Genomic DNA, 576,716 nt, shown 5'->3' with positions numbered 1-576,716 from the left:
TGAGCTGTGGGTTATAGGAAACCGCCTGAACAGCTGGTGGGAGAGGGCACTGGTGCCACCATCTTGGGGAGAATCAGGATTTAGTCAAATTGTATATATTCTGTGGCCCAGCAATTCCTCTCCTGGTTTGTCTCAAAGAAATCTCATACAGGTTCATAAGAGGTCATGCAAGAGAGAATGTATTGCAGTGTTATTTGTGAAGTTGGAGGCAATCTGGGTTCATTACTGGAGTAATGGAATAACTCATGGTGGATGCACACCATGATATGCTATACAGCACTTAGAAGCAGAAGATTAGTCATAGCATAATATGTATGGATCTTAAAAATACAGTGCTGTGCTTAAAAAGTATGAAATCAGCCCGGCCAATGTGTCTCAGCGTTGACCTATGAACTAGGAAGTCATGGTTCGATTCCAGCTCAGGACACTTGCTTGGGTTGTGGGCTCAATCCCCAGTGTGGGGTGTGCAGGGAGCAGCTGATCAATGATTCTCTCTCATCATTGATGTTTCTATCTCTCTCTCTCCCTTCCTCTCTGAAATCAGTAAAAATATATTTTTAAGAAGTATGAAACCAGACAATATATAACTATACTACCATTTATGTAATTTAAAACATATGTATATCAAACAACAAAATATACAGTATTTTGTAAGAACCCAAACAAAAAGATCCACATTAAACACATTAGGATGTTTACATATATAGGGGACAGAGAGAGGAACGAGAATTGGAATTGGGATTCAAGGGAACACATAAATAAATGGGGACTTGCATGCATCTGTGATAACAGTGTCTTATGAATTAAAAAAGGCAAGGAACAAAGTCTCTCTTGGAACATCCAGAAAGAATGCAGGCCTGCTGACACTGATTTTAGCCCTTAAAGACCCATTTCAGACTACTGACCTCTGGAACTGTAAGATAATACATGTGTGCTCTTTTAAGCCATTAAGTTTGTGGTAATCTGTTAAAAAAGCAATAGGAAAGCCATACAATAGCCATAATTTATATATTAAAAGAACTAGTGGAAAAGGTATACAACATACATAAACAAGGGATTTTAGCAACGAGATGGAAGCTATTCAAACTAGTCAAATGTAAATGTTAAATGAAAAACACAATCTCAAAATAATTACTTTGACATTCTTATCAGCAGAATGGACGTAAAAGAGAAAAGAATTGGTGAACTTTAAGATAGGTGAGAAATTATGCAAACCAAAATACACAGAGGAAAAAGGGTAAAAATGCAAAACATACACCCAAGATCTCTGGGACAATATCAAATGGTCTAACATACATGTCTCTGGATTTGCCAAAAGAAGACAAAAGAGAATTTGGAAGGGAGGGAGGGGGAGAGAGAGAGAGAGAGAGAGAATGAATTTGGGACAGAGGTAATATTTGAAGAAATAATAGCTGAGAATTTTCCAAAGTTAAAAAAAAAAGACCAACCACAGATTGACAGTTGAGAAAACCCAAAGAAAGATTAACACAAGGAAAAAACACTTGCCAGGCACATATGGTCGACCTGCTGAATTTTAAAGATTGGTATAAAGAAAAACATAAAGGAAATCAGAAAAAAGAAAAACAAAACAACAAAACAGAGGAACAAAGATAAAAGTGACAATGCACTTTTCATCAGGAAATATGCAAGCTAGAAACAAGGAAGTGGTATTTTAAAGTACTGAAATAAGCCCAGCTGGCATGGCTCAGTGTTTGAACATTGACCTATGAACCAAGAGGTCACCAGGAGATCACAGTTTGATTCCTGGTCAGGGCACATGCCCAGGTTGTGGGCGGCTTCGTCCTCAGTGTGGGGCATGCAGGAGGCAGCTGATCAATGATTCTCTCTCATTATTGATGTTTCTCTCTCTCTCCCTCTCCCTTCCTCTCTGAAACCAATAAAAATATATTAAAAATAAAGTACTGTAATAAAAAATATGTCAACCAAAAATTATTTACCCAGTGGTAATATTGATTTTTAAAAATCTATATTTAAATCTAACCAACTTACTATTTGTTTTGAATCTTATCCCATCTGTTCTTTGTTGTTATTTTTGCCCCTTTCCCTATTTTCTTGTAGATTGAGTACTTTTTACGATTCCATTTTATTGGGTTATTATATTATACTAGAGGCCCAGTGCATGAAATTTGTGTACTGGGGGTCCCTCAGCCTGGCCTGCGCCCTCTTGCAGTCTGGGACCCCTTGCTCCTTACTGCCCGCCTGCTCGCTGCTCTTTAGTGCTGCTGTGGAGGCGGGAGAGGCTCCTGCCACCACCGCTGCGTTCACCAGCCATGAGCTCAGCTTCTGGCTGAGCAGTGCTCCTGTGGGAGTGCACTGACCACCAGGGGCAGCTCCTGCATTGAGCGTCTGTGCACATCATAGCGACCAGTCGTTCTGGTCATTCTGCTGTAACAGTTACTTAGGCTTTTATTATATAGACTAGAGGCCCGGTGCACAAAAATTTGTGCACTTGGGGGGGAGGGGGGGTCCCTCAGTCTGGCCTGTGCCCTCTCACAGTCTGGGACCCCTCGGGAGAAAACGACCTGCTGGCTTAGGCCTGCTCCCGGGTGGCAGAGGGCAGGCCCAATCCCTAGGTGCAGCCCCTGGTCGGGCTCAGAGCAGGGCCGATTGGGGAGTTGGGGCGCCGCCCCCTGTCATACAGAGAGCAGGGCAATCGGGAGGTTGTGATTCCACCCTCAGTCACGCTCAGGGTAGGGCCGATTGGGGGGTTGGGGCACCGCCCCCTGTCACACTCAAAGCAGGGTCGATGGGGAGGTTGCGGCGCCACCCACTGTCATGCACAGAGCAGGGCCAATCAGGGGGTTGGGGCATTTCCCCCTGTCACTCACAGAGCAGGGCCCATCAGGGGGGTTGGGGTTCTGTACCCTGTCACGCACAGAGCAGGGCCAATCAGGGGGTTGGGGCGCAGCCCCCTGTCATGCACAGAGCAGGGCCCATCAGGGGGTTGGGGCACCGCCCTCTATCACCCACAGAGCAGGGCCTATCAGGGGGTTGGGGTACCGCCACTCACACTCAGGCCAGGGCCGATGGGGAGGTTATGGCTCTACCCCGTCACACACAGAGCAGGGCCCGTGGGGGGGTGGGGGGCGGTTTGGGGCGCCGCACCCTGTCACACACAGAGCAGGGCCGATCAGGGAGTTTGGGTGCTGCCCCCTGTCACGCTGATCCCGGTGCCAGGAGGCATATTACCCTTTTACTATATAGGGTAGAGGCCTCGTGCATGGGTGGGTGCCGGCTGGTTTGCCCTGAAGGGTGTCCTGGATCAGGGTGGGGGTCCCCACTGGGGTGCCTGGCCAGCCTGGGTGAGGGGATGATGGCTGTTTGCAGCTGGTCACACACCCTTCAGGGTGGGGGTCCCCACTGGGGTGCCTGGCCAGTCTGGGTGAGGAGCTGAGGGCTGTTTTCAGGCTGGGGGTGACTGAAGCTCCCAACCGCTCCTTTTTTTCTTTTTTCTTTTTTTTTTTATTCTGGGCAAGCTTTAGCTTTGAGGCTTGGCTCCAGCTCTTAGGCCTCTGCTGCTGAAAGTAGGTTTCTGGCCTTTGCTTACAATGTTGCGATCCTGCTGGCTGAAGCCCGGCAGGTTTCTGAGGTTTTGTTTAGATTCTATGTTTGTTACATAGTTGCTTGCAGCTCAGAGGCCTGCAGTGGCAGGCGGGGAACGTTGGAGTCCTCCGTCACTGAAGCAAGCAAGCCTCATGTTAGTTTCAAGCTGCCTGGCTGCCGGCCACCATCTTGGCTTGCAGTTAATTTGCATATTGCCCTGATTAGCCAATGGGAAGGGTAGTGGTCGTATGCCAATTACCATGTTTCTCTTTTATTAGATAGAATTAGAGGCCCGGTGCATGAAATTTGTGCATGGGAGGGGTCCCTCAGCCTGGCCTGCACCCTCTCCAATCCAGGACCCCTCGGGGGATTGGGCCTAAACCGGCAGTCGGACATCCCTTTCGCAATCCAGGACTGTTGGCTCCTAACCGCTTACCTGACTGCCTGCCTGATCAGCCCTAACCACTCTGCCTGCCTGTCTGTGCCCCTAACTACTCCCCTGCCTACATGATCACCCCTAACCACCTCTGTCTGCCAGCCTGGTCGCTCCTAACCGCCTGTGCCTCAGCCCCCACCACCATGGCTTTGTCTGAAGGGATGTCTGGCCTAATTAGCATATTACTGTTTCATTAGTATAGATCAGTGGTTCTCAACCTTCTGGCCCTTTAAATACAGTTCCTCATGTTGTGACAAAACCATAAAATTATTTTCGTTGCTACTTCATAACTGTAATGTTGCTACTGTTATGAATCGTAATGTAAATATCTGATATGCAGGATGGTCTTAGGCGACCCCTGTGAAAGGGTTGTTCGACCGCCAAAGGGGTTGTGACCCACAGGTCGCGACCCGCTGGTGTAGATGGTTACTGAGCAGTGCATTCTGGGGAACATGGGGAAGCGGCCCTATGACTCAGAGACCAGGGACTCGACAGGAAGCTGGGAGGTCTGGTCTCACTCAGCAGAGGATGGGCCTTGGATCATGGGTGAGGCCTGGACTGTGTTTAGATCTGAGGAGCCTCCCTCCTCCAGGCACCACTTGCTCAGTGGCCTCCCACACACACTCCCACCCAGGTTCAAACCCGCAACCTTTCAATGTACAGGACGAAGCTCCAACCAACGGAACCACCTGGCCAGGGCAGTTATTCTTGGCTTTTCTTTTCTTTTTTCTTTTACTTTTTTATTTTCTTTTATTTTTTACTCTTTTAATTAAATCTTTATTGCTGAATGGTTTACATAGGTCCCCTTTTCCCCCCATTAACCTTTTCCAGCCTACTACCCCCTCCCCCCAGGTCTCACCACCCCATTGTCTATGTCCAGGGGTGATGCATATATGCACATAAGGCCATTGGTTGATCTCTTCCCACCCACCCTCCCTCCCCCGCCTTCCCTCTGAGGTTCCACAGACTGTTCATGCGTCTGTGTCTCTGGGTCTATTTTTGTTCATCAGTGTATTTGGCTCATTAGGTGTTAAAAGTGTTCTGCTTGTGATCACTTGGGTTTTCTAAAGATGCAGTCATAACATGTACAAATCTTTTTTCTTTTTCCAAGTATACCTGTGGACACATTGGGAATATAGATACCAGAAATAGAAGTCTGTGAATAAGTTGAGAATAGGATGCTTTTTCTTTCGTGACGTTGTGTACATGATCCTGTGCTCCTGCTGTGTTAAGAACACCGAGTACTGTGGCTGCAGGGAGGCTCTCATTGGCAACTCATCCACATAGAGCCATAGCCTATAGCCTCCCTCTCCATCAGCCGCAGCTCCCAGGACAGATGCATGCACCCCTCAGCAGAGGTGGGGGCACTTGGCCACCTCCTGCAGGCTTGCCCCCTGTCATCACCTGGTGGGTTCCACCTTCCACATATCACCCTCTTGTTCCTACTCCCAAGACTTTCCATGCACTTCCTCTCACTCAGCCCCTTCCCTCCTCCCATCATGTCCGCAGCCCCAGGTGCTGTCCCTGTGAGGTGTGCGACACTCCCTACTGGATTGTTTCATCTTATTCTTCCACTAGGGGCCCGGTGCACGAAATTTGTGCACTGGGTGTGGGGGGGAGGGAGTGTCCCTCAGCCCAGCCTGCCCCCTCTCACATACTGGGAGCCCTCAGGCGTTGACCCCCATCACCCTCCAATCGCAGGATCGGCCCCTTGCCCAGGCCTGACGCCTCTGACAGAGGTGTCAGGCCTGGGCAGGGGACCCTCATTTCCTCCCATCACTGGTTCTGCCCCCAGCCCAGGCCTGATGCCTCTGGCCCAGGTGTCAGGCCTGGGCAGGGGACCCCCAGACCCCTCCGATTGCTGGCTCTGCCCCTTGCCCAGGCCTGACGCCTCCGCCAGAGGTGTCAGGCTTGGACAGGGGATCCCCATCTCCCTCCGATCACTGGCTCTGACCCCCATCAGGCCTGAGGCCTCTGGCCCAGGAATCATGCCTGGGCAGGGGACCCCCATCTCCCTCTGATCGCTTGCTCCACCCCCGGCCCAAGCCTGACGCCTCTGACCCAGGCTTCAGGCCTGGGCAAGGGGACCATCATATCCCCCCAATCCCCGGCTCCGCCCCCCCACCCAGGCCTGATGCCTCGGCCAGAGGAGTTGACCCTCATCACCCTCTGATCACCAATCACCGGATCGGCCCCTTGACCATGCCTGAGGCCTCTGGCCAAGGCATTAGGCCTGGGCAGGGGACCCCCAGCTCCCCGCGGTTGCAGGCTCCGCCCCTGCCCAGGCCTAACGCCTCTGGCCTAGGTGTCCGGCCCAGGCAGCGGGGACCCGCAGCTGCAGCGGCCCCGCGATCGTGGGCTCCGCTTTAGGCCCAGGCAAGGGACCCCTAGCTCCCGGGACTGCCAGCTTCGACCATGCCCAGCTCCCATCGCTGGCTCCACCCCTACTTCCCGCTATCATTGGCCAGGGCTGCAAAGGCACCTGATTCTCCAATCATGGCTGGGGGGCAGGGCAAAGGTGGCCCCAGGGCCGCCTTTGCCCTGCCCCCCAGCTCTTAGCTCCCCCCTGGGTTTCAGATCACTGTCAGTGGCAGGGGGCTTCTTCCTGCTTTCCCTTTCGCCTCCCTGCATTGTGCCTACATATGCAAATTAGCTGCCATCTTTGTTAGCAGTTATCTGCCATCTCAGTTGGCAGCTAATTTGCATATAGCCCTGATTAGCCAATGAAAAGGGTAGCGCCGTACTCCAATTACCATTTTTCTCTTTTATTAGTGTAGATGGCATCCAGTGTTTCTCCTGCCTCGTTTAACTTGGTTTGAATCTGAGTGGAAATGGCTCCATCTTCTATTCCTTTTGTGTCCTTTCCACCCCTAAGTTAATGTCGTGTCCTTAGTATATGGCTATGAGATGTCTCTGTGACTGAGCTGGGAAACCTTTCGCATTTCTTTTTCCTTTTCTTTCATCTCAGGATAACTGAGCTCTGCGGTTTGTGTGGGACCAAGTGCCCTGAGAATACGATGCTGAGCCCTCTGAACTCATTTTATTTTTTATTGTATTATTTGATTCCTGGGGTTGAATTAAACATGAAAACAGAAGAAAATATACCCTTAGATATAGAATCTGAGTTATTACCCAGAGATTTCCATGGGAGTTGACACTGAGGCATGAGACACATGTGTTTATTGGTCAGTTTCCTCAATTATGGAACGAAGGTTGAACCTGCCCCTCGAATCCTTTGGAGGTTGTATATGATGAATCCAGAGGGATTAACTGGCGGCTGGGAGAGTAAGATTGGAAGTCAACAGACACTTGTTTCCTTTACCCCGACACAGTTAGAAAAAGACAACTCCTTTTATCTTAACACCATGAAAGGCTATGCCTGTGGGAGGAGGTGCAGGGACCAGGGCTGGCCCCTTGCTCCTGCCCCGCCCGCCCTCCCTCCATCCCTGCATCCCTGCACTGGCTCAGCTGCCTGGCTCGGCCCCTCCCCCATCGAGGAACCACTCAACTCAGGCTCTGGCGCCGCTCATCCTGCAGGGAGGAGCATGCACAGTTTCTTGCAGACATGGAAGCTGTGGAGTAGGGAGGTGGCGGGTTTTCCCAAGGAGGGTGTTTGTGCTTTAAAGCTGATGCTCTCTGTCCACCTCCAAGCAGTGAAGGCTGAGGGTCGCTGCAGGCATTGAAGTCCTTGTTGAAGTCTCTGTTCCGGAGCCTCTCACAGCGGAGAGTCTGTGTCCTGGGAGGCTGCGCAGTGGAGGCACCATGTTCCCTTCAGAAGGAACTGAGGATCGATTGGAACCTGCTGGCTGGGGGAGCGACCAGGAGGTCTGCCTTGTGCCCACTCACCAGTCCCCAGTCCCACTCCGTTGCCACCTAGCCCAGTTCCCCTTGGTTTCCCGTTGATCATCCAGCAATTGGAGCCTGGGGCCAGGGCGGGGGGTGGGGAGGGAACTAGAGGTGCTTCCTGCACTTCCTGTGTTCGGTCGTCCGTTCGGTCATTTTGGACATTACGGACCCTAGCTTTTTATAGAGTAGACTAGAGGCCCGGTGCATGAAATTCATGTGTGTGGGGGGGTGTCCCTCAGCCCAGCCTGCACCCTCTCCAATCTGGGACCCTGTGGAATCGGGCCTAAATGGGCAGTCGGACATCCCTCTCACAATCCAGGACAGCTGGCTCCCAACCGCTTGTCTACCTGCCAGAATGCCCCTAACCACTTCTGCCTGCCAGCTTGATCACCCCCTAACCACTCCCCTGCCAGCCTGATCGATGCCTAACTGCTCCCCTGCCAGCCCAATCGCCCCTAACTGCCATCCCCTGCTGGCCTGGTCGCCCCCAACTGCCCTCCCCTGTAGGCCTGGTTGCCCCCAACTGCCCTCCCCTGCTGGCCCGGTCACCCCTAATTGCCCTCCCTTGCTAGCCTGGTTGCCCCCAACTGCCCTCCCCTGCAAGCCTGGTCACTTCTAACTGCCCTTCCCTGCAGGCCTGGTTCCCCCCCAACTGCCATTCCCTGCAGGCTTGGGTCTCCCCCAACTGCCCTCCCCTGCCAGCCATCTTGTGGTGGCCATCTTGTGTCCACATGGGGCAGTCATCTTGTGTGTTGGAGTGATGGTCAATTTGCATATTACCTCTTTATTATATAGTATATTAAATGTAAATAGTTTACACACGCTGACTAAAATGCAAAGGTTGTCAGACTGTATTTTAGAAGTAAGAACTATTTTCTATTAAAAAAAATAAAGCAAAAAAACAGCTTCAAATATAGATGGACATAGATGGATTAAAACTAAAAGGATAAGAAAAGATGTCACACTAACAATAATCAGAACACTCAACATCATTTAGATATCAGTTCTCTCCAAATTACTCTATACATTCAACATAATCTCAATAAAAATCTCAACAGATTTGTCCTGGCTTGGTGGCCCAGTTAAAGGAATGGGAAATATTTAAATTGGAATAGAGAGGACTCCACGGGCATATGACCACAACTTGCAAATATCTCAAGTCTGGAAGGAAACAGACATGATCCATGTGAACCCCAATAAGGAAGTAGGATAGAAGCTGAGAGGAACTCACCCTCAGAGTTACAGCTGTTGGACACTGGACCCTGACTGCAGGGTGACATCTGAGCACCCTCCACCAGCAGTGATGAGAAAGAAGAGCTGACCTTCCAAGCTCTGGAGATGCTGCAGGTTCCATTAGGTCAGGGCACATTCCTAATTGCAGATTGATCCCTGGTTGGGGTACCAACAGGAGGCAACTGATGGATGTTTCTCTCTCTCCCTTAAAAATAAAAACCCCAACAGATTTAGTTGTTTTTGATATTGAGATGAATGAGCTAACTAAAAAAATGTATATAGAATTGCAAATAACTGAGAATAATAAAACACATTTGAAAAGGAAGAACAAAGTTGGAGAACTTATACTATTTGTCGTCAAGATTCACTGTAGCACTGCAGTAATAAAAACAGTGGTAGTCTTCTGAGTATATATGTAAAGAAACCCAAAACACTATTTTGAAAGAATATGTTTACCCCTATGCTCATTGCAGCATTAGTTACAATAGCCAAGGTATGGAAACAAACCAAGTGCTCATCAATAGACAAGTGAATAAAAAACAGTTGTGGTACATATATACAATGGACTATTACTTGGCCATAGAAAATAATGAAATCTTACCATTTGTGACAACATGAATGGACCTAGAGGGTATTATGCTAAGTGAATAATGTTAATACAAGGATATTCATTTGGGAAAAAATGAAATTCCACCCACACTTCACATCACAGACAAAGACAAATATCATATGATATCACTTGCACGTGGTTTCTAAAGAACAAAACAAACAAACAAACAAAATTAAACCAGACTTATAGATACAGAGAACAAGCTGACAGAGGCCAGGGGGAAGGGATGTTGGTGGGGGGGTGGGGGGGCTGGGTGAAATAAGGTGAAGGGTAGGAAAGTAATAATTGGTAGTTACAAAATCAGCATGGGGATAGAAGGCAAAGCATAGGGAATATAGTTAACTTTATTGTGATAACTGTACATGGTTCCAGGTGGGCACTTGAATTATCAGAGGGAACACATTATAACCTATATGAAAGTCTATCCACTGTGCTGTACACCTGAAACTAACACAAAATAGTGTTGAATGAAAACTGTAATTAAAAAAATACCATAAACATCCATTAAAAAAAGACAGTGTGGCAATGGTGTAAAGGATAGACATAGAGATTAAAGAAAGAATGGCATCATGAAACATCCATGCATCCATGACCAGTTGATTTTTGACTAAGATACTAAGGTCATTCAATAGGGGAAAGAATAGTATTTTTAACAAATGATGTTAATACAAAAATATTCATTTGGAAAAAAATGAAATTCCACCCACACTTCACATCACATATAAAAATTAACTTGAAATGAAACATAGACCTAAACACAGGAGCTAAAACTCTAAAAATTCTAGGAGAAAACCTGGGCCAAAATCTTTGTGAACCATTATAAATAGAATAAGACATCTTTTAATTTTTTTTTGGGGGGGGGAGGGCACATAAAGCATGAACTGTAAAAGAGAAATTACCAATTGGATTTCTTCATGTTTAAAAATATTTGCTCTTCAAAAGACATTGTTAAGAAAATGAAAAGACAAGCGACAGACTGGGAGGAAAATATTTGCAAATATATCTGATGAAAGTCTTATAGTCTAAATACATAAAAGACTCTTACAATTTAGTAATAGGAAGACAAGTCAATTAAAGAAATGAATAAAAGATTTGAATAGACACTTCACCAATGATATATGAATGGCTAATAAGCACATAAAAAAGTGCTCAACATCATCAGTCATCATTAAAACAACAATGAGATATCATTCCATACCCACTAGAATGGTTAAAATGTAAAAGACTGACCACACCAAGTGTTAGTAAGGATGTGTGACAACAGCATTTCTCACGCATTGCTGCTGGGAATACTAACTAGTACAGCCACTTTAGGAAGCAGTTTGACAACTTCTTATGGAGTTAAACACACACATACCCTATGACACAGCAATTCCACTCCTAGGTATTTACCCAAGAGAAGAACATATGTCCATATCAAGGTACTTAATTTTTGTGTATATTACCATTTCTCAACTAAACATGTAACCATTATATATAATAAGACATCTTTTAAAAAATCCCTAGTTCCTTAAAATTGCAAACAATGTGTACATTTTATATCATTCATATTAAAATAAAAAAATTAACAAGTAATAGAATGGTGGCAAATTTAAATTAGGATTTCTCCGTCCCCAAACCTATAAAGTCTAGGTAATCCAAGTCTTGATTTAAAGGTATAACAGATGTCATATGTGAAAATTATATTTTTGTTTTAACACATTAAATAAAATGAATTTAAAAAACCATTCGTCCACATAAAGACCAGCTACGTATGGACATACGGTTTTTCCCGACAATATTGCAAGGAACACTGTTGAACATAACTCCTGGAGCCAGTGTGGCAGTTTCTCTAGGGCCATCGCTGTGGCTGTGAAGGCTGAGTCACTGAGTGTGTGCTTCTCCTTTACTAGACACCGCACATTTACTTTTATGCCACCTGATCACGCTAAGCCTGTGGTCAACTGACTATATCATATAAATGCCTATCAAGCAAGGTCTCCCTCAACATTTTCTATTTTTAAAAAGCCAAAATTATACTCCTTGAATGTCTCCTATAAGCAAGACACTGTGCTAGGCACTATGGACATACAGAAAAATAGTAGGTCCTTCACCTTTAAGGAACTTAAGATAAACTAAGGTAAATTGAGAGCCGGGCTGGGTCTGTAGCTGGAGCCTCCTCATTGATGCTCCTAATAACTTATGCAAACCCAGTGAGGAGGTGCAGGCCCTGCTACTTGGGAAGGGAGCAGAGAGCCTCTGTTCCTCCTGTTCGTCAGATAGCCACTCTTCCTGAGCAGTGCCAGCCACAACCCTTAGACACGGTGGTGAAAGTCGGAGTGAACAGATTTGACCACACTGGGCGCCTGGTCACCAGGGCTGCTTTAACTCTGGCAAAGTGGATATTGCCGCCATCAGTGACTCCTTTATTGACCTCAACTACATAGTCTACATGTTCCAGTAGGATTCCACTCATGGCAAGTTCAAAGGTACAGTCAAGGCTGAGAACGGGAAGCTTGTCATCAATGGAAAGTCCATCTCCATCTTCCAGGAGCGAGATCCTGCCAACATAAAAAGGGGTGATGCTGGTGCTGAGTATGTTGTGGAGTCCACCGGTGTCTTCACTACCATGAAGAAGGCTGGGGCTCATTTGAAGGGCGGAGCCAAGAGGGTCATCATCTCTGCCCCTTCTGCAGATGCCCCCATGTTTGCGATGGGTGTGCACCGTGACAAGTATGACAACTCCCTCAGGATTGTCAGCAATGCCTCCTGCACCACCAACTGCTTGGCCCCCCTGGCCAAGTCATCCATGACAACTTTGGCATCGTGGAGGGACTCATGACCACAGTCCATGCCATCCCTGCCACCCAGAAGACTGTGGATATCCCCTCTGGGAAGCTGTGACATGATGGCCAAGGGGCTGCCTGAACATCATTTCTGCTTCTACTGGTGCTGCCAAGGCTGTGGGCAAGGGCATCCTGAGTTAACTGGAAAGCTCACTGGCATGGCCTTCTGTGTCCCCACCCCCAGTGTGTTAGTTGCGGATCTGACCTGCTGCCTGGAAAAAACTGCCAAATATGATATCAAGAATGTAGTGAAACAGGCATCAGAGGGCCCCCTCAAGGGCGTCCTGGGCTATACTGAGGACCACGCTGTCTCCTGCAACTTTTACAGTGACACCCACTCCATCTTTCATGCTGGGGCTGGCATTGCCCTCGATGGCCACTTTGTCAAGCTCATTTCCTGGTATGACAATGACTTTGGCTATAGCAACAGGATGTTGGACCTTATGGTCCACAAGGCCTCCAAGGAGTAAGAGCCCCCTGGACCACCAGCCCCAGCGAGAGGAAAAGAGGCCCTCAGCTGCTGCAGAGTCCTTGCCCCAAGTCAATCCCCAATGCACTGAGAATCTCCTCACCACAGTTTCCATCCCAGACCCCCTGGAGAAGGGGAGGGGCTTAGGGAGTCCTACCTTGTTGTGCATCATCAGTAAAGGTCACTGTACCCAGCCAAAACAGAAACAAAACTCCCCTGGGAGGCCAAGAGGGCACCTGCCATCATCCCACCAGAGAGAAGAGGGAGCTGAGGCACAAAGGGGGAAGTGAATTGTATCACATTATGAGGCCAGAAATGGCAGAGCCCAAGCTAGAACTTAGGTCGCCTGACTCCAAATCAGTGTCTTTCTCCAAATATCACTGACTCCCCACAGCTAGAAAAATGGGGAGGCTTCTCAATCTGCCCTCATGTCAGACTGAAAGATAGACACATTATCAACAAAAGTTCACAATATTAAGTCTGGGCTCCTAACTTCCATGACTGGCAAAATGCCCCTGATAGCCAGGCCACAAGCTCTCTTAGGCTCGGGTACTCCAACACCCACCTGTGGTTGGAAGTATCTATTTTCTAGAAAACACAGCCACAACTACGTTTATAAAACTAGGGTACAGACAGCTGAAACTACTCACGGATCCTCAAACTGTGTCTCCCCTTTCCCACTATCAAACCTTCGCTCAGTCTCCTCTCGAGTGCTCTCACCTCCATTCCTGCCTATCAAATCTTACCCAGACCCGAGCAGCCAGCACAACAATGAAGAAGAACAAAGTCAGAGGATGGACACTGTCCAACTTCAGGACTTACCACATAGCTGCGATAATCAAGACAGTGTGGTATGGGTGAAAGAACAGACACATAGATAAATGGAACAGAGTGTGGAACCCAGAAGTATGCTCACACTTAAGTCTGTAACCCATTTCAAGTTGAATTTTGTGTACGGTGTAAGATTAGGGTCCCGATCTCATTGTTCTGCATGTGCTTATCCAGTTTTTCCAACACCATTTCTTGAAGAGACTGCCCTTACTCCATTGAGTGTTCTTGGTGTCCTTGTCAAAGATTAGTGGAATACATGCCCATGGGCTTATTGCTGGGCTTCCTGTTCTGTTTCCTTTGTCTATGTGCCTATTTTTATGCCAATACCATATTGTTTTGTTTACTAAACCTTTGTCATATAGTTTGAGTTCACTACCAACAAAGAAAATACATGAAAAATTCAGGAATATTTTGTCTTATTCCCTTTCCCTGACACTTTAAAGATGATCTTCGAGATCAATATGAGCTGAGTAATAGCCTATTCTCATGGCACAATCTAGCTTTTCAATGGTGGTGAAACACACCAATGAAGTCATTCTCTTGGGAGGAAAATGTTGGTTTTTGAGAGAAAAACAAAGGAGAAATGTGGCAACAACTTGTACTCATGGAAGATCCTTTTTTCAGAGGTTCATTAAAACAAACAAAAAAACCCAGATGCCTTTAAATGGTTATTGTGCTTCAAAATGTTGGCTTGTTACATCCAAGGACCCTCCCTGTGTTCCCGTAAAACAATTTCTCCCAAGAGAGGTAGCCGAGTCTTAATGAGGTGAGCAAGAAGACTGTTTGATTAGACCAGTACTTCCTAAAACACCCATCATATGCCTTATGTTCAGTTCGTGGGGGCACATGCACTTAGGGTGAGTCGCCATGTTGTTTTTTGTCCTCGAGATGCTCATACTCAAGCCGTAGAGAGAGCTAGTGCTTAGCTGGGTTATTAAACGCAACATTTTCATTAAACACCTCAGTCTGCCACTACACAGATCTTCACACTGTGTGACAGCATCAGCATGTATCCCCCAAGAATGCCCAGCTAGGACAGTATGTCCAGGGAGGACCTCTAGGTCATTTCACAGTCAAGCAATGGATTGTGCGGAATATTCCTCCCAGTGGGAAGAGGGAGGGCTGCGACGTGCCGTATTTGTGGACCCGTGGGCCACCTTGGGCTTTACGTGGAACCATTCATCTCCCTTCTCCAGCTGAAGACTCTGAGGGCTGCACGTTACTGGGGACACATGCAGCACCAGTACTGCATACCCAGCCCCAGCTGAGGGCTGCCTTCTGGTCTGGGTGAAGAAAAACCTGAGGTGCTATAGAGGCAAGCAGTTGACCTGTCTGCCCATCCCAAAGGCCCAGTCAGAGAGCTCACGGATGTTGGTTTGGCACTGCATCAGTGGCAGAGGAACTGCTTCCCCGGCTCACAGGTAATGCTCACTTCTGGGTCTTTTTGTGTTGCTTTGAGGCCCTGGCCTCGTTGAAACATTTCAGCCCAGGCACAGCTTTCTTTCTTTTTCTTTTTTTAAAAAATCTTTATTGTTCAGATTATTACAGTTGTTCCTCTTTTCCCCCATAGCTCCCCTCCACCCGGTTCCCACTCCACCCTCTGCCCTTACCGCCCCCCCCCTTTCCCTCACTGTCCTCATCCATAGGTGTACGATTTTTGTCCAGTCTCTTCCCGTTCCCCCCACACCCCTTTCCCCCTGGGAATTGTCAGTCCACTCCCTTTCTATGCCCCTGATTCTATTATATTCACCAGTTTATTCTGTTTATCAGATTATTTATTCATTTGATTTTTAGATTCACTTGTTGATAGATGTGTATTTGTTGTTCATAATTTGTATCTTTACCTTTTTCTTCTTCTTCCTCTTCTTAAAGGATACCTTTCAGCATTTCCTATAATACTAGTTTGGTGATGATGAACTCCTTTAGCTTTTTCTTATCTGTGAAGCTCTTTATCTGACCTTCAATTCTGAATGATAGCTTTGCTGGGTAAAATAATCTTGGTTGGAGGTTCTTGCTATTCACCACTTTGAATATTTCTTGCCACTCTCTTCTGGCCTGCAAAGTCTCTGTTGAGAAATCAGCTGACAGTCGTATGGGTACTCCCTTGTAGGTAACTAACTGTTTTTCTCTTGCTGCTTGTAAGATTCTCTCTTTGTCTTTTCAGGCACAGCTTTCTTTTTAACTCCATGTCTTTTGCTGAGAAAGACGCTCTCCATTGAGAAGAGGCAGCCAGATGCAGTCTGGGAGCAGAAACTTGGGGGTGAGAAGGCTCAGGGTTCTAGTCGCATCTCAGCAAGGTAGTGAACCTCCTTAAACCTCAGTGTTCTCACCTGCATGCAGAACAAACCTTTCTCTCTTCCAGCTGAAAACAGGTTGTGACTAGAAAACTAAAGATTATAGAATTGTCTTTTGGAAGCCACTCTAAAAATCAGGCCTCCACCCCCTAGCTGGTTTGGCTCAGTGGATAGAGCATTGGCCCTCGAACTAAAGGGTCCCAGGTTCAATTCTGGCCAAGGGCATATACCTCGGTTGCAGGTTCCCCGGCCTTAGTCGGGGTGTGTGCAGGAGGCAACCAATTTATGTGTCTCTCCCACATGGATGTTTCTCTATCTCTCCCTCTCCCTTCCACTCTCTCTAAAAATCATCCTCAGCTGAGGATTAATAAAAAATTTAAAAAATAAATCAGACCTTTATGAGAAAACATGAAGAAAAACACCAGGGAGAGAGAACCAGGCAAGCCAGACTGGGGGTTTTCCTGTGAGCCCTGGCCCAAGATGGCTCTTATGGGACACCTGGGCCTTCCTTACAGAATGTCCATATCTGCAGAGATTAATACGCCGAATAACAATGGTTGTGGGTGGCACTTTACAATTCACACACCCTCCTGTGCTCCCCAGACTGCACAGGCTTTAGTTGCTCCCGGAAGTGTCATCTCTTGTGGAAAGAATTTCTACCCAGCCTTGCCACCCAGCAGCTCCTCAGATCCCAAGGCACTTGACTCCCCTTAAGAGCACAGCGCTGGAAGGTCCTCCCCTCACCCACTCACACCTCACCGCCCTGCTGCCTCTGCTCAGGGGCCTGGTGGGCCCAGCTTCCTTGTCTGTCGGGAGCAGCGCCTTCAAGAGGGCCAGCCCGGGGCTGCCACTTCTGCTCAGAGCCAGTAGGCCCGCCGGCCATAATGCCTTTTAAGCAGAAGTTAGAGCTTCACGGATAAGAAAAAGCTAAAGGAGTTCATCACCACCAAACCAGCATTATATGAAATGCTGAAAGGTATTCTTTAAGAAGAGGAAGAAGAAAAAGGAACTCTTACCATTTGCCACAGCATGGATGGAACTGGAGAGCGGATAAATACCACATGATCTCACTCATTTGTGGAATATAATGAACAACATAAACTGATGAACAAGGACTGATCCAGAGACGGAGAGGCATTGATTGGACTGTTGGGCTTTGGAGGGAGGGGAGGGGAGGGTGGGGGTAAGGGGGAAAGATCAACCAAAGGACTTACATGCATGCATATAGGCCTAACCAATGGACACGGATAACGGGGGGCGGGGGGTAAGGGCATGAGCGGGGGGAGGGGGGGTAGAGGGTAACGTGGGGACAAGGACACATATGTAATATCTTAATCAATATATTTAAAAAAAAAAAAGAAGTTAGAGCTTTTCCTTCCGTGGCACCTTGCCTGACGTTGGAGAAGAGCGCCCTCTAGTGTGGGTTTTTGGTAGAGACGAAACAGCTTCCTCCAGCCTGGGTGAGGCTCTGGGATCTGAACTGCTGGGAGGGGAAGAGCCAGCAGCAGAGCGTAACTGGGTGTAGCAGAGAGGTGGGGAGGGCAGACTGGGGACCCTTGAGCTCCAGGAAGTCCCTCCATACACACTTAGCCTCTCAGGCCTGCTCATGGCGGAACACATTTGTCCCAGACCCTCCTCTCTTGTAACACCCAAACTTCAGCCTACCCCTGACACCTGGCCACAACAAGCTCACCTGCCTCTGTGACTGAAGAAGGGAAAGGTGGAAAAGGCATTGAGCAGTGTGTCTGAGTAGGAACACGGCCGCCCAGTTGTCCGTTGATAGCACCAATCCTTGGGTGGCCTCCTTCTGTGCCTTCATGGTCCTGCAATGACCATCAGATCAGTCCTGTTTTCTGCAGGCTGGGGGAGGGGGGAGTTTAGCAGTGTGTGAGTAGATAGATGTTGGGTGACATGCCCTACGAGGGTGTCAGGCAGTAGGACTGCCTGGTAACTATGCTTTTTATTTTATTTTTATTTTTTTAAGTATATTTTATTGATTTTTTACAGACAGGAAGGGAGAGAGATAGAGAGTCAGAAACATCGATGAGAGAGAAACATCGATCAGCTGCCTCCTGCACATCTCCTACTGGGGATATGCCCGCAACCCAGGTACATGCCCTTGACCGGAATCGAACCTGGGACCCCTCAGTCCGCAGGCCGATGCTCTATCCACCGAGCCAAACCGGTTTTGGCAACTATGCTTTTTAGAGCCACACAATCTTCATCTATACCACCCCATTTTTTGAGAGGGACAATCCACATTTTAAAAGATCTTCAGTAAAGTGTTACACAATTCAGATTAAAGCCCCCCTCCTTCTTTCCCTTCTAAACAGATTGCCTTGCTAAGCCCCTCCCATAAGGGATTTTATAGCTGCCACCAGCCACAGAACAGGATGTCCTGGCGCTTAGGGAAATGAAGTGGTAGAGGCTGTACCATCAGTACTGTACCCGTTAATTCCCAGACTTGCAAATACATTCAGAATCTCTTTTGTTGCGGTTGTTTCCTACGAATTATATCCTATCTTCAGCTCTATGTGACTTTATTAAATTTAATCAGACCCTAAGCTGCTGCACCTACATGGTCAAATTGAATGTTATCCTATATAATAAAAGGCTAATATGCAAATTATCCCCTCAAGAGTTTGACCAACCGGGAGTTCAACTGCCCACTATGATGTGCACTGACCACCAGTTGGGTGGCGCAGAATGAAGGAAGACCCCAGTCAGCAGCTGGCAGCCAGCAGCTGGGGGAAGGAAGGCCCTGATCAGCCCTGATCACCAGCCAGGCCTAGGACCCTACCCATGCATCAATTTCGTGCACCAGGCTTCTAGATTGTATATAATTTTCACCAAGCCTATTTCCAGTTACAGGCAGGGTGACCACCCATCCAGGTTCACCTGGAACCATCCTGGTTTACATCTGTCACGCTGGCATAATTATTAATGGTGGCCCTTTTACTCTGAAAAGCGTCCCATTTAGACAATCAATTACACTGTCACCCTAATCACAGATGATTTATGTAAGAAAACATTTAGGTGTAAGAATTTATAGGATGTGAGAGATAAAATTACAGGAATTTGAAATTTAAATGGTTATTATATTCTTGGCCTAAATAGCTCTAAGCTTCCTGGCCACTGGAACAGAAGGAAAACATGAAGGCTAAGAAGTTCATTCTACCTTGTAAAATGATGCATATGCTATCATCTGGAGGAACATATTTGTCAGAAACTAAATCGGAGGAGGAATTTTTCACATAAACTGTTGTATAAGGGACTGTGTGTGATGTCCTCCATGATAGTTTTAGCAGAATTTCCTATGTGGTCATTTGAAAAAAATTGGTTCTCAAAAATGATTGTGCTTTTCCAATTCTCTTTCAGTCTCTGTGAAAAAAAATGGGTAGGGAATAAAAATTAACTCACAAGGATTAACTCAGATATGTGTGCAAAGTAATCTATAAATATCAAAACATTGTCATTTTTACTCTTATTATCTTATTAACCCAAACTGTCCTTTTATTGATGGGGAAACCTAGGTGGAGAGAGAGAGAGAGAGAGAGGGCGCTAGTTTTTGGCAAAACTGGGGTTAAGACTCCTGTTTAACCCTAAATGCCAATAAAATCTCACATGGCTGTTCATCAAGACACTTTGAGAGTCTGTCAGGCCACTTGTGGGGGTTGGGGCTGAGGCGGGCAGGGAGATGATGCAGAAAGGAATTCAGGGACCTTGGACAGTAATGAGTGTGGCAGCCCAGATGCAGAGGCTAGAAATGGTGTTTTAAGTCATTATCCTAAAAAATATTATGAACATAACTTTCTTTTAGCAAAATAAAAGGAGTTCCAAGGTGTTTGCATGAGTCACTCCCAGGTGAAAACAATAAGGCATCTGTTTTTTGTAAGTTAAGAAGAAGGCTTTTCCTAGTCTGGTTACAGGGACACAGCCCCTTGGGTTAGTCCTAGCAGGGGGTTTTCCAGCCTTACCGCACAACCTTCTTCAGGACAGTGGGTCTCAAAGTGAGGTCCCAGACCAGCAGCAGCAGCAGCAGCAGCACCCCAAAACTTGTTAGACCTGCAAATTCCCAGGCCCCACTCCAGTCCCACTGAGTCAGGAACTGGGGTGATTCTGTTGCACACTGTGGCTTGAGAACCACGGCTCCAGGCTGACTTCAAGGAGAAGAGAGAAGCAAAGTCATGGCAGTTCTCCCCTGGCTGCTCTCCCCCACCCACCAGGCAGGTTGTCCTTCCGGACTCCTCATAACCATTCCTTTCTCAGGCGTGGCCGATGCGCCTGGGACTTGCTCAAAGCTGAAGAAGTGCTTAGTCTTTGTTTGAGGGTTTGCCTCACCCGTACCACCTTTGGGGGTAATAAAACGACCTTTACCAAGCACTTCATATGTGCCAGGTTCAAGAGCACTACAATCTGATGGCCCAGGTCAGTTTAGTTTTAAGGAAAAAACATGTATTTCTTCAGCCTCTGATATATTTGGCTGATTTCCAGCTGGAATAAACTAAAAAGGATCCCATTTAATTTTTGAAGGGTAATCAGGAAAGGGAACACCGTGACAGTCCAGAATGTAGAATTCTGTAGAAACCGCTGTTCCCTTCTACAAAGAGCTTTTCACATTTACAAATGGGTCTCAGCAGAAATAGTTTATCTGAGCCTGAAAGAATATTGATTCGCTTTCAAGGCATAATGAGTCTAACGGTTTTGCCTGCTATTTTTACCCTGTCATTTCAACAGACCAGTGTTGTGGGTTCAGACTTATCAAAGGGGAAAGAACTCTTAACCCTCTCTTTGGAGGGCTGTTCTTGACGGGTTGTAAACTAAAAAGGAAATGAGAAGGATTTTCTGGCTGTACGGACCTCGGATTGCCCTGCTCTGCATCTTTCTTCCCAATGGAGCTTTCTGGATACTCAAGGCACTGCTCCCCAAGCTTTATTCTGTATGCAACATGCTGCCAAAGGACCGGAATTCACTCAGCGAGGTGGAGGGGAGGCTGAAACCTGGGAGGGTGGATCTGAGTTTCTGTGATGCTGGGCAGAAGGGTACGCCCTGGAGAGCTGACTTCTACCCCATGACCTGACCAGTCAGCACAACCCATCTGAGCTCTGGGTACAAGCTGCCTTGGCCAATAGTGAGAGGGGAAAGACTCTTAAGAACAGGGGGCCCAGCCGGCATGACTCAGTGGTTGAGTGTGGACCTATGAACCAGGTCTCCACTCGATTCCTGGTCAGGGCACATGCCTGGGGTTTCGGGCTAGATCCCCAGTGTGGGGAGTGCAGGAGGCAGCCAATGGGTTATTTTCTCTTATCATCTCTCTCGCTCTCTCCCTTCCTCTCTGAAGTCAATTTTAAAAAATATATTTAAAAAAAGAATAGGGGGGAGAGTAGCAGATGGAGACAAGTGAAGAGAATCAAGAACAGAAGTGTTCTTTCCTCTAGAACACTGGCTCTCAGCCTTGACCTGCACATTACAATCCTGTGGGGAGCTTAAAATTTTCTGGCCACCAGGCCATACCCCGGACCAACTGAATCAGACCCTTTGGGTGTGGTACCCAGGCATCAGCACTTTTAAAATCTCCCTGGGTGGTTCCCATGTGCAGCCAGGGTTGAGAACCACCTTTTCAGCATTTACTTCCTCCAGCAACTGCTGCTTTCTTGCCTCCTATCCGGAGGACCATGTGTCAGGACCCTTCACATTTGTCTCAGCTTGTATTTTCTTCATTTGTCTGGCCTTTGAGGACTGTGTGTAGAATCAGGGGCATCTTATCTAAGTGAAAATTAGCTGGACTTCTTTTGTTCAGGACTCCTTATTTCTCTTTGGATCTTACATCTGTATCAAACACTGAGTTGGAGTCCCAGAAGAAATAATTGGTTTTATTATCCTATATAATAAAACCCTAATATGTAAATTGACCAAACAGCGGAATGACCTGTCACTATGACCTGCACTGGCCACCACGGGGCAGATGCTCAATGCAGGAGCTGCCCCCTGGTGGTCAGTATGCTCCCACAGGGGGAGCGACGCTCAGCCAGAAGCTGGGCTTATGGCTGACAAGTGCAGTGGCGATGACGGGAGCCTCTCCCGCCTCTGCTGCAGGCAGGCGGTAAGGAGCGAGGGATCCTGAACTGTGAGAGCCCTGGACTATGAGAGGGCGCAGGCTGGGCTGAGGGACCCCCCCCCTCCCAGTGCACTAATTTTGTGCACAGGACCTCTAGTATAATTTTAATATATAAAGAGTCAGGTCCGTCATGACCTAAATGTTCAGACGGACAACTGAACACCAGCCTAGGGTCCCAGCCAGCACGGCGGAAGTCAGTCCTGGGTCCCAGCGGTGCAGTGGGAGGGAGCTGTGGGGACAGAGCCAAGCCGCCATTGGACTGGCCTCTTGGTCCCTCCTCCCCTGGCCCGCAGGCCGAGGGCTGGACCCTACCCGAGGGGTCCAGGATTGGAGATGGTACAGACTGGGCTGAGAGACCCCCCCCCCCACCCCCTACCGAGTGCATGAATTTTTGTGCACTGGGCCTCTGGTAATAAAATATAAAGACAGATCTATCATTTGATTTTGCACTTCCTGGTCACTCCTGGTTGAGTCTGATGAACATTTGAGCCTCTCTACAGTAGGACAGTGCTTCCTGGCAGTAGTTAAAGAAAAGAGGAGTCTCGAGAATAGGACATACTCCCAGTGTTTCACTGGACAAACATGATGCCCCCTATCAAATGTGCATCACTATGACCCCTCTAAACAGCCATAGAGTCTGTTAACTTATGACCACAGGGATCTACCTTCCTCTCCCTGCTGGGCAGTATGAGGTCTTTTCTTACTTACAAGCCCCTTCCTTTCCTGACTACAAACCCATTCTTGGGAGGGGTCTTGGGTTGAAATTGTACATAAAAGAAAGCCTATGATTTTGGAGTCTTAAGGAACTTTGGTGTGATGTTCACCAACTTTTGCCACACTCCCCTCCCTCTTTCTTGCAATGCAGCTCTTCTAAACATTAAAAGCCTTTTAAAAATTCTGAAACAGTTTATCCTGCTCCCTCCCTCTAGCCCCATCCCCCTCACATACTTTAGTTCGTCATACTTTTGGCAGGATATGGAGCATCATGCACCTTGAGAAAAGCAGAAATATATTACAGGCCGAGAACCAAATAAGCACACGGTACACTCTCATCCTCCTTTACCCCTCTCTGCTGCTTGGGCCGCCTCAGCTAAGCACCCTCCCCAAGCTGTTTTCAATGAAAATGTGCTGTTTCATTTCAGTGAGGGACTCGACACTGGACCCTGGGTACCCAATGGGGATTGGTACCAGAACCCCCAGTGGGTACCATTATCCAAGGATGCTAAAGTTCCTTATGTACAATGACGTAGTATTTGCATATAGTCTCCATTGGCATGCAGACTACAGCGGGATATGCCTACACATCACTTCATTCACATGGGTTCAATGTGGTGCGCAGTGTGGGGCAAATTCATGTTTTGCTTTTGGGAACTTTCTAGGATTTGAAAAATATATCTTCCATTTGTAGTTAGTTGAACCCATGGATGTAAAACTGAGAACACGGAGGGTCAACTGTATTTTGAGCCTGTTAAATGTCTATTTATTTAACCTTGGTGTTACTATTCCAAAACTTTAATATCTTTCCATAAAAGTTGGGTTTTCCTATTCCTATTTCCTATTTCCTACAGTAGAGGGTCTTACTTCTCAGTCCCAGGGCAGGAAGAAAGCCTCTCCTTCTCTCACAACAGGTTACACAGTTTAGATCCCTGCCTCAGCCCAGTTCCCCAGAAAACAGAGCCTGAGGCAAAGCTCCTGTACTAGATCTTTACTGCCAGGAGGGGTTGAGTTCCAGGAAAATGTGAATGAGGGGGAAAAGGGAAGTGAGGAAGCAAAGCAAATAAATCCAAGTTAGCTCATTACCAAACAGGCCATTGCTTCTTAGGAAAACACAGCTGGTTGCTCAGGGATTGGGAGTTGATCCAGAGGACTGGGGTCTGAGACTGGCTAAGTCAGATCTAACTCCCTGCCTGGATGCCAGGAGATGAGGCAAACTCTAGGGTGGCTCCTGGAAGCCTGGAAAAGTGATACAGCCAGTGCTGAGAGCTGGGGTGGAAATGCCTGAGTTGCTCTGGCAGATGGAAATGAAGGAATACGTAGAATGTAAGGCCAGAAGATCCACCAGGGGAGTAAGTTCCACGGGGGGAGGAGGGGGGTATGGCGTTAGAGCAAGAGGGTGAGAGGATATGAAGTGTTTAACTTATTTGAGTAGTAATCTTTATTTTCTAAAATGTCTAGATTAGAATAAGCTGCCAGTATTACAGTGAGCAAGTCATCAAGAGTTTCCTGGGTGCAGAGTGCAGATTCTACAAGAAGATGGACCACCTTCAGAGTGTCCCAAGCCCTAAGGAATGAAGAGCAGGAACAGTAAGCTCTTTGCAGGAGTGTGAGGTGGCAGGGGGAGAGGACATGCCCTAGTGTCAATTCAGGGAACATTTGAGCAGCATCACCTACGTGTCATGCACTAACTATGCCAGGCACGGGGGGTACAGAAATCAATCCGTTCTGGTCCCTGAGGTCCAGGAGCTTCCAGGCCAATGATCAGGAACTAGCCCTGGAGGACTCTGTGCCTGGGTGGAGAGCATCTCTTTGGGCCTATCTCAGAATTGGGGATGTTGATATTTACTCACTGCTGGAGCAGGGCTGGCTTTGAGTTGTTTTCCTAGTAGCAGAAAAATCCTCTGATCCACTGCCCACATGGGTGAGACTAGGCAAGGTCAGGGTCCAAGCTCTCCCAGAGCCTGCAGGGCTTGCACCACCAACTGTGTGAGCCAGCAGTTAGAGGGGCTCCCACTGCCCAGGCTGGCAGTCTTCTAGGGAAGTCCCTGCAGAAAACACACAACAGTGTGTGATATATTTTCTCCTGGGTTTCTGTAGGGTCCCTCTAACTTTGGGAATGAAGGAGAAAACCCAGCAGCAACTGGCTGAGCACTATTCCAGTGGACTGGCAAGGAGACTCTAGGGTGCATGGCTGTGTTGGCCATGGCCTCGCACACTGCCTGCACCTGACAGCTTCCCGTTGCTGTTGTTGATTGAAGCTGGGTTGTTATTGGCTGCCTCTAAGAACTTTTACTCAGTGCCTTTTTGTTATTGTTTTAATTATGAAAGTACTACATGCTCTGATAACAAATTCTAACTGACAGAGGTGTAAAGTAAAAGCTGCCTCCAGCAACCCCTGCTCTTACTAACCAGAGGTTAATAGCTTCTTATACTTCCTCATGAAAGATTTCTTAGCAAACGTAAGCATAACACACAGTAAGTCATACTATACATAAGATCCTTAACTTGTTTTTTCACTATATCTATATCTATATCTCTATCTATCTATCTATCTATCTATCTATCTATTATCTATCTATCATCTATGTGTCTATCTATATCTATCTATCTATCTATCTATCTATCTATCTATCTATCGTGCAGAAGTCTGAGGATGTGAGAATTCTAAATTTGAAACTGGACTTTCAGGGTGAGATATATTTAAGGTAAAAGAAAAGAACATATTTTATTTAACAGTTTGCTTGATTTATGACCTTTAAATATTTAATTATTCAACATTTTCTGCTTTCAAATTTATCCATTATTTTCCTTCTTTTCTCTACTTTCTTCTCTTTCTCTCTTTTATTGGATGTTGTTTACATGCTATTTATGTTTTTCTAAAACCTATTATATTCACTATATAATATATATATCTGTCACACCAGCCTATCCTGTTTAATGGCAGCAATAAATATTTCATTCAATTAGTGTACCATAGTTTAGTTTCCCATTCACTGTTTGACATTTAGATTGTTTGCAGCTTTTTAAAAAATGTTTTTATTAATGTTTTTAGAGAGAGAGGGAGAGGGATAGAGAGATAGAAACATGTATGAGAAGTATCATTGACTAGAGGCCCGGTGCACGGGATTTGTGCACTGGTGGGGGGTGTGGCCTGCAGGGATTGGCCCGCTGTGGGAGTGCCGTTCATCCTAGTCAGCTGAGCGGCTGCTCCCGCTGCGGGAGCGCACTGACCACCAGGGAGCAGCTCCTGCGTTGAACGTCTGCCCTCTGGTAGTCAGTGTGTGTCATAGTGACTGGTCAACCAGTCATTCTGGTCATTCTGCCATTCGGTCGCTGGGCTTTTATTATATAGGATTGGATGCCTCCAGTATACCCCCTACTGGGAATTGAGCCTGCAACCAGGGCATGTGCCTTGATTTGTAGTGTTATAGTAAACATACCATCAGGCACTTCTGCAGTAAATCTAGATGATATATTACTAGAAGTTGAACTTCCAGGTTGAATTTTGAAAAATATTGCCAAATTGCTTCCCCTCAAAATTTATTTGAAACAACTAGTGTATGAACCTGCCTATTTCCCCATGTCTAGTACTTCCCTGGGACCAGGGCCAGAGGGGCCCCTGCCATGGGTCCCAAGCTGTAGGAAGCTCCATTCTGGCTCACCTCTGGGTATGTCCTTCCCACAGAGGATGGGCTCTATGAGGTCAAGGGGATATGTCCACCTAGAGCCTGCATACTTCCCCTTCTTGACCATGCCCTGGGGTTCTGGAATCCCAGAATTTCCTTTCCAGAGAACCCTAGAACTACTTCTAGGGTCTGCATAGGCCTCTTCCCAGATGTATCTTCCAGAATATGTATGGCTGGTACTCTCATCCCTATGCCCTAAGGTGGCCAAGAGGTGACTATGTATGGAAAGTAGATAGGGCTGGGGTGTACACACACACACAGGCATAAGGCTCCTCACAGTGGGGTATGGACCTGGGTGGGAAAAGAAGGGGTAGGCTATGGACTAGGGCCTGGGAGCCTTTAGCCAGTTGGTACCACAGTTGGGGAGGGGGAGGGGTGTCGGGCTCTTTTCTGGCTCTCCACCGTGTCTTCTGCTGTGTATGTCCTGATCACAGCTCTGCGGAACTTGAAAGGGCAGTTCCGAAAGTGGAGGAGTCAGGAGGGCATCGTGCTGGATAAAAATGATGGGACATCAGAACTGCAGGCAACCTTCAGTGTCACCCCAACCTGCCTGTCCTGTGCACGCAGAGTTGGAGGCTTGAGGAGGAGAGGTGTCAAGGTCACACAGCTGGACAGTGGCAGAACTAGGGGCCAGTTTTTTGACTCAGAAGTATTCAGATCTGCACAACTGCTAATTTCTAATTAGACTAGGAGTACTTCACAGCTTCGTCATTTTGACGCAGGCTGCAATTGAAGATCTGGCCCTTCAGAGAACCGTGAGCTGAGAATTTCTCCAGTTTCAAAGTCAGCAGCCAGACCGTGGGAAGGAGGAGAAGGGTTTAAGGCGGGGCTGAGATGGCTTTGTCAGACTCTGAACTAGTCCAGTCCTTCAGCTGGCCGTCTCTCCTGGGAGTCTCTGATGCATCCTTCCTCTGAGAGCTTATTAGTAATGCCCTGGAGGGCAGGGCAGCTGGGAAAGAAAAGGAGCAAAATCTCAAACCAAACAAATGAATTCCTCCTCAGCAGCTTGGGAAAGATCTGGTGAGAACAAGGCCTGGCAGATGGACTGAGATGCTTCTTCTTTGGAATTCAGGAGATATGCTTCCTAGCCCCTACCCCCACCCATTCTTCAGCCTCATCTTTTCAGACTCTCTTCGTTTCTACAAGCTCCTCCTTCTAGCTTGGGCACTGGCTTGGGCCACAGCTTGCCTCCTGTCCATAGCCTGCACCCCCATTCTGAGTCACGGCCTATTGAAGTGATCTGCCTCTGGGCATGTCCCAAGGTCCCCAACTGAAGCTGCCCTAGAGGGCAGTCCTGGCAGCTAGTACCTGGTGGCCTGGCTCTTGCCTGCCTCCTCCCGTTCCTCTGCAGCACCCACCAGAGAGGGCTGGCCAGGCAGGTATGTGAGGGGTGAAGGGAAGGGTATCTGGGGGAATCTCGGGTTTTTGGATTGGGAGTCTGGGAAGGAGAGGAAAGTGGGGGGGGAGGAGAGGAAACATCTCTGAGGATAACAGATAATGACAGAGCTGGTAGACAGTAGTGAAAGAAGAGAAATGACTCTAAAAGTGATTATGCTCCCATTTACTTAACTGAGATTTTTCTCTTTTTCCAATAATATATTGTGTTCTGGGAGATGCTTGGGAAGGAAGGCCCTGTTGTTCAAAATATCTCTTCGAGGGGCCTGCAACTATACCATTTGAGACTCCTTTCTTTGGGTCTTGAAGGCTTTTTGGTCTTTGAGGCTTTTATGATTCTGTAAAAAGCTAATATGCCTCCAGAGACTGATTTCCCAGGGACCTCTGAACAAAGGCCAATGAACATGGACCGAACTTCCTGGCCACTCTCCTCTCCTGCCACTTACCCTTCTCCCTCTACTTACCTTCTCCAGTCCCCCTGTTCCCCTGCCCATAGACTCCAGGCCACAGTGCAGCTCCCTGGAACCACAGCTATTTCCAGTCATGCTGGGCTTTTTCACATCCAAGGGATATAATATTTGCTGTTCCCTATGTCTGGTGTACCCTTCCTCATCTCAGCCTGTCCTAATTGTACTTAAACATCACCTATGTAGTATTCCTACCAAAAATGTTTAATTTGAATCCAATCATGAGGAAACAATCAGACAAATCCAGACTGATTGGATATATATATATCAGAGAGGAAGGGAGAGCTAGAGAGGGATAGAAACATCAATGATGAGAGAATCATTGATTGGCTGCCTCCTTCACACCCCCACTGGGGATCGAGCCTCCAACCCAAGCATGTGCCCTTGATGGGAATGGAACCCAGGACCCTTCAGTCCGCAGGCCAATGCTCTATCCACTGAGCCAACCAGCTAAGGCCAAATCCAGATCTTTAAACATTGTACAAAACAAGTAGCCTGAACTCATCAAATTGTCAATACCATGAGAGACAACTCCCCTCCCCAAGGGCAGGGTACTGCTCTAGATTAAAAGAATGTGAAGAGACATGATAACTAAATGCAAGTCATGATCCTTGATTAGAATCTTAATATAGAGGAAAAACTATAAAGGATGCTGTTGGGACAATTGAAGGAACTTGACTATAGATTAATTAGATCATATTATTGTTATCAATATTAAATTTCTTGAATGTGACAATCATATTATGGTTATGTAGGAGAATTGCCTTGTTCTTTTGAGTATCTGCTGAAATATTTGGGCGTGATGTGTCATGATGTCTGCAACATACTTTCAAATGACTCAGCAAAGTGTATGTACTATCTGTGTATGTGTATAAATACAGAGAAAAAACAAATGTGACAAACTGTTAGCAATTCAGGAATCTGGATTATGACTGTATGGGTGTCATTATACTCTTCCTTCATCTTTTCTGTAAGTTTAAACTTTTTCAAAGTAAAAATTTGGAGGAAAAATATTCTCTCTATTGTTGACTTTGAGATGCAAAGTAGTCACCTCCTCCTTGTAGCCTGCTCCTTGGCCCCAACCTGAAGGGATATCCCCTTCTTCCAACCTCCCAGAACCTCATGGTTTTGCCTGTTACATCATCTGGCCCCAGATGCCCTGGAGTTGAATAAGCTGCAGTGGTGTCTGTCCGCCTCCCAGGGCTGTGAGCACCTGGAGGGCAGTGGGCACAGAGATCTCTGGAGATGGAGACGTTGAGAAGCAAGGCTTGCCGTATCCCAGCTTGGCCTGCAACCAACCCTCCTGCCTCTGATCTGTGCTCTAGGCCCCTGAGTAAGGGCCCTTTCTGCTGCTATTGGGTCCTGCAGCAGGAGGATCAATTTCAGAGCAGAAGGATCTATTTCAGTGTTGTTTCGAAATCTAATCAGGGTTGCAGACCACACTGGGTGGGTATTTTTGTCAGGTTTCTCCTAAGGAACAGAACCAACAGGATGTGTATGGATAAAGAGGGGGAGAGGGAGAGGAGGGAAGAGAGAGGGGGGGAGGGGAGAGAGAAAGAGAGAGAGAGAGAAGAGAAAGAGAAAGAGAAAGAGAGAAAGAGAAAGAGAAAGAGAAAGAGAAAGAGAAAGAGAAAGAGAAAGAGAAAGAGAAAGAGAAAGAGAAAGAGAAAGAGAAAGAGAAAGAGAAAGAGAAAGAGAAAGAGAAAGAAGGGGTGGGGGTGGGGGAGATTTTAAGGAATTGGCTGACATGATTGTAGAGCTTTTACAAATGCAAAATCTGCAGGCCAGCGAGTAGAGACCCAGGGAAGAGTTGCAGTTTAAGGCCAAAAGTGGTCTGCTGGCAGAGTTCCCTCTCCTTCTGGGGAGGTCAGCCTTTTTCAATTAAAACCTTCAATTGGTTGGAAGAGGCCCACTCACATTATGGTGGTAATCTGCTTTCCTCAAAGTCCACCAATTTCAATGTTAATTGCTTTCAAAAACACCTTCACATGAACATTCAGAATAATGTTTAATTGAATATCTGGGCACTGTGGCCTAACCAAGCTGACTTACAAACTTAACCATCACAGTCTACTCCTTGTCAGCTTGGCACCCATACACATCAGCTTAATCATACTTAATCTCCAAATAAAGACAATAAAAAATAAGGGCATAATTCCAGCTAAAATGATACAACTATCCCGTATACAACAGAAAATGGACTAACCCTTTCCCCAAAAGAGACGGCAAAGTCCTTGTGGTGTTTACTCTTCTCCTTAATATCCCATAATTTAAATACTATGATGTAAAGTCAACAATACTATGATATACTAGTATACCATATAAAGTCAAAACATCTCATGTTACATAATAAGGTGATAAGAGAAGAAAGAAAACGAAGATATCACACACCCTCCTCCCCCCAAAATAAGGAAGGAATACTCATGACATTACAGTCGTTGTTTCTGTAACTGGTCACATGATTGTAGCTGGTATTTATAATTGCTTTTTCCAACTGCCCATTCCATTGTCCCTTTGCCATCAGCTAGTCATGGTTCTTAACCTGGTAGGGTGACCCAAACCTTCATTCATGAAAAGTCTAGGCCAGGGGTGGGCAACCCCTGGCACACGTGCCAAACACGGTACGCCAGTAACTTTTGCTGGCACATGAAACCCTCTCAGAAAAAGAAAAGATTATTCAGGGCATTAAAGACTTGTCCGTGAGCAGGAAAACAGTTAAGGATAGGATACTTAAGTTGGCGAGTAATACTGCTGAACAATTAACAAAAGATTTGTCTTCATGTCAATTTTTTTCTATTTGTATTGATGAAAGTACAGACATTACATTGTCATCCAGGCTGGCCATTTTTTCTCGACTTTGTAAAAGTGATGAAATATGTGAAGAGATGGTTGCCCTTCTAACTCTACCTGAGTGTACTACCGGGGCTGAAATATGTAAAGCAGTTATGAATGAATTCTCTTCTCGACAAATTGACATTTCAAAAGTATTGTCCGTCACCACTGATGGTGCTTCTTGCATGACTGGTGAGAAGGCAGGTTTTGTAAATCTGTTTGCGAAAGAAGTTGGTCATACACTGATAGGTTTTCATTGCATGAGGAGGCTTTATGTGCAAGAGCTGGCCTGAAGGAACTGCAGGAAGTGATGCAAACAGTTACCAAAGTTGTTAATTACATTTCTGCTCAGACTTTAAATAAAAGACAATTTCAAGTTTTACTGAATGAGGTAGAATCTGTGTATAAAGGACTGAAAATGTACAACAATGTTCGATGGCTTAGCCGAGGTTTGGTTCTGAAACGATTTGTTGAATGCTTAAATGAGATAACGCTCTTCTTGAATAACCAACATGTTTCTTACCAAGAATTGTCTGACGCCATGTGGGTTTCTAAACTGATGTTCTTTGCAGATTTTTGTGAACATTTGAATGACTTAAATGTTAAATTACAAGGAACTGGCAAGACACCTGATGTTATGTTTGGTTACATAAAGGCTTTTGAAAAGAAACTGGAAGTCTTTAAGAGGGATGTGGATGGTGAGAGATTTAGATATTTCCCAAACCTCAAGCGGCACATCAAAGACCTCCCAAAAGATGACAGAACAGACTGTCAAAGCCTTCAAAAGCTGTTTTTAAACATCATCGAGTCAACTATTGAGCAGTTCTTCTCAAGATTTGCGAAATTCAGAGAACTGGAAGAGACAGCAAAATTCATGAGGTTTCCAAACAGCATGAAACTGGAGGAACTAAACTTACAAATGTTTTTCATGGATAGACATGGCTGACTTTGAAATGCAGTTGATTGAATTTCAGAGTAGCTCAATTTGGAAGCAGAAATTTATTGACCTTAGAGTTGACTTGGAAAACATTGAAAAAAAGCGATTAAAGACAGTAGTACCAGAGAGAAATGTCGAAAACAAACTATTGAGGACTTGAAATGCCATTCCAGAATTTTTTTTCTGTTGAAAAAACTTTGCATCAGCGTTACTCTCCATGTTTTCATCCACATACGCTTGTGAATCTTTGTTCTCAGTGATGAATTTTGTTAAGTCTCGTAATAGGAGTAGCCTGAAGGATGAAAGTAGTAGCTCGTGCATATCTCTGAAGCTCACGAAATATAAACCTGATGTAAAATCTCTGTCAACAGTGATGCAGCAGCAAAAGTCCCACTGATAATATCAAACGGAGTCATAAAGTTTTCTCGGACTATCAGTGTACATGTATACATTAAAAAATAAATGTATTTTTCATCATCATATACTGTGTTTTTGTCGCTCAAATGAATTTTATTATTTCTTCAAGGTTCTTCACATACGTACACCTTAAGAGATATCAAGTAGGCGTAACATGTTCTCAAAAAATTAGGGTTGGCACGCAGAAGAATTTTGAGTCAGAGATTTTGCTGGTTTTGGCACGCACTCACAAAAAGGTTGCCTACCGCTGGTCTAGGCCATTAGCTGTCCTGTCGGAATTTGGTTGTTGTAAATTTCCACTAACTTTAACCACAGGGTATAGTAATATTAAAAGATGCCCTAAGGGAGCTGTATTCCAGATATACTTCCCCTTACCGCCACTGTGACGTTCAAGGGGCATGTTTTGGCCCCATCTTCTTGCAGCTGAGCCTGTCCAAAGTTGCTGGCCATTTTGAAATTTTTCCCAGGTCCTGATTCTGCATTATGTTTGACTGGATATCTGGGCCCTGTGGCCTAACCAAGGGACGAATCCTTTCCCCAGAAGGGGAGACAAAGTCCTTGTGGTGGTTACTTTTCTCCTTGATATCCCATAATTTAAATGCTGTGATGGGAAGTCAGGACACTCTCATTCTGTTCAGGTCAGTTCCTGTGCTCGTTTATGCCCACACATATCTGGCAGGGAGAGCTCAAGATGGAATTGGCTGGAGCTGCCCTTTGGCATCATTTTTTCTTATGTGTCCCCAAGTAGTGGCACCTGCCTTTGACCCTCTGCTTGTCAGAGGGCCAAATTCATAGACATTTTAAACTTAAAACAAATAGTTACAAAGCTGAACTTTGCCTCAGTGACAAACACACAAACATTCAGAACTCCGAATATTGTATTGTATCATTAGTTGGCTTTGGTTAGCATGAGTGTGAGAATCTCCCTTCCCAGCTAAAGACAAGCATTGAAATAATACACATAAAGCCTGGGGGAGGTCTCCTGGGGTGTCTTTTTACCGCCTGTTAACTGAGAATTAAGAAGATTCCAGGTGTATCTGGCTTGCAACTTGCCTGAGAGGATCCTGCGTGCTGAGCTGAGTGTGCTGAGGGAGCCTTGCTACAGCCCGCCAAGGTAAGAGAATGTTGAATGTGAGAACTCTTAGCAGTAGTCTTGGGAAGAGCCTGGTGTGAGAGGATGGGGTTGGGGAGGAGCAAATGGCCCTTTGGGAAGAGGTGCTGGCAACCCAAAACAAGAGGCAGCAGCTTTGCAATTCAATTTCCCTTTTGAAACAGCAGGCTCTGCTCCTGGTAGAATAATCAGAAAATATAAATAATATACATTCATTGGAAAAATATTGAAAATATATTAGATAAGCATATAGCTTTGTATCCTGGTTTTTAAAAGTTTATTATAACATATTCCATAATCTTTGAAATAAACAGAATTTGAAGTTGAGAATATGAAATCAGATTTAAGGGTTAAGAATCTTGTCCTGTATTTTTGTCTTTCAAAGTTTGTCTGACCAATTAGAACCTATAATTACTTTTTCTATTGAGGGCATCAGATCATGGCACATGTATTGTCCTCATTGAAAGAAGTTTCCGTGTAATTTCTAAGTAATTCCAACCTCTGTTGGATCACTCACAGAAACAAAGTCTAACTGGTTACCAAAATTCTGTATTCCAAATAGCCTTGTAAATGTGGACCGTCATGCTTGTCTTTCAAAGCAAGAACCATAGGACAATTGGTGGTGTGCTTGAAAACGTCCTAGTAGTGGGACAGACTCGGGTTGACCTGTCTCTGCCACGTCCCAGCTGTGTTGCTATGGGCTACTTATTCAAGCCCTCAAAGCCTCAATGTCCTCAGCTGCAAAATGGAGATAGTCTTGGGCTGCTTTCAGGACTGTTGCAGAGATTAAGTGAAATAATGCACACCAGGCACCTGGCCTAGTGTCAGGTGCACAGCAGCCAGTCACTAACTGCCAGGTTGTGTTACTGAAGACAGGAACCTGTACTGGGATAGCATGGCTTTCCAGAACAAAGCCCAATGCCTGGCATAGGATAAAGGCTCAATCCGTGTCCACTGAAGGAAGGACGGACGTCTTATGGGTTGCTGTAGTTTGGGGTGGTATGAACAGTGATGGGGACGCAGTTGTGTTTTTTGTTTTATTTTGTTTTGGTTTTTTTTGCCTCCCTATATTCTCCCCTCTTTAAAGATCCCAATTACCTCAAAAGAACTTTGCTTAAATTTCTAGTCTATGACCCCCAACTTTGTGGCTTAAACATTTTAAGTAAATCTGTAAGTCAAGAGACAGAAAGGCGGTAGGGATGCAGATGCTGATATAGCTCCTCTTTTCCCTAAGGTCCCAACACTGGTTTTCCTTACTCATTCACTTCAGGGAAAACATTGGGCCTCCAGTTCTCACATTGGTAGAATTCAGTATTACAGTCATGTGAAGATGAGCACACTCGATTCTGAGCACCACAGCTGTTTTAGAATAATGCATTGGGCCTTTTCTTTCCTTCACTGTCAATTATAGAAAAAGCCATTTGATACTTCTAAAATTCTGCAGGTTAAGGGTAAGATTTCTTGCCCCCTCCCTTCCATTTTTTTTTTATTTTTTATTTATTTATTTTTTTTTAAGAAAACTCAATTGCATCAAGAAAAGCAGAAAACCTGTGGGTTTGGTATAGAAGTAGATGGTGTTATTATTCTCTATTCCTCAGCAGACCTCAGCATTGCACAGTTGGGTGGGCTCCTGGAGGGCTTCGAGGTGGCTGGCTCTCGGCAGGATTCCCCTGTTCCATCTGGCATTCAATGCTTAACACTGAGTGGGGAGAAGACCAGGGACACTCAGAAATGGGCCAGATCTAGCATGGGAGACATGGGGCCTAGGAAGACAAGGCAAAGACTAGCTTGAGCTGGGACTCAAGAAGGGGGTGTGCTAGGAGGCAATTAGGAGCTGATACAGGGACAGGAGCAAACAATGTGGCTCTCTGGGCAAGGGGATCTTCAGAAGGCACTACATTCCAACCTGGTCTTTTGGGATGCTACCACTTTACAAAGCCTGTCCGGAACCCCTGTCAAAACCCCCTTTTTTAGAAGACTTACAGGAGACTTCTAACAATTCATTAGCTTATGTACATATCCATTTCCCTCTTTGAAGGCAGGGAGTGAGGGCTCTTTCTCTACCAAACCTAGCTTGGTAAAAATTCAACACCACCTTCTTAGTGTTGAAATGAGACGAAAATGTGCTAAGTACCTAAGACCCTGGCCTGAGGCCTCTTATCCAGGCAGAGAAATTGCTTTTATGGTGCAATGGGGAAGGGGGGAAGAAAGGGGCTAAGAAGGAGACAAAATCTTGGCATGGGCCATGTTGGGAGGAATCTGGGTCCCACAGTTTCTGCTTCCACATTCAATCCCAGAACTGTTTTCCCATTTTCAAAGTGAGCAGCCAGGACCTTGAAAGGGGTGGAGAGGTTTAAGGTGGGGCTGAGAATGGCTTTGTGAGACTCTCACCCAGTCCAGCCCTTCAGCTGGCCCTCTCTCCTCGGAGAGTATGATGCTGATACAGGAATGGGAGCAAACACTGTGACCCTTTGGGCAGGGGGATCGCCAAAGGGGATTTTGCCTGTCTCAGAGAGCTTATTAATGATACTCTGGAGGGCAGGGCAACTGAGAAAGAAAAGGAGCAAAAGCTCAAACTAAACAAATAAATTCCTTGTTAGTAGAGTTGATTTGGTGAGAATGAGGCCAGGAAGGTGGACTGAGATGCCTCTTTTGGGTTAACTAATGGCTTAATACGGGTTCCCCCAAACAGAGCCTGAACAAGGACTTGTATACAGGTAGGAGAATGAATCCCAAGGAACAGGAGTGATGGACTCTGAAGAGTCAAACAAGCAAAGAGGGAAAGAGAAAGGCAATCCAAGGGTGCATGATTGAGTTGATCGAGACGGGCACTACCATGGGCAGCTGGGGCTAGGTGTATGGAATGTATCTTGGAATCGCCCACTAGAATGGAAGGGTGGAGTATTTCTCCCCCAGCCTCTGCCTGCCTTGGTCAAAGTTGGTCCCATGAGGTGTTTGTTTTTTGCAGGGGTCCCAGGCTGCAGTGACAGAGAAGCCCTGAAGCAAGATGATAGGGGGTGCAGCTGAGCCAAGGTGCTTTTTGGGTTACACATGTATGCAGCTGGTTACTTCAGCAAAGCTGGAGTACAAAGATAGGTCAGCCACAGCAGGAGTCTGATATAACCACAGGCAGTTCAATTGTTCTCTTCTTGTCTTCCATGAATAGAACTGTATTTCCATTTACTTCTCAGTCCAAAGTCAGGACCTATGGTTTTCCTAAGTGCAATATTAATTCTCCTGTAATTAACTGCTCTTCCAGCAATGCATAATCCTAAAAGGAGAACCTGGTGACTCAGTGTAGCTCTTCGTTATTATTGATGGCCATGGCATAGAGTAACTCCTTTGAAACACTGCACTGAAGCAGGTATTCTGGCTTGAGTCTGTCTGGGAAATGGGCACAGAGAACCAAGTGCATTCTCCCTCCATGATCGCCCCAGTAGTTTTCCAGGCTGTATGGGTCAGGAGCTGGGGATGAAGAAGACACAGCCTTGAAGAAACTCATGGTTTGGAGCTACAGCCCGGATAATTTCCTTTTCTCCTCAGCCTGTTTCTTATTCTGGAGACTTGGCGGGGGTGGGACAGCCTGTCCTCTGACGCTGTCCTGTTGACACTCTGGGAAGCTGTGCTATTCAACTATTTTTAAACACCCTTCGGAGCAAATCTTTATAAAAAAAATTTCATCTGATCAAAAGACAAATTTAAAAACCAACCACCCCTGGTGAGCTCTAAAGACAGCAAGCACGCCCCGGACCTGGAAGGAGCCTCCTCCTCACCAGGGTGTCCTCACTTCCTGAAGCAGCACCTTCTCTGGCCTGGGCGGGTTCCTGGAGGGCGACGGCGGTGAGATCTGCGCCCGGCTTAGGGCCGAGCCGGACTGGCTGCAGGGGGCGCCTAGCAGGCAGCTGGGCGCTAAGGGCTGGGGGGACGCTCTACCGGAGCTGCCAGGCCAGGCGCCCCAGCACCTAGAGACGTGGCGCGGCAGCACTCCCCGCCCCGGCGACTCCCGCGGTCGGGACCCGCCTGCGCAGCCGGAACGCGGGCGCCCTAGGTGTCTAGGCGCATCCGGGTTGCAGAGGCCGCCGGAGTGCGAGCGGGTAGACGGCTTTCGAGAAGGAAACGGCGGCAGCGCCCCCAGTCGGTCTGCCAAGCCAGGAGCGCGGGTACCTGTGAAGCGCCGGATTAAGGCGAGTGCCTCAGCGGAACCCTCCACAGGCGGGGTCCCTCCCCATTGGGTGTGGGGTCAGAGGAAGGGCCCGCATCTGTTCCGCCGGAGTGGGGCGCGCCCGCGCCCTCAGCCCGGTTTGTCCTTGTGCGGCCCTTTAGCCGGGTCTCCGGTTTGCGGGTGGGGAAGGGGGCATGCAGCCCTGCAGGCCGGCCCTGTGGCCGCGGCGGAGCAAAGGTAGGAAGATGGACTGATCCCGCTCAGACCCGTCTCAGCCTCTGATGGTCCCTACCCGCCGGCCTCCGGGCCTTCTGTCTGCCCTGCGGGAGCCTCGCCCGGCGTTATTAGGAATGAGGTTCCCTGTGATGGGGCAGAGGCCATTTGCTCAGACTTGCGCCTGGCCAATCGGCAGGGTCACAGCCAGCTCCCCTCCCCTCACTATGAAAGCCCGGATTTTCACATGGGTCGCACTCGGTTTCCGGTCGCTGCGTCGACTGGAGGTCCGGGTCGGGTTAGCTAACTCAATAAAGGACCTCCTGCTTTTGCATCGGACTGACTCCCTGGCATGGTTTCTTGGGGATCTTGAATTCTGGGCATAACACCCTGCAGGAGGCCGCCCAGGTTGAACTAGCGGCCCCAAGGCTCCCAGATAAAAACCCTCGCGACTCATCGTCCCCTGCTGCCACATTTTACATTAGGGAACCCTGGGCCCAAGAAGGAAAGGAACCCGGCCAAGGTCACATTGTAGTCCTGCTTCCAGCCCGGGCTCTGGGCACCGCGCCCTTCTCCGCCGTCTCTCTGTTCTGCCCAGCACCCCTCCTCTTCCGCGCCTTCCAGGAGGCTCTACGGTCGCGGCGCGGTGAGCGCGCCCTCCCTTCCCGCGGCGCCCTTAGGAAGGATGCTAGACTGAGGTCTGGCCGCCGGTCCAGCTGCCTTGAGCACTAGCCAAGCCGGCCGTTGCTGGAGTACAGGACGGACCACAGGACCGGGACAGTAGGAGGGCAGAGGAAGGAGGGGGCGACGCGGTAGTAAGCTGGGGATGCTGGGGGGTAAGGGGGGATGGGGACGGAAGCCTAGGGGTGCGTGGCCGCAGTACAGTGGGGCTTTGTTTGGGCGGTGCCGCTTCAGCCAATGGGAACGCGGCTCCGGCCGAGCCTCCTGGTCCCCCCCTGGCTCCGGTCTCTTGCCGGCGGGAAGGGAAGGTGGCCCCGAGATTGGCTGCGCCGCATCGCGTGGGGTGGCGGCGCCTGCGCGCCTCCGGCGGCGCGCGCTTTGCTGCGCTCGGGCGAGAGGGGGCCTGGGGTGCGCGTCCCTGTCGGGGGAGGGGCTGACGCTGCGCGCGTCGTGGAGCTCTGCACGGTTTTTTCCAGCGGGTCTGCCAAAATCTGAACAAAGTCAGCTGATGCGGAGTCGCCGTCTAACCCTGCGAGGGCACAGGCAGGAGGGCCGCCTTTAATCCTCCGCTGCCGGGATCCTTTATGACGTAGCGAATGTACTTCCCGCCCAAGCGTTTGACCCCGCCCCTGCATAAGGCATACACCCCGGGCTGCTGCGGGGGAAGCGGACCTTTGAAATGTGTGTAGCTTTCATATTCTCTCTCAACACACTTCTATAGAGCTCCTGCTTCCTGTCAAGCACCAGAGTAGATATTCTGTAGGACCAGAAATCAATGGTACAACACGTGAGTCCTATCTGTGGGGGCACTCTTGGTCCACTGGGGCCTAGTGGTTAGATGGGGGCTGTGGATGGTTGTAAACAGAAATGTATTACGTATTACCCTCCCTAGGTAAGTGCTGTTACAGAGACACAGAAGGAAGGCGTGAAATGCTAATTTGGGGAGAGATTTTTATTTTTTTTATTTAGGAGATCAGGAAAGGCATTTTGAAGTAGGCGTCAATTTGAATCAGTTAGGACTTGGTCAGATGAAGAAGTCAGATTTGGTATGGGATGAGCAAGGCCTGGAAATTGGAAAGTGCTTGGTGAGGGTGTAGCAAAGGGTATAATGAGTAGGTGAGAAAAGTCTAGTTGAAGATAGAATTTGGAGGGGCCAGTGAGGATCAGAATTCCCAGCTTGTATACTCAGATTTGAAACGTGGTAAGCACTTATGAATTGAGTGGCCCCTTCATCTGTCAGTTGGACTAATGTCACTTGGACTCATCTGCACCAAAATCTTGAAAATATCTTTGATTCTTCCTTCTTTCACATCCTGCATTTAATTTGCCAGCAAGTCATAGTAGGCTCTACTTTTAGACTCTGACCACTTCATTATGTCCTCATTATAATATTAAACTCTCCTGCCGGGGGCGGAGATTTTCCACCAGTCTTTCATATGTAATGTATGTATAGGCATGTTTTCCAACTGCGCATGCGCAGGAATGTTCCCACCTGTACATGGAATTTTATTCATGATTTCCCTGAATAAAGATGAATCTGATCCCTTATCTGGGGACATGCCACTTTGGGAAGTGAACCCCTGGTGTGTCCTTGCTTGCTGGCTTGCAATAAAGTTTATTCCTTTTCATCAAATTATCCTCGAGTTGTCTTTTGGCTGACAACTATTGGGTAACTGGATCCGGTTCCCTCGGGTAACAAATCAAGAAGTACAGAGAGGGAGGCCCACGTTCCTGTTGTCATTATAAGATCTACATCGTGGCATTCTCAGAATATGGAGCAAATTTAAAAATTAATCATAATGATCCAAGAAGGAACCTGCTTTCAGTGTGTTTTAGCCAATATCGTTTCGGCTGCAAGTAACAGAAACTTTAAGCTGCTTAACCAGCATGTACAGAGCTGGAGGGCAGGAGTGTAGCAGGGCCTCATAGGCAGATCTGTCTTTCAACCGCTGGTTGGCGTCAATTCAACACCAAGTTTGGGGTGGGGTGAAGAAAGAAACTTTATTCAGTGCAAGCAGCTCGATTGTGATATCGCTCAATTATGAAGTAGTACAGCTATTAGGAGGCCCTGGAGTGAGGCAGCCCTGGGGCCAGCCCCTCTCTGGTGTGGCAGCTCTACTGTGTTCTGGCTAAACATGTCAGTGTTTCAGCCTCAGTTGAGGAGAGGCAGTCTTTTTGACTTCAGTGGAAAGGGAGAGTATGCTTCCAGAACCAAGGGGGAGCTGACTTATATAGACAGAAGTCCCCACTCCCGGTCCCTGATTGGTCTGACCTAATGCAAATGAGGACTCCAAATTCTCTGGTTGATTGGTCCAAGAGTCCCTGATTGGTCAGAATGGAGCAGCTCTGATTGGTTGGTGAAGATGCTAATAGGGCTAATACTGAGCAGCTCCAGTTGGACAGGGAAAGCCTCAGTCCTATTGGTTGAAATAGGATTCCAGAAACTCCTTTATAAAGGCTGGCTCAGAGGCAGGTAGTTCAGTTCAGGCTTCTTCCTAACCTGCAGTTTGGATGAGAGGCCCTTGTGTAGAAATGGCTGCTAGGCTCTGTTTTTGTTTTTTTGTGTGTGTTTTTTTAAATTGAGCCCAGCTAGCCTCCAGGAGCCCTTCTTAGTTGGTATTTTCTTTCTCAGGATCCACCTGCTGAAGGAAGCTCTATTCTCTCTCTCTCTCTCTCTCTCTCTCTCTCTCTCTCTCTCTCCATGGACCCCTGTGCCTGGCTCTTCTCTCTTTCTCTGCAGGTTGGCTTTTTCCATCTCTGTATCTCTGTGGCATAACTGCCCCCTTCTCCACTCCAGCAGCCAGATCACATATCCCTGCCCTTCAGAGGCTGATTTGCATTCTGTCACAGTTCCAGGGGACAGAGTGATGGGTTCATCTTGGGTCGGTGTCTTTCCCCGACCCAGTACCTCATACCTGGGAGGAGGTCTCACTGTCCAACTAAAGCTGCATGTGGGTGAAAGGCAGGTCTAAGAGCCCAGGGATCAGGTGAGCAGGAGAGACCACTGCAGAGAGTGTTTGTGAAGTGGTCTCTGGGGAGAACTGGCCAGTACCTGCTAGTAAGTCTAGAGTGTCTCTCAGACTAATCCAAGTGTCTGTGTTAGGTTTGCCTAGCTGGGCTCTCTGTTAAACACAGGTACATAAGAGTCACCAGAGTATTAATGGTAAAATGGTAGTGAGAACAATGTCCACTATGTCATTTGATGTTCCTAGATAGTGCTTTTAGACTTTTGTTCCACAATAGTTATTTTTCTAAGGATTAACAGGCATCTTTTTTGAACGAGGGCTTTAAAACTTGTCAGGTGGCCTTGATGGGGAATATAAGACATTTGGGGGGGGAAAGAGGGGTGGCTAGCAATCTGAATCTGTACCAGTAACCTGCCTTCTAAGACACACTCTTGCTAGCGGATAATTAACTCCATTGATACCTGTCCTGTCTGGCAGAACCTGTTTCCCAGAAATCTCCCATTTTACAAAGGGGCCATAAACAAAGAATGTAACAGCTTAGTTAGTGGGGATGTGTGTGGGGGGATCACTGGCACCCCCAAGACCAGGCATTTAGATATAATCTAACTTCCCCATTCCAACTCACTCAGGAGGGGCTGTGGAAGCCCACCACAAAAGCCTGGTAGTTAGGAAACAGATAGAAAACAAAGAAACCAAAGGGTATAAAAGGAAAGCTTCCTCCATATTCACTCACTCAGGATTTGGAGAACTGACCCCCTGAGTCACTGTACTAGTACATGTGAAAATAAATGGGCTTATCCTGGATCTCCGAGTACTCCCTGTGTATTTTTCAGTTGCCAGGTAAATTCTGTAACAGCCTCAAGGAAGCCCCCTTAACTGTGCAGTTAGCATGCATAGCTGAGTTGAGCTGGAACTTTTAGGCAAGATTATAATAAGCAATCAGAAGGAAAATAGCCAAAGGATAATATACATCTATCTAGTGAGGGACCTCAAACTCAAATGCCCACAGTGTCTAGGCAGTTAACAAAGGCAATCTGGGTAGGCTTAAGATAGTAAGTGAAGCCCTGACCAGTTTGGCTCAGTGGATAGAGCGTCGGCCTGCAGACTCAAGGGTCCCAGGTTCGATTCTGGTCAAGGGCATGTACCTTGGTTGCAGGCCCATCCCCAGTTGGGGGTGTGTAGGAGGCAGCTGATCGATGTTGTTCTCTCATCGATGTTTCTAACTCTCTATCCCTCTCCCTTCCTCTCTGTAAAAAATCAATAAAGTGTATATATTTTTTAAAAGATAGTAAGTGAAAACTATTTGTATTATGAGTTCAAGCATCATGTAGTTGCCTAATTACATTGCCTTTTAAGACACTAGACTGGCAAACAAAACAGCCAAGTAGAAGAGAGGCTGCCTTTGCCAGACATGGGAATCTCACACAGCTTGCTCGTCTGACGGTCCTTAGTGTGGGGTCCCTCCATAGGATAGTTCCCTGCCTAAACCCAGCTTGCCCCTCCAGTGGGACAGTGCCTTCCCTTCCCACTTGTTAGTGCCAAGGCGCATCTAGACTTCATGTCCAGAACCAAGTGACTTCTCTGTCCTGCCCAAGGCCTGCTGCCTGCCATGTTCCTGTTTCTTGATGATGTCCCACCTCTTCTGAGGATGTCATTACTGCGAATGTCTGTTCCTTGCAGGGACACCTTGACCCTGTCAGAGCTCAACAAGGGAGCCAGCATCAGGACAAGGATGCATGCTGGCTCCTCATGCTTTCCACAGGTTACCCATGGGCTATGCATTGCAAATGGAAAGGAGGTGCCCTTGAGAGCAGACCCAAATGTTCTTAGTGTTCGATACGTTTCACCCAGATTATAGATTGACATGTGAGCATTTTGATTTTGTAATAATATCTTATAAACTTGGTTGCTGGGAGTCAAGCCCCCTGTGCCAAGTCTCCCTGGGGTAGCTAATTGAGTTCAAGGCTAAGGAGACTGTCTTCCAACCCCAACAGCTGCTCTGCCGTTCTTTAGCAACTACCTCCCATAACCATTTCTGATTCTAAACCAAAAGGCAAGTGAGTGTTATTTCAAGTTTGAGAACTTAATATTTACAGAGAATAAAGCCCAGCACAAGGCATTAAGACAGTGGTTCTCAACCTTCCTAATGCTGCGCCCCTTTAATACAGTTCCTCATGTTGTGGTGACCCCCAACCATAAAATTATTTTTGTTGCTACTTCATAACTGTAATTTTGCTACTGTTATGAATCGTAATGTAAATATCTGATATGCAGGATGTGTTTTCATTGTTACAAATTGAACATAATTAAAGCATAGTGATTAATCACAAAAACAATATGTAATTATATATGTGTTTTCCGATGGTCTTAGGCGACCCCTTAAAAGGGTCGTTCGATCCCCAAAGGGGTTGTGGCCCACAGGTTGAGAACCGCTGCATTAAGATGACAGAGAACCCCAAAGAGTATGTGGGAATCCCATTGCCTCCAGTATTGTGTTTGGAGTGAAAATACCAACACGTTTAAGAAACGTAAGAAAAGAAGAAGAAGGAGATCTACAAGCCTGCCATTCTGCATATAAGACACAATATGTGAATAGTACATTTTCCAAGGTGGGGAGCTTTTGTGCACTTTAAAATATTTTGATTCTCACAGCACTTTTAGATATTGCTGACTCTAAGGAAAATAAAATTCAAAGCCACAAGTATTGAGCCTAAGGGATGGAAAGGGCTTTAATTATAGACAATTGGATTTGAGATCACCCGGTGGCGGTGACCTCAGACTCCAGTTCTGGTAAGAGGAGGTGTGTGCTAGGCCAGCTGGGTCACCCCGTTAAAGGATCGGAGTCTGGCTTGGGCATCATGGGCATGGGCCTTCCATGGATGGAGGAGAGTGGGGTCTGTGAGCACACAGCTTGTCCCCACTCAGCAGAGATTCACTGAGGGCCTCCTTGGTGTCAGGTTTCTTGTAAACATTTTGGGGTTGGGGGTTCAGTGGAGAACAAGATGGACAAGGTGCCTGGACTCATCAAGCTTATGACCTAAAAGGAGAAGAGAAAGTGAAATAAGGTACTTTTGGATTGAAGAGTGATCTTATAGAGAGAACCTCTGTGTGTTGCATGGGGGATTAGGGGGCATCCTCTGTGAAATCTGAAGGGTCAGAAGGACTCAGCCATCTGGACTGAGGAAGAACAAGGGCCAGGGCCCTGAGGCAGGAAAGAGCTTGGCATACGCCAGAAACTTCCAGAAGGTCAGTGTGGTCACAGTGCAGAGAGCACAGCGGAGGGCAGTACCAGACAAGGTTAGGAAGGGAAGCAGAGGGTGTTTCAACAGGCATGGGAAGGAGACTTTTAGGTGAGGAAGTCACATAATTTGACTGCAGTGCTGGCAATGGGGTGTGGTGAGTAGGAGCGGGAGGGGAGGCCGAGCCTAGAGATCCCTGTTTGTTTTTCTTCCCTGAGGATTAAACAGATTAAACCTCCACCTGTTTCCTGCAGTGAACTTGCAGTGGTTGGCTAGTTAGTGAACTTATTACAGACCTGTTGGCCCAGTTAAGTTTGGGTGACAGCAAAGGGCAGGGGAGGAGCTGCCTTCCAGGCAAAAGCTTGTACTGGTAAGAACAGTATATAACTCCAGGCAGGTGTGCAAAGGAGACGCTGGGACAGCTCACCCGGAAAAGAGCAACATCTCTCCACTGTGGTTGCTTCGCTTCACTCCCTCCCATCCTCCCCTTCCTTCCCTGAGGCCAGGAGGAATTATTATCACAATTGACCGGAACAGGAAGGCAAACAATCTACACCCTCATCCACACTTAATAATCCACAAATAGTCACGTGCTGAGGGGCCTTAAGGAGATACTAAATCTGGGCCCTGTTGCAATCAGGTTGATTTAACCTTGAAAGGGGGTGGTAGGGTGGTGGGAGAGACTGCGTGTGTGTGTGTGTGTGTGTGTGTGTGTGTGTGTGTGTGTGTGTTTTAATTTAGGTTGATTAAAGTGTGTCTCATTTAATAACTCCAGTCCCCATGCTATAATGAGTTACTGATGATTCAGCCTCAGAGCCAGTTCCTGTGTGGTTGGAAAAGCTACCTAGGAGGCATGTGGGCCACTTGAGATAGAAGGTTGGTGTCTTGGGTCACACAGATGGATGATGGAAATGGGGACCACGGACGGAGAATGAGGCTCATGGAGTGGGAACCTCTGAGAGGATGGGTCCTTGGGTCCCCCAATAGTGGCTGCACAGCCTGGTTTGAGGATGACAGTTCTGGTCCACCCTCCTCGTGACTGGTCCAGGCTTGGTGGTGCAGCCAGAAGCAGGACCCAGATTTCTAGACGTCCCCTCCTCCTCACTTACTATCACGTGAGGCTACAGCTTGAGAGGAAGGTGCAGGAGAGGTCTGCCTAGGTGCAGGGCTCAGTTTGGCTTTCACAACCTGGAAGAAAAGTGTCCACTCCTGCCTAAACCTCTGCAGACAACAAGGCAATGCTGAGGGTGTGTTTTGTGTTTCAGAACCCGCCAGGAAGAGGCCCGTCATTCTACCTCTTGTGGCCACAATGCTGACTGCCCGCCTCTCCAGGCCCCTGTCAAAGCTCCCCGGGAAAACCCTGAGTTTCTCTAACAGAGAAAATGGAACAAGGTAAGAGACTGAAGGGTAGAGGTGGCCTTGAGTGCCACACTCTCTGGGCAAAGCAGAGGGAGTTCTTCACACATGGATGATGCAGGTGGTCCTAAGGCCTGACTCTCAAAGTGACACTCAGCGCCCACCTTCGACCAGCAAAGGAAACTCAAAGGTGTCCTCAGAAGACAGAGACCTTCCCAGGGCACACAGGGCACAGAAGAATATCTTCCATCAGATTTTTTACTCTCTTATTTGGAAATAACTGATACAAAAGTTGCCCAAGTAGTACAAAGGGCTTCTCTATCCTCTTCACCTAACTTCCCTCAATGTTAACATCTTACAAAACCATAGTGCAATCATGAAAACCAGGAAATTACCACTGATACGTGTTAACAGACCTACACACTGGATTCAAGTTTTGTCAGATGGCCCAAGCATGGACCTTTCCTGGTCCAGGGTACAAACCAGGGCCTGCAGTGCCTTCGGTTGTCATGTCTCCTTCCTCTCTTCTCATCAGGGGCAGTTCCTGAGTCTTTGTCATTCTTGACCTTGACACTTTGGAAGAATGTCTCCCAGTTGGGGTTTGTGTGATGTCCTCGTGTTTGGATTCAGGTGTTCATGTTTGGAAGGTGCCACCCAGGTGAGGTGCGTCTTCTCAGTGCATCGCATCGGGAGTTGCACGGCAGGATGTGTCTTACTGATCACCTGGGTGACTCCTCTTTTCAAACCTTACACATGAAGCAGCTAACTAAACTGTCCTGAGACTTCACTGAACTGTTGTGTGTTTAGAGAAGCTACGTGCAGATGAAACAAGCAGCTCTTCGTTGAGAGCTCTGGGATTGCCCTTCCCAAGGGGATTCAGTGCACTTTGCTACTTCATTGTCCTCTGTAGCAGCCAGAGCCAGGAAACATAATACCTTTTGTCTTTATATTTAAGAGGAATGAAAGTAAGTGTTAGGTTAAATTCAAAGTTCCAGCAGCTGGAATATGGATGGGTATTTTTTATGCCAATAAATATGTTTGGAAGAACTGCATTTAGGCTTATAGCAACATTTGCTTAAAAGCATTTCCCCGGGAGACAGCAGCTTGGTTGGAGATGGGGCTTCAACTACCAGAAGACACCTTAAAAGTAGAGTTAAAATGGCCCTTCCAGCAGAGGTGACAGCTCACTGAAGAGGGAAGGCCCTGGCTCCCTGCAACTATTTTTTTCAGTGAGTCATTGATTTCTATGGCAAAAATCTGTCTCAAGCTTGCTTTTAAAGATATCTGGAGGTTTTTATAGAGGAGGAAATAATCCCAAAGGAAGTTAAATATTTTTATAAAGGTTTTGTCCTCAAATGAAAGGGAAGTGAAGTATTAGTCAAGCTTCTGGCTCATTTGAGGGGAAAGAAGGGCTGTCATGGGGAGATTCTGAATCTTCTGGAAGGATTGTAGAAATAACTGGTTAGGCAAGGGACTGGGGGCAGGGTGGTCTGGGGTAGAGCTGAGTCAGAGGGCATTAGCTGTCCTCAGGGCAAAGGTGTCAGCAGAGGTCCGGGAGGGAGACCCAGTTGTATGAGGAGGATGGAAGGGATCATTGCCTGGATCAGACCAGAGGTCTTTGGGTGGGGAAAATCTTGGGCCTCATCATTTTGCTTGAATCGCAATTGGCCTCATAATCCTGTCCCCACCTGTGGGTGGATCCTGTGATAAAACCTTAACAAGTGACTTTACAGCCTTATACCTCCAGCCATGGGGCGATCAGTACCTCTCACAGCAGGCCTCCTGTTCCTAAGTCTGCCCTCTCTATTCATACTGACCAAGTTAATATATTATCCCTAGGGGCACCATGCCACCCTAATACCTGCTCTCCCCCACACTGACTTCTTATTCCATCTACATGTTTTTTCCTTGCTCATCTCCCCACTCAGCACCCAGGTCTCCCACCTGTATGATGTCCATCTAACCTGAACTCCCTGTTGAGATGCCTGAACAGACCAGCACCCATCCCTTCCCATGTGTATCTTCCCATGTGCCTCAGAGCAGCAGTCACCCAGTACACACCATCTGTCTAGGTCAGTGATGGCGAACCTATGACATGCGTGTCAGAGGTGACACGCGAACTCATTTTTTGGTTGATTTTTCTTTGTTAAATGGCATTTAAATATATAAAATAAATATCAAAAATATAAATCTTTGTTTTACTATGGTTTCAAATATCAAAAAATTTCTATATGTGACACGGCACCAGAGTTAAGTTAGGGTTTTTCAAAATGCTGACACGCCGAGCTCAAAGGTTTGCCATCACTGGTCTAGGTGAAATCCTCCCCAGGAGTGTTTGCATGTTGTCCTTCCCCCTTCCCCTGACACCTGACAGCCTGCTCTTCTTTTAAAAATGTTTTTGTTGATTTTAGAGAGTGAGGAAGGGAGAATGATAGATAGAAACATTAATGAGAAACATCAGTCATCTTCCCCCTGCATGTCCCTGGGGATCGAGCCCACAACCTGGGCAGGTGCTTTGACACAGAAATCAAACCATTGACCTCTTGGTGCATGGGATGACACTCAACCAACTGAGCCACACTGGCCAGGGCCCAGTCTGCTCTTATTACTGGCTTTGCACAGCCCTTAGACTTTGGATACAACCAAGCAATATAAAGAAACAAGTTATTGATAAATGCAACAATCTCAATGAATCTCCATGTTGACGATGAGTGAAAAAAGCAATGCCAAGAACATATTTGCTAATACATCTAATAAGGGGCTAATATCCAAAATTTATAAAGAAGTTATAAAACTCAGCATCAAAAAAACCCCCAAGCAATCCAATTAAAAAATGGGCAAAGGTCTGCCTGGGTAGCTTGGTTGGTTAGAGAGTTGTCCCAATATACCAAGGTTGTGGATTTGATTCCCAGTCAGGGCACATACAAGAATCAACCAATGTATGCATAAATAAGTTGGAAAAACAAATAAATGTTTCTCTCTCTCTTCTTTCCTCTCTCTCTCTCAAATCAATAAATAAAAATAAAATAAAGAAGTGGACAAAGAACCTGAATAGACATTTCTCCAAAGAGGACATACAGAAGGCCAACAGACATATGAAAAGATGCTCAATGACACTAATCATCAGAGAAATGCAAATTAAAACCACAATGAGATATCACCTTATTGTGGTGATATGGTGGTCAGAAAGGCTATCATCAATAATTCAACAAATTATTGGTGAGGATATGGAGAAAAAGGGAACCCCCATGCACTGTTGGTGGGAATGCAGATTGGTGCAGCCACTGTGGAAAACAGTATGGAGTTACCTCAAAATAATTAAAAATGGAACTGCCTTATGACCCAGCAATTTCACTTCTGGGAATATATCTGAAGAAACCTGAAACACTAATTTAAAAGAATATATGCACCCCTATGTTCATTGCAGCGTTATCTACAATAGCCAAGATTTGGAAGCAGCCCAAGTGCCCATCAGTGGATGAAAAAGCTGTGGTACATTTACACAATGGAATGCTATTCAGCTATAGAAAAGAAGGAAATCTTACCTTTGAGACAGAATAGATGGATCTGGAGAGTATTAAGCTAAGTGAAATAAGCCAGTCAAATAAAGACAAATACCATGTGCTTTCACTTATGTGAAATCTGATGAAAAAAATAAAAAACAAAATAGAAACAGACTCATAGATATAGAGAACAGACTGACAGCTGTCAGAGGAGAGCGGGGAGGAGGAATGGGTGAAAAAGCTAAGGGATTAAGCAAACAAAAAGCTTCATAGACAACAGTGTGGTGATTACCAGAGGGAAAGGGGGAGGTAGGAGAGTAAAGAGATGATAAATGGTGATGGAAGGAAACTTGACTTGGGGTGGTGAACACATAATACAATATACAGGTGATATGTTATAGAATTGTACACCCGAAACCTATATAATTCTTTATTGATTTAGAGAGAGAGAGAGAGAGAGAGAGAGAGAAAAACACCAGTGTGGGAGGAAAACATCGATTGCCCGCCTTCTGCACACCCCGCACTGGCAATCTAGCCCGAAACCTGGGCGTGTGCCTGACAGGGAACCGAACTGCTAATCCTTCAGTGCACGGGATGATACCCAACCAACCGAATCACACTGGCCAGGGCTGACACCTATAGAACGTTATTAACCAATGTCACCCCAATAAATTAAATAAAAAATAAAAAGTAAATAGAAAAGCAACCCCAGAAGGTCAAATAGAGTAAAATTCCACTTATATCATTCTTGATATAACAAAATTATAGAGTTGGAGAGCAGAGTAGTGGTTAAAGAGGATGTGGGGTGGGAGGGAAGTGGATGTGGCTATAACAGGGTACCAGAAGAGATCCTTGTGTGATGGAAATGTTTTGTATTTTCACCGCATCACTGTAAATATCCTGGTTGTGATATTGTACTGTGGTTTTGCAAGTTTCATTAGGGGCAATTAGGTGAAAGGTACAGGGCATTTTTGTCTATTTTTTTTTAACTGCATGTGAATCTATAATTATTTCAAAATAAAAAGTTAAGTTCTGTAGATGAATGGATTAGAAAACTGTGGTACATCTACATGATGGAACACTATGCTGTTGTAAAAAAGAAGGAACTCTTACCATTTGCAATGGCATGGATGGAACTAGAGAGCATTATGCTAAGTGAAATAAGCCAGTCAATGAAGGAAAAATACCACATGATCTCACTCATTTCTGGATAATAAAGACCATTATAAACTTATGAACAAAAATAGATACAGAGGCAGAGCTGCCTCGAACAGACTGTCAAACTACAGCAGGAAGGCCGGGGAGGGTGGGAGGGCAGGAGGAGAGGGTAAGAGATCAACCGAAGGACTTGTATGCATGCATATAAGCATAACCAATGGACACAAGACACTGGGGGGTAGGGGAGGCCAGGCGATTGTCAAGGGTGGGGAAAAAAAAAAAGGAGACATATGTAATACTCTTTGTAATACTTTAAGCAATAAAAAAAAAAAAAAAAACTCAATAGGGGGAAAAGGAAACATCTGTAATACTTTAAACAATAAAGAATTTTTAAAAAGACTATCAGGAAGCAGCATAAAACCCAAGGGCTAAGGGATGGAATTTGCAGAAGGCTTTGTTAGCAAAGCCGTATCACCTGAAAGTTCTTCCTACACAGTGGCAGAAATGGTCACTGCAACTGATGGCCACTTCCTACCAGCCTAGCAACCCCGGAGGAGAGAGGACCTCTTTCTCAGTGGTACCAGCAGGCTGTCCCCAGGGGCTCCGGGTGGGGGCACAGTCAGTGCTGCTCACTGGTGGCTGAGGGTACTCGGAGTTGCTTCTGCCCCAGGAACAAGGTCTGGGTGTGTCCACAGCCTGTGCTCATGGCTTCCTCTTCGCTTGCAGGCACACACTGCTGTTTTACCCTGCCTCCTTCGTCCCTGTGGGTCGTCGCACTTACGCTGATGCAGTGAACCCGGTGAGTGGCAGCCCAGTTACCTGGGAACCAGCCAGGTGGTCACAGCCCTTCCCTCTGGGCCCCCTGGGCCCTGAGCTACCTTCCGAGTACCAGGCTTCAGAGCTTCTAGGACACTCAGAGCCACTTGCTCACATTCTTAACCTACTCTCTGCCCCCCGCCCTCCAAACCTCCCTTCAAATGAGCTTTAGAGGTTAAGAGTTTAGACTCTAGAATCCAACAGGCCTGATTTCAATTCCATTTCTATCACTTAGTATGTTGGGCATTTAAAAAATACCTGTTTCCTCATTCGTAGCATGATATAATAATCATGATTACTATATGCAATTGTTATGAGAATTAAGAGAGGAAAATATCAATTGACTGCCTTCTGTACCAATTCTAATAATAACTCCATGTAGTAATCATGCATGCACATGCTTGCACGTGGTAAGTAATGACGAAGATGATATGATGATTGTGATAATGGTGATTGCAGGTGAGAAAACCGAGGTCCAGAAAGGGGACCTCAAGCAACATTATTAGTTGGTCGCAGAGTCTGGGTTAGAACCTAGTCTCCTGATTCTGAGTCCAAGCTTTTCCCACTAGACTATGGTGCTTCTCCTGACAGAAAACAGCAGGCAGGGAGGCCTAGGCACGGTCCACTCCGGAAGCACTTTTTGTTACTGCCCAGAGGAGGACGGGTCACTCTGCACTTAGGATCCTGGTTCCTAACGTGGGGTCTAAACTTCTAAAACAGGTTGGCAGCAAAGCCGTCCTGGTCACAGGCTGCGACTCTGGATTTGGGTTCTCCTTAGCCAAGCATCTGCATTCAAAAGGCTTCCTTGTGTTTGCTGGCTGCTTGTTGAAGGTAAGAGATGGGTCATCATTGTCACCATTGTCCTTCACACAAAGTCATTGTTTTGTACGTTGTTATTTTTAATTGCAGTAAAATACACATAACATAAAATTTACCATCTTCACCATTTTAAGTGTACTGTTCAGTGATATTACATATATTCACATCGTCTAAGTACCTCATATAAGTAGAATCATACAGTATTTGTCTTTTTGTAACTGGCTTATTTCACTTAGTGTAAAGTCTTCAAGGTTTGTCCATGTTGTAACATCTTACAGAATTTCTTTTTTAAGGCTGAATACTATTGCATTGTATGTATATATTACGTTTTACTTATCCATTCATCTGCTGATGGACACTTGGGTTGCTCCCACATTTTAGCTACTGTGAATAATGCTACTGTGAACATGGGTGTGCAAATATCTCTTCAAGATACTGTTTTCAATTCTTTTGGGCCTATATCCAGATGTAGAATTACTCAAATCATGTGATAATTCTATTTTTAATTTTTTGAGGCATTGTCAAACTGTTTTCCACAGCAGCTGTACTGTTTTACCTCCCGTCAACAGTGCACAAGGGTTCTGATTTCTCCATATCTTTGCCAGTACTTGTTTTCTGTTTTTAGATAGTAGCTATCCTAACATGTGTGAGGTGATGTTTCACTGTAGTTTTGATTTGCATTTCCCTAATGATCGGTGATGTTGAGCATCTTTTCATGTGCTCATTTGTCATTCATACTATCCCCTTTGGAGAAATGTCTATTCAAGCCCTTTGCCCATTTTAGAATTGGGTTGTTTGTTGTTGTTGTTGTTGTTGTTGTTGAGTTTTAAGAGTTCTCTATATATTCCGGTTATTAATTCCTTATCAGTTACATGATTTGCAAACATTTTCTCCCATTCTGGGTATTGTCTTTTTACGCTGAGGGTAGTGTCTTTTGATGTACAAAATTTTAAAAATTTTATTAAGTCCAGTTTGCCTATTTTCTTTTGTTGCCTATGCTTTTGGTGTCATACCCATGAAGTCATTGCCAAATCCAATGTCATGAAGCTTTTGTGCTATGTTTTCTTCTAAGAGTTTTATGTCTTACATTTAGGTCCTTGATCCATTTTGAGTTAATTTCTGTATATGGTGTTAGGTAAAGGTCCAACTTTATTCTTTTGCATGTGGATATCCAGTTTCCCCAGCACCATTTCTGAAAAGACTGTCCTTTCCTGCATTGAATGGTCCTTGTAAAAAAAAAAAATCATGTGAGGGTTTATTTCTGGGCTCCTCCTCTGATACAAAACCTTATATTCCTCTCCTGACGCCCCCCGCCCCTGCCATTCTCACCTCACACTCCTCTTCCTTACTCAGGAGGCTGCAGCCACAGAGGCCTCCTGCTGTAGCCACCAGGTACACACCCTCCTTGGCTTTGGCTTGGCTGCCTCCTCTTCCCCAGATATCTTCAAGACTTGCTCCCTCACTTCCTTCCAATGTCACCTTCCTGGTGAGGTCTTCTTTCCCTCTTTAAAACTGAACACACCCTTTGCCACATTCACCCCCATCTTCTTTTCCTGCCTCTCTCTGGGATCATAAGGAAGGCTCGACGGGCCAAGGTGGCATCTCATCGCCATCTGGAAGGATAAACAGGAGTTCCCTGTGATGGATGGAGGTGACATAGCCAGACACTGCCAGTCATCTGACGTGGCTGAAGCCCAGTGCCCTCTTGGAACTCGTGGAAGAAGAGGAGATGAGCTGGGAAAGGAGGGCAGGACCGGAGCAGGAGGGGCCCTGAATGCCTCTGATGCGGCTTTTGTCAAGGATGCCAGATCCATCGGCTGCTTCTCAGACCAGGCCATTCTCAACCCGTCAGCAGACTTGACCATACGACTCTTGTTTGTAACACTTTGTTTCTTGACTTCGTAGACACCTTTCTCTCTATCTTCTCTGCTAGCTCCTCCTGCTGCTTCTCCTGTAACTAGTACAGCGCCCTAGGATTGCTTCTCTCGTCACAGTGTTTCTCAGACATGTGACAAGATGCTCACAGGTAACAAGTGCTGAGTGTCCTTACACCCGGCCTTGAGGTGCTAGAGCACTAACAACAAATGCTGGGAGACTGTGAAACCTTTCTGCCAGGATTAGCCCATCAGCTGTCTCACGCTGTAATACATTGAGGTGGAGGAGGTGGAGGGGTTGGACAGAGTTGATAGTGTGCTGTGGTATTTCCCATCTGGTCTCAAGTAAAATGAAGTTGGTTTCAAGAGAACTCCTTGGAGAGCTTACCATTTGTGCCCTGGCATCTGAGGCCACAGAATGGCGTGTTCATGTTTGCAAGGCCCAAGAAAGAGGCCAGAGTGGCTCGTCTGGAAGCAGTGCAGGAGAGCTGCCTAGGGGAAGGGCTGTCCTTCTGCCTGGGCAGGACACTGTTGCCTGAACCTGATGTGGATAATGGGAGAGCCGCTGGAATCATCTTAAGGGCACCTGCCCAGTGAAACTCGGAGAGGGTCATGCGACCTGACCAGAGGGGTGGCTCCCGGAAGCCCTGGCTGAGGGAGAAGATGCACAGTAGGAGGAAGGAAGGGCACAGGAGTCTCCAGGGGAGGGATCTTCTCGGAACCCACAAAAGTGCCCCAGAGAGGGAGGGCTAGCCAGGGCACCACCCTCACAAGACTAGAGTCTTGCTCCCTCACTTGTCAGCCTCTGCATCCAACCCTGGGAGGATCTGAGATTAAGGAGTAAGAGAGCAGCAGCGGCTAGAACACAGTGAGAAAGACAACCTCTGCCCCTGCTGCCTGGCGTCCCACACGGGCTTCCCACACTCCATCAGGCCTGCGGCAGGGCCGGCTCTAAACTGGATACAAGTTTGAGGGAAGGTTTGGGTTTAACCCAGGCTGGGCTGGAGTTACTTGATGAGCAGACCGAACTGGACTCTTTGTGCCAAAACAAAGAGTCTCTCTATTATCTGAGAATGAGTGGAAACACTAAGACTTGCCTGGAATTTCATCCAGGTGTGGAAAACATAGCTTACAGATGAAGTTTAAAGGGATAGTGACAGAAGGCACTGCCCCTTTACAAAGGGACCAACGCAGCAGGACCGAAAGCTCGTCTCTGAGCAGCAGACAGATGTGGAGCCAGGGATGCGGTGTGGCCCAGGCAGTGCGGCCTTGGCCTGAGGATGGGGACGGGCCACCTCGTCTGCAGCCTGCAGACCGAGGGCCGTTGGGAAAGGTTTCCTTTGAACAGCTGGGGCAAAACAATGGTCCCCTTCCCCATGGAGGTGGCTGTCAGGAGCAGGGTGTGCAGGCTGCTTAGAGATGAGTGCGGACTCCTGAGGAGGTCTGTCAGGTGAAGGTAGGAAGGTGGGGCTTCCCTCCTGGCGGCCTGAATGCTAAGCCTGAAGCTGTGGGCTATGAGATGACCCCGAGCTTCCTTTGAGAGAAAGCTCTTAGCTGCCAAGCTGCCAACCTAAGTTCACGTGGACCCCCTGACCGAGGTGAGGGGGTTCCCCGAGGACACGGGAGCATTGGCTCCATGCTGGCCAGAGGCACAGGGAGAGACCAGGGGTGTGGGGTCCAGGAGTTACTGAAAGATCCCAGGAAGAGGAAAGGACACTCAGGTATCTCTTGTGCATCTCAGCTGGAATCTATCCTTTTGGAAGTTGATGTCAGCTCCCCCTCAGAGACATGGAGTGCTTGGGCTCAGCTCGAGGGGCATTTGAGGGCCTCGATATGAAAACTGCATGAAAACAAGTCATGTTTTCCTGGTGCCTGTGTGCTGTGTGTGGAAAAGAGAGGTGTCTGTGGCACCAGCCCCTCCAGCCTCTGGACTCGAAGGTGGCGTCCCCAGGGAATTCTTTTCTGGAACCCTCTGTGGAAACGGCAGCAGAAACTGCAGGCTTGGCTGCCCCTCTGTACAGGTAGATGGAGCACCTGCCATGTCATTTGGGAAGATGGCACATCGGGGCGGGGGGGCAGGAGGAGGGGCGGCGTTCAGAGCCAAGCCTTGCGTGAATCGAGCCTCACACCTGGCTGCTCTGTGCAGACATGATTCTGGGTGTAGCTGCCATTCCTGGTGCCAGGTTGGGCAGAGACTCAAGCATGTTGCTTTTTCAGTAGAGACACTGGGTGGGGTGGTGGTAGGGTATCCCTGGAGAGGATGGCAGTTTAGGGTGGGAAGAGATCTTCGAGGAGGGGTTTTCTCTGCACCATGTTCCCCATCCTGTCCCAACCCCACCTCCACCATCATTGTCTGAATACCGCTAGGCCAGTGATGGCGAACCTTTTGAGCTCGGCATGTCAGCATTTTGAAAAACCCTAACTTAACTCTGGTGCCATGTCACATATAGAAACCTTTTGATATTTGCAACCATAGTAAAACAAAGACTTATATTTTTGATATTTATTTTATATATTTAAATGCCATTTAACAAAGAAAAATCAACCAAAAAAATGAGTTTGCGTGTCACCTCTGACACGCGTGTCATAGATTCGCCTTCACTGCACTAGGCAGCCCGTGTCATCCCCGGACTCTGAAAGTTACTCCTCATTTTGAACCAGATTTGCCTTCTTGGCCCTGGTTCTGTTTTCTGGGCTGCGTAGGACAAGTCGGCTCCCATTTGACACGGCCCTTCACCATTCTCTCCTGAGTCCCGCTGACAGTACATCCCTCTGACACTGAACTGCAGTCCTGGGGTTCGAGTCCTCCTTGTTCGAACCACTTAACGAGACTTAGACGACCCCATAGAGAACCCTCCACGGACATGCTGACCCTCCTTGTGCTTCTGCTCTGCCACTTGTTCAGTACCAGCTGTCTGTGCCTCGGGCAAGCCTGGGCTGAGAGTCGGCATTCCTCTTATCGCTTCATCCTCCGGCAGCTGTTCCTGTCCCCTGTGAGATGCGTCACTGCTCCCTGCACCACTGAGAAGATCGCTGCCAATTAAATGATGACTGACTGTTTAATTTTCACCTCGTTTGTAGCTCATGCCTATTGTGAAAATATGTGGCATAGACAGATGAATGTGGTAATGCCGCTTGCCTCTGATGTGAGGGCTAATAGAGTGAATGCGTGTCAAGTGCCCAGCACCATGGGAAGCATAGCAAATGCCCAAAAATGACATCTGCTTTTATTCAAACCCCCGAGCAGCTGCCCACTGCCCACACAGACCCCTGCCCACCTCTCAGCCTCTTGTCCACAACGTCCTCAGGCCTCTGCTGCCCCTGCCGTGGCTTCTGGCAGCACCCTCTCACCTCTTCCGGAAGTGCCCCATCCACAGGGGCCCCTCTGGCCGTGTCTTCTGCTGTCAGTGCCTTTGAAAGTCTCCCCTGCCTGCCCCACCTTCTGTGCAACCCCCCACCTCCCACGAGGCTTCCTGCAGCAAATACTCCCTGTACTGTGTGCTTACTCATCTGCTTCCTTCCCTAACGTGGCTTTCTGAGAACAGGGGCTGCGTTATTTGTTTTTGTGTCTCCAGTACTTAGCACAGAGGCCCACGACATGTTTGCTGAGTGAGCGATACTTTTCTCGTGTGTAATAACACCTGAATTTGCGTAGCGCTTTATCATTTCATGGGCTTTTAAAAAAAACAATTTCCTCGTTCCATTAACCTGAGCAGGTCCGGACAGGTGGCGATGTCCTTATGACTAACTGTAGCTGGAAAAACCGGGCACCTGTTGAGGGATGCACCTGAGTGCACAGAGCCTGGTTAGTGGCCAAACTGGCAGCAGAGCCTGGCCCTGGCCACTTACCAACTTGCAGGTCTCAGGGCCTTGGCTTAGAACAGAGGTGGCAAACGGGCAGCCTGCTGGTCACAGGTGGCGGGTGGATGTGCTTTGGCCCACATATTTTTTTTTTTTTTAGAAAACCCAAATAAGTTGCCAACACTTAAAAAGTTAGGAGCTTTTGCACAGAAATCCCAATTACAAGTATAAAAATCTAAGCATCTGGCAACCCTGGGCTCACATTCACATGTGGACAACAGCTGGGGGCGGGGGGGGGGGGGGTTGAGAGGTGAGACTTGTGCTCCGCTCCCGAGAGTCCCCTTCTTATCATGTGACACCACATGCCTGGCCCCGGCATTGAGTGTTTAAGTTCTGCTTAGAGAATTGCCCTGCCAGTGAGGATTTAGGGGCTCATGGTTGTGTCTATGGCACGTAGTTTGGTGCTTGGTACATTATCAGTGCTCAGGGATTAGGCCCAGGTGGGCCTGCCGTTGTTAGTAGCCCCAGGCTTAGGCAGGGACAGGGCCAGCCCCCGGCCTTGGCCCTGGTCCTCATCCTAGAGGCAGGGGGTGAAGCAGCTCCTCTCTCCTCCCAGGACAAAGGGGATGCTGGAGTCAAGGAACTGGACAGCTTGAAGAGTGATCGATTGAGAACTGTTCAGCTCAACGTCTGCAAAGGCGAGGAGGTGGAGAAAGCAGTAGAGGTCGTCCGCTCGAGCCTGGAGGACCCTGAGAAAGGTAGGGGGCCCCTTGGGGCAGTGGGTTACTACACGGGCGCCTTTCTAAACACCACCCTCCATTTGCTGGTATCCTGCCAAAAGACTGCTTTCTTTATGTTCAAGCTCTTCCTTCTGCACAGGAGGAGGAAGTGGGTTGAATTAAACACACAGTGCAATCAGGGAATGGGAAATAAAGCCAGATGTGGTTTCAGAATCTACAGGAGTGATTGAATGGATGTGCTCTGGTTCAGGTCAGTTCAGCCAATGCCCACCGAATGCCTACTCGGAGCCAGGTGGTGGGCCGAAGTATTGGGAGCACAAAGGTGGCCAAGACACAGTTCCTGTACTCGAGGACCTCACAGTTTATTGGGGAGGCGGGGGGGTGGGGGCTGACTCGGGTGATTTCTATGTCCTTTCTTGGGGTGAGGTGAGGAAGGGGTCAGTTAGGGCAGACTGTGGCAGAGCGCTGGGAAGGCATTCCAGGAGGAGGGGAGAGTGTGAATAGTGGTGGGAAGCACACAGGTATGCAGGGGAGGACAAGTCAGGAGTCAGGTCTGGTGGAAGTGGCAGCAGCAAATGAGGTTAGAAGGGAGCACGTCCAGGGCCTGGGTGCCAGGCAAGGGAGGTGGCCACTCTCTTGAGGGCAGTAGGAGCTACTGAAGGGGATTTCCTTGAGGGGAATGACCTGGTCATACTCATGAAAGCTTTCTCTGGGGGCTGTGGTGACAGCATGGGAATAAGAGTCCCGAACTAGGGCCGTGAGTATTGGGAAAGAGGAGGATCAGTTTCAAGTATTGAGAAGACACAGCTGGCTGGAGTTGGTGACATGCATGTGGAGATGAGGGAGAGACAAGAGGCCTCTATCCTGGACACCTGGTACACCTCATGGAGGAGCAAGTTGAGGGGTGTGGAGATGCTGAAGTGCCCAAGGGACACCCTGGGGGAGTATCTGGGCTGGAGCTCAGGTGTCTAGGGTTGGAGGTGACACTAGGAGTGGGAGCGATGCAAGGAGGGCCTGCTGGGGAACATGAGCAATTGGGCGCCAGAGGAGGGGAAGACACGACTGTCAGAGAGGTTGGGTACAGTGCCCCCGAAGCTAAAGGGACAGAAAGTTTGGGGGACAATAGCCAATAGGGGCACATGATGCCGAAAGTTTCTGTAACATAAGGACTCAAGTGTCCTCCCAGTTCAGCCCACGAGGGCCTTGATGGGAGGGGCTCTGTGGTACCACAGAGGGGAGGGCACGCCATTCACGTAGAACCCAGTGTGATGGTGCTGCCGGGGGAAGCCAGTTCAGTCTCCTCACTTCATCTGTAACATTCACCTTTGAGCTTCCCAACAGCCCAGGCAGAAAGGCTGTGCCTCAGCTCTCTGCTTCCCCACAGAATGGGCTGGGGACAGCTCTCCTGAGCAGTGACTTCAGTTGCTGGTAGGGGGGACGGAGGGTGGGGTGACCAGGGCCAGTGCCGGGCACTCTGCTGAGCATCATCCGTCAGGGGACATGCTGCCGCCCCAGCGGCACCTCAGAAGCCCCCGTGCTGTGAGGAGCTGTTGCTCTGGCTGCCAGCCTGTCACTGACTCGTCACCGTGTCAGCCCAGTGCCACCCCCACCCCACAGCAGGCCATTCCCAGGCCCCCCTGCTCTCTGAGGAGAGGCCTGTGAGTTCCGGAACACCTGTTTAGTAGTTAACAGGCAGACCAGGGCTTCTGTCCCATTAAGAAAAGACAGGAGGGATACATTAGGACCGTGGTTCTCAACCTTCTGGCCCTTTAAATACAGTTCCTCATGTTGTGAGCCAACCATAAAATTATTTTCGTTGCTACTTCATAACTGTAATGTTGCTACTGTTATGAATCGTAATGTAAATATCTGATATGCAGGATGGTCTTAGGCGACCCCTGTGAAAGGGTCGTTCGACCGCCAAAGGGGTGGCGACCCACAGGTTGAGAACGCTGCACTAGGATGATTACCAGTCCAAAGGTGCAGCCAGCTCCCCCACCCCACCCTCCCCCGTGGCAAATCCTCCCCTCCTGCCTTCCCTGGCAGCTGGGATGTTGAGGAGGGAAACAGCTGCAGTCAGCACCATAAAGCCACTCATTATGGCCTGTGGGTTTGCAGTGATTTAAATGCCCGTGTAAAGGAATCATCCCTGTAGACCTGAGCCTGGAATGAAGCTGCACCAGGTCTTGGGGCTGCTCAAGGCCCTGGTCCTTGTCCGCTTCCACTCCCTGGGCACTTAGCCTTACCTACAAGGCGGAGTGAATCCAGAGCCACAAGGGGGAGGTGCTCAAACCCCAGCACCACCCCTGAGACATGAACCTTTTCCTGATGGCCCATTTCAGTGAGGGCTGATAAACTCCTCAACGTGACCTCACTGAACCCAAACTGCTTTGGGGGGGAGGGGAGAATATTTGAAGGTTTTTAGGTCTGAAAAGAAAATAAATCTGTTAGATACATAGTTGTGCAGGTCTTCCCCTCCCCACTTCCTCTCCTCCCCTCCCGCTCCCCTTCTCCTACTCCCTCCTTCCCTTCGATCTCCTGCCTCCCTCCCTCCAGGTGCTGTCATCCTGGTAGGTAAAACAGCTCAAATTCGCCCCTTTCCCCGGCAATGCTGTCTCTGAACTCCAGGTGGCGCCCTCCCAGAGCTTTCAGACTAGCTTGTGGTTCCTAAAGAGGTGGTGCTTCTGACCCTCCCTCTGCCCAGGCAGGAAGCTCCCAGGAGGCGAGTGGAGGGCACATTTTGATGTGAGTTTGGTGCCCTTCACGCTGGCTCTATGGAACAGTTGCTGCCAAAGCCAGGGGAGCCAGCCTGCGGGGGGTGGGTAAGATGAAGGGGATTGTCTGATTAGAGCTTCGAGCCATCTGCCACCAGCCCCTCTGCTGCCCAGCAGGACTCTGAGGGACTGGGCATCTGGAGCCTGTGACTCCCCTCCCCAGGGAAAGGCCGAGGGGGTGGGCCAGTGGCAGGCTGTGGTCATGTCTGATCTCGAAACCACTTACCTCACCGTCAGTAAACATGTACTGTGTGAACACTTGGTGTGTAGTTGGTAGTGTACTGAGCACCAGGAAGGGTTCAGCCTGGCAGGAGGAGTGTGTGGTTGGTGGCCAGCCAAGTGGACGCTGGTGAGGAACAGTTATAGCACTGGAGACATTATGCCACGAGCAGGGAAAGCCCTAGTATCTGGGACACCCTGGGTCTGGGAGTGAGAAGACTGGATTTACTTGGAGCTTCACCTCTTACTAGAAGTAAGAGGGTTGCATATTCACCTGTGTGGGCCTCACCTTGCCCATCTGTGAAGTGGGAAAAGTGCTTTGGGAGCCATCCAGTGCTCATACCTAGATCTGGCTGCTGCAGGAGCATGGGTAGCATTTCAACAAAAAGCAGCTCTCAGACTGAGGGGTGGCGGGTGCGGGGCTCAGCAGAGCCAGGAAGCAGCCGAGGTGGGAGGGGCCCTGATGTCAGAGGAGTGGCAGGCTGTTCAGAGAAGGCAGAATGCTTGAAAGGAAGTGGAAGTGGGTGAGAGAAGCCTGGAAAATGCTTCACATACCCCACTAGGGAAGGGAACCTTCGGAGCAGGACGTGACTGAGAGAGGAGACTCTGGCTGAGGCGGTTGGATCGGGATGGAGGTGGAGGAGAGAGACGAAGACAGGCAGACCTGGGAGAAGCTTCCCAGTAATACAGGACCCAAACTACGCCGTGGAAACAGGATAGCAGACGCCGATTCTAGTGACATGAGAGGAAGCCAGTAACAGCACAGGGTTAAGCATGAGAGCTGTGTCCTCACACAGACTGGGTCCAGATTCCATCCTGTCCACTCGTTATCTGGGTGACATTGAGCAGATGCTTCACCTCTCTGAGCCTCAGTTGCCTCACCCAGATACGGGACAATTTAATATCTACCTTATAGGTCGGTTGTGAGGGTCAGGTGAATTAGTAGATGCAAAATGTTTAGTTCAGGGCCTGGCAGCTGTCCTTTTGATCTTTATCAGTAATGTTAACAGTAGTCATCAGATGGGGGAGAAATGAAGAAGCCAGAGGAGTCAACCGTTAAAGTGAAACTATTAACAAGGAGGAGGGGCAGGGCGGGGCAGCTGGGAACTTGATATGTCGGTGTGGTTAGGGCAAGTGCCTGTCAGGAGGAGGGGACTGGGGTTAGGAGAGAGCCTTGACCGCCGAGGGGTGCATGGGACCCTCCAAATGGAGGTGTGATGGGGCTGCTGTGATGGGGCTGCCGCAGGAGCACAGCTGTCACCGACCAGCAGGCATGTCATGAGGCCCCCAGAGAGCTCCTGGGTCCACACACTGTCCTGCTTATCACCCAGGCTCAGTGTGCTTTCACAGGCCAACTTTCAGTAAACCTTTTTGGGTATCAGTGTCAGATGTCATTGATGTTAGATGGAAGAAATATTACTTTAGGTTGTGTGATACTGCCCCATATGAATCGAACACAAAGCAGCTGGAAAATTCCATGAACATAAAGAAAATGAGGCTGCCTGAGCACTGAGTGTAGTTTTTAAAAACATGAATTTTTTTTATTGATTTCAGAGAAGAAGGGAGAGAGAGATAGAAACATCAATGATGAAAGAGAATCATTGATCAGCTGCCTCCTACATGACCCCCACTGGGGATCAAGCCTGCAACCTGGGCATGTGCCTTGACCGGGAATCAAATCGGGACCTCCTGGTTCATAGGTCAATGCTCAACCACAGACACGCTGGCCGGGCAGCAGTGTGAATAGTTTGAGGAAAAGTGGTCTAGGACAGGACACTGGGGACACGTGTATGTTAGTGGGGCAGGTAGAAGAAAGGTGGCAGGGAGGATGGAGGAGACGCTTGGATATTATTAACGCCGAGGGAGGAGTGAGTGTCAGGCACCATCGGTAGCACTCATATGGTGGAGAAGTTGAGAGTGAAGACAAGGGGCATCATTAGCATGTGGCATCCTTGATAACCAGAGCAGCCAGTAGTGGGGCTGGGACCCAGAATGGCAGGGAAATGGGAAACTGGGAGGGTAGCTTGTGTTCTCAGAAGACTGGCCTCGGAGGGGAAGGGAGCAGAGAATAGCACGAGGGAGTAGCGTGGTCAAGAGAAGGTACTTTAGGATATGGAGACATGGTATTTGTATTCACCTCTCCAACATTTATTAAGTACCTAATGTGTACGACGTTGAAGAGAAGGAGACAGGGACCATGGAAAAGTGGAAGTTGCAAAAACGAGAGAAGATTGATGGCTTACCATTAGGAAGGTGGAGAGTGAAGCATCAGCCTTGGCAAGGGCCGAGAGAGGCCTCCTGGGAAGAGGAGGGGAGGGGATGGCGGAATCTGCAGGGCTGGGGGAGGGGAGGGGAGGAGAGGGGACGGCAGCTGTGGGGGGTTGTCCTGGCTGAGTCATTGCAAGGTCCTTGGTAAGACCTGAGAGCCAGGCTTTAGCTTTCGGTGAGTGGGAGTGAGAACTTCATGAGGACTTTGTTAACCAGCAATTTCCTTTCCCTAATAAATGTCCTTAATTTCCCATAATTGAAGGAGAAGGCACCAGAGGTCAGTTGATGAAGGCGTTAATTTGGGTAGCACGGAAGGGAGCAGCCAGAGACCAATTACTCTGTCATTTACACAAATTCCATGATGAACTCAGAAAGCAGGCGGGCCAGAGTTCCCACAGGCAGGGGGCGGGACTGAGGCGCTTCCCTGAGACTGAACTCTGAGGGTTTCCACAACAAAGAGGCAGGGCCTGAGATCATGTGGTATTTTTCCTTCATTTATGGATAATAAAGACCATTATAAACTTATGAACAAAAATAGATACAGAGGCAGAGCAGCCTCAAACAGACTGTCAAACTACAGCGGGAAGGCCGGGAAGGGTTGGGGGGCAGGAGGGGAGGGTAAGAGATCAACCGAAGGACTCGTATGCATGCATATAAGCATAACCAATGGACATAAGACACTGGGGGGTAGGGGAGGCCAGGAGATTGTCAAGGGCGGGGGGGAAAAAAAGGAGACATATGTAATACTCTTTGTAATACTTTAAGCAATAAAACAATTTTAAAAAATAAATAAAAATTAAAAATAAATTTAAAAAGAGAGGCAGGGCCTGTTCTGTCCTGAGGCTCCAGCGCATTCAGTCCTTGCACCCCAAAAAACAGAACTCAGAGAGGGTGTTTAAAACGCGACTGCCTCCTCACTGCCACCTCCCAGTTAGGCGCTGCCTCTAATGTACCGGGCACACTGCAGCAAGTCCTTTCCCCAGGGGTCCGTATCCCTGTTTCTGAAATAAGATATCAGACGACGTGACCTCCAAGGAGCCTTCTAGCACCAGCGTTCTGTGTCTAGAAAAGCCAGCTGTCCCGTTGCTGGTTTTAGTGGAAATAGCCAGCGCACGTATCCTGGGTGAGTGTCCATTTGCTCCGACCCTGTACCTGTGGGACCACACAAGGCTGAGGGGTGTTCTCTACCTGCACAGGCCAGGTGTACACACCTGGGGTATTGAGGAACAGGTTACCGGGTCACTGTGGCTTGCCACATGATAACCAGCACCAGTGCATGGTTCAGAGAAGGGAGGTCAGAGGATGGCGTCATTGCTAGCTGGGTCTCAGGGTGAAGCAGGATGGAGGCCCAACCCGAGATCAAGGCTTGACCGAGCCTCTTACTGGCTGTGTGACATTGGACGCTGGGTCCCCTCTCCGGTCTTCCAGAGAGGCTTGGCTTGGAAGACTCTTGAGGTTCCCCTGGCTTCTGGCAAGAGGGGAAGTTCAGAGGCAGGGATGACTACACAGTGCCCCGTGCAGAGTGTGGGGTGAGACTGGCTGGAATAGAGTGGAAGTGTGTGAGGTGAGGTGGGACTCCAGGCTGGGGCACCAGCAGGGCTCGGTCATGATGGGCCCAGAGACTCAGTTAAGGCAGAAGAAATATAAGGATTGGTGGTAGATCTAAGGGAGGGCTACAGCCAGCACTGTCTCCTGTTTTCTTTGGTGACTCTAGAAGGTGTCCCGAGAGCCTTGGGCACAAAGCTGGCAAGTCCTGGGGAAAAGGATGAAAGTGAGGAGGGGAATGGGCTGCAGGCTGATGGGTGATCTAGCCCATGTGGTGACCTCCGTTCTGTTCCCTCCCAACCAGGTATGTGGGGCCTGGTCAACAACGCGGGCATCTCGACATTCGGGGAGGTGGAGTTCACCAGCATGGAGACTTACAAGCAGGTGGCGGAAGTGAACCTCTGGGGCACAGTGCGGGTGACAAAATCCTTTCTCCCCCTCATCCGAAGGGCCAAAGGTGAGCTGGAAAGGGACCTTCCTCATGACCCCTGGACCTGCCCCACCTTTTCATCTTTGCTCAGAATGGGAATAGGTCTCAGCAGATCCAACATCTCCCAGGGGCCCTGTGGGGGCTTGTGGGTGGTGTTGAGCGGAGGTGGTGTGGCCTGGCAGGCGGAAAGGGATGTGTGGTTTTTCGGAAAATAGAGCCTTCTCTGCAGCAAATCCCACTCTGGGAACCTAATCTGGAGGAACAGCCACCCTTGTGTACAGACCACATGCCCAAACCATGTTAGGAGCCAATGTAAGTAAACCACCTAGAAGCCACCGATTCACATGTCCTCCCTAGAAGAACAGACAATTATGGCAAAAAGGGGAAGATCCATGTGATCTACCCCGAGGGCCCGGCAACGACAGGATGAACCCAGAGAGCGCTGTGGGGTTTTAGGAGGAGACCGCAGCCCTTCAGTGACTTCCAGTTTAGAGGTTTATGAAAGGAGCCTCCCACAGTGCCCAGGATGGGGCTGTGCCTTTTCCTGGGCGCACACCCAGGGTGAGTGGGTCCCAGGTCTGCCCGGGCTGTCTGTCTGGATGGGCTCTGCCTCTTCCATGCCCCCAGGGCTGGGAGAAGCTGTGATCTGGCACACCTCGCTGGGCCTGTGGGAGAGCCTTCTGTGGTCATCACTCTCTCCTCAGGGCCCGAGACTCTGCCCACATGTCCCAGCCCTGAAGTCAGGTCCAGAACCCTGCCCCTACCCCTGCCTCTGCTGCCCCTGCCCCTGCCCCTCCATGCTTGCCAACAGAGCACTGACAGGTAATAGCATTTGGGGGGGAAATACAATGGGGGAACGTGGGAGGTGAGACACAGCTTAGCTGTGTTTTGTGCGTTTACTGTGCCCTCCTGGTATGCAGCTCTGATTCTCACTCATTCCTCCTCCTCCGTCCTGCCCAGCACAGCTGGCTGCTGGGAAAGTGTCAGGGATGTTGATACTGATGTGTGGGTGGGAGCTGGCCTTGACGATGAATGAGAAGGCCCTCAGACCTTGTGTGGTGCAGGCTGGGCCCCAGCCTGGCAGGCAGATAAAATAAGTATGAGAGGCCAGGAGGCCAGGTTCTAGCCAGGTCTCTGGAAACATGCCAGGCCCCAGGCCCTCTCCCACCATCATCCCCTCACCCCCCAGGCAATACCCCTGAGCAGTGCTTGCTGTCTTCCTCTGTAGGCCGTGTGGTCAACATCAGCAGCATGCTGGGCCGCATGGCCAACCCGGCCCGCTCCCCGTACTGCATCACCAAGTTCGGGGTGGAGGCTTTCTCCGACTGCCTGCGCTACGAGATGCACCCTCAGGGTGTGAAGGTCTGTGTGGTGGAACCCGGCAACTTCATTGCTGCCACCAGCCTCTACAGCGCTGAGGGCATCCAGGCCACCGCCAATAAGATGTGGGATGAGCTGCCCGAGGTGGTGCGCAAGGACTACGGCAAGAAGTACTTTGATGAGAAGGTTGCCGCCATGGAGACCTACTGCAACAGTGGCTCCACCGACACGACCCCCGTCATCGACGCTATCACCCACGCCCTGACCGCCGCCAACCCCTACACCCGCTACCATCCCATGGACTACTACTGGTGGCTGCGAATGCAGATCATGACCCACTTGCCTGGAGCGATCTCCGACAGGATCTACATACACTGAAGAGTTTCTAGCTGGCCTCTGTCGGGAGCCCTGGTGGGTGGGAGGGAAAAGAAGGAGGGAGGGAGGAAGGAAGGAGCTTATGTAGTCACCTCTTCATTACTCACTTGTGGATTGTCCACCATCCCAGGAGGGCCCACTGCCAGTTTTAGTATCAACCGAAATGGGTAGCCCAGCCTGACTCGGTGCACAGTGAGTGGCTTGGGCCTCTTCCATTGGGTGCGGAGTGGTGGGCAGGGCCCCTAAACTTCAGGGCAAACATGGTGCCTTATCTTTCTGGAGTTGATTTCATACAAAGATTTGGGGGAAATATCTTTGTATTAAAAATAGATTTATTATAAAACAGAATCCTAATCTTTTATATTTTAAGCCAAAACCCCATTCAAAAAATGTATCTCATTTGATCCTTAAGCCAGTCTCAGGAGTAAGGGGACAGATTCTTTTCTTTTTGTACACAAAGAATTTGCAGCCCAGAGAGGATACATGCATAATCCTTTTACTGCTTGTGGATGGTCCAGGTCACATGTTCCTGTCACTGCTGTAGAACTGCTTCACATTCTGTGTTCCAGGGCGCTCTGGGTCCAGCTCTGTGACCTCGCCTGAGCCTCATGTGCCCATGGTGCACCTTTCTTCATGTCCATGGTGCCGGTGTGTGTGGCCAAAGTTCAGAACTGACTGTGGAGGGGGTGGGAGGTTGTGGAGATTTACATTTGAGATTTCTCCAACCTCTTTTAAGACTTAGGACAGACTAAGTGAGAGGTACTCTTTGGCTAAGAGGGCGGTTTCTGGTTTGAGTTTGATTAGTTTTGCCTGGAGTAGAACCCCTGAGGCATCCTGGGCAGGAGCTATGGTGCAAAGGCCAGGCACTGTGGCACTCTCTCCCCCAGGGTGGGGCAAGTCTCTGTCTATCTCATGTGGTGTTCACACTCACACATCCTGCACACACACACACACACACACACACACCTATTCTGTAGGCCTCAGGGTGGCCTTCATTGATGGCTTGCCTTCCTACTGTGGCTTTATCTTTTTTTAAAGAATAATTTATTGATTTTTAGAGAGAGAGGAAGGGAGAGGGGGAGAGAGAAACATCGGTGTAAGAGCGCAACATCGATTGGCTGCCTCCTGCATGCTCCCTAACAGGGACTGAGCCCACAACCCGGGCATGTGCCCTTGACCAGGAATCGAACCCAAACCTGGTGCATGTGATGACTCCCAATCAACTGAGCCACACAGGCGAGGGCTGTGGCCTTATTTTTAATTAAGAAGTCAGGTCACTGATAGGCTGTGTATCATCATTTCTTAGAGTTGGGTTTGAAGGCTTCCATCCTTGAAATTTCCCAGGGCCTGGATGTTCGGACCTAAACCAGGCACTACCCTCCTCCAGGTGGCTGCAGGCCTCGGACAGGGTCCTGAGTGTCAAGCCTCGCCAGTCACAGCACTGCGCTTCCGTCCTCCCTGGAAGGACCATGCCGGCCACGAGAGGGCGCCCTGCACCCGCAGCCGGAACACCCTGTGCTCCTGGCTGGGAGTTTCCACTCAAGCCTGAGGTCTCTCAAAGGGTTTGTGATCCCCACTGGCACAAACACACGAGGCCCTTAGGAAACAGCTCCCGCGGCTCTGTAGCTATCTGGCTTCAATGTGGAGCTAATGCTAGGAGAAGGCAGAAGGACCTCGGCAGCTGGGACTGACCACGGGGCTCAGGCAGTGCCAAGGAAAAGCAGATCCCACAGTGAGCAAATTCACCCTGCCTGTGTCCCTTTGTCCCCTGTCTTCAGTCAGGGGTGCCCTGTCCCAGCTCCCTTCTGCAAGGTGAGGCCGAGAGGCCTGCAGGGATGACAGTGAGGGCAGGCAGATCTGAAATGCCATAGAGCCCAGAGAGGGACATGTGATGGCCATCATGTTTACATAACAGTAAGATCTTTTTGTCTCACAGAGCTTGCCTTTCAGAATTGCATTTTCACATCTTTTATTTTCATGCTTAATTTTTTAAAAATATATTTTTATTGACTTCAGGTAGGAAGGGAGAAGGAGAGATAGAAACATCAATGATGAGAGAGAATCATTGATCGGCTGCTTCCTGCATACTCCCTACTGGGGATTGAGCCTGCAACCCGTGCATGTGCCCTTCACTGGAATCGAACCCGGGACCCTTCAGTCCACAGGCCAATGTTCTATCCACTGAGCCAAACCAGCTAGGGCTCGTGCTTAATTTTATTAAAGGAAAAGGAATGCATGGATAGCTAGGATCTAGCAGGCGGGGGAGAAGGTCTCACGCTCAGAGCTGGGGTCAGCAGTAACGTGAACACTGGAGAAGCTGCATCCAAGTCTGCTGGGGTCTCCAGGAGAAAGCTAGAACTGCTGGGCTGGCCTGCAAGCTGCCTGAGTTTTAATTTTTGTCCCTGTGATTGAAAACCCCAGAGAACCTCCCCTCCAGATAACCTCAGTACTAATTAAAACCTCACATTTACCATTCACGTTCTGGCAGCTTAGTGCCTACTGAGGTGCAGAGTTTTGATCCTCACAAGAGCCGGCTGAAGTGGGCAGAACAGAGGTGGTGGTTCTCAACAGGGGAAGTGATTTATTTAGTGTCACCGTCCCCGGAGTGCTGCTGTCCACCATCACTGACCCTGCGGCCCCAACAGCCCTGGGAACTGGGTGGGTCAGGGTCAGCAGGCACCCAGGCCCTCACTGATTGTCTGCAGAGAGCTGCCCCTTCCTGTGCGGCTGAGGGGAGAGATGAAACCTTCCAAAGGCTGCCACCGGCTCTCACTGTCCAGTCCTACTGTCCAGGCGCTGCCTTGGAGAGGAGCACTGTCTCCAGCATCCACCCCTTGGAAGGATTCCCTGGGTCAGTGAGGCTTGATGTTTCTCCCACTGTCTCCGGCCAGTAGGACTAGCCTGGGCCCCTTGACGGACACTCCCATCTCCCAGTCAGCAGGTCCCTGGGCCAGGGACCAAGCATTCATGATCTCATTTGATCTTCCTCAGGGCCTGTGAGACTGGAGAGCATCCAGTACCCTCTGCCGGTCCTGCTGTGCACCCCTGTGGTGTGACCTTCAGCCAGTGGCTCTCAGTCCAGGGCCTCAATTGGGGCCTCAGTCAAGAGGAGGGAAAGCAAGTAGACAAAGCCTCTAACTGTGGGAGGGGCCTCAGGCGAGGCTCAGCTTGCACCCCAGACTTTGCCCAGTAGTACCTCTGTCCGTGGGTCCCATGGCCTGCTGTCAGCCTGCACTGACCACCTGACAATGCCTTGTTACAGAGCACATGTGCTTGACAGTCCACCCTGGGCCAAGAGGCACTGTGAGCAGGTGACAGGCTGCCTGGCCCTGCCGGCCACAAGCTGCTTGGGCTGTGCCCCTGCTGCCCACAGCAGGGGGCCTGCCAAAGATTCCCCCCTTGTGTGGCCTGCTCACTTCCTGTATTTCAAACAGGGCCCAGCTCTGCAAACCTGGTGCAGGTGCAGGTGTGAGCAAGCAGAGCTCCCACCCCCACCCTTCCCTCCTCTCCCCCCCTCCCCGCCCCAGCTCAGGAGACACCAGGCTCAGGCTGCCAGGTAACAACCAGGGACATCTGTATAGTTGAGCACATTACACAGCCAGTTCACCCCTTCCTCTCCCCCGACTCTCACGGCAGCCCTGGGAGGTAGGTAGGGTGGAGCGAGAATCTCATTTTATACCAAAGGAAACAGACAACTCTAAGTCTCTCACCAAGTGAGGGATAGAGCTGGGCGGCCAAGCCAGATCTAAGCTGCAGCCTGGAGCTACTGATGCATGAAAACCAGGGCAGATGGTACCAGGATCTAAAATAAGAAGGGGAGAACACCTCCGTTATGTAACAGTGGGAGAAGTCGGTGAGCACGTGTGCAGGAACAACCACAGAGTGCTGCCACATGAGCCGGCTCCTGCTCCCCTCCTCTCTCAGGGCTCTGGGTGCCACTCTTTAGGAGAGAATGTGCTGGAGGCTCCCACCAGCGGCCCCCCTACAGGAGCTCTGCCTTGACTGGGCTAACACTGACTCTGTCAGGGGCATTTCTGAGGGCTTTAGGGACCCTGAAACCCAAAGCTTGGACAGAGAGATTCTGGAACTGCCCCCAAAGGGCTTGAGGGTTAATGAGCCCAGGGCTCAAGAATCCTCAGGTGAGGAGATGGAACAAGGAGGGCTGTGGGGCTGAGTGCTCTGGTGGAGACCAAACCAACAAACCAACCCTGAGCATCATAAGGCCTTCCGGGTGTTTACAGGCACTGAAGAAGGTGGTTTCTGAGTGGTGGCTTCAGAGGTATAGAGTAAGCACCAGGGACTAGGGCTGGGAGAGGCTGCCAGGACTCCTCCTCCTCCCCCCCCCCCCCCCCCCCCCCCCCCCCGCCCCCTGCCCCGCCAGAACCTCGGGGAAGGAAGGAGGGAACTCAGCCTCCTGGGAGATGGCCAGGCTCTGAAGCCTCCAGGAACCAAGAACTCATTACTTCCTCAGATGCCATTTCCTTGGTGGGGGGAAATTCATCCAAAGACTGAGCTGAAATCTACCACCTCTACCAACCCTTTTGGCACTTGGCTATGACTGGGACCCACACAGAACAATTTAAATATTCTCAACTAGTCCACTGGGTATTTTGGAAATGGCCAAGTCAGGTCAAGAATCCAGGTCCCTCATGCGACAAGGTTTCCATACTCCTCACTGTCTGAACAGAAGGTTTCAGCTGTGGTCATCGCAGCCCTCATTCTTGATGATTCACGCCAGGCCGAGTGGCCCGCTGAGTCCCCTCGTGCAGCCAAGAACTTGGAGAGGTTTTAATGCACGCAGGGAGCTGCTGACGATCCTCACATGTACGTGCCCTTCGCAACTAACCGCATGTGCTTACAACTTACCTCTCATCTGATCCTCATAAACAGCTATGAGTTAGGCAGACCATGTTCCCGTTTCACAGATGAGGAAACTAAGTCTCAGGTAGGTCAAGCTCCTTGCTCAAGGTCAAAGAAAGTGGGAGAGCCAAGACAGAAACCCAGGCCTTCCCCAGGACCCCTTCCTTTCTCCCCAGCTGACCTCAGTCTCCCTATCAGGGACCTAGAGCTGGGCTGGACTCTGCTCAGTCAGAGGCTGGCCATGTAGCCTGTGAAGTGTGGGGAGCATGGAACTCAGCTTTCTCCTGGCCCACAGTTTTGCAGAGAGCAGCACGAAGGGAGGCTGAGCCTTTCCTGTACTGCACAGCAAGTGTGTCCGCTGTGTCTGGGATCTTCCAGTGGCCTGGGCGCTGATGGAGGCTTGAGGTGGAGCGTGCAGGGTCAGGAAGTAGTCTCAGGACTGCGGCTGAGAACCATCCTGGCCTCGGCATCGGTGGACATGTACTAAGAGCTGAGAGTGTAAATGGGGAATAACCTTAGGGGGTGCTGGTCCCCGAAACACCGTGTGCTGCTCTCTCAGTGAGACTTAATTACTCTATAAAATGTGAGGCTGCTTCCACTCATCAAATTATAGATGAGCTTAATTACAGCTCCCCGAGTAACCACACTGGGCTCCTGAAATAGCAGTGGGCTGGCCGCTCTTCTCAATTTCAGCGGCAGTCAACTCCCACCCCACACCCACCTCACACCCCTTTCAGGAGGAACTGCCCATCCTCTCCCCCTCTCCCCCTTCCCTCCCACCCCCTCACCCCCAATCAGTGCTACTTAAATTGTGCTGTCAGACAGCGAGAGCTGACTTGGGGGACAGCACTGGGCACTCTCTCTCCTCTCCTGGCCACTGCCTGGCTGGGACCACACTCAGCCAGTGAGCTTCTGCTGGGCCATGGCCGTGTGTTCTGTTATTAGGTTGTTTACTCTGCTGGGGTTTCTCTCTCTCTCTTCTTATGTTGTGTTCCGGCCAAAGGTTTTGATTCAATGTGTGAACAAAGGTATACAAAGTGGTGTGGGACCTGCCATAAGGAACAAAGAGCATGGTGCTGAATGGAAAACACACGCTTTATGGAGACTCAAGGGCACCTTCAAGGGAACAGGGTAAAGAACAGCAGGCCACTAGGAACTGATGAAAGTTCTATGACGCTATGAAGGGCACCGTAAAATTCCCTGCAGACTGGCAGGAATGACAGACTTGTTCAGTGGAAGAAACTGGAGGAGGCACAATGTGATTTCAGGGGGCTTTGACACGAATGGAGGAGCGACTGCTGATAATGCAAGTGCCCTTAGTGTTCCCACATCCTCAGTGGCAGACGAAGCCACTGTGGGTGGATGAGTAGAAGCAGCATGATCCCATCCCTGTTGTTTAGTGCTCAGGTACTTGGCTCCCAGCTGCCCAGCTGGCCTGGACAAGCCAGAGGCTTGGGGCAGACACTGCTGCAGGTCTCTGATATCCATCCTTTCCTTCTACAGGAATATATCCACCAATGTATGGCTGGGCACATGGCTGTCCACAATAAAGACTGCATATCCCAGCTTCCCTTGCAGCTAAAGGTGACCTATGTGACTATGTTCTGGCCAACGGCATATAAGTAGACATGGTAGTACAACAGCCTTCAGGAGCTTTCCTTAAGAGATAGTTATAAGCACCCGTTGGCTCCTTTATTCCTTCATTCTACTGCCTGGAACTTGAATGCTGCCATTGTGGACCATGAGGTCAAGGTCATGTATGGGCATTACAAGATAGTGTCTGGGTACCAGACACTGGGGAACTACTTTCTACTCTTGATCACCCATCTAGATTTTATGTGAGAAGAAATAAACTTCTGTCTTTTCTGTATTATCACTATTTTGGAATTATTTCTTTGCAGGCAACTAAATCCTAACTAATATAGGCCCCAGCTGGACAGAAGATGGGAAAGACATTGTATACACACAGGGGCAGGAAGCCACATTTGATACTAGTCATAAGCATTTATTGAGCACTTCCTACGTGCCAGTAAGTGCATTATCCCATTTGATCTTCCCAGTAATACTATGAGGCAAGATTTATAATCCCAATTTTATAGATGATTAAACCAAGGCTTAGGTTTAATACCTTGGCTAGTCAGCCACAAAGTGATAGGATTCAGAACCGACTCTCTCTGACTGCTGAGTGCAAGCACTGACTTTCTCAGGCAATGAGCAGGGTCCCTACGAAGCTGGCCGCAGCGTCCCTGACCTCACCTGGGCCACTGGGGGCTGTGGTTCAACTTAGATGGAACGGAGAGATTCAGAGGCTGCGACTGTACTGAAATTGGCCATATTCAGGCTGAGACCCTGGGCAACCCAAAGTGTAGTCCTTATCCTCCAAAAAATATTCTTAGCCTTGAAATATTTTTCAAATCTAGTTCCTCTACCTAATGAAGATATCCCCTCAAGAACATCCCCAGGGAGATCATCTGCTGGTGATTAAATGTCCCCCAAATTCAGATGTCCAAACTAACCCTCAAAAATGATGGTATTTTAAAAATATATTTTTTTGGCATTTTTATTGATTTTCAGAAAGAAGAGAGATGGAGAGAGGGACAGAAACATCAATGATGAGAGAGAATCATTGATTAGCCGCGTCCTGCATGCCCCCTACTGGGGATCAAGCCTGCAACTCAGGCATGTGCCCTGACTGGGAATCAAACCATGACCGCCTGGTTCATAGGTCGATGCCCAATCACTGAGTCATGCCAGCCAGGCCAAAAGTTATGGTATTTTTGATGGTGCTTAAGTCATGAGGGTATAGCCCTCGGGAATGGGATTAGTGCCTCATAAAAGAGGCTCCAGAGTGCTCCCCAGCCCCTTCCACCATGTGAAAGGTGCCAGTTATGAACCAAAGAGAGGGTCCTCACTGGACCATACTGGCACTTTGATCTTGGACTTCCCAGCCTCCAGAACTATGAGAAATACATTTCTGTTGCTTATAAGCCACTGTGTGTTGTATCTTGTTACAGGCCAAGATAAAGCACCAGCTCCTATTTAGTAGCTAAGAGGATTCAAGACTCCTCCTCTTCCACCTCCTCCTCCTCTCCCCTTTCCTTTCTCTCTTCCTCTCCTCAACCCCCCTCCTCTTCTGAGGATCATAGAGGTTGTGCCAGAGGTCCCTTAAATAGCATGGCCGCCCCCAAAGGGGCTTTTGTTTATCTTCAAAGATTTCCATGGAGGATCAACCTCAAAATGTCCAAGACACAAAGGATTCCACTAGGTCGTTGGGAAGCCTCGGTGTTACTCACCTTTCTGCTACCAAGTTCCCTTGTCACTTGGGCAAGTCCCTTCTCCTCTCTGGGCCTCACCTTAAAATAATAGTAATGATAACAATAGCAACCATCCCTCAGTTTTCTACTGGGACTCAGCACAACATGTTCTAAGTGCATTACATACTATTACTCTTCTCATTTTACAGATGGAGAACCTGAGACACAGAGGTTTTTAAGTGGCCCAAGGTCATGCACTGCAAAGTGAAAGCGAGAACAACAAACTTGAAAGAGGACCTCAAGCTTGTGCCCAGTATCAGTCTCTTGTTTAAATGACATCCTACGCAGAGTCTCAATGCAGTAAAGATCAAAGTGGGAGTCTTGAGTGGAATGGGGGTAGCCTAAGCCTCACCCCTGGGCCTCCCCTGCACTACCCTGGAGGCCTCTCCGTATCAGTGGTTCTCAACCTTCTGGCCCTTTAATACAGTTCCTCATGTTGTGACCCAACCATAACATTATTTTCGTTGCTACTTCATAACTGTAATGTTGCTACTGTTATGAATCGTAATGTAAATATCTGATATGCAGGATGGTCTTAGGCGATCCCTGTGAAAGGGTCGTTCGACCGCCAAAGGGGTCGCGACCCACAGGTTGAGAACCGCTGCCTTAGTTCCAGAACAGTGAAAGCCACACTCCCAGGTCTCCGAGGGCCCCTCCAGTTGGAGCATTCTGAGAGTCTCTCACGGCCAGGAGTGGCTGGGGCTTGGAAGGTGGGGAACAGAGAGGAAGGGTGCCCTGCCATATGCTGGGATTAAGGGATTGATCAGAACCTCTCTGCGAGCTCCAGGTTTTCTAGGTGAGCAAAACCCACCTGGGGAGCTGAGGCCCAGGGGCCTTTTGCCCCACCTCAGCTGCTTTCAGAAAGCAACTCTGCTTTAATCTGGTGGCAACACCTACTCCTCAGATCAGAGGAATGGAGGCAGCCACTCTGATGATAAACGCCCCGCGGCCTCCCTTGTCTGTTCCCGGCAGCGCCTGTCCTCCGCAGGGTCCTCCGCCTGGCTCACCCCTCGGCAGCTCTAGAGGTGCCGAAGGTGGGGGCTCACCAGGCACAAGAGGCGGCACATCCCGGTGGCCGGGAGAGCCCACCCGTTGTTCCCGGAGTCTCCTCAGGATGCTTCGCAATCCAGCCTGTTCCCCGCCCCCCAGCTGAGCAGCTGGAGTGCATTCCTCCCTCCTCCGCTGGGCTGGGCCGCTTGGACAGACATCAGAGGCTGATCCCCTCCCCCAGCGCTGTCGAGGCCTTGGCCAGTCTCTAAATCTCTCGGCGATAACGCCCTGTGCCCGGCCTTCAGTCCCTGCCCACCTTTCCCATCCTCACATAGTGCAGGGCGGAGGGTCGACTCTGCCCGCTCCCCACCCTGGGCTGTCAGCTTCCCCTGGCAGGAAGCCAACCCGAGAAGCCCACCAAAAGCCCCTCCCTGGCTCATGCCTCATGAAGTGCCCTGTGACTAATGGAGGAAGACATCTGGGGCCCTTGTGCGGTCGGTCAGGCCACCAGCAAAACCTGGCTGCCAGCTCTCTGAGGAGCCATTGAGGAGGCAGAGCCAAGGCAGCTGGAAGGAATTTCTTTTGTCCGGTTTGCTGGGCCTGCTTCTGCTTTATTTCAGCAGGGGGCTCAGCACTAGAAACCTCCTGCCGAACATTCTTGTTTTCAAAAGAGACCACAGCCCCCTGCTGCCTAGGGAGATTTGTTTATTGCAACGGTGTCAGTGCATTGCCCCATTTATGTCCCCACGCCCCCTCTCGGAGCCCTCTTCCTCCCGGGGTGTAAATAGCCTGGAAATGAAGGAACTTTCCGTTTCTCCTTGATGCCTCACAGAGCTGGAGACACCTGTGCCAAGGTTTAGAGACCTGCACGGAAGGTGGTTTTTAAAGTTTTGTTTGCTTTAACCACTGGTTTATTGAGTGGCCTCAGTCACATTTCCATCCTCTCTTTGAGCTTCACTCTCCCTATCTGCACAGTAAATCAGAGTGCAGCCTGGAGTCCCAGCGGTTCTTCAAGTAGCTGATAAGGGGTTTGCTTTAAGATCTTATGAAGAAAGGGTTCTGTTAAAAAAAAAAAAAAAAGTGAAGACCACTGGCCCAGGTGATTTCACACCTGTGTCAAGGAATTGTCTGTTTAGGTTTCTGACTCAAAACTTTTCTTTCGGCATAGTCACCACAGGTCCCTGAGTCTGACATGTCTTCTCCTCTTGGGGTGGCCAAGAGCAGCACCGGGGACCAAGGGGTGTCCTAATGCAAAGGACCTGCTGCCCCAGGACAGCCCCAAGTAGGGGCAGGAATGAAACAATTCTGCAGAGCTTTCCTGCCTCCTGGGGTTGGAGCTCTTTCTATGCCCACCCCCCTCCTGGTCCAGGCCTCCTCTGTCTTCTTCTCTTACAAGATCATGATCACAGCGATGTGGTCTCGTTGGGCACAGCAAACTGGTAATGGAGGGAGGGGAAGGATGATGTCCTGCCCTTTACAAATGAGAACACAGGCTCAAAGAGATGAAGGGGTTGAGCAAGAGGACAAAGCAAGTGTTTGGCAGAACGGGGCAAGAATCCTGGCATCCTGGTCACTTCAGGGGAACCAACCGGGACTCCTGTCAGCTGGGGGAATGGTTCTGAGAGGCATGATGCAGTGAGGAGGAAAGATACTCTGGCTAAGCTAAGCTACTCCTTTGAACTTGCGCCAACAGCCAACACATGCCGAGGGAGGAAAACGTGGGGTATCACTTTTTTCGGTGCGTGGGGTCCTCTGCACACTTCCTAGAGCTCCTGAGCCAGGACTCTTTAAGAGACGAACAGAGGGTCCTGGCAGGGTCAGGCCACAGGTACCAGGGCCCTGGTCCCGTAACTCCTCACACCCCCAACACACGTGCACTGGGCATTGAGAGGGCCTCCTGCATGGCACGTTCCCTGGCACAGGAGCGCTGTGCAAGCAGAAGGGCTCTCCCTTCCAGGCAGCCCGTAAGACTCTGAGACTCTCCCATTTGCATCACTGGCAGCTTCTTAGTTTCCTTTATATTTTCCAAGACAGGCCCAGCACGTCCTCAAGGGACTTGGAGTGGAAATCAGTATTCCGGTCACGTCGCTGGTGTCTGTAATCCCTCCCACTTGGGCGGCACTTGGGGCTTACAAAGCACATTCAAGCCAGAAGCCTGGGAGGTAGGCTGGGCAGATAGCAGCTTCATCCCTGTTCTATAAACCGGACAAACAGAGACCCAGGGAGGGGGATGCCTTGTCCAAAGCCACACATGGCATTGGAAGACCAGACCTGGAACCGGGGCTGCTACCGTGTCAGGCGGAAGCCCTGATTGCAGTATCAACCCTGGCTTTGCTATGAGGTTTCCTACTCAGCGAAGGCCAAGGGCAGCTTCTCTCGCAAAGATCAGACCAGGGCGTCTATCCTTATTTCTGGCATTTCCCCATGACAAGCTGCTGCTCTTACAATCAGAAAGGGAGGGCCCTGTGAGGGGACAAAAGTCACGTAACTGGCCAGTCCAGGGGAGTAGGAGTCAGGAGGCTGGGGTTGGTGTCCAGCTCAACAACGGATTCTCTGGTAGGCTACGGCCAGGAGGACATTTCTTTTTGAGTCACAGTTTCTTCCTATGTAAGATGGACTAAAGGACTAGAATGACTATTTTCAAACATCTATTAGGATCGCCTAGGAAAGTGCACAACAAACTTGGGGCTTCACCCAGGTCTGGTGGACTAGCCGTGGGGTTGCGGAAGTCTGTGGGAACCCATACCGTTAACTAGTTCCCTGGAGATTCTGAGGCCCCCTGGCGTCTGACAGCACGAGACTAGATGGCCGAGGGCCTACCCTGCACTGACATCCTATTTTTCAAGGCAGCAGGAAGTGTGGTAGGTGCACTCTGCTCACTGTTGACATCCTCCCATGTTTTATTCTTCATAGCGGCCCCAGCATCCTAGGGGTGGGAAGTTTCTTGAACAGATGAATGGAGTGCAGTCTCCAGGGAAAGTACAACACGTCCGAGGAAGCCCGGGAGGGGCAGGATTTGCATTTCCTCGAGGCCATGAGCCATCTGTGGGTTCCCTGGGCCTCCGTCTCTCAAGGTGCTTCCCAGGCCACCAGTCTGGGCTCTATTGGGTGACCCATCCCACGGGTGTATCCTGACAATAGGATGATTTCTCTGGTGTGGCCTCTACTCACAGATTTGTGGGAACTCTGACTCTACCCAAAGACTATGTCTGGCTCAAAACGGCCACCTTCCCTCCCTGAGGAGCCACTAACTTCCAGGTTTCCAAAGCAGTCCTGCCACTCCCGGGGTGTCTGGCTGCATGCTTGGTACCCCTATGCTTGGCTGCATAGAGAGGCCAGATGTCACTGCCCTCCTGGCCCCAGACTCTACCAGTTATGGTCCTTGGCTGAAAACAACAGAAATTAATTCTGGCAGAAAAGGAATTTATTCAAGGATGTTGGGAAGCATTGAGACTCGCCAGGAAAGCTAGAGAACCAGGCGTGGGAAACAGGTGGAAACAAAGCTCGCTGCCTCCTGGGAAGACTCTTGCCATGGGGATTCTCCAAAACTAAAGAGGGGATTTCGGTGCCATGCAGTCCACAAAATGACATTCTCCACTCACCTATAGATACAGCAACCTATAAGATTCTACACCCCAGACAAATATTGTTGGTGATTTTTGCCATGGTTGTTGCTAGTAACTGTATTTTCTGTTCTTCGAGCTGAGTTTCAAATCCTGTGTGCATCCATCTGAGAAGGGTCCCACCAGGAACCCCCCTCTCCTTTGCTCTACCCCATTTGTCACTCGTGATGCTATAATCATGTTTTTTATGTACAGCCAGTGGATCTGCTAGCTTATTGCCACTGATTGTAGACCAGCACTTGTGCTCCTTGCCTCCACTTATACACAAGCCCCCTATCCCATATCCCCAGGCTGCCCTACTTTCCCAGAAGAAGGGCATTTGATCTCCAAAACCATCCACTAGAACAGCACCCATTTCTCTGATCAATTTTCTCTCTCATCCAGCCAATCAGCAAGTATTTCTTGGGCATCTACTATGTGCCAGTGACTGTGCTGGGTACTGAGAGGTAAGATGACTCATCTTCATGTAGCTTAGAGTACGGCGGGGGACACAGGTATTAATCAAAGAATCATACAATTTTTTTTTGTGGTAAATACAATGTGATAAATACATTGAAAGGAGAGCTCACAAAAATCTTGAATGCTTTAGTGAGGGGACCTGCTCTCCTTACTAAAGAAAATGCTTTCTTGGAACGGTGACATTTGAGTTAAGATGTAAAGAATGAATGAGAGTTAGCCAGAAGAAGGGATAGGAAGGCAGGAAGGCAGGGAGGAAGGAAGGAAGGAAGGAAGGAAGGAAGGAAGGAAGGAAGGAAGGAAGGAAGGAAGGAAGGAAGGGAAGGGAAGGGAAGGGAAGGGAAGGGAAGGGAAGGGAAGGGAAGGGAAGGGAAGGGAAGGGAAGGGAAGAAGGAAGGGCATTCTAGATAGAGCAAATAGCACAGGAAAATGATTCTGAAGCAAAACAAAGGCTGTCTCTTCCCAGAAGTCAAAGAAAGCAGGGTGGCTGGAGCACCTACGATGAAAGGGAACATCATGTTGCCCAAGGTATGGGTTAGACCAGCAGAGCATTGGACCCACATTTTGAATTTTTAGTTTTTACTAAAGGACAAGAAGGAACTGTTTTTTGTGTTTTTTTTTTTTAAAAAGTAAAGAGTTGGGGCCTCCAGTGTGGAAAACAGATTAGAAACAGGAAAAGTGGATGAGGGGCATGTGAGATCAGGTGAAAGATAATAGTGCCTTGGGCTACCAGGTAATGACCATAGAGTGAAAAAGAGGACAGATTTAAGACATCATTAGAAAGTGAAATTGACAGGACTTGGTAACAAGTAGCATATGGCGCAGGGAGGGGGTGAGGGAGACCATGTCTAAGATGACTCTGAGATTTGTGACTTGTGCTACCAGGTTGGGGGCGTTAGGGGAACACTCCTCGCTCCCCGTGTTTCCAGGTGGAGGGACTCCTAGGAGAGTAACACTCCTGAGCTCTGTCTCCCTGGCTCCTCATATGATTGGTGCATTGAGGAGGAGAAACTGGGCTAGTGTGTTGCAGAGCCTTCTGGGTTTTCTAGTTACTTCTCCCCGCAGGTATGATCCAGTTTGTTCTCTCACCAAGCAGTGAGCTTACTGGGGCTGGCTCTGCCCCCATGGTAGAAGTCTGCAGCTTGGGAGGCACATTCAGTTCAGGGTGGCATAACCAGTTCAACCCGTCCCAAATCATGGAAGAGGGGCGTCATTTCCTTGATACTCTCCCCTTATCGCCCCTACCTCCCGCTCCCAGCCTGAATACTTAGAGGTCTATTTACTGAGGGGAGAGATCATGAATTCAACTTTGGCCACTTTGATTTTTCAACTTTGGCTAAAATGTCTCCCTCAATTAGTATACTTGCCCATGTGCCTCTTTGGTATCATCGTGGGGGCATTAACTACATCGAAATAAGTATTTCTAACATTTATTTTGCTTTGGTAGATCAGCCTGGACTTTAAACCCCAGCTAGTTCTCCTCAGAGAGATGTGAGCCTGCACCCCATCCTGGGGGAAAATAATCACAGTAGCAGCAACAACTGCCGTGACTGAGCACTTAACACATGTCCTGGGAGAAGCACTTTCATTATTCCCACTTTACACATGGGGAAACTGAGGCCCAGAGAGGTCAAGTGGCCAGAGGCCACCTGGCTAATGAGCGGTGAATCTCATTTCCAAAGCTTTTGCCCTTAAGCACTAGCGTGAGCTGGAGGATGTGCTGGATGGTTTTTAACCACCGTGTGAAGGTGAGGAGCACAGCTGAGGGATTCCGGAGACCTATGAACTGCTTTCCTCCTGCCATCCGTGGGGGTGAGCTGGTCCTGCGAGCCTTTGAACTCAGAGCTTCTCTCCTCGCCTCTCTTCAGGCATTTTCCAGATGTAGCTCCCTCCTCTAATGCAGAGAGGACCTGTCTGATAAATCCAGCCAGAATCATCTGGAAGAGTTTAGCAGGCAGGCAGGCAGGAAGGCCAGCTTGCAACTGAGTTAGCCGGGATTCTGCCTGAGGCCTTCTATCAACTATGCAGCAGAGCCACTGCTCAAAGCAGAAAACAGGCGAACCTGGAGCTGGTAATGAAATCACCTCGCTGTCTGCTGTCACTGGCTTGTCTTCATTTGCATCGGGAAGTACTGCTGTTATGAAATCCAGGCTCCTATAGTTCTACATCAGAAGGGGGAAGGGCACATGGACCCCTCCCCAACCCGGCAGGCTATCTCAACCCCCCTGCACCAGAAACCCTGGTCAGGGGCTTTCACAGCTGCATGGGGAGCCCGGCTCCTGGTCGGAGCACCTGGGTGCAGTCCTCTACCCCGCGCCTTTCTGTCTCCCCAGCCTCTATGTGAAACGAGGATGATAACGGTACTGGCCCCAAGGAGCTGCCGTGAGCATAAATGATTTAATATCTGTAAAGGCTTTGGCACATAGTTAGTGATAAAACGGGTAGCTGTCATCATCTCCGTCACCATCAATACTTGGTTTCCCACCTTGAGGGTGTGTGGTTTTTTGTTTTCTTTTTCTGTATCAAAACCAAGTACCATATGTAATATTATTTATTTAATACTTTAACTTTAAATAAACTCACTTTTGAAATACAGCCTCCTCCTAAGTAACAGTATCCTTGATCTCAGGTTTGATGTTTTATTTATATTTTTTAAAACGCAATACAACAGATGCATGCCTACTGACGTATGCTCCCCTGAAGCACTAATTCATCGCCTCACCAAGCAGTGGTCCTCTCCCCTTTGGGGACCGCCCTGCAGGCAAGTGCTGACACACCTCTCAGTTTCCTCGTCTGTAAAATAGGTGTGATGCGATGATGGCACGGCTTCCTAAGACTGCTGTCCTATTCTGTGGCCCCATGGTTGTGACCGTGCTTTGTAAAATGTAATTCACTAGCCAAGTTGAAATCATGTAGTCCCCCTCTCCCTGCCTAATTCCAGGTTAGTGGCTCACCCCTGGTTTGCAAAAGGAACTGCTTACCATTAGCTTCCCTGCCCCCCATCCCACCTCTCCTTGGAATTTGTTGGGCTGTCTCTCAGGTATATTTTTTCTAGCCCAGGCCCCTCCAGCTAGCCTGGGGCCTGCCCTGGGTGCAGGAAGCAGAACTTCCAGGAGTGTTATCTCCATTGGCCATCAGCTCTCTTCTTCTTGCCTGTCCACCTAACTCATAGGTCCCGAAACACCTTTCCTTTGAATTTCACCAGCAGAGGCAGCTGCTCAAATCCTGCTTTTTCCTTCTTTGTGATGATTTATAAGCCTCTTCCCTTCTCTCCAGATGGGCCACCAGGGTAAATCTCCACCAGCAGTGATGAGGCACCTTCAGCTCCAAGTAGAGAAGGCCGAAGTCTGGCGGGGGGTGGGAGTTGGGAGGCAAGTGGGGGGTGCCATGGGCAGCGATGAGGCTGATACCTGGGATGCTGTGCGGTTCTCTGACCCTCCTGCCCGCCAGTACCCACAAGTGTCCACTTAGAAAGGTCCAAGCGACTGACTAGCCTCCATCAGACACAGAAAAAGTGCAGGGAGTTGAACACCAACTTTAGAAACTGATTACAATAGGATTTTTTTTATTTTAGGGAAGAAAGGGAAAAATGCACACAAGACAAGTCCAAAGCTCCTCCCTAAAGAGGGAAAGGGAAGAGCAGTGTTCAGATTCTTATACAACTGTATCCTTAGCCTATCCTTGAACCATGGAGTCCAGAAAAAATGTACAAAACAGCTCTTCAAGTGTGAGCTGTATCTTCCCAACAGTCAAAGGCTGTCAGGTTGGGAGTCAAAGTGGCTCTTGTACTCCAGTCAGGATGCCTTGGCCTCCCCCGGCCCTAGGTTTTTAAGCTAGGCCAGAGGCCCCTAGCATTTGGCCCTCTCTCTGTTCAGCACCCCCACCCCAACCTGCCCCTTCAGTCTCCCACCCCACTGCTCTCACTCCCAGGTCCTGCCTTGTGCCCTCAGCCTTTTAGACATTTGGCCACCTATGTCCTCTTTGGCGTATCTTCTGTATATTGATGTGCTTATAGAATCTCTGCTCTCCCTCCCCTTGAGTTGGCCTAGCTTTGATTTGTCAGGAGTGGGATGGGGATCTGTTACAGCCTGAATGTTTGTGTCCCCCTCCTAAATTCATATGTTGAAATTTTAAAACTCCAAAGGCAGTGTATTAGTAGATGGGGCCTTTGGGAGATGCTTAAGTCGTGAGGGTGAAGCCCTCACAAATGGGATTAGTGCTCATATAAAAGATCGGACAGGACTCCCTAGCCCCTTCTGCCATGTGTGCATCAGCAGACCATGCTGGCACCCTAATCCTGGACTTCCAGCCTCCAGAACTGTGATCAATAAATGTCTGCTGTTTAAGAGTCACCCAGACTATGGTATTTTTTTTGACAATAAAAAATAAGTAGCCCTAACTGGTTTGGCTCAGTGGATAGAGCGTCAGCCTGAAGACTGAAGGGTCCCAGGTTCAATTCTGGTCAAGGGCATGTACCTTGGTTGCAGGCACATCCCCAGTAGGGAGTGTGCAGGAGGCAGCTGATTGATGTTTTTCTCTCTAAACAATGTTTCTAACTCTCTATCCCTCTCCTTTCCTCTCTGTAAAAAATCAATAGCATATATTTAAAAAAATAAATAAAATAAGTAAACATTTATTAACAAAATATGAATATTAAAAGCTAAGCATTTGAAATTAAAGCTAAGCATTAATTTTAAATGACTAAACCTTTAATAAATATTGAGTACATCTTAATCTACACTAATAAAAGAGAAACATGGTAATTGGCGTACGACCGCTACCCTTTTCATTGGCTAATCAGCGAGATATGCAAATTAACTGTCAGCCAAGATGGCGGCCGGCAGCCAGGCAGCTTGAAACTAACATGAGGCTTGCTTGCCTCAATGACGGAGGACTGCAACGTTCCCCGCCTGCGGCTGCAGGCCTCTGAGCAGGCAGTTTAAGAAACATTGTAACAAATACCACCTGACTTCAGCCAGCAGATTTGCAACATTGTAAGCAAAGGCCAGAAACCTACTTTCGGCCGCGGAGGCCTAAGAGCTGGAGCCAAGCCTCAAGGTAAAGCTTGCCCAGAATAAAAAAAAAAAAGGAAAAAAGGAGCGGTTGGGAACTTCAGTCACTCCCAGCCTGAAAACAGCCCTCAGCCCCTCACCCAGACTGGCCAGGCACCCCAGTGGGGACCCCCACCCTGATCCAGGACACCCTTCAGGGCAAACCAGCCGGCCCCACCCATGCACCAGGCCTCTACCCTATATAGTAAAAGGGTAATATGCCTCCCAGCACCGGGATCAGCATGACAGGGGGCAGCGCCCAAACCCCCTGCAGCTCTGTGTGTGACAGGGGGCGAGGCCCCAACCCCCTGAGCAGCCCTGCTCTGTGCCTGATAGGGGGGAGCTCCCCAACCGCCTCCCCCCCCCCCCCCCCCCGCCCACGGGCCCTGCTCTGTGCGTGATGGGTAGAGCCATAACCTCCCCATCGGCCCTGCCCTGAGTGTGAGAGTGATGGCACCCCAACCCCCTGATGGGCCCTGCTCTGTGTGTGACGGGGGCAGCACCCCAACCCTCTGATTGGCCCTGCTCTGTGCGTGACAGGGGTGGCGCGCAACCTCCCCATCGACCCTGCCTTGAGTGTGACAGGGGACGGTGCACCAACCCCCCAATTGGCCCTACCCTGAGCGTGACTGAGGGTGGCATCACAACCTCCCAATCTGCCCTGCTCTGTGCATGACAGGGGCGGCGCCCCAACTCCCCAATCGGCCCTGCTCTGAGCCCGACCAGGGGCTGCACCTAGGGATTGGGCCTGCCCTCTGCCACCTGGGAGCAGGCCTAAGCCAGCAGGTTGTTATCTCCCGAGGGGTCCCAGACTGCGAGAGGGCACAGGCTGGGCTGAGGGACCCCCCCCCCCCGAATGCACAAATTTTTGTGCACCGGGCCTCTAGTTTATTATATTAAATGTGTTAAAGATATTTCATTGTCACCAGACTATGGTATTTTACTATAGCAGCCCGAAAGGTCTAAGGTAGGTAGCTATAAAAACTTATTCTGCCCTGTACATTTATTTAGTTAATTGATCAGAATGCTAAGAGTTTTTATGGCATCTATTTCATTGTATTGGTAATTGTTATCTCTTAATAAATGGGGTTCATAAATGGTTGTCCCAGCTTATAGAGTTCTGGGGAAAAGGGGTTCCAGAACAGTGACATGGTGCACTCCCCACAAAAGTAAGTTGAAGATGTCTGTGAGCATCACTCCTCGTTATGACAGCCTCACCCGGGAGGATAGTTAGTAGGTGATACAGGGAGCCTCACAACAGAGACTATAGCAGCAATAAAATAATAGTTCTTATGTTCAAATTACAGCCTAAGTGCTGAGTCCTGTTTTGGACCGTGAGGATTCAGACATAAAAAAGACATGCTCTCTGTCTTCAAGAGTTCTGAATCTGGGTCATTTAGACTCAAACGAGTGTGAAATGATCCTCAAAATCCACTCTTCTCTCTCCACCAGCCCAAGTGATAGCCATCAGCTGGACACAGATCTGACTGAGGTTTAGGCACCTTTCCCTTCTATCCCGTCATGATGTTGCGTGCTCAGATTTTCTGTATATGGGGCATGTCTTTTAACATTTTCATCCATATCAGTTTTGTTTTTTGCTTCTCAGCTAAATTCCCAAAGAACTGAAGGAAGTTTGTTTATTCCTTTACATGGCTTTGTGCAAAGAGCTGCTTAGCCGAACACCTGGATCTAATTTTGATAATGATGATGTTGACAAAAGCTTGATAATTCAATAACTGTGTAATGTGCCCTATTTTTTAAAAGAAATCTTGGCCACAGCCTAACTTACAGACAGAATTCAGAAGAGTTTTCTTTTAAGAAAACGGTAAAAGGATTTGCAAAATCCACCAGGTGAGAGAACAGTGCTCCTCCTGACAGGTCTGTCTGCCTTTGGCAATGTTCAGGTCACCCCCAGAACAACACAATGTCCCTGTGGGCCTCATCCCATCTGCTTCTGTCTGTCATAGTTCAGGACCCATCAGTTCCTACATGCTACCCTTCCTGCCTCCCAGGCAGGCCTGGGTTTCCTCTGCGAGTCACTCTCCCAGCAGGCGGGACACATGCAGCACCTCAGAGTGTCCAGCACACTTTATTATTAGCCTCAGTGTTCATTCAGCAATTTCACAAAGAAACTGCAAGATATTGTTCTCTGCCTAGTCAAAGCTACCCTGCAAAACAACAGTGCAGTTGAAGATGAGAGTAGCTTCCAAAGCTAAAAGTAAAGCCAAACAAACACAATCCTGTGATATTCCTGCAAGACACTTACTGGGTATCCCTGGTGTCTCAGGATTGATGCTGGGACCAGAGTTTGGTTCCTGTGCCCAGGAGTCTTAAAGTTTCTTGGGGAAGTGAGGCACATTGAGACACCCAGCACAGGGCACTCCAAAGCAGGCATGGCTCCACGTACACCCAGTAAGTTGTCCAGGAGAAACAGAGAGCCTTGCTGACAAGTTGGCTTCTTGGAGGAGGTGAGGCTGGAATTTGAGTCCAAACATTACACATTGGGATGGGGGTTTTGAGTAAAGTCACTGCAGCAAGAGTACATAGGGGTTCTTGCAGGGATGGAGGGAAGGAAAATTGGGACAGCCTCAGAGTCACAGTGAAGGCCAATGTTTTTCAAGCATTTTAATTTTTTTTTAGCAATGGCATCCTTCTTAAAAGAAACCTTACTTAGAATATGTCAACCTGCTAAAAACGGAACTGCTCTGTCGTCTCAGCTTCCCTCTTACCCCTGAGTTCACTCCCCACTCCCAAGAATTAATGGAGCTTCCAGCCTGGACTAGTTCAACCTCCTTCTTGGACCAGTGGGGAAACTGAGGCACATACAACAGAAGGGACATGCTATCAGGAGCAGAGGCAGACAAAAATTGAGGTCTGTCTCCTCTTCCCAGTTTAGGACTTTTGTCAGTAAACTTTACTACAACTAGAATAGGGCCAGACTGGAGAGACCTTCAGCCAGGCCAAGCAGTCTAGGTTCCAGAGCCATGGAATGTGTAAGGCATTCTTTCTGGCCTCCCAGTCTGACAGCCCAGGTAGGACTGCAGTCCCTTGATGTTTCAACCCCTTGATTGAGAAGACCAGCATATCTGAATAGTCTGTAAAATAGCTCTGGCAATTCAGGCTCAAAGAAACCTGTGGCGATGGTAGCTTGGGCTAAAGAGAGACAGATGTCATTGGTGAAGTTTTGATAGGTGAATTATCAGTGAATAAGTTTGATGGAAGAATTAGTGTTTCCTTAAACTGACACAGAAAATGTGCCCATTAATTTATTTGCCTAATGATGTGGCTTTGATTAGGAATTCAAAAATAACTTTAAAAGCCCCATCTTGAGCTCACAAACAATGCAAAGAACTGATAAATATCTTTGGAAGCCAGACAAGACCTTCCGCCTCTGACTTCCCTCAGGTTTGTCTTGGCCAAGGCTCCTTCCTTAGGTTTCTACCATTACCTTGTGGCTGAGAAGTCTAGCTGGGACTTGGAGTGAGACGAAACACCTAAAATAGGCAGCACGAGTCTTTATTTTTTTTAGTTTTAAATTTATTTTTGCTTACCAACAAGCTGAGAAAGGCTTGTCTGAGAAAATCAGTCACTTCCTGAGATCTCTGAGTCAAACCATGCCTCTGTAGTCACCAGGGAGAGCTGCTGTCGCAAGCCCATGCTCCACCCGGTACATCTATATATATAAAAGGCTAAGTGCCCGGCCAACCAGCCCATACATATGATGCGCACTGACCACCAGGAGCTGCTGAGCTGCGGTGACTTGGCAGCAGCGGTTCTCGGGTGACACACCCTGGAACCAGAGAGAAGGGAGCCTGATTTCTTTCAATGTACATGAATCAATGCACTGGGCCACTGGTTATACCTATAGAGCACTTTACAGTTTGTAAAGAGCTTTCAAGCATATTCTCTCATTTGATCTTCCTAAAAGTGCTCTAAGGCAGGCCAGGCAGGCATTTTGGAGAGGCATGGAGACTTCCTCAGATGGTGTAGCTAGTTAGCATTTAGTCAACACATATTCATTCTTTTATTTGTATCTATTATGAATGATATTTGTTATTACAGCATGGAACCAGCCAGATCTGCTGACTTGCTTCCTAAGACTCTTTTAGCTGCACCAGGCTCCTTTTTCCTAAGGATATAAATAAAAATTGGATTTTCTGCTAAAAACAGGTCAAATGACTTAATACAGCCATAGACAATTCAGAGGCACCTAGTGAATCCTAAATGAGTCATACTTCATTTGAATGACGAACCAGAGGAACTCTCAAGCCTGCAGCAGAAATAGAATTATACAGTTGGAGGGAACTCATTTACTCAGATGAGTGGCTTTTAAACATTTTTCAAGCACAAAAGCCATTCTTAAAATAAAGTCTCCCCAGGCAGCTCAATATGAAAGCTTATCAAAGCAGCAGCTCTGTAGAACTTGAGGCCTCACTCAGCATCTTTGGAAAACCCTATTATTTATAGACTGCAGGCCCGGTGCAGGAAATTTGTGCACTTGGGGAGGAAGTCCCCTCATCCCGGCCTGTGCCCTCTTACAGTCTGGGAGCCTTTGGGGGATGTCTGATGGCAGTCGGACATCCTTCGTGCTGCCACGGAGGCGGGAGAGGCTCCTGCTACCGCTACTGTGCTTGCCAGCTATGAGCCTGGCTTCTGGCTGAGCAGTGCTCCCCCTGTGAGAGCTCCTGCATTGAGCGTCTGCCCCCTGGTGGTCAGTGCACATCATAGCGACCGGTCATTCTGCTTTTTGGTTGATTTGCATATTAGCCTTTTATTATATAGGACTAGTGGCCCAGTGCACGAAATTTGTGCACTGGGGGGGGGGTCCCCCATCTTGGCCTGTGCCCTGTCACAGTGCAGGAGCCCTGTGATAGATCCCCCCAAAGAGGTCCCCCCTGCCCATCCATCCGGGGCTCCTTGATGAATTGCCCCCAAAGAGATAGGCCGGAGCTGCGGACCCCCAGGCCTCCGCGCTGCACAGGGACCCACCGGACCCGCTTCCCCCACACCACTCGGGGGAGGTTGAGCCCCCCAGGCCTCCACACCATGTGGGGACACGCCGGACCCACCTCCCCCGCGCTGTGCAGAGCCATGGGACTCCCAGGCCTGGCCGCGCATGAAGCTGGGAGGAGGTGGGACTCCCAGGCAGGCTCCATGCCACACACACACAGTGTCAAGCCCAGTCCCGCCCACCTGTGCACGCCCCCCCGTGCACGCAGCCATCTTGTGACGGCATGAGGACATCACGGCGTGACGGTGTGAGGACCACCTAGGCTTTTATTAGTAAGATGAAGGTACAGGCCCAGAGGTCCAGAGAGAGAGGTCCCTCAGGGAATCAGTGCCTGAGCTGGGGCTGGAACCCAAGCCAGTGGTACTCCCACTGAAGAGTCCTTGTGAAGAATGAGCTGATTGTCTCAACTCACTTTGTGATCATGTCACCACTGTTCCCCATATTGCTAACACACCCTGACCTTTCTGGTCTCCTTTGCTCAAACTCTTCCCTCTTCTCAGAATGTATTTCTGCTTGTGAAACTTGCACTTTTTTCCTCTAGATCTAAGTCACAAGGATCTTCTCTCCCCCATGAAACTTTCCTTAAGGGTCATGGCTAAAAAGACTTGCTTCTGGAAACTTTGGTGACACTCTTAGGATGTTCTGCTTTGTCTTAGAGCCATTTGGCGCTTAATCCCATGCCTGTGATTGTATTCTTCCTGAGGACAAGGGCTCTTCCCAGAACCTAACACAGTTCTTCCAGCTCCAAAATACTATGGAACTGTGACCTCAAAAAGGGTTACTCTAGAGTCTTTTTTCTCTTAATGGAATTGATGTACAGAATCAGTCTTGTATCTGAATACCCAGGTCCTGGCTAGTTAGATTCTTTTAAAGCTAAACGAAGTTTCTCCCATCTTGTCCTCACCCTTATTCTCAAGTATTTATCACGCAGCTCCGCACAAACACTGTGTCTGGTGGACCTTGACCAAGGCCTGTGAAACCAACACAGTTGCTGCCTCCAGGGGTACTGGCCAAGGAGTCTGACTGGGCTGGCCCTCCATCCCAGTCTGCTCTTTCCTGGGCAAGCCATATTTTCCCTCAAAGCTTCCGCCTCTTCAGCCAATACCATGCCCACTCCGCTGTGAGAAGTCAAATACAGGATGGAGGTAGAGGCTTTTATAAACTGCAGGCTGCCTTCTTGACCAGCTTACTGAAATCAGTGGGAAAATTTTTTAAATTCAGTTTTAAGATTTAAAAGAAAATTGTGTGAAAACAAATAACTGGTTTATCTGAATGTTCTCTTTTCAGAGAGTTGCTTTGGCTTCGTACAGTTACAGGTTCCCTTCTACTTGCAGGTTCAGCTCCCAGGCCCTTGTAATTGCTGCTCTGGAAGTCAGCTCACTGTAGTCTACTGACTCTAGTTGAAAATATTCACGTATGCCCAAAATATTTTTTGAGCATCTACTATGCTTGCATGATGAAAGGGATTGTCATGGAGCCAGGGTGGCTGTAGATAGACCCAAATGGGTTGTTCGAATGGATGACGGCTGCTTGGAAGAGAATGGTAGCAATGGAGATGAAGAGAAATGAGCAGATTCAGTATATCTTGTGATGATGGAACCAAAGATTTGCTTCGGAGATGTGATAAAATGAGGAATTGAGGATGAATCTAGACTTTTGGTTTAAGCCCAAATCCATTTATTTTGGAGTAGATAATGAAGTCATTTATTTAAATGGGGAAGATTGAAGGGAGGTGCATAATGAGGTGAGAGGGAGGGAATCAAGGGTTCTGTTAGGTTTGAGATGTGGGTTAAACATCTTTGTGTGGATGCAGGCAAGCCCTTAGCTATGTGAGTTCAGCGGCAAGAGGACTCCCAAGTCCATGGTCCTTCTCACTATTCCAAGACAGCCAATGGATTGGAGAATTTATTTTCTCTTCCTGTTGGAGGCCTTCTCCTTCTCCCGGGGATATGCACTCTGGGTGGCCCTGAATAACTGCTAATGCTAAGAAACTTGCTAAGCAGCATGAAAGTTTTCAAACTCCTTCACAAAATATTTGTGTTTCAAAGTTTCCTGCAGCATCTTCAGAGCTGTATCTAGCTCCATCAGCAGAGTGGGTCTCTTGGGGATTCTAAGATAAGCTTATGGGAAGGGCGGGAGCTGTAGATGACCCTGGACAGTATTCCCAGGACTCCAGGCTCCAAGCTGCTTGGCTAATTAAGACAGCAGAAACCTTTTGTTTTGCATAGACCCACTTCCCACACAAAGAACATGGGGGGAATAAAAAGAGCCCGAAATGCCTGAACTCTGGGCAGGCCTAGTCTCACCTGAGGGTGCTGACTCAGAAATGGCAGCTGCTTGCCCTGGGAGCTGGCAGTTATTGGCACAATCAAAGATCAATGAAAACAGGCCATTCTGGTTTGCCTCCCCACACCAGTCCCTTCAGGCATTTGCTCTCACTTTCAGCTTCCTCCAAAGACTTCATTGTTGCCTAATTAATTTGGAGCCCAGTGGCCTGAGCTGGAGGCGGGCTACACAGGAGGGAGGAGCACAGCACCAGGAGGCTAAGATCCAGGGCTTGTTTTGGCTCTCCCAGCACTATTGCCAGCTCTGTCAGCAAGTCACTGAACAGCCTGGGCCTCAAGTTCCCCAACTACGAAACAGATAGTGATTTTCCACCTTCCTGTGCTGTGCCAGGGGGTAGGAGTCTGGGAGAGTGTCTTATATTTATTCCGGCAAGTCTACAGGATGCCTGGGTCACATCAAGCACAGGATTCAGTAGGTCTAGAAGGCAACTAGGATCTCCGATATGCCTCACCCGTGCCTCCTTACTCTTCAAGCAACTTGGATTAAGGAAATGGTCTGTCTTTACTAACTCAGTACAGATGTATGAGAGCTCCCTATGTGCAAAAGAGTATTGTCCAAATGTGCAAGATAATAGATCTAGTCCTCATGGATTTAAACCTAGTGTTAAAGGAAGGAGAGGCGAGCAGACTCAAAGGGAACTACAAGAGTGTGGGCTGGGGAGGAGGACTGAGGAGAAAGTAAGGTTCATGGGCCTCCCACCCCCCAGCACAGCCTCTTTCCCCCTGGGTGCTTGGTGCCCAGCCATAGCACCTGTCATGTCCTTAGGCAGCTTTTCTCTACAAAGTCCATACTGGAGTCAGTAATGAGCTTTGGATGCACAGGCTTTTCAGCAAGGTAAAGGGAGGCAACAAGAGAGAATTACCTCAGGCAACACCTTACCTGAGAGCAGCACATTTGAGATTTTCTGCTGTGACTTGTCATTAGCAACATCAGAAATGCACACGGAAGAGGAAGCAAAGAAAACTGGCCACTGACCCTGCATTTCCCAGACTCAGAAGACACTTGTCTGGGCCCACGGAGTCTCCTTCCTGCCTTCCCTCATTATTTCCTTACCAACTCACAGAGGAGAATTAGCCAGACACCTGCAAATAGGATGCTTACAGTCAGAGGTAAGAAAGTTAAGAAGGGAAAAGATTGAGGACCGAGAGATCAAGCCCAACTGGGAATCCAGAAAGGCTTCCTGGAGGAGCTAGCACTTTGTTCTGAAGAACACAGAGGATTTGGACATGTAGAGAGAGGAGAGCAAAAGGGCGCGTGTGAGCAGAGGAAAGAGGCTGAGGGGAAGGAAGGACAGAGGTGGAGAAGCCCCGAGCACATGAAGAAAGTGGCAGTCAAGGTGATTGCAGACCATCCTGAGGGTTTCAGGGCTCCAACCAGGGGCCTAAGAGAAAGTGAAGTTTGTGTCATCCCGAGGTACTCAGAGACACATTGTGGCCCATTTGTTTTCCTGTTTTTCTCCTTTCCCTCTCTGGAGCACATCTTTCTCTGTTGGAGGCTCATTTATAATTGAGGCAGCCTCCTTCAGAGGGGGCAGGTGTTTCTCTGGGATGAAACACCTTGGGAAGCAGCATGTACGAGTGGGAAGAAAGTGTGTCACAGCACAGCCAGGCAGAGAGACGCTTGGGCCAAGGCAATGGCAGAAGGAAGAGGAGACGAGAGCGTTATTCCCTTTTGTGACGTTGTGATGTATAATAAGGGATATACAGTATATTTGGTTGTAGTCCTAGTTTTGGGCACAGAGTTCTGAAAAACCCTTGGAATTTCCTAAATGGAAAGGGATTGAGATGTCTTTGTTAAGTTAATGAGGTAATTTTTGGCCCCCTTCCTTAGGCACCCTGTGATTACACGTTTGGAACTTTCAATCCCACCCCCAGGACCTCCAGGGAGGGGAGAAGGGCTGGAGATTTAGTTCAGTTTCCAATGGCCAATGACTTAATCAGTCATGACCAGGAAGCCTTCATACAAACCCAGGAGGACAGTGAAATCCTTTCTTTCCAGGCACTTCCATGTTGCTTCCCCAAGCTGCCCGAGGACAGAAGCTCCTGTGTTCAGGACCTCAACCTCTGCATCTCTTCATTGGACTGCTGGTTTGTATGTTCTAATATCCTTTGTAATAAATCAGTAATCTAGTGAGTAAATGGGTTCCCTAAGTTCTGTGAGCCATTCTAGCAAATTAATCAAACCCCTAGAGGGGGTCATAGGAACCTCTGATTTATAGTCAGTTGTCAGAAGTATAGATACCTGGGCCTCAAACTGGGGTCTGAAGTTGGGAGCAGGAGCAATCTTGTAGGATTGAGCCCTCAACCTGTGAAGTCTGATTCTCCCTCTGGGTGGACAGTGTCAGGATTGAGTTGAATTGTTGGACACCCCGCTGGTGTTCGAGAATTGCTTGTTGGTGTGGGGGAGCCTCCATACTTGCTAATATTGGGTCAGGGAACCCTTTTCACCTTTCCCTCCCGACACACACTCTCTTTGAAAATCTGGACTGACATCACCCACTTTCAACCACGCTGTCCATGATTCCATCGTTAGAATGCTTTTCTTTGAGTCTTAATAGCTCCTCCTTCTAGATGCCCCCTTTAACATGCTCACATACTTATGAAGGACTATCTACCCTGGATTCCTCAGAATGCAGGCCTGATGTAAGTGTTAAGTATGTCTGCTTTATCAGGGAGGCAATCCCAAGGAGCAGGAGTAAGGGAAAAGGGGAGCACAACTGAGGGAGAACCAAGAGAAGGGCGTATTTCCAAGCTGGCCACAGCCTGTATAAACTACAACTGCTCATTCTATGAGACCATCTTCTGAGGCCAATAACAACTACATGCAACATTCCTTCTCAGCCTGGAGGAGGAAGAGACCGAGGTATCTACTGGCGCCCATCTACTGGAGACATTGGCCCATGGAGTGTGAATTCCCTCACTCCTCCACTCCTCCGCGGTGCGCATGCATGAACACCAGGTGGTCCACGAGGCATTTTGTGTCAGGATCAACAGGGAAGCCCCATGACTGGAGGTGAACTGTGTGGCCTGGGTCAGGCCAGGTGAAGGTTATTGGGACCCACACAGAATTGGTCACTGCAGTGAAGACTGGGGCTGAAGCAAGTGGCCTTTGGAGAGGCCAGAGAGTTTCTAGAGATCCCTAAAAGGTATCTGGTTCAGGGACAGTCCTTCATCTCATTAGCAGGTCACACCTTGGTTACCAGTGAGCTCTCTAGCAGGTGCCTGCCTGCTGGCAAAGCGCTGAGAGAAGGAGACGGTCACTGATTGGACCTGGCTGTAGGTGGAGGTGCTGAGGGTGGGGTGAGCCTCAGACAAACTCACTCCCGCACCCCCTGACCCAGGTTGGGATGTGGCTGTGACGTGAATCACCCTGAAAGCCCATCTTGGGTTACCCACCTTCAGCTGGGAGGCAGACTCCCAGAGGGCCTCAGCAAACAAATATAACCCCAAACACAGACGAGGCATTCAAGAGGCTCTGGAGGACTCAGCATTATTAATGGCCAGTTCAAGCCAGGGAAAATCAATGCTGTTTAGAAAGCGCTTTGGGGAAGAAAGTAGTTTTGATTAAGAAAAAGGAAAAATAAATACTTCCTCTCCCTGAGGATGAGAGAGTGAGGCAGGGTTTCCTGGGATTGACAGTGTTTCTATAAACTTTTGATCGACACCTGCCAAGAGGGAGGGTCTGTGTGTGAATAGAAATTAATGACTAGATTGACTTCTTAATCGGATTTTCCCTTACCTAGTTAAAGCTTCCAAATTTCAAAAGAGATAATACATAGTTTTCTACAACACATTAGCACCTTCATTCTCAGAACACTCAGGAAATAAAAAAGGTTCTTAAAGCTCCACAGGACACATCTGGAATGCTGCGTACTTTGAGCTTGGCAGTGACAGTGAAAACAAGCCCAGATTCCACTGGAAAGGTACCGTGTTTAGCTAACACTTCTCTCCAGGAGCTCCAAGCTCTGCTGAATGTAAACACTTTCTCCTTTCCCCTCAGGGAAAGAGGTGGTCAGCTTCATTGGCCCAGTTTGGCAGCCAGAGAAGCAAAGCATGTGACAGAGAAATAGTTTGTCCAAGAGAACAGCGACCGTGTGAGGCATAACTGCTCTCCACGTTCCGTCTCCTCGGTTAAATTGCTGTTTCAGACTAGACATCACTGTAACGTCTCTGGATTAAACACCGACCTTTTAAAGAGGGAAGAAGAGGGGCCCCATGGACCTCAGGGGGCCGTTCCTCCAGGGTCTGGAAATCCGCTTCTGTCCACTTTGTCCCTCACGCAGCAGGACTAAAGCTGAGCGGTTATCTGTGGCCCACAGGCCAGCACGTCACTAATCCAGCCAGGACTCTCACAGGCCTTCCAGTAACTGTCCGGAATCAGGGCGCTGGCATCCACCCCATGGCCCAGTGTGGCCTCTGTCAGGACCTAGTGACACTTGAGTTCGATACCCCTTTGTTGTGGGCCTTCCGGGTGCTTTCCTGAGCAGGGCCCTGAGTGGCCGCATGAGGCTACCCTTGGCAGAGGTGAAAGGAAGGCCATTTGGTGCTGACTCCAGGGGCCGTGCTGCCTGCGTGCGGGGAAGGCAGCACCGTCCAGTGAACAGCTGTCCCTGCTTTGTTTCAAACCCGGCCCTGTCACCTATAGCTGTTGGTCCTGGGGAAGAAACCTTGCTGCACTTGGGCCTCCTCCTCTGTAAAATGAAGGCAATGATCGCTACCTCAGAGTGAGGGGGTTACGTTGTACCATGTACGTAAATGCCTGCACACAGGAGGCATTCAGTAATTCTGGTCATTGTTCTGACTGGTTTAATTCCAAGCGTCTCTCGGCGATCCTATTTCATTAGGCTGAGAGCTGTGCTTCCCCGATTCCCTTTGTTACTCCTGTTTAGGCTTGTATCTGTCAGGGAGGTCCTACAGGTGGAAAATTACAGGCATTGTGGAGCATGCCTTAAAGCAGAGACACCGTTCCCATAGGAAAATCGGGAGCTTCCGGACCGTGGGGCCCAGGCCCCCAGCTGCAGGGTGGGGTGAAGTGGCGTTTGAACACACTTGTTTTTCTTTGCAGATTTCGTTGGAAATTTGAAAGGGCAGCTTGTTGTTAATGAGACAGTGTTTTCCATCTCCATCTTCCCCATCAGATGGCATCTACCAGGCTTGGGGGTGGGAGGGGGATCTGCTCCCTGGCTTCCTAACTGGCCAGGGGAATTCCTTTAGGAAAGTAAAATTGTCAGGGGAAAGAACCCACATGGTTCCTGGCAAAGCTGCATGGTGCCCTCTCTCCTTTCCCCATTCCTTCCCGCTGCTCCTGCAGCTGCTGTTCAGATGCCAGCACAGCTGACCTTGACAAGCCCCTCCTCCTCTCCCACAACCCCTTCCATGGGGCTGCTGCAACAGAAAGGTACTGCATGGTGCCATTTGTGCCCTTGCATGGGCCACATACAGCCCCAAGAGTGGACAAAACACATATTACAGATGTGTGTCATTTGTGCAGGAGAAGGTGTGAATGTCTTTGTCTTCCACTGGCATTGTGGGGGTTACCTAGGGGCTTTTTGCTTTTTCAGAGATTACATGTGTGCCTTCCTCTTACAAGATGAATCATGACACCTCCCCCTCCCCCCATCCCTGCCCCCACACACAAATTCATACATTGAAGTCCTAACCCCCAGTACCTCAGAATGTGACTGTATTTGGAGATAAGACTTTTTAAGAGCTAATTAAGGGACAATGAGGTCGTTTGAATGGGCCCTAATCCAATATGACTGGTGTCTTTAGAAGAAGAGGAAATTGGGGCACCAAGAGAAGGACCATGTGAAGACACAGGGAAAAGATGGCCAACTACAGGACCAGGAAGAAGCCTCAATAGAAGCCAGTGCTATTGGCCCAGCATCTTGTCCTTCCATCCTCCACACCCTGATTGGGGGCGGGCAGCGGGGATTTCTGTTGTTTAAGTCACTCATTCTGTGGTACTTCTTTATGGCAGGCCTAGCAAACTAAAATACTTCCAATTTGTGTACTGTCAAGTTTTGTGGTCTGTGGCTGTTTTTAATTGGGAATCTCCCCTTTTCTTTCGTCTGAGGGATATATTCAAAGGGAGCTTGTTTTATTGATGAGGTTTATCAGAAACGATCTCATGAAGCTCTTGGCAGATTTAGAAAAGGACAAAATGGGAGCCCATGCTCACCAGTGTTGGTACATTTGCACGGCAGATCCTAAACTGCAGAGATAATCTGAGAAGATGGATGTATGTGTACCAACACAAAAGGTCGTGAGTTTATGAGATTTGCCCTGCCAAGCTGTGGCAGGAAAAATGAACAATTATGATAGCAAGTTCTTTACCTTAAAAATTGATTTATAAGCATCAGTAGAGAACTTGATGCTTATCTCACTGAAAAGGCTCTCTTTTTATTTAATAAGAAATAGGTTTCTGCCTGTTGTAATTCTAGCTAACCTAATACAGTGTGTTCCGGGCTTCCATTTTTCCTTCAGTTGTTAATAATTCGATAAACTTTTATTACATCTGCAGTTCTTTCTGGGGCCAGAAGATTCTAGAATTTTTTTTTTATAATAATAACAACTTTCTTTTGACTAGCACTTTCAAAGAAGTCTCATAGCAACCCCGTGAAGCAGTACACGTATCATTTCTAACAATAAAAATTTGTGTAGTATTTTATCTTTTACAAAGCACATTCACACACACCATCTTGCTTAATTGCCAGAGAAGATCAATGCAGAGAAGTTAAACGAATTAGTCAAGGACACACAGCAATTTTTAATGCTATGCTGGGATTAGAACTCATGACAAAGGTTTTTTTATGACACCATCTTTTTTTTCTTCACAAATAGGCTTAGAGTTTTGGCTTCTGATGGTCTAAAAATTCTGTAACAGATTTGTACCCTTCCTTCCAGGTCCAGTTCAGATATCACTTCTGTGCAGACTCTCCAGATATAACACAGACTTAATTGCTCCTTCATAGCCCCAAGCTTGGGCCCTTGCTAGCGCTCTGACCCCCTCTCATGTATATTTTGGTTGTCTATGTACCCATCTTATCATTCCAATAGACTGAGCCCTGGGAGGCTGAGAGGAGGACTTAGCCCAAGCACCCCAATGCTCAACCAACTGTGCTCTATGCAGGTGCAGGGTGTGAGCTGCATGGAATTCACATGCCCCAAATGTGAGCCTGAGAGATGCTCCCTGGCTACACAGGAATTCATACTTTCTGGAAGTGGATGAGGAATGTAGGCACCTCGTTGACAGAATTGGATACATTTTTCCTGATTGTGTGTGGGAGGTACCTAATTCAGACCACTTTGCACCTAAACTAATGTCAGCTTCCTGCTGCTCTCTGACTGCATCTATCTGGTTTCCTAGTTCTTTTGGTTTTTTCCTTGGGCAGGTTTCAGTGGTTCTAATCACCATCCTACTTCCTACATTCTCCTTTTGCCACCAACCCTGGTCCACAAACCTGGAGTGAACTCCCAGATCAAAACGGCCTTCAAAATGCAGACCCAGGCCCGGCCAGGTGGCTCAGTTGGTTGGCACATCATCCCGTACACCAAAAAGGGTACAGGTTTGATCTCCATTTGGGGGGTATACTGGAGGCAACCAATTGATGTTTCTCTCTCTTTCGATCTTTCCCTTCCTCTCTCTCTAAAACCAATAAACATATCCTCGGGTGAGGATTTAAAAAGAAAACAAAATTATAAAAAAATGCTGACCCAATGACCTTTAAATTCCAACCTAGGATCATTGATGAGCCAAGGGCAATAAATACTTGGCTTGTTTGTGAAGTTTATCACTCTATCAATATCTCAGAGATGTTACTACTGATAGGATGTGCTTTAGAAAAATTTTCACTCCATAATTTTTCAGGATGGTGAAAGATAACTCACAATCATCTATTTCAACTGCTAAACATTGTTCAACCATATGAGTATTTTCCATCACTTGTTTTCCTGTAGTGTCTGGGTTCTCTGAAGGTGTTAGATAAACAATAATAATGGAACATGCTCTAAAACCCAGAACACTGCCACTTCCAGGATCCTTGGTCGTCAACCAAGATCTGACCCCCTAAATCAGTGGTTCTCAACCTTCCTAATGCCACGACCTTTTAATACAGTTCCTCATGTTGTGGTGACCCCCAACTATAAAATTATTTTCCTTGCTACTTCATAACTGTAATTTTGCTACTGTTATGAATCGTAATGTAAATATCTGATATGCAGGATGTATTTTCATTGTTACAAATTGAACATAATTAAAGCATAGTGATCAATCACAAAAACAATATGTAATTATATATGTGTTTTCCGATGGTCTTGGGTGACCCCTGTGAAAGGGTCATTCGACCCCCAAAGGGGTCTCGACCCACAGGTTGAGAACCACTGCCCTAAATCCTTCTCTCATCCTCACCCTCACTCCAATCTCTCAATAGCTTCTTTGTTTGGGGGGAAGGTTTTCTTAAAACTACAGGTTGAGCTGCTAGTTCCTGACACATAGGCAGACAGCAGACAATTCTTCCTGGGCAATTCACTCAGAGCAAAGGGTAATCTTTTTAGAGGCTCAAGACCATCGATATGCGGCTGCTTTGCTAAAATGCTTCCCATCTCCCACAGTCAGAGAAGTCTGCTTGCCTTGAGCTAGCCTCCAGTTTCTTGTTAAGAGCTAATTTTAGAGCTAATTTAGGTTCCATTAGTATATGGTTCTGTTGCAAACCTGACATTAACACTGGCAGCTTGATGAGTAACAAAAGGAGGAAAAGCCTTTTACCCTAACTGCAGCAATGCAGACACATATGGTGTCATTTTTCAAGGAACAGAATTTTGTCTTTCATGCCATTTCAGGGCTGTTTCCCTCTGAAATTACCAACTCTGGTTTAATGCAGAACATGCCTGGATGTCACTGCAGAGATCTAGTTAAACTAGAGAGCTGGCAGGTCCCACCACTTTGCAAAGCGGGTGTTCATTTGCACAGTGTAATGTCTCCAAGTCCATGCTCATGACAGGGACTCAGCCACCAGCAAGTGTGGGGCTCTTCCCTCCAGGGTCACAGAGTCTCCTACTCTGTGAGTCAGTTGGTGCTACCCAGAGTCCCAGCCTGAGGATGCTAAGGAGAGAGGGTGCCAACATCTTTCTTCCTCTCTGCCTCTCCCCTAGAATGAGAGCTATTTAATGACTCTGTGTCTGAGGTTGGGACTCTGCTTTCACAAACGCTAAGAAGGGGAGGTTAAAGCATTTCCATTTCACCCCATGGCCAGCGGAGGCTTCCTCTGCTGCCCACGTGTTTGGTGTTTGGACCTACACGGCTTTAACTGAGTTCCATTGAGTCCAACTGTGACTGAGGACACGAGGCCTATTTGCTGTCTGAACAATGCCCGTGGCTGACTGGATGGTCCAGTTGGCTGAGCCTCCATTGCCTTGCCTTTAAAATTAGGGAATTCTGAGATTCTCTGATACCAAAGCTCAAGAGCTTGTAATAGTAACTAGCACTTATCTAACTGTTTACATTTTTCTGAGAACTTTCATGTGTGTTATGTCCCATGATCATCACAACATCCTGTGAGGCAGGCGTTCCTGTCTTATACTTGGGAAATTCTGACTCAGAGAGGTGAGGAAACTTGCTCAAGGTCACACAGCTGGTAAGAGGAAAAGCTGGGACTTGATCCCACTTGGCCTCATTCCTAGTTCAGGGCTCTCAGAAGTTAACAGACTAAATCAGAAACTAAGCTTTCAACACTGCATCTCATCACCAGGGGCCATTTTGGAGAACAGATAACCATGCCCAATAGGCCTACACTATCCAAACTTTTCCGAGGTGGGAATACTGCACAGTGACTCAGGAAATTATAGTCTTGCTTTGGGACATGCAGTATCATGAATGAGCACTCAGAAGGGCTGAAATGTAGTAGGAAAAGTACTAGAACTGGTTTTGGTCTTGGTTCTGTCTCAAGTTGCTGTGTGAACTTGAACATGGATCTTGGCCTCTCTGAGCCTCTGTTCCTAAATGAGGCAGGCTCTCCAAATTAACTTCCCTTTGGATAAGTCTATGGTTCTATGGCAATAGGTTTAACGTCAAAACCAAAAAACCTTTGGTCAAGGAACACTCTCCATGCAGAAGACATTCAAGCTCTGAAAAAATAAAATGTCCCAGAAAGTTAAAAAGTGAAGTTGATAGGGCAACCAAAGCAGGTTACTTCTGTAAGTGACTAGGCCAGTGGTTCTCAACCTTGCTTGCACATTAGAATCACCTGGGAATCTTTTTAAAATCCTGATTTCTGGGCCTCATCCTCCAGAAATTCTGTTTCTTTGTTGTGGGGTGGGGCCACAACATTAGTAACAAAGAAACAGAATTTCCAGAGGATGAGGCCCAGAAATCAGGATTTTAAAAAGATTCCCAGGTGATTCTAATGTGCAGCCAAGGTTGAGAACCACTGGCCTAGGGTTCACACTCAAATCCTATAGAAGCCAGGCATGTTAATAATGAAGGAGGCAGGCACAGTATAGGACAATAGGGAGTGGTGGAGACTGCAGTAAGTTGGCAAGCATTGCCAACTCTACTCCAGACAAGTGTTGCCAGACAAAAATGTAGATGTAGTGCAAACAATTTCCCAACTTTTCAAGAGAATTTGAGATCTGAATAGTCATGTGAAATAGCCTAATTTTTAAACATTGGAAACAAATATAAAGATTTAAAAACCCTTTGAGGCCAAACAAAATGTGTCTGCTAGCCATATGCTGTCCAAGAGCCCCAGTTTGCTAATTCCCTGCTAACATCTTCTGAACTAATTTGTGTCTATCTTTGCCTTGAACAATTCCAGAGGGCCTGTTTCCTGGCCTTACTGGGGAGCATGTTGCAGTAGTGACCTACCTGCCTGTACCATTTCAAGTCAACAATGCTTTGTGTCACACAAATCCCATTTTCCTGTCCTTTGAGGCTGGGCCCCTGACAGGCGCCAGCTTGCACACCCGGTCCCCACTTTGTTTGCCTGAAAATAACCTTCTCCAGAGAGACAAACAACAGTGGGAAGGGGAAAAGTGATTTGGCCTTGCTAGTAGAGTAAAACAGATGAGATTATTTTTTTTCCCCTGCTATCATGACTACTTTATTGGATCACATAACCATTTTTATTGTTAATTTAGTTACAAATTAATTGCTGTATGAATGAATGAAAACACAGATGAATGCCCTCACCATTACTTGAAACTTAAATGGCAATTACTCGGCTTTGTAATCCAATACAGCAAAGATTAGTGCAGCTGTGGTGCGTCCTCTGGTCTAATTCACTGCTAATGGGAAGAGCCGGTGTCCCTGGGGATTCCTTAACAACCTGAGCAAACCTGGGAGGAAGGTGTTGCCGACCCCAGAGCCTCTGTGTCTGCCAGTCTTCTCTTTCCAAGTGCGAATGAGTAAAGGTATTAGATTTGACAGTATTTCCATGTCCTGTTTTTTTTTTCTCTGAAGGATTCTTATCATACCTTGTGATTCTGTAGTTGTTTTTCTTTTCAGAGCCACGTGGAAAACGTCAGTCCTGGGAAGCACGTTAGTCCTGTCCAGGCAGAATCCTGGATGTGAGAGCCCCGCTGTGTCCACCCACAATTAGTACTGGCCTCATGAAGGTCCCGATCACGCTGGGCTGGAACTGTCCAGTTATATGCCCAACTCTCCCCTGAATGGACCATAAGCATCTTGAAGGCAGGAACAGCACCTTACCCATCTTAGTGCCCCACTTAGGGCATGGCCCTTGGTATTGGTGTGGGCAGTGATGCCCAGAAACAAACAAAAAATTTACCGAGCCCCTCACTTTGTCTGTAGCACCTCCGCAGTGGACTCAGTGTATTTTCTCTACACGGAACACCACACAAGTAATTTCCTTCTTTGTGTGACAGACTTTTGTAATTTCCTGCCTAATTTTGTCATCTTCCATGTAACAGGGAAAGTAAAAATACCCATCTAGAAAAATATCCATGGTTTCCATTTCCAAATCAATCCCATCTCCCCCTTACAAATGTAATATAGTTACTTTTTTATCAAATAAAAAGATATTGTATGAATAATGGAATTTTACAGTATATATATATATATTAACGACAGGAAGAAAGTCCCTTAGTGGATACCAGTCAATACCAGACTCTAGATTAAGTCTAACAAATATATTTTTCTCCCCCTTGAGATAGTTGCACTGGAATCTATTTTGAAGTTTTTATGATGAGATTTTAGATTTTCATCACAAAGAACTGAAGGCAAAGAGTTCCATTACTAGTTTTCTCTAAACACTATAGCCATTTGAGTATCTTTTAGAATTCAGAGAATTTGAGTCACTTGCAAGGAATTTTTTTAGTCTGCATACTTTACATTCCAATAGAAGAGCTCTTAACTTTTCGTCAAAAGTGGTTTAAAGCATCAATTGTAAGCCAATTATAATGCATCAATTGTAAGCCAATTTTTTGTACTTGTTCTTGATTTTCTTATAGAGATTAGTCACATGAGTTTGTGGAAGCCAACCTGAGAGTCTATGCCTCCCTGCTTACAAATTAAAAAATGGGAAATTAACCTTCTGAGAATCAAACCACTGGTTCCTAACTTTTTCCAATCTGAGTCCTTTTTATCATCAAAATATTCCCAGGCTCACTTCCACATGATAATATTTATACTTTTATATTTATTGATTGAGAAAATACCCATTGACAAAAAAATATTATAATTGTGATCACTCTTTCTGTTATGTACATTTTATTAATTGCTACATCATATTAATATTTTTGACAAATGCTGATAGTAGATCAGAGCAAACTATGTTAGTTATCCAACCTCCAGGCAACCTCCAGATTAGCTAGTTTCTCAAAAATAATTCCCTCTACTCTCAGATCAGGGAAATCCTTTATTAAACTGTAAAATGTAAACGCAAAGAATAACCACAGCCAAGTAATGCAATCATCTTAACACACTGCGCACCAGTAGTTTCATTGCTAGCTTTACCCAGTGGCCAGATAAGTTTCTATTGAACAAGTACAAAAAACATTTTACAACGTATCATGCTTTAAAAAGATATTAGCTTGTAAGAACATGTAATAAATCACTTCAAAATGCAATGGGTATTTAATTTTAAGGCGTGTCTTTAACATTTATGTAAAACACTGCGTAATATGAAAACGCGAGAATGCTTGTGATCCGCCCGCAATGTGTTAAGTGGCCTCTGGCCCCTGGTTGAAGTTAGACTTTACTGATGACATTAACACATCCAAAGAAGCAAGGTTTTGGTCACAAAAAGACCTGGTTGCCAGTGAAAGTCGGAAGAGGTCGTTGCACCAGGTGAGCACTGGCGGCCCCGGCCCAGTCCTGCCCGAGGAAGATGTGCACTGACCGAGGGGCTCAGTCCCAGGTTCTGCTGGAACAACCAACTCCTTCTGTCTCGCTCCAGACTCAACCGAGGCCTTGCTGCCAGCAGAGAGCAGCCAGACATTCCGATGGTTGTATTTCATTGCAGATGAATGTCCTGGCTTTAGATCATATAACCACCCTAAGAGCTTGGGTAAGGTGAGACTAGACCTCCAAATGGCTGATAGGCAGGCCTCTGGATCCTGGCCCCGAGGCCTGTAAATAGCTTTGGGCAGCCACCCTACTGGCCCTTGCTAGAAGTGTTTCTTCTTTTTGCATCACGGAGAGCCATGATTTCTCACCTTCAGCGCTATTGACATTTTGAGTCAGTTACTTTTTTGTTGATGAGGGCTGTTTTGTGCATTTGTAGTATGTTGAACAACACCCCTGGCCTCTCTCTACTACATGCCAGTAACATCCTGCCTTATTCCCACCCCCCAGTTATGACAACCAAAAATGTCTGCATATATTTCCAAATACTCCATAGGGGGGAAATATTTCCCTTTCCCCAGTTGAGAACCACTAGCATTAACCATTCCAGCCAAACATCTACAGGATGCAACCATATGCGGTTCTTCTCAAAGACCAACTCATTCCTGAGTGCACAATACATTCGATTTATATATAGTGTCACCTTTTTCCAAAGGATGTTAGAATTCTTGAAAAATCAATTTCAAGGAGCTTGTAGTTAATTTAGAAGCACAGTCAGGCTCCACTTCACTATATTGCAAAGGAAATGACACTTCTGGCAGCTGAGTAAACGGAAACTTTCCTTTGATGACCTGGTGATTCAAAGGTCATCTGTCTGAACACCAGTTATTCTTATTGAGAAAGTGTAACAGGATGGGTTGTTCTGGCCAGGGGAGTTCCAGGAAGTTTCTGATATTTTGTTGTTTTAAAAAATAAATCCTTGATTTGTTTTTGATTCCTCATTATTTATCTCTTCTTCCTAAAAATAGTATAAAAAGGTATTCCAGTTACCTGAGAAATTCAATTAGTTTTATGCTTATAAATTAAGAGTTTTGGCTAAAATGGTTACACCTTTTTGCAAAGAATTCTTCCATTGGAAATTCCTTTATCTGAGAAGAGCCTTCTTACCACAGTCAACGCCCTCAGCAGTGCAGAGTTCATTGAACCCATAACATTCATCAATGCTCCTACTTCTAGAGAAGTTTCCACCTGGTTCTGCTCAAGAGCGAGGTTTTCCCTCTTGACCTCATCCCTACTATTAGTTCCCGAAGCCACCATTTGCTGTTCCAGGCCTTACAAGCGCCCAGTGCTGCTGGTGGGCGGGGACCCATGCTGAGCCTCACACTGAGTGCCCTCCCACCTGCTCCCTTACTCTACCCACTCCCCTCACTTCAAGGACTCAGATGCCCTCACTCCTCTTATCTGGGCTCCAGCTGTTTGACTCTTGCTGTTCCCCAAGCCTGGTTTTGTGTAGTCTTTGGAGAGGAAAATCTGGTTTTGCAAGCACTCTCTGAGCCTGTGTGTCTAAGCCTGCTGCGGTTTTTGTATGTGGACTGGGATGCCCTTGGGCACCAGTGAGAGGGCAGAATGAAAGGGAAACACACAGGTTCACCCTTGGAGATGTACCCCTGTCTTCCATCTTACCGACTTACGTGAGACAGAAATGAAGACAGAAAGGAGTAATGATCACGATAGTCCCGCACAGGAAGCCCCTCTCATGCTGAGGCACTCAGCATCTCAGTATGGCTAGGGCCTTGGACTTCAATTTTTAGTATTTTCCTGCTGCAGCTAATTAAAGAGAGCCTCTTTAGGGGCCGTGGGATATAACGGTAGGAGGTTCTAAGTTTGAGATCCTGCAAATCACCCCAATGGAGGCCAGTGGTTGCCAGGCTCCCAAAACAGGCAGGTTAGTCCCCACTCAAGGAGGCCCCTCCGATGAGAACAGGGGAACCCATGGCAGTGGCAGCCGCTCTCCACCTGCCAAGGCTTCTGATGACAAGAGCAAAGGAACCTGGTCTCTCTGTGTGGAAGGAGGTAACACAAATGGTTGACCCAGCAGGGTGGGCTGGGTGCTGGCACAGACACCCAGCAGCTGCTGCTTGCCCTCTGGTGACTGTGCAGGAGACACAGCCTTTGTGCAGAAAAGCCCCACCCCGAGCACCTGACGCTGCAGTGAGGCTCCCATGGGATTCAGCCTCCACCCAGCTGTCAGCTGGGTGCCTTTGGAAGGCAGCCTTTCCCGCCGCAGCCCTTCCTTCAAGGGCACCACTTTCCCCCAGTGAGAAGTAAGACCAAACTGACTACGCCTTCTGGGTGCCCGATGCTGTATTATTTTATTAACACTTTGTTCATCTCATTTAATCACCTCAGCAAGCATGTGAAATGGGCATTTTTACCCCCATGTTACAGATGAGCTAACTTGCTCAAAGCCACCCGGCGAGGGAGATTTGGCAGGTCTCCACAGGAAGGGACTGATCTGGAGGTTCTGAGCGGATCACCTACTGGGACACAGTGCCGCTCTCCGGGACAAGCTTAGCAGTGACCCGGACAAGGACAGGAGAGCTTTTTAGCCGCCTCCTCAGGCAGGCATGTGGGGAAGGGCTCTGCCTGGGGAGGTCTGTGACGGTGGTTCTCAACCTGAGAGAGAACCAGCCACTTGGCATCTCCTGAGAAAAATCACCATTCTCTTCAGAAATGCAATTTTTTGAAGATTAAATAAAATCTCAAATCTGCTTTCTCATCTGTAATTTTATTACTACCTTGTCTATTCCCCAGTTGGCATTTGCAGCAATAAAATGGCTTGAGGGCCAGCCAGGGGCATAGAGGTGGGAGGAAGGAAGCCAGGGAATTCTGCGTCCTGCTCTGAATCTAGCCTGGGGTTCAAAGGAACCCCAAGGGGGAGGAGAGGTGGTGGCAGCTGGAAAGAAAAGACCATGCTCCCGGGCCCGGTAGGAAGAACGTGGTAGGGACTCCCGGGGAGAGCCATGGCAGGAGGCTTGTGCGTTCCTTTGCCGCAGGCCTGCAGGGCTGTGTGAAGCGGTGCTGAGCCCCGCGTCCGGTCGGAAGTGCGAGTCTGGAGCTCCTGGCCCGGGAAGCTGCAGCTGTTCTGGGAGCTGCACAATTAGAATTCTCCTAGCGCTCCGCGCCCGCAGGAATCCAGTCACGTGGGAGACGTGGCGCTGGAGCTGGGGTCAATGCGAGCTCAGTCTGAGGGAAGACGCGTTCCTTCCCTCTGAGACACATCCTGCTTTCGGGTGTGCACCGCTGGGCTTTGCTCACAGCAAACCTACCCACCTGCAGGAGGAGGACCCTGCAAATGGCCCAGGCTGCGGTTCCGGGACAGCGGGAATCACTTGCCCTTCGGATCAGGATTTTGCTAGCCCGGGGCTTGTATCAGAAGCTCTTTCCTGATACCCCCTCCTTTAATTCCGTTTCTTCTCTGCCACAAGGCTGACTTCTCTCCAGGACCTGCTTCCTGGGTGACGTTACGGCTCCAGCCTTAGAGAGATCACGTCTTTCCCATCCTGCTTCCCTTGCCCAGAATATGTAATCAATGGAAAGGACAAAAGCTTGTATTCGTTTCCTGAGTCAAAACCAAGGCTTGGGGATTGAAGAAGCGCCAGATTTCCCTCTCTTCCCCTGCCTCCAAGTCTTTATGGTGTAAATCTCCCAGATACTCCTCCTCCAGCCCACTCAGCCCCCCTCTGCCAAATGAGCCTCCCCTGATCCATCATCCACCTTGTTCCTGTTCCTCATAACTGCCTCCACGCCCGGGACCGGCAGCTATTTCCCGACTCTCCCCGTTGTTTTCCAGTTTCTTCTGTGGGATTGCTTTCTGTCTTTCCAAACCCTCATTCCTGTGGCAAAGCCTTCTGTCACCAAGCACTACTCCCCCATACAACGGGCACTAATGTTCGGTCAGAAATCCGCGCTCTCCTGTCAGCAATCACCGTTTTCCTGTCAGAAATCACTGTTGTGTCAGAAACCACCACTCTCCTTCCAAACCATCCCTGTCCCGAGAAAAAGCACCACGCTTCAGAAATTTCTGTTCTCTCACCAGAAATCACTGATATTCTGTCAGAAGTCAACATTTCCTGCCAGAAATCCCTGTATTTCGGTCCTACACCATCGTGCTCCTGTCAAAAAGCCCCTGCTCTCCTGACAGAGAGCCCTCCCTGTTCCTTGTCAGAAGTCATTACTTCCCCCTGGGAAACCGCTGCTGCAGGCCGACCCTCCTCCCCACAGGACACGCAGAGCTGTTTGTCACGCTCTGACACTGGTAGCTCTCCCGTGACTCCCCTGCCGCTGGCTGTTCGCACCTGCTTTGCTGCATCTTTTTAAGTGCACTGCTGGGTTCAAAAGCAGCCTGCAGCAGTGGCACGGCACTAGGAGCCCCTCCTGGGTGACTACAGACAAGTCGTTTGTGCTTATTAACATCATCCGCCTGCCAGCTTCACAAAGTTATTTAATTTCTACTGATGACAGTTTTAACTTGCAAAAGCTGCTACCTTGTCTTAGCCAACATCTCTCTTCCAATAATCTTCACTCACTGTAGCCCCCTCTCCGCGCCCCGCCCCGCCCCGCCCGCCCTGCCGAGCTTCAACCCAGCCCCTAAATCTTCTCTTACCCAGTGGAAATGCCCCCAGTTCTCTAGCATCCAGAGTAACCTGCTCAGTTAGTTCTTGGCACGATGTGGTTTCTAGACCTGTTGCCAGCCTGGCCACATACATCAACGCCCCCCGCCCCCCACCCCACCCCTCCACCCCCCAGCCGAAGACACGTTCTGGTTTGTCTGGATTTCCCTAAGGGTGTGGTCTGCCAGGGTCATCCCCTCCCTCTTTCTAAAGCAGAGTATTAATGTGGCCCAAGGTTGCATGGGCTTTTGTACCATTTGCCAAGTAGCATCTTCCCAGCCAGAAGCTCTATTTATTCAATGTTATATATTTTTTCCTTTTAGAGATTTGCAACTTTCTTTGAATAGTTTTTGTGTGTCCTTTTAGGTTAATTCCAAAATTCTTAATATTTTGGATCCCTCAGGGGATGAGTTCTCTTTTTTTATTGTATTTTTTTTCTAGTCTTCATCACTGGAATCTAGACATGATATTGATTTAATTTTAATTTTATAATCTGCAATATTGCCAAACAAATTTGTCATTTCTACTAATATTCCTAGAATACAATATGTCTTTCTTGGAGTGTCTTACAAGGGGAAAGCTTTGTTAATGACAAGCTGTAGCAGGTCTCCGCCATCTCTCCCTCGGAAACACTCAAAACAGGGGACGCACCCTCTTCAGCAGGTGTTTTGGTGGCTACACACAAAAGAGTACCTCAGAGTGCAAGGAAATGAGGACATTATTAGAGGGATAATCTTTAATTTATCCTGATTTATATTTTTAAAAGTAAATCGTTCAGTAATTTTGGTAATTCAACCATTAATAGCAACAGATTGCTAAACACATACTTCACAACTGAGCACTGATCCCACCAAAGTTGAGAACATCTGGCCTGATGATAAAATTAGGCTTTTCATTGAATTGTACACTTTTTAAATGGAGGATTTTAAGGTCTGTGAATTATCTCCCCTTTCCTCTACCCAAGAAAAACCCAAACCCAGAAAGACATTAAAAAGCATAGGCTTTGATCAAATTAAAAAGCTTCTGCACAGCAAAAGAAACCAACAGCAAAACAAAGGGGCAGCTGACCATATGGGAGATGATGTTTGCAAACAATCGCTTCGACAAAGGTTTAATATTAAAATATATAAAGAACTCATAAAACTCAACACTAAACAAAACCCAATAAAAAAATATGGGCAGAGGATTTGAACAGACACCTCTCCCAAGAAGACATACAGCCAATAGATAAATGAAAAAAATGTTCAACCTCACTAGCAAGTAGGGAAATGCAAATCAAAACTACAATGATCTATCACTTCACACCTGTTAGAGTGGCCATTATCAACAAGACAAGCAATAACAAGTGTTGGAGAGGTTGTGGAGAAAAGGGAACCTTCATTCACTGCTGGTGGGAAGGTAGATTGGTACAGCCACCATGGAAAACGGTCTGGAGATTCCTCAAAAAAATTAAGAACGGAGCTATTATATGGTCCAGCAATCCCGCTCCTGGGTATATACCCGAAAAGCATGCATTCACAAAGATATATGCACCCCTACGTTCATTGCAGCATTATTCATGGTGGCCAAGACATGGAGACAACCAACACTTCCTGTGACAGAGAACTAGATAGAGAAGAGGTGGTACATATACACAATGGAATACTCCTCAGCCATAAGGAAGCATGAAATATTGCCATTTGAAACAACATGGATGGGCCTCGAGAATATTATGCTAAGTGAAATACTAGTAAGTTATTCAGAAAAAGCTAAAACCATATCATTTCATGTGGGATATAATTTATATGTGGGATATAAACCTGAAACTTGTGAACAAAAACAGCAGTGTGGTGGTTGTCAGAGGGAAGGGTGCGAAGATGTGGGAGGTAAAGGGGGCCTAATATATGGTGATGGAAGATGATTTGACTTTGGGTAGTGGGCACACAATGCAATATGCAGCTCTTATAACATAGAAACCCACACCTGAAACCTATATGATCATATTAACTACTGTCACCCCAATAAATTTAATTTAAAAAAAAAGCGAAGGCTTTGAAGACAAATATTTTGAGTTGATGTCCCAGCTCTGCCTCTAGCAGTGGTTCTCAACCTTCCTAATGCCATGACCCTTTAATACAGTTCCTCATGTTGCGGTGACCCCCAACCATAAAATTACTTTTGTTGCTACTTCATAACTGTAATTTTGCTAATGTAAATATCTGATATGCAGGATGTATTTTCATTGTTCGCGACCCACAGGTTGAGAACCGCTATCTGTGGCCTTGGGCAATTATTTGATTTCTCTGAGTCTCTGAATGGGGTTATGAATTGTCCCTCTTCCATTCCACTGATTAAAGAAGCGCTCCTCCCCCACCCTATGGAGATATGGACTGGCCAAAGTATCCCATTTTCATAGACATAATGAATGTGGAGTCAGAACAGGACTCTCTCCTTCTGGAATTATTAATTCTAAGGCTCCTGGGAGCCAGGGCTACCGGGGATCATCTTTTTCATCATGTGGAAAGAACATACTAGAAACTGAAGCTGATATAGAGGAGGTGGTAGGGGAGAGATATTATGACATTGTTTGAGCATGTGGATGCTGCCTAGCCAGAAGCTAGATAACTCCTGATATTTTCATTTATGTATGCAAATAATAACACCCCACCCCTTTAAAGCTTGTTTTGGGTTTGGTTTCTATCATGAGCAACCCAAAGAGGGGAAACATAGGCACCTATTTTATATGGCTGTTGTAAGAATTACTTGTGGTAATACATGTAAAGCACCCAATGCTTGTACATAACAGGTAGTGAAAAATTGAAACTTATCATCATCATCATCAACATCATGGACAAAAGGGTTCTAAGGAAAGTAATCTCACAGATGATCTAATCATAAATTTCTAACTGGGCAGGTCACAGTGGATAGTCATGCCCTAGGCATATAACTTCTTTAGTACAAGATTTACCTTTGCTTTAAGCAAGCTCTGTCCATTGTTTATATGCACCTAAATTAATACACCTTCGAGATGCCTCTTTTCAGAAGCAAACCACTCTTAAAAGAGCACAAATCTTGTTAACCATCCTGTAATTCAGTCCTTGCTTTCTCCCACCTTCCTGGAATCTTCCTTACATTCCTCCCTTTATTCAAAAGTGCTTAAAAGAAGCTGCAAGCTGCCATTCTCAGAAGCATTTTTCTCAGTCTGTTGAGATCTTCCTTCCAGGTGTATCTTCTGTTTTGGCTCAAATAAACTCTAGTAAACTTTCATACACATTTTCTATGGGCTCGGACATTCTTATGTTGACATCATTGCACACAATTTTATGTTTGCTTCATATACTGCAGTAGCTAAGTCGGTACTAAGTATAAAGTAAGATCTCAATAAACATCCTTATAGACAAATTAATATCTTCCCCTTAATATAGACTTTAAACATGAATTCATCAGAATTTCTTTTTCTGTTTTCTAATCTTAGGAGATAGAGTCAAATCTACGAAACAAAAAAGAACTGGAGGTCAAGAAGCCAAGGTCCCAGTCCTGCCAATGCTCTTCACTTACTTAGCGCCCTCAGGAAGCCCCTTCCTCTCTCTCAGCCTTGGTTTTCCCATTTGTCAAATTAGGTTATGGGGCTAGGTGGTCCTAGTGCCTCATAAGTGCTACCCCTGAGATTCAAGAAAAGATATCAGGAAATTCTTTCAATGCTCCATGATTTCTTGGGGCTAAAATATTCAATCTCCTACCCTTTTTGTACTTATTCCTCTTGTAGCCTCCTACAGTGACACGTGGTCAGGATAGTCAAGGTACTTGCTGACGACTATTTGTATTTCATAGGAAGATATAAGGACATTCATTACTCTTTTCTTGCTATTGTAGAAATGTTGCTGCACATATTTTAGAATGTTTTTCAGCCACAAGGCCTGAAATATAACATCCAGAAAAATCAATATTTTATTGTTCATTCATCGAGTATTCATTAAGGGCCTTTTAAGCACACACTGTGCAAAGTACTAGGAAAACAAAGGGACTAAAGACTCTTTTTCTGAGGTCAAGGAGTTTTGTACAGACTGTTCCCTGAATGTCTTGTTCATCAAGATTTCACTGGAGATCAGATGTAAATAGAGATTTTTCTAACCTTATTAGGTACCCACCGTGTGTCAGGTACCGGATAAACAAGTTTGTGTACATTGTCTTGTCACTTGGGTATAACTTTCCTGTACTTCCACCTCCCAGAAACACTGATCTGGCTGAGGCACAGAGACATAAGCCTTTTACACACTGATTCTCCCTTCACAAGGAGGCCCTGACGCTCACAGCTCTATCCTCTCATCCTTGCTGTCTGATCATAAGCGAAACTTTACTCTGTGGTGGAGCCTGGAGCTGTGGTATGTGCAGGCATCCAATGCCCCCACTTTGTGGAAAACACGACACATTGATTTCTATTCAAGCATTTGAGGAGAAATCATTTATATTAACAATAAATATTTAGAGATCACACAGTAAAGTTTAAGGTTTGAACAAATTTAAGATTCATTCATTTTCCCCCAACAAATATTTATTGAATGAGTACTGTGGGCCAGGCGTTGTCCTAGGCCCTGGGAATTGAGCAGTAAATATGCAGTTTAAAAAAAAAAAATCCCTGCCCTCATGGGGATCACATTCTAGTGGAAGGAAACACACATGTGGTATCTCAGTTGTTGATAAGTGCTGTGGAGGAAAATAGAGCAGGGAAGCTGACTTCAAAGACATGCCCAGCTTGCAGAGGATTGTTCCGGCTTCACCATCCGATTCTCTGGGGGCTCCTCCTTGCCTCTGCCATAAGGGTTGCCTGTGCAGAGATGGGAACTGGGAGCTGGAATTGTTGGGGGATAAACAGGAGATGAGTTGGTCTAAGAGATGCATCTTGCGCATATTGACCCAAAGTAAGGGCATGCTGAAGGAAGGAAGGAGGTAAGCTTTCCCATCCTGTCGTGCCTCGTGGCCCAGAACACACACCCTGTGAAGCCCCAGTCAGGGCTTGAGCCCTCTTCAGCACGCTTCTGTCTCTATATTTCTAGCTCCTCACTCAACAACATACCCACCTGACTTTCTCAGATGCCCCGATGGCTGCTCTGGGGAACGTCCTTCAGCAGAGCACTCACTCTCGCTCACCAGGCTTCATCAGCCATTCCCCAGGCTCCACCCCCAACCACTTGGCCCTTCTGGCCAAAGGCAGCCCTGCTCTCTGTCACCATCCCACCGCCTATGGCCTCAGAGCTTTACAACGTGCCACACACTCTCTTAGCCACACACAGTGATAGTTTCTCGTGCTTCATTCTTGCAGGGCAGAGGGGAAGGAGGCAAACCAGAGAAAGGAGTTTATTTGGGAGCTGGTCCTGCCACAAAGGGCAGAGACTGCCAGACAGTGGTTCTCAACCTCGATGATACATCACAGTCACCTTCAGGTTTGTTACCACAGACTTCTCAGTAGGTCTGTGATGGGGCCCTAGAATCTGCTTGTCTAATTCTGGATCCAGGGGAAGCTGGTGCTGCTGACCCTGGGCCCACACTGAGGTCCACTGCTCTAGGCCAACTATGAGGCAGGCTGTCTGCCCTCAGTGCCCCTGCCTCCTCCTGGGCCCTTCCCTTCCTTCTAATTTGCAGGCCCTTTTCTCCCCCCACTTTCTTTCCTTCCTTGGCCATCTGTTTTTTGCTCTTGCTCTAAAAAATGCTTTTGGAGTGTCATCTAAAAAAATTATACTAAGTTGCAAATGGCTGGTCATGGATATCATCCCTTCCAGGAAAATATACATGTTGACTGTCCAATGAACTCTAAAGCTAAGGAAATACAACTATGATGGTGGACTCGAGGGGTCAGCTAGTGAATGGTGGTTGTGTTTTGGCGGCTCGGAGCCTCTGAAATGGTGGCCACTTATCTTACTTCCCACTGCGCGCCTGGGTGGGACTGCCTCCCCCCAGCCTGGATAAGAATTGGAATTCTTTGTCTCTCTTCTCTAGAAGCAGTGAGGTAAAGATGCCACAACTGAAGAGAAGAGCAACTAATGGTGATAATTAAATCCCCCAAGGAGACAGGATTCTCAGTGCCTTTTGTGTTCAGGGAGTGTCTCTCGCTTTGGTGGAAAGAAAGAAAATGTGTTGTGACAGGCTCTGATGCTCCTGCCGAGGGAGGCCCTGCTGTGCTTGCAACAGGGCCCAGGTCTTTCTCTGAAAAATAAACTGACCAGAATTTTAAAGATTAAGGCCATAGCCTCTCACCCCAGGTTTGAAAATAAAGTGGTGGACTTAGAGAGGCTGGGGAGGGATGCAAGGATATAAGGAAGAGGCTGGAGAAGAAGTTGCACGGAAGGAAGTCAGCCATGGCCAAACTGCTCATCTGTCCAGAATTTCAGCCCTGAGCACTTGCCCTCCAATCCCAAAAGGCATCCTTTGGCCTCCCTGTCTCTCACCCTTTTACTGAGAAGCAATCGTCTCCTGGAAATAGGGGAAATGCTGGCAGAAAAAGGAGCAGAGAGGAAGGAGCAGAGTCTATGGGTGGCCAGAGGGAGCTGTCCCTCCAAGCTGACGTGAGGACAGCGATGTGACATAGGTGAGCAAGCAGTGGCCAGGAAGCCAAAGGCCTACGTTCTTGTCCTTGTTTGACCTGGTGCAAGTCACTGTTCTCTTCAGCATTCACTGAGGAGTTAGCTGAGATAAGCGCGGAATGCCTCTGAAATTCTACCGTCTCTTCCACCAGACTCATCAGCTTCAGGTAACATAGCACATCAGAACCACTTGGATGACGTTCGTTTTTCTCTCTCATCTATTATTTTGGCCTCAGATGGAATTGCACACAAGGACGCATCTGCTGCAAAGCCTTTCTCTGATCTGTCTTCAGTGGTTATTTCTGAATCCATATTACTCACTGGGAAACTACCTATTTTGTCCCCTCTGCTGCCCCCCGCCCCACCCTGTTTTCCCCTTGCCATCCGTGTTGGTTTTACATGAGGAACTCTGTGACCATCTCAAATGACTTTTCTGCCCCTGAGAAACACCTCTCCACAGTGCCTTGAGAGCCCAGGTTGGAAGAAGCTTCCAGAGCATAAATTTGTCTCATGACATGTAACTTCGGTAACATGCCTATGTAAGAGTGTGTGTGAGTGCATGCACATGTGTGCATGTGGCACAAAGACTTATGTTGGATGCATTATAACATGGTGGTTAAGAGCTCAAATTTTAGAGGCATACACACCTAGATTTAAATCCTGCCTCTGCCACTTACTAGCTGTGTGACCTTGGGCAAACCGCCTAACCTTTCTACGCCTCAGTTTACTTATCTGCAAATTTATAGTAACATGCACCCCAAGAGTTTTCTGGGAGCCACTTCCTCTCTTCTCAGAGCGTAAAATTTGTTTCAGAGATCATCAGAAGGTTCTATCAGTGTCTTGTCATGCACCCCCTCTTGTGCATAGCAGCACTTCTTTCTATTGCTGCTGTCTCATTGTGGGTCACCCTGCTGTAATCCCAAAAGCACCTGGATTTCTGAGCTAAAGTGCCCCTGGCATCCAACCGGCAACTGAATGACAGTCCCCTCTTCTCTTAATCCATTGGCCCTTCAGCCTCCATAAGAGCACACACCAGGCACATGCAGATTTTTTTTCCCCTAAAGCAGCGGTTCTCAACCTGTGGGTCGCGACCCCTTTGGCGGTCGAACGACCCTTTCACAGGGGTCGCCTAAGACCATCCTGCCTATCAGATATTTACATTACGATTCATAACAGTAGCAACATCACAGTTATGAAGTAGCAATGAAAATAATTTTATGGTTGGGTCACAACATGAGGAACTCTATTTAAAGGGCCAGAAGGTTGAGAACCACTGCAAAGGATTAGGGCAACTTTAGACAGTAGGAACAGAACATGTAGCACTAGTTTATTTCTTCTTATTCTTGGATCTCACAAGGAAAGACTTTGTTCTTAGGGACCCTGCCACAGATGACAACGATGCAATGAGCTTTCCCTGGCAGCACTTCCTCGCTCTCTTAACCTGATTCACATGCTCTCAGATCTGTCCATGCAATTTCTAATTTTTGAGGGGGAAAAAATCATAAAGAACTCTCTCTCTCTCTCTGGACTCTTCTTGAGTTGTCAAGACCCCAGCGACAGAGAGGCCCAGGCGGGAGAGAAACAAGCATGGATATTTGTACCACCCTGTCTCACAGCCCCAGCAGTGGGGGCTCTAGGCCTGTGGTCCTAGACACTAGGAACCTCTGATGTGGATTTTCATATCTGACCTAGTTCTTCCTTCAGTGGTTGACCAGTTAATGAAAGCACGTTTCCCAAAAGCAAACAAATCTTCCCCTTCAGAAACAGAACAGTCTACACCCATAATGAATATCTCCTTCACTAGGAACACGTTTACCCTGCCCTTGGGCTCACCTTGAGGAGATTTCGGTGGCACTTGATTTCCATGGCTGCTCTGGGCTCATATGGGGAGAGACATTGGCCTCAATTAAATTCTTTCATCAGTAATTCCCTTCCAATCAAGAAGGGCTCAGTGGTTTGCCAGTTCCTCCCAAAACTTTAACAGGATAAAATACTGTTCACTGAATGTTATCTATTATTAATAGGCAATGTTTTATGGGGTTTCTAACTTTTTTAAAAAATCCTGCTTGTCCTTCTTCTTTACTTTGGCTACTTTCTGAGTCAAACTGTCTCTTCTTGGGGGACAGGGATGCTGCACAAGACTGAAGGAGCACCACACAGGGAGCCATGGGCCTGGCCTTGGCTCCAGCCATGCCTCCATATCCCTGGGCTATGTGCTTGTGACCCAGATCTACTGGCTTGACCTCTCAAAGTCTCCTTTTGTTTGTTTGTTTGTTTGATTGATTGACTGATTGATTTTAAAAAGCGGGGTATTAGAGAGTTGGGGCCTTTTGGCTCTTAATGTCTGTCAGTATTTCTTGGAAGTTCTAAGATGTTGAACCTTTTGCCTTCTTCCTCCCCATATCAGCTATGACTCCAAACCTTCAAATACCTAGACATAATCCTTGTGAACTCAACTCTCCATCATTCCCTTCTGCCTCCGTAGCCCTCAGCCCTTTCTGAGGACCCTATTTCTCACCTCTTTCCCCCTGATCTTCCATCTTCCATAGGGCAGTGCCCTCATAGCCTACCTCATGCATTAAATGGGGATCTTCTCTACACTATGGAAGGAATTAATAATTGAGGCTCTCAGACTTGGCTTTTGATATGGGAGCAGCAAGACAATCCAAAACTAAGGACAAAAAAGCACTGCTTTACCATCCCCTAAATATCTCCATTACATTTTATATTTATGTATCATCTGTAGTCTTTAGATTAGCTTTGTTACTTAGCAAGTCATGAAGTTAGGCAGATGGTATCTAGTTTTTAATTTCTACTACATGAAAGTCACTGTGCTGAGGGAGGGGGAGACAAATGACCAGACATGGTCTCTGGCCACACAGGACTATTATTCTATAAATGGAGATAAATGTAAATAAGCAACAGACCTGCAACAGGAAGTTGTCAGTGCATGAGAGGTGCAGTGCGATGGCTAAAGCAGGAGGGCTTCGCAGAGGGCTTGGTGTGCTCTGGATGAGATGCAAACAGAGAGGGGATGAAATCACAGATGATATGATTTCAAGATGGGAGTCAGGAATATGGAGGTCTTTGAGGAGAACCTGGTTCCATTTTGTACCCTCTGTTGCTAGAATTGCAGTTTTAATTGCTCACCACCCATTAAGCCTGGTTTCTGGATGCTTCCTGGAATTCAGTGCACCTCATGGGCTGCTACATGGATTTGCACTCTATGTGCCACTACATGGATTTGCACTCTATGTGCCTGACTGATTTCTAATGAGAAACTAAGTCCATAGCAAGACTGGACTCTTTTAGTTTGCCCAAAGGGGGGTGAGGGGGGGAATGGCTTTTGAAGATGGAGTTAGCCTACGGAATGCCTCTAGAGGTTATCACTCCTTTTCCCCAGCAAACTGATCACCTAGCCACCCTCATTATTGCCAGCAGCAGCAATAGCTACAGCTACAACTATAGCTATAGCTCCAAAGAAGTGGATTATGGAGAGCCAATAGGGTTCCACACCAAGAAGAACCCAAGAAGGTAGATAATGCATTCTTTAAGGCTGGAAGGCCCTGGGCACTTGTGGGTACATTAATGGGACAAATATTTATTGAGTGCCTACAATATACTAGGGTTATTCTATGCATTGAGAATAGAGTGGTGACAAAGATAGAAAAGGGCTCTGCCCTCCCTACATGCTAGTAGGGAATGTAAACAATAAATAAGTTTAAAAAAACTATAAACAAGAACTATAAGAATATCAGAGAGTGGCAAGTGCTACCCAAAAAATTAAATAAAGTGATGGGCTAAAGAGAAGTTGGGTGGCCTATTTAGAGAAACTGGTCAGGGAAGTTCAGCAATAAAATATAATACTTCTTATAGGCTTCTGAACTAAGCATAAGTGACCCTATAATTAATATTGGAGTAAATTGTGTTAATTGACTCCACATGCCCTGAAGCATTTATTTTTTTAAAATATACTTTTATTGATTTCAGAGAGGAAGGGAGAGGGAGAGAGATAGAAACATCAATGATGAGAGAATCATTGATCAGCTGCCTCCTGCACTCCCCCTACTGGGGATTGAGCCTGCCGCAACCCAGGCATGTGCCCTTGGCCGGAATCGAACCTAGGACCTTTCAGTCTGCAGGTTGACACTCTATCCACTGAGCCAAACTGGCTAGGATGTCCTGAAGCATTTATATGTATTATTTTTGACATCTACAGTTTATTTATTTATTTTTTTAAATCCTCACCTGAGGATATTTTTTCCATTGATTTTTTAGAGAGAGTGGAAGGAAAGCAGGGAGAGGGAGAGAAACATTGATGTGAGAGAGACACATCAGTTGGTTGCCTCCCATATAAGCGCTGACCAGGACTGGGATTGAACCTGCAACCTAAGTATGTTCCCTTGACCAGGAATCAAACCCGCAACCCTTCAGTGAGTGGGCCAATGCTCTAACCATTGAGCAACCAGTTAAGGTTATAGTTTAAGTATTTAACAATAATTTAATAACAGGCCATACTTTTCTTGTTTTCTTCTAAGCTTCAGATTGAATTAGGATAGTTCTAGTTGAAGTAGATGAAATAAAAGAGGTTGCTTCTTGGGCTCAAACTGCAAATAAATCTGATAATCTTGCCTAGAGAGCAATTTCCATGAAGAAAAATATAGAGGAAGCAATTAATTCATTAAAGGATGAATCAGAAGAGAGGAAATGAGGGCATTGTATATAGGGAATATGGACCATAAGTTGTGAGCAATCTTCCCATTTATGGCTGATGGGAACATTATACTTCCTTTGAAGTTGGTCACTTAACAAAGCTAATAGTCAGCCATGGGCTATTTCCACCAACAGGAACCTCTTATTTTCCCTGAAAGGAGGCACAATGCTAAGAAAGAGAGAGAGAGAGAGAGAGAGAGAGAGAGAGAGAGAGAGAGAGAGAGAGGAACTAAGAAAGAAAGAAAGAAAGAAAGAAAGAAAGAAAGAAAGAAAGAAAGAAAGAAAGAAAGAGAAAGAAAGAGAGAGAGAAAGGAAGGAAGAAAGGAAGTCTAATGGTAATACCCTAAAACAATATCAGTCATGGCAACCTCAGGTTTCTGAGATTTTACAGAAAGAATACCCATAAGAGCACAAGAACTCTGGGAAAAGGTCAGCGCATGCCAGTTTGGAGACGGGCCTGGCACTGAGTAGGCAGACGCAGCCACTGCCTCTTCCAGGGAGGACCGCTAATGAGCTCTGTTCCATGGTTTAAAGTGCTATCGATTGGTCTGTGACATTCAAGTATTTCTGAAGATTAGGGTTTGAAATATGCAGTTTCAGAGCATTTTACCCCAAATGACCAAATCTAATGGAGATTAGAATGATATATAGAGATGAAAGGAGACTTGAGCAGTTATTTCCTTAAATCTCATTATCCTTTTGATAAACCAATTAGCTTTCTGTTCAACATTGTTTAATTTTGTTTTTCTTTATGGTAAGTTCAAAAATGTTAAGTATTGTTTCTCAAAGTTTCCATTACCAGCGGGACTCTCAGCAAGCAAATAGCCACCACATGTTTAATAGCTTAAACTCACAATACCAGATGGGAAGGCTCTAAAGTGGTTCTTCCTCTTTTGTCCTCTCTGAGAGGGAAAATTCACTCTGACTTCAGAAGGGGGCATCTAGGTGAGGTGAGGCTTTGTAAAAGCCATCTTCCAATATGAAGAGATATTTTGGCATCACAGAGGACCAGAGTCGAGCAGAAGGAGGAGAGCTAGTTATGTGGGAGAGAGGAGAGTGCCTTTTGGCTGATGGGAGCCACCTTCTTCATGCCACTTAGATCAGTCAATAATATGAGCAGCCCCTGCTGAATAGAGAACGAGAGGCAAGAGCTGCCATATTGGAAATGTAGGTGGTTATATATGTGGGAGTACTGGATTCCAAGGCCTCTTCTGAGAGCCAACCCATGTCCCCTTAGAGAATCTACTCCCCTTGTCCCTGCTAAGACCTCTCATCATCTACTCCCTTACCTTCTGCTTAGCTGATTTGACCATGAGTAGACAGGTGACCCCAGCTGGATCAATCAGATGCTCTCTCTGGGCATGTGGAATTGGGTCTCGGAAACATAGTAGGTTTCTACTAGGCACATGAACTATGAGTTGGATATGAAGTTGGGATTGGGGCATCCATGTATGGCCATGGTTAAGTGAGCAGAGAAATCTATATATATAAAAGCCTAAGTGACCGGTATGACCAAATGACTGGAACAACCAGTTAACCAGTTGCTATGATGTGAACTTACCACCAGGGGGCAGACACTCAACACAGGAGTTGCCCACTGGTGGTCAGTGCGCTCCCACAGCCAACCTTCTGTGGCCAGTCAACCTCCTGTGGCCCCTACCCCAGCCCATCCTCCCCCCACCCCCCCACCCCCAGCTGGCTGGCTCTGACCACCCCCATTGGAACCTCCCACAGCCCCTACCCCCCAGCAGGTCAACCTCCCACATCCCTTCCCTCTGCGGTCCCTCACTACGCAGGAGGTCTGGCCAGCCAACTTCCTGCAGCCCCTCCCCCCGGCTGACCAACCTCTTGTGGTCCCTCCCCCTCTCCCCCCACCAGCTGCTCCCCCTGCCCCCCCCACCCCCCCACCATCAAGGGCCAGGCCCAGGGACCCCACCAGTGCATGGATTCATGCACTGGGTCTCTAGTATAATAATAAAAGCAAACATTTGCAAAGTGCCAGGCACTGATTAAAGAACTTTATGTATATTGATTCACTTAATCTACAAATCATATGAGGTAAGTACCATTCTTATCTGCATCCCCATTTTATAAATCAGGAAACTAGAGAACAGAAGCTTAAGAAACTTGCCCAAGGTCATGAACAACTAAGTGGTGGAGCTTGCGTTTGAATCTAGGCAGTTTGACTCTAGCAATTGCCTTTAACTATATGTTAAACTGCTTTCTGAAGGATAAGGCTGAGAGAAAGGAGAGCGAGCAAGAGGAAGAGGAGAGCGAGAGGGAGAGTGGGAGGGAGAGAGAGAAAGCATGTGCCTTATAGTGTCAGAAATAACAGACAATATAGTTCTAGAGAGAAAGGGATTTGGAGAGACAAGCCAGCCTGGCTCTCATCAGTTTTGCAGTTTCTGGCATCAGTCCCTATGAAGTCTGGCCTCATTTCCTGCCTTTGGTTTCCACCAGATACCTCTATTTCTAATAAATTTTCTTTTTTTTCTTAAGCCAGCTTGAATGGGTTCTGTTCATTGCAACCAAATGATCTGTGACTCAATAAACTGGGATAGGAGGGAACATTTCCCAGCAGGGGGTCTGAAGTTAGATAGAATTGTGTTATGTTAATCAGCTAGAGAAGTGTGTGAGAGATCTTTTAATTTTGCTCTTTCTTAAATTCACACAGGATACTAAGCAGGAATGATCTAAAGGCTTTAATAACCAAGATTAAATTTCATACAAAAGTATGGTTTAGAAACGGGAGTTTAATCTATGCCCAATAACTGGGGACTATGCCATCATGGCTTCACTTCTTCCTGGTGAAACTGGACTTAAATTACAAAGATAGCTTTTTAGAATGGGAGTAAACCAAGGACTGATCAGCCAGAAGGGTATAGATGATGCATTCTTTTTTCTTCTAGATGGTACATTCTTAATTAGCCTTAATTTTTATTAATTAGTCTTAATTTTTATTTCTTAGTTAATATGCTTTAAAATATTTTTAATTTATTGGGGTGACATTGCTTAATAGGATCATATAGATTTCAAGTGTACATTTCTATGATAGGAGATCTGTATATTGCACTGCATACCCACCACCCAAAGTCAAACCATCTTCTGTCACCATATATTAGGCTCCCTCCAACCCACCACCACTCCCAACCCCTTCCCTCTGGTAACCACCACACTGTTGTCTGTGTCCACGAGTTTTAATTTTATATCATACATATGAATGAAATCATCTGGTTCTTAGCTTTTTCTGAATGACATTTCATTCAGCTTAATATTTTCAAGGTCCATCCATGTGGTGACAAAGGGCAGTATTTCATCCTTTCTTATGGCTGAGTAATATACCATTGTGTATATGTACCACATCTTCTTTACCCAGTCCTCTATCAAAGGACACTCTGGTTGTCTCCATGTCTTAATCACCATGAATAATGCTGCAATGAACATAGGGGTGCATATATCTTTGTGAATACATGTTTTTGAGTTTTTCAGATGGATACCCAGGCAAGGGTCATATGGCAACTTATCCTTAATTTTTTGAGGAATCTCCATACTATTTTCCACGGTGGCTGTACCAGTCTACATTCCAATCAGCAGTGAATGAGGGCTCCCTTTTCTCCACAATCCCTCCAATACTTGTTGTTATTTGTCATGTTGATAATAGCCATTCTAACAGGTGTAAGGTGGTATCTCATTGTAATTTTGATTTGCATTTACCTAATAGCTCATGAAGTTGAACATCTTTTCATATGTCTGTTGGCTGTTTGTATGTCTTCTTGGGAGAGGTGTCTGTTCAGGTCTTCTGCCCATTTTTTAATTGGATTGTTTGTTTCGTGTTGAGTTTTATGAGTTCTTTATATATTAGATATTAGCCCCATTCAGTTGATTGCCTTTTTGTTCTGTTGTTGGTTTCTTTTGCTGTGCAGAAGCTTTTTAGTTTAATACAGTCCCATTCATTTATTTTAACCTTTGCTTCCCTTGCCTTTGGGGTCAAATTCATACAAGGTTCTCAAGGTCCATAAGTTTACTACCTATATTTTCTTCTATGTAATTTATTGTTTCAGATCTTATATGTATATCTTTGATCCATTTTGAATTAATTTTTGTACATGGGGACAAACTGTAATCTAATTTCATTTTTTTACATGTGGTTTTCCAATTTTCCCAGCAGCGGCACTGGCCGGGAACATCCCAGGGAGGCGGAGTTTCAGTGAAAAATATTCTCTGATCTGAATCCTGAATTTGTCTTGTTGGTCAAAAGATTAAGAGTTCTGTGAGAATGGCAGCAGAGTAAGTGGATGCTGCGCGGACATGCTCCCAGGAACAAACTGGAATTACAGAAAATACAGAAAAACTTCCTGAATAATCAACAGAAAACTCACAGGCGAGAACTGATACCTGAGGACCGAAAGTGGAGATCACATAGAGACCGGTAGGAGGGGTGGAGGCACGAAAGGGCTGGCCAGGTGCCCACAGACAGCAATTGAAGTCCCTGAGAGATATCTCGGGGGGGGGGGGGTTGCCACTGAGAACTCTGGGATCTAATCCCCAAGCTAGGCCCCCCAGCAGAGAGCACCAAAACTGAGGAGGGTACCCACATAACATCTGGCTGTGAAAAGCATCAGGGTGCTGTCTGCCAGGGAGTGACAGCTAAAAATTCAGGCACCCTCTTAAAGGGCTAATGCACAAAATTTCCTGTGGAGCCAGCCACCTTGTGCTCAGGCAGAGGGAGGGTGAAGTGGACTGGAGCTGTGAGAGCAGAACCAGGACTGGGGACTCAGGGGATCGAGCTCCGAAGGCAGACACCCCAAGTTTCCTGGGCTGAGTCCTTCCCTCACGCAGCGGAGGACATCTTTCCCACGTAGACATCTGCCTGCCTGGGGGGAAGACAGTTGACCAATTTTCCCAGCTCCATTGATTGAAGAGATTTTCCATATTGCATGTTTCTGGCTCCTTCGTCAGAAATTATCTGCCCATATACACGTGGTTTTATTTCTGGCCTCTCAATTCTGTTCCATTGATCTGTGTGTCTGTTTTTCTGCCAATGCCATTCTGTTTTGATTATCTTAGCTCCACAGTATAATTTGAAGTTAAGTAGTGTAATGCCTCCAGCTTTGTCCTTTTTTCTCAGGATAGCTTTAGCTATTTGAGGTCTTTTGTGGTTTCATACAAATCTGATGCTTTTTTTTTGTTTTGTCTCATTTCTTTAAAAAATGGCATTGGGCCCTGGCCGGTTTTTCTCAGTGGATAGAGCGTCGGCCTGCAGACCAAAGGGTCCCGGGTTTGATTCTGGTCAAGGGCACTTACTTTGGTTGCAGGCTCCTCCCGGTCCGGGCCCTGGTCAGGGCAGGTGCAGGCAGCAACCAATTGATGTGTTTCTCTCACATCGATGTTCCTCTCTGTCTTTCCCTCTCTCCTCCACTCTCTCTAAAAAATCAATGGAAAAATATCCTCAGGTGAGGATTAACAACAACAACAAAAAATGGTATTGGGATTTTAGTGGGGATTGCATTAAATCTGTATATTGCTTAATATAATAAGGCCATTTTAATTATGTTGATTTTTCCAATCCATGAACACGAAATACCTTTCCATTTCATTGTGTCTTTTTCAATCTCCTTTAATAATGCTTTGTAGTTTTCAGTATATAGGCCTTTCCCATTTTTTGTTAAGTTTATTCCTTAAAGGTATTTTATTCTTGCAATTGCAAAAGGAATTGCTTTTCTCATTTTTTTTTCTTGAAGTTCCTTTGTTAGTATAACGTGTTTTTAATATTGCATGAGTTCTCCATTGCCGCTTTACAAATGATCTCAAACTCAGGGGCTTAAAAACCATTATTGTATTCTCTCTCATGGTTTCCATGAGTCAGGAATTCAGACAGGACAGAGCAGACATGGCTTGCCTTTGCTTCTCAATGTCTGGGACCTCAGTTGGAAAGACATGAAGTCTGGGTGTGACCGGGCTCATATCTGATTTGGGAGGCTTCTTCGATCATATGTCTGGCTGTTGTCACTGGTTATTGGCTGGGCCCTCACTGCTCCTGTCACTCAGAACACTTACATGAGACTTCTCCATGTGGTCTCTCCACATGACCTAGTTTGGTCTTCCTCACAGCATGGTCACTGGGTCCCAAGAGTGAGCATCTCCAGAGAGAACCAAGTAGATGCTGTACTGCATTTTATGATCTAAACTCCAAATTCGCATAACATCCCTTCTGGTACCATCACAAACCTGCACAATTTAAGAGATGGAAACACAGATCCTACCTCTTGAGGGGAGATATGTCAGTCATGTAGTAAGAAGATTAAATTGAATGGGAGATATTACAGACATTATTGGAAAACCAGCAGAGAGAGAAAATACAGCGAAAAATGTTGACTTCTTAAAATGGACTTTTTGTGGAAGTCTATAAGGCTGCTACTTTTTTAAAAAGCAGAGCATTTAGTAAGTGGACTGCTTGAAAATTTCATCACTTGAAAGGAACAATTTGCAGCAAGGGGAACTGATACTCCAGACTTGAATCTGACAGCAAATAACTATTAGTCATGTGGAACTCTTGAGAGCTTGAGAGAGTGTCCATCCTCTTAAAGGACAAGTCTGATTTGTAACTTTGGACTTACAGACTTGAGGAAAGCAGACTTCAAAAAGTTCAAAATAGATGATCTCATAGTGAGAACCTCTGAAAGGGAGTATGGCTCAAACAATAAAATTCAGAACCTAAAATTGTGAATGATCCTGATGAAGAAGAAAAAGCGGAGATAGCTAAAGAAAACAGCATGTCTGCTAATTGAGCTCTGATTGTAAGAAGACACACACACAAAGATGGAAGGAGGGCCATAAAATCAAGGATGTTTATAAAAGAACGTCACTAATTTTTAAGAATGTCAGAAGGAAGTAGAAGCATATAAAAAGCTGAGATTTCAAGGATTGGGGGCGTTAAAGATAAATAGCCAAGAAGATTCTTCTGACTGTGTTCTGAAGAATGGACAAAGAACAGGCACAACCCATTTCCAAGCACATCAGATAGTCTGTTAGAACTAGTTAACACAATGCATTCTTAAAAAGAAAACCCTCGTAAAATATCATTTTGATAGAAAGAAAGCAGAATACCTTTACTCCTATTTTGCTTTCCTCTTCACCATTATAGACTTTGAAATTGAGGATGAGCATACATCCCAGGCTGCTTAGGACAGGCCCAATTTATACCTGTGGCCTACGTGTAATTATTAAGAGTGTTCCAGGTCATTCTCAGTTCATATCCCACTTTGAATAGTGGACAAGATAGGACAGAGATGGCTACATACTTTGCTGGACCCAGTGCGAAATTAAAATGTGGAGGCCCTTGCTCGAAAAGTAGGAAAAAGAAAAGTACTGTTAAAGTTACTATAATATAAAACTTTTTCCTTTCTTCTGCAGTTTCTCTTGACCTATAATGGTGGTTCTTATTTGTCATTTTATGGAGTTCTAAGTAAAGAAAAAAAATCATTATTAACATGAATTTTAGCTTTCATCTTTATATTGTGTCATGCCAGTTTTAAATGCAATACAAGAGCATTTAACTTGTATATGGAATCACCAAAATTACACAATTCACATTTTGTAGTTCGTATGTGTTTAAGTATTTTATTCTTAACTCTGCACCAAAGGGACTCAACTGTTTTGACTTAACCTTTGGACACATGCACCAATGCTTTTTTACCTTTAGCTTACTGATGAGAAAGAGGGGGGCAAAAGGAAAAGAAACTATGGATTGTCTTATCTTTCCCTTTTCTCCTATGTCATAATATTCAGTGCAAGTAATTAGCAAATACAGAGAAGTAACATGAGTTAGAAAGGGTATGATAACGTTCCTTGGTTGGTCTTTGTTAAAATATGATTACCTTCTTCTGTGTACAAAGCAGGTTCTGATTCTAAGGGAGATTGTGGCTTCTCAGATCAGTCCTCACCCCAGTCACTCAGTCATAGAGGTGACACACTTACCTTGGACTCACTTTGAATCTGGCTGAACTCCATGCAGGATCCACTGGAATTCTGTACTAATGGGCCTTGTGGACGATGTATGTGTGGGGACAAGCAATGGACACATATGTTGTGCATATCTCCTCTGTTCATGTGGGTATATCAGTGTCTCATCAGACTTCACTTGCAAAACACAAGTTCAAAGGTAAAATCAAGAACTTCAAGACAGCAATAAGAGGCATTACACCATGGTCAAATGCCCATGAAGTCCCTGAATAAGATCAGGATTGGGTATGGTTTCTTTAACTTGAATGTGCATCAGAATCACATGGAAGGCTTGTTAAAGCACAGATTATTGGGTACCACCCCTTCTGATTCAGTAAGTCTGAGGAAGAGCTCAAGAATTTGCATTTGAGCACCATTAGTCAACAGCAGTGCATCTCACACTTGATGATTTATACAAATCATCGTGGTATCTTATTAGAATGCAGAATCAGGTTAAGTAGTTTTTGGGTGGGGCTGGTGCTTCTGTTTTGCAGCCACACTTTGAGTAGCCAGGGTCTAGAGAAGATGACGAAAAATAGAGGAGGAAGAGGGATGAGACTTGAGATGGGCTTTAAAGCATAGGTCCCTAGAAGGCTCGAAAGTCTCCCCAGAAATGACAATTTTGGAGAGTATCCTGGGGATGCAGATCTCCCAAAGCAATTCTTTATATCTGTTGTCATTAAACCCTGACCATCTAGTCCAGCGGTTCTCAACCTGTGGGTCATGACCCCTTTGGCTGTCGAACGACCCTTTCACAGGAATCACCTAAGACCAGCCTGCATATCAGATATTTACATTACGATTCATAACAGTAGCAACATTACAGTTATGAAGTAGCAACGAAAATAATTTTATGGTTGGGTCACAACATAAGGAACTGTATTTAAAGGGCCAGAAGGTTGAGAACCACTGATAGTCAAACCAGTAGTCCCCGAAGGACCAAACACTCCAAGAGTTTACCTTTTCTTTGTGCAGCATCCTGTGTTGAGCTCTAAGGCATGGTGGGATAGCTTGGTGGGGTAGCAGAGGCTGGTTAGAAGACCTGGCTTCAGGGTCTGGCTAGGGTGGGTGACTCCGGGTGAACCAGGCTTGTCCCGCCTCTCTGTAGGATTCCCTTATACCACATGGCATCTTAGATGATCTCTCAAGTCCCTTCAAACAGAAAGATTCCACAGTTTGGGGAACCTGTGTGTTCCACCCCTGTCAACACTGCTGCTGTGAAGGTTTGCATTAACCTTACCCTAGGGTGCTGGATCCAGGCCAAATAGGAGGGAAAGTCGCTAGGTGGTTCCCAGAGTAAGAGGAGCCTCCTGGCGCTCCTGCTCCCACCTCTTAGTGTCTCTTTACAGGATGAGGGCCTGAGCTCCTAGGGACTGAAGCAGTTCTAGCCCTCAAATAAGCATTCCCAGGAAATGTATGTCTCCCACTAAGATCCAAAGCAGATTCAAGTGTGCCCAGGAAAGGGTAGAGGGAGGTACTGGAAAGAGATGACCAAATGGATGACTTGGTGGCCTGAACCTATGCAATATGCCTACTTTCTTCCCACTTTCCTCCCTATTCACTGAGGCCACAAACTCAGGTTCAGGGGCAGCCTCCAGTGCCCTGGTGGAGAACTGTTGCTTGGGTTTTTATGGGTGGGAGGGAAGAGAAGGTCATTGACAAATAAATAAACATGATTCTACCAACTGAAACTGTGCACAAAAGATCAGAGGCTTTTTCTTTGAAGGCTGGAAGGCAGCGCTTATCTCCTCTGCTGCCACAACAGAGAGAGGGCCCTGAGTTTTTTCGCCTTTGTTTGGTTCTGCTCAAAACTTGGTTAAAAAAAAAAAAAAAGACTCCAGGCTTTGCCCCCACCCCGGGGGAGGTAGGTAAACTCACTTCACTGAGGTTTTTAATTCCTGGGGTAATCCCTTCCTTCCGTGCCAGGTGGGGGGTATGGAGACTCCTTGTATCCAAATCTTTGATCTGGGTTGAAGCAAAAGAGAAAGACTTCTATAAAACCATCAGGGAGATGGGACCAGCCTTGAAAGAGGTTGTAAATGGGCAGTTCACCTTTGATCAGTCGCCCTAGATCCTTTTTATAGCCTAGGATTATGGGTTTAGAAGTGCCCTTCGTACGTCCCCACAGGAAACATGTGACTTAAGAACAATTAGATTATTCTAAAAGTTTAGAGAGATTTTACAGAAAGAACTTCCAGTTTCATTTAAAGAAAAAGAGGTGGGAAAAAAAAGAAAACATCAGCCCAAACCATGAAGCCGATCCCTGAGTTAGTAATAAACTGGAAAGCCTGTATGTTTCTTTCCATGTAATAGGATACTCTCTGGCCTGGCAATTCCACTAAAATCTATTAACTGACAAGGGTATGTGATGTATTTTTTATTCCCCATCCCCTCACCCCGCAGCAAAAGGAAACAAAGCATTTGCTGTCTCTCACTGTTGGATTTTTATTTCATGCTATTAAAATGTCAGAAAACAGAAACTTAGCAATCTGACTGTTTTCACTTGGACATAAACAGATATTAAGGCTGACTGCTGATTTCCAATTAATTTAATGTGTGTGGTCAAATACTTCACAGGAAGACTAATTCATCATGGCCGTGTCTGTCTGTGTGTGTTTCTATGAATGTCTCTATCCCCTCCCACCCCAATACCATTTGAAGGGAAAGAAAGTTTACAATCTGTCTTCAAATCTGGTCAGTGAAAGATTTCATCTTTTGATGGGAAATATAAACAGCTTCATGTCAATGTTTAGGGAAAGTCTGTGATTTGGGAAAGGAAGAGCCTTTTCAAGGGTGGCCTGTTCTAACCCCTTTAGCACGGCCCTCCTGCTCGCTCCATGATCCCCGCTCTCCCCGGCAGCATGACTCTGAGCCTCCCAACCACACTGGTAGCCGCACCCCAGGAGTGTCCCATTTCCTGTGGTAGCCCTGGCTTCCCCGGCCTGTGCATCAGCGGGGAGGCAGAAGTCAGATCCCTGTGAGGCTGGCAGGCTGCCCTGGCATTCACCATACCTCCCTGCTACCCAGACTGTGCTGAGGTCACTGAAACAATCTCTTCCTTTGTTATACCGCTCTAGGTGCCTACCTCCTTCTCAGCACTTTTGGTCCCCCATTTAGTAAAGTGGAGTCTACTACTCCATTGGCCAATAGTGAGTCCTGGGGCTCAGACAGGGTTTCTGCCTTTCCCGCAGCAGATCCAGTTTTCATTATAAAATTACCCAGCACATCATTGTCCCTGGGAGGGCACAGCAAGCATCTCGCGGACAGTTAGGACATCTTCCTTGCAGTGAGAGAGCCATGGAATTAAATGCTCTCATTGTTCCTGCACAAGGCCTCGACCTCTGCGTGGAAGGCCCCAGAGCTGGGAAGCAGACACCAACCAACTACAAACTCAGAGCAGACTCCTAAGGATTGATGGGTAATGTGAACTGCAAGGGATGGGGTCCTCTTCAAGAGAACTGATCAGGGGAGTCCTCATAAAGAAAAATATTTAAAATTTGAATTTTCAGTTGTTGAATAATTTTCTCTTTTCCCCTAGCCTCAGTTAAACACACATGTGTGCACACACTTCACAATTTCCTCTTTCCCTCATGATTATTAACACATACCAGAAATTTTTCTCCCTGCCTCTGCCCAGTAGTACATAGTTTCCAAGTGTGCAAATAACAAGAACATTTGTGAACTCCAGATGCTTACATCTGAAATACAGATGTATTTAAATATTCAGTGCTTGGGTCATCATGACCCCAAAATATCTAGGCCAGCTGTGGGCAAACTACGGCCCACGGGCCGGATCCGGCCCGTTTGAAATGAATAAAACTAAAAAAAAAAAAAAGACCGTACCCTTTTATGTAATGATGTTTACTTTGAATTTATATTAGTTCACACAAACACTCCATCCATGCTTTTGTTCCGGCCCTCCGGTCCAGTTTAAGAACCCATTGTGGCCCTCGAGTCAAAAAGTTTGCCCACCCCTGATCTAGGCAGAGTAGTCAAAACCTCAGGCAATTTGAGACAAGTCAGTCTAAGTATTCACATATTCGTGTGCTCATCTAAAAAACAAATCCTCAGTGTCTTGCATATACCGGGAACCATCCAGGGACACAGAGGACAAGACACACACAATTGTTAGGTGACACGTAGCTATGCCCTCGGTGGATCAATCAGACTACTCACATTCTTGCTGTTGCTCTGGCTCTTTAAAGAGCCTCTTTCGGTGTCCTCAGTTCTGTTGGAACTATCTCAGGTTGTCAGCTCATGTCTGGGATACAGGCAGTTTGGGGCATCATTTTCACTCATTCTCATCATGACAAGATCTATGTGCTCACGGTAATTTTAAATTCTTTCTGCTGGAAGTTACTGGTGACCTTAAGCCTATGGCTGGGAGAGCAGGTTCCAGAATGGTGGGCTCTCACAGGGCCATAAGTGACTTATAGTGGAAAGGCCAGAAGGTCCAGTCCTGTAAGAAAGAGAATGGTAGGGTATGCTAGAAAATGTGAGTGCTTTTCAGAGCCTATTATTTCTGTTGTGTCCAGACTCCCCTGGGATTAACAGAAGAGGAACTTGGAACCCTGCTAGGTCTGCCAAAGCAGAAGGTACTTTGCCAAAATCTGGGAATTGGATCACGACAGGACGGAGGGGTTGGGAATGAGAGGTGCACTGAGCCCCGTTCCAGGGGAAGCAGACTTCCAAGTGCAGAAACAGCGCTGAATGGAAACCAAGGGTGAGTCTGAGCAAGGGAGGTGGAAGCAGAGGCCTCCCGTTCAAGAGGCCCCTCAAACCTGGTGGCTCAATGGAGCAGCTTTCCAGCTTCTCACCCAGGAACAAGTGAAAGGCCCTGAGCTGCCATTGTTAGATCCTCTGGCCCCCTGGTTTGGAAAATTGGAATCTCCACCCAGGGATTTTTTCACAGCTTCCCACTGTTAGCGATTCTTCAGGTCTGTACACTTTTTAGCAGCTGTCCAGGGACCAGCCCCTAGAGCAGCAGTTCTCAACCTTTGGGTCGTGACCCCTTTGGCGGTCGAACCACCCTTTCACAGGGGTCGCTTAAGACCATCCTGCATATCAGATATTTACATTACGATTCATAACAGTAGCAACACGACAGTCATGAAGTAGCAACAAAAATAATTTTATGGTTGGGTCATAGCATGAGGAACTGTATTTAAAGGGCCAGAAGGTTGAGAACCATTGCCCTAGAGGAATTGGAAACCCAAATGGATCTCAGTGTCCCTCGGCCTTATCCATGGAAAACCTAACGTGTAAGTCCCACCTTCCTAGGTAAATCCAAGAGAAAACCTCCATCTGTGACAGGACTCACAAGACAGATTAGTAAATCTTTATGACGTATGCATTTCATTTTTATTGGGAGGAGGTCAAGAAATAGTTTCTGAGCACCTGCCTAATAAGCTCTTTCTCGTTCTCCTTTTCTCAGCCCCTGCTCCCTTCCCTCACCTCCCCATTTCTAGGTGAGGCTTCCTCGACTCCTCTAATTCTTCCCATCATACTCAGCTCCGCCCTGTCACTGCCCCTTGTTGCCCTGCGAACTTGGGAATTTGTTTGATGATGTGCTCTACTGCACTCTCAGCTCCCTGGCGGCGAAGACCCTGGCTGGTCTTCCTTTCATCTCCCAGAGCCTAGCGCTACGCTCAGCACAGAGTAGAGGTGCTCCATTATTTGTTGGAGAAGAGAATGAATGAGGGGCTGGATGAGGAACATAAAGGTACATCTGATATGGACATCAGGTGACTGGCCAGATACCGCAGGCCAGTTTGGCATCAGTGTGCCAGGCCTGGTGCTGGAAGAACTCCCTTCATTACTGCTGGCTCACCCTCCTCCCAGCCAGAAAGGCTTCTTTTTTTTTTTTTGCCCCAGAGCTTGCCCCTGTAGGATATGGGTCTTCCTGCATTTTTAGTGCCTTGACAAGCACAGAATGAATGCTCCTTCAGATGGCATCCTCATTTGTTTACATTCACATTGCCTTCTCCCCTCAGAATTAAATTGTCTTTTGTTCCTCTGGAGAAATAATAATTCCTACAACAGATTGTTTCCTGTTCAATAAAATGACTCCCGTCTGCTCACCACAACCCCTCATGGCGTTACCTTCTCTCAGAGTTTTCTACAGTCCTCTCTTGGGCTCCTTCTTTCTTTTCAGATACGCTTTCTTGTCCCTAAGCCTCAGCACAGCTCCCCCAGCTGACCTCAGACCCCCTTGCTGGGCATCTGGTGGGACTCAGCCTCAAGGTAGCACCCCCTGGCTTTGCAGATAGTGATACACGAACAAGGTCAACCCTGTATTCTCACGCACAGTCTGTGCCCTGCCACCTTGGGTCAGCCCTGTATTCTCACGCACAGTCTGTGCCCTGCCACCTTGGGTCAACCCTGTATTCTCACGCACAGTCTTTGCCCTGCCACCTTGGGTCAACCCTGTATTCTCACGCACAGTCTGTGCCCTGCCACCTTGGGTCAACCCTGTATTCTCACGCACAGTCTTTGCCCTGCCACCTTGGGTCAGCCCTGTATTCTCACGCACAGTCTTTGCCCTGCCACCTTGGGTCATCCCTGTATTCTCACGCACAGTCTTTGCCCTGCCACCTTGGATCAACCCTGTATTCTCACGCGCAGTCTTTGCCCTGCCACCTTGGGTCAGCCCTGTATTCTCACGCACAGTCTTTGCCCTGCCACCTTGGGTCAGCCCTGTATTCTCACGCACAGTCTTTGCCCTGCCACCTTGGGTCAGCCCTGTATTCTCACGCACAGTCTTTGCCCTGCCACCTTGGGTCAACCCTGTATTCTCACGCACAGTCTTTGCCCTGCCACCTTGTGTCAGCCCTGTATTCTCACGCACAGTCTTTGCCCTGCCACCTTGGGTCAACCCTGTATTCTCACGCACAGTCTTTGCCCTGCCACCTTGGGTCAACCCTGTATTCTCACGCACAGTCTTTGCCCTGCCACCTTGGGTCAGCCCTGTATTCTCACGCACAGTCTTTGCCCTGCCACCTTGGGTCAGCCCTGTATTCTCACGCACAGTCTTTGCCCTGCCACCTTGGGTCAACCCTGTATTCTCACGCACAGTCTTTGCCCTGCCACCTTGGGTCAACCCTGTATTCTCACGCGCAGTCTGTGCCCTGCCACCTTGGGTCAGCCCTGTATTCTCACGCACAGTCTTTGCCCTGCCACCTTGGGTCAGCCCTGTATTCTCACGCACAGTCTTTGCCCTGCCACCTTGGGTCAGCCCTGTATTCTCACGCACAGTCTTTGCCCTGCCACCTTGGGTCAACCCTGTATTCTCACGCACAGTCTTTGCCATGCCACCTTGGATCAACCCTGTATTCTCACGCGCAGTCTTTGCCCTGCCACCTTGGGTCAGCCCTGTATTCTCACGCACAGTCTTTGCCCTGCCACCTTGGGTCAGCCCTGTATTCTCACGCACAGTCTTTGCCCTGCCCCCTTGGGTCAACCCTGTATTCTCACGCACAGTCTTTGCCCTGCCACCTTGGGTCAGCCCTGTATTCTCACGCACAGTCTTTGCCCTGCCACCTTGGGTCAGCCCTGTATTCTCACGCACAGTCTTTGCCCTGCCAACTTGGGTCAGCCCTGAATTCTCACGAACAGTCTTTGCCCTGCCACCTTGGGTCAGCCCTGTATTCTCACGCACAGTCTTTGCCCTGCCACCTTGGGTCAGCCCTGTATTCTCACGCACAGTCTTTGCCCTGCCACCTTGGGTCAGCCCTGTATTCTCACGCACAGTCTTTGCCCTGCCACCTTGGGTCAGCCCTGTATTCTCACGCACAGTCTTTGCCCTGCCACCTTGGATCAACCCTGTATTCTCACGCACAGTCTTTGCCCTGCCACCTTGGATCAACCCTGTATTCTCACGCGCAGTCTTTGCCCTGCCACCTTGGGTCAGCCCTGTATTCTCACGTGCAGTCTTTGCCCTGCCACCTTGGATCAACCCTGTATTCTCACGCACAGTCTTTGCCCTGCCACCTTGGGTCAACCCTGTATTCTCACGTACAGTCTTTGCCCTGCCACCTTGGGTCACCCCTGTATTCTCACGCACAGTCTTTGCCCTGCCACCTTGGGTCAGCCCTGTATTCTCACGCACAGTCTGTGCCCTGCCACCTTGGGTCAGCCCTGTATTCTCACGAACAGTCTTTGCCCTGCCACCTTGGGTCAGCCCTGTATTCTCACGCACAGTCTTTGCCCTGCCACCTTGGGTCAGCCCTGTATTCTCACGCACAGTCTGTGCCCTGCCACCTTGGGTCAGCCCTGTATTCTCACGCACAGTCTTTGCCCTGCCACCTTGGGTCAGCCCTGTATTCTCACGCAGCCTTTGTCCTGCCACCTTGGGTCAGCCCTGTATTCTCACGCACAGTCTTTGCCCTGCCAGCTTGGGTCAACCCTGTATTCTCACGCACAGTCTGTGCCCTGCCACCTTGGGTCAGCCCTGTATTCTCACGCAGTCTGTGCCCTGCCACCTTGCCAGGCCCGCAGCTCCTGGATTATTTAGCCTGGGTAGTTTCTTCTTCTCCCGGCGACGTTGGGCCGGACAGTTGAAGATGCGATTAGAGAGTGGGGAGTTTTGCATCCTGTCCCAGGGATTCACTTACTTCTGAACATTAGCCTAAGCAGATCCTCCCACCCTTCCCAGACCCCCTTTTAGTGGCCTCCTGGTATCTAGGAGGGCACCAGTTGCTTGTGGTTGGCCAGCAGGGAGAAGCAGTACTGGAGTAGGATGGAGTGGTGGGAGGTGTGGAGCGAGGCAAAGACAGAAAAGGCAGAGGTGGGTGGGAACTAGGGCAGGATTTAAAGGAATGAGGCCTCCAGCCACACTGTGGGCCACCCCTGCAAGGCCAGAGGCACAGAGACACTGAGGGCACCTACCCAGGACGACTATTGGAGGAAGCGTGTTCTGGGAGGTACTGAGATTATAACACACACACATTTGTGCACACACGTGTGCACGCACACACACATACAATAACAAACAGTACCCTCTCAGTCTACCCCTGGCTAGAAGTCCAGACAACATTGAGGTACTGGGATTGGGTGTCCTGTAAAATTGTGCCCATTCAGTGACTGTCAGAACTAAGGACTAGACACTGGTTACACTAGGGAGGAAATCCAGTTATTAACTACAATTTAGGGCACTATAACATGAGAAAAGTGCCAGATGCTATCTGCCTCTCTCAATTCACTTTCCTCCACTCCGCTTCTGCACTGAGAAAGGACAGCAGCCACAGCTGCATGTCCTCTTGCTTCTGATTGGTTTTCTGCCAAGAAAGAGCCTCAGCAAAGAAGGAGGAGAGGGACGCCAGGTACTTATTCCGCCAGCTCCATCCCTGGGACATGGCCTCTGCACAGCTTTCTCCTTCCTGGTTCTGGGATCTCATCCTCTCCCGCCCTCCCCCACTCCCGCCCCCCTCTCCCCCCCTGCTCCCCCGGATCTCATCCCTATCCATGAGGCTCAAGGATAGAATAGCTCTGTGGCAGCTGGACCAGGGTTTCTGAACGCTCCTTGGTGGTTCTCCCACACTCCAACGGCATCTTTGTTATTAGTTTGCTTCTTTATGGATAGCCTCCTGAATTATTCTAATTTGACAGTGCTGTGTGTCTCCTGTTGGGACCCTGACTGATACAGCTAGAAAATTGGATTTCAGTAGGACTCCCATTTGGTTTTAAAAAATACTGTGAGGAGCTCAGCTAAGCTGGGAGAGAGCGCTGAGCGCTGAGCTGTCAGGTGTCAGAACAGCTGATTAAAGCAACAATGAGCCAAAATGAAAGTAACAGCGAAGCCTTTAATCACTTACTGTGATAGTATAAGCAAGAGGCTAAAACCAGAGAACACCGTTGTCCCTGTTGTCCCTGTTTCATTTTCCAGGTCCAATGGCACACTGCGAGAGGGTCAGGTGGACCGGCACCGATGCGAGGTCATCTCACTGTTGTGGGAGCCCTGACTAAGAGGCTCAGCAGCTCCGTGGACCCTGGGGTGGGGGAGGGAGGCGAGGACCAGGAGTGGAAAAGTGCTGGGTACTGATTCACTGGGGGGTAGTGTCTTCAAGGTTTTTCCTCCTCCCTGCATGAGGAGATCTCAGCAGAGGCACCTGAGGACTCTGCCCAAAGCCTTCAATACAGAGACCTAAGAATGAAGACACTGGAGCTAGGAATGTAAATGTGAAGGGCATGAGTGCCCAGAGGGCCAGAGACTGCGATTCACAGGCGGAGTGCCACATCTGGTGTGGACAGGGCAGCAGGCCCGGTAAGACCTGCCAGGTAAACACTTCGTAGGCTCCGAGTCAGGCCTGGGAAAATCACACATCAGCTTCTAACCAGGAGCCAGGCCTCTCCAATACAGTCACACACAGAATAGGGGAAATACACCAAAATGTTAATGGTGGTTTCTCTAGGTCAGAACTGTCAAATAGAAATGTAATGTGAGTCACATATGTAATTTTATAGCTTTTAGTAGCTACATTATAAAAGAAACAGGTGAAATTAATTTTAATATATGTTATTTAATTCAAGGTGTTCAAAATATTATAATTTCAAGCAAAATATTATAATTTCAAGTTTTTTTTCAAAGTTATGAGTGATATATCTTATACTCCTTTTGGGGTACTAAATCTTCAAAATCCAGTGTGTATTTTACACCTTCAGCACATCAAGTGCTCAATAACAACATATGGCTAGTGCTACCGTATGAGACAGCACACCACTGGGTGATGGGGTTGTGGATTCTTAAATGTTTTTCAAGTTTTCTGCTGCAAACATGAGTTTCAGATTTTATTTTATAAGTCTATAAACATTATTATATCTAGGTTTAATTTTCTATTTTACTTTAGTAAAATTTTCTCTAAAAATTCTAGTCTTGTCTGTGATGGCTTTAGGAAAAAAAGAGGCTATTTCCATTTTGAGTGAGTGAGCCTGGACAATATCCACTGGGCAAGGGCTGCGCTTGGTCAAGCCTGGGAACCTCTGAAAGAGGAGGTGTAGCTGCGGCAGACAGAGAGGCTGCATGGGTGGGCACCTGAGCTGGCTGGGGGCTTCTCACTGCCTGCTGCTGCTCCTTGTGTGGTCTGAGCACCACCCAGACCATGAACTGAGATATTGACCCCCACAAAAATAGGCAACTCTTTTTAACTAATTCTAGATGTAAGGAATACGTGGAACACTAAGTTTCAGTTCCAGAGATCTGAGGAAGACTCAACGATGCAGGCCAGCTCGTCTCTAGGCCAAAGTGTGAGTGTTTGCTGTTGTACTTGGGGACAGTAAAAAAAAAAAAAAAAAAAAAAAAAAAATTTGCAGCTAAGAAAGAGTGTATAGTCTTAGACTCATAGGAAGGACTCGTAGGCTGGTTAGTCAGTTGTTTGGTTTGGAAACAGCTGCCATGAGAAGGTAGTAGAGATTTTACTCCGTGGTTAGAGGCAGTGTGGGGGAAATAGAAGGACATCTGTAATACTTTTAACAATAAAGATAAATTAAATCATAAATAAGATGCAAAAAATAATAATAAAGACCCTGAAGTGGGCATCAGAACTTCCTCCCCCTGACCTCTGTCACCTTGAGCTAGGCACTTCCCTATCTGGGACATGGTGTTTCTCTAAGGAATGAAATTAGGATCACAAGATGATCTCTAAGACTCATTCTAATAAAAGTGTTTTTGTGATTTTTGCCTCTGGGGGAAGCATTTAAAAGTCAGGCAGCCCAAAGATACATTTGAAAATGGCTTCCAAGCCTGATTCCTGGAACAGCTGGGGCCAGAAGAGGAGAGAGCCTGCATTTATCATCCGGACCAACATCAGGTGGAAAAACACTGTCCCAGAGCCAAGGACCTGAAGAGGCAGGATTTGGGCAGACAGCCTCAGCAGACACAATACTGCTGAATTTTTTTTTCCACTGGAAAATCCTTTTTGTTTGAGGCAATGTTTTCCACAGCTCCAGGGGGCAGTGGTCATTTCCTAACAAGATTTTTCCTATTTTGTGCAGCTGTGGTCTGGCATTTGTGACACTGAGTGTTTTTCAGCTGAGCCTCACTAGAGTTCTCCAGGGCTGAGGGCTGGTGGGTAAACCCTGGCCCAGCACATTCTGTGCAGTGTCCTCTGGCCCACAAACCGCAGTTACTGCCTTTTCTTCAGTACCTTGGAGTCAGAAGGTAAAAAACAATAATTAATTAAATTAAATGAGGAAAAAAAGTTGTGATACACACATGGGGTGAGCAAACGTAGATTAATAGTAACAAATAATACAACGATAAATAAATAAATAATTATACAAGAATAAACTGTTTTGTGTACTCACAACTGTAGAACTACTTTTGCCCACCCGTGTGTGTGTGTGTGTGTGTGTGTGTGTGTGTGTAAAATACCTTGGGATTATGGTGTTACATGCATAAAATTACAAAATGACAGAGATGTAAGGACCTTGAGAGGATTATCTAGTGTAATCTTCTCATTCCATAGAAGGGGAAACTGAGGCCCAGGAAAAGAGAGGGACTTACTCCAGGCCACACAGACAGAAGACAGATTGCCTGACTCTTGATTCAAGTCCCCTGGACACTTAACCAAAACCTGTGCACTGCTCTTCCTCCATTTCAGATGTGGGGAGTGAGGTAACAGAGAGAGAGAGAGAGAGAGAGAGAGAGAGAGAGAGAGAGAGAGAGAGAGAGAGAATTTAACTTGCTGTGAATAGTCTAATACTTTGTTTTAACCCTATATGTACTTCTACTTTACCCAACACCTCCTTTTCTGTTCCCTGACCTTTGTTTTTCAATGTTATTATAGACAATAGATGAAAGACATGAACACACAGATTCATTTACCAAGAGACTTCTATTGCTGAGGATGCAGGATGAGTAAGACATGGTCCATTTTAGCCTGGGAGATTTACTTACTTAGCCAATCACAGTCTAAGAAGCTCAGTAACATCCATGAAAGGCTCTGCTTCAGGAACACAAGGGAGAGGTGGTTTGCCCTATCTGGGGCAGGCCAGGGATTGCACAAAGAGGTAGCTTGGCAGATAGAGATCTACCTCTATATAATAGGTACTGACTTTTTACTTATTTGGTAAAGGAGTTGAACTCAGCCTCCAGTGTAGGCAGGTGTTTCCATTTAATTCATGACCATCCAGCGAGGGCCATGAGAAACAGGTCCTCCCCAGGATTCAGTCTCAGAAAGTTCTGCTTCAGTCTGCAATTATGCAGCCCCTTTCTCACCTTATCTTTCTGGTGTTCAGTTTGCACTGCCAATTAGATGCTCTTGGCTTATTTCTTAGCCTAGCAGCCTCTGCCAAAGTCTTTCTCATCCCACTGAAGAGAGTAGGCTAAGCCATGGGCATGACTGAGCATCATTTAGGAACCACAATGGGTCTGGGGATTCCCTTTCCATTTAGAGGCTAGATGAGAGGAGAGTAAAAGTTAATCTCCTGGGTCTCCTTGAATAGAAGTCACTTTGAAAATGTCAAGCACCTGACTTAGTCCTTTTTTGCAGGTTGCCATTTCCTTGTAAAAGGAATACTATTCAAACCTTAAATGTCAGTTTCTTGCCTGTGCAAATGTGGGATCAGGTAACCCTCTGAGTATTACTTCAGCCTGTACTGTTACACTGGGGCCTAAGCTCCCCAACATTAGTGGGGGGCAGCCAGACCCCCTGTTCTAGAATTAGCCCCAAGAAGAGGCCCTAGCTACTGAAAGTTTTGGGGTTTGGTCCTCTGTGAATGTATTGCAGCTCCTTCCTGGGGGCAGTTCCTAACTCTTTATTGTGTATATTCAAAAGATGACAGCTCTTTAAAAACACAATTAGACCTGAGCTTTAATTCCCAAGCTTGGGTTTCTTCCTGGCAGCTCTTCCTGTATCTAATCCAACTTCTCTCAACCACCTTCTCTTCTATGAGCTAATCCCTTTCTTGGCTCCTGTCTGTTAATGGCCCTCCCCACCCCCCTGAGGCACCGTATGCTTAATGATATCCTATAAAGAGGACTATCTCCCTTAGCTGTCCTCTAACTTTTGGAATGTACTGTCCGCTCCATAGTTTCAAAAAACACAAATTAAGCTCTAATGCAGCAGGAGGGCCAGTGGACTTGCTTTTCCCAGAGAAGGGAAAACAAAGGTTCCAATCAATTTCAGTTCCTGAAAAATCCCGCTGAGAGGTGATCAGTCCCAGCACACCAACAGCTCAGATTCGCCGGTTCAATGATTGTCCTTTGTTCAGGTCTCCTTTGCTACCTGATTGTCTTCCCCACGCCACCTGCAGACACACTGAACCAGAAAGTTATCTCAGGGGCAAGAGATGGTGATGTGAGCCTCTAGTCATCTAAATCCCTACAGTGATGCTTTGAAATTCAAGGCCATATAAATCTGTGCCATTTGGCTTATTATGAGCCGATATTAACAGAGACATTTCCAGTGCAGATTATTTTAAATGTGAGAGTTCCTTTTTTGTCTCCTGTCCATTGAGATCATAGAGCAATTATTATTGAATATTAATTGTATTCACAAAACATCAAGTTCCCGCCCAATATTTCCAATTGCTCTAGAAGAAATATACATATAGTAATGAGTCAGTTTTAGGAAATGTGGCTTGTCCTCCAAACCTTATATAACTGCACTGTAATCTTGGCTTTGTTCCTATCCAGATACTGGTCTGCACACTGACAAACAAGCCAACCAATTCAAACTAAGATCTCATTTGACTGCTTTTCCCCTGCTAAATTAGCACATTTCTCAGGCATCATTCAGAACAATGGCTCTCCACCCTGGATGCAATTAGAATCATCTAGGGAGCTTTAAAGAAAAAAATCAATGCCCAGGCCCCACTCCAAATCAATTAAAATAGATTTTCTGGCGGTGGGCCTCAGGCATGGGAATTTTTATAAAGCTTCCCTGCTTATACCAATGTGCAGCCATGGAAGCAAATCATTGCTTTGAACACTACCAAAATGAATAGGTTTCGCATACTAACTTAATTTAATATTTGTATAAGACTTAACATAGTCACACTTTAAGTCAAATAAAACCAACAGGAAGCTGTATCTATATAGTGAAAAAGCAGAGATACTTGTCCCAATGCTACCCAGATTAATCAGATCTTTGGAGGTAGTAAAACAATAACATGGACAAACAAATTTGGCCAAATAAGTTTTAGTAACCAGTTTCCATGTTTCTAGTACAGCCAGGGCTGTATAAATGTGGGAGGCATGCCCTAACCGGTTTGGCTCAGTGAATAGAGCATCAGCCTGCGGATTCAAGGGTTCCAGGTTCGATTCCGGTCAAGGGCATGTACCTTGGTTACAGGCACATCCCCAGTAAGGGAGTGTGCAGGAGGCAGCTGATCGATGTTTCTCTCTCATCGCTGTTTCTAACTCTCTATCCTTCTCCCTCCTCTCTGTGAAAAATCAATAAAATATATTTTAAAAAAATAAATGTGGGAGGCAGTCATGATTCACTCTTCATTCTCTCCTTGGGGGAGCCTGAGTGAAAGCCAATGGCCTAACTGGTACAGGGTGTGGGGAAAAGTAAGATTAGACTCAGGACACAATCTCCTCACATAGACAGTGGAACCACAGGAGACTGTGGAGTCATCTTTTTGAGCATTCCATTGAACAACCTGAAGCATCCATCTCAAGGACGTTTTCCTACTACTCTACATCTTCCTCCCACCCCCAAACACATGCCCGGGCCGATCCTGCAGGTGACTCTGTTTACTGGGCACAACCAGGCCCCAGAAAAGGCATCCTGGCTGCGGCAGGTCTGCAGCTACCCTGCCGAGGCAAAGCCTGCTTTCCTGAATTTGTTTGCCAAATTCATGTGTCCTCAAATGGTCCTTCCCACGGAGAGGTCCGATCAGCAAGCCCTACAACATCTTCATTGCTTTAAAAGAATGAAAGAAATGTCTGCTTCTAATTACCACATTTCTCTCCTGTAGAAACAGACTTAACTCCCTTTTGAAAATTTGCAAATATTTCACATTTGTTTGGAGAGCAGATTTCTTTCCAGGTTTTTGGAAAGCTGAAGTCACAGACACATGGCTGCAGAGTAATACTGTTGCTGAGTGCAAACATCACTGTTCCCAGCACAGCCAAACCTGCCTTTCAGGCCATGCTCGGGACAGGGAGGGGTAAGTCTGATGCGGAACAGTCCCAGGGCTGCTGCAAGTGGTACTTCTCTGTCTGCAGAACCTCAAAGAGGAGAACTGAATAAGGTAATGGTGGTCTGTCTTGAACCTTTTACCCCTGACCCCCGACCCCAACCCCAACCTCAACCCTGTCCCAGGTACCAGTTGATTCTAGTTCAAACTTACTCAGCAGGGAACCACAGAAACACCCAGTGCCCCTTTTGGGAATAAAAATGAAATGGCATAGATCCTGGGATATCAGGACTCTGGTCTGATTCTGTGTCCATTCTGAGTTGGGTCCTAGTTAATGGGTTCCCATTAGTCGGTTAGATTCTTTTCTGTAAAGAGCACAGATAAAGCAAGATCTAGTCTGGGTAACTGGCCTGTGAGGCCTGGTGCTCTGGAATCCTGCTCATTATTGTGATCACCTTGGTTGCCAGGTCAGGTCTTCCTCTGTGCATAATCATGATGATCAAGAGTCACAGGGATTGCATGACTGTCCAATACAGACACTAGAATGTTAGTGCTAGTTATGGAGGGACTGTAGGGCTCAGTCAAGAGAAGTGACTTTCTCAAAGTCACACATTAGGTAATGCCAGAGGTAGGACGATAATCCAGAAATCCCAACTCCTAACCAGTGCTCTTTGTACCACTGATTGCTTTCAACTGTTAATGAGAATGGGAATCTATAATAATAAAAGGGTAATATGCTAATTAGACCAGACGTCATTCTGGATGTCCTTCTGGATGAAGCCAGAGCTGGAGGGAAGCCCCAGTCCTGGGTGCCGTCTGGCGGCCAGAGCGAAGCCTGGGTCCAGGGTGCCAGAGGGAAGCCAGTGCCAGCAGCCAGGGGAAGGAAGGCCTACTCTTGCATGAATTTCTTGGACTGGGCCTCTAGTACCAGTATGTGTATAAGTGGAATATATTGTTTTCCCAGAAAAGGGGGCTCCTCCGGCAGTAACCTTATGAATAGAATGTTATTTGGCGAGTACAGAGGGCCAGTCCAGGGTTTATGCTGGAGAGAAATGGGTAAAGCCAAGCATCAGGGATGCAAGAAACCAGGCTGAGAAATCCACGTGAGAGACACTTGTTCCCTAGAGTGGGTGCAGGGAAAACCAACACAGCTAGGAAGCCTTCTGTAGCTCTCCAGCCAGTCAATAAAGAAGCAGGGCTCCCAGAGGAACCTAAATTGCTGAATTAGAAATGGAATTATTCTGAGAAAGAAGAGAGAAACCAACAGAGGGAAAAGTTAATCCCTTCTTAACTACGCTTTGTTCCCGTGCACAAGCTGAAGCAAGTAGGAGGAATTTCCAGCCCAGAACCCCCAGTGAGAAAAGTCTGGTCAGTTGATTCATTTAACCTACAGCCAGTCCAAGAGAGGAAACCTGCAGGGGCTTAAAGGGACACTGCCGTTGTATGGGGAAAACACCCTACTGCTGGAATGAAGCTGTAGTCATGTTCGTTCCCAGCTCAGTCCAACGGTGCAGATGCATGGGAAAAGAGTCCCTTGATGCCAGGCATTGGGGGAAGAGCTCTAAGGGGCTGCTGGCAGGATATGGCTGCTCCCTCCTCCCCCACTCTCTGGAAAAATACAAGCAAGGAAATTTCAGCTTGGCTCTTCAATAGGTTCATTTTGTATATCAGTGTAACCTGAGCACCTAGCAACCCCCAGGGCTTGGTCTCTGGTGACTTGCCCCTTCAGTGACTCTGGAGACTGCCAAAAAGGGCTGGCCACTCAGAGACCAAGCCTGATTGTCCTCAAATTCCAGAAAAACGGAGGATGGCAAGAATGCGTCTGGTGGGCTGGAGGTCAGTCCCAGGGCATGCCCTCCACACCACCCAGGAACCAGTTATGTTTGACGGGATTCCCTAAAGGCATCCTGGTAACAAAGAAAATGAGCTAAAGAGAAGGATATTTCTAAGAAAATGATGAGGTTTATGTCAAATCAAGAATAAGGGGATGCCACTAACATGGAGCCCCCAGGTGCTGCTCAGGGACAGTGGGTTCACAGAGGCCCACTTTCTGGGCCGATATCTACCCCACAGGGGTGGAGGCTGACTGCGCGCCAGGCTGACATCCTCCACGGAGGTTCCTTCCTCCTCCTCCCAGGAAGGCATCAGGCCTGGTAGTTGCATCCCGGAGGCAGAGAATGGAAATGGAAAACCCAGTCTCTACTTTGTCCTCAGTTCTGGCCATTGTGCTGTGGAAGTTCTTCCCCTAATACTCTGTTCATTCCCAGATTTAAAAACACAGAGCTGCAGAGCAAGTGTTTATTAATAAAGGGAACCGTACCCTCTCAAAGACTTTGTCTAATTAGCAGGATGGACACAGTTGCAAAGGCTTACAAAGACAGGACTGTGGAGTGGAAGGCAAGTTCTACCTGTCCTCAGGGTTACCACAGCCCCCCTATCACCCAGGAAGCAGCAGGAGTACCAGTTCTGTTCCAAACAAGTCCTGGGTCAGAGATCACTGGTTAGTGGCCTCAGAGCTATAAAGTTCCACCCGAGGAACACCCAGGGCCCCTTGGTGACCTTGTTAGTCAGCACAGATGTATTCTGCAACCACCCTGTGCCCAGCTCTGGGCTGACACCAGGAGGCCACTGGGAGGAGGAAGACCGATGCAGCCCCACACTCATGGAATGGACATTATAGTTGGGAAAATAGACAGCAAGCCAAAAATTAGAGGTGTATGGAGGTTGTAGTCAGAAGGGTCAGGGAAGGGCTCCCCAAAGAAGTGACATGAATCTGAGATCTGGGGACGAAAGTTAGACAAAAAAAAGGGTATTGGCAGGGACTGTGAATTATTGTCTCTCAATATTCATCCCCTGTTTTTCCATAATCACAGAATTTTTCAGTGAAGTGAGTGCAGAACAGATAATTCCCAGTCTCTCCCAGAGTTGAATGTGAACACAGGACCACATTCTGGCCAATGGGAAATGAGAGGAAGTGGTATATAAACTTCTGGAATTTGAGAAAGGGGCTTGGCATCCTTTGCCCCTCGTTCTAGCTGTAAGGCAGCAGTGGTGGGAGCCTTCTTGGAGCAAAGGAAGATGACACCCTCTGCAATGAGATAGAAAGAGCTTGGATTTCTGATGACTTCTCAGACCAGAGCTGCCAAGCCTGCTTGGAGTTTTACATGAGAGAGAAATAAATGTCTATGTTGGTCTCTGTTCTAGCATCCAAAGCAATATCCTCACTAACAACAGTCTGAGGAGACAGCACAGTGTCTCTGCATATCTTAACTCCGTTTGATCGTCCCAAGGACCCGGTAAGTGGGGATTATTATCAGCATTTTAGGGTCACAGAAACGGGCTGAGAGAGAAAACTGTCATGTACAAGGTCACACAGTGGTGCAGCCAGGGAGGGACTCAGAACTCAAGCCATAATCCCTCCAAGTCCAGGGAACATGCACTATGCCTATACTACCCCCACCCACCCACCCCCGCCACCATGGGTTTTGGTATTTTCTCCTTTTGTGGGGTGGGTTTTCATCAAACCATCCACACTCTTCAGCCGTGGGCAAACTACGGCCCGCAGGCCGGATCCGGCCCGTTTGAAATGAATAAAACTAAATAAAAAAGACCGTACCCTTTTATGTAATGATGTTTACTTTGAATTTATATTAGTTCACACAAACACTCCATCCATGCTTTTGTTCCGGCCCTCCGGTCCAGTTTAAGAATCCATTGTGGCCCTCCAGTCAAAAAGCTTGCCCACCCCTGCATCCCATCCCCCTCCCTTGTCCAGCCATCCACTCAGGATCTTGATACACATGCCCATGCCAGCCCCAGCAGTAGGTTTAAGTGCCTACATGAGGTAGTGACTCAGGTCAGGGATTTAAGACTATAGTCCAGCCGTGGGCAAACTATGGCCCACGGGCCGGATCCGGCCCGTTCGGCTGTTCTATCCGGCCCGCGGAGCCGAAAGAGCGGAGGGTTCTCTTGCTCTCCCCTCCGCTCCTTCACCAGCAGCAGTGTTAACATGGCAACGTCGGGAAACACGGCCGTAGCTCCTTCTTCTGAGTCCAGTTTAAGAACCCATTGTGGCCCTCAAGTCAAAAAGTTTGCCCACCCCTGCATAGTCTCTTATTTTAGGGAAGCTCTTAAATTGTATTCTAAAAGGAAGTAATTGGAATAATCCTCTCTCCCCAGCTTAACCTGCCTTCCTTTGTGCAAAGGACCTAGGACAAGCATGTCAAACTCTTGGCCCACGGGTTGCATGCCTCATTTATTTGGCCCATATTAGCCTTTGAGTTTGACATGCTTGACCTAGGATTTCTCGACACCAGTGCTAGAGAGTCCAGGGGACCCTCTGGTTATTCATTAGGACAAGTAGCTTCTCTTCTTATTATGACAGTCTCAACTTCTTAGCAGGAGCTGCCCAGCTCCTTCAAGCTCTCCTCAGGACACTGTGTAAGAATAATTCTGTTATTTCATCTTTTGTCAGCCCTTTGACTGATTGCATGGGAAATTGTGAGCTAAGCCAGTTTACACAACTCCTCAGCCTCCGTTCTCCTACTGAGGCGCTCTCAGGCTATGAATCACCTCTGGGGTACAGCATCTGAATAATTCAGATTTTGAAATATTGATTTTTATTCCTCACAGTCAGGAGGCAGCTTAAACAAGCATTTGTCTAGATCAGGCCACCTCAGATTCCTGTAACTTGAAAGATTGAATGGGGCCTTCAGTCTGCAGGAGACTGAAGCAGCCAGGGAGGCAAAGATACAGGCTTGCATGGACACCCCTGGGAAGCCTACAGCTTAAATGTTGGACCTGGTTGGGGGGGCGGGGAGGGGAGGATACAGGTCATGCCCCGGGCATGACTCAAATAAGCAAAAACCACATAGCTCAAGCAGGCCTTATCTGGATGCCTTCCTCTTTTCTTTCGTGAAACTCATTTCATGGCCCTTTGCTGCTACCTACAAAGGGACACCTGGAAACCAGGCTCCTCTCTCAGCACTGCTGCTTTTCTCTAATTGCTTATCTCATGAATTTGCCATATTTGTTTTGGGACGGGAGGCTGCTCTTAAATGGTAGTACTTCTGAGGCACCCAGAGGATTAAAAAAAATGTTTTGGAAATCTTCACAGAAGGTGGTTGAGACTCTCAGATGGCCCTTTCTTCTTCCCACCTCTACCCCCTCTCCCTGGGTGATTCTCCCACTAGCATAGTTTCACCTTCATCCCTTGGAGCAAGCATGTGAAACTCACTGCCACGCGGCCCTGCTGGGAGTGAGCTTGAAATGCTTGCCTTGGAGGCTCCTGGATCTGTACAGCGACCAGTTCCCTCTCTTGAGCTTCTGACCCACACGTCCATCTTCCTCAGGGGTCAGCCGGGCTGTCCCACAGGCTCGTCACACTCTCCATGCCCAGAGGAACGCGTTGTCTTCACTCCCAAACCTGGTCTCTGTACTTTCTCTTCCTTGGCTGATGGTATTGCCACCCACCCAGGCACCCACATCTGAAGCCTGAGAGTCAGTGTAACCATCGATCACTGAGTCCTGGCAGAACACCCGCTACTGCCTTTTATGTCTATTCTTCGCGCCACCGCCTTCCAAGTATGCCCCAAGTATTCTCCTAACTGATCTTTCTTACAGCGTTCTTGTTCCTCCAATCCATTTTCTGCACTCTTGCGAGAGTAATTTTCTACAATGCAACCCTGATCATTATGGGATTTTAGAATTCTTTCAGTGGCTCCCTCATGCCCTCAAGGTAAAATCTAAATTCTTTAGCAGGGCCAAAGGAGGCCCTTCCTGATCTAGCCCTGACACTCTATCTCCCCTCCCACCCCCTCACTCCACAGACACAATACTCCCAAACACCTCTGGGCTTCTGCCCACATTGTCCCTCTGCCTAGAATGGCCTTCCTCCATCTCTTTGCCTGGACAGTTTCCTCAGCACTCAGTTCAGACATCTTCTCTTTCAGGAATCCTTTCTGACCCCCTGGTCCCTCACAGCAGCTTCTGCACACAGTCAGAGCGCTCACCACCAGGTAGTCTAGAAGCTCCTAAAAGGCAGGAACTGTATCTAGGTTTGTCTTGTCCTAGAATCTGTCAGTGTACCTAGCAGAGAGTAGGTGCTCATTAAATGTCTGTTGCAACAAGACTTCTGTCACTTACACTTCTCCAATTTTTCTGTAGTGGTAGAACTTAAGGTAACACTAATTTAGGCCAATAAAAGAAATTCCCTTAATTTTTTTTTCCTCTGGGAATATTAATATACTAATTCATTCAGCCATCCATTAATCAGTCACTTCATTTAACAAAGATGAAATATCTCTTCTATGCCAGACCCTGTGCTAAGAATCAGGGATATGAAGCTGAGTGACACATAGTTTATGTCCTCAAAGAGTTAACAGTCCAGTAGGGGAAAGATCCACCTGCAGACACATCAGACATAATGATGTGATCAACATTACAGTGCACAAGGGAGGTGGGAGCCATGAACGCTGGGTTAGACCTTCTCCTTTGAGGTTCTCCCACCCACATTCTGTCCTCACCCCTGGGTTATAATTGCCTATATTTCTGTTCTTCCACCCACTAGACTAACAGCTCCTTGAGGGCAGAAACTATTATTCATCTTGCATTAATTCATTCAGCAAATATTTATTAAATGCCTATAATATGCTAGGCCTTTGTAGGTGCCATGGAAATGGCACACTATAGTACAGGCTAAACTTTCTGCCCTCGTGGAATTTACCGTGTGCCTAACACAGTACTTAGTACATACATAGTAGTCTCTGGAGGAATGTTTGTTAAATGAATGGGGTGCGGGGGCAAGTAGGTACAGGGAATATGAGAATTGTCAGACTCTGGAGGGCAGCCATGGGAAGAGAAACACACTTATTCAAGGATATTTCAAAGGGCAGGATGAGGACTAATGCAGGCACATTGCCCAGGAGTTGGTTTGGGAAAATTTTTTATTAGTTAAGCTGTTCCATGGAAATAAATAATAACATAAAAGTTTGTAGAAGGGATTCCTATAGTGGGTTCAAGAAGGTAAGCCAAATGACCTTTAGGTCCTTTCCAAAACTGAAATTTCTTAATTTGAAAACACTGAAATTTGTCCAAAACATTCAGCCATCAACATATGTGGCAAATTGGCCAGTGACTAATGAACATTTGCTTCAGAAAGGGAAATAAGCAAACATGGCACCCATGGCAAGTTCACAGTGACTTCACCCTGAACATTTGGGTACATGGGGACTTTTCAATCTCATTTGGCACCTGAATCACAGCTCCTGGCCAACCCTGAACTTTGGGAGGAAATCAGGGAACAAGAGGCTAAGCTGGTGTTCACAATCCTCTTGGACTGAGTTATAAGTTCATTTGATGAAATAGTATTTAGCTGTTATAAAGAATAAAGTCAATTAATATAGATGGTATATTAAATTAAAAGAGAGCAAATTAGATAATACCATATAAGATATGATCACTTCTGTGAAGTTTTTAAAAATGATATATGTAAGTATATGTGCATAATTTTTCTGGATAGAATTATAAGAAACCATTAATAGTAGTTATTTACTTTGGGGGAGTAGTTATTTACCAAGGACAATGGGAATTCATTTTCATTTTCTATGTTTCTGTATTGCTTCTGTTTTCTAACACTTTTTAATCCCAACAAAATTTACCTGGATTGTGAAATTAGGCTAACTTTGTTACTTCTTCTTTATAGTTTTCTGGTTAAAAAATTAAACTCTACACTAATAAAAGACAAAGATGCTAATTGACAGTACCTTCGCTATGCCCAAGCCATGCCCACCAGCCAATCAGGCCACTATATGCAAATTAACCCAACCAAGAAGGCGGCCGGCAGCCACGGAGCTGGAACAAGCAGGAGGCTTGGTTACTCTGGCGATGGAGGAAGCCAAGCTTCTCTCCTGCTCTGGCCGGCTGTGGCCTCTGCAAAAGGCAACAAAGTTTCAATTATAGAAGCTAAATAAATCCCAGATACCTGCTTCCAGCCAGCTTCCACTGGGAGCTTGGGTGGCTGGGGGCTGTGGCCAGCCTGCAAACAGCCATCAGTCCCTCACCCAGGATGGCCACACACTGTGGAGTGAGGGTCCCTGCTGGGGGGCTTGGCCAGCCTGCAAACGGACATTAGCCCCTCAACCAGACTGGACATGGACCCCAGCAGGGGGTGTGGCCAGCCTGAAACCGGCCCTCAGCCCCTCACCCAGGTTGGCCAGGCACCCCAGCGGGGACCCCTACGCTGAAGGGGCTGTGGCCAGCCTGTAAACAGCCATCAGCCCCTCACCCAGGCTGGCCACACCCTCATGGGGCGAGGGCCCTTGCTGGGGGGCTTGGCCAACCTGCAAACAACCATCAGCCCCTCACCCAGGCTGGCCAGGCACCCCAGCGGGGACCCCTACCCTGAAGGGGCTGTAGGCAGCCTGCAAACAGCTATCAGCCCCTCACCCAGGCTGGCCACACCCTCATGGGGTAAGGGTCCCCTCTGGGGGGCTTGGCCAGCCTGCAAACAGCCATCAGCCCCTCACCCAGGCTGGCCAGGCACCCCAGCGGGACCCCCACCCTGATCCAGGACACCCTTCAGGGCAAACCAGCCAGCCCCCACCCATGCACCAGGCCTCTATCCTATATAATAAAAGGGTAATATGCAAATTGACCCTAACAGCAGAGCGACTGGGTATCACTGGTCACTATGATACACACTGACCACCAGGGGGCAGACACTCAATGCAGGAACTGCCCCCTGGTTGTCAGTGTGCTCCCACAGGAGGAGCTTTGCTCAGCCACAAGCCTGGCTGATGGCTGCCAGTACAGCGGCGGTGGTGGGAGCCTCTCCTGCCTCCTCAGCAGTGCTAAGGATGTCTGACTGCAGCTAGGCCTGCTCCCTGCCTGCAAGTGGACATCCCCTGAGGGTTCCCAGGCTGCCAGAGGGATGTCTGACTGCCAGCTTAGGCCCAATCCCCCAGGGAGAGGGCCTCAGACAGCAGGTGGTCATTCCCCGAGGGGTCCCAGACTGCGAGAGGGCACAGGCCAGGCTGAGGGACCCTTCCGAGTGCACAAATTTTTGTGTACCGAGCCTCTAGTCCAATAATATTTTTTTTATTTCCTAGACCTAGAGAAAAGGAGGCAGGGACCAACCTGGCCACCACCAAGACAGATTTTATTGGCTCTACTTCTAAACATGAGAAACTAGAGTCAGGGAAGCAGAGGGTTGGGGGAAGGGAGAACCTCTTGCTTGAGATCATTCTGTAAAAAGATGTCTGAGTTGTGAACAAAGGCCAGAGTACTGAGTGCCAGCATGACTCTTCAACTCCACAAACAAGGGAGAAGCAAATGGGTGTGAAGAGGGCATTCATACTTGCAGAAGGCCTACCATGCACAAGCATTTTACACATTCATCCACCAACTTCTGCCTTAGGAAGCCTTTAAACAGCAAGATAGATCTTACCTTGAGCTTTCCAGAATTAAAAGCCTTAAAGCAGGCACAGAATTTTCTGAACCCAGAAGGAAACATGATAAAAGTGATACCCACACAAATTCCCTTTCCATGTACCTTGGAATTCTCATTTTTCCTAGGGATCCTATTTATTACAGAGACATGTTAGTAGAACACTATATAGAAGCAACTTTTATATAGTGATAACTGAGAAAGGCCCAGTCTGAGCAAGTAAGGGTTAACCTGGGAGTCAGGGCCTGGTACCAGCCAGGAAGTTCAAGAGCAGTATGTAGGCGACTGTGACCTTCTTGTTCCACATTATAAGCCTAAGGCAGGACTTCTCTCAGTCTTCCTAGCTCAGCTCTCCTATGCCTCCTTGGATCTCAATCTCTGTGTTCCTCACTTTGGACTGGTAACCTGACCTTGCTTCTCAACTGCTCGCAGGAAAGAGTTAGGTACTTCAGGGCCAGCAGTCAGGGTTGGAATAGCCACCTTGGGGAATGGGAACCAAGACCAACTGATAAGCCTCATTGTCCTTCTGGCTTTCTCAGGATCTCCTCTATTTCTGAGACTGATGGGTCGTGCAGGATGGATTTCACAAGAGGAGCTCACACCTCACACCGTTCTCCATTAGCAAAAAGGGCTTGCCATACCAATGGGCCAAAGCATGCCCATTTCCCAGTGGGATGGCATCTCACCATTTGAGCCCTCTCCCAGGTGGGCAAGATCTAAGACATTGCTCCGAGTTGGTTGTGTTTTCTCTGTCTTTCATACCAGCCCTGATCAAAGAAGGGCATTGGCGGTTATGCCTATTGCATTTCAGTTAAGGTGATGGCTTTGATTGGAATCAAAGGTGGGAAAGTTCACAGGACAGAAAATGAAAAGGCACCCTGTGAGCAAAGTCATTCTGCTTGAGAGAGGCATGAATCTTTATCCAGGTGCCAACCTTTTCATCCCACTGAAGATCAGAGGTGGATGCCATTTCATTCACAGGTAAGAGCAGGAAGTGTGTGTAGTAGGGCCCTGTGATTCTCCTGTGACGAAGCCTGTGACCTTTGAGGAGAGATCTCAGAGATAAAGAAAGTGAAGAATATGGTCTCGATTTCCCAGGGTGTAAGTGATGATTGTCACTGACTGTTGATTGTTTTAGAAGTCATGTGTACGGAGTTGAGTTAATCTGACTCCTTAGTTCATGGATATTAGCATTTTTGGTCCCTGTGAGATTCCTCTTGGATTTATTTACTTCCTTATTCCTTTTCTCCCCATCGCACAATTCCATTCTCCTCTCTTACCCACAGTGATTTTTATGTGTTTAGTGTGTGTCCGTCTGTTTGCATGTTTTCATACAAACAGTATTTGTTTGTAGTATTTTCAATTTATGTAAATGTTCTATCCCATTAGATTTCTTAACTTTATCACTGTTTTTTTTCCCTCTGTTCTTTTCATCATTCTCAAGATCCTTTCATGTTGTTATGTGTACATCTGATCATTTGCTTCAATCTTGCTGTATAGTACACCCTAGTGTGCACTCACTATATTTTATTTCTCAATCTCAGTGATGAAATCTCAGGTAGCCCCAACTCCCACCAGAAATAACTGCAAGAAACATTCACATATATATCTCCTTATGGAGTTGTGTAAGGATTTCTTGGGATGCATCCCTAGCGGAGGAACTGCTATTGTGCTACACTAAATTTGACTCCTAATGCTGGAATATCCCAAGGCTATTTGCCAATGCACTTCTCTGATGTGCATCTTCTCACCAGCAATGCGTGAGTGGTCATGTCCCACGTCCCTGCCAATAGTCGGCATTACCCTCTTTCTATTTTGCTAAAGTAAAAGACATAGAGTGATATATCTCTTTGTTGTCCTAATTTGCATTTTTCATATTACTAATGCTTTTGAGTCTCCCTTCATATCTGCCAGGGTGGATACATGGCATATGGCTTAGACCCCTGCTCCAAGACAGAGGCCCTTGTTATCCCAGCTGCTAGAAGTGCTGGCTGCTGATGGTTCACAGGTGTGACCCTCCCTAGCTTTTGCCCTCAGCCCAAGGAAGCTGCTTCACCCAAAGTTATGAGGCCTCCTGGGAGGCAGCAGCCTCCAATGATTAGTCAATGCAGGGAAACAGAGCCTGGTCTTTTTGCTTAAATTCAGCACATCTCTAAAGAGACACCCCAGCTTCCACATTTCTCCATGGGATCTGCCTATGCTGCAACTGCATCACAGTTCAGATTCTTGCTCAATCCTGCTTCCCTCAGTCCCTCACAGTGTTGCTGCCAAAACTACCCTCAGATAATCCTCCTGCTCACCATTCTCCATCTCAGAATCTACTTCCCAGGAAAACTGACCTGCACCAACTTGTAAGCTTTTTGGAGTTTATCTTCTGTATAATGTCTGTTTATATCCTTTCCCTATTTTTCTTTTCTTATGCAGTCATCAATGTTTAAGATATTTGCATATTCTTCATATCAATCCCACATTGGTTTTATTTATTTATTTAAATTTATTTGCCAGTTACAGTTGACATACAATAGTACATTAGTTTCAGGTGATTAGACATTTATATAGCTTACCAAGTGATCACCCCGGAAAGTCTATTACCCACCTGACACCATACATAGTATTTACAACATTACTGACTATATTCCCTATGCTGTATTTTACATCCCTGTGACTATTTTTTATAACTGCCAATTTGTTCTTCTTAATTCCTTCACCTTTTTCACCCATCCTTCAAACCCTCCCACCATCAATTTGTTCTCTGTATCTATGAGTTTGTTTCTGTTTTGTTTGGTTGTTTATATTGTTGCTTAGATTCCACATCTAAGTGAAATCATACAGTATTTGTCTTTCTCTGTAGGACTTATTTAACTTAGTATAGTACCTTCTAGGTCCGTCCATGTTGTCAAAATTGCCAGATTCTATTCTTTTTTTATGGCTGAGTCATATTCCATTGTATATATGAAATCCTTCATTGGTTTTAGATGTTACAGATAGCTTCTCCTGTTTCACAAACAATCCATTAATTTTTCCCATGAGATCTTTTGTTGATTAGAAATCCTTATGTTTGATGTAACCAAACTCATAAATTTTTACCTCATGTTTATGCTTTTGAAATTTTGTTTTAAAGGAGCTTTTCTGAATCACAAAGACATTTTCCTGTACTTAATTCTACTATTTTTCTTTAACCTTTTACACTTAGGTCTTTAAACCACCCAGAGCCCTTTTTGTATGTGGTAATAAGTAGGGATCCATTTTAATTTTTCTCCATATAGTTGGCCAGTTTCCCAAATGCCATTTACTAAACAACCTATATTAAGTTCTGACATGCATGAGTCTGTCTGAGCTCTTTATTCTGTTCTGTTGGTCTATTTGTATGTTTTTTTAATTACCATTTTTATCATTATGGTTGTATAATATATCTTTTTCTTATTTATTGATTTTATGGAGAGAGGTAGAGAGAGAGAAAGACAAATAGAGAGAGAGCAGGAGAGAGAGAAAGAGAAATATCAATCTGTTGTTCCATTTTTACTTATGCATGGTCCCTGACTGGGGAATCCAACCCTCAACCTTGGTGTATCAGCATGATGCTCTAACCAACTGAGCTACCTAGCCAGCGAATGGCCATATAATATATCTTAATACCAGAAAGGGTAAGAGCCCCTCTTTACTCTCCTTTTAAAAAGATGTCTTGGTGGTTAAGTGTTGACCTACGAACCAGGAGGTCACGGTTCAATACCCGGTCAGGACACGGTTCGATACCCGGTCAGGGCAGGCTCAATCCCCAATGTGGGGTGTACAGGAGTCAGCTGATCAATGATTCTCTATCATCATTGATGTTTCTATGTCTCTCTCCCTTCCTCTCTGAAATCAATAAATATATTTTTTATAAAAAGATGTATTGGCTGTGGTTCTCTGTGTCTAACCCGAGTGTGTTTTCCTGTCTTGTACCTCCATAATTTTTAGGGTAAGTTTAGTCCAACTGTTTTGGACTTTATATGTTGGCTTTAAGAGAAGCCCTTGGTTACGCTGGTAGCAGTGAGTCTGCAAGCCAGCATGGCTGATGATGACTTGCGTCGTCAGCAGTGCACATGCAGAAGCACAAGGGAAGAAACTTTAGGGAGCAGTCAAGCCAAGAGATGATATCTGGCCTGCATTGGACACTAGAAAGCCCTGACAATTCTCTGCAAAGTGGAATCCAATCTGATCCAAGAGAAACAGTGAAAGGCACACAGATCTTAATGAGCCTGGGAACCTAATCAGAGGCAGTAATGAATGATATTAACAGTAAAGTCCTGCCAAGGAGAAAACCCTATCTGGATCCTTGGTTGCTTGTCCCGTGCTCCTGAGGAGTGCAAGGGCCTGTCAAAAGGTCATCTCATTGCCACCTTGTCTCTCTGCCGCTTCTTGTCTCTTCTGCTCTTCAAACGCACTGTTCACAGCTCAGCTTTCAGGCATGTAGCATTTCTGTTCTGTGATAATTAGGAGACTGTGAGCAGGCCATGGTTAGTCATCATGATGTGAAGGTGACGGGTGCTTCAGCTCTGGAGGTGCTTACAGGTTCAGACATGTCAGGGCTATGGTTAAAGACAGAAGCTGGTGAGAGGGAATTAAGTGACTCATCATCGAAACCTTGAAAACTGAGTTCAATGAGAGGGCCAAGGATTTCTAAACGCAGAGTCTGCTCTTTGATGGTGCTGAGGCTCCAGCTGGGCACGTGTTATGCTGTTAACTTCCATTTTCTCATCACCAAGGACTGTAAGGCCAAGAGAATAAATTCTACTTGGTTCACCCCGCGTTGGCCAGTTCTGCAAAAAACTCTTCTGTGTATTTGTGTCTCACCTTTCTCCCTCATGCCATTCTTATCCCCTGCTGCTGCGTGATGCTCAGGTCATTTCTTGTTTGCTGGCTCTTACTTCTAAGACATTTCCCATTGGTTTATGTGGATGGTGTTTCTTCCCACAAGTGGCTCCCCCAAATACTAGTGTTGGCCTCACATGTTTAGCTCAAGAGTAGTCAACAAGTCTGATTGCTTGGCCTTGTGGCTCTCTCTGAGTGAGTGTCACAGTGTCACTCTCTGTAACCATGCTGAATCCCACACTGTGGTAGGAGATGGCCTATATCATCGGCCCCCTTTGGAAAAGTGGCAGTGCCCTCATCTCACCTGTGTGGCTCTGCTGAATCCCTGAAGGCTGGAGTCCAAAGGCCTTATTTCTTTGCCTCTTCACACCTAGTGAACATGCCACATAGGACCACTGTAAGGGAGAAGGCCTTGCTCTCTCCTCTTATTCTCAAATTAGATCATCCATTCTCCACCTCTACCCTCTGTCCCCCATCAACTCCAGACTTCCAGGAGGAATGCAGGTTAAAAGCCAGGCCATGGACAGGATGCTGGGCTGACTGAGAGATCCAGATTGAACAAGATGACAATGACCTTGTTTTGGGCTGTCAAGGATCCCAGAATGTTCTACTTCTTAAAGCCTCTGCTTGTCCACATGTCTATTTAAGACTAGGGAATCCAGAGTCCAGTCTCAGGAGGTTGAGAGTTCACCAAACACTTAGGCAGAGATGCTTCTTACAAAAATAGCAGTTGCACCGTGCAAATTGGCTTCCTATATTTGGTTTCTCCCTGGGAGAACAAATATAACATTTTATATGTTGCAGGTTTCTGCACAGACCATGTGGCCAACAGACTTCTTAATGTGGGTCTACCAGTCCCTAAGGGAACCTCTGAAAGTCAGGCTATACTATACCACTCTGAAAAAAAGTTGCATGTGGGTGAGAAAAGGCGGGAGAAGGCAGAGTTGGGCCCAGATAGATGGATATCAGGGTTCTCTCTCTGGTTCACCATGCCTGCTCCCTGAGCTACCACTTTCTCTCAGCAGCTCCCAAGAAGCTCAATTCCATTCTTGTCAACTTGGCCAGACAAACACAATCAGGAGAGCTATTCTTCTGGGAACGGCACTTGGAAGCCACTCTGCTATGCCTTCTTGTGAGTCACGGGGATCTGAGGGTGAGGAGAAGCCAGGAGGAAAGGTACTTATGCACTTTTATGATTCAGGGACTCTGATTTTTGCTTGCAAAAGCAAACAAAAGAGACCTCAGGATAAGAAATAAAAAATAATGCACAAAAATATTGCAGATAGTAAACTATCCACAGAAAGATGCATAGGCTGGCTTAAAAAGGGAGAAAAAATGCAAAGCTAGAAACAGGTCTTGGGTCCCCTATACTTTTGGTAAATTAGTGTCCACCCTGACTTGGAATTTTCAACCCAGGCCAGCCCACCACCTGCCTACCACCTACTCAGGGACAAGTGGCTATAAAAACTGAACCTAATTCACCCTGGCTGTGGCTGAGTTGGTTGGAGAGACATCCTATACACCAAAAGGTTGTGTGTTCAATTCTTACTCAGGGCACATACCTAGGTTGCGGATTCAATCCCCAGTAGGGACACATACCGAAGGCATCCAATTGATGTGTCTCTCTCACTTCGATGTTTCTCTCCCCCCCCCCCCCCTGTAAAATCAATGAAAACATATCCTTGGGTAAGAATTTTAAAAAATAAAAATAAAATAAATGAACCTAATTAGTTTTGTCCGATTTGGAGCATTTGTCTTAGCTTCTGCAGAGTTCTGCCTCTTGACTTCATCTCATAGATCCTCTCCCTTGATTCATATTCTATATTCCCCATTTGACATGGCAAAAATGAATATAAATTACAACACTCAACAACAGCACAGCACAGTTCTGTGCTGAGGGAAATAGCACATTTAAATGGAGTTGGAGGCCCTACAAATTGGTTGCATCTTTCTAGAAAGTAATCTGGCAATAGCAAATGCTGAGTCATAACTGTGATCCATTCATTTCACCTAGGAAAGCACACCCTGAACAAATAAATAAACCATATTGATGTTATTAGGGCTAAAGAACAAAAATAACTATATTGATATTATTGATACTAATGAACTAAAAACAATACAAATACTCAAGCTGAGGCAAATTAGAAAGCAAATTATGATATACCCACTTAATGGGCATAGTATTACAATGAAAATAAACAACATGAGGACTCTGTTGACAAAAACTATCTGAATATGAAATAATATCAGAGAGAAAACACTCAGAAGTGTGTACTCACACCGATTTCACAACATGCAAACTTGACAGCATCAGAAGGAAATTGACAGAAACATAGATATTTAATATACAATGGGATTTTCCTCTGGAAAAGTAAGTTCATAGGAAAAGTGTTTCCTAAATAAAATAGAAAGGCGGGAGGACAAGGCATTCTCCTTCTGGTAGGAGTTCCTACGCTGGCATGGGTAAGGGGCCTGGCTCCTTTTCCTGTAAGTTTTGTTTCTGTCGTGTGGATGTTCTCAGCTCAAGGAGAGGACAGGAGAAGTCTTTCTCCTTAAAGGCACTGCCTTTCACCTTCTGTTTCTGCCACCGGACAGTTTGGTCTACAGAACATCCTTAGCTTCTCTTCACTTCTCCTAACTCGTTTTTCAGAAATCGACCAAAGTGAATCCCCTGTTGGAAAACACCTGGAGAACATCTGTCAGCAGCAATGCTTAGTTGAATTGTCACCAAACTAATGTTAGAGAGTCACAGCTCTAGCCCGGGGCAGCCTTGGGCAAGTGTGGGCCTCAGTTTCCTCATTTGTAAAACGGCAGTGTTGGACCAGGTAACTTCTAAAGTCTCTGAAGTTCTGACACTTCTCTGGTCCTGCCTTTATAGGACTAGGGTAAGGGTCCTGCATGGAATTTGCATCACTTTGAGGCTGAGAATCAGCTCTGCCATCCACAGCCAGCTGCCTAGGTAGATCACTCTCACTGGAGGTGCAAAGCTCGTCAAGGATTAGAAGAAAAAAACATATTCTGCTTGTTTTGAGCCTTTATCGTTAGACCGTTAATAACAGTTCATTATTTCTTGAAAAGGTTAAGAGCCAGAAAGTTCCAGCAGGAAGCAGAGCTCCTTAAGAAGACTGGGCGTGTCCTGCTTGACCTTGAGTTCCCAGAATGAGACATTCTGAACAGCTCTGAAACAGATAGAGGGTGGTGATGATCAGAGTCTGGCGTAAAAACCATTCCCCAGAGAACCAAACAAGCTGGACAGAAGCGAGTCACAAAAGCTTCAACCAACTGGAGAAAGAGCCCTGGGAGCAAGTCCGAATTCTTCCATGTATGCTGTGATCAAGAAGAAAAAGACTGGAGAGAAAAAAAATAGAAACTGAAATAGACATGGCTGTCTATGGTATGCAGAGGATCCTTATGGCCACTTCAGTCTCTAAGTCTAACGAGCACATCTCTTTGTACAGTGAAAAGTGACGACGAGGGGATGACTCAGAAGTGGGGAGAGGGGAGAACTTCTCTCTGCTTTTGGCTGAGAGAATGATGTCCTCTTGGCTGCTTCAGTGGCCAGGCTGCCATAAAGGAGTAAGCAAAGCTCTTCTCACTAAGAAGAGGGGCATTGGAGCACAGGGGTCCTGTCTACAACAAATATCTTACAGGAACAATGACCATAGCATGTGTTATATGGCTTAAAACAACTGTTTGTTTAGATCTTGGTTCTGCTGGCTGGCTGGGCAGTTCTGGTCTTGGCCAGCTTGGCTGAATTCTGTTGGGCTCTCATGCATCTGTGGTCAGCTGGTGAATCCGCTGGCAGTTGATGATTGAGGATGGCCTCATTCACATGTCTGGTGGCTAGCAGGCTGTTAGCAAGAGTTATGAGGCAACTGGGCCACATGCCTCTCATCAACCAGCCGGCCAACACGTGTTTATGTGGCAGCAGCTATCCCAGAGCAGCAAGATAGGAAGCTGCAAAGCCCCTGGAGGCCCAGGTTAAAACTTGTACATTGTCACTTCCAAATCACTCTATTGATCAAAGCAAGACACAAGGCTGGCTGGAGTGACCGACTGTCCCAGAATGCCCTGGACTGAAGGGTTTCCCAGCACAGGAACCTGGAAAGTTCTGGACAAACTGGGACAGTTGTTCACTCTAATGACCTGCCCAGATTCAAAGAAGATTTACAAGTGGCCAGTAAACACACAAAAACATGTGTGACATCATTAATCATTAGGCAAATGCAAATCAAAACCACAGAGAGATACCACTTCACACCATAAGGATGACTGTTATCCAAAAATGGAGAATAACAAGTGTTGGTGAGGATGTGGAAAAGTTGGAATCTTTGTGCTTTCTTTATAGGAATGGTGCAGCCACTGTGAAAAATGGTATGGTGATTCTTAAAACAATTAAACATAAAATTACCATATGATCCAGCAATTTCAGTTCTGGGTAGATGCCTAGAAAAATTGAAAGCCGAGACTCAAATAGGTATTTGTATATCCATGTGCATAGCAGCATTATTCACAATAGACAAAAGGTGAAAGCAACCCAAGTGCTTAATGGGTACCCAGAGTATGAATGGGTAAATAAAATGTGGTGTATACATACAATGGAATATTATTCATTCTTAAAAAGGATGGCTGATGGGGAGTTAGTGTTTAATTGGTACAGAGTTTCAGTTGGGGAAGATGAAAAAATTATGGTGATGATGGTTGCACAACAATATGAATGTAGTTAATGCCACAGAACTGTACATTTTTCAATGGTTAAAATTGTAACTTTTATGTTATCTATATCTTTTTTTTTTTTCGGTTTTGCTACATTTTAATAGTAGGTTTTTTGAGAGAGGATTTTTCAGGTCTTGTCAGCAACATCAAACAAAAGGTCCTGAGTCCAGCAGGGTACAGAGCGCTGCCCCTACCTCAGTTTACATGACGTGGAGGAAGTGTGGTTCTTGCCCCTTGAGGAGCTTACAGTCTGGGGGGCTGACAACTCACAGTCTAAGAGTTGAGTGAACAACGAAGTTATTTAAGGCAATTCCTCATCCCCTCCAGCTACTGTGGACAGAACCATTTTGAAATGAATCTAATCAAGATGAGAAACCAGACTAAACCTGGCTGAGAATTCTTTCAGGCTCCTAAAGTTTCCCACATCCATCTCAGTAAACAAAATTGACCCAACGGACAACTGAAAGATTAAATCTCTTGAAGTGGAAGGGCTGGGACAACTTCATTGTGGTTACTTATTTTAAAAAGCAAACACACTGAACAGTGTGACAGGTTATTACACTAGTTTAACAACAGGCCAAGTACTGCACCACATTCCCCTCGTGCCAGCACGGGTCATGGAAAGTAGTGACATGAACTATGTGGGCTCTACAGAAAGCCCACCCTGATTTAATGTGTATCAAACAGGCGCCTCGTGTATACTATGAAAGTTTTATTTATGCCCCATTAAGTCAAAAATAATGTAAATAGTCAAATTATAATAAGCTAATGACCTGCATATTCCCATATGGATGAATGGTGATATATCTAAACAGGAAATAAATGGCAATCCTATCTACCTATGTAAAAAATAAAAATAAAAAAAAAATAGAGTATCTCTAAATTTCGCATACTTGTCGCTGTAAGAGGTATGCCGGTTTCACAATCAGTTGTCAGAAAACCAGCAGTTATTCCTGCAGTATCTCGTTAGCATCTGACTCAAATTATGTTTAGATTACATGATTTAGAAGACATTATTAACCCACCTAAAAATCGGTAATTATTCTGAGATGGTTCCGCCCTAACCCTAGAATCACTATCAGAAAGAATAACCATGTGATGTAGAAGAAGAGCAAATAAACACGACTAAAAATATGCTCACTTTCAGAAACAATCTTGTCCTCTGGGAAAATCACAGCTACAACCTGGGAACACTCCCATACGGGTACTGATCTGGCCAAGGCACACTCTACGCAGGAGAAGGGTGAGATCAGGTGAACTCAGGCCACCTTCCAGGAGCGGCCTAGAAATTCACTTTCGGGACAGCATAACTGGTCCAAACTCTCCAAAGCAGTTCCACACTATCCTACCCACATCGGCCCAAAGTTTGACATTAATTCAGAAAACCAAAAGAGCGTAGTGGAGCAGAAGGGAGTAGACGTGTAAACTCTAGTACATTCTTATTGCTGTAGTAAGTTTGAAGATGAGCACATCCTACCCACAACAGTGTTGTTCCAGGAAGCAGGGCAGTAGTGGTCAATTAGAAAGGAGAATATTATCTGCACAATCAATAAAAAAGTAAAAACATGTTTCAAAACCTACAATAAGCCTGTATCCAAAGGAGTCTTACATGTCAGTGACGTGCTGAACGTGGGTTCTGTGCTGCAGCTTTGCAGGGGGCTCCCTCTGGCCCGCTGGCCTGGCACGGCGGGCTTCCTGCCTGCTGAAGGGAGAGGATTCTACAGAGCTACGATGGTTCTAGTGAGTGGTAAAATTCACAGAAGTTCCAGGTTACTCATGGCAGGGTCATTCCTTGTGCAAAGTTTGATGTAGATGAAGATAAAGTGGTTTCTTGGTCAATAACTGCAATTTCTTTCTTTTAAAATCAGTGGGTTTCTTGTATAGTTCTATTACAATGGGCCCAGGTTTAATCTCATCCATCTCCATGAAGGCGAAACACTTGGTACTGGTAAACCTTTTTTTAGGCTTGTAGTGTTTGAATTCAAAGAAGATAGCTGCACCTTTGGTTAATTTTTCAACATGCTTCTGGAGCTCAATGTCCACATTAAAGTGAACGTATGTATCTTCTTTTCGTGAAGCCACAGGAGTATCTTGCACAGGAGTTAAATCTATCCCGTTCAGATCCTTCACACTGACTGTGATATAGGGGTCAATGCACTGCCCGGCATCTTTCAGACCGATCTTCTCAATTCGGATCGTTAGTAACGTCATTCCTGGTTCTGACGGCAACCTCGGTAATAAAGTACCGGGAACTCTAGCAGGAAAGGAATCAGGAGACCCTGCTCCAGCACCACCCTCTTCTTCATCTTCTTCAAATTCCAAGTTCTCTTCTTCACCAGGTGCTAAAATTCTTCTTAAGGGGACAGGCTGAACGTCAAATGGGAATTCTTTGTTATAGGTAAGAATATTCTTTAGGATTGGTTCTAGCTTCTTCAGGTCCTCCAGTTTAAATTCTTCTTGGGACTGTGTGGACTGTAAAGCTGCACTTCGTAATTCCAAGCACGTTGCAATTTTGCCTATGGTTTTCTTTTGTTCTTCTGTGAATTCAGAATTATTGTGTTGAGCTTGGGCCTCTTTTTGTAGATGTCTTGCTAATATCTGATACTCGTCGATCGCCTCCACCAGCTGGCCCCACGAGTCGAAGTCGGCGCCTCTCCTGAAACTGGCGCCCCAGCGCTGCAGCAGGCTCCGGGTCACCTCCGACATGGCCGGTCCCCGCCCGTCCCCGCCTGCCCCTGCCCCGCCGAGGCCGGGCTCTAGGGCGCCATCCTTCCCGGGCTGGGCCCCGACATCAACAGGGCCGGGAGGAACCGCTCCGGCCGCCGCCGCCGCCCGCCCGCCCAGGAGCCGCCCAAGCCCATTTGCCGCCACAGCCAAACTTCGTTATGTATATCTTATAATAAAAAATGGAGTGGGGGAAATAGACTTCTCTTTTACAGAGAGGAGCTACAAACTATTGTGGCCAGCCCTGGCTGGGGAGCTCAGCTGGATCCTGTCATCCTGTGCACCAAAGGACTGCAGGTTCAGTTCAGGATACATATCTAGGTTGTGGGTTTGAAACCCAGTCGGGGCACCTACAGGAGACAACTGATCGATGTTTCTCTCTCACATCGATGCATCTCTCTCTCCCCTTCTCTCTTTCCTCTTCTCCCTCTCTAAAATAATTTTAAAAAACAAATAAAGATATTCTCAGGTGAGGATTACAAAAACCTATTGTGGCCATTCTTGCCATCTGCCACACAGGTTTACAGAAATTTAATTAAATAAGGCCAAACTGTTGCAGTAGAACATAGTTTGGGGGGAAGTTTGCTAGGAGACAGCAGGCAAGGTTCAAATATTGACTGTTTTGGTACTCTTTCCTCTGGGAGCCAGTTGCAGCTTATGTGTATTCATCTGGGCAGGAAAGAAAGGGAGTAAAAGAAGGTACATGTTGATGAGTAAATGAGGTGGTGAGGATGTGTGGTAAGACTTTGGAACTGGCCAGAAAAGTAAAATAAAACAAAAATAAGTCAGAGCCCTCAAGAAATCATTCACATGTATGGAGGGGTCTGAGCAGCCATTTCCTGTCCCCTTTATGCCCCTGGCTAAACACAGAGCAGGCAGTCACTAAGGGAACCCCCAGGGCCTGGCTCATGCACTGCCTCCCGCTCCTACTCCCTCTCTGTTTGGTGTTCAGGAGAGTCTATGTTTATGGGAAACTCTGATTGTCCCTAACTCTAGTCCAGTGTCCGGAGGAGCAGATGGCCGGGAGGAGTGAGGAAAGGCAGCCGTGCCTGTGGGTGGCCAGGCGCGGGTGGAGGCAGAGAGCAGGCAGACAGAGGGTGAAGGAAGCTATGAGGCAGATGACCATGAGAAACAACCCAAGAATGCTGTGGCTGGGAGGACTTGGAAAACACCTCGTCCACTCTTCATTTAGAAGAGGAAAATGAGTCCAGAATCCTCAGGGGACTTGTTCAGGGCCACCTGCCTGAGGAAGCAGGAAATGGCAGAGCTGGTACTTGGGACACGGTTTTCTCATTTCTAAGCTGGAGCTGTCTTCTGCATCCAATGGCTTCCAATTTCCCACTGAACCTTCCCCACACTAGTCACTGTAAGAGACGATGGGAAAGCCCCACCACAAAGTGCTCCTCGCCCCCGGATTTGATCCACCATGCCTTCCAGTACACTGGCCCAAGTCTTACAGTTCCTTCGGCCCTGAGAAGTTTAGTACAGAGGGTGTACCTGTCCTTTTATCAGCTACTTAATTCAGGTGTTCTATTGCATTTCCCAGTCATTTCATTCCCAGCCCCCCGCCCCCTTCGGGTGCAGGCGGAGAAGTAAATTTTGGATATTATAAGAAGTACAGTGCAGACCAGCTCTTTCTTCTCAGCTCAGTGACTAAGATTTAGCTTGCTCTGGGTTGTTGCTTAACAGTTCAAGGTCAGCAGGGCGTGGGTACAGCTTGTCTCAGGAGGCTGAAGTGCTAGGGTATTGAGTAGTACTGAATGCCATAACCCTCTCTCTTTCTCTCTCTTTTTTCGAAAAGAGGAAAACGTCTTGGAAGAACCCCAATTGAGAAACATCAAGTGTAGTGATTTATTAATCCAGTTGCCTTTTCCAGCTGGGAAGGCTTCAATAACTGAAAAAAGCTGGTACTTTCCCCCACAGTCTTTTGCACCATTCAGGACTCATTGTGGTGCTCTAGGAATCCCAAGGTTTGAATCTACATACATTGTTTAAGGGCCTGCTATGGATGAGTTACTGGGAGGTACAGTGCCTGCCCTCATGGAGCTCATTGGACTCAAAGACAAGCGGACAAGAGAGGGACACTAAATGCAAGCTTGGTGTCTGACATCCAAGTAGCAGAGGTTGGAACCAGAGAGCCAACAGAATCTGGAAATTGCAGCTTGGCCACCACCACCCTTTGACCCACACTTGCTCATCAGGACGGTGCCAGAAAAAGGATTGAGAGGTTGGGTCAGGCCAGGTGGGAAGAGATAAGCCAAGAAGCTGGGAGTTGAAGCAGTGGCCTGAAAGTCAGAGAGGCAAGGAGAGGGCAGAAGCAGAACAGGGATTCAAGAATTAAGTGTGGTGAGACATTATATTAGTTAGGATGCAGGTTTAACTACATATGGCAGAGACCCAGCGTAACCGGGTTTTAAAAAAATAGAAGTGAAAAAGAAAAAAAAAGAAATGTTTTTCTTAAGTAAACTCTGAGCTGGTAAAATGGTTCCGTGCAGTGAATCATCGGAGGCACAGGCTTCTTCTCTCTTCTTGCTCCATCATCTCGAGGTTGTTGTCCTCATTTTTATGGTTCAGCATGGCTCACCACCACATCCACATTCCAACCAATAGAAAGTGGGAAAGGAGCCGTGGAAGGAAGCCTCCTTCTCTTTAAAGGCGAAGAGTTTGCTCTCATCATTTCCACTCACATCCCGTTGGCCAGAACTTGGTCAAATAGCAATGCCCAGCTACAAAGGAGGATGGGGATTGTCGTGTGTATTCTGGGTGACCATGTGCTAAAAGTCTGCTAAAATTTCTACTGCCATGATAAAGGAAAAATAGATATTGGGGACACCAAGTAGATTCTGCCATGGGCATAGACTAGAACTCAGTGGTTCTCAACCTTCTGGCCCTTTAAATACAGTTCCTCATGTTGTGACCCAACCATAAAATTATTTTTGTTGCTACTTTATAACTGTAATGTTGCTACTGTTATGAATCATAATGTAAATATCTGATATGCAGGATGGTCTTAGGCGAGCCCTGTGAAAGGGTCGTTCGACCACCGAAGGGATCGCGACCCACAGGTTGAGAACCGCTGGACTAGATGGAAGCAAGACAAAATAGGGCCCATGTCAGGCAAGTTCAGATACCAAGCAAACAGTTCCTCTGTGAAGCCTGCCTGTACCGTGTTTCCCAAGACACTAAAAAGACAGAAGCACAGAGAAGAGCGAGATCACAATCATTGGAAGAACTAAGGAAGGCTTCATGTAAACGTGCATTTGAGCCAAGTCCCGAAGGAATGAGCAGGACTTTGACAATAGATGGGGAGAAAGGGCACACCAAAAAGACATGTCAGTCATGTGAAAAGAGCAGCAGGAATGGAATCCATATAAAAGGAGCCAATAAAGATGTTTAACTGGGGGAAGAAGGGAATGTGCTTCCCCTAACCTCTCATGGGCCAATGCAACAATGCTTTGATGTCAAGACAGGCAAAGGAAGGGAACACAAGTTAAGATGAAGCTTTGGGCCAGTGGGTGCTGGACTGAGTTTATCACTTCCCTAGAAGAATTAGACCTCACTGATTTTACATAAGCAGGTGTTCTGTGCCACTCTGCTCTAAGTAGCCCAAAAGCCTTGCCTCCTCTTCTCTTTCAGGTTGGGGTGAGAGGCTCTGCCCTCTAATGTCCCATGGAGACATCCTCCCTGTCTCCCTGAGCCCTGGGCACAGATGCTTGGCACTGAACCTTTAGCTGATGCTCTGGTTCCCAGTTGTGTGTCTATGGGAATGGGGAACAAGGCTAGCAGCCAGGCTGGCATTATTCTGCATATGTGATCGAGCTGGAAGAGTTGTGAAACCCCGGAGGTTCTGCTAGGCTGTTCTGCAGTAAATGCTTGTTATAAATATAAATCTATCTTGCTATTCAACAACAATGAGAAATACCCTAGGGTTGCCAGCTCTGGAAATACTCATATATCTCTGGGCACGCTGCTAAGGATGCTGGCCAACACATGGCAGCATGCATAGGGGCACACTCTCTTACTCAGTCTTTCACATCTCACTACTGATTCAGACCTCCTTCAAGTTTCCAACTGATGAAAGGTTAGAACTTCAGCTGGGTATAGAGAAATGTGAAGTCCTACCTTTGAGTCAAAAAATAAAATAAAACAATTGCCAACATAGGGGATGGGAACTTGGCTGCAGCTAGTGTAACAAAAAGACAGAGGTTTTTGTGGGCCCTACATTTACTATCAGCCAGTGGTATGGAGTTAGCATAAAAGCGCTAATGTGGTCCTTAACTACATTGGAGCCAGTGGAGCGTCCAAACAAAGGAGGTTGTTTCTGATCCTGTTTCAGATCAGAGTAACATATGAGGTACATTTAGAGAAAAGGCTCCAGAATAGTATGAGGACTCAAAACTATGGAGATAAGAGAACTGAAATCCTGCAGCCTAGAGGACACTCAGATGGACGCAACGACCATCTTCACATACCTGAAGGGTTGTCATGGGGATAAAGGAGCGACTTGTTCAGTGTGGGCTCCAGGTAGAAGTTATCACCTGGCAATTTTGTTTCAGGATAGAATTAGAATTGTCTGGAAATGAAATGTTCTCTCTTATGAGAGAGTGAATTCTCTATTGCTGCCGTTTGAAAAAGGCTGGTTTAATCTGTATGTGGGATGCGGTTGCAGAACTCCACACATTGGGGAAAGGCAGGACTAGGGGACCTCTTGGGTTTCTTCCAGCTTCAGGGTCTTATGATTCTGTGTGTTCTGTGTTTTAATTAAACTCTTTATTTGGAGATAATTGTAGATGCATATGCAGTTATGAGATATACCGTAATACAGATATAATTGAGGGAAACCGGGTGTACTTTAACTGGTTAAGACTTGCAAAACTATAGCACAACCAGGATATTGACCTCTCCAACAAAGTCTGTCCTTCCTGTACCTCAGTTGTCCCTGCCCTTGAGGAGCTACCAGTCTATAGGAGAATAAGACACATACAGAATCAAAAATTGTGCAAATTTGGGTATAAAATAACCAACTGAGTGGGACCAACCAAATGCCATGGATGACCAGAAGACAAAGAAATCACATCTACCTTGGGCTATCAGGAGAAGCTTCTCAGAGGAGGTGGCATGGAATTGGGCCTTAAAGAAAGAATAGGAACTCAACAGAGAGAAGTGGCATTCTTGGTTAAAGACCTGTGGCCATTCTGGCTCTTAAGAACCAGAAGATGTCTCCTTATGGATAGCTTGTGTTATTACAAATCTGGTACATAAAGTACTAAAGAAGTAAACATAGAAGCTCAAAGAACTTTTGGTAGCCTCTCAGCTGTGCTTCATTCGATTCCTACTTCATCCACAGGGCCCCATGTATTATAGGGGCCTAGCATCTGCTGAATGGGTGCCCAAGTGAAGAAATGAACGAATGGATCTCTGCCCGGTTGCCCCAGTTTTGCATTTCTTCTCCAACAGAAGAAGAGCATGCAATGGTTTAACTTGGGTGACTGCCTAGAATCCATGCAGTTTCCTAGTGTTATAGGAGAGTATGTGATGCTGATTAAGGCTGAGGTCACAGGTGCCCCACAAAACCCCCAGAGGCCAGTTAAATATTTCTCTTTTGTGGCTACAGGTTTACCACCACATCCATGGTATTCCACTGTTCAAAGGAATCTCATGATCCATAATTGGTCATCTTTTTCTTATATCCTATCTAATAAAAGAGAAACATGGTAATTAGCCATAACTTTGCTACCCTTCCCATTGGCTAATCAGGGCGATATGCAAATTAACTACCAACCAAGATGGCAGCCGGCAGCCAGGCAATTGACGCGAACAGGAGGCTGGCTTGCTCCAGTGACGGAGGAAGCCAGGTTCCCCGCCTGCCTCTGCCTGCCACTGCTGGGCTCTGAGCTGCTCTCTAAGAAACATTGTTGCAAATATAGAAGCTAAACAAAACCCCAGAAACCTGCTTTCAGCCAGCCGGGATCTCAGAGCTGGAGTTGCAACAAAGTTTCAAATACAGAAGATAAACAAAGCCCAGAAACCTGCTTTCAGCAGCCAAGGTCTCACAGCTAAAGCCAGCTCTCAGCTCCAGTGACAGCCATAGAAGGTAAATAAATCCTAGAATTAAAAAAAAAAAGATAAAAAGGAGAGGTTGGGAGCTTCAGTCGCCCGCCAGCCTGAAAACGGCCCTCAGCCCCTCACCCAGACTGGCCAGGCACCCCAGTGGGGACCCCCACCCTGAAGGGGGTGTGACTAGCTGCAAACAGCCATCATCCCATCATCCAGGCTGGCCAGGCACCCCAGTGGGGACCCCCACCCTGAAGGGGGTGTGACCAGCTGCAAACAGCCATCATCCCCTCACCCAGGCTGGCCAGGCACCCAAGGGGGACCCCCACCCTGATCCAGGACACCCTTCAGGGCAAACCAGCAGGCCCCCACCCATGCACCAGGCTTCTATCCTATATAGTAAAAGGGTAATATGCCTCCCAGCACCGGGATCAGCGGAGCCGCGAGGCCTCCCTGCCTGGGATCAGTGGAGCCACAAGGCCTCCTGAACCCAGGATCAGCGGAGCCGTGAGGCCTCCTGGCATCGGGATCAGCAGAGCAGCGAGGCCTCCTAGCACTGGGATCAGCGGAGCCACGAGGCCTCCTGGCCCCTGGAGCAGCGTGACGGGGGGCAGCGCCCAAACCTCCTGATCGCCCTGCGGCTCTGTGTGTGACAGGGGTCGGGGCCACAACCTCCCTATCCGCCCTGCTCTGTTCGTGAAAGGGGAAGGCGCCCCAACCCCCTGATCGGCCCTACCCTGAGCGTGACTGAGGGTGGCATCACAACCTCCTGATCCGCCCAGCTCTGTGCATGACAGGGGGCAGTGCCCCAACTCCCCAGTCTGCCCTGCTCTGAGCCCGACCAGGGGCTGCACCTAGGGATTGGGCCTGCCCTCTGCTACCCAGGAGTGGGCCTAAGCCAGTAGGTCATTATCTCCCGAGGGGTCCCAGACTGTGAGAGGGCACAAGTGGGGCTGAGGGACACCCCCCCACCACCAGTGCACAAAGTTTTGTGCACCGGGCCTCTAGTATTTTGATAATCAAGCCTGCAGAGCAAGCCTCTGTACCTACTTACCTTTGCCCCTGCTTAGCCTGCCTCACCCCTGGGTTTGTGGTTCGGGGAAATCATGTGTTTCTGAGAAGCAAAGAATGGCAGAGTTTGAAGAGTTGGGGAGGGAGGACCTTAAAATTTAAAAATCATCTGTCTTATCGCTTCTCGGCCTTTTAGCTAAGATCAAGTGTAGTATCTGTTCTTATCATTTTAAAAATCATCTGTCCTTATCCCCTTTGTTTAAATGGAGGTCAGGAAGGGGCATGTCCTGCACAGTGTCATTTCATGAGTCACTGGGGAGCAGGGACCAGAGCTTCAGCCTCTTGGCTCCTCTTCTGATGTTCACCCCAAGGCATCCAGCTGTTTCCTTCTCCAACAAAGCCAGCCCCTCTAGAGCCTCCTGCCTGTGGCCATGTGCCAAGAGTTTCTGATGCGTATGAGAACATGGTATAAGAATTAGGTGTACTTGGTTTTCTTTATGTACAGAAGCATAAAAAAGATCAAAGCATTTACAGTTTGATGATGATCCCAAATGCAAGCTCAAATTGCTGAGTTAAACAGCCAGCAATTTTTTTAGAGGGCTTTCCGGCATAATTACTCAGGATGGAATTAAACCATGTTTGCCTTTGGCTTATTCTCCTCCCCTCCCACTGCCTGGAAAGGGGAAGGTGGGGGAACTAACAAAGAAAATCATGAGAGACTATTGCTAATTACAGATTTTCACCTGCCTGGTGTTCTTTTGCTTTGCACATTAATTAAATCAAGACCAGGTGCCTTACAGACCGGTTAGCTGCTGGCTATCGGAAGTGATTAATAGATCCCCGCAAATGGGTAAAGGAAACAGTTTTCAAATTTTATGGGTCATTGATGCTGCTTTTCTCAGCAGAAATCAAGAATGAGAAACAACTTGAGCTGAAGTGGCCTAGTTCATTAGAGAGCCAAAACAGCTGCTCACATGCTAACCCTCGCCAGAGCCCCCATGAGCAGGTAGCTCCCTTCTGCCAGCAGATCTGGCCAAGCCAGCAGATCTGAAGGAAGTCAAACCTCAAGTTCTTTTTCTAAAGGAAACTGGTTCAGGATTTGGAGGCTTGTGACTTGGGACCAGAGGCTGCGACTGGGCCCTGAGCATCGACTGGAAGTTAGCGCTGTGATCAGGAGCTAAGTCTCCAGCCTTCCTGCTCTTCTGCCTTGACGCTGACACCTCTCCCCACTGCTGTCAACACTGAGATGATGACAAGAGAGGACAGGAACAGAACCAGACTTTAAAAGGTGCCCTGACACAGTTCAGAACACAGCTCTGCTCCTGAAGGCCAGGGCCCTTCTCCCTACCCCAGGGGTGGGCAAACTTTTTGACTCGAGGGCCACAATGGGTTCTTAAACTGGACCGGAGGGCTGGAACAAAAACATGGATGGAGTGTTTGTGTGAACTAATATAAATTCAAAGTAAACATCATTACATAAAAGGGTACAGTCTTTTGTTTTTTTAGTTTTATTCATTTCAAACGGGCCGGATCCGGCCCGCGGGCCGTAGTTTGCCCACGGCTGCCCTACCCCTTTAAGAAGGACTTTGGGTTAAAACACAGAATGACACCCCCATCCCAGCTGTATCGTGGCTCAGGGTGCACAATTCCTTGGGCAGGGCCAGATCGGGTTTCCTTCTAGAGGACCATGATCCATGCTGAGGCTGGGATGAAGCTGGGAGGGCAAAAAGGCCGGGCAGAGGGAAACAAAGGTCACTTATTATTGACAAAGAACACGTTTGTCCTAGCGTGTGAAGCTCTGCGCTTTTGCACAGTACTGTGCCATTCACTGGAGCCCTGAGCTCACACTAACAATGTAATCAGTTCCAAATGCTCCTCAGATATGTATCTGCCTTCTGTGGTGCTGAGGCCTGATTCACTGAGACTGATTTCTGGGTGAGACAATTGGAGAGCAACCTAGAGCTGTGCAGGGATCCCGGAGTTTTGCCCACACACTATTAAGAGAAAGGCACACACTCCTTGTCTTTGTGACTCTAACAAACATGAACACACATCAGTCTGTATAACTTGAATCCCTTTCTGAAGAATCCTGGACCTAGTCCACCCTCCCCCACAGTGAGTTAAACCAAAATGTCCTGGCTTTAGAGGGCTGGTAGAAATGACTAAACCGGATTTTGTAGCCAATAGTCATATCATGTCATTCTCATCCCGGAAACCAGCAAAGCACTTAAGGTAATAGTTTGGTCTATTTCATTCTTTTGTTTTCTGCCTACTCTTTTTCCAAGCCCATTCCCCAGTAGGTCTTGTGGCCCCATGGCACTTTTATCTGAAACCTTCTGGTGCCTTCCAGAGAAAAGGGACTCATGGCCTGGGTTACTCTTCAAATTGGGCCAGGCAATGAGCCTCTCTGGAGAGGAGGTGGAGCAGGGCTGGGTGAGGCAAGGATAGCACCTGGGACACACATGGAAGGAGGCACTCTCAGGCATGGCCTGTACTTCCACGACCTTGACAGTGAGCATCTCCCTCCATTTTGTACCCTAGGTGCCTCACTTGTCTCATTATAGTCTTGGCCTTGGTGTGGAGGATAATTCTAACCCTAAAGGAAGCAGTTAACTTCCCTGGTTCATAATCCCAGGATGCTTTCTAAAAAGATACCAATCCCACAGCTTCACCCCAATGAAATCAGAACCCTTGGGTGCAGAGCTTGGGCTCACTCATCCAGGTGAGTCTATTGTGCAGCCCTGGTTGAGAGTTGCTGGTCTGCGGGCTCACATTGGGCCACGGGTAATAGATGAATGTTTTGCTGGTGTTTGCTGCGATTTGCTCAGGGCTCAGTTGTCTCTGTTCTGACTTGGCCCATTGAGGATTTTCTCTGGGTTCCACAAGGCCTAAAGTCTGGCTGGATTTCCAGGCTGATTTACCCAGGAGGTCTGATCTTGGCTACAGTGCCAGGCAGAGCCCCATTTCCAGCTCCCCAGCGAGACTTTTAGCTAAGTTTCTTATCAGCCTCTAGAAGCCCTAGAGAAACCCATGCCAGCTGCATTTCCTTGGATGTAGCCACAGACACGACCAAGTTGGTGCAGGGAATGTGTGAGGTGGTCCTTGCAGACTCCGTAAGAGGACAGTACATTCTCTTAACCTTATAAAAAACATCTCCCCTCAGACTGGAACCTGGGGTGGGAGATGGAGACACATGCCTATCAGAGTACTGGACTGCCCTGTCTATCTCTCTTTTCCCAGACCTGTTGGAAATACAGGGATGGGCTTCTCCCCTTCCTCTTCCTGCCTTGTAGCAACCTCCCCCCGATACAATTCTGTGATGGGATCCTCCAGCCCTTTAGAAAACCCTCTCTCTTTAGTGCTTAACTTTCAAGCTTATTGTCATTTGGGGGGCTCACAAAAAGCTAATTTACTATGAAATCTCAGCGATGGCAGACATGTGCCCTTCCCCTGAAACACTGACACTCCCAGAGCAGAAAGATTTATAGGGGATAGAAATACTTCTGAAAATATTTCAAAACAACATTAGCTCCACTCTACACATTTTGTGCCAAGATTCAGCATTTTACACAGAGCCTTGGGATGCACAAGCTTCTTCCTGGATTTTCACTCATCATTCTCTCAGCATTTGAAGAGGCAGGTGGGGGGGGGGGGGGGCGGCGCATTTTTATTCCCATCTCATGTTTGTACAATAAGGCAGAGGAGAGAATTAAGTGAATATTGGGGCCCTCAGAGGGCAGGAGGTACAGTAGAGGGGGCCAGAAAGAGAGAAACAAGAGCAATGAAATGGGTCTTGAGTTTCTGCTGATGTATTTATTAGGCTCCTTAAACCTCTGAGCAGATCCGGGATATTTGAAAAAATTGAAGTCTTTGACTCAGCTATGAAAACGGAAAAATGTATAATCCATTTCTTCCTAAACCTGGGTGGGCAGCCTGGACTGACTTCATGGGTGTAGGTTTCCCTGACTCTCCTGCACTCCCACGCACCACCCCCACATTCTGTTTCTCTGTGAGTCCCTTCTGCAAACAGTCATGACTCAGGTTGGGGCAGGCTCACCTCATCCTGTCTCTTACTGCGGCCTCCCACTCTGTCCTGCTGGCCTGCCTTCCCGTCCATAGCCAGGCGAGGCTTCGTGCCAGCCCACAGGCCCCGCTTCTGTAGCTGCACAAATACCACTAAGTCCTCTAGGCTTCCAGGAGCTGGGCCTGTTCTCCACAGGAGATTAAGAGCTCGCATTGAGTCAGCAGCTCAGCTGGGCCCAGAGCCCAAGACTCTTGGCGAGGCTTCTATCAGCTGGGGCATTCCCCATACTCCCCTCTTCTCTCTCTCTTGTGGACCCCTCCTCCTCATTCCCAAGCCCATAGGTAGGTATCTGTCCCCAAACTGGGAAATCAGTGTGCTGCCCTGACGAATGCTCTTGGCCTTGATGGTTGGCCACATCTACAAGGAGAGAGAAGCCTGTGGCTTAGTGGTGACAATGGCATTCCAGAAGACTGGGGCTGGGGGGGGGGGGGGCGGGGTGTATACCACCTTTCCTTGGCTGTGACCCTCTGGATTCTAAGGGAGAGAGGAACAGTTGCCAAGACTCACCCACAGGCCTTCAGGGCCTACACTCTGTGAATCACAGCTACTGTACAGTGTGCCGAGTCACCGCCAGGAATCTGGGGAGACAGTAGAGGCTTATTTTTAAAAGACTTGCTCATGCACCCAGATTCTTACAAAATGCTTGATAATTTTTGCCAAAAATAGGTATTGATTCAGGGTCTCGAGTGCTGTAGCAGGCAGATTCTCTGATGAGGGGCCTGGACACCAGTGTGTAGTCCAAACCTCGCCACAGGGGGAGCCTGGGTTAAAGTGAGTAGGGCACCACCAACCTCCACAGGGAGGAAGTGTCATGGATCCCACCTTTGCTTCTTGAGGGGAGGAAGGAGAACTGCAGGAGAAGCCCTTAGTGCTAACTTTGGAGAACAGAGATTAAGTCTTTGTGCCAACTATTCTCTGAGTCACTTAATGCCATTCCCATTCATGGGGAGAGAGAAATCTGGTGCATAAGGTTTGAACTCCCAACTTTTTGGCAAGCCAAGAATGTTTAGGCTTCCATTAACAACAAGTCCCCAAAGCACAATCTCTTGTGCTAGGAGACACCCTCTTCAAACATTTAGTCATTTAATGACCCTCTGATGGACTATAGACCACAGGCCTCAGAGCTACCATGTTTCTTAGCAATCATCTTGTCCAAACCCTCACTTAATGACCAAACTGAGACTCAGAGCTAAATACCAGGTAACCAGCCTGGGGTGAGCCCTTGTAGAAAAGAAGATGGAAAGGACACAGTCTCTGCCCCAAGAAGTTCCAAATTAGCAGAGGAAACAATGATACAAAGTAAATGTCATTAGATCCATACACAGTTGAAATGAAGTATCATGAGAAAGCAAAGATGCAAGATCTTCCTTGCACAAGCAATCAGGAGAGATATCCCGGGAAGAGTAATAGAGCTGACCTTCCAAAGATGGGTTGGGTTTAGTTACTCAGGGAGAGAAAAAGGGGAAAGGGATATGAAGATGAGGAAACAGCTTGAGATAAATCATGCAGATGAGATGCCCAGGGAATGTCAGCCAGTTTGGCTGTTGTGAAGAATACTGGAGAGTGGGGAGGGGAGTAGTTTGAGGAGTCGGATGATAGAAGGTCTGGAATCTTCCAGAGTGAGGAATTTGAACTTTATCGTCTTTGTTATCATCTAAAAGCACCAGGTGGCAATGTGCCAGGCGTTTTACGGAGCAATATTAATCATGTAATGCAGAGTCTGCACTTTCAAGGAGCTTGGAAACCAAGACGGAATGAAATCATGGACAGATATTGAAGCACGTATTAAACATACACATAAATCAAAGCTATTTAACACATACGTGTTTAAGTGCAAGTAAAAGAGTAAGTGCATTTAACAGACTAGTGAGGGAAGAAGGCATCTGGGGATTTGTTCCTGGAAGGTCTCCCTCTCTCCTCAGCCTTCCTTGTGCTCTGTGGCTCTGGGAAAGGCCCAGAAGAGGCAAGACATCAGTCTTAATATTAGATACTGGCTTAGTGTGACTTTGTCTTCCATATGACTGTTTTCTGATATGTAACTAAGGGTGGTGGTGGCCAAGCTGCAATTTCCAGATTCTGTTGGCTCTCTGGTTCCAACCTCTGCTACTTGGATGTCAGACACCAAGCATTTAGTGTCCCTCTCTTGTCCACTTGTCTTTGAGTCCAATGAGCTCCATGAGGGCAGGCACTGTACCTCCCAGTAACTCATCCATAGCAGGCCCTTAAACAATGTATGTAGATTCAAACCTTAGGATTCCTAGAGCACCACAATGAGTCCTGAATGGTGCAAAAGACTGCGGGGGAAAGTACTAGCTTTTTTCAGTTACTGAAGCCTTCCCAGCTGGAAAAGGCAACTGGATTAATAAATCACTACACTTGATGTTTCTCAATTGGGGTTCTTCCAAGACGTTTTCCTCTTTTCGAAAAAAAGAGAGAGAAAGAGAGAGGGTTATGGCATTCAGCACTACTCAATACCCTAGCACTTCAGCCTCCTGAGACAAGCTGTACCCACCCCCTGCTAACCTTGAACTGTTAAGCAACAACCCAGAGCAAGCTAAATCTTAGTCACTGAACTGAGAAAAAAGAGCTGGTCTGCACTGTACTTCTTAGAATATCTAAAGGATATGGCCAAACAGCTTGTCTAGATAATGCTTTTCAGCTTTACATGCGGCCATCCACCCACTCCACACCCCCACAACCTCCTATCATGGAACATGCGAAACATTTCCAACCTGATGCCCTGGGCCAGGTGCCAGCATGGAGAGGACTTTCAGCCACCCAGCTCTGCACACTGGACCCATAGCTCACTGTATGCTTCATTAGGCTGGAGAGCTGAGAAAGGGCAGAAGAAAATATTTGCGCAAATATATCAAAGACCAAGAAGAACCCAAACACAAACTTTAAGCACCTACTGGGTCAGGCCCTGTCCCCAAACTATTAAACAGACTTCTGACTATCCTGCTGCACTGTGGCAAACTCAGCCGTGGCTCAGCACCAGGGCCTCCATGAACAGTTTGCACACACAGGTTGTGTATTGCTCTCCTGCACATCAGCCTCTAGACCAGCGGTTCTCAACCTATAGGTCGCGACCCTTTTGGGGGTCGAACGACCCTTTCACAGGGGCTGCCTAAGACCATCGGAAAACACATATATCATTACATATTGTTTTTGTGATTAATCACTATGCTTTAATTATGCTCAATTTGTAACAATGAAAATACATCCTGCATATCAGATATTTACATTACAATTCATAACAATAGCAAAATTACAGTTATGAAGTAGCAAGGAAAATAATTTTATGGTTGGGGGTCACCACAACATGAGGAACTGTATTAAAGGGTCGCGGCATTAGGAAGGTTGAGAACCACTGCTCTAGACCCTGTCTCTATTCCCTCAAGTCCCTGCTGTGGCAGTTAGTATCCTGGCTTAGTCCACTGAGTCCCCTTTGAGGGGACAAGAAGAACATGAAGCATACTTCTTTGGAGTCCCTTGGTCCTCCAATTATCCACATACTTTTCTCAAATGGATTATGAGCTCTCAGAGGGCAGAGTACACTTCTTATTTATCTCTGAGTCCTAATAGCAAAGTCCAACTCAGGGCCCTAGGCAGGGTGGAGGCTCAGGAAGTATTACTTGAGTGGATGAATGAATGAATGAGTAATGAAAGAGTAAGATTTGGTTGCTCGGGTAAAAGGGGTGCCGTTGAGCAGCAGGAAGAGATGAGAGGACCACTGATGAATATGTGCATTACCTCACTGCTCTGCCCTTTAGAGACCCTTAGGGACTCCACTTTTCCCCTGGCAACAGCTCAGATGACTTGTCATCAGAAATGAATGCCATTTTGACCTACTGGTTTCCCAAATCACTCTTCTGTGTCTGGCTTCTTTGCAGATTCCCTATTTCTGCCCCCACATGACCAGTCTGCCTTCCTTTCCAAGCCCTAGCTCTGCTTTTCCACTGGATCTTTAACAAAGCAAGACACCCATCAGACCATTCACAGGACAGTGATCATGAGGGCGCAAGACAGGGTGTTGGCAGTAGAGATGGAGAGGAGGAAACAGGAACAAAAGTTAGTTTAAGAGCGAATGAAGAGAACTTGACCTGGGGTGAGTGATCAGCAGAGACCTAAGGCAGTAAGAAAGTGCCTTGGGAAGTAAAGGACGATGGAAAGAGAGAGCAAGGCACGAGAGAAATAGAAGAGAAGTCCTCCCAGAGAAGGTGGACACAAGAAGACACGCTGATTGAAGCAGATAATGAATGAGTTTGGTTTTCTGCATTTTTGAAATGCAACAAGTTGGAATTGTATAACTGGTTATTGAGGATACAGGGCCCAATCATTGTCAAGACTACTGTGATAGAAACAGAAATCTGAAATGATGGTGAGCAGTGAGGGTGGGAAAGCTCTTCCTAAGATCAGGTTCAGCATCTCTTGGCTGCTTATATGAAGCAAAGGCCCAGCTGTACCTGCCCCAGAGTTGTGAGAGAGCAGAAAGAAAGAGAACCTAGTATGTTCTGGGAATTGTGCCAAGTGCTCTACACCAGCCTCATAAACATCCTTACTAGACATCTAAACCAGTGCTGTCCAATAGAATTTTCTGTGATGATGAAAATGTTCTCTTTCTTTGTTCTAATACTGTGGCTACTAACCTCATATGGCCATTGAGCACTTGAAATGTGGCTAGTACAACTAAGAAATAGAATATTTAATTTTATTTAAATTTAATTAATATAAATGTAAATAGTTTATATGGCCAGTAGCTACCATTTTGAACAGGTCAGATCTATTCCAATCCTCTCAATTCATATGTGAAGAAACCAACAAAGTGACCTTCTCAAAAAAATTATTTGCCCCAAAAGCTAAATTGCAAAAATTTTATTTTCATGTAACTCTTTTTGTGTATCTAAGGCCAGGTGTGCTTAATAGAAAACCTGACTTGATTAAAATTTTAAGCCTGAATAACAAGAAAGATCTTTTGAAGAATGGAGAGTTTTGTTAAACTTTTACATCAGTTTTCAATGTAAGGTCAGTTGGGTTATTGTTTAGTTACTCAGATGCTCATTAATAGTAATACTGATAAAATAGATAACCTTGATTGTGCACTTACCATATTCAGCGATTCTCAACCTGTGGGTCGCAACCCCTTTGGCGGTCAACGACCCTTTCACAGGGGTCGCCTAAGACCATCCTGCATATCAGATATTTACAATACGATTCATAATAGTAGCAACATTACAGTTATGAAGTAGCAACGAAAATAATTTTATGGTTGGGTCACAACATGAGGAACAGTATTTAAAGGGCCAGAAGGTTGAGAACCACTGTCTAGGTACTTATGTTAGTTATCTACTGGTATGTAACAAAATATCCCAAAACTTAGTAGCTTAACACAATAAATATTTATTATGTCACAGACTCTCTGAGGTTCAGGAAGCAAGAACTGACTTGTCTGGGTGGTCCTGGTCTCAGCAGGGTCTCTGAGGTTGCATTTAATGTGTCAGCCAGGGCTGCAGTACCTAATGGCTTGACTGGAGCTGGAGGACCCACTAATAAAATGGCTTACACCCACTGTGTTGGCAGCAGGCCTTAGTTTCTTGCCATGTGGGCCTCTCCACAGGTAACATGGCAGCTCTCTTCCCCAAGAACAAGTGATCCAGAAAGAGACTGAGCAAGCAGGAAGCCTCAACGTCCTTTTGTGACCCTGCCTTGGAAGTGACACACCATCACATCTGCCGTATACTATTGGTCACACAGACCAATCCGAATGCATACGAGAGGAGATTACATAAGGTGTATCAGGGGGCAGAGATTATTGACGGCCATCTTGGAGATGGGCTATCTCAGTACTTTACACATACCATCTCACCTCAACCAGACAAAACTAGCCGGTAGAGGCCATTATTATCCCCTTTTACAAATGAGCTGATTAAGGCTCAGAGAGGTTGAGTGACTTCCCAAGGTCTCCCCATCAATGGCTGCCAAACCTCCAAGGTTACACTGACAACCACACCACACCACACCACTCCAACAGGCATTCTTCTGGTCCATTCTCTTGACTCAGGCGTTTTTCAGGTGCTACCTCTTCATCAGAAAACTTAGCATTCATTATGACTTGTTAAAAAAATAGTTTTGAGCTAGGAATAGAAAGTACTTCCTTAACGTCATCAAAGGCAACTCACCACAACAGCAAATATCATACTTAACTGTAAAACATTAGACATAGTCTCATTAAAATCAGGAACAAAAGTCTCTGCAATTTACTACATTTCTTTCATACAGGGACATCTGATTAGTAAGTGCAATAAAATAGAAATAAGAAGTAGTACTATTGGAAAGGAGAGAAAATTATGATTAGGAAATGTCAGAGAATCAACTGGAAACAGCCGTATTAATAAGTAATAAGCAAAAGGCTGGATCTAAGATACACACGTCAGAGCAGTAGCTTTCCTGTAGCTCAGCAATAACTAGAGACAAGACACAAGGAATTCCCTCATCCCCTGGCCCTTTTGTGCCGCCCTGGAGCCAGGGACCAATGCTTGTTCTGTGACCAGGCATGTGTGCCTTTTTCTGGCCCATGTGCAGGGCAGGGCGGTGGAATGTATCCAGGGGAAGGACTGGGAGGGCTGACTGCTGCAAAGGAAGCTTGTAGGCTACAAGTTTTCTGCGTGGCTCCAGCACTGCCTAACTCCCTGAGGAATGACAGGCAAGACCTCTCCTGCCATGTTAGCTTTTCCTTTCTAGATGAAAATAAAGGACGGAACATAGGATGCTGGCGGGGAGGGGGCTGAACAGTGCCTCACCATAAAGCAGCTGAACAGAGTGGAAGGCACCCCGGTTTTTAAATCCGGAATTTCAGTGCTGGCTCTGGCACCCAAGAATGCTGCAATGGCTCATTTCAAGTATCAAGTTCTCTTTGCACCTCTCCAATCCCCACTTCTTTTACTAAAGGGAGGAATTGCTTACCTCCTAAGAATTGTGGGGAGAATGAAGTATGATAGTAAGTAAGAAAGTGCTTTGGGAAGTAAAGTACAATAGGTAGAGAGAACATGACTGCTGGCATTGATGAGGGCTCTGAGCCAGCCTGCTGACAACGCCACATGCTGTGCCAGCAGCCTGAGGTCCCAGGGTGCACTTGACCCCGCTGTAATGCTACACTGAGGTCCTGCACAGGCCTCATGCTTTGGTGTACTGACCATACTGAGTTGCTTCAAACTTCTGTTGACTCATGCAAGCAGCTGGGGACAGGCACAGGAATGCACGTATCTTTCAAGTTATCTGGGCCCAGTTTCCTAATCCATAGGTGGCTTTGTTTATATAGCCACTTCTACTTTGAGGTCCCAGGGTCAAAGGGACAGCATTTTTTTAAGTATCACCTTCCTTTCCAACAAGGAGATGATAGCACTTCTCTTGGAGCCTCAGGACAATGTCTCATGCCCAGCAGGGAGTGGGTGTGGCGCAACAGAGCCAGCCACCCACAGGAGGTCCCAGGGGCAGAGGCAGCTCCGGAAGAGCCTGGGGCAGTAAGAGTGGGCAACCACAGTGTGGGAAGGGGAGCAAGGGCAGAGGAAGAGACGCCTCAGCCTTCCTTGGAGCAGGAAGGGGAACAGGCAGCAACCAGGGAAACACAGGGCAGGTCAGGGAGTGAGGATGGGACAGGCACGAGGGTGAGGCTCTGGGAACAGGGCCCCCAAATGATCTCTCAGCATCTTATGTGTCTGATGGTGCCTTGATGAAATTAACTAGGATTTCCTAGGTGGAGCAGTTTTCACCTGACCTTGCCCCACTGTATTGAAAAATATGGAAATGCTGCAATGGTTCACTTCAAGTTTAAGTTCTCTTTGCTTAAGGGGAGCCATTCCCCCAGTAGACTGGAAAGCATACTGTTCTGTGTGGGCAAATGCATGCTGATGGGGAGGGTTTGCTTAGGAAATGGGCTGGCAGTTCCCCACATTCCCAAGATGGCAGCAGAGGCCTGCACCCACAGGTGGGCTGGACTGGCAGCTGCAGGGTACAGCCCCAGTTCCCCTACAGGCTCTGGGCTAAGAGATGCTTACGTGTGCCTGCGGTGACTCCTGGCCCTGGCTGCCTGGGGCCATAGGCTCTTGTCGTGGTCCTGTGGGGAAAGCCTGCTCTGAGCTCCCAGGCCTTGACTGCAGCTCCAGCCCATGGATTAAAGCCTGGCTGTCCCTGGAAGTCTGTCCAGCCCACTTTCTGAAGCATATCGTCTAAACATGACACTCAGCTGGCTGCTGAGAGCTAAGAAACCACTTCAGTATGAAGACTCCTGGGTGCAAACTGTGCATGTCCCCAGCTGAGCTCATCCTGCCTGCCCCTAAGACTGGCTTCTTTCTTCAGCCTCACCTCCCTCTATACCAGCAGTTCTCAACCTGTGGGTCGCCAACCTGTGGGTCGCGACCCCTTTGGGGGTCAAACGACCCTTTCACAGGGGTTGCCTAAGACCATCAGAAAACACATATATCATTACATATTGTTTTTGTGATTAATCACTATGCTTTAATTATGTTCAATTTGTAACAATGAAAATACATCCTGCATATCAGATATTTACATTATCATTCATAACAGTAGCAAAATTACAGTTATGAAGTAGCAAGGAAAATAATTTTATGGTTGGGGGTCACCACAACATGAGGAACTGTATTAAAGGGTCGCGGCATTAGGGAGGTTGAGAACCACTGCTCTACACCATGTTTCTCTCTGCCTCTGAATGTCTCTGGTCTCTCTGTCCAGACCTCTCCTTCATTATAGTTCTGTCTCTTTCCATCTCTCTGCAAGCCTCTTTCTCCATATTTCTGTCTCCCCCTCTCCTGCCTTTCCCTCTGTGTATGTCTGTTTCTCTTTATCTTATGTATGTTTCTCTGTCTCTCTTTTTCTGCCCCTCAGTCTTTCTGTTTCTCAGTGTCTCTCTAGATCTTCTCTCTCTCTCTCTCTCTCTCTCTCTCTCTCTCTCTCTCTCTCTCTCTCTCTTTCCCTCGCCTATCTCTTTGTCTCTTTCTGTGTTGCTCTTTCAGTCTTTGTCTTAAAAAAAAAGAAAGAAAGAAAAGAAAAGATTTTTTTGTTAATTTTTTTTTTTTTTTTTTAGAGAGAGAGGAAGGGGGCGGGGGAGAAACATCGATGTGAGAGCAAAACATAGATCGGCTGCCTCCTGCACACACAACCCAAGCAAAAATCAAGCCTGCAACCCAGCGTGTATGCCTCAACCGGGAATCTAAGCAGCAGCCCTTTGGTGCACTGGACGATGCCTAACCAACTGAGCCACACCAGATTTTTTGATTCTCGGTCTCTCTCAGCCTCTCATGGGCTTCACAGAACAGAGCGAGGTGAACTGCTGGGCTAGGTCCAAGTGCCAGGTTGGAACAAGAGTTTTGTTGGGAATTTTCCCTTCTGGCCACACGAAGCCAGTGTCAGAGAGAGAAAGCCTGAAGCAGCACGAGTTCTGGGCATGTAAAGCAAGGCTCCATCCACGCTCACTTCACAAACAAGAGCAAGGCCATCTCCTCTCACCCTAAGGAATAGCATAAAGGCAATGACATGCTGTATCAGAGAATCCATGAAGCCCTCTGAGGAGTCAGCATTCTTGTTGCTTGTATTCTTTGGTTCTTCCAAGTGGCAGGAAAGACCTTTAGAGGCCAGTGTCTGAACAAAAGCCAGCAGGAAAACCACAGGTTTCTGCTTTCTCTAAGTAAATGGGAGGGAGTGGAGCTGGAGCTGAGGGATGGATAAAGAGTTAATGAGAATATAATAGATAAAGCAATGCAAGGCCACAAAATCTGAAAGCCTTTGAAAGGGCAGCTAGATCCAGAGTTTCTGACTATATACACCTGTGGCCAAGTTAAACTCCCTCTCCTCAAAATAATCATCCAGCAACCAATATATGAATCAGAGTAATAATAAGGGCCATTTTTCTTGGATCAGGGATATTATCAGCCACTCTTTTTATATTATATTAGTCAATCCTACCAAAAATCCTAAGTAAGTAGTCATCTCCCCATTTTATAGATGGAGAAACTGAGGCTCAGAGAGGATAAGTAACTTAACCCAAATTATACAGCTAGTGAGTAGAAGAGCTAAGGGTAGAACATAGGACTGTCAGATTTTAAGCCACTGGCTTGCCTCATTGTCACACCAAAGACAAATTTTTAGTCAACTGTAGTTGGTTCTTTTTATATCTGAGTGTTCCTTCTGTGAGTAGATCAGAACATAGAAACATTTGGGCATAATTGAGTATCAGGTCAAGCTGACCTCCCTTTCCTGTCTTCTAGGCAGCAGGTGGGTCCTGAGCATGTCCGGGACCAGTGCTGTTTCAATTAGTCAAGGTACCAAAGGCCCCCATTGATGTCTACGGAGTTTGGGAAAATATTTCACTTGCTTTCCCTTCATCTTGCCAGTGGTCAAAAAAAACCAACACACACACACACACACACACACACACACACACTGAGAGCTTAAGAAAAATGTGTGCAAGAAAATTTACAATTCATAAAACTCTATAATTATTTTTATTTTCTTTTAACTGGGATAAAGCTGACATTCTCATTATTGTGGCAGAAGACTTTTCCCCACTAGATTAGGCCTCAAGGTCTAAGAAGTGAAGGAAGGGCTCTCTGGATACTTTCTTCCAAATGTAGCTCCTTCTCTGGTCAACAGGGTTTAGGACATTTATTCATTCTATCTGTAGACTTGTATTACTTCCTTCAGTGGAGAGAAGAGTCCCATTCACAGTCATTACTTCTACAGATTCAAGGGAAGCAAGAGTCACTTGAAGCATGCCAGGCAGGCACTGTACTGTGCTGTACATGCTCAGGGATATTTAAACCTCACAGGATGAGACTGTGGCTTCACATAAAAAAAGTTATGAGGTTTAAGGAAGTCAATACTCTGACTACACAACCCAGAGAAAATACACCCCAAATGGATTTTGGCCCAATTGCCAATTTGGCAGTCTTTATTGATGACAAAGTTAATTCCATTCCATTCTGCACATATTTCCCAAGTTCCTACTGTGTGCCCGTGCTGAGTTAGACATTGAGGGTATAGATACAAATTAGCTATGCCCTCTGACCTAAAATAGTGTACAGCTCTAGGAAGGGAGAACAACTAGTTACTCAAAAGAGAGGGTCATTAACAATTAGCACATGATTTTCGGGGGGCCTACTAAGTACCAGGCATTCAGAATGAGAGATTCCTAAAAAGACGTTTTGGAGGGAAGGAGACTTGACTTTGGGTGGTAAACATAATACAATACACAGATGATGTATTATAGAATTATATACCTGAAACCTATATAATATTATTAACCAATGTCATCCCAGTAAATGCAAAAAAAAAAAAAAATTAAGAAGGGCTTTTTGAAGGAAGTCTGATGGCAAATTTGACTTTCTTTTTTCATCAAATAAACCAGATTCAATTCAATTTCATGGACAAGTTCCTATCATTTAGAGATTATTAAAAATGATTTTAAATGCCTTTTCATTTTAACGTTTAATGTCTTTTCTGCTAGACTCTAAGCTTCATGCAGGCTGGGCTACAGATATGCAGATATGCTGGGCTACAGGCTGCGCACAGTGTTTCTCCAATAGTGAGTAGTCAAGACAATCATGAACCTGGGGAATCTTCGATGCTGTGGAGGTGGACCATGAAATGGAGAAAGGATGAGGAATGAAATGTATGCTCACAGATTATCCTACAAGACACAGTGACATAGGTTTTCTAAGAGAAATAGCAAACTTCCTCCCTGCCATCCCCTGTCCCCCTCCAAATACTCGCAGAGTCAATTAAGGACATAGGATGAATTGTGGGCTTCAAACTCCCACGGCTCACTGAACTTGCCATGGTTTTTAAGCTTTGAACCATCCAATAACAGATACCTTGGTTGGCTCTCTCAATACCCACTTCAATCTGCTTTCTCTTGTCATCTTCACCATAGAGTCTGGAAAACTAAAACTTTAATTTGCCAGCCTCCTCATATCATGTGGCCATCCTGAGCTGGATGAGATGGGGCCAGCGGAAGGTTGGTGGAAGTCCCTGGGAAGGACTTCTCTTCAAAAATATAAAGTCAAATATCACAAGGAGAAAGCTTTGCTGTTTTGTCCTTCAGGCTGCCCCTCCTTCCTGCCTGGAATGAGGACTGGAGGTGCAGCAGCCATGTTGCAATCGTGAGTTTGAAAGCCATCCACCAAGCAAGCCAAGCAGGGAGATAGCAAGAACCTGAGTCCTGAGAGGTCCGCACCAGATCTGGACTGCTCACACCTGGGTGTCTTATCACAGGAGGGAAAGATCCCCTCATAGCTCCAGCTGCTTGAATTGGACTTCTATTACTTGTATCCAAGCACCAGCTTAATACATACAAAACTAGCACTTTTGAGTACTTTCCAGGTGCCGAGGCTTTACATTTATCAGCCACCATATCGAAAGGCACCAATAGCTAACATTCATGGAGCAATTACTTTGCCAGACACTATCTGAGTTATTTACAAGTATCAAATCCTTACTCCCCGCTTCAATCCCATTTTACAGATGAAGAAACAGGTTTGGAGAGGCTATGGAGCTTGCACACATCTGGTAAAGGGCATTGCTGCTGGCTGTGCTCTTCCACACCCCGCTCCCCATGACATCTCCTTCCAATCTCTTTAAGGAAGTAATTCTCAAGGGTGTCCCCAGACCTGCAGCATCAGCATCTCCTGGGAACATGTTAGAAATGCAGTTCTCGTCTACGGCCATACCACCCTGAACGCGCCCGACCTCGTCTGATCTCGGAAGCTAAGCAGGGTCGGGCCTGGTTAGTACTTGGATGGGAGAAATGCAGTTCTCAATCCCCACCTCAGACCCACTGAATCAGAAACTCCAGGAGTGAGGCCAGCATTCTTTTAAAAAGCCCTAAGGAGGATGCTGATGTGTGTTAGGCCTGAGAACCACTGCTTTAAAATATAGAGCCTCCGTTGTGCTCTTCGGGACATTGCTTGTTGCAGCTCTTGTCAAACTTCTCCTTGGGTTCCAAATCTTCAACTCCTTGTGTATTACTGCAGTAGTCTTTATGCATGAAGAAAGGATTATTTGTTGTGATGCCCCCAAGTCCACCTTGGGCCTCAGGTCCATAGCCACCTAAACTCTGTGGTGTCTCAAGATCCTATCCGTACAAGGTCAGGAACAAGTTTTTATAACTGAGGCAGCCCGGCCCAGCCCTACCCCAGGCTGGAACAATTTATTTGCTATTCCACTCTCTCTAATCTCTTTCCATACATGCTAAAGCACCTTCCAGATTCTACCTTCAGAAGCCACACCTGGAGCTCCCATTTTCATTTCAGTTCCATCTTTAGCCCAGGTGGTCTCTATGGTCTCTGAATTAGGGCCTAGAGCAACACTGGCATTTCTAATTTCCAGGTTTTGTGAATTTTTTTTTTTCATGAACTCCGAGATAGAAGGAGACTTCAGGACCCTAATTTTACTGGAAAGCTGAGGCCAAGGGAGTAGAAGTAATAGGTGTGTTTTCATTAGAGAGTTGGTGGAAGAATGGGGTGGAGCCAAATCTGCAATACCAGATGCTGCCTCTTGGACATCCAAGAGCAATGTCATGCCACCAGCTCAACATATACATCTACTGGTTGTTTGTGGGAGAAGTAGGCCCCAGAAGCGTCATCTCCTGTTGGAGAGTGATCAAGATCAAACTCTGGACTAACCCACACTTACTGATGCTCTCACAGGGTGGAGAGAAATCTCAGGCCAGTGGAATGGAAAGGAGAGAAGACAGGGCTACTGGCCTGGTTAGGAAGAGACCAAGAGATTTTCTGCAGCAACAAAGATTTCCTTTGGGTATAAACCAGTTGAGGTTTGAGCTGTCATGGCGGAATGCTAAGGGGTTATTTATTATGTTGTTGGGCTTAGGGAGAGAAAACTGGGGGCCATAAGTAAAGGAACCTTTCAGGGCAAACGAGAATGATTGCTTTTTCCCCCCAAGGCCACTGGGAAGGCAAAGGTAGGCACTTCCAGAATGGCTACTGCCACGTTCCCTTAGCACAAGGTCCCATTTCTCAAGGTAACAAGGGCAAAGGGACACCACTCCCCCAAGGTGAGTCCCAGCAGAGAGCCTCTGTCTGCTCTGGAGGGTGGCTCAACAGAGGCCAAGGTAATTTATTTTAATGGTGCCATATCCAGCGTAATTTTAAAGTGAAATGAACATCAGAACCCTTGTTTCCGGGTAGGTTATCTAATGACGTCTCCTGGCATTCACAGGCAGCCAATTTCTTCCTAAGGAATTTCCACTAATCTCTTCTCCAGGAATAGACCTTGGCTCCCAAGGCAGCGTCAGCAAGTTCAAGGCATAGCTTGACACCAGCCCTAATATCGCCAAAGGAAAATACCCCAGCTGTAAGCAGTGGACTGAGATTTGCAGCACCTTCTCCGAGTCCCCAAACCAGGATGGTTGCAGTGGTCTGTGAGCTTTGGAGTCCTCCCTGCTTCAGGTACCTGGGGATGAGAGGTCTGAGGGAGAAGGAGGCAACAGTAAGGGAGAGCAGAAGCTCATGTACATGTGATAAGCCTTAGCCGCTCTCTGACCTATTTCTCCTTCCTTATCCACCCTGTCTGTGGCAGCTTTCCCACCTCATCTGCCCTTCATCTTTATGCCAAAGAGATTTAAGCTATTTGGGGTGAAATAGAATTGGTTTCCAGGCTCTGATTCTCCCTGGGAATGATCTTGAACCAAATAGAAAATATAATTTAAAAATATCCCATTCAGATTTACTTCAAAATAATATAGAAAGGGAATATGATGGGGTTATAGATGACACAGGACTGCCTCTGAATTTATAATTATTAAAGCTGGGTGATGGCATTTTTACAATAGCTAAAAGGTGGGCGCAACCCAATGTCCATCGACAGATGAATGGACAAAAAACTGTGGTATATACATGCAATGGAATATTATTTAGCCTTGGAAAGAAAATCCTGACATGCTACAACATGGATGAACCTTGAGAACATTATTCTGAGTGAAATAAGATAGTCACAAAAAGACAAATGCTGTATGATTCCATTTACAAGAGCCACCTAGAGTAGTCAAATTCACCGAGATAGAAAGTAGAATGGTGGTAGCCAGGGCCTGGGGAGAGGGGGAATTGTTGTTTGATGGGTAAACAGTTTCAGTTTTGCAAAATGAAAAGAGTTCTTGAGATTGGTTGTAGAACAATATGAATTCCTCAATACTACTCAACTGTACACGGTAAATTTCATGTTATGTATATTTTACCACAGAGCTATGATCCCATGAGTGTTCACTATACTATTCTGTCTACTTCTGAATGCATTTGGAATTTTCTATAATAAAAAGCTAAATATATGTTCTGCACACAAAACTATAAAATCATTTTATAATAAACTTAAAAATAAATGGGCAAAGTCTAGATTTAAAATACCATAAAACTTTACTAAATGATATAAGAAGAGGTCTTGAATAAATGGTTATCTTGTTCCTGGATGGGAAGGCATAATCCTGGAGTAATGTCCATCTTCTCTATATTTATTATAAATTTAGTTCAATCCTTTCCAAGACGACAACAAGGAGCTATTCTAAGGAACAACAGGCTGATTCCAATATTTATCAGGAAAAGGAAATGCATAGGAAGAGCCAAGGCAAATTTGGAAAAAAGAAACAAACAGGGAAGATCTGCCTTACTAGGGAGCAAATTTCACTTGAAAGTTATGGTAATTAAGACTTTGAGGTAGTGGCACAGAAATACACATACACACACACACAAAAACAGAAAACTGAATGGAGAGTGACAAAGTGGAGTCTGGGATGACAGCAATTTAATGTGTCTACTTTCCTTCCACATACAACACCAGCTTCTACCTCCCCACTAATTGTAAGCCAACCAGCTGCTGAGGCCCTGGTGGAAAGAGATCGGATAGTTTAAGTGGGGTTTTCTCCCCTTCAGAGAGTCCAGATGAGATTCTGAAGGAAACTCAACTCTGGCCGCATGTGCACATCCAAGTCTCTTGGCCCCTGGAAAGCTAAGAAGGAACTGAACAGGTGAGCAGAGGATGTTACACCTTTGGGGCTCTGAGACCCGGGAGCAGAGAGTTCCTCCTGCTGCCTCAACAGGAGACTGCCTAGCTGCCTGTCTGCTCTGACGACCTCTTTCAAAACCATGTCAGTTTCCTAGCGACTGCAATCAGGCAAAGAAAGGAAACAACACACCCAAGAGGCTGGTAGCCACAAGGGGAGGAACATACCAAACATCCAGAACAGGCTTCCAGAGAGTCACCAGAGAAGACATGACAACAACAACAAAAGCTCAATATAAATGCCCTGAAACTAAAACACGTGCTATTTTAACCAAAAAATGAAATGAATGATTTCAGGGAAAAGATAGAGATGAGACTCAGATTAGTGTCTTGGAAGCTAAGTATGAGAAATACCACAAACCACAGAGAAAAATACAAAGAAATTGAAATCACGAAAGACTATATGAGATTCTGAAGGCAGATCTGGGAGACCTAATATGGGACTAATTGAGTTCCAGAGGAGAAAAAGGCCAAAAAAAAGACAGTGGAATAATATCTACAGACTCCTGGGATCAAGAATTACAGCCCAGTTGTCCTATACTTAGCCAGGTTGTCATTCACTCACCGGAGTTGTTAAAAAATTATTATTTTGCATATATGCAAGGTTTCAAAATTTATAATCCTTACAGATATGCAAGGATTAAAAATGACAGCACTCTCTGAAGAAAGTATCAAATGAATTATCAACAGAGAAGAGAGGAATCAGAGGTGAGCAATAAATCATGTTTAACTAACACTACATACATATACACATGTATCTATACATGCTTACATATATAACATGTGTATATATATGTATATGCATATATAGTTCACTGTAAATAGATAATGACAGACTGTCTGGAAATATGTTTTGCTGAATAAGGATTCTTAAAATAGAAGTGAAATACTGCAAAGGAAATTCTAATAAGATCTAGAAATGAAAGTACTATGTAATTTCAGCAAAACCTACGAGTTGGGGCCAGGGCATGCAGAGTAAAATATACCCAAAGGCCCTTGAGGCAAGAGAAAGTAAAAGTATTCTAAATAGCTCATTGGCAGAGGGAAGCAGCTCCTGAATGGGAGAAATGGTAAGGGAACAGAGTAAGTGGGAGAAATAACATCTCATTTTTCTGTGATAGTAAAAAAGTAGTTATGATTATGAGCACCAGAAATAAGGGGGGGATAACTATTAATTGGATGGAAAAACTACAGGGGACTCCCACGTTGACACGGATGGGAAGGAACGGCCATTTGAGCAAAATTAAGGAAAAAGAAAAAAGTTCATGACAAACATAAGGCAGACCAGAAGAAATCAAATCAAATACAATAGTTGTTACACTATGTGTGATGAATTAAATTCTTTATTTAAAAGACAGAATCTATAGATCGGGCTAAAAACCCCAAAAATCTATCTTCATACTGTCTAAAGGAATATACCTTCAACAAAGTGATAAAGAAAAGTTAAAAGTCCAGGAAAAGATCCAGGTAGGAAATGTTACTACCTGGTAAAAGTGACATTTCACATCACCAGGGAATAGATGGATATTTTATAAAGAATATTGGGACAATTATATATATATATTTGGAAAAATTCGAATTTGGATCAAAAAAGAAAATATCTATAGCAAGCTAGGCACCCTCAAGAAAATCAAAAGGCTAAGTGAAATAGGCCGATCTGAGAGGGACAGATATCACATGATCTCACTTATTTGTGGAATCTAATGAACAAAATGAATTGACCAACGAAGTAGAACCCGGGGTATGGAGACATGGAACAGACTGACATATGTCTATATGGGGGTGGGGGATGGGGAGAGATAAACTAAGGAACTTAGGAGTTTGCATGCATAACCCATGGACGCGAACAGTAGGTTGGTGAAGACCTGGGGGTGGGGGTGGGGGGGTGGTAAAAGGTTGGGCAGGGTAGTGGAATGGGTGACATGTGTGATATGGTCAACAAGAAAAAAAATTTTTTTAAAAAAAACATTTAATAAAAAGAAAATCAAAAGGCAAGCAACAGATTCAGAGAAAATATTTACAACATGTTACTCATAATAGACAAAGAATTAATATCCAGAATTTGTAAGTATATCCGCCAAATCAGTAACAAAGAGGCAAATTACCCAAATGCAGCAACAGGCAGAGGATATGTATGTTTCACCAAAGAGGAAAGCCAAATGGTCAATAAACCCATAAAATGGGTTTCAATCTTTCTTAGAGAACATGAGGAAATGCACATTAATATAACACAATATCATTTTTCTGTCATCAGATTGATCAAAGTGTTCAAAATTGATAACATCAAGTAATGTCAAGGGTTTGGGGGAATGTGAATACAGTCTCTTTGAAAGTCAACTTGACGAGAAAACTAAGATGGCGGCATAGATAAACACCGGGAAATTGCTGCTTCCCACAACAATCGATAAATGCATCAAAAACACAAGGTGGACATCATCCAGAACTACAGGAGGGCTGGCTGAGTGTAAATTCTACAACTAGAAGGAAAGAAAAGCACACTGAGAGCCAGAGGAGCTGCGGAGGTGGAGTGCAGAGGTACGGGGGCTCGTGCGCGCGGAAAGGGTCTGGCACCTGAGGACGCGGCTGTCTTTTTGAATCCGGAGGGAGACACAAGCTCCCGACGGCTCTGAAATCTGGTTCCGGGAAGTCTCTGGGGACCCAGGACTCATACGGGGAGATACTGGACTGTCTGGCAGCGGGCGAGCTTGAGAGCGGCTTTCCCTCAGAGGTGCTTGCAGCCATTGCCGGGACACTGGGACTCGCGACTCCTTAGGGCAGGGCTGAGGCTCCGCCATAGCTGCTTTCTCCGCCCTTTGATTTCTTGAGACCCCGCCCCGCCCAGGCTGCGGCAGAGGCTTTTGCATATGAATGCCCCGGCCATTTGCAACCTGTAATTACCTAACCGCAGCCGGGCCAGATAGACCCAGAGCTTCCAAGAGAAGGCCCAAGGCCCCACAGCGGCTTGCATTGCTACACAGCTGAGCATCATCAGGGCACTTCCAAACTCCAAAAAAAAGGAAGGGGAATCTGCAGTTCTCTTCGTAGCTCCTGCTGTGTAACCTCAGGCAGAGGCTAAATTAGCACCTACTTAGATCCAAGAGCCACTGTACCCAGTGGTCATAGGGGAACCATCCAATTACAACTCCTCAGATCCATAAGGGACACACTCAGGGTGCAGTCTCAGTGAGCACCAAAGCCCCGCTGAAGCAAGTCTTGCCCCAGAAGGGTGTCTCCAGCACAGAAGTACTCCCACAGCAGACACAGCTGATTCTCACTGCCAATTGGCCTGGAGGTCAATTCCTCCCAGTGATCCTACAACAACCAAGGCATAACTACAACAAGACTTTGCACAAAGCCCACAAGGGGGTGCACCAAGAGTGTCCACCTCAGGTAACTGGGGAGGCTGAGCCACTGGGTCCTACAGGACACCTAGCACACAAAGCCACTCTATCAACACAGGGAAGCAGCCAAAATGTGGAGACAAAGAAACAGGTCACAAATGGCAGAAATGGAGGAAAGCAAACGACTGGATATAGAGTTCAAAACCACGTTTATAAGGTTTTTCAAGAATTTTATGGAAACCGCCGATAAATTTAATGAGTCCCTCAATAAGTATAGTGAGACCATGGAGGACATGAAAAAGGACCAACTAGAAATTAAGCATACACTGACTGAAATAAAGAATAATCTACGGAGATCCAACAGCAGACAAGAGGATCCCAAAAATCAAGTCAAAGATTTGAAATACAAAGAAACAAAAAATACCCAACTGAAAGAGAAAAAAGAAAAGAGATTCCAAAAATATGAAGATAGTGTAAGGAGCCTCTGGGACAACTTCAAGCGTACCAACATCAGAATTATAGGGGTACCAGAAGAAGAGAGAGGGCAAGATATTGAAAACCTATTTGAAGAAATAATGACAGAAAACTTCCCCTACCTGGTGAAAGAAATGGACTTACAAGTCCAGGAAGCGCAGAGAACCCCAAACAAAAGGAATCCAAAGAGGACCACACCAAGACACATCATAATTAAAATGCCAAGAGCAAAAGACAAAGAGAGAATCTTAAAAGCAGCAAGAGAAAGACAGTCAGTTACCTACAAGGGAGTACCCATACGACTGTCAGCTGATTTCTCAACAGAAACCATGCAGGCCAGAAGAGAGTGGCAAGAAATATTCAAAGTGATGAATAGCATGAACCTGCAACCAAGATTACTTTATCCAGCAAAGCTATCATTCAGAATAGAAGGTCAGAGAAAGAGCTTCACGGATAAGAAAAAGCTAAAGGAGTTCATCACCACCAAACCAGCATTATATGAAATGCTGAAAGGTATTCTTTAAGAAGAGGAAGAAGAAAAAGGAACTCTTACCATTTGCCACAGCATGGATGGCACTGGAGAGCGGATAAATACCACATGATCTCACTCATTTGTGGAATATAATGAACAACATAAGCTGATGAACAAGGACTGATCCAGAGACGGAGAGGCATTGATTGGACTGTCGGGCTTTGGAGGGAGGGTAGGGGAGGGTGGGGGTAAGGGGGAAAGATCAACCAAAGGACTTACATGCAGGCATATAGGCCTAACCAATGGACATGGACAACGGAGGGGGGGGGGGATGAGGGCATGAGCAGGGGGGCGGGGTAGAGGGTAACGTGGGGACAAGGACACATATGTAATATCTTAATCAATAAAAATATATTTTTTTAAAAAAAAAAGAAAGAAAGTCAATTTGACAATATCTAATACAATTTTTTGTAACTTGAATCTATTAGAATTTTTTAAAGTGCATTTCTTTTGACTCAAAAATTCTACTTTTTCATCTTTATTCTAGAAGGCACATGTGTGCAAGGAGGCACATTCATAGCAAAACATTGAGTAATGTAAATGCCCATCAATAAGGGAATGGCTATATAACTGTGGCCCACCCAAACTGAGGAATCTTACAGTGATTAGAAAGAATGAGGTACCATATAGCTAATGGATATAAAAATGAAGAGATATCTTTGACACATTGTTAAATGAAAGAAGCAGGCTGCAGAATAATTTATATATTACTTTTGTAAAAAGCAAAACTATGTTTTACTTTGATTGTACAGGTATGTAAATGGGAAAGGGACTGGGGTTGAGATAAGCAAAAGGAATTTTAGTTTTATCTGAATTACGTGCTTTACAATAAGAATGTAATCATACATTGTCTATGTTGAATTAAAATATATGTTTAACCCATAACAAGAAGAAAGACCTTCATGCTTTGAAGGTCAAATGTGTCCATTAATCCATTCATAAATTCCTACTGTAGACCAGTTGCTATTCAGGAGAAGAAAATGAATCATAAACAGCTGAGTCCTGGAGGCATTCTCTGTCCCACAGGGGAGATAAGACTTGTAAACCAGTAAGTGAAATGTGTCAGCAAAATATGATCTAAGCCACAGGAGGCATACAAACAAATGCTGAGGGAGTTCTGAGCGGAAGATTACTTCCTGGGGAGGGAAGAGGATAGGAGAAAGAGGCAAGGAAAGCTTCATGGAGAAAGCCGCTTGTGTGTGTGTGTGTGTGTGTGTGTGTGTGTGTGTGTGTACAAGTGCCCAAATACATGTATGTTGACAGATGTTGGGAAGGAGTGGCCAGAGGGCTAGTCAAGAAAGACCCTCAGTGGGGAACCTATGTATAAACTTCAGATGAGAGAAGAATTTGGGCAGAGGGGAGAGAGCTTGAGTTAAGTAACTTAAGGGTGGGAGGGTGGGTAGGGGAGAATAACCTAGAAAAGGAAACCAAGGCAAAAGTGGTCATTTATTGAGCTAACACTTCCTGTGAGCGTCAACAAATTTCACTGTCTATTGGGGAGTGTGGCTGTCTGGGGCAAACAATGCTAATACATGATAATCTATTTTAAAAATAATTGCAATATCACATGCATGCTTGATTCGGGGAGCCACTGAGGTTTTTGAGGAGAGGAATGATACAGTCAGTTTAGGAATCTCACCATGGCACTGTGCAGGGCGGATTGTGGCAGGTCCTTACAATGGTCTGGAGCAGAGGGAGTCAGAGCCTACAAGGGGAGTTTCGGAGAAGGAAGAGGAAAGAACAGATCTGAGCTATACTATGAAGGCAGAATTGTCAGGATTTAGTGAGTTTGGTTTTCAATACGTTGCCTCGAAAGGATTTGGGGCCACTCAAGCAGAGGTGTGTTGTTGGATCAAAGGAACTCAGGAGGCCAGCTGGCTGGAGATAGCAGATTTAGGAATCCTCATTTCTGGGTGGAGACAAAGCATCTGAGAGATCCATCAAGAACAGCAATTTTAAAAAACTCACCAATTCCACAAATACTACAAAATGCAGAAAATGATATTATTTTCTTAATTTATTGCCTGGAAAATCTCTATAATACTGTTTCCTGTTGGGACCCTGACTAGTTATCACTCCCTTCTCTCCAGCAAACACTTCTGTTCCTCCTCCAGCTGCCCCCAGACTCTCTCTTCCTCACCCCACTCCCAGCTCATCCATTCTCCAGGCCTCCGCTGACACTCTCTCCCTGCCTGACCAGCCTAAGCAAAGCCTAACCATTCTTCCAGGCCCAGGCCATCCCACCCTCCTCCCCAGTCAGAGTGGTGCTCAGGAAGCCCTGTGAGGTGAGTGGATGCTGGGATAGTATTTGAGCAGTGTCTGCTTTCAGAAGCTCTAGGGAAGAGGGAGGGCTTCTGAAGATATCGATTTCATAATTAACCCTCAGAGAAGGAGGCTCTTTACAACATCTTTCCTGGAGATAGACTCACTGTTTATCCACCACTTAGGGAGACCCTGTCAAAATGGCAGCAGTTCCTTCCATTCCCTGGCGAGTGGGGTGGGATCCCCTGTGTCTGTGAGTATGTGAGTGATTAAAAGGGAGGCTGGCCGAGCTCCCTGCACAAATCATTTCCAGCCACAGTGCCCCAGGGACTCTGCAGGAATGCAGGGCGAGAACACAAATGGACTCTGTCTAGGAGGAGAAAGTCATGTCAGACCTAGAGAAAGGGACTTCTGGGAAACAGGGGGGGGGAGTGCAGGGGGGGGGGGAGAACAGCATCAATCCCAAGGGGAGCAGAGACCAGGGTTTCTTCTCCCCGTCTCCATGAAATACCTCATGCAGGAAGTAATGGGAAATAGCCTCTCTGGTAAATGGGAGAAAGTCATGGCCACACACACACACACACACACTCACACCTCGCTGGAAAAAGAAGGCTGGGGAAGAGAGGGACCCCAGGCCTTTTGTTCCAGAGGGCAAAACAGCCTGGGGGGGCTTGCTGGCTGCCCAGGCAGGAGACAGGCAGAGATACATGTGGGGCCATGAATATTTCTGGGGTGAAAAAAATGGGGCAGGATTTTGGCCCAAGAGGGTGTTCTTATTACTGAGAGTGTAGGAAATCTGCTTAGCATTGGAGGAGCTTCATGAAAAAATACGACTCTCTGCTTTGACTTTCTGAGACTTAACGCGGAAAAAATGCAGAGGCTTTCAAACCAGAAAACTACCGGATTCTTGGGAATTGCTTTCACTGGTTGATTTGAAATTCAGATACATTTTTATCTCCTTCATAACACTGGAAAGGTATGCCTGTCTAGATGTAAGAAAGTGATTGATTACCTCTGGACTTTCCACATGTGAGTGTGCAGGGAGGGGCCATGGCAGTGGGGGTAGGTAATAGTCAGTGAAACATAATAGTAAACATTAGTGGAAAGAGCACTGACCACAGGCAGTGAATCTGTGATTTAGCCCAGGCTCCCCCACTAATATAGTTGTGACTTTAGGCAAGTCAGTTTCCTATTCTGAAATGCAGTGTTCTCATCTACAAACGAATTAATTGGAACAGATGAGCTTTACTGTCTCCTTCAGTTGTAAAATATTCTATGATTCTCATAAAACATTCACAGGCCATTGAGAGCATAAACCGCTTTTCAGTCCCCCAATTAGGCCAGTTTATTCTCCTTTGAGCAGCACGGGCACCTTCCCTACGTCACCCACACACAGGATCGCGGTACTTGGGCTCTTATCTTGACTTTGCCTCTTCCCATGTGTCAGAATGTCTCTCTGAAACACAGTCACTTCCCCAAGGCTCACAAGGTCAGACCTGATCTCTCATTCCACAGACATAAGCTTGTGGTACAAAACCAAAAAGGTCTTGGATCTCATGTGTCAGTTCCAGCTGAGGAGACAGGTGTGGTTGAGCCTTCTCTTCTGGCCGTCCTTTCACAAATAAACATTAGTCTATCATATATCCTGACTTAAAATCCACCACAAAACCTAATCCCCTGGGACTTAAATGGAGCATAAATGCACAGCAGGTGAGAGTATCTTGGGGTTTCCTACATTTAAGTTTCCATTACCCCCCTACCCTGGTTCTCAGTTCCTGACAGTCTTCTCTCTGGGTGGCTCAATATTGCCAGACCACTCATGGGCCATTTGGAGGAAAATACCCATCTCCTGGCAGTTTTCTATGACCCTGAATCTTGGAACCAAAACATCTCCCCATTGGGTCTCAAGTCCTCAGACTGCTTCCAGACTACCCTTCCTGCTATGCTAATTTATTGGTAACAGAAGTTCCTTAAACACAGAAGCTGGGAAGAAGTTGTAATTTCACAAGGAAACAGGTCGAACAGGTAAGGTCTGAAGACCTTGTCTCATGGCACTAGTTTTGGGTCAGGCAAACCCAGATTTAATTCTCAGTGGATTAATTTCTAGCTGTGTGACCTTCAGTAAGTTCCTTAACCTCTCTGAAACCTCAGTTTCCTACTCTGTGATACCTACCTCTTAGAATGGCCATAAGGTTTAGAAATACTATACGTAAAACAATGGTCTTCTTATCGGTGAGGAGCTCTCCAGTTGCTGGTGGGAGTGGGCTTCTTGTGATGTCACAGGAAAGGACTTTACTGAGACTCCCATGGGAGAATGGGTGGCATTTATTTGCATGAAGTTGAATACCTGAGTTTCCAAGGTTCCATTTCCGTTTGTCCTGCCAAGGAAAAAGTCTCACTTTGCTCTCAGCAGAGGTAGGATTAAAGCCGTTGCCCAGAGTTTCCATTCCATGTTTGGGGCGTAGTCTAGTCCAGCATCAGGCCGGCGTGGGTTCCCTGCTCAGTCCATTGTGTGTGGGGTGTGCATGGCCATGGGCCACACAGCTTCTAGGAACACAGGTGAATGCAAGAGAGCCACAAGAGCCAACCGCCAAAAGAGCCAAGAGAGAGAACTCCTTTGTCTGGGGGATTATGTGTTCCCAAATCTTCCTGGGCTTGCTTTGGTTCTATCCCTTCTAGCCAATGATTTATGTTCCCAGGTTTGACTGGCAGGCATCTTCCCTACATCACCCTGACTTTACTGAGCATGCTCCCTTTTCCCCTTTGTTCAGTCCCTTCCCCCAGTAATCTGCAAGGAATGGACCGGTGGTTCCCTGGGGAGTGTGATGTTGCAGCGTCCTAGTGAAGCTGCCCAAATGACCTTATTTATCATGTCTGGCCTTCCTTCTCCTACTTTCCTATTATTAATAACTAATTACAACAGTAACACTCTCAGTTCAATGACTCACAAGTATCAGGAAACATTTTAGTTTCTTGTCCTCCTTTTTTCCTTTCACAAAATATTATGAGAAAGTGAAAAGTTGACAACTGTAAGTTTGGTAGCATCATGGGCTCATCATATCAGCCTATCATTACTCCTCAATCTTTCATTCTCTCTGCTCTGGTCACACTGAACCACTCACCCATCCTCAAGGCACACCCTACATTGTGCCTTTGCTTTCACAAGTCTCTGCAAAGTCCTCATGCCTAAGTATTTCTCGTTTTTCAAGGTCCAGTCAAATGCCATGTTATGCGAGAAGCATTCCATGACTTCTCACTGGAAATCAACACCGCTTCTTCTGAGTTACCACAGTGCTTTGACAGTCTCACTCGTCATTTTCCCCTTTTATTATAAAGAAGTAAGAGTGTTGCCCTTCCCCCACCACCAGGAGGCTGTGAATGACATGACATATACTTTACAGGTGTCTTGGAAACCTTCAGGAGAGTGGCCTGTAGAGAACAGAAACTCAGAAAACATTTTTGATTGAATAAATGAATAAGATGTATTTATTTGAGCTATAAGATAAACTGTAGCTCTTCAGAAAAGGGAACAGGAGGGAAAGGGCAGTTGACACTATTTGCATGCCTATTGTGTGAGCTGGATATTGAAGTCCCCCATTTACAGAGGTGGAAAATGAAGCTCACGGAAACTAAGTAATAAAGCTGTATAATCATTAACGGGCACAGCTATGGGCTGGGCACTGTTCCCAGTGCTTCGCATGCATCGTTTCATTTAATACTCTCAGCAACCCTTGTGAAGTAGTGTTATCCTCATAGATGAGGAAACTGAGGCCCAAAGCAGTCATGTGGGTAATCCAAATTTACAAAGTTCATCTGGGAGGTGGGGATTATAAATTTATACACTATACCTCAAATGTGCATAATAAGTGGGTTTTTTATTTTCAATAACTAATTACTTTGTCCTCTGGGGCTCCCAAAACAAAACAACTTGCTAAGTCAAAGATCTCAGAGGTGTTTTTATTGCGGGGGGGGGGGGGGGGGGAGGGGGCAAGTGGTGGAAGTAAAAGTTGTTTTTGTTTTGTTTCCAATTGTCTGTTTCTTTGGAACAGGTATGTGTATCATTCATGACTCAAACTCCTTACCAGATTTTGCCCCCTCTTAAATTTTGCCTCTCGTCCACCCTGACAATAATGCTGGCTCTCCTTCTCCTCTCTAGGTCCTCACTGCCCGAAGTGGAGGAGTTCCTCATGTGCCTGCTCATGGGTCCTATTCACACCTGAGCCTAAGTGAAGTCCATGCCACAGAAGCTTCTCGTCTCTTCTCTTGGCCTGGTTGGGCTCTGTTGGGGCTCAGCTAGGGTCTGGTGTTCCCTCCTTCTCTCCTTCCTGCTGCTGGCTCAGCGGCACACCAGCTCTCACTAGTACAGCAGACCTCAGTCTTGGCCTGTCCCTGGTGGTGTGGTCAACGTTTTCCACAGTCTCTGCTTCACACCTCCCCTTGCCGGAGAGGCTCATGGCAGAACCACTGGCCTCAGCCCTTAGTGACTTTCTGCATTCCCCACTGAGGGCCCACCCCTCTGAGGCTGGGGGGCACCAAGCTGAGGGGTAGTCCCACCTCAGGTCACCTCTTTGCTTCATGAGCCCACCCAGGTCAGTGCGAGTCCTGAAAGGCAGTGGTTCTCAACCTGTGGCTCGTTCGACCCTTTCACAGGGGTCGCCTAAGACCATTGGAAAACACATATATAATTACATATTGTTTTTGTGATTAATCACTATGCTTTAATTATGTTCAATTTGTAACAATGAAATTGGGGGTCACCACAACATGAGGAACTGTATTAAAGGGTCACAGCATTAGGAAGGTTGAGAACCACAGCTCTAAGGGCTGTCCTCCCAGAGTTACGTAAGCAGGAAGAGGGTTACAGAAGGCTGCTCTGGAATCCTCCTCAACTGAACTGAATGCTTCTAACACTCCTCTTCCAGCAAGTTGCCCCTCTCCTTTTCTCTTTGCCTCTCACCCCTCGTCCCCATTGAAAGGGCTTCCTTTCCCGGAGCCCACTGTTTGAGCAGGACATTCCTCCTTCCTGGTTGCTGCTCACCTTTTTCCCTTTCTTAGAGCCATAATGGCAGAATGGCCGCAAGAAGAATATATAAGGAAAGTATTTTGAAAAATAATATCCACATTCTATTTGTAGTGCTAGAAATTAAATCCAAATGTCTAACTTTAAAACTTTGCTGTTAACCACCATATTATAGAACCCACCAGTACAAAACTAGACTAGCGGAGGTCTGGGACCTGAACCCGGGTCTAATTCCATCTCAGAATCCAAGCTTTTTCATTAAATCACTTTTCTCTTCCTCCTTCCACCAAAAGGAAGCGTCCTCAGACACTGCCCCTTGCAGACCTATCTGGGAGCCTTTGTTCCATAGCATAGCAGCCCTGGGCCCCTCACTTCAGCACAGCTCCTCTTTCCTCCCTCCTGGCCTAGCAAAGTCCACCGTGTCCCAGTGTTGACACAGGAGAGCTTTAGGAGCAGAAAGGCAGAAGACCCATGTTTGAAAGCTCCTGCGCATTTGCTTGCCTGCCTGCTTTGAATCCCACAAAGCTGGCTTGAGCAGCCGTTTAATAGGTTTGTTTTGTGGTTGGTTTATTCCCCCGACAGGGTGAGTAGGTTTCACTTAGCTGTGCAAAGGAGGGAAGACAGTCTGTGAGCCAAGTGGAGCAGCTGAAGTTTCCCACAGGCCTCAAAATCCCTCCTGAGCAACTTACTCTGCAGGTTTGGTGCAACCTTTGTTTTTTTTTTTTGTTTTCCCCTCAGCCAGATATTCAGAATCTGTTTTACTCGCCTGGAAAGGGGAATGGTTTTGACAAGCACAAGGTAGGTAAGATAGCTAGCTACCCCTGCTGCTACAGTATATGAGCAAGGGATCAGGGCGGGGGGGGGGGGGGGGGCAAGGGTGGGGGAGAGGACATTTGACCCCCTCAGATGTGCCTTCACAGCTAAATAGAAATGGAGATCTTAGGCCATATTTCAGCTCATTCTGATAAATATAAACTGTTGTAGCCCAAAATATGTAGGGTCCTAATTTTCAGATAGAGGCACGGGTAATGCGTTTCCTTAATTATCTCAGTTCTTTCCTCCAGGCTTGGAGATACCCAGTCGAAGAATTTAATTTTGCAGCCAGTTATTGAGTTCCTGATGCACGAGAGAAAGGGTCTGGGTGGGTCAGCGCTTTGCTTACAAAGACAAAGAAGACATGGCCTTGAATCTCACATGACTTCTAGCTGAGTGGGGCAGATGGGGCAGGTAAAATATATAATGCCTGTTTCCTTAAGAAAATCCTCCCTGCCTTAACCCTGCTCCCTACCTATTGCTTAGCATTTACCCTACTGATTTTTAGCAAGATGGGTTTACCTGCACTGTCTCCCAGTTCCCTTCTGTGTTTGCACCCTGTGGTCCTCTGAGCCCGCTTTAACTACCGTGTGCATCTGCATGCACACTCTAGTCTTTATCTTACTAGGATTACCATATTTAGCAAATAAAAATAGGGAACATACTTATACTAAAAACAAAACAAAACTATATTTCTATTTGAAATTACAATTACCTAGTATTCTGTATTTTATCTGAGGACAAGTTATCTTAAGTGACTGTCTGCCAGCTCTAACCTAGTAACTGTACCTTTGTTATTAAAATGATCTGCTCTTTTAGCAGATGCTACATCCTTGTCTTCCTCCTTCCTCTTGGACCACCTCTCAGTCTCTTAAACGTTGGTCTTCCCAAGAACTCCAGCTTCTGCCCCAGCTGGCTTGGCTCAGTGGATAGAGCATCAGCCAGTGGACCAAAGGGTCCCAGGTTTGATTCTGGTCAAGGGCACGTACCTCGGTTGCAGGCTCCTCCCCGGCCCAGGCCCTGGTTGGGGCACTGCAGTGGGCAACTAATCAATGTGTTTCTTTCACATCGATGTTTCTGTCTTTCCTTCTCTATTCCACTGTCTCTAAAAGATCAATGGGAAAATATCCTCGGGTGAAGACTAACAAATTAAAAATAAATAAATAAAAGTTTTTTAAAGAAGAATAAGAAGAACAAGAACAAAAACAAGAACTCCAGCTTCTGTCCTCTCTCTCTCACTTGTCCCAAGACGCCTTCAGCCAGTCATGACCTCTTCCATGGTGGTGATCCCATGATCAGTCTACTGCTAGCCTAGAGAGTGTCCATGCTGTGCTCACTCCAAATTGCTATACCTCATGATATCTTGGGCAACACCAAGCTATATCACAGCTTCCCCAAACTCAGCTTGTTGTAAATTTACTCATCTGTCCCTCTGCATTCCTGCTCCTCCCAATCTCAGTGAATTTACACCAAATGTGTAGAAATTAAATCCAAATGTCCAACTCTAAAACTTTGCTCTTCAACATTTTGTAAGGCTTTCTAAACCATCCAACCCAGTGCCCGGTCAGAAACCCAGAAGTCCCTCTTGACTCTGCCCTCTTCATCCCCCCCACACCTAATTTGTCTCCATTCAGGATGGATTCTATCTTTTTTTAAAAAATATATTTTATTGATTTTTTTACAGAGAGAAAGGGAGAGGGATAGAGAGTTAGAAACATCGATGAGAGAGAAACATCGATCAGCTGCCTCCTGCACACCCCCTACTGGGGATGTGCCCGCAACCAAGGTACATGCCCTTGACCAGAATCGAACCTGGGACCCTTGAGTCCTCAGGCCAACGCTCTATCCGCTGAGCCAAACTGGTTAGGACAGATTCTATCTTTTAAAGTGCTCCCATCTGTTCCCTCCTCCCTCTCTGCCATTGCCCTATTACAAGCCATCATCTTTCACCTAGATCAGCGGTTCTCAACCTGTGGGTCGCGACCCCTTTGGGGGTCAAATGACCCTTTCACAGGGGTCGCCTAAGACCATCAGAAAACACATATATAATTACATATTGTTTTTGTGATTAATCACTATGCTTTAATTATGTCCAATTTATAACAATGAAAATACATTCTGCATATCAGATATTTACATTATGATTCATAACAGTAGCAAAATTACAGTTATGAAGTAGCAACGAAAATAATTTTATGGTTGGGGGTCACCACAACATGAGGAACTGTATTAAAGGGTCGCGGCATTAGGAAGGTTGAGAACCACTGACCTAGATCATTGCGGTCATCACCTAATTAGCATCCTTGCCTCCCTTCAGCCTCCCTCCCCTCTATCTTCCACACTGTCCGCTGAAGGATGTTGCCAACACAAAAGTTGCACTAGGCCCTTCACTTGCTTCATTGGTTCCTCATCAACCATTGGGGAGCTTGTCATATGAGACTCTTCACCTAAGTGAATGCTCACCTCTCCAAGCTCATCTGCTGACACAGAGCAACCCCAGCCACACTGAAAATATACTCTTCTCCAAGCACACAGAATGGTCTACGAATCTGATTTCACACATGTCATGGCTTTTTCTGCAGTGCACTCTTACAGTTGAAACCACGGAAAGCTACTCATCTTCCCAGCCTTAAGTCAAGCTTTGCCTTCTTGCTGAAGCCTTCCTACATTCTCTATGAAGGCACGAAAGGAAAGGGCAGGGGTACTCTTTGTTCTGTGTCCTCTTCCTGCTAGAGCCCAGCACCTTATGCTAACCTCTGTTAGAAAGCTCTCTAGAGCAATGATCTGTTTGCAAGTCTTGAATGTTCTATAGTTATTTGCACATTATACCAGACCTTGAGCTCCTTGAACACAAGGACCACATCTTTTGTTTTATTTTGTTAATATTTAGAACTTTAAAAGTATCTGTAAGAATATAAACTACAACAATCAGCACTTGTGTTCAAATTGCTTAGAGTTGATAACTTTTAATATTTTGTTGTATTTATTTCCGATCTTATTTCTTTGATCCTATTCTCATGCCTCAGAGGCAAAGCTAGAAGCAAAAGAACCAGATGAAGGGATCCCGGAGTAGGTGTTTAGGAAGTGCTGGGGTTGGGTGGAAGTAATCTGGGAGGAGCAGAAAATGGGTGAAATGTAATAATTCAAGGCATTCTTGTAATGGGCTTTGAAACAGCAAAAAAAGACCTTTTTCTTTAAAATGACCATTTTTCCAAGACTGATGGCCCATTTGAGCTATATACTGTTGGCAAACTGAAAACATTAAGTTTAAAAAAAATCTTACTTTACGTGATTTTAGCTTTAAATATTTTTTGAAGAATGTGGCCAAACTGGTAAAGCTCACTTTGAGTTTGTTTCTGTGCTTGTTAAAAAACTCTCTCAACCAGCTGAGAAGACTATACACCAAAATATTAATTGTGATTATATTTGGATGGGAGAATTGGAAGCAATTTTCTTTTCTATTTGCCAATCTGCATTTTTTAAAACAAAAAAGAAGAGGGAAGATGCTTTAAAAACTACATTCTAAATAATATTCAAAGAAAATTAAACAGAATTTTTTTTTTTTATGAGAGACAGAGGATTTGAAGAGCGAGAGATATGTTGATGGCCTAGGATTTAAAGCTGAATGTTACTGAGACTTCTCCCTGTCAGGATTATGGGTTGACTGTACCACCCAGGGAACAAACAGCTGACTTCAAATCACATGCCAATATACTCACAATTAGATAATCACTGAAGAAGCTATAAAGCACTATAAATGCATAGTGGCTAAAAATAATAAACAAATGCAGCTTCTGTTTTTTCTTGACTGAGAACAAGGGGCCTGTTCTCTTAGTCTTTGTAGTGAAATAGTGAGACTCTGTGGAAAAACACACACACAGTAGTTGGTAAATGTCCTAACTGAAGCATTGCAACCATGTCATAGCATCTGAGTGCTTTTGACTTCACCTGTGATTAGCCAAAAATAAAGGACTAACTAGGAGCAGGTGGCCAGTAGGCCACTAGATTATCAGTTCAATATAGAAAATGGTCATTCTAAAATCTCATTTTTTTTTCCTTTCTGAAGTTAAAAACAGGAGAAATACTTCATAATGAGAATGATTTATTTAGAGTTTTTCCACATACACAAGACTGTGCTTTTGCCCCTCATGGTAACATCTCTGTTTCAGGACAGATTATAATTCATTGAGCAATTTAGAAAGCCTTGCAAAATTTTGAAGCATTTTGAAAGCAGGACACTTTTCTCTCCATTTATTTAGTCCTGTGCATTTGGCATAGAGAGAGCAACAAAGCATAGTTCACAGAATGGTGTCTTTTAACTAGATACTCACTTGGGTCTACTGGTTTTTTTGGTTCCCCTTGCATCCTGGAAAGGTCTTGTATTAGTGATTGCTATTTGCACATCCAAAGGGTGGGAGTCGTTTGGGGCAACCGCTGCACTCATTAGCCCTGAAATACCTTTTTAGTGTGGGGTCAGGCATCCACATTTTCCTGAGGACACTTTCCTGGACAGCTTGCCAGGTTGCCACAGGGTGCAACCAAATCCTATAGTGTGAAATGGAAGAATCGTTGGTGGCACTGGTGTTGGATGGGCAGTGAACCAAGGATGGCAGGCCAGCCTGCCAGACTCCATTCCAACGAATGCCCTTTAGAGAGTTGACCTTCTGTTTGCTGGGCCTCTCTCTACTAGATACCGCATGGAATTCTGGTCATAAGAGAAAATAATTGAAGGTGTTCATTCATTCATTCATTCAGTCAGTCAATCAACAAAACTTTATTGGGCATCTACACTGTGGTAGGCACTACTAGATGAAAATCATTTCACAAAAATAGAAACTTAGACCTGTGAAAGTATTTAATAATCACTGAACTTTCATCTGTTATTTTTTTTTAAAGATAAAAGAGATATAGTCCTTGCACTCAAAATGTTTATAATCTAGCAGGAAAGATGAAGCATGTAGATAAATTAATGTATTTCAGAATAGAGTATGGTGCATGTCACAAGAAAAAGAACAAACCCCTGACCAGGGAATGAACTGCTGTCTTAGAGTCACATTCTAGTACTTTCAGTTTGGAGAACGTGAAAGTGGGAAAGGCCACATCCAGCCTGAGTCAGGGCTGTCTGGGCAGGACCTAAATGGTAGAATTTGGTCATGTGAATATGGAGGATATAGTGGCTGTACTTTTGCTGCCTTCAAGATTTTCAATTAAAGTCGTGCTTTCTTGGTTTTGAGGCTCAACATCTTCTTCAGGGGGATGTACATATCAACCATTTTGTTTGTTGTAATTTGAAATTTAGGAATACTTTTGGAACCTAAAAGGTAATCAAATTGTGGCCCATAATTCATGTACAATTAAACCTGCTTGTATCAGGGCTGAGTCTCACACTTAAGGCATTTTCTAAAACCACACAATTCAAGGGCTAATGTTTTTGAGTGTTTTGTTTTGTTTGTTTGTTTCAAATTGTGGGGGAATAATTTACAGACCTTGACGGCTTAAATCATTAGTTTAGTCCTAAAATTTATAAACCTTTAATATCATTTCATAAAGATTCCTCACACTGCCTAGAAAATGAGACCTTTCCTGACTAAAAGATAGTCATTTAGTAAACATTTTTTTTTTGTTTCAACTCTTTATTTTGATAATTGTTCTAATATGGTGTAAAAAGATTTCTTGCTTTAGTAATAAATGTCATTTTTTTCTTTGGTGATTCAATATCTTGTGGTGTCTCAATTCTCATTCTGAATGCCAGTTGCCATTGAGCAAAACTGTAGATAAGAAAGATGTAGATGGCTTTAGCTGGTTTGGCTTGGTGGATAAAGCGTCGGCCTGAGGACTGAAAGGTCCCAGGTTCGATTCCAGGCAAGGACTCATGCTCGGGTTGCAGGCTCGATCCCCAGTAGGGGGCGTCCAGGAAGCAGCCAAACAATGATTCTCTCTCATCATTGATGTTTCTATCTCTCTCTACCTCTCCCTTCTTCTCTGAAATCAAGAAAAATATATTTAAAAAAAAAAAAAAAGAAAAGAAAGATGTAGATGAATGTGTACTGACACCAGAAAAATTAGGGGATTTGCCAAGTTCTAGGCTTAACACAGCCTTCTTTTCCTAACTGATTGAAACAAACAAATAAAAATGTTCTTCATAAGAACACACACACTATTCTGAAGTCTTAGCTTGATTAAATAAAAAATATGATTAGTCATATTTATCTGATGGTTGCCAGAGGGGAAGGGGATAGGAGAACTGAGTGAAAAGGGTGAAGGGATTAATAAATACAGGTTAATACTTACAGAATAGTCACAGGGATGTAAACCATAGGAAATATAGTCAACAATATTGTAATAACTACGTATGGTGCCAGGTGGGCACTGGAAATATTGGGGGGAACACTTTGTAAAGTATATGGTTGTCTGACCATCATGCTGTACACCTGAAACTAATACAAAATAATTTTGAACATTTAAAAAAAACTTCAACATTAAATAAAAGAAGCTAGAAACAACAGTTTCTCACTAAATCCCCTCTGATCCCTGTTTGTGGATATATTGCTCTTCTTTTGTCTAAAAAGAAAATAAAAGCAAGAGAATTTTAAAAATAATAGCTCACTAGGGATTCTGATCAGTCTAATCAGATATTACACTTTTGACTTTCCTTATAATCTACAGCATTCATCTTGTTTTTATGACTCTAAATAAAAACAAGCCCTGAATTAGGGCTCTCTTGGGTTCCACTCCTGATTGTTTGCGTCTAAAAAGCCAAAGGTTTGCTTTAGAAAGTCTTCTATATTTCTACACCAAGAAAAATTAGGGGATTTGCCACATTCTGAGCTTGACACAACCTTCTTTTCCAAACTGATTGAAACAAACAAAAATACACTTCTTAAGAACACATACAATATTCTAAAGTCTTAGTTTGATTACATGGAAAATATGAATTAGTCATATTTATTTCCAGATAATTTTCTTAAGCTTTCACAGTGCCCAAATCAACTATTACCCACCCGTCAGAAGCAATATACAATGGGTTTTGTTTCAAGTGGCCAAAACATTTCTGTTAAACTCTAACACCCCTCTGTGATGAGGCAGAAATGAAGATGAGAAGCAAACTTAAGTGTACTGACAAATATAGAAAATGTTTCACGTACCGAGTGAGTGTGTCCATGTTTTTCTGTTTCCATCTGGATCCTTTTCAGTGTGATTGCTTATTTTTAGGTTGGCATTTTAGAAGGAAGACGAAATGGCTTCAGGAAATGATGTGAAAGGTTAAGAAGATGAACGAGAAGTGTAAGTCGTGAAGGAACACACAGCCTCACAATTTTACATTCAATGTATTTCTTAGAAAAACTAGATATCTGTATTTCCATTGAATCTATATCTCTGAACCCTATAAATTTGAGTGGCGATGCCATAGTGTAAAGACTATAGGAGCAAATGTGGAACTTGAAGCCACATAGCATAGGGGGAGGCAATATAACTACATAATGAAGTGGGACGACACCCCCAATCAATCTGACACTGTTTAAAACACAAAGCCTTGCCCTAACCAGTTTGGCTCAGTGGATAGCGTCAGCCTGCAGACTGAAGGGTCCCAGGTTCGATTCCGGTCAAGGGCATGTACCTTGGTTGCGGGCACATCCCCAGTATGGGGTGTGCAGGAGGCAGCTGATCAATATTTCTCTCTCATCAATGTTTCTAGCTCTCTATCCCTCCTCCTTCCTCTCTGTAAAAAGTCAATAAAATATATATTTTTTAAAAAAATATATAAAACACAAAGCCTTGAAGTCCTGGAGGAGGAGAAGGTATGAATTAGAACAAGGGGGGCAATTTGGTCATGTTATTGACTTTGAACCCAGACAACTTACCAAAGCTGAAGTATGCACTCTTCAAAATAGTGTTGAAGAGAGAAGCCCTATAAATCTGAATAAGTATTAACTATTTTCCTAACATTTTGTAGTCTAAGACATTCTAGAAAGTTTCATATTCTTGCACCTCCTTATGAAGTAAATCACAATGAAATAGTCAGCTTCAACTGTGTCTGTATGTCTGCCATCAGGTGCACACCGGAACAAATGAAAGCAAGGAGCAGCACCCCACAAACACTACTCAGATGTTTTGTACTTTTCTTTAATCATGCCAACCCTGTCCCCTTCTGACTCCTGATTCTAGGTTCCCTTTGGGTTCCACTCCAGATTTCTGAACTGTGTTTGGTATTTGTTCATCTTCAGTTGAATCAGTGCCCTCTGTCAAGATCTCAGCTCATCTTCATACCTTAAAATCTTCCACTACTGACTGCTTTGGTGACACTCTCAGGCCCTCCCATTCCCAGAGTGGATGCAGCCTCAGCTGGGAACCCTTGCCCATGGAGAATGAGGAGTTCAGGGGTTATGATATTCAATTTCTCAGGATGCAGAGGCTTACATAGTGGACCTTTTCCCCTCCTTGCCCAAATTCCCTTCATCACATGTTTGGTCCTCTACACTGATCCGTCATTAACTAAACACAACCGATTTCCACTGACGTAAAAGAGAAGACTGTCCAAGGCCTCTTCCCTTTATTTAATCTCTTCCCTATCCCTCCTTCCTTTTTTTCCCACCAAAAGCCTTTGCTGGGCTCCTATGAGCCAAGCTCTGTGCTGGGTCCTAGAATTATGATAATGCCATCTCTGCTCTATAACTCACATTCTAGTGCCCTCTGCCTTGAAGAAATAAAACCAATCAGAACAATATGTTTGAAAATTTGTTCAACATTTTTGGGCTTTTGCCTTTGTTTAATATGGGGAGGAATATGAATTCATTTGTTCTTTATCTTATGCTGGCACCTTAATTAAAGGAATTTAAAATGAGCTCATGGGGAAAAGTGTGTCTTATAGAGTTTTAACTTCACTTGCTTAATCTGAAGTCTCTAGAAAAGTGGGGGGGTTTTAGTCTCCATTATACATGTTTGTAAACTTTTTACTTTCAAATTGTTATAGAGCTCTGTCTGCCATTTGGCTTGCTGTTGCATCGGTGAGTGTGGTTGGGGAGCCGAACTAGTTCGAATAAAGACTCTTTGCTTTTGCATCGGACACGGCTGGCTCCCTGGTGTGGTCTGTTGGGGATCTTGAAATCTGGGCATAACATTTGGGGGCTCGTCCCGGATCCCCAAGACCCTCGAGGGACCCCCGATCCGGAGAGTCTGACTGACCGCGGTAAGTGTCTGTGTGTTGTGTATTCTGTTCTGTGTGATATATGTTATCTCTAAGGGACTTGTCCTGTATCTGGAGGAATGGCTTCTAGATGGTATTCACCGTCAAAACTCGGACTGGCTAAGGGTTCAAATCTGGCCTATCTTTTAAAAAAGGTAGAAGAGAAGCATTCCTAGGCAGTTTTTTACTGCCTCTGTTCAGGGACTTGTTCTGTATCTGTCCTGTGTGAGCTCACTTCTGAAATTCTGTAGTTCCCGAAATGGTCTAGGTGGACGCACTGGGGGATCACGGGCAGGAGGAGTCGGGGGGACGTCCCGATCCTCCATCTGGAGGGGCTTAGTTTTGCTTCTGCAGAGTCGGAAGGTCTGTAGAAACCCCTCAATCTGAGACGAGGCGGGTCGCTCCCGCTGGTTGGGGCACGGCCATCGTCTGGCTTTCGTTTTGTTGAGTGTCTTTGTTTGTTTTCTGTCTTATTTTATGGACTTACTGGACGGACGTTATGGGACAGACTCAAACTAAGTATTATGATTGATCATTTCAAAGAAATTAGGGGAGGCTATAGAGCTCCCTCAGGAATTGGGAAATTGTTAGGAATTGGATGGATTATTTAAACTCTGATTGAATGTCTGGTGAAAGTGTAAGTGTGGAGGGAGGGGGCCTGCCCTCTCCCCTCCTTTGTGTGGCTCCACGACTTCTGTCAGGTAGGCATCTGAGTAAGGATCTGTGAAAACAGGTCACTCCCTCCCCAAGTAAATGCGTCTGGGATTTCTGTGCATGTGTAAAGAGAAAAGCTGGCTTAAAACTAATGCGTGCATAGTCCGATTTTGGATAGAGTTTTGAGCTGGAGTCTCTTTGCAAATGTGCAGGATGGGGCTCAAGACTGATTATTTAAAGAAAAAATAAGGGGGAGATGCTGGAAACCATTTCCTGTCTTCATTAGCTGAGTAAAGACAGAGAACCTTGAAGCCCTAGCAAAGGTCAGGGCTGTGTACCACCCAGTTAATCTAGATACCACCCAGTTAATCTAGATAATGATAGCTGAAGCAACCTCCCTACCCTTTAATCATGTAAATTGCCTAAGGGTCATGTTATGACCTAATCTGTCTTTATTGCTTAAATATGTATCTTTGTTGTTTAAAATTGTTTAGTGAAATTTCTGTGTGTCTTAAAAAATTTGAATGTATTGCTAATCTGAGGAATGTTAATTATTTACATGTCACCTAAAAATTAAGGAACTAACTGGAAAGCATGGCTTTGGTGTGATGGGAAGAAAGAGAAATGTTGCCTAACTTCTCCTTCCTTGGTACCCCTGAAATGTCAGAAGGTACTTCTGGCCTTGGTTTTCTTGATTTTTGGTTTTGGATTTGTTTGTTTGTTTGTGATGAGTACCGTTTCTATCTGGATGAGACATAGGTCAAGAATCCTGTCCTGGGATGTGGGAAAGGGAGACCCCCACATCTGTTCCTGTCAGGCCCCCATCAGGGGACTTGGGTGGTGTTCCTGTTATCTGCTCAAGATCCCAAGACTGTAAAAGTACTTGTTCACTGAAAGGGTGTAAGTGTAAATGTTTATTTGATGTTTTTATGTCTACTTGGGTATAATTATTTGTTCATGTAAGTGTGGAAGTCTGTGGGAAAAAAAGCACACGCTTGATTTCTTTAAGCCTGAGTGCCCTGGCCGATAGCAAAGCGCCCTGAGCGGCCGCCCAAGGGCGCTTGCTCTTTGTCAGAGGTGGAATCGGCCCGCCTAACTAGTAAACATCTCTGTTTGTTTGCTGGGAAAAAAAAAAATTGTTATAGATCACAGGACGTTGCAAAAATAGCTCATAGAATACCTTGAACCACTCTTCTCCCAATGGTGACGTTTTATCTGACTGTGGTACAATATCAAAATAAGGAAACGGACTTTAGTACAATACTCTTAGGTAGACTACAGATCCCATTAGGTTCTTACCAGTTTTTACATGCACCCATTTGTGTGTATGCCTGTGTGTGTAGTTCTGTCATTTGATTCCACATATAATTGTGCAATCACCACAACAATCAGGATACGGAACTGTTCCATCACTACAAAGGAATTCTCAGGGTCACACCTCCCTAACCCATCCCTGGCCCTCGGCAATCACTAATCTGCTCTGCATTGCTAAAGTTTTATCATTCGAGGACAATTATAAGTGGAATAATTATAAGTAACCTTTTTGGGTGGTCTTTTATCACTAAACATAATACCTTCCAAGTTGTTGCATATATCAATTATTTGTTCCTTTTTCTTGAGGAATAGTATGCCATTGTATAAATATAGAAGAGTTTGTTCAGTCATTCACCCACTGAAGGATGTTTGTGTTGTTTTCAGCTTGTTTTTGTTGTTTGTTTGTTTGTTGTTTCTGATATATAAAGCTGCTGTGAACATTTGTGTAGACGCAGCGGTTCTCAACCTGAGGGTCGCGACCCTTTCACAGGGGTCACCTAAGACCATCGGAAAACACATATATAATTACGTATTGTTTTTGTGATTAATCACCATGCTTTAATTATGTTCAATTTGTAACAATGAAATTGGGGGTCACCACAACATGAGGAACTGTATTAAAGGGTTGCGGCATTAGGAAGGTTGAGAACCACTGGTAGAGGTTTCTATGTAAACATAAGTTTTCATTTTCCTGGGATAAATGTCCAAGAGTACAATTGCTGAGTATGGTAAGTGCATGTTTCGTTTTAAAAGAAACCATCTGTTTATTAGCTTCTTTAAAAAAGTTTTGTTGAGGTGTAATTGCCAACAATAAGCTGCATGTATTGAATGAGTACAATTTTATGTTTTGATGAAAGTATATACCCTGAAACCATCACCACAATAAAGATGATGAATACATACTCTACCACCCAAAGTTTCCTCGTGGCCCTTGGTAATCCCTTCCTTCTGCCCCCAACTGCCCTTCAACCCATCCCAGGGAAACCACTGATCTGCTTTCCTTCACAGTAAATAGAAAGTAGATTAGTGTTCATTTTCTAGAATGTTCTATAAATGAGAACATGCTCTTTTTTTGTGTGATGGGGGGCGGGGGGTGTCTGGCTTCTTTCATTCAGCATAATTATTTTGATATTCACTCATGTTGTGTGTACCAATAATTAATTCCTTTTTATTGCCTACTAGTATTCCATTAATGGATATACCTTGGTTTGTTTATCCATCCTTCTGTTGGTGAACGTGTGGGTGGTTTGCAGTTTTTGGTTACTACAACTAAAGCTGTTGTGAACATTGATGTGCAAAGTCTGCATTGAATGTCTGCTTTTATTTCTCTAGGGTAAATGCCTAGGAGTGGAACAGTTGGATTATGTGGTAGATGTGTATTTAACTTCTTAAGAAATTGCCAAACTGTTTTTGCAAAGTCATGGTATCACTTTTACTTTTGACCAGAGTGTATGAGAATCCTACTTGTTCTATATTATTACCAACATTTGGTTTAGTCGGTCTAATTGTAGACATACTAGTAGGTATGGTGTTTCATTGTGGTTTTAATTTCCATTTCCCTAATGACTACTGATGTTGAGCATCTTTTCATCTGTTTATTTGCCATCTATATGTCTTCTCTGGTGAATTATCTATTCAAATATTTTCCCTTTTAAATTGGGAAGTTTGGTTTTTTATCATCAAGTTTTAAGAGTTTTCCAAGTATCCCTCCATACAAGTTTTCCCTCACCTCATTTTTATTTTATATCTTTACTAGTGGATTACATTTCTGTTATTTTAAGGCAAAACAGCCCTAACTGCCCTGGCCATGTGGCTCAGCAGTTAGGGTGTTGCCCACCCCTGACCCTCCACCTCCCGCATTGAAGGGTTTTGGGTTAGATTCCCTTCCTCAGCAAGGACACGTGCCTCCATTGAGGGTTGAATCCCTGGCCCCAGTTGGGGTGTGTTCCAGAGGCAACCAATCCCTGAGTCTCTCTCACATTCATGTTTATCTCTCTTTCCCTCCTTCTCTCTCTCCCTGCCCCGCCCCCCTTCTATTCCCTAAAATTCAATGGGGAAAAATGTCCTCGGGTGAGGATTAACAAACAACAACAAACAGCCCTAACTAATTCTGACCCTACTTTGTGAAGGTAAGAGATATAGAGTTGTGGTAACCCAGGAAATGAGGTGGCAGCAGGTCTTGGCAAAATGTAAGCTCAACAAGCTGTCTTCCTTGAAGAGGAAATACCTGCGGGAAGGTATTTTTCCTGCTGACTCCATCTGCTTTCTTGATCCCATTCTTTTGTTTTAGAATTCTTGTTGTTTTATTCAGCCTCAGCTCCTCAGGTTTCTTTTGCTTCATTCTCTACATTTGTCTACCAGGTGCCAGAAGCTATGCTAAGGGAAACCGGATGAAAAGGGCACCATTCCATGCCCTCGGGTGGTGACAGGGAGGTACACAAAAAACATTGCACAGCAGACTGTGATAAATCCAGTAACAGAGGCATCAACAGCATGTATGACAACAGAAAAGAGAGCAGCATTCCTCTGGGTTGAGAAGGGAGGTGGTGAGGGGTGCAGAGATATTGAAGGTTTCCCAGAGGAGGTGGCAAGTGAGCTGGATTTGGAAAAGTGGAGAGGACTTTAACAAGTGGAGAGAAGAGAAGGAGAGTATTCTGGCAGAGGAAACAATGAGAGAAGGTTTGGAATGAGAAAGTACAGAGTCTGCTAGGGGAATATCAGCCTGTGTGCCTGGAATTTAGAGTTTATAGGAGGAAGGGGTGGAGGTTGCTATGGCTGGGAAGTTAAGTGAAGGCTGATGATAGAGATGATGAAGTATCTAGAATGCCCAGCAACTGGGCGTCTCTAAACAGGGGCTTAACACTTCAGTCATCTTTCCTGTTTATCCCTTTCAAGCTCATCCAAACTAAAATAATACATGTAAAGTTTAAAATAGCATTTCATCTGCTGTTTTACTTCAACATTAGAGATAATATCATTTCATGCAGTTTGTCCTGATGTTCTTTTATTTTTCTTAAGGTTTTCTCTAAAAGCTAAAGTAAAACTTGTAATGTGTAGAAACTTGAAAAATATTATTAAAAAGCACGATGACAGCCCCAAACTGACCATAATCTGTCCTCTCAGAGATAACTTCCACACATTGAAATTTTTCCTCTGAGTTTCACCAGGGCAAAGTTAAACAACTCCGTTCATGGTTTTTGTTATTATTGTTGGATTTTCTAAACTTTAGAGCCCTCCAGTCAAGAGAATGCTTCCATGGCTCTTGATCTCAATCCTTCTTGTGGAATTTAGCCTTTCTGCCTTGTATTATAGTCCTTTGTGGACTTACTCCTAGATTGTGAACTCCTTGACGGATGGATCTGTGTCTCTCATCTTTATATTCTCCCCACTATCCTTTAGCATCACCCAAGATTCAACACAGTATCTCACACATAGTGGGGGACTCAATGAATGCTGTGTGGACAGAAGGAAGAGTAAATGGATATTTTAATTTTATTACAAAGGTCAGCGTTTTTCCACATTCTTTGGAGCTCTGGGTTCAACAGAAGAACCTCAAGTTTACCATACTATCTAATAATAGCCTTTAAACATGGTAATTGACCATACCTTCGCTACGCCTCCCATTGGCTAATCAGTGCGATATGCAAATTAACCGCCAACAAAGATGGTGGTTAATTTGCATATACCGGCTGGGAGCGAAGCAAGCCAGGCGGCCGAAAACAAGCCGGGCGGCGGAGGCAGGCGGGGGCGAAACAAGCCGGGCGGTGGAGATGGGAGCGAAGCCGACCTCAGTGGGTTTCGCTCTCTTCTCTGCTTCGCTCCAGCCATAGGAAGCCCTATTCTTGCAGGAATCTTGCTGCAACGGGCCTCTAGTATGGGATATAAGGAACTTTCCAAATGGGCAGGACTCTGGCTGCTCCAACTCTTCCCATCCCCACCCCTCTTCAGCCAGATCAGTTACATAGTTGGGCTCCACATGGAGTTTTATTTTTTAAATGTATTCTTCTGCTCTAAATAAAAAGTGTTAAAACTACTGATGTAATACTGATTTGCTGATGTAATTTCTTGAAAAATAAAAAAAAAAGGAATGAGTCCCAGTTCAATTTATACTATGGCAGGTATGCATCACTCAGCCATTCTTAGACTAGACTCCCCAACATTGAGAAGAAGGCTACAACATAGCAGTAATGCAAGGGCTAATTGATGACTAAAGGTGAAGCAGGTGTCCCAGGATCATCATAACACATCAGTGGACTTCCTGCTAATAAATGTCAGTATGTTTATGAGAAAAACACTATTGACCCCTCCCAATACACTACACAATGTCTTTTATATTGTGAGAGAAACCAATAAATTGGGAGTGGTAGCAAAGCTCCCTTAGTTTCCCATAAATAATTTAACAAAGGGGTGGAGTAAGGTTAAAGAACTATGAAAGTCCATCATAGTCCCAGTGCGCATCAAAATTCTTGAGTAGCGCTAGTTGGTTTGGCTGAGTGGATAAAGTGCCAGCCCTCAGACTGAAGGGTCCCGGGTTTCATTCCGGTCAAGGGCATGTACCTTGTTTGCAGGCTAGATTACCAGCCCTGCAATCCCCAGCCCTGGTGAGGGCGCATGCAGGAGGCAACTAATCAATGTGTCTCTCTCACATAGATGTTTCTCTCTCTGTCTCTCCCTCTCCCTTCCACTCTTATCTAAAAATCATTGGAAAAATATCCTCAGATGGGGATAAAAAAAAATCTTTTTAAAAAAATTCTTGAGCAGAGAATCTAAGCCTTTTTTTTTTTTTTTTTTTTGAATATCTGAATGGAAGAGGTTATCAGTCAGTGAGAATGTTAGCAATGGCCCTAGACTAGAATGTATATGACACTGGCCAAGTCACCTAAATATATCTGAGCATCAGTTTTCTCATCTGTAAAGTGGTGACAGTAATACCAATTAGCAGGAATGGATGTCCTGTAAGTTATGGGGGATAATGAAGGTGAAAGTACTCTGTGAACCTCAAAATGCCATACAAATGAAAGATGCTATTGCTGTCACTTCTGCTCTGCAGAATATTCTTGTTCTGGACCTTTCTCTGACAGTGTCACTTCTCCTTACTTGTTCTCTTTCTCTCTCAGGGTCCTGGGTTTGATGCCGGTCAAGGGCATATACCTCGGTTGCAGGCTTGATTCCCGGTCCTGGTCAGGGCGCAAGCAATCTATGTGTGTCTCTCTCACATCCATATTTATCTCTCTCTGTCTCGCCCCTTCCCTTCCACTGTCTCTAAAAAATATCAATGGAAACATATCTTTGGGTGAGGATTAACAACAACAAAAAAAGAATTGTTATGTATCAGGCAGTTAGCAGGTGCCAGGTAAAGAAACAAAAGTATAAAGCGGTTAACTTGTTCACTTTATAGGTGAAGAAACACAAGTATAAAGAGGTCAATTTGTTCAAATCACATAACTTGTGCTGTGAAGCCAAGGTTCAAATCCAACCAGGGTGACTGTAGAGCCCATCATGCTTGACACCACACTGGGCCAGCACCATGTAGGGCCTCACACAGTTCTTGGGAAAAGGTGAAAAGAAATGCTGTTTTTATTTCCATAGTATGCACCAGCCACAAAATGGATTCTTATTAAATCACAGCTTTTAGCTACTGTCCCCAATCCAATCCTGCCTCTTTCCAGCTTGAAAAGAAATAAAAAAGTCTGCACTATGCTTACTCATTATGATAAGACTGGTAAATGAATCATCTGTAATTTGAAAAGCAACGAACTTGAAGCCAGAAAACACTGATTATCAGCTCTGTGACCACAGGCAAGCCATTTCTTTGGGTCTCAGTTTTTCATGTGTAAACTAGAAAAAAATAAGAACTAACTATAAGGAGTATATAAGAAAATGTAAGTAGAAGTGGCTCGTAAACTGAAACATAATATACAAACTTAAGGGAATTTTGCATATTTGTTTAGGGACGGTCCTTTTAAGAAGGAGTTTAGGGAGAGGGAGGGCCCTTTTAAGATGGAGTTGATATCACTTATATTAACTGAAATTTTGAAGAGATCTGATCGTCATTATTTCTTGTGACTGATGACTTATATAATACCTTTCACTTCTGAATAATAATTTTGATGCATGGTTTACTTTCTTTGGGTTAAATATTAAAGAGACCATGGGAGCCTCAAACTGCTGACCCTTGTCTTATTGCTACGGGATACTGGCAACAGAGGCTCATATACCTTTAAAAGAAGCTTTTAGAAGCTTGTGCTTGCACTGTGACACTGTACAGCAAAACCTTAAAAATGTATATCCCTTAGCCCAGCAATTCTACTTCCAAGAATTAATCTTATGAATGAATATTTATTTATCTGGCATTGTTTTTAATAATGAAAAATTGGAAGCAACCAATTAAATAAGTACGTTCATTTGATAAAATACTCTGGATAATAAAAGCCATTCTGTAAAAAAAGTAGCTTATTATTAATCTAGGACACTGAAATATAAAAAAGTAAAGTTTACAAAGAAGGCTACAAAAATAGAATTATTCTATAATCCAGCAATTCTACATCTAGATACATAACCTCCAAAATTTAAAGCAAGATGTTGAAGAAGTATTTGTATATCCATGTTCAGAGCAGCATTATTACCAATAGCCAAAAGGTAGAAGCCACCCAAGCATCCATGAGCAGATGAATAGGTTAACAAATGTGGTTTACACATACAATGGAGGAGTATTCAGCCTTGAAAAGGAAAAGAAATCCTGACACATGCTACAATATGAATGAGCCTTGAAAACATTATGTTAAATGAAATAAAGCAGTCATAAAAAGACAAGTAATGTATGATTCAATGTACAAGAAACACCTCAAACAGTTAAATTCACAGAAACAGAAAGTAGGGTGACGGTTGCCAGAGGGAGGGCACGGGGAGTTGTCCAATTAGTATAGAGTTTCAATTTTGCAAGATGAAGGGTTCTGGGGATTGGTTGCACAACAATGTGAATGTACTTAACACTACAGAACTGCACACTTAAAAATTACTAAGATGGTAAACTTTGTAATATGTATTTTACCACAATTAAATATTTTTAAAAGGCATAGACAAGTTATTGAGGCATATAGGAAGCAGTATTTCAGGCAAAAAAAAAATCATTTATAACACATGCAAGTACAGAAGAACATGGTACATCCTAGGAACTGCATGTGATCTTATATGGCTGGATGGACCTGACAAAATAGGACCTCATACACTATGTTTAAGAATTTGGACTTTATCCAGAAAAGAAATTTGAGTTGATTTCCTTAAGATTGCTTATCGAGTTTCCTCAAAAAACTAAAAATGGAACTCCCATTTGACCCAGTGATCCCACTTCCAGGAATATATCCCAAGAAACTAGAAACACCAATCAGAAAGGATATATGCACCCCTATGTTAATAACAGCACAATTCACCATAGCTAAGATTTGGAAACAGCCTAAGTGCCCATCAGCAAATGAATGGATTAAAAAACTGTGGTACATCTACACAATGGAATACTACGCTGCAGTAAAAAAGAAGGAATTCTTACCATTTGCAACAGCATGGATGGAACTGGAGAGCATTATGCTAAGTGAAATAAGCCAGTCAGAGAAAGATAAATATCACATGATCTCACTCATTTGTGGAATATAATGAACAACATAAACAGATGAACAAAAACAGATCCAGAGACAGAGAAGCATCAATGAGACCATCAAACCTCAGAGGGAAGGTAGGGGAGGGTAGGGGTAAGGGGAAGAGATCAACCAAAGCATTTGTATGCATGCATATAAGCCTAACAAATGGTCACAGAAACCAAGAGAGTGAGGGCATGAGTGGAGGGGGGGAGGGCAATGGGAGGATAAGGACACATATGTAATGCCTTAATCAATAAAGAAAAAAAAAAGAAACAAATCATGTGAATAATAAAGTCTACTATTTTATTACAAAAAAAAGATTGCTTATCGAGTCGAGGGCAAAATATTGACAGGACCACTCAGATATGATTCCCAGGTGAGAGAATGTATATTTGTATAGATATATGGTATCCTATATAATAAAAGGCTAATATGCAAATCAACCAAACAATGGAAAGACTGGTCGCTATGACATGCACTGACCACCAGGGGGCAGATGATCAATGCAGGAGCTGCCCGTGGGTGGTCAGTGTGCTCCCACAGGGGGAGCCCTGCTCAGCCAGAAGCCGGGCTCACGGCTGGTGAGCGCAGCTATGGTGGCGGGACTCAGACTGTGAGAGGGTACAGGCCAGGCTGAGGGACGGCCCTCCCCCCGACCCCCAGTGCATGAATGTCATGCACCAGGCCTCTAGTATGTTTAATAATCATCATAAATGGGTAAACATCTGTATGAAATGCCCATATTGTTATGTTTAATCCATTAATTGAATTGTAGCACACATTTCCAAGGAATAAATATCACTCAGCAGATTCTTAATTTTCTATCATTATCACTTGTTAAACTCTTTGAAGCTGAAAAATAAATGTAAATTCCCTTTTAAAAACAGATGCTACAAAATAACATGTATAATATTATTTTTGTAGGGAAAATATATATATATGAAAAATACTAGAAATATCTACAGCAAATATTGAAAGTCATCTTTGGATTGTGCAATTTTTGTTGTTTTCTTAGTACTTTTCTGTTTTCTAAAGTTTCTTCACTGAGCACATAAACTAGACTAAAATGTAAGTGAAGAAAAAGTAATCTTAGGGTTCACTTCATCAGATGGCAAATTTTCCAAAAACTATGGTAACTGTGCCAATATAATTTTTGAGCCCAGGAACTAATAATTACTCTGCAAGTTGGACCCTTAAGAGCTGGGAATGTCAGAGAGCAGCTGAAAACCCAGGAAGATCCCCATCTTTAGAGCCCATTCTTCTCTCCCTCCTTTCCTTCCTCCCTGTGCCATCTCTCCCTTTCAGTCTCCTGCTCAATTAAGCTATCTTTCTAGAACTAACACCTGCCTGATGGGATCACTCCCCAAATAGCCTGATATCAGGATACTTAAGTTCCCTGGGAGCAAAGTATGCTGGGAACTCCAAGCTTTCCTACAAATGGGGTCATTTTAGGGACCCAAATTCGGCTCAGAATTAACATGCTTTATGAAATGAGGTCATTTTGGAGAAGCTCAATGGGGAAGCAAAGAAGAGGGAGGAAAAGAAGATTAACAGAGATATATCTGAAGACTAGAGAAGCTTATGGGAGAGGAAGGAAGGAAGGAAGGAAGGGAGGAAGGAAGGAAGGAAGGAAGGAAGGAAGGAAGGAAGGAAGGAAGGAAGGAAGGAAGGGAGGAAGGGAGGAAGGGAGGAAGGGAGGAAGGGAGGAAGGGAGGAAGGATGATGGCTAAATCCCAGCCCTCTGTGCAGGACATAGTACACACTTCAGTAGGGACTTCAGTGAAATGCTGAATACAGCTTCTGATTGTGAAGGTTACCATGCTATGACATGCAACTAGAAAGACTCAGACTCCTCTTCTTAGAAATATACAGAAATCTAGAGTCCTAAATCTATAATAATAGGAAGAATCCTCTCTGTGCCTAGCTTGCCTCTGACTTTCCCAGAACTCATTGCTCCCTTTCATCCTCCTCTTCCCAGCCTGGAAATTTGTTCCACCTTTCTTCCTTATTTATCCTTCCTAGTTTATCCTTCAGGGCTCAGCCCAGGGTTTACTTTTTTTTTTTTTTTTTAAATCACATATAGCATTATACTTAAACTAGAGGCCTGGTGCACAGATTTGTGCACTGGTGGGGTCCCTCGGCCTGGCCTGTGGGGATCAGGCCGAAAATGGCTCTCCAACATCCCCCGAGGGGTCCCAGATTGCGAGAGGGTGTAGGCCAGGCCGAGGGACCCCACTGATACATGATCCAGGCCGGGGAGGGACCGTGGGAGGGCTCCAGGGCATGTCCAGTCCATCTCACTCAGTCCCAATTAGCCGGACCCCAGCAGCAAGCTAACCTACTGGTCAAGCATCTGCTTCCTGGTGGTCAGTGGATGTCATAGCGACTGGTTGAACGGTCGAACGAATGGTTGGACACTTAGCATATTAGGCTTTTATTATATAGGATTATTTGTATTGACTTCCTTCATTTAAATATAAGCTCTTTGAGGGAAAGAACTGGGTCACATTCACCTTTGTAGTCATACTACCTAGAACATACTAGGTGGTATTAATTATTGGTTGAACTGAATTGACCATTAAGGATTCCTTATTGCTAATTCTTTCACATTTCCTACTTGACCAAGCTTTTCCATGACCCATTGACTTTGGTGTATTGACCAACCTCTAGAGCAGCAGTTCTCAACCTGTGGGTCATGACCTCTTTGGGGGTCGAACGACCCTTTCACAAGGGTCGCCTACGACCATCGGAAAACACATATATAATTACATATTGTTTTTGTGATTAATCACTATGCTTTAATTATGCTCAATTTGTAACAATGAAAATACATCCTGCATATCAGATATTTACATTACGATTCATAACAGTAGAAAAATTACAGTTATGAAGTAGCAACAAAAATAACTTTATGGTTGGGGGTCACCACAACATGAGGAACTGTATTAAAGGGTCGCAGCATTAGGAAGGTTGAGAACCACTGCTCTAGAGCCTTCAGAGACCCAACTTCCTTCTATCCATCAGCACCATCCCCAACAGAACCCTTGGACAGGAGGGCTTCCCTTTGGGCAAAAGGACTAATGCAGTTCTCCTTCTGGATTGGATCAAATCTTTGTTATCCTGTAATATAAGCCCCCAGCCTAATCACTTCTCTAGAAAACTATCTTTTACATTAAGGAGACCATGGTTAAGTGTTTTAAAGCAAACTCCTTCTTGAGTATGGAGGATTTGGGGGTCAGCGCTTTCTCTGAATAGGAGTGTCTCTTGCTCACCCCCGCCCAGCCTTCTCTTCGTCTCCAAACGTAAACGGTACTCAATGATATTCTGTGCTCAGAGTCTAGATCTAACACACAGGGCATTTTTGCTGACAAGCCACTGGTTTGGCTTTGGAGAATAGCTCTACTGATCTCCAGTAGCCTTTGTTCCTCAAGTGATTCCAGCCTAAAAAAAAGACATGTGAATAAGCTGACCTCAGAGTCAGCCTGGCTTGAGATTGACTTTGACCTGATCTGAACTTCCTGGCACTTTGGACCAGAACAGCACCATCACACCCAAGTTCCCAGTACAAGGTCACAATGCAAAGAAGAGGACCAAAGCACTGGTCTAAGGAGATCTTCCTAAATGCTCTATTATGTTTGAGTTTTTATTCTCTTCTGATTTGTTCACAATTAACTTTTAAAGCTAAGTGTGAACAGATAACTTCATGAGCAGAGATAATGAAGCCTAGAAACCCATTATAACAACTGTTTAGTCTTACAACATTTCCTTCTGGCTCAATGCGGAGTCAACAAACTATAGAACAAGAAGGATTAGGTTCTATTCCCTATGATCTCACTTATATGTGGGATCTAATGAGCAAAATGAACTGACAAACAAAATAGATCCAGAGACGTGGAAGCATGCAACAGACTGAGGATCCTCAGAGTAAAGGGGATTGGGGAGAGAGAGAAGAGAGAAACCGAAGAAATTATATGCATCTATCCATAAGCCATGGACACAGACTATAGTGGGGTGAAGGCCTGGGGAGAAGATGGGAGTGGAGAGGAGGCGGGGTCAATGGGGAAAAAAAAGGGACATCTGTAATACTTTCAACAATAAAGATAAATTTTTTAAAAAGAATGATTCACCAAACAAACTTTTGCTTTTCTTTTTTTGGTGCTTCATTTAACTGGTTTATCCCTCAGAGTAAAGCTATTATAATGACATTATCCTTCTAATGAGCAACAGTACAATGCTTTCCTGATGGCAATACCCAGAATTATGCAGTGTTTAAAAGCCACCACGACGTTAGAGAATATTCAGTAATTTTTCTATTGCAAATACCCTGGTCATATTCAAAATGAATGAGTGTAATTCTTTTGGTGTTTTTTCAAACTTTTAATTATTTTAATAAATCATGGCTCCCAAAAGGAATAAGCACAGTTCATTAGCAGAGCTAATGAAAATGTCGTATTCAGTAAAACTTACCAGAATATAATTCCCTGAAGCAAAATGTTTTCAGATGCTTTGTTTGCCAACTTTATTAATGAAAAACCTTGTGGTCTGGAATAGTAAATTGAACATAATTGAGGGGATGTGGACAATAATCCTTACACAAATAAAAATTTATATCATTTAAAAAAAAATGACTAACGATAGTGTTACAAACCTTCAGGGGTACTAAGAGATTTTTTTTTAAAATAAGACTAGCAACAAAACATTATTATTAGTAATTCTTTTTCTGCCCTTACGTTAATTGGTGAGGCCTTCTCTTCATTTGTGTTTACCAAGGAACTTTGAAAAGTTTGAAGTAAATAGTTTACTTGCTATAGATCATAAACAATGACTCAAGATTTGAATTTCCAAATCCCAAAGATTCAGCTATGTAGTTTCCTTCTTAGACAAGTTTTGTCCCAGATAAATAAAATTTGTTTTTGTGCCTGACTCATACTAGCATAATGCATATTAGTTGAACCTAATGAATGAAGCTTTTATTAAAGTAGCAGACTAAACAGTCTTTCTAATATTATTTTTGTTCTTATAGGAACTTTTTCTTGTCATTGTGGAAATAAATGATGACCACCTGAATGAGAACAGTGGCTATTTACTCAGAACTTGCTATAGCTCAGGAGTCAGCTACCATCACTTGTGTTTGGTAGGGACTCAAAGGAAGGCAATAGAATGGGAAAGCTTTACTGTTGACATGAGAAAGCTGGAGGCTGGATAAGTAGAAGTAGGGCATTTTGTGGGATTGATTTGGGGAGCACATTTGGTTTTCTCTGGTTAGTCGTGAGTTAAAAGCAAGAGTAAAAATAAAATAAAATAGGTAAACTGGCAGTCACTGACAAAGTCCTGATCATTGTAGAACAATTGTTGCAGAGATTGTGGTTTGGTTCCTTGGGCTGGAGATCTATTGTCTATCCCATACCTCTGCATATATTCAGTCTCTCAACATATATACCAGTCAATTTCTTGAATTGCTTTTTTATCTCCATCTCCCTTGAAGTCTCAAAATATAGTGGCATACAGAGTGATTTTACCAAGTTATTAAAATCCACTGTTAAAGAGTGTGAGTTGTGGGGAGATGAGAATGGAGAACAAATTTTATTTCTAAACATACTTGTTTCTAAACTGCAGTTTTATTTCTTAATCACAAATAGATATTAGCTTCATAATTTTAAAAATTGCATGTTTACTTTTAAATATACCCTTGAAGAAAGCATCAGAATGTAAACTAAGGTATACTAATATTTGAATTCTGAATGCTAATGGAGTGATTTTGTTTGGAGTTTTTGTGATGGAGGAAGAAACTTAAATTTTTCACTCTCAAAAGATCTTCTAGTTATTTCTAAGAATTTTAGGGACTTACACACATATTTACTTGTTAACTTCTTTTTTGTTAATTTCTTATATTATTTACTTGTTAATTTCCTCCCCTAATCTCTGTTCTGTAATATCTATTATTTGATGTCCCTTGTTTACCAAACCTCTCATTTTCCTATATTTTCTTTCTCATTGTATGTCTTTTTAGCTTTCTTCTTCTCTTCCTTTCCTTTGTTTATAGTCTTCACTTTATGGATCCAATGTCTTCTCTGAGAATATTGCATATCATTTCTTGATTTTTCCTATATTCTTTGCATTGACTCTAAACTCTTGTTTTCTTTGAGTTTTTTCCCCCCCTATTTTGTCCATTTTTAGTCTCCATCTTTCACAATGGAGGCATTTCCCAAATGTCTGGTGATACTTGGTTGCCTCTTCCTGTTGAAAGCTGAGTTGATTGGAAGTTCTGTGTGTTTGGGAGAGGCTTGTTGACAGGGCAACATTTTTAAAGGGCACTAAGTTGGCTAACCCGACTTTTTAAAAACAGCTTTATGGAGATACTATAGGCCCAGTGCACAAAATTCGTGCACAAGCAGGGTCCCTAGCGGCTGCCGGCTGCTGGCTGTTGGCTGCCGGCTGCCGGCCAGGGCCTCCCTTCACACCCACCTTGGCCTGGTGCTGCCTGCTCACCTGCTCCACCATCCCACCGTGGTCCGGCTCTCATCAGGGCCCACTGGTGCTGACAGTGCCTTCACTGCAGCCCACGATTGTCACCGAAGCCCACCATGTTCCGCGCCGCCCCCTGGTGGTCAGCTCATGTCTAACTCATGGTTGGTGTAACTCCCACCCATAGGGACAATTTGCATATTAGCCTTTTATTATATAGGATTATTTACATACCATACAATTCACCCATTTAAAGCATACAATTCAATGGCTTTTAGTATATTCACAGAGTTGTATATCATTACCATAATCAATTTTAGAACATTTTTATTAACCTCACACAAAAAAAACAAAACAAAACCTTCACCCTTTAGTTTTCCACCACTAACCCCTCATCTCTCCATTTCCCTCAACTCTAGGTAACCACTAATCTACTTCCTGTCTACAGATTTGCCTATTTTGGACATTTCAAAATAGGAAACTTACAATATGTGGTTCTTTGTAACAGGCTTCTTTCACTTAATGTTTTCAAAGGTCATCCATATTGTAGAATATATCAATATTTCATTTCTTTTTTTTCCTAAATAATAATTCATTGTATGGATAGTTCACATTTTATTAATCTATTCATCAGTTCATGGACTTTTAGGTTATTTCCACTTTTGACTATTATGGATACTGCTGCTCTAACATTTGTGTACAAGTCTTTGTGTAGAGATATGTTTTCAATTCTTTTTCGTGTATTCCTAGGAGCGGAATTGTTGTGTTATATGATAACTGTATGTTTAACCCTTTGAGAAACTTCCAGAGTGTTTTCAAATTGGCTGCACCATTTTTACATTCCCATCAGCAATGTATGAGGCGGGGTTCTGATTGCTCCACTTTCTAGGTAGCCCTTGTTTTAGTAGTAGGTATGCCTTCACAGATATGTTGTGTGTGTGTTTTTTATTATAGCCATCCTAGAGTGGGTATGAAGTTGTATCTCATTGTGGCTTTGATTGTACTTTCTTGATGGCTCAGCTTAATTTTTGTTGTGAACCTCCCAACTATAAGCCTCTATGAATTCTTTTCTCTGGCAATTCAATTTTCCTCCTGGAGGATATCTGCCCAGCTATGTTTTCTGGCTGTAGAAGGAGGAAGGGGGCTAGTGAGGGAGAATCTCTGTGTTCAATGTGCAGATTTCCCCTCATTCTCCTGTTTTGGGTACTGTAACTCACCACATCTTCCTCTGTGTCTGGTGTCCCAAAATCTACAGCCTTTCTTTTTCTCCAGTAAACAAAACTCTTCTCTTTTGGAGGAGTAGGAAAGGTAACCACCTATCTGAATGTGTGGGAATCTAGCATGTAACTTCTCCTTATATCTGTATAGGCATTTAACCATTCTCTTTTTTTCAGCTCCCACTTGCCATATCTAGCTGCACCTCATTTCAGTGGTATCAGAAACTTCTATTTCTTTAGCTCTTTAGAGTTCTTCAAGACAATTGTAGCTGCTTTTATTGTTAGGTTTAAAAATTTAATTAGGGAATATCCAAATATTCACAAAAGTACAGAGGCTAAACAGAACAGACAACCTTATAGTCACGGTGCAGAATTAACATGTTATAGTTGTACACACACACACACACACACACATGCTTTTTTCCCCTACTTTTTTTTTTAATTTATTGGGGTGACATTGGTTAATAAAAATTATACAGGTTTCGAGTGTATGATTCTATAATACATCATCTGTATATTGTATGGGGCGTTCACCCCCCAAAGTCAAGTCTCCTTCAGTCACCATTTATCCCCCCTTTGCACTCTTCTACCACCTTCCCTTTCCCTCTGTCAATCACCATACTGTTGTCTATGTCTGTTTTTTGTGTGTTTTTTTCTTAATCCCTTTACCTTTTTCACGCAAGCTCCCAACCCCCTTCTCTCTGACAGCTGTTAGTCTGCTCTCTGTATTTATGAGTCTGTTAGTTCGTTAGATTCCACATATAAGTGAAATCCTATCCAAACTGAATCAGGAAGAATCAGAAAATCTGAGTAGACCAATTACAACTAATGATGGAAGCAGTAATCAAAAAAACTCCCAGCAAACAAAAGTCTTGGACCAGATGACTTCACAGGTAAATTGTACCAAATATTCAAAGTAGAATTAACACCTCTCCTTCTCAAACTATAAACGAATTCAGTAAAATAGCAGGATACAAAATTAATATTCACAAATCAGCGGCATTTTTATACACCGATAATGAACTATCAGAAAGGGAAATTAAGAAAATCCCATTTACAATTGCAATTAAAAAAAGGAGGTACCTAGGAATAAATTTAACCAAGGAGGTAAAAGACCTATACTCTGATAATTATAAGATACTGAAGAAAGAAAGTGAGGAAGATACAAATAAGCAGAAGTATATATTTTGTTCATGGAAAGGAATAGTTAACATCATTAAAATGTTCATACTGCCCAATGCACTCTATAGATTCAGCACAATTCCTATTAAAATACCAATGGCATATCTCATAGAACTAGAACAAATATTCCAAAAACTTATATGGAACCACAAAAGACTCCAAATAACCTCAGCAATCTTGAGAAAGAAGAACAAAGTTGGAGGTATCATCCTGCTTGTTGTTTTGGTGTGTTTTTATCTGTTTTTGTTTTTGTGTTTTTTGGTACCTTTGTTTGGGGAGGGATATTTTCCACTCACCCAACCCCCAGCCCAGGCACTTGAATTTGACAAATTCTATAACTACTTCCTGTCTTGTTGGAGTTACTAAGCACTTTTGTTTTCATTGAAGATGAAAGAACAAGCTTCTTGTTCTAATATTTTGGGAGTGATTTCCTAAAGAAAGAACAGAGACATAGTTTTATTCTGCTCCCTTGAATCCAAGCTCTAAACTATTATGGTAGCATTTCTTATTAAATATTTGCTCCTCCCTTATTCTTAAACTAGAGGCCCGGTGCATGAAATTCATGCACTGGGGGGCGGGGGGGAGGGTCCCTCAGCCCAGCCTGCACCCTCTTGCAGTCTGGGACCCCTTACTCCTTACCAGCCACCTGCTCACTGCTCCTTACCACTTGGCTTGCTGCTCCTTAGCACTGACAGAGGCAGGAGCGGCTCCTGCTTCTGGCTGAGAGGCACTCCCACTGGTGGAGTGCACTGAGCACCAGGGGGCAGCTCCTGCGTTGAACGTCTGCCCCCTGTTGGTCAGTGTGCATCATAGTGACCGGTCATTCCGCCATTTGGTTGATTTGCATCTTAGCCTTTTATTATATAGGACTAGAGGGCCGTTGCACGAAGAGATTCATGCAATAGGCCTTCCCTTCCCCTGGCTGCCGGCACTGGTTTTCCTCTGGCACCTGGGGCCCAGGCCTTCGCTGCTCCAGCCAGAGCCTTCAGTCTTTGCTCTGCCGCTTCACGCCTGCATATGCAAATTAACCACCATCTTTGTTGGGTTAATTTGCATACTCTCCTGATTGGCTGGTGAGCGTAGCAGAGGGACGGTCAATTTACATGTTTGTCTATTATTAGGTAAGATTATTTTATTCATTTTCCTTAGCAACTGATAATCCCCCCCCTTTATTTTTTATTTTGTGCTTATTATTTTGTTATCTTCTATCTGCTTTGGGCTCAGATTTATTTATTCATGTGGTAATTTGCAATTTGAAATGATACACAACTTGAGAAAAATTTGCAGGGTTTTTAAGAAGCATACTTGCAAGTTTCTTCAACTTTACTTATAAAAGATAGATGTTTTGATCACAGTTGATAAAATTATCTTTTAGAAGAAATTAATATAATTTAAAAGAAATTTAAATAGAAAATGATATTTCAAATAATCTTTTGTCTTTATCATTCTCCTTGTAAGCTTAAAATAAAAGAAAATAATAAAGGAATTTAGGATTATACAACATGAGGAACAGGGATATTACAGGCTCTAACAAGTGTTATTTCCAAAAAATGAAAGGCTGGCACAGAAAGCTTTTAGAAGGCTGTGGCAGTATTTTGTGCTACAGGAGTCTGGTCATAGGACTTAATCCACATCCAGTTATGAAGAATACTTTGGCTTCTTTTGCTTATTAGAATTCATTAGCCAAGCCACATCTTAAAAAATGGAATACAAATGACATCCTAAAATTCTAATAGCCTTTCTTCAAATTCCAATTAAGTTTCCAAGTTGTGTTCTTCACCTTTGAAAGGATAATTCGATGAAGGGACCATACCCAGGGCCTTCTTTGAATAGCCACTAGTAATCCTCTTGGCGGGGAGTGGGGTAAGGCGGCTTTCTCATGTAAGAAGACTTGAGTATAATCCTAAGGCAGTGATGGCGAACCTTTTGAGCTCGGCATGTCAGCATTTTGAAAACCCTAACTTAACTCTGGTGCTGTGTCACATATAGGAATTTTTTGATATTTGCAACCATAGTAAAACAAAGATTTATATTTTTGATATTTATTTTATATATTTAAATGCCAGTTAACAACGAAAAATCAACCAAAAAAATGAGTTCGTGTGTCACCTGTGACATGCGTGCCATAGGTTTGCCATCACTGTGCTAAGGATTTCAATATGGGATCCTAAGGTTCTGTCAATACCTTGGGTTCTTCAAAAGCAGACAGGCAAATTTGGTTGAACTTAGAAATATAGCTTTAGAAAAAATTACCATTCCCACTTCCTCTCCCTACCAAGAGGAAGATGGATTGTTCCTGAAATGCCAGTAGCATTATGCTATCAAGAAAAAAGGCCTTTTGATAATTGTGTGCTGATACAGTTTGGGAGCTATTCTGGAGTTTACTTCACATGTCTATGAAATGAAACGATTGTACTAAATAGTGTCTGAGGGCCAGTGCAATGTCCCATACACCTGTGAAAGCACTCATTCATACTCTGGGATACTTATAATGGTAAATGGAGGAAGGAGAAAAAGAAGCTACAGAGTGTTTTAAGTAAACACCTTTGCATTAAAAATTTCATTTAGTCACAACATATAACTAGGTGTGGATATTTATTTCTTTGTCATCAGAGGTGACATTTCTATTTCCATCAAAATTGTCTCCACTGTTAAAGGCATTCAAATATATAACTAGGTTACAGACTAGCTTTTTACACACGCTTTATTTTCTCAGAATCTCTCTCAGTGTCTCCTCTTTTTTTCTCTTAGTATCTGTCTTTCTGGTGCCAGGAGCTGGTCCATCCTTGCTGTTTCAAGGGACCTGGCATATATGGCATACTGTTCTTAATATGTTTTGCTCACCTTCTTGGCACTATGTGTTTTAACCAAGGTCACCTCTCTGAGAAAGGTTGTTTCCCCAGGTAGGGATTTTCCCCTGAAGTTAGGGAGGGAATAAAACCCCTTAACTAAGTGCCAGGCGGGTAATTAATCACTTTAACTACGAACAATCATGCTTAAGCTACATAATCTTTACTCCCTGGAATGGAGATAAGAAACGCCCTAACCTTTGGAATAGAGATTGATAGGATTGGAATCAACTGGTATAAATACAGATGTAACAAGACAACAGAACCTAGACACAGAACCTACACAGAACCTAGAGACAGAAGAACTTCACTGGAGAGAACATGGCAAAAGATCCTGGACAGGATCTGGAGACAGAACCTAGCGAGAGAACATGGCAAAAGATCCTGGACAGAAACTGGAGACAGAACCTAGAGACAGAACCTAGCAAGAGAACATGGCAAAAGATCCTGGCCAGAAACTGGCCACAGAACCTAGAGACAGAACCTAGCGAGAGAATCTGGCTGAAGAACCTAGAGACAGAATCTGGCTACAGAACCTGGATAGAACATGGCAAGAGAACCTGACTAGAACCTAGACAGAACCTGGCTGAAGAACCCGGCTACAGAATCTGGCGACTGAACCTGGCCGGAGAACCTAGCAAGAGAACATGGACACAGAACCTGGCTGGAGATCCTAACCAGAACTTCGCTGGAGATCCTGAACAGAACTTGGCTGGAGATCCTGGCTAGAGATCCTGGCTAGGCTGCTGATCAACTGAACGCTGTCTCTGTGTCATTCCTTCTTCGCCGACTCCGTCCACACCTTTGGGGACCCCTGGACCTGCTGGGGCTTGACCCCAGCACCTGGCGCCCAAACAGGGACCCTTAGGTAAGCCCCCCATCCCCCTAGGTAAGCGCCCCACACTCGGGATGGATCGGACTCCACCGTAGGAAGAGATGACACGGAGACAGCGTTCAGTTGATCAGCAGCCTAGCCAGGATCTCTAGCCAGGATCTCCAGCCAAGTTCTGGTTAGGATCTCCAGCCAGGTTCTGTGTCCATGTTCTCTTGCTAGGTTCTCCAGTCGCCAGATTCTATAGCCGGGTTCTTCAGCCAGGTTCTGTCTAGGTTCTAGTCAGGTTCTCTTGCCATGTTCTATCCAGGTTCTGTAGCCAGATTCTGTCTCTAGGTTCTTCAGCCAGATTCTCTCGCTAGGTTCTGTCTCTAGGTTCTGTGGCCAGTTTCTGGCCAGGATCTTTTGCCATGTTCTCTCGCTAGGTTCTGTCTCTAGGTTCTGTCTCCAGATCCTGTCCAGGATCTTTTGCCATGTTCTCTCCAGCGAAGTTCTTCTGTCTCTAGGTTCTCTGTCTAGGTTCTGTGTCTAGGTTCTGTTGTCTTGTTACATCTGTATTTACACCAGTTGATTCCAATCCTATCAACCTCTATTCCAAAGGTTAGGGCGTTTCTTATCTCCATTCCAGGGAGTAAAGATTATGTAGCTTAAGCATGATTGTTCATAGTTAAAGTGATTAATTACCCGCCTGGCACTTAGTTAAGGGGTTTTATTCCCTCCCTAACTTCAGGGGAAAATCCCTACCTGGGGAAACAACCTTTCTCAGAGAGGTGACCTTGGTTAAAACACATAGTGCCAAGAAGGTGAGCAAAACATATTAAGAACAGTATGCCATATATGCCAGGTCCCTTGAAACAGCAAGGATGGACCGGCTCCCAGCATTCTGGCACGTGCGTGGGCATACACACACATACAGACAGACACAGGGTTTGTTTGTCTGTTTTAATTTAGAAAGTAGTCAAGTAGAGAAAAGGCAATATAGTCTAATGGAAAAAACAATGAACTAATAATGTTCAGTCCCAGGCTCATTGCCTAGACCGAGTTATTTGTTTTGTTCTTGCTTAGTGTTTCCCACTGCAAAGTGGGAGAACATAACCAATAAGTTTATCTCAGATGTCCTTGAATACTATATATGAAGGTCTATACCAGTATAAGAGTATATCAGTTTGAATGGGAGGCAGTTACTAGTCCAACACCTACTTTGGAACCCACTACATAATAATACAAAAATTTGAGAATGGATCACCCATTAAAAAGCACGAGTTCAATGCAATTGTCATGGAAATGAGCAACTGTCCACATTTTAAAAAGACTTGGTTTCAACTTGTACCTTTTGCTCTAGTAGGAGTTATCTATGCAGAAGGTTTTGCTCTAATAGGAGTTATCTATGCAAAAGGTTAGTCCCTGTACCAGTTAAACTGGGTAGGATGGATTCTTGATGTAGATAAAATGGTACTAGTAGCAAAGAAAGGACTAAAGTTTTAAGTGCTTAGAACTTTGGTCTCAGAGGTCACTTAGTTCAATTTTCTGTCCTGAGTCTCTACTCCCTCTGTCAAGGAAGCTTTGCTGGACTCTTTCAGCCTCTGCTTGACTGGAAACGCCCACCACCTTGGGGCAGCTCTTTGGAATTTTGGACAGTTTTGACAAATCATGTTAAAAAATGTCCTGTGTCTTTGTAACTTTCATCCATTAGTTTTAGTCCTGTCCCATGGATACACAGAATAAGCCTGTTTGAAGATTGAAGTCAAGCTTCTTGGAATACTGTCTTTTCTCAAAGAAATGACCTTAGATTCTACAACTGTTCCCCTTGAGGCAAAGTTTCATATTCCCTATTGTTCTGGTTATTCTCTTTTTTCTAGATGCTGGTAGATCCCTCTTAAAGTGTGCTGCCAGCCCGGCTGGTGTGGCCCAGTGATTCTGTGGGGCATGCAGGAGGCAGCCAATCAATGATTCTCTCTCATAATTGATGTTTCTATCTCTCTCTCTCCTTTCATCTCTGAAATCAATTACATATTGTTTAAAAAGCATGCTGTTGGGAAATGCCCCCTGAACATTTTGTGAAGATCTGACCAGCATGATCACTTCCATCATTCTCAACACTATTCCTCTTCTTGTGGCCTAAGCAGGCATAAGCATTTTTGACAGCATCAAATCTTTCTCTTTAGTGATTGCCTTGGCACAAGCAGCACACTGCCACTCTGCCAGAGTGAGAGCAAAAGATGCAGTCGAGTCTGGCCGCATCTAGGCACCTTTACAGAGAATAGGCTGGGGACCTGGACAGGGGAGAGAACAAAGACAGATGTGGAACTATAGAGTGGCTTGTTTGGGATGGTTGGGAAGGGAAGATTTAGAACTGAGAGATAGTAAAGTTAATTTGGAGCCGAAAATATATATTTTAATGAGGAGGTCGGAAAAGTAATCAGATCCTATCTTGGATCCTATTCAATGGCAGCTGCTACTTTCATAAAGCAAGGAAGACTTCAAAGAAATAAAAGTTGTTAGGAAAAATCCAGATGTCGTTGCTTTGTATGTTGCCATAGTATGCTGGCCAGTCTCCAAGATGGCCCCTAATGGTTCTTACCTCCTTATCTCCTTATTCATACTCTTCAGGGTCACTTAAGTAACCAATAGGATATTGTGGAAATGATAGTTGTTACTTCTGATTAGGTCATGAAAGATGTGGCTGCTGCCTTGCTCTCTTGGATCACTTGCTCTGGAGGATGTCAGCCACCATGTCATGAAGACATTCAAGCCCTATAGAAAGATCTTCATGGTAAGAAACTTGGGCTTCTTGCCAACAGCCAGCAACTGAGTAGCCTTGTGAGTGAGCCATGTTGGAAGAGTCTCCCTTAATCCCAGTCACACCTTCAGATGACTGCAGCCCTTATAGATATCTTGACTGCAATCTTTTGAGACCCCAAACCAGAACTATCCAGCTAAGATCCTCCTCAATCCCTGACCTAGAGAAACGGTGAGGTGATGTTTATTGCTGTTTAGATTACTAAGCTACTAAGTTGTAAGTCGCTAAAGTTTGAGGAATTTGTTATGCAGCTATAGATAACTAACACAGATAGGATAGAAAGGAGGGATGAAAAGTAAAGGCTGCTCATACTAGGCTTGCACTTGTCCTGGCCCCTAAAGGTGGAACAAGGACTAGCTTCATTTCTACTTCAGGAGACTGCTGACAGCCACATAGGGCTAGAGGATGACAAGCCGGCCCTCTTGTCTCCTCTGCCTCCTAGGGGAGGACTAGGATGACATTGAGAACTCACACAAATTTTGTTTTCGGCTTTCCCGTGGCTCCTGGGAAAAGCTGCATTGTCCTGCTAGTAGGCTGTGGGTCCTTGAGAGCATGGCTCCGATCTTACTTGTTTCTATCCCCATTGCCCAGCAAGTGAACATTTATGAACAATGAATGATATTAAGGGAGAGAGCAAAATACCTTCCTCCTCTGAGTTCTGGAGAGTCCATTCTTGGAGAGGAATCACAGTTCCTCAAGGCAGTTTCAATAATAATAGCATGCCTGGCATCAGACATTTTCACTATTAAAAAAACAACAACACCCTGTTTCACTATTTTAAAAAGCCCCTCTATTTAAGCTCATTGCTTTTAAGAGCTTCCTTTCACATGTCCATTCATTTCTTCTATGAAATGTTGCTTTCACTGTTGCTCAAACTCCCAAGGTGCTTGATCTAGGGGAGCAAAGAGATCTGTTGCAGAGAGACCAACAGACGGCTGCCGAAGTTGCCCAAAACTCACAGTGGAAAGAGCCCTGGAATGGAATTAGGAGGCCTGGTTCTGGACTGCTGTCACCGATTCGCGTAGATGTCCTTGGACAAGTTTGCTCCCTCTCTCTAGACCTCAGCTCCTTTACCTTAAACTGAGAAAGGGGGTCCAGTGGGGTCCTCCCAAGTCTGGGTTCCAAGGTGCGATCGGAAAGCGAAAGCAGCGGGCAGCAAGCCTCTGAGTAGCTGTTACGGTTACAGTACAAGGTCCCCCGGACTTCCCTTTCTGTCCCAAGGCTATGGCCTCGGGGAAAGGCTGTCAAGTTCACCGACTGGGAAGAGTCTTCCGGGTTTGAAAGCTCGGTCTCCGTGTTTCCAGTTTGGTTACCAACCCTGGGTGACCTTGGGCAAATTCTTCTCTCTGGACCTCGGAGCCGGGACCTCCCTGTTATCCCGAAGAGGCTCGAAGACCTGGGAAGCGACCTGGAGAGCTTTCCGCGAGATTTTTTTTCTACCAACTGGATAACTCAGCCCCTGCGCGGGGTCCAGTCCCGCCAGCCGTCAGCTCCGAGGTGCAGTCGAAACTTCAACCAGCGCGGCTTCCGAGGCGGTGGCTACAGGTGAGTTCTTAAAGGGGCCGCTGGCGCCTGGGTCACACCTGAGACCGAAGACTGGGCGGGGGATGCCGGCCGGGGGGAATGAATGAATGAATGAATGAATGAATGAATGAATGAATGAATGAGCAAAAGAAGGAAGGGGCTTTCCCTTCCCACGCTTAAATGCATTCCTGCTTGGAATCAATCACGGAGATTTTAAAATCCACTAGTAAAACCCTAAAACTCTTATCAAAGTAACCCATCTCCCCATTTTACGTGCCCTTCTTTAATTCACGCCCCGCCCGCCCGCAAAACTTTTACTGAGGGGCAAAGAGTAACTTTAAAAAAATAAATCCACACAAAGTGGAAGCAGTGCAGAGACGGTACCCCGGCCCCAGCACCTCCGTTCTCCCCCTTCCCAGGCTCCGCCTTCCCCGCCCCCTGACGTGGCTGGTGCCGGCGACTCCTCCGCCGGGTCGCTTTTCGCGGTCGGAGATCCGCCCCGGGGGCGACAGGCGCTGTCTCCCGACGTGGAGTTGGGAACAGCACGTGCTTAGAGAGGTTAAACCTTAAAGCGTGTCCCGGACTGTGTCTCGGCCCCGGTGTTGGTGAAGCCGCATCTGTCTGCAGACACCCCGACCCTTTCGAGCCTGGGGTGCATCCCGCTCCAAACCGCGGGCCACCCCAGTGGGCTCGGGCGGGGGAACAGCGAGCCTTCCCGGGGCACCCGGGCCACCTGTAGAGTCTGTGTGTCAACGCCTTTGTCCTCGGAGCCCTTCGCTGGCCGCCCCTGTGCGCGAGCGGGGCCACTCGAGACGCCGCGGGGGCCGCCGCCCCCTCCCCAGCGCCCGCCCGGCCCTCCTCCCCCTTCCCACCCAAAGGTAGCGCGGAGAGCTCGGGGCGCCGCGCGAGCCGCCTCCTCACTTCCCATTGGCTGCGAGCGCCGGGAAGGCGGTCACGTGGGGGCGCGGCCAGCCAGCTTCGGGGCCGCCATCTTGGCCGAAAGTTTGGGGGGAGAGAGGTTGGGGGCGCGGAAAGAGGCGAGGTTCCGGGGGTGGGACGGCTAGGAGGGGCGAGGGCGAGCGGGCGAGCGGGCCCCGGCGAGCGAGGAGGCGGCGGCCGGGGACGAGGACGAGGCCGCGGGGGTGCGGCCGCCGACGGGAGCTCCTCCCCCGTTCTCGCACCCCCCTCAGCTGAGCTCCTTCGGCTCCGGGCGGGGCGGGGGGACGTGGAGAGGGGCAGGGCGGGGGAGCCGCCCCGAGTGGGTCCGGGGCGCACCCCAGCGCCGAGCGCACGCCGCTCCCGGGAAGTTTGTGGCGGCGCCGCAGGTGTGGGGGCCCGCGGAGGTGTGCATGTGGGGCGCGAGGGCGTCGCGGAGAGCGGCCGCTGCCCTGCCCGGCCCCCGCTGGAGTCGCCCGGAGGAAGCGAGCCCGGCCGGAGACAGGCAAGCGAGGGGAGGGGGCCCGGGCGCGGCGTGGCGCTCCGCCCGCCGGTGCCGTCCTCGGAGCGATTTACCGCCGCCGCCGGCTTCGGGGCTGAGGGTCGGAGCGCCCCGTCCCCATCCCCGTCGCCGGCGGGGCGTCTGCGCGCCGGTGCCCGGGGAGGGGTGGCCTCCCGTCTAGGCTTTCGGTGCGGGTCGGAGAGGGGGCAGCTTTCGAGGAGGATTGGGGGGCCGACGTGGGTCCGCGCTCCGTGGGCGGAGGGGTCGCCCCGCAGGTGAAAGCTCGCCGGGCTGCCTGGCACCGCTGGGGTTCCAGGCTCTGCCTTTCACTAGGGAAAACTTTGCCCAGGTGGGTTGGGCAGGTGGGGCCCGGAGTTTTTCCGATGTGAAATGTAGGGGGGGTTGGGGGGGAGGAGTGCCAGGTTCACCACGATTCTCTTCTCTTCTTTAGTTGTTTCTTTTCCGATTTCTGTTTTAAAGGTGTGTGCCCTCTTCCTGATCCTGGGGGAAAATGCCGGTCCGGAAGCAAGGTGAGGATTGGTTATGGCACTGTTCCCGTGGACGGCACTCGCTTTTCTGTATGTGTGTTTTCTAATTGCTGTGTTTTATTAGTGTTTAACTCTTAACGAGACAGCACAGTCCTATCCTCCCTGCTTAGGGCATCCAAGCCTCACATCATTCAGAAGATGGACACATCCATATGTGTGTCAAACTTTCTGGATCTCTCTCTAGAAACTAGAGGGGCAATGGATATTTTACCTCGGAACGTCGTCTTTAAAACTCTGAATTGGTGTTTTCATGTTTCGCAATATTATTCTTACTAAACACTATTTTGAGCAGCGTGGGATACTGGCAAAAAACTATTATTTTGAAACAGTTAATATTTGGGTTATAAGGACAAATTATAGATTATCTGCTTTTGCATATCAGATCAGCTGCAACTTACCAATACTTTGATTAAAATGATCTTTTATTGTGGTAGACTACCAGTACACATTTATTAAAACCACGTACCTTCCTCCTTTCTCTACTGTGACACGTATTTAAATTTTTTTGAATCATTCTAAGGAATAGAGGTGTGCATGAACGTGGTAGCATCAGTTGACCAGGAGGATTTGGGAACTGTATAGATGCCTTGCAGAATCATTTGCTGCACAGCTACTGTGTAATACTTCCTTGTAAAATAATTTTAATCAGACTCTTTTTTCCCTCAGATACCCAGAGAGCATTGCAACTTCTGGAAGAATATCGTTCGAAACTAAGCCAAACTGAAGACAGACAGCTCAGAAGTTCCATAGAACGGGTTATTAACATATTTCAGAGCAACCTCTTTCAGGCTTTAATAGGTGGGAGTTAAAACTTTATTTGTGACCATTATGTGTCAGCTAGGCTTAATGTTCCTTTGATTTAACTTATTTTAAACTTAAGAGCATGATGTAGTTGGTTCTCTTTGAGGCATTCAGTAACTTGAACATCCAGTGAGTTATATATTTCGATAGGCCAATATTCTTTCCAAAGATATCTAAGACAGCCTTTCACTATGATTATTTTAGTAGTCTTCGAAAACAGTGTTTCCTGTCCTAGTATTAACTATTAAAAGAGGGTGTAGTTACAGAAATGTTTCAGCACCCTAAAGGTAACGACTGAGTAACTGTTAGCTTTCCGTATTTGACTTGTATTTCTCTGGAGTCCTTGAAAATGTTTGAAGAGTAACAGAACATTCATTTACCTTAACACAGACCTCTGTTTAAACTTGGCATTCAGAATTTTAGATCTGAAAATGGCCTTAGAGATGATCTTGTCCAATCTTATTTCACAGGCAAGAACATTGAAACAGAGTTGTATTCTTAATTGTTACTTAAATTTGAAGTGATGCATTGTTTTAAATGAGAACTGAACAAATAAGAGTCCTGCATTCTATTCCTGACACTGCCATTAATTGAATGATAGTACATAAATTATATAACCTTTTCTAGATACTATATCACCTAGAATGTGGATGCAGTAGAATAGTGGTTTTAAGACTTTTTAAAAAAATAGCTAGGTCCTTTTTAAAACAAAATCTTATATTTTGTAAGCAATCACCAGTATATAAAACAAGGTGATTGGTCTCTGGCCCTCTCCTCCAGTTACCTTGAAAAGTGTGCAAACCACTGAACTAAAAATTTGTCTCTTCCAATTCTAAGAATAAAATTTTATTTTTTTATTAGTCACTGACTATATAACATATTAAAATAAGACCTGTACTTCATTGCATTATAGTTATTTCCTCAGTAACTTCCAAATAGATATGGCTTTACATCTCATCGATCTGTTGATAGATAAACTTTTGATGTGATTTGAGGTCCACCTTCAAGTTAGTGTACTCAGAAATAACTTGCTGGTAAATTGATATTTTCTACTAAATTTGTTTTAGAATTAAAGAAGATTTTAAAAACACTCAATACACCTGAATAAGTTTTTAAAATTTAACATTATTGTAAACATTAAAAAATATACAAGACTAGAGAGAACAGTATAATGAACTGCTATATATCTGACACTTACCTTAAAAATTAATCAACATTTTGCTTTTTTTTTTTTTTACCTTTAAACTGATGAATATATTTTATATTTGAATTTCTAAACTGATGTTTAAGGTCCAAATGGATGATCAAATTGGATTCTTCTGTAAAAACAGCAAAAAAAAGAAAGGAAAAATAATTTTTTGTTATTTGGTTTTCTAAACCAACATTAAACCTAGGAATGTTTTGTTTTGTGGGGTAACTGTTTAAAAAAGTAGTATGAGTATTAAGTCCTCTTTTACATATAGTTGTAGACAGAGAGAGACAGATGCAGTCTTCCTCTGTGTGAAGTTTGCAACTTAAGAAAATTAGTTGCTTAGTGAAGTAACCAAACCGTCTATGCTTAGATTTCTCTGTAGATTGGAGGTAAATTTCTGTTTGGAGAAAATTTTTTTTTACATATTCTGCCTTGCCTATTTTGAATGTTTTTACCTATTCTTATTCACAATTGAATTCTGACAGAATTAGTTTCCTAATTATTAAGGTTATATTTGTGAATCTTTGTCCTGCATAATTTCATTGGTTGTGAATTTACTTTGATACTTAGATTTAATTATATTTTAATTTGGGGGGGGATATGGTATCAGATTTTGGTTTAAGGAAAGTAATAGATTTTAGGAATTTTGAAACAGGTAGATTTAGTAGAGGTTTTTGTGTGTTTACATTCTGTAATTGAATTGTTGACAAATATATGCATTCTTTTCTATTTGTTGAATTTAGATTAATTTATTAGCCTTTATTTTTTCAGTGTTTGAAAATATTTAGGTCAATACGATTTTCTTTTTCTTCTGCACCTACACCATTGTTTTTGAAATAATGTGATAATGTACATTACACCTGTAAATCAACATTGCAGGATCATATGGTAGTTATATTTTTTAATTTTTAAGGAACAATCATACTGTTTCCCATAGAAGCCATCTTAATGGCTATCAGAATATGACACTTTTAAGTGTGTGTAAACAGAAATAATGGCTAACATTGAGCACTTTTTATGTGCTAATACAGCATCTGTTTAGCTATCATAATCCTGTGAGGTGTATATTCATCTATGAGATGATTATACCATTTTATAGATTAGAAAACTGAGGCACTGAGAAATGACATCTTTTGCCCAAGGATGCTAAATTGTGGAGCCAGAAATTGAACTCAGCTAATCTGAATCCAGAGCCTCTCCTCACTGCCAACTACTAGGCTATTCCATAAGTTGAATATTTTTTTTTATAAATGTGTATTTTTCCCACTTGCCTGGGACTCTTTTTTTAAAAAATATATATTTTATTGAATTTTTTACAGAGGAATGGAGAGGGATAGAGAGTTAGAAACATCGATGAGAGAGATTCTCTCATCAGCTGCCCCCTACACACCCCCTATTGGGGACGTGCCCGCAACCAAGGTACATGCCCTTGAACAGAATCAAACCTGGGACCCTTCAGTCTGTAGGCTGATGCTCTATCCACTGACCCAAACCGGTTAGGGCTGAATATTTTAATGTGATAAAGACCACTAACAACAGTAATATTTAACATAGATACTGATCTGTAGGTTCTGTTGTGTTTTTTTTTTTTAAGTTTTTACTTTGAAGGTGAATGTTCATGATGATGGAATTTATGTATTTTGAAAAGTGTATTTAACTTAGTAATCAAAGGGCGAACTTAAAGGTATAATGGTAAATGTCAGAATTTCTTAGATTTTTTGACTTTTTTATTGGTTCCAGTAATGTTATATTTTAGTCTGTTGCTGTGTGTGTGTGTAACTTTGCAGGTTAGGTTTGAGAAAGGAAAACATTTATGGATGTGGACCAACTATTAGCTAAAATTTTATGGAATTGGAGGAAAATTTTATAAAATTTTTAGTTGGTGATTTTGATTGAATTAGATTATTTGTTAATAGTTTCATTTACTACTGCTCTGAAGCAGTGCTTTGATTATGTTGAATCTGGTTGAATTCTCTTTAGAACCTTTTAATCACATCTGTAAAGCATCTATAAATATTTTTTGTAGTTTAAGCTATTTCATCTATATAGGGTCAAATTTCTCTGCTGAATTTTTCCTTTTCTAATTATTTTTTTCAGTACTCTATCCAGTCTAGGACCAGGTATTGCATTTAGTTGTCATGTCTTTTTAGTGTCCTTTAATCTGGGTACATTTCCACAGTCTTCCTTTATCTTTTATGACATTGACATTTTTGAAGAACACAATTTTCCATTCCTCTTATTTTCTTACGTATTGTTTCTCATTTTGGATTTTTCTTATGCTTGCTCCTAATTAGACTTAGATTATGTATTCCATAGGGTTCTGCACATCCAGAGGTACACATCTTTTGCCCTTCATTGATGTTACTTTTGATCACCCAATTAAGGTGTTATCTCATGTTATCTCATTACTCTACAGCAGTGGTTCTCAACCTTCCTGATGCCGCGACCCTTTAATACAGTTCCTCATGTTGTGGTGACCCCCCAATTTCATTGTTACAAATTGAACATAATTAAAGCATAGTGATTAATCACAAAAACAATATGTAATTATATATGTGTTTTCCGATGGTCTTAGGCGACCCCTGTGAAAGGGTCATTTGACCCCCAAAGGGGTCGCGACCCACAGGTTGAGAACCGTGCTCTACAGTTACTGTTTTTTTTCCCTTGCATCTTATAAGCAATCTACAGGCCCAGTGCACAGATTCATCCACTGGTGGGGTCCCTCGGCCTGGCCTGCAGGGATCAGTGGACCTCTGTGCTCCCGCAGCCTGGCTTTACCCGCCAGCTTGTCAGGCTCCAGCCTGCTGTCCACGTTGATCCCACACAGCACAAAGTAGTGCGTGAAGCAGCAGGCGGCTGGGAGGAGCCTGAGCCCGGGCTGGGCACCTCGCTACTCCCGGCTCTGCTGTGCCTGCAGGGGAGTGTCTGCAGGAGAGGCTAGCGCTGCTGCAGCTGCGCTCGCCAGCAGTCAGCAGCCCATCAGCTGAGCGGCGCTCCCGTGCTCCCACTGTGGGAGCGCACTGACCCCCAGGGGGCAGCTCCTGCATTGAGTGTCTGCCCCCTGATGGGCAGTCCGCATCATAGCTATTGGCCGGTTGTCTGGTCATCTGGTCTCTTAGGCTTTTATATATATAGACTAGAGGCCCGGTGTATGAAAATTCATGCACTGGCGGGGGGGTGGGTGTCCTCAGCCTGGCCTGCTCCCTCTCACAGTCCGGGAGCCCTCAGGTGATGTCCTACTAACGGCTTAGGCCTAAGCCGTAGTCTGGCCTCCCTCTGCAGGAGGCAACCAGGCTGATCAGGGGAAGGTGCTACCCCCATCACCCTGCCGCCGCCGCTGCCTCTGTCCTCCCTCTGCGGGAGGTGACCATGCCCATCACCCCGCTGCTGCTGCCACTGCCGGCCCTCCTCGGCCCTCGCAGTCACTGCAGCTTTGTTCGGAAGGATGTCCAGAAGACATCTGGTCTAATTAGCATATTACCCTTTTATTAGTATAGATTGCTTTTCAGCAAAATTGTCACCTACAATTTAGCATTCATTGATGATGCTTGCCTGAACCAGTTTTTACTATGTTCAGAATAACAGTTTTATAAAAGTAGCACTCCTCCGCATTTTCCAATTAACACTTGGCATCTTACTATAATTAAGAGCCCTTCTCCCCCATCTATTTCTCTGTCCATCTGTTGATGTATCTATCTATTTTCTTTCAATAGTTGATAATTTATTACTATCCTTAATATTTTTGGTGCTCAGATTGTCTCAGATTTATCTAGTGGGAGCCCTCACAAACTTGTTCTTTTGTCCTTATGACATACCCTATCATTTTTTAAAGCATTTTCTTACTTTTGGCATAACATGATATTCTAGGTTCATTTGTACATATCCTGCCCCAGCCTTGGAATCAACCATTTCTGAGAAGCTCTAGTTCCTTTTGATACACCCCTTGTTTTAAAGAATATGTATGTTAATACCCTATGGCTGTTAGTCAAATAGTATTTAAAGTAAAGTAATTTATTGTTGGATACTGGCTTGACATTTTTCCTGTTTCTAGTGTGTGAAGCACAAATTGTAATACAGTTAAGTTTTATATGATATTCTTTGGTGATCAAAAAGGCTATTTAAATGTACATTGGCTTAGAAGAAAACAGTGAATCTGTGCTTGAGTAGATTTGACAGTTGTCTCTCTTAGTTAATAAAAACATTGTACTTTTAGTCAATTAACTGATACAAGTTTTTCTCTCTAAATGGCAGGGTTATGTTTCAATGTTCATTCAGCCTTCTCTCCTCTTTGTTCCATAGGGTGAATATCCTTTTAGAATGTTATTCTTTGTGTATACATATGCACTTTCATTTTGCAAACTCCCTGCACAAATAGAATTGTTTCTTTCATGGGAATTGATACTTAAAATCAGTGTGTAAAGTGAAAAATCCCATCAGATTAAAATTATCCTTGAAAATTTTTCCGGAATTCAACACTGTCATTAACTACAGTACAATTGTTTTTTCCTCTAGTGGAAAGAAATAATTTTTTCTTCAGTTGAGCAATAGATGAAATAGTTGGCTTGTGATTAAGTAACCTCTTATACTAAAAGCTCATAATTCTAGAATCACACTCGGCACAGTAAGATACAGAGAGGTGCTCACATTATGAGAAATGCATGAAAATGGACACTATATGAGGGAACAATCTTCATCCTTCTAATTTTTTATTTGTGACATTCACTTACTGGGGGTGTCTGATAGGTAGAACGTTATCTTTTTTTGGTAGAAGGAGGTGCTGTAGGTGAATTTGCCCAAGTGCATATAGTGTGACTTTTCCGTATTACCCATATTAACTATTTTTATACTACAAAATTTATTATTTGATATCTTTCCATTTTAGTCGATTTGTGCAATTTTAAATGACTGTTCACATTGTATAGATTTACTGTAGTTTTATTAATGATGTCCTAGGAACATTTAGGCATATAATTTTTTGGCATTATAGACAATATTGCGTTTGTATATGCCTCTTTTTCCTGCATCCTTTATTATATCCTTGGGATATTTTTCTAGAAATGAATTGCTAGATAGAAGGGGATATGGATTTTAAAAGGCATTTGATGTAATTCATTAAATTACCCTTAGAAATATTTTATAGATTCAAATTATTAGGCAGTATGTAGAAGAATGACTAATTCACTATACCTTAAACAAGATGGAGTATTATTAATCTTTTTAATATTTTTATTCTGATATGTAAAATACATATTTAGTCATTTTGATGTTTTATTGTGTATTTCTCTGATTAAAGAAATGACCAATGATGTCAGAATTTTCCTACCTTGTTTCTTTTAATTTATTTTGTGACTTGTTTGTTCATATCATTTGCCCCTCCCATCACCTTTTCCCCCTTTTTTTCTTAGAGGTATAAAATCTGTTAGAGATATTAACTCTAGATGCCGTGTAAGTTGCAACTAGCTTCCCTTGTTGTCATTTGTTTTTAAACTTTTATTTAAAAAACACATAGGTATGTTTATATATGATTAGATTTACCAATTGTGTGTGTGTGTGCGCACGCTCATTTCTTGTTTTTAGTACCATGATTAGAAAGGCTTTCCTATCCCCAAGATGATTATTATATTTAAATTCTTTCATGGCTTCTATTTTTAACATTTAAATCTTTAATAGATTAGAAATTATTATTTTTTTAATCCTCACTTGAGTGTGTGTGTGTGTCTGTGTAAATTGATTTGAGAGTGAGAGAGAGAAAAAAGAAACAAACCATCGTTCGGTTGCCTTCTGTACATATGCTCCGACTGGGATCAAATCCATAACCTAGGGATGTCAGGGCACTTCGGGAATTGAACCCGCAACCAACCAACTGAGCCACACTGGCCAGGGCTAGATTGGAAATTTTTTTGAAATGAAGTATGAGATTGCTTTTTAAAACAGAATTTGTTACTTATTATGCTCCCTTGTACGTTTTCTTAAATTATTAGACTTTAATTTTTTTCAGCAGTTTTAGGTTTACAGAAAATTTGATTGGAAAATACAAAGTTCCCATATCATCATCACCCCCCACCCCATTCCCCTATTATTAACGTCTTGCACTAGTGTGGTATATTTGTTAACAGTTGATAAGCCATTATTGATATATTGTTATTGACTAAAGTTCATCATTTACATTGGGGTTCACTTTTTGTGTTATACATTGATAAAATTGACATTCACATTTGTTGCTTTAGCACATGTATCCACTATTTTAGTATCATACAAAGTAGTTTTACTGCCCTAAAAATCTGTTGTGCTCCACCTGTTCATTTTTTCCTCCCTCCCCCAGAACCCATGGCAACCAATGATCTTTTTATTATCTCCATAGTTTTGCCTTTCAGATTGGCTTCTTTCACTTAGCAACATGTATTTAAGGTTTCTCTGTCTTTTCATGGCTTGGTAGTTCATATATATATATTTTTAAAGACTTTATTTTTAAGAACAGTTTTGGGTTCATAGCAAAATTGAGAGAAAGGTACAGAGATTCCCCACATACTCCCTGCTTCAACATATAACATAGCCTTCCCCATTATCAACATCCCCCACCTGAATGGTACATTTGTGACAGTTGATGAACCTACATGGGCACATCATTATCACCCAAAGTCCATAGTTTACCTTAGTGTTCACTCTGTTGTACATTTTATATGTTTGGACAAATGTATAATGACATGTATTCACCATTATAGTATACAGAGTAGTTTCACTGCCTAAAAATCCTCTGTACTCTGCTTCTTCATCACTTTCCTACCTCTAACCCCTGATAATCACTGATCTTTTTTTGTTATCTCCATAGTTCCGCCTTCTTCAGGGGTGGCATATAGTTGGAATCACACAGCATGTAGACTTTTCAGATTGGTTTCTTTTATTTAGTAATATACATTTAAAGTTCTTCCACATCCTTTTATGGCTCGATAGCTCTTTTTTTTTTTTTTTTAAATACTGAATAATATTGATTGTCTGGATGTACCAGTTTATCTTTTCACCTATTGAAGTATATCTAGGTTGCTTCCAAGTTTTGGAAGTTATGGATAAAGCTGCTACAAACACATGTGTATAGATTTTTGTGTGGACATTTAAGTTTTCAACTTATTTGGGTAAATATCCAGGAGTGCAATTGCTGCATTGTACCATAAGAGTATGCTTAGCTTTGTAACAAACTACCTAACTGTCTTCCAAAGTGGGTGGCAATGAATTAGAGTTCCTGTTGCTCCATATCCTTGCCAGCATTTGGTGGTATCAGTGTTCTGTATTTTGGTCATGCTAATAGATGTAGAGTGGTATCTCATTGTTTTAACGTGCATTTCCCTGATGACATGTGCAGCACTTTTTCATGTGCTTGTCTATGTGTAATGTAAACATAACTTTATATGCACTGGGAAACAGAAATATTTGTGTTAAGTGTTTCATTGCAATATTCACTGTCTTAGGATAATCGCTTTTGTGTGGTGGTTGGGAACCAAACTTGCAATATTTCTGAAGTAGGACTGTATTTGTTTTGCGTCACTACTTTCAGTTCTTTTGGTTATATACTTGGAAGTTGAATTCTCTGTGTAATGTTTTGAAAGACCACTATACTGTTTTTTTCTACAGTAACTGCATAATTTTATATTCCTGTTAACAATGCACAAGGGTTTAATTTCTCTACATCCTCATCAAGGCTCTTTATTTTTCTGTTTTGTTGATGATACTAGCTATCCTAATGGGTATTTTACTCAGCTTATTTTGTCTTAAGCCTGATATTGTTTAAATAATATGAATATTTGGTTGTCTAGTCCAGCGGTCGCCAACCTTTTGGAACTCACAGACCACCAGTGGTCCAGACCACCAGTGGGCGATTGCTGCTCCAAAGGTTTTCTTAAACCAGCAGTTGCCAATCTTTCAGACCTCACAGACCACCAGTGGTCCGCGGACCACCAGTTGGCAACTGCTGCTCTAGTCCATGGGAGCTCAGATATAGCAAACTAGAAAGGCCTGTTTGATAGATGAATATATGACCTAGATTTAAGGCATTTCAATTGCTAGTAGCTAGATGCAAATGAACTTTTGAAAAACTTATGTAGGGAACACTTTGTTCCTTAACCATACCAGATAGTAAAATGTTACTCTGAGTTGTATTAGTCTAGATCTCAGTTGTCCTATATGGTAACCATTAGCCAAATATAACTATTTAAATTAATAAACCTAGATGAAATGATAAATTCAGTTCCTCAGTCACACTAGTCACATTTTAAGTGTTCAATAGTCATATGTAGGTAGTGGCTACCATATTTAGAGAGAGTGGAAGGAAGGGGGAGAGACAGAGAGAGAAATATCAGTGTGAGAGAAACACATCAATTGGTTGCCTCCTGCAACAGCCCGGACTAGGGATGGGGATAGAGCCTACAACCTACGTACTAGTATGTGTCCCTGACCAGAATCAAACCAGCCGCTCTAACCTATGAACAAAACCTAGCACAACTAGGGCAACTATAGAGCATTTTTATCATTGCAGAAAGTTCTTCTGGACAGCATTGGTCCAGATTTTCATTAGAGATGTTATTGAAGAGTGAATACAGCGGTGTTTGTTAGTTAATCCTATATAATAAAAGCCTAATATGCTGTGTCTGGTTGTCCGGTCGGCCATTCAACTAATCAAAGCGTAATATGCTATTGATATGCTAAGGCCGCTCAATCGCTCGGTATGATGTGCACTGACCAGACGCTCCGACTGGTAGGTTAGCTTGCTGCTGGGGTCCGGCTGATCGGGACTGAGTGAGACGGGCTGGACACACCCTGGAGCCCTCCCGCGGTCCCTTCCTGGCTGGCCAACCTCCCGCATCCCTCCCTGGCCCCGATTGTGCATCTGTAGGGTCCCTCAGCTTGACCTGTGCCCTCTCCCAATCTGGGACTCCCTCGGGGGATGTCTAAGAGCTGTTTTCGGCCCAACGGCGGAACGACCAGTCGCTATGATGGGCACTGACCACCATGGGGCAGATGCTCAATGTAGGAGCTGCCTCCTGGTGGTCGTTGCGCTCCCACAGGAGGAGCATTGCTCAGCCAGAAGCCGGGCTCACAGCTGGTGAGCGCAGTGGTGGTGGCAGGAGCCTCTCCTGCCTCCATGGCAGTCGGACACCCCCCGAGGGCTCCTGGACTGTGAGAGGGCACAGGCTGGCCTGAGGGACCCCTGAGTGCACGAATTTCGTGCACCAGGCCTCTAGTTATAGAATAAAAGGTCACATAGAAATTTAAGATTTGAAATTTGATTTACAGTAATAATTTTATGTAGTGATGTGGGCTACTTAAGATTGGTAACTAACCAATTAATACTCATTTAGTACTCTTGAGGCAAATACTATACTAGGAGTTCTGGATTTTCTTCGTGGTGTTATTGTTAGTTTTGTTTTTTTAGTAGGAAATACCTGTGTCTGTCTATCTCTCTCTCCCGTCTCTCTTGATAGTTATAAATATACTAAAGGTCCGGTGCACGGGTGGGGTCCCTCAGCCTGGCCGGCGATCAGGTCCGATCGGGGCTTGTGGGGGCCAGCCAGCTGGGGAGGGACTGTGGGAGGTCTCCAGGGCATGTCTGGTCCTCTTGCCCAGTCCCAATTGGTTGGACCCCAGCAGCAAGCTAACTTACCGGTTGGAGCACCTGCCCCCTGGTGGTCAGTGCTCATTATAGCAACTGCTCGAGTGGTCGACCATTAGGTCGGACACTTAGCATATTAGGCTTTTATTATTCTACTAGAGATTAATTTATTATTCTACGAAGAGATTCGTGCAGTAGGCCTTCCCTTCTCCTGGCTGCGGGCACCGGTTTTCCTCTGGCACCCGGGACCCAGGCCTTTGCTCTGGCCGGAGCCGCCTTCTGTCCTCCGTCTTCACAGCCCCAGCCGGAGCCGCCTTACATCTTCCGTCTTCGCTGCTCCGGCTCGCCTTCAGTCTTCGCTCTGCCGCCTGGAGCCTACGTATGCAAATTAACCACCATCTTTGTTGGCAGTTAATTTGCATATCATGCTGATTAGCCAATGGGAAGCGTAGTGAAGGTACAGTCAATTACCCTGTTTGTCTATTATTAGGATAATAAAAACCTAATATACTAAGTTTCTGGTCAGCCATTCAACCAATCAAAGAGTAATGTGCTAATGATATGCTAAGGCCACTCAACTGCTCGCTATGACATGCCCTGACTAGCATGGGGTAGACGCTCCAACCAGTAGGTTAGCTTGCTGCTGGGGTCAGCCGATTGGGACTGAACAAGATGGGCTGGACACGCCCTGAAGCCCTCCCATGGTTCCTCCCCAGCTGGCCAACCTCCCGTGTCCCTCCCTGACCCTGATCATGCACTGGTGGGGTCCCCTTGGCCTGGCCTGTGCCTTCTTGCAATCTGGGACCCCTTGGGGGATATCAGAGAGCTGGTTTTGGCCCGATCCCACAGGCCAGGCCAAGGGACCCACTGGTGCACAAATTCATGCACCGGGCCTCTAGTATAGGATATTTCCTACACATATAAAATATATATCTTACATATATAGAAATATATGCCCTACTACATAAATAAACACATACTCTCACACATATATCTTCTACAAAAAAAAAAAAAAATTCCCTAATATTTTCTGGAAAATAGTCCATATTTGAATTTCCAAATTTGTTACAATGTATTTTTTTTTAAAATATATTTTATTGATTTTCTTACAGAGAGGAAGGGAGAGAGACAGAGAGCTAGAAACATCGACGAGAGAGAAACATCGATCAGCTGCCTCCTGCACACCCCCCACTGGGGATGTGCCCGCAACCACGGTACATCCCCTTGACCGGAATCGAACTGGGGACCTTTCAGTCCACAGGCCAACGCTCTATCCACTGAGCCAAACCGGTTTCGGCTGTTACAATGTATTTTATAGCTCCTCTGTCTTCCTCCCACCACACGTACTAGTCAAGGCTCAGTGTTGTAGTTGGTTGCTATGTCTTTTTCATTTCTCTTACACAGAAAAATTTTTGCTTTCTAACAGTTTTTCTCTATCATGATATTAATTTTTTACAGAAACCAGGGCAGTTTTTTTGTAGAACGTCCCCTTCCCGATTTGTTTTGTTGCTTGCTTTTCTGGTGTCATATAATTTGTTCCTCTATCCCCTTTATTTCCTATGAACTAGAAGTTGATTTTAAAGACTTGCTTTAGGTTCAGGTTAAACAAATTTTGGTAAGAACACTTTGTAGCCAATGCTCTGAATTTGAATTTTTTATTTTTGTGATGGTTATGTGAATAGTTTTATATAGTGATTTATGATTTATAAATGCTTTCACATACAATTTTTTCTAGTAATATTCTTGAAACCTTTGAAGTCGGTTATTTATTGTGTAGATGTTAGTTTTATTAGCCCTTTACTTAGAAAGTTGTACAATTCCACTGGTTATTAAAACTGCAAAGGGAGTTACTTTGTCTCTACTATCTTCACATGTTTTTAAAGGAAATACTAATCTTTTCATCATTCTGAGAAACAAGAAGTAAAAGTTATTCCATCTATGTTATTTATAGTTATTGTGTATAATTCTTCTATACAGAACAATGGCCACCTTTGCTGATATTAATTTCCCTCCTTTAAAAAAATTAACTCAAAATTAAACCAGTAGGTGAATAAAGAACTAACTGTCGTAAACTAATATAGAATAAACTATCGCTCAGAGCTTCTGAGCAGCATGAATAATCAGTGTTAATGTATCAAGCTTATATAATTCCAGCTGATAACAAAGTAACATAATATTCTAAATTATCCTGTGCTGCTATTAGTATGTTTATGATTTCTTTTAGAGTTTTGCCAGACCTTTAACTGATTATTTCTAAAATAACATAAACTGTTTAACTTAGCTATTTCTAAATATCCAGACTAGAGATATCTAAAAATGCTTCTAGTTTATTGATTTTATTTTCACTTATTTTTTGTTTTGTTATCGTTTGGTTAGAAGAGCCATTAAAACCACTTAAGAGGTTTACATGCCAGCCTGGATATTGGTGGTACAAAGATATAAAATATCAGTAATAAGTCATATATGCAGAATTTATAATAATATTAGCTGCTTTCTATTAGAAGCTTATTATGTGCCATTGTGCACTTTGCATGTATTATTCAGTCCTTGTAACAATTCATAATGATAAGAGGCAAGTTATCAGACGTTAAGTAACTTGCCTAAATATGTAGCTAATTGGTGAAAAAGGAGGTATTTTATTTAACTCGGTACTGACTTTGAATTGTAAAAAGCCTATGACTTTTACTCTGTGCCCTGCAGGTTCTGATATGCTTGTGACATAATAAAGTGAAACGTATTTACTGTTTAAGCATGCTATAAGGTTGGACGTACTGTGCTAATCTAGAGTAAAATTTTTGCCTTTGGATTATGTTGTTTTAGCAATGCATAGTTTAATTAGAAAATATAAATACTTTTTTTTTTTCCTTTCTTCACCTGTAGATATTCAAGAATTTTATGAAGTGACCTTACTGGATAATCCAAAATGTATAGATCGTTCAAAGCAGTCTGAACCAATACAGCCTGTGAATACTTGGGAAATTTCCAGCCTTCCAAGCACTACTGTGACTTCAGAAACACTGCCAAGCAGCCTTAGTCCTAGTATAGAGGTAAGATAAAAAATTTTTCCCTTAAGCTGTTTAGGGCTACTAAGTTTTTTTCATTTTATTAAAATGGGCACTTTGTGGAACTACTATTTATAATGGAATAATGAGGATAGGATTAAAAATACTTTTGAAAAGAAAAGCTCAGAATCTCTGGTGCCCTGGTCTTAAAATGGTGTAATGGTTTGAGGTGTGAAATACTGGCTTTAGACTATTAAAAAATACTTTGTATGATAGACTTCAATGAGGCCCTATCTGTGTGATACTTTGATAGAAACTATATTTACTTTGAAAAAATAGTTTTGCTCTAGTATTCTTTCTTAGAAGTTGAATATAGTTTTGTAGTCCTGGGCAGTTTACTTGCTATATTTATCCTAAGGATTCTGTTTATTGTCCTGAAAGATTGTATTATTAAAATTTCAGAGACTGATCAATAAATTCAAAGGTCAGTATTGGTTTCTATATTTTTCTGTAATTAAAACTGTCGAGTTTTCATAACTATTTTCATAATGTTCTTTTTTGTTAAATATTGTTGCTGGTAGAGTTAGACGTGACATAAGAGAGATATGAAGCATTTTGTAGTGAAGATTCTGTCTGAGAAACATTAGTAATTTGAAGGTGGTTGTCTGACTGAATATGATTCTAGTCCCTTGTAGTTACTACTAGAGAATTGCCTGGAAAATTGAATCAGCTTCTGTTTGGTGTGTAATAAATCAGGAGTAAGTAGTGGTGGGCAGCAATCAGACAGCCCTTTGGCAATGAATGAGACAGTTTCTCAGTTTCTTTATGTTACGTAACAAAACGGAATTTTAGAGCAAGAAAAATCAAAACATTTTATCCCTCTCCTTCATTTTAAAGATGAAGAAACTGAGATCCAGAAGAAAAACTGAGACCTAGTTTATTCAGCTAGTTTGGGAAAGTCTACCTTTGGATTTCAGACCTCTTAAAACACAATTCACAGTTCTCTTTACTAATCTTGATATGTCCTTGTGTTTCCCTTTGATTAGAGATTCTAGTGTAGTATTTTCTGTGTCCTTATTTTCCTCCTCTATATTTTTCATCACTTTCTCTTGGATAATTTTAGTTTCCATTCCCTTTAGTTGATATATCATTTGTGTTTATAATAGTCCATTTCAAATAGATTTTTAAATGTTAATTAATAATACAATTTGATTTTTAAAGTGATATGGTTATATCCCCTTTTCATTTAACTTTTTTTGTTTTTGGTATGTGTGCCCTTTACTTTGTACATATGTCTAGAGAGATGTTTGGAATAATATTTGTTTAATATGAATGATTGTTTCTGGGTGATGATTTTTTTTCTTATTTATACTTTATTACTTTTTAAAAAAATAATGAGCATGTGTCATTTTCATAAAAACAATCCTAATTCTAAAAGAAGTGTGCTACTTTTAGAGATTGTAAGGTAGAGTATTTGAAAGGAAGCAAGATGCAAGTAGGGGTAAGAGAAATTGCCTAATTTAATGAGAAATTCCAACAGAAAAAGGTGCACCAGCATGTCTGCTATAACAGAATACTATAGATTGGATAGCTTATAAACAACACAAATTTATTTTTCACAGTTCTGGAGTGTGGGAAGTCCAAGATCAACTCACCAGTAGATTCATTGTCTAGGGAGAGCCCGCTTCCTGGTTCATAGATGGCCAGCCATCTTCTCCCTGTGTCCTCACATTAAGGAAAGAGTGAGGGAGCATTCTGGGGTCTGTTTTATAAGGATACTAATTCCATTAATGAAGGCTCCACCCTCATGACCTAAGTACCTCCTAATACCATTGCATTCGGGCTTAAAATTTCAACATGAATTTTGGGGGACATTTAAATTCCATCTATGGTAATCCTGTTCCTGAGAATATATAGTACATTTAAAGTGGATCAAAGATTCAAAGGTTAAAAAAATGAAATAATAGCCCTAGCCAGTTTGGCTCAGTGTAGAGTGTCGTCTTGCCAATTGAAGTGTCCTGGGTTTAATTCCGGTTAAGGGCACATACGTGCTTGATCCCCAGTGGGGGGGCATGCAGGAGGCAGCTGATCAATGATTATCTCTCATCATTGATGTTTCTATCTCTCCCTCACTCTTACTCTCTGAAATAAAAAGATATATATTTAAAAAATGAAATTATAAAAATAAACTTTTAAATGATTTTTGGATAAGGAAAGTTTTTCTAAGCATGACAACAAAGAAAACCCAGAAAAATTAAAAAAAAAGGTTAAGAATGCTGACTTTGTAGAATTTGTTTGTGGGCTTCACAAAGTTTGATTGTTTGAACTTTGATTATAGAACTTCTGTATCTTGAAAGATACAATAAAATGAGAAATGACAAACTGGGGGGAAGTTGTCATATTTATGGAAAAGGACTAATTTCCACCCCTCTCAGGAAACCTCTTACAAATCAGTAAGAAAAAAAGCCAGTAAACTAGAGAAGATGACAAAATATAAGAAAGCAAGTAAATTACTATCTAATTAAACATTAATTCTATTAGGATTCTGTAGAAAATAAGTTAATTTTCTCAGTGCTTTTTTTTCTTTTTTCAAAAAATTTTCCTCAACTCTGGTGTGTGTCTGTTGAATGATATTTCTGATTTTAAGAGTTTAGTTTAAAAACAAAATGTTATCTGTTTTCAAATAGGAAAAAGCCAACATTCAGTAGGAAAGTGAATAAAGAATGTGAATGGGCTGTTTAGAGAAAAATAAACACAAATGGACCAATAAGCCTATGAAGAGATGCACAACTTCATTTTTAAAAAATGCAAATTGACAATGGGAATATTCTAATTTGATTATCAAAGATTAATTAAACAAGAAAAGAGAAACGTTTATGCTGTTGATAGGAGAATACAGTGGTGTAACCTTGTGGAAAGATAGCTTGACAGTACATATTCATATCCTTGGATCTAGCATATGTTCCAAATGTACTTACAAATTATTGATATATATTAAAAGACATATATGTGTGTTTGTATGTATGTGCATGTTCATTGCAATATTTGATATTAGTAAAAACCATCAAGGAACAAATACAAATACCAGAAAGAAACTGTATAAATACATTATGGTGTAGCCACTTAATGCAGTATAAAATAGCAGGCATAAAAATATCTGTTTATCCACTATGTGTTATTCAGTTACTGAAAGCAGGTTGCATAGCAGCAAGTATAATATAACTGAAAAAAGTGAGAGGTTAGATATGTCTGGAATATTATAAACTTAGTCCACTTTCAGTGTATAATATTCTCTTGTTTTCAGTTGTCCCTGCTGTCTCCAGGCTCCCTATTTCAGCCCTCTGAGTTCATCTTCCGGGGAGGGAAATTAACTGAGTAATGTAGTGAGGGCATCTCCTTTCCCTTTTGACCTTGTGATTTAATGCTTTAAAACAATCCATCTGCTTTAATTTATGTAGAGTTTTAGGAGATAGTAGAGTTAAAAGCATATATTTAGTCTACTAGGTTTAATCTGAAGTCCTCTAAACACTGACTTAAAATTATTTAAGTACTTTGTATTATTTGTACATAAAGGTGCACAAATCAGAAATATATAACTTGCATCCCTGAGAAGCCATATATCGAAGGAAAGAAAGGGAAAGAATTTATCTACTGGCATCAGTTCCCCTGAACTTTAAGGATGTGGGTTTGTTGGGTGCAGGGAATATGGTTTTTAGTTTTGTGATTAACAGGAAAGTTTCAAGTGAGGAGGTGAGAGATGAGAGGTGGACAAGAGTCCAGAGGCCAAGGTGTTGCTAAGGTTGCTAAGGTGAAGGCAGATGTGGCAGTTTGGAGGCAAACATTGGAATGAGTTGTGAGGGCACATACTAAATCTGGTATAGTGTCTCTACTCTCTTATGATCTAGTCTCTTCGATTCTAGTGCAGGAGTCCTCAAACTACGGCCCGCGGGCCACATACAAATACAAATATTGTATTTATTCCCGTTTTGTTTTTTTGCTTCAAAATAAGATATGTGCAATGTGCATAGGAATTTGTTCATAGTTTTTTTTTAAACTATGGTCCGGCCCTCCAACGGTCTGAGGGACAGTGAACTGGCCCCCTGTTTAAAAAGTTTGAGGACCCCTGTTCTAGTGGAATAGCCCTCCCACCTCCGCGTCCCCCTTTAAATGGCATTAACTTTATGAAGAGACTATGCCAGCTATTTTATAGAATACCACACACACTGTATTTGTTTAGTTTGTTGCCTTGTGTTTAAGTCATTCCACTAAGTCCTGTATTTCTGGTAACAAGGTAGATGTAAAAGTTGATTAGACTCATTTTTGGGAAGCAGACTTCATGATTATATATTGTACTTCACATGGTATTACATTAGGCAGCATAGAATATCAGGTTGTTGCACTTGTGCTGATGCTTGATTACTTAAGGGTGGTGACCTCCAAATCCTCCATTGTATAGGTATATTGTTCTCTTTGTAGTTATTAAGTATCTAGGGAGTAGTACTTCAACACCTTCTATTGAGTGAATTTTTACCTTATTAATGATCCTTGCCTGAATCACTCACTTTATTAGAAGTTTCAAAATGTTGATTTCCTTTCCTAATTTTATCAGTTCATCTTATTTATTAGTTGGTATTCTCCTGAAAAAAGGAGAATACCATTTTTCCTCATTAACTAGGGATGAACCTTTGTTCCTCCTACAAAAACAAGGTAAAGCTTATATTTTCTTTTAAAGACTAGCTTTTAGAGTAGAGCTTGTGCAATAATTCCTTTCAAAGGTGGCTAATAAGTTTCATCACTTTTTCTTGTTCTCTCTTTTAAAAAACTATCACTGTGGAGAGATTTTTATTTAATAAGTACTTTGTACTTTTCTTCTGGGACTTATATTTTACTGTCATTTGGGACTTTTTTTAATCTCTTTTAAAAATTATTTTGAAACAAATTACATCTACAGAAAAATTAATATAATAAACTGCCATTTTTGTCACATTTTCTTGCTCTCTGCACACGCACACACATATATATATAAACTTAAAAAAAATTCTGCTGAACCACTTGAGAGCAAATTGCTTTACTCTTAAGTACTTCAGTATGTATCTCCTTTGAAGAGAAGAACATTTTCCTAAAATTTTTAAAAATTTTCTATTTTATGAACATTTGTAAAAAAAATCTAGTATGTAATTACAGACTAAGGAAATTTAAAATTGATACAGTGTTATTATCAGTCTATGTTCAAATTTAGTACATTTCTTATCTTTGGTACCATCCTATCTAATAAAAGAGAAACATGGTAATTAGCGTATGACCACTACCCTTCCCATTGGCTAATCAGGGCGATATGCAAATTAACTGCCAGCCAAGGTGGCGGCCGGCAGCCAGGCAGCTTAAACTGAACATGAGGCTTGCTTGCTTCAGTGACGGAGGACTGCAGCGTTCCCCGCCTGCCTTGCCGGCCTCAAAGCTTGCAATTTGAAACATAGTTACAAATATAGAAGCTAAACAAAGCCCCAGACACCTTCTTTCAGCGAGCCTGGATCTCAGAGCTGGGGTTGATACAGAGTTTCGATTGTAGAACCCAAACAAACCAGATACCTGTTTTCAGCAGCTGAGGCCTCAGAGCTGGAGCCAGAGCTAAAGCTGGCCCAGAATAAAAAAAAAAGAAAGAAAAAAAGGAGCAGTTGGGAGCTTCAGTCCCAGCCTGAAAACAGCCCTCAGCCCCTCACCCAGACTGGCCAGGCACCCCAGTGGGGACCCCCCGCCATGATCCAGGACACCCTTCAGGGCAAACCAGCCAGCCCCCACCCATGCACCAGGCCTCTATTCTATATAGTAAAAGGGTAATATGCCTCCCAGCACCGGGATCAGCGTGACAGGGGGCAGCGCCCAAATCCCCTGATTGCCCTGAGGCTCTGTGTGACAGGGGGCAGGGCCACAACCTCCCTATTCACCCTGCTCTGTTCCTGACAGGGGAAGGCGCCCCAACCCCCTGATCAGCCCTGCTCTGTGCCTGATAGGGGGGAGCTCCCCAATCCCCTGATCGCCCTGCGGCTCTGTGTGTGACAGGGTGCGGTGCCCCAACCCCCCCACCCCATTGGCCCTGCTCTGTGTGTGACGGGGTAGAGCCATAACCTCCCCATCGGCCCTGCCCTGAGTGTGAGAGTGGCGGCGCCCCAACCCCCTGATGGGCCCTGCTCTGTGGGTGATAGAGGGCGGCGCCCCAACCCCCCCACCCCCATGGGCCCTGCTCTGTGTGTGATGGGGTAGAGCCATAACCTCCCCATCGGCCCTGCCCTGATTGTGACAGTGGTGGTGCCCCAACCCCCTGATTGGCCCTGCTCTGTGGGTGATAGAGGGTGGCGCCCCAACCCCCTGATCCGCCCTGCTCTGTGTGTGATGGGGCGGTGCCCCAACTCCCCTATCGGCCCTACTCTGTGAGTGACGGGGGAGCTCCCCAACCCCCTGATGGGCCCTGCTCTGTGCGTGACAGGAGAGAGCTCCCCAACCCCCTGATGGGCCCTGCTCTGTGCGTGACAGGGGGAGCTCCCCAACCCCCTGATGGGCCCTGCTCTGTGCGTGACAGGGTACGGAGCCCCAACCTCCCTGATGGACCCTGCTCCGTGCGTGACAGGGGGTGGCACCACAACCTCCCCATCAACCCTGCCTTGAGTGTGACAGGGGGAGGTGCCCCAACCCCCCAATTGGCCCTACCCTGAGCGTGACTGAGGGTGGCATCGCAACCTCCCAATCCGCCCTGTTCTGTGCATGACAGGGGCGGCGCCCCAACTCCCCAATCGGCCCTGCTCTGAGCCTGACCAGGGGCTGCACCTAGGGATTAGGCCTGCCCTCTGCCACCCGGGAGCAGGCCTAAGCCAGCAGGTCGTTATCTCCCGAGGGGTCCCAGACTGCGAGAGGGCACAGGCCGGGCTGAGGGCCCCCCCCCCCCCCGTGCACAAATTTTTGTGCACCCGGCCTCTAGTCTATCCTATAATTCTGTATTCCTGAAGCAGAACTCCATCTCAGTCCTTTTTGTTTTTAATCCTCACCCAAGGATATATTTACTGATTTTAGTGAAGGAGAGAGAAAGAGAGAGAGAAACATAAATGTGAAAGAGAAACATTTATCAGCTGCCTCCAATATACACCCTGACTGGGGATAGAACCTGCCATCTTTCGGTGAACAGGATGATGCTCCAACCTTACATCTGACAAAATTTTGCAGTACAACCTTATGAATTGTTGAAATCTTGAATTCTTGCCTTCAGAATTATTTACAATCCCATGTTTTGGTGGTCAGCTCCTTTTGCTATTTCCTTTATCAGTGCCCTAGGGTTCTTATCGTGCTTTCTGATGCTTTATTTCTCTAGCAGAATGTCTCTGTTTCTCAAAGACAGTACATCAGAGACACTAGTCTGAACTTCCTCTCCCACCAACAAATTTACAGTGTTGTCTCACTTAATTTTTCAGTTTTTTTTTATTTTAATAATTATTTATTGTTGAAAGTATTATATATCTCCTCCTTTTTCCCCCATTGACCCTCTCCAGCCCACCCCTCCCCCCACCCCACACCCTCACTGCCCCATTGTCTGTGTCCATGGGTTATGCATACAAAGTGTTTGGTTGATTACCTCCCACTCACCTATCCTCCCTGCCTTCCCTCAGGGATTCCACACTCTGTTCCATGCTTCCATGTCTCTGGATCAGTTCCACTCATCAGTTTATTTTGTTACTTAGATTTTGCATGTGAGTGAGATCGTGTGATACTTGTCTTTCTCTGACTGACTTATTTCACTTAGCATGTTACTCTCCAGGTCATCTCCATGTTGTCTCGAAGGGTAAGATATTCTTCTTTTTTATTGCTGCATAGTATTCCATATTATAAATGTACCACAGCTTTTATATTCACTCATCTACTGATGGGCACTTGGTCTGATTCTAGGTCTTAGCTATTGTAATTGTGCTGCTGTGAACATAGGGGTGCATACATTCTTTCTTATTGGTATTTCGGGTTTCTTAGGATATATTCCTAGAAGTGGGATCACTGAGTCAATTGGCAGTCCCATATTTAATTTTTTGAGGAAACTCCATACTGTTTTTCACAATGGCTACACCAGTCTGCATTCCCACCATCAGTGTGCTAGGGTTCCCTTTTCTCCACATCGTTGCCAGCACTTGTCATTTGTTGATTTGTTGATGGTAACATTCTGACAGGTGTGAAGTGATGCCTCATTGTTGTTTTTAATTTGCATCTCTTGGATGATTAGTGACTTTGAGCATGTTTTCATATGTCTCTTGGCCTTCCAATGTCCTCTTTCGAGAAGTGTCTGTTTAGGTCCTTTGCCCAATTTTTGATTGGATTATTTATTTTTCTTTTGTTAAATTGTATGAGTTCCCTGTAAATTTTGGAGATTAAACCCTTATTGGAGATAACATTGGCAAATAGGTTCACCTATGCAGTAGGCTCTCTTATTGTTTTGTTGATGGTTTCTTTTGCTGTGCAGAAGCTTTTAATTTTGATGTAGTCACATTTGTTTATTTTCTCCTTAACCTCCATTGCCCTAGGACAGTGATGGTGAACCTTTTGGGCTCGGCGTGGCAGCATTTTGAAAAACCCTAACTTAACTCTGGTGCTGTGTCACATACAGAAATTTTTGATATTTGCAACCATAGTAAAACAAAGACTTATATTTTTGATATTTATTTTATATATTTAAATGCCATTTAACAAAGAAAAATGAACCAAAAAAATGAGTTCGCGTGTCACCTCTGACACGCATGTCATAGGTTCGCCATCATTGCCCTAGGAGCTATATCTGAAAAGATATTGCTATAACATATGTCTGATATTTTGCTGCCTATGGATTTTTCTAAGATTTTTATGGTTTCCTATATTACATTTAAGTCCTTTATCCATTTTGAGTTTATTTTTGTATATGCTGTAAGTTGGTGGTTTAGTTTCATTTTTTTTTGCATTTATCTGACCAATTTTCCCAGCACCATTTATTGAAGAGACTGTCTTGACTCCATTGTATGCCCTTGCCTCCTTTGTCAAATATTAATTGAGCATAATGGCTGGGGTCAATCTCTGGGTTCTCTGTTCTGTTCCAGTGGTCTATATGTCTGTTCTTGTGCCAGTACCAGGCAGTTTTGAGAACAGTGGCTTTATAATATAGCTTGATATCTGGTATTGTGATCCCTCCAACTTCCTTCTTTCTCAGGATTGCTGTGGCTGTTCGGGGTCTTTTTTTTATTCCATATGAATTTTTGGAGCATTTGTTATAGGTCTGTGAAATACGGGGATTGTATTGAATCTATAAATTGCTTTGGATAGTATGGACATTTTAATGATGTTGATTCTACCAGTTTATGAACACGGTATATTCTTCCATTTGTTTATGTCTTCCTCTGTCTTTTCAGTGTCCTGTAGTTTTCTGAGTATAGGTCTTTTACCTCCTCAGTTAAGTTTAGTCCTAGGTGTCTTAATTTTTTTGGTGCATGGTAAATGGGATTGTTGTTTTAGTTTCTCTTTCTGTGATTTCATTATTGGTGTATAAAAAAGCAACAGATTTCTGGGTGTTAATTTTGTATCCTGCTACATTGCCGAATTCATTTATTAAGTCTAGTAGTTTTTTGATGGAGTCTTTAGGGTTTTCTATGTACAATATCATGTCATCTGTGAATAATGACAGTTCTACTTCTTTTCCAATTTGGATGCCTTTTATTTCTTCTAGTCTGATAGCTATGGCTAGCACTTCCAGTACTATGTCGAACAGGACTGGTGAAAGTGGGTATCCCTGTCTTGTTCCTGTTGGCTGAAGGTTTGTCATATAGGCTTTTATTATGTTGACGTATGATCCCTCTATTCCCACCTTGCTGAGAGTTTTTATCAAGAAAGGGTGTAGGATTTTGTCAAATGCTTTTTCTGCATCGATATGATTATGTGATTTTTGTCTTTCAATTTGTTTATGTGATGTATCACATTTATTGATTGTGGATATTGTACCAGCCTTGCATCCCTGGAATAAATCCCACTTGGTCATGGGGTATGAACTTTCTGATGTAATGCTGGATCCGATTTGCTAGAATTTTGTTGAGGGTTTTAGCATCTGTGTTTATCAGGGATATTGGCCTGTAATTCTCCTTCTTTGTAGTGTCTTTACCTGATTTTGGAATTAGGGTAATGTTGGCTTCATAGAAAGAGCTTGGAAGTGTGCATTTCTCTTGAATATTTTGGATTAGTCTGAGGAGGATAGGTTTTAGTTCTTTTTTGAATGTTTGGTAAAACTCTCCAGTAAAGCCATCCAGATCAGGACTTTTGTTTGCTGGAAGCTTTTTGATTACTGCTTCAATTTCATCGGTTGTTATCTGCCTATTCAGGTTTTTTTATTCTTCCTGATTGAGTTTTGGAAGTTTTTATGTTTCTAAGAATATATCCATTTCATTTAGGTTGTCCAGTTTGTTGGAGTAGAGTTCATAGTATTGTTTTTTTTTGTTTGTTTGTTTTGTTTTTACAATCCTTTGTATTTCTTTGGGGTCTGTTTTTACCTTAACTTTTTAACTTTTTTTTTTTTTTTTTTATTTTTTTTTTTTTATTTTTTTAGTCTTCTTTGTTTCGTGGTGAGCCTGGCTAGAGGTTCATCAATCTTGCTTATCCTTTCAAAGAACCAGTTCTTAGTTTCATTGATCTTTTGTATTGTTTTTTTGGTCTCTATGTCCTTTATTTCTGCTCTGATCGTTATTATTTCTTTCCTTCAGCTTACTCTGGGCTTTTCTTGTTGCTGTCTTTCTAATTCTTTAAGTTGTAGAATTAGATCATTTATTACCATCTTTTCTTGTTTTTTGAGGTAGGCCTGTACAGCTATGAACTTCCCTCTCAGGACTGCTTTCAGTGTCCCATAGATTTTGGATTGTTATGTTTTCATTGTCATTTGTTTCTAGGATGCTTTTTATTTCTTTTTTGATCTCTTTGAAAACCCAATCATTGTTTAATAGCATGTTATGTAGCCTCCAAGTGTTTGATTTCATTGTTTTTACTGTAGTTGATTTCTAATTTTATGCCATTGTGATCTGAGAAGATGCTTGATATGATTTCTATCTTATTGAATTTAAAGACACTTTGCCTTTGTCCCAATATGTGGTTATCTTTGAGAATGTTCCATGTGCACTTGAGAAGAATGTATATTCTGTAGCTTTGGGGTGAACTGTTCTGAAGATGTCAGTTAATTCCGTCTGATCTAGTGAGTCATTTAGGATTGATGTTTCTTTGCTAATTTTTTCTTTAGAGGATTTATTCAGTGGTGTCAATGGGTTATTAAGGTCCCCTACTATGATTGTATTGTTGTCAATCTCACCCTTGATATCTTCCACAAATTTTTTTTTTTAATGTATTTGGGTGCTCCTGCATTAGGTGCATATATGTTTACCAGAGTTATAGTCGTTTGTTGCATTGCTCCCTTTAGTATTATGAACCTCTTTATCTCTTGTTATGGCCTTCACTTTGAGGTCTATTTGATCAGATATATGAATTGCTACCCCAGCTTTTTTTAAAATTTCCATTTGCCTGAAAAAATTTTTTCCATCCCTTCACTATCAGTTTGTGTGAGTCCTTTGTTCTGAGGTGGATCTCTTGTAGACAGCAGATCTATCGGTCAGGGTTTTTTATCCATTCAGCTACCCTATGTCTTTTGATTGAAGCATCTAATCCATTTAAATTTAAGGTAATTATTGATAGGTACTTTATATCGCCATTTTATTCTTTATGCCTGTGTTCCCCTTCTTCCCTTCCTATTTCTTTTTACAGCACTCCCTTTAGCATTTCTTGCATTGCTGGGTTAGTGGTAATAAACTCCCTTAGCCCTTTTTTGTCTGTAAAGCTCCTGATTTCACCTTCAATTTTGAATGATAGCCTTGCTGAGTATAGTATTCTTGGATTCAGTTCCTTGCTTTGCATCACTTTGTATATTTCATTCTATTCCCTTTTGGCCTGATGTGTTTCTGTTGAGAAGTCAGTTGATAATCTAATGGGAGATCCCTTATAGGTAACTTTCTGTCTCTCTCTGGCAGCCTTTAAGATTCTTACTTTGTCATTGGTGTTTGCCAATTTAATTATGAGGTGTCTTGGTGTCAGTCTTTTTGGTTTCATCGTGTTTGGGACTCTGTGTGCTTCTTGGACTTGTGTGAGTTTTTTCTTCCCAATATCAGGGAAGTTTCTGTCATTATTTCTTCAAACAGGTTTTCTATTCCTTGCTGTGTTTCCTCTCCTTCTGGCTCCCCTATTATGCAGATGTTGTTTGGTAGTGTCCCAAAACTTCCTTAGGCTCTCCTTCTTTTTAAGTTGTTTTTTTCCAGTTGCTGCTCTGCTTGCGTGTTTTTTTCTACCTTGTCTTCTAGCTTGCTGATGTGGTCCTCAGCTTCTTCTAGTCTACTGTTGATTCTTTCCATTGTTTTTTTTTTTTTTTTTTTTTAATTGCAGCTATGTCATTCTTCATTTCCTCCTGGTTCTTCTTCATTGCCACTTGATTCTTACACATGTTATTGAATGTGTCTTCCATCCTTTTCAGCATCCTTATAACCATTGTCCTGAATTCTTTCTCTGATAAATTGCTTGCCTCCATTTCGTATACTGCCGTTTTTGTGATTCCTCCTTGTCTTTCGTTTGAGGTTGTTTCTTTGTCTCCCTATTTTTGCTGTCCCTTTGTGGTTGTTTCTATGTATTAGATCAAACTTTTATGTCACCCAGATTTTTTTGAGTTTTTCTTATATAGTAGATGTCTTGTGGGACCCACTGGTTCAATTTCTTTGGTCTTCTGGGTTGAGTATTCTAGGGATGCCCCCTACTTGGGATATTTGGGTTCTCTTGGTGTAGTTGGGTCTTGAGTGTTACTGTCCCATTCCTGGATGGAGTTTCCTCCCAGGGTGTATGGTTATGTGGCTCACTCTATACCATATTGACCGAACAGCACAAAATACAATTAGATAAGACACGACATAAAGGGAATAGAACATGAATGTACTGATGACACCTATAATCCCAATAAAAGTACCCACCAGAGAAAAGAGAATTAGGAGGGAGAAAAGAAAGCAAAAAATGATATTGAGAAAAAGAAAAAAATGTAAGAGAGAAAAGAAAAAGAAGAAAAATGAAGGGGAAAAATACACATATATAGGGAGAAAATCCACAAAACAAACAAACCAAAAAATGCCAACAAGAAACACCCAGTAGAAAGGGGGGACTGAATCTGTAGAGGCAGAGCTTATATCCTGAAAGTAAGGTAAAGGAATTAAATGATTAGGGGAATGGCCACAGTTCAGTATAGAGGAGCTAGAAAGAGAATGTGTGGATAAGAAGAAAGGCTAAAAAACAAAATAATAAAAAAATAAAAAGTTAAAAAAATTTCTTTGACTTTATATATTAATCTATTTTTGGAAAAGGAGAATAGAGGAGCAAGCAGATAAGCTTGAGTTTAGTGACTGAAACTAATTAAGCAATTAGGAGAAGAAGAGAGGAAGAGAGGAGAAGGAAAACAAAAGCATAAGAAAAAATTGGCTAGCAAAGAAAGAGAAAAGAGAAGGGTTCATGGACTTGTAGCAGGGGAGAGGAAATTAGATATATGAGTAAGCCATTAGAGACTACAATAATAATCATCACCAATAAAGCAGATAAAGAATATCAATTTTTAACCAGGAGTAAAAAGAAAGGAGAGAGAAAAATGAAAGCAGGGACAGGAGAAGAGAAATAGGATGAAAAAGGAAGAAGTGAGGAAGAGTGAAAAAAAAAAGAAATAAGATAAAATAATGATAAAATAGTAAAAATAGAATGAAAAAAATACAAATAGTAAAAGGTTAAAAAAAGAACACTCACATAAGAAAAATAAGAAAGTAAATTGTTGTTTGGCTCAGCTGAGTTTTAATGTCCCATGGGGGCTGGTTTAAGACTCCTCTCTACTGTTCTATCTGCCACTTCTCAGTTTCCTGTTAGTCAGCACTTGTTGAAGTTCCCAGCGATCCACCACTGCTCTGTGTCTGTCTCCACAGCCTTAGTTGCAGGCAAGCGGGACCAATCTACCCGCTTTGTTTTTCTGCCTGCTTTTATAGTCTTATTTACACAAGCACCTATTTCTGACATTGGCTTTAGGAAGGGGTGTTGCTTTATTGGTTTCTGGGACCAAATGACCCCTCATCTCACTCCCCCAGGGCTCCCTGGGGCTATTCAGTTTCTTCATTTCCTCTGCAAAGTTCGAGGCTGGGTGTGGCTGCAATAGATGTTCTGTGGATGCTGCTGAGAGGAGCTGGCTCTTCAGGAGAAAAATTGCTGCTTCTGGTTGGAGGGTCCAGAATGTCCCAGTGATGGATTCCTGGTCACATCTCCCTGTCCTGCTCCTCTCCACAGCCTCTCCCTAGCCTCCACGCAACTGCGCCTCCACGAAACTGCATCTCCACCTGCATCACAGCCTCAGTGAGTGTTTGTAATTGAAAGGTCTTATGAACTAGGTTTAGCAAATAAAAGCAAGGAAAATATAAAGGCAAAAGAACTGTGCCACTGTGTGTTTCTCTCCCCTGGTACCACATGGCTAGGGAAATTCTTCAAGCTGCCTTTCTGGGCGCAGCCTCTCACAGCTGTGGACTTATATCTAGACTAGAGGCCCGGTGCATGAAATTTGTGCACGGAGGGGGGGGCGGTTCCCTCAGCCCAGCCTGCACCCTCTCCAGTTGGAGACCCCTTGGGGGATGTCCGACTGCCAGTTTAGGCCCGATCCCTGTGGACACCCCTCTTGCAATCTGGGACCGCTGGCTCCTAACTGCTCACCTGCCTGCCTGCCTGATTACCCCTAACTGCCTCTGCCCGACAGCCTGATCACCCCTAACTGCCCTCCCCTGCCAGCCTGGTTGCCCCCAACTGCCCTCCCCTCCCCGCCTGATCTCGCCACCAACTGCCCTCCCCTCCCAACCTGGTTGCCCCAACTGCCCTCCCCTGCTGGCCTGATCTTGCCCCCAACTGCCCTCCCCTGCAGGCCTGATATCACCCCCAACTGCCCTCCTCTGCTGGCCAATTTGGTTCTGAGTGGTCGGTTTCTATGCCAGTTAGCATCAAAAGCTCCGCCTCCTAGGCAGCCATTGGCTCCCCCACAGCACCCACATTTGGTTCTGATTGGTCAGTTCCTATGCCAGTCAGCGTCAAAAGCTCTGCCTCCTAGACAGCCATTGCTTCTTCACCCACCCACATTTGGTTCTTTGGTCGGTTCCTATGCCAGTCAGCATCTCCAGGCCTATCTCTGGGCCTGATCAGAGAGATAGTGCTGAACAGCAGCCCCCGAGGAGGCCGGGAGAGGAAGAAAGGCCGGGCTACTGGCGAAGCCCGGAAAGAAAGAGGGAGAGAAAGAGAGGCAAGTACTGATCAACAGCTGCCACTGAGGCTGCGGATCAGACCCTGCCTCTCTTTCTTGGTCTTAGCCCCCTGGGCAGTCAGTGCTGGTTCGCCAGGCTGCAGCGGGGCAGTCAGTGCTGGGTCGCCACAGCAACCCAGCAGTGACTGAAGGATTTCCGGGTTGGTCAGCCTTTGTCTGTGATCGGTTGTTACGACCCTGGTCTTTTATATATTAGTATTCCCTGGCTGCCAGCAGCCCTGTGGACCTCCTTCCACAGTCAAGTGTTACACATGTCCCCAAGGGACGCAGACTTGGTGCAGTGCAGGTTTCTTCTGACCCACTTGTCCCAGTGGTCATATGTCTCTTTCTCCAGCCCAGATCCCCAATCCTACCGTTCTTCAGACGTCCTCTGTCCTCTCTCTCTGGTCTTTTTTCATTGATTGATTTTTCTCCTCTCTAAGTTGTATTTTCCTGTTTCTTTATTATATACCTGGTAATTTTTTATTGGCATTATCAATTTAACCTTTTCAGGGGCCTAGATCTTTTTGTATTCCTTTAAATATTGTTGAGCTTTGTTTGAGATGCAGTTAAATTACTTGGAAATAACTTGATCCTTTTGAAGCTTGCTTTTAAGCTTTTTGAGTTGGGTCAAACAGCCTTTAGTATAGGGTTAATTTTGTCCCAGACCTGTGGCAATACTATTCTGAGTACTCTATCCAGAGACCTGTATATACTGAATTTTTTTATTGATTTTTTTTTTTTAAGAGAAAGGAAGGGAGAGGGAGAGAGAAACATCAATGTGAGAGCAAAACATGGATCAGCTACCTCCTGCACACCCCCTACTGGGAATTGAGCCCACAACCTGGGCATATGCCCTGACTGGGAATCAAACCAGCAACTTTTTGCTGCATAGGATGACACCCAACTAACTGAGCCACACCAGCTGCCGGGAGCCGGTCCATCCTTGCTGTTTCAAGGGACCTGGCATATATGGCATACTGTTCTTAATATGTTTGCTCACCTTCTTGGCACTATGTGTTTTAACCAAGGTCTCTGAGAAAGGTTGTTTCCCCAGGTAGGGATTTTCCCCTGAAGTTAGGGAGGGAATAAAACCTCTTAACTAAGTGCCAGGCGGGTAATTAATCACTTTAACTACGAACAATCATGCTTAAGCTACATAATCTTTACTCCCTGGAATGGAGATAAGGAACGCCCTAACCTTTGGAATAGAGATTGATAGGATTGGAATCAACTGGTATAAATACAGATGTAACAAGACAGAACTTAGAAGACAGAACCTACACACAGAACTTAGAAGACAGAACCTACACAGAACCTACACACAGAAGAACTTCGCTGGAGAGAACATGGCAAAAGATCCTGGACTGAACCTGACTACAGAAATTGGCAAGAGAACCTGACTAGAACCTGGTGACTGAACCTGGCTGGAGAACCTAGCGAGGGAACATGGCTACAGAACCTGGCTGGAGAACCTAGTAAGAGAACATGGACACAGAACCTGGCTGGAGATCCTAAGCAGAACCTCTCTGGAGATCCAGACCAGAACTTGGCTGGAGATCCTGGCTGGAGATCCTGGCTAGGCTGCTGATCAACTGAACGCTGTCTCCGTGTCATTCCTTCTTCGCCGACTCCGTCCACACCTTTGGGGACCCCTGGACCTGCTGGGGTTGGACCCCAGCAACCAGCCAAGGCTGTTATGAGTTTTTCAATTATTCTTGGCCCTTTGTGAGCTCCGGTAATTGTTTCACCTGCTTCTTTCCAGAATGTAGTGCCTAGTTAGTACTTGGATATTACCTACATTCTTTTCAGTAATCTTCCTAAAAGTAATAAACTTTAATTATTTAAAGAGTCATGAGCCTTGAGTGGGCTTTACTCTTTCATGTTGGGATGGCTAGGAAGAAGGGGATACTCTGTCTCCAACTGAGCATGTAATTTCCAGGCTATCTGTCCCACAAGAGGGAAAGGGTGATGAAATTTACTTCTGCACCCCACTCCCCCAAGCCTTATAACTACAGATGGATAGATAGATAGGAAGGTAGGTTGGTAGGTTGGTAGGTGGGTAGGTAGGTAGGTAGGTAGATAGGTAGATAGATGTAACTACCATTTATTGTGCAGGTAACAAGGTTGTCATTATTTAGTGCTGTGCATGTATAGTTCATTTAATCATTACAACCATCCTAGTAGACTGTTCAGGGTAAAGTCCCACTTTATCTGTCTCAGATGTAACCTATTAGGCTTGAAACAAAAGGCTATCACCTGATAGTCATCAATAATAGTAATAAAATGATGATGATGCTTACTTATATGATAGGTACTATCTAAATGATATACTTGCATTAACTCTTTTTCATAACTCTTACAGTGAAACTTGGTTTAGTATGTAAGTTGCTGATGCAGCCCATGATATGTGAATCGTTAGGAGTAGGAATATGGTATAAGAAGCTAATAGAACAGTTCAGTTGATTTAATTTGAGGCCATTCACAGTATCTGTAGACTCTGAGAAAACCTTGTGGACTATAATAAATTGCATGTAATACTCTTCCTTATTATACATTTTTAATGGAGGAGTGTGGCTACAAGCTTATGAGATTGAAAGCCAGTTGCATCCCTATGCCTCATCTCCTATCAGCCTATCTAGCTCTATTTCCAATGATCTTGAGGACAGTACAATGAATTCACAAAGTTAGGCTACTTCTGGGTTAAAAACGAAGTCTTTTTGAGTTTGAAATGGTACATAGTTATAATTATCTTCTTGTGGTATTGATGGGTTTTTTGGGTTGTTTTTTTTTTGTATGGACTTAGACAAAATGGATTTAGTAAGGCACTAAAGTTAAAATCTGGCGTCACTGGTAAAATATTATTATTTAGTAAAAAGACAATAGATAAGTTTTAGAAATAATATTTTAAATTATTGCATTTTGTTCTTCTATCACCCCTTCTCAAAAATACCACATGGAACATTCCATTCATTACTGCCTGAGAAAGTCATTACTTTGCAAGCTGCAGTTGCTGAAATGGTATAGTGGAAGAAATGTTGGCTTGCATTTTTTTTTTTTTAGTGATTTTTTAAAAATTGTCTTTTAAATATCCAAACTAGCAAACAAGAAGCAGATTTAATTTTATATCGGGGAAACCTCTTTGTGGAGCATTTCATCAGATGACTCACTGTCAACCTCATATCTTGAAAAGAGAGATTAATGAAATAGCATCTGAAGCAGCAGTGAATTCTTGTGGAATAAACCCTGACATCTTCCACAGTGTTTTGTGGAATAACTTCATTTTCTTCAGATACAGATTACATAAAGAAGATTGTAGGGCACATGACACATTCTGCTTTTTTGTATTTCAGATAGTAGAAAAATTGCTACCTCTAAGAATGGATCCTGGAGAGATCTTGTCACAGTTGTAACTTTCATCTATGGTTTTCATCTCACAACCTCATTTTAATTTTTATTTCTAATATTTTATTCATATAGGCAACTTAAAATAATTTGCAATAAATTGCTTTATATTGTAATGGTAAAGTAATGGATTGCCTGTGCATTGTAACCACAAAGGTAAGATACAGTATGCTTTCTATGTTTCATTGCTAGTGACAGAATGTGAGAGACCTTTTTGTTCATAATGTATTTCAAAAATAAAGTGTAACCATTGTTATATATTTGAAAACAGATGTTTGAATCCATGTGATGCTTAGTTTATATCCTTTAGGGAAGGTAGTATTTTGAAATGTGTTTCAGATAGCTAAAAATAATGTAATGAACGGATATTTTTTTCCCTTTGAGATTTACAGGAAGCTTTTCTCCCACAGCAAAGGTTTATAAAGCCTTGATTATATTTAAATCTTCTAAATATAGTTTCAGAGTTCTTTCCCTCTACTTTATTTTCTGTCCCAACATGTTATGCTGGTTGAAAGTATAACTCATTTTGAGAAAATTTTCTGGACTTTTCTATCTATACAAGCATCATTTTTTTAAGAAGAAGAAGAAAATAAGTTCTCATTGTGCTGCCTTTGGAAAGATGTTGATTTGGCCTTCAAATGATTAAAGTACTTCTTAAAGTACTTGGTTGAAGTCTGTTTTGCTGCCTGTCCTCAAAGTGCAGCATACTTCACTTAACCTCTATGTTTGGTTTCTCTTACTTCTGAACACCAGTTGATGATATTGTAATTGTGTAAGATTCAGGATGCTTACATTTTAAACTTATACATTGTTTTTCAAAATACAGAATAACTTACTTTTTTTGTTTTTGTCTATTTCTATTAACTTAGTACACATAGTGATTGTTAGTTGAAATGGTTGAGAGTTTTAAGTTACATTCAGTAATAAAAGAATAAAATCATTTGTAAATTGTGAAAATAGGCTATTCTTATATAATGAATTGTTTCTCAGAAGAGGAAAAGTGAGAAAATTGATATAAATTAGTTGTTTGTTATTCACGGAGTCATAGTTCAGATAGTAGGAGCTTTGAATACAAACATGTTCATTATCTGATCCCATCCAGTTTGTAAGGGGATGTCTTCTGTGTGCCTTTAGGTAAACTATCATATTGAAATATTCTTAAAGAATGTTTAAAGGGTAATAAGCCTGGAAACCAGGGTGGTGGTGTTTTTTTTCTCTTTGAGTTCTTTTCATTGTTGTCTGTAGTTGATTCTTCCTGTGATTTATTTTTTATCACTTCATTCATTTGAATTTTTATTTCTGATATTCTATCAAGGCATCTATCTCTTCTCTCCAACCTATATCCTTCTTGACAAATTTTTTAAAATATTGCTTTGACCCTTTTAAAGCAAGAAAACTATTGTTAAAAAATTATATGAAATCAATATCCTAAAGTTTTTATCAATTTGCATTAGGTAACTATAAAAAATAGAAAAGATATAGGTTGGAAATTATAAAGCTTAAAACATTATTTGTAGTTACTTTTAAAAGAGCTAAATTAAAATTATTTCTGTTACTAGTTATAAAACCCTTTGAATTTATTTAACCACTAACTACAGTAGGAAGAAAAAATTCTTAATTTTCTTTTCAACTGAAGTGCTATAATGTTTTCTTCCCACGGGTCTCTTCTCTTTTTCTGATTTTTGGAGAGCTTTTTGGCTTTATATGTGTTTTAAAAGTCTGACAGTATAGTTGATATAATTCTATCATGTTAATACTACAACATTTTTCCAAGTGAAATTTTTTCATCATCCGCCTCCCCTCTCTCCCACTTGTGTAGGCACCGTGAGCTAGGTAGGCATGTTGCATCACTGCTACCATGGATACCCTTAAGAACAGGCATGTGGGTTGAGCTAAAGCAACGATGATTAGTTTTCTGGGTTTTTCTCCCCATAACTATATGTTCTTCACAATGAAGCTCTTATTTTAAAATGTTTGCAAATGACTAGACTGGAGATGTGATGACTAAATCATCACTGCTACTGAAATGCCAAATTTTGCCCTTCATTTACAGAGTATTAATGCCATTTGCTAATTTAAAAGAATCACAGATAGTTCTACATTCCTTTTCTGGTTAATTCATTTTTAACACAAATGTAATATTTGTTTGCCTCTTAGTGAAAATGAAAAAAGGTACTTCTTCTTTGAAGGAAATACATTTTACAAATATTGTTCTGAGTTTATGTATTTTGCAGGGGAAAATATCCTAGTGAGCATTTCTACTGTGGCAGTATTTCTGATTATTGTTAGTTATTCATAAATAGATTTTTGTGTAGTTTAATTGGCTTGGATACAATATTTAGTTGGTGCTTTTTTTTACATAATGCCTTTCTAAAAGGTATTTATTTTTGTGTTTGTAAATCCTTGTGTTCTTAGCTAGCTCCTTTGTAAATGTATGTCTGTTGGCGTGGAGTTAATATTGTGAGGGGCCCAGGCAGAGAAGTGTGGTTTTGTCAGGCTCGTTATCACTATAAGAAAATTAACTTGGAGCATACCAGGTCCAACAAGAGTGATTTGGGAGTATCTATAATAATAAAAACGAAATACGCTAATTAGACCAGATGTCCTTCCGGACGAAGCCGGGACTGCGAGGGAAGCCCAGGTCCCAGGTGCCTGCCAGCAGCCAGAGGAAAGCCTGGGTCCCGGGTGCCAGAGAGAAGCCGGTGCCAGCAGCTGGGAGAAGGAAGGCCTACTCTTGCATGAATTTTGTTCATAGGGCCTCTAGTTGTTATATATGATATATTTTTTTATTAGCAGTAAAGTACTAGGTATAAACTGCAGCCAAGGGCATTCATATTCTTCAATATAGAGCAGTGATTTTCTACCTTTCTCATCTCATGGCACACATTACTAATTAATAAAATTCTGCAGCACATCAAAAAATACAGTTTTGGCCAATAGGACAAAAAATGGTATACTTTTTTATTAATTCTCACAGACGGCTATTGCTGTGTTGGCTGTTGTCACTATTTTATTTGACAGTCTAAGGGAAAAGAGATCAGTGTCCTGACTAAATAGTCAAGTATTGTATATTTTAAAATTTTTTGTGGCATACCAATGTGCCTGCTGTGGAACACTGGTTGAAAATAGCTGGTATAGAGGTTTCCCAGCTGTCCATTAACTTCTGAGAAAGAGGAAGTTGCAGAAAATTAGTATCAGAGTTTCTTTCAGTAGAATTATGTCTTTCTCCATCTTTTGTTGTACTGCTGTTGATCAAGTAGAAAAGGGATGTTTTCTATCTCTATTCATTGTAGAGTCATTTAGCAGAAGTTTAGTGGCAGGACAAAGACCTAATAAGAAAAAAAATTTTTTTTCCTGTGTATTCTTGATTAAGCTTAGGAGGGAGAACAGGAGTTTTCATATCACAGGAAATTCTCTTACACTTGACACCAGTTATTTTTTTTTTAATAATTAAATCTTTATTGTTCAGATTATTACAGTTGTTCCTCTTTTTTCCCCCCATAGCTCTTCTCCACCCAGTTCCCACCCCATCCTCTGCCCTGACCCCTCCCACTGTCCTCATCCATAGGTGTACGATTTTTGTCCAGTCTCTTCCTGCACCCCCACATTCCTTTCCCCCCAAGAATTGTCAGTCCATTCCCTTTCCATGCCCCTGGTTCTATTATATTCACCAGTTTACTCTGTTCATCAAATTTTTTATTCACTTGATTTTTAGATTCACTTGTTGATAGATGTGTATTTGTTGTTCATAATTAGTATCTTTTTCTTCTTCTTCCTCTTCTTAAAGGATACCTTTCAGCATTTCATATAATACTGGTTTGGTGGTGATGAACTCCTTTAGCTTTTTCTTATCTGTGAAGCTCTTTATCTGACCTTCAATTCTGAATGATAGCTTTGCTGGATAAAGTAATCTTGGTTGTAGGTTCTTGCTATTCATCACTTTGAATATTTCTTGCCACTCCCTCCTGGCCTGCAAAGTTTCTGTTGAGAAATCAGCTGACAGTCGTATGGGTACTCCCTTGTAGGTAACTGAGTTTCTTTCTCTTGCTGTTTTTAAGATTCTGTCTTTGTCTTTTGCTCTTGGCATTTTAATTATGATGTGTCTTGTTGTGGTCCTCTTTGGATTCCTTTTGTTTGGGGTTCTCTGCGCTTCCTGGACTTGTAAGTCTATTTCTTTCACCAGGTAGGGGAAGTTTTCTGTCATTATTTCTTCAAATAAGTTTTTAATATTTTCCCCTCTCTCTTCTTCTGGCACCCCTATAATTCTGATGTTGGTACGCTTGAAGTTGTCCCAGAGGCTCCTTACACTCTCTTCATATTTTCGTATTCTTTTTTCATTTTGCTTTTCCGGTTGGGTGTTTTTTGTTTCTTCGTATTTCAAATCTTTGACTTGATTCTTGGGATCCTCTTGTCTGCTGTTGGATCTCTGTATATTATTCTTTATTTCAGTCATTGTATGCTTAATTTCTAGTTGGTCTTTTTTCATATCCTCCAGGGTCTCACTAAATTTATCGGCGGTTTCCAGAAAATTCTTGAAAAACCTTATAACCGTGGTTTTGAACTCTATATCCAGTCATTTGCTTTCCTCCATTTCTGTCATTTGTGACCTGTTTCTTTGTCTCCGCAGTTTTTATGCTTTCCTGTGTTGGTAGAGTGGCTTTGTGTGCTAGGTGTCCTATAGGGCCCAGTGGCTCAGCCTCCCCAATTACCTGAGGTGGACACTCTTGGTGCACCCCTTTGTGGGCTTTGTGCACAATCTTGTTGTAGTTAAGCCTTGATTGTTGTAGTTATCACTGGGAGGACTTGACCTCCAGGCCAATTGGCTGTGAGAATCAGCTGTATCTGCAGTGGGAGAACTTCTGTGTTGAAGACACCCTTCTGGGGCAAGACTTGCTTCAGTGGGGCTTTGGTGCTCACTGAGTCTGCCCCCTTGAGTGTGTCCCTTATGGATCTGAGGAGTTGTAATCTGGATGGTCCCACTCTGACCACTGGGTACACTGGCTCTTGGATCTAAGGAGGTGCTAATTTAGCCTCTTCCTGAGGCTACCCAGCAGGAGCTACGAAGAGATCTGCAGATTCTCCTTCCTTTTTTGGGGTTTGGAGGTGCCCAGATGAGGCCCAGCTGTGAAGCAATGCAAGCTGCTGTGGGGCCTTGGGCCTTCTCTTGGAAGTTCTGGGTCTGTCTGGTCCAGCTGCAATTTGTTAGGTAATTTTCAGATTGCAAAGGGCCAGGGCATTCATATGTAAAAGCCTCTGCAGCAGCCTGGGTGGGGCGGGGTCTCAGGGAATCAACAGACAGAGCAAGCAGCTATGGCTGATCCTCAGCCCTGCCCTAAGGGGCCCTGCGTCTCTTGTCCCGGTAATTGCTGCAAGCACCTCTGAGGGAAGGCTGCCCTCAAGTTCTGAGTTCTGCCCGCTGTCAGACAGTCCAGTTTCTCCCCGTATGAGTCCTGGGTCCCCAGAGACTTCTCGGAACTGGAGTTCAGAGCAGTCGGGAGCTTGTGACTCCCACTTGATTCAAAAAGACAGCCGCGTCCTCAGGTGCCAGCCCCTTTCTGCGCGCGCTCGAGCCTCCGTACCTCTGCACTTTACTTCCGCACCTCCTCTGAGTCTCAGTGTGCTTTTCTCTTTCCTTCTAGTTGTAGAATTTCCATTCAGCCAGCCCTCCTGTAGTTCTGGATGATGTCTGTTTTGTCTTTTTCTTGTATTTTTGAATTTGTTGTGGGTGGCAGCAATTTCCAGTGTTTACCTATGCTGCCATCTTGGTTTCTCTGATACCAGTTATTACTATTTTTATTATTTCACTTATTTGTCCAAACTCAGAGTTCATATTAAGTGTGATTAGGGCAATATTTGAAGGATATACAGTCTTGGGGGTCTCTTCCACTTAAGGAATTGCTAGTACATGTTTTAGGAGTTGGAAGCAAGGTTTTCATTATTTCTGTTAACAGGTCTTTTAAAAAAACATCTTGTGAGGTGTTTTCTTCTTCTTTGAGATCTTCATGCATTAATTTCTCCCGTTTGCAGGTCCTTACCCCCAATTCTTACCCTTCAGATTCTAGCTTATATATTACTTCCTTAGGGAAGCCTTCCATAATGCCCAAGATTAAGGAAGGTTCCTCTACTTGTATAAGTATACCTTACTTTTCCTTTATAACATTCAGTATTATCATGTATTTGTGTGATTCTCCTTGGTATCCCAAATACCTGACCAAGTGTCTGAGTATCTACATATAGTGGATACTTAGTAAATAATTATTGAATGAATGAAGCTTTTGCACAGATGTTCTAAACTTGTGGATTAAAAAAATGAAAATTTTACTTTTAATACATATTGTCCCATTTTGAATATGGTTATATTTTGACATCCTGGAAAATTGTTACTAGAATTTATCTTTTTGTATTTTTAATGAATTCAAAAAGATCCTCAAAGTGTTTTATCGTCCCAGTATTGTCTACCTTTTTCTCTTATTTGTTTGTTTGATTGTTTGTTTAAAGTATTACATATGTCTCCTTTTTCCCCCATCGACCCCTCCCCGGCCACTCCCACCCCCCAGGACAGGTCTCCACTGCCCCATATCCATTGGTTATGCTAATATGCATGTGTACAAGTCCTTTGGTTGATCTCTTACCTGCCCTCCCATGCCTTCCCTCTGAGTTTGACAGTCCATTGGGTGTTTCTCTGTCGCTGGATCTGTTTTTGTTCATCAGTTTATGTTGTTCATTATATTCCACAAATTATCTTTCTCTTACTGGTTTATTTCACTCAGCATAATGCTTTCCAGGTCCATCCATGCTGTTGCAAATGGTAAAAGTTCCTTCTTTTTTATAGTAGCGTAGTATTCTATTGTGTAGATGTATCATAGGTTTTTAATCCACTTATCTGCTGATGGACACTTAGACTGTTTCCAAATCTTAGCTATTGTAAATTGTGCTGCTATGAACATAGGGGTGCATATGTCTTTTCTAATTGGTGTCTCTGATTTCTTGGGATATATCCTAGAAGTGGGAGTACTGGGTTGGATCGGAGTTCCATTTTTAACTTTTTGAGGAAACTTCCATCTTCCTATTTCCTAGTTTACATTGTGAATGGATTACATCATCATGTATTGACACTTAATTGGTTACTAGCTACTTAAATACTTGGCTGATTTGTTGACCGTATATGTAAAGTGTGTATTTTTTTTCTTCTGGCTTAGACTCTATTTAGGAGAGACAGATCCTTTTTCATTTTAAAGGGCTTACTTCCATCACCAGTCTGCAAAATATTAACTAAATACTTTAGCACTGTCTCATAGAACTTTATGCAATAATGGAATTGTTGTACTGGTATATCTGTGCTTTCCTATCCACTAGCAATGAAATGTGGTCAGTTTGACAGAGGAACTGAATTTTAATAATTAATTTAAATAGACTTCAGATTATTGATCTATAACAACCATTTCCATACAACAGCGAGGCCTTCACTTATTTACTCCTGAATTTTTAAAAACAATTTTGAGTGGGTAATAAATTCACATATTAAAAATAAACTCAAGAACAAAACTATTATTAAAAAGTTTATATCGCTTTGTCTCAATCTCTTTTCCCCCTAGTCCCATAGAAAACTATATTTTTTTGTTTCTATTTATCTTTTTAGTGTTTATACATTATAAGAATTAAAAATGTTTTTATTTTTTCCTTATATAGTAGGTGGTATGTTTTATATTTGTATTACTGGTTTTACTTATAGTATCCTGAAGCCCTCTTCATTTTACTATACAGAACTTTTTCTGATTCATTTTTACAGAACTATATTTCATTATGTGGATATATCATAGTTTCTTTAACCCAAACATGGCCTTTTTAATAAATGACCTGTAACAACTGGTTCTAATTGGAGAAAGAAGAAAGTTGGATCTACACCTAATAGTGCAATCTTGAAATATTCCAAGTTTTCAAAAGATATAAATGTATTTTTGTTATACTCTAACCTTTTACTATAAACGGTGCTTCAGTAAATAACTTCTTATGCATATTATTTAACATTTGTGCAGGAATATCTGTATGGTATGGAATTGCTGGTTTAGAGAGTAAATGCATTTTTTATTTTGGTAGCTATTGCCAGATTTCCCTCCTTTCGGGTTGTGCCATTTGCATTCTCACCAGCAATGAATGTATTGAGAGTGACGGTTTCCCTGTAACTTTGTTGACAGAATGTATTTTCAGTTTTTGTATGTTTCAATTTGTTGGGTGAGAAGTGGTGCATAATGTAATTTTAATTTGGATTTCTTATACTTAAGCAAGGTTAATTATATTTTGTACTTTTTTCTCTTGGGTTTTTGGTCTATTTCTCAATTTCTCGGTGGTCTTTATATAAAAGGGAGATTAGACTTTGACTATGATAAGAGGTGCACTTTCCCCCACACTTTGTCATGGTGTTATTATCAGTCCTCTTTGCTCCTCTCTCTTCTGAATTTTTGAGTTGTAGTAAGACCTTCTACCTTCCAGAGTTCTAAAGAATTCAACCAGATGTTCTTCTGGTATTTATATAGGATTTCATTTTTAAATCTTTGGACCATTTGAAGATTATCCTGCTGTATAGTGTTAGTTGTAGAACTAATGTAATATTTTTCCACATGGCTACCCATTTGTTCCAATGTCATTTATTAAAAAGTCCATATTTACAACCACTAAATGGAGATGCCACTTTTTGACAGATTCCCATATGTATTTGGATCTATTTCTGGATATTTAATTCTATTTCATTGGTCTGTCCATTCAAGAACCAACTTGACATTGCTTATTAAAGCTTTTTAGTATGCCTTAACATCTAATACAGTTAACTGCTCTCATTGCTTCTCTGTTTTTGAGCTTTTTCCTTAAAGGTGATTCTTTCCTGTTTGTTTTTCCATATAAACTTTGTAATCAACTTACCTAGTTGGAGAAAAAAATGTTTCAGTATTGGGAACATTCTCTAAAAAAGTAATACACCTTAAGGAATATTTCCTACTCAGAAGGGAGAGGCAGGAGAGCTGGGTAAGTTTCTGTCTTAGGTACCTTCCATACTACTAGTATAGACTATCAACCAGAGACTAGACTAAGTTTTCTTGATTCCCTAGCTTGGGGAGTAGGATTCTAAATAGATCTTTTAGATTTTTTTTCTCCTTTAAAAAAAAATCTTTATTGTTGAGAGTATTACAGATGCCCCTCTTCCTACCCCATTGCCCCCCTCCACCTGGTTCCCACCCCACCCCACCCCACCCTGGGCCTTCGCCACCCTATTGTCTGTCTCCATAGATAATGCATATATGCATATACTAGTAAGATCTTTGATTAATCTCTTCCCACTCCCCCTTCCCTCTTCCCTCTGAAACTTGTCAGTCTGTTCCATGTTTCCATGCCTCTGATTCTATTTTATTCATCAGTTTATTTTGTTCATTAGATTTCTTGTTCATTTAGATTTTTAGATTCAATTGTTTATAGATATGCATTCATTGCCATTTTATTGTTCATACTTTTGATCTTTTTTTTTCCCTTCCTCTTCTTGAAGAATACCCTTCAACATTTTATGTAATACTGATTTGGTGGTGATGAACTTCTTTAGCTTTTTCTTGTCTGTGAAGCTCTTTATTTGACATTGAATTCTATATGATAGCTTTGCTGGGTAGAGCAATTTTGGTTGTAGGCCCTTGCTATTCATCTTATTGAATATTTGTTGCCACTCCTTCTGGCCTACAAAGTTTCTGTTGAGAAATCAGCTGACAGTCACATGGGCGCTCCCTTGTAGGTAACTAACTATGTTTCTCTTGCTGCTTTTAAGATTCTCTCCTTGTCTTTAACCTTTGGCATTTTAATTATGTGTCTTGGCATGGGCCTCTTTGGATTCCACTTGTTTGAGAGTCTCTGCTTCCTGGACTTACAAGTCTATTTCATTAACCAGGTAGGGGAAGTTTTCTGTCATTATTTCTTCAAATAGGTTTTCTTTTTCTTTTTTTTAAAAAAAATATATATTTCTTTATTGATTTCAGAGAGGAAGGAAGAGGGAGAGATAGAAACATCAATGATGAGAGAGACTCATTGATCAGCTGCCTCCTGCACACCCACCTACTGGCGATCGAGCCTGCAACTCTGGCATGTGCCCTTGGCTAGAATCAAACCTGGGACCCTTCAGTCCGCAGGTCGGCACTCTATCCACTGAGCCAAACTGGCTAGAGCCAAATAGGTTTTCAATATCTTGCTCTCTCTATTCTCCTTCTGGCATCCCCATAATGTGAATGTTGTTACACTTAAAGTTGTTCCAGAGGTTTCTTACACTGTCTTCATATATTTGGATTATTTTTGTTGTTGTTCTGATTGGGTGGTGTTTTGCTTCCTCATGTTCCAAATTGTTGATTTGATTCTCAGAATCCTCTACTCTACTGTTGAATCCCTATAAATTGTTAATTATGTCAGTGAGTTTATGCTTAATTTCTCTTTCTTTCTTTCTTTCTTTCTTTCTTTCTTTCTTTCTTTCTTTCTTTCTTTCTTTATTTTTATTGCTAAAAGTATTACAAAGGGTATTACATATGTGTCCTTTTTTTCCCCCCCGCCCTTAACAATCCCCTGGCCGCCCCTACCCTCCAGTGTCTTATGTCCATTGGTTATGCTTATATGCATGCATACAAGTCCTTCAGTTGATCTCTTACCCCCATCCCTCCTGCCCCCCAACCCTCCCCGGCCTTCCCGCTGCAGTTTGACAATCTGTTTGAGGCAGCTCTGCCTCTGTATCTATTGTTCAAAAGTTTATAATGGTCTCTATTATCCATGAATGAGTGAGATCATGTGGTATTTTTCCTTCATTGACTGGCTTATTTCACTTAGCATAATGCTCTCCAGCTCCATCCATGCCGTTGTAAATGGTAAGAGTTCCTTCTTTTTTACAGCAGCCTAGTATTCCATCTTGTAGATGTACCACAGTTTTCTAATCCATTCATCTACTGATGGGCACTTAGGCTGTTTCCAGATCTTAGCTATGGTGAATTGTGCTGCTATGAACATATGGGTGCATATATCCTTTCTGATTGGTGTTTCTGGTTTCTTGGGATATATTCCTAGAAGTGGGATCACAGGGTCAAATGGGAGTTCCATTTTTAGTTTTTTGAGGAAATTCCACACTGTCTTCCATAGTGGCTGCACCAGTCTGCATTCCCACCGGCAGTGCACAAGTGTTCCTTTTTCTCCACATCCTCTCCAGCACTTGTTGTTTGTTGATTTGTTGATGATAGCCAGTCTGACAGGTGTGAGATGGTACCTCATTGTTGTTTTGATTTGCCTTTATCTGATGATTAGTGACTTTGAGCATGTTTTCATATGTCTCTTGGCTTTCTGAATGTCTTCTTTTGAAAGGTGTCTATTTAGGTCCTTTGCCCATTTTTTGATTGGATTGTTTATCTTCTTTTTGTTAAGTTGTATGAGTTCCCTATAAATTTTGGAGATTAGGCCCTTATCAGATATGACATTAATTTCTGACTGGTCATTTTTCATGTCTTTGAAATTCTAAGATTCTTGTATGTCTCACTAAGTCTCTTGAAGCTCATTAAGATCCATGAGCAACCTTATAACCATTGTTTTGAACTCTGTGTCCAGTAGTTTGCTTCCTTCCATTTCTTTCATTTGTGATATGTTTCTTTGTCTCCATATTTTGGCTGCTTCCTGGTGTTTGTTTCTATGCATATTAGGTAGAGCTTCTATGTCTCTGGAATTGGTAGAGTGTTCTTATGTATAGTAGGTGTCCTGTAGGGCCCAGTAGCTTAGCCTCCCCAGCCGCCTGAGCTGGGCACTTTAGATGCACCCCTGTGTGGACTGTTTGCAGTCTTATTGTAGTTGAGCCTTGATTGCTATTGGCATCACTGGAAGGAATTAACTTCCAGGCCATTTGGCTGTGAGGACCAGCTGTGACCACAGTGGAAGAGCTGCTGTGGAGCAGTGCTCACTGAGTCTGCCCCTTGACTGTGTTGCTTGTAGATGTGTAGAGTTTTAATCTGGTATCGTCTGAAGCTGTTCACCGGGTGCACTGGCTCTTGGGTCTCCTTGGAGGGGTAAAATCAGCCACTGCCTGGAGCCACCCAGCAGGAGTTACAGAGCAATCTGCAGATAGCTGCTACTTGTATTGGGCTTGGACGTGCCCAGGTGAGGCCTGCTGTGAAGCAGGTTAGGCTGGTGGTAGTGCTGGGTCTTGGGCCTCTTATTGATAGGTTTGGCTCACGCTGACTCTTGTTTGAGAGATTTTAGGAAAGTCTGAAGCCTGAACCAGGACAGGTCATTCATATAGAGAAACCTCTGCAAACAGTTTGGGTGAGGCTGAAAATTGGATGGGGCAAGTCTTAGAGAATCCCCAGGACAGAGCAAACAGTGTGAGCCATGCTGATGGAAACTCAGATATCGCTGGCAGTCAACTCTTCAAAGTTGGGGGGAGGTCCCAGCACAAAAACAATGACTCCTGTGAGCCACTCCTGTCTGGGAGAAAGCTGCCTCCTAGTTCCTGCCCCAATGCCAGATAATCCAGTTTCTCCCATATATCCCTGGGTCCCCCAAAGTCTCCCTGCCCCAGCACGAGCTCAGAAGGAGCGAGCCCTTGTAAGTCGTGTGCTGGCCCTTTAAGAGGAACTACTGAGTCTCCAATAGCCTCCTTGTAACTTAGCTACAGTCTCTGCTGGTTTTTACATCCTTGCTGGTTTTTACAGCCCAAAGTTAAGGGGACTTCTCTTTCCAGCTCAGGAACTGTAGGCTGGGGGCCTGGTGTGTGGCTGGGGCCCCTTGCTTCTCTCGGGAGGCCTCTCCCTATTGAAATACACGCCACATGTGGGCGTTGGACCATCCGTTCAGTGCCTCTGCCCCTCTTACCAGTCTCGATGTACTTTCTTTACTTCTCTAGTTGTAGGACTTCCCTTCAGCCAGGTTTCAGGTGGTTCTGAATGATGGTTGTTCTGTATTTGACTTGTAATTTTCATGTGGCTGTGGGATGTGGAGAGTACTTGCGCATTTACCTGCCTTTACCTACACTGCCGTCTTGGTTCTCCCTAGCTGGAAACTCTCTTAGAGTTCTTACCAGTTGATTTTTGCTTAATCAGAGATACATTTTACTTGTTTCATAAGTTTTGTCTAGCCCTTTGCTCCATGACTTTACAGGTTGACTAAAGTTGCCTGCCTTTGAATAAATGAACTAGGCTTATTTCTGGTACCAGCTGGTTGATGTTGGATACTCAGAGGGCTATGTTGATAGTGGATATTTAGAAGTCTGCTGAGAATTCTGATAACAGGTTGAAGGAAAGAGTGCTATCATCAGTTATTAGTCTTTGCTATGGCTAAGAGATTGGAGAAGGGTGGAGGACTTGGCAGAAAAACGGGGTCATTTGTGCTTAATATATTTTGCAACTCCTTACATGTTATTGAAGATTATCTATAGCATTTAAAATGACCCCATTATTTGGATGTTTTATAATTTGTTTAATCCGTCAACATTTGGGTTATTTCTGTTTTTCTCTTAAATGATGTATTCGATATTTAGTTTCTGAACATAACCATGATTCAATAGGTGAGTAATTTCTAGTATAAAAGTTACGATCATTTTAAATGTTTTTATAAATATTGCCACAATTCTAAACTTTTAAACCACCTCAGACTACTTTCCCATTAAAATGCCCTATGTTATATTAAATGTATTTTCACCAAGTTACATCCCTACTTACATCTGGAAAAGCTCACTATTTCACCTTTTTGTTAATTTTTAATACCCAATCAATGTTCACCTTCAGTTCACCTTATTGGGAACCTATACTAAATTGGAATAATAGAGGTTGCTTTCAAATACTACAATATTTCTGCCCATCCGTTTATAGTTGGATTTTCAAATGCATGGGAATAACTAAGACTTCCACTTTTTTATTTTGTCTTTCTCTCACTTTTTAAATTCTTTATAGTCTGCATTCTGCAATGTCATTCAACTCAAGTTGTGCCACTGGTCTGGCAAGAGTAAAGGATAACAGTTAAGAGCTCAGGCTTTGACAACCGTTGAGTTTCTAGTCCCAACCCTTAATTCCTGGATAACTCACTTACACTTCTATGTTTCAGTTTCCTCATTCTAAAATGGAGAAAATAATAGCATCTACTTTACAGAGTTATTAAAGATTAATTAGCTAATACCTCCCAAGTGTGTGAAACGATGACTACCACATAGGAAGACTTTATTGTTAACAGCTCTTTTTCATAATTTTTATTAAATAGTAATAGAATATATATCCTTCTGGTGGGACAGAACAGTCTTTTCTGATTAATTGTCTCAGTCTTTGACACTTGGTTTTCCCTCTTTTATAATTCTTACTAGAGGCCTGGTGCATGAAATTCATGCCCTGGGGGCATTGGGAGATCCCTCAGCCTGGCCTGCATCCTCTCACAATCCGGGACCCCTCAGGGGATTCAGGCCTAAACTGGCAGTTGGACATCCCTCTTGCAATCCAGGATGCTGCGTGAACCAGTGACCATACTTTTTCTACAGGTGAAAGGCATCTTGCTGTTGTAAGGGGAGCTACATTTTTTTGCCCTGATTATAAAAAGTAGTACATAACATGATCCTTCTGAGGCAGTAGTACCATTTTCCCCATCTTATGGGTGGAAAAACTAGAGCAGAGAGAAGTTAAGTAATTGGCTTTGTCACACAGTTATGTGTTAGAATCAGGGCTGACCACAAAATGTGCAAGGCAGAGTCCATGCATGTCATTACTGCATCATCCTGTTTTTTCAGTGTTAGAGAAGCCTTGCCAGGTTTTAATTTTTAAATCTAAGACACTGTTCCCAATATATAGAGTAGGGTCCCTAGTCCTGGCTGGCAATCAGGGCCATCTGTGGGGCGACTGACGGGCGGGGAGATGGGGGAGGGGGAGCCCCGCTGGCACCCACCTTGGCTGGAGGCCTGGTGTTACCCACTGGCTGACCCCGCCCCCCGCCACTGCTGCTGCCAGTCGCCTCCTGCGTTGAGCGTCTGCCCCCTAGTGATCAGTGCGTGTCATATGCCGGTTGGTTGATTTGCATGTTAGGGTTTTATTATATAGGATTCCTTGCCTTTATGGTTAGTTTGCTGGTTGTTCTTTCCTTATTAGAGGTGGTGGGTGGTTTAGGTATAGCTCTATCATTAAGGCAAGTTGGAAGTAAGAATAAAATGAAAATGAAAAAGTATGAAATACACTTCTATTCATGACTATTTTTGCATTATTTACCTTTTGATGCTTGGATTTTGAATTTTAGAATTATGCTAATGCCTGCTCCTTGAATCTCTAGTTACAAAAAATTCATGACTATAATAACTATTATACTTTTGGTGATTCGTGTGTAAGCATCTTATATGGATAAAGAAAAAGGATTGTTATGTGTCAGGGCACTTTTACTTGTGCTAGATTGTATTATATTATTGTATGTTAGTCAGAGCTTTGAAAGGGGTGTTAAACCTTTTCAAAGAAAGCCCCAGCACAGAGACTTCAGGGTTTTTAGATTTTTGAAAGTTAAATTTTAATAGTGAATAGAATTGCTGCCCTCTACTGTTGGCTAATTGTTTTCCTGCCATGTAAAAAATGTTCAATAACCTTTACTAGGATAAGTTTAAGTATATATACTATTGGATTGGAGTATAACTTTATAAAACATTATTCTCATAACTTAGTTGTTAAATTATAGTTATAACCTAATACGGACTCCCATTAATTTATGTTCATTATCATCATTTTGGCTTTCAGAAAAACTTGGATCCTGGAACAAACTTTAGTCTTAGTTTCTCATTTTACATGGTGAACTTTAAGTAGTTATTAGATTGATTCCTCCTGGTTATGTGATTCAGAGCTTGTATTGATAGCTATTTAACTAAAAGTAAATTCTACTGATAAAGATAATATTTTAAAAATAATCATTGTTTTAATTCATCTTCTGATATTTAATGTAGTTGAAATTTTAATCAGTATTAAATATGGATATAAGATCTTTATGTATTTACTAAAAAGAGGCACTACCTAAACAATGATGATATTGAAAAAATATTAACCTCTGGGTTTTACACTTTGTTTTGTTTCCTTAACATTTTTATTGATTTTTAGAGAGAGAGGAAGGGAGAGGGAGAGGGAAACATTGATCAGCTGCCTCCTGCACACACACTACCGGGATTGAGCCTAAAACCTGGGCATGTGCTCTGACTGGGAATTAATCCAACAACCTCTCAGTGCATGGGATGATGCCCAACCAACTGAGCCACACCAGCCAGGACTGGATTTTATGTTTTTTACTTAAAAATGAAGGCATTAGAAGGGATGATTTTAAAGATTCACCTTAGCTTTATTTTGCTGAGTACCTACTGTATATGAAGTACTGTAATATGTAAATGATAGATATGGAAAAACAAAGATTATTAACATAGTCTTTGTTCTAGATCGAGGGTCAGCCAGTGTGCTAAATCAGGCTGTGCTTATTTATTTGCTTATTGTTATGGCTGCGTTCAATGCTACAATGGCAGAGTTGAGTAGTAGTTGCAGCAGAGACAATGTGACCTGCAAAGTTGAAAATATTTACTACCTGCCCATTAAAAAAATGTTTGCTGACTCCTGCCCCAGATGAACTCTGGAAGATAAATATCTAAAAGTATAATTTTAAATGGATGTTTAAAGAGGACACATAGACAGAATGCCAGGAGTAGTTTAAATAAAGGAAAGTATACTTTCATGATTAGCACCATTCTCCCAGTTCAGTAGTATACTAACATCTTCTAATAATTCCTAGAGATTCCTGTTTATTAGGAATTAGCAGTCATCCTGCTTCACAGCGTCATTATCATCATCATCATCATCATCATCATCATCATCATCATTGCTATGACTTGGGTAAAAATCCTCAAATTTAAATATGCGGCTGAATGCCTTTTTATAACTTTGATCACTACCTACAAAGATATAAAACATTTCCAGTAACCCAGAATACTTCCTTTGCCCTTTCCAAAATAATATGTTCTCCCCCAGAGATAATCATTTTTCTGATTTATATCACTGTAGATTAGTTTTGAACTTCTTACAAATTTAATCATACAGTATTTATGGATTCCTTATGGCTTCGTTTACTCAGCGTCTATGCAACTGTGTGTAGTTTGTTTCTATTGTTGTGTAGTATTGCATTGTATGAATATACTACAACTTGTTTATTCTGCTATTGTGGGCATTTGGGTTGTTTCCAGTTTGAAACTGTTATGAATGAAGCTGCTTTGAATGTTAAAAAAAAATTTAGAAGAAGGAGGGAGAGAGAAACATCAGTTGAACAGAGAAACATTGATCGGTTGCCTCCCAAATGTACCCCCTATCAGGGATTGAACCCGAAACGTGGTACGTTCCCTGACTGGGAATAAAATCTGCAACCTTTTAGTGTACAGGATGATGCTACAACCAATTGAGCCACGTCAGCCAGGGCTGAGCATTATTATATAGGTTTTTTTTTTTTTTTTTTGTGGACAGACGCACTTCTCCTACATGTATGTGACTTCTCCTGGGAGGTAGAATTTTAAATTCATCTTGTAGAGTCCTTACCAGAAAGTTTTTGTTTAATAGGACAAAGTGGGAAGGAGGAATCAAGGAGACATATTCAACTACTTTATAAGTTTGAGTAGACCACCTGCTCCATTATAAAGTGGTAACTTTACATTTCTTTATAAACCCTGTGACTAAGGAAACCTACCTTTTGAGTAAATCAAATAAGTTTTATTTCTGATGCCACCTTTGGTTGATGTTGGGTGTTTAGAAGTCATTGCTGAGAATTCTGATAAGAGGTTGAAGGAAAGAGTGTTGTCATTAGTTAGTGGCTGAAGGATTTGAGAAGGGTAGAGAACTTGGCAGAATAATGGGGTCATTTGTATTTAATATATTTTGAAAATCCTTACCCATCATCAATACAGTTCTATAGTATTTAAAATTATTTCATTGTTTCTTTGGATGTGTCACAAGACTTCTTAATTTCATTTATTTTACTTTTCTCTTTCAGAATGTCAATTAGCTCCTTTTTAGATTCCATTTTCCATTTTCCTTTTTAAATTCATAATTGCATTCACATTATATAGCCTTTCCTCTGTGTTATTTTATTATTTTTCTTTATTTTATTTTATTTTATTTTTATTTTTTTAATTAAATCTTTATTGTTCAGATTATTACATTTGTTCCTCTTTTTCCCCCCATAACTCCCCTCCACCCAGTTTCCCACCCCACCCTCCGCCCTCACTCCCCACCCACTGTCCTCATCTATAGGTGCACGATTTTTGTCTAGTCTCTTCCCCCATCCCCCACACACCTTTCCTCCCCAAGAATAGTCAGTCCATTCCCTTTCCATGCCCCTGGTTCTATTATATTCACCAGTTTACTCTGTTCATTAGATTCTTTATTCACTTGATTTTTAGATTCACTTATTGATAGATATGTAACTGTTGTTCGTAATTTTTGTCTTTACCTTTTTCTTCTTCTTCCACTTCTTAAAGGATACCTTTCAGCATTTCATATAATACTGGTTTGGTGGTGATGAACTCCTTTAGCTTTTTCTTATTTGTGAAGCTCTTTATCTGACCCTCAATTCTGAATGATAGCTTTGCTGGATAAAGTAATCTTGGTTGTAGGTTCTTGGTATTCATCACTTTGAATATTTCTTGCCACTCCCTTCTGGCCTGCAAAGTTTCTGTTGAGAAATCAGCTGACAGTTGTATGGGTACTCCCTTGTAGGTAACTGACTTTCTTTCTCTTGCTGCTTTTAAGATTCTGTCTTTGTCTTTTGCTCTTGGCATTTTAATTATGATGTGTCTTGTTGTGGTCCTCTTTGGATTCCTTTTGTTTGGGGTTCCCTGCGCTTCCTGGACTTGTAAGTGTATTTCTTTCACCAGGTAGGGGACGTTTTTTGTCATTATTTCTTCAAATAGGTTTTCAATATCTTGCTCTCTCTCTTCTTCTGGCATCCCTATAATTCGGATGTTGGTACACTTGAAGCTGTCCCAGAGGCTACTTACACTATTTTCGTATTCTTTTTTCATTTTGCTTTTCCGGTTGGGTGTTTTTTGTTTCTTCGTATTTCAAATCTTTGACTTGATTCTTGCGATCCTCTAGTCTGCTATTGGGAGTCTGTATATTATTCTTTATTTCAGTCAGTGTATGCTTAATTTCTAGTTGGTCCTTTATCACAACATCGAGGGTCTCACTAGATTTCTTGAGGGTCTCATTGAGTTTATTGGCGGTTTCTAGAAAATTCTTGAAAAACCTTAAAAGTGTGGTTTTGAACTCTATATCCAGTAGTTTGCTTGCCTCCATTTCTGTCATTTGTGTCCTGTTTCTTTGTCTCAGCATTTTTTATGCTTCACTGTGTCAATAGAGTGGCTTTCTGTGCTAAGTGTCTTATAGGGCCCAGTGGCTCAGCCTCCCTAATTACCTGAGCTGTACACTCTTGGTGCACCCCCTTGTGGGCTTTGTGCACAGTCTTGTTGGAGTTAAGCCTTGATTGTTGTGGGTAACACTGGGAGGATTTGACCTCCAGGCCAATTGGCTGTGAGAATCAGCTGTATCTACGGTGGGAGAACTTCTGTGCTGAAGACACCCTTCTAGGGCAAGACTTGCTTCAGTTTGGCTTTGGTGCTCACTGAATCTGCCCCCTGAATGTGTCCCTTATGGATCTGAGTTTTAATTGGATGGTCCCACTCTGACCACTGGGTACACTGGCTCTTGGATCTAAGGAGGTGCTAATCTAGCCTCTGCCTGAGGCTACCTAGCAGAAGCCAGCTGTAAAGCAGTGCAAGTTGCCCTGGGGCCTTCGGGGCAGCTGCAGTTTGTTAAGTAATTTTCAGATTACAAAGGGCCAGGCCTTTCATATGCAAAAGCTTCCATGTACGGCTTGGGCGGGGCGGGGTCCGAGGGGATCAACAGGGCAGGCGGAGCGAGCAGTATGGCTGCTCTCAGTCCTGCCCTCAGAGGCCCCGGCAATCGCTGCGAGTGCCTCCGAGAGAAAGCTGCCCCCGAGTTCTGACCGATGCCAGACAGTCCCAGTTCTCCCGTATGAGTCTGGGTCCCCAGAGACTTGCCCGGAACTGGAGCTCAGAGTCTGAGACTCCCTTCCGATTGGAAAAGACAGTGGTGTCCTCAGCCGCCAGCCCTCTCCGCATGCACCTCCGCACCTTTGTATTTTACTTCCGCAATGCACCTCCTCTGAGTCTCGGTATGCTTTTCTCTTTCCTTCTAGTTGTAGAATTTCCACACAGGCAGCCCTCCTGTGGTTCTGGATGCTTTCTGTTCCGTCTTTTAGTTGTATTTTGAAGTGGTTGTGCAAGGCAGTAATCTCCGGTGTTTACCTATGCCGCCATCTTGGTTTCTCCTCTCCTCTGTGTTATTTTATATACTAGTGGCCCAGTGCACGGATTTGTGCACATTGAAAGGAAATTAATTAGAAGAAATATTTTAATATTGCTATCGTCCTTTATCTATAATAGAGTGTCAACCAAATTAATGATTTACAATGACAGATCAAAACACATGCATGCGATTGGCACCCAACGAGAGCTTTATATGTATTGCACATGCGCGAGTCAACTTAGCCTTTTAAAGATATAAAATAACTTGCTTAATTAGACCTGCTTTCTGATGTAGCTAAACTTTTTCCAACCCAGTCAACACGAAGGAGATTATTATTATAGATCTCGCAGGGAGAACAAAGGGTAAAATATTTAACTGCAGCAGTGTTTGACTATATTCTATGCAGTGAGAAAACCTGAAGTCATTTTCAAGGTCCACTATTTCTTCTTTTCCGTCGGGTCAAGTTTCTAAACTTTCTAAATCTCTGTTTTCCGGCTAATGAAAAGAAAATCGGATCCCACTGAGCCTCCTATCTACCTATTCCAGGACTTCTGTGAGGATCAAATGAGATGAGGCACAGGAAAACGCTTCACAGACATTTGGTTAAAGTAAAAAATGTTTGCACCTGGCTATAAAGCAAGTCCTGTTCCTAGGCTGAAGAAACTGCAAGGAGGCTAGTCATCACTAGGGAGAGGATGCTACATGACGTCATTACCTGGTGCCCACGGTGATGGTTTAGGGCTGAGCTGGGCTGTGGGCTGCATTTTATGCTATGGGGTCTCGGCAGCATCGGCTGCGATTTGGCGGGGCCTATGTTCCACTTGGGAGAAGCCGAGTGTTGCTTTCTGGGTGCCAGGTCTGTGGTGCAAGTGCCTGTCATGGCAGCTCCTGCATTGAGCATCTGCCCCTTGGTGGTCAGTGCGCATCATAGCGACTGGTAGGTCAGTGGGACACTTAGCATATTAGCATTTTATATATATAGACTAGAGGCCTGGTGCATGAATTCATGCACTGGTGGGGTCTGGCTGGCCCGCCCTGATGGGGGTTGGGAGGCCAATCGGGGGCAGGGCCAGCTTGGGGGACAGGCCGCAGGAGGTTGGTCGGCTGGCCCTGCCCCCTGATCGGGGTTGGGGGAGCGTTCTGGAGCAGGGCCTCCTAGGGGGAGGAGCCACAGGCAGTTGGCGGGATGGCCCTGACCCCTGGTCAAACTCCCGGTTGAACTCCCGGTCGAGGGGACAATTGCATATTAGCCTTTTTTATATAGGATATTTAAAATTTCTATTTAAAAGTCCATTTCTGCTAGTTCTAACATCATTGTCTTCTGTGGTTCTGCTGTCAAGTCTACTTTTAATTGTTCTTTTATTATTCAAATTTTTCTGATTCTTCCCATATGTTGAAACTTTTTGGTCACGTGCTTTATATAATATGTAAAAGAACCATTGAGACTGGACCAATGTTCTTTCCCTTTTAAGAAGCTAGAATGAAACTGCCCCCTCCTTCCTGGTCCCCAAGGAGTTCCAGATTGCGAGAGGACGCAGGCCAGGCCAAAAGACCCCACCAGTGCACAATCAAGACCGGGGAGGGATGAAGGAGATTGGCCAGCTGGGGAGGGACTGTGGGAGGGCTGCAGGGTGTGTCCGGCCTGTGTTGCTAAGTCCCTATCGACCGGACCTCAGCAGCAAGCTAACCTACTGGTTGGAGCGTCTGCCCCCCGGTGGTCAGTGCATGTCATAGTAAGCAGTTGAGCAACCTTAGCATATCATTAGCATATTATGCTTTGATTGGTTGAATAGCTGACAGGACCACTGGACACTTAGCATATTAGGGTTTTATTATATAGGATGATGTAAATATACCATAACAGAGGCTGTGTGATAAGGCCTAAAACGTCCCCTCTGTTAACGGAATCAGGGACCATGTTGTCATGCACTAAAACATCTCCAGTGCTTTCTCTAGCCCTGAGCAGTCTTTCTTTGGGTTCCCAGGTGACGGAATTTCTACCAGTGACCCCCGATGGCCCCTCCAAGGAGACACTGCTGTCAGACACTGCACTGGCTTATCTGACTCTCAGATTTGTTTTGTTTTGTTCATTTGTACATTTCTTACAGTGGAATCTGTGTCTGACATGCTAGAGTTGGACTGTTTCACATTGACAAAAAGATCTGAGTCTCTAGGCCCCCAAGCAAGATGGCCTCTGCAAGGCCTCCTGGGAGATCTGACAACTGCCCGTGGGGACCATGGAGAATGGACTCATCATCTCTTCAGACAAACAGTTGGCAGGAGTCACACATTTCTCCACATTTAGGATCCAGGCAACACTGTGACAGGGTCCAGGGTGACTGTTGTCCATGGTGGGCAGACCCCAGTGGCCCTGGTGTCCTGCCTCATGTGAACGTTTCCTCTCGAGTGTGGGAGAGGCCATGGCTGCTCCTAACAGCCAAGCCAGGGAGCTGGGATGTGGCTCCTGCGGCTCCCTGAGGCCTGTCCTGCTTGGTCATGGCAGCCGTGGCGGAAGGCCCCCTTAGGGACTGGAGAAGCCGTGGCAAGGAGCCGGGGTGGCCTCTAGGACCTCAGGAGGTCTCTGTCCACAGCCAGCACGCAGCTGGGCCTCTAGTCAGACATCCCCAGGATGGGTTCTGCCAGTGTCCTGATGAGTGTGAGCCAGAAGGCTCCCCGCTCGCTGCAGCCTTGCACAGTGTGTGAGAGCTGGAGCAGAGGGTCCGCTAAGCTGCCCCACTCTGACCACAGGACCTGTGAGACCCAGGCCTGGTACTGGCTGAGTCCAGGGGGGTTTACTGCCCCCGCTGCCCTCTGGCACCACCTCCCCTCTCGTGCAGCACCGCTGTCTGCCTGCCCTGCTCCCGTGTTCCTGCACCACTCAGTGTCCCCCAGTGTATTCCTGAGTACACCTCGCTTTCTGAAGTGCTGGCCTCACCCTCCCCACCACTTACTCTCCACTTGGTTGCTCATTGGCCACAGAGCCTCTGATCCCATCCCCCTGGGGGCCAGTTTCCATCCTCCTATTATGAAGGACCACATACATGGGCTGACAGCAGCGCATGCTGATGGACTTGCAGTTCTGTTGGTGGGGACACAGTGGCAGCACTGGGTGTGGTGGGCGCGTCTCTGCCCAGGGGCTTGGGAGAACCACTGGCTCCGCTTCCAGCCTCTTCCTTCAGCAATAACAGCCGAGCTCCTCACACTTCCTCAGGTCCTCCTTCTGCCTCCCTCGGCCCCCTTTGCGAGGACTCCCGCGATCACAGATGCCCAGGGATTCAGGGCACCCTCCCACCTCAGTCAGCTGAGGTGCCATCGCAGTTCCACCCGTTGAGCTTTGCATGTTGCCCTGTAACACCTGGGGACGGGATGCAAATTGCACAGCCGATTTTCCTGCCTTCACACATTGTGAGAGCTGTTAGTTCAAACAATGGTCGGAGGCCTCCCTGAAGCCTGGGGTTCACCCTCCGGAGGACGTATACCCTCAGGAGACCTCAAAATGCACAGAATGCTTACATCTAAGGGCTCTGCTCCCCGTGGGCTCCCTGCCACTGAGCACACCCTGAAGATATATTTTAAGGGGGGACATTTAATAGTTCACAAACCACATCATAAAATGACGGCTGGGTCCACCTTCTTGTGAAAACGTCTCCCAGTTAGGCCTTCACGGTTCACACCCTCTTATTCTCCTCTCAGAACCTGAAGGGGTTGGAGGTGCAGCTATGATGATGAGCTAAGCAGTGAGAGCGCTAGAGCCCCTCAGAGCAGGTGCGAGGCCTGCAGGGCGGGGGGCAAGGGGGCAGCCACTGTGTCACAGCCCCCATCAGCAGTCATTTCAGGGGCTCTGCCGGGTGACTCCCCGGCGTGCATCAATGGTCTCAATGGGAGTCCCAAATTTCCCAATAAATCTCCAAACAAAATTTATTTTAATGGCTTTAATTAGCCTTAATGGACTGTTCCTATTAGTATCTGCTCCCTTTTTGAGGTTGTTAAGAAAATACTTAGAGAGGAACAAACCAACAAGCCAATGAGGGAAACGATTGGCCCAAAATCTTTTCAAATTAATTGCCTGTGTGCTATCTACTCACATCTCCTTGCGTGTGCAGTGCACACACTTCATCTGGAGCAGGGCGGGCAACCTGGAGGAAGCACAGGGAGAGCAGTAACCGCTGGCACTGTAGAGCAGTAACAGCGCTAGGTGGCGCTGCTGGCGGTAGCCTTTCTTCCTTGTGGAGTGTCTAGGGAGGGGAAGCGGCTGCAGTGCCTGAGGCCGAGTTCCAGGAGGCCAGGAGCTCAATCAGCATTGTGCCAGTGGCGCTGGTCAGTTGGTGCCTGGCCTGTCCTCTGGAGATTGTACCTGCTAGACTACTAAGGAAGCCAGTCCCCAGTTCCGCCCCGCCTCCGCCACCCGTTGATTGGAATCTGAGGGCCAGGAGGAGGGACCAAGAGGCCTGCCTTCCAGCTGCTTGCCAGTCTCCAGCCACTCACTCCGGTTCCATTGATCAGGGGATGGCTAACAGGGAACCAGAGTGAGCGCCACTCACTCACTCCGGTTCCCTGTTAGCCATCCCCTGATCAATGGGAGCCTGCAGGCCAGGGAAGGGACCAGGCAGTCTGCCTTCCGCCCACTCACCAGTCCCTGCTGCCACAGATTCATTGGAGCCTGAGGGACCCAGTTCCCCTGTTAGCCATCCCCTGATCAACGGAGCCTGAGGGCCGGGGGATGGACTGGTCCTCCGTGCGGTCATGATGGACCCGGGGTTTTTATATATATTAGGATTGCTATCTAACTCTCTGTTAAAGTTCTCCAGAAGTTTTTTTTATATATATTTGGGTGCTTCAGTTTTGAGTGCATATACGTTTACCAGGTTTATATCCTCATGTTGTATTGATTCCTTTCTTATTATGAAATGGCCTTGATTGTTTCTTGTGATGGCCTTCATTTTGAAGTCTATTTTGTCAGATAATGAGTATTGCTACCCTAGCTTTTTTTTTTTTCATTACCATTTGCATGGGAAAGTTTTTTCAGTCCTTTCTCTTCCGTCCTGTGTGAGTCTTTTGATGTGAGATGGATCTCTTGTAGATAGCATATATATGGGTCATGTTTTCTTAACCACTCAGCAACCTATATCTTTTGATTGGAGCATTTTAAGCCATTTACATTTAAGGTTATAGATAGGTACTTATTTGTTGCCATTTTTATTCTTTATGTCCTTGCTCCTCTCTGTTTATTCTTACAACAGTCCCTTTAGCATATCTTGCAGTGCTGGTTTAGTGGTAGTAAACTCCTTTAGCCTTTGTTTTTTCTGTGAAGCTCTTTATTTCACCATCTATTTTGAATGATAGCCCTAATGGATAGAGTGGTCTTGGATTCAGTGCTGGTTTTTTATTGCTTTGCATACTTCATGCCACTCCCTTCTGGCCTGACTTGTTGCTATTGAAGAATCAGCTGACAGTCTAATGGGAGCTCCCTTTAGCTAACTTACTTTCTCTCTCTTGTATCCTTTAAGATTCTTTCTTTGTCTTAAACATTTGCCATTTTAATTATTTGTCTTAGTTTGGGTCTTTTTGGATTCATCTTGATTAGGAGTTTCTGTGTTTCCTGGATTTGTGTGACTTTTTCCTTTACCTGGTCAGGGAAGTTTTCTGTCATTATTTCTTCAAACAGGTTATCTATTCTTTGCTTAGATTCTTCTCAGTCTGGTACCCCTATGATTCATAGGTTGTTACATTTCATGTTGCCCCACAGCTCCTCTAAACTCTCCTGCTTTTTCTTTTTCTTTCTTTTTTTTTCCAGTTGTTGCTCTGAATGGGTGTTTTTTTCTACCTTGTCTTCTAATTCGCTTATTTGGTCCTCCACTTTTTCTAGTCTACTGTTGATTCTTTCCAGGGTATTCTTTGTTTCAGCTCTGTCATTCTACATTTCTAATTGATTCTGATTCATGGTTTCTATCTCTTCTTTCATGTTAGTGTAGTTCTCATTAAGATCCTTATTAAGAACTTAATAATTCTTAATCAGTTGCTTGTAGATCTTACGAAGTTGTTTGAGCACCCTTATAACTAATACTTTAATTATCTTACAAGTTGCTTCCCTCCATTTCATTTAGTTCCTTTTCTGGTGATTCTTTCATTTGGGTTTTGTTTCTTTGTCGCCTCATTTTTGCTCTCCCTTTGTATATGTTTCTGTGTGTTAGATCAAACCGCTGTGCCTCCCAGTCTTTGAGGGTTGGCCTTATGTATAAGTGTTTTGTGTGACCCAGTGGTGCAATCACCTAAGCTGGGTGCTTTAGGAATGTCCCTTGTGTGCGTTATTTGGTCTCTCCTGTTGTAATTGGGTCTTGAATGTTGTGGTCCCATTTGTGGATGGAATCTCCTCCCAGCCTGGCTTACTGTGAGGCCCACTCCCTACCACATCATGCAAGCTGTTGTGCAAGTGCTGACAGAACAAAATAAAACACAAAACAAAACTATACAGAAGACCGGTATAGTAACAAAAACAACCACAAAAGGAGAGAGAACTAGGAAAGAGAAAAGAGAACAAGAATGGTAAAAGGGAAAAAAAAATATAGGAGGAAATAGAGGGGAAGAAAAAGGAATATGAAAGGGCAGAGGTGAAGTTAAAGAAAATAAGAATAAAGAATAGTGCAGCTATGAAAAGAGCTCCTAGATTTATTGAATTTCGAGTCTTGCCTGCAATTGCCTTGGCAGGTCAGACCAAATGATTTTGTAGGCCTTATACGGCCTGCAGGCAGGACATTCCCCACCCCTGTTTTTTTTGTTGTTTTGTTTTGGTTTGGTTTCTTTTTTGTTGTTGTTTTTTTTTACAGAGAGGAAGGGAGAAGGATAGAGAGTCAGAAACATCGATGAGAGAGAAACATTGATCAGCTGCCTCCTGCACACCCCCTACTGGGGATGTGCCAGCAACTAAGGTACATGCCCTTGATCAGATTCGAACCTGGGACCTTTCAGTCCACAGGCCAACGCTCTATCCACTGAGCCAAACCAGCTACGGCACCACCCCTGTTTTATAAAATTGCTTAACTAGGAACGGGACAGAATAGAGAGAGTTTAGGAAATTAGAATTAAATGTACCCTTGGGTAGATTTGCAATTAGAGTAGTGATTGGTGATAGGAAGTTCTTTTGGCTCACTGTCTTTGGGATATTGCAAAGTATATCTTTCCATAAAAAGCTTTATTGCCTAGCCAGCTTGGCTCAGTGGTTGAGCATCAACCTATGAACCAGGAGGTCATGATTCAACTCCCAGTCAGGGTACATGCTCGGGTTGTAGGCTCAGTCCCAATGTGGGGCATGCAGAGGCAGCCAGTCAACGATTCTCTCTCATCATTGATGTTTCTACCTCTCTCTCCCTCTCCATTTCTTTCTAAAACCAATAAATATATATATTTGTTAAAAAGCTTTATTTATTAAGTTAGAGAAGTAAGGTGTTTGAATACAAATATATGATTTGATAACTCTAGTTTTGTAAAATTCAATAGTCTTCATTAGCAATTATCCTGATAATTTCCTAACTTCAGTAGACATTTATTGCTTAGAAAACCCCATATATAGTAGGAGAAAGAAAAGATAATTATAGATGAAAGAATAAGTATTTTTCCATTGTTACCCTGGATTTTGCTATTATTGGTTAACCAACTTTTAAGTTTAAATAAATATTACCCATTTTAATTATAACAAAGCTATAGTATAAGATGTAGCATTTATGTGCAAAATTTTATATATAAAATACTCTAAGAATGCCATTTTCATAGTGTTTTTCCTTGTTTTGGATGTAATTAGGTAATGATACTTTTCTGCTAATAGATTGATTTAAAAAGCCAAGCACAGAATATAATCTTTGGAAGAGCAGATAAATGATATATCAGTGAATTAAATTGCTTGACTTTTTGCCTTTAAATTTTCTATGTGTTACAGATATACAACAAATTTGACTCAGTAACATTTCCCCAAATTTTAAGTTACTTTGATGTATTAAAATATTTTTACTTAACTGAACTTTTTTTATTAGTTCTAGTATAATTTTGCCAGATAATTGATTTTTTTTGCTGGAATGGTTCAAAAGCGGAATCAAACCACAAAAAAGTGATTGAGGTACTCTTTTTTTTCTTTTTTTACCTTTAAACTACATTGTAAATTAGCCTAGAATGCTTACTGTTGTCGTAAGAAAGCATTATGTATGATAAGCTCGTGCTCATCTATAATCACACTATATAATGAGCCCTTCGCGGCCCCTCTCCGAAGGCAGCCAGAAAATATTTCAGCATAGTGGCTCTACTCTTGTTGCATCTTATTCTCATGGAGGGGATAGTAGTGCTTACACTGTAGCAGGTGGAGCTCCTATGATTAATCTGATATTGCATTAAATTTTAAGGACATTATTAGCAAGGTTTTGGGCTCTGACATAGTGGTGCAAATGAGAACTTCCATTCTGGGAATTTGATTATAATGGGAAAAAGAAACAGCATCTTAATTTCATTCACAAAGCGCTTACCTGATCTCTGCTGTGGGGGTGGAAACAGCTGAAGAATGCAACATTTTAATATAAATCTTTTTAAAAGTATGCTTTGGATCTAGATTAAATGTTCAGGACAGCCAGAAAGCAGCATTTACCAAGGCATTTTTCTGCAATTTCAGTCTTGGATTGATTGAAGTGTTTGAAAAAATGTCTCCTAGCATCAAACACTTGGATTGCCTTTTCTCCAGTGTTATGTCACTGTAAAGTAGGATGCACCAACAACAAACAGTACAGTGTCTTTAATTTTTGGATCTAAGGTGGGTTTGAATAATACTTCTGAAAAAGCTTAGTTTTAAAATTCAGTAGTATTTCAGCAAAAAATAATTTTGATTCAGATTAGATTATTTGATTGACTTTAATTCATGGCATATAATTACCTGTCTTGTGTGTGTATGACACAAGTAAAAAATTGATTTGTGTACAGTGAAAGTGTAATGAAAAAAGATCTGATTTTTATGAAGGTTACATGTAAAATGCCATTCTCCATTTATGAAGATTATTAACCTTATTTTTATGTTTTGCTACTGTGAATTAAGTATATAGAAAACAACATTGATATGAAATAATTATTTCATTGTCTTTGTGATTTCATAACCAAATCAAGAGTTGGTATTTAGATTGTGTGTGTGTGTCGGGGGGGAGCTTTTAAACAAAACAAATAACAAAAGAAAATGAGCCTACCCATCCCCTATAAGTGAAACAGTGATTGTATTAATGCAGTGATATCTTTAAAATAAATGTAACGTTTGCCTAAAAGATAAATGGTTTCTCCATATAAAATATTAAATGACATACAGAAGTGATGTGTTGCCCAGCCGGTTTGGCTTTTAGAGCATTGGCTCGCAGACTGAAGGGTCATGGGTTCGATTCCTATTAAGGGCACATAAATTAGTTGCAGGCTCAATCCCAGGCCAACGCTGGCCTGTTGGAGGCGTGTTCAGGAGACAACCAATTAATGTGTCTCTCTTGAATCAATGTTTCTCTCTGTGTGTCTCTCCCTCTCCCTTCCACTCTCTCTAAAAATAATCAATGGAAAAAATACCCTCAGATGAGGATTAATAATAGCAAAAAAAGAATTGATGTGTTTTTACCTGATTTCTGCAATCAGAAACTACATATGGTTTAAAACCAAGTTGGAAGCAGAAGAGCTTTCTAATGAATATAGTATTTGGGGGAATAATTACTTATTCTGAATTATTATTTTGAATGAAAGCTCTTTCTTAGTTTTTGTAGGACTGAAACTTCCTAATTGATGATGTAGAGAGGTCTCCAAATTGCTAGTTGACTGAAAAAATTATACTGAAACAGGTTTCTCTACACCTTCATTAAAGAATAGATTGCTTTTCTGGTCACCTAAATTTTCCCCTTACCCCCACTTTAAACTCCTTGTAGTTCCAGAGAATTCTTATTTTCCAAGTGATGTTTTCTGAAATATAACTTGGAAGCGGTTGTGCAAGAAAAAAATATTCTACTTATAGAAATAGCTTTTTTATGAGTTTGTTTTAACATTTGTATTGGTCATTAAACCGTGAGGTGGTATAAAATTCATATGCATGGGTTTTAATAGCTCCAGTTACAGTTTTGTTTTTCGAGTGTTAAGCCTACTTTTTTTTCTGTAGTATGCACAACAGGATATTTTAGGAAAAGTGTTTAAAATTTATCAAACAATATTTTTATAAAGTTAACCATACTGAAATTTCCCTTTTTTTTAAAAAAATACATTTTATTAACTTTTTTACAGAGAGGAAAGGAGAGGGAGAGAGAGTTAGAAACATTGATGAGAGAGAAACATCAATCAGCTGCCTTCTACACACCTCCTACTGGGGATGTGCCTGCAACCAAGGTACATGCCCTTGACCGGAATCAAACCTGGGACCTTTCAGTCCACAGGCTGATTCTCTATCCACTGAGCCAAACCGGTTAAGGCTGAAATTTCCCTTTTTATATTTAGACAAATTAAACACCTTATGAAGAAGTATTATAAGAAGTTTTAAGAAAGCTGTTTTTATCCTAGAATCAGTTTTACAAAGTAGCATACCATAGAATTTTTAATCTCTATCACCCCTAAACCCTTAAATCATTTAAACCACTCTAGACCCATCCTGTGGTATTCATTACAAACTACCACTTGAGGTTCTTGGTTACCCCTTGGTGTGAAAAAATATTTTATTGAAAATTTCTTGCTGTGGTCATACTTTGTAATTATAGTTAGAAGGGCATCTAAGTTATTATACTTATCTAAGAAAATCATTAGGTAATTTAATTTGGGTAATGAAATAATGTTTTTCTTTACTTAAACTTCTGTGGATAGAAGTTTTAAAGGCCTTTTCCCACACTTTGAATTTTATAGCTGGTAGTATTGACAAAAGACCGTATACAGAAATAGAGCTTCTAAGACTACTTGGTTCTAGTTGCATTTTTCATTAAGATATTTGTATATATTCAAAATTTAAAGTTTTGCAATAAATACAACTAAATTTTAAATAATTTTTTTAAAAATACGCAATCAAAGCAGGGCACATTTTGGGGTCAGGGAAAATATCAACAAAAAATAGAAATTATCCCACAGCTTTTGATTAGTACATATTAGAAATAGCTTTAAACAGTAAGGGTAAACAGATCTTTCTAATGTATAAACATACTATCAGTATGCAGGAAGTTTATTTTCTGATAGCACTGGTACTTTTAATATCAGTTATTAGTGTTTGCTTCCTTAGTTTATAGATAAATAGGAATTTTAACATTCCAAATAACATTTAAAAATACAGTTAGTACTTTATTTATTGCTGGGAACTTTTGAAAAGTAATAAAAGGTACCATCTTGTTTGTTAGAAATATCGTATGAGACATCCATCTAAGATAGTTACATTAATACATTATTGTGAGGAAGCAATCATCTGTTTACTATATAATCTTAAAGCTTTTGTGTGTATGTGCTGTCCTGTGGGCATGTGCCTGTGGGTGTGTGGGTAGGTGGGTAGATGAAGCAATATCACCAAAAGATGAGTTAATTTTTAGTGTCAGTCTCCAAAAAGAGGCTTGCTTAGAAATCAGAGAAAAGACCCTTAGAAATGTGGGGAGAGTGCAGAGAGCACTCAGATTCTTAATCTAGAGATTTGCAAGCTGTCTATAATGCAATTCCTTGGGGATGGATGTTAATAAAAATGAACAAATTTATGGTGACTCTAAGAGAGTGCCAATTCTTTAGGTTAGGATTAGCTATTTCAAAATAGTAGATGCAGTAAGACCAGAGCCTAACATTACCTAGAAGGAAATTAGCTGTGTTAGGATCAGAAACTTGTATTTCATAAAGGAAGCTACATTTTTTTTTGTTCTTCCATAATATGCTTTTAAGAGTAAAAACTCTTACAAATTCTTGCTTTTAGTAATGGTTCCTAAGGGAAGCTGTCATAAAGTTTTTTGTAATAGGGCATTAAAGTATATTTGATTTCAGTGTTATTAAAGTGAGAGAATCCCAGAGAGATGAAAACATGCCCAGTAAAAAGTCAGTAAGGTTTTTATGAGTGCCTTCTAAGGTTCTAATAGTTCCTTTTACAGATATGATTTTTGGCCTTAGTACAAGTAGCTTCAGGAACAAATATGGTGTGTTTTGTGGTACCAAGAAGTCATTTTATAACATAAATTTTTCTTGAACATATCTATGTAATAAAAGGCTAATATGCAAATAGACCAAACGGCCGAACAACTGGTCACTATGACGTGCACTGACCACCAGGGGGCGTGTTCAGAAAATGACAGGTGTCGGCCATGATGGGATGGTGGAGCAGGTGAACGGGGGCACCAGACCAAGGTGGGCACTGTCATCGGGGCAAGCCTCTGTTGGTTACTGGAAATTCTTTGCTCCCACATACCGCGGTCCCGCCCGGCGCTCGCACCTGCTGCCAGCGCCGGCCCCACTCGCACCTGCCCCACTCGCACCTGCAGCCAGCACCAGAAGCGCCACTTGCACCCGCTGCCTGTGCTGTGCCAGTCCCGATTGCTCAGTGCCATCAGCAGGTGCGAGTGGCAGATGCCGGCACTGATCGCCCCTGAGGTCTTCTCCACCTCACCCTGCTCTTGAGGGGTAATCGGGGCAGCAGCCGCCGCTCGCACCCGCTGATGGCGCCAGCCTCACTCACACGCGCTGCTGGTGCCAGCCCCAATCACTCCACGCCCTCAGTGGGTGCGAGCGGCACCGAGGCCGTCAGTGCATGGGAGCAGTGGCGGTTGGGAGTAGGGCTGCCAGCAGACAGGGTACCAGGAGCCATGGTGGGAGGGGCTGGGCGGGGGGCACAGATGATGGGCTGAGACCCATCCCTGTGCCTACCACAGCCTCATGGTCCACAGTTCCTTTCAGGGTGCACAAATTCGCGCACTGGGCCCCTAATCTACATAATAAAAACCTAAGCGACCATTACAGCGGAACGACCAGAACGACTGGTCGCTATGATGCATACTGACCACCAGGGGGCAGGCGCTCAATGCAGAAGCTGCCCCCTGGTGGTCATTGCGCTCCCACAGGGGGAGTGCGGCTCATCCAGAAGTTGGCTCACAGCTGGTGAGCACAGTGGCCGTAGGATCCTCTCCTACCTCCACGGCAGCACTAAAGAGCAGTGAGCTGATCGGTAAGGAGTGAGGGGTCCCGGACTGTGAGAGGCCACAGGCCAGGCTTAGGGAACCCCCTCACCCCGCTCCCCAGTGCACAACTTTCATGCACCGGGCCTCTAGTTTTTAAATAAGAAAAAGAGGCTTTAAAATCTTATTTTCATATTGAAACTTGTGACATGTCATTTAATTTGTCTATGTAATTGTATATGTGAGATTTGTGTAAGGTTAAAGATACTGGTAAGGTTTTTAAGAAATACTGTATGCATAGTTATGACTCTTTGCTATGTCTTTCATATCTTAATGTAATGTGGGTTTTTTTTGCCTATTACAAGACATTTAGTAGAAAAGTTTGAGAAAACATTGCCTTACAGTTATATAATTGCCCTCCCCTTTTTACCAACACCCTGCCCCTACCCCCAGTGGGGGAAAGCCTTACTGCATAGATTTAAACAGTATGGGCCATTTACTTAGTTCACTTATGCTTAGATTGTGATTGCAAATAATTAAATACTAAACTAACAATGGCTTTAAAGAAGTGGACTTTTACTTTTTCTAATTTAATCAGTGGATGTATTTTATTTAATCAAACTGCTATTGCTACTGATTTATCTGTTTTTCTCTTGCCCTTTGTCTCATTTTGAGACTCTTGGAGCTCCAGCCCTAAAAACAGGAAGAGGAAGTGGAAAGGGGGAACAGGTGTGGTTTATGCAGCCTGAAAGCATCTGCTTTTATTTCATTCATTAGAACTGTTTCACATGGACTCTCAGTACAAAGGGAGAGTAGGAAAGGTAGCATTTAGCTTTGATAGCCTCTGAATTAGAGAAAAGCAAGATAAAGAAATTGTAGCTTTGGGTGGAGCAACCTACAGTGTCTGACGTAGTGCATAAGTGCAGTATTGTTTTACTGAAGTTAGATTAATTTCAGCGATGCTAATAGAGAATGCTAATCAAGTAGTGTATCTGTGTAGCTGAAATAAAGCAGTAAAGTCCAGTTTCAGCTCGTGTGTGTGTGTGTGTGTGTGTGTGTGTGTGTACATTTTTATTGATTTCGGAGAAGAAGGGAAAGGGACGAGAGAGAGAGAAACATCAGTGATGAGAGATAATCACTTATTGGCTGCCTCCTGCATGCCCACCACTGAGGATCTAGCCCACAACCCTGGCATGTGTCCTTGACCAGAATCGAACCTGGGACCCTTCAGTCTGCAGGCAGACACTATCCACTGAGCCAAAATGGGTAGGGCAGTTTAGGCTCTCTTTTCACTTCTTGGACATCTTTGCTCCAACCTTTAGAAGCAAAAATAGACATTGCAAAAAGCTATCTATGGATTCGTTATTTATGCCCTGAAGTATAAGGAGTATGTCCCTTTAGCCTTGGATTAAGGTATATAGTATCTAAGGCTTTCTATAAACCAGTTTACTAAGCATTAATAGATGACAAAATATTTTTATTTAAGGGTACAGTTTCCAAATAGATTTCAAATTGAGAAAATATACTGTAATGAATAATGCATTCTAATTGGATTAAAGTAAATTTGAACAGTAATTGAAGTTAAGCACAAACATTGTCTAATATCTTCCTCCTTGTTCTAAGATTAAAAGTACTTTCTCTTGGCTATGCTGCATTGCCAAACTTTGACATTGAACAGATATATTTAGTGTATTGTTCTATTTTGGGATCCTTTTTTATTGACTGCATGGTTCCTCCAAAGTGAAAAGTATTCTTCAGTGATTCTGGGACTCCAGCAATTCCTCAGCCTTTCAGCATGCTCTATTACACTCCTTCCTTAAAGTGAATGGATTAAAATAAATAATTCTTTCATGTATTGGCAAATAGTTATTAGTAGCACTTCGCTGATAGCAATGGGTCCATAATAAGTCTGCAGCTAGAAATAGTTGCTTGTTTACTGTTCTCTCATATCCATTTAGAACTATACTAGTATACTGTAGTATGTTAATAATTAGCCTTTTAATTTATTTGAAAATCTATTGTTTTGGAATGTAGTTTTTCTTATGTCCTTGAAGAATGTATTTGTGAAATTTTCTTTTTCACAATTGATTTACAAATGGAAAATTTGACAGTAAGTTTTGAAAGAATATTTCACTTTAAAACAAATACTCGTTTGAATATATAACATTGAGACAGTGGCATTATTTTAGAAGTTACAACAGTATATATGTCTTTGTAATTTATACAAAGAAAATCATAGCCACTCATTTACTGATCCATGCATTTACTTATTCATTAAGTAATTATTTATTGAGCATCTGTGCATTGGGGATATTTTAGTGAACAAAGGAAATCCTGCTCTCATGGATTTTATATTCTAATCATATTTCCTTCCTGTAATGTTTCTCCTTTATAGCTATAAATTTAGAAATTCTGTCAGTGAGAATATTGGAATGAAAACTTGCATAGGATTTATTAGTGATTGCTTCTCAAGCCCTCTATTAGTTTGCAGGGCTGCCATAGCAAAGTGCCATAGACTGAGTGGCTTAAACAACAAAATTTTATTTTCTCACTAGTCTAGAAGCTGGAAGTCTAAGATGAAGGAAGGTGCTGGTAGAGTTGCTTTTCTCTCGGGTTTTTCTCCTTGGCTTTCCAATGGCACCCTCTTGTTGTCTTTTCTCATGCTATTACCTCTGCACAGGTACCCCTTGATGCGTGTCTCCGTGTATCCACATTTCCTCCTCTTATAAGCATACCTGTCAGATTAGATTATCATACTCTAATGGCCTAATCTATATATATAAAAGCCTAAGTGACTGGCCGACCATCTGAGTGGCCGACCGGTAGTTATGATTGCGCACTGACCACCAGATGCTCAACACAGGAGCTGCCGAGCTGCGGTGACTTGGCAGCTGTGGTTCTCGGGTGACGCGCCCAGAACCAGAGAGGAGGAAGCCCGATTCCATGGTACGTCACCTGAGAACCGGTCTCTCGCAATCCGGGACCCCTCAGGGATGTTGGAGAGCCAGTTTCGGCCTGATCCCCACAGGCCAGACTGAGGGACCCCACTGGTGCACCCCCGTGCACCGGTCCTCTAGTTTTAACTTAATCACATCTTTAACAGCTCTATTTTTAAATATAGTACAGTCATATACTGACGTACTTGGACTTAGGGTTTTAACATATGAGTTTTGGGGAACACAATTCAGCCCTAAACAAGGTCCTTATCAAGGAAGACTTAGGACTTCAAAATTCCATGAGCACATGAGGGAAGTTTGGAATGTAAAATTTTTATGGTATATCATAATCTTGGAAAACATTTTATTATAAAGTTTACCAAGCATTCGTAACCTTTATTTGAACATATTCTATCAGTGTAGATTACTAAAAGAAAAAGTAGGGGTGCTCTGATTTAAGAACATTGGATTTAAAAGTTATTTAAATTTTCAGATTAAGAAAGTTACCCTCTGTTTCACTATTTGGCCACCCTTTGCCTATTTGCTACTACAAAGAAGAATGTACATCTTGAGCATGTCTTTGGTAATGGAAGCTCAGGAAGAAAAACAGAATGTTTTGGTAATCTGAATTTTAATTTCAAACAGTATCATGTATACACATGCATGTGTGTATATGTGTGTGTTTGATGGCTACCTATGTTTGAACTAGTGTATTAAGTGAACTTTTTAGTGGTTGGCTTTTGGATCATAATTTAGATTATTTCAAGTTGTTTCAAATAATGAAAAATACTTAGTTTTGGACAAAATACAACCCATCAATTTGAAACTATCTCTATAAAAGCACATTAGCAGCCCTAACCGGTTTGGCTCAATGGATAGAGCGTCGGCCTGCAGACTGAAAGGTCCCGGGTTCAATTCCGGTCAAGGGCATGTACTTTGGTTGCAGGCATATCCCCAGTAGGGAGTGTGCAGGAAGCAGCTGATCGATGTTTCTCTCTCATCAATGTTTCTAACTCTCTATCCCTCTCTTCCTCTCTGTAAAAAAATCAATAAAATATATTTTTAAAAAATAAATAAATAAAAGCATATTAGCAGCAGAAGTTATACTTCCTGATTACTTTTTAGTTTTACAGAAGTAGAAAATAATAATAACTTTTATTTGACAACATAAAGTTTTAGGAGGGAAACAAATTGGCTACTTTTTTTTCTGGACTTAAGGATCAGGAGTGGGTTTTGTTCTAATAGTACACCTGTGTTTTTAAAAAATAACTAATCTGTCTTAAGCTACTTTTGGCATTTGCTGGACTTAAAATACATGTAAAAGAAATCTTCCCTAGAATTTCATAGTCATTAAGAGGTGTGAAACACAGACCACTGGAAGCTCCTGGCAGAATTTTATATCAACTGCCTTCGTCATTTATCTTAGCAAACAGTCACTTAACCTTCAGTGTACCTAGAGAATTATTTATCACTCTTTGTCATCTTTTATTTTTTATTGCCATTCTTTTTCATTTTTAAATATTGTAAGTCTTTTTATAAATAATTTTCAGAGCAATGAAATAATAAGGAAAAATTTCATTAGACATTTTAAATTAGAATCTAAATTAGCACACCAACCTAATTTTAAAAATCAGCTTTATCCTATATAATAAAGCGGTAATATGCAAATTAACCCTCACACCCTAACAAGATGGCTGCCTACGGCCGGGATGGCAGGGGGGGTTAGTGAGGGACGGCCAAACGACTGAACAAGCAGGCTGTGTGGTGCGACCAGGCCGGCGGGAGGGGGGGGCGTGAGGGGCGACCAGTTGGCAGGGGGGGCAGTAAGAGGCGACCAGGCCAGCAGGATGGGGTGCAGTTGGGGGCAACCAGGCCAGCAGGGGGGGCCAGTTGGCGATTAGGCTGGCATGGGGGGCCAGTGAGGGATGACTAGGCGGGGGGAGGGGGGCAGGTGGGGGCAACCAGGCCAGCAGAGGAGGGCAGTTGGGGCAACCAGGCCAGCAGGGGGTGGGGTAGTAAGGGGTGACCAGGCAGGCAAGCAGGCAAGTGATTAGGAGCCAGCAGTGCAGGATTGTGAGAGGGATGTCCAACTGCCGGTTTAGGCCTGATCCCGGGGATTGGGCCTCAACCGGCAGTCAGACATCTCCCAAGGGGTCCCAGATTAGAGAGGGTGCAGGCTGGGCTTAGGGGACACACACCCCTCGCCCCATGAACGAATTTCATGCACCAGCCCTCTAGTTGAGATGTAATTGACATACAATAAATTGTATCTATTCAAAGGGTACAATTTTGTAAGTTTTGACATATGTATGTATACACCTATGAAACCATCACTACAGCAATCAAAATAGTGAACATACCCATTATTCCCAAAACTTTCCTCAAGCTTTCTTTTTTTTTTTTCAATCACGTCCTCCCCCCTCTCCTCCAGACTACTACTGGTTTGATTCTGTCATATAGATTAGTATGAATTTTGTAGAGTTTTATTTAAATGAAGTTATGTTCTATTTTTTTGGCCTGGCTTCTTTCAGATTAATTATTTTGAGTTTTATCAATATCATTGCCTATATTCGTAGTACATTTGTTTTAGTTGAATAGTATTCCATTATATGTATATAACACATTTGGTTTTTTTTAGGTATTTATACCCAAAATGTTCAATGTCCTTTGAATGTAACTAACCATTAATTAGCTAACATACATGAACATGCAATATATATCCATTTGGTACGTACTAATTCCAGATGTCAGATAGGTTTTGGTCTTCATTTGACATCAAAGCACAATACTTTTATGAATTTTGATGGCTGTGATTTTATAATAGAAAGGACAACATTCATTTATCTTTGACCTTTAATCACAAGGCATTTCATTTTTAGATTTGACACCAGTTAGAATGATCAACCTAGTGAGTTTTTTTATTTTTGCATTATCTGTTTCCTTCATTCACCCTGTGTATATAGCTACCTTCAACAGTTATCTACTTACAAGTTGCACAAAGCAAATCATGGTGCATAATTATGAAAAATATGAGGGTACTGTCACACTTACTTTCAGGATACAGGGATGGTCCAAGTTCTTGTCACAGAATCCTATCTAATAATAGACAAACATCGTAATTAACCGTACCTCCGACACGCTTACCATTGGCTAATCAGGGCGATATGCAAATTAACTGCCAACCAAGATGGCGGCCGGCAGCCAGGCAGCTGAAGCGAACAGGAGGCTTGCTTGCTCCAGTGAAGGAGGAAGCCAGGGTTCCCCGCCTGCCGCTGCCGGCCTCTGAGCTTGCACTCTAAGAAACATGTTGCAATTATAGAAGTTAAACCCCATGCTTTCAGCCAGCTGGCTGAGCTGGAGTTGCAACAGTGTTTCAATTGTAGAACCCAAACAAACCCAGATCAGCAGCCGAGGCTTCAGAGCTGGAGCCGAGCCTCAGTGCTAAAGCTGGCTCTAAGTTCCAGTGACAGCCATAGAAGGTAAATAAATCCCAGAATAAAAAAAAAAAGAAAAAAAGGATAGGTTTGGAGCTTCAGTCACTCGCCAGCCTGAAAACGGCTCTCAGCCCCTCACCCAGACTGGCCAGGCACCCCCGTAGGGACCCCCACCCTGAAGGGGGTGTGACCAGCTGCAAACAGCCATCAGCCCCTCATCCAGGCTGGCCAGGCACCCCAGTGGGGACCCCCACCCTGAAGGGGGTGTGACCAGCTGCAAACAGCCATCACCTCATCCAGGCTGGCCAGGCACCCAAGCAGGACCCCTGACCAGATCCAGGACACCCTTCAGGGCAAACCAGCCAGCCCCCACCCGTGCACCAGGCCTCTATCGTATACAGTAAAAGGGTGGTAATATGCCTTCCAGCACCGGATTCAGTGGAGCCGTGAGGCCTCACACCCTGGGATCTGCGGAGCCGCGAGGCCTCCCAGCACTGGGATCAGTGGAGCCGCGAGGCCTCTTGGCACCGGGATCAGCGGAGCCTCCCAGCACCGGGATCAGCGGAGCAGTGAGGCCTCACTGCGCTGGTTTCAGGCGGAGCCACGAGGCCTCCCAGCACTGGGATCAGTGGAGCCACGAGGCCTCCTGGCCCCTGGAGCAGCGTGACAGGGGGCAGCGCCCAAACCCCCTGATTGCCCTGCGGCTCTGTGTGTGACAGGGGGCAGGGCCACAACCTCCCTATCTGCCCTGCTCTGTTGGTGACAGGGGAAGGCACCCCAACCCCCGGATCGGCCCTGCTCTGTGTGTGACAGGGTGCGGCGCCCCAACCCCCCCATGGGCCCTGCTCTGTGTGTGACGGGGTGGAGCCGCAACCTCCCCATCGGCCCTGCCCTGAGTGTGACAGGAGGGAGTGCCCCAAACCCCTGATCCGCCCTGCTCTGTGTGTGACAGGGGGCGGTGCCCCAACTCCCCTATCGGCCCTACTCTGTGGGTGACGGGGAGAGCTCCCCAACTCCCTGATCGGCCCTGCTCTGGGTGTGACAGGGTACGGAGCCCCAACCCCCATGATGGGCCCTGCTCTGTGAGTGACAGGGGGCAGCGCCCCAACCCCCTGATTGGCCCTGCTCTGTGCGTGACGGGGTGGTGCCGCAACCTCCCCATCGACCCTGCCTTGAGTGTGACAGGGGGCGGTGCCCCAACCCCCCAATCGGCCCTACCCTGAGCGTGACTGAGGGTGGCATCGCAACCTCCCGATCCGCCCTGCTCTGTGCATGACAGGGGCGGTGCCCCAACTCCCCAATCGGCCCTGCTCTGAGCCCCACCAGGGGCTGCACCTAGGGATTGGGCCTGCCCTCTGCCACCCGGCAGCAGGCCTAAGCCAGCAGGTTGTTATCTCCCGAGGGGTCCCAGACTGCGAGAGGGCACAGGCCAGGCTGAGGGACATCTCCCCCTCCCCGCCAGTGCACCAATTTTTGTGCACCGGGCCTCTAGTATCTATATCAAAGCCCAGCGACCAAATGGCAGAATGACCAGTCGACCAGTCGCTATGATGCGCACTGACCACCAGGGAGCAGACGTTCTATGCAGGAGCTGCTCCCTGGTTGTCAGTGTACTCCCACAGTGGGAGCGCCACTCGGCTGACCAGGATGAGTGGTTGCTCCTATAGCAGGAGCAGCCGCTAGCAGGCCCAGGGTAAGGCCGGGTCTCTGCGCCTATCACAGCCGTGTGCAAACTACGGCCCGCGGGCCAGATCCGGCCCGTTTGAAATGAATAAAACTAAAAAAAATAAAAGACCGTACCCTTTTATGTAATGATGTTTACTTTGAATTTATATTAGTTCACACAAACACTCCATCCATGCTTTTGTTCCGGCCCTCCGGTCCAGTTTAAGAACCCATTGTGGCCCTCGAGTCAAAAAGTTTGCCCACCCCTGGCCTATCAAATACTTGAAACAATCCAGACTCTGGCCTGACCCCACTAGCTGATACAGGCTCTCTAACATGTATTCTAGAAAGAACACAGGGAGCTGGCATAGGCGGGTGGCAAGAGGGACGTGACTGTGGACCCTCCCGTTCCCCCAGGGGAGGCTGTCCTGTTGATGAGGATCCTGGAGCACTGCTGCCCTGAACATCCCCGATGGTATCACCGACCTGGTATCACACATCAAGGACATTCACTGAGTGGCTTTAGGGTGCAAAGCTCTCTACCAGGTTCTTCCAGGACACAGAACATGCCTTTACCCAAGACATAACCCCAAAATATCAGCTCAGACTAATTTCCTCATGTAGCAGCTGCTCAGAGGGTGGGTCCACAGCCTCTTGGCTGACCATGATGAGCGATGCTCCCATAGCGGGCCGATCCCTGCTGGCCACGCCCCCCACCAGTGCATGAATCCGTACACCGGGCCTCTAGTTTTACGATAAAATCCTGAACTCTGAATGAAAATTTGATATTTCCTTTCTGTCCTTAGTTTTTCAGTTAGCTTATTCTTTTTTTTTTTTTTTTAATCCTCACCCAAGGATATTTTTCCATTGATTTTTAGAGACAGTGGAAAGAGGGAGGGAGGGAGAAAGAGAGATGTGGGAGATATACATCGATTCACCAATTAGTTGCCTCCTTCACATACCCCAACTGGGGCTGGGGATGGAACCTGTAACCCAGGTACATGCCCTTGACCAGGAATGGGATCCGTGACCCTTTGGTGCATGGGCTGACACACTAATCATTGAGCAACACTGGCCAGGGCTTCACTCATCTTATTCTTGAATTTCAGAAAATTCATTTACAGTATTGTCATCTGAAGACTTATAGTCTCAGATTTCACTTACACATTCAAATTAACCATCATTATTAATCTACAGTGCTGTTCACTTTATTTTCATTCATCTTCTGATCAGCTCGTAATTGTAAAATGTCTTTGGCAGTTTTCTTCTCTTTCCCATTATTGGTGGTATGCAGAAAAGAGTTAACATAACCTAAATTGCTATTCTTGAAAAGGCCTGCTTGCAAATTTGGTCCTTGCCTGGTGTCTGGGAACTTAGATTTCAAGAAGATCCCCACCACTGACTGATAAGAGTGGCTCACTGTGCCTAAACTGTTTGTGCAAACAGTATGGTTTATGCTGAACATTTCCTTCTGGGAGTCTAGAATTTTAATGAGTGCTAGAGAGAGGCCTGGACAACGTGACCAGCCGCCAGTGAATACCCTGGGTTCTAAGTCTCTCACGATCTTGCCTGGTTGGCAGTATTTCGCGTGTTACCACAACTTGTGGCTGGGAAAACTAAGGGCATCCTGTGTGACTCTACTGGGAGAGAACTGTAGGAGTGTACTCCCAATTTCCCCTGGACTTCGCTGCATGTACATTTTCCCTTTATTGATTTTTATTTGTATCATTTCATTGTGATAAATGATAGTTGTGAGTATGACTGATCAGTCTCATAAATCCTCCTCGCAAATCATTGGACCTGTGGATGACCTTGGGTTTTTTTCAACCCAGGCAGAAAGTTAAAAATTCTCAATTTCCAATTGTGAAAAATGAAAACTTAAGAAAAAAAAGGCTACAAAGGTGGTATCTGAAGGATGATGCAATAATGATTACTTATTCGAAGATAGAATGAATTTTATTCTGTATATAAAAGTAAGCTTCCTCTTTGCTTTATGGAGGACCTTAAGGGGGGAAAAATTATGGAGAAGTAACCCTTGCAATAGCTAGAATTGCTTAAACACACGCGCGCGCACACACACCCCTACACCCTATACCAGCAGTTCTGGTCGCGACCCCTATGGCGATCAAATGACCCTTTCACAGGGGTCGCCTAAGACCATCCTGCATATCAGATATTTACATTACGATTCATAACAGTAGCAACATTACAGTTATGAAGTAGCAACGAAAATAATTTTATGGTTGGCTCACAACATGAGGAACTCTATTTAAAGGGCCAGAAGGTTGAGAACCACTGCCCTATACCCTAATGGTATATCAAAGGTTTTAAAAGTATAGTTTATTAGTCATTTGCATGTTGTGTAAAATTTGCATTAAATATTGAGTAAAGATAAACCACTATGTAAGAAATATATGTTAAGTGTAAAGAATCTGTGTATAGCCTCAGCTGGTTGGCTTAGTTGGTTGGATTGTAGCCCTGCGCACCAGAAAATTTGCAGGTTTGATTCCTGGTCAAGGCACATACCTAGGTTGGTGGGTTTGGTGCCCAGTTGGGGCACGTGCAGGAGACAAGGGATCGATGATTCCATCTCTCTCTCTTTCTCTCTCCCTCTCTCCCCCCTCCCTGTGCCTCCCTCCCTGTCTCCCTCTCTCTCTTCCTCTCTTTCTTTCTCTCTCTCTCTCTCTCTCCAATAAACATATCCTCAGGTGAGGGCTGAAAGAAAAAAAACGAATCTCTGCATAGCATTCAGAATAATCAAAGAATACTACCTAGTCCAGTTTAGAAGTCCCATTTGCCCCATCAGGTCCCATCCTATTTCTTTCCTATTCATTAATCATAACTCTGAATTCTGTATTTGGAATTCTCTTGGGTTTTTAAAAATAAACTACTAAATAATAAATGATATGGTTTTGCATTTTTAGTCACTAGATAATGATGATGTGACTTAATTTCTTTTGCCCACTTTTTCGTTGGTTTTTCTTTTCCTTACTGATTTGAAGGCAGTTTTTAAAATCGATTCTTGGTATACATATTTTGGTTATAAAGGTTAGCAATACTTTTTCTTGTTCTATGATTTGTGGTGGTTTTGTCCATTCTTTCTTTGATGTCTTTTGAGGATTAGGATCAGGTAATTTTTATGTTAAATTACCAGGCTTTTCTGTTAAGTTTTTTACACATTTCATGTCTTCGTTTGAATATTCTTTGATAGCTGGAACTCAAAAAAAGTCTCTTGTATTGGGTTCTGAGAGTTTTATAGTTTTGACTTTTATACTTAAGTCTTTAATTTGTCTGAAATTGATTTTTGTTTTGGTGGCATCTCATTTTTTTTCTAATTGCTATCCATTTACTGACATTCTTTCCATTCTCCCAGTGAGCTGTACTGTGCCATAAATTCCCATAAATAAGCCTGTTTCTGGATTTTTTTTTAAATTCCACATATCAGTTTGTCTATGCCAATATACATTATCTTAATCACTACAGCTTTAAAATAATACCAGTTCTAATTTGATTTATATATTATTTTGTACTTTATGTAAACAGTAATATTTGTAAGTAATGACAACTTTTACATTTATATAATGTTGAATTGCTGACAAGAAAAGCTGTTCTCATTTATATTTTCACTCAGGTTAAAGTTTCTATATTTCCACTCTCGCATCAACACTAGGTATTATCAGGCATTTATGTTTTTGTTGATCTGCCCAGATATTAAGTGTATTTCTTTATGAGTGGGAGGATGAACATCTTTTCATATTGTTTATTGGCTTTTTAAAATTCCTTTTTACATTAATTGTTAGTTTTTGTCTCTTATTCATTTTAAAAATTGATTTGTCAGACTTTTATATATTGAAAAAACTGGCTCTTTTATAATCTGATTAGGCTCCCCTCCCAACCAGTTAGAGTTTCCTTTTTAAGTTGGTGATATAGAAGTTTTAAACTTTATTTATTCAAATTTATTAGTCTTTTTTTGTTTCTAGATACTGTTTCTGGACTTAGACATCACCATTCTAAGGGTGAGAACAGATTTACCTCTGTTTTGTTTTGGTGGTTTTTGACTCAGTTCTTTATATTTAGGTCTATGATCTAACATCTAATTTAAAAAAAAATTTTTTTTAAGTTATCCTGGAGGAAGACTGATTTTTTTCCAAATAATCCATTTAATAGTTTAGTAATTCATCATTCCCCCACTGACCTATAATAATAAAAGCATAATATGCTAATTAAACCAGATGGCCAAATGACCTTCTGGACGTTCTTCTGGACGAAGCTGCGGCAGCAGGGGCTGAGGCAGAGTTGGTTAGGGGCAATTAGTCAGGCAGACGAGTTGTTAGGGTCAATCAGGCAGGCAGGCAGAGTGGTTAGGGGAGATGAGGCAGGCAGGCAGGCGAGTGGCTGGGGCAATCAAGCAGGCAGAGTGATTAGAGGCAGTCAGGCAGGCAGGCAGGTGAACAGTTAGGAGCCAGCAGTCCCGGATTGTGAGAGGGTGCAGGCCAGGCTGAGGGATGCCCCTCTTCCTCACCATGCACGAATTTCGTGCACGGGGCCTCTAGTTTAAAATATTATTCTTGGGCATATGGTACAGTACACAGGACTTGTAACATTGAAACCCACACCTGAAACCTATATGTTCATGTTGACCATTGTCACCCCAATAATAAAAAGGGGAAATAAAAAATAAAGTATTATTCTTATCAGATTATTAAATTTCCATATGTATTGACTTCTCTTTTAAAAATATATTTTTATTGATTTCAGAGAGGAAGGGGAGAGAGAAAAATCAATAGTTTTTTTCAAATGATGATTAGGAATGCCCTGTCAAGCATTCTCATCCATATTGATATTTTGATTGCAAACACATTGAATTTATTTTGAAAATTCAAACTACTAAAACATTTGACCTTTATCTAAGAACAACTGTGTTTTTCATTTATTCAGTGTTTCTTTATTCCCTTCAGTCGAATTTTGAAGTTTTCTTCATAGAGATTTGAGTCCTTTAAGTTCTCTCTTTGTTATTGTTGCTGTTGGGAATCTGATCTTTTCCAACAGATATACAGAAATTTACTATTTTACTTATTTTTATTGAGGTATAATGTTTGTTCATTAAACTACATCCATGTAAAGTGTACAGTCGGATTAGTTTTTGTAGTTGTAAACTCCTATGAAACCACTGCCACAATCAAGTTACAGATTATTTCTCTCATTCCAAATAGGTTCTTTGTGCTCCTTTGCATCCCATTCAACCTTCCAATCCCCACCTGATACCACTCATCTGCTTTTTGTCACTATAAATAATTTTATACTTTCAAAAACTTTATGTGAATGAATTCATACAGTAAGTAATCTTTATGTGACTTTTTTTTAACTCAGCATAATTCTTTTCAGAGTCAGTTAGGTGGTTGCTTACATCAGTGGTTTTATTTTTATTGCAAAGATATATTTCACTATAAGGATATGTTATATTTTGTTTATTCATATCTGCTGATGAATATTTGAATTGTTAATAGTTTTGGAGTATTGTGAATAAAGATGCTATGAACCTTTATGTACAAATTTTTATGTGGACATAAATGTATTTTTTCAATTACAGTTTACATTCAATATTGTATTAGTTTCAGGTGTACAGCATAGTGGTTAGATAATCATATACTTTTCAAAGTGTTCCCCTGAAATTTCCAGTACCCAATTGGCACCATACATAGTTATTACAATAGTACTAACTACATTTCCTATACTATATTTTATATCCCCATGACTATTTTGTAATTCCCAATCTACTAGTAGAGTGCATGGGAGATAAGTTTTTAAGATCTAGCATTCTGAAAATGTCTTTATTCTGCTCTCGCAGTTGACTGAGAGTTTGGGTATAGAACTCTGGGTTGGAAATCACCATCTATCATATTTTAAAGGCTTTAATTCCATGGTCATCTTCTTCCAGTGTTCCTGTGGCAGCCATTCTGTTTACCTCATTCTTTTAAGTTAATCTGCTTTTTTTCTCTTTGAAAGCTTTTAGTCGTTTCTTTATCTTGTTGATTTGAAATTTGAAAGTAAAGTACACTGATGTGGATTTTTATCTATTAGTTGTGCTGGTAACTTGATGGGCATTTTTCATCAGGATATCTACTAAGTATATCCTCCAGTTCTCAGAGTTCTTCTTAAATTTGTGTGTGTGTGTGTGCGCGCGCGCGCGTGTGTGTGTGTGTGTGTGTGTATGTGTGTAGGAGGACTGTTCATACACAAAATGTATGGACTTTATTTAAAAATTCTATTACAGTTGACATTCAATATTATATTAGTTTTAGGTATACAGTATAGTGGTTAGACATTTATATAACTTATACTAGTACCCACCTGACACCATACATAGTTATTACAATTTTTGACTATATTCTCTATGTTGTACTTTACTATCCCATGACTATTTTATAACTTCCAATTTGTGCTTCTTCATCCGTTCACCTTTTTCACCCAGCCCTCAACCGCCTTCCCACCTGTTTGTTTATTTTAGATTCTATATACAAATAAAATCATAGGGTATTTTTGTCTTTATCTGTCTGATTTACTTCACTTAGCATAATATCTTTTAGGTCCATCCATGATGTGGCAAATGGTAAAATTTCATTTTTATGGCCAAGTAATATTCCATTGTATATATGTACCACATCGTCTTTATCCAGTTGCCTATTGATGGACAGTGAGGTTATTGCCATATCTTGGCTATTGTTAATAATGCTGCAGAATGTATATATTATTTCAGGATATATATATATATATATATATATTTTTGAATTAGTGTTTTGGATGTTTACAGATAACAGAAGTGGAATTGCTGAGTCATAAAGCAGTTCTATTTTTAATTTTTGGAGCAACCCCTCCATACTGTTTTCCATAGTGGCTGCACAGTCTGCAATCCCACAAACAGTTTATAAGAGTTCCCTTTTCTCCACATCCTCGCCAACACTTGATTTTTTTTTATTATAGCCATTCTGTCAGATATCATGTGATACCTCATTGTGGTTTTAATATGCATTTCTTTGATGATTGGTGACATTTCTCATCTTTTCATATATCATCTATTGGCCACCTGATATTCTCTTTAGAGAAATGTAAGCTCTTTATCTCTTCTTCAGTTCTACGCAATAGCCTTTCTGGGTAGACTGATCTTAGTTGTAGGTCTGCTTTTCATCGCTGAATATTTCATACCAATCCCTTCTGATCTGCAAAGTTTCTGTTAGGAAATCAGCTGCCAGTCTTATGGGAGTTCCCTTGTACATAACCTTTTTTCTTTCTTGATAGTGTCCTTTGATGAACAAAAGTTATTTATATAAAATCAAATTTATCTTTTTTCCCCCTTTGGTTGGGTGTGCTATTGATGTCTTACTTAAGAAACCATTGCTTAATGCAAGGTCACAAAGATTTTCACTTACGTTTTCTTGTAAGAGATTTATAATTTAGCTCTTATATTTAGATCTTGATTCATTTTGAAGTAATTTTTATATACAGGATGGGGTGAAGGTAGATTTACAGTTGTGAGTATGCAGAGCACAGATTTTATTCTTGTGTTATTTAATTTATTGTATTATTTTCCATATGAACAACTATGAACATACTTTTGCCATACCCTGTATAGTGTCAGAAGGGATCTAATTTAATCTAATTCTTTTGCATCCAATTGTCTCAGCATCAGTTATTGGAAAGACTATTCTTTCTTTATTAAATTGTTTTAGCAGCCATGTTGAAAAGTCAGTTGACCATAAATGTAAAGATATATTACATTCTGGGCTCTTAAGTCTATTTCATTCATATATGTCTATCCTATGATAGTATCACAGTTTTGATTAATGTAGCTTTGTGAAAGGTTTTGAAATTGGGAAGTATGAGTCTTATACTTCGCTGTTCTGGTTCCAGATTGTTTTTAACTATTCTGGGTCTTTTGCAGCTTCATATGAATACGAGGATTAGCTTGTCATTTTCTGGAGGTGGCGGGGGGCGGGGGGGTAGCCAGATTTGATTTTTATCAGGATTGCATTGATTAGGTATATAAAAACCTTAGGAAGATGATAAGGAACCAATGTTTATCTATCTTGAAAACTGGTGTTAAAAAAGGGGGGACAAAATCAAGTACTTTTCCTGTTCGTTTATGTGTTAATCATACCACTAGGCAACCAAATTATAGGTGAAGAGAAATGTCTCTTTATATATGTACTAGAGGCCCGGTGCACAAAATTCGTGCCGGGGGGGGGGGGTCCCCCTCAGCCCAGCCTGCACCCTCTCCAGTCTGGGACCCCTTGTGGGATGTCCCTCTCACAATCCTGTACCACTGTCTCCTAATCACTCACCTGGTTGCCCCAAACTGTCCCCCCACCGGCCTGATTGCCCCTAACTGTCCCCCCCGCCCCCGCTGGCCTGCTTGCCCCCAACTGCCCCCCTCTGCCAACCTGGTCACCCCTAACTGCCCCCCCCCCCACCAACATAGTTGCCCCTCACTGCCCCTCCCCCCCCCACCAGCCTAATCACCTCCAACTGCCCCCCCTGGCAGGCCTGGTTGCCCCATGCAGCCTGCTATTCAGTCATTTGGTCATCCCTCACTAACCCCCGTGCTGGCCTGGTCGCCCCATGCAGCCTTCTGTTCAGTCATTTGGTCATCCCACACTAACCCCCCTGCCGGCCTGATCGCCCCACACAGCCTGCTTATTCAACTGTTTGGTCATCCCTCACTAACCTCCCTGCCGGCCTGGCCGTAGGCAGCCATCTTGTGAGGGCATGAGGGTTAATTTGCACATTACCTCTTTATTGTATAGGACCCACTTGATAAATTAAAACAAACTAATAGAATTAGTTTGTCACCATTTTGTAATACCCAGTGAATGAATTGATTTAGTCATTGAGTATCGAGAGCTGCTAGCATCACAAAAAGAAATAACCATCTTCAATAAATGGTGTTGGGAAAATTGGACAGACACATGCAAAAAAATGAAACTAGACCACCAACTTACACCATATACAAGAATAAACTCAAAATGGATAAAAGACTTAAATGTAAGTTGTGAAACCATGAAAATCCTAGAAGAAACCATAGGCAGCAAAATCTCGGACATCTCTCTTTGCTAGCAATATGTTTACAGATACATCTCCTAAGGCAGTGGTTGGCAAAATGCGGCTCGCGAGCCACATGCGGCTCTTTGGCCCCTTGAGTGTGGCTCTTCCTAAGCCTTAGGAGTACCTTAATTAAGTTAATAATGTACCTAAATAGTTTAAGTTTAAAAAATTTGGCTCCCAAAAGAAATTTCAATCTCTGTACTGTTGATATTTGGCTCTGTTGACTAATGAGTTTGCCGACCACAGTCCTAAGGTAAAGGAAACTAAGTAGGATTCAGTTTCCTAAACATAGAATTATATCAAAATAAAAAGCTTCTGCATAACAAAAGAAACCATCAACAAAACGAAAAGGGAGCCCACTATATGGGAGAACATATTTGGCAATGATACATCTAATAAAGTGTTAATATCCAAAATATATAAGGAACTCATACAACTTAACAGAAGGAAGACAAACAGTCCAATTAAAAAATGGGTAAAGGGCCTAAATAGACCCTTCTCCAAAGTGGACATACAGATGGCCAAGGGACATATGAGAAAATGCCCAAATCATCAGAGAAATGCAAATTTAAACGACAGTGAGGTATCACCTCACACCTGTCAGAATGGCTACCATCAACAAATCAGCAAACCACAAGCGCTGGTGAGGATGTGGAGAAAAGGGAACCCTAGTACACTGCTGGTGGGAATGCAGTCTGGTGCAGCCATTATGAAAAACAGTATGGAGTTTCCTCAAAAAATTAAATATGGAACTGCCATTTGCCCCAGTGATCCTACTTCTAGGAATATATCCTAAGAAACCCAAAACACCAATCAGAAAGAATGTATGCAGCCCTGTGTTCATAGCAGCACAATTTACAATAGCTAAGACCTGGAAACAGCCCAAGTGCCCATCAGTAGATGAGTAGATAAAAAAGCTGTGGTACGTTTATACCATGGAATACTACGCAGCAATAAAAAAGAAGAATCTCTTACCCTTTGAGATAGCATGAAGGCACCTGGAGAGTTTCATGCTACGTGAAATAAGTCAGTCAAAGAAAGACAAGCATCACATCTCACTCATGTGGAATCTAAGTAACAAAATAAACTGATGAACAGAATGGATCCAGAGGCCTGGAAGCATGGAACAGAGTGCAGAATCCCCGAGGGAAGGCAGGAGAGGGTAGGTGGGAAGTAATCAATCAAGGACTTTGTATGCATATACACATGGCCCATCTACACAGACAATGAGGCGGTGAGGGTCTGGGAGCGGGGGCAGGGGCCGGCTGGAGGGGGTCAGTGGGGGAAAAACGGACATGTAATACAGCAATAAAGATTTATTTTTTAAAAAAGAAATAACCAGATATTATGTGCTTCTTGATTAAAGAACACAGTACCATCTATTGTCTTGTCAAAAGGATTGAACATGAGACTGATCAGACTGCTAATTCATTCAGCTGCCAATTTGCAGAAATACAGAAGCCAAAGAACCACATTAAATGACACCATGAGAATGGAGTGATTTTACTGGGAAACCAGGTCAACAGGTTTTCAATAATTATAAGGACTAAAAAGGATCAAAGTCTAATTATATATATAATATTTTAGGGATTTTCCTTTTTCAGAATTAACCATTTTTTGTTGTCCTTTCAGAACCCCCCAAATTACATATGTACATTCATTTGTATGGAGATAAATATATGTACATGTATATACATACACATAAACACATAATGTGTGTGTGTGTATGTGTGTGTATATATACACACACATGTAATGTTTATACATGTATACATTTACATAAATACACTATGGCTTTGCTTTGAAATGTTGAAACTGTGTGTGTGTTAGGCTTGAAAGATGCTTTTCTCATTCAGTATTCTAGGTCTTCATTTTTTTCCTAGTAGTAGTTGATTTTACCCACTTTAACCTCTATATATTTCCTAGGATGATTGTACCATAATTTATATAGGAGGCTCCTTTGGGAGGGGGAAGTGGTTTATTGGTAGGCAGCTTGTTTCCTTTTTTTTTTTTTAAATCCTCACCCAAGGATACATTTTCCATTGATTTCTCAAGAGCATTAAAGGGAGGGAGCAGTGAGAAGAGAGAGAGAGAGAGAGAGAGAAGAAAATCGATGTGAGAGAGACACATCAATTGGATGCCTCCTGCATGTACCCCCAACGGGGCTGGGGAACCCACAACCAAGGTACATGCCCTTCACTGGGAATTGAACCCAACACCCTGCATTCCACATGCTGATGCTCTAACCATTGACAACCCGACCAGGGCTCCTTTAAGACTATACTGTAGTGAATATCCTTCTGCATGTCTCTATAAAGTTTGAAAAGATGGTATCAAGTTTCCTTCCTTACATGTACTAAGGTATAAATAAGAGTACTTAGATTTTGCTTCCACTCAATTGAGTGTATAAGCTGTGTTAAGTTTTGTAAGTATGTTTATGTTAATTTTGGCCTTACTCAGGATGAAGTTAGAGAATTCTTTTCAGTGGTTTTGAAAATAATATAAAAACAGATTTCTTTAAGCTAAACTAATGTTGATGTGAGCCTCATCGTTTTCCATGTAACTTCTTTTACTGAAGAAGTTATTTAAAAAGTTATACCAAGTTCATAGTCAAATTCATAGTAAAGATTTTAAAAAATATTTTATAATGTACCTGTTTATATATATGCAACAAATATTTAAGCTACTCACTGATAGCTACCTCTGTGGTTAATTCCTAGAAGTGGAATTACTGGATCAAGAAGTAGAAACATTTTCAGGGCTTTTGAAACATATTGCCAAACTACCCACCAGAAAAAGACCTTTACCAGGAATGTGATGATTTATATTCATTTCTCTGAATGCTGGCATGTTTTTTCTATAAGTTTACTGACCCATTTGTATGCCTTTTGTGAATATTCCTTTATTATGTTTGCTGACTTTTTAAAATATGATTTATAGAAGCAGCTTATAGTGGTTAATGATCTTTGTTGTTAAAAATTCTTTTTACTATTGTGCCTTGTCTGTTTTTGTTTGTTAGTTTGTGAGTGTGCTTATTTGGTGAAGGGTGCATATTTTAGCTTGTTTGGTTTTGTGTTTATGCATACATATTCCCCATCTGACTGATTTGAGAAACATGCACTTTAATCTTTTTCCCAGGTCTTATACTATCTTTTACTTTTATGTAAGGTATGAGATAGAGTTAGTTAATCTTTTGAAAATAGGTTGCATAGAATTATATGTATGTATGAGATACAGCAAGAAAGGGATTCTTTTGTAGATAAAAGATAAATAATGTTATCTAATAGACTAATTTTTAATTAGATTTGAAAAGGCTGAATTTTTTTCATTGGTGTACAAATTAACTGAATAAGAAAACCAGAACAACTTTAGCTTTTCATATTTACTTAAACAACTGTATCTTTAGAGATACAGTGTTCAGCTAACATTGGGGAAGAAACAGACAAATAAATATTCAGGGTTTTAAATTTCTTTTTTTTAAATTGTGGTAAAATACACATAGCATAAAATTACCAGCTTAACCATTTTTAAGTTTACAGTTCAGTGGTATTTAATACATTCACATTGTTGTGCAGCCATTACCACCATCCATCACCAAAACTCTTTCATCTTGTAAAACTGAAACTCTATACCTGTAAACAATAACTCAAAATTTTGCCCTCCTCCAACCTCTGGCAACCATCATTATACTTTCTGTCTTTATGATTTTGACTACTCTAAGTACCTCATATGAGTGGAATCATAGATTATTTCTTTTTATGACTGGCTTTTTTTACTTAGAATAATGCCAGTAAGGTTCACCCATGTTGTAACATGGTGCAGAATTTCCTTCCTTAAGGCTGAATAATATTCCATTGTATGTATATACCACATTTTGTTTATCCATTTATCTGTTGATGGACACTTGGGTTTCTTCCATGTATTAGCTATTGTGACTAATGCTGCTATGAACATGGCCAAACACAACATCATAGAGTTTTTGTACTATGTTTTCTTCTAAGAGTCTTACTGTTTTAGGTCAGATATAGATATAGATATAGATATAGATATAGATATCCTATCTAATAAAAGAGAAACATGGCAATTAGCCGTATGTCCGCTACCCTTCCCATTGGCTAATCAGGGTGATATGCAAATTAACTGCCAGCCAAGATGGCGGCCGGCAGCCAGGCAGCTTAAAGTTAACATGAGGCTTGCTTGCTTCAGTGACGGAGGAAACCAACGTTCCCCGCCTGCGCTGCAGGCCTCTGAGCGGGCAGTTTCAAACATTGTAACAAATACCGCCCAACTTCAGCCAGCAGATTCGCAACATTGTATGCAAAGGCCAGAAACCTACTTTCAGCAGCAGAGGCGGCCTAAGAGCTGGAGCCAAGCCTCAAGGTAAAGCTGGCCCAGAATAAAAAAAAAAAAAAAGGAAAAAAGGAGCGTTTGGGAGTTCAGTCACCCCCAGCCTGAAAACAGCCCTCAGCCCCTCACCCAGACTGGCCAGGCACCCCAGTGGGGACCCCACCCTGAAGGGTGTGTGACCAGCTGCAAACAGCCATCATCCCCTCACCCAGGCTGGCCAGGCACCCCAGTGGGGACCCCCACCCTGATCCAGGACACCCTTCAGGGCAAACCAGCCGGCCCCCACCCGTGCACCAGGCCTCTACCCTATATAGTAAAAGGGTAATATGCCTCCCGGCACCGGGATCAGCATGACAGGGGGCAGCGCCCAAACCCCCTGATCGCCCTGCGGCTCTGTGTGTGACGGGGTAGAGCCATAACCTCCCCATCGGCCCTGCCCTGAGTGTGAGAGTGGCGGCGCCCCAACCCCCTGATCGGCCCTGCTCTGTGGGTGATAGAGGGCGGCGCCCCAACCCACTGATCCGCCCTGCTCTGTGTGTGACAGGGGACGGTGCCCCAACTCCCCTATAGGACCTACTCTGTGAGTGACAGGGGGGAGCTCCTCAACCCCCTGATGGGCCCCGCTCTGTGCGTGACAGGAGGGAGCTCCCCAACCCCCTGATGGGCCCTGCTCTGTGCGTGACAGGGTACGGAGCCCCAACCCCCCTGATGGGCCCTGCTCTGTGCGTGACAGGGGGTCGCGCCGCAACCTCCCCATCAGCCCTGCCTTGAGTGTTACAGAGGGTGGTACCCCAACCCCCTAATCGGCCCTGCTCTGAGCCCGACCAGGGGCTGCACCTAGGGATTGGGCCTGCCCTCTGCCACCCGGGAGCAGGCCTAAGCCAGCAGGTCGTTATCTCCTGAGGGGTCCCAGACTGCTAGAGCGCACAGGCCAGGCTGAGGGACCCCCCCCTTCTCCCCCAAGGGCACAAATTTTTGTGCACCGGGCCTCTAGTATATATATAATCTTCAAGATCCTGTTTTCAATTCTTTGGGGTGTATATACCCCGATTTGAAATTACTGGGTAATATGGTAATTGTATTTTAATTTTTTGAGGAACTAACATACTATTTTATATTCCTACCAACAGTACATATAGGTTTTAGTTTCTCCACATGCTCACCAATACTTGTTTTCTGTTATTTGTTAGGTGCCCTCCTTATGGGTATGGATGGTATCTTGTCGTAGTTTTGATTTGCATTTTCCTAATGATTAGTAATGTTGAACATCTTTTTCTGTGCTCATTGGCCATTTGTATATCTAATTTGGGGAAATGTCTATTTAAGCACTTCGGCATTTTTGAATTGTGTTTGATTTTGGTTGTCGAGTTTCAGGAGTTCTCTATGTATTCTGGATGTTCATACCTTGTCAGGTATATGATTTGCAAATAATTTTCCCCATTCTGTGGGTTTCCTTTTTACTCTGTGGATAGTGTCTTTTGATGTACAATTTTTAAAAGTTTCTTTCTATAGTACAGTTTGTCTTGTTGATACCTATGTCTTTGGTGTCTTATTTAAGAATTCATGGCCAAACACAACATCGTAGAGTTTTTGTACTATGTTTCCTTCTAAGAATCTTACTGTTTTAGGTCTTATATTCAGATCCTTGATCCATTTTGAATTGATCTTTGTATATGGTGCTAGGTAAGAGTCCAACTTCATTCTTTTGCATGTGGCTATCCAGTTTTCCCAGCAATATTTGTTGAAGACTGTCTTTTCCTTAGTGAATGGTCTTGGCACCCTTGCCAAATTTTTTTTTTTTTTTTAGCGTAAATGTGAGGGTTTACTTTACAGCTTTGTAATCAAGTTTTGAGATGAGGAAATTTGTGTTTTCCAGCTCTGTTCTTTTTCATGATTATTTTGACTATTCAGATCCCTTGAGATCCAAATGAATTTTAAATTGGGTTTTTCTATTTCTGTGAAAATAATGTCATTGAGATTTTGATAGGTATTGATTAGAACCTGTAAATTGCTTTGAGTACTATTGACATCTTAACAATATGAAGTCTTCTAATCCATGAATGTGGGATGTGTTTCCATTATTTCTTGTCATCTTTCTCTCAGCAGTTTTATAGTTTTCATTGTACAAGTCTTTCACCTTGTTGGTTTAAGTTCATTTCTAATTATTTTATTTGCTTCATTGCTGTTGTAAATGGAATTGTTTTTGTCATTTTCTTTTTAGATTGTTTGTGTACAGAAATGCAACTTATTTTTGTGTGTTGACTTCATGCCTTTTAATTCTTTTTCTTGCCTTATTGTTCTGGTTGCGACTTCTATTACTATGTTGAATAGAAGTGGTAAGGTTGACCAAAATTAACCTCAATTTATCATCCAAGTTTTCCCCTGGAAGTTATAAGCCTTTAACAGACTCCACATTTTCAAAATAGTTACATCATATTCTGCCTGTGCAGTTGTTATGTAGGTACAGAGACAGATTCCTGGGGCTTCCTACTACTCCATCTTTTCAGAATCTGAACTATTTTTAATAATCTAATAATTTCATTTAAATGTTGGCATGACTTTAAAACGGAGGCCAGTTTCTCTCAGACTCTGTGTATTGAGCCATAAAATACATTTCATACAGTTAAATATTATCAAGTATTTGCTAGTTATGAAAACTGTGATTTAATTGAATTCACTTTGCTTCTCAGGACCTCTTCATATTTAACAATTTTCTTTACAGAAATACCGGTATCGGGATGAAGATACACCTCCTCAAGAGCACATTTCTCCACAAATCGCTAATGAGGTGATAGGTCCAGAATTGGTTCATATTTCAGAGAAAAACCTGTCAGAAATTGAGAATGTCCATGGATTTGTTTCTCATTCTCATATTTCACCAATAAAGGTAAGATCATTTTGTTGCTATGAATTATATATCACTTATGTTACCTAGTATAGCCCATGCTCAGAAGAACTATTCTTTCACGTAGGTTTTCCTTCCCCTTGATTTTCCTGGTTTTGTAGTTATAGGGAATTTTATAATATTTATTAGCATTCTAAGAACATTTTTAAAGATATATTTTATAAATGAATTTTATCAGGGATACTACCTTTAAGCTTAAAAATTCCTGTGAAGGAAATAACTATTACAATTCAAATACCATACATTGAAATATTTTTGAACACTTATTTTAAGTATTACTAGGTACAGAAAACATAACAGTTTCTTTGAAGTTCAGTATGTGGCTTTACCTGATCCCATTACCTTGCCTTCTCTCTCAGAAATACCACAATCCTGGTTTCTTATAAAAGTCTATCACATATTTAGATCTCTGATCAGTGTATTATTTATTTTGCCTATCTTGAACTTTAAACAATTAGAATTATTCTGTATATAATCTCAGCTTGCATTTTTTGCTTAACATTATGTATATTCTGAGACTCATTATTTTCATTGTTCTAGTTTTCTATTTTGTAAATATACTATAATTTATCTTACTTTTGATGAACATTGAGGTGTTTATTACCAGTATAAAAAGTGCTGTTAAAAACATAGATTGTGTATACACATTTTTGTGGGCAACACCAAGATTATTTTCCAAGTGGTTGTTTTCAAAGAACCATCCCTTTTTGGAAAACGTTCTCTTGTGTCCCACCTCCTGTGCTGCCGTCCCACCCCCTTGTTTTCCTACATACATATGCATACATATATACACCTGTTTATGTAGATATATAAATATAAATATAAATGTGTGGATAATCTACATATCAATAGAAGATTGTGTTTGATTGAAGCACTCTTGATCTTTTCTTGGGAGACTAAATGAGGGACACAGTTCTCCTTTTCTCTTTTATTGTGTTACTAGAGGCCCGGTGCACAAAAATTTGTGCCCTCGGGGGAGAGGGAGGGTCCCTCAGCCTGGTCTGTGCAATCTCACAGTCTGGGACCCCTCAGGAGATAACGACCTGCTGGCTTAGGCCTGCCCCCGGGTGGCAGAGGGCAGGCCCAGTCCCTAGGTGCAGCCCCTGGTCAGGCTCAGAGCAGGGCCGATTGGGGAGTTGGGGCGCCACCCCGTCATGCACAGAGCAGGGCAGATTGGGAGGTTGTGATGCCACCCTCAGTCATGCACAGAGCAGGGCAGATTGGGAGGTTGTGATGCCACCCTCAGTCACACTCAAGGCAGGGTCGATGGGGAGGTTGCAGCGCCACCCCCTGTCACACACAGAGCAGGGCCAATCAGGGGGTTGGGGTGCTGCCCCCATCACACACAGAGCAGGGCCCGTGGGGGGGGGGCGTTGGGGAGCTCCCCCCTATCAGGCACAGAGCAGGGCTGCTCAGGGGGTTGGGCCCCAGCCCCCTGTCACACACAGAGCCGCAGGGTGATCCAGGGGGTTTGGGCGCTGCCCCCTGTCACGCTGATCCCAGTGCTGGGAGGCATATTACCCTTTTACTATATAGGGTAGAGGCCTGGTGTATGGGTGGGGGCCGGCTGGTTTGCCCTGAAGGGTGTCCTGGATCAGGGTGGGGGTCCCCACTGGGTGCCTGGCCAGCCTGGGTGAGGGGATGATGGCTGTTTGCAGCTGGTCACACACCCTTCAGGGTGGGGGTCCCCACTGGGGTGCCTGGCCAGTCTGGGTGAGGGGCTGAGGGCTGTTTTCAGGCTGGGAGTGACTGAAGTTCCCAACCGCTCCTTTTTTTCTTTTTTTTTTTATTCTGGGCCAGCTTTACCTTGAGGCTTGGCTCCAGCTCTTAGGCCTCCGTGGCCGAAAGTAGATTTCTGGCCTTTGCTTACAATGTTGCGAATCTGCTGGCTGAAGTCCGGCGGTATTTGTTACAATGTTTCTTAAACTGCCCGCTCAGAGGCCTGCAGCCGCAGGCGGTTGTTTTCCTCCAACGATCCTCCGTCACTGAGGCAAGCAAGCCTCATATTAGTTCCAAGCTGCCTGGCTGCCGACCGCCATCTTGGCTGACAGTTAATTTGCATATCTCGCTGATTAGCCAATGAAAAGGGTAGCGGTCGTACGCCAATTACCATGTTTCTCTTTTATTAGTGTAGATTTTTTATTTCCTGCTTTCTTTGAGTTTATTCAGTTTGGCTTTTTGTTCCAGTTTCTTAAATAGGTTGTTTATTGCATTATCAGTCTTTTCTAATAGTATTTGAGTTTGTAAATTTTCTTTTACATAGCACTTTAGCTGTGTCCTCCCAATTTTAATATGTAATGTTTTTTGTCATCTAACATTTTCTTTATGGTTTTTTTGTTTGTCTTATGAGTTACTCAGAAATACGCTTTTCAATCTTTAAACATAGGAGACACTTCTTTCATGTCTTATTTTAGATTACATTTTCTCATCTCATTTTTTTCTTATTAGCTTAGAAGTTTTTTATTCTGCTTCTTTTCCTTTAATAGCTATCCTAGAAGTTTTAATACACATTTTTAACTTCAGAAAAATCTAAGATCAATAAATATCTTTTACCCTCATTCTAAATAACATAAGAACCTTAAAACAATTGAACTCTGGTCACTCCTGCCTGCTTTATATGCTGTTCTTATCAGCCTATGCCTGTTTATCTTGACTGAAATTATATAAACTATTTCTTACTTTATTTGAAAACCCCTGCCAGGTATGTATCTTTTGTTTCTGATGTTTTGAATTTCTGGTCTTTCTGATTGTTACAAACTATGCAAAGCCAGTTTGCACATACCCAACTGCTCCACAATTTCTTGGTATTTTGGTAGTTACCGTCATAAGTATGCAGCTTCTGGCACAAGCAGTCAGTGAGCCAGCAAGCATGAAGTATTTTATATAGCCTCTTAAAATATGATGGATGAGCCCAGGCCAAGTTGCACAGTTGTTTAGAGTGTTGTCTCCATACTCCAAGGTTACAGGTTCAATCCCCAGTCAGGGAACATACACGAAAACATAAATAAATAGAGCAACAAAAAATCTCTCTCTCAAATCGATAAATAAAAATTTAAATAATATATGATGTAGCCTCAGTTCTCTGCTGTTGCATAAAATGCTCACTCTAGGCAAATAAAGCAGTATTCCAAAGACAAGATTTTGTTATCCAGAATTTCTAGACATCTTAGAAATTAAACCCGAAGCCTTTTTTCCTATTATAAACTTGTTATACACATTTTTCTATGTTAAAATTTTTAAAACTTCAGAAATATTACATGGTATATTTGTACCATAATTAGATGAACATTTCTGGTTTTTGCTATTTGTTATTTCCATTTTTACTATGTTTTGTAACGAAGGCTGCAGTAAATAATCTTTGGACATAAAAAGTGTTTGGTTTAGTTCCTTAGGCAGTGGTTCTCAACCTTCTGGCCCTTTAAATACAGTTCCTCATGTTGTGACCCAACCATAAAATTATTTTCGTTGCTACTTCATAACTGTAATGTTGCTAATGTTATGAATCGTAATGTATATATCTGATATGCAGGATGGTCTTAGGTGACCCCTGTGAAAGGGTCGTTCGACCGCCAAAGGGGTCGCGACCCACAGGTTGAGAACCGCTGCCTTAGAGTTTATTTTCTAGGAGTCACATTACTTGGTCAGAAGCATATGAACTTTTCTCAAAGTTTTTGATACATTTGACAGACTATATACTGATACAGTTATAATTTAAAAATTAGTAAAGCTGTCCTGTTTGGCGAATTTCTTCCTGCTTTTCCTATTTCATGCATACGTTACTGTGGCAGGTACCTCAAAAAATAATTATTTAAGGATTGAGATAGATTAGGAGTGTGTGGGTAATAGGAAAATGGTTAGGGTCCTTTTAACTTTGTTAGAAAATCAAATATTTTTTTAAAAAAACTTTTGTTTTGACATAAGATCAGTTTTAATGTTGTTGTTGTTTTTAATTTTTTGAGAAGCAGCACAAATGTTTTAGGAAGTTCCACAATGAAATATCTTTTATTTTAGATATGCTGTCAGTTATCAGATTAGTAGCCTCTTAAAAAAAAGAAAACTAATATAGGGAGCTTTTCCACTTTATAGTATTATAGTTTGGAATGAATCAAGCAAGTAACTCTTATACTGTACATGGAATTCAGTATATGAATTGTTTTTGTAATTTGAAAAATTATCTTTGGATAGTAATGATCTGACTGCAATGTAAGTTAGGCACTACTTTATTCTTAACAGTTCTTATGAAAGCTAAAAAATAAGGTTAATTTAAAAGGTACTTTTTTAAAAAATTAACTGCTAGAATAGTAGTTTGGTTTATCAAACAATAAATGCATTCATCAAACATTTATTAAACATCTGGTCTAGCAGCTTTGTGTTTTTATGATGAGACTAGAGGCCTGATGCACAAAATTCATACAAGAGTAGACCTTCCTTCTCCCCACTCCCCCGCTGCCAGCACCAGCTTCCCTCTGGGACCCGGGCTTCCCTTGCAGCCCCAGCTTCGTCTGGAAGGACGTTGGGTCTCATTAGCATATTATGCTTTTATTATTAGACTTGAGGCCCGGTGCACAAAATTTGTGCACTGAGGGGGGGGGCGGTGGACCTCAGCCCAGCCTGCACCCTCTCCAGTCTGGGATCCCTCTCACAATCTAGGACTACTGGCTCCCAACCACTCGCCTGTCTGCCTGCCTGATGGCCCCTAACCGTTTCTGCCTGCCAGCCTGATCACCCCCTAACCACTCCCCTGCCAGCCTGATCGAAGCCTAACTGCTCCCCTGCCGGCCCATTCGCCCCCAGCTGCCCTCCCCTGCCAGCTATCTTGTGGCTGTGGGCACTGCCATCTTTGAGGGTGGAGCAGAATTAGCATATTCCCTCCTTATTGGCTGTGGGCACCGCCATCTTTGCAAGGGTGTGAAGGTCAATTAACATATTCCCTCTTTATTAGATAGGATAGTTATAGCACAGTATAATGTAACATGAAAAATAGAGAAATGAAATTCTTGGAGTATTCTGAAAAGAGAAAATTGACTCTTGAACAAGGTGTTGAATGAAGGATGTGTACAAGATCCCAATTCATAGGATAAGGCAGTTACTGAGGAAAATACAGTAGGAGAATGATTATCAGAGGAAACTGTAAAACTGCAGGAAAGTTCATGATATTATACCTGATGTTTAGGGTGCTTATTAGGAAATGATGGCAAAGTATGAAGGGTCTTGATCCTGAACCCTATTAAGAAGGGTTTGCCATCATGAAATTGGCTGTGAAATAATCTATCAGGTTTTTGTAGGTGCTAGTGCTGATTCTCATTACTGAAATAATGAATGAAATAAGATAGTGGTTGAAAGTTACTTTATGCAGAACTTAGCCTATTGGTAATTTTTCTTTAAAATTTCCAATGTGCTACACAGTCTCAAGAAAAAAACTGGCACTATTATGATAGAAAATCCTAATGTGGGAGGAAAGGACACAACAAGAATTTTTGTTGTTGTATGTAACAGTTATAACTGTTGTATGACACTAATAAGAACAGTATAAAGATTCTTAAAACTGAAAATGTACTGGGAATTAGGTAAAATGGTCAGAACACTAAAACAAACAGTAGATTTCAATCTAGATAAAGTGACACGGAGGGCATTAAGTTCATTGCTTAATATGGGATGTTGCAGTGATCATTGAGGAAACAAAAGAATTTATATTTTGCTTTTATCTTCAATGACAAGGAAAATTATGTTCACCCTAATATGTGTAAAGTACATATAGTTAAGAAGGACTTGAAATCCAAGAGCAGGCAGTTATTTAAGTAACTGGATACATTCTATCCACTAGTAGAATAATATCAAATGAAATCACCACCACAGTTGGTAGTTTTTCAAATATTGTAAGAAATAGGGGTAGTAGAGAAATGGACATAGGCATTTTATGCAACAGCAGAGAACGGAGGCTCTGTATTTGCTTATGTCCATTGAATATAAATGATACAGGAATATAATATTTCTCATTTTAAGTACATAATGGATACTTTTTGAAGTCAACTTTGTTTTTGCATCTCTGGAACATATTGAAATATTGTTGAAATTTATTTTACTTTTTTTGGATCACCTTGGTGTATTAAGATGAGCGGATAGTTTGCATGCAATGACCACTAGATGGTGCTCATAAAGAAGGGATTTGTTCATACTACTATGTGATCAGAGTTTTTCTAGATAAATAACAAATCTGTTATGAAACTTCTCAGTTAAGTCTTGTCTTATCTTAATACAGTCGTACGTTTTGAAATTTAATAGGCCACATTATAAAGATAGAAGTGTAAGGAAGATGCCTATTATGCTGCATTTACAGTGCATTATTTTTGTACAGTTACTTTGTAATTTATTTATCTTGTGTTTTAGAGTTTTGATATTGTTTTTCCTCTCATCCTTCAACCTTTTAAAATATTCCACTAAGATTATTTAATCCTTGCCTTTGTTACTATACTTGGAGACTTCTGGATTTATTTCTGAGTTTGGAAAGGTGTACAAATAATTTAAGGCCTATCCTGTAGAAATTTTCAAACTGCCTTTACTTCTATTTAAATATCCTAAGGTAAAAATTCTCACAGTCATAAATTTTTTATAATAATCTTTTAGGTTCCATAATCATTAATTGGATGTACTTAGGTTACTTAAGCTTTCACCTCTATGTTGAGAGTTCTGCTATAAATAATATCTATCATTCTGTAAAAACAAGCATTAGACTGTACAAAAAAAAGAATTTTAATTCTTTATGTAATCATATTAAAATGTTAATAGTAACTCTTTTTGGTGATTTACACATGGTGTATTATGTATTTTATTTTATTAAACTTCACAAGTTTTATAATGAACTTAAATTTTGTTTGAATGGAATAGAGTTTATCTTCCAACTCTGCTACATGAGTAGGGCTACTCTTAAGCAGAGGTCAGTGAGGAGTTGGATGCCTTACACCTCTTAATCAAATCATATGAATCCAGTGGATTTGAATAGGGAATTTATGCACTGAAAAATATTTCTTCTCTGTACTTGGGATATATGGGATGGAATGACAACTTTAGATTGTTCCCAAGTTCTTTGGCTCTCTAAGATAAGAAACCTGTGTAATGAACAGTGTACTGTTCTGTCTGTATTGGTACTTTTGCACCTTGAGTGGGAAATTTGTGTTCAAAATCATCATCGTACCAATCTAAAATAACAGAATCTGCCTTCCTCAGGTTTTCATCAGACATGGATCAGCACATATTTGAGGACCAAACCAATTAATACTGCATTTGTATAAACAACACTGATCAATTTTTTATTATAAATACCTGTCCATAGTAAAACTTGAATTTTTTTTCAGGAGGTTTTAGTTTTTCCTTCAGAGGTAATTCTCAGTTCTCCGTTAACCCTTATTTTTTTGCTGTATTCCCCTACCCCCTAATGGATAGGACTAGTCTGTCTAGGGCCACAAAATTATCAAATACTGCATGCACAGTCCTTGAGAAGCAGCACCAGACTTTCTGCTGTAATCTTTGTCACAAAGCATCTTACTCCAAAGAGTCCCACATAACTCTTGTTAGACATATGTCTGTGAATTAGGCATGGAATCACAGAAGACAACATTAGCATCTTTTCTTACTGAGTCAGGATTTGCAACGGACCTGGAGATTTTAGTTTGTCAATGCTGCTTTCTACTAGACTGCATTTAGTTGATGCTGGTAAGCACATAATAAGAAAGATTTTATCATCTACATCTGAAAAAATATCCATGGCTGAGTTTGGGAATTAACTGTGTTTTTCTATCAACTTAAAAATTGAATTAGTCAACCATTAGTAAATTATTAAGTAGTATTTTTATTCATATGTTGTTTTTGAATGACCATATATTGTATTTCATACTACTAGTATTTGTAGCGTAGTGTTAAGAGGACAGACTTAGGAATCTGGTTCTCAAACTTGAGTGTGCTTAAGAGTCACAGGGAGCTTTTCAAGATGAAAATACCCAGATCCCCTTTACTCCTGAAAATTCTGATGGGGAGGGGGAACCAGTCTGTTTTTTAACCAGTACCCTAAGTTATCCTGAGGTGGACTATAATGTTGAAAAACATAAACCTAGGTATTAGATGTTAGATAATGTCTATTTAGCAATCAAATAATATTATTTTGTGAACCAGGGTATTATTTATATAATGTTAGATAAAACATGTTCCACTGGTTATTAACAAAATTATCTTTATTTCTTTTATATTTTTACGGATTCATAACTTGATGATCTTGATGTTTATAATATATGAGATGATGCTATAATAACAGTTTTTTACAGAGTTGTTAAGTTTTTGTCTTTATTGGGTAGTTTTTTTGTTTTGTTGAGAGAGAGAGGAAAAGAGCAAGATAGAGAAATAGAAACAATAAACATCATTAATGGGCTGCCTCCTGCAAGCCCCCTACTGGGGATTGAGCCTGGAACCCAGGCATGTGCCCTGACCAGGAATCAAACCAGTGACCTCTTGGTTCCTGGGTCAGCGCTCAACTGCTGAGCCACACAGGTTGGGCAATAGCAGTTTTTTGAAAATTATGAAAGTTTCAGAAGCCAAATATTTATTTTGCTAATTGATCTGTTTCTGCCTCCAGACCCAATTATCAAAGCATTAAAAAACAAAATACGCCCTAACCGGTTTGGCTCAGTGGATAGAGCGTCAGCCTGTGGACTCAAGGGTCCCAGGTTCGATTCCGGTCAAGGGCATGTACCTTGGTTGCGGGCACATCCCCAGTGGGGAGTGTGCAGGAGGCAGCTGATCGATGTTTCTCTCTCATCGATGTTTCTAACTCTCTATCCCTCTCCCTTCCTCTCTGTAAAAAAAAAATCAATAAAATATATTTTTTAAAAAAACAACCAAAATATTACATAAAATGATCATGTTACATTACAAATGAATTTCCCTCTATCATTAAATCCTCATAGTTTAATAGAGAGAGTACCTTTAAAAAACTTAGAACTAGTGCTAATTAATGTAAGCTCCTTCCAGATGTAGAAATTTGTATGTCAATGACAAAGGTTCACTTAGTAAAATTATTTTAAACAGTCAACTATTGGAAGAGAATCCTCTTGTATTTTTAAATTCAGTTTGTATTTATAATTTGAGTGGTGAAGATGCCATTGTATTTTACTACAGGCTGTGATTAAAACTGGGTAATCCAGGGTTTCTCCACCCAGTGCATTAAATCAGGCAGCTCTAAAGGGTCTTGGTAGTACAGTGTTTAGAACATCCTTTTTTACCTGCTAATCGACCTCACTTCCTGGATTTGAGTCCATCTAGTTATCATCTAACAAAAGAACAGCTTTTGGTTCCTGCAGACGCTGGTGAAAAAAAAATACTCATGAGAAAGAAATCCACCTTATGCCATCTTTTTTGTCTGCAAATGTAAACTCAGCCATCATGCAGTTAACAGGTACAGAGGGAAGAAGATAGAAGCTCTTTCATGGAAAGAAATTACTGAGAAAATGAGCACCATTTCTCCAGGTTTTTATTTTCCCTGATCTACAAGTGATGCTGCTGTAATTCTAGCTGCAGTTTTTACCGATCATTCACCATTCAGCAGCTGGTAGAGAAGTAAGACTGCTTGGCAACCACCTGCAGGGCTGCAGAGATGAATTACATTTTTGGGAACAACACACTTCTGTACTCTCGCGCCAGTCGAGGAGGCAATGCTAGCTCTAGCCATGGCTCTGTAGGCCCAAAGCAGAAACACGGGGCAAAAAAGGACTCATCAGATGAACTGCAAGCTGAGCCAGAACCTTCACGCTGGCAGCAAATAGTTGCATTTTTCACTCGAAGGCACAGCTTTATTGATTGCATCTCAGTAGCCACCAGCTCCACGCAGGTAACATACCACTTGTTGAAATTATTTTCAATATATTTTAGTTCATGTTTGTTTTGAAAAAAATGTACTATAGTATAGATTTCTTATTATTAAAAAGTATAATCTTATGCACTGAAACCTTGGGTACGCAAAAATGTATGTTTTCAGTCCATCTGTTCAGGTCTTTAGTATGAAAAGGGAAAGAAAAAATATTTTCCCTTTTGATCTTATGTAATGCCAAACAAAACAGTCTTGGGTTCTGTTTAATAACTTCTCTAAAAATATAAAGCCATTGATATATAAATTAAAAAGTAAATTAACAATGCTTGTCTCATCTTAAGACTGTTAAATGCTATAAAGTATGTCTGACCAAAGAAAATACCTGTTTAGCTTTTATAAGCCATTAAATAACCTTTGGAATATTGTTGTAAGGTAAAAGAAGATAAGTTAAAATATTTTTATTTTCTCATTTTTTGAAAATAAATTGAATGGTGTATCCTTATATCTTAAAGTTATATTAAATTACTGTTTTTTCGGGAAATTTAATGAATCTTTCAATCTCTATAAATATATATTATCTGGGATTAACTTGTGAAATTACACAATTATAGGAATATTTTTTCAAATACTTAATTGACAGTTTAGAGAGGTGAGCAAACACAAAAAATCTGCCAATTTTTTTTTTAAAATCACTTCTTTTTAAGGAAATGAGTATTGAAAATAGGAAAAATATAAAATCAATAGTTGAGTGAAATACCTATTACTTGGTATTAAAGGAAAATTGGGGCAGTATTCTTATTTTAAAACATTTTTGATAGATATTCATTCAACTTTCATAAAAATGAAAGGATAATCTAATTTAAAACAAGGTAAGAATGTTTCTGTTTTTTGACATCAGTAATATTTAAATTAACAAAATATATGACCATACCTTAGGGCATTTAAAAATTCTTTAAAACTATTTTTTTAAATAATTAGAAGCAATCAACAGCTTCTTTCTTAATTTTGGAACTAGAATTATCTTTCAATAGTTTTGATTTTAAAATGTCAGATTTCTTAATAAATTCTACTTATTTTCTTACATGGTTGAGAGAAATAGAGTTACTGGACTAGGGAGAGTCATTAAAGTCATTAATTGTTTTTATGTAGGTACTGAGATCACTTATAATGAAAGTTATTCAGAGGCAACAATTGATTTAACTCTTAGATTGAATATTGCACCAAGAATTTAACTAACCTTAATTTTGACTATAATTACATATACCAGAAAGTGTCACAAAGACTAAAGCTTGACATTGTTATTCATTGTAGATTAATAGTAAATGATATTTTCCATTGTCTGATGCCAGAATACATTTTTCTGTTTCATCTACTGACTCATGGCTGGCAATTTTATTTTTTAGCACTAAAAGGATTTCTATAGAGTTAAAAACAAAGTCGATTAATGAAATTTCTTAAGTGAGCATATACTATATATACCTGTGAATATGGTAGTAAGATATTGATAGTGTTTTGTTATATGATTGATAAATAACAACAGTGATGATGATGATCAGGTCTTCTATTACACTGTTGTCAGAAATATTTTTTTTAAGATTTGATAGCAAGATTAACTTTGAATCTAATTTCTTATAACTATGCTATATGCTATTTCTAGCAGTTTAGAGAATTGTTATTAAATCAAGTCTTATTAATTTGAAAGTCATTACTCTGATGAAAAAAAGAATTTGCTTTCTTTACAGATTCATTTAAATTGTTTGTCTGTTGGAGGTATTCATTTTCATAACTAAGATTATTTGCCCAGTCCTTCTGTAATATCTGGAAATTAGTGGGAAATCATTAATGTTTTTTTAAATGATAAGGGAGCCAAGTGGTTATAAACTTTGACAAGATCCCCATCTTTTAGGATAGAGCTTGTTATATGATTAGTGCTCAATAAGTGTTTATGGAATTGATTGATTTCCATGTCAGTCACCTTGAACCTTATTAGCTCATGGCCTTTCAAAATATGGCATCTAATCTGAAACCACTTGGGTAATTACATTTATATCTACTCTCTTCCCTCATAAGTGCCTTTAGTTTTTCACTGCAGCCCATCTCTTCTTCCATTTCCCTTTTCTTCCCCTGCATTCTTCATATTTTCTTCAAGCCACAAAACTCCTCCATGCACCTTCTCTCTTCACCGTTTTGAGTCCCCACGTAATGATGTAACCATACAGCTTATAAACTATCTGTAATTTTTGTCATTTACTTCTATCCCAAAGATTTAAATTATGGGTTTTTATTTGTCTGTTTTGGGGTGTGTGTTTTTTATGTTAAATTAAGATGAATTTCTTGTGACTTGTTTTACTGTGGTATAAGTTTTACTTTTGGGGGCTTCACACTACTTATGTTCTTAATTTGGAATAATTATAATATAGGAAAAGTGGCCTATGCATTGTTAAGCCCTCCTGAGTTTCACACCACAGAATTTCTTCTATTCTTACATTTAGGATCAGTTGATGGCAATCTGCCCTTAGCATATCCAAGCTCTGTTCCAATCTAGACCAAATTTTATATTCAGCAAGGTTTTTAAAAAATCCAGCACAATACTTCTAGACTTTCCTACCTGATTAGCTCCTAGATAAAAAGTTTTAACCACTTGGCAATATTATTTTTATTAATGAAAATAGTAGTTACAAACTTTGAACAGCTGTGAAGTAGTGTAGGTCACTTTGAATGTGTGTTTAGCAACTGTCCCTTTATTTTAGACTACTTGAAGATCCCTAATATGGATCACTATAAATATTCAAATTGGGTTCTCCCATCGCCCCAGAGTCGACATATCAGATTAAGCTTCAGATGGCAAAGTTCTCTTCCTTAAGAGTGAATGGAATAGACATGATGACTTATAATTGAAATAGAACAATAAATTTTTTTCTCTATATTGAATTGGGGTAACATTGGTTAATAAAATTATATAGGTTTCAGCTGAACAATTTTATAATACATCATTTGTATATTGTATTGTGTGGTCACAGCTCCAAGTCAAGTCTCCTTCCATCACCATTTATCCCCCCATACCCTCTTCTGCCTCCCCCTACACCCCTTTTTCTCTCTGGTAATCGCCATACTGTTGTCTGTGTCTCTGAGGGGTGGTGGTGGTGGTGGTTTTTTATTTGTTTTAGGGGATTGATTTTTTTGTTTCTTGAGGGGGTTTGCTTAATCCCCTCATCTTTTTTCACCCAGTCCCACAACCATCTTCCCCTCTGACAACTGTCAGTGTGTTCTCTAAAATTTTAATATGAGTGGATATTAGCCACATAAGTTAAATAATCTTTTTAGAGGAAAAAACCCTGTTCTAAATTAAAATACAGAAAAACACTGTCCAGATACCCATGTGGAAAATATAAAGGCTGATTTGTATAAAAAGAATACTCTTCTAAACAAATGCATTCTGGATTATAAAAGATTTAAATTTTAGAATTGTGCATTGGATATATTGTCTAAAGACTATAATAGTATCAACCTCATTGAGTTAATTGTATTATCTTATTTAATATATCTAACCTACTTAGAACAGTGCCTGGCAACTGCTATTATTATTTTATTACATTATTATTATTTTATTTTTATACTAGAGGCCTGATGCCCAAAATTCGTGCAAGGGCCTTGGCCCCACCCACATGGCTTTCTCCGGAAGGAAGGACATCTGGACTGATTAGCATATTATGCTTCTATTATTATAGATTGCTTAACTTGGATAGTGTGTGGACAAATTCAAATATAGATAATTAGGAAGTGCATCACCTAGGTTAGTGTAGTTAGTTCAAGCATTCAGTAAATAGTGTTGACTGAACAAGTTAATTAAGAGCAAGCTGTACACTTTTTTAAGAGCTACGCCCAGCACTTTCAATTGCAGGATATAAGGGAGGGCCCCAAAGAGCACCTCAAATTCTCCTTGAGACCACCAATTCCCTGACTTGCCTCCCCTCCTAACACTCCCTTCTGCAAATTACTAAAGCAGTCACAAGTAGAAACTAAATTTAACTGACTATCTACCTTTTACCAAGTTCCCCAAGCACACCATCAGGACTAATTTTATTATTTTTTAAATATACTTTTATTGGTTTCAGAGAGGAATAGAGAAGGAGAGAGAGATAGAAACATCAATGATGAGAGAGAATCATTGATCAAGCCCGCAACCTGGGCATGTGCCCTTGGCCAGAATTGAACCTGGCACCCTTCAGTCCGCAGGCTGACACTCAATCGACTGAGCCAAACGGGCTGGGGCAGGACTAATTTTATACTGCACATTCCTTTTAACCTTAATCACCACACCTGGCATTCGTCTGAGACTACAACCTTCACAAAAAGTGAAACTATTGTCTGTTACACCCCATGCACTTTGGGACCAACAATGGGTTGTCTTCCTTGCTTATCGTATTGATATTTATGGATCATTGTATTTCCTCTAAAAATAAATGCAGATGTAATGAGATGGTATTTTCTACTTCCCCTTCTTTTCTAGTCATCTCCATTTCTCCCAGTCACTCCTAATTCTTTGATATCTTTAACTTCCAGGATCTTGTTTTTTTTCTTTCATTAGAACAGTGGCCGGCAAACTGCGGCTCGCGAGCCACATGCGACTCTTTGACCCCTTGAGTGTGGCTCTTCCACAAAATACCACGTGCGGGCACGCACGTATAGTGCTATTGAAACTTCATGGTCCATGCACAGAAGTCGGTATTTTGTGGAAGAGCCACACTCAAGGGGCCAAAGAGCCGCGTGTGGCTCGCGAGCCGCAGTTTGCCAACCACTGCACTAGAATGACCTACTTAAATGGTTATATTCAAGAATCCATTAGCTTTGACTATATCAGCTATTTTCTAACCTTTTTCATCTTATGCACACATAAACTAATTACTAACTTCTGCGGCACACCATAAAATACTGTTTTTGCCAATCTAACAAAAAAGGTAAAATTTTGATATATTCACACTGGACAGCTATTGTTGTGTTGGCTGTTGTCATTTTTTAAAATTGACAATCTAAGGGAAAAGAGGTCAGTTCCCCTGACTAAATAGTCAGGTATTGCATGTTTTAAAAATTCTTACAGCACACTGTTTGAAAATCGCTGGACTATATATATCACTTACAAAATCTCAGTTGCAAGCTTTCAAACTATCTGACTAGCTCTTTCTTTTCAGCTCACTTCCCCTACTACCAAGATTTTTTTATATATACCCTATGAAGACCTCCAGCTCAGCTTTTTATTGTTTATCATTTCTTTTGTGCTTCCACTTGCCTTCTTGCCTTGCTCAGATTCCTTGGTCCATGACTATAAACCAGGGGTGGGCAAGTTTTGGTTCCCATCATGGCTATCACACAGTTTCGGTTATTTAAAGTTTGTACCTGCTTAGCGACATTATTCTCCTTCCTAAAGAGATTAATATGCAGATCTGGCAGAGGATGGAAATTAAGTGGAGACCAAATAACTTTGCCAACTACAGTTGATTATTCATCAGTTCCAAAACAGACAGATATTGAAGAGTGGACTTCCTGGGATGAAGATGCTCCCACAAGTATAAAGATTGAAGGAGGGAATGGGAATGTGGCAACACAACAAAATGCTTTGGAACAACTGGAACCTGACTATTTTAAGGACATGACACCTACTATAAGGAAAACTCAGAAAATCATTATTAAGAAGAGAGAACCATTAAATTTTGGCGTCCCAGATGGTAGCACAGGTTTCTCTAGTAGATTAGCAGCTACACAAGATATGCCATTTATTCATCAATCACCTGAATTAGGTGACTTGGATACCTGGCAGGAAAATACCAATGCATGGGAAGAAGAGGAAGATGCAGCCTGGCAAGCAGAAGAAGTTCTGAGGCAACAGAAGATAGACAGAGAAAAGAGAGCAGCGGAACAGCAAAGAAAGAAAATGGAAAAGGAGGCACAGCGGCTAATGAAAAAGGAGCAAAACAAAATTGGTGTGAAACTTTCATAACAGATGTTCTTCAAATGTCATAATGCCAGTGGGAGAAATATGAAATCCACAACCCAAGCAACATTTGTATGAATCTAAGAGTATTTCCCGAATACAAACACACTGTTTGATTTAATGCATTCATCAGGCCATTCAGGACACTAGGATTCTGTCAAAGTACCTTGAACTTGTAGTGATTGAGACTCAAAAGAACAAAAAGACTTATGAGACAATATTTTCTTCAACATGTTCCATTATAAGACAGTTGTTTGCTGTAAGCAAATTATTACAAATGGAATATACCAGTACCTCTTCAAGCTGGTGTTTCTAGCTGAATGTGTGACTTGAGGGCCACAATGGGTTCTTAAACTGGACTGGAGGGCCGGAACAAAAGCATGGATGGAGTGTTTGTGTGAACTAATATAAATTCAAAGTAAACATCATTACATAAAAGGGTACTGTCTTTTTTTTTTTTTTTTTTAGTTTTATTCATTTCAAATGGGCCGGATCCAGCCTGCGGGTCATAGTGTGCCCACGGCTGCTATAAACACTGTCTTTTGTAATCTCAGCTCTCTCTTGCCCTTCTGTCACTTCATTGATAAGATCCAACCTGACTGATTGCAGGTCTGCTCTGCCTCTTGCACACTGACAAAGCAGCACATCAAATACCTGTTTTCTGGCCCTCATTCTCAATTGATAGTCTTACTCTGTATTTGGGCCTGTTAAAATAAACTATACATCTGTGTTCCCAAAGCTCACCCCTTTGCTTCTGTATTAGAGCTTAGGGCCCTTCGACTATTCATGGACTTCTGAAATTCTCTCTTCTGCATTATCTGTGTTTCCCCATATACTGGATCATTCTCATCATACATACTGCTATAATACCTCTCATTAAAATAACCCACCAAAAGAAACCTCTTTTGAAGTGTAGATTGTCAAATCCAATAATCAGTTCTTAATCTTCATTTTACTTAATCCTAGTTTTTACACAATTGACTACTGCCTCCTTTAAATTCTTTACTGTTTTGACTCTTGAACACCCCTTTTTGTATATTCCCCCAACCTCAGTGTCCTTTGCAGTATATTCCTCCTCTTTCTACTACTAATGTTAATAAGGGCTCAGTCCTTAAACGTCTCTCTTTTTATACTCACATTTCAGGTGATTTCATTCAATCCTGTGCCTTTAAATAACAATTATTTATATCTTTAGCCTGTACACTAAATTTGTATATCTAGCTTCCTACTCATCTCCAGTGGAATAAGTATTGGAAAATTAGCATGTCAAAAACAGAGTTTCTAATTTTATTCTCATCTTCAGTATACCATTTATTGAGATGCTGAAGACAATAATGGTTGGCACCATCTTCTATTCCTTTTTCCTTTGCTCTACATTCAGTCTAATAGCAAATCCTATTGAGTCTATTTCAGGATATATTTATGACCTGACCACTTTTTACCACTTTTACAACTACAAATTAAAGTTGACCCTTGAACAACATAGGGCTTAGGGATACCAGCTCTCTATGCAGTTAAATATTCGTGTATAAATTTTGACTCCCCGAACACTTAACTACTAATAGCCTGCTGTTGAACAAAAGTCCTACATAACATAAACAGTTGGTTAGCATATATTTTATATGTTATATTTGTTATATTCTGTATTCTTACAACTTAGTAAGCTAGAGAAAATGTTATTAAGAAAATCATAAGAGAAAATTCATTTACAGCACTGTACTGTATTTATCAATACTATAAGTTTACATCATCTGTTTACAACATAAATCATCTGTATCTACATCAATATTGTCTAGTATATGATACAAAATACTGTAGACCAGTGGTTCTCAACCTGTGGGTCGCCTAAGACCACCAGAAAACATATATATAATTACATATTGTTTTTGTGATTAATCACTATGCTTTAATTATGTTCAATTTGTAACAATGAAATTGGGGGTCACCACAACATGAGGAACTGTATTAAAGGGTCACGGCATTAGGAAGGTTGAGAACCACTGCTGTAGATGTTATATGTATTATTAACACTAGACATCAAAAATAAAAAGATAATTTGAGAAAGAAATTTATATTTATTTACAGATATAACAAAGAAGCAGCAGTATGGTTGCTTTATTGTAGCCTAGTGTATTAGATATGATTACTTCATGGTAGCCTAGCCTATACATCAATGAATGAATTGTTATAAAATATTTATGACATACAGTATTACAATCATATTCATAATACAGTATTATTAAATTTGTTACTTTTTAAAAAGAAGAAACCACGTATCCTATATAATAGAAGGATAATATGCAAATCAACCGAATGGCAGAACAACCGGTTGTTATGATGCGCACTGACCACTAGGGGGCAGACACTCAACGTAGGAGCTGCCCCCTGGTAGTCAGTGCGCTCCCACCCAAGGAGCGCCACTTAGCCACAAGCTGTGGAGCAAGCCTAAGCTGTCAGTCAGATATTCCCCGAGGCCTCCCGGACTGCTAAAGGGCACAGACCGGGCTGAGGGGAACCCCCCCCCCCTAAGTGCACGAATGTCATGCACCATGCCTCTAGTCTGTAATAATAGGCTGATATGCGGTTTCTCCAGTTACAAGAGAGAGAGGCATACTGTAAAGTAATTCTTTGAAAGCAGTGCTATAAAACAGTAAGAAAACTAACATTATTTTATATTAAACTAGGGGCACAGTGCATGAATTCATGCACCTTGAAAGGAACTGTGGGCCACGATGCTGCAGTGGACACAGGGCCAGGTCTCAGCTCATCCTTTGCACCCCCACTGAGCCCCCCCACTGCAGCTCCTGGTCCCCTGTCTGCCGGCAGTCCTGCTGTCACTGCTCCCACTCACTGACAGCACCGGCCCCACTCGCACCCACTGACAGCGCAGAGCCATTGGAGCTGGCACCAGCAGTGGGTATGAGTGGCAGCTATTGCCCCGATCACCCCTCAGGAGCAGGGGGAGGTGGAGAAGCCCTCAGGGGCAATCGGGGCCAGCAGCTTCTGCTCACACCCGCTGATGGCACCGAGCAATTGGGGCCAGAGCTGTCAGCGGGTGCGAGCGGGGCCAGCGCTGGCAGTGGGTATAAACAGCGGCTTCAGCGCCGGCAGCAGGTGCGAGCGCTGTGCGGGACTGCGGCGCGCAGGAGGAAAGAAATTTTAGTAACCACCAGAGGCTCACCCCAATGACAGTGACCGGTGCCTCACCTTATTCTGGTGCCCCCACTCACCTGCTCCACCATCCTATTGCAGCCAACGCCGCCATGTTTCGCACGTGCCCCCTGGTGGTCAGCACACGTCATAGTGACTGGTTGTTCGGTTGTTCCGCCATTTGGTCTATTTGTATATTAGGGTTTTAAATATATAGACTAGAGGCCTGTTGCAGGAAGATTCCTGCAAGAATAGGGCTTCCTGAGGCCAGAGCGAAGCAGAGAAGAGAGCGAAGCCCGCCAAGGGGGCTTCGCTCCCTTCTCCACTGCCTTGCTTCCTCCCTTCTCCGCTGCCTCGCTCCCTTCCATCTCTGCCGCTACACTCCCTCCCATCTCCCCTGCCTCCCTCCCTCCCATGTCCACCACTTCGCCACTGCCTCACTCCCTCCGTCTCCGCTGCCTCGCTCCCTCCCATGTCCACTGCCTTGCTCCCTCCCTTCTCTGCCACTTAGCTCTCTCCCATCTCCGCTACCTCAGCTCCGTTCCCTTCTCCACTGCTTCGCTCCCTTCTGCAGCACTTGGCTTCCTTCTACCCTGTCTTCAGTCTTCACTCCTCACCTGTGTATGCAAATTAACTGCCATCTTTGTTGGGTTAGTTTGCATATTGCTCTGATTGGCTGGTGGGCATAGCGGGGGACGGTCAATTTGCATGTTTCTCTTTTATTATTGTAGATTATCACTTACTATATGCCTTTGTAAGAATAGGCTATCCACTTCCATGCAAATCATGCACTTGATGAATACTCAGAGGATGATGATGATGAGGGAGAAGATAAGCTCTCCACTTTCATCAAATCATGCACATGATGTTCTACATGATGAATACCTAGGGGATGACAATGACGACGACTACACACAATGTCTAAAAATGTTGTCATAGTTATTAGATTATCACATGAACAGACACACAACAGATAAGTTTAATTGTACTGCATGATGATTGCCTATTATTCATTAAGTGGGAATAGATCATCATAAAGGTTTTCATCCTCCTTCATTTTGAGTAGGCTGAGGAGAAGGAAGAGGAGGGGTTGGTCTTGCTGCCTCAGGTGACAGAAACAGAAGAGATGGAGGAAGTGGAAAGAGAGGCAGTAGAGGCAGGCACATGATATAACTTTGTGGAAACACATGGTAATTTTTTGGACTTTTTTGCTTTTTCATTTATCTGAAAATGTTTCTATATGATACCAATTTTTCTCTACTATTTGCTTTATTTTCAGTGTCCATATCATAGAAAGGTCTGTGTCAAAAAGTAAGTCTAAAGCACTCTTGAACAATTGAAACCATTTGCTAGATTGTCTAATGTCAATTTGTTTTCTGGTACTGCTTCTTCATTGTCTTCCTTATTGTCTGGTACTGATTCAGAAGCACTCATCTGCATCAGCATTTTTTAATTTTTTTTTTTTTTTTTTTTGTCATATCCACAATCTCTTCCTTGGTTTCCTTGATTGACTTTGTTGTAAAACCTGTAAAATCATGCATAATATCTGGACACAATTTTCTCCAGTAGGAATTGTTTCAGGCTTGGTGGATTTCACAGCTTTTCCTGATCAGTGATGGCATCTTCAATCCTTCCAGACTTTCAGGATAGTCTTTCTTTTGTGGTCCTCTTCCATAGCATTGATGATCCTTTTCATAGAGTACTGTGTATAATGAGCCTTAAAGGCAGGGGTCCTCAAATTTTTTAAACAGGGGGCCAGTTCACTGTCCCTCAGACCGTTGGGAGGATCGGACTATAGTTTAAAAAAAAAACTATGAACAAATTCCTATGCACACTGCACATATCTTATTTTGAAGTAAAAAAACAAAACGGGAACAAATACAATATTTGTATTTGCATGTGGCCCGCGGGCCGTAGTTTGAGGACCCCTGCTTAAAGGTCCTTATGACCCCCTGATCCAGAGGCTGAATTAGAGAGACAAATGTTTGGGAGCAAGTAGACCACTTCACTGCCTTCGGTATTAAACTCATGCTGTTCTGGGTGGCCAAGTTCATTGTCTAATTTCAAAATAATTTTAAAAAGCAATCCCTTACTAGCAAGGTACTTCCTGACTTCAGGGACAAAGCATCAGTGAAACCAATCCAGAAGAGGGTTCTTGTGCAGGCCTTCTTATTGTACAAACAAAAGACTGGCAGCTGGTGTTTTTTTTTTGTTTTTTTCTTTTTCAAGGCCTGGGAGCTAGTAACTTTATAGATGAGGGCAATCATGATTATAAACCCAACTGCATTTGCAAAAAGAAGTAGAATTAGTCTCCCCTCCTGCCTTAAATCCTGATGTTTGCTTTTTTCTCCCTTACTAATAAATGTGCTTTGTGGCATTTTTTTTTTTTCCAGAATAGAGCACTTTTGTCTCTATTAAAAACCTGTTCAAGCAAATCTTTTCTCTTCAGCAATTTTCTTAATGGCTTCTGGAAACTCATCTGTTGCCTCTTGGTCGGCAAAGACTGCTTCTCCGTTATCTTGACATTTTTAAAACGAAAACTCTTTCTAAAATAACAAATCATTCTTTGCTGGTATTAAATTCTCCTACTTTAGACCCTTAATGTTCCTTTTGCTTTAAGTTGTCATATAACAGTGGTTCTCAACCTTCCTAATGCCGCGACCCTTTAATACAGTTCCTCATGTTGTGGTGACCCCCAACCATAAAATTATTTTCGTTGCTACTTCATAACTGTAATTTTGCTGTTATGAATCATATTGTAAATATCTGATATGCAAGATTTATTTTCATTGTTAAAAATTGGACATAATTAAAGCATAGTGATTAATCACAAGAACAATATGTAATTATGTGTTTTCCGATGATCTTAGGCGACCCCTGTGAAAGGGTCGTTCGACCCCCAAAGGGGTCATGACCCACAGTTTGAGAACCGCTGTCATATAATGACTTGGTGTTCTTTTCTTTTTTTTGTTTGTTTTTTTTAAAATATATTTTATTGATTTTTTTACAGAGAGGAAGGGAGAGGGATAGAGAGTTAGAAACATCGATGAGAGAGAAACATCGATCAGCTGCTTCCTGCGCACTCCCTACTGGGGATATGCCCGCAACCAAGGTACATGCCCTTGACCGGAATCAAACCTGGGACCCTTCAGTCCGCAGGCCCACACTCTATCCACTGAGCCAAACCGGCTAGGGCTGTTTTTTTTTCTTGAATCATATTAGTCTATGGGTATGCATTTCAATATGAGATAAGAAGGTATTTCTCACAAAAAAAATAAGCTTTTCACATCTGCTGACATAACTATAGTGATGGCTTCACGAAATTTCTTTTCTTTCTTTACAATGGTCCTTATGATGGATTCATTTAAATGAATCCAGCTCTTAAAATGGAGGGCAACCACAGCTGCAGACCCCAGTCTACAATGCATATCTAGCAATTCAACTTTGTCTTGTAATGTCATGATTTTTATCCACTTCTTGGGAGCACTTTCAGGATCACTGTGGTGTTATTGAAGGTTTACAGTGGTGCACTAAACACAGTGAGAAATGCACATGAACAATGAGAGATCACTTTTTACTGCAATACATATTTTTCTGGAGAGAGAACTGCTCATGTGGAAATGATTAGTATCACATGGTGTTTTAAGCAGCTACTGGAAACATTTGAGGTCAATGCAATTGCAATAGAAGGTGGCTATGAAATTATTACAGTTAAGTTTATGCAGTTATAATTTAACTAGAGGCCAGGTGCACGGATTTGTGCATGGGTGGAGTCCCTCAGACTGGCCTGTGCCCTCTCGCCATCCAGGACCCCTCGGGGGATGTCGGACTGCCGGAAGCAGCAGGCGGCTGGGGAGAAGCCCCAGCTGGGGCCAGGCGCAGCTCCGCTGCCACTCATCCCAGCCCCACTGCACCTACCGCCGCTGGCCGCCGCCACTCAGTAGTGCTGCTGTGAAGGTGGGAGAGGCTCCTGCTGCCGCAGCTGTGCTCGCCAGCTGTGAGTCCAGCTTCTGGCTGAGCAGCGCTCCCGCTATGGGAGTGCACTAAGCACTAGGGGGCAGCTCCTGCATTGAGCGTCTGCCCCCTGGTGGTTAGTGCATGTCATAGCGACCAGTCGTTTGGTTGTAACGGTTGCTTAGGCTTTTATATGTATAGATAGATAGATAGATGTTGTATCTTTACATTTCTTTACATTTCTCTCATCCATGAATGGCACCAGGTAAGTGTGTAAGTTTTATAAATTTTAACTTTATATATAGTAGATTTGTATATATTTTATGGTAGTAAATGATAAAACAGACTAATATCTATATATATTTTATGCATTCATAACATACCTAACTTTTTCCTAACTTTTGATATTTCTATGCTATGTGGTTCGTAAGTTTTTTCAAATTGTCACAATCTCCAAAATTTTTTCCAATATGTTTATTGAAATAAATTCACATATAAGTGGACCCATGCAGTCCAAACCCATGTTATTCCAAGGTCAACTGTATTTGATTTGTTGCCTGACTACAGCAGTAAACATCTGCCTGCTCTCCCTGTGTCTGTTCTTTCCTCTCACCAGTCTGTTCTTCACCTAGCAGCCAGTCTTCCGTACAGAATCTCAGTTCATGTCAGTACCTTGATTTTAACCCTCCCATAGGTTCTAATCCAGTAGATAATAAAATACTTATTTACTACTAAGGGCCCAGTGCACGAATTCGTGCACCTTGAAAGGAACTGTGGGCTCCAAGGCTGTGGTTTGCACAGGGGCAGGTCTCGGCCCATCCTCTGCGCCCCAACCTGGCCTCTCCCGCCGTGGCCTCCAGTCCTCTGTCTGCCGGCAGCCCTGCTCCCACTGTTGCTCCTACACGCTGACAGCACCAAGCGATTGGGGCCAGCGCCAGCAGCGGGTCAGAGTGGGGCCAGTGCCGTCAACGGGTGTGAGAGGAGGCTGCTGCCTCGATCACCACTCAGGAGCAGGGGAGATGGAGTAGCTGTCAGGGGCGATCAGGACCAGCAGCCGCCGTTCACACTTGCTAACGGTGCCAAGGGATCAGAGCTGGTGCTGGGTGCTGTCAGGGGCAGTGGTGCAAGTACCCAGTGGGACCGCGGTGCACAGGAGCAAAGAATTTTCAGTTACCACCAGAGGCTTGCCCCAATGACAGCAACCGGTGCCCTGCCTTGGTCTGGTGCCCCTGCTCACCTGCTCCACCATCCCTCCACAGCCAATGCCCGCCATGTTCTGTGCTCTGCCACCTGCTGCCAACGCCCGCCATGTTCCATGCACTCCCCCTGGTGGTCAGTGCACGTCATAGTGACCCGTTGTTTGGTTGTTCCGCCGTTCGGTCTATTTGCATATTAGGGGTTTTTATATATAGTCTAGAAGCCCGTTGCATGAAGATTCGCATAATAGGCCTTCCTTCCCCTGGCTGCTGGCACCAGTTTTCCTCTGGCACTCGGGACCCAGGCCTTTGGTCCAGCCGCAGCGAGGCTTGGCTGCTCCGCTGCTGCCACAGCGAGGCTTGGCTTCTCTGCTGCAGCCACAGTGGAGAAGCCAAGCCTCTTCAGTCTTCAGTCTTCACTCTGGCCAGAGCCTTCGGTCTTTACTCCGTGTCTGCGTATGCAAATTAATCACCATCTTTGTTGAGTTAATTTGCATAGTCGCTCTGATTGGTTGATGGGCGTAACAGAGTGACACCAGTTTTTATGTTTCTCTTTTATTAGTGTAGGTAACCCAAAAGACCCTGTATAATCTAGCCCCTGGCAATATTTCCAGTCCCATTTTCTATTGTTCCCTTAATCTACTCTAGCTCACTGAACTTGTTCCTGTTCCTTAAAAAATCCAGTGTGTGGCCATCTCAGAGCCTTATCTTGTTGTTTCCTCTGCTTGGAGCATCTCTCCCCCAACCCCCAGATATTCTCATGAGTCGTTCTCTCACTTCCTTCAGATTTCTGCTCATTTGTTGTCTTCTCAGAAGGCCTTCCCAGATTTTTATCTAAGGTAGCAGGCATTCCTTCACTCCAAACATCACCCTGTTTTATGTTTAACACGTTAAGCGCCATGTCAGTCACCAGTGACTGAAACGGGAAGGAAGACAAAACAGAGTTGGTGCTTAATGTGTTAAAAAAATGTTTTGCCTCATAGTAGCTAATGCAGTCTGATCCTTTATTAACACGTTAAGCACCATGTCTGTCACTGGTGACCGAAACGGAAAAGAAGAGAAAACAGGCTTGGTGCTTAACATGTTAATGCAAATTTTTTATCTGAATTCTCCCTGAGACCTTCTGTGAGGCTTATATCACACTTTATCTAGTGTTATACTGATTCTCTAGCTGGTGGTTTTCTTTATATTTACTGTTCTGGGGAGAACTATGTTCTAGGAAAAAAGAGGAGAGGAAACCATTCAGTTTCCTTAAATTAGGATGGCTGTATCTCATTAACCGAACTGGAGCACTTTTGATGAAAAGAGGGGACTATTCATACCTAAATTGGGACAAGAGACATAAATATAGACTTCCCAGGCAGACAAAGGCATATGGTACCATTAATCCTCTAACAGTTCCCACCAGGCAGCTGGTGGGAATATTCACACTAAGACATCTTCATCTTAGACCACCTGGATTGGCCTAACTTTATCTGTTCAAGTTTCATATACATTTAGCCTAATGCCTAATGATAACGGAGTTTTGAAGTGATGACCAAATATAAATTTTTTCTGCATTTCTAAGGAGTGAAATTGCTTATATTTAGGAGTATAATGTCTTTGTATTAAACTAGAATATACACAGTAGGTAGAGAATCTGAAACTACTTTGGAAATGCTGACTCTGATAGTAGGATAGTTTCCAGGAGAATGGGTAGAAACAGTCTCCTTTGGGTATTGACTAACCAAACCCATCAAAATTAAGTTAAAAACTCTATTATACTGGTTGCGAGATGCTGCATTTTGACAGAGTTTAGTTTTCTACTCAAAAGGCCACTAATTTTATATGATTAACACCATGACTCAGATTTGGAACTTGTTTTCCCTTTTCACCCAAAGAATATTGTGGACTTTTTTCAGGGAACCTATATGTCTACCTACTAAAAAAATACATTAAACGATGTTTAAGACCTAGTCATTTGCACATTAGGACAGTTTAGAAAAACATAGAGATGAAGATTAAATAAAAAGTAATTGTTTATAATCTATACTAATAAAAGGGTAATATGCTAATTAGGCCAGACATCTTCCAGACAACCTTCCAGACATCCTTCCGGACAAAGCCATGGTGGCGGGGCCGAGGCAGAGGCGGTTAGGGGTGATCAGGTCGGCAGGGGACGGCAGATAGGGGCTGTCAGGCTGGCAGGAAAGGGCAGTTAGGGGCGATCAGGCTGCAGGCAGAGTGGTTAGGGGCGATCAGTCAGGCAGTCAGGTGAGCGGTTAGGAGCCAGTGGTCCCGGATCACGAGTGGGATGTCTGACTGCCAGTTTAGTCGGACATCCCCCAAGGGGTCCCGGATTGGAGAGGGTGCAGGCTGGGCTGAGGGACCCCCCCCCCCCCCCCCCCTTCTGTGCATCAATTTCGTGCACCGGGCCTCTAGTCCTATATAATAAATAGACCAAACGGTAGCATAACTGAACACTATGACATGTGCTGACCACCAAGGTGTGTGTGCGGAACGTGATGGGCGTTGGCCGCAGTGGGATGGTGGAGCAGGTGAGCAGTGGCGCCAGACCAAGGTGGGGCGCCAGTCGCTGTCATCGGGGCCAGCCTCTGGTGGTTATTGAAAATTCTTTGTTCCTGTGTGCCACGGTCCCACCTGGCGCTCACACCTGCTGCCAGCGAGAGCCCCACTCACACCTGCAGCCAGCGCCAGAGACGCTGCTCGCACCCGCTGCCGGTCCCAATCACTCAGGGCCATCAGTGGGTGCCAGTGGCGGCTGCCAACCCTGATCGCCCCTGCGGGCTTCTCCACCTCCCCCTGCTTCTGAGGGGCGATCGGGACCAGCAGCCGCCACTCACACCCACTGACAGCACCTGTCCTGCTCGTACCCGCTGCTGGTGCTGGCCCCAATCACTCCATCCCATCAGCGCTTGGGAGTGGGGTTGCCAGTAGACAGGACTGGGCGCTGCAGCGGGAGGGGCCAGGTGGGGGCGTGGAGGATGGGCCGAGACGTGTCCCTGTGCCTACCACAGCTTCAAGGCCCACAGTTCCTTTCAAGGTGCACGAATTCATGCACTGGGCCCCTAGTAGTTAATATAAGCTTTTAAAAAATACCAAATTAATCATATAATCCAGCAATCATAATCCTTGGTACTTACCCAAATCAGTAGAAAATTTATGTCCACTCAAAAACCTGCACACAGATGTTTATAGCAGCTTTATTCTTCATTGCCCAAACTTGAAAACAACCAAGATGCCTTTCAGTAGGTAAATGAATAATTAAACTATGGTACATCCAGACAATAGAATGTTATTTCATGGATTTTTTAAAATGAAAAGACATGGAGTAACCTTAACTGCATTTTACTAAGTGAAACACACCAATCTGAAAAAGCTACATACTGTATGCTCCCAACTATATGATATTCTTGGAAAGGCAAATCTATGGAGACAGTAAAAAGATCAGCAGTTGCCAAGGGTTAGGAAAGTGGGAGGGGATGAATAGGTAGAGCACAGGATTTTTAGGGCAGTGAAACTATTCAGTATAATATTATATGGTGGGCATGTTTAAAGCCAGACACTGTGCAACACCAGAAGTGCACCCTAATATAAACTGTGAACTTTGGGTAATAATAGTTTGTCAATGTAGGCTCATCAGCTGTACAAATGTACAATTCTGGTGGCAAATGTTGATAAGCGGGGAAGCTATGCATGTATGTGTGCAGAGGTTTTATGCAAACTAATTTCTGCCCAATTTTGCTGAGAACCTGAAACTGCTCTAAAAAGTAAAGTCTATTAAAAACAAAATTAATATCTTAATGTAGATTAGGTTGGCTTTAGTTTGAAGACCTAAATGAGTGAAATTTGTATATAATCTCTACAAATAGGAAGTGTGTTGCATTCATCTTTGTAGCTTCTACATAGTATCATGATTGTTAGATGGCCCTTTTTTGTCAAGGACAAGTAGGTTTAAAAAAAAAAAATGCTGGAAAATTACTGACCTACATGCTCATGGGGTCAGGATAGGTGATTCAGCTTGTGCTACATTTTTGCCCTTTGTTTATTTTCAAGCAGTGTTTGTTTTCATGAGAATTTATTTTATACTTCTCATCACAACTGTATTTCAGTAACCAATTGGGCAATGATTTTTTTAATGTCAGCTGCTAAAACATAAGCTTCACAAGATGTATGTTTTCTTCTCTTGTATAACCAGAGCCTAGCATGGTAAAAGCACTCTAGAAATATTTGTTGAATGAATAAACAAATGTGATATGTTGTTTATTTTCATTTAATCTGATTATGGCTGCAAGGAAGTTTGGCATTTCCAAATATAGTTTGGCCACTGTAGATTTCCCAAGCCATTTTTATGTAGAACTATGGCTTAAAAATTAGCAATTCTACATTGTGTAGGATTTTGTCAAATTGTGTATACTAGTATTTCAAAAGTAATTCAAAGCCGGCTGAGAAAAATTGAGGTGTATGTATTCTTACACATATAAAGGACTTAAATTCTTATTGTTAAAATTTGAGCCCTAGCTGGTTTGACTCAGTGGATAGAGCATCGGCCTGCGGGCTGAAGGGTCCTGGGTTTGATTCTGGCCAAGAGCACATGCCCGGGTTGCAGGCTCGATCCCCAGTAGGGGGTATGCAGAAGGCAACTGATCAATGATTCTCTATCATCATTCATGTTTCTTCTTCTCCCTCTCCCTTCCTCTCTGAAATCAATATATATATATTTTAAATTTGACTTAGCATTGTTTTCTCTAAAGATCTTTTACTGTGTTATTCTTTGTACTTCCTGGCACTGTTATTTAGATAACAATTTCAGCTTCCTTTTTGTGTCAAAATTTAGAATTTTGATAAAGGTAAAAATAGTTGTTCAAACTGTGGAGAATAGTAGCCTATAACTATTAATATACTTAACCCTTAAAAACAATTGGTGTGATACTTTTATAGGCACATGTAAATCAGTCAACAAAGAGTGGACTTGTTTTGTGCAAGTGTAAACCAACTGGCTATGACATCTGGAAGCAGTGGAATTTTAGGAGAAGCCTGGACACTACTTATTCTGCCCCTAGGTAAATTTATTTAAAAGATTTTTCTCCCTCACTCCTTAACAGGAGCCCTGCCAATTCATACTTTATCCTTTAGTAAACCCCAGTTTAGTTCTTTCTGAACTGTATTTACAGTATTGTGAAATCTAAACTGTGACCATTGACTCAGCCAGCACTGGAGTGTGAAGAAGTTGTTATGACAGGATGGAACTAATTGATTGCCCTACAAAATTTTTGTTGGTCCTGAGAAAATAAGATTATAATATGAGATTTGAATCAAATAGACCCATGCTTCATTTTTTTTTCTTTTTTATTGGTTTTCAGAGAGAGGGGAAGGGAGAGGGATAGTGAGAGAGAAACATCAATGAGAGCATCGATCAGCTGCCTCCTACACACCCCTCACAGGATGGAGCCCGCAACCCGGGCATGTGCCCTGACCAGGAATCGAACCAGTGACCTCCTGGTTCCTGGATCAATGCTTAACTGTTCAGCCATATAGGTCAGGTTATTTTTCTGTTTTTAAAGGAATAATCTTCATAGACCCATCTAATATATCAAAGTGTTATAAACTTGAAAAAGAAATCAGTTTGAAAGTATTTTGAAAGAGAGGAAAATCAAACAAGAAGCATACAGATTTTGATATTCTTTGTTTCAGCTAAGTACCATAGCTGATTGGAGATGGGGGGTAGAGGGAGGGGAGCAGAACAACGGTCATTTTAATCACCTTTTCCAAACTGAAAGACTATATACAGTATAGAGCTTAAATTCTTTCAGTTAAAAGAACACAGCTTTATTATATAGGCCTTTTTTATAAAAGTCTTTTAAAGAATTCTAGAGTAAACTTAAAATTTCCATATGTACTTTTTTGTTTTTTTAATTCTCACTTCCATTTTGGGGGAAGGAGTTGCTTTTTTTTATTATCATAGATTAAACATTGCAACATAATTAAACCAGTTGTGGTTAGTAAAAACTAAGCTGGGTGTCTTGAAGTCATTTTCTATTTTCTTCATTGACAATCAGTCTTTTTTCTTTTTTAAAGTGACACTGCAGCCTGTAGGCCAAATCCAGCCTGCCATCTGCTTTTATAAATAATGTGGAGTTATTTTTAATGTTTTTATTTTCTAATATTTTTATTTATTTTTTAGAGGGGGGGGGCGAAAGGGAGAGATAGAGACATCAATGTGAGAGTACAACATGGGCATGCCCTGACTGGAATCCAACCGGTGACCTCTCAAGGCATGGCATGGCACTCAACCAATTGGCCCACACTGGCCAGGCCTGTCAGTCAAGTTTAATTGGAATACAGCCATGCCTATTTGGGTATTGCCTGTGGCTACTTTCAAGCTACTACAGTAATGTTGGGTAATTACAACAGAAAGTGCATGGTCTCTGAAGTCTAAAATATTTATTACCTCGCCCTTTCAGAAAAAGTTCGCTAACCTTTGACCTAAGAGTTAATGAAGTTTTTTTTCTGCATTGTTATATATTGTCTTTCTATTAAAATATAGTAGTAACAATAAAGACAATACACTTTTTTTGAACTATTTTAAAGAGACAATATACTACTTGAGCATGCTGTCTTTAGATGATGATGGTCTGGGTTTAAATCTCTATTCTGCCATATACTAGGTGTACCGGTTAATAATGGCAGATTTTTAATCAAAGAAAACACGATAATTTCAAGAGAAACATCAAAAGTGCTTTATTCAAAGTAATGTCCATCGCTAGCTATACATTTCCCCCATCTTTCAGGTAATTTGTTGATACTGTCCCAATAGAACTTTCCTTGTTTTGACGCAAACCATTCAGAGAACCAATTTTCCACTTCTTCGTACGCTTTGAAGTGCTGCTCAGAAAGTGCATGTGCCATCAATTGGAACAACTGGTAATCTGAAGGAGCAAGGTCTGGTGAATAAGGCGGGTGGGTTAATACTTCCCAGGCAAGATCTTTTAACGTGTTTTTAACTGGTTTTGAAGTGTGTGATGGTGCATCATCATGAAGCAAAATTACTTTGCCATGTCTTCTAGCACATTCTGGTCATTTCATGATCAAAGCGTTCTTCAAATTGATTATTTGTTGTTGGTAGTGATCAGTATTAATGGTTTCACCTGGTTTTAGAAGCTCATAATACACCACACCTTCCTGATCCCACCAAACGCAGAGCGTTGTCTTCTTTCCGAAGCGATTTGGCCTTGCAGTCAATGTTGATGGTTGATTTGGATCAACCCATGATTTTGTGCATTTGGGATTCTCAAAATAAATCCACTTTTCATCGCCAGTCACAACTCAATGCAAAAAAAAGACTTTCTTTCGTGCCGTTGAAGCAACATTTTACTGATGACTTTTTGGTTTTTCATTTGTCTTTCGTTCAGTTGATGTGGCACCCATTTTCCTTCCTTTAAAATCTTTCCCATTGCTTGTAAACGATCAGAAATGGTTTGCTGAGCAACGTTTAATCTTTCTACAAGTTTTTTGAGTTTGACACGTATCTTTATCCAAAAATGCTTGTAATTGTTGTTCTTCAAACGTCTTTGGTTGACCTGGACATTCTTTGTCTTTCACATCGAAATCATCACATTTAAAGCGTTTAAACCAGAGTTCACAAGCATCTTGAGATATGGAGCATGTTCACCATAAGTTTCCTGAAGTATATGATACCTTTTTCTTCAAAATCAAGTAATGAATTAAAACTTCCCACAAATGCTCTTTTTTTGGCACGAAATTCAACATTCTAAAGTGTAAAAATATCTTTGATGTTAACACCTTCAGTAAATTTGACATATGACGTTTTGAAGCTTGCTGTCAATACAACAAAGTAGCATACATATCAAATCGCATATATATCAACATATGTGTAACTCCATCTATTGAAAAAATATCCACATTATTAACTAGTACACCTAGTACTAGCTGTGTTACCTTGGACAAATTGCCTAAATTCTCTGTGTCTCTTTCCTCCACCTGTAGAAAGTAGGGTTGAAAATATCTGCATCAAGATTTAGTGAGAATTAAGACAATACTTGTAAAGCCCTTTTGTAGTACCTGACATCAGAAAAGTACTTATTATCATTGTCACTAGCATCTTAATCACCACTAGCATTGTCATTAGTTCCACAAAATATTCTAGCCTTTTAAGTGATGAGTCTAGAGCAGTCGTGGGCAAACTACGGCCCGCGGGCTGGATCCGGCCCGTTCGGCTGTTCTATCCAGCCCGCGGAGCCGAAAGAGCGGAGGGTTCTCTTGCTCTCCCTTCCGCTCCTTCACCAGCAGCAGTGTTAACATGGCAACGTCGGGAAACACGGCTGCAGCTCCTTCTTCTGAGTCCAGTTTAAGAACCCATTGTGGCCCTCGAGTCAAAAAGTTTGCCCACCCCTGGTCTAGAGATATGGAGAAGCAACCTAATTATAGAATGATAAAGAATTATGTTTTAGCCAGAGGATTGGTAATCTTGGCAGAGTCCATCAGGAAAACAGATTATCACGGCAATTATTTTAACAAAAGAGAATTTGCTATGGGGTGGTGTTTACAATGGAATTGGAGAACCGAAGACAAATGGGAACACCAAGGTAAAACAGAGATATAAACCACAGGAAGCAGCTGCCACCTGGTGAGGAACCTAGAAACCAAGTTGAAGTTAGTAGATCCCTGAAGTTTGGAGGAAGGGTCCTCTAGGTTTTAAAACATGAGCTGTGAGCAAGACCTGGGTTTTTTATTGTTGTTTTTAAATTTTGAAACCTAAGGTCGTCGAGTGGTAGATCATTTTGAATACCTTCTGATTGGTAGTGGTTGCCCAAGCACACAGAAAGAATCTTTTAGCAATAACTGATATGTATATAGCATGAAAGGGGATTGGAGGAGGCATGGATGTACACAGTCTATTCCCTCGGTCATTTTATCATTTTATTTATTTATTTTTTTTAAATATATATTTTATTGATTTATCACAGAGAGGAAGGGAGAGAGATAGAGAGCCAGAAACATCGATGAGAGAGAAACATCGATCAGCTGCCTCCCGCACATCCCCTACTGGGGATGTGCCCGCAACCCAGGTACACACCCTTGACCGGAATCGAACCCGGGACCCTTCAGTCCGCAGGCCGACGCTCCATCCACTGAGCCAAACCGGTTTCGGCCATTTTATCATTTTAGAATGCTGATGAAATCAATCTCTTTGGGCAGTCACTGGTTTCATTTATTCAACAGATATATAATAAATACTTCCTGTGTGCTGGGTACTATTGTAGGCACTGGGTGTACAGGGGTGAATAGAACAAGAATCCCTACTTTTAAAGAGATTATATTTTAAGAGAAGAAGACAAACACAATTAACTAAAATACATAGTTTTCTGGAGAAAAAGTAAAAAAAAAAAAAGATAATAGCAAATGTATATATCTGTGTGTGATGAGGGTTAATAGGATAACCAAGACAGGCTTCAACTGGAAAGTCATATTTAAATGAGACATGAAAGAAATTGTAGAATTGAGCCATGTAGATATCTGAAGCCAAGACCATTCTAGGCAGAGGAATCTATAATAATAAAAGTGTAATATGCTAATTAGACTGGATAGACTGGATGGCTTCTGGACATCCTTCTAGAGCAGCCGTGGGCAAACTATGGCCCGCGGGCCGGATCCGGCCTGTTTGAAATGAATAAAACTAAAAAAAAAAAAAGACCGTACCCTTTTATGTAATGATGTTTACTTTGAATTTATATTAGTTCACACAAACACTCCATCCATGCTTTTGTTCCAGCCCTCCGGTCCAGTTTAAGAACCCATTGTGGGTCCAGTTTAAGAACCCACTGTGGCCCTCGAGTCAAAAAGTTTGCCCACCCCTGTTCTAGAGTCTAGAATCTAGACAAAGCCGCGGTGGCTGCGAGGGCCGGTGGCTTGGGAGAGGCTGCAGCGCAGGCCGGTCCAGCACTATGGCCCCTTCTGCAGAGGCAGCAGGAGAGGGGGCTGCACAGTCCTGGTTCCAGTGCTGCCTCTTCTGCAGAGGCAGTGGTGCGGGCCCAGTCCTAGCGCCACGCCTCCGCAGAGGCTGGACGGGGTGCGACCTGCTGTGCCTCAACCTCCCACAGTCCCTCCTCCAGCCGGCCTGGCCCCTAATTGCCTCCCACCCACCATTGAGCAGTGGGTGGGGCCAGTGCTAAGAAGTGAGGGCCAAGGGCTGGCAGCTGTGGCAGCTGGCAGTGGCAGCAGCAGCGGGGTGATGGGGTCGGCACCTTCCCCTGATTGGCCCGGTTGCCTCCACAGAGGGAGGCCAGACTGCAACTTAGACCTGCTCCAGGCCTAAGACATCAGTAGGACATCCTCTGAGGGCTCCGGGACTGTTAGAGGCTACAGGCCGGGCTGAGGGACTCCCCCCCTCCAGTGCATGAATTTTTGAGCACCAGGCCTCTAGTAGTAAATAAAAGACTGAGGCCAGAGCATCTTTATGATACTTGAGGAACAGGAGGGAGGTCAGTATGGCTGAAATATTAAGTGGGAGGATGACTTAGAAAGGTACCGAGCTTGAATAATCAGGGACTTGTAGAAGAATGAATAGAACAGGATAAATGTGTGGTTACTAGGAAGCATTAAGAACCCGTTTTAGGTTAGTAATCCTTTAGTCCATGGTCGTGTGTGTTTCTTTAGCCACATTCTGATATAATCAAGTTTTTAAAAAATCATATTGCAGTTGGTAGTTTCATACCTATTTGTTAATTATGTAACCTTTAAGTCCAATTTTTAGGTCTTTATTTTAAATTTTTATTGATTGTTGGCTCATCCTTCTTCCAGTACAAAATGATCAGCTGAATGCTGATAGAATACCATCTTTTCATAATAAAGCAGTGATAAACCTTAACTAAATATCACGAATCTTGCAAGCAGATATAGATTCATGAACTAGATGATCTGTCTGTCTGAACTAACAAATCTGCACCCATTTTTTATAATAGGACTAGAGGCCCGGTGCACATGTTTGTTTGTTTTTCCCCCACTGTACCAGCTTATATTGATGGTACTTGTTTGCAGTAACTGTGGTAAAAGCAAATAAGAAACAGATTTAGACAATGAAGAACACCTTTATTTTAAGGTACTGGACCCTTGCTGAGTACAGTGACTTTCAAGAAGAGTTTTGATATATCTACTGTGTTGTATTTTATTCTTCTGTAAACATGCAAAAGGCTCACGGATTATTTTTTTTCCTGGTTTCACTGTCCCTCTTAGATAACTTCTTTGACATTAGATCAGAGAAACATGTCTCACTACAGCATAATAGATATTTTAAACGAAGGAATTTGGATTAAGAATATTAACTATGCAGCCCATCCAGCTTGGCTCAGTGGTTAAGCATCGACCTATGAACCAGGAGGTCACAGTTTGATTTCCGGTCAAGGACACATGCCCGGGTTGCAGGCTTAAACCCCAGTGTGGAGCGTGCAGAAGGCAGCAGATCAATGATTTTCTCTCGTCTTTGATGTTTCCATCTTTCTCTCCCTCTCCCTTCCTCTCTGAAACCAATAAAAATACTTTTAAAAAGAATGACTATGCTGTTCAAAAACAAAATAAGGTTCTTATTGACCAATAGTTACACAAGGGTAATTACCCGCCTTATTACCTAATGTATTGATAAAAGATTTTCTAATTCCTATATTTCATTTTCCATGAATATACATTTATTTAGATCTTACTGATTTTTATGTATACCCCAAGCTCAGTTTATCCCATTCATGTAACATGTTAATATAAGATATAAACAATTATTAATTACCTGATAGTGCATTTCAGTTATCTTTTAGAGTTTCATTTTATGCTATGAAAATCATTTTAATAAATAATTTAGTGAGAAAAAATATTAAGTGTTTTTTAGATAGCCTTGCAGATCTTTTATACTTTGATCTAACTATGATGTATAACAGATAATTTTTAGTGGCTATTGTGGGTATTATTCTTAATAGTCTTGCCTCACTCCCAACTTTCCATCAGTCGCCAGATACACAAATTATATATTCAAAATCTATCTTGATTTGCCTATTCATGCCCATTTTCACCATGACCACCATTTGGTTTAAGCCACTGTCCCCTCTAGGATGGATATTTACAGCAACTTCTCAATTGTCCCTTCTGTCTCTTCCTATATCAGTCAGGATTCATTATGCATATACAGGGTGGGGCAAAAGTAGGTTTATTCTTGTATTATTTATTATTGTATTATTTTCCAAATGAATAACTGTAAACCCACTTTGCCCCACCCTGTATAAAAACCACTTTAACTATATTAAGCAGAAAGAGATTTAATCCAGGTAGATACACTTAATATACCTTTTTTTAATTTATTATTGAGTGAATGAAAGTGGAAGAGGGTGCTGCATAGTCGTAAATGTAGATGTGCAATACACATTATGTACCTGGCTGTACCTAATGAGGCTCAGACCACTTTTATGAAAATCTATTACATTTTAAAAGCTGATTTCAGAATTTTAAGATCTCACAGTAAATATGAAATATAAAGATATGAAGAAAATAAGAATCTCTAATAATTTCAACATTTTTCAAAAAGCTGTCAATTTGAATACTGGTTTAAAAAAGTGTTTTTAAAATATGTACAATCCAGTTATTTTACAGGAATTTACAATTTTCTGCAGTGTTCTTTGACACAGTGTTAATATTATATAGTCTCTGTTGTCATGGAAACAAGTCTCTGAAGGCCTCGAAGGATAATGATTCCATGGTGTTGCTATGGATAGAAACAACTGAGACAGTTGTTAGTCACCTGGTCAAGATTCTTTTTTTAATCTTCGAGATGATCTTATTGAGTGGTACAGATGGAGCAGGAAGAGAATGATGACTAATAATCACTATTGTCTAATGAAATATGTATCTAAGATTTTTCAAGTTTAAAAAGCTTATGCTGAAATGCCTCCTTTTCTCTAATAACCCAAATATAATGGTCACTGTATATTGCAGCCTCAATATTTATATTAGAATCTTAAATTTTGACATTTTCTAATTTAGAATCTTCTGGTAGAACTCCCCCAAATTTTACTATACTGTTAATCCTGCATTGAAAATATCCTCTTATTTTTCTTCATTTTAATGATTTAATATCTGTACTGTTCCTCATCATTTAACCTTCATTTGGTTATTTATTATTTAAGGCTGTAATTTTGTTTCAAATGAAAATTTACTTTGTTGTTTTATAAATCTTTGTTACCTAAATTGATTATCAGCTGTGGCTAGGAAATGCTGTGTGTTGATATGGCAATTTGTTGTTGTTGTTTTATATAATTAATTTGTGTTTATTGTGAAATATGAATACGTTTTGAGTATATCAAAATGCATTAACGATCTGAAGACCATGCTGTGGTTGCAGTTAGGTATGCCAGGGGGCGCTATGGCCCAAGATGTACGTTTTATTCTGAAATCTGGTTTAGGGCAAAGCAGTTTTTTTTCAGTATACAAAATAAATTTATTACCAAGTTGTAGATACAAAATAATTAGCCATTTATTGGCAGTTGTTTTTTCGATGACTTTCTCAGCAGTATTTGCCTTTCTTAAGTTAGAGGCAGGGGCATATGTTCTTTTTCAAAGTATTTGCTTAGTGCCGTATAGAGAAGAGAGTGGATTAAGATTGTGTAAATTTCAGGGTTTTTAAAAAAGGGTACTTAGAAATAGAGAAAGGAAACAAAATCTAGTTGCCAAAAATCTCTTTCTACGGGAAATAAGAAATCCAATAACAGAAATTCAGCAGTTCTTTTTCTAATTCTTTACAGCTTCCCTTTTGTGAGCTGAACCTCAGTTGTAAAATGAGCTTGATCCTTACCCTTCATCTCTAATAGTCTTATATATCACTAAAATTTGTTAGCATCTTTTAGAACAACTCATGTGAAATGGGTTTTCCTTTTATCTTTTAGAGAATTGGATGGTAAACAATCATAATTGCTTTTCTCTTGATATGAACAGTGGGTCTCCCATTTCTCACACTGCATTATAATATTGTGTATTTATTGTTGACAATTAGGAAAATAGAATATGGAGATATATATATTTATTTATTTATTTATTTATTTATTTATTTATAGTGCCAAGTGACTGGAACAACTGATCACTATGACGCACCGGCCGGCCAACCAGTCAAATCAGGGGTAGGGCTGGTGGCCAACCTCCTGCGTCCCCTCCCCCTGGCCAGCTGGACCCCATCTGTGCACGAATTCATGCACCGGGCCTTTAGTGTGAAATGAGGCAATGGGGAGAGAAGCTACTTGTAATCCTGCCCCCAGAGGTTAACTTTTCATACATTTATTTCCATAATTTTACACTTTTCATTTTTCCTTTTTTGTTTAATGTCATGTCATTGGCAGTATTCTGTTTGACTTACAAACTGTTTTTACAGTTGATTTATCCTTATTGCCTGATATTTATTTAATCTTATATAATTATCATTATTTACTTAACCATTTCAACACCTTTGGATATTTAGGATATTCCACGTTTCCCCAAGTATAAACAATGCTCAGGGGAATATATTAAGAGTATTAAAACATTTGCTTTTTAAATTATTCCCTTGAGGATAGATTTCCAGAATTACTATGTCAGAGAGGTTAGATATTTTTATGGCTATAGACAATTACTACTGAGTTGGTTTTTATAAAGTTTGTATGGATTTATATTTCCAAGGGTAGTGTGAGAGAGTACTTGTTCCCATGTATTAAAATTTTTTTGAGTTTGTTTATTGTGGTAAAATATATGTAACAAAATTTACAATTTTAATAAGTTTTAATTGAACAATTCTGTGGCATTAGTTATATTCCCAGTGTTATGCAGTAATCACTATTTCCAAAATTGTTTTTATCACATCAAATATGTAACCATTAGGCAATGATTCCCTGTGTCCCCATAACTTCTATTCTCCTTTCTGTCTCTGAATTTATCTATTTTAAGTATTTCATATAAGTGGAATCATACAATATTGTCCTTTTGTGGCTGATTAATTTCACTTAGCAATAATGTTTTCAAGATTAATCCATATTGTAGGATATATATCAGAATTTTATTTTTTATGGCTGACTAATCCATTTAATGCATGTAACACATTTTGTTTATCCATTCATCTGTTGGTGGACATGTGGATTGTTTCCACCTTTTTTTTTAATTATTATTCATTTTTCACAGAGAGGAAGGGAGAGGGACAGAGAGTTAGAAACATCAATGAGACAGAAACATCAATCAGCTGCCTCCTGCACACCCCCCACTGGGGTTAACCAAGGTACATGCCCTTGACCAGAATCGAACCTAGGACCCTTCAGTCTGCAGACCGACGCTCTATTCACTGAGCCAAACCAGTTAGGGCTGTTTCCACCTTTCGACTGTTGTGAATAATGCATCATTGAACGCTGGTGTAAGTATCCAGTTTCCTGTTGTTAGTTCTATTGAGCATATACTTAAGAGTAGATTAACTGGATCATATAGTAGTCTTATGTTCATTTTTTGAGGAACTGCCAAATTGTTTTCCACAGAGTATGCACACTTTCCCATTCCTACCAGCAGTTTTTGAGGGTTCCAGTTTTGCACATTCTCACCAATACTTGTTACTTTCTGTTTCATTTTTCCCTTTTTTATTAAAGCCTTCCAATAGGTGAGAGGTGATATTGTAACTTTGATTTGCATATCTCTAATGAATAGTGATGTTCAATATCTTTTCATGTGCTTATTGGCCATTTGTATAGCTTTTTTAGAGAAATGTCTATTCGGGTCCTTTGCCCATTTTTTTATTGTTTTTTTGTTGTTGTTGAGTTGGAGTTCTTAGTATATTCTGGATATCAAACCTTCATCAGTTGTATGATTTGCAAAGATTTACTCCCATTCTGTAGGTTGTCTTTTCACTTTCTTGATAATGCTTTTTGGTGTATAAGAAGTTTTAATTCTGATTAAATCCTAATTTGTTTTCATCACTTATGCTTTTTTAATGGTCATATTTAAGAATCTATTGTCAAATCCAAGGTCATGAAAATTTACCCCTTTTTTCTTCTACGAGTTTTATGGTTTTAGCACTTATATTTAGGTTGTTGATTAATTTTCCATTAGTTTTTATATATAATGTTTTAACTTTTTTTTGCATGTGGATATCCAGTGTCTCAATACCTTATTGAAGAATCTTCATACATTTTTGATAAATTTCCATTGCCTGATAGAGAAAGAAAGTTAACATTTTAATTTCATTTTGTATTTTTATCAGTGAGGAAAAGCATAGTTTCAAGTTTAGCAATTTGTTTTCTTTCTGTTTTAAGTCTCTTAATGTACATTGTCGTCTTATTAATTTAATTTTAATGTTTTTATACATATAGAATATGTCATTGATAGAGGAAATACGAATTAATTCCATTTATAAGGTTTGGAACTTGTTAGAAAACACCTTTCTGTGTTCCAGTTATAGCTTTATAAAAATAATTGAATCAAGTCAGATGGAGTAATCTATACTAATAAAAAGCTAATATGCAAATTGTTGGGACGCCCTCACGCGTAACAACCAATCAGCTGGAGGCTGTGTGCAGCAGGCGCAGGTGGGCAGGGACTTGCAGTGTCGGGGCCGGGGACGGGACCGGGGACAGGGCCGTGGCGGAAGCCTCCACGTGCCTGTACTGGGGGTCCACAGGCCTCCGCCGGGGCCCAGCCTGACCTGCCTCTTTGGGGCAATCCATTGAGGAGTCCCAGATGGGTGGGCAAGGCCTACCTCTTTGGGGCGATGGATCATGGGGCTCCCACAGTGTGACAGGGCATAGGCCAGGCTGGGGGACCCACCCCACCCCCCAGTGCACGAATTTTGTGCTCCAGGCCACTAGTTTAGTACAAATATCAAAGCTTTATAGTTTAAATATGTCACTAGAGTTGCCACTTCTTTTTTCATTTTTTCCAAAATATGTCTGGCATATAATAAATACTCAATGAATGCTAGTTGCATTAATGACTTTACAGGCAGGTTCTTGATAATAGAGGTTAATAGCACAGATTAGTTTAAGTTATACAGATTCAATTTTGGAGTCTTTTGAATCTTTTGTCTGTAGATTTGTAAGGCCCAATTATCTACTTGATAGGCAAATGGAATTACTTTTGATTCTTTAAATACAAGGAGGAAGGTAGTCAAATATATTCTGGGTGCTAGAAAAATATTTTGTAGTCTGTCTCTGAAGCTAGTGTCTTGTCGCTTTGAGGAGGAGCATTATAAATTGTTATCTTTTGTTATTTTCATTTAAACATCTAAGGCAGCGGTTCTCAACCTGTGGGTCATGACCCCTTTGGCGGTCGAACAACCCTTTCACAGGGGTCGCCTAAGACCATCCTGCATATCAGATATTTACATTACAATTCATAACAATAGCAACATTACAGTTATGAAGTAGCAACGAAAATTATTTTATGGTTGGGTCACAACATGAGAAATTGTATTTAAAGGGCCAGAAGGTTGAGAACCACTGATCTAAGGAGTAGTCACTCTTTTTAACTACAGAGTAATTAAAATATTTGTGATATCATTATGAAAAAAATACTTTCTGGAAATCATTTTCTCATTCAAATTGAGGTAATATATTAATATTTTACCTACTTTTCAGTTCATTCTGAAAACTATAATTTATGACAAACTTTCTGTTATGTGATTCCTTTTTATTTTGATATTTTTCCTGATTTTTTGTCATTGATGATTTTTAGCCAACAGAAGCTGTACCTCTCTCTTCTCCCACTGTCCCTGTGATCCCTGTCCTGCCAGTCCCTGCTGAGAATACTGTCATCCTATCCACCATACCACAGGTTTTTATTAGTTTCTTTTTTATTTATAAATTTTAATTTGTTTCTAATGTTTCTTTTTTTTAAGTGTTTTAATTATTTTTTTGTTAGATTTGGTCATTCACTTTGGGCTTCAATTGATGTTTTTAGGGAATTAATATAAATTAATTATCTTATAAATAAAATTGTAAGGATTTGCTATAAAGTGGGTTCAATATTTGCCTTTTTATTAGTTTGTCTATGAAATAGGACACATTCTGAACTTCATAATATTGAACCTGCTTAAATTTATCATGTCTCTTGTACTTGTAAATGTGAAACAGTTTTAAAAATATTTTTGATTTTGGAAATTTTGTTAATTTTTAACAAAATTAAGTATGGCCATGGGGAGGGGCTGTGGGCGGTGGGTTTGCTGGCCCGTCATCAAATGGGGTGGGGAGGCAATCAGGGGCGGGGCCAGCCAGCGGGAGAGGCTACAGGCCTATCGTGGTGGGGCGGCCAATCAGGAGCCTGCTGACCGGGGAAGGGGGAAAGGGTGGGCAGGCCAGCCGGTGGGGAGGGACTGCGGGAGGTTGGCTGGATGTCCCCATCCCCTGATCGGGCCATTTTGCTGGCCACAGTGGGCGTCATAGCGACCAGTCGTTACAGCGTTATGGTCGCTGGCTTTTTATATACATATATACACTAGAGGCCCAGTGCACAAAATTCGTGCACTCGAGGGGTCCCTCAGCCTGGCCTGCGCCCACTCACAGTCCAGGAGCCCTTGGGGAATGTCCAACTGACCGCTTAGGCCTGCTCCTGCCTAAGCGGTCAGTCAGACATCCTTAGTGCTGCTGTGGAGGCGGGAGAGACTCCCGTCACTGCTGCTGTACTCGCCAGCCGTGAGCCTGGCTTCTGACTGAGCAGCGTTCCCCCTGTGCAAGTGCACTGACACCAGGGGGCAGCTCCTACTTTGAGCGTCTGCTCTCTGGTGGTCAGTGCACATAATAGCAACCAGCTGTTCCACTGTTAGGCTGAAACCGGCTCTCCAACATCCCCTAGCGGGTCACAGATTGTGAGAGGGCGCAGGCCAGGCTGAGGGACCCCAGCTGTGCATGATCGGGGCAAGGAAGGTATACGGGCAGTGGGCCAGCCGTGGAGGGACCGCGGGAGGGCTCCAAGCCATGTCCAAACCATCTCACTCAGTCCCTATCAGCCAGACCCCAGCAGCAAGCTAACCTACTGGTTGGAATGTCTCTCCTCTGGTGGTCAGTGCACGTCATAGTGACTGGTCGGCCAGTCAACTGTCTGCCCCCTGGTGGTCAGTTCATGTCATAGCAAGCGGTTGAGTGGCCTTAGCATATCATTAGCATATTATGCTTTGATTGGTTGAATGGACGACCAGCCACTTAGCATATTAGGCTTTTATTATATAGGATAGATAATAATGATGTTAGGTGTACAAGATGTCAATCTTATTTAAAGTGTAAATAAGTACATCTTTATGTATTTTTACAATTAATGACCTATAGTATAAAATCTAGGTAAAAATAAGCCCCATTGTGGGGGGAAATGGAATATCAACTATGATTATGAGCATTTCCTCCTAAAAAATGAAAATCAATAGGAATATCATATAAAATATGGTTCTAGGAGAATTATACTAAAACTTTAATAATTCTAAATAAGAGAGAGAACCAAGACTGCAGTGTAGGGTAAACATTGGTACTTGCCACCTCCCATAACCACATCAAAATTACAACTAAAATACAGAGCAACCATCATTCGAAACCACCTGAAACCTGGCTGAATGGAAGTCATACAACTAGAGAAGTAAAGGAGAAATACATCGAGACTGGTAGGAGGGGTGGAGACATGGAACAGATTGATTCAACACCCACGTGTGGCATGTTTAATAGAGAGGAGGGATAGCTCTGCTGCAGAGGTCTCAGGTGAGAAGCAAGGGCTTCCAGACCCCCAGCCAGGATTCCAGAGCTGGGAAGAGAAGTCCTCATAACTTTGGGCTGTGAAAAACAGTGGGGATTGTGACTGAGTGACATGGAGGCTGCTGGAGACCCATGTAGTTCCTCTTAAAAGGACAGCACACAGACTTACTCAGACTCAATCCCTCTGGGCTTCAACACTGGGGCAGCGGCTTTCGGGGATCCAGGGACATATGGGGAGGAACTGGATTGTCTGGCATCAGGGCAGGAATTCAGGTGCAGCTTTCTTCCAGACAGGAGATCTCACAAGGTTCATTGTTCCTGTGCTGGGACCTCCCAGCAACTCACAGAGCTGACCAGCAGCCATATCTGAGTTGTCATTGGCTTGTCTCACATTGTTTGTTGCCCCCTGGTGATTCCCTGAGACCCCACCCCACCCAATTTACAGCCCCACCCAAGCTGTTTGCAGCAGCTATTGCATATGAATGGCCTGTCCTGGCTTAGGCTACAGACTTCCCTAAAAACTCTCAAACAAGCAGCTGCTGTCATCAGCATCCCCCTTACCTTTCAGTAAGTGGCCCGGCACTAGCACCAGCCTGCCCTCCTTCAGGGCTGGGCATTGCCTGGGCACTTCCAAACCCAGTACAAGTAGCAGCTATCAGCAGATTACTCTGTAGCTCCTGCTGGGTGGCCTAACACTGGACGCAACAGAACACCTACTACATAAGGCCACTCTACCAATTCCAGGAGACATAGCAGCTCTACAGAATACACAGAAACAAACACCAGAAAGCAGCCAAAATGTGGAGACAAAGAAACAGGTTACAAATGAAAGAACAGAAGAAGTCTCCAGAAACAGAACTAAATGAAATGGAAGCAAGCAAACTACTAGATACAGAGTTCAAAACAATGTTTATAAGGTTGCTCATGGATCTTAATGAGAGAGCTTCAAGGGACTTAGTGAGATTTTCATGGATCTTAGTGAGAATTTTAAGAACCTTAGTGAGAACATCAAAGACATGAAAAAGGGCCAGTTAGACATAAGCATATACTTACTAAAATAAAAAATAATTTACAGGGATTAAACAGTGGAGTAGAGGATTCTGAGAATAAAATGAATGATTTGGAGTATGAGGAAGCACAAAACACCCAATCAGAAGAGCTAAAAGAAAAAATAATCAAAAATATGAAGGTAGTGTAAGGAGCTTCTGGAACAACTTCAAGTGTACCAACATTTGCATTATGGGGGTGCCGAAGGAGAAGAGAGAGAGCAAGATATTGAAAACCTCTTTGAAGAAATAATAACAGAAAACTTCCCCTACCTGGTGAAATAGGCTTACAAGTCCAAGAAGCACAGAGAGTCCCAAACAAGAGGAATCCGAAGAAGCCCACACCAAGACACATCATATTAAAAATGCCAAGCATTAAAGACAAATAGAGAATCTTAAAAGCAGCAAGAGAAAAGCAGTTACCTACAAGGCAGCGCCCATCTGACTGAGCTGATTTCTCAACAGTAGGGAGTGGCAAGAAATATGGTGAAGGCTTAGGGTGGGGGCTCTGGGCAGGCTAGAATGGATCAATGTGGGGAAAAGGGGATATATATGATACTTCTCAACAATAACGATTTTTTAGAAAATATTCAAAGTGATGAATAGCAAAAACCTACAACCAAGATTACTTTACCCAGCAAAGCTATCATTTACAATTGAAGGTCAGATAAAGAGCTTCACAGACAAGAAAAAGCTAACGGAATTTATCACCATCAAATCATTGTTACATAAATTGTTCAAGGAGGTAAAATAGAGGAGGTAAAAGAAGAAGGAGAAGAAAAAAACTCAAAATCATGAACAATAAAATGGCAAAAAATATGTATCTATCAACAATTGAATCTAAAACTCAAAATAAATTAACATGGAATCTAATGAACAAAATAAACATGAATAAAATAGAACCAGAGGCATGGACACATGAAACAGACTGATGAATCTCAGAGGGAAAAGGGGATGTGGGGAAGAGATTAACCAAAGGACTTATATGCATACTAGAAGCCCGATGCACGAAATTCGTGCAAGGGGCTCGGCCCTCGCAGCCCTGGCTTTGTCTGAAAGGACATCCAGAAGGTTGTTCTGCTGTCTGGTCTAATTAGCATATTATGCTTTTATTATAGAGATTTGCATTGCCTATGGACCCAGACAATAGTGGTGAAGGCCTGGCAGGGGGTGGGACCCAGGTAAAAGGAGGGGTGGGTTCCTTGGAGGAGGGGGTAAAGGAGGACATCTATTAGTAATACTCTCAACAATAAAGATTTTTAAAAATAAATAATTCTAAATAAGCGGCCTAAGGATTATTGTAATAATGTAGCATCTTTCCATGTATCTGGAATTCAGTAATACCATTATTTTTTTTAGTAGGAGATTTAAAAGTTTACTTTCTCGTCACTTCAATTCATCTTTTGATGTTAAAATAGTTTTCTAGAATCCTTTAAAATTTTGTAGTGGTTTCTGTTTTTATTATATTCAAACAAGAGGAATCCAAAGAAGCCCACACCAAGACACATCATATTAAAAATGGCCTGAGGTCCCCCAGCCTGGGCATCGGGGTGGGGGGCACGGCCTGAGGTCCTCCTTCAATCCCCACCAGGTGGGGGGCATGGCCTGAGGCCTTCCCATCAAGCCCTGTTGGGCAGCTGATCAGTGAGTGATTCTCTCTCATCATTGGTGTTTCTATTTCGCCTTCTCCCTTCCTCTCTGATATCAATAAAAATATTGTTTTTAAGGAAAACATAGGAGAAGATGTAAGATTCAGAATCTAGTCCTGCCTTTGTGACTCATAAACAAGTAACTTAACCTTTCTGAGTGTTATACTACCTACATCTACTAAAATGGGAGAATAACACCTCCCTGACTACTTCAAAATGAGTTTGAGGATCAAGCAAATTAGACAGACAGATAGCTAGACAGATCATAATTGTTCTTTGTTATTTGTAGAACTTTTTATACTTTTCAGAGTGATTTTTTTATTGATACCATGTCATTTAAATTTTATCAAAGCCCTTTGAAGTAGGAATTATCATGCTTATTATACAGGGTGGTACAGAGAAATATATATTCAATGGCTGCTGAAGTTGCAGAAAGAGCAAGGGCTTAATAATGCACCTACGTCTCACTTTCTGGCCTCATTCACTATTTCCTGGCCTCACCCTTTTCTGGCTGTGTGATGGTGGGGAAATTACTCAGCTGCTCAGAGCCTCAGTTTTTCCACATAGAAACTGAGCACATGGTAGGTGAATAACAGATGCTTGTTCTTCCTAATGGAGATATAATCATATAATTTCTATGATACTGGCCTATTAAATATGCAGGCTTATTTACACCCCAGAGTAAATATTCTGCTTTAGAATCAGATGTTTTAGACCTCTGTTTCTACTAGTTTTGTAAAGAGCTGTCATTTAATGAAAGTACTGTTGAAAATGCTTTCATGCAATTTTTTTTATGTGTGTATCAAAGTCTTTGTTCATACTCAGACATATGCTTTGGAGGGATTGCTTTTAGTTCAGTTTTTTTGTTACTCTAATCTTGTGTATATTAAGATGACTATAACATTGTCCTTGTCTTCTAGGAGCCTACTATCTGCAAGAGACAAGTTAATTCCCACATGACATGAGAGTAGTTACATTAGAAATATATCCAATCCAGAGTATCCTATTGCTTCTGGACTGTTAAAGTTTCACAAAACATCTGGTGTATTGAGTCTTAAATGATTTGACCATTAATATAATCTGAAGCATGACTTAATATATTTTCATTTTACTGGTAATCTTAAATAGACTAGCATACTCTGAATTACCTTGATGAGTTTTTTTTAACCATACACTAATATGTGACTGTGGGGCCTTTATTCTATTTTTGTGTTTTGTTTTGGTTTTGCGGATTTGTTTATTTTTGTATTATTTTCAAATCATTTCAAACTTACAGAAAGTTGCAAGAATAATATAAAGAAGTCCCATATACCTTTACTCAGATCCCCCAGTTTATATTTTTACTTACTACATCTACTCCATCATTTCTCTTCCTATATAATTAACTGATACTATTTTTTGTGGAACATTTAAAAGAAAGTTTCACTCATACCCCTTTTACCCTTAAAAACAAATATTTTATAATATGTAATGTTTTTTCCTAAGGACAATAATATTTCCATAGTACAATGAGCTAAATCAGAAGATTGACATTATAGTAAAACCTCGATATAATGGACTAATTTGAGTGAGGGGATGTTCATTAAAGCCAAAAGTCTGTTACATAATAAAGTAGGTTTTCCAAATGCATGTGTTAAAAAATTGACAAATTAGTTACCCTGTTTTTATTTATATAGACATGTTTGGGTAATTGAAATTAAGTGTGTATGAAAAGTTTAATTTTACAGAAAAGTTTCCTATATGTAGCACAGTAATTTTAAATTTACACTGAATAGGTCTAGTAAATGTGTGTATTCACCAGTCACTGTGAGTAAACTAGTGCACATGGCGGGGGTGTGGCTTCACATATGTTGGAAAATCAGCCGGCACGCATTAAAACTGCTGCAGGAAGACTCGCCACTTGACAACCGAACCAATTACTTCACATGAGCACGTGCTAATCATTCACCTAACATTGCTTATGAGTGGTGACTCTTGTATTTAAATATGTAGACTGTGGTTGTAGATAAGTAATATTTATTTATGTCAGTGAAATTACTACAGCATTTTTCCCCACATTGCTACAACTTGCATGATGGATTCAGGACCTGAAGGAGGGGCCAACGCACAAATGAAAACACTAGACAAGAAATATGAATTTTTAAGGGGTGGGGGCCAGGTGGTGTCTCTTTCATGAAGAGCACACTGACCTCTGGCTAGTCCACTTTTTATTTACTTGAATACACATTTGCCCTTTAGCAATGCATACTAGTATATCAAAGGTAAAGTTTGGTAAACAGAAAAAGGATTATCAGGTGCCTTGAGTCACCACTATCTCAACATGAACAGTCAGTGCATAGTGTCAGCCCTGCTAGCGCTCAAGGTCCATCGGCCTTCCACATTCCTTGGTGCACTTTCATGATAGTATCGGCAGTGGGTGGCTTCCTGCACCACATATGGCCTATTTGCTAAAATTTGTTAAAAATAACAGTGAATTAATAGCAAAAATAACCTGTTAATTTAATTATAAGCAAATCACGGTTGAAAGCATTTTAAAAGTAACAGGTATTGGCATACAGATTGGAAATTTTGTCCATTAAATCCAAAGTTCATTATATTGAGGTCTGAAAAATTGAGGGTTTACTGTAATATAATACTGCTAGAGTCCCGGTGCACAAAATTCGTGCACTGGGGGGTGTCCCTCAGCCCAGCCTGTACCCTCTCCAATCTGGGACATCCCTCTCACAATCCGGGATTACTGACTCCTAACTGCTTGCTGGACTGATTGACACCTAACTGCTCCCCTGCCGGCCTGATTCCCCCAACTGCCCTCCCCTGCCGGCCATCTTGTGACAACATGGGAGTGGCCATCTTGTGTCTGCCATCTTGTGATGACGTGGGGGTGGCCATCTTGTGACACAAGGGTGTGAGGGTCAATTTGCATGTTGCCTCTTTATTATATAGGACTAGAGGCCCGGTGCACAAATTCATGCACCAGTGGGGTCCTTCAACCTGACCTGCGGGATTGGGCTGAAACCAGCTCTCCAACATCCCCAGATTGTGAGAGGGTGCAGATTCTGAGAGGGCGCAGGCCAGGTGGAGGGACCCCACCAGTGCACAATCAGGGCCAGGGAGGGATGAGGGAGGTTGGCCAACGGGGAGGAACCATGGGAAGGCTCGAGGGCATGTCTAGCCCGTTTCGCTCTGTCCTGTTGGCTGGACCCCAGCAGCAAGCTAACCTACCGGTCGGAGCATCTGCCCCCTGGTTGTCAGTGCACGTCATAGTGAGAGGTTGAGCGGCCTTAGCATATCATTAGCATATTACACTTTTATTGGTTGAACAGCCAACTGGTTGACTAGACACTTAGCATATTTGGCCTTTATTATACAGGATTATCTACAGACCTTAATTGTATTTTGCCAGTTGTCCCAATAATGTTTTTTGTAGGAAAAACAAAAACATGTCCTTAGGTCAGTGCAATGCTACACATTAAAGTTAGTTTTCATGATCTTTTAGTCTTATGTATCGTAGAGTAGCTCCATAGTCTGTCTGTCTTTCATGAGTGTGGCATTTTATAGGAGAACAGCCTAGCTATTTTCTAGAATATTATTCAATTTGTGTTTGTTTGATAGTCATAATTAGATGGAGGTCATATATTTTTCCTAATTATTTTATTGTGATAAAATACACATATAAAATTTACCACTTTAATTATTTTAAGTTTACAGTTTAGTTATGTTATGTATATTCATATTATTATTAGGTCTGATTTATTTATTGTGTCTCTTAAGTTCAGTATAGTGCATATGGCTGGCTATCAGACCAGATATAGGGATTATGTATTTTTGTCTGCCAAGAGCATCTCCTCCTGATGAAAAAGGCTTCCCCCTGCCCCATTTAAGCAATCGTATCCTATATAATCTATCTATACTAATAAAAAGGTAATATGCTAATTAGACCGGGTAGACCGGCCATCTTCCAGATGTCCGACTTCCTTCCGGACAAAGCCATGGTGGTGGGAGTTGAGGCAGAGGCCATTAGGGGCGATCAGGTCAGCAGGGGAGGGCAGTTTGGGGTGAGATCAGGCAGGCAGGGGAGGGCAGTTGGGGGCAAGATCAGGCCGGCAGGGAAGGGCAGTTGGGGACGAGATCAGGCCAGCGGGGAAGAGCAGTTGGGGATAAAAAGGCCGGCAGGGAAGGCAGTTGGGGGCAATATCAGGCTGGCAGGGGAGGGCAGTTGGGAGCAACCAGGTTGGCAGGTTAGGGCAGTTGGGGTGAGATCAGGCCAGCAGGGGAGGGCAGTTGGGGGCGAGATCAGGCCAGCGGGGAAGGGCAGTTGGGGGCAAACAGGCTGGCAGGGGAGGGCAGTTAGGGGTGATCAGGCAGGCAGACAGAGGGGTTAGGGGCAATCAGGCAGGCAGGCAGGTGAGCAGTTAGCAGCCAGGGGTCCTAGATTGTGAGAGGGATATCTGATTGGAGAGGGTGCAGGCTGGGCTGAGGGAACCTCCCCACCCCACCCCCCGTGCATGAACCACTAGTTTAAATATAACTATTAAAATATTAATATCTTAAGTTATGTAAAAAACAAAAGTGATGTTATAAACCAGTTACATTAATGCGAGCTTCTATAATTGCTCTTGTATTTATTTTACAAAGATTTTACTTCTTCAAACACCGTGATTTACTGTATGCTGTTGTTTCATTTCAACCTATGGTACTCCCTGTAGCATTTCTTTCAGGGATGGTCTAACTTCCTCAGTTTTTATTTATCTGAGAATGTCTTAATTCCTCCCTCACATTGAAAGGACAGTTTTTGCCAGATATAGGGTTCTTGGTTGCCTTTTTTTTTTTTTAAGCTCTGAATATATCAGCCACTGCCTTCTGACCTTCAAAGTTTCTAATGAGAAAGCGGTTGATAATCTTATTGAGGATCTTTTGTCTGCAAGTTACTTCTTCCTTGCTGCTTTCAAAATTGTCTTTGTATTTCAAGTTTGACTTAATGTATCTTTGTATGAATCTCTTTGAGTTCATCCTACCTTGAATTTGTTGAGCTTCTTGGATGTTTATATTCAGGTCTATTATCAGATTTGGAAATGTTTTGCCTATTATTTCTTCATATTTTTTTCTCTGCTCTTTGATCTTTCTCTGCTCGTGGGACTCCAACTGTGTGTATGTTGGTCTGCTTAATAGTGGCCCACAGGCCTATTAAATGCTGGCCGCTTTTCTTTAGTGTTTTCTTTCTGTTCTCAGACATAATTTTTATTATTTTAAGTCCACTGATTCTTTCTTCTGCCTAATCAAATCTATCTTTGAGTTGCTCTAGTGAATTTTTCATTTCAATTATTGTACTTTTCAGCTCCAGAATTTCATTTTGATTTCTCTTTATGTTTTCTTTCATAGATTTTTGTTTTCATTTTGTTCATACATCATTTTCTTGTCTTTGTTCACCTTATCTTTTAAGTTCTTAGAACATCTTTAAGGGTTGCAGATTCAAGTCCCAGTCAAGGGCACATACCTGGATTATCGGTTCACTCTCCAGCCTATGTAGGAATGTGCGTAGGAAGCAGACAATTGATGTATCTCACATTGATGCCTCTCTGCTCTCCCCCCACCCCCATTCTTCCCTTCCACTCTCTCTAAAAATCAATGGAAAAAATATCCTCAGTATGAGGATTAACAACAAATAGCTGAGTGCTTGATTCAGTGTAGTTTTTCTTGCTTTACTTTTTATTATGAAAATTTTCCAAAATACTCAAATGTAGAGAGAGTAGAATAGTGAACTCCCTTGTATACTCATCACCAACTACAGTAATCATCAACTGGTATATTCTTTTATATAATCTACTAGGGGCCCAGTGCATGAAATTCGTGCACGGGGAAGGAAGGGTCCCTCAGCCATAATTTTTTAAGAATGTAACTTCTTTTGTAACTTTAAATAGCTGTGTTCTTTCATGCCCTCTTCTGTAATTGCTTAAACAAAATGCGGTAAAGTTGTACTATTAGTTTTTTTAATTAAGTGAAATATTAATTTGAGGTATCTCAGTAGGCCATTGAGAAATGAATATGTTCAAATATTCATAAAATCTCATGTCTATAAATTGACTATTTTTGCTTAAACAGCAATCTTATAAATAGTATCTTTATGAGATTTGGTTTTCACTGAATCATTCAAAGACAGACTATGATATTCAGAGGTATGGATCCACATAAAATTAATGTCATGCTTACATATATATAACTAGAGGCCTAGTGCATAAATTCCTGCACAGATGGGGTCCCTCGGCCTGGCCGGCGATTGGGGCTGGTCTGGGCCCTCTCACACAGTCCCTGTTGAAGCAATCGAGGCCCACCAGCCAGCCAGAGGGAGGGACTGCAGGAGGTTGGCTAGCTGGAGGAAGGGACCAAGGAAGGTTGGCCTGCCATGGGAGGTTGGCTGTGGGAGCACACTGACCACCAGGGGGGCAGCTCCTGCATTGAACATCTTTCCCCTGGTGGTCAGTATGTGTCATGGCGACTGATCAACCAGTCATTCAGTCGTTCGGTCGTAATGGTCGCTTAGGCTTTTATATATATAGATAAAGTATTCCCTACACCTTTTAAACCTGTTGCTTCATGTACCCCAAATGCATACTTTATAATTATTTATCAATGACTGTGTTGTCTTTAAGCATCTTATCATATGATCGTCCATATCTAGTATTTTGCTGGCAATAATGTAAAACATTTGAAGTCTGAATATTTACTTTTTAGAAAAGCCCATACACTTGGAAGAAAATGGTTATTTTGTATATAATGCTTGTTTCATACAGCTTTTATGTATAATTCTTTATTAATTGGATTAGAACTATTAATACTTATAAACATTCCTAACAGTTGCTTAAAGAATAGTCATCTTTTTAAAAAAATATATATTTCTTTATTAATTTCAGAGAGGAAGGGAGAGGGAGAGAGAGATAGAAACATCAATGATGAGAGAGAATCCTTGATCAGCTGCCTCCTGCACACCCCCTACTGGGGATCAAGACTGCAACCCAGGCATGTGCCCTTGGCCGGAATCGAACCTGGGACCCTTCAGTCTGCAGGCTGACGCTCTATCCACTGAGCCAAATAGATACAGAGGCAGAGCAACATCGAACAGACTGTCAAACTACAGTGGGAAGTCCTGGGAGGGTTGAGGGGAGGGGGTTAAGAGATCAACCGAAGGACTTGTATGCATGTATATAAGCATAACCAATGGACACAAGACACTGGGGGGTAGGGGAGGACAGGGGAAGGTTAAGGGGAGAAAAAAAAAAGGAGACATATGTAATACTCTTTGTAATACTTTAAGCAATAAAACAATTAAAAAAATAATATTGGGGGAAAAAAGGATAGTCATCTTTTTTTTTCTTTGAAAATGTCATTTGATTTGTTACTTCTATACTTCCATATGTGTAAAAGAATGGTGATTTTGAGGGAAATCACATCAGTTTTCTGGTATGTTTCTGATATATTCTGATGTGTTTTTCATTTGGCATAAATTACACTTTATTCATTAAATTTCATTTCACCCATATAGTAATTACTTTGAACTTAACCAGAAAATCAAACTTTTTTAATCCAAACTTAATTAGATGTATTTCTGTTTTTTGCTTGTTTTTTATTTGTTTGTGGTGTTTTTGTCTGTTTGCTTTTGTGTGTGTGTGTGTTGTTTGGATTAAAAAGTTTTGTAATTGTTGTGTGAGTGGTCTAGAATAACAGTTGGAAAGCAATAATTGGGGCTGAAAATAATTGGGGCTTTTACATTACCATTCTGGTTCCAGTTTTCTAAAAGTATGTGATTGATTTCTTTGTGTGGTAGACTTTTTTTCATGTTCAAACACAATTCATTGTGGGAAAGAATTTTTTTCTTTCTGGGTGATACAGTCATTGAAATCTTCATGGAATCCTTGAGAACAGAAAAGCTAATGACTTCTAAGCAATTCAGGAAGAATAGTTTATTATACTGAAGAATACTTGTGGATTTTTTGATGAGGCTGGTGAACTTTTTTGCAAACCTTAGAAATTATCTGTTTGAGCGGAAATAATTTATTTCCTAAAAGAAAATCTATTTTTATCGCTTATACCTATTTTCATTTGTTGCTGGAAACTGGGTACATTGTTTAACATATGCAAAGCTCATATAAAACTATAATTGAAGAAATAGCAAATCTGTCATACGCTTCTAACATTTGTGAACGTTAATATTTAATGTGTTCAATTTTCCTGTTAAGCTAACACATTACAATTCTTTCTTTAAGGCAAATCCTCCTCCAGTACTGGTCAACACAGATAGTTTGGAAACGTCGACTTATGTAAGTTCCAACTCATCCCGACATCAAATAATTCTGCTTTCCCTGTTCCGTTTTCTTTAGAGATGAAGATGACAGCATTACTTTCTCTTACATATTTTACTTATAATATTCTATCACTGACCTACAGTTGTGAAAGTAAATGAAGCCACACTGTCCTTTTTTGGTTGTTTCTTTTCCTCATACTTACGCAAAGCAGAAGTGTTGAAATTTATGGTTTTATTTTTAAATTAAAATGATTAACTTTCACCAAAGGCTATTTCTGATCAGTGGTCACTAACACAATGCCTTTCAGAGTCATTTTAGAAGTTTAATTGAATAACTAAATATTTAGTAACCAGGTTTATGTGTGTATTCATATATTAAAATAGTTATAACTATATAACTTTAAATTGATTGCTACTTTTCTCTAAATTTACTTTGTTAAAAAGCCCTGTTTCCTTAAGATAATTAGCCAGAACATCAGAATCTGATCTAACATTTTTCACCCCAAAGGAAAATGTCTTTGGAGATGTTTAAGTAGAAGTAGTGCCTGTGCGTTTTTAAAATTAAATGATACATAATTTCATAAGCTGTAAAAATCCTTTGCTCTTATTTTTGAACTGTAGTTTATTTCAGGCTATACTATAAAACATTCTATTTGGCTTTATTTTTTTGTATTCATATGAATATGGATGTATCAGATAACGGGATTTTGGAAAAACCTCAAATAATATTTAAAATAAACAGACATGCTCTTCTATACTTCTTTTTAGTCAATATTATCTTTCACATTGATGTAGAGTACTTAAGCAGAATTTTGTTTGTACATTTGTCAATATTTTCTTCTTCACATTTCTTTCTTCTTCACTTGTTCTCTTTGTTGACTTATGTTTTGCTTATGGGCTAAGTCGGTGATTAAATATTTTTTACTTTTAAAACCCTTTTAACTGAAAGATTAATATAAAATAATTAACAGAGAAAACAATATCAACAAAGAAAATACATATGTATTGTAGGGGAAATGTCAACAAATTAAAAGCAAATAAGCATACTAAGTAGCCAAAAGTTATATGATTTCCAGTTTGTATGACATAGCATTTAAAAAAATATTATTCTTGCTAAGCAAGGTATGTTGAGGGTCTCCAAGAACACTCACTACTCACTTTGGGAGATTCACTGATTCACAAGACTCAGCATAAGATTTAGTACAGCTATGTAGTAAGTTGGGCTCTGCATGTCAAGTTATAAGACAGTATGTCTAGAACAGTGGTTGTCAACCTTCTGGCCCTTTAAATACAGTTCCTCATGTTGTGAGCCAACCATAAAATTATTTTCGTTGCTACTTCATAACTGTAATGTTGCTACTGTTATGAATCGTAATGTAAATATCTGATATGCAGGATGGTCTTAGGCGACCCCTGTGAAAGGGTCGTTCGACTGCCAAAGGGGTCGCGACCCACAGGTTGAGAACCGCTGGTCTAGAGGATCCCATGTTTAGATTTCCTTATACTTTCTTCCTCCATGAGGTGTCACACAGAACACTCTTTTCCCTAGCAATAAAAGTACAGCACTATGTGTGAAGTGTTTCCTCCCTGGGAAACTCATTGTAGACTCAGTGCGAAGTTTTTTATTGCAGGTTGGTCACCTAGGCACCCTCTGTCCAGCACATACCAAATTTCCAGGCTCCCAGAACGGGAAAGCAGGTATTCAGCATAAACTGTATTATCTCTATAAACTCTAGCCATAGTAAATTATTACCGTTTCAGTTATGGAATGGTGTGAACACACCCAAAATTAATTTCCCAAATACCTGCTAAGACCCTTCTAGAGATAGCCGCCGTAGGCCTGATATGTTAACCCTTTTCTGGACATAAAGAAATAAGATAAATTCTAATTCCTCAAGCAAGATTTGCCAGAGTGTGCTACTTTATCTTTCTTAAAGAACACAGTGTTCTCCATAGCACTTGCTTATGTAGGCAGAAAACATGTGTTTTGTTTGGGTAAAACAACCTTAAGCTTTTAAGAAACAAGTATTTAATCCTGAAATTTAAAATGTATTACAAAATGGTTTTAAACTTATTTGTTATTCCTTTGTTAATTCCTTGATCACTTAATACTAGCTATATATTGATGAATAAATATAAGAAAAATTATGGCTGCTACCGTAGAACCATAACTTTTCTTGTCTATAGTCACTAAACTTCCCTAAATTAAGTAATTAATTGAACAGGCAGTGCATGTACATTGTGCAGAATTCAAAAGATACCAAAAGTTATCTGGTGAAAAGTAATTCTTTCTTCCACCCCTGCTTCCAATCTTCCAGTTCACCTGGACTAAGGCAGAAAGTGTTAGTAGTATCATCTATATCCTTCTATAAACATTCTCTGCAAATGCATGCATATATGTGTTATTTCTATACTTTTACCATGTAAAACCAATGCCCTTCTGATAATTTTTGTAGAGATATTTTGTATATATATGTGAGTATAAAATCAGAACATACTCATATGCATAGATTGCTCAAGGAGTATGTCAATTTTTAGATTTGATCATTATTGAGAAATTGCACTTCATTGAGTTCTATTATCCATTATACTTCAACAAAAGGTACCTGTTTTTGCTTCATATTGTCACAAGCACAATGTGTTAATAAACTTTTATAGCTTTTGTTAACATGTTTAAAATGTATTGACTCATTGGTTTAATTTGCATTTCTATCTAAAGATCGCCTTTTTCTACCTTTTCACCTTGAAAAAATATATGTTGAGATATTCACATACCACAAAATATACCTTTTTAAAGTGTATAACTCAGTGGTTTTTAGGTTATTCCAATATTGTACCATCACCACCACTTTCTAATTCCAGAACATTTTACCACCCTATAAAGAAACCCTGTACTCATTAGCAATGACTCCCCACTCTGCTCTTCCCTCAGCACCTGATAACCACTAATCTACTTTCTGTCCCTATGGACTTGTCTATTCTGGGCCATTCCTATCAGTAGAATCATATAGTATGTGGCCTTTGTGCCTGGCTTCTTTGACTCAAATAGTGTTTTCAGGGTTCATCCATCTTACAGTATATATCAGAACTTTGTTTCTTTTCGTGGCTAAATAATATTCCATTATATGTATATACCACATTTGGTTTATTCTTTCTTGTGTTGAATTTGAGACCCTGCTTTCATTTCCCAGTGGTAGAATTGCTGCATTGTATGATAATTACATATTTAGGGTTTTGAGGAACCACCTGTCTTCCATTCCAGTTTCACCATTTACATTCCCACCAGCATTATATGAGGGTTTCAGTTTCTTCACATATCACCAATCTTACTATTCTTCATCAACAATGTTTTGGACTTTATTATAGCCCTCCTAGTGGGTATGAAATGATACCTCATTGTAGCTTTGATTTTCATATATTTAATGACCAACGTTGAGCATCTTTTCATGTGCTTATTGGATATTTTTATATCATCTTTGGAGGAATGTCTATTCAGATTCTTTACCCATTTTTAATTGGATTATAGTCTTTTATTAGTAAGTTGTAAGAGCTCTGTATACTAAATGTAAGTCCTTTATCAGATATATAATTGCACAGATTTTCTCCTGTGGATTGTCTTTTCACATTTCATAAATCCTTTGAAGCACAAACTTCATATCTGTATATTCACCTATTCATATACCAGTGTGTGTGTGTGTGTGTGTGTGTGTGTGTGTGTGTGTGTGTGTGTGTATATAAATATATATATAACTAGAGGCCCGGTGCACAAAAATTTGTGCACTCGGGGGGGAGAGGGGGGGTCCCTCAGCCCAACCTGTGCCCTCTCGCAGTCTGGGACCCCTCGGGAGATAACAGCCTGCTGGCTTAGGCCTGCTCCCGGGTGGCAGAGGGCAGGCCCAATCCCTAGGTGCAGCCCCTGGTCGGGCTCAGAGCAGGGCCGATTGGGGAGTTGGGGCACCGCTCCCTGTCATGCACAGAGCAGGGCAGATTGGGAGGTTTCAATGCCACCCACAGTCACGCTTAGGGTACGGCCGATTGGGGGGTTGGGGCACCGTCCCCTGTCACACTCAAGGCAGGGTTGATAGGGAAGTTGCGGTGCCACCCCGTCACGCACAGAGCAGGGCGGATCAGGGGGTTGGGGCGCTGTCCCCTGTCATGCACAGAGCAGGGCCCATCAGGAGGGTTGGGGCTCCGTACCCTGTCACACACAGAGCAGGGCAGATCAGGGGGTTGAGGAGCTCCCCACTGTCACTCACAGAGCAGGGCCCATCAGGAGGGTTGGGGCACCGCCCCCTGTCACACACAGAGCAGGGCGGATCAGGGGGTTGGGGCACCGCCCTCTATCACCCACAGAGCAGGGCCAATCAGGGGGTTGGGGCACCGCCACTGTCACACTCAGGGCAGGGCCGATTGGGAGGTTATGGCTCTACCCCGTCACACACAGAGCAGGGCCCGTGGGGGTGGGGGGGTGGGGGCACCGCCCTCTATCACCCACAGAGCAGGGCCGATCAGGGGGTTAGGGCGCTGCACCCTGTCACACACAGAGCCACAGGGTGATCAGGGGGTTTGGGTGCTGCCCCCTGTCACGCTGATCCCGGTGCCAGGAGGCATATTACCCTTTTACTATATAGAATAGAGGCCTGGTGCACGGGTGGGGGCTGGCTGGTTTGCCCTGAAGGGTGTCCTGGATCAGGGTGGGAGTCCCCACTGGGGTGCCTGGCCAGTCTGGCTGAGGGGCTGAGGGACGTTTTCAGGCTGACGGGTGACTGAAGCTCTCAACCACTCCTTTTTTTCTTTTTTTTTTTTTTTATTCTGGGCCAGCATTAGCTCAGAGGCCTCGGCTGCTGAAAACAGGTTTCTGGCCTTTGTTTACCATCTGTATTTGATACAATGTTGCGGTCCAGCTGGCAGAAGCACCTGAGTAAAGCAGGTTTCTGGGGTTTTGTTTAGCTTCTACATTTGCAACATAGTTGCTTAGAGTTGCAGCTGAGAGGCCGGCAAGTCAGGCGGGGAACATTGGACTCCTCCGTCACTGAAGCAAGCAAACCTCATGTTAGTTTCAAGCTGCCTGGCTGCCGGCCGCCATCTTGGCTGACAGTTAATTTGCATATCTCGCTGATTAGCCAATGGGAAGTGTAGCGGTTGTACACCAATTACCATGTTTCTCTTCTATTATATATAATTAGAGGCCCGGCACACAAAAATTTGTGCCTCAGCCCGGCCTCTGCCCTTTTGCAGTCTGGGACCCCTCGGGGGATGTCAACCTGCTGGCTTAGGCCTGATCCCTCCGTGGGTCGGGCCTAAGCTTGCAGTCAGACATCCCTCTGGCAGCCCGGGAGCCTTGGGGGTTGTCCACTTGCCAGCGGGGAGTAGGCCTAAGCTGCAGTCAAACATCCTTAGCACTGCTGAGGAGGTAGGAGAGCCTCCCGCCAGCAGTACTGTGCTGGCAGCCATCAGCCTGGCTTGTGGCTGAGCAGAGCTCCCCCTGTGGGAGCGCACTGACCACCAGGGGGCAGCTCCTGCATTGAGCGTCTGCCCCCTGGTGGTCAGTGTGTGTCATAGTGATCAGTCATTCCCAGTCGTTCTGCTGTTAGGGTCAATTTGCATATTACCCTTTTATTATATAGGATAAAGGCCTGGTGCACAGGTGGGGGTCACCTTTTTTGCCCTGAAGGGTGTCCCAGGTGAGGGTGGGGGTCCTGCTGAGATGCCTGGTCAACATGGGTGAGGGGCTGATGGCCATTTTCAGGTTGGCCTCGCCCCCTATCAACCCAAGCTCCAGCCTCTCCTTTTTTTCTTGTTTTCTGGGATTTATTTATCTTCTATAATTGAAACTTTGTAGCCTTGAGTGGAGCCCAGGTCCGGTCAGGGCAGGCGGAAAGCTTGGCTTCCTCCATCGCCGGGGGCAACCCAAGCCTCCTGCTTGCTCCAGCTCCGTGGCCCGCGATCTTTGTGACGGAGTGACGGTTAACTTGCATATTACTCTTTTATTAGATAGGAGATATGTGTGTGTGTGTATGTATATGTATATGTGTGTGTATGTATGTATGTGTGTGTATATGTGTGTGTGTGTGTGTGTATCCTATCTAATAAAAGAGAAACATGGTCATTGGCATACGACCGCTACCCTTCCCATTGGCTAATCAGCGAGATATGCAAATTAACTGCTAGCTAAGATGGCGGCCGGCAGTCAGGCAGCTTAAAGCGAACATGAATGAGGCTTGCTTGCTTCAGTGACGGCAGACTCCAACGTTCCCCGCCTGCCTTGCCGGCCTCTGAGCTGGCAGTTTGAAACATTGTAACAAATATAGAAGCTAAACAAAACCCCAGAAACCTGCTTTCAGCGAGCTGGAATCTCAGAGCTGGAGTTATACATTGTTTCGATTATAGAACCGAAACAAACCAGATACCTACTTTCAGCAGCGGAGGCCTAAGAGCAGGAGCCTCAGAGCTAAAGCTGGCCCAGAATAAAATAAAATTAAAAAAAATGGAGCGGTTGGGAGCTTCAGTTACCCAACAGCCTGAAAACAGCCCTCAGCCCCTCACCCAGACTGGCCCGGCACCCCAGTGGGGACCCCCAACCTGAAGGATGTGTGACCAGCTGCAAACAGCCATCATCCCATCACCCAGGCTGGCCAGGCACCCCAGTCGGGACCCCCACCCTGATCCAGGACACCCTTCAGGGCAAACCAGCCGGCCCCCACCCGTGCACCAGGCCTCTGTGCTATATAGTAAAAGGGTAATATGCCTCCCAGCACCGGGATCAGCGGAGCCATGAGGCCTCCCAGCACTGGGATCAGCGTGACAGGAGGCAGCGCCCAAACCCCCTGATCAGCCCTGCTCTGTGTGTGACAGGGTGTGGCGCCCCAACACCCCCCCACCCCACCCCCGCTGACGGGCCCTGCTCTGTGTGTGATGGGGTAGAGCCATAACCTCCCCATCGGCCCTGCCCTGAGTGTGACAGTGGCGGCACCCCAACCCCATGATTGGCCCTGCTCTGTGGGTGATAGAAGGCAGCGCCCCAACCCCCTGAACCACCCTGCTCTGTGTGTGACAGGGGGCGGTGCCCCAACTCCCCTATCGGCCCTACTCTGTGAGTGACGGGGGAGCTCCTCAACCCCCTGATGGGCCCTGCTCTGTGTGTGACAGGGGGGAGCTCCCCAACCCCCTGATGGGCCCTGCTCTGTGCAGGACAGGGTACGGAGCCCCAACCCCCCTGATGGGCCCTGCTCTGTGCGTGACAGGGGGCAGCACCCGAACCCCCTGGTTGGCCCTGCTCTGTGCTTGACAGGGTGGCACCGCACCCTCCCCATCGACCCTGCCTTTAGTGTGACAGGGGACGGTGCCCCAACCCCCAATCGGCCCTACCCTGAGCGTGACTGAGGGTGGCATCGCAACCTCCCAATCCGTCCTGCTCTGTGCATGACAGGGGCGACGCCCCAACTCCCCAATCGGCCCTGCTCTGAGCCCAACCAGGGGCTACACCTAGGGATTGGGCCTGCCCTCTGCCACCCGGGAGCAGGCCTAAGCCAGCAGGGTGTTATCTCCCAAGGGGTCCCAGACTGCGAGAGGGCACAGGCCGGTCTGAGGGACCCCCACTTGCCCCCGAGTGCACAAATTTTTGCGCACCGGGCCTCTAGTATATATATATAATAAACTTACTTAATTAGACCTGCTTTCTGATGTAGCTAAACTTTTTCCAGCCCAGTGAAGCACCCCAACTTCTCTTTTAGGTAATTGTCAGCAGCACAGCAATAAATACCAACTCAAAGCAGATTATTATTGTAGATCATGCAAGGAGAACAAAGGGTGAAATATTTAACTGCAACAGTGTTTGACCATATTCTGTGCAGTGAGAAAACCTGAAGTCATTTTCAAGGCCCAGCATTTCTTACTTCTTTTCAGTCGGGTCATGTTTTTAAATCTCTATTTTCCGGCTAATGAAAAGAAAATAGGATTCCACCAAGTCTCCTATCTACCTACTCCAGGACTTCTGTGAGAATCAAATGAAATGAGGCACAGGAAAACACTTCACAGACATTTGGTTAAAATAAAAAATGTTTGCACTTGGCTATTAAGCAAGTCGTGTTCCTGGGCTGAAGAAACTCCAAGGAGGCTAGTTGCTAGGGAGAAGAAGCCAGGTATTGCTACGTGATGTCATTACCCGGTGCCCACAGCGACCGTTTCCAGGCTGAGCTGGGCTGTGGGCCACATTTTGTGCCCTGGCGTCTCGACAGCATTGGCTGTGATTTGGTGGGCTGTTGCTCCAGTGTGGTGGTGGGGCCTGTGTCCCACTTGGGGGAAACCAAGTGTTGCTTTGTCGGCGCCAGGTCTGCAGTGCAGTTGCTTTATAAATAGCCAGTGTGCATCATGGCATCTCCTGCATTGAGCGTCTGCCCCCTGGTGGTCAGTGTGTGTCATAGCAACCAGTTGGAAGGATACTTAACATATTAGCCTTTTATTCATATAGATTCTTATGTCAGTACCATGTATTCTTGATTACAGTAACTTTGTAGTAAGTTTTCAGATTAAAAGTCATAAGTCCTCCAATTTTTAAAGTTTGTTTTGGCTATTTTGGTTTCTTTGCATTTCCATATGAATTTTAAGATTAGCTTATCAATTTCTGCGCACATCAAAAAGGCAACTGGAAAACTGATAGGGATTGTGTAGAATCCCTAGGTAAATTTGGGGACTTTTGCCCTCTTATCAATATTATGTCTTCCAATCCATTAACACAAAATATCTTTTTATTCATTTACATCTTTCATTTTGTTCAGTAATGTTTTATAATTTTCATTGTACTAGTGTTAACACTTCTTTTGTTAAATTTATTCCTAAGCATTTTCTTCTTTTAAATCTATTATAAATGGGATTGTTTTCTTCGTTGTATTTATGGATTTTTTTTTCCATTGCTTGATATGGCAGTATAATGGATTTTCAGATATTGATCTGTCCTAACTTACTGAACTCATTTATTAGCTCTAAGTTTTTTATGTGTGGATTCCTTTTGATTTTCAACATCAGGTCATGTCATCTTCAAATAGAGATGGTTTTACTTCTTTTTAGTCAAATGCCTTTTAATTATTTTTCTTGCCTAATTGCTTTGGCTATAACCTCCATTTTAATCTATATATATATAAAACGCTAATATGCTAAGTATCCAACCATTCCACTGGTAGCTATGACACACACTGACCACCAGGGGGCAGATGCTCAACATACAGGCATGGAAACATGGGGAAGAGATTAACCAAAGATCTTATATGCATACTAGAAGCCTGGTGCATGGATTCTGCCTGGCCTGCGGGGATCAGGCTAAAACCAGCTCTCCGACATCCCCTGAGGTGTCTCAGATTGCAAGAGGGCACAGGCCCCACCTGGCCTCTGGTGTTTAATAAAAGTGGCAAGAGCAAACATCCTTGTTTTGTTTCTGATCCTTGGGAGGAAGCTTTTAGTTTTTTACCATTATGTATGATGTATTATACTTAGTTTTAACTATTAATTGATATTATAATTTCATTGGCCTTGGGTTAATTTTCTCTTCATGCATTCCTGTTCTTTCCTTAAATAGTAAAACTGTTAAGGAAAAGCAGAATTAAAGACAGTTGGTTCCACTACAGTAATGAGACGGAAATGGTTTGTTGAAATCATTCCCTTCTGTTCCTTTGTCTTTATATTCCTTAAGACAGACTGCGAACAATGAATTAGGAAAATTTATTCAGTTTGACTTTGGTAGCTTTCTTACATACTAAAAGCTTCTGTTTCTTCATTTGTAGCATAATTGATAATAAAATCAAAATGGCTATTCATTATTTAAGAAAAATGTGTAAGTAAATTATTTGGGGGTTGATACTTTGTATTTAGTTAATTTTTCATTAGGAAGAACATTTTCTTCCCAGTACATTTTTATTTTTAGACTTTTACCTTGTGTTGGTATAGACTTTAGGGTTTTTTAATTACCCAAGATTATGCATTAATATGAATTATGATTCATATAAATATTAATAAAGTCTTGAATTTTAATATATTACTCTATAGTTAAGGTGTTACTAAATTGAATCAAAACAACAGGAAACAATTAGGCTTTTAAAAAAATCTTCTTTTGGCCCTGTATGGTTGGCTCATTGGTTAAAGCATCGGCCCTTGGACTGAAGGGTTGTGGGTTCAGTTCCCAGTCAAGGGTATGTACCTTTGTTGTAGGCTTAATTCCTGGCCCCGGACTGGGATGTGTATGGGAGGCAGCCAATCGATATGACTCTCTCACATAAATCTCTCTCTCTCTTTCTATCCCCCTCTCCCCTTCTCCCCTCTTCTTTCCCCTCCACTCTCTCAAAAAAGTAAATGGAAAAAATATCCTTGGGTGAGGATTTAAAAAAAAAGTCTTCTTTGAACAAGTGTCATACCAATTATGTAATAGGATTTGTCTGTACTGTTTGGATATATTAGTATAGCTTATTAGAAAATTAAAATCTTTGGGCCAAGGGGACTGAGTATATCTGTGTTATAAATTATCCTTTGCTTCCTTATGTCACTTATATACCTATAATTAAAGCAAATTATATTAAAAAGAAAAAATTATACAACTTAAAAGTTAAACAGTTACTTTTTTTTTGAGGAGGGGGGGGAGAGGGAAAGGAGAGAAGGAGGAGATCTAAACAATTACTTGTTAATTCAGTTCATTAAATTCCACCTATGAGTGAAATCATATTTTATTTGTCTTTCTCTGAATGGCTTATTTCACTTAGCATAATGTTCTCTAGGTCCATCCATGCTGTCACAAAGGGTAAAATTTTCTTCCTTTTTATAGCTGAACTAGAGGCTGGGTGCATGAATTCGTGCACTGGTGGGGTCCCTAAGGGTGGCCTGCAGGGATTGGGCCCCAGCTCATGCCCCCAGCCCCGCCTGGCACCCCGCTGTGGCCTGGCACCGCCCCCTCACCTGCTCCACCATTCGCCTGCAGGGTAATCTATCGGGGCCGCCCCCCTCTCCTGCCTGGTTCCCTCAGCACCTAGGAGCCGGGTGGTGGCCCCACCCCGCACTGTCACCACTGGTTGCCATTGGTGGGGCGATTGGGCACCCGCTCACACCCACCTTGGCCTGGGCCACCCTCTCACTTGCTCCACCATCCCACCGCAGTTCCACTCTCATGATATGGTATTAAACCAGCACCAAGGACATTTACTATGTATCTACCTTTTCAGAAGGCTTAATAGTGAAAATCTCAAATTCCTTAAAGTAGAATCATAAACGCACAGTACAAAAACTTTACATATTAACCCCAAAAGGCCATATAAGCACACTCACATGGAAATGTTTTCCAGAATAAAATTTCAAACTACTGTATTTAGAAATTAACAATAATAGAGCCCATTGTAATGATTTTGGGATTTTGCCAAAGCCATATGCTGAAGAAAATTTATTAACTTTAATGGACATTTTTAAAAATAGAGGAGAGTAATAGGCATTCAATTCAAGCAACTTTTTAAATAGTCTAAAGAAAGAATAAAGAATTGACAAAAGCAGAAAGTAATAGCATAAAATTTAATAGATTAATCAGTAATGTTAAAACTATTTCTTTGACAAAGACTGATAGACTTTTAGGAAGTCTGAGCAAGAAAAAATAAAAGTGATACAAATAACCTTTAGAATAAGAAAAGTGATATAGCTGCTATTATGGATTTTATTTTTACTCATAAAAATTACTTTCAGTCAAGTTGTCCGGAGATCCTTATGTGTAACCCTACTGCAGGATGGATGCATAAAAATCATAATTTATACATACACATGTGTGCATTTATAATATATAATCTCAAAACAAGAAAAAATCTCTTGTGAGGAAGAAGAGAAAGTAGTAAATGGGTTTTAATCCCTTACAGCCATAAGAAATAAGAACCCCAAAATTAGTAGAGATGGGTTTCAAAAGTCCTCAAGAAAAAACTGCTAGCCCCTGAATTAAACTTGGATTAAGGGTTGCTTTCTTATAATATTGTGAGGAAAGTAAAGTAGCTTGCATAATTTAATTATTCTGTCATTTCATTATTGTGTTGCTGTATAGCAAACTAACCAGAAACTTAGTGGCTTAAAAAACAACAATTCATTATTGCTCATGATTTTCTGGGTTAACTGGATGGTTCTGTTTCACATGGTTTTGGCTGGGACTTTTAAAAAGGCTGGAAGATCCAAAATAGCCTCATTCACTTGGCTGGCAATTGGTGCTCGTTGCTGATTAGGAGTGCACCTTGGTGCTTTTGGTCAAGGGCTTTGATTCTCCTTTATTTGAATCTCCTCATAGGCTGAGCTTCCTCGCTTTATTTATTTATTTATTTTTTAAATATATTTTATTGGTTTTTTACAGAGAGGAAGAGAGGGGGATAGAGAGTTAGAAACATTGATGAGAGAGAAACATCAATCAGCTGCCTCCTGCACACACCCTATTTTGGATGTGCCCGCAACCAAGGTACATGCCCTTGACTGGAATTGAACCTGGGACCCTTGAGTCCGCAGGCTGACGCTCCATCCACTGAGCCAAACCAGTTAGGGCATCCTCGTTTTATAGGTGCTGGGTTCTAACGCATTGTTCTAAGACAAATGCAAACACTACAGAGCATCACATGAGCTAGCCTCAGAAACTACACAACATCATTTATGCCACGGTCTTTTTAAACAAAACTCTTCTAGGATCTGCCTAGATCCAGGGGGAGGGGAAATTGACAGCATCTCCTGATGATAGGATAGGTCAGTCACATTGGAAAAGAGCCTGTAGGATGGAAGGTTGTAGGAATCTAGAGAAATGCAGTATATCACAATCCTTATTTGACTTATTAGAATTAGTACTTTTCCCAGACTTGTGTCACAAGAAATATTAAAGCAATGATTTGATTCCAAGGACAATTCACCCTTCACTTAGTGGCTCTTGTTGTGGGAATTACTTCTTCCAGAAAGGAATAAGGAATAAATTGGAAGGAATAAGAGAAAGTACTTTGTTTTTAAGATGTGAGCAAGAACTTGAATGGTAAATCAAATTTGGGCGTGAAATGTGTGACGGGAAGCACCAAAGTAACAGATGCAGAGGTGGGAACTTGCAGTATATATAAAGGAAAGAGCAAATCATTCACATTTGATGGTATGTAAAGCTCATGAAGAGGTGAGATATGTATGTGAAGAATGAAACTGTGTGATAGATTGGGGTCAGTTCATATGACCTTTGTATGAGTTTCTGAAAGTTCTAGAGGAAGTGTGTTATTAGACACTAGAGGCCCAGTGCCCATTCACCGGTGGGGTCCCTTGGCGTGGCCTGCGGGGATCGTACCTAAACCGGCAGTCCAATGCAGCCTGCCACTCCTGTTCCTGCTCCTGCTCATCCCGGCTCCGCTGCACCTGCCGCTTGGTAGGCTCACTGTCACTGCTGCGGTCTCCGGGCTGTGGTGACCAGCCATAAGCCCTGTATCTGGAGCCCGTTGGTCAGCTGAGCAGCGCTCCCGCTGTGGGAGCGCACTGACCAACAGGGGGCAGCTCCTGTATTGAGCGTCTGCCCCCGGTGGTCAATGTGCATCATAGCTACTGGCTGGTTGAATGGTCAATCGGTTGCTTAGGCTTCTACATATATATATAAAATATATATATATATTTATATATATATATATAAAAATAGATGGGCTCCAAAAATATCTATCTGCATAAAGCAGAATAATTTGAGCAGTAGAACATACTAATCTAAGAGATTGGGTAGATTACATTGGCAATAGCCCTGAGGAGATTAACAAAGGCTTGAACCAAAGTAATAAAAATGAGAGTAAAAGGTGATGGTTTTCAGGAAAACAAGTATTCAGGTCAGTAAGAATTGGCAATTGATTAAGATGTGCAGAGAGCCCTGGCCAGCTTGGCACAGTGGATAGAGCGACAGCCTGCAGACTGAAGGTTCCTGGGTTTGATTCCAGTCAAGGGCATATGCCTGGTTGTGGCTTGATCCCCGTGGTGGGCATGCAGGAGGCAGCCGATCAATGATTCTCTCTCATCATTGATGTTTCTGTCTCTCTCTCCCTTTTCCTTCCTCTCTGAAATCAATGAAAATATATTAAAAAAAATAAAAGATGCAGAGAAAAGAGTCAGAATTCAATTAGCTGAATTCCATATTTGAAGATCATAATACCATGTCAACTCATTGTACTCTTCCATTCCTTAAAACATTTCCCTAAAATTTTTAAAATGAAACTGTTATTTTATTGCTGTCACATTTAACAGGTTTTGATTAATAAGTCATGCAAAAATTATGTTTTGCCATTTCAAATTTTCTACTCTAAATTTCTGTGCTACTTCTTTTTCCCTCCATTAGGTTAATGGCACTGATGCAGATTTTGAATATGAAGAAATCACACTTGAAAGGGTAAAAACTATTAATTATCTTAAGTTTTTATGCATAAATCTGTTGCTTTAAAGAACTCTTTAAGTATACAGTACTGCTCTTTCATTATAGAATTCAAGGAAATAGATCTTCCAAAAAACAGAGCCATGTAATATTCATTTCTTTTATAAGTTCACATATCATAAAATTAGCCTTGGTATTTTCAGAACATGTTGCTTTTCTTTAATAACCTTTTTTAAAATTTTCCTGGACTCATTTTCACCTGCTGTTAACATCTTACGTTACTAGAATACATTTGTTTCAACTAACGAACCAGTATCGATACATTATTAACTAAAGTCTAGACTTTATTGGATTTTCTTAGTTTTGATGTTTTTCTCTTCCAGGATCTCATCCAGGATACCACATTACATTTATTTATCATGTTTCCTTTAGACTGACAGTTTCTCAGATTTTTTCCATTTTTAATTTAATTTTTAAATTTATTTTTTATATAATAAAATATTATTTATTTTAAGTAAGTATTTAGTACCCTGGTCATTGTATCAATATGCTTTCATAGCAAAATAATAACCATATTTCTAATTGACAAGACCCTATCGAAAACTTATGTACTCCCCTAGTCAGAAAATAACTTGGGGTATAATTCAGGTGTATAAATTTTCTTGCTATATTTTCCCCTTAAGGATATCAGCATTTAATTGATGCTTTATTTTAGTAAAACCACCCCGTGTGACTAGCATTTTGGAGAAATGAAGTGTTCCATACAAGTAAATTTCCTGAGTAGCTGAGTATACAGGGTGGGGCAAAAGTAGATTTACAATTGTTCCTATGGAAAATAATACAACGATTAATGAATAATTACAAGAATAAACTCTGTTTTGCATACTCCCAACTATAAACCTACTTTTACCCCATATAAGATGAAAATCCTAGATAATTGAATTTACTTATATTTGAAGCCAGAATAGACTCTGAGTGAAAATAGACCTTAAAAGAGTCCTTTACATGTATAATAGATATTTATTGCCTACTATCTGAATATGGATCTCCTATTCAAATGAGGTAGATGACTGATTAACTTTCAAGTAAGCATAGTAGTAATGTATTGTACATATTTCAATGTGGTGTTCTGTTGTTGGGGTTTTTCCCAGTTTTATTGAGATAATTGACATAAAATTTTAACTTTTTATCTTATTCATTTTTCATTCTTTCCTAATGCCTTTTAAATTCCTTTATTTAGTCAGTACTGTACATTGTATTTTCACTGATTAAAGAACCAGAATATACTGGGAATTGGGAAAATGTTATTAAAGGGTACAAACTTGCAACTAGAAGAAAAGTTCCTGAGATCTAATGCACAGCATAGTGATTATAGTAAACTAGAGGCCCGATGCACAAAAATTTGTGCACTCGGGGGGGAGGCGGGTCCCTCAGCCCGGCCTGTGCCCTCTCGCAGTCTGGGACCCCTCGGAAGATAACGACCTGCTGGCTTAGGCCTGCTCCCGGGTGGCAGAGGGCAGGCCCAATCCCTAGGTGTAGCCCCTGGTCGGGCTCAGAGCAGGGCCGATTGGGGAGTTGGGGCGCTGCCCCTGTCATGCACAGAGCAGGGCAATCGGGAGGTTGTGATGCCACCCTCAGTCACGCTCAGGGTAGGGCCAATTGGGGGGTTGGGGCGCCGCCCCCTGTCACACTCAAGGCAGGGTCGATGGGGAGGTTGCGGCGCCACCCCCTGTCACACACAGAGCAGGGCCAATCAGTGGGTTGGGGCACTTCCCCCTGTCACTCACAGAGCAGGGCCCATCAGGGGGTTGGGGCGCTGCCCTCTATCACCCACAGAGCAGGGCCGATCAGGGGGTTGGGGCGCCGCCACTCTCACACTCAGGGCAGGGCCGATGGGGAGGTTATGGCTCTACACCATCACACATAGAGCAGGGCCCATGGGGGGGGGGGGTGGGGGCGCCGCACCCTGTCACACACACAGCCGCAGGGAGATCAGGGGGTTGGGGAGCTCCCCCCATCAGGCACAGAGCAGGGCTGATCAGGGGGTTGGGGCGCCTTCCCCTGTCACAAACAGAGCAGGGCTGATAGGGAGGTTGTGGCCCCAGCCCCTGTCACACACAGAGCCGCAGGGTGATCAGGGGGTTTGGGTGCTGCCCCCTGTCACGCTGATCCCAGTGCTGGGAGGCCTCGCGGCTCTGCTGATCCCGGTGCTGGGAGGCATATTATCCTTTTACTATATAGGGTAGAGGCCTGGTGCACAGGTGGTTGCCGGCTGATTTGCCCTGAAGGGTGTCCTGGATCAGGGTGGGGGTCCCCACTGGGGTGCCTGGCCAGCCTGGGTGATGGGATGATGGCTGTTTGCAGCTGGTCACACATCCTTCAGGGTGGGGGTCCCCACTGGGGTGCCTGGCCAGCCTGGGTGAGGGAATGATGGCTGTTTGCAGCTGGTCACACACCCTTCAGGGTGGGGGTCCCCACTGGGGTGCGTGGCCAGTCTGGGTGAGGGGCTGAGGGCTGTTTTCAGGCTGAGAGTGACTGAAGCTCCCAACCGCTCCTTTTTTTCTTTTCTTTTTTTTTTTTATTCTGGGCCAGCTTTAGCTTTGAGGCTTGGCTCCAGATCCTAGGCCTCTACTGCTGAAAGTAGGTTTCTGGCCTTTGCATACAATGTTGCGATCCTGCTGGCTGAAGCCCAGAGGACTAAAGCAGGTTTCTGGGGTTTTGTTTAGCTTCTATATTTGTTACATAGTTGCTTAGAGTTGCAGCTCAGAGGCCTGCAGCAGCAGGCGGGGAACGTTGGAGTCCTCCGTCACTAAAGCAAGCAAGCCTCATGTTAGTTTCAAGCTGCCTGGCTGCCGGCTGCCATCTTGGCTGGCAGTTAATTTGCATATCACCCTGATTAGCCAATGGGAAGGGTAGCGGTCATATGCCAATTACCATGTTTCTCTTTTATTAGATAGGATGATATTGTATTATGTACTTCAGAATTCCTGTGAGACTAGCTTTTAAACATTATCACCACAAAAAAATAAATAATAACTATGTGACATGATAGAGGTGTTGACTAAAGCTACAGTGGTAATTAATTGCAATATATAAATGTATCAAATTAACACATTGTATACCTTAAACTTACACAGGTATATGTAAATTATATCTTTTAAAAAGAAAATAAAAAATGAATTTGAGTACTTGCATAACTTGATAAACTCACACAACCTATTGATACTATTGCTGAGATTCTAGTAACTCTTGAGGAGTTGAGACTGAAAAAAAAAATTTTTTTTTAAATAGAATTTTAGGGCACATCATAGTAGAATGACTGTGTAAGCTATTTAATACTAACAGTTAAATAATAGGTCCAGATATGTTTGCTTATTTGAATTGCTGAAAGCCAGAGTTGGAAAATTACAAAATAAACATTTTTAAAATACCATTGCTTAGAATAATTGTCCTTTGAGACTTATAGCAGTAAAACCCGTTTTTCAAAGAAAATATTCAGAAATCCTATATGTAAAACAAGCAAAAAGTAGCACTGCTTTGACAAATTGATGAAATAAGCTGATGGCAAAGTTAGCAGAAGCAAAGCTCCACCCCCTACCACTTTCTTAAAAGACTAAAATTTATATATTAGTTTTACCTACTCATAAATAATAGCAACAAAAAGAGCAATCTCAGTGTTTTTCTCTTAGAGACATTTGCCTTACCCAACATATGCGAGGTACAGTCTAAAAGAAAAGATCTAGTAGTGATACCTTTGCAGAAAGGTGATTAATCCAAGGACAAATTGTAAATACTTATAAAGAAAAAACCATAGACTAGACTCCAAAAGTGTACTCAGTACCTGTTCTTCAATCTCACCTACTCAGTAATAATGCCTCTGAGTTCTTCATAGAGAGAAAAGGCTTTCCTTGTATTTTTTAATTTAGAATATTCATATTCCCTGTACAGGTACCTTTATGAGTTTGTTCCCTGTGTTAGGACAGTTTCTAGGCCCTATAATGACAGAAACCTATCAATAACGACAATTATTATTCACTGATTTTTTTTCTCTCTATCCCTAGGGAAATTCAGGGCTTGGCTTCAGCATTGCAGGAGGTACGGACAACCCACACATTGGAGATGACTCAAGTATTTTCATTACCAAAATTATTGCAGGGGGAGCAGCTGCCCAAGATGGAAGATTGCGGTATGTTTTGCACTTTATGTTAAGATACTGAATCCACTTTGTGTATTTTTCTGTAGGCAGACTGAACAAGGCATAAACACAAAAAGAAACACTATCACAATAATTAATGTAAGGTAGATGCTCAAATAATGAGTGAATGAGATAATTGTGCTCTAAGCATTGTTTCTTCTCTCATTTAGGAATTTAATTTTGTCTTACTTTCTATTTTCAAATAAATTCACAAAATGTTTTATATTTTCTGGGTATGAAACATATATAAACTTATTTAAGATACAGGGATCAGATATCTCTGAGTTTGTATTTCCTACCACAAAGAATAAAGATTATGTAAATTTATATATATTTTATTAATTGAATAGATGAAAATAACAGTTATTTAAACTCTTGTTTAAATTTAGTGTTCCATTTCAGAAGGTATCTTTAGCATACCTAGTTGTTTCCTTAGGCCATAGATTATGGGAATTTTATTCACTTGTTTATGATATATATATATATATATATATATATATATATATATATATATATAGTGGCAGTTTTAGGGTAAGGAATTTATATGGTCTGTAAAAAAATCTCATTTTAAGGTTATTGGTACCTTATTCCATTCTTCAGTTTCTAAGCTTCTCACTGGACATGACAGGTGGTATATTAACTTAATTCTATTAAATATGAAATAAATAATTTGACCATTCATATAAATGTAGACATTTATTTCTACATTATGTTACTGACCTTTTATTTGTGTTTCTGATATGTGAAAATTAATATGTCCCACTTGTTTCACTAAGGAAACATACCTATAGTATTAACTCTAAGGTATCATTGTCTTTGGATTTAGCATTTATTTTCTCTAAATATTTTTAATTTTATTGTTTAAAGTATTCAGATAATAGAACATATGTCTCCTTTTTTTTATTCCCCCCATTGACCTTCCCCCGGCCTTCCCTACCCCCCAGCACATGCCCTCACCCCACCCCCTCAGTGTCTCATGTCCATTGGTTATCTTTTCTCTAAATATTAAAGTTAATTGGATATAGAATCTTATCAGGATCAATTATTAATATTTTAATTATGTTTTATTTCCCCTTTCCCACCCAACTTTAAATGACCATCTTCCTCTTCTCTCCCAACCCCCAAAATGAGACGAGAGCTAGGGCAAAAAATTAGAACTAGGAATGAATCAGACTTTAAAAAAAGACTTTGATATCAAGTTATTTACATTATAACCTTTTAATTAATATACTAAATAGTATATAACCTTGAAATTTTATAAATCTCAACAAATAATTTTATTTTTTAAAAATCTAGTATCTAAGTTGGAAAAGGCAATCAAAAAATATTTTGGGATAAATCTGTTTTGTCACTTACTATCTCTGTGACCTTAAGCTAGATATTTATTCTGAGCCTCAGTTTTTTTTTATCTTTGAATGACATCCCTGTTGGTCATTATCTGAGTGGCCTTGGGAAAATTATTTAAACTCTTTTGCCTTAGTATCTTCTGTAAATTAATGATATAAATATGTACCTAATAAGGGTTAAATTAAGCACTAAAAGAAGTAGTTGGCATGTGGTTAATGCTAAATAAATATTTGCTATTTTTCTAAAGTGTTAAGCCTACACATAATAAGCATACAAATTGCAGTTGTTATTTTTCAATTTTTTTGTATAATCTATTATTTGTACTGTTTCTTTTGTTGGCCATTGGGAAATGTTTGTATTTATTAATATGAGTATTTGATACATTGTAATTAAACATGCAGTTTCTTCACTTATATTTTCTCTAGTAAATAATTCTTTTTACCTTAAAAATGAAAAGGCCAGCAGAAAATTGGCACAATGAAAAATTGATATTTAAATTTGTAATACTTAATTTTTATTTTTCCTCAGGGTCAATGACTGTATATTGCGAGTAAATGAAGTAGATGTTCGTGATGTAACACATAGCAAAGCAGTTGAAGCTTTGAAAGAAGCCGGGTCTATCGTACGCTTGTATGTTAAAAGACGGAAACCAGTATCAGAAAAAATAATGGAAATAAAGCTCATTAAAGGTCCTAAAGGTATACATAAATCACACTAAGACTAAGTAAGGTATCTTTGAATTAAGTATAACTACGAAGTTATTTATGACACATTCTAAGATTAACAATACTGGGAACGTACAGAATTTACCTGAATTTTTAGAATTTCTACTATTTCTACTGATTTTTGTCTTAAGTAGACTTCTACTTAAATACTTTGAAGTAATGTATAGTGTGGATATTAACTTGTAATCTTTAATCCATAGTATGTTAAATGCAAGTACAAAGACTTAAGTTAAAAGAAGAAAATATGAATATATCATTAGCAGTTCATCTGCAATGAGGACTATTAAGATTTGATTTCTGAATTTTGAAAACATGGATGGAATTAAGGATAAATAGAAATATTGATTCTAATTTGTGATTCATGGAAGAGGTGGTACTCCAATGAACAAAATAAGGAATAGAGATTTACAAATTTGTTTGGTACTAAGCTGTGAGATTTATGAGTTCCATAAATGCATTATTTAAAATTAATTCGTAGAATATTGGGAAAATATTCACATTTCTGAAGCTTATTCTGCCCATCACCAGCAGACAATTTTATTATTTTTTTCTTAATTGTTTTAATCTCCTGAAGGAATTAAAAGTGTTAGTAAGAAGCAGTTAAGTTCGAAACAAAAGTGAAACATAATTTTACAATGTCTCTTTGAACTAACCAACTAATTCATTTACAAAAAGACTTTAAGACAAAACCTGGGAGGGGGAGACAGAGGAACTTATTTGTAACAGGAGCACTTATAATTACAGTTGTCCCCTGATTGAGAACAAATATTTAGGAATTTAAAAGTAGGTAAATAACTTATTTTCTATTTTAAAAACATAGTGTGAAATTATCACCTTCTGTTTTCCATCCATTTCTTTCTGGACTTTAGTTCACATTATTGATGAGATTCTAAAACTAGTGTTTGGTTTTCCAAACAGGTCTTGGGTTCAGCATTGCTGGAGGTGTTGGAAATCAACATATTCCTGGGGATAATAGCATCTATGTAACCAAAATAATTGAAGGAGGTGCAGCACATAAGGATGGTAAACTTCAGATTGGAGATAAACTTTTAGCAGTAAGTATAAGAAATGTTTTGAAAATTATTTTGATTATGTCTTTTTTTTTTTCTGACAGACTCTGGAATTTCAACATGCCAAAAATGTTTCAATGATTTAAATGAATGCATACTAGCCTTACTTTAATCAAAACCTGCAAATGATTCTTGGTATTATCTTTGTTTTTTATTTCAATTTCCTCTACCAGCTCCCCTGCCCTTTTTCTTTTATTTTTCCTTCTATTTTTTGTTGATGGGTTAGGGACTTGGATTTACAGAATTGTTTAATCATAGCTCTTAGGTTCATAACACAATGTCATTCTTTGTTCAGATGTGACTTATTTATTTAGTTTTATACTTAAGTTAATTGATTGTTTTATTTATAATGAAAACTGCTAAGTCCTTACACAACCCAACAATTTGTTATTCCTTTGCATTTTTTTTCTTATTTTTGTCCTTTTTATTGAATTTATTGGGGGGACACTGGTTAACAAAATTATACCAATTCCACATACACAAGCCTACAACACATCTGTACACTGTACTGTGTGTTCATCACCCCAAGTCAAGTCTCTGTTCATCGCCATTTATCCCCCTCTATACCCTCCTCCACCTCCCTCTACTACCCCTCCCCACCAGCAATCACCACTTTGCATTTTAAAAATTGTTTAATCATATATATGTGTGTGTGTGTGTGTGTGTGTGTATCTCCTATCTAATAAAAGAGAAACATGGTAATTAGCCATACGTCCGCTACCCTTCCCATTGGCTAATCAGGGTGATATGCAAATTAACTGCCAGCCAAGATGGCGGCCGGCAGCCAGGCAGCTTGAAGCATACATGAGGCTTGCTTGCTCCAGTGACGGAGCACTCCAACATTCCCCGCCTGCCGCTGCCGGCCTCAGAGCTTGCAGTTTGAAACATTGTTACAAATATAGAAGCTAAACAAAACCCCAGAAACCTGCTTTCAGCCAGCCGGGATCTCAGAGCTGGAGTTGAAACAGTGTTTCGATTATAGAACCCAAACAAACCAGATACCTGCTTTCAGCAGCCGAGGCCTAAGAGCTGGAGCCAAGCCTCAGAGCTAAAGCTGGCCCAGAATAAAAGAAAAAAAAGAAAAAAAGGAGCGGTTGGGAGCTTCAGTCACTCGCCAGCCTGAAAATAGCCCTCAGCCCCTCACCCAGACTGGCCAGACACCCCAGTGGGGACCCCCACCCTGAAGGGGGTGTGACCAGCTGCAAACAGCCATCATCCCCTCACCCAGGCTGGCCAGGCACCCAAGCGGGACCCCCACCCTGATCCAGGACACCCTTCAGGGCAAACCACCCGGCCCCCACCCGAGCACCAGGCCTCTATCCTATATGGTAAAAGGGTAATATGCCTCCCAGCACCGGGATCAGCGGAGCCATGAGGCCTCCCGGCACCGGGATCAGCGTGACAGGGGGCAGCGCCCAAACCCCCTGATCACCCTGCGGCTCTGTGTATGACAGGGGCCGGGGCCACAACCTCCCTATCCGCCCTGCTCTGTTCGTTACAGGGGAAGGCGCCCCAACCCCCTGATCAGCCCTGCTCTGTGCCTGATTGGGGGGGAGCTCCTCAACCCCCTGATCGCCCTGCGGCTCTGTGTGTGACAGGGTGTGGTGCCCCAACCCCCTGATCGGCCCTGCTCTGTGTGTGACAGGGGGCGGTGCCCCAACCCCTCCCCCCGCCCCCCCCACGGGCCCTGCTCTGTGTGTGACAGGGTAGAGCCATAACCTCCCCATCGGCCCTGCCCTGAGTGTGACAGTGGCGGTGCCCCAAACCCCGGATCGGCCCTGCTCTGTGTGTGACAGGGCGTGGTGCCCCAACCCCCACCCCCCCACAGGCCCTGCTCTGTGTGTGACAGGGGGCAGTGCCCCAACTTCCCTATCGGCCCTACTCTGTGAGTGACAGGGGGGAGCTCCTCAACCCCCTGATGGGCCCTGCTCTGTGCATGACAGGGGGGAGCTCCCCAACCCCCTGATGGGCCCTGCTCTGTGCGTGACAGGGGGGAGCTCCCCAACCCCCTGATCGACCCTGCTCTGTGTGTGACAGGGTACAGAGCCCCAACCCCCCTGATGGGCCCTGCTCTGTGAGTGACAGTGGTCAGCGCCCCAAACCCCTGATTGGCCCTGCTCTGTGCGTGACAGGGGGTGGCGCCGCAACCACCCCATCAACCCTGCCTTGAGTGTGACAGGGGGCAGTGCCCCAACCCCCCAATTGGCCCTACCCTGCACGTGACTGAGGGTGGCATCGCAACCTCCCGATCCGCCCTGCTCTGTGCATGACAGGAGGCGGCACCCCAACTCCCCAATCGGCCCTGCTCTGAGCCCGACCAGGGGCTGCACCTAGGGATTGGGCCTGCCCTCTGCCACCCGGGAGCAGGCCTAAGCCAGCAGGTTGTTATCTCCCGAGGGGTCCCAGACTGCGAGAGGGCACAGGCCGGTCTGAGGGACCCCCCTCCTCCCCCCCAATGCACAAAATTCATGTAGGGCTGGTTGGATGGTGTCCTTCCAGCAGTCAGACATCCCTCATAATCTGGGACCACTGGCTCCTAACTGCTCACCTATCTGCCTGCCTGGTCGCTCCTAACTGCCCTCCCTGCTGACCTTGTCACCCCTAACTGCCCTCCCCAGTCAGCCTGGTCACCCCTAACCGTCTCTGCCTTGGCCCCTGCCACCATGGCTTTTTCTGGAAGGATGTCCAGGTGATGTCTAGTCTAATTAGTACATTACCCTGTTATTAGTATAGATAAGTATTTGTCATATTATTCTCTATTTTTCTATATGTATTTAAAATTCTCCAGAATATTTTAAGTGAATAAAAAAATGGTTAAATTGCAGAAAAATAAAAGTTTTGAAATACAACCTGGTAGGCCTGAAAACAACATTTGTGTAAAAGGGCATAAGTTGCAGTCGGCAACAAAACTTGTTGTTAGGATTGCTTGGTTAATATTCTTTTGTTGGAAAGGCATGGTTTGGACAGAGGAGAAAAGGTAACCAGCCCAATAAAAGGGAATGTCTGATTGGGCCATTGCCGCAGCAGAGAGGGGCAGGTGCGGCAAAGGTTCAGGCTGTCCCACAGGCAATGATGTCTGTGTGTATGGAACACCAAAGGACACCAGTCACACCTGAAACACAATTTGCTAACACTCAAAATTGCAGAGCTCAGGAAGAATCACTGCTTTTAATACTATTATTTCCCTGACATATAAAATATACATACATATATGTAAACATGCCCTCTTCTGAGCTTCCCCTGCCCTCCACTTAATATTTGGCTATGGCCTTCTTTTCATGTCAACAAATTGTATGTACAGACATAATTTTTAGTGGCCACAATGTTATCCCTGACTGTTTGACATTACTGTGGTTTACTTCACTAACCCTTTATGGTGGGGCTGGTTGTTTCCGGTTTCCCCTGGCATCAACAACTACAGTAAACATAGTTGCTTATTTGACTGTTTACTTAGGACACATTCATAGACATGAATTCCTGGCCCAAAGCTAATTCACTTGAGTTTTGATCCACATTTCTAAATTGACTTTCCATAAAGTGCTGCTGTTTGTTTAGTCCATTGGTTTTAAATCAGATTACACTCCCACAAACGGGTTAAGAGAAAACTGTTCAGTGCGCCTTGGGCAAATCGCAAACTCTTGCTGAACTAGAGCGACCTCCTGGCACGGGACTTGGAGGATCCGGGCTGGAGGGTGAAGTCCAGGGAAGCCGGGTGGCGAGGTGGAGGGCCCTGTGTGGGTGCGGGTATGTGAGTGTGTGTTGCTTGGGTCCACACTCATGCACACACCCACACACCCTCACTCCCGCTCTGCACCCTTGGCCGCCAGGAACCTCCGTGGAGCTTGCCCTGAGCTCGGATGCATTTAGTCCCAGCACCAAACAAGTCTGAGAAAGTTTCCCCAGACTGACTCCCACTGCATCGACGGGAGGCGAGACCAGGAGGATCCGGGCTGGAGGGTTAAGTGCAGGGAGGCACAGGTGGCGCAGCCGAGGGCCCTGTGAGGATGCGGGTGTGTGAGTGTGTGTCGCTCTGGTCCATGCTCATGCACACACCCACATGCCCGCACCCCGCTCTGCACACTCGGCCACCAGGAACCTCGTGGAGTTCAGCCCGCTCGCTAGTCCCCTCCCACTTGGTCAAGCCTTCATTGGTTGCGGACCCTGGCTCTTTATATAAATAGATGTGTGTGTGTGTGTATGTATATGTATATGTATATGTATATGTATATGTATATGTATATATACACATATGTATATGTTTAAATATTTCATTCAGTATTTGTTTTGAAAAATTTTTTAAGGCTGTTATGCTATATGTAGTCTTTTAATACATTTTTTCACTAAGTATTGTTTTACTAAGACAGTGATGGGGAACCTTTTGAGCTCGGTGTGTCGGCATTTTGAAAAACCCTAACTTAACTCTGGTGCCGTGTCACATATAGAAATTTTTAATTTTTGCAACCATAGTAAAACAAAGATGTATATTTTTGATATTTATTTTATATTTTTAAATGCCATTTAACAAAGAAAAATCAACCAAAAAAATGAGTTCGCGTGTCACCTCTGACACACGTGTCATAGGTTCACCATCACTGTACTAAGACTTATCCATATTGTTGCCTAGAGCTGAAATTTGTCCATTTTACCTCTAAATAATAGTCTATTCTGGGACTATACCACAGTTTATTTATCTAATCTTCATCAATAACTGTCTTAGCCTATGCACGTTCCCTAGAAAAGCAAAACCTAAAACAGAGCTCCTATACTAAGTATGTGTAATGAGGTGGTGGAATCGCAGCAAAGCTAGAGTGAGTGAAAATAAAAAGTGAGGCAGAGAATGAGGGAAAGCTTATACCAGATACTATGTTTCTGAGCTGGCTATAATTTCGTAAGAAAATGTAGTTGATGGCTTATCATGTAGGACAGTCTTCCAGGCAGGTCATGTGGAACCAGCCATCAGGGAAAAGGAAGGATTTCTCTGCTAGTCTTTTTAGTCCTCTGTCTCCTGTTAATTAGTCCATGGCCATGGGAGTTTATTTTTGGACTGTGTTACCCAATCCTCTGGGCAAATTCTAGGGAAGCCAGCTTACTCACTCTGTGGCACAGCACTTCCCCTGAACTCAGAAATGGTGGGAAAAGCTAGGTAGAGCCTTAGTAGTCTAAGCAAGTCAAATATGGACTTCTGATGTGTTATAGCTCCTACTATGTGGAACACATCAACCATGCCCAAGCCCAGTCCTTACTGCAGAAGAGGTTGAAAGAGCTGGTAATGAATCGTAGGAGGCAAGGTGAGAGGAGAAGTAGCCAGGAGTCCACTAAGCAATCAGCCAAACCCTAGTGGGCAAGTAGACTGAAGTGAATCTGAAAAGACACATATATAGTGGTGAACTGGGTTATTTCTTTTCTTTTTCTTTCTTTCTTTTTTGTACTATGAATAATTCTGCTAGGAAGACCCTTTGTATGTTCTAGTACATTGTACAGGGTACAGAATTTTCACTTAACTCTTTAAATGTGGAATTGAATGGATCACAGTCTATCAGTAATATTTTACAAAACTATCATAATGTTTTCCAAACTCCTTGTAAAAATTTTTACATTTCCATCAGCAATATATAAATGCTGTCCAGTACTACTTATTTTTACAGCAAGGAGGTGGACTGATTATTTTTTAGTTAATGATGGGGAAGAGGAGGAACTGACCTTGAAATGCTTTTCACTAACTTATCCTGTCACAGCTATGACTTGTTACTCTTCCCCAAGCTACAACCAAAACCCTCTCATCATCACCTGCATACACACACATACTGTCTCTCTCTCTCTCTCTCTCTCTCTCTCTCTCTCTCTCTCTCTCTCTCTCTCTCACACACACACACACACACACACACACACACACACACAACAGCACTACACCTATATTTACCAGTTCAAAAGAGTCTTTTTCCAATGGGTTTCTTTCTTTTATTTTTTAATTTCTTGGATACCATGTTTTCCTTTATGGTTTCCTCAGAATCAATTTTAGTGGTAGGGAGCCAACAATTTATGTTGATTCACCATTGAGTGTGGCTTTGGTAGTCATTGTATTCTTAGTTCTCATATTAATTGACACATCAAGCATTTTACATACCTTCTTCCTTCTTCAAACACTTTTTCATTTTGCTGAATAGTCACCTTCTATCTTGGTATTTTGCTTACCTCACTAGTCACTTCTTCTCATTCTCATTTTGGGTGCATCTTCTCCCTAATCTCTAAACATGAAATGATCCAGGCTCAGTCCTTGTATTTTTTCTCTTCTCTCTTTGATTTAATGGGTTCATTTGCATATGATTGTACGAAGTATTGTTTTCTGAACTTAAGTTTTATTTTTACACACACAGAGACACACCCTTTTTGTGCATAAATGAAATATATAAATGTTTAACATTGCTTTTGTCAAAACATTTGAAAAGCCCTGAGATTTTATCTAGTCTCCTTTTATATGTCTCCAAGAGTCATCTCAAATTTAATATATCTAAAAATAAACTTCTAAGTACTTCCCCCACTCATTACCCTCAACTCCTTCTCTTTGCACATTCTTCACATCTCATTACATGGGAACTTTATCTTTCTATTTGACCAGGTCTAAAACTTTAGGATAATCCTCTTTTTTTCACACTCCACATTGAATCCCTTAACACATCTTGTCAACTCATTAGCTATCTAATGCTGCCTAAAAATAAAAATAAAAAAAATAGTGACTAAAACAATAACAATCGTTTACTTGCTTACACTTCTGCAATTTGGGTAGGGCTTGCCAGAACAGCCTATCTCTACTCCACATAGTATCAACTGGGGTGGCTCAGCTAGGGCCAGGGATCCACTTTGAAGTTGGTTGGCTCACATATGGTGGATAAATTGTTGTTGGCTGTCAGCTGGTAGCTCAACTGGGGCTGTTAGCCAAGTGTTTAATTCTCTAGTGTCCTCTCCACATGGCTAAGTTGGACTTCTCACAGGATGGTAAGTTCCAAGAGGGACATACCAAGAGAGAGCCTTCCAAGAAGACAAGCTCCAGTGTATGGCATTTATCAACCCACTCTTTACATCAGTTACTATTATGTCATTGGCTAAAGCTAGTTACAAGGCCAAGCAAGATTCACTGTAGGAAGGGATTTTACAAGGGTATGAATACCAAGATGTATGGCCCATTGCAGGCCACCAAAGGAACAATATACCACAGCTATGTATTTCAAAATGCAAGAAGTCCTCACTATACACAATAATTTAGGACCATAAAAATTTATGCAGCTGAAACCCTGAAAGGCAATATTAATAATCAGTGGGGAAAGTTATGGTTTGACAAAAATTTAGAAATTTTTGTCAAAACATTTGTCAAAACATGAAAACTCTCATGCTGTTGATTATAAAGGTACAAATTAGGACAATAAAAAGTATACTAAACCAAATATTTGTTTATTTAGTACATTCTAATTTAAGACATTAGAAAAATTTATAGTATTTCTTTGCCAAAAAAAATTACCAAAAAGAAGAGCAATCTAAGCTTAAAGCTAGCAGAAGGAAGAAAGGAAATAATAAAGATTAGAGCAGAAATTAATGAAATAGTCAGTAGGGAAACCATAGAGAAGATCAACAAAACCAAAACTGGATTCTTTGAAAGGTTAACAGAATTGACAAACATTTAGCTAGACTGACAAAGAAAAAAAAAAAAGACTCATTTCTAAAAGTAGGAATGAAAGAAGAGACATAAGGGAACACTTTTATTTATGAACAACTATATGGCAACCAACACATTAGATAACTTAGATAAAATGGATAAATTCTTAAGAAAGACACAAAGTACCTCTTCTATTCACTGTTGCACTGATAGGACAACAAAGAATGAAAAAGACATTCAGATTGAGAAGAAAATGTACAACTGTATTTGTAGGTTATGTCATAATGTATATAGAAAATCCTATGGAACCTAACATAAGTAATAAACAAGTTTACCAAGGTTGCAGGATACACCATCACCACCTAAAAATCAATTCTGTTTTTACACAGAAAATAGATGAATGGTGAATAAATAATTGAAAAAAATCTCAACTTGACTATTACCAGTAGAAATACAAATTTAAATATAGCCCTGGCCGGCTTGGCTCAGTGTATTGAGGGGTCCCACGTTCGATTCTGGCTGGGGCACTTGCCTGGGTTGCGGGCTTGATCCCCAGTGCGGGGGGTGGTGCAGGAGGCAGCCGGCCAATGATTCTCTCTCATCATTGATGTTTCTATCACTCCCTTTCTCCCTTCCTCTCTGAAATCAATAAAGAAATATATTTTTTTAAAAAAAATTATATTGATGTACAAATTAAAATGCACAATTTTGCAGGCTCTATTTATATGGTAAATTGATAATATTCAGTGTTTGCAAAGGTCTGAGTAGAAGAACAGTTTAAATAATCTATTAAGATTAGAATGGCTTAAAAATTATAATAGAATTCCACAATGGGGTACTGTACAATAGTTTTTTAAATGAGATAATTCTTTGTGGCCCAACATGGAATGATCTCTAAGATACCTTATATTAAAAATCAAGTTGCAGAACAAAAACCTTATGGTTTCAGTTTCTTTAAAAAAACAAAACTAAAATATACCTACACACATTCCTCAATGCCTAAGAGTGTGTGGGAGCCCTAATCAAAGGATTAGGCTGGATGTTCAAGGACAATTTGCCATACGCATGTGCAAAGGCAAGGACACAGCAGTTTTACTGTATGCATTGCCCAGGCATATGTTTCTATAACCCAAATATTAATGTCACTATTTGGCAAGAACTCTCTTTTGTCCAAGTTGCTATAAGAGTGTGTTGCTGACCAGCAGGTGGCTGGCTCCTATGTTTGCTGTGGCTACTTTGTGAGGCTGCTCTTGCGTGGCTGCTTTGTGGGGCTACTTTGTCTGATGGCTCCTTGTTAGCAATGGCCACTAGGTCTCCAATAAAGTCTCTAATCTGCCTACCACTTCTCATATCTTCTCTGTTTAATACCCAGCATTCAAGGGGGTACAGCCCCTAGCAGAAAAGGACTTGTGCTCCCACAGTTGGCATAATCAAGCACAATCAAGGACGAACTTACTCCCACAATTGGCCCAGCAAGCAGGGTTCAGGAGTAAGTGCTCTGACAGAGTGGAAGGAAGAGTTCAGTCTTGGGGATTGGGAAGAAGAGGGCTAGAATCAAAATTGGCTATTTCATTAACATACATAAACAACTTCACTTATCATAAACTTTCTAATATCATAGACAATAAAAATTGGTATTTTCTTTCCACACACCTTTGTAGTCCTTACATCAGTCCCATATTTTTCTTATCTTTGATGTAAATATTTACCACCAAAAAGCAGAAAGCAAGTGAACATGTTTTAAAATAAATGTCTTGGTGATTTTCTTTTAGGTGAATAGTGTGTGTTTAGAAGAAGTTACTCATGAAGAAGCAGTGACTGCTTTAAAAAACACATCTGATTTTGTTTATTTGAAAGTGGCAAAACCTACAAGTATGTATATGAATGATGGCTATGCACCACCTGATATCACTAACTGTAAGTCCCTTTGCTTTCATCTATGTTATTGTTGCCTTAGATACTTTTTTTAGTCTCCTTGTAGTAAATTCTTTTTTTTTTAATCTTTATTATTGTGAGTATTACAGATGTCCCCCTCTTTCCCCCTATGGTCCCCCTCCACCCAGTTCCAACCCTACTTCAGGCCTTCACCACCCTATTATCTGTGCCCATAGGTAATGCATATATGCATATAAGATCTTTGGTTAATCTCTTCTCGCTCCCCTCCTTCCCCCTGTCCTCTGAGATTAGTCAGTCTGTTCCATGCTTCCATGCCTCTGGTTCTGTTATATTCATCACTTATTTTCATTAGATTTCTTGTTCATTTATTTTGATTTTTAGATTCAGTTGTTGATAGATATGTATTTACTGCCATTTTATTGTTCATATTTTTTATCCCTTCTCCTCCTCCTCCTCCTTTTTCCTCTTCCTCTTCTTAAGGATTACCCTTCAACATTTCATATAATACTGGTTTGATAGTGATTAACTTCTTTCGCTTTTTCTTATCTGTGAAGCTTTTTATCTTATCTTCAATTCTAAATGATAGCTTTGCTGAATAGAGTAATCTTGGTTGTAGCCCCTTGCTATTCATCACTTTGAATATTTATTTGCCACTCCCTTCTGGCCTACAAAGTTTCTATTGAGAAATCAGCTGACAGTCATATGGGCACTCCCTGTAGGTAACTAACTGTGTTTCTCTGGCTGCTTTTTAGATTCTTTTTTTGTCTTTAACCCTTGGCATTTTTCTTATGATGTGTCTTGGTGTGGGCCTCTTTGGATTCCTCTTGTTTGGGATTCTCTGCATTTCTTGGACTTGTAAGTCTATTTCTTTCACCAGGTATGGGGAAGTTTTCTGTTATTATTTCTTCAAAGAGGTTTTCACTATCTTGCTCTCTCTCTTCTCCTTCAGCACCCCCATAATGCGAATGTTAGTACACTTGAAGTTGTCCCAGAAGCTCTTTACACTATCTTCATATTTTTTATTATTTTTTTTTTAGCTCTTCTAATTGGGTGTTTTGTGCTTCCTCATACTCCAAATCATTCATTTTATTCTCAGAATCCTCTACTCCACTGTTGAATCCCTGTAAATTATTCTTTATTTTAGTAAGTGTATGCTTAATATCTGACTGGCCCTTTTTCATGTCTTTGATGTTCTCACTAAGGTTCTTAAAATTCTCACTAAGATCCTTGAAAATCTCACTAAGTCCCTTGAAGCTCTCATTAAGATCCTTGAGCAACCTTATAACCACTGTGTTGAACTCTGTATCTAGTAGTTTGCTTGCTTCCATTTCATTTAGTTCTATTTCTGGAGACTTTTCTGTTCTTTCATTTGTGACCTGTTTCTTTGTCTCCACATTTTGGCTGCTTCCTGGTGTTTGTTTCTATGTATTCTGTAGAGCTGTGTATTCTGTAGAGCTGTCTCCTGGAATTGGTAGAGTGGCCTTGTGTAGTAGTTGTCCTCTTGGGTTGAGTGACTCAGCCTCCCCAGTCACCTGAGCTGGGCCCTCTAGGTGCACCCCTGTGTGGGCTGTGTGGACAGTTTTGTTGTAGTTGAGCCTTGATTGCTGTTGGCATCAGCAGGATGAATTGACCTCCAGGCCAATTGGCTGTGAGGACCAGCTATGACTACAGTGGAAGAGCTGCTGTGCAGGAGACACTCCACAGGACTTTCTTCAGTGTGCTTTGGTGCCCACTGAGTCTTCCCCTTGAGTGTGTCTCTTGTGGATGTGTAGAGTTATAATCTTCTATGGTCTGAAGCTGTCCACCAGGTGCACTGGGACCTCTTTCTCCTCACAGGACGCCTTCATAGCCACAATATCCTTCCCAATTAAAAACACGCTACACATGGGCATCGTACCAGCCTTTTCCATGCCTTTTCCCCTCCTACCAGTCTCAGTGTGCTTTCTTCTTTACTTCTCTACTTGTAGGGCTTCCATTCAGCCAGATTTCAGGTGGTTCTGAATGATGTATTTTAGTTGTAATTTTGTTGTGATTGTTGGAGGTGGCAAGTACCAGCATTGACCTATGCCGCCGTCTTGGTTCCCCTATATCCTTAGATGTTATGTGTATTTTTATAAAAAGTTTACAATATAAAGTTAAGACTTTATACAAATATTTTTAAAGGAACTACTAAGCATTTTAACCTAATAGTTTTTAAAAATCAATTTTAAGTCAGAATCTTCATAATGAGGGTGGGGCTTTTCACCTTTAGTGTTTTATAGCAGCAGTTATTAACATTTAAAGCATTGATTCTCAAACTTTTATGTAAATAGCAGTTGCCAAAGGTTATTTGCAAATAATGTAGATTCTTGTTTTGTTTTAATAGTTTGGGAGTACAGAAATTTATTTAAACAAGCAATTGATTCTTTTAACAAGCATGGTAATTCTAATGATTCTAGTGCTGCTGATTCATGGCCACACATTGAGAAACACTAATTAAAATACAGTATTTCAAATACTTGGGCTTTTCTATAGTCTCAACTATGTGCACACAGACATTATTTCTATACGTCAAGCTCCTACTGTATTGCCTAACTATATTTGTGTACAATACAGTTGTGTTGCCTGGAATTGAATTGTTATGAAAGTACTTATTTATGTTATGTTTCCTATTTTATTGTCAGTTTTTTTAATGTACAAGCTGAGATGAGATTTAAATCTATTTTAATGTATTAGTGTTGGTTACAAAATGAAAGTTTTGTTTGGTGCATTGAGTTCATTTTAGAAGCACCATGTGTAGTAAAGATCTTTAATGTATTCCTTTTAATATCCTTTTCCAGGTTTTTCTTTTTTAAGTTGTAGAGATATTTGTGAATTTTTCAAGTGGCAATATTTCCAATTTTAAATTTGGCAAAATTCATTATCACCAGTAATTATTGTAAGTTAAATACAAATTATAGCTTTAGTTGGTTTGGCTCAGTGGGTAGAGTGTCGGCCTGCGGACTGAAGGGTCCGGGTTCGATTCCAGTCAAGGGCACATGCCTGCGTTGCAGGCTCAGTCCCAGTAGGGGGCATGCAAGACTTGGCAACCAATCAATGATTCTCATCATTGATGTTTCTATCTGTCTCTCTCTCCCTTACTTTCGGAAATTAATAAAAATATATATTTCTTAAAAATACAAATTATATTTTGAAATGTATCTACTGTCCTCCAGTGGTACATCTTTATTATCTGCTCACTGAGTTCTTATTTACTCAAGTATAACTAATAGTATTTCACTAATAGTATTCAGTCTCTTTAATGGACAAGAATAATGTCTTATATTTCATTTGTGTCAGTAAAAAACTTTGCTACTTGTTTAAAATTCTTACATACAGTTGATTTTTAGCACAAATCTATAAGGACTTAATGTATTTTTATTTGTGCTTGCAAATTCAATAACAAGCAAATCACCAATTTGAGTATCAATCTTATTTATTATGCTGCTTTATCTGTTCAAGACAACTACGTGTATTACTCAGCAATAAAAAGAATGATATCTTGCCATTTACAATAACATGGATAGACCTAGAAGGTATTGTGCTAAGTGAAAGAAGTCTGGCAAATAACATGATTTCACTTATTGTAGAATCTTAAGAAAAACAAATGAATAAATGAAGTGAAATAGAACCAGACCCCTAGAAGCAGAGAACAAACTCATGGGGTGGGGACCAGGAAAGGGACACTTATGTGCACATTTGTAACAATTGGTCCACAAGTTGAGAATTGGTGTCCTGTTTATGGTCAAATATACAAATAGCCAGGCTGCTTCTTACAAATAAATTGAACTGAAAAATATTATTTTTTATTGAATTAGTCCTTTTTATTTATAATATGACATTTTAAAAGTGGAAGAGCTAGTTCGAAAGAATAGTAATTAAATAATGTTTTGTTGTTTTCCCTAGAGGCATCTGTTATTGAACTAATAGAACAATGATTTTCAACCTTTTTCATCTCATGGTGCACACAAACTAATTACTAAGAAAGATATATGTTTTGCTGATCTGACCAAAGAAATAGGTATAATTTTTATGGATTTACAAAAAAAATAATAATAGTAATTACCTATCCTTTTTTGCTTCAAAGTGACTTTTTAAAAATCAGGTGCTTATCTATAGTATATAAAAACCAAGTGACTGGAACAGTGGAACAACCAGAACAACCCAAACGATCGGTCGCTATCTGCAGCAGCCAACTGTCCCAATGGGAGCCCCGATCGGCCCTCCCAACCATCCATAGCCCTTCCCCTTGGCCAGCCCTGCCCCCAGTCGGCCCTGATTGGAATTGGGGCTGGTGGCCAACCTTCCATGTCCCCTCACCCCTGCTGGCCTGGCCCCCATTGGGGTGGGCCATGCACAAATTCGTGCACCGGGCCTCTAGTACTTGTATATAAGGATTTCTCATACCAACAATTAACAATCAGATGCAGCCTTATTATGCTATGTGACCAATAAGATGTAACTCTTTATATGATCTTATATATTTACAGTTCAAGACAGAGCATTCACACCGAACAGCTATTGTTATGTTGGCTTTTGTCATTTTTTTATTTGATAATCTAAGGGAAAAGAGGTCAATACCCTTGACTACATAGTCAGGTATTGCATGTTTTAAAAATTCTTGTAGCACACCAGTTTGAAAATCGTTGTAATAGAACATTGTAAAAATATTGAAGTTTACCTTCCTAGTTTAACTTTATCATAATGTTCTGTTTCCATTCCCTTCTCTTCTTAGGAAACTACAATTCTGGATTTTGTTGTATACTTTCAATTCATGTTCATATAACATATGCAGTCTATAAATAATTTGTGTTTTTCTTAAATATTTGTGTTTAAATACTTTTTTACATAAATGATTTTTACCTATTAGCTCTCCTAAAGCCGTTGCCATCAGATTATTCAATTTGTTTCCTGTCCCTTATGTTAGTTGTCTAGTGTCCTCTTCATTAATCCTGCTTTAGTCACTGAAGATTTTAGTGTCAGGCCCATTGTTCTTTTTGCTACTACTGTTCATGTTGTCATTCTTAGTGATGTCCATTCAGAATCCACACCGATAATTCATTCAACAGCCTGGAGACTTTGTTTCCTGTTCTTTTTCTTTTTAATTATCCTGCTCTCCACTCCAGCTCAGATACTTGCTTCAAAGATAATAATTTAGATCTGATCATCAATACCTTCACTGCCTCTACAGTCTTGATTAAAGTCATCCCATTTTCTTACTACACTTTTTATTTCATTTACTCCTATCCTAAAATTCGTCCTCATTTTGACCTTTAATCATTTGATGCTATCACTTGGCGTTGCCCCCTTGTATCTCCATTTTTCAAGCTTAGCTTCCATAATTTGTCATGATATTCACTTCTTTGCACATGTCTCTCTTACCCCCTATTTCATTGGCAGAATCCTAATTCTGGTTCATTCTGCTATCTTCCTTCATTCCTGCTTCCTAAAAAGCAGAACATGACTGGAGAAAAGCACAAAATCGTAGTTAAAGTTATGACCATAAATCTCAGATGGGGCCACACTGTTGTGATTGTAATCAAAATATGTATAATACCCAAAATATGGTACCCAGGCATAAAAATGGGTTTGTTTCGGGGGGGGGGGAAGGTTTATTGATCTGACAGAGAGCATAGTTTCTCTGCTGACATTAAAATGCTCATGCAAATTCCAGTATATGTCTTCTCATTTTTATTTTTTTTAATTAAATCTTTATTGTTCAGATTATTACAGTTGTTCCTCTTTTTTCCCCTCCACCCGGTTCCCACCTCACCATCTGCCCTTACACTCCTCCCCACTGTCCTCATCCATAGGTGTACTATTTTTGTCCAGTCTCTTCCCGCACCCCCCACACCCCTTGCCCCCCTAAGAATAGTCAGTCCATTCCCTTTCTGTGCCCCCTGATTCTATTATATTCATGAGTTTATCCTGTTCATCAGATTATTTATTCACATGATTTTTAGATTCACTTGTTGATAGATGTGTATTTGTTGTTCATAATTAGTATCTTTTTCTTCTTCTTCCTCTTCTTAAAGGATACCTTTCAGCTTTTCATATAATACTGGTTTGGTGGTGATGAACTCCTTTAGCTTTTTCTTATCTGTGAAGCTCTTTTTTCGACCTTCAATTCTGAATGATAGCTTTGCTGGGTAAAGTAATCTTGGTTGTAGGTTCTTGCTATTCATCACTTTGAATATTTCTTGCCACTCCCTTCTGGCCTGCAAAGTTTCTGTTGAGAAATCTGCTGACAGTCGTATGGGTACTCCCTTGTAGGTTACTGACTTTCTTTCTCTTGCTGCTTTTAAGATTCTCTTTGTCTTTTGCTCTTGGCATTTTAATTATGATGTGTCTTGGTGTGGTCCTCTTTGGATTCCTTTTGTTTGGGGTTCTCTGGACTTCCTGGACTTGTAAGTCTATTTCTTTCACCAGGTAGGGGAAGTTTTCTGTCATTATTTCTTCAAATAGGTTTTCAATATCTTGCTCTCTCTCTTCTTCTGGCACCCCTATAATTCGGGTGTTGGTACGCTTGAAGCTGTCCCAGAGGCTCCTTACACTATCTTCATATTTTTGGATTCTTTTTTCTTTTTGTTTTTCCGGTTGGGTGTTTTTTGCTTCTTCGTATTTCAAATCTTTGACTTGATTCTTGCGATCCTCTACTCTGCTGTTGGAACTCTGTAAAATATTCTTTATTTCAGTCAGTGTATGCTTAATTTCTAGTTGGTCCTTTTTCATATCCTCGAGGGTCTCACTAGATTTCTTGAGGGTCTCACTAAATTTATCGGCGGTTTCTAGAAAATTCTTGAAAAACCTTATAAGTGTGATTTTGAACTCTATATCCAGTAGTTTGCTTTCCTCCATTTCTGTCATTTGTGACCTGTTTCTTTGTCTCCTCATTTTTTATGCTTCCCTGTGTTGATAGAGTGGCTTTCTGTGCTAAGTGTCCTATAGGGCCTAGTGGCTCGGCCTCCCCAATTACCTGAGGTGGACACTCTTGGTGCACCCCTTTATGGGCTTTGTGCACAGTCTTGTTGTAGTTAAGCCTTGATTGTTGTAGGTATCACTAGGAGGAATTGACTTCCAGGCCAATTGGCTATGAGAATCGGCTGTGTCTATGGTGGGAGAACTTCTCTGCTGGAGGCACCCTTCTGAGGCAAGACTTGCTTCAGTGGGACTTTGGTGCTCATTGAGTCTACCCCTGAGTGTGTCCCTTATGGATCTGAGGAGATGTAATCTGGATGGTCCCACTCTGACCACTGGGTACACTGGCTCTTGGATCTCTAAGGAGGTGCTAATTTAGCCTCCACCTGAGGCTACCCAACAGGAGCTATGGAGAAATCTACAGATTCCTCTTCTTTGTTTGGGATTTGGATGTGCCTAGATGAGGCCCAGCTGTGAAGCAATGCAAGCAGCTGTGGAGCCTTGGGCCTTCTTTTGGAAGTTCTGGGTCTCTCTGACCCAGCTGCAGTTTGTTAGGTAATTTTCATATTGCAAAGGGCCAGGCCTTTCATATGCAAGAGCCTCTGCGCACAGCTTGAGTGGGGTGGGTCTCAGGTGATCAACAGGGTGGAGCAAACAGCTATGGCTGATCCTCAGTCTTACCCTAAGAGGCCCGGTGTCTCAGTGTCCTGGTAATCACTGCAAGCACCTCTGAGAGAAAGCCGCCCTGGAGTTCCGACCGATGCCAGACAGTCCAGTTTCTCCCCATATGAGTCTGGGTCCCCAGAGCCTCGCCTGGAACTGGAGTTCAGAGCACTTGGGAACTTGAGACCCCTCCTGATTGAAAAAGACAACTGCGTCCTCAGTTGCCAGCCATTTTCACGTGCGCCTCTGTACCTCTGTACTTTACTTCCACATCTCCTCTGAGTCTCAGTGTGCTTTTCTCTTTCCTTCTAGTTGTAGAATTTCCATTCAGCCAGCCTTCCTGTGGTTCTGGATGATATCCATTTTGTCTTTTAGTTGTATTTTTGAAGTAGTTGTTCGAGGCAGCAATTTCTGCTGTTCACCTATGGCGCCATCTTGGTTTCTCTGTAATGTTCTTGTCTTCTCATTTTTAATTTACATTCTCTTCCACTAGAAGACCTGTGAAACTTTTGATTTGGCCATATATCTCGTACCACTTTTACTTCAAGTTCTACTTGCTTCTGTCCCAAACTTGGAGTGTTTGGGAATTAATCGTGATATCTAAGGACAAGAAATTAGGCTTTCTTGTTTTATAATTCTTCAGGAATCTCTTAACCTATGATTTTGGTTTTGGAAATAGCATTGTGTTATCTGATCCTTTTGGGGGGCTGTCATTTCTCTATTAATATTTTTAAATATATTTTTATTCATTTTTTACAGAGAGGAAGGGAGAGAGATAGAGAGTTAGAAACATCGATGAGAGAGAAACATCAATCAGCTGCCTCCTACACACTCCCTACTAGGGATGTGCCCGCAACCAAGGTACGTGCCCTTGACCGGAATCGAACCTGGGACCCTTGAGTCCGTGGGCCACCACTCTATCCACTGAGCCAAACCGGTTAGGGCTAATTTTTAATTCCATAAATTAATTTTTAATTTTCTGTTCTTAGCTCTTGCTAGAATTACAACCTATATATAATATTTATTACTATTATTTAAATAAACCAATAGTTACTTTTGGTTAGTTTTTAATTTTCGCTTTTTATTTAAACTGTTTTATCGATTTTAGAGAGAGAAGTATCAATGTGAGAGAGAAACATTGATCAACTGCCTCCTACATGCCTCCAGTTGGGGGTGGAGCCTGCAACCCAGGCTGTTCCCTGACCTGGAATCTAACTAGTGACCTTTGGTGCATGGGATAAAGTTCAACCAACTAAGCCACAACAGCCAGGGCTGTTGTTTACTTCTATGGTGCTTTTGCTTTATAGGTACATTTAAAAGGATAATTTTAAATTGGATTGACAGATCTGAGCTAGTGTCCGGGCATAGACATTTTTCGATACATCTTCGAGCAATTTTAGGTTCACAGTAAAAATAAACAGAAGGTACAGAATTTCCATATACCACCTACTTCCATACACACATAGCCTGCCCTATTATCAACATCACCCACCAGAGTGATACATCCATTCCAATTGATGACCCTACATTACCACATCATTATCTAAAGCCCATAGTTTGCATTAGGGTTCACTTTTGGTGGTGTACATTCTGTAGGTTTGGACAAATGCATGACATATCTACCATTATAATGTCATACAGAGTATTTTCATTACCCTAAAAACCTAGCCTCCATAGTTTTGCCTTTTCCAACCATATCACATGGTTGGAATCTTATAGATATAGCCTTTGAGACTGGTTTTTTTTGCATGTAGTAATATGCATTTAAGTTTCTGTCATATCTTTTCATGGCTGGATAGCCTCTTTCTTTTTAGTGCTGAATAACTCTTTGTCTAGATGTACTGCATTTTATTTATTCATTCACTTACGGAAGAACATTTGGTTTCTTCTAAGTTTAGTCAGTTATGAATAAAGCTGCTATAAACATCCATGGACAGGTTTTTCTTTAGACATAAGTTTTCAACTCCTTTGGAGTAAATACCCATGACTGCAATTGCTGGTTCAAATGCTAAGAATATGTTTAGTTTTATAAGAAACAGCCAAAGAGATTAAAAACGGCAGCAGAGTAGGTAGCTGCTGTGTGGACATGCTCCCACAAACAAGCTGGAATTACAACAAATATGGAAAGGCTTCCTGAATAATCAACAGAAAACTCACAGGAGAGAATCCTGATACCCAAGGACCGAAGGTGGAGACCATGTAGAGATTGGTAGGAGGGGCAGTGGCGCAAAAGGGCTGGCCGGGCACCCACAGACAGGAACTGAAGTCCTGGAGAGCTATCTCAGCTGTGGAAGGGTACCACTGTGAACTCTGGGATTTAATCCAAAAGCTGGGCTCTCCAGGAGAGAACCAAATCTGAGGAAGGGGAGAAACCAAGATGGCAGCATAGATAAACACTGGAGATTGCTGTCTTGCACAACCACTTCAAAAATACAACTAAAAGACGGAACAGGCATCATCCAGAACCACAGGAAGGCTGGCTGAGTGGAAATTCTACAACTAGAAGGAAAGAGAAAAGCATACCGAGACTCAGAGGAGGTGCGGTGCGGAGGTAAAATACAAAGGTGCGGAGGTACATGCAGAGAGGGCTGGCGGCCGAGGACACGATTGTCTTTTTCAATCGGGAGGGAGTCTCAAACTCTGAGCTCCAGTTCCGGGTGAGTCTCTGGGGACCCAGACTCATACATACGGGAGAAACAGGACTGTCTGGCATTGGTCGGAACTCGAGGGCAGCTTTCAGAGACGCTCGCAGCGATTGCCGGGGCTTCTAAGGGCAGTACTGAGAGCAGCCATACTGCTCGCTCCCCCCACCCTGTTGATCCCCTGGGGCCCTGCCCAAGACATGCACAGAGGCTTTTGCATATGAAAGGCCTGGCCCTTTGTAATCTGAAAATTACTTAACAAACTGCAGCTGGCCCAAGGCCCCAGGGCAACTTGCATTGCTTTACAGCTGGCTTCTTCTGGGTAGCCTCAGGCAGAGGCTAGATTAGCACCTCCTTAGATCCAAGAGCCAGTGTACCCAGTGGTCAGAGTGGGACCAACCAATTACAACTCCTCAGAGCCATAAGGGACACACTCAGAGGGCAGACTCAGTGAGCACCAAAGCCCCACTAAAGCAAGTCTTGCCTCAGAAGGGTGTCTTCAGCACAGAAGTTCTCCAACCATAGACACAGCTGTTTCTCACAGCCATTTGGCCTGGAGGTCAATTCCTCCCAGTATTACCTACAACAATTAAGGCTTAACTACAACAAGACTGTGCACAAAGCCCACAAGGGGGTGCACCAAGAGTGTGTACCTCAGGTAATTGGGGAGGCTGAGCCACTGGGCCCTATAGGACACTTAGCACAGAAAGCCACTTTATCGACACAGCGAAGCATAAAAAACGCGGAGACAAAGAAACAAGTCACAAATGACAGAAATGGAGGAAAGCAAACTACTGGATATAGAGTTCAAAACCACACTTTTAAGGTTTTTCAAGAATTTTCTAGAAACCGCCAATAAATTTAGTGAGACCCTCGATGTTGTGATAAAGGACCAACTAGAAATTAAGCATACACTGACTGAAATAATAAAAACGCGGAGACAAAGAAACAAGTCACAAATGACAGAAATGGAGGAAAATAAACTACTGGATATAGAGTTCAAAACCACACTTTTAAGGTTTTTCAAGAATTTTCTAGAAACCGCCAATAAATTTAGTGAGACCCTCGATGTTGTGATAAAGGACCAACTAGAAATTAAGCATACACTGACTGAAATAATAAAAACGCGGAGACAAAGAAACAAGTCACAAATGACAGAAATGGAGGAAAATAAACTACTGGATATAGAGTTCAAAACCACACTTTTAAGGTTTTTCAAGAGTTTTCTAGAAACCGCCGATAAATTTAGTGAGACCCTCAAGAAATCTAGTGAGACCCTCGATGTTGTGATAAAGGACCAACTAGAAATTAAGCATACACTGACTGAAATAAAGAATATTATACAGACTCCCAACAGCAGACCAAAGAATCGCAAGAATCAAGTCAAAGATTTGAAATGGGAAGAAGCACAAAAACACCCAATCGGAAAAGCAAAATGAAAAAAGAATCCAAAAATATGAAGATAGTGTAAGGAGCCTCTGGGACAGCTTCAAGCGTACCAACACCCGAATTATAGGGGTGCCAGAAGAAGAGAGAGAGCAAGATATTGAAAACCTATTTGAAGAAATAATGACAGAAAACTTCCCCTACCTGGTGAAAGAAATAGACTTACAAGTCCAGGAAGTGCAGAGAACCCCAAACAAAAGGAATCCAAAGAGGACCACACCAAGACACATCATAATTAAAATGCCAAGAGCAAAAGACAAAGAGAATCTTAAAAGCAGCAAGAGAAAGAAAGTCAGTTACCTACAAGGGAGTACCCATACGACTGTCAGCTGATTTCTCAACAGAAACTTTGCAGGCCAGAAGGGAGTGGCAAGAAATATTCAAAGTGATGAATAGCAAGAACCTACAACCAAGATTACTTTACCTAGCAAAGCTATTATTCAGAATTGAAGGTCGGATAAAGAGCTTCACAGATAAGGAAAAGCTAAAGGGGTTCATCACCACTAAAACAGTATTATATGAAACGCTGAAAGGTATCTTTTAAGAAGAGGAAGAAGAAGAAAAAGGTAAAGATACAGATTATGAACAACAAATACACATTCATCGAGTGAATCTAAAAATCAAGTGAATAAATAATCTGATGATCAGAATAAACTCGTGATTATAATAGAATTAGGGGCATAGAAAGGGTGTGGACTGACTATTCTTTCGGGGGAAAGGGGTGTGAGGGATGCCGGAAGAGACTGAACAAAAATCGTGCACCTATGAATGAGGACAGTGGTGAGGGGGTGAGGGCGGAGGGTGGGTGGGGAACCGGGTGGAGGGGAGCTATGGGTGGAAAAAAGAGGAACAACTGTAATAGTCTGAACAATAAAGATGTAATTTAAAAATTAAAAAAAAAAAAATCTGAGGAGGATACCCACATAACATCAGCTGTGAAAAGCAGCGGGGTGTTGTCTGCCAGGGAGTGGCAGCTGAAAGTTTGGGCACACTCTTAAAGGGTCAATGCACAAAAATTCCCTGTGGAGCCACCCACCTTGTGCTCTGGCAGAGGGAGGATGAAGTGGACTGGATCTGTGAGAGCAGAACCCAGGACTGGGGACTTGGGGCATAGAGCTCAGAAGGAGACACCCCAAGTTTCCTGCGCTGAGTCATTCCCTCACACAGCAGAGGACATCTTTTCCACATACACATTTGCCTTGCCTCGGGCAAGACAGTCAACACACCCTGTTGGAAAATACCTTGCCCTGAGGCTACTTAAGAAATTAAAAGTAACAATTAGCCTTCAGGGAGAAGCAACTGCCCCACCCTGTTGATAAAAAACGCTCACCACACCTGAGGACAGTTGCCTGGGGCTATTCAAGTCAGAATCCTATCAGTCTGTAGACAGAGGCAGTGCAGTCTCTGGAGGGTTTGAGTCTTTGATCCAATTAGTCAGAAACAGCCTTGAACACTGTCCTGCACTAGAAATTGAGAGGTATAGAGGAACTATCTAAAACAGTGGTTCTCAACCTTCTGGCCCTTTAAATACAGTTCCTCATGTTGTGACCCAACCATAAAATTATTTTCATTGCTACTTCATAACTGTAATGTTGCTACTGTTATGAATCGTAATGTAAATATCTGATATGCAGGATGGTCTTACGCGACCCCTGTGAAAGGGTCGTTCGACCGCCAAAGGGGTTGCGACCCACAGGTTGAGAACCGCTGATCTAAAACATAGTCACAAATCCAAACAGACAACCAAAATGAGGAGACAAAGAAACAACCTTCAAATGAAAGAACTAGAGAATTCTCCAGAAGAAGAGATAAATGAAGCAGGGATAAGAAATTTATCTGAAACAGAGTTCAGAGTAATGACAGCAAAAATGCTCAACAGTATGAAAAAAGATGTAGTAACTATGAAAAAAGAGTCTGAGATAAAGAATGATATAACACAAATAAAGAACATATTGAAAGGAATCCACAGCAGATTAGGGGAAGCTGAAGATCGAATCAGTGAATTAGAAGACAGAGTTGAAAATAATCAGAGAACCAAAAAGAAAAGAACCATTAAAAAACAGGAGGACAGCTTAACGGACCTGGGGACCAATGTGAAATGTAACAATATTAGACTAGAAGGTGTGCCAGAAGAGGCAGAAAGGGAGAAAGGAATAGAGAAGGTGTTTGAAGAAATAATGGCAGCAAACTTCCCAAACCTGGTAAAGGAAAAAAATCACACAAGTTCAGGAAGCACAGAGAACCCTAAAGAAGAACCCAACCAAACCCATGCCCAAACACATCATAATTAAAATGCCAAAAATTAAAGACGGAGAGAATCTTAAAGGCAGCAAGAGGAAAGAAAACTGTTAGCTACAAAGGAGTTCCCATAAGGCTGACACCTGATTTCTCATCAGAAACTCTACAGGCCATAAAGGAATGGCATGAAGTACTCAAGGTAATGGAAAGCAAGGATCTGAGCCCAAGATTACTATATCCAGCAAAGCTATCATTCAAAATAGACTGTCAAAAAAAAAGCTTCCCAGACAAAAAAAAAAAAAAAAGAGTTCATCATCACCAAGCCAGCATTACAAGAAATACTAAGGTTTATTGCATGTAACATTATTATATTTAAGATCCTCTTTCTTTAAATATTAAAAAATAAAAAATTAATTGATTTTTTTTTAAAAAAAAGAAACAGCCAGACTGTCTTTCAAAGAAGATAGGATTTTGCATTCCTACTAGCAAAGTATGAGAATCCCTGTTGCTCCATTTCTTCACTAGCATTTGATGTTATGTGTTCTGTATTTGGCAGTATCTCATTGTTTTAATTAGCATTTCCCTGATGACATATGATGTGGAGTGTCTTTTCATATGCTTATTTGCCATGTGTATATCTTCTTTGGGGAGCTGTCTCTTAAGGGTCTTTGACACTTTTTTTCAATTACAGTGGACATGCAATATTAGTTTCAGGTGTACCACGTAATTAGGCATTTTATATACCTTACAAAGTGATCACCTCAATAAATTTAGTACCCATCTGGCACCATACATAGTTTTTACAGTATTATTGACTATATTCCCTACGCTGAACTTTACATATATTGGCACATTTTAAATGTGGTTTTTTGTTGTCTTATTGTTAAGGTTCTTTGTATATTTTGCCTAACAGTCCTTTATCGCGTATCTCTTTTGCAAATATTCTCTCCCAGTCTTTGTCTTATCTTTTAATTCTCTAGATATTGTCTTTCACATAGCATAGACATTTAATTTTAATGAAGTCTAGTGCTTGTCAGTTCTTTCTTTCATGGATCATGCTTTTGGTATTGTATCTAAAAGTCATTGCCAAACCCAGGGTCATCGTGATTTTCTTCTATGTTATCTTCTAGGGAGTTTTATAGTTTCATTTTTTTATGGTTAGGTCTGTGATCCATTTTGAGTTAATTCTTGTAAGGTTTATGTCTAGATTCATTTGCACGTGGATATCCAGATATTCCAAGCACCATTTGTTAAAAAGACTATCTTTGCTCCATTGTATTGCCTTCGCTCCTTTGTCAAAGATCAATTGACTATATTTATATGGGTCTGTTTCTGGATTCCCTATTTTGTTCCATTGATCTGTTTTGCTATTCTTTTGCCAATGCCACACAGTCTTGATTACTGTAGCTTTATAGGAAGTCTTCAGTGTGAGTCCTCCAACTTAGTTCTTGTTCAGTATTATGTCAGCTATTCTGGGTCTTTTGCTTCTCTGTGTAAACATTAGAATCATTTTGACAATATCTTCAAAAAATTTGCTGGTATTTTGACTGAGTTTGCATTGAATCTATAGATCAAGTTGGGAAGAACTAATATCTTCATAATATTGAGTCTTCCTATTTATGAATATGGAGTATCTCTCCACCCCCCAATCGGCCCTACCCTGAGCGTGACTGAGGGTGACATCGCAACCTCCCAATCCGCCCTGCTCTGTGCATGACAGGGGGCGGTGCCCCCACTCCCCAGTCGGCCCTGCTCTGAGCCCGACCAGCGGCTGCACCTAGGGATTGGGCCTGCCCTCTGCCACCTGGGAGCAGGCCTAAGCCAGCAGGTTGTTATCTCCCGAGGGGTCTGCGAGAGGGGGGACAGGCCGGGCTGAGGGACGCCCCCTCCCCCCCGAGTGCACAAATTTTTGTGCACCGGGCCTCTAGTTTATATGTAAGTGCACATGTGCACACCCACACAAACATAGTTGAATACAGTGTTGCTGTCATTATTTTGAACCGTATTATCTGTCAGATCAGTAATAAGAAAAACAAGTTTTTATTTTATTTTATTCCTTCTTCAATGCTTTTTCCTTCTTTACATATAACTGAGTTTCTGACCTACTAGCTTTTCTTCTCTCTGAAGATTGTCTTCACACATTTGAAATGGCAAGTGTACTAGCAACAGATTCCCTCAATATTTGTATAAGAAAGTGTTTCTTCACTTTTTCAGGATAATTTTACAGGGTAAGGAAGTATTTTTTCTCTTAACACTAAATATTTCCACACTCTTGCTTGAATGGTTTCTGAGGAGAAATCAGATGCAATTCTCATTTTTGCACCTTTATCAATGAGATGGGGGCGGAGGGTTTCTGTGGTTTCTTGTTGGAATATTTTTCTTCCCCTCCCCTTTTTTTTTGATTTTGTGTAATTTAGAAAGGATTTGCCTAGGTGTAATTATCTTGGCATTTATACAGCATAGAGCTTCCTAGATCTGTGGTTTGGTGTCTGACATTAATTTGGGTAAATTCTCAATCATTTTTATTTCAAATAGTTCTTCTATTCCTTTCTCACGTTCTCCTTTTGGTATTTTTATTATGTGTATGTTACACCTTTTATAGTCCTACAGTTCTTGGATATTTTGTTTTGGTTTTATTAGGTTTTTAATCGGTCCTTTTTCTTTTTAGTTTTTAGTTTTAGAAGTTGCTATTGCGATACCCTCCATCTCAGAGATTTTTTTCCTCAGCTGTATTCAAACTGTTAATAAGCCCATCTAAGGCATTATTTATTTCTATTACAGTGTTTTTGATCTCCAGTACTTCTTTTTTGTTTCTTTCTTAGAATTTCAATCTCTTTACTTACATTGCTCATCTGTTCTTGCATACTGTCGGCTTCTTTATTAGAGCCATTAGTATACTCTTCATTGTTTCAAATTCCTAGTCTGATAATTTCAACATTGCTTTCATGTCTGAGTCTGGTTCTGATGCTTGTTCTTTCTCTTCAAACTGTGTTTTTGCCTCTTAGTATGTCTTATAATTTTTTTTCTTGATAACTAGGCATGATGTACTGGGTAAAAGGAGCTGCTGTAAATAGGCCTTTAGTGATGTGGCGATATAGTTTTGGGGAAGGGAAGGTGTTTTATATATAGTCCTATGATTATGTCTCAGTCTTTTAGTCAGTTTGTGCCTCTGGAATGTGAACTTCACAGTGCTTCTCAGTATTTCCAACCTCCTCTCTTAGTTAGGTGGGATAGGATGGTTAGAGTGGCCTGGAGTTGGTTATTTCCCAATAAAAGCTCAGCAGGTTAGGGTCTAGTTAACCGTTCCTCCTAGGGGCAGACTGTTGAGAAGAACAGGAATGCTTGTGTCTTACAAAATGATTCTTTTTCCTTTCCTCCTGCAAAGAAGCACAAGGGCATTTTTCCCCCCAGTATTCACTGTGAGACCCAGTAGAGATCCAGGAGGTAAAATTTACAGAAGTGTGGGGTCCCTGAATGACAAGGTCCACCTGGTGTTTCTGACTTTCAGAGTTGTCCACCTTAGCCTCCAAAAACTTGTCAATTATGATTCAGGCTTCTCTACCCCAGCAGTTCTTCCACAGACATTTCTGTTCTGGTTAAGTTGTGATTCTCCGTTTGCTGCCAGTCTCTCCAATTTGAGGGACAGCAGTTTGCCCTGTGACCTCCCTTATCTTAAGGATTAAAGAATAGTTGTTGATTTTTTTCAGTTTGTTTAGCTTTTTAGTTGTTTTTAGGACAGAGTGATGGCTTCCACACTTGTTATATGCTAAACTAGAAACATACTATTTAATCATTTGGTTTTTGCAAGTTTGCTTTACTGATCTGAATATTTGAACTAGTTTTTACCTGGAAACTTGACCTTGTCTAATTTTTTTTACCTGATAAATAAATCTTCTCTAACAAATTCTATTATAGAAATAAGTGAATATGAATTATACAGTAATCTTTAATTTGATAATTCACAAATGTGGTACTGAATAGCTTGTTTCATTTTTCAAGTGTTTTTCACTTTCTTTATTTTGAAGCTGCTTCTCAGCCCATTGATAACCATGTTAGCCCATCTTCCTACTTGGGCCAGACACCAGCATCACCAGCCAGATACTCACCTGTTTCTAAAGCAATGCTTGGAGATGATGAAATTACACGGTAAGGAACTGAACATACATCCTTCTTACATAAAGCCAGCTATTAGATGGAGTTCTAATCAGCCAAGTAGGATAGACATAATTTTCAGGACTAAAAATTTTTATTGACAGATGAGGAACCTAAACCTTAACTTTTCCATTGTATGATTCATTGAAGAGACTGAAATGTAAAAATATTTTATATTCCAAATAAATCACTGCTCTTTTTTTTAATATTGCTATTTTTTAATGATTGGTAAATTATCATTAGAAAGTAGCTATGGTAAAAGTTAAGAACATATTTAGGGATATTTAAAACTAACTTTTTATATATTTTTATCTAATATATACCATACTAGGGGCCCGGTGCACGAAATTCGTGCACTGGGGGGGGGGGGGCGGGGGGGGAGTGTCCCTCAGCCCAGCCTGCCCCCTCTCACATACTGGGAGCCCTCAGGCGTTGACCCCCATCACCCACCAATCGCAGGATCGGCCCCTTGCCCAGGCCTGACGCCTCTGACAGAGGTGTCAGGCCTGGCTGGGCAGGGGACCCCCAGACCCCTCCGATTGCTGGCTCTGCCCCTTGCCCAGGCCTGATGCCTCGGCCAGAGGCATAGACCCCCATCACCCTCCGATCGCTTGATCGGCCCCTTGCCCAGGCCTGACGCCTCCGCCAGAGGTGTCAGGCTTGGACAGGGGACCCCCATCTCCCCCCGATCACTGGCTCTGACCCCCGCCCAGGCCTGAGGCCTCTGGCCCAGGAATCGTGCCTGGGCAGGGGACCCCCATCTCCCTCTGATCGCTTGCTCCATCCCCCGCCCAAGCCTGATGCCTCTGACCCAGGCTTCAGGCCTGGGCAAGGGGACCATCATATCCCCCCAATCCCCAGCTCCGCCCCCCCAGCTCCCCGCGGTTGCAGGCTCCGCCCCTGCCCAGGCCTAACGCCTCTGGCCTGGGCATATGGCCCAGGCAGCGGGGACCCGCAGCTGCAGTGGCCCCGCGATCGTGGGCTCCGCTTTAGGCCCAGGCAAGGGACCCATAGCTCCTGGGACTGCCAGCTTCGACCGTGCCTAGCTCCCATCGCTGGCTCCACCCCTACTTCCTGCTATCACTGGCCAGGGCAGCAAAGGCGCCTGATTCTCCGATCATGGCTGGGGGGCAGGGCAAAGGCGGCCCCAGGGCTGCCTTTGCCCTACCCCCCAGCTCTTAGCTCCCCCCTGGGTTTCCGATCACTGTCAGTGGCAGGGGGCTTCTTCCTGCTTTCCCTTTCGCCTCCCTGCATTGTGCCTACATATGCAAATTAACCGCCATCTTGTTGGCAGTTAACTGCCAATCTTAGTTGGCAGTTAATTTGCATATAGCCCTGATTAGCCAATGAAAACGGTAGCGCCGTACGCCAATTACCATTTTTCATTATGGCATTTATTTTTCAGAATTCAACAAGTAGTATTTTCTCTAACACCTAAAATATACTTTCAACTAACATTACTAACTGCACTCAAGTTTGTAGATTAACTGTCTTTTTATTCCCAAAGAACTCTCAACTAGGTGGGAAAAAATAAGTGAAAAAGTATTTTAGATCTTTTTCACATTTAATATAGTAATACATTTTTGTACAGTTTGCTTTATACTTTGTACAAGTATCTCATAGCACTTACCATTAAACATATGCTAATTAATGCCTAATTTTATGTTTTTATTTATTGCATTGTCAGAATTATTATTTTTGAACCTTCATAAGTCTAATTATTCTTTACTTGTCAGACTCCTTACTTTAGGCAGTGATCTCTTCAAGGTCATATAGGAATGTTTGTCTTTGTCCGCTTCTATAAGAATTAGCAATGTTGAGAACTTAATTTAAAAGCTGCTCAGTAATTATGTTTGGAATGAAAATCAGCAGAAAGCATAGTGTTTGTGATGAAGATATGAATTTTCAAGGCTACTAGTGTTTAGGCTATGCTCCTAATCCTATCTAATAATAGAGAAACATGGTAATTAACTGTAACTTCACTACCCTTCCCATTGGCTAATCAGCAAGATATGCAAATTAACTGCCAACCAAGATGGCGGCCGGCAGCAAGGCAGCTGAAGCGAACAGGAGGCTTGCATGCTCCAGTGAAGGAGGAAGCCAAGGTTCCCCACCTGCCGCTGCCGGCCTCTGATCTGCAGTCTGAGAAACAATGTTGCAATTATAGAAGGTAAATAAACCCCAGAAACCTGCTTTCAGCCGTCAGAGCTGGAGCGAGCAGAACCGCAACAGTGTTACAATTATAGAACCCAAACAAATTCAGATACCTGCTTTCAGCAGCCGAGGTCTCAGAGCTGGAGCCGAGCCTCAGAGCTAAAGCCAGCTCTCAACTCCAGTGACAGCCATAGAAGGTAAATAAATCCCAGAATAAAAAAAGAAAAAGAAAAAGAAAAAAAAGGAGAGGTTCGGAGCTTCAGTCACCCGCCAGCTTGAAAACGGCCCTCAGCCCCTCACCCAGACTGACCAGGCACCCCAGTGGGGACCCCCACCCTGAAGGGGGTGTGACCAGCTGCAAACAGCCATCATCCCCTCATCCAGGCTTGCCAGGCACCCAGGTGGGGACGCCCACCCTGATCCGGGACACCCTTCAGGGCAAACCAGCTGGCCCCCACCCGTGCACCAGGCTTCTATCCTATATAGTAAAAGGGTAATATGCAAACTGACCCTAACAGCAGAAGGACTGGGAATGACTGGTCACTATGACACACACTGACCACCAGGGGGCAGACGCTCAATGCAGAAGCTGCCCTCTGGTGGTCAGGGCGCTCTCACATGGGAGGAGCTCTGTTCAGCCACAAGCCAGGCTGATGGCTGCCGGTACAGCGGTGGTGGCGGAAGCCTCTCCTGCCTCCTCAGCAGCGCTAAGGATGTCCGACTGCAGCTTAGGCCTGCTCCCCGCTGGCAAGTGGGCATCCCCCGAGGGCTGCCGGGCTGCCAGGCGGATGTCTGATTACCATCTTAGGCCCAATCCCTCGGGGAGCGGACCTAAGCCAGCAGGTGGTCATCCCCTGAGGGGTCCCAGACTGCGAGAGGGCACAGGCCGGGCTGAGGGACCCCCCCTTCCCCCCCCACCCCGAGTACACAAATTTTTGTGCACCGGTCCTCTAGTACTATGTAATAAAAGGCTAATATGCAGATTGTCCCCTCAACTTGGAGTTCGACCAGGGGGCGGGGCCAGCTGCCCGCCCCTCCCCCCCCCGGCCAATCGGCCCCAATTAGGGCAGGCCTGCCAGATCCCACCTGTGCATGAATTCATGCACCAGGCCTCTAGTCTGTCATAATCATTTTGTTGCTTTCTAATAGTGCCTATAGGAGTAAAAAGGAAAATAATTAATGGCTTATCTAGTCTTTAATCTCTGCTTATTTTTCAAACTAAAAAATATGTTATATTAGCATCTTGATTTCTGTTTCCTATCTTTTTCACTTGTATATCTCCTGTCTAGAATATTGTATTGGACTTTGTAGTATCTCATGATGGATGTACCTGATTTCTATACTTTTCTATAAAATTCAGGTGGTTGGTTACTAGATATGTCTTTCCAAATTGGTGTGCATTTTATCACTCCCTTTTGATAATTACACTACTATGCCCAGATATTGAAATATAAAATCTTCACCTTTCCATCAGCAGTTCTCCACAGTTTGATCCTAAAGCAATCTTTCAGAGGTTATCTCACATTACCAATCCTATCTAATAAAAGAGAAACATGGTAATTAGCATACGACCGCTACCCTTCCCATTGGCTAATCAGGGTGATATGCAAATTAACTACCAGCCAAGATGGCGGCTGGCAGCCAGGCAGCTTGAAGCTAACATGAGGCTTGCTTGCTTCAGTGACGGAGGAAACCAACGTTCCCCACCTGCCTTGCTGGCCTCTGAGCTTGCAGTTTGAAACATGGTTATAAATATAGAAGCTAAACAAAACCCCAGAAACCTGCTTTCAGCCTGCTGGGATCTCAGAGCTGGAGTTGATCTAGTGTTTCGATTATAGAACCAAAACAAACCAGATACCTCCTTTCAACAGCCGAGGCCTAAGAGCTGGAGCCTCAGAGCTAAAGCTGGTCCAGAATAAAAGAAAAAAAGAAAAAAAGGAGCAGTTGGGAGCTTCAGTCACCCACCAGCCTGAAAACAGCCCTCAGCCCCTCACCCAGACTGGCCAGGCACCCCAGTGGGGACCCCCACCCTGAAGGGTGTGTGACCAGCTGCAAACAGCCATCATCCCCTCACCCAGGCTGGCCAGGCACCCCAGTGGGGACCCCCACCCTGATCCAGGACACCCTTCAGGGCAAACCAGCCGTCCCCCACCGGTGCAGCAGGCCTCTATCCTATATAGTAAAAGGGTAATATGCCTCCCAGCACCGGGATCAGCAGAGCTGCGAGGCCTCCCAGCACTGGGATCAGCAGAGCTGAGAGGCCTCCCGGCACCGGGATCAGTGTGACAGGGGGCGGGGCCACAAACTCCCTATCCGCCCTGCTCTGTTCGTGACAGGGGAAGGCACCCCAACCCCCTGATCAGCCCTGCTCTGTGCCTGATGGGGGGAGCTCCCCAACCCCCTGATTGGCCTTGCTCTGTGACAGGGTGCGGCACCCAAACCCACCCCCCCCACGGGCCCTGCTCTGTGTGTGATGGGGTAGTGCCATAACCTCCCCATCGGCCCTGCCCTGAGTGTGAGAGTGGCAGTGCCCCAACCCCCTGATCGGCCCTGCTCTGTGTGTGACAGGGGGCAGTACCCCAACCCCCTGATTCGCCCTGCTCTGTGCATGACAGGGTACGGAGCCCCAACCCCCCTGATGGGCCCTGCTCTGTGAGTGACAGGGGCAGCACCCCAAACCCCTGATTCGCCCTGCTCTGTGCGTGACTGGGTGGCGTCGCAACCTCCCCATCGACCCTGCCTTGAGCGTGACAGGGGGCGGTGCCCCAACCCCCCAATCAGCCCTACCCTGAGCGTGACTGAGGGTGGCATCGCAACCTCCCGATCTGCCCTGCTCTGCATGACGGGGCGGCGCCCCTACTCCCCAATCCGCCCTGCTCTGAGCCCGACCAGGGGCTGCACCTAGGGATTGGGCCTGCCCTCTGCCACCTGGGAGCAGGCCTAAGCCAGCAGGGTGTTATCTCCCGAGGGGTCCCAGACTGTGAGAGGGCACAGGCTGGGCTGAGGGACCCCCCCCCCCCCCCCCCCCCCCCAAGTACACAAATTTTTGTGCACCGGCCTCTAGTCTTTTTTTTTTTTTTTAATATATTTTATTGATTTCTTACAGAGAGGAAGGGAGAGAGATAGTTAGAAACATCAATGAGAGAGAAACATCTATCAGCTGCCTCCTACACATCTCCCACTAAGGATGTGCCCGCAACCCAGGTACATGTTCCCGACCGGAATCGAACTTGGGACCCTTCAGTCCGCAGGCTGACGCTCTATCCACTGAGCGAAACCGGTTTCGGCCGGCCTCTAGTCTTAAATAAAATAAAAGAAATCCCAACAGTTGATTTAAAGGTTTTTTTTTTAACAGATATGATCCACATACAGTTCACCCATTTAAAGTGTACAACTCTGATTTTTGGTATATCACATTATTAATTTTTTTAATATGGTAATGTATGCATATCATAGCATTTGCCATGTGCAATTCAGTGCAACCATAACATTATGCAACCATCACCACTATCTATTTCCAAAACTTTCCTTACCTCAGACAAACTATAACCATTAAGAAATAACTCTCCATTCCCCTATCCTTCTTGCTCCTCCTGGTAACTCCTATTCTACCCTTTGTCTCTGTGAATTTGTCTACTCCAGATTGTTAATATGAGTGGAATCTTAAAATACTTATCCTTTTGTGTCTGGCTGTAGCATGTACAAAACTTCATTCCTTTTTATGGCTGAATAATATTCCATTTTGTGTATATACCCCATTTTGTGTATCCATTCATTTGTTGACAGACACCTGAGTTGTTCCCACCTTTGGGATATTGTGAATAATGCTATAATAAACAATGGCATGTGAGTATCAGTTTCTGTCCCTGCTTTCAATTCCTTTAGATAAGTGATTTTCAATCAGTGTGCCACAAGAATTTTTAAAACATTCAATACTTAACTGTTTAATCAGGAGCACTGACTGCTTTTCCCTTAAATTGTCAAAAAACATGACAATAGCACAGCTCTGTTTACGCCGGGTTTTCTCTAAAGCTGAGATGACAGCCAATCAACCACTCTCTGAAGAGTGTAGTGTTGCTATTAATAAAGTGGCATCTTATAAGCTGCACATCAGTGTTGCTTATTTATCTATGCCCTATAATTCCATTGAAGACTCAGTACAACCTCTTGTTGCCAAATTCTTTGAAGACCAAGCTGAGGTGAAGAGGGAAAATGGAAAGGAATTCCTGAAATACCTAAGAAAATGTGGGAGTAAAATTTGCCTTCCAGTGTTTAAGAGGCCTGAGATAAATAACTATGAGACCTGGCATAAAAGCTCTAGAGCAGCGGTTCTCAACCTGTGGGTCGCGACCCCTTTAGGGGTCGAACGACCCTTTCACAGGGGTCGCCTAAGACCATAGGAAAACACATATATAATTACATATTGTTTTTGCGATTAATCACTGTGCTTTAATTATGTTCAATTTGTAACAATGAAATTGGGGGTCACCACAACATGAGGAATTGTATTAAAGGGTCGCAGCATTAGGAAGGTTGAGAACCACTGCTCTAGAGGGAGGAAATCATAAGCGATTAGCAAATCAGGCCCAGGAGGAGGAAGACCCATCGTAAAAGCCTGCTGAGTGTTGGGTGAATAGACCTAACATCAGAAGACAACAAAGCATGTCTTCCCATTGTAGTAGGTCCCAAAATCAATCAGGGCCTTAAGAATCTTGATCTTCTCCATTTGACAGAAGACTGCTTTTCTTCATTGGTGTGTGTACAAATAAACCTATTTTTGCATTATTTAAAAAAAAAAAAAAAAAAGACAACAGCCACCACAACAATAGCTGTCCAGTGTGAATGAATCAAAATTATACCTTTTTTTTTCTGGTCAGATCAGCAAAAAATATATTTTTGGGTGTGCTGCCAAATTTTAGTAATTAGTTTATGTGTGCTATGAGATGAAAAATGTTGAAAATTGCTGCTTTAGATATATATCTGTGAGTGGAATTGCTGGATCATATAGTAACTCTGTGTTTAAATTGATGAGGAACTACCTTTTTTCTACAGAAGCCACATCATTTTATATCCCCACCGTCAATAATTTTAGGGTTTCAGTTTTTCCACATCCTCACCAACTCTTGTTTTTCATGTTTTGTTTTATTTTATAGCCATTGTAGTAGTTGGGACATATTGTGATTTTTACACATTTTCCTAATTACTAATAATGTTGAAGCATCTTTTCATGGGCTTTGAAAAATTAGAATTTATTTTTCTCTGGAAATACTATTGGATTTCAGCAGGATAATTTTAATTAAGTATCATTTACTACTATAGAAATAGAATTCATAAATATTTAAAGCATAATAGGAACCCTAAACCATGAGTCTACCATCTAACAAGAAAATAAAACATCACCAATATAGTGAAACCTATCCTGTGTCCTGCTTTTCTGCACTGCCCCACCAAGTTAACTCCTTTTCTGAGTTAAATTTTAAACAAAATTTTGGATTTATTCCCTTTTTTTCTTTCATATATGTTTGTGTATATAATATATCCTAAACAGTATATATTTAGTTTCGCAATTTTTGACAAGAGAATATATAATTTTGTTAACACTATAAGTGAACTGGGAAAACTGATACCTCTGTATGACTAGAAAATACCATTTTAAGTTTTGAGTGGACAAACATTTAAGAAGCTTAATTTCACATTATATGGAAGTATTCCTAAAATACATTTGTAAAATTTATTTCTTCTAAGCTTTTTGTTATCAATAGATTTCTGTGATGTTTTAGAAAAATCACATTAAATTTAAAAAATGTTTATCAAATATGATATAGTCTAATCTCAAGTGATGTTCTGTATTTTATTATATAAAACTAGAGGCCCGGTGCACAAAATTCGTGCACTGGCGGGGCAGGGGGTGTCCCTCAGCCCAGCCTGTACCCTCTCACAATCCAGGACTGCTGGCTCCCAACCGCTCGCCTACCTGCCTGCCTGATTGCCCCTAACCACTTCTGCCTGCCAGCCTGATCACCCCCTAACCACTCCCCTGCCAGCCTGGTTGACACCTAACTGCTCCCCTGCCCGTCTGATCGCCCCCAACTTCCCTCCCTGGCTGGCCCGGTCGTCCCTAACTGCCCTCCCCTGCAGGCCCAGTCTTCCCCAACTGCCCTCCCCTGCCAGCCTGGTCACTCCCAACTGCCCTCACCTGCTGACCTGATCACCCACAACTGCCCTCCCCTGCTGGCCATCTTGTGGCTGTGGGCACTGCCATCTTTGAGGATAGGGCAGTCACTTAGCATATTCTCTCCTTATTGACTGTGGGCATCGCCATCTTTTGAGGGCGGGGCAGTCACTTAGCATATTCTCTCCTTATTGGCTGTGGGCATCGCCATCTTTTGAGGGCGGGGCAGTCAATTAGCATATTCCCTCTTTATTAGATAGGATAATCTGCTGCTGGTATTTTCATGGTCTTACCAGAGGAAATGATTGATTTTCACATAGCTATGTATAAGTGGTAGCAAATATGAAACATTATTAGTGGTAAGATATATTTTTATTTCAGATTTTAAATAGGTGGTATGTGGGGCAAAAAAGGGTACATCTTAGAAAGGACAAAAAGCAGAGGTAGATAGATGGATGTGACTTAAGAAATAAAGATATTTAATTGTTTCATATAAAAAATCTGGAGATGGGCAATTCCAATGTTTATGTAGCAACCCTAGGTCCATGGTTTCTCTGCTTGATCTTAGCTTCATGACTGTTTTGTGTTCAAACCAGTAATGGCGTTTTATCATTTATTTTTTTGTGGGGGGTGTTATGTTGGGTGGGGAGGCAAACAAATGTGCTTTGTCCTTGTTAGGGTCTGTCTTTCTTTGGAAGTGACCGTGAAATTTCCCATTATTTCTCAGAAGCCAGAAAAGGATCATAGCAAAGGGTTAATGACTGGCTTAAGTTAATCATGAACTCATCCCTTTGGAATTGGAAAAAGGACCTTACCTTCTCTAAGACAAAGTGATATCTTCCTTTTACAAAATCTAAGAAGTAGGGGAAATAGGCAATAAAATGTGCACAACATCAATTTTTCATAAGTGTATTATATATACAATATTCCCTGAGAAGGCTCTTTATATCATTTTTTTAAATTTCCACATTGTTTTCTTCTTTCTGTTTTAGTTTCATGTTTTCTTCCTTTTGTTTTAGTTTCATGTTTGTTTCTTAACATGGGTTTTGCTTTTATATAAAATTACGATTTTTACTTTTAATTTCTAAGCCTAATTTCTAGGGTTAGAAAGAATTCCTTCCTTACCTTGCAATTCCAAAAACCCTTTTATATTTCATCTAGCTTTCTTTATAGTTTGAAAAGAGTTATCAATAGGGAATTCTTTCTCATTGATACAATGTCAAATTCTGTATAAAATTTCTAAGATAAACAAAATTGTTTTTTTAATTTTTAGGGAACCTAGAAAAGTTGTTCTTCATCGTGGCTCAACAGGCCTTGGTTTCAACATTGTAGGAGGTGAAGATGGAGAAGGAATATTTATTTCATTTATCTTGGCTGGAGGACCTGCTGATCTTAGTGGAGAGCTCAGAAAAGGAGATCGTATTATATCGGTAGGATATGTTAATCAAAGTAATGTGTGTGTTTTTATTTTAACTATGACCTATTATTAAAAATTTTTGTTTTTACATCCTAAAGTGATGAGATATTTTAGTTAATCTTACCATTTTACAACTTAATTGTAGAATTATAGTGATGTCAGAGAACATGATCTATATGACAGATTTTATTTTGATATTTGGCTTACTTATAAGTGTCATCTTTATAAATGTCTTTTACACTATATCTATTAATTCAACTTATGTCTTTATATGTCTAGTAACTCAACCTTGCTACTTGTTTAGTTTAGATCTTTGTTTTAATCTGTTGTCTGCTTAATATATTATTAAAAAAGATTTTTTTAAAGCTGTCTGAATGTGATGATGTGTTTAGCACTTTGTCCTTATAGCATTTTTTTTCATTGTATGTATGAAACTATGTTATTAAATGCACGAAATTTAGAATCATCATTTCTTCCTAGTGAGTTGAACTTTTTGATCCCCTTTATTTATAATAAAGGTTTTTATCCTAGAAGGTATATTGCTGATGTTAATGTGACTGCTAACATTTTTGCTTGACATTCACCTCATCTTCCCTTTTTACTTTCAATTTGTCTGTGCATTTATGTGGCTGTTGTCCATACAGTTTTATACTAAAACTGATCAATAATTCTACTGTTCTACCTAATGGCTCACAGACTTTGGGAAACTTTAATTCTAATGATATGTTTCTAGTATTTTACTTCTGTTTCACTTTTATATCCCCCAAACTGAGTCATTTTTATTTTTTTTAAACAGTTAATCCATTCTATCATTTTTTTGTTCTTATATTTTCTTCTGTGTTTTTTAGTGGGCTACTAACAGCATTGGGATTTGTTTTTATTGAATAGGACTGTCTTGTTCATTGTAGAAAATTTAGCCTTTTAAGCTCCCATTCTCTTGCTAGTAGAACTCCTTAGTTATTTTAAGAAGCAAAGGTGTCCCTCAAATATCCAGATGCACCTTAGTGGGAGCCCTTGGATTATTCTTTAGCAGTGATTTTTTTTTAATAATTGATTGATTGATTTGAGAGAGAGAGAGAGGAAGAGAGAGAAACATCGATTATTGTTCCACTTATTTGTGCCTTCATTGTTTGATTCTTCTATGTGTCCTGACCGGGGATTGAACCCATAACCTTGGCATATCGGAATGATGCTCTAACCAACTGAGTTACCTGGTCAGGGGCCAGCAATGATTTCTTGATGATAAATACTCTTAGAGTTTGTCTGAAAATATCTTTATTTTACCCTGATGTGTAAATATAATTCAGTCTAGAATTCTAGGTTGACAGTTGTTGTCTAGTACTTTGAAGATACTGCTTTATGCATGCTATTTGGAAAATAATACAATAATTAATAAACAGTAATACAAGAATAAACTCTGTTTCACACACTCACAACCATAAACCTATTTTTGTCCCACCCTGTATGCTATTTTGTTTTTAATTAAAAAGTTTGGGCAACACTTTAAAATTGTAAGATCTGAGATATAGAAACAAACCTATATCCTGTGTTGCCAATAATATTCAATATTGATGACTATTTAATTAATTTCTTATAAATCAATAGAGACCTTTTCAACTACATAATATAAAGAAAACAAAATTTGAAAATACTCCTCAAACGGAAGGTATATGTTGCTGGAACAGGATAAGAAAAGCATTCAAAAATGTACATTGTATCTTTTTACAGTTTTCTATCAGTCAATCCCTCTTGCCACCTAATCCTTACCTGCACATACTTAACATGTATCATCATATATATTCCTGCAACCTATATCTGACAAAAGACTTGGAGGAATTGAGGTGGGAGTTATAAAACTTTTCTATCTCTCATGGTGGTTGCTACACAACATTTAAAATTGTCAAAACTCTTAACTGTTAACTAAAAAAAGATTAATTTATTGAATATAAATTATGCCTAAAAAATAGATGTTTAAAGTCATAACCAAGTATCATATCCACCCAGTTCAATGATTTTTTAAAAATTGATGATAATAAAACATTGATGAGGGCATGGAGTAATTGTAACTTTCACTCATTACTGGTGGACAGATAAAATAATACAATCATCACAAAAACTTTTGGGACGTTTTCGAGAAATTAAACATATACCTAACCTTATCACCCAGACTTTACCCACAAAATCATACATCTACAAAAATCACTTTAACAATAATGTGTGTAACAGACTTATTCATAATCCAGATTTTGAAATAATTTGTGTTCATCAACAGTAAAGTAGCTAAATAAATTATTATATGTTTATACAATATGCTTCACAGCAATAAAAGTTAACTACTGAAACTCAAAACAACATGGCTGACACTAAAATACAACACGTTGAATAAAACAAAACACCACAGAAATGCATGCTGTATTATTCCAGTTACATGCTAATCATGAGCATGCAACACTAATTTGTATTAATAGAAGTCAGAAAGTTGATGCTGGTAATTGTACTGACTATAATAAAGAGACACAATGGAAATGTGGATTGGTTAACGGAGAGGTATATCTTGTTTGGGGTTGTGATTACATAGGTGCATACAGTTGTTGAAAATTCTTCCAACTGAACTGTTGAAATTTGTACATTTTCTTTCTTATAAATTATATTGTAATTTAAATTTTTAAAGTAAGTTACAGTATTGCCCTGGTCAGTGTTTTAAGTGGTTAGAGCATCAACTGCACACCAAAGTCTCACGGATCCTAATACCAATCAAGGGCACATACCTGGATTGCAGGTTCAATCCCCAGCCCTGGTCTAAAAAACTCAAAGGAAAATAGATGTATTTTGAATTGTCAATGAGGGACCACTTTATATGGGTCACTGACACACTGCCAGATTATGTTAGTCTGACTAATACAACCTGCTTCACTCAGAACTTTCCTAGTTTTAGTACTGAAAGCTTTCTCTGGAAATCCCTTTAGTCTCAATTTTAAAACTGAACATCTCAGATAGTGCAGCCCAATTGCACATCCTAATGTGAGTGTAAATTAAGTACCTGTATAGCCTTGTTTGGCAGTATGCATCAGTAACCTTAAAATTTCAATGCTTATAAGCTTCTCTATGGAAATACCCTGGAAGCAATAGGAAAACCTATGAACAAGAGAAAAACATGAGGAAATACATTCAAAATTAAGTAAACCTTGAAACAAACTTATTTAAATACCTCATTAGACAAATTTAACTTTTTTCAATTTTGAGCTTGTGTCAGAATCACCTTGAGGCCTTGTTAAAAGACCAATTTCTAGACCCCATCCCTAAACTTTCTGATTTAGTATAACTTGAATAGGTTCTGAAATTTTTATTCTTAACAAGTTTCCATGAGATACTGATATTGCTACCCCTAGAATCAAACTTTGTGAACCACTCTTGTAAAGACATCACTGTTGTTTATTTTAACTAGAGGCCCGGTGCACAAAAAATCCAGGATTGTGTGCATGCTCAAGAAAGAACTGAAAACTCCCTAAATTCTCACCTCTGGGTGACCATAAGGCTCTGTGTAAGCAGGAAGTGAAGATTAAGGCAGTTATTAGTTGCTTACCTGAGTGTTGAAGACATTACCCAACATGCACACAGAGCCCTTCAGCAAAGAGTCCAGCCATTTAAATAAATCTCTGTCCAGTTATTAACTGACTGCTAAAATAACCATGCAAAGACTCAGTAGCACACACAACAAAGAATATAAATTTTACAGCATTCAGAAATGTTATCAGAGGGATCTGTAGGAGCCACAGATCTGATTTCCAGAGTTACTATATTATATTATTTTAAATGTTCCGTTTTTAACAAAAAAAAAGTATGAGATACACCAAAAACGTGAAAATAATGGCCAAAGCCCTGGACAGGAGTTTTGAGTGTCAGCCAGTACAACAGAGGGTCACAGGTTTGATTCCCGGTCAAGGACACACACCTGCCTTGCAGGTTCATTCCCCACCTCTGATTGGGGTACATGCAAAAGACAATCTCTCTCTCTCTCTCTCTCTCTCTCTCTCTCTCTCTCTCTCTCCCTCTCTCCCTCTCCCCCCCCCCCCCCTTTCCACTCCCTCATGTGCGCTTTCTCTCCCTTCCAGGCTCTCTGAAAAAGCAATGAGAAAAATATCCTCAGGTGAGGATTATCAAAAAAAATAAATAAATAAGTAAAAATAAGGGCTAAAAACTTTTCCTTTTACTTTTTTTTAACATATCTGAGAAGCTTGGTAAGTTCCAGTTAGAATAAACTTAAAGAAATCCACACCATAGACCCACCAAAATCAGACTGTCAGCAAACAAAAGAAAGAATCTTAAAAGCAGAAAGGGAGAAATGATGCCCATACAAGGAAGCCTCAATAAGATGAACAAGTGATTTCTTGTCAAAAACAATGAAAATAATGGCCAAATCCCACAAGCAATGGGATGACATACTCCACGTTTTTAAAGTTAAAGACTGTTTATCAAGAATTCTATATCCAGCCAAACTATCGTTCAGAAACGAAGAACAAATAAGATATTCCAAGATAAACAAAAGCTGAGGAAGTTAATCTCTAGTAAACTTTCCCTACAAGAAATACTATGGAGAATTTCTTCAGACTAAAATAAAAGGACACTAGAGAGTAACCCAAATCCATGTGAAGAAATAAAGAACTTTTTTAAAAGTTACTACATAAGTAAATATAAAACAGCATCAGTGAATGTTTTTTGACTTTTTTCTTCCATATGATTAAAAGACAACTGGATAAAACAAGTTTAAATCTGTGTTGATAGGCACACATTGTACAAAGGTTTCATATAAATATGATACTAGTGTCACAAAGGGGATAGAGGGCACAGTTAGAGCAGTTTTTCTATACTATTGAAATTAAGTTAGTATTAATCCAAAGTAGATTATTTTATAAGATGTTATTTTAGAGAAATCGCTAAGGAAATAACTCAAAATATGCATAATTTTAAAATGACCAGGAAATTACTAGTAAAATGGTACACTAGAAAACATCTATTTAACAAAAGGTAGTAATAAAGGAATAGAGGAACAAAAAAGACATAAGGCATAAAGCAAATAGCAAAATGGATGAGATATAAATCTTACTTTTTTAATTACACTGAATGTAAATGGATTAAACACCGAATATGCCCTGGCCGGTGTGGCTCAGTGGTTGGAGCATTGGCCCACAAACTGAAGGGTTGCAAGTTCAATTCCTGGTCAGGGGCTCCTACCTCCATTGCAAATTCAATCCCTGGATGTGGGAGAGGCAATCATTGATGTCTTTCTCATATTGATGTTTCTCTCTCTCTCTCTCTCTCTCTCTCTCTCTCTCTCTCTCTCTCTCTTTCTCTCTTTCTTTCTCTCACTTCCTCTGTCCCTCTCTCCTTCTCTCTTCCTTTTCACTCTCAAAAAATTAATGGGAAAAATATCCACATGTGAGGATTAAAACACAAGATATTGACAGGGTAGATTGAAAAACAAGATCCAACTGTAAGTTTTCTACAAGGGACATATTCTAGATTTTTTTTTTTTTAAATAAAAGCTATTTACTTTCAGCAGAGATTGAAAAGAAAAGGTTGGAAAAGAGACCGTGCAAGCAGTAACCAAGAAACACCTAAAGTGGCTATCCTAATATCAGACAAAGTAAACTTTAACTCAAAAATTATTACTAAAGGTAAAGGACTTTTATAATATGTGTTACATAGATTATATATGGTATATAGTTGTATGTGTTATATAATTGTTGGTAAATTTCTAGAAAGACATAAACTATTGAAACTAGCTCAAGAAGAAATATAAAATCTAAATAGACCTAAATAATTAGGGAGATTGAATTAATCAAAACTTTCCACAAAGGAAAAAACCCAGGATCAAATGGCCTCACTGCTGTAGTCTACCAAAAATTTAGAGAAGAATTAACTCTTCCCCCAAAGGAGTAGACATGAAGATCACTTCCCGACTCATTCTACAAGGCCAGTGTTATTCTTATGTCGAACCAAACAAGGGACAGCACAAGAGAAAACTACAAACCAGAATCCTTTATGTATATAGATATTAGAATCCTCAACAAAATAGCAAAAGATCCAGCAGAATAAAAAAGAACTATACACTATCAAAATAAGGAATATGCATCATTATCAAGGGGACTTTAAAGAATGCATGGTTGGTTCAGCATACAAAATCCAACCAAAGAAGACACCATTTTGATAAAGGACATAAACCACATGAATATCTGTAGGCACCAAAAAAGCACTTGTTGAACACCAATACCTTTACATCAGAAAAAACACAGAACAAATTAGGAACAGAAGAGAACTTCTTCAACCTTATAACAAGTCTCAGAAAAACTGATAGCTTACATCATACGAAATGCTAAAATACTACTAGAGTTTCTAGATAGGGCAAGTAGGCAAGAAATAGAAATAAAAGGCTTCTGAATCGAAAGGGAAAACCATCTCTGTTTGCAGATGCCATGTTCTTATATATAGAAAATCATAGGAAATCCAACAACAAAAAACTATTAGAACTAATAAACAAATTTAGCCATTTGTAGGACAGAGAATCACTACACAAAAACCAGTTCTATTTCTGTATATCAGCATTGGCTAATCTGAAAGTGAAATTAATAAAATGATTCTATTTATAGTAGTATCTAAAGAGTATTTAAATTCTATTTAAAAAGAGTAAAATACTTGTGGAATATTCATTACAATGGGATATTATTCAGCCATGATAAATAAAGAAGTATTGATACATGCTATAAGGATGAATCATGAAAACATTTTTAAGTGAAAGAAGCCAAGCGCAAGTGGTCATACATTATAGTACTCCATTTATTTAAAATGTTCATAATAGACAAATCCATAGAGTCAGAAAATAGATTAGTGGTTGCAAGGAACTAAGAGGAGAGGGAGGAGAGAAATGACTGCTAATAGGTATTTCTTTTTTGAGTGATGAAAATGTTTTGGAATTAGATCATGGTGATAGTTGCACATTCTTATGAATATACTAAATACTACTAAATTTTACTCTTTAAAAGTTGAATTTTAGCCCAGTCAGAGTGGCTCAGTTGGTTGAGCTTTGTCCTGGGCACCAAAAGGTTGCCAGTTCAATTCCCATGCAGGGCACATACCTGGTTTGCAGGTTTGATGCCCAGTCGGGGAAAATATGGAAGACAACCTATTAACGTTTCTCACATCTCACTCTCTCACTCTCACTCCCTCCCTCCCTCCCTCCCTCCCTCCCACTTTCACTCCCTCCCTCCCTTCCTTCTTCCCTCCTTCCCTACTTTCCTCCCTCCCTTTCTTCCTCTCTCTCTCCCTCTTTCTTTGTTTCTGTTTCTCTGTCTCTAATTGCCCCCCCTTCTCTTTCTCTCAGCATGTCCTCAGACGAGGATCCTATATAATAAAAGGCTAATATGCAAATTGCCCCCTCGGAGTTCGACCACTTGCTATGACATGTGCTGGCCACTGCGGGAGGGGGGGGGGGGGGGGCGGGGGCGGGCACAGAACGAAGGAAGGTCCCAGCCGGCAGCCAGGAAAGGGAGGCCCCGGCTGGCAGCCAGAAGGCCCTGATTGGCCCTGATCGCCGGCCAGGCCTACCGGTGCATGAATTTCATGCACCAGGCCTCTAGTTAAAAATGAAAGTATGAATTTTATGTAAATTATATCTCCTTTTTTAAGTGTTAGTATAGAAAAGGGACCCTGAGACTATTTACACAAATGTCTCAGTACAAGCATTTTTCTAAAGTATATTTGATGATCTTCCATTAAAATGTTCAGTGATATTTAAGAAAGTCTTTAACTTGTTTTCTTATTAACAGACTATTCTTTTTTGAATCTATATAGATTGTCTTCAACTCTTTTCTATAGCAAAAGGATTTGATGCTCAGGAATATTTCAAAATTGTGATTTTTCTCTACAATAATCAGTGAAATTTTACCTTTCTTTATATTCCTTCCCTAATTTGTTCTCCTAGAAATTAGGAGGATTTTCTTTATGCTCAAAGTAGAACTATTTATATATTGTATGAGTTTTGTATAGCCCTCAGCTAGAGTAAAATACTTGTGGAATATTCATTACAATGGGATATTATTCTCTAGTAAAACCACATTATATTACAGTTGTTTAGATTAAGGTGTTTGGACCTTGGTTTTCACTTGAGAAATATGTGTGTTCTATAGTTGCATTATGATATCCTTTAAATATAATATAAAACACCTTACATGATTAAAATGTTCTTTTGTGTAAATTTTTTGATCCCTACAATTTCCAAAATTGGTATGTGATCATTAATAGGTTTTAGATTAGGTGTTGACCAAACAGGTTCTCATGTAAAAATTGTATGATGATTTTTCTTTCTTTCCAAAAATGTTCAGTGACAGTCCTGACATTCTATTAGTTGCTGGTTTTTACAGGGGAAAAACTACCTGAATATTTAAAGTTTGTTACATTCGAATGTAACGCTCCATGAATGTCCTGTTAAATTTTTCTTACAATGGAAAAAGTACAATCTCTTAAGATATCTTGAAGTATATATTAGGTATTGCCATCCTTTCAGAAATAAGTTGCTTCTTATTCTGAAATGGAATTGATCACCTCAGTAATTATTTCACCCAGAAGGGCCCTTTATTCAAAAATGTCTCCTTACTCATTTAGTAACATTTACTCTATTTAGTTAGTCCTTAAATGTAGTTAGTCCTTGAAATCTGAGTTACTTTCTTTTAAATAATTGTTTTTCTATTAATTCAAAAAAATGAAGCTTTAATTTGGGAAAGGAATGAAGAGAATTGGAACTGAGATGAGAAATAAGAATGAAAATATGACAAGAGTTGAAAGGATGCTACAAAATTAATATCTCCCTCTCCCCCCACCCTACCTCCCCACCCCCCATCCCACCCCCCTCCACCCCCCATTGCTTGAAGTACTAGTGAGATGAAATGTACAAAATGATGATGCATAATGATTTTTCAGGTTGTCAAATTAAGGTGCATTTCTCAAGTGATTGATAGACAACCTTCTAAAACACTTGGGGGGAAGTGTTTTGGTTTTGCTCATTTGAACTTAAAGTATTTTCAGTGGGTAAAATTGCTTTGATTAAAAATAATATTTTGTTTCACTGTACGATAAATTTTAGTAAATCGGAACAAGAATATATTTTAGTTATAAAATAATTGCATATAAATTTATCTATGCCTATTTAAAGAATAGGCTATTGTGATTTCTAAAGAATGTGATCATTTTCTTTCAAATTTAAAATTTGGTTTGATTAACAGGTAAACAGTGTTGACCTCAGAACTGCCAGCCATGAGCAGGCAGCAGCTGCTTTGAAAAATGCTGGCCAAGCTGTCACAATTGTTGCACAATATCGACCTGAAGGTAAAATTCTTGCTATCTGTGATTATATTACTTCAGTTTTTAGAATTCTTCCTCTTAGTAATGTTTTACTTTCCAAACTTAAATTCCTTTTTTTATGTTTTGGTCTGATTTATTAGTCTGGTATATGTAGTCTGAATGTATAATTCACTATCCAGGTCAAAGTGTTTTTAATAGTATGTAGGAATTTCTATTTGCCAACTCTTTTGAGTATTCTACTATTATTTGGAGTAATTTTCATGTGTTTACTTTTAAATATCAGTCCTCTAACCAGACACATATCTTTTAGTGAATAACTCAGTGATCCAAAAGGATAATAAAAACCATAATCAAAGATAGTGATATTGCCAAAGAAAATTAGGTCACCCCAGTTATTTCTAATTTTTGAATAAGATTATATTTACTGATACCAATGTTTAAAATCTTTTTCTAATAGCCTCTATTGCTATTTAAAATAAAAAGAAATAATACAAGTTTAGGATGTAATGTGTTTCTAGGTAGTGAAGTCTCATGGATATGACTTAACTAAGTTCCTAGGGGAAGAAGATGGTAATGGAAAATTTGAGTTCATGCCATATTAAACATATAATGTTTAATAAAATCTCAATGGGATTTAAAAAGCTTAAACACCCAAAAGAATACATATCATCCTGGTTAATGTACATAAATAGCAAAGTGAAGAAGGAAAGAATGATGTGACTAAAGGAGCCAAGTGAAACATTCTCTAATTTAGCAATCATAAATTATATTTATGATTCTTTTCTTGGAGTGGAATATATTTTTGTAACAACATCTAATGTGTTTTTTAGCTAATCAAAATAGCATATTGAGCATTGCTTGCTATTTCGTAATATGGGCAGTCTTGTAAAACCTCAGCAGTTTAGGTTCAGTAACTGAACATGGGTAAATTCATTTAGATAAGTGGTAAATTCCAAGTAAATTCACATTAACCGAATGAATAGGGATTAACATATGAAATCAGTGCCAATTTATTAATTTTTGTGAGAAACAAAGCTGCAAGTGGGGCTACATATGCTTTTATCTTCTGGCCAATACTTCTTGCCCTGTAGGTATACTTTATGGAAGCCAAGTTGTAATCATGGTTGCTTAGTATTATATAAAGCCTCTCTCATTTATATGTTTACTAGAGGCCTGATGCACAAAATTTGTGCAAGAGTAGGTCTTCGCAGCCCCAGCGGCTGCCTCAGCCCTCACAGCCAGCCATGGCTTCGTCCTGAAGGTCGTCCCACTATTCGGCTGTTTGGTCGATTTGCATCTTACGCTTTTATTATTACTAGCATAGATAAGGAACATAGACTATTTAGGAATGATTAAGGGTAAGTCAGTATCTTTTCCCTGGCCTCCCAGAAAACACACAAAAGCAACAAAGAAAATAAAACATATACACACACTTCTACCTATACAACTCCACCTAACATTAAGCAAAACTAAGAAAACAGATAGACTACCTGGGTAACAAAAAATAGGTACAGTTGCTGAAGCACCTGGAGATCTATCTGGTAGAGGTCCCATAGAAAGAGGAGGAGAGTGAAAAAACATGGAATGTTGAGAATGCTCAGTGATGGCAGAATCTAGAATGTGACAGAAAATTGGACTTCCTAAAGGTGAGAGGCTTGTTTTTTTGGTATAAAAACATTTTCCCTGTTTATGACATGCCTCATGGTAACTGGAGTGTCCAGGCTGAAGCCATCCTTGATGTGATTTGGTTTAAAAAAGTAGAGGAGCTATATTTGGGTAAAGCAATCTGCCTTCATAGCATCAGATAATGTGATAGTCTTTTGGTTTTAAAAGCTGTACAGAACTTGTGTTCCCATCCTCCTGCACCCCAAAACTTTCTAGTCCAGCCAAATAACTTGTCCAGCTCATTAAATAATAAGTAATTTAAAAGAAAATAAGCCAGTCAGAGAAAGACAAGTATCACATGGTCTGCACTCATATGTGGAATCTAATGAACAAAATAAACTGATGAACAAAATAGATCCAGAGACATAGAAGCATGGAACAGACTGATGAATCTCAGAGGGGAAGGCAGGAGTGGGTGGGGAGAGATTACCCAAAGAACTTATATGCATATATGCATAACCCATGGACACTGACAATATTGTGGTGAAGGCCTGGGGGTGGGGGCCATTTCTGGGTGGAGAGGGGTCAATGGGGGAAAGATGGGGGACTTCTGTATACTTTCAACAATAAAAATAAATTTAAAAAATAAGTAAATAAATAAAAATTTAAAAATAAGTGACTGGCCTGACATTCATACATAAATATTCATAAGAAAATGTGGAAACAGACAGCAAAACTTAGAAACAGGTAAAGGTTAGTCACACACAGACATGTATACACACCAAAAAAAAAAGTTGGCATAAATTAGATGAAATTTTTATCTTAATGGTTTGTGTGTGTGTGTTTTTAAATTTTTCTTTATTGTTGAAAGTATTACAGATACCCTTTGTTGTTTTTTCCCATCGACCCCACCCCCTTGATCTTAATGTTTTTAATAACTTATGTGTTCACTTATTTGAAAGTTGGCAAAGTAGAAATGTAAAAATAGATGTAGGAAAAGATGGCTTAAGAGATTAATTTTGAGCTCGCAGAACCCAGGAAAGAAGAAGGCAAACAAGTGTTTTTACATTGGAACACAAAGACGCTGCAGAAAAATCAATAAGGGATATAAAGGATACAATACAATGTAAATAAAAAGAAACAAAAATAAAGCGAATTTTATAAGATACTAGGGACCCAGTGCGCGAAATCGTACAAGACCCAGGACCCAGAGTCCCATGGCCCGGTGGGACCCAGAAAGAGTCCCACTGCCACCTCCACCACTGCCGCGGTAGGCAGGACCCAGAAAGAGTCCTGCTGCTTCAGGAGGCAGGACCCAGAAACCCATCTGCGCCTCTGGTCAAGTCCTCCAGAGTCAAGTCCCCGCCCACTCACGCACACCTCACCACACCCACAGCCCCATGCACGCAGCCTCCTGCTGATGGGTCCTTACCGCATGATGGCGTGACAACCACAGGCTTTTTATGTAATAGATGAGAGAAAATATCAGCACTGGAAGACAGGCAATTACGTATATGTAACATATACATAATTAGACTTTCTGAGGAAAAGAAAAAGATTTTTAAAGAGGAGAATAAATGTTTGAAATTATAATGCATTCAAGAAAACTTTCCTGAATTAAGAAGGAATTAATTTTTATATTTATAGAAAATTAATCAAAATTCAGACATATTCTAATTAATGTTTATCAAGGAAAAAAATCTTCACCCTGGCCGGTTTGGCTTAGTGGATAGAGCGTCAACCTTCAGACTGAAGGGTCCCAGGTTCAATTCCGGTCAAGGGCACATGACTAGGTTGCGGGCTCGATCCCCAATGGGGGGTGTGTGGGAGGCTGCCAATCAATGATTCTCTCATCATTGATGTTTCTATCTCTCCCTTTCCCTTCCTCCCTGAAATCAATAAAAATATATTTAAAAAAGAAAAAAAAATCTTCTTGGAACCCGGGTAAAATATTGTTATAATAAGGGGGTAAGAATTGATTAATAGAAGAAAGAACTGCTCTAAAGCTTGGTGTGCATAGACCAGAACAAAGATGAATAGTTTTACTATTTTTCTATTTTTTGGCTTTTAACTAAGCTTAACGTACCCTTATGCACTAAACATACTTGCCACTGATGGTTGGCAATAGTGGGCTACCCTTTTCCTAGAGTAGTTATTGAATGGGCTCAGGAATCTCCCTTTCAGATTACCTTTTTCTATGCTTTTACTGTTTTTCTTTCTATCTTTTATTCTTTTTTATTTCCATAATTTTCTATTAATGAGCCTTTCTAATTGATACTTTTTCTTTAGTTCATTTAAAAGTTTAAACTATTCTAATCTTGATGGAGGCATCTTTATATCAAGGAGTATTTTCATTTATGTTTCAATGGAGAGGTTGTATTGGACTAGTGGCTTTTTGTTTGTTTGTTTGTTTTTACAAGCATTTGTCATCTCATAGCAGTGATTTTCAACCAGTGTGCCACAAGAATTTTTAATACATGCAATACCTGACTATTTAGTCAGGGGCATGGACCTCTTTTTCCTTAGCTTGTCAAATTAAAAAATGACAACAGGTGGGAATCTTAGGGGAGGTCTCAGAACAGGGTTTCAGCAGAATATTCATCAGTTTTCTAGGTTTGCTCTTTCAGGGTCCATGGTCTCCACTGATTGGTCACTGTCATGGCAGGGGGTCATCTGCAAGAGAGAAATAAAAGCCTCTAGACAAAGGACCCAATGCTTGTTCTCACCCCCCATGCCCTTTCTTCCCCCACAGGCATGCATCTTCTAAACTCTAAGGGAACCCACAAGGCTTGCAACCAGGGCAGCAATGGGCAGTGGCAGTTCATCAGAGCAAACCCCCTGAACCTGTCCCCAAGACTCCCTTTTCTCTGACTTTTTAGTGAGCCAAAACAGACCACCTAGGCCAGGGGTGGGCAAACTTTTTGACTTGAGGGCCATAATGGGTTTTTAAACTGGACCGGAGGGCCGGAACAAAAGCATGGATGGAGTGTTTGTGTGAATTAATACAAATTCAAAGTAAACATCATTACATAAAAGGGTACGGTCTTTTTTTTTTTTTTTTTTAGTTTTATTCATTTCAAACGGGCCGGATCCAGCCCGCGGGCTGTAGTTTGCCCACGGCTGTAGGCCCATTTCCTCAGTTCTCTCTTGTTTCATTGTCCCCAGCTTTAATAAATGTCCTCTAAAATTAAAAAAGAACTTTAAAGACAACAGCCAACACAACAATAGTTGTCCAGTGTGAATAAATCAAAATTATACCTATTTTATGTCAGATTGGTAAAAAGTCCTATATAATAAAAGAGTAGTATGCAGATTGTCCTCTCAACCACGAGTTCAACCAGGGGGCGGGGCCGGTCAGGGGAAGGGAGGGAGGCCCTGGCTGGTAGCGGCAGGCAGCAGGCGGCCAGGGGAAGGGAGGGAGTACCCGGCCAGCAGCTGCTAGGGACCCTACCAGTGCACGAATTTTGTGTACTGGACCTCTAGTATAATATACTAGAGGCCCAGTGCACAAAAATTTGTGCACTCGGTGGGGGGGTCCCTCATCCCGGCCTGTGCCCTCTCGCCGTCTAGGACCCCTCGGGAGATAACGACCTGCTGGCTTAGGCTTGCTCCCTGGTGGCAGAGGGCAGGCCCAATCCCTAGGTGCAGCCCCTGGTTGGGCTCAGAGCAGGGCCGATTGGGGAGTTGGGGCGCTGCCCCCTGTCATGCACAGAGCAGGGCGGATCAGGAGGTTGCAATGCCACCCTCAGTCTCTCTCAGGGTAGGACCGATTGGGGCGTTGGGGCACCGCCCCCTGTCACACTCAAGGCAGAGTCGATGGGGAGGTTGTGGCGCCACCCCGTCACGCACAGAGCAGGGCCAATCAGGGGGTTGGGGCTTCGTACCCTGTCATGCACAGAGCAGGGCCGATCAGGGGGTTGGAGAGCTCCCCCCTGTCACGCACAGAGCAGGGCCCATCAGGGGGTTGAGGAGCTCTCCCCTGTCACTCACAGTGAAGGGCCAATAGGGGAGTTAGCACACCGCCCCGTCACACTCAGGGCAGGGTGGATCAGGGGGTTGGGGCGCCGCCCTCTATCACCCACAGAGCAGGGCTGATCAGGGGGTTGGGGTGCCTTCACCTGTCACGAACAGAGCAGGGCGGATAGGGAGGTTGTGGCCCTGCCCCCTGTCACACACACAGCCGCAGGGCGATCAGGGGCTTTAGGCACTGCCCCCTGTCACACTGATCCCGGTGCTGGGAGGCCTCTCAGCTCTGCTGATCCCAGTGCTGGGAGGCATATTACCCTTTTACTATATAGGATAGAGGCCTGGTACACAGGTGGGGGCTGGCTGGTTTGCCCTGAAGTGTGTCCTGGATCAGGGTGGGGGTCCCCACTGGGGTGCCTGGCCAGCCTGGGTGAGGGAATGATGGCTGTTTGCAGCTCGTCACACCCCCTTCAGGGTGGGGGTCCCCACTGGGGTGCCTGGCCAGTCTGGGTGAGGGGCTGAGGGCTGTTTTCAGGCTGGCGGGTGACTGAAGCTCCCAACTGCTCCTTTTTTTCTTTTTTCTTTTTTTATTCTGGACCAGCTTTAGCTCTGAGGCTCCAGCTCTTAGGCCTCTGCTCCTGAAAGCAGGTATCTGGTTTCTTTCGGTTCTCGAAACTCTGTATCAACTAAAACTCTGAGATCCCACCCAGCTGAAAGCTGGTTTCTGGGCGTCTATATTTGTTACAATGTTTGGAACTGCAGACTCAGAGGCCTGCAGCGGCAGGTGGGGAACATTGGTTTCCTCCGTCACTGAAGCAAGCAAGCCTCATGTTAGCTTCAAGCTGCCTGGCTGCCGGCCGCCATCTTGGCTGACAGTTAGTTTGCATATTGCCCTGATTAGCCAATGGGAAGGGTAGCGGTCGTACGCCAATTACCATGTTTCTCTTTTATTAGTGTAGATTTGTTGGTGTGCTGCAGAATTTTAGTAATTAGTTTATGTGCCACAAGATGAAAAAGGTTGGAAATTGCTGTCTAATAGTGATTTTCTGTAGCAGATTCCTAATTAAAAATTTTTTGTCTCTTACTTTCCTTGTCATATTTTTCTCCAACCAGCCTGCCTTCTTACTCAAAAAAATGTTCCTTTTCTTCTCTAGACCAGTTATAATATTCATTCTCCTGTTATCAGCGTTGAGGTTCTTGGGTTCCCCAAGATGGAAATCAAGAGGAAACTCCAGAGAAATTTCCAGACATGTTTTATTAAGCTTATGCTTGGGCACATGGGAGGTAGCACAGAGGAAAGGAAGGTCCTCAGAACTGACTCAGAAGCTTGGTCTGCATGGCTGCTTTTATAAGCTGGTGACTAAGTGGGCTCGGGTGAAAAGGCAGGCTTTTTGAAACAGGGCTTGTGAATTTTCCATTTCAGGCTTAAGTGACTTCCTTTTACAGCTGCAGTGCCTGATAACTATGTTTGTATCTGCACTGTGGGGGGCAAGGTGGTGGACTGCTCATTGCAGCCACCCTAGGTAGGTTGTATAGCAGTCAAACCTTGATCAAATTTTTGTTGGGGAGCCAGGTCTTTGAACATTAACTAGCTCACCTGTGATTTGGGGCATGGGCCACTCTAAAAGTAAACCCTTACTTTCTTTGCTTCAAAAAAAGAAAAAGAAAAAACCTTGATCAACTGCATGGCAGTCAGTAGTTTTCAAAATATAATCTACTAGAGGCCTGGTGCACAGATTCGTGCACAATGAAAGGAAATAAATTAGAAGAAATATTTTAGAGGCCAGGACGGGACCGCAGGAGTTTGGCTCCAAGGTGAGTCTGGCCCATCTTGCCCAGTCCCAATTGGGGCCAGCCAGGGAAGGACTGCAGGAGGTTGGCCTGCTAGGGAGGGACCGCAAGAGGGCTCCAGGATGTGCCTGGCCCGTCTCACCCGATCCCGATCAGCCGGACCCCAGCAGCAAGCTAACTTACTGGTCAGAGCATCTGCCCCTGGTGGTCAGTGCATGTTATAGTTACTGGTCGAACGGTTGAATGAACAGTCGGACACTTAGCATATTAGGCTTTTATTTATATAGGTTATATATAAAAGCTTAAACGACTGTTAAACAGAGTAACCGGAACAACCAGTCACTATGATGCACACTGACCACCAGGGGGCAGACACTCAACACAGGAACTACCCCCAGCCCATAGGCCCTGATCGCTGATGGGGCCTGCTGGCCAATCTCCTGGTCCCTGCCCCTAGCCGGCAGGCCCCGATCAGCGATCGGGGCCTGTGGGCTGGGGGTAGCTCCCAGGGGAGTCAAGGGCTGGCTCCCTCCTTGGGGCCAGTGGCCAACCTCCTGGGTCCCTCTCCTCAGCCCTGATTGGCCCACCACCCGCCCGCCTCAGTCGCAGTTTGCCCTTCCCCCTGGCCAGTCCCTCCCCCCAGCTGACAGGTCCTAATTGCCTGATTGGGACTGGGCCCTGGGCTGGGACGGGGAATCAGAGGTGGGTGGCGACGGACATGGGCAGCAAGGGAAGGAAGAGGGGGGAGGTGGGGAACCATGTGGTGGTGGCACAAGGGCGGCAATGAAAGGAGGAGGCAAGAAACCGCACTGTGGCAGTATGTGGGTGGCGAGGGAAGGAGGCGGCAGGAAGGCAAGGAAACTGATGGGCCCTGATTGCCAGCCAGGCCTAGGGACCCCATCCATGCACGAATTTCGTGCACTGGGCCTCCAGTAATAATACATAAATAGTTTCAAAACTCACCACTGTAATCCCAGTTTTGCCCCATCTGGTATAATTATGTATATATGAGAGGTCTGGTGCACGAAATCCATGCACTCAGGGGTTCCCTCAGCCCGGCCTGTGCCCTCTTGCAGTCCGGGAGCCCTCAGGGGATGTCCGACTGCCACAGAGGCGGGAGAGGCTCCCGCTACCACTGATGTGTTCGCCAGCCATGAGCCTGGCTCAGGGCTTCTGGCTAAGCAGTGCTCCCCTTGTGGGAGCACACTGACTACTAGGGGGCAGCTCCTGTGTTGAGCATCTGCCCCCTCGTGGTCAGTGTATGTCTTAGCAACCGGTCGTTCCGCTATCAGGCTGAAACCGGCTCTCCGACATCCCCCCAAGGGGTCCCGGATTGCAAGAAGGTGCCGGCCAGGCCAAGGTACCCCACCAGTGCATGATCCAGGCCGGAGAGGGACGCGGGATGTTGTTCAGCCGGGGAGGGGCTGCGGGAGGGCTTCAGGGCATGTCCAACCCATCTCGCTCAGTCCCGATCGGCCAGACCCCGGCAGCAAGCTCACCTACCGATTGGAGCGTCTGTCCCCTGGTGATCAGTGCACGTCATAGCAACTTGTCAACCGGTTGACTGCCCCCTAGTGGTTTGTGCACGTCATAACGACTGGTCGACTGTCTACCCACTGGTGGTCAGTGCACATCATAGCAAGCAGTTGAGCAGCCTTAGTATATCGTTAGCATATTACGCTTTGATTGGTTGAATGGACAACTGGACACAGCATATTAGGCTTTTATTATATAGAATAACTGTGTGTATATATGCAAAACATGTATATATTGCTTCTCCTTCTTAAATAAACAATAACATACACATTTCTGCAAGTTGCTTGTTTTACTTAATAGTGAGTGTACTAATAGTCTAACTGTAGTAATTGTAAGAACACTCCATAGTAGCATATACAGATGTTCCTCATTCTTTTTTTATAGCTATATAGTTCTTTTATTTTTAACTGTTAGATCTTTTTTTACAACAAAATACTGGTTGGGGATAGCCTTTGTTTTATTACCAATTTGAGAATTGTTTTAACAATTAAAGTGAGTAAACTTTTGATATAATTGAAGTTATTTGATCTCAATTCTGTTCATGCTGTTTTTTAGTCAAGCCTTTTATATAAATTGTTTATGAAAGATACTTTCCAAAGATGCCTGCATCCCATATGTTCTTGTGCTGTGTAACCTTGCCATTCCCCCATTAAGAGGCTAAGTCTCTCCTTGAATTTGGACCGGTCTTATTACTCATTTGTAAACAAGTGAATGTGGTAGAAATAATCATATGCCACTTGCAAGGTTAGATTATAAGAGGCCATGAAACTCCTGCCTGATTCTTTTGGGGTCTTGTTCTGGGAGAAGCCAGACACCATATAAGAAGTCTGACTACCCTCAAAACCCCATGCTTCAGAGGTCACATGTTGGTGCTCTGACCCCAGACTTCCATCCAGGAGCACCAACACACAAGACAAGGCAGGGTGAAGCTATTTTAGACCCTTCTACTAATCAGCTCCTCCACCAGCTGAATCCCATTAAGTGACTTCAGTCTATGCCACAACAACCATCCAGCCAAAATGCTGCCTGAATTCTTAACCAACAGAATCCATAAAATGGTTACTGTTTAATCCACTAATCTTTATAAAGCAATAGTAACTAGAACACAGTCTCACTGTGAAGTCTATTTGTATACACATACACAAAAGACAAGCCTTCATAAATTTATACAGGGGTGGGCAAAAGCAGGTTTACAGTTGTGGGTACTCAAAATAGAGCTTATTATTACTTATCAATTATTATTTTCCATACGAACAGCTGTAAACCTGCTTTTGCCCACCCCTGTATATCCCTAGAATGTCTTACTTAAGGATAAAAAGAACTAGGGAAAATAGCTAACTCTTCTCAATGATACTGTTAATTGTAGTGTTGGTGGTGGTATTTTAAGACCTGTGAATGTAATATGGGATAAAACAAGTAAGTCATCATGCAGTACTCTAATTCTGTTATTCCCCAGTATCTTGAAAACCAGAACTCTTATGCAAGGAAATTCATACAGATATGGTATAGATTAAGTAAAAACCTAATGTTCTAATTTTTATTTTTTAATATATTTTTATTGATTTCATAGAGGGGGAGAGAGAGAGAAACATCAATGATGAGAGGGAATCATTGATCAGCTGCCTCCTGCATGCCCCACACTAGGAATCAAGCCACAACCTGGGCATGTACCCTGACTGGGAATCGAACCGTGACCTCCTGGTTCATAGGTCGACGCTCAACCACTGAGCCACTCCGGCCAGGCCTAAATTTTAATTAGAAGAACCAGTATAAATTCATGACTCAGTTTATATTTTTACCTATATCTTCATCCATAAATCTATTTGTATTTTAGCTGTGTCTTTACAGATTAAAAGATTTTCCGAGTTGACAGTTGTTATACTAATCAGCCTACTAATGTTTATACTTTATATTTCCTATTATATTTTAAAGGACAATAAAAGAATGTTACATATTAATGTTGACTTTTGAAGAGTAACTTAACAATAATCATGCTTACTCTTTTTATTTTTAATCCTTACCTGAGGATATTTTTTACATTGATTCTTATGGGGGCGGGGAGGGGAGGCAATGAGAAACATCGCTGTGAGAGAGACACATCCATTGGCTGCCTCCTGCACACCCCGACCGAGCCAGAAATGTACCCTTTACTGGGGATTGAACCTGAGATCCTTCAGTGTAGGGGCCAACGCTTTAACCACTGAGCGTCACTGGCCAGGGCTAATCATGCTTACTCTTAACTCTTTTTGTTGTTAATCCTCGCTCGAGGAAACATCAGGGCTCCTGTCTTTTTAAACTATACAAACTCCCGGACCAGTTATTTGCTGTTGCTGTAAGACTAGTTTTATGAGAAAGTCTGATGGGATCTAACCTGTTTGTAAAATAGCTTTTTTGTAAAAGTAGAGAAAAAGATACTGTGTATAACCATGTAATTGCAGCATTTTTGAAAGAGTGCTTAAAGTTTTTATTATTACTAGATTTAGTAGTTTTTAATATCAGGGTTTAAAATAGTCCATCTTCAAAAATCACACTTTTGTACCAAAAAAATCATTTTTGTAAAGAACCTTTTTTGCTTTTATTACGTAAAAACAATTGAAAGATAGAAAGCTTATTCAGTGCTAATTTATAGAATCTATTCACAAAAGTACCTTTTCTTGCCCAGAGTACCTTATTCTTGGCTAAGTTGGTTGAGTGTGATCACATGCACCAGGAGGTCATGGTTCAATTCTTGGTTTGGGCACATGCCCAGGTTGTGGGCTCGATCCCCTATAGGGGGCATGTTGTAGTCAGTCAATCGATGTTTCTCTCTCATCAATATTTCTATCTCTCTCCTTCTCCCTTTCTTTCTCTGAAATCAATAAAAACATACTTTTTAAAAAATTCTTCATCAGACCCAAAATCCCAAAACATTTTTAAAATGCCTTTTTCTGTTTTTTTTATTTTATTTTTCAATTACAGTTGACATTCAGTCTTATTTTTTATTAGCTTTAGTACAGCATGGTATTTAGACATTTATGTTATTTATGAAGTGATCATCCTGATAATTCTAGTACCTACCTGGCACCACACATTGTTATTCCAATATTATTGACTGTATTCCCTATGCTGCACTTTCCATTCCTGTGACTATTTCGTAACTACCAATTTGTACTTCTTAATGCCTTCACCTTCTTTACTTAGCCTTCCAACACACACACACACACACCCTCCCATCATCTGGCAACCTTCCGTTTGTTCTCTGTATCTATGAGCCGGTTTCTGTTTTGTTTGTTCATTTATTATGGTATTTGCCTTTCTTACTCTGACTTATTTCACTTAGCATAATACCCTCTAGGTCCATCCATATTGTCCCAAACAGTAAGATTTCATTTTTTATGGCCAAGTAATATTCCATCTTCTTTATCCAGTCACCTATTAATGGGCACTTATGTTTCCATATCTTGACTATTGTAAATTATGCTGCAGTAAACAAAGGGGATGCATGTATCTTCTCAATTTAATGTTTTGGATTTCTTTAGATAAATACACAGAAGTGGAATTGCTCGGTTATAATGTAGTTCTTTTTAATTTTTTGAGGAACCTCCTTGCTGTTTTTCATAGTGACTGCACCAATCTGCATTCCTACCAATAATAGTGCATGAGGGTTCACACCCTCACCAGCACTTGTTGTTTGTTGATATATTGATGATAGCCATTCTGATAGGTCTGAGGTGATACCTCATGGTTTTAATTTTCATTTCTCTGATGATCAGTGACATTGAGCATCTTTTCCCATGTCTATTCACCATCTGCATGTCCTCTTTGGAGAGGTGTCTATTCAGGTCCTCTGCCCACTTTTTTAAATTAAATTGTTTGTTTATTGATGTTGAATTATATTAGCTCTTTGTATATTTTGGATATTAACTTCTTATTGATGTATCATTGGTGAATATCTTCTTCCAATCTGTGAGTTGTCTTTTCATTTTGTTGATAGTTGTGTGTTGTTGTTTTTCTGTGCAAAAACTTGTGAGTTTGATGTAGTCCCATTTGTTTATTTTTCTTTTATTTTCCTTGCCCAAGGAGTTATATCAGAAAAAAAAATATTACTAAGAGAAATATCAAAGACTTTATTGCCTATGTTTTCTTCTTGGATTTTTTATGTTTTAGAGTCTTATATGTAAGTCTTTAATCCATTTTGAGTTTATTCTTGCGTATGGTGTAAGAAGGTGGTCTAGTTTCATCTTTTGCATGTATCTGTCCAATTTTCCCAACTTCATTTATTAAAAAGGCTATCTTTACCCCATTGTATGTTCTTGTCTCCTTTGTCATATATTCATTAGATTCCACATATGAGTGAGATCATGTGATATTTGTCTTTCTCTGACTGGCTTATTTCTCTTCCTTTGTCTTATATTAATTGACCACATAGGCATGAGTTTATTTCTGGGCTCTCTGTTCTATTCCATTGATCTGGTTTTTTACCAGTACCATGCTGTTTTGATTACTATAGTTTTGTGCTATAATTTGATATCAGGTATCGTGATACCTCCAACTTTTTTCTTCTTTCTCAAGACTGCTGTGGTTATTTGGGGTCTTTTGTGGTTTTATATAAATTTTAGGATTATTGTGATTCTGTGAAAAATGCCATTGGCATTTTGATGGACATTGCATTGAATCTGTTGATTGTTTTGGATAGTGTGGACATTTTATCGATGTTTATACTATTTTTTTAATTTTTCTTTATTGATTAAGGTATTACATATGTGTCTTTATCCCCCCTCCACCCCCCCCCCCCCCCCCCCCCGCTCATGCCCTCATCCCCCTGGTGTCTGTGTCCATTGGTTATGCTTATATGCATGCATACAAGTCCTTTGGTTGATCTCTCCCTCTTACCCTCACCCTCCCCTACCTTCCCTCTGAGGCTTGATGGTCTGATCAATGCTTCTCTGTCTCTGGATCTGTTTTTGTTCATTAGTTTATGTTATTCATTATGTTCCACAAATGAGTGAGATCATATGATATTTATCTTTATCTGACTGACTTATTTCGCTAAGCATAATGCTCTCCAGTTCCATCCATGCTGTTGCAAATGGTAGGAGTTCCTTCCTTTTTACAGCAGCATAGTATTCCATCGTGTAGAAGTAACACAGTTTTTTAATCCACTCATCTGCTGATGGGCACTTAGGCTGTTTCCAAATCTTAGCTATTGTAAATTGTGCTACTGTGAATATAGGGGTGCATATATCCTTTCTGATTGGTGTTTTTAGTTTCTTGGGATATATTCCTAGAAGTGGGATCACTGGGTCAAATGGTAGTTCCATTTTTAGTTTTTTGAGGAAGCTCCATACTGTTCTCCACAGTGGCTGCACCAGTCTGCATTCCCACCAGCAGTGCACAAGGGTTTCCTTTTCTCCGCATCCTCGCCAACACTTGTTTGTTGAGATAGCCATTCTGACAGGTGTGAGATGGTACCTCATTGTCGTTTTGATTTGCATCTCTCATATGATTAGTGACTTTGAGCATGTTTTCATACGTTTCTTGGCCTTCCTTGTGTTCTCTTTCGAAAAGTATCTATTTAGGTCCGTTACCCATTTTTCGATTGGGTTGTTTATCTTCCTTTTGTTAAGTTGTATGAGTTCCCTGTAAATGTTGGAGATTAAACCCTTATCAATAGAGATAACATTGGCAAATATGTTCTCCCATGCAGTGGGCTTTCTTATTTTGTTGATGGTTTCTTTTGCTGTGTAGAAGCTTTTTATTTTGATGTGGTCCCATTTGTTTATTTTCTCTTTAGTTTCCATTGCCCTAGGAGCTTAATCAATAGAAGCATATACTGTGTTAAAAAATAGATAGTATAATAATATACTATCTATTTTTTAACACAGTATATGCTTCCATTGATTTGTATCTTCTTCAGTTTCTTTCTTCGGTGTTTTATAATTTCCAAGTACAGGTCTTTTACACCCTTGGTTAAATTTATTTCTCAATATGTTATTTTTATGCAATTATAAATGAAATTGTTTTCTTGATTTCCCTTTCTTATAGTTTATTATTGGTGTATAAAAATGCAACCAATTTCCAAATACTATATTTTTGTATCTTACTAATTTGTTTATCAGTTCTAATAGTTTTTTGGTGGAATCTTTAGGATTCTCTATACACCATTTCATGTCACCTGCAAATAATGACAGTTTTACTTCTTCTTTTCCAATTTGGATGCCTTTTATTTTTCTTATCTGATTTTTTTGTGGCTAGGACTTCAAATATTATGTTGAATAAAAGTAGTGAAAGTAGACAAGCCTGTCTTGCTTTATCTTAAGGAAAACACTTTAGGTTTTCCCCATTGAGTATGTTGTTAGCTGTGAATTCGTAATATATATGGACTTTATTATGTTCTCTCTATTTCCACTTTGCGAGAGTTTTTATTATAAACTGCAGGTCTCGTGCACGAATTCGTGTACGGGTGGGGTCGGGCCAGCCTGCCCCTATTGGGGCCAATCGGGGCTGGGCCAGCCGGGGGAGGGGACGTGGGAGGTTGGCTGGCTTTCCCCGCCCCCGATCAGGGTGGAGGGGCCGATTGGGGCCGCAGTGCTCAGCAAAGCAGCCAGTTCCGGTCGTTCCGGTGTTCCAGTTACTTGGCTTTAATATATATAGATGGATGCTGGGTTTTGTCAAGTGTCTAATGTCTTTCTGCATCTGTTAATATGATCATGATTTTAATCCTTCATTTTGTCTATGTGGTGTATCACAGTAATTGATTCATGAATATTGAACCAACCTTGTAAGCCAAGAATAAATCCCACTTATTCATGGTGTATGATCTTTTTTATCTACTGCTGAATTCAGTTTACTAATACTTTGAGGATTTTTGCACATATGTTCATCAGGGATATTGGCCTGTAATTTGCTTTTTTGTAATGTCTTCAACTGGTTTTGTCAGTAGGATAATGCTGTCCTCATAAAATGAGCTTGGGAGTCTTCCCACTTCTTGAATTTTTTGGAATTATTTGCAAGGAATAGGTGTTAATTCTTCTTTGAATGTTTGAAAAAATTAACCTGTGAAGCCACCTGGTCTAGGACTTTGTTTGTTGGGAGATTTTTTTATTGCTGATTTAGTTTCATTGGTAGTAATCTGTCCATTCAGATTTTCTGTCTCTTCTTGATTTAATTTTGGAAGATTGTAGGTTTTTAAGACTATCCAGTTTTTCCAGATTGTTCAATTTATTGGCATATAATTATTTATAATATTTTCTTATAATTCTTTTTGTTTTTGTCATATCAGTTGTCACTTCTGATTTTATTTATTTGGGTCCTCTCTCTTTTTCTTGATTGAGTCTGGTTAAAGGTTTATCAATTTTGTTTATCTTTTCCAAGAACCAGCTCTTGGTTTCATTGATCTTTATTATTTTCTTCCTTCTCAATTTTATCTTTGTTCATTGTTCTTTTTCAAGTTTCTTTAGCTGTAAGGTTAGATTGTTTATTTGAGATTGTTCTTCTTTCTTGACATAGGCCTGTACTGCTATGAATTTCCCTTTAGGACTGCTTTCTCGGTGTCCTATAGATTTTTGGTGGTTGTGTTTTCATTTTCATTTGTTTCAAGTTATCTTCTGATTCCTTCCTTGATCTCACTCTTAGCCTTTTCATTGTTCTGTAACATGTTACTTAGCATCCATGCGTTTGTGTGGTTTTCAGGGGTTTTTTTCTTGTAGTTGATTTCTGTTTTCATACAATTGTGGTCAGAGAAGATGCTTGGTATACTTTCAGTCTTCTTAAATTTATTGAGACATGTTTTGTGGCTTAACATGTAGTCTATCCTAGAAAATGTTGTGCACTTGAAAAGAATATATATTTTGCTGCTTTCAGGTAAAATACTCTAAAAAATATATAAATTAAATTTATTTGGTCTAATATGTCATTTAAGGCTGCTTTGTGTGCTAGGGTGAGGAACTGCGGCATGGAAGGGTTACGGAATGTGCTAGGGGGAGGGACTGAGGCATGGAAAGGTTACCGATTGTATTAGGGTCCGAGATCCTGGCAGAGAAAAATTGCTAGATTGTCTTAGAAAAACAGTGTATTATGATTCAACCCAGCCAGGTATGACTCCGTTTACCTCCCCATTCGTACTTGTAAACTTTGTGTGAACCCTGCCAGTGCCAGGAAATGCTTTGTAGTGTTGCAGATAAAAGGCTTTGCTGTACCCTCCATCAGCACTATAAGCTGCGAGGCTCCCAGATGGGGGAGGGACGCGGCTGTAGTCAGCTGGCCAGCTTAATAAAGGCTCCTAAATTTAAATTCTGAGTCGGTGGTCTATCTCGCTGATTGAACCCATAACACTTTGTCCTTCTTGAGTTTCTGTCTGGAAGATTCATCCATAGATGTCAATGGGGTGTTTAAGTCCCTTATTGTAACTGTATTATTGTCTATTTCTTTATGTCTATCAATGTTTGCTTTATATATTTAGATGCTCCTGTGTTGGGAACATATATGTTTACAAGGATTATATCCACTTGTTGGGTTGATATAATGGACTTTGTTTTAAAGTCTATTTTGTCTGATATAAGCATTGCTACCCCAACTTTTTTTGTTGTTTTGCATGGAATATTTTTCTCCATTTCCTTACTTTCAGTTTATGAGTCTTTCAATCTGAAGTGGCTCTCTTAAAGTAACTATTGATAGTATGCAATTATCATCATTGTATTATTTATATTTATAATCTTTTTCTTCTTCCTATTCCTTTTTCTTCTTCCTATTCCTGCTCCTCCTCCTCTTCGTCTTTCTTCTTCTTTCCTCTTCTCTCCTATTCTCTCTTCTTCTTCTCCTTCTTCTTCCTTCTTCCTTCTTGCTTCTTCTTCTCCTTCTCCTTTCTTCTTTCTGCTTCTTGTCCCTTTAACATTTCTTGTAATACTGGTCGAGTAGCTTTTACTTATCTGGGAAGGTCTTTGTCTCTCCTTCAATTTTAAGTGAAAGCCTTTCTGGGTAGAGTAGTCTTTAGGTCCTTGCTTTTCATTTGTATCACTTTAACTATTTTGTGCCAATCCTTTCTGGCCTGAAAAGTTTCTATTGAGAAATCATCAGACAGTCTTAAGGGAGCTCCCTTGCAGGTAACTAACTGCTTTTTTCTTGCTGTTTGTAATATTTTCTCTTTGTCTAACCTTTGGTATTTTAATTTACAATGTATCTTAGTATAGGTTTCTATGGGTCCATCTTGTTTGGGACTCTGCCCTTTGTGGATTTGTATGTCTTTTTTCTTTGCCAGGTTAGGGAAGGTTCCAGTCATTATTTCTTTAAATAGGTTCTCAATCCTTTGTGCTCTTCTTCTGGTACCCCTCTGATGTGAATGTTGTTATGTTTAACATTACCCCAAAAGTCCCTTAAACTATCCTCATTTTTCTTTATTCTTTTTTCTTTTGCTCTTCTGATTGGGTATTATCTTCCAAATTGCTGATTTGATCTGCTGCTTGATCTAATCTGTTGTTGATTCCTTCTAGTGTATTCTTCATTTCTGACTAGTTCTTCTTTTATGATTTCTATATTCTTTTTTATGCTTACTATCACTTTGTTAAAGTTCTCACTGAGTTCATTTATTCTTCATCTAAGGTCCTTGAGCATCCTTATGACCAGTGTTTTGAACACTGTATCTAGTAGATTGCTTTCCTCCATTTCATTAAGTTCTTTTGATGGATATTTCTCCTGTTCTTGTATTCTGGACATGTTTCTTTGTCTCCTCATTTTGACTACCTTTTACGTTTGTTTCTATGTATTAGGTGTATACTAGTATGCTACATCTCCCAGTCTTGGCAGGGTGGCATTCTGTTATAGATGTCCTGTGGAGCCCAGTGGCACAGTCTTCCTGATCACTTAGCAGGTGCTTTAGGAGTGTTTGTGTGGGTTGGGTATGCTCTCTGTTGTAGTTGGGCCTTGATTGCTATTGGCATGCCAGTGGGTAGAATTGAACCTCAGGCTAACTGACTGTAAGGATTGGCCACGGCCGTAGCGTACAAGCTACTGTACAGGGGCTGACTCCATGGAGTACAATTTGCCCCAGTGGGGTCTGTTGCCTGCCAAGATCTTATTTTAGGTGTGCTACTTGTGGAGCTAACCCGGTGGTGCTCTGTTGTGGTCTGATGCCAGCCAAGAAATATGTTGGTTCTGGGGCCTCTTGGGAGGGACTTTATTGTTGGTCAATGTCAAATGCTACCTGTGACTGGCCCAGCGCTACTTATTAGGAGCTTCAAAATGATCTGCCATTGGTAACTGCCCGTGCTGAGCCCGGATGCTCATGGGAGGGAACACACTGAGAACCAAGGCTGGCTACCACCAGTACTGGGCCTGCGGTAGGTCTGCAAAAGGCCCCAGGCACCCCAAGACTTCCCATAAGGCTCAGCTGATGAGAGCCTGCGGTGTTATGCAAGTTGGGTTGTTGCAGGATCTCAGGGAGTCACCAGTGTTAGCCCCAGATCTGGGCCTGAGGCCACTCAGCAAAAGTCTCAGGGTGCACCAAGGCCAGCCACCACCCACCTGGGGCCTGCAGACCTTTGCAGTAGGTCAAGGTCTCCAAGTCATCAAGCTGGAACTAGTGGAATTCACCAGGCTAATGCAGATTCAGATTTGGCCATATGGAAGGAGGGCTCAACACAGCTGTCCCTCCAGCATTCACCCTGAAGCCATGCAGCAGTTTTTCTTTCTATGTGTCTGGCACCGCACCAACCCCTGAACTGGACAGAATTCCTTGAGAGGTTTTAAGAGAGACTGCAAAGCAAACCCAGGCTTGTTGCTGCTGAAAGAGCCTCCAACCACATCTTGAATTGGCTACGATAGGGTCTCAGGGAGTCCTCAGGGTAGAGTCAGTACAGTTCACCAGGCTAATGCAGATTCAGATTTGGCCATGTCGGGGGAGGGCTTACCCCAGGAAATTCGATGCCCTTGGGCCATGCGGGATGGGGCTCAGCCCAGAGACAATGGCAGCCATTCCTCCAGCCTTGTCCTAAAGCAGTGATGGCGAACCTTTTGAGCTCAGGCGTGTCAGCATTTTGAAAACCCTAACTTAACTCTAGTGCCGTGTCACATATAGAAATTTTTTGATATTTGCAACCATAGTAAAACAAAGATTTATATTTTGGATATTTATTTTATATATTTAAATGCCATTTAACAAAGAAAAATCAACCAAAACAATGAGTTCGCGTGTCACCTCTGACACACGTGTCATAGGTTCGCCATCACTGTCCTAAAGCCACACTACTCAGTTTCTCCCTGTACATCTCTGGCACCTCCCTGAGCTTGACCAGAATTTCTCCAAAGTTTTTTAAGAAATACTGCAATGCAATTCTAGACTGGTTGGTTCTGAGAGAGCCTCGATATGTACAAGTTGGGTTAGGGCAGAGGGTCTCAGGGAGTCATCAGGGTGGAGCTAATGGAGTTCACTAAGCCAGTGTAGATTTAGATTTGGCTGTGTGGTGGGAGGACTCAACACAGGGACAATGGCAGGAGTCCCTCCAGCTCTCGCCCAGGAGCCACACAACTCAGTTTCTCCCTGTTTGTCTTTGGTGGACTTCCTCATTCTCTGTCTTCTTTGGAGCCGAGCCCATGGTGAGTACCTGTGAGTGAGAGTTTGTGCACTGGCCCTTTAAGAAGATGCCTGGGTTCCCAGCACCACTCTGTCTCATCCCAACAGATGGAATTCCCACTGATTATCACAGACAGATGTTATGTGGACTCCTCTTCCTGACACTGGTGTTCTGGGCTGGGGGACCAAGCATGGGGCCCAGTCCCCTCACTCCTCAAGGGAAACCTCTGTAGCTAAGATAACCCTCCAGATTCTCAAGCACCACACATGGGTGTGAGAGCCAGGCCACTTCATTTCTCCGCCCCTCCTGCCAATCTCTACATGGCTGCTCCTTTATATTCTTAATTATAGGACTTCTGTTCAACTAGTCTTCAGATGGTTATCCAAGTTGCTTGTTCTGTAATTTAGTTGTAATTTTGAAGTGGTCATGTTGAGGAAGGAGGTGGGTGCAGTGCCCACCTACTGTGCCTCTTAATCAGAACCTCCACAAAAATGCTTTCTTGTTATCTTGATTCTATTTATTTCCTCTGAGAAAACCAAGAAGTCATATGAAGCTACATGGAGGTGTTCCAGCCAGTAGCACCAGATGAAATTCCAGATGACAGCCAATATCAACATATGGCCTTTTTTAGCTGACTATACCAAAATGTGAACAGAGAAGAAGAAGAAAAAAAAATACAATAACATGGAAAGAAATCTATAAAAGAGATAGGACCCTTTAAGTTAAAAATAAAACTGTTTCTCATTTTTTTCCAGATGGCAGAAATTCTGCAAGTAAAAAAATTAAAACGTTTCCATCATATTAAAAATACCTTAAATAAAAATGTTTTCTACTTCAGATTGTTTTTTGTGTCTTATTTTGGCATTTTGAAGATTTATAAATTATAAAATGAGTTGAGGTAAATTTAACTTCATTTATCAGTTTTTAAGGCCTATTTTCCCCATATTATTGACCCTACACAAGTTCTGTATTTAAGAATATAAGAATAACTGATTTCCTCACAGAGAAAAAGTCAGTAAACAAAGTATGTAGTATAAATTATTATAGGTTTCTTTTTTTTTAAGTATAAAAATTATAATACGTTCTAATTTTTTTTTAATTTACAGTTAATAATGTAAGATTCATACTGGTATTTGATGCATGGAAATTGTCTTTTAATTGATTAAATGTGATATGAACTTTGAAATAACATATGTGAAAATTCAAATTCAGCCAGTACTAATTTATGGTACATTTAGAAGATTATTAATTTTTGAAATATGCATAATGGGGGAATTGTTACTCTCTTAACGTTCTAACCACCTTTAACCAATTATAGGTCAGATTACATATTTAATACTTTAAGTGGCTTAGTTTTTAGAATATAAAATTTAAATTTATTTCTCTTTTTCTTTCATCAGAATACAGTCGTTTTGAAGCCAAAATACATGACTTACGGGAGCAAATGATGAATAGTAGCATTAGTTCAGGATCAGGTTCTCTTCGAACAAGCCAAAAGCGATCCCTCTATGTCAGGTAATTTTTTTTTTTTTAATTCTAATTATGGCAAGTCTTAATTATTTCTGCATGTAAATTCTTTCAGGATTTTCACAATTACTGATTTAGTTTTGCTATAGAAAAATAAATTGCAAACCAAGGAACATTTTTTTACGGTTGATTTCCTGATCTTTCAAGAATTGGAATGTTGTTATAATTTAATTAGTGATATTTATATAACCCCTTGAATAAAAATAGTAAAGAAAAACAAAATAAACATGGACAAAAAAAATTTTAAGGTGGTTATTTTACTGAATCAGTATTGTAGGTTGATGTGTCATATCATCCAACACTAATATCCTATCTAATAAAAGAGAAACATGGTAATTGGCGTACGACCGCTACCCTTCCCATTGGCTAATCAGGGAGATATGCAAATTAACTGCCAGCCAAGATGGCGGCCGGCAGCCAGGCAGCTTGAAACTAACATGAGGCTTGCTTGCTTCAGTGACGGAGGACTCCAACATTCCCCGCCTGCCGCTGCAGGCCTCTGAGCTGGCAGTTTGAAACATAGTTACAAAAATAGAAGCTAAACAAAACCCCAGAAACCAGCTTTCAGCAAGCTGGGATCTCAGACTTGGAGTTGATACAGAGTTTCGATTGTAGAACCTAAACAAACCAGACACCTGCTTTCAGGAGCGGAGGCCTAAGAGCTGGAGCCTCAGAGCTAAAGCTGGCACAGAATAAAAAAAATAAAAGAAAAAAAGGAACGGTTGGGAGCTTCAGTCACCCCCAGCCTGAAAACAGCCCTCAGCCCCTCACCCAGATTGGCCAGGCACCCCAGTGGGGACCCCCACCCTTAAGGGTGTGTGACCAGATGCAAACAGCCATCATCCCCTCATCCAGGCTGGCCAGGCACCCCAGTGGGGACCCCCACCATGATCCAGGACACCCTTAAGGGCAAACCAGCCAGCCCCCACCCATGCACCAGGCCTCTATTCTATATAGTAAAAGGGTAATATGCCTCCCAGCACTGGGATCAGCGGAGCTGAGAGGCCTCCCGGCACCGGGATCAGCATGACGGGGCAGCGCCCAAACACCCTGATCGCCCTGTGGCTCTGTGTGTGACAGGGGGTGGGGCCACAACCTCCCTATCGGCCCTGCTCTGTTCCTGACAGGTGAAGGCGCCCCAACCCCCTGATCGGCCCTGCTCTGTGCCTGAGAGGGGGGAGCTCCCCAAACCCCTGATCTCCCTGCGGCTCTGTGTATGACAGGGTGCGGCGCCCCAACCCCCTCACCCCACAGGCCCTGCTCTGTGTGTGACGGGGTAGAGCCATAACCTCCCCATCGGCCCTGCCCTGAGTGTGAGAGTGGCGGCGCCCCAACCCCCTGATCCGCCCTGCTCTGTGTGTGACGGGGCGGTGCGCCAACTCCCCTCTCGGCCCTACTCTGTGAGTGACAGGGAGGAGCTCCTCAACCCCCTGATCGGCCCTGCTCTGTGCGTGACATGGGGCAGCACCCCAACCCCCTGATTGGCCCTGCTCTGTGCATGATGGGGTGGCGCCGCAACCTCCCCATCTGCCGGGAGCCGGTCCATGCTTGCTGTTTCAAGGGACCTGGCATATATGGCATACTGTTCTTAATATGTTTGCTCACCTTCTTGGCACTATGTGTTTTAACCAAGGTCTCCTCTCTGAGAAAGGTTGTTTCCCCAGGTAGGGATTTTCCCCTGAAGTTAGGGAGGGAATAAAACCTCTTAACTAAGTGCCAGGCGGGTAATTAATCACTTTAACTACGAACAATCGTGCTTAAGCTACATAATCTTTACTCCCTGGAATGAAGATAAGAAACGCCCTAACCTTTGTAATAGAGATTGATAGGATTGAATCAACTGGTATAAATACAGATGCAACAAGACAGCAAGACAGAACTTAGAATACAGAGCTTAGAACACAGAATTAAGAAGACAGAACCTACACGGAACCTAGAGAAAGAAGAACTTCACTGGAGAGAACATGGCAAAAGATCCTGGACTGAACCTGACTACAGAAATTGGCAAGAGAACCTGGTGACTGAACCTGGCTGGAGAACCTGGACAGAACCTGGCTGGAGAACCTAGCGAGGGAACATGGCTACAGAATCTGGCTGGAGAACCTGGGGAACCTAGCAAGAGAACATGGACACAGAACCTGGCTGGAGATCCTAACCAGAACTTCGCTGGAGATCCAGACCAGAACTTGGCTGGAGATCCTGGCTGGAGATCCTGGCTAGGCTGCTGATCAACTGAACACTGTCTCCATGTCATTCCTTCTTCGCCGACTCCGTCCACACCTTTGGGGACCCCTGGACCTGCTGGGGCTGGACCCCGGCACCCATCGACCCTGCCTTGAGTGTGACGGGGTGGTGCCCCACCCCCCAATCGGCCCTACCCTGAGCGTGACTGAGGGTGGCATTGCAACCTCCCGATCCGCCCTGCTCTGTGCATGACAGGGGATGGCGCCCCAACTCTGCAATCGGCCCTGCTCTGAGCCCGACCAGGGGCTGCACCTAGGGATTGGGCCTGCCCTCTGCCACCCAGGAGCAGGCCTAAGCCAGGAGGTCGTTATGTTCCGAGGGGTCCAAGACTGCGAGAGGGCACAGGCCGGGCTGAGTGACCCCCCCCCCCCGAATGCACAAATTTTTGTGCACCAGGCCTCTAGTTTACTTATATTCTTTTATAATAAAACTAGAAGTCTGGTGCACAAAAATTTGTGCACTCGGGGGGGAAGAGGGGGTCCCTCAGCCCGGCCTGTGCCCTCTCGCAGTCTTGGACCCCTCGGAACATGACGACCTCCTGGCTTAGGCCTGCTCCCGGGTGGCAGAGGGCAGGCCCAATCCCTAGGTGCAGCCCCTGGTCGGGCTCAGAGCAGGGCCAATTGGGGAGTTGGGGCACCGCCCCATCATGCACAGAGCAGGGCGGATCGGGAGGTTGTGATTCCACCCTCAGTCACGCTCAGGGTAGGGCCGATTGGGGGGTTGGTGCACCGTCCCCTGTCACACTCAAGGCAGGGTCGATGGGGAGGTTGCGGCGCCACTCGATCATGCACAGAGCAGTGCCAATCGGGGTTGGGGTGCTGCCCCCTGTCACTCACAGAGCAGGGCCTATCAGGGGGGTTGGGGAGCTCCCCCTGTCACACACAGAGCAGGGCCCATCAGGGGTTGGGGCGCCGCCCTCTATCACCCACAGAGCAGGGCCGATCAGGGTGTTGGGGCGCCGCCACTCTCACACTCAGGGCAGGGCCAATGGGGAGGTTATGGCTCTACCCCGTCACACACAGAGCAGGGCCCGTGTGGGGGGAGGAAGGTTGGGGCACCGCACCCTGTCACACACAGAGCAGAGCCGATCAGGGGGTTGGGGCGCCACACCCTGTCACACACAGAGCCGCAGGGTGATCAGGGGGTTGGGGAGATCCCCCCTATCAGGCACAGAGCAGGGCTGATCAGGGGGTTGGGGCACCTTCCCCTGTCACGAGCAGAGCAGGGTGGATAGGAAGGTTGTGGCCCCGCCCCCTGTCACACACAGAATCACAGGGCGATCAGGGGGTTTGGGCGCTGCCCCCTGTCACGCTGATCCCGGTGCTGGGAGGCATATTACCCTTTTACTATATAGAGTAGAGGCCTGGTGCACGGGTGGGTGCCGGCTGGTTTGCCCTGAAGGGTGTCCTGGATCAGGGTGGGGGTCCCCACTGGGGTTGCCTGGCCAGCCTGGGTGAGGGGATGATGGCTGTTTGCAGCTGGTCACACATCCTTCAGGGTGGGGGTCCCCACTGGGGTGCCTGGCGAGTCTGGGTGAGGGGCTGAGGGCTGTTTTCAGGCTGGGGGTGACTGAAGCTCCCAACCGTTCCTTTTTTTCTTTTCTTTTTTTTTATTCTGGGCCAGCTTTAGCTTTGAGGCTTGGCTCCAGCTCTTAGGCCTCCGCTGCTGAAAGTAGGTTTCTGGCCTTTGCTTACAATGTTGCGATTCTGCTGGCTGAAGCCTGCAGACTAAAGCAGGTTTCTGGGGTTTTGTTTAGCTTCTATATTTGTTACATAGTTGCTTAGAGTTGCAGCTCAGAGGCCTGCAGCGGCGGGTGGGGAACGTTGGAGTCCTCCGTCACTGAAGCAAGCAAGCCTCATGTTAGTTTCAAGCTGCCTGGCTGCCGGCCGCCATCTTGGCTGGCAGTTAATTTGCATATCTCCCTGATTAGCCAATGGGAAGGGTAGCGGTCGTACGCCAATTACCATGTTTCTCTTTTATTAGATAGGATATTCTCCATTTGAGTAATAATTACCTTGGCAATTTTTATAATAGCAAAGAGAGCATATATAAATAATAGCTTCAAATGTGAATAATACCAGCAAAAGAGTACAGATTCAGGAAATTTCTACATGCATTTTTTTAAACACTTGGGAGAAAATTATTTTTCTATGACATAAGATTAATGTGGCAGCATAAGTCTAATAATATTATATTGATACCATTAGTACATAAATTGTTCTTTTCCATTTCTTTGGCTAATACAACAAATATAGATATCCTGTTTATTTGTATTTTGTATCCTTTTTTAGTATAGCCTTTACTTAGTACTTTATTATACTACCTAAGCCAGCAGTCGGACATCCTTAGTGCTGCCGCAGAGGCAGGAAAGGCTCCTGCCACCATCGCTGTGCTCACCAGCCATGAGCCGGGCTTCTGGCTAAGCAGCGCTCCCCCTGTGGTAGCACACTGACCACCAGGGGGCAGCTCCTGCATTGTGTGTCTTCCCCCTGGTGGTCAGTGTGCATCATAGCGACCAGTAGTTCTACCATTCGGTCAATTTTCATATTAGCCTTTTATTATATAGGAATTGTTTTAACTTTAGATTATTATTACAAGTAGTTTGTATTATTCTTTATAATTATTCTCTCATTTCTTTTGGTTATATTGGGGAGGCTATTGCTAATATGTTTTATTCTTCTGATGAGAAATGAGATATATGACATAAAATATACATGTATCCTGTATATGTTTGGGTATGTATAAATATATCAATACAAACAAGCATGTACTCTATACTTGTTTATATATGATATGACTTATTGTCTCAAAGAATTTTATTCTATGATACATAATAAAAGGAAGCTTTTTTCACTTTCTTCTCATGTTCTATTCCTACCCCTTTCATTCCTTCTACCCTGCCAATGATCTGGAATTCCTAAATGTATCAAATTGTTCTCTCTTTCCACTAATTCTAGCAGTACTTATTAAACTCTTCTGATCCAAAATTGTTAAAAGTATTTTATATGTAGATACCCACAAAAAATGTAAAGATATAGATTTGTGTTTATATTCTTTTTTCTTTTTCTTGGTTATCTATATTTTCTAAGTTTAATGTAATTAACAGGTGTTACCTTTAATATCTGATTGAATAAAAACATAAAATTCAAAACATTAGGTTATATTTGTTTTAAGTACATTAATGAGTCATCTTCACTTTTTATTAATTTTTACTTTTAGAGAATACTTTATTTTTATTAATTATGTCAGATTTATAATGAAAAATAACTGCAACTGCCCTAACTGGTTTGCCTCAGTGGATAGAACGTCGGCCTGTGGACTGAAAGGTCCCAGGTTCGATTCCAGTCAAGGGCATGTACCTTGGTTGTGGGCACATCCCCAGTAGGAAGTGTGCAGAAGGCAGCTGGTTGATGTTTCTCTCTCATCGATGTTTCTAACACTCTATCCCTCTCCCTTCCTCTCTGTAATAAATCAATAAAATATATTTTTTTTTAAAAAGAAAAGAAAAAGAAAAATAACTGCAACTTCCCAGGAATCCCTAGAGTTTCATTCCCTAAAACAGTCATCCTCTGTTTTCCTAACAAACTCCCTTGCCTTTACCTCCAAATCTATATATATAAAAAGCCAGCAACCAGAACATAATGACCAGAACGACCGGTCGCTATGACGCCCATTGCGGCCAGAGAACCTGGCCTGATCAGGGGTGGGGCTGGCTGGCCAACCCCCTCGCAGCCCTTCCCCCCAGCCAGCCCCTTCCCCGATCGGCCCACCCAACCCTGATTGGCCCGCAGCCCCTCACCCCAGCCGGCCCCGCCTCTAATCGCCCCCCTACCCAAATAGGGGGTGGGGCCATCTGGCCAACCTCCTGCGGCCCCTCCCCCATCCAGCTCCACCCCCAATCGGCCCCCCGACTCCGATCAGGGGCAAGGCTGGTGGCTACCGCCCACAGCCCCTTCCTCAGCTGGCCCTGCCCCTGATCGGCCCCCCTGCATACCAGTTTGGGCGGAGCCAGCTGGCCAACCTTCCACGGCCCCTCCCCTAGCCGCTGACCCCCAGTCAGCCCCTCCACCCCTATCGGGGGCGTCGCCCACTGGCCAATCACCCACGGCCCCTCCCCCCCGCCAGCCTGTAATTGCTGGGATCCTTTTCTAAGAATTTCATTATTTTAACCTTTTGCGGTCCAATTTTATTTTTGGAATTCAAACAGTCTGTTCTAAATTAATTGATGGGATTGAATGTTGAACTTTTTAATGTTCTTATTTTAAAGTTTAAACCAAAAATTCACTGGTTATATTATTAAGTATGTTCAATCAAAGAGTTTATTCTTTAAAACATTTCTTAGTGTGGTATCTTTTGAAACATTTCCGCACATGCAACCCAGCACCTTACTGACAATGCATATAATCGCAGCCGTTTGTGGTGTCAACCTCAGCTCCACGTTGGACCTGCTCCTAGCGCCTGGTCTGTCGAGTCAGCCTGGACGTTGGACTGAAAATGGTTAAATATTGTACATTAATTAATCAAGTCATAGGACACAGTATTTTCTTTTTATGAAACTAAAAATACTATTAACATTTCCAGTTACTATATTAAGTTAATACATTATTTTTCCAAAATAATTTGGTAGCTATTAACCATCTGTAGTTATTTTTCAAAATTGTTACTGATTCTGAAAACCCTGTTAACTCTAGTTTTATGAACAAATGAAAGGAATAATTAACTGGCAAAATAATTAATCTGTTGATCTAGTCTTACAGTTCACAATAAATGAGTCAAATCTATCAGAGAATTTGTTTTCCCAAGTATGTCCAGTCAAAATAAAGAGAAGAAAAGAGCATCTCTTAATTTTTACTTTTGTTTATTAATTGTAAAAAACTCTCTAGATTTGTCTTCAATTTAGAATTAAATATAGGTTGCCATTGGATTGTACTAAAGGTATTTTTTAAATTTCTTATACAACACTGAAAGAAATAAGAGAGTTATACCCAATAACAAACTATTGCCATAACAAGTTAATTTTGCTTTTTTTCCCTTTTTTGCCTCATCTTTTATATATAGTACAAAATTGAGATTGGCATTTTTTGCCTGCAATGATATATTGTTTAATTATTACACAAATTATAAACATTTTCAGAATCCTATGTTTATTTACTGTTAATAACATCATTATAACAAGTAATTGTGAACTTTTTCTTCTTACCCTAGAGCCCTTTTTGATTATGACAAAACTAAAGACAGTGGCCTTCCCAGTCAAGGATTGAACTTCAAATTTGGAGATATCCTCCATGTTATTAATGCTTCTGATGATGAATGGTGGCAAGCCAGACAGGTTACACCAGATGGTGAGAGTGATGAAGTTGGGGTGATTCCCAGTAAACGCAGGTAAATATAAGTCCATTACAGTCTTATCACTTGCAAGTTGGGCAACATAAACAAATAAATGCTGTTCTTTTAAATTTATTTTTTTAGAGGTGATGATTTTATTCTTGGTTTTCCATATTGTGTTTTACAACCATTTTATTTACCTATATTGTAACCAATAACATAACTAGAGAATATGATGCCCCCAAACAGGAATTTTTCTAAAGCTCCTACTAGTTGCTAAAAAAGAAAGTATTTTTTAAGACACTATGCCATGTATCTGGGCCAGTAGAGGGAAAGAGAATTAAAAGCCTCTATAGTTTTCCCATTAAGGTACTTTTAAACCTAAATTTTCAGGGTTTTTGATTGTTTTAGACGTAAAAAAATGAAATCCTTGTAAATAAATGCAAAATGTTTAGAAATATCTGGTGATATGTTTCGCATCTCTTCTTGCTTAATTTAGAAGTATTCGAGCAATCATGCTTTTCCTCTTTGCATTTAACCATTTACGATAATATTTCTTTGGTGGATACTTACCAGCTAGTGGCAAAAGTGGTTAAGTGCAAATTGTCTTGGAAAGAATGATTCCACCTTAGACAGCCTCCTCTAAGATCTATGAAATGTCTCTTCTTTTGTAGGAAAGGTATTAAATAGCAGTTCATAATTCCCCTAAAGTAATTACTTATGAGATCCAATTCATCCAAATCTTTGCCTAAAAGTTCTTTTTTAAGTTTTAAGATAGCCAGTAAAAATTAATGATGTGACATTAATGTTTATTATAGACTAGAGGCCCAGTGCATGAATTCGTGCACGGATGGGGTCCGGCTGGTCCAGCCCCAATCAGGGCGGATCGGGGCAGGGCCTGTCAGGGGGAGGAGATGGCAGGAGGTTGGCCGGCCAGCCCACCCTGATCAGGGCCAATCAGAGCCGGGCCGGCTGGGCGGAGGAGCTGCAGGCAATTGGCCAGTGGGCCCCACCCCCGATTGGGGTTGGGGGGCTGATTGGGAGCGTGGCCAGCCATGGGGGGTGGGGGCTGGCTGGCCCCACCCCCAAATGGGATGGGGGGGTGTCCATCAGGGGTCAGTGGCCTGGGGGTGGAGTCATGGGTGGTTGGCCAGCCAGTGCTGCCCCCTATTGGGGTGGGGGTGGCAATCAGGGACAGGGCCAGCTGAGGGGAGGGGCTGCGGGCCTATCATGGTGGGGCGGGCCAATCGGGGGTGGAGTTGGCCGGGAGAAAGTGGTTGGGGCATTTGGCCAGCCAGCCTCGCCCTTGATCAGTAGTGGGCAGTACTTATTAAAGGAGTAGAGGCCCAGTGCACGAAATTCATACACTTTGGGAGGGGGGGTTGTCCCTCAGCCAGCCTGCACTCTCTCCAATCTGGGACCCCTCGGGATGTCTAACTGCCGGTTTAGGCCCAATCCCTGTGAGATCAGGCCTAAACCGGCAGTAGGACATCCCTCTCACAAACCGGGACTGCTGGCTGCCAACTGCTCACCTGCCTGCCTGCCTGATTGCCCCTAACCACTTCTGCCTGCCAGCCTGATCACCCCCTAACCACTCCCCTGCCAGCCTGATCAACACCAAACTGCTCCCCTGCCAGCCCGATCACCCCCCAACTTCCCTCCCCTGCCAGCCCAATTGCCCCTAACTGCCCTCCTCTGCTGGCCTGATCGCCCCTAATTGCCCTACCCTGCGGCCTTGTCGCCCCCAACTTCCCTCCCCTGCAGGCCTGATCACCCCTAACTGCCCTCCCCTGCAGGCCTGGTCACTCCCAACTGCCCTTTCTTGCAGGCCTGGTCGCCCCTAACTGCCCTCCCCTGCAGGCCTGGTCCCCCTTAACTGCCCTCCCCTGCAGGCCGGGTTGCCCCTAACTGCCCTCCCCTGTAGGCCTGGTCGACTCCAACTGCCCTCCCCTGCAGACCTGGTCCCCCTGAACTGCCCTCCCCAGCCGACCTGGTCGCCAACTGCCCTCCCCTGCTGGCCATCTTGTGGCGGCCACCTTGTGACCCATGGGGGCGGCCATCTTGTGTGAGGAAGTGATGGTCAGTTTGCATATTACCTCTTTATTATATAGGATACTTTTGAGAATAGTAACTGGGAAGAATGAAAAAAGAGCAGGTTTGAGCAGAGGAATAAGTAAAGCTGCAATGCTGGCCAGGGATCAGCCTCAGCAAACCATATAGAGAGCTCTTGGGTCAATGTGGAAAAAAGGAGACCTATGTACCTGATTGGGCCAGTTCGCTCGCCACAGTGGGCATCATAGCGACTAGTCGTTATGGTAGTTATGGCATTACGGTCGCTGGCTCTTTATATATATATAGATTAGAGGCCCGGTGCACAAAAATTTGTGCACTCAGGGGGGTCTCTCAGCTAGGCCTCTGCCCTCTCGAAGTCTGGGACCCCTCGGGGGTTGTCCACCTGCTGACTTAGGCCCGCTCCCCGGTGGGATCGGGCCTAAGATGGCAGTCAGACATCCCTCTGGCAGCCCAGGAGCCCTCGGGCGATGTCCACTTGCCAGCGGGGAGCAGGACTAAGCTGCAGTTGGACATCCTTAGTGCTGCTGAGGAGGCGGAAGAGGCTCCCACCACCACCACTGTGCTGGCAGCCATCAGCCTGGCTTGTGACTGAGCAGAGCTCTCCCTGTGGGAGCGCACTGACCACCAGGGGGCAGCTCCTACATTGAGCGTCTGCCCCCTGGTGGTCAATGTGGTCAAAGTGACCAGTCATTCTCAGTGGTTCTGCTGTTAGGGTCAATTTGCATATTACCCTTTTATTATATAGGATAGAGGACTGGTGCACAGGTGAGGGCCAGCTGGTTTGCCCTGAAAGTGTCCCAGATCAGGGTGGGGGTCCCGCTTGGGTGCCTGGCCAGCCTGGATGACGGACTGATGGCTGTTTGCAGCTGGTCACACCCCCTTCAGGGTGGGGGTCCCCACTGGGGTGCCTGGCCAGTCTGGGTGAGGGCCTGAGAGCCGTTTTCAGGCTGGAGGGCAACTTAAGCCCCCAGCCTCTCCTTTTTTTCTTTTTTTTTCATTCTGGGGTTTATTTACCTTCTATAGCTGTCACTGGAGCTGAGAGCCGGCTCCAGCTCTGAGGGCTGAAAGCAGGTTTCTGGGTCTGTTTGGCTTCTATAATTAAAACTCTGTTGCCATCACAGCAGCTCTAAGCTCTGAGGCCAAAGCTGGCTGAAAGCAGGTTTCTAGGTTTGTTTGGCTTCTATAATTGAAACTCTGTTGCCATCACTGAAGGTCTAAGCTCTGAGGCCGAAGCTGGCTGAAAGCAGGTCTCTGGAGCCTGTTTAGCTTCTATAGTTGCAACATAGTTGCTTTGAGTGTAGCTCAGAGCCGGGCTGCAGCAGGCGGGGAACCTTGGCTTCCTCCATCACTGGAGCAAGCAAGCCTCCTGTTCGCTTCAGCTGCGTGGCTGCTGGCCGCCGTCTTCGTTGGCAGTTAATTTGCATATCCTGCTGATTAGCCAATGGGAAGGGTGTCGGGGTTATGGTCAATTTGCATGTTTCTCTTTTATTAGATAGGACTAGTAGCCCGGTGCACAAAATTTTGTGCACTCGGGGGTGAGGGTGAGGAGTGGGGCCAGACTCCTCAGCCCGACCTGCACCCTCTGTCATGTTCCGGGACCCCGGCCACTCCTGGCCTAGGCACAGGCCTACAGGCTTGGGCAGCCTGGCTCCCGAGGCCCCAATTTATCAAGAGAACAAAGTCGGCATTAGTTACAGCCCTCAAAGAACCCAGTACACTGCATCTGTGCATACAACTGCCTCGTTCATGTGCCTGCTGAATTCGCCCTACTGAATTACTAACATCTTGAAGACATACCTCTGTCTTATCCTGCTTCAACTTCAGTGCCTGGCCTGGTGCCATGGACCTGAGAGGGTTTGCTGAGTGAGTGGAGAATGAGCAAGCAGCTAAGGGGCAGGAACACGTTGCCATGGCAACATGGCAGAAGTTCCGGCCCCACTCCCGGCTCCCTGAAGTCCACCCCGGGAAAGTTCCCGCCCTGCTCCCAGCGTCCTGGCGCCCCTCTCCTGGCTGCATACTGAATTACGAACATCTTGAAGACATAGCTCTGTCTTATCCTGCTTCAACTTCAGTGCCTGGCCCGGTGCCATGGACCTGAGAGGGTTTGCTGAGTGAGTGAATAATGAGTGAGTGAATGAGTGAATGAATGAGCGAGTGAGTGAATGAGCAAGCAGCTACCAGTGGGGATAGTTCGCACTCTGCTCTGAGCTTCCTGACACAAGCCCCGGGAAGTTCCCGCCCTGCTCCCAGCGGCCCCACTCCCCTCTCCCGGCTGCATAGTTCGTGCAGGGCAAAGGCTGCCCGGGTGTGCATTTTGGCAAATCAGTGCATTAGCACCTGTCCGCCGGGGATCCCCCCCAGGGCCGTTTGTGGGCATGGCCAGTGACAGATCGGTGCATTAATACTGGTCAGCCAGGGATCCCCCTGGAGGGCCATTTTGGGGCGTGGCCAGTGGCAGATCAGTGCATTTGCACCTGTCCAGGGATCCCCGCTGGAGGGCCGTTTGTGGGCGTGGCCGGTGGCCGATCGCTGGGGTTCCGCCGCCAGCCCTGGGTCTGTTCCCATATGGGCCGCCTGCCACCCAGGTCGCAAATAGCAGGCCCGGCTGGCAGCGGGGCAGGCAGGATGGCACTGTCCCGCCCTGCCTGCAGTATGCAAATTAGCCACCATCTTTGTTGGTGGTTAACCGCCATCTTGGCTGGTGATTAATTTGCATATCTTGCTGATTAACCAGTGGGAAGGATAGTGAAGTTATGGTTAATTACCATGTTTTTCTATTATTAGATAGGATAATTCATTCACTTCAGGTCAGGCTTATGATGTAACAACTTGTATTTTTCTTATTAATAAGTTGGGTTTATACTTATTTTGTTGAGTCTCTATAATTGATAAATATGCCAAATCATATACCTATTTTAGACTTCTATGTGTGTGTGGGGGTGTGTCTGTGTGTGTGTGTGTGTGTGTGTTTAGACATTGAAGAGTAGAAATATTATATTACAGAGATATGTAGTTATAGTTCCAGGATTTATGACTGTTTTTGGCTATATAGTTAGCAAGATCCAACTATTTAGTTAGATCTTATATTTGGTGGCAACTCCTCTTTTAGCAGTGTAGCCCTGAGCATAATTTTTTACATGAAATATAATAGTCTCCTTTAAATTCAGAAATGCTTACTCTGTGCCTTATTAGGTCAATAAGAAACCTCACATCTTATATATTAAGGTCAGAGTTCAGAAAAATTGTTTTTTCCCTTGGCTCTTCATATCTCATAAGGCTTTACTGAAAGAAGTGAGTAACACAGCTGACTGTTGGAAAGAGATTTTTTTTCATTTTGTATAAAAATTCTATAAGGTTTATTTTTAAAGCCAAAAGCAATATAAGACATATCTTGAGATCTCTACAAATAGCTTTCTTTCAAGAACAGTATTTACAAATAAACAAAATTTAAGTCCTTCAACTATTGAGTGAACAAGATAATGATTAGAAGACAAAGCCATTTTGACTTGTAAATGTTCACTCACTAAATGTTAGTTTGCAGTGCACTCAGTAAGTGTCAAGATAAAAATTATAAATTTATTATTCATGTCACGAATCCTCAGGATTGCTCTGGAATAGCAAAAAACATAATTTTTAAATCTGTGCTGCTGTGGCCAGGTGTTCAGTTGATTGGAGCATTGGTAGAAGGCAACCAATCTATCTCTCTCTCCTCCTCCTCCTCTTCCTCTCTCTCTCTAAAAATTAATAAAAACATCCTCGGATGAGCATTTTTTTAAAAATCTGTGACTACTAAGGTTCTTTTACTATCCCACAGTAAAAACTATATTGCGTAATATAGAAAAAATGTAGAAAATGCATTTATTCATAGACTGTTTTGGTAAGTTTTTCTGCTATATACAAACAATTGCTATGTTGATATCAAGGATTTATAAAAGGTTAATTTACATGAAATTTTGCAAAATGCATATTGGTATTACAATCTACTTAAAACATTTGTTATATTTTTGTTTGCTTGCTTCTTTTGAATAGGTAACACTTTAACAAGGTACAAAATTCAAAAGATCTAAAAGCTATACCAACTCCCTCTTAACCCCAGGTGGCCATTTCACTTTCATAAGAATAGCTAAGGTTACTAGTTCTTGTATATCCTTCCAGAGATACTTCAAAACTGTTTTGTACACTATACTTGGTTAATTTATGTATTTACACAAAAATGTCATTGGAGTTAAACTTAGTTTTTCTATTTCTCACCTTATTTTTAAAATTTTCAGAGCTACAGAGAAATAAGCACAAGAGAAATGCAAGAATAGTACAAGGAACACCCACATATCCTTCACCTATTTTCATCAATTATTGACATTTTGCCCCATTTGCTTTCTCTTTTTCGTGCTTAATATTTTTTATTGTTGACCCTTTTACAGATGTCCCCTATTTTCCGCCCTTTTGCCCTTCCTCTACTCAGGTCTTCATCACATTATAGTCTGTGTCCATGGGCTGTGTATATATGTTCTTTGGTTAATTTTGTCCAGTCCACCTCATTCCCCTCCTCTTCACATCCTTAATTTTTAGCATATGTGTTCCATGCTAAGCTAATGTTTAAACAAAAAGAAAAAAGGATAAAACCTGGAAAATTGCTAAACTTTGAAGTTTTGTCTTCAGTATAATTAATGAAATTGAGTGCATATATAAGTACACACACACACACACACACACACACACACACACACACATATATATACTGTATTTTGATACTTCACAAATATTTTTTAAATAATAAAATAAGTCTTGTATTTTATTTTTTAGAAATTCTAATTTTGGGATGCAAACCTAGATGGCTTCCTAAGGTTTAGAATATAAAGATGCCCTGTATTGAGGTATCAGTTCTGATGAATTGTAGTTAGAACCTTAGATGTATTTGGTCTACCTAAAAAATAATATTGGCTACTTCAACAGGGTTGAGAAGAAAGAACGAGCCCGATTAAAAACAGTGAAATTCAATTCTAAAACAAGAGGAGACAAAGGGGTGAGTATATGCAATCTCTTATTTCTAGAAATTAATAGTTGATGGTAATAGAACTTTTTATCATTCTTATTTGAGCTACATTATTAAAGTGAGGATTTTGCCATGAAAATTACTATCAACAACTCTGGCAATGTTGCTTTACAATAGTAGATATTTAATTAAATTAAAGCACCCATTTCACAGACCTTTTCAAATTAAAACTGTGATTTGATTTTTTCTTAACATACTTTTGGTCAAGGTTATTTTTACAAGTGAAATTAATTTAGTCTTCATTCACATGTTCACTTAGAAACTTGTGTTACCAAAATTAATCATGATAGTTAATAAATCTGAAAAATTATTAATAGGCCTCCAAAAAATTATTAATGAAATCATAATGTCTGTTTTTGGGGAGATTTTGAGTAAATTCAAGGAAATTTTCTTGTTCTCTCTACACCTAATATTTATTAGGAAAATCCATGTTTAGATGTTTGAGTCAATATGAATTTTTAGTTTGAAAAAATAAAGAGACAGTCAAGAGGAGGAGTTTGTAGATGGTCAAAAAATATATCAAAATTCTTTTATACATATTTTAGACCAGGGGTCCTCAAACTTTTTAAACAGGGGGCCAGTTCACTGTCCCTCAGACTGTTGGAGGGCCAGACTATAGTTTTAAAAATATGAACAAATTCCTATGCGCACTGCACATATCTTATTTTGAAGTTAGAAAACAAAATGGGAACAAATACAATATTTGTATTTGCATGTGGCCCACGGGCCGTAGTTTGAGGACCCCTGTTTTGTTTTTGTTTTGTTTTGTTTTATTTATTTATTTATTTATTTATTTTAGTTTTATTGCTTAAAGTATTACAAAGGGTATTACATATGTTTCCTTTTTTCCCCCGCCCTTGACAATCCTCTGGCTTCCCCTACCCCCCCAGAGGACCCCTGTTTTAGACGTGTTTTTGTTTTTATTTACTTTAAGTGTTGCTTCAAATGGCTGTCAGTAGATGAAAAAGATCTTACAGGCTTTGTCCTGTACTATGTTTATAATTACTTCAATAGAATATTTTAGCAAAAAGGCTGATGAAAGAGCTGAATTTCAAAATGTGTTGAAAATACTATTTGTAGCAATGTTTTCTGTTTTGTAGGGTTTTTTAATCGCTTGCTAAAGTTTTATACATCTTGTGATCATATTTCAAAGGAATGTAAAATTCAGCAAATAAATTAACCCTATTTTCTGTACATCTCTGATATAACTAAGCACTCAAACCTAAAGCTTTAAAATTTAAAAGAAATATGATCCTTGACTAAAGAAATTAAATCTGAGTAAGTTGCATAATGTATTCAATTATTTTAGGAATGATAAATTCCATTAAAATTAACTTGTAGTTTTCAGAAAATACAAAATTATATAGTGTGACCTGACGCAATATTTAAAATAGAATTTTTGGAGGAAAAAAATTTCAAGTAAATACTCAGGATTTGAAATCTATACAGTGTTTTTTGTGCTTATTTTATATATGTTTTTTAAAATAATTTAGTAAAATACACTGTCAATGTATTTAAAAAGAGGTTGCATGTTGTAACTTTTCTTTTATACTGTAAGAAGTTAACTGAATTAACGACATATTTAAATCTTAGTCTTGTTTGTTGACTGTAACCAACTTTATGCACAGTCACTGTGTTCTAACACAGCACCAAAAGTATGCATGATACTGAGTGGGGTAAAAATACGCTTGCCATTGATACAGAACTGCATTTCTTTCCGTAACACCATTTCCCATTCTTCTTTTGCTTTCCTTACATGGTTTATGGACTTTTATTTCCACTACAGACTTATAACATTTCAGTTTCTCATTAATATTCTTAACATTCATTGAACTATTTTGAAATACTATATGGAGGTAATATATTTAGATATTTAATATATGTATCATGAATGTGTGATATTTTTCAGTTCTAATATTTATTACACTCTGTCTCTCTTGCAATGTAGCATTAATAATAATAGTAAGTAATTAAACAGTATTTTGTATAGGAAATATAGAGAAACTGGAAGTAGTATGGTTTCTCTAGCTTTGTGTTTTCCCTTCACATTTTTCTGTTGTTTGCTTGTGCTATTTTTACTTTAATATATTTTTCACCTGGAGGATGTTAAATGCAATACAATTAATCCATTTCTTAACTAACATGCATTTCTTTCTGTCCCATATTATGATATCTTTATGATATCTCACTCTGGCTAACAGCAAAGATATCAAAAATCAAAACATTTTAAATTTCATGTTTCTTTCGGTTGTTTGCTGTGAAACTGACTCTGACCACTATAGATGCAGTAGGAGGATTAGTTTTATCAGATATAAAAATTAGTTTTATCAGGTATAAAAATGATTACTAAATTCAAAAGCAATGATTGTCATGAACAAAAAGATTGAGTCCTTCCCTGATATTACATTACCATAAATCTTTCTCTACTGAAACTTGTTTTCCTCTCGTTCTCTTTTCTAAAATTTGGATTCAAAGATTTTTATTCAAATAATGCTACTTGACAGTTTATAAAATAATTATAAGCCCCAGAGTTCTTCAATTATTTTTTATTCAACTTAATTTTCAACTTCCACTTAGACTTATTAGAGCCTTCAAATTTTAAGATTGAAATCAAGACAATCTGCTTGACTGTGAACTATGAACTTATTAATCCTGAATTATTGATATGAAAAGGTAAAAATGAAAGTGTAACCTTGTTTTTGTAAAGATTCTTATCAAAATGAAGTCTTTGAAGTAATAGAATTTGAGCTAAAAGTCACTTTAATCTATTTCAGAGCCATAATCACCTGGCTTTTTATATTTAAAAATATGGGCATGCTGAAAACATACTGCCTGGTATCAGTACACTTTGAAATAATGATAGCATCTTTTAATGTGAATAAACTCAAGAAAAATCAGAACAAAATTTTCTTAATATTGATCCCACCTCAAAAAGTATAATAATAATTTCGAGTGTCAATTGTATGTAAAGTCATTTTCTTCAAGACGTGTGCCTATGACAGAAACTACAAAATAAACTATTTCTCTTTAATAGGCTCATCTTTCCTTGTGCTGAATGTTTTTTTAAAATCTATGAATGCACAGCCCAGCTGGTGTGACTCAGTGATTGAGCACTGACACATGAACCAGGACAGGAGGTCCTGGTTCGATTCCCAGTCAGGGCACATGCCAGGATTGCTAGCTCAATCCCCAGTAGAGTGTGTACAGGAAGTAACCGATTGATGATTCTCTATCATCATTGATGTTTCTTTCTCTCTCTCTCTCCCTCTCCCTTCCTCTCTGAAATCAATAAAAATAATAATTTTTTAAATTTATGAATGCACAAATGGGGCATTCAAGAATGGAAAAAAAATTTTCAATATCTGTGCAATAAGGAACATCTTCCTTATAGCAATTATGTATAAACTATTCAAATCTCAACTGTCTATTTGGCTCTTACTGGCACCAAACTTTTTATTCTCTATTCAGGACTGATGGTGCTGGTGAATTGAATCTGGTTCTATATTATTTATATATGCTTTTTAAAATAGATATGTATAGTAAAGCTTAAAGACAAAGGAATAAGTTATGATAGCACTCATGTTGGCTAAAACAGTCCTAACTCTTCTTCCTTGGTTAGATAGCATTGATAAGTCTTTTGCTGGACTCTTTGGCCTTGATAGAGTCCTCTTAGTGTTCTTCCTATTTTCTGACTCATGCCAAAAGCATTTGGTTATCTTTTTTCTCTTCAAGGATGGATGGATGGATAGATAGATAGATAGATAGATAGATAGATAGATAGATAGATAGATAGATAGATAGATAGATGATAGATAGATAGAACTATTTTTTAAATATTCAACACTGGCAATTTCTCAATTGTTCGGGTTTTCTTTTCAAATAGAGGTCTTTGTTAGTTTGTTGGAGCTACATGGAAGAAAGGAAGGAAGGTAGGAAGGAAGGAAGGAAGGAAGGAAGGAAGGAAGGAAGGAAGGAAGGAAGGAAGGAAGGAAGGAAGGAAGGAAGGAAGGAAGGAGAGGGGAGGGGAAATGTGCTTAAGCAAAAGGAAAATGAAGGTTATTACCTAATGCATAAAAAATATTTGAACAGCTAGAGGAATCATTTAAAATAACTTTTACTATAGAATATCTAGCTCCTGGCAATCTAGAAAAATATTTATTGATATGAATAGATGTTAGCTTGGTCTGTGCCATAGTAGTACCTAACCTGATTTACTCTTTTCAATTTTATCAAGTAGCATATATTCCTTATTTTTAGCTATTACTGAATTACACTCTTTAAATTTTTTAATATTTTCTGTTATAAAACATTAGAATTAGAGGAGTTAATACAAAATTAGAAATTCACTTTATATGTGAATTAAGTAAAAATTCATATATAAACTGCACACTGTGGTCACAAGAGTCAGCTTCCACAGAGCTGCTAGGCTGGCTGGGCCTTTGTACACACAGACAGTAGACATCCCTTTGTTTTGCCCCTCCTTCTCTTCTTCAGCAGTCATTCAATGACAAGCGTAAAAAGAACCTCTTTTCCCGAAAATTCCCCTTCTACAAGAACAAGGACCAGAGTGAGCAGGAAACAAGTGATGCTGACCGTAAGTATGTGGATCCAGTGGTCAACGGAAAATAAATGTAGAGGGACCTACTGCCCTGCAGTTGGTTGTTACCATGGAGACAGTTTCAAGAGCTGCAACAGGTTACTAATTGTCTTAACCAGGGGCAATTTAACAGGCATAAATTAATTTGTATACCAATCTTAACTTTTCTGGTACCTTAGGAATTCTTAATTTAAAGTAAACAGTATTTTTAAGCTGTACATTTAACATAGTATTATTTGATGTAAGGATTCTTAAAATAAATAATATACTCTCAAAGAATGTTTTAGAGGAAAAACATGGATACCTGGGAAGCTACTTAGTGACTTCTAAGTATGGTATTGCCAATCTTTGACAAATAGATCTTCTGAAATTATTCCATTTTATCATATTTCTTCTTCATATGTAGACAGCCTGGATTTTACTTTTAAAATAGTAAGTAATAGTCTCAAACTTTGCTGCTCTAAGATAGAACTTACATTCTTTTAGTAGATTACATTTAACTGCTAGCTTATTTCAAGCTTTCAGAAATCTACAAAAATGCTCTATAAGATATGCACCTGTAATGGTCTTGGAACTGTCTCTTATTGTAGCACCAATTTTATGCATTACTGACAACTATTTTCTTTGATTATCTTTTTATTGCTTGCTCTCTGGGAACTACTCTCTACAGGAGATCCCTGACGACATGGGATCAAAAGGCCTGAGTAAGTGATCAAAATACTCCCAAGTTATTTTTTAACCTCCATCTACAGACCTACCTTTTTCAGATACATTTTGAGAATCATGGTGGTGCCTTTCTGGCATGAGGAGGTATATGATTTAGATTGCTTTTAGGCGTTCATGTTAATAAAATGCTTGGGATTTTTATTTCTATAACACATCTTTTGTTTTTCTAATGCTCCATTTTTCAGTCATTTGAAAAACTCTGCTCAATATTTCCTTTTTTAAATATAAAAACTTTTTAACGTTTTTAAAAATAGTACTATCTGCCCTCATTATTAGAATATAGAAAATAATCTTCTTTACAGTTTTATATCACCCTTTTTTTAAAAAAAAACAATTTAAAATCACTTTGATTTTAGAAGAGCATTGCTATAATGCGAAACTATAAAACACAATAGATAAATGTTAGAGAAGAATTGTGGACCTCAAGTTTAAATAGCAGTCTTTGTAGAGGGAAATTTACATATCTTTTTTAAGGAGGTTGTAATTTATGAAAAGAATTATAAGAAATATTATTTTTTGTTTTTTTCATTTAACCATGATGTTGTCTCTGCTGTTTGTTTTTCTTGTTTAATTTTCTAGCTAGAACTTAGTCTTCATATAAAGCTTGGTACAGAGTATGTTATATAGGAGTCATTCAATAAATGTTGGAATAAATGAATGAAACAAGACGTCATTTAAGCAATCAATTTTAAATGTGGGTGTTTTCAAATTGATTAAATGTGAAATTTTATCAAATATTACTAAGTTATTTTAGGTAACAGTGACTCATAGAAGTAACCTTTTAGGTTAAAGTTTTTTTCTAGATAATTCTTTTCCTTTGGGTCACTAAGCATTTTAAAAACTTCTTTTTTTATAATTCATTGATTATTAAGGATATAACAAGTATCTTTCAACTTTCTAAGCTCTATATTAATAATCATTAAATTTCATAATTTTTCCTGATTTACCCTAACTATACTGGTATTTTAAACATAGGAACTTGACTTTTATTTCAACCTTAATAATTAAAAGTTTGTATTAGACTGAAGGCAGTATGCTTTATATGTAATTATTTTTATTAGACACACAGACAATAGACATCCCTTTGTTTTGCCCCTTCTCTTCTTCTCTATTATTTTTGCATGTGCCTCTTTAGGATTTGGCAAGAACCCACGAATTTACTATCACTATGGTACCCTTGTGAAAATCTTCAAAAGTGGAAAATATTTCCATAATTTTTTTTTTAAAGAGAGAGAAATATCAATTGGTTGCCTCTTGCACATGCCCCAACCAGGGCTAGGGATCAAACCTGCAACCTAGGTATATGCCCTGGGCTCCACAGATTTTTAATGGTACAGAATTTATTTTGAGAATGATAACATGTTTTAGAGATGGTATGAATCAGGATATGTACCCACAGATTTTTATTATCTGTTGAGTCATTGGAGACCTAAGGAAAATTCATTTAAAAAGGAATTTAAGGAAGAATTTAGTTCCCATATTGATATTGTTATGGTGGATGATAATTACATCTTGACCAAATCATAATTTTATCTTTCATTTTAATCGAGGATTGGTACTTGGGAAGGGCAACAAATAAAAAATGGTAACTGAATACCAGACAATGTGATTTAGAAAAGAATTTAAATTTTTCTGGACAATGACTTAAGATCCTTTGAATGGTAGGTTTCTGTGCTTCATCTTCCAGAAACTGAAAGAAATTATCCACCCAGTAATTTAATGATCAGATCAAGATTTTATTTGGAAAATGTTGAAGGAAATAGAAACATATCAGTAAGATTCTAATACTGGATATGATGGAGGTTATTACATAAAACAGATGACTAGCAGTTGGCAAGTTGCCTATTATTATGCAGTAGAAAATGCTAGGAAAGGGGATGTATCAAGGACATTTGTGGCCTCAGTTATCAAAGGTCATAACACAGGGAATAAACTAAGAAAAATCCTGTGAGATTTTAATATAAGAAAATAAATGTGACCTCATATTAGGTACTCATCAAGTCTTGTTGTAACAGGACTCACAAAGGGACTAAGAATAGAAGGATAAATTATTCCAAAGAAACAATCCCATTGAAGAGGTGTGAAATAACACTGAACATCAAGGAAAATGTACATTTGCATGTAACTTCACACAGCCTCTGGAAAATTTGAGGGTATTTAATTGAAGAGCAGGGAGAGAAACAAAAGTGATACCCTAGAATACTTTTCATACACATGAATTTAGTGATTCTATGAAGAAGAAAATCAAATTATTGAGTTGCCCTATTGGCAGTAGAATATGAAATAATGAGAGAAACTGTCTTTCAGAACCTAATTTTGACTCACAGAACTAGAGAATGATGGAAGTCTGAGAGAATGCAACTAAGTCATCATAGCTTGTGGAGAGCTAGAAATAGAAACTTGTGCAGATTTTATGCTTTAAGAAGGCAATTTTGAAAAAGTTCAGGAGGGGAAAAAAAACTGGGTAAGATTTCCTTTAACAGTGACCAAAAGAAATATAGTTCAGGAGGGACTATAAAAGGTGCTCAGAAGTGTAGTTATGACATGCCATTTCAGACAAGGTTTGTACCTATCTCTTGTACACAGCTCAATTTTTATAGCTTTTTATTTTGTGGAACACCTCAAAGACTTCCTCTGTTAGGCACACAAGTTTTCGATTATATCTTTCCTTTCTTCTCATTTTAAAGACTTATTAAGCAGATTTGTGCAGAGTTCTTAGATGCCAAAACCAGACTTATTTTCATTTGTGCTTGGAATAAGTATAATAGTACTAGAATTTCTTGAGATTGGTGATGTGTAGTATTTCAAGAGCACAAAGAGAAAACACATGATGCATTCTTAGGAAGAAAGATTTGATAGAAAGGTGAGACTTGGTTAAAGAGATTTGAAATTATTATGCTCATCAAATACCATAAACAAAAATAAAAACTTGAAGAATATATTTATACCATGTATGTCAAAGGGATAATATCCTTAACTATACATTTCTAACATGAAAGGAAACAGACTAACTCTCCATTAGAAAACTGGACAAAAGATATGAGAAGAGTGCTCAAAAGATAAATGAAATGAGCATATAAAAATGTTTAGTGTTTCTAGTAAGGAATAAACAAAATGACATTTTACTGATTACCTTGGTAAACTTTTCTTTTAAAGGACAACTCAGTGATGTTGAGGGTTCTATAGAATGACTACTTTTAACATATTATTATTGGGAGTGTAAATTGGTACAACCTTTCTGGAAAAGCATATCTTTTGACCTACTAATAATTCCCCTTCAAGGAATTTATCCTAAGAATGTAATCAGAGATGGAGATAAAGGTTTATATGTCAGGGTGCTTAATATTATTTAGAAATTACGGCACTCAAAAATTGAAATCATCCTAGAATGTCTTACAATTAAGGAGTGGTTAATGAAGTTATCCATACTTTATGATATTATATAGCCATTGAAAAATCATATTAAGACATAATGACATGAATAGCTAAGATCTGGAAATAGCTCAAGTGCCCATCAGTAGATGAGTGCATAAAAAAGCTGTGGTACATTTACATCATGGAATATTATGCAACAGTAAAAAAAAGGGGGGGGGATCTCTTACCCTTTGAGACAACATGGAGGGACCTGGAGAGTATTATGCTAAGTGAAATAAGCCAGTCAGAGAAAGACAAGTATTATATGATTTCACTCACATGTGGAATCTAATGAACAAAATAAACTGATGAGCAAAATAGATCCAGAGACACAGAAGCATGGAACCAACTGTCAGATCACAGAGGGAAGGTGAGGGAAGGTGGATGGATGGGAAGAGATCAACCAAAGTTGTATGCATATATGTGTAACCCATGAACACAGACAATAGGGTGGTGAAGCTCTGCAAGGGGGGGTGGGCTAGAAGGAGTCAATGGGGGGAAATGGGGGACATGTAGTACTTTCAACAATCAAGAATTAATTTAAAAAAAAACAATGACATGGAAAATTTTTCACAATGTAAGTGAAAAAAGTAAAATACAGAACTATAGTCTCAGACTTAAAAAACATTTTTAGGGCTATTTTGAATATTGTTGCTTTATACATGTCTCATGGTGAGCATATATATGTGTGTGTTTCAGGTGGGGAAATAACTAGGAAAGAAATTGCTAGGTCATAGCTATGTATGTTCAGCTTTAGTAGGCACTGCCAAGTAGCTTTCCAAAGTGGCTGTACCAATATACCCACCCGTAGTATATGAATCCCAGTTGCTGCATAGCCTTCTCCATGCTTGGCCTGTTTTGTTTTTGTTTTTCATTTTAGCCATTCTGGTGGATGGTAAAGGTATTCATTGTGGTTTAATTTGCATTTCCCTGTTAAGTAAAAATGTATATATGTTTATTGGATATTTGAACATCTTTGATGAAGTGCCTTGAAAAAGATTAGTTTTAATTATCAGGGGGAAAAGCATTTTATATTTTTAATAAACTTCAAGCAATAATGATTATGCTTTTCCATGGGCCATACTTTGAGTAACAGGATATTGGTAATCTTAGAAAACTAACTCAAGATGAATAGGAGAAATCCCCAGAAAAGATAGAAAGAAGATTGTAGTAACTTTAACTTTTTATTATTTAACATGTCAGACATATTCAATAGTAGAATAATAATAAAATAAACCCAGAGTATTCTTTTTCATCCGGCTTCTGTTATTATCAACTCATGATTAGTATTATTTCTTCTATACTCCTATTTACTCTCCCCCTCCTTTTATTCCATTGCAGTAACTGTTTCTTTACATATTAGAGATTGCAGAGTGTAATATCAATCCTAATATAAATTTGAGAACTTTTTTTTTTTGCATTCCTACTTCTGGGAATGAATGTTAAGGAAATAGGACAAAAGATAAAAGGCTATATAAATGGAGGCATTTATAATAATTATTGATGTTTGTGGAAAACAGTTTAAAGCAAACTAAAATGTCTAAGTAATAAGTAGTAAAGTAAATCATGACTGATCAGTCCAATACAATATTATACAAGAACCAGAGGCTCAGTGCACAAAAATCATGCACTTAGAGAAGAGGGGTCCCTCAGCCTGGCCTGCGCCCTCTCACAGTCCAGGAGCCCTTGGGGAATGTCCGACTGCTTAGGCCCACTCCCTGTGGACATCAGTTGGACATCCTTAGCGCTGCCACGGAGGCGGGAGAGGCTCCTGCCACTGCACTCACCAGCCGTGAGCCCGGCTTCTGGCTGAGCTCCTGCATTGAGCATCTGCCTCCTGGTGGTCAGTGCACATCATAGCGACTGGTCATTCTGCTGTTTGGTCGATTTGCATATTAGCCTTTTATTATATATGATGATGATGATGGAGAATAATTGTTTTGAAGTTCATGTGGTAATATGGGAAGAAATTTTTAAGTATAAACTTTTAAAAACCACGGTTCTACGTGTTCTTGTTATAAATTATTTTTTAATGTTTTTGCTTTGTTTAAAATATACATAATCACAATTAAGAAAGTTTTATCTTTGCAGGTTAGAATAACATACTTATTTTTTACTATAACAATTCAAAAACTGTTATCTTTATCCGAAATCTTAAGTTCTATCATTCTCTGAAGTTTTCAATAGTGCTACTTGACTTTAGGAGACTCTGTGGGTGGTATGGTACAGCAGATAATTTCTCCTGAAATTTTTTCTTTATCTACTGTTTTGCCTGGGGAAATTTTGGGTTTTAGTTTTTAGAAATAAAATTACTTTTTTATTCAAGGGAAATATTTATTGAGAGGACATCTGAGATTACATTTACATAAGAAGAGTACCTGGTGTTTACTGAACAATCAAGTTATGGAATGGGGTCACTTTCAGGAGAGGCCTGGCAATATGCAACTGATGAAAGCGTATTTGCTTTTATCTTTTTTGTTTTAAGCAAGCATTGTCAATTTCATCAAAGCAGAGTTTCACAAAAATATTAATCTATTTCCGAAAACAGTCCCATCTTCTAGAATTCCCTTCCACTTGACTTTTATTGGAGCATCTGAATCTATGACATCTAAAATGCTTCATCTGTATGATCTCAGGATCATGGACTTTAACTTTTTTTTTTCAGGAACAAGAAAACTGAACTCAAAGCAAGATCATTTATTTTTTGAGACATCTCCATTAAAATGGGCATCTGTTTGCTCAAATATAACTTGTCTCCTTTGTCAGTCATTACTGTTTCATAAACTAAATTAATTAGTGCCATTTTCTCTTTGGGGGTGTTATGTCTACAGTTGAACTAATTTAGAATCGCTCTGACCTCTTTGTTCATAAACTGTGTTATACAAAAATGGGCATTGTCCTTAAGGAGTTCTTTTCCTTGCTAATTCATATTTATTTATTTGAGAAAATAAAACTTTTCAAAGAAAATCAGAAATGCTTTTTAAACTTTTATTAAGTATGTGGTGTATATCAATATTTTGTAATGTCACCTTATGTTTATATTTATAATTTACTTTTTTAAAACTCATGACACTGTGTTTTCTTTATTTTTTTCATTATCCTGCAATTTCAGAGCATGTAACTTCTAATGCCAGCGATAGTGAAAGTAGTTACCGTAAGTGTTTTAAGTTACTTGTTCTTTTGTAATCTCAAGTAATATATATTCTTTGGAATTTTTTTCCCTTTAGTGATGTGTTCTAAAAACTGAAAATTAAATACTTAATCTTTTAAAATCAGGGAAAGACAACTAAAATTCAAAAAACTTGAAAAAATTACAGAAAAAAATTATGTATAGAAGTTACTTTCCAAAATTTTAATAAAATACTGGAATCTTTTTTACAAAGAGTGCTATTTGTGAACATAGTACATATATGTGTGTATATCTTTAAATGAAGTAAATATATAGTTAAATGAGGGATAAACTTACATTTTGCCATTTTCTTTAGTACTTATTTTGTTATAATATAAGCATTAAAATTATTTTTCAGTAATGCTAAATTATAATTGGCTTTATTTCCTTTTTTATTGTGTCACCAGTATTGGTCTGGGTCAAATTATTCTTTATCACCAGCCTTTGGTGAATATAGAAATTATGGAGGAAAACTTTTCAACAGTTGCTCAGACTATAATACTGATTTTATTTTTGGTGTTTTGTGTTACATTCTGGGTATTACAGTTGACCCTTGAACAGCATGGGTTTGAACTGCACGGGTTCACTTATATGTAGATTTTTTTCGATAAATACCGTAAATGTATTTTTTAAAGATTTTCTTAACATTTTCTTTTCTCTAGTCACTTTACTGTAAGTATTCTTACAGTATATAATACACATACAAAATATGTGCTAATCAACTTTATGTTATCAGTAAGGCTTCCAGTAAACAGTAGGCTACTAGGAATCAAAAGTTCTATGTAGATTTTCAGCTGTGTAGGTACTCAGCATCCCTAACCCCCAAATTGTTCAAGGAACTACTGTACATTATTAAGTGAACTCTACAAGCATGTGAAGTTTTTAAACAGATTTGGGCATGGGAGGAGGGGAGAGTACATGAATATTGTCAGTTCTAGCACCTTAATAATTAAATTGCTTTTCTAACTTTTTTTTTTTTACTGCTCTCTAATATGAAAGTAATCTTGATTACAGATGAGTATGGCTGCTCAAAAGGTCCATCCTGTTAATATCAGTTCCTACTATTTCTCATATTGACAATATATACTTTTAATCCTCACTCATTTGGTTATTTTTTTTGCATAATAATTACTCAGTAATTTTCCTTTTTTGGTATGGAAATGTGATTTTATATATTTTAGCATTTTATTATAATCATAATTCACCATAGAGTAGTTGAGTAGCTTTCTAGACTAAAAAGAGGTAATGAAAGTATATACTGTCTCATCATTTGCATGAATTATTAGGTGTGGAATATTAAAATTGCATGTTTTTGCTAATATGTAAACCATGTTTTGCATACAGTACTTTAAAAAGCAGCTTGTAAATGTGTATTTTATATAATATGGTAATAAACTTAGAACAATGAAATACACTTTTAAAGTAGGATATTTATGACAATATGTAAATTTAAAAGATCTACAGCTGCATACATATAATATAAACCATTGACAAACTTAGTGAAAAGGTTGCTAAAGAATTGTGCTAATCCAGGAAAAAAATCTTTAAATACATTATCTAATATTGGTTGCTTTCATGGAACCACTTGAATTAACAGCCCTTCCTATTTGTTTTCGTGTGTGTGTGTGTGTGTGTGTGTGTTAAGAACTCCTGAAATTGTTAACTCTTTTTTTAGTTCTTTTCATTGAGTTATGATTTCTAAGCTTTTTAAAGCTCTAAACCTTTAATTAATGTTAGAGGATTTAACTTATAAGATAAAAGCAAAATATATTTTATCTCCTTTACTGTGTGATTTATTTTATTTGAAGGAATGGATTTAGTTTTATGTTAAGCTTTTTTTAGATTACTTTACATGTAATTTTTAAAATATTGAATAAATGAATTATTAAAATAAATGAATTTTTATCAGTGAAATAGTGACAGTAGTTTTACCTCTGCATTAAAAAATTTTTATTGTGCCTTAACCGGTTTGGCTCTGATTAGAGCATCAGCCTGTGGACTGAAGGGTCCCAGGTTCGATTCTGGTCAAGGGCATGTACCTTGGTTGCAGGCACATCCCCAGTAGGGAGTATGCAGGAGGCAGCTGATTGATGTTTCTCTCTCATCGATGTTTCTCACTCTCTATCCCTCTCCCTTCCTCTCTGTAAAAAAATCAGTGAAATATTTTTTAAAATTTTTATTGTAAAATAGTTGTAATTATAAAAATATGCATGTGTTCTATTAAATGTTATACCTGACGGGACTAAAATAGCTGCATATTCTTAATAGCTGGAAATTACCTAATATACACATATGTAGAACTGCTCATAAAAGTATTAACCTTTTTAAAATTTAGTAGTTCTTAGATTAATGGGCCATACTTGACATCACAAATGAAAATTTTAAATAAATCTAATGATAATCTGTAAGCACAGATAATAGAAAGATACTTATGAAATACATAGCACATTTACATTTTGTTTTTACATTTATCAAACTTATCTTTATAGCTTTGTGATTTGCCACTTTTTTACTAAAACTTGCCAGAAATAAAAAAATTTATAAAGTACCTTTTTCTACGTCTTTGCTATTTCCTTAGTAATGTCCTAGTAATTTTTATGTTATGTATGAAGAATTAAATTAGCATTAGTTATCTTTACAGATTTTCTTATCTGTATTTTAATCTTCTAATAGGTGGTCAAGAAGAATATGTCTTGTCTTATGAACCAGTGAACCAACAAGAAGGTTTGTGAAGCCTGTTGATGTTTTATAATCTAGGAAAATATACTTTTTAATTTGGGAAATAGCTCTAAATCATACCTCAAAAAAATGTTTTTAGAATCTTACTATTTTTTTAGTATATGTATAAATGTGGAACTTTACTATATGTATTTTATGAAATACGGGTTTTAGCCCAGAGTATAATAGAATCTAGTGGTTTTGTATTGGTGTCTTATTTCCTAAGTAATAATGTCTTTCCAGAGTTCATAAAAGTATTACTCTCCTTCCACTGACCCTTGTTCAAAGTCTTGGAAGCATCTTTGATCTTTCTTTGTTCCTTATCTACCTTGTCCAATCAGTTTCTAGGAACTATTATTCTTCTATCATATCTTTCTTATTTATCACCTCCTTGTCATACCTCCTACCACAATGTTAATTCCGACTGTCACTACCGATGTTTTCCAGCATGATCCCTTAAAATCCAGTGTATACACTTCTAGTAGTTTATCTTTCTAGATTACTACTGTGATTAAATCACTTCTTATACTCAGTTTCTTTTTGTTATTCTTTGACCTGCTTTCTTACAATTTCTACTTCAAAAATCATCAGTAGCCCAATGTGGCTTTGTGGTTGAGTGTCAACCCATGCATGCACCAAGAGATCACCAGTTTGATTCCCAGTAAGGGTTCATGCCTGGGTTTTGGGCTCAATCCCCAGCAAGGGGTATGCAGGAGGCAGCCAATAGATGTTGGTGCATCAGTGTTTCTATCTCTCCCTCTCCCTTCCTTTCTCTCTAAATTAATAAAAACATTTTTTAAATGATCAGTAAAATACAGTACTGTGTTTTCTCATTTGTAATGAGATGATGTTAGCAATATACATAAACATTATCTGCTAAAATGCTGGATTTAACTTGGTTGAATTATCAATTCTTCCAACAGGGCGTTGACTTAAGCTTAAGATCTTAGTGAATGCTAATAAACTAGCAAGTTAGGCATCATTGGTGGAAAAAGAAAAAAAAAAATCTTACTATCTATTAAGGATACTTTGTTCTTTGGTGAAATAAAATACATTGATGTTTGTTTAGAGTTTATTCCTTTTAACATGCAGTATACTTATCTTGATAGTTAATTACACTCGACCAGTGATTATATTGGGACCTATGAAAGACAGGATAAATGATGACTTGATCTCAGAATTTCCGGACAAATTTGGATCGTGTGTTCCTCGTGAGTAACCCACATAAAAAAATCTTAATTATCATTCTTAACATTTTGTCACTGTGTGTGATAAAGTAAACATTATCATTTTTAGTGGTTTATATAGTTATTTTATCAGTTATTCTTCTATCCTTCATATTATTGTCCTTTTTTTTTTTTAATATATTTTATTGATTTTTTACAGAGAGGAAGGGAGAGAGATAGAGAGTCAGAAACATCGATGAGAGAGAAACATCGATCAGCCGCCTCCTGCACATCCCCCACCGGGGATGTGCCCGCAACCCAGGTACATGCCCTTGACCGGAATCGAACCTGGGACCTTTCAGTCCGCAGGCCGATGCTCTATCCACTGAGCCAAACTGGTTTCGGCATCCTTTTTCAAATTTAAATTAACCTCTGTTGCATTGAACTTTATAAAATAGGTATTTAAGTATAAAATGGATTTGTTGTATTTTTAATACTAAACACTTAAAATTCTTTCTATTAAAGATACAACTAGACCAAAAAGAGATTATGAGGTAGATGGAAGAGATTATCATTTTGTGACTTCAAGAGAACAGATGGAAAAAGATATCCAGGAACATAAATTCATTGAAGCTGGCCAGTATAACAACCATCTGTATGGAACAAGTGTTCAGTCTGTGCGAGAAGTAGCAGAAAAGGTAAGCATCAAAATGATCCCAGAATATAGTTTCTAATTAGGTATGCCTTTGACAGTAGGGTAGAAATTTTTAATTCATATTTTTGAAAAAATACAGATGTTGAAGAATTGATTAATGTTACTAATTCATTCAACTAAATAATGTTAGATGGCTTGGGAAAATACATACAAGATAAAGATTGATAAAATGAGATAGAAACGATAACTTGAATCTCTCTAAGAAGGGAGATTATTTTAAGGTTCTATCCACTTGCTAGAGATAGACCTTGTGTTTCCAACATCTAGCATAATTAAGGAGCTCAGATCAGCAATGTCAATCAGTAAAAATGAACCAGATGTTCAAGATAAGTTTAGTTGCTGCTGGTACTAAAACTAGACAGAAATTTCTCCTAAAGAGTCAATTAATAAAAGACCATGTAAAAAATATTCAACAATACTGTAACAGCAAGAGATTATCTGAAAGCATCCTTCAGGGTAGTATGATGACTTATTGACATTGTGTTAAAACAGTTTTAAAGTGAAGCCAAAGTGTGTCCCAGACGTGGTACTATGCTTAAAACACTACTTGGGTCTAGAAAATAACCATCAAGTTATTTTATACCTTCAAAACTAGTTGTTTAAAATTCAGTCATATTATACCAATAAATGTAAAGCAGTAATTCAGCATCTCAGTTTTCCATCTGTAAATACTACTTTTTCTATAAAAGGTTTGGTTAATTCTGATTAGTTTTAAAAATTGAAAAAATGAAAATGTCAGTGATGGCAAGAATGTGAGAAAATAGGAAATCTTAGATATTGCTAGTGGAGATAGAAATTAATAGAACTTCTAAGAACAGTTTGGCAGTATCTACTAAATGCACATATCTTATGACTCAGATATTCTACTTCTTGGTATTTGGTAGAGATTCACACATGAAGATCCTTTATAAGAATGTTCATAGTACCAACCGCTTCATAATAGTGAAAAATTAGAATCAACAAAGGGAAATGAATAATTAACTATTATTTATTCATGCAGTGGGATAGCAACTAGAATGAATAAACTAATACAAGTACTAAAGTGTATCCACATTAATAAATCTCAGAATTACAATGAATGAGTGAAATTGCAAAGGATATATGCAGTATGATACTATGTATGTAAACTTTTAATAACATAAAACAGCCTGTATAGTTAATACATATTTAGTAAACGTAAAAACATGCATGGGAATGATACATCTGCTTCAGGAGTAAATGCAGCCAATATCCAGTGGTTTTCCTTTGGGAAGAATGGGCAAGAAATTGTAGCTTTAATTTTATTTGTAATGTTGTATTTCTTTCAAATTTATTAAAAATTCAGCCCAGCCGGCCCTAACTGGTTTGGCTCAGTGGATAGAGCGTCGGCCTGCAGACTCAAGGGTCCCAGGTTCGATTCCGGTCAAGGGCATATACCTTTGTTGCGGGCATATACCCAGTAGGGGATGTGCAGAAAGCAGCTGATCGATGTTTCTCTCTCATCGATGTTTCTAACTCTCTATCCCTCTCCCTTCCTCTCTGTAAAAAATCAAAAAAATATATTTAAAAAAAAAAAAAATTCAGCCCAGCCGGAGTGGCTCAGTGGTTGAGTGTCGACCTATGAACCAGGAGGTCATGGTTCAGTTCTAGGTCAGGGCACATGCCTGAGTTCTGGGCTTGATCCCCAATGTGGGGCATGCAGGAGGCAGTTGATTAGTGATACTCTCTCATTGTTGATGTTTCAGTCTCTCACGCTCCCTTCCTCTCTGAAGTCAATAAAAATATTTTTTTTAATTAAAATAACTACGTGCTCAGTCTAACTGAAAAACTGATAATAACCAAACTTCAAATTAGTCAATTGAAAAGTAAACAACAAATCACAGCAAGCTATTTCTTGTGCAAACCTTGTGGAGAAGAAAATAATTGGAAGTTCCACAAAGTAGAAATATTACAATTAATACTCAGATCACAATGCAAGAAAAATCTATAGTTTGTTAGCAAATTAAAAACAAAAAGGCCCAGACAACTGGAAATTTTAAAACCACCTGTTAGCTCTTAAATGAAAGAGAAAATACAGAATTTCTTAAAAATAATAATGAAATAGTACATATCAGAATTCATAGGATACATTTAAAACCATGATTAAAGGAAAATTTACTACCTTAAAATTTTTCAAACAAGAAAAGAATGAATAAATAAACTAAATCCCAAGTCACATAGTATAAGTAAAAGTGCAGATTATGTGGTATGCTGAGAAATAATAAGGTCAGAGAAGAAACTAGTAAAAAGAAAACAGAAAAACAATAGATAAAATTTGGTTTTTCTATAAGATCAGTGTTATTGATAAAACCTTAAACAGATACAAATTACCAATATCAGGAATGAGAGAAGTGACAGAATTTACAAATGTTAAAAGAAAAAAAATTAGAGGCTATTAGAAACAACTTTTTACCACTAAGTAATTTAGATGAAATGGATAAATTCCTAGGAAGAAATAAAGCTCACTCAAGTAGAAATACATCATTTGAATAGCCCTATATCTTTAATAAAATTGATTTTTACTTAAAAACCTTCCCACAAAGAAAACCCCAGATCCAGATGGCTTCACTAATAAATTCTACCAAACATTTAAGGACGAAATAATACCATTTTCTACATAAAATTTAAAAGGTGGGAACAGTTCCCAACACACTCTGAGAGTCCAGCATTACCTAGATTTCAAAACTTGACAACACATTACAAAAAACTGCAGACTGATATCCCTCATGAATATAAATGCAGAAATTCTAAACAAAATGTTAGCAAATTGAGTCTAACAATATATAAAAAGGTGGTAATATGTCATGACCAAGTAGTGTTTATCCAAAGAATGCAAGGTACATTTAAATATTAGAAAATCAGTCAATGTAACTAAAAAAGGAAAAACATATGATCACTTGCTTAGTTCAGGAAGAGCATTTGACAAAATCAGCACCAATTCTTGATTAAAACTCTCCACAAACCAAGAATAGAAGATAACCTTCTCAAATTGATAAACAATATTCCACGAGGATATTTTTCCATTGATTTTTAGAGAGAGTGAAAGGGGAGGGGAGAGACAGAGAGACACATCTGTTGGTTGCCTCCCTTACGCACTCCAACTTGGGGCCGGGTATTGAGCCTGCAACCGAGGTATGCACCCTTGACTGGAATTGAACCCAGGACCCTTCAGTCCACAGGCCACCCCCTATCCACTGAGCCAAACCGGCTAGGGCACCACTTATTTTTAACATTATACTAGAGGTTCTAGCCAGTACAATAAGGCAAAAGAAAGAAAGAAAATTCATGCAGATTGTAAAGGAAGAAGTAAAATTGTCTGTATTTGCGAATGACATGATGGTTTATATAAAAAATCTGATAGAATCTACCAAAAAAAGAAAAATGAAAGAAAGAAAGAAAGCTACTAGAGCCTTAGCTGGTATGGCTCAGTTGGTTGGAGCATTATCCCATACACCAGTGATGGCGAACCTATGACACACATGTCAGAGGTGACACGCGAACTCATTTTTTTTGGTTGATTTTTCTTTGTTAAATGGCATTTAAATATATAAAATAAATATCAAAAATATAAATCTTTGTTTTACTATGGTTGCAAATATAAAAACATTTCTATATGTGACACAGCACCAGAGTTAAGTTAGGGTTTCTCAAAATTCTGACACGCCGAGCTCAAAAGGTTCGCCATCACTGCCATACACTGAAAGGTTGTGGTTTTGATGCCTGGTTGGGTGCGTACAGGAGGCAACTGATCAATGTTTCTCTCATTCTCTCTCTATCTCTATCTCCCCCCCACCCCCCAGTAATTTGGCCAAAATAAAAAAAACAAACATTTTTTTAAGCTACTAGAACTAATAAGTTTAGCAAGATTTAAGGATACAGAAATTAGTTGTATTTCTATATACCAGACCAATTATAAATTGAAATTTTAAAAACAATATTATTTACTGTGGCATCAAAAAATATTAAATACTTAGAGATAAAGCTGACAAAAGATATTGAGACCAATACACTAAAAACTCCAAAGCATTGCTCAGAGAATTAAAGACCTAAATAAATGGTGGGATACACCATGTTCATGGATTGAAGACTCAATATTGCAGAGCTGTCAGTTCTGTCTAAGCTAATTTATATATGAACACAATCCCAATAAAAAATACCACCTTTATTATGGGACCTGATAAGTCAAATTGAAGTTTATATGAGAAGCAAGTACAATACAAAAAAGCTACAAGGGATTCCAGCCCTATCTTATTAAAACATACTATAAAGTCTTCTTAATTAAAACCTAGTATAGTACTGTCACATCAATAGACAAACAGACCAGTAGAATAGAAAAGAGAATCCAGGCAAGACCTAGATATATATGAAAATATAGTATACTAGAGGCCTGGTGCATGAAATTCGTATACCGGAGGGGGGTCCCTCAGCCTGGCCTGGACCCTCTCACTGGCAGGCGAACATCCCCCTCGCAGTCCAGGATCCCTCTCACAGTCCGGGACCCCTCGCTCCTTACCACCCTCGTGCTCGCTGCTCCTTAGCACTGCCGCAGAGGCGGAGAGGCTTCCACCACCACCACTGCACTCGCCAGCCATGAGCCAGGCTTCTGGCTGAGCGGCACTCCCCCACGGGAGTGCACTGGCCACCAGGGGGCAACTCCTACATCGAGCGTCTGCCCCCCTGGTGGTCAGTGCACATCATGGCAACCGGTTGTTCTGCCATTCGATCGATTGCATATTAGGGTTTTATTATAGGATGATGAAGGTGCAATCTCCAGTCACCAGGGCTTTTAATAAAAGAGTTTTTCGTAAATAGTGCTGGGGCGACTAGAGAAAAGTTAATTAATTAATTAATTAATTTAAAACCACACTATACACAAACGTTGGCTGTAATACAATTGACAGAAGAAAATGTAACCTAGTCATAGTGCAAGTTTTTAACTATGAATTAAAATTCAGATCCAATGAAAGACTAATAAATTTAACCACATTAAAAATAAAAATGGTTTTTACTTGGCAAAAAAAAAACTTTTCCAAAAACTAGTGGAAAACACGGTTACCAAAGTCAAAAAGCAACTGACAGAAAAAAATTGCAAGCAAGGGGCTGATATTCCAAATATATAAAGAACTCTTAAAAATTAAGGAAATAGAGACCAAAAACCTAATAAAATAACAGACAAAAAGATATGAATTCACACAAATTCACACAAAAGTAAGCTGTAGAAATAATAAATTAGAAACTAATGAGATTGGTTAGCTACAGAGGAAGGGGTGGAAAAGGATGGGAGATGGAAATGAGGTAGAAAGGATGAAAGTGTGACATTTCTTCAAGTATACCTTTTTAGATAATTTTGACTTTAGAATTATGTTAACATTTTATATTTTAAAAATAAAAAGGAAAGGTGAGGGAAATGAAAAATGATATACAAACAGGAACTAAATTAACTAGATTTCAAACAAATCACTGCATTAAAGAGGGGAGGGGAAGAGAGGAGAGTCTTAATTCCAATAATCCTGAACCACAGGTTAAATACAAAAATATCTGTGAACAAATAGTGAACTCTTCTTTTGTTTTTCAGAGTGGTATGAGCTAACAATTGTGAAACTAATTTATATTCTAGAGTTGAGCAAATTAATATATTGACAATAATGAGAGCCAGGTTTCTTAATATATTTTCATTCCTTTTTAAATGTAATATTTGAGAATGGAAAATTAATTATTCATAGTCATTATTCATTGTCTTTATTTAATTTGCTAACAAAAATAACAAGTTTTGCCCTAACCAGTTTGGCTCAGTGGATAGAGCGTCAGCCTGCGGACTCAAGGGTCCCGGGTTTGATTCCGGTCAGGGGCACGTACCTTGGTTGTGGACACATCCCCAGTAAGGAGTGTGCAGGAGGCACCTGATCAATGTTTCTCTCTCATGATGTTTCTAACTCTCTATCCCTCTCCCTTTCTCTGTGTAAAAAATCAATAAAATATATTTTAAAAAAATAAAATAAAATAACAAGTTTGTTAAAGTGAACAGGATCCAAACATATCATAATTCTGATTCTGTACCTATAGGAAATATAACTTTTTTTTTTTTTTTTTTTTAGGAAATATATCTTTGATATAATTGAAAATATTTGTTTTCACTTGTTTTTCTTCTTTATTCTCTCTATTTTAGGGCAAACACTGTATCCTCGATGTGTCTGGAAATGCCATAAAGAGATTACAGATTGCACAACTTTACCCAATCTCCATTTTTATTAAGCCCAAATCCGTGGAAAATATCATGTAAGTGAAATAAGAGACAGGATCAAAGTAGAGATTCAGTCTCTATCACTCATTAGATTAGGTAATTTACTTAACCTCTCTGTATCTCAGTTTCTTTATCTGTAAAATGGAGAAATTAATAGTATACCCACCTCTTAGGATTGTTGGGAAGATTAAGTAAGCACTCTGTGATATTAACTATCATCATCACCAATTTTAATATACTTAAGTATAAGGGAATATGTATTAGAATTTTAAATTTAAACAGTCACATTTGGCTAATACCTACTGAATGGAGCAGCAGTATAGCTCTGAGTAACCATCCTATCTAATAAAAGAGAAACATGGTAATTAGCGTACATCCACTACCCTTCCCATTGGCTAATCAGCGAGATATGCAAATTAACTGCCAGCCAAGATGGCGGCCAGCAGCCAGGCAGCTTGAAGCTAACATGAGGCTTGCTTGCTTCAGTGACGGAGGAAACCAACGTTCCCCGCCTGCCTTGCCAGCCTCTGAGCTTGCAGTTTGAAACATGGTTGCAAATATAGACGCTAAATAAAACCCCAGAAACCTGCTTTCAGCCAGCCGGGATCTCAGAGCTGGAGTTGATACAGTGTTTCGATTATAGAACCCAAACAAACCAGATACCTGCTTTCAGCAGCCGAGGCCTCAGAGCTGGAGCCAGAGCTAAAGCTGGCCCAGAATAAAAAAAAGAAAGAAAGAAAAAATGGAGCAGTTGGGAGCTTCAGTCACCTGCCAGCCTGAAAACAGCCCTCAGCCCCTCATCCAGACTGGCCAGGCACCCCAGTGGGGACCCCCACCCTGAAGGGTGTGTGACCAGCTGCAAACAGCCATCATCCCCTCACCCAGGCACCAGTCCTCTATCCTATATAGTAAAAGGGTAATATGCCTCCCAGCACCGGAATCAGCGGAGCCGCGAGGCCTCCCAGCACCAGGATCAGCGGAGCTGAGAGGCCTCCCGGCACTGGGATCAGCATGACCGGGGGCAGCGCCCAAACCCCCTGATCGCCCTGCGGCTCTGTGTGTGACGGGGCGGGGCCACAACCTCCCTATCCGCCCTGCTCTGTTCGTGACAGGGGAAGGCGCCCCAACCCCCTGATCAGCCCTGCTCTGTGCCTGATATGGGGGAGCTCCCCAACCCCCTGATCGCCCTGCGGCTCTGTGTGTGACAGGGTGTGGCACCCCAACCCCCTGATCGGCCCTGCTCTGTGTGTGACAGGGTGCGGCGCCCCAACCCCCTCTCCCCCACGGGCCCTGCTCTGTGTGTGACAGGGTAGAGCCATAACCTCCCCATCGGCCCTGCCCTGAGTGTGAGAGTGGCGGCGCCCCAACCCCCTGATGGGCCCTGCTCTATGCGTGACAGGGTACAGAGCCCCAACCCCCCTGATTGGTCCTGCTCTGTGCGTGACAGGGGGTAGCGCCGCAACCTCCCCATCGACCCTGCCTTGAGTGTGACAAGGGCGGTGCCCCAACCTCCCAATCGGCCCTACCCTGAGCGTGACTGAGGGTGGCATCGCAACCTCCTGATCTGCCCTGCTCTGTGCATGACAGGGCGGCGCCCCAACTCCCTAATCAGCCCTGCTCTGAGCCCGACCAGAGGCTGCACCTAGGGATTGGGCCTGCACTCTGCCACCCGGGAACAGGCCTAAGCCAGCAGGTGATTATCCCCCAAGGGGTCCCGGATTGCAAGAGGGCACAGGCCGGGCTGAGCGACCCCCCCCCCCCCACAGTGCACAAATTTTTGTGCACCAGGCCTCTAGTTAAGAAATAAAATGTTGTATAATAGAGGCCAAGAAATACAATTTAAATAAAAAAACTAAAAGAAGAGAGAAAAGGGCAAATAAAAACATATTATAGGTGGGGCAAAAAGAAAACAGTAATATAGTATAAATGAACTCAAATATTTCATCAATTAAATGGTAAACTAAATAGTCCAGTTAAAGAACAAAGATCATCAGAATGGATGAAGAAAAAACAATTGTATGTTGCTTTTGTAGAAGAGGAACAAATATTTTCCTTCTACTCTTCTAGGTTCTAACCTATAACAAAAGACAGAGTAACAAGAGAAAAGCTTACAGATTTAATTTTTTCATGACATAGAAGCCTTCATAAGGAAATGAAGATCCAAAGAAATGGTTAAACCTGAGCACTTTTATACTATAGGTTTGTCAAAGAGTAGGAAGTCACGGGAAAATGTGATAGGACCATAGGATATGAGTTAAGAGTAGTAAACTAGAAGAAACTTACCAAGGCCTGTTCATTCAAATTCCTCTTAGCATCCCTCCAGGAATGCTTCTTTTCTCCAGGTATAGGGAGGTCATCTCTCACATGAAGATCTTATAACCTACTTCAGGGGTAGGTCAGAGTTTTTCCTGCACCTGCCATTTTTCAAATTCCTTTATCTTAATATATGCAGTATGCCAAGATACCATATTTTGGGATAGTGTGTATGAAACCTCTCAACTGTATGTTGCTTTCATAAGGCACACCTTAAATATTAGGCTATGGACAGACCAAAAGTAAGAGAATAGAAAAAAGATATACCATGCAAAAATTAATCATAGGCAAGCTGGTTTATATTACTATATCAAAGTATAATTTAAAGCAAGAAGTATTAATCGAGATATAAAAGAGCAATTTTATAAAAAGAAAAGTTTCACTCTATCAGGAAGATCTATTTAGACATTTTTTTGCATTTAATAGCCCAGTTTCAAAATATATAAAGCCCAAATATACAACTGTACAGGAAAAGAAAAATCCCACAATCATAGTGGGAGAACTTAACACATCAGTCAGAAAGTAATAGAATAAGAAAACAAACAAAAAATCAGTAAGGATATAGAACAGCACATATTTCAAACTTTACCTTACATATGTAGAACACTACACTTGACATCAACAAAATTTACACATTTATTTGAAGCGTGCATAAAATTAACAAAACTAATATGCTAAGCTACAGAATACAAATGATTGAAAACAAATATTCTGTGGCCATTATGAAATTACAACAAATCAATAATGAAAAGATCACTAGAAAATTCCCATATATTTGGGGGTTATTTCTGAATGGGTCAAAAAAGAAATCGGCCTAAATTAATAAATGGTTTTAACTAAATGAGAAATCAGCCTAAATAAGTATTTTGAAATGCTAATGAAATTATCAAGTAAATAAATTTGGAGGATCTAGCAGCCTTGCTGATGGAAAGCCACAACCGTAAGTATTAGGAAAGAATGCTGGAAGTCAAATATTAGGAATAAATGTTGAAAATCTAAGATCTTGAGAAATTAGAAAAACACTAGTCAATTAAACTCAAAGAAGGTAGGACTTAATGAAATAGAAAACAAAATTATGGGAGAGAGGATCAACAAAACCAAAAATAATTGTCTTTGAAAATACTATAAAATGTTAATAAGAAAGATTAAGGAAAGAAAATAAAGGCATAAATAATACGAGGAATTAAAGTGGGAATATCATTACATATTCAATAGACATTAAAAAGGTTAGCACAGGCAATCAATGAGCAAAGGACTTGGACACTTCACAAAAGGGGATATCCAAATAGTCAGTAAACATGAGATATGATGATCAATTAATCATGGAAATGTAAGTTAAAACCACAGTGTCAAACTCTATCATCCACATGCTGAAAGAAAATGTCAAATGTTGGCAAGGATATAGAGCAACTGAAACTCTTAACACTGATAAGAGTGTAAGTTGATACTTCCACATTTGTAAACTGTTCATAGTATCTCCTAAAGCTGGACATACACATAACTTAAGAACTGGAAGTCTCATTCTTAGATATATACTCAATAGAAATGTTTATAGATGTTTACCAAAGACATGTATGTACTAGGTTGTTGACAGAAATACTATTCAAAATAACCAAAACATGGAAACTATCCGAATGCCCATCAGTGAATACATAAATTATGACATAGTCACACAATGAACTATTCTGCAGCACTGATTTTCAACTTGTTTCATCTCATGGCACACATAAACTAATTACTAAAATTCTGTGGCACACCCAAAAATAATTTTTGCTGATCTGACAAAAAAAAAAAAAAAATAGGCATAATTTTGATTCATTTACACCGAATGACTATTGTGCTGGCTGTTGTCACTGTTTTTTATTTAACACTAAGGGAAAAGAGGTCAGTGCCCTTGACTGAATAGTCAGGTATTGCATGTTTTAAAAACCCTTGTGGCATACAGGTTGAACATTTCTGTTCTACATTAATGATAATGAGCAGTCTCCACTACACACAAAAGTATATCCATACCTCAGAGATATTGTAGGTTCAGTTCCAGACCAACACAATAAAGCAAATCCTATATAATAAAAGGCTAATATGCAAATCAACCGAATAGCAAATGACTGGTTGTTATGACATGCACTTACCACCAGGGGGCAGATGCTCAATGCAGGAGCTGCCCCCTGGTGGTCAGGGCACTCCCACAGGGGGAGCACCGCTCAGAAGCCTGGCTCACAGCTGGCGAGCGTAGCAGCGGTGGCAGGAGTCTCTCCTGCCTCCGCAAAAGCACTAAGGATGTCCGACTGACGATTTAGGCTCGCTTCCCATGGGGAGCGGTCCTAAGCCGTCAGTCAGACATCCCCTGAGGGCTCTCAGACTGTAAGAGAGCACAGGCCCGGCTTAGGGAACCACCCCCCCAAGTGCACGAATTTCATGCACCAGGCCTCTAGTATTACAATAAAGCAAATCACAAGTTTTTAGTCTCCCAGTACATACAAAGGTTAATGTTTACACTATACTATAGTCTATTAAGTGTGCAGTAGCATTATGTCTAATAAAACAATGTACATACCTTAATTAAAAAACACTTTATTGTTAAAAATGCTAACCATCATTGAAGCCTTCAGCAAGTCATAATCTTTTTGACAGTGAAGTGTCTTGCCTGGATGTGACGCTGAATGACCAGGGTGCTGGTTGTTGAAGGCTGGGTTGGCTGTGGCAATTTATTAAAACAACAGTGAAGTCTCCCATATCGATTGACTCTCTTTCATGAATGGCTTCTCTTGTAACCTGCAATGTTGTTTAATAGCATTTTACCCACAGTAGAACTTCTTTCAAAATAAGAGTAAACTACCCTAGCTGGCTTGGCTCAGTGGATAGAGAGTGGGCCTGTGGACTGAAGGGTCACGGGGTTGATTCTGGTCAAGGGGCATAGGCCTAGTTTGCAAGCTCGATCCCCAGTAGGGGACATGTAGGAGGCAGCCAATCAATGATTCTCTCTCATCATTGATATTTCTGTCTCTCCCTCTCCCTTCCTCTCTGAAATCAATAAAGATATATATTTTTTAAAAAAAAGAATATCCTGCTAAGTGGAAAACAACACTTTTTTAAAAAATATATATTTTATTGATTTTTTACAGAGAGGAAGGGAGAGGGATAGAGAGTTAGAAACAACGATGAGAGAGAAAGATTGATCAGCTGCCTCCTGCACACTCCCTACTGGGGATGTGCCCGCAGCCAAGGTACATGCCCTTGACCGGAATCCAACCTGGGACCCTTGAGTCCACAAGCTGACGCTCTATCCACTGAGCCAAACCAGTTAGGGCACTTTTTTAAAAATTAGAGTAAACTGCTACTTTATTAACTAAGTTTATGTATATTCTAAATGCTTTGTTGTCATTTCAACAATCTTTACAGTGTCTTCAGGAGTAGATTCCATCTCAATAAATCATCTTCTTTGTCCATCCATATAAAGCAACTCCTCATCCATTCACTTTATCATGAGATTATAAAGGGAGAAAGTTTTACAATAATAGTCAGCGACTTCAATTCCCCACTCACAGTAATGGATAGAACAACCAGACAGAAAATAAGTAAAGAAATGGAGGACTTAAACCGCACAATAAATCAGCTAGAACTAACAGACACATACAGAACACTCCACCCAACAACACCACATTACAGGATGGAGCCAAGGTAGGTTTATAGTTCTTTGTATGGAAAATAATACAAGAATAACTGTTTTGTGTACTCACAACTATAACCTTCTTTTGCCCCATCCTATATACATTCTCATTTGCACATGGGACATTTTCCAGGAAAGACCATAAGTGGCAAAATGCCTAAATAGATTTTAAAAGATAAGTATCTTCTCTGATTACAGTAGGTTGAATTTAGATATCAAAAGTAAGACTGGAAATTTGACAAAATTGTGGAAATTAACAAGCAGTGGATCAAAGAAGAAATCACATGATAAATTAGAAAATATTTAAGAGATGAATGAAAACAGTAACAACATAAAAATGTATGGTACACAGCAAAAGCAGTGCTAACAGGGTAATTTATAGCTATAGATGCTTACATTAAAAAGCAAGATAGCACTAGCCGGTGGTCTTCAGTGGTTGGAGCATCAGTCCTCACACCTAAGGATCTCAGGTTTGATTCCCAGTCAATGGCATGTACCTAGGTTGTAGATTCACTCCCTGTTACCAGTTGGGGCACATACAGGAGGCAGCCAGTCAATGTGACCTTCTCACATCAATGTTTCTCTCTCTCTTCCCCTCCCACTCTCCTCTTTCTTCCAGTCTCTTTGAAAAGCAATGGAAAAAATATTCTCAAAAAAAAAGTCAAGAAAGGTGTCAAATTAACAACCTAACTGTAACTTAAGGAACTAAAAAAATAAGAACAAACTAAACCCAAAACTAACAGAAGGAAGTGAATAAAGATTAGAGCAGAGATCAACAAAATAGAAAACAGTAGAGAAAAAATCAGTGAAACCAACAGTTGATTCTTCAAAAAGATGGGCAAAAAATGACAAACGGTTAGCTAGATGGATTAAGGGGGAAAAGAGAAGACTCAAATTATTAGAATATGAAATGAAATGGGGGACATTACTACTGATTCTACAGAAATAAAATGACTATAAGTAGAGTACTATGAACAATTGAGCACCAAAAGAAATGGATAAATTTCTAGAAACATAAAACCTACCAAGACTAAATCACAAAGAAATAGAAAATCTAAATCGACCTATAACTAGTAAAGAAACTAAATCAGTAATTAAAAACTCCCAACAAAGGAGCGTCCTGAACCAGATGTCTTACTGGTGAATTTTACCAAATATTTTTAAAAGGTCTAATGCAAATCTTCAAACTTTTCCAAAAAATTGAAGAGAGAATATATCCTAACTCATTCTATGAAGTCAGTATTACCCTGATACAAAGATACTATAAGGGGAAAAAAAGACTACATTGATGCAAAGATCCTCAACAACCAGATTCAGCAGTATATTAAAAGGATTATACTCCATGACCAAGTAGAATTTATTTCTGGAATATAAGGATGATTTGACATGAAAATCAAACATAATAAACCTCATCAGCAAAATGAAAGGGAAAATCCATACAATCATCTCAACTAATGCAGGTACAGCATTTGACAATACTCTTTCATGATAAAAACACTCAAAATAGGAAGAGAAGGAAACTACTTTAATATAAAAGCCATGAATAAAAAATCCACAGTAAAGATCACACAGTAAAAGAGTGAGAGCTTTTTCTCTAAGGTTAGGAACAAAGCAAGGATGCCTGCTTTTCACCATTTCTATTTAACATAGTACTGGCAGTTCTGGCCAGATCAAAGAAAAAAAACTGTCCCAGGTGAGAGAAAAAATGAAATACATCCAGATTGGAAAGGAAGAAGTAAAATTATCTCTGTTTTCAGATTATATTATTTTATCTATAGAAAGCTCTAAAGATGCCACATAAAAGCTACTAGAACTAATAAATTCAACAAAGTAGCATTCAAAGTCAACAAAATCATTTCTCCACAGTGAACAATCTGAGAATAAAATTACAAAAACAATTTCATTTATAATAGCATCAAGAAGATTAAAATGCCTAAAATTAACCAAGGTGAAAGATCTGTACAATGAAACCATGAAACACTAAAGAAGTTAAAGAAGACATAAATAAATTGAAACACATTCCATGTGCATGGATTAGGAAGAAGACATTGTTAAAATGTCAAAACTTTTCAAAGCAATCTACAGGTGCAATGCAGTGCAATCCCTATCAAAATCCCAAAGACTTTTTTGCAGAAGTAGACGAACCATAATAAAATTCATACGGATTCTCAACAGACACCCAAATAACCAAAACAGTCTTTCAGAAGAACAGAAAAACTTGAAGACTCACACTTCCTGATATCAAAATTTACTACAAAGCTATAGTAATCATCACAGTGTGGTGTTGACCGAAAGACAGACATATAGACCAATGGAATGGAATAGAAAGCTCAGAAATGAACCCTCATATATAATCAATTGCTTTTTAACAAGGATGCAAGATCATTCAAAGGAGGGAGGGGAAAAAAACAGCCTTTTTCAACAAATGGTGCTGAAAAAACAATACCCACATGCAAAAGAATGAAGTTGGACCTTTACCGAAGGCGCATTCCACAAAAACTCAAGATGGACCAAGGACCTAAATGTAAGACAATAAAACCTGGGAAAAAGAAATAGGACAAAAGCTTCACAGTAGTGGATTTGGCAATTATTTCTTAGTTATGACTCTAAAGGCGTAGATAACGAAAGAATCAAAAAAAATAGACTTGGAGAGAAACCAAGATGGCAGCATAGGTAAACACCGGAGGTTGCTGCCTCACACAACAACTTCAAAAATACAACTAAAAGATGGAACGGACATCACCCAGAACCACAGGAAGGCTGGCTGAGGGAAAATTCTACAACTAGAAGGAAAGAGAAAAGCATACCGAGACTCAGAGGAGGCACAGTGCGGAAAATACTAAGGTGCGGAGGTCGTGCGGAGGCAGGCTGGCGGCTGAGGGCACGGTTGTCTGTTTCAATCGGGAGGGAGTCTCAGGCTCTGAGCTCCAGTTCCGGACGAGTCTCTGAGGACCCAGACTCAAACAGGAGAAGCGGGACTGTCTGGCATCGGTCGGAACTCGAGGGCAGCTTTCTCTCCGAGGTTTGCAGCAGTTGCTGGGACTCTGAGAGGCAGAGCCTCTGGAGACGGGACTGAGAGCAGCCATAACTGCTCACTCCACCCGCCCTGTTGATCCCCTGGGACCCGCCCTGCCCAAGCCTTGCACAGAGGCATTTGCAGGATAGCCTTAGGCAAAGGCTAGATTAGCATCTCCCTAGAGGACAGAAGTTCTCCCGCTGCAGACACAGCTGATTCTCACAGTCAGTTGGCCTGGAGGTCAAATCCCCCCCAGTGTTGCCTATAACAATCAAGGCTTAACTACAACAAGACTACGCACAAAGACCACAAGGGGGTGCACCAAGAAAGCATAAAAAATGCGGAGACAAACAGGACAAAAATGACAGAAATGGAGGATATAGAGTTCAAAACCACACTTTTAAGGTCTCTCAAGAACTGTCTAGAAGCCGCTGATAAACTTAGTAAGGCCCTCGAAAAGACTGGTGAGACCACTGATATAGTGAGATCCTCAAGAAATCTAATGAGACCCTCGATGTTATGATAAAGAACCAACTAGAAATTAAGTATACACTGACTGAAATACAGAATATTATACAGACTCCCAGCAGCAGACCAGAGGAGCGCAAGAATCAAGTCAAAGATTTGAAATGCGAAGAAGCAAAAAACACGCAACCGGAAAAGCAAAATGAAAAAGGAATCCAAAAATACGAAGATAGTGTAAGGAGCCTCTGGGACAGCTTCAAGCGTACCAACATCAGAATTATAGGGGTGCCAGAAGAAGAGAGAGAGCAAGATATTGAAAACCTATTTGAAGAAATAGTGACAGGAAACTTCCCCTACCTGGTTGCCAGGAGCCGGTCCATGCTTGCTGTTTCAAGGGACCTGGCATATATGGCATACTGTTCTTAATATGTTTGCTCCCCTTAGCGCTGTGTGTTTTAACCAAGGTCACCTCTCCGAGAAAGGTTGTTTCCCCAGGTAGGAATTTTTCCCTGAAGTCAGGGAGGGGATGCCTCTCCTAGAAAGGTTGTTTCCCCAGGTAGGAATTTTTCCCTGAAGTCAGGGAGGGGATGAAACTCCTTAACTAAGTGCCAGGCGGGTAATTAATCACTTTGACTACGAACAAGCATGCTTAAGCTACATAATCTTTACTCCCTGGAATGGAGATAAGAAACGCCCTAACCTTTGTAATAGAGATTGATAGGATTGGAATCAACTGGTATAAATACAGATGTAACAACACAGAACTTAGAACACAGAACTAAGAAGACAGAACACACAGAACTAGAGACAGAAGAACTTCGCTGGAGAGAACATGACAAAAGATCCTGGACTGAACCTGACTACAGAAATGGGCAAGAGAACCTGACTAGAACCTGGTGACTGAACCTGGCTGGAGAACCTGGACAGAACCTGGCTGGAGAACCTAGCGAGGGAACATGGCTACAGAACCTGGCTGGAGAACCTGGACAGAACCTGGCTGGAGAACCTAGCGAGGGAACATGGCTACAGAACCTGGCTGGAGAACCTGGAGAACCTAGCTGGAGAACATGGACACAGAACCTGGCTGGAGATCTGAAGCAGAACTTCGCTGGAGATCCAGACCAGAACTTGGCTGGAGATCCTGGCTAGAGATCCTGGCTAGGCTGCTGATCAACTGAATGCTGTCTCTGTGTCATTCCTTCTTCGCCGACTCCATCCACACCTTTGGGAACCCCTGGACCCGATGGGGTTGGACCCCGGCACCTGGTGAAAGAAATAGACTTACAACTCCAGGAAGTGCAGAGAACCCCAAACGAAAGGAATCCAAAGAGGACCACACCAAGACACATCATAATTAAAATGCCAAGAGCAAAAGACAAAGAGAGAATCTTAAAAGCAGCAAAAGAAAGAAACTCAGTTACCTACAAGGGAATACCCATACAACTGTCAGCTGATTCTCAACAGAAACTTTGCAAGCCAGAAGGGAGTGGCAAGAAATATTCAAAGTGATGAATACCAAGAACCTACAACCAAGATTACTTTACCCAGCAAAGCTATCATTCAGCATTGAAGGTCAGATAAAGAGCTTCACAGATAAGGAAAAGCTAAAGGAGTTCATCACCACCAAGCCAGTATTATATGAAATGCTGAAAGGTCTTCTTTAAGAAGAGGAAGAAGAAAAAGGTAAAGATACAAATTATGAACAACAAATATGCATCTATCAACAAGTGAATCTAAGAATCAAGTGAATAAATAATCTGATGAACAGAATGAACTGGTGATTATAATAGAATCAGAGACATAGAAAGGGAATGGACTGACTATTCTTGGGGGGGAAAGGGGTGTGGGGGGCGGTGTGGGAAGAGACTGGACAAAAATCGTGCACCGATGGTTGAGGACAGTGGGTGGGGAGTGAGGGCGGGGGGTGGGGTGGGAACTGGGAGGAGGGGAGTTATGGGGGGAAAAAGAGGAACAAATGTAATAATCTGAATAATAAAGATTTAATTTTAAAAAATAAAATAAAAGTAAAAAGAAAAAAGAAATCGGAGCCCTTAATATTCAAAAAAAAAAAAAAAAATAGGCTTTCCCTGGCCGGGTGGCTCACTTGGTTGGAGTGTCATCCCATACACCAGGAGGTTACAGGTTCGATTTCCAGGGCACATACCTGGGTTGCGTGTTTAATCCCTGGTCAGGGCACATAGAGGAGGCAACTGACGTGTGTGTGTGTGTGTGTGTGTGTGTGTGTGTGTGTGTGTGTGTGTGTGTGTATGTCTCCCCCCTCTTTTCTCTCCTCTCTCTCTCTCTCTCTCTCTCTCTTTCTGTCTCTGTCTCTCTGTCTCTGTCTCTCTCTCCAATAATCAATGAAAGCATATCCTTGGGTGAGGAGGATTTTTTTAAAAAAACTATACTTCATAAATATTTAAAGTTTTTTTGTATCAAAAGGCACAATATACAAAGTAAAAAGATAACCCACAGAATGGGAGAAAATGTTTGCAAATCATATATCTGATAAACGCTTAATATCCAGAATATATAGAGAACTCCTAAAACTTAATAGGAAAACAACCCAATTCAAAAATGGGTAAAGCACTTGAATAAACATTTCTCCAAAGAAGATACACAAATGAACAATAATAGCACATGAAAAGATGCTTAACATCACTGTTAGGGAAATACAAATCAAAACTGCAGTGAGAGCCGAAACCGGTTTGGCTCAGTGGATAGAGCGTCGGCCTGGCAGTGAGATACCACCTCACACGTACTAGGATAGCTACTATCAAAATCACACACAAAAAACAACAACAAAAAAAACAGGTGCTGGCAAGGATGTGGGACATTGGAGCTCCTGCACACTGTTGTAGGAATGTAAAATGGTGCAGCCGCTATGAAAAATAGTATGGCAGTTCTTCAAAAAAGTAAAAATAGAAATGCCATATGATGCAACAATTCCACTTCTGGATATATACATACAAGAATTGAAATCAGTGTCTTGAAAGATATTTGTATACCCATGTTCACAGTAGCATTATTCACAATAGCTAATATGTGGAAGAAGCTCAAGTGTTCATTGAGGGATGAATAGATAAGCAAATGTGGAATATACATACAAAGGAAGGAAATTCTGCAATATGGTACAACATGGATGAACCTTGCAGACATGCTAAGTAAAATAAGCCAGTCACAAAAAAGACAAATTCCACTTATATGAAGTACTTAGAGTTGTCAAAATCATAGAGACAGAAAGTATAATGGTGGTTGCCAGGGGCTAGGAGGAGGAAAGAATAGTTATTTTTAATACGTCTTGTATTTTGGTTTTACAAGATGAAAAGAATTCTAGGGATGGATGATGGTGATGGTTCCAACAACATGAAGGAAGGTATTAATACTCCTGAGCTGTACGTGTAAAAATAGTTTAAATAGTAGCTTTTACGTCATGTATATTTTACAACAATTTTTTAAAATATTTTTTTATTAATTTCAGAGAGGAAGGGAAAGGGAGAGAGAGAATCATCAATGAAGAGAGAGAAACATCAATCAGTTGCCTCCTGCACTCCCCATACAAGAGATCGAGCCTGCAACCCAGGCATGTGCACTGACCAAGAATCAACCCTGACCTCCTGGTTCATAGATTGATGCTCAACCACTGAGAAACACCGGCCAGGCCACAATTTTTAATTATTTGCTTTTTTTAATCACTGTCGTATACCACATTAGCTATTTTAGGTATAAAAGCATATCATTTTAATAAACATAAAAAACATTCCATAAAATTATCATCCATTCATGACAAAAACATTTTAAAAACTGAATAGAAGGGAATTTTCTTAATCTCATGAAGGTCATCTACAAAATACAAAAGCAAACATCATATTTAATGGTGAAATATTGAAAGTCTTCACTCTTAAAAGGAAACCAACTCCCACGTACCCATCATTCAGCTGCAACAGTAATTATCATTTATGATGAACCTTATTTCACTGCCCCCCACCAGACATTATATGATTTCATCCATATATTTCAGTATGTATTTGAAAGATAGGAATTTCCTATTTAAAAACATCATTATGTCACACTTAATAACTCGTTAAATATCATCAGTTCAAATTTTCCTGATTGTTTTATAAGTTTTGTGTATGTTTTTCAGTTTGTTTGAATCAAGTTCCAAATTGTCATGAATAGACCTTACTTGTAACTTGATTCAAACATATCTCCTTTTTTCCCCTATTTATTCATTGAAAAAACTAAATTATTCTGTAGTTTTCCCCAGACTATATTTTTCTAATTGCCTTATCATAGTGTCGTTTAATGTTTATGTCCCCTTTATCATCTATGAATTGGTAGGATATCTGTAAGTCATATTTAGATATGAGGTTTTTATCAAAATCTAAACTGTTGAATCTAAGTTTTTTTGGCTGCCTTGTCCCATTGCAAAGATGTGTTAAACCCTTCTGTCATTCCAAGTATAAAGCTACATATTCAGTGACTGAATCTAGTTTTTAATGACATTCATTGTCTCAACAGAGCTCAACTTTTCATGATTTTATGTTTTTATGTCTTCTTTCCTTTGTCATCTTTCTTCAGAAAGTATTAAAATGTAGTAATTACCAATTTCTAAATTTATTTGCATAGGGAAATGAATAAGCGACTAACAGAAGAACAAGCCAGAAAAACATTTGAGAGAGCCATGAAACTGGAACAAGAATTTACTGAGCATTTCACAGGTTGGCATCATATGTGGCAGTGCCCTTTATGATAGAATTTTGCTTTGGAGCCATATGAAGTGACCCATTGAAAAGGATTTTGAACTATGCCCACATCTACCAGTAGTAATTGGTATATTACCATTTTCAAAATAATACATCTAACCTAGGCAGTGATGATGAGGACTCTTGAAATTTAGTATTTCTTGGGTTATTGATTAGGATAGCATGTATAAGAATAACTCACACATGACTGGAGAAAAATAGACTCAGATTTTATTTCTTCTATGAAATTGACTTTCATCCTTTATAAATCTTGATCCATTTTAAGATATTACTTGTTTAAAAAGAAAAGAATGAGTAGCAATTTCCAAATAATCTTTCTAATTCATTTTGTCCTTTAAATTACCCCTTAGGTATCTTTGAACAATTTTTTGTCATTATTGTTATTTGTTTGTTTGAAATAATGGTAAGTGTATATTTGGTAGTCACACTAAGTACCATTAAGTGCCATGATGTTGTGACCCATTGCTTTTTTATATATGTAATAATTTCAGACTTACAGAAAAATTGTAAGAGAAGTACCAGCAATTCTTATATACTCTTACTCCTTATTCCCCAAATGTTAACATTTACCACATTTATAATTTTTTTCTGAAACATTTAATAGTAGGTTGCAGACAGATGCTCTTTTGGCTTTAAATACTTCAGTGTGTATTTCCCAAATATACAAAAGAAAGTAAAAATTACCAAATCCCACTTTTTGATCAGTTTTTAAAATAAAAGTTTTTATATTTTACAAATGGGAAAATTAATTAAATGAGCAATTTAACTAAACAAACAATACATAAATGGTATCCCTTCCTGAATGAATAACTATTTCTAAGATTTGGCATCTACTATTTCACCAATAATTATAATGGTGAAGATGGACAATTTAATGGAAGTTTCTGATTTCATTACAGCAATTGTACAGGGCGATACGCTGGAAGATATTTACAACCAAGTGAAGCAAATCATAGAAGAACAGTCTGGTCCTTACATCTGGATTCCAGCGAAAGAAAAGTTATGAGGACTGATGTTTTTCTGTTCCAGTCTCATTTTCTTTGACATTTCTTTTCCCTTTCCTCTGGAGTCTGTCTTTAATACTCCTTCCATGTTGAATCTTATCCCACTCATCATGGTCTGCAAATCGCACTTATTTTTGCAACCTAGTGTCTCCTTCAAGTTGTAGCATCTGTATTATTTTATATCACTACTGGTTTGTGGCCATTTTTCAGAACTGGAAATGGAATGGCCTGACCAGCTATTAAGAATTTGGGAAGATGGGGAAATTGTGGTAAAATTCCTTAATGTTTAAGGGAAAGTAACTTTAAAAGATTTTCAGAAAAGCTTTATATACATTTTTTCAAATTTCAATATAAATGAAAGAAAAGTGGTTTTAATCAATGATTTAGTAAACTTGGAGCAACAGTGCACGCTTAACTTTAATAGCATGGTTTGGCCAATATACTAGTTCTCAAATCCTTTTCTCAATTGATCTGTCTTATCTCAACAAATATTTCATTATAGGCAAATAAGAAAATGTATGTTTTTTAATTTCAAAGTTAATGTCTGGATTAACTTAATTTCCCAAGGGATATTCATTTTTCATAAGAGTTCTTAAAGTCTATTATTGTTTAAGGGCTCTGTGTTTTTCTTTCCAATACATCTGCTAGGGATAACAATGTTTAAATATTTTTAACATACTTGTGCAACACTATTCTTACAAAAGTTGTCCATATGTAATAAGCATCACATTTCTGAAATGAGGCCATGTTTAGGTGCTAGGGGGAGCTCACCTTTTACAGATAAGGTTGAGAAAATTTCGTAGACAAAAGTACAGACAAAACCAACATTATAGTGGTGATATAGTAACCATGACCATGGAAAAGGAGTCCAATTCATAGTCTAAACTTTAAACATATCCTTAGGGGTCAGATTTTAATGAATATTTTACCCACAATAACTGCCTATTTTGTTATAATAAATATATATATATAAATATATATATAACTTTCTTTAACTAAACTCTGTAACTATGGGAATTATTTTCTTTACATAGTTGCACACACAAACATATATATATTTAAAATATATTTTTTTCTTTTGTCACCTACTCTTAACTTTTTGTTTGTTTTTTAATTAAATATTAATTGATTAGACTTTATCTTCCTTAATCATGTGAACTGAAAACAGGGGTATGGTGGTTATGGAAAGAAATCTTTAGGGAAATTAGATTACATGTAAAAGTATGCATGTTCTCCTCTTTTCTATAAAAGTTTTCAAATGGTTCCTGGTTGGTTTGATTTTGTTTTTGTTACTGTTATTTTTGTCATTGGGTTTGAATTTGGTTGTATGCCTCTCCTTCCAGTTTTCCTTTCATTAATAGGAAAACAGGCAAAAAACCTTGTGTGTGTGTGTGTGTGTTTTCCCCTCAGACTGAACACCTTTCACCTCATGGCTGCTTTTCACTAGAGTTGCACAGATCTTCATGGTGAAAAATTTCAAGAAATTGTAGTGAAAGGTAGATATGATTTCAGAAATCAGTTTCTCTGGTCTTTTATATTAATAATATTGTTTAGCTTCCCATTGCTTTTTTTGGTGTTGTTTATTAAATATGTGTTTTTGACAACCTCCACCTTACAGTTTCTTAAACAATGAGTACTGGTTTGTAAAGAATTATCAACATTATCCATTCCATTTATGAGAAAGAGGAGAACAGCTAATAAACTTTATTGTGAAATCCATATGTTAAATGTGTCTTGAATTTTGAAAGAAAAATATTATTTTGCAAGCTAACATTTTCTTAGAACAGTTTTGGGCATCACATAATTTATAAACAATTCAAGAGCTATTAGGCAAGTTAATCAAAATTTCTTTTGTAGGTTTGGTATTAAGTATGTTAACACAATACTGTAGCTGTTATACTAAATACAGTAGATTGGTACCAAACCAAATATACTAAAAATATTGTAAAATCATTCAAGCGCTCCCAAAATTACCATACAACAAGATCCCAGCATAAGACTTTTTGAAGTATTTACTGGTCAAATGTTGTAAAATATCGAGAGGTTATAAATTATGCCACTTATGTATTAAAATATATATATTCAGCCCCTACTATGTAAGTTGATTTTTTTGTAAGAAAATACACTTGACCCTGTAAAAACATGGGTTTCGACTGCACGGGTTTACTTATATGTGGGTTTTTTTGGTGTGTGTGTTTTTTTCCCAATAAATATATAGTCGGCCCTCTGTATCCCCAGGTTTCCCATTTACACATTCAGCCAACCATGGATAGGGAATCCACAGATGCAGAGGGCTAACTACATTGTTTTACACCATTTTATATAAGGGACTTGCGCATCCATGGATTTTGGTATCTGTGGGTGGTCCTCCAATACCAAGCGACAACTTAAGTTTGGGGGGAGTTAGGTTTGGGGGGAGTCAAAAGTTATATGCAGGTTTCCAACTGCACAGGGATTGGCCCCTCTTAACTAGCCCTCATGTTCTTCAAGGGTCAACTGTACTAACTTTTGTGCATCTCTCCAGATTATATATAATTATTAATAAAAGTACTAATTGTTTAGTACAACTCTGCAACAGCCACTTTAGTATATTCTTATTTAATTAATATAAAGAAGATAAGAGTTAGTACGCCCACTATAAGGCTTAAGTGAAATCACTTGCCCAAGATGACTTAGCTAGTAAGGAGCAGGGTTTGATGTTTGTATCCAAGACTCTCTGCCCCAAGTTCTTTCTAATATACTGTGCTGCCTTCTTTTCAGCCCCTGCTATGTAAGGCACTATGACTTCAGTTATGTTATTTTGGTGTCCCTTTACAGATAAAGACTTAGATCAATGGTTCTCAACCTTCCTAATGCCGCGACCCTTTGATACAGTTCTTCATGCTGTGGTGACCCCCGACCATAAAATTAATTTCGTTGCTACTTCATAACTGTAATTTTGCTACTGTTATGAATCGTAATGTAAATATCTGATATGCAGGATGTATTTTCATTGGTACAAATTGAACATAATTAAAGCATAGTGATTAATCACAAAAACAACATGTAATTATATATGTGTTTTCCAATGATCTTAGGCGACCCCTGTGAAAGGGTTGTTCGACCCCCAAAGGGGTCGTGACCCACAGGTTGAGAACCACTGACTTAGATGAAGGCACTTGCCCAGAATCACACGATAAGTAGGGAACAGACACAGAACAAATCATTCCCATTACAGCTGAAACAACTGTTTGTGGGAAACAAGCCACACTAACACTGTCACAGTGACATACAAAGGAAGAACCTCCTGAGAACCAAAATGAAACAGTATCCACTATTCTAACTCACAGGCTAAAACTATTTGAACGACTTATGAGATATTTCTTATTTGTAAATGCTTCTTAATATCCGTAAGTCGAAAATTTTTAAATGCCTCTTAAATGCGAATACACATCTTTGGTTGCTTTCCTTTTCCACATCTGCCCAGGGCTCTTCAAAAAACAGTGAAGCAAACTTGGAGAGCTCGTTCCATTCTAAATAAGGGCCTTGAGCATCCCTGGGTTGTGGTGTCCATGGAGGAACTGCTCTGGTTAACAAATCCAGGCTAAGCCAGTATATAGTACTTACACTCCAAAGATGACAATTTGGGGACCTCACAAGGAAAATTTGTTTTCTAAAGACATAAACAGTTCTCTTCCAAGATTCTCTGTCTTGGATACTTTCAATTTACATGTGGTGAAACAGAAGCCCAGAGGTCCCCATGTCTTAACCAAAGTTACAGTGCAAACCAGGAAGAGAGCCAGATTGGAAGCTTTAACTCCTGGACGGTGCTCTCTCTACTCTACCAGTTCTTTTCCTCCCATGCTGTGAGCTGAATTTAATGGGGGATGTGTCCCTCGAGGTTTGAATTACTAATTAAAAGAAAGTAAATGTCAATAAATTTAAGAGATTGTTATTGCTGTGTTTGAATTTGAAAGATAACCTAGGAAACACAGGAATGTTACTTTTCTGACCCCGTTTAGGTTACCTGGTATTTTAGCTGAATGTTGATTCCATTGATCGCCCTGAAGAATTGCATAACGCAGCTGTCCTGAGCTGTAGCAGCAGCGTGCTACACTGTGAAGGATGTGGGCTGTGGACTCAGAGCCTGATCTGAATGCCAGCGTGCCTCCTGCTGGTTATGTAACTAAGCTTGGGCCAGTTGTACCGCTCCTCGTTCTTATTACTTCTCTGCCACATGGACATGTTTTGAGAAGTAGTAAAATTACAAATAAATCTTAGCACATAGTACATGCTCTGACTTAATGCCCTTTTTCCTTGGCATCAGAAGCCTGGCATGGTTCCAATTCCCCTTGTGGAGATTAACCTGGGCCTTCATTTTGCCATATTTTAAATGGGACTTGAATGAGTAACTTGCAGGATTGTTATAAGGGTTAAATAAACTAGTGTGTGCAAAATACCAATCACAGCATCTGATACTTGACTCTCGATACTTCCTGTTCTTCCTCTTGCTCTGTACTATTTATGGTGGGTAGCAGAAGACAGGAGAATATGGTCCACCTTTCCTCATCCTGTGTAGAGAAATCTTAGACTTTTAGTTAAGGAATTATTTACATTTCAGTTCCTATCATCTTGTTTTCTCGTATCTTCCTTTAAGGACCCGTACTCTGTCAGAGATGCCTGTGACTTAGACCTACTGCCCTAACTCAACATGGAACTGGAAGACATGATTTCATAAGCTATTCCCACATCCCTGCATAGTGCTAGAGTGACCAGCCGTGGGCAAACTACGGCCCGTGGGCCGGATCCGGCCTGTTTGAAATGAATAAAACTAAAAAACAAAAAGACCGTACCCTTTTATGTAATGATGTTTACTTTGAATTTATATTAGTTCACACAAACACTCCATCCATGCTTTTGTTCTGGCCCTCCGGTCCAGTTTAAGAACCCATTGTGGCCCTCGAGTCAAAAAGTTTGCCCACCCCTATGCTAGACCCAACAATCCATAGCAATTCTCCAGAACATTGATTATTGAGTCTATAAATGCCTGGAAAAGATTACTTAAATGACCCAGATAAGGTACATTTTTTCCTTCAATTTGACTAGGACCAGAAGAGTCACGATTTACTACTTTCTCACTGACTTCACTGCCAGCTCTTTCTCCTTTCCACCCCCAAATATGGTTACCTGAGAGCTGGCAATACAAATCCTGGCCTGCTAAACCACACTGTGAACAGACGTGGTGGCCAGGTAACCTGGTATTATTTGAGGCTTTAAGAAACAGATACCAAACCTGACCAGGGCAAGTGTCACACTACAATTTTTCTAGCAGTTTCTATTCCCTATAGTAGTAAAACACACACGGGGAGAATTAGGGGAAGGAGACCAGAGGACAGTGAAGGCTGGAATGCTCCCACTCTTCTCTTGCTTACTTTTTATTGAGGTATACATAGATAAAATGTATTAATATCATAAGTGTACATATACCTCAGGGAACAAACATCACATGGGTGACCATGTAACAACCAGCATGAAGCTCAAACAGCAGAACATGACCAGCACCCTGGACATGCCCCCCCCCCCCCCCGCCCCACTCCCCCATCAGCTTTCTCCAAGTCATTGCTCCTACTCCAAGGGAAGCCACTATCCTAACTTTCTTACTGTATTTTTTAATTTATGTACTGTAAAATTCTTTATGATGTACAATTCTGAGTTTTGACACATGCATAGAGTCATGTAACCACCCCCACAATCCAGAATATAAAACAGTTCCATTATCCCAACATTTCTCTCATGCTTACCCCTCTGTAATCAATACCTTCTCCCACCCGCAACTTCTGACAACCACTGACTTTTTATCAGTGCCTATAGTTTTGCTTTTCCCAAAGTATCATAAAAATGGGATATCATATGTAGCATTTTGGATGTAGCTTCTTTCCCTTGGTAAAAGGCATCTGAGACTCATCCATGTTGCTCATGCATCAATAGTTTGTTCCTTTTCGTTGCTGGGTAGTATTCTACTTATAAATACACTCCAATTTTTTTTAGCCCCTCACTAAGTGGATGTTTGGCTTGTTTCCAGTTTATCCTGCTATATTCGTGTACTCCTTTGCAACACTAGGCCTGCAGGAACAAGAAGCAGAACCAGAAATGGGTTTCTGATCTCACAGCCATGACAGGCCTTGCCCCACTCCACCTCTATCTCTACTGCACGCATCCACACACTGTGGCAGCGGCACAGGAGCTGTCATCCTAAAACAAACTAAGTGAAGAATGACAGATCCCAGGGGCCTGGATACAGAACAAATTTGCTCCTAAAGCTGGAGACGGCAAGAATAAGCAAAGTTTTTAGAATTTCAAATTCCCAGGAATAACACTCAGATGATCCAATAGCTAGATGTGCCCATGACTGGTACCACGTTCTCCTTGCTGGTGTCCTAGGGGAAAGAAGTCGTCTATTTAGGGCAGTAGTAAATGAGGATAAAATGGTCTGAGCAACAAATGAAACCAGCCATTTGTTAAAAGTGAGATTGTCTAATAAGGTAACAATTTAGAAAATAGTCCACCAAGACAGCCTTACTCTCTTGAGAAAATCTTCGTTGAGCCCCAAAGGATTGTAGTTTGTTTTTTAAAGTTATTAACAACCAATATTCTTTAGGTGGTAACCTCTCTGCATCTTAAATATTACTAATATTCTGTGATTGACAGAAATCGTATTTCTAGTGCGGCGTACTTAGGGAATCCTTGAGCCAGAGCTGGTCTCTGATTGATTGGTTTGACACTCAACCCTTTTGCATGCTGAGCACACGTGACCTTGTCGGTCTTTTTCATTCTTACCACAATATGACTTGATTTCTCACATGTGTGTTTTCAAAAATATCAGGTCACTCCTTTAAAATGGCTCTAGACTATACCTTAGGCGTTACTGGTGTTTGCCCTAAGTGGGAATAAACTGCTCAAATTGAGCATATATTCATCCGTATTTTCTCTAATCCAGGGTTAATGACCCATTTCATTTGGACAATGTTTAACAGTAGAATGGATTTTTAACTAAGTAGAAGTCTGTACAAAACAATTAGCATGTGAAACAAGATACAGTGAATTTTCTGGAAGAAAAGATTAGAGCGAGTGATGTAATCTTTCTTTAGAATGTCTAAAATTAGGTTCATTTAACTCACAGATGGGAGTGCTAAAGACGATGAAAGTCCCATATGTTCTACACTATGAAGCTCTACAAAAAAGTTTTCTAAATCTTGTGAGTTAGTGGATCAAAAATATCTACTTTCCTAGTGGTATTTAAAACTAGAAACGATATCTTTTGGTGGCAGATTTCTTTCTTTTTTCTGAAAGTTCGGTAATTAGTTCAGGTCTAGTTTATCTGACATTCCTCAGTCTCACTAGGAAAAAGCTTTTAACTATTTTTCTACATCTTGTTAGTAACAGTTGTGCTTAATAGGATATCCTCTCCATCACCCACATTTTAATCTTAATGATTCTTTTTTTCATACTTATAATTGTTATTGGGTGATATTGGTCAACATGACCACATGGGTTTCATGTGGGGATTTCTAAGTTACAAAATCTGTATATAGCCCCGGCCAGTGTTGCTCAGTGGTTGAGCGCCAACCTATGAAACAGGGGTCACAATTCGATTCCCAGTCAGGGCACATGCCCGGGTTGTGGGCTTCATCCCTATGGGGCATGCAGGAGGCAGCTGATCTATATGATTCTTTCTCATCATTGATGTTTCTATCTCTCTATCCCTCTCCCTTCTGCTCTGAAATTAATAAAAACATATTTTTTTAAAAAGAAAGAATGAAAGTCCTGCTTCCATACCTGTTTAAAAAAAAAATCTGTATATAGCACCATGTGCCTACCACCCAAAGTCAAATCTCTGAGCAGGCTTCCCCAAGTCCAGCATCATACGGAAAATACTTGTAAAGTGGCAAACACTTTTGTTCCCAAAACCCTCAATATGTCTACCATTGATCTCAATATACAAATTCAGATGTATTGACCAGTCAGCAAATTCATGGTGAATGATGTCAGGAGTACAGCATGTCCTCAAATAACATCATTTCAGTATAATGTTGAGAAGAAAAAACCTATTCCCTGCTGGTGCCACTGTCTGTGTGGAGTTTGCACATCCTCCTCATATCAGTGTGGGTTTTCTTCGGATCGCCTGGTTTCCTCCCACATCCCAAAAATGTGCACATCAGGTGAACGGGGCGGGGGCGGGGGGGTGTCTGTGTTGCCTCCGTCTGAGTGAGTGGGGTGTCTGGATGTGCCCTACATGCACAGCCAGTCCGGGGGTGGTGCCAGGATAGGTTCTGGCCACTGAGACCCTGAACTGAAATAAGCAGGTTGGAAAACAATGATCTTACTTGTTTTTACTGATCTTTCTTAAATGTCTGTATAGTTCACATTTATTTCAAAGTTCAATATTAGAAGTGTTTGAGGGTGAGGGCATGAGCAGGGGGGTGGGGGGCAATGGGGGGGATAAGGACACATATGTAATACCTTAATCAATAAAGAAAATAAAATTTTTTAAAAAAGCAGTGTTTGGGTCTTTATTCAGGGATTTGGAAACATTTTTGTGACTAGAAATATGCCATAGGAACTTAACGCTTGTTTATACTAATTAGCCTATGGTAAATTGGTTTTGTTATACATCATTTCCCTTAAAAGTTACAGTTTCTGAGAACCTATCAATGACATTGAGGCTTACTGTAAGAGGGTGATATTCTTTGATAACATATTTACTGCTGCATTCCTAATTTTCTCTGTGCACAACAGCTCATCCAAATGTCCCCAGAATAAAAAATTGTTTGGACATGTTCTTAGTCAAAGACATTACAGCCCCTAGACATAGAAAAATATAAAGTATGACTTGTTGAAATGAAAAACCATTAATTGTCCTAATATTCTGGGCAGAAGACTTGTTCATCCACACTTGGCTGGCTCATTAGCCCTCTCACCCCACCAGTACCGTTCTCTGCCTCTGTCCAAGGACCTTCCCTCTTCTCTCTGAGAACCCAGAGGCGGCCTTTACTGTGTTCCAGTTCCCTGACCAGCAAGCTCCATGCCAGAGCTGTGGCCTTGGCAGAGTGAAGAAGAGCTCTTTGTCTTTCATATCATGGAATAGGGTCAGGGGTCCCAAAGCGGTGTTGCTTAGGCCCCAACATCTTACAGAAGCGTCAGTGAAACCAGTCCTTGTATTTTTTAGACTCTCACCTCAATGAGTCCAGAATGGGGACCCAGTTAACCTTAGTGCTTCTGCTTCTCTATACGGCTGTTCTTTGGTAAAATTGCTAGTTCATGATGCCCGCATTGCACCCCCCAATCCTCTGACCACCTGGGTATGTCTACACCCCAGAAATGGCAGGATCCAGGCTCAAGCTGAGGCAGGGTCCCCCATGACACACAAGCTATGTGCATGTTAGAGCCAGGCAGTGGGCCTGATCGCGAAGCCCCTGGAGTCCAGAGACAGCAAATTCCCTGGTGAGACAGTGGGGGAGTGGCCTGAGAGTTGAGGAAAGGGCCCTGCTGTGAAGCTCAGCAAGCTCTTAGGCTGCAGCTGTCTGACACCTTATCAGTGTCACCGGGAGCCTTGCTAAAGGACCAACTTAACACAAACCCTGCCAATACCTCTGGCTGCTCTCAGAGTTGCAAAAATGAGCCTTTTCATCCTCAGTCAGGAGGATAGGGCTTGCTAAGGACACTTTATGTATTCCATGCCCTTCGGAGAGGCCATAGCCCCTCTGCCAGGGCCACCTGCCAGTCCACTTGTGCGAGTTAGAAAGAGGTGCCTCCTCCTTTTGGTGACTCCCGCTGGGGATGGACACACAGCTTGCACCACACATGCCCCCTCAAATTCTCCAGAGCAGACAGCTATTAGGGCAGCGGTTCTCAACCTGTGGATCGCGACCCTTTTGGGGGTTGAACAACCCTTTCAGAGGGGTCGCCTAAGACCATCAGAAAACACATATATAATTACATATTGTTTTTGTGATTAATCACTAGGCTTTAATTATGTTCAATTTGTAACAATGAAGATACATCCTGCATATCAGAGATTTACATTACGATTCATAACAGTAGCAAAACTACAGTTATGAAGTAGCAACGAAAATAATTTTATGTTTGGGGGTCACCACAACATGAGGAACTGTATTAAAGGGTCACGGCCTTAGGAAGATTGAGAACCGCTGTGTTAGGGGAAGAAGAACGGTGCATCAGAGCAATCATGATCTACCTTTGACATCCGTATGGAGGTCACACCGGTAAGAGTAGAGCTCAGGTCTCCTGAAGCCCCGCCCCATGATCATGTCCATGTGTGAGACGCAGCAGCTTCACCGCCCAATCACAGGAGCCAGGGCCTCCTTTCCCAGGGAGCAGAGCAGGCTGGAGGACTGACAAACCCAGACCCAGGGGTCCTCTCTCTCACTCAGCATTCTTATTACACATGTCCTCTGCCTGAGGCAGGCAGGGTCGCAGTCCTGGGTGCTCATGAGGGGGTGATAAAAGAGAAGGACATAAATGGAGGCGGATGACTGAGTAACAATTTCTGCATCCCCACCACACATGGTGAGCTGTAGTCCTGGTCTACCTAGAACAGTGGTTCTCAAACTCTGCTGTGCACGAGGGTAAAAAACATAGTGTTGCCTTAGCCCAGGGGTGGGCAAACTTTTTGACTCGAGGGCACAATGGGTTCTTAAACTGGACCGGAGAGCCGGAACAAAAGCATGGATGGAGTGTTTATGTGAACTAATATAAATTCAAAGTAAACATCATTACATAAAAGGGTACGGTCTTTTTTTTCAATAGTTTTATTCATTTCAAACGGGCCGGATCCGGCCCGCGGGCCGTAGTTTGCCCTCGGCTGCCTTAGCCAGTTTGGCTCGATGGATAGAGCGTCGGCTTGTGGACGGAAGGGTCCTGGGTTCAGTTCTGGTCAAGGGCACATGCCTGGGTTCTGGGCTCGGTCCCCAGTGGGGAGAGTGCAGGAGGCAACCGATCAGTAATTCTCTCTCATCACTGATGAGTCTATCTCTCTGTCTCTTTCCCTTCCTCTCTGAAATCAATAAAAATATACTTAAAAGAAAGAAAAAGAAAAACATAGAGTGTTGGCCCTACCCCCAGAGTTTCTGACTCATTGGGTCAGAGGTGGGCCTGACAATTTGTGTATCTAACAAGTTCCAGGTTACACTGCTGCTGGTCTGGGAACCACACTTTGAAAACCAGTGGCCTAGAGAAACAGACAACCCATCCTTTCCTCCCTCGCCTTCTTCACTCGCTTCCTCCTCTCATCGGCTTTGTCCTTTTCTGCTTCCTCCCCCTCTCCCCCTCTTGGGTCTTCTTCCCACCTTCCAAAGCTAATGGAGTGAGCCAGGCTCTGCTGGCCATCTGGGTTCTAGTCCCAACTCTGTTACTGACAAATGAGTGACCTGGGCAACTCACTTTCCTCAGGAGGTCCCAGGAGAGGCAGTTGCCTAGAATGAGAAATCCCCCCCACACACACCCCGCCCCCCAGCTGCTTCCCAGCCAGGACTGTGTCCATCAGGGTTTGTCTCTGTATCCCCACATCCCTGGTGCAATGTGTGCTTGAAGAGAGGTTGGAGAGTGAACTCGATGGCCTTTGAGCGTCCTTCCAGCCCAGACTCTGACCTCTTCTTCCTTCCAAATCGGAGCTTTTCCCTCTCCAGTTGAACATGGTATCTGGGGTCTAGGCGAGGAAGTGAAGATGCTCCCGCAGGCCGGCGATGGTTGAGACAGAGCCCTTGAGATGAGGGAATCAGGCCTCGGAGAGCAGATACCTGACTCCCAGGGACAGCTGAGTGTGGTGCCCAGGTGAGCACGGGGATCCAGACACCCAGCGGTGAAGCTCGAGCCCCTGCACCCGCCGAGGCTCCAGCAAGGGGCGCCAGAGAGAAGGCCAAGGCCAGTCTGGTCATCCCAGGTGTCCAGTCTGGGTGGGCGGGTGCGCCCTAGGGGCGTGGACACCGCCAAGGCACGCCCCAGACACACTTAACTAGCTTGAGAGCCCGGGCAGGGAGGAAGGAGGGACAGAGCTCCGGCTCCTGCTGACCCACTCGGACCCAGACCTAGACCCAACCCGGCTGTAGACGGCGCCCGCCATGCGGGTCCCGACTGTGGCTCTGTGGCTCTTCCTGGCTCTGCGCACTGGTGAGGAGCAGGAGCCGGGGCGGGGTCCCGGAGCTCTCCACCGCCCCTGAGCAGGACCCGGGGGCTGGGAAGTGTGTCCTGAACCCGCGTCTAGCGGACGAGGACGGTTAGGGGAACTAGCGCTGAGCCGGGCGGACTGGGAAGTCTGGAGAGCTTCGCGGAGGAAGCGGCATGGAGCTGGGCCTGGAGAAAGCGGACCTGCTGATGCGCGGGCAGAGGCGGGGAGGAGAGAACCGGGTGTCGGGAGGCCGTGGAGGGGGCGGAAGCCAGAGGAGGTTTGGGGGCCAGAGCGGCTCCACTTCTCCGGCGGCCCCTCGGGACGGAGACAGGAGAAGAGTCCGGGGAGGGAGGGGAGAGGGGGAGACTGCAGGGCGCAGGGGTGGAGAAGGGGGCCCCCACGCGGCTCCGCACCGCCCCCTCCCAAGGGAGTCAGGGCCGGGACTGTGGGACGGGGGCGGGACCTCGGTAGCTGCTTGCAGGGGTCTCGGGCGGAGCCTGCTGCCAGGCGGGTTCAGGCACCGCTCTGACCCGCCACCCCTGTCCGATCTGCGGTCGCCGCCCTCCAGGGTGCAGTCCTGGAGCACTGGGGGTTGGGGGGGGGGGCGGGCAGGGGGTTCCACATTCCGGGGCGCCGCCCTGGCTGGGGAGGCGGAGGGTAGTGGAAGGGAGGATGAGGACACCCGCAGCCTTGACCCTTGGCGTGGGGGTGGGAAGCGCTGGCTGCCGGGGGCGCGCAGGGGTCCCGGCAGCCTGGCTGGGCAGGGCGGGTGCAGGGGAGCTGGGTCTGCAAAGGCATCAGCCTCGGGAACTGGGGAGCCCTGGCACCGCTCTTCTGGGTCCCGAGGTGCAGCGCTCGGGACTCTGGCCTGGTCGGATCAGGGCCCCGACAGGGTCCCCCCAGAGGGAGGGGCCTAGGCTGGCGGCCACTGAGGCCCGTGTCCTGGCTCAGCTTAGGTTTACTCACAACACAGAGCTGGGCTGCTCATCTGAAACGGGATCAGAGAGGTCAAGCCCGTTGTCTGAGTCACCAGCTGGAGCAGCAGGAACTGGAGCGAGGCTGCTGTCTCCCCGGCCTCCCCTTGTTAGGGGCCTGGCGCTGCGCCCCCTGAGGGTGGGTTTGCCACGGGCATGATCACAGATGCTCCAGGAGGGCGCAAGGCTCCTCAAGGCCAGCCACAACCACTTCCCTGCCTTCTTCCTCAGTCGTGAGGAGGCCCAGAGACCCCAAGAGGGGCAGGAGCTGGCCTATCTCAGAGCCGCAGGCCTCCCAGGATGGCCCGAGGGCCACGGTAGCCAGCTGATACCTGGAGGCACGCCCTTGCCTCTGTTATGGGCCAGGCCAGGCTCCAGCCACCCATCTACCCTGAGCACGGGGACATGCATGGCCCCACGCACGGCCCTGCCAGTCAGGGGCACCTCTTTGTGCCTCAGTGTCCCCGGGGGGGGGGGGGTGCTCAGCAGGCTGGGCCACCGAGAGCTGCTGGCGCCCCCCTCCTCGGAGGGCCTCACTGTCCCCTGCCCCCAGCGCTCAGCGGGATGGAGGCGCGGTGGTGCTCCACCTCAGACCCGGAGCAGCAGAAGTGCAGCGACATGAGCAACGCCTTCCGGAGAGCTGGGATCCAGCCCGCCCTGCGGTGCGTCCAGGGCGCCTCCGCCGACCACTGCATCCAGCTGATCACGGTGAGTCCCCTCCGTCCGCTCTGCCACCTCCGCCCGCCGGACAAGAGGCCTCTGACTCAGGAGGGAGCACACAACAGCCTCATTCACTGGGAAGGGCACGGGTGTCCCCCGCCAGGGCTGGGCGATAGGATCGCCTGAGTTTCCCAGGTAACTAGGGCCGTCTGTTTCCTGCCCGGCCCCAGCCAGGCCCCAGCCAGGCGCCAGGAGGCCTAGGAGAGGCCCCTGCTCAGAGGGGCGCCCGCCCGCAGCGGGAAAGGTGTCCGAGGCAGAGCTTTCCTCCCCCAGGCCCCTGCTGGACTGGGGACACTGCCCACTCCGCTGAGGGGAGCCCCCAGCAGACTCCTCGGTGGAGGGGCCCTCACTGCGCCACGGAGTTTTCCAGATCGGGGCTTGTGGGGTTTCTGGGGAAGGAGGACCGGGGGACAGAGGTCCTGGGTGGCGAGTGGGGTGTGGGAAAGCAGTTCTGAGAGGCAGGAGACCTGCTAACTCAGAGGCAGGACTTGAGGGGCAGGACAGGTGCGGGGGAGCCTCCGGGGCAGGCACAGGGGCCCTGGGCTTTCGGTCCCCTCAGCCTTTGACAGGCCCCCAGGCCCCATCCAGTCCCACCTGGGCCCAGGGCCCGGGCCAGGTCCACTCTGAGGGCGCAAACCACCTCTGTGGAACTGTAATTCTGTTCATGGACGCCATGACATGTGACAGTAGGGTGCCGTTTGTGTTTTAAGGAAAAGGGGGAATGGACGCGGGCATGCATGTATGCGAGTCAGTCTGCATGGCAGAGAGGAAACCTGGGGAGCGGGTTGGCAGGGGCTGGGAACGGGAGAGCGAGGGAGACTCACTTTTCACTCCGCACCATTTTGTACTATCTGATTTGTTACCATGTACGTCCATTATAAGTCCTTTAAAAGTAATATTTTTCAAATAACATAATTAGAAAAACAAGGTGAGCCCATAGCCTAGGAGAGCTGTCCCCTGCGCCCTGGTGGGGGAGGGGCCTGCAAGGCTGACCCAGGACAGGGTGGACCTCCCGGGCTTTTCAGGGGGCCCTGAGTGGGTGTCCCTGAGTGGGTGGGGTGGGGAAGGCTGGGGAGCAGGGGGGTGGGGAAGGCTGGGGAGCAGGGGTGGGGAAGGCTGGGGAGCAGGGGGCTGGGGAAGGCTGGGGAGCAGGGGGCTGGGGAAGGCTGGGGAGCAGGGGGCTGGGGAAGGCTGGGGAGCAGGGGGCTGGGGAAGGCTGGGGAGCAGGGGTAGGGAAGGCTGGGGAGCAGGGGGGTGGGGAAGGCTGGGGAGCAGGGGGGTGGGGAAGGCTGGGGAGCAGGGGGCTGGGGAAGGCTGGGGAGCAGGGGGCTGGGGAAGGCTGGGGAGCAGGGGGGTGGGGAAGGCTGGGGAGCAGGGGGCTGGGGAAGGCTGGGGAGCAGGGGGTGGGGAAGGCTGGGGAGCAGGGGGCTGGGGAAGGCTGGGGAGCAGGGGGCTGGGGAAGGCTGGGGAGCAGGGGTGGGGAAGGCTGGGGAGCAGGGGGCTGGGGAAGGCTGGGGAGCAGGGGGCTGGGGAAGGCTGGGGAGCAGGGGGGTGGGGAAGGCTGGGGAGCAGGGGTGGGGAAGGCTGGGGAGCAGGGGGCTGGGGAAGGCTGGGAAGCAGGGGGCTGGGGAAGGCTGGGGAGCAGGGGTGGGGAAGGCTGGGGAGCGGGGGGCTGGGGAAGGCTGGGGAGCAGGGGTGTGGGGAAGGCTGGGGAGCAGGGGGGTGGGGAAGGCTGGGGAGCAGGGGTGGGGAAGGCTGGGGAGCAGGGGTGGGGAAGGCTGGGGAGCAGGGGTGAGGGTGCTGACTCACGTGTCCCAGCAGGCTGGGGAGGCAGATGCCATCACTCTGGACGGAGGAGCCATTTATGAGGCGGGGAAGGAGCACGGCCTGAAGCCCGTGGTGGGTGAAGTGTATGATCAAGGTCAGAGGGCCCAGTGGGAGGAGGTGGGGGGAGAGCGGAAGTCAGCAGTGTCCTCGCTGGGCCTGGCCCTGCCCTGACTCCCTGGAGCTGGTCAGTCGCCCTGTCCTCAGAGCAGTCCTGGAGTCCTGGCCACACAAACCTTCAGAGGCCGCCCTAAATGTCTGCGAGGGGGATGCCAGAGATGCAGAGGGCTGACCCGCATCTGTTCTTCCTCACAGGGATCCCAGCAGCCCCCTAACTCGCACCCACAAACTCTTACGGAGGGGCTGCCCGAGCCTGGTGTAGTGTTGGGCGTGATCGCCTGGGGTGGTCAAGGCATCGGTAGAGCTCAGCTGCCTCACATTTGAGTGGCATCTGTCAGACGCTGCAGGAGTGGGGGTGGGGCCAGGCAAGAGGTGGTGACCGGGAGCTGCAGAGCCCACAGGCCAAGCATGACTCCCAGCTCTGCCGTTTCCTGTGACCTCCTGTGACCTCAGGCAACCTCCACTTCCTTGACTGTAAAATGGGGACAGTGACCCTTGCCCTGTCACACAGACTCACTGAGTCCATGTGGGAGCATGTGTGGTTGGAAATGTGAGTCCCTTTGCCCCCATCCCTGCACCTCAGACCAGACACACCTCGGGCTCAGCCTGCCCTTTACCTCTCCCACCACGTCCCCTGGTCCAAGGCCTAGCCTCCGTCACAGCCCAGCTCGGTTGTCATTTCCAAGGAGCTCCCCTGGGTCTTCCCGCCCCTGCAAAGGGCCTCTGTCTCCTGCTTCCCAGAGCACTGACTCACGCTGCTCAGGTCGTGGCCCCTTCGGTCTTGTTTTCCTTGTCACCACAGCGAGTCCCTGAGGAGGCCCTGGTCCTCATCTTCGGTGCCCAGCACAGGGTCCCTCTTGGTTACTTGGCTACTTGATGACACAGGACACAGCCCAGCCCTGCAAACCAGCCAGCCTTTCACTCGTCGGCCAGAAACAGCTCTTCCTCTTTAATTCAACACATTTATTAAGCACCTCCTACATGCCAGTCATGAGCATAGAGCAGTAAGCAAAAGAGAGCCAGTGTCTGCCCCCAAAGAGCAGGAGTCAGATAGTAAACAAATAAACACCAAAAAAATGTAGTTACAGATGTGGTGCGTGCGTGAAAAAGTAAAGGCCATGAGGGAGAAAATAAGGCGTGTGTGTGTGGGGGGGGGGGGGGGTGTGGAAACAGAGCAGACAGGACAGGAGGGCTTATCTGGGGAGGTGACAGTAAGTGGAGCCCGGACCAGAGTCCCGGGCGGCAAAGAGCTGGTATGCTCAAGGAACTAAAGAGAAAGGCACAGTGGGCAAGTCAGAGGGTGGGACCCGAAAGGCCACTTAGGGCGCCAGGGGCCAGGTGCAGGTGTGCAAGAAACAACACTGGCTTGTTTTCTAGAATTCAGCTTCATTCTGATCGCGGGCCCACCACACGGGGCAGTCAAGTTGTGCACACTCGTGCTAACCTATAGGGTGTCCTCTGGTCATCTGTCCCCAGAGATGAGCTCTTCCTCTCTTGTGTGAATGGCACCTTCTCCGCCGTATTTGGCCCAGGGGAATCTGTTGCCAGGATACAGACTCCTGCCCACCCACATGCACCCTGGTCAGAATTTTGAGTGATGTGAGACCACATTGTTCTATCTATCTATCTACCTACCTACCTATCTATCTATCCTACCTATCTATCTACCTATTGTCTATCACCTATCTATCCATCTATCTATCTACCTATCTATTATCTATCTATCTATCATCTATCTACCTACCTATTGTCTATCACCTATCTATCCTATCTATCCTATCTATCTATCTATCTATCTATCTATCTATCCATCTATCTATCTCTCCTTTCCCCTCAGCACTAGGAAATCACTTTTTCTAACCTGGGGGAAGCCGCTGCCTTGCTCCTCTCAACCACGCTTTTCCCATAACCACAATACCATTCCCTCACTTTTCCCATAACCACAATACCATTCCCTCACTTTTCCCATAACCACAATACCATTCCCTCAGTCCTCCTAAGTTCTCCGAAGGGCTTCACTTTTGGAAAACAAAACCCGCAGGCCACTCCTGCTATTGGTCCAGCTGCAGAGCTCCCCTGACATAGACATAGATCCAGCTATGTGCCAGCTGACTCGGGAAGGAAAGGTGAAAATTAACTAATGAACTAATATCTACCACGTGAGGGTGGAGGAGGGCGGGGTCTGTAATAAGACACATGGCTTGCACTCACTGGCTCTCTCAGTAATGAGAACCCCAAGCACACATACGCGTGTACATCCACACACACACGCATTCATGTGCGAGTTTGCGTGGCACACACACACCCGCTCCCCACAGCCTTCCCGGGCAGGGCCCCGGCCTCTCTCGTGGCTTCTCCCTTGCTGCCCTCACTCCTCCCCTCTCTTCTGTCCAGAGGTTGGTACCTCCTACTATGCGGTAGCCGTGGTCAACAGGAGCTCCAACCTGACCATCAACACCCTGAAGGGCGTGAAGTCCTGCCACACGGGCATCAACAGGACGGTGGGCTGGAACGTGCCCGTGGGCTACCTGGTGGAGAGCGGCAGCCTCTCGGTGATGGGCTGCGACGTGCTCAGAGGTGAGGGCTTCCACGGCAGCCGCTTCTCCTGGGCCTCTGGGTTCTGCTCTCCGCGCCTCATCCCTACTGATCCCCTCGCAGGGCAGCCTCCCTCCAGGCTCGCCTTCATCTTGCATCTTCTTTAGGGAGCCGCACAGTCCCCCCTCTCCAGGGGCCTCCAGACACCTAGTGGGTGTTTCGGCCCCTCCTGTCTTCATGCTGGGCCGCCCACTGTCGCCGCTGTTTTAGTTTCTGGGGAGGCCCCCCAGAGCACTCAGCTCTCACTCACCCACTGGGACCTGGTGACTTACCAGAGAGCAGCCCTCACCTGGTATAGACCTGGTGTAGGTCGCTATTTCCAGAAACGTGTCCTCAACTTCATAGAATTAGAAACTCTCTCTTTTTTAAAAAAAATATATTTTATTGATTTTTTTACAGAGAGGAAGGGAGAGGGATAGAGAGTCAGAAACACCGATCAGCTGCCCCTTGCACACCCCCTACTGGGGATGTGCCTGCAACCAAGGTACATGCCATTGACCGGAATCGAACCTGGGACCCTTGAGTCTGCAGGCTGACACTCTACCCACTGAGCCAAACGGGTCAGGGCTAGAAACTCTCTTTCTTCAGGACCCAAACAAGCTGCTGATTTGTACCCAGAAAGTTCACATGTAGCGAGTCAGAGACTTGCTGCTCCCTGACTGGTCTATTTGACAGGGAATAAGGCTGTCGTGCAGACAGGAAGTTCTGCAGAAGGGAGCTGAGGGTGAGCTGAATGGGGTGGCTGAGAATGCAATGCATGGGGGTGTCAGTGAAGGCCTGAGGGTCCGGCTAAGAGTGGGAGCCTGCTTCTCATGCTGTGGGCTTCTTTTCCTGGCCACCTGGCTGTCACTCTCTCCACAGTAGACACAATACAGAGCTGAGGTGGCCCCTGACACGTGGCCACCACGTTCTCAAACTGTCCTCCTGGGATCACCCCCACCCCAGTAGAGTTTGTGGTGTCCCCAAATCCCTTGTCCACAGTGTGCTGCCTACTGGTTCGCTGACCAGTGCTTCTGGGGGTGGGTTCAGGATACAGGATTTTGCAGGAGAAACAATGGTCTTTTAAAGCCCTGAGTTTGCTGTCAGACAGATGGTCTGCCCTCAGGGGGTTACTCTAGCTCCTTGAACTTCAGTTTCCTCATCGTGTGAAATGGAAAATTAACGACAGCTCCTGGAGGGAGGCTGCCCTGCCAGGGGACCAGCAGGGATGAGGCGAGGAGAGCTCTGTGGGGTTGGGAGGACTGAGATGATTCACACACTGTCTTCGCACGATGCATGGGGCGGGATATGTGCTCACCTCACGGAGCTGTCATTATTATGAGTTCACCTTCCACACCTCTCCGTGGGCACCTCACTGTTGTGCACACACATGCATCATGTACACACATGCACAAACCCACAGTGCACACACATGTACCCATGTGTACATGGCTCCCACCACGGGGTAAACCAGCACGACCCACAAAAGCCCGGAAGCCATGTCCTCTCAGACGGCGCTGGTGTGGGTGGTTGATCAGTCACTGGGCACAGTTAGTACCTGCTCCTCCCCTGGGAGGATGCAGAAAGAGACCCAGAAGGGCCCGTCCTGGAAAAGGTACGTCTGTCTGGTGATGAGCACCCTGTGACTGGCTCCCTGCTCCCCGCACGGCGCTGTCCTCAGCACAGGACAAATATTTGTCAAGAGGGTGGGCATGGGCCTCCGGGCTGGCAGGGCCTGGAACCACGAGTCCGACCTCTTTGCCCACAACGCCTCCCTCTTCTCGGTGCCCCCCTCCCTGTTCTGAGAAGCCTGTCTATCAAACTAATGATACTCCTTAAGTCACACTTGCTGTCTTTCCCTGCTTTCGTGGATGAGCCATACTGATGACGTGAAAGCCTCAATGAGAACAGTATCTAGTTGACACTTAACTGTCCCATGCGGCCTTTGGGGGTAAGTGGTTTCTTTCCTGAGCCATTTTTTGAAGAACAAGGGCCCCTCCCCAATGCCCACACTTCTGTGGCCCCAGTTTGGGAATCACCGATGGGATCCAGCTCCCCAGTTTTGCTCAAACTGAAGCCTGAAGGGTCCAGCCCTGTCCCTGGGGAGCCAGCCCTCCCCTCCAGCCTGAGTGGCCTGCGCCGGCCCTGGGGACAGGGCCCTCGGGGACAGGGACAGGCCTGGCCCCGCTGCACAGCTGGCTGACCCTGACCGCCCTCTTCTCCTCCCGCAGCTGTCAGCGAGTATTTTGGGGGCAGCTGCGTCCCGGGGGCAGGAGAGACCAGTTACTCCAAGTCCCTCTGTCGCCTCTGCCGGGGCAACGCGGCTGGGGAGGGCGTGTGTGACAAGAGCCCCCAGGAGAGATACTACGACTACAGCGGGGCCTTCCGGTGAGTGCCTGGGGGGGCTGGCGCTCAGGGGGGCGGCCAGCTGAGTCAGGGGTGAGGCCTTGGGGCTGCGAGAGCTGGGAAAACACTCAGGCAGGGAGGGCAGGGCGGGGGCGGGGGAGCGGCCATGTCGCTGCATCACATCAAAGCGCCCTTTATGTAGTTCATGTGCCCTGGCTGACTTAAAAACAACACACCGGAACACGCCAGGCTGGAATTGCTCATAAATCAACGTGTTTGCTATATTTAGAGAGGCGAGGGCTCAGAGAGAAGAGAAGGACAAAACAACCTTTTGCCACTCCCTGGGCCCATGGCGTGTCTCCGAGCTGCAGGGAGGGCGTGGGGGCGGGGAGCTTGCCAGGGATCTCGCGCTCAGGCTGGCATTTTAGAGGAGCCTGTGTGGATCCAGAAGACAGCCTAACAGCTGTGGTGCACATCTGTCTGTCCTTAAAAAAGGAGCCGTGCTCCGCGGGGACTGGCATGGAAGCCCATCGAGCCCCTCGAACCTCGGGCGGGGGCGGGGGGGGGGGGGGGACTGCGGGGGGCACGCTCCAGGCCGGGGTCTGGGTCAGTGTGGTGTTGAGCACAGAGAGAAAAACAGTCCTCAGTCCTCAAGCCAGAGGCTCGCCCACCCCTCTCCTGTGTGCTCCCCCTGGACCAGGCAGCCCGCTGCCCCGCCTCCCTGCCTGGGCTGCCACATACGGAGGATGCATAACAGTCCGGTCCCTTGCACTCCGAGTTTTTGTTATGGCGTGAGAGCTCTAGGTCAGTGATGGTGAACCCTCTGAGCTCCGCGTGTCAGCATTTTGAAAATCCCTAACTTAACTCTGGTGCCGTGTCACATATAGAAGTTTTTTGATATTTGCAACCATAGTAAAACAAAGACATATTTTTGATATTTATTTTATATATTTAAATGCCATTTAACAAAGAAAAATCAACCAAAAAAAATGAGTTCGCGTGTCACCTCTGACACGCGTGTCGTAGGTTCGCCATCACTGGGCTAGTCCATCCCCGGCCTCAGGGCAGAGTCATCTCCAAACCTGCGCAGGAGGCGGCTGCTGCTGCCAGTAGCAGCTGCCACAGGAGCTCCGCTCCTTGGAGGCCCCGGATGTGCAGGATCTATACGGGTCACACAGGATCTCTCCCCACAGGAGCCACCTTTCCACCCTCACTTCACAGGTGATGAGGCTAGGAAGGCTCCCACACAGAGAGCTGGCAGCCCAGGCCCACCATGGCCACCCCACATCCAGGCCAGGCCTCCAGAGGTGGAGGTTGGGCAGGGCCGAGGGCTCCGGGAGCTCGTCGCCAGCCAGGCTCACAGCTTTCTCCTCGGCAGGTGCCTGGCGGAAGGGGCCGGGGACGTGGCCTTTGTGAAGCACAGCACGGTGCTGGAGAACACGGACGGTGAGTGGGATGGGGGCCGGCTGGCCCAGGAGTGGGCAGAGGTGTTCTCAGCAATGGAGCTCAAACTGCTCTGCGGGCGAGGGGGCCGGGCGAGCAGCTCTGACCTGCCCAGGTTTGATGATGGCATTAGGTTCTGTTTCCACTTGAAGATTGGGTTCTGCTTTTCCAAAAAAGGTTTGCAAACCTCTGCACTAACTCTCATCTTCCTGGCATCTTCCTCTTATCTAAAGAAGTCAGCCCTTTATCCCTGGACGAGGGGTTGTGTGTTGATCCAATACATTGTTGCCATTTAAATTTTTAAAAAATTTTGAGCCGAAACTGGTTTGGCTCAGTGGATAGAGCGTCGGCCTGCGGACTGAAAGGTCCCAGGTTCGATTCCGGGCAAGGGCATGTACCTGGGTTGCGGGCACATCCCCAGTAGGAGATGTGCAGGAGGCAGCTGATCGATGTTTCTCTCTCATCGATGTTTCTAACTCTCTCTCTCTCTCCCTTCCTCTCTGTAAAAAATCAATAAAATATATTTTTAAAAAAATTTTTGAAATAACTGAACTTTAGAAAAATTGCAAGAGTAATTCAAAGACCTCCCATCCATTTGCCATGCTGACGTTTTGTTCTTTCCATATGTTTGTGTTCTTTCTGAACCATTTGACAGCATGTTTGCCTGTCATACCCCCTCCATACTTCAGATCATGCCTCCTCAGACCCGGGAGATGTGGCCCTCGCCACGGCACAGTTATCAAACTCAGGAAATGTAACATCGGCTCAGTACTATTACCCAAGAAATGCGTGGATGGTCTTTCTTTGTAGCGAGTGGGAGTGGAATCCTTACTATATCTTGAGTAAAAGAGTTTGCTGAGATTTGCACAGGAGGATGGGTGATTTTCATTTGAGTGGGATTACATCTCTGGATTCCCAGAGTTCCATTTCCCTTGACCCAGTCCTGGGAGATGTGCAGCTGGGCCTTCAGCAGAGCTAGGAGCAAGGCCAGTGTCCGGAGTGTCCGTTCCCTGGTGGAGCTGGGTGTGGTGTAGCATTAAGCGGTGCAGTTCCCTAGTCCATTGTGTGTGGGGTCCACATGGCTGTGGGCCATGTGGGCAAATGCAGAAGCATGAGGGCCCCGCAAGCCAGGAGTCAACTAAGAGCAAGTGTCCACATAACCGAAAGAGCTGATTCCTTTCCCAGGGGTGGGGAAACTTTTTTCTGCCAATAGCCATCTGGATACTATAACATTATTCAAGGGCCACACAAAATTATCAACTTAAAAATTAGCCTGCTACCTGGCTGGTTTGGCTCAGTGAATATAGCGTCAGCCTGTGGACTGAAGGGTCCTGGGTTCAATTCCAGTCAAGGGCACATGTCTGGGTTGTGGGCTCAGTCCCCAGTAGGAGACAGGCAGGAGGCAGCTGATCCATAATTCTCATCATTGATGCTTCTCTCTCTCTCCTTCTCCCTTCCTCTCTGAAATCAATAATAAAAAAATATATATTTAAAAAAAATTAGCCTGCTATATTTGGTCAAACATTTAATTAACTCACCCCTAATAGCTTGGCAAGGCCAGACCAAATGACTTTGCCCGCCTTATCATGCTGCACTTACAGGGGCCACACCTACTCTGACCAGTGACCTGTTCCCAGGTGTGACTGACAGACGAGTGCCTCCCCTATTCCACCCAGACTTTACTGGGCATCTAGACTGCAGCTTCCTGGCGAAGCTGCACAAGTGGCAGGCCCGTAGTATTTGGCCTCCTGCTGAGGGTGAGTGGGTGGGAAGAGATCAACCAAAGCACCGTGTGCAGAGATGCACACCCCACGGACGCAGACAACAGAGTGGTGAAGGCCTGGGGTGGGGAACGGGTGGGCTAAACGGGGTCAATGGGCGACAAAGGGGGGCATATGTAATATTTTCAACAATAAAGATTTAATTTAAGAAATAAAAATAAGCAAAAGATTTAATAAAAATATATATATTTGGCCTTCCCTTTGTTCCTTTCCAGTTACTCATAACTAGGTTAATTACAGCAATATCAATACTATTATCTAATCTACAATCCATATTTTAGATTCACTAATTGTCCCAATTCTGTTCCTTGCAGCAATTTTTTTCAGGCCAGGACCTAATGTAAGATCACCCATGGTGTTTAGTTATTAGGTCTTTTCAGTTTTCTTTAACTTTGAACAGTTTCTTGAATTTTTTTATGTTGTGTTTGTGTGTGTGTGTGTGAGAGAGAGAGAGAGAGAAAGAGAGAGAGAGAGAGAGAGAGAGACACTGGTATTTTTGAAGAGTCAGGCTAGTTCTTCTATAGAATGTCTCCTAATTTGGATTTGCCTAAGGATCATTTTTTAATTGAGGTATATAATTTATATACAGCAAAAATGCATCCTTTTTGAAGTATAGTCCTATGAGTTTTGCCCAGAACTAACAGTTGTATAACCACCACCACAATCAAGATGGTGATTGTGATGGACCCTTCACTCCAAAAGTTTCTTCTAGTCAACGCCACCCTGCCCCCATGGCATCCACCAATCTTTGTCTCTATAGTTTTGCCTGTTCCAGAATGTCAGAGGATTGTCCATTTTTTGAAATCATTTCCTTTTTTTGTTAATCTTTGCCTTTTAAGTCAGAAGGTCCATCATGTAGTCTGACATTCACGAAGGAGAGCAATAGGAGCCAGATTTGAGAAAGAAAAAAGTGCTCGAAAGAAAAGGAAGCGCGTGGGCCTGTCTCCAGAGCAGGATGCTCCTAGGAAAACGGGCAGCAGGGATTTGGGCCCCAAGATGAGCCAAGCAAAGGAGAATGTGGAAGGTGGAGAAAGAATAGGGATGTATTTGGTTAAAATTGGCTCTTCTAGAATTTCGATTGTATTCTAAGGAAATCTAAGAAAGTCATTTTTTAAAATGATTTCTTTAGAGTTTTACTACAACTTTGTGAGGTAGACAAGGCAAATCCTATAATGCCCATCTTTTTATGAAATCTATTAAAGGCCCAGTGCATGAAATTCATGCATGGGTAGGGTCCCTAGGCCTGGCCAGCAATCAGGGCCAGTTGGGGCCTTCTGGCTGCCTTCCTTCATTCCGTGCCACCCCCTGGTGGTCAGTGCACATCATAGTGAGCGATCAAACTCCCAGTCTCCTGGTCGAACTCCCGAGGGGACACTTTGCTATTAGCCTTTTATATATATAGTTTGGGGTGACATTGGTTAATAAGATTATATAACTTTCAAGTGTACAATTCCATACTACATCACCTGTATATTGCATTAGGTGCTCACCACCCAAAGTCTAGTTTCCATCACCATATATTTGACCCCTTTACCCTCTTCGTCTTCCCCCCAACCTCCTTCCCTCTGGTAACCACCATTCTGTTGTCTGTGTCTATAAGTTTGTTTATTTGTGTTGTGTGTTTACTTGTTGCTTCCTGTTTTATATTCTACATATTAGTGAAGTCAAGATTGCCTATCAAGTATGCTCTTAATCATATTTAAAATGGTTAGAAACTAGAATTAAAGAAAGGATTTGTCCTTTTCCATCTGACTTATTTTGCTTAGCAGGATACTCTCAAGACTCATCCATCTTGTTGCATGTGGCAGTATTTCATCTTTTCTTATGGCTGGTTAGTATTCCATAGTGTATATGTACCACCTCTTCTTTAAACAATCATCTATTGAAGAACTTCAGTTGTTCCCAAGTCTTAGCTACTGTGAATAATGCTGCGGTGAGCATAGGGATACATGTATCTTTACAAACAGATGTTTTCAAAGTTTTCAGGTAGATACCCAGAAGAGGGATTGCTGGGTCATATGGTAGTAATTTTTTAAAAGGTATTCATGCAAAACAATTGGTAAGAGCAAAAGAGTGGAACTGACACAAATGTCTGAAGTAGTGAAGTAATATGACTCTAATTGCCCCTAGCATAGAAACAGGAGTGGCAGGTCAAAATACCTGCGTGATGCATTTGTCTCACAGGAAGGCCAATGATCCCCCGGAATTTTATACAAGGGTTTTGCAACAGTTTAAAAATAGAGAAAAGTTGGGGAGCAGGAGAGAATGACACAAAATAATTATTGTTGAGAGAGTGCTATAAATTATTATGCAGTCATTAAAAATGACCTTTATGGAGTTTTCCAAACTATTACCCTCTTGATGGTGGATTTTTGTTTTTAAATAGCTTTGGGGTGAACAGAATTTTCATGATCCCACAAATAATCTTTTCCCTTCCATTTACTAGTAGATGCTTATCCTCCTCATTTTAAAATTAGCCTTCTTAATTTTCCTATTTGGTGTCAATATTCACTCTTTCCAGTAAATTTCTATTATAAATGAGTTTTATGGAAAGTTTACAACAATGTGGAAAATTACTTTAAAATGACAAATGAAAAAATGTAAGATATAAGATTTCCTAAGATTTCCTATCAAGTATGCCCTTAATCATATTTAAAATGGTTAGAAACTAGAATAGAAAAAGGATTTGGAGGTGAAGGAAATATACCAAAATATAAGTAGATGGATTAATATTGGATTAATATGTGGGGGGAGCTTCGAAGAGTTACCCTTTTCTCTCTGGGACGTGGTTCTGGACGGATTCTGAGAGAGTGTGTTTCCAAATGGCGCCCTGCCCGCTGCCCTCTGCTCAGAGCCGATTTCATGCCTGATGGCAGCAATGAGTTCCTGGCACTTCTCTCTCTCACCTTACGCTTCTCTTACTCTTTTTATCCTTAATAAATAGCATTGTTAATACGTGTTGTATTGTAACCTCAAATCCATCTTTGTAGAAATTGGTGAGGTAGAAAATTTAAGGAAGTAGACATAGTCTATCAAGACACCCGGTGTTGCCCCAGTGGTTCTCACCCTTCCTAATGCCGCGACCCTTTAATACAGTTCCTCATGTTGTGGTGACCCCCAACCATAAAATTATTTTCGTTGCTACTTCATAACTGTAATTTTGCTACTGTTATGAATTGTAATGTAAATATCTGACATGCAGGATGTATTTTCAGGGGTCGCAACCCACAGGTTGAGAACTGCTGCAACCGGTTTGGCTCAGTGGATAGAGCGTCAGCCTGCAGACTGAAAGGTCCCAGGTTCGATTCCGGTCAAGGGCATATACCTTGGTTGCGGGAACATCCCCAGTAGGGGGTGTGCAGGAAGCAGCTAATCGATGTTTCTAACTCTCTATCCCTCTCTCTTCCTCTCTGTAAAAAATCAATAAAATATATATTTTTTAAAAAGACACCTGGTCTTGTACAGCCACCAAGTTTCTCTCTATTCAGAGTTCTGGTCTCACCTGGTGAAGTTCTGTTCTCATCTCCTGGTGAAGTACAAGTCTCACCTCCTGGTGTAGTTCTGGTCTCACCTTGTGATAAAGTTTTGGTCTCACCTCCTGGTGTAGTTCTGGTCTCACCTTGTGATAAAGTTTTGGTCTCACCTCCTGGTGTAGTTCTGGTCTCACCTCCTGGTCAAGTTCTGGTCTCACCTCTTGGTCAAGTTCTGGGTTCTTAGCTCCAGGTAAAGTTCTAGGTTTCTTACTTACTGGTGTGATTCTGGTTCTTAACCCCTGCTGAAGTTCTGGGTTCTAACCCCCTGAAAGAGTTTCTTTTCACTTTAGGGCTGTGGCCCATGACACCCTAACTCAGTGGTTCTCAACCTTCTGGCCCTTTAAATACAGTTCCTCATGTTGTGACCCAACCATAACATTATTTTCGTTGCTACTTCATAACTGTAATGTTGCTACTGTTATGAATCGTAATGTAAATATCTGATATGCAGGATCGTCTTAGGCGATCCCTGTGAAAGGGTCGTTCGACCGCCAAAGGGGTCGCGACCCACAGGTTGAGAACCGCTGCCCTAACTTCTCCCCAGGCTCCCTTTCATGGGCTATCCCTGAGGCCCTCCTAAGAGACACACACCACCATCCTCCCCGTCCGCTCACCAGAGGCTTCCCAATTTCCCAGGAAAAACCCTGCCCTCCTGGGGCCAGGAGCTGCTGTCACAGGACTTTCAGCTGCTCTGCCTGGATGGCAGCCGGGCCGACGTCACGGAATGGAGACGCTGTCACCTGGCCCGGGTGCCCGCTCACGCCGTAGTCGTCCGGGCTGACACCGATGGAGGCCTCATCTTCCGGCTGCTCAACGAAGGCCAGGTGAGTTCAAGGCATCCCACTCCGCTTCCTGAGAGGTGCTGGGCTTCTTGTTTCTCACCAGGGTGGGAGCTCAAGGCTAGAGCCACCCTGAAGCTGGGCCGGCCAGAGCTGGAGGGGCAGGCCCCAGAGGCCCTCCCCTGGGACACACCCCAGCTGGGGACCCAGGCCTCTGTGGTGTCCAACCTCAGGCCAGGTCAGAGTAGGAGGCACTGACTGTGCTAGCTAACTCTGAAAAGCAAAACCGGAACATAGGGACAAACAAACAAAATGGCAAAACCAATCAATGTCCGAGTACACCCGTAATTACACATGGTGACTAATGTTTTGCTAAACCACGGCTTACAAGAGCGACAAGTTTCTGACTGCTGGGCCCACCAGCTTTAGTTTTGCCCTGTTCATGCCACCACTGCCACACCCATTGCTGGTCCTTGGTACCATCCCTCAGCTGGGCCCTGAGTCCTATGTCTAGTCAGCTAGTGTGACAAGGCAGAACACACTGGGGAGCACAGCAGAAGGGGACAGGTGGCACCTCACCCCGTCCTCAGAGTGAGCTCCTGACCCGAGGGCACAGGAGGAAGGAGGTGGTGGCTGATCTGGGAGGAAGGGATGCACCCCTGCAGCACCTCACCAGCCCCCCTTGACACACAGCGTCTGTTCAGCCATGAGAACAGTAGTTTCCAGATGTTCAGCTCTGAGGCCTATGGCCAGAAGAACCTGCTCTTCAAAGACGCCACCTCTGAGCTGGTGCCCATCGCCACACAGACCTACGAGGCATGGCTGGGCCCTGAGTACCTGCGCGCCATGAAGGGTCTCCTCTGTGACTCCAACCGTAAGTCCAGCCGTCTCTTCCCCTCCGGTTCCAGCCCAGCCTGACTGCCTGCAAGAATGGCAGGGCTTCCTGGAGGGGTGGCCAGGGAGGACACCACCCCGGGAGGCGGGGGCGGCAGTGGGGGGGGGGGGGGCTGTCACTTCCACTGTCCTGCTTCTGGGGTTTGGGGAGGAAGTGTCTCTAGAGTTGCATGGGTGGTGGGCTCCCTGGAAGCCCCACCTCTCAGGGGTGGGATCCAGGCTATCAGGGTCTGTCTTGGGAAAGGTGCCTTACCCCTCAGCACTGAAGTCATCAAATCCTGTTCTTCTCCCTCCATGCCTCACTCCTCCTCCTCTCCACCATGGCCACGGCCCTGGCTCGGGCGTTGTCTCGAGAGCCTGGACTACTGCAGTAGTCCACACACGGGCTTCCTGCCTCCAGCCCATCCCCGTGCCTCCTCCACCTACAACCAGGGAAATGGTGTGCCACTGAGGTAGATCCTTGGCAGCCATGGTCTGCCTCAAGCTTCCTCGCAGCCCCAAGAAAGAGGGCATTATCCTGATTCTGTATATAGACACAGGATCTGACGGTTAAAAACCTTACCCCTTATGGCTAACCAGGAAAAGCCAGCATTTCCCTGGGGTCTGACTCCAAGCTCTTCTTGCTGAGGTACTAGCCCCCAAAGCCCCGACCCCACAGGCCATGCTCAGGGCGGCCCCTGCGGCAGGCGAGTATGCGGTGACCACGCGCTCACACTCACACAGGGCTGCCCCGCTACCTGCACTGGTGTGTGCTGTCCACTCCTGAGATCCAGAAGTGTGGGGACATGGCTGTGGCCTTCAGCCGGCAGACGCTCAGGCCGGAGATCCAGTGTGTGTCGGCCGAGTCCCCCCAGCACTGCATGGAACGGATCCAGGTGGGGGCCGTGACCAGAGGGGCAGAACGGGACCTGGGGGCGAACGGTGGCAGTGCCTGGGATGGTCCTTACCTGCCCTCCCCCCGCCCCACAGAGCTGCCTGGGGAGGAGGAGGTCTCCTGTGACAACTTCACAGGGAAAGGGGAGGAGGGAGGACCCACAGGGACCCGCCACCCCACCCCAGGGAGCAGGCAGAGGGGGGCTGTTTCCCTCGGGGATCACAGGGACTCCTCCTCACTGAGAGGTCAGTGGGCAGGAGTAGGAGTGTGAGACCGGCCCAGCTCGGCCCTCGCTGACCCTGCAGCCTTGGGCAAGCCCTTCTCCCTTCTGCGTCTCAGTGTCCCCTTGTGCACAATGGGGGTGGGCTTGGGTCATTGTTTGTTCAACATTTTGACAGTGACCTATACTCAGAAATACATTTTACATAGGTCACAGTCTAGTACACAAAACTCTTTCAGATATTTAAGTTAAAAATTCTTTATATAGCGTGACATGAAAGAAAACAGTATTTCCCTTACTAAGTACACTGTATGCTGATAGTTCCTGCTCTATTACCTTCTAGGGGCTTTTGTTGTTTTAACGCTTGTCATGGCCCATGACAGTGACGTGGGGATATCCACTACGATGCCCGCCACCCACGGTCAGCAGCACTGGTCCTGGTCTCAGAGGCCCATTCCGCCCTGTCCTGCTGCTCTGACTGGAGACAGAGGCTAGGGTTCGGTGCTGGCGTGAGGCCCTGCAGTCAGGGATGAATTCCCACCGTGGCCACAGGTGTCCCCGCAGCTCCTGGGTTCCTGGACTCCTCCCCTCCTGTTTTTGTTTTTTTTTTAAACATGTAGTTTTTATTCATTTCAGAGAAGAGAGGAGAGGGAGAAAGATATAGAAACATCAATGATGAGAGAGAACCATTGATCAGCTGCCTCTGGTGCACCCCACTCTGGGGATCAAGCTTGCAACCCGGGCATGTGTCCTGACTGGGAATCGAACCGTGTGACCTCTTGGTTCATAGGTCGATGCTCAACCACTGAGCCACACTGGCCAGATCCCTCCTATTTTTTCAGAGCAAGTAGGTGGGACCGGATGGTGAGGAGCTCTTTTCAGGGTGTCCACCTGCCTCGTCGGGAAGGGCTTCAGCCCGCAGCCCTGTAGCCTCCTTCACAGGCCCGCAGACTGTTTCCTTCTAATTCGCCCACTTGCACTCACATTCCACAAATACGTCTTACACCCGTGCTGTGTGCCCATCCTTGGCCAGGGGCTAGGGATACAGTGTCCCGCCCAGGCCTCTGAGGGCGGGCATTCCGTGGGGAGAACCATACCAAGCAAGAGGGCAGGGTTCATGCTAGGTTCTGCTCAGCAGACCCTCACAGCCAGGGACCCTCTCCTGGCAGCAGAATACCCTCAGAAAACATTTGCTGGAAGAATGAAAGACACCCATGAACGGGAGTGCTGGTGGGGGTTGGCCCCAGGCCTCTGGTCCTCCAGGCGCACCCCCTCTTGCCCACGCATCTTCACAAGGAGAGGAAGGGGCTGGTGGGGCAGGATGGGGTCACAGGGGGAGCCTGAGCCAAAGCCCACAAGAGACCTGGCCCTGGTACCGCCATCAGACCCCGACACCCAGCGCCATCCTGAAGCCCACCCATCCTGGCCACCCCCTCTCTCCCCCTGCAGGCTGGGCAGATCGACGCTGTGACCTTGAGGGGTGAGGACATTTACACCGCGGGGAAGGCGTACGGCCTGGTTCCGGCGGCTGGCGAGCAGTATGCCCGTGAGTGCAGGGGCCAGGCTGCTGGCTTTGGCTGGGAGGTGGTTGATATTGACACGTGTAGAAACTTCCCCTCTCGGCTGTTCCAAAAGCTCCAGCTCTCCCTCAGTGCCTCTGGCCTGGGCTGGCTGCGGCTGTCACAGGCAAGCGCTCCGGCCCCAGGCCTGTGTTCCCATTCGTTACTGAAAGTCTGGCTGAGTCAGCAAAGGTCTGTGAAGGGTCAGCACTTCAGGTTTGCAGCCCACACTCTCTTCTCCTGCTACATACTCTTCGTTTTTTAACAAACCTTTAGAAATATCAAAGCCATTCTTAGCTTGTCACCCAGGCCATACAAAACAGGCGATGAGTTTACCAACCTTGGACTAGAGGCCTCCTCGGCCCTGTCCAGCCTGACCATGCGGCTCACAGAGGCGACCCCCCTCCCTGCCGGCTCATGGCACCTTCGCCCCTTGGAAGGGCCTGGGCTGAGGCCTTGGTGCTCTGCCCTCTTCAGCCACGACCTCCAGTCCTTTCCACCCAGTTGTGAAAAGTCTCTGGGCTTAGAAAAAATGCTTCTGCAGCCGTGGCTGAGCCTCCATCTCTCTCCCAGGAGGCGAGGAAAATGCCACCTGGGTGTAGGGAAAGAAAGAAATCCCTCTGGTGACGATGCTGGCAGGGGCAGGGGTGGGAGAAAGAACTGAGCTGCTTCTCCATGATGGGGGGACAGGAGGGACCCCTGGGATGTGCTCCTGCACCCCCACCAGCCCGCAGGCCTGGGCACGCTGAGCCTGTGACCGGGCAGGGCACCCCTGGTGCAGAGCGGCAGGAGGGCGGGAGGGGGGGGGGCGGAGAAGGGCCCCGGGGATGTGCCCCCCGCACTCGCCCAGCTGAGGCCAGGAAGGCACGGGTAAGGGGCCTCACGGGTGTCCCCTTCGCCCGCCCAGCGGAGGACAGGAGCAACTCGTACTTCGTGGTGGCCGTGGTGAAGCGGAACAGCTCCGCCGCCTTCAGCCTGAGCGAGCTGCGGGGCAAGCGCTCCTGCCACTCGGCCCTGGGCAGCCCCGCCGGCTGGGACATCCCCGTGGGCGCCCTCGTGCGGAGGGGCTTCATCCAGCCCAGGGACTGCGACGTGCTCACAGGTGCCACCCTCCGCGGGACGCAGAGCCTCCTTGGGGTTGGCTGGGGTCGAGAACCCTTTCCCCCAGGACCCACAGAAGGCAGCCGGGGAGGTTTCCTCTTCCTCCGTGACAGGGGAGGGTGGGAAATGTTCTGGTGACTGTCGGGGTGCCTGGTGGTTCTGTGGAGGGTGCCATGGTGCCCCTCCCCACTTACCACCCAGAGTGGAACCGGCTCCAGGGGCATGGGGAGCGGGGTGTGCAGGGGGCCTGCTCCCACCACCAGCAGCCCGGGGGGGTTGGCAAGTGGCTTCTGTGTAAGTACTGAAGAAGACACCTTACTACGCACCCCCACGTGCCATCTGTGGGCCCCCACGTGTTAAATCGTGCACATTCGAGGAGGGCAGGAGGCAGCTGGCACGATCCTTGGGCTGATGCGCACACACCTCTGCCCTGGCTGGCACCGCTCTTGTTTCTAGTCACCTCCACAAGCACACAGAGGTGCTGGGGTTGGCTGCCTCCGCTCCCAGACAGCTGGGCAGGTGCTCTGACGGGCACCGACTAGCTGATGAGGTAGTGAGTTCCCCATCCCTGAGGGAGTTCCAGGGAAGACTGGGTGGCCACTCACCAGGTTTTCCGTGGGATTCCTATATCTAGACAGCCTCTGCTTTCTCCCCACAGGGACCTTACTACTCTGAGCTGGGTGGGCAGATGGGTGGCTGAGCCATAAGGCCAGGCAGGGTGGGCAGACCAGTGGGGAGCAGCCCTCCCCTCTCCCTCCTGGAGGCCTTTTCTGCGCAGGCCCCTGAGCCCCGCCCTTCCCCTGCTCCCCAGCCGTGAGCGAGTTCTTTAGCGCCAGCTGCGTACCCGTGAACAACCCCGGGCACTACCCGTCCTCGCTGTGTGCGCTCTGCGTGGGGGACGAGCAGGGCCGCCACAAGTGTGTGGGCAACAGCCAGGAGAGGTACTTCGGCTACAGCGGCGCCTTCAGGTACTCTGGGGGGCCTGGCAGGGGGCCTGGGGCCGGGCACAGGGCTGGCACCCTCCTGCTGACACCCGCTTTGGCCTCTTGCGTGGCAGGTGCCTGGCTGAGAACGCGGGGGACGTCGCCTTTGTCAAGCACACGACTGTCTTTGACAACACAGATGGTACATGATGGGGACTGGGAAGGCCCGATTTGGGGGGCTGTTCCCCATCCCCAGCACAATCCAGGCACCAGGTGTTGCTGGGATTGGGGGCCAAGCAGCAACAGGAGAGACGGAGTCTAGAAGTCTCTGGCCCTTGGGGATCCCGGGGCCCCGAGAGCCTCATGGTTAGAACAGACCTCTGGCCACACATCCGGGACACAGGGCACACGGCTGTCTTTACGGGTCCAGAGTCCAAATCCATGTTCCACCAAAATGGTAGATACTCAGTCTCACTCAGGGACCAGGAATCTCCCAGGGTGGAGTGACTGGGGTATCTGTGTGGTGCCAAGGGGTGGGGTGGGGTGGGGTGGGTGGGGTGGGGTGGCAGGGGCCTCTCTCCAGGGGCATCAGTTCACAGCAGCTTCTGGTCTTTAGTCCCGAGCAGGTCAATGCCAGGTGCAGGGGAGCCACGCTGCAGCCCCAGCCCGAGAGGCAGGGCACACCCCGTCCAGGGCACATGGCGGCTTTTCCTCCAGAGTCACCTTTCTGGGTTCCTTCTGGGGAAAAGAGCTCAGGACCTCTGTGCTGGACCCCTGAGGCCACCGGGGTTCTGTCAGGGTGCAGGGCCCCTCACATGCACCACGCCCCTCCCCTTCCTGCGCTCCCTCCGGCAGGGAATCTTTTCGTCTGAAAACTGGAGGCCGCTTCCCTCCAACACCCCTCGTTTGCACTGTCTGTAGACCCTGCTATACCCAGGCTTTGGACCCCACACACTCAAGGCACAGTCTCTCCCACTCTTCTGCGCGAAAACTCAGTGTAGAAAAGGCATGATGAGTCCTGAAGGGGAGGCGGAGGTGGGTGGAGGGAAAGCAAGACATGCAGGGAGAACAGCAGTTCATATTTCAGAACTCAGACCCCCTGCCTGTGAAGGTCACCACGGCTGCAGACCAGTTGCCCCAACCGAGCTGAGAAGGGCTCCCGGCCCTGTTGCCACAGCCCCTCTCCCCTGCCAACCTCCACCAAGAGCCTGGGGCTCATCCCGGGAGGGTGGGTGGAGTGTCCTGCAGGCTCCTGGGAGCCTTTCTGGTCCTGACCCCCCGCCCCCCCTCTGCCCTCTGGGGTCAGGGAGGCCTTCCCAGAACCACCTGCAGCGAACACCCACCTTCCAGGGCTGCTCATTTCCCTTTTCTGTTTTGTTTTTGTGTATATTTTTGGTTGGTTGGTTGGTTGGTTGGTTGGTTAATCCTCACCAGATGATATTTTTCCATGGATTTTAGATAGAGGGGAAAGAATCTCTCTCTCTCTGTCTCTCTGTCTCTCTCTCTCTGTCTCATTTGAGCCTGGGGCTCATCCTGGGAGGAGGGGTGGAGTCACTACAGAAGTGATGACCCCCAAGGGCACTGTTTTTCTCTCATTTGAGAGAGAGAGAGAGAGAGAGAGAGAGAGAGAGAGAGAGAGAGAGAGAGAGAAACATCAATGTCAGAGAGACACATCCGTTGGTTGCCTCCCTCACGCACCCTCAACCGGGGATTGACCCTGCAACCCGGTACGTGCCCTTGATCAGGAACTGAACCTGCGACCCTTCGGTGTGCAGGCTGGTGCTCTAGCCCCTTAGCAACACTGGCCAGGGCTCCCTTTTTCCTTTTTCTTTCTTGTCTCTGCTCATGGGCCCGCCTGACGTTCCTTCGGGAAGTGGGGCGAGGGTGGGTGCCAAGTGAAGACATGCAGACACAGAAGTGATGACCCCCAAGGGCACTGTTTCTCGGAAGCCTTTGGGCCAACCTGCTTCAGAATCACAGGGGCTGCTTTAAAGCCCAGGGTCCTGGCCCCCCAGACGTACCAAACGAGGGAGACTCTCTGCAGGTGGGGCCCTTGGAACAGCCTCTCATCGGTCCACACAGGATGCTCTACCCCATCTGGTTTGAGAACGTCAGCTGTCAGGGGAGGAGGTCAACCTCCACCTTCAGACACGCATCCCACCCTCAGGCCTGCGCCCTGGGAGACCCGATGGGGTGCTTTCCCTGAGAGTGATCAGAGCCTCCGTTCTTCACCCCCAGAATGGGAGGGGGGCTGCCTGCCTCGTTACTCTCGTGAGGATGGAGCAGTGCTTGAGAAACGCCTGTCGCCGAGTAGGCACTCCCTACTCCCTGCGACCAGTGGCTCCTACCAACACTGCACCCAGCAGGCTCTCTCATCCTGGCAATAGGGAGACCAATTGGAGAATGGGGGGTTCTGGGAGCGGGGCAGGCACTGCCACCTCTTCCCAGCCAGGGATTTGGGGGTCCAGGAGGACAGCAGCCTCTCCCCTCCCTCCCCTCAGGCCACAATTCGGAGCCCTGGGCTGCTGAGCTCCGGTCGGAGGACTATGAGCTGCTGTGTCCCAATGGGGCCCGGGCCGAGGTGTTTCAGTTCAAAGACTGCAACCTGGCACAGATGCCGGCCCACGCCGTCATGGTGCGGCCGGACACCAACATCTTTGCCGTGTATGGACTGCTGGACAAGGCCCAGGTGAGGCAGGCAGGGCCCACGTCATTGTGGGGTGGCTGGGAGGGGAGCCAAGCCCCCGCACTCCTCAGTCTGCCTGGAGAAGACCTCAGGAGACACTGAGGCTGCGGGGGGCGGGGGTTCAGTGATTTGTCACTCAGCCTAGGACCTCCCTCCAACCACTCTCCCCTCTGTCTCCTGCATTATTGATTTGCCCTTCTCAGCTGGACCACTCTCACTCTGCTATTTCTACCATCTTTAAAAAGAAACAAAAAACCTCTCTTGGTCTCACATCCCTTTGTAGCCAGAATCCCACTGCCCTTCACAGCAAAACTCCTTCAAAGAGCTGTCTCTGCTCTGGAGCCACCAGTCCTCCCCTTCTGGGCTCCCTTAAGGGTGGAGAGGACTCCACACCAGCCCCCACCCGGCCCGGAACCGCCTGGTCGAGGGCACAGGGACCCAGGTGGCTACGTCCAGTGGCCGTTTGGCAGCCTCATCTCCCTGACCTCTCCACAGCACTGGGCACAGCTCCCTTGTCCTGGAGCCTCCCCCGGGCCCTGGCCCACACCTGCCTGCCTGGCTGCCCCTCCTGCCAGCCTCCGGTCCCTCCTCACCTCCCAGGCCTGTGACTGCAGGAGTGCCCCAGGGTTCAATCCTAAACCTCCCTCTGCTGCCCCTGCACCCCTGTGGCCCTCGCCCAGTCCTAGGCCGTTAACTTCCGTCGATACACCGACGGCTCCCCAGTGTGCATCTTCCGTCCGCTGCCACCCACCCTTCCGCCTCAGACTAGCATCTAGCAACTGCCTACTTGACATTTCAACTGGTGTTTCCAACAAGTCCGAGGCTGGACGCCCTTCCCTCAGTCTTCCCACCTGAGCCTCTCTGTTTCCTAGGGAGTCGTCTTGGACTCCAGCCTTCCTGTCATGCTCTGCATCCAACCCACCAGCAAGTCCTGGTGGCTGCACTTTCAAAACACATCTAGAATTTCACCCAGGCTGTCTGACAACAGGGTCCTGGTCCTAAACCACCCCTTCCCACCCCCCCCAACCTCTTCCCCCCCAAACTCTCTGACATGCCCTGGGGGACGGACCCTGTTTGGATGTGCATTATTCTGGGGAGAAGGCTGAGCGCTTTCATCAGATCCTCAAGAGCAGCGGTTCTCAACCTGTGGGTCGCGACCCGTTTGGGAGTCGAACGACCCTTTCACAGGGGTCACCTAAGACCATCGGAAAACACATATATAATTACATATTGTTTTTGTGATTAATCACTATGCTTTAATTATGTTCAATTTGTAACAATGAAATGGGGGGTCACCACAACATGAGGAACTGTATGAAAGGGTCGCGGCATTAGGAAGGTTGAGAACCGCTGTTCAAGAGGATCCTTGAGTCCCCCAGGAAAGACTGATAGCCACTCCACTCCTCCCTGTGGCAGCTTCCTCACACCTCACTCCAATCCCTTCTGATGACCGTGGTGGGGGAGCTGCCAGCCTGCGATTCCAGGCCGAGGCCTAGTGCCCTGCAACCTGCTCCCTGGCTCGCCTCGCGGGGGGGCAGTGACAGCAGCGGCCCCTGGGTGGCCCGTTGTGGGCCCAGATAAAAAGCTGGCCTGCGTGTGGCGCTTCCAGGGCCTGTTTGGAGATGACCACAATAAGAACGGGTTCAAAATGTTCGACTCCTCCGACTATCATGGCCAAGATCTGCTTTTCAAGGACGCCACCATCCGGGCGGAGCCTGTCAGGGAGAGAACCACCTACCTCGAGTGGCTGGGCCCCGACTACGTGGCGGCTCTGGAAGGGATGCTGGCGCAGCAGTGCTCCCGTGCAGGTAGGGCCGGGGCTGCGGGGCAGCTGGGAAAGCCCTGGACGGGCAGGTGCACAGCCCACAAAGGAAGAGCAGGCGTCCTGCCATGTTGCCCTGCATCTTCCCGAGTCTGTCACCCGAGCCTTAAGTGAACTCAAGGGCGCCCTAGGTCGCTACAGATGATCAAGGTGAAGTGTGTGTGTGTGGGGCGGGGGGGGGGGCGGGGGCGCTGCAGGGAGTTGCAGCAGAAACGGGCTGTGTCGCCCAGACAGACCTGGATAATGAATAGAAAGGCTAAAAATAACCTTCAGAAAGGATGAGGCAGCTACATAAATATACAGGCGCTATAATTTTGAAAGGAATGAATATGTAAAAAACAAAAAACGGGAAAGAAAAATTGTAGCAGCATAGAAAGAGGCAGCTGGTGAGCTGAGCGCGAGGAAATGTGCGCCATCAGGTCCAGCCGAGGTGCCTGGGCCTAACGCCTGTGCTTCATCCCCAGGCCTCGCGGCCTCCAGCGCCTCCCCGCTGCCGCTGCTGCTGCTCCCGCTGGCCCTCGCGGCCGGCCGCCTCCAGCTCTCCCTCTGAAGCCGCCCTGGGCAAGCCTCCCCCTCCCCTGGAATGGAAACCGACCCAGAAACCTCTACAAATAAGGCCGTTCTCCTCAGTAAACCCAGCGAACACTCAGCGAGAAACGTGTGATGGGAGAGGAAATGGGAGACACCACGGAGCTCCTCGGAGCTGTGATCCGACACTGAAGTGCCTGTGATGGCTTCCAAGTGGGAAAAGATGATGTGCAAGAAAAGTCCCCCAGCCTCGCGCTGGACGCGAGCAGGTCTCTCCTGCTGGAACCCAGCCTCTGCCTCCCCCCACCACCTGTCCCTCTGCACCTGAGGCAGCTGGCCCGCCTCCCAGGCACGGCCCACCCGCCACTGGCACTGCCGCCCCCCAAACCTGCAGCTCCCGCCACCCACCAGGGGCCGCACAGGCTTGGGCTTGGAAAAGGCCAGTTACCAAGGAAACAGGCTGAGCGGGCTTCCCACACGGCCCCTCTGCTGGAGCCGCCCAGGGGGCTGTGAGATGACAGGGCCTGCTGGGCCCTCCCTGCTGGTTCCCACTTCCCCTCTGGAGAAAGACCCTGCCCTCCATCAGCCCCCGCGCCCCCATCTGTCCTCAAGACTCGGTCCCAGCCCCCCTCCTGAGGACTCTGTGTCTGTCCACCACGGCATCCACCAGATGAGCTGCAGCCAGGCCCTCCACGGAGCCAACGCCTCTGGCACCGCAGCCCCACGTTCTCGTCTTGTGTGGCTCAGTGTGGCCGGGACCACCGGCCCCCCGACTGCTGGCTGGTGTGGCCGGGGCTGGGCCACTGGGACGACACCCTCCAGGGCTCCTCAGACCACGGAAATGCTCCTTAGTAAGATTTTTTTAAGAGGCCTGGGGCCCGAGGCAGGGTCAAGGTCTAAAGTTCTGCCTGAACATCTGTCTGCTGTAAGGAGGGAGGCTCAGAGCTAGACATGCTGTTGCCCTGCCAGTCGGTGAATTCGGCTGCACCAGGCTCTGCCCTGGGGTGAAGCCCAGTCAGCAGGAGTCCCTCCTCCTGCGTTTCCTCTGCTTCGGCTCCATCTCAGACCACCCCCTCAGACCACCAGCCGTGTGACCCCCTACCCCACCTCCCCCTCCGCCCCCCCACGCAGCCCTGCCTGCCCACCGGGCAGCAGCAGTCGGGTCCAGAGCGAAGGGTTGAGCCTCAGGGACTGGCTGCCCGGGAGCTCGGGGCCTGGAGCAGGGGCGGCCGGGACCTCGAGGGCCTCTGAGGCCCTGGGAGTGGGAGGTGCCGTTCTCTTTGTCAGAAGAGCCAGGGCCCTGGGTGACCTGAAGCCACTTTCCCAGAGGAAGGGCCCCTCTCCCTGTGCCTGTGAGTCGGCGGAAGTGCCTGGAGAGGGTCCTCTCTCTGCCCCATTATTGCCACAGCTGTCTGAGGAGCAGAAGACCTTTCCAGCTCTGCGAGCTCTCATCCTGAATGTTGCTCCCTGAGAAACTAAAGAGAGAGAAGAAACAGGAGCAGGCCCCTCGGCGGCAGCAGACCGGGAGCCGCGAGGGCCGGGAGCTATTTCCAGCTCAGTCTGCGGGGTCTCAGAGACACTGACGACAAGCAGGGCTCCCAGTGCTGCGCCCCCACCTGTGGGCGTGGGGTCCCTGCCGTCCCTCAGCCGCAAAGGAGGCCCCTGGCAGCATCCTGGCCATCGCCACACCGTCCTGAGGGTCCTGGCCACCATGCTGGGCAAGCCGCCCCCCCCCCCACCATGAGGGGCCAGGAGGACCCCCTCTGCTCTCAAGCTTTGGAGCCTCTCCACTGGGGCAGCAAAGGATTCTTCTCTGACTGATGATGTTTGATTTTTTAAAGGGAGATCCGTGCAGTGAGATGTGTACTTCAGTGTGGCTGCCCTGGGTCAGAAAGCCGCCAGCGTGTGGCCCCTGCGCGGAGAGCGCCCGAGGTGTGGCCTGAGTGCGTGCGGTGTGGACGGTGAGGCGACGGCAGGCGGCCCCCACTGTGTTAGTGCCCAGAGGAGATGGTGTGTTTTCAATAAAGCCAAACGTGGGTTCTGATAGAACGTCCTGCTGCTGATTGGTTTGTCTTCTGAGATGGTGGGCCACACCCCTGCCCAGATCCAGGCCACAGCCCTGCCCAGGTGGCAGTTTCCCCTCAGAGCCCTGTTCCCTGAGAACCGGAATCAGGGTCCAGCCTGGCCTCCAGCCCGTGAGGCCCCCGCTGCCCTCTCCCCTAGGGGCCGGTCCTCAGACCTCACAGGGCCTCCGTCATCCTGGTGCAGCCCAGCTGCCTCCGCCCCTCAGCCTCTTGGGGTGAACAGAAGATGCACACGTCCCTGCCCCTCCCCTGTGCCCCCACGATGTGCCGCCCACACCTTTCCTCCGGCAGGTTAGCTGCGAACTCACTGGAGGGAGGGAGGGAGGGGGGCTGACCTCCGGCAGTCCTCACAGTGGGAGCTCGCGGGCCTGTCCTGGAGCATGGTGGCCCGCTGGTCTTGGCCAGCGCCCTGCTCTTGCTTGGGGAATGGAGGTTCTCTATGCTCCCCTCCCCCACATCTCCTGCCCTTCACTCTGTCCCCCGGCCACCCATCCTCCCCGGCCTCAGCCATCTCCCA

General features: G+C 43.3%; 5 protein-coding genes, 1 long non-coding RNA gene and 2 pseudogenes across 36 annotated transcripts; 7 read left to right on the top strand and 1 right to left on the bottom strand.

Moving 5' to 3' along the window:
* The first annotated feature begins 4,452 nt into the window (after nt 1-4,452).
* LOC118675738 lies at nt 4,453-12,984 on the top strand (annotated as a pseudogene).
* Nucleotides 12,985-33,677: 20,693 nt separating this feature from the next.
* BDH1 (3-hydroxybutyrate dehydrogenase 1) lies at nt 33,678-68,390 on the top strand. 8 transcript variants are annotated; one of them, XM_036348960.1, is made up of 7 exons: nt 33,678-33,791; nt 46,315-46,441; nt 51,793-51,865; nt 52,603-52,713; nt 58,993-59,134; nt 66,227-66,379; nt 67,581-68,390. In XM_036348960.1, exons 2-7 carry the CDS (start codon nt 46,359-46,361, stop codon nt 68,048-68,050), a joined length of 1,032 nt encoding a protein of 343 aa, XP_036204853.1. In that variant the 5' UTR covers nt 33,678-33,791; nt 46,315-46,358; the 3' UTR covers nt 68,051-68,390. The 8 variants fall into 8 exon arrangements, with proteins under 8 accessions (XP_036204853.1, XP_036204852.1, XP_036204859.1 ...); XM_036348959.1 differs by lacking the exon at nt 33,678-33,791 and adding an exon at nt 37,564-37,972; XM_036348958.1 differs by lacking the exon at nt 33,678-33,791 and adding an exon at nt 38,053-38,187.
* A 25,803-nt stretch (nt 68,391-94,193) lies between these two features.
* Nucleotides 94,194-100,714, top strand: LOC118675058. 2 transcript variants are annotated; one of them, XR_004973800.1, is made up of 3 exons: nt 94,194-94,807; nt 95,697-95,785; nt 96,539-100,714. It is a non-coding gene; the product is annotated as an uncharacterized LOC118675058 (long non-coding RNA). The 2 variants fall into 2 exon arrangements; XR_004973799.1 differs by having other exon boundaries at nt 95,697-95,789.
* Nucleotides 100,715-166,109: 65,395 nt separating this feature from the next.
* Nucleotides 166,110-168,774, bottom strand: LOC118676942 (axin interactor, dorsalization-associated protein). The gene has a single exon (XM_036351607.1). The coding sequence runs from the start codon at nt 168,743-168,745 to the stop codon at nt 167,825-167,827; it is 921 nt and encodes a 306-aa protein (XP_036207500.1). The 5' UTR covers nt 168,746-168,774; the 3' UTR covers nt 166,110-167,824.
* A 7,230-nt stretch (nt 168,775-176,004) lies between these two features.
* Nucleotides 176,005-176,184, top strand: LOC118677748 (annotated as a pseudogene).
* A 68,954-nt stretch (nt 176,185-245,138) lies between these two features.
* On the top strand, nt 245,139-536,970 carry DLG1 (discs large MAGUK scaffold protein 1). 22 transcript variants are annotated; one of them, XM_036351769.1, is made up of 26 exons: nt 245,140-245,533; nt 246,011-246,108; nt 246,745-246,876; nt 260,553-260,719; nt 337,122-337,286; nt 379,177-379,275; nt 392,130-392,183; nt 406,500-406,550; nt 410,594-410,718; nt 412,603-412,772; nt 413,718-413,854; nt 423,290-423,434; nt 441,364-441,484; nt 451,090-451,246; nt 460,509-460,611; nt 482,432-482,546; nt 490,008-490,184; nt 497,154-497,223; nt 502,521-502,554; nt 509,103-509,144; nt 511,833-511,883; nt 512,987-513,088; nt 513,569-513,741; nt 519,943-520,052; nt 534,111-534,202; nt 535,147-536,970. In XM_036351769.1, exons 2-26 carry the CDS (start codon nt 246,042-246,044, stop codon nt 535,251-535,253), a joined length of 2,766 nt encoding a protein of 921 aa, XP_036207662.1. In that variant the 5' UTR covers nt 245,140-245,533; nt 246,011-246,041; the 3' UTR covers nt 535,254-536,970. The 22 variants fall into 22 exon arrangements, with proteins under 22 accessions (XP_036207663.1, XP_036207661.1, XP_036207657.1 ...); XM_036351762.1 differs by lacking the exon at nt 502,521-502,554 and adding an exon at nt 501,751-501,847; XM_036351760.1 differs by lacking the exon at nt 502,521-502,554 and adding an exon at nt 501,748-501,847.
* On the top strand, nt 352,367-353,522 carry LOC118677034 (receptor-binding cancer antigen expressed on SiSo cells-like). The gene has a single exon (XM_036351784.1). The coding sequence runs from the start codon at nt 352,514-352,516 to the stop codon at nt 353,150-353,152; it is 639 nt and encodes a 212-aa protein (XP_036207677.1). The 5' UTR covers nt 352,367-352,513; the 3' UTR covers nt 353,153-353,522.
* Nucleotides 536,971-546,353: 9,383 nt separating the features above from the next.
* On the top strand, nt 546,354-575,231 carry MELTF (melanotransferrin). 2 transcript variants are annotated; one of them, XM_036352406.1, is made up of 16 exons: nt 546,354-547,416; nt 548,942-549,096; nt 550,930-551,029; nt 553,447-553,629; nt 555,858-556,014; nt 557,351-557,418; nt 563,366-563,553; nt 564,202-564,382; nt 565,126-565,277; nt 566,946-567,042; nt 567,963-568,157; nt 568,968-569,124; nt 569,214-569,281; nt 571,581-571,768; nt 573,375-573,573; nt 574,052-575,231. In XM_036352406.1, the coding sequence occupies exons 1-16, from the start codon at nt 547,368-547,370 to the stop codon at nt 574,135-574,137; spliced, it is 2,223 nt and encodes a 740-aa protein (XP_036208299.1). In that variant the 5' UTR covers nt 546,354-547,367; the 3' UTR covers nt 574,138-575,231. The 2 variants fall into 2 exon arrangements, with proteins under 2 accessions (XP_036208299.1, XP_036208298.1); XM_036352405.1 differs by lacking the exon at nt 546,354-547,416 and having other exon boundaries at nt 548,593-549,096.
* The last annotated feature ends 1,485 nt before the right edge of the window (nt 575,232-576,716 follow it).

This window comes from Myotis myotis, unplaced genomic scaffold (assembly GCF_014108235.1).
Source record: "Myotis myotis isolate mMyoMyo1 unplaced genomic scaffold, mMyoMyo1.p scaffold_m19_p_2, whole genome shotgun sequence".
NCBI lineage: Eukaryota > Metazoa > Chordata > Mammalia > Chiroptera > Vespertilionidae > Myotis > Myotis myotis.
The sequence above is the reverse complement of the archived record's forward strand: the minus strand, read 5'-3'. Positions and strand labels throughout refer to the sequence as shown.

Bases quoted from the DNA above. Each gene is read 5' to 3' on its own strand.
- BDH1 (XM_036348958.1), top strand. From the start codon at position 38,145: ATGCAGCCCTGCAGGCCGGCCCTGTGGCCGCGGCGGAGCAAAG. The intron at 51,866-52,602 runs GTGAGTGGCAGC...CTTCTAAAACAG, and splicing joins ACGCTGATGCAGTGAACCCG to GTTGGCAGCAAAGCCGTCCT. The intron at 59,135-66,226 runs GTAGGGGGCCCC...CCTCCCAACCAG, and splicing joins CCTGGAGGACCCTGAGAAAG to GTATGTGGGGCCTGGTCAAC.
- LOC118676942 (XM_036351607.1), bottom strand. From the start codon at position 168,745: ATGTCGGAGGTGACCCGGAGCCTGCTGCAGCGCTGGGGCGCCAGTTTC.
- DLG1 (XM_036351760.1), top strand. From the start codon at position 246,042: ATGCCGGTCCGGAAGCAAGGTGAGGATTGGTTATGGCACTGTTCCCGT. The intron at 246,109-246,744 runs GTATGTGTGTTT...TTTTTCCCTCAG, and splicing joins TGGACGGCACTCGCTTTTCT to ATACCCAGAGAGCATTGCAA. The intron at 513,089-513,568 runs GTGAGTAACCCA...TTTCTATTAAAG, and splicing joins ATTTGGATCGTGTGTTCCTC to ATACAACTAGACCAAAAAGA.
- LOC118677034 (XM_036351784.1), top strand. From the start codon at position 352,514: ATGGCTATCACACAGTTTCGGTTATTTAAAGTTTGTACCTGCTTAGCG.
- MELTF (XM_036352405.1), top strand. From the start codon at position 548,746: ATGGGCCAGGCCAGGCTCCAGCCACCCATCTACCCTGAGCACGGGGAC. The intron at 553,630-555,857 runs GTGAGGGCTTCC...CTCCTCCCGCAG, and splicing joins GGGCTGCGACGTGCTCAGAG to CTGTCAGCGAGTATTTTGGG. The intron at 557,419-563,365 runs GTGAGTGGGATG...CCAATTTCCCAG, and splicing joins GGTGCTGGAGAACACGGACG to GAAAAACCCTGCCCTCCTGG.